This window comes from Heterocephalus glaber, unplaced genomic scaffold (genome assembly GCF_053883595.1).
Source record: "Heterocephalus glaber isolate CG9 unplaced genomic scaffold, H.glaber_assembly_v1.0 deba00000122, whole genome shotgun sequence".
Lineage (NCBI taxonomy): Eukaryota > Metazoa > Chordata > Mammalia > Rodentia > Bathyergidae > Heterocephalus > Heterocephalus glaber.
This window is the reverse complement of record NW_028258138.1, coordinates 13696290-14273005: the sequence shown is the minus strand read 5'-3', so window position 1 is coordinate 14273005 and position 576716 is coordinate 13696290. Positions and strand designations below refer to the sequence as shown.

General features: G+C 37.2%; 1 protein-coding gene and 1 pseudogene across 5 annotated transcripts; both read right to left on the bottom strand.

Annotated features, from left to right (window-relative positions):
* Positions 1-152800: 152800 nt before the first annotated feature.
* Grik1 (glutamate ionotropic receptor kainate type subunit 1) lies at positions 152801-547786 on the bottom strand. 5 transcript variants are annotated; one of them, XM_021256142.2, is made up of 17 exons: positions 546977-547625; positions 304091-304258; positions 300711-300968; positions 280911-281092; positions 263469-263522; positions 260126-260299; positions 251585-251728; positions 208652-208759; positions 199779-199892; positions 197887-198090; positions 197114-197337; positions 191077-191195; positions 186908-187125; positions 174437-174662; positions 169380-169630; positions 153653-153739; positions 152801-153239 (listed from the first exon to the last, which is right to left on the bottom strand). In XM_021256142.2, the coding sequence occupies exons 1-17, from the start codon at positions 547092-547094 to the stop codon at positions 153084-153086; spliced, it is 2805 nt and encodes a 934-aa protein (XP_021111801.2). In that variant the 5' UTR covers positions 547095-547625; the 3' UTR covers positions 152801-153083. The 5 variants fall into 5 exon arrangements, with proteins under 5 accessions (XP_021111801.2, XP_004842313.2, XP_087069425.1 ...); XM_021256141.2 differs by having other exon boundaries at positions 152955-153239; positions 153532-153739; XM_004842256.4 differs by lacking the exon at positions 153653-153739 and having other exon boundaries at positions 546977-547786.
* Positions 508807-509566, bottom strand: LOC101705609 (transcription factor BTF3 pseudogene; annotated as a pseudogene).
* Positions 547787-576716: the final 28930 nt, after the last annotated feature.

The following is a 576716-nucleotide window of genomic DNA, read 5'->3' as shown; positions in this document are numbered from 1 at the left end:
AAAGGAAATTCATAGACTGAAAGTTAAAGGGTGGAAAACAATACTCCATGCAACAGGAACCCGAAAAAAAGCAGGAGTAGCTATCCTCTTTGCAGATTAAGTAGATTTCAAACCAACACTGATTAAGAGAGAAGAAGAAGGACACTACATCCTTGTAAAGGGAAGAATCCAAGAGGAAGAGATGACAATCATAAATATCTATGCACCAAACACTAGTGCACCCAACTATATAAAACAAATACTAATGGACATGAAAAGTCATATATGCACTAATACAATTGTAGTGGGGGACCTCAACACCCCACTGTCACAAATAGATAGATCAACTAGACAAAAAATTAGTAATGAAATACTAGAACTCAATCGAACTCTTGAACAAATGAACTTAACAGATGTTCACAGAGTCTTCCACCCCACAAAATCAGAATACACATTCTTCTCAGCTGCACATGGGTCATTCTCCAAAATAGACCACATACTCACACATAGAACATGTTTAGGTAAGTGCAAAGGAATTGAAGTTATCCCCTGTATATTATCAGACCATAGTGCGATGAAATTGGAGATCCATAGCAAAAGAAACTCAAAAAACTTCATAAACAGGTGGAAATTGAACAACACACTTCTGAATAACCAATGGGTCACAGAGGAAATTAAAGAAGAAATCAGACAGTTCCTTCAGTTACATGACAATGACAATACAACATATTGGAATCTATGGGACACAATGAAAGCAGTCTTACGAGGGAAATTCATAGCAGTGAATACACATATTAGGAAAACAGAACAAGCCCAATTAAACAACCTGATGCTGAACCTCAAGCTTCTAAAAAAAGAAGAGCAGGACAACCCCAAAACTCATACAAGGGAGGAAATTATAAAGATCAGAGGAGAAATCAATGCAATGGAGACTAAGAGAACGATACAAAAAATCAATGAAGGCAAGAGTTGGTTCTTCAAAAGAATCAACAAAATTGACAAACCCTTAGCCAACCTTATCAGAAAAAGGAAAGAAAAGGCCCAAATCCATGCAATTAGGAATGAAAAGGGTGAAATTACAACAGACCCAGCAGAAATCCAGAGGATCATCAATACCTACTTCCAGAACCTATATGCCAATAAGATGGACAACACAGAAGAAATGGACAGATTCCTAGATACATATGAATTACCAAAGTTGAACAAAGAAGACCTAAAAATTCTGAACAACCCAATATCAACCAATGAAATTGAAAATGTAATTAAAAACTCTTCAATTAAGAAAAGTCCAGGTCCTGATGGATTCACTGCTGAATTCTACAAGACATTTAGAGAGGAACTGCTGCCACTACTGTTTAAACTCTTCAATGAAATTGAAAGGGAAGCAATACTCCCAAATTCATTCCTGGAAGCAAGCCTCACCTTGATCCCCAAAGCAGAGAAAGACCCAACTGAAAAGGAGGACCATAGGCCAATCTCACTAATGAACATAAATACAAAATTCCTTAATAAGATACTGGTAAACAGAATGCAGAAGATCATCAAGAAGATCATACACCCTGATCAAGTGGGATTCATGCCAGGGATGCAGGGATGGTTCATTGTACGCAAATCAATCAATGTAATACACTATATCAATAGAGCCAAGGACAAAAACCATATGATTCTCTCCACAGATGCAGAAAAAGCATTTGACAAAATCCAACATGCATTTATGATAAAAACCCTACAAAAAATTGGAATAGATGGTCTCTACCTCAAACTGATAGAAGCCACATATGAAAACCCAACAGCCAATATCATACTAAATGGTCAAAAACTGAAATCCTTCACACTAAAATCAGGAACAAGACAAGGATGTCCACTATCACCACTTTTGTTCAATATAGTTCTGGAAACATTAGTCATGGCAATTAGACAAGAGAAAGAAATAAAAGGAATAAAGACAGGAAATGAAGAAGTCAAATTGTCATTATTTGCAGATGACATGATACTCTATATAGAAGACCCCAAGAACTCCACCAAAAGTCTTTAGACTTAACAACCAAATTCAGTCAAGTAGCTGGTTACAAGGTCAACACACAAAAATCAATAGCTTTCCTCTACATGAATGACAGACCCACTGAGAGAGAAATAGAGCAAATAATTCCTTTCACAATAGCATCCAAAAAACTGAAATACCTAGGAATCAACCTAACAAAAGAAATCAAAGACCTCTTCTCTGAAAACTATGGCACTCTGAAAAGAGAGATTGAAGATGATATCAGAAAATGGACAGACATCCCCTGGTCCTGGGTAGGAAGGATTCATGCAGTGAAAATGGCCATACTTCCAAAACTGCTATATAGATTTAATGCAATTCCAATTGAGATCCCAGCAGCATACTTCATAGACCTTGAGAAAACAATCCAAAAATTCATTTGGAATCAGAAGAGACCCAGAATAGCAAAAGCAATTCTAGGTAACAGAGACATGGCAGGGGGTATCACAATCCCCAACCTGCAACTCTACTACAAAGCTACTGTGATAAAAACAGCATGGTACTGGCAAAGAAACAGACTTGAGGACCAGTGGAACAAATTAGAAGATGCAGAAACAACACCAGACACACTCAGCCATCTTATCTTCGACAAAGGAGCCAAACACCCTCACTGGAGGAAAGATAGCCTCTTTAATAAATGGTGCTGGAAAAATTGGGCTTCAACTTGCCAAAGATTAAAACTAGACCGGTATCTCTGACCATCCACTAAACTAAAATCAAAATGGATTAAAGATCTAAATATTAAAATAGAAACTCTGAACCAGTTGGAACAGAGGTTAGGTAGAACTCTTGAAGACATCAGTGTAGGAAAAGATTTTATGAACAAAACCTCAGTTGCCCGTGAACTAGCACAATCAACAAATGGGATCTCTTCTTATTAAAAGGCTTCTGCGCAGCAAGAGAAACCACCAGCAGTGTGAAGAGACAACCCACAATATGGGACAACATCTTCACCTGCTCTTCCTCAGACAAAGGTCTACTATCTCGAATCTATAAGGAACTTAAAAAGATCAGACCTCCCAAATTTAAAGACCCAATCAGAAAATGGGCATCTGAAATGAACAGACATTTCTCAGACAAAGAAGTAGAAATAGCAAATAAATACATGAAAAAATGCTCAACATCACTGGTCATTTGAGAGATGCAAATGAAAACAACGCTGAGATTCCACTTTACTCCAGAAAGAATGGCTGCTATCATGAAATCAACCAATAATAAATGCTGGTGGGGCTGTGGGGAAAGAGGAACCCTGCTCCACTGCTGGTGGGAGTGTAGACTGGTACATCCACTGTGGAAATCAGTATGGAGATACCTCAAAGAACTTGGACTGGAAGTTCCATTTGACCCTGCTATTCCACTGCTGGGGATCCTCCCCAAAGAATTAAAAGAATCATACCACAGTGGTATATGTGCGCCCATGTTCATTGCAATGTAGTTTGTGATAGCTAAAACTTGGAAACAGCCCAAATGCCCATCAACTGGAGACTGGATAAAGAAAATGTGGTTTTGTTCTAAACTGGAGTACTACTCAGCCATAAAAAATGAGAAATTAGAGACATTTATAGCTAAGTGGATGCACATTGAGGCAATACTCTTAAGTGAAATAAATAAGACACACATGTATAAATACTGAATAGTTTGTCTGGTGTGAGAAACTGAAAGTGTAAATAAGGACTAAAATGTATAATAGGTCATGTGAAATAGGAAGAAAAGGGGCAAAGGGAAAGGAAGTGGGAGGCCTAGGGGAAAGGATAGAAGGGAATGAGATTAATATGAGAAAATGGAAAAACAGGAACAAAATCTTTGTAAATAGGGAGGACTGGAGGGGTTGAAGGGAGGTCTGGGCAAGGGTGAAAAATAAGAACCAAGAGAGACTATGTAAAGGTGCAAATTTCCAATGATGAATGTCATTATATTGTATACCTGAAATGTACCAATGTTTAGAATGAACAATCGATAATGCAAAATAGGAAGAAAAGGTCCAAAGGAGTAGGGGTAGTGGGAGGGACAGGGGAAAGGAAAGAAGGGAAAGGAAAAATGCTGAGAAATGGAAAAAATGGAAATAAAGTCTTTGTAAATAGGGAAGGGTGGAGGGGGTGAAGGGAGGGCTAGGAATGGGGAAAAAATAAGAACCAAGATGCATTATGTAAAGGTACAATTCCCAATGAGAAAGGTAATTGTGTTGTGTACCTACAATGTACCAATAAAAGAATTTAACAAAGTGCAAAAAAAAAAAAAAAAAAGAATGGCTGTATAATTTTGCATCCCCATGAGCACGATATAAGAGATCTAGTTTCTGTGCATCTTCACGAATATTTGGTGCTGTTACTGTTTTTATTTTAGCTGTTCTGAAGGTATATTTACATCTCATGAAGTCTTATAAATGTTCATTTAAAATATGACTTGTACAATGGCTGGTGCTATCTTCTGCTAGCATTTGAGACCTATACAGGTGAATTTTTTAAGGCTACCATAAACAATAGCCACTAATATCCACTGAATGATCTTTCTTCAAAAATTCTAGTTTGATGGTACTCACTTATTAAGCTATTAATTGGCCCTGGAAAATAATCTACATATTGTTTCCTCCTTTCCTGAACATAAATCATTTATGTTTTGCTTCAGTCTTATCTACACTTTCATAGGGAAAAAAGAAGGGAGAGGGAAAGAGAGAGGGAGTGGCAGAGGAAGGGAGAAAGGGTGGAAGAGAGGGAAGGAAGGTGGGAGCGAGACAGGGAGGAGAGGGAGAGATCTGATTTAAAGTGAATACTTAGGTCTGATGTCGGGCTGTGACATGGTTGTATTGGTTTTTGCTTGGTGTATATCACCTAGGGGCATTTTAAAGTCCAGGTATTATATCAACATAAAAGTTCTTCACTGCTTTGCACAACGAACACTTATAATTCATCAGAAGATGACTGAGGAGTCTGCCTTTGCCCTTTAAGAAATCACAGCTCACTGCACTGCCTCTTATGGTCTGACAGGGAGGGCTGCAGAAGGGAGGAGCAAAGCGAAGGGGTGCTCCAGGAGGAGGCTTTCCCAGCGTGATTAAAGTAGTTATGTGGAAAGAGTTTCTCCAAGAGAACAAAGTGCTAGGCCATTTGTGGAAAGACAAGACCGAAGAAGAGCTCTCCTTAATGTGTTAAGCGAGAGCAGGTCGATAGATGTATTTGCAAAACTCCCTTCCTTGGAAGAAACATGTTTGCCCCAACCTGAAAGCTAATGGCACGACAGTCAATTTAAAAATGGACATTAGAGCTGAAGAAAATGTGAGGCCCATTAAATTGTAGGGGTTGCAGAAGAGAGGCCCAGAGAGTGCAGACATCGTCTGCCAGCTGTGACGGCAGGCAGTGCTGGGAAAATGGATTCACCAGCCTGGTGCCGAGTTCCACTACTGGGCCAGGCAGGTAGGTTCCCCTCCCATGGCTGTCACCATCAATAATCCTCCTGGGACATGAGGTCTTAATGTCCGAGCCCACCAAAGTAGATCTGACACTTAATAGTACTGTAAATCCCCCGGAGATGGCCTTCCTAATGGATTAGTTGGTTACAGCATTTATTGACGGTGAACTGCACTTTTAGAAATCAATTGCTAATTAGTGACAAAGACAAGAAAATGGTATAGAGAATGTGGAGGTTGCAGGAAAAGCTATGAAAAAAACAATTGTAAAAGCTACCAGAAAAAGAAACCAATTAAAGGTAAGTACCATCTGAATGAAAAGCAAGTCAGGGATAGAAAAGCTCCTTAGCAGGAAGCAGGAGGCCGCCAGGGTAGCTCCAGTGCCAGCACGAAGGAGGAGCAGTCTGGCTGTCCTTACCTTCTGCGTGTTAAAAAGTTACATAGACTAAATTGAGTGACTGGCAAGAGTCACATGGAGCTCCTCCATTTTAAAAAATATTGACTTTCATTTTTAGGTCAGTTCTATGTTTATAGAAAATTAAACATATAGTGTAATTTCCATGTACTGCTTCTTTCTGCCTCAGTTTCCCCAATTAGTAAATCTTGCATTATGGTGGTACATTTGTTACAATTGATGACTAATTCTGAAACATGATTATTAACAAATTCATCCTTTACATTAAGGTTCACTTTTCGTGAACTCTTTGTATAGGTCTTTGGGTTTTGGCATTTTTAGAATAACATGTGTCTACCATACAGTATCCTCCTCTGCTCTCCAATTCCCTGCCCACTGCTCCTTCCTTCTTCCCTTTCTCTCCAGTTGTGGCAAATACTGATCTTTACTATCTCTATTCTTTTGCCTTTTTCAGAATGTCATACTGTTGGAGTCACATAGTAAGTAGCCTTTTCCAACTGACTTACTTAGCAAAGTGCATTTAAATTTTCTCCATGTCTTTTTGTAGCTGGATAGTACAGTTTTTATAATTAATTTATTTGATGGTTAGTTATTAAATGCATACCTCCATCAGGTACTGGACCCAGAGACACAAAAACAAAGAACAGCCTTCCTTGCATGAAATTCAAGAGAAGGGAGATGACTGAACAGTGGCAATGCCATTCGAAAAAGAGATGAGAGTAGGAGGTGAAAATAGAGGACGGTATTAACTGATGTCTCAAGGTCTCAGCAGGGTACAACAGGGCGGGGGATTTAGCTCAGGGGCACTGCACCTGCCTCGAAAGTGCAAGGTCTTGAGTTTGATCCCCGGTACCAAAAAAAAGAATAAAAACATAATTAAAAAAATAAAAAAGAAGGGTACAACAGCAAGTTTCTAGCAAACGAGAGGAGGAAACAAGCTTTGGCTTGGACCAGCTTCCCATTTCGAAAGCTACGAAGGAGGAAAAAAAAGCTATAAAAAGAAACCTCTGTCAGTAATAAGGCACAGTGGCACACACCTGTAATCCCAGCACTCTGGAAGGCTGAGCCAGGAAAATCACAAAATTCAAGGCCAGCCTGGGCAACTTAGTGAATTGATGAGACTCTGTCTCAAAATAAAAATAAACAAATAAATAAAAATGGTCTGGAGATGTAGCTTAATGTGAAGGCTCTGGATGCAATCCAAAGTGCCTCCAAAAGCAAGCAAACAAAACCTCCAGCAGTACAGAAGTTTAATACATTAGAGGAGAGTAAGAAAATGAGATGGAAAAAATAAGGAAGAATACAGATTGGATTGTAGTGGCTCTGAATGACTATCTGCTATGAGTGTTTTATATTATGTGCTCTCCTAAGATAGGAGAGTCTTTCCTGAGACAAAATTAATTCCTTTCCCCTGAATAGCCTGAATTTAGATATGTGTCTTTTCTCCACTGAGAATCATAGCATTTTATAATCAGAAGAAACCTGAATGGATATTTAGACTAACTAATTTATTTTACAGATGAGGAGACGAATGGCTAATAATTGTTTATCCATCTATTTAAAGAATGGAAGTGCAGAATGGAAAGCAGCTCTTCTAATTCTAATTCGAATGGTTCTCCCCTCACATTTTTCTAAAGGCACAGAAAAAAAAGAGCAATAAAATTGTTCAACGGAGGGTTCTAACACAGTGTTCAAAGAGGCCAGAATGGTAGGTGAACTTGTGTCTTATTCAAATCAGAGCCAGTCCAGTGGTTTGGATATCTCAGATACAGCTTCTGGAAGCAACCATGAATGAAAGGGTAGATAAGAGTAATTGTGGTAGGGAGGGAAGAAAGGAATGGAACCAAGATAAGAAAGGAGCAGAGTAGAAATGGGGAGAAAGATCTAAAGAATACTCATGGTATTCGATCCTTTCCTTTGAACAGGATTTTGCCAAGACTTTTGGGTCAAAAATATGAGTGTAGGACCATTTAGAAATCCCAGACAGCCTAACAGAATCTAGGAAGAACATAAATTCAAGGAGGCACATCCAATTCTCATTGTCATCTGAAAAAATCTGCAGTAGAAGGTCATGATTCTGAGGCGAACCCAGTCACAGATTTTCCCAATTTGGTCCTTATTTCTCCAATATTTCACGTTGCTTTTCCCTGTTGCTCTCGGGAGTTTGGACATTTTGTTGTGATTACTGCATGTAAGTGCTTGGGCTCTGCTGGGCCTGATAAGTGTCCTGTGGATGGATTCCCAGGAGGTTGGGTGTGACCCCAAATAAGGGGTTGAGGGGACTCACATGTAACCTTTTTGCCCTTTGCTTCTCCCCATCTTCTTTCTTCTCTTCTTCTCTTCCCACCCCTTTTCTCTTCTCTTTCCTCTCCCTTTGTCACTTATCTGTAAAATAAAATGATCCAATCCCCTCCAAATTGTCTCACTGACTTAAGCTCACTCTTTAGTTGGTTAAACTTTAAATTGCAGTATTAGTCGAATTTGTATTGTATAGTAAAATATGCCGGGGTGGGTACTTTACAAGTAAATAAGCTTATTTGGCTCATGATTTTTCTCTTGTTTTTTTTTTCCCGGTACTGGGGATCGAACCCAGGACCTTGTGCTTGCGAGGCAGGTGCAGCACCACTGACTAAATCCTCAGCATTAGCTCATGATTTTTCTGATTGGAAGGTCCAAACAGCCTGGTGCTAGTGTCTTGATGAAGGCACAACTGCCTGTTTTACAACCTAATGAAGTAGAAAGAGAAATAGTCACCTCCAGGAGGGTCCAAGCATGTGGGCCAGCCTTGCTTTATAACCATCTTCTCTTGTAAGAATTAATTTACATCTGTGAGACTCAACCAAATCCAAAAGACCAGCGTTAACCCATTCAAGAGGATGGAGCCCATAGGACCTAATTACCTGCACCTAGGTGCTCTTCAGGGTGTCTCCACCTCAGTGCTGCCGTGCTGGGAACCAAGCTTCCAGCACACCAGACTGCAAGGGACAAACCATATCCAAAACATAGCAGTTGCTTTGCATCTTTTCTCCCTTCCCTCTAGGCAGAAGGGTTTCTGTCTACTCTGAGCATGAAGAATGGTGGGGTGTGGGGGTTGGGGAAAGAAACTTTATAAAATTAAAAGACAAAACACGGCCCAGAGTTCTCTGGGGATATATGATGACACACACAAGGAACATGGTCATGGCATCTTACTCGGCAGCCTCAAGTAGGAGACAAGTGGATATAGGAAGTGCAACAAGTTAATACTTTAAAGCATCAGTATATATAGATCCTTTTTAATTTCTGCATCAAACAGCAATTGTTTAGAGATGAACTTCACTGTATTTTTCAAATGCTTTGCCAACTCCAATTTTGTCCACAGAGTAGCCATTTATATGTTTCCCTTGTTGATAAACTCAAGCTTTTTAGTTTGAATCTACTTAAATAATCTCCTTCTCTTGAGCTTCAACTCCTTCTAAATATTTGTATCTTTTTTGCAAACTCTGAAGCAGAGTTTGGTGGGTTGGAATGCAAAGAAATTGGAGGCAGATGTAGAGTTGAAAAGAACAGGAGCCAGGCATGGTGGTGCACACATGTAATCCCAGCACTTGGAAGGCTAAGGCTGGAGGATTGCTGTGAGTTCAAGGCTAGCCTGGGCTAGGTAATGAGTTCAAGGCCAGCCTCAGCTACATAGCAAGACCCCGTCTCAAAAAACCAGAAAAAAAAAAAAAAGGAACAGGAACTGATGTGGACTCCTGATTAGAGTTAGGAGAGCATGAGAAATAGAAGCTAACCAGTCTTGAAGGGTCATGGAGGGCTTCTTGGAGGAGATGACATTTAAAATAAGCTAGGATGGATGAAGAGGAACAGAGTGATCTGGTGCCATGCCTAGAACAGGTAGATATCCTTTTGTCCCTTCAGGCTACGGCAATGAAGGGGAATCCTAGTAGGTATGGTTTGGAGTGGCTGATCAGCTCAAGGGCATATTCCTTTCTCTAGGGTGAAAGGTTTTGACACCCATGGATAACAGCTTGTCACGGTAGCATTTGCACTCTACAATGCTGCTGGCTGTAGAGATCAACTGCTGTCATAGACTGAGCCTTCTGGAATTTGAATTGAAGTGTGATGATGGTAGGGAGATGGGAGCTGAGTCATTAATGGTTGTGCCCTAGAAGGAAATCTCACAAGCATGAAGGTGGAAGGTTCTGTGGTTGCCTGTTCACCTACATCCCAAGGTGTTAAACATTTACAGTTGGCAGTATAGGCCAATGCTCTCCTAATAAATTAAGATTTTGGTGTGTTACTTGGAATTAAACTTCTTTCTTTTCCTCCCTTCCTTCCTGCCCTCCCTTCCTTCCCACCTTGCATTCCTTCCCTTCCCTTTCCTTTTCCTTCTTTTCCTTCCTTCCTTCCTTCCTTCCTTCCTTCCTTCCTTCCTTCCTTCCTTTTCCCCTCTCTGTCTGTGTCTCTGTCTCTCTATCTCTTTCTTGACAAGATCCTTTTAAATTGTTAAATTTCTCAGGTGGGGATTATAGACATGGACCATAATGCTCTAATAATGCTCTAATAAATTAAATTTTGAAGAGATCCTAACTCAGCAAGCCTGGGTGAGACAGGGATTTTATATTTCTTTTTCTAACAAATTCTTAAATGATGCTTATGCTACTGGTCAGGGGACTATGCTTTCAGAACCACTGGCGTAGGAAGTAATAACTTTTGAGGAATTCTTAAAAATAAAAGTACATCATGAAATGCATTACACGTGTCTTTATGTGTGAATGGCAGAGACATCCACTGTCTAGACATCAGATGTCTTAGCACAGATAGGAATAATATTCATTTCCAATGGAAAGATGGTTCGTTTGAGAGCAGATATGGTGATCATATGTCCTGGTATGTCAGTCAGAGCTCACTGGAGTAACAGATTTAATATAATGCAGCATATATATGTGTATATATGTATATATATGATTTACAAGGTACGCTTACAGTGACCACCTGCAGAGTCAGGTGTGGAAGAATGCAAGAAGGGTGTCTGCATGTGCTGGAGAGCTGAATGATACAGTTAAATGTGGAAGACCTGGAGCTCACTGCAGAGTCCCATTGGAATCCAGAGGGTCTACATTGGAAGGCCGAAGAGTCTGTGCTGGAAGCTTGGAGGCAGACATCCCAAGGTGATGGCAAGAAACTGAAGTGAGACTTGCTTCTTCTTTCCCCTTTTTATTCCATCCAGGACATAAACCTATGGATTGGTGCCACTCACACGTGGGGCGGGTCTTCTGTCTTCAGTAAATCCATTTAGCCACACCCAGGACTATGCTAATCCTACGAGTCAGTGGGGTGTTTCTTACTCAAGGTGGCAAAACAGTTAACTATCATACCTGGATACAATTTCAAGTAATTTTTTACTCTTTTCAATAATTATGGGACCTTATATGCATACTTTGAATTTAATATTTATACTGTTATCAAATATTTCATTTGAACACATTCACAGAACAATTGAAAAAAATTGATGGTAAGACCGCTGGTCCCAGTTGTTGTTTAAAGAGCTCTGTCACTGTGACAGACAAGCAAACTCGGGGTAAAGGAAGAGGAAGAGGGACAGGAAAGGTAGCCAACACGACACTTCCAGTGGGCACAATTGAGGAGGAGAAGGGACTGGTCAGGATTCAACCACAGAAGGAGGACGAGTAGGAAGGGAAGACACAGGGCAGTGAAGATCTCAGGCACAGGCCAGAAATGATAGCCACAGATGTCATTTCTTCTTTCAGGATAGCCTCAACCAAGCTGTTAAAGGCCTTCCTGAAGAGTAAGCTAGGCCCACCCTTGTCATCTGGGATCATCTTCCTTAATTAAAGTCAACGGAGTAGAGACTTTAAGTCTACAAAATCCTTTCACAGCAGCATCTAGATTACTGTTTGATGGAATAGCTGGGAACGATAGCTCAGCCAAGGTGACACATCACAAAAGCCATTCGGGCAGGTCTGAGCTCTGCTGAGAGAGAGCATGCCAGAAGGTGAAACTGGTCTGGAGCCACACAAATCTGCACCACGTCTCAACTCTGAGTATACGCTGTATTCAAGAATTACGTCCTCACAGACTTGGAAAGAAAGAGAGAGAAAAAATCCCTGAATAATGGTTTCTGCAAGTGTATGAAAGCTGAATGTGAGGAGGAAAAGTTTTCAGGAACTAGGAGCTGGCTCACCTTTAGAAAGAAAATCAGCTGCCTCTGGCAAGGTGGAATTGCAGCATTGTCTTGAATAATTTGCGCTGGTAAATTTATCACTAGCCTGGCAGGGGAGATATTGAAGAGCAAAGCTCCTGTCTCTCAGCGCATCAGTAATGCAGACTTCGACAGCAGGTGAGAGGTAGGAGCTTCCATAGTGAAGCTGGTGCCCTTTGGCCTCAGAGCGTGTGATGAGAGATAGACAGATGTATGGCTGTGTATTTAGGGTATCATAAAAATGACTGTGGGCCTAAGGGAGGTTCTATGGTCTACTAATTAAAGATCCAGGCTTCATTTTAAAGTCCATGATTTTCAGGTCATGGTATAATCATTTAGCAATCTCAAGGAAACTCTTAAGAACTTGGAGCACAATTTAATTTCAATCTCAAAGAGTCAGAAATTAATGCAGCATTCATGGCAGGCAGAGTGGATAATTGTGTGTTTGGTAAGATTTCACCATCAGAGCCTGCCAGGGGTGGAATGGTTTACAGACAACTGCTATTATTGAAAGACAGGAGAAAGTGCTACTTATATAATATACACTTTTCAAGAGAGAACCACCTGAGAGAGGGTGGAGTCGACATGAAAACATCAAATTATAGCACATGAGGAAAAATAATCCAGCAGGGTTGGAGTAATGGAAAATGCACTGGTTGACCTTCTCTTTATAGGCTTTTGCTTCTTGTTCCCTTCGTATAGGCTTGCAACATCATTTACATGCTCTCTAGGCTTACCAAGGTCCTTTTCAAGTTCTAACTCTCAGGATTTTTTTTTTTTTGTACCTGGGATTGAGCTCAGGACCTCGCGCCTGCAAGGTAAGTGTGATGCCATTGAGCTAAATCCCCAGCCCTCTACAGCTCAGGGTTTTGCCTGCCATTGATCTTTTCCTTCTCAGCTTTCTTCTTTTAAAATTATTCATCCTATGAATAATACTCTGATAAATACATTTTCAATTCTCTTCTGAGAGATGCTCTGGTAATAATGGTGCTAACTTGGTAATTCACCCATATTGAGTCCAGGCTTGATATGGAAATTTACCTATCTCCCTGCCACTCCATTTCTTCCCTGCACAGGAAGGATGGATGAAGATATTTCCTTCCACTTCCTGGAAAAAAAGAGAATGGATATTTTTTGGCTGCCTGTGATGGAGTTTGCTGGTCAGGCTAGAAGAAATAAATAGTTGTCATTGAATGTGAATGTGTGTGTTCACATCTGAGTTTTATTCCCATTACATTTATAACTGGAAGCTAACTTACGTTTCTATTTTGCAACATTTAAAAACAGGATGCTGAAACCAAGCCTCATGAACATTGTCTAAGTTCCCTAGGATAACAATCTCAAGGGATTTAACATGTGTCATTTACAAGTATGAGAATTTAATCTAGAGAAACACGTTGTTTTTGTGGGCTTTCAGGCAGTGGGGTGCATGACTAGTGATTGTAACAGTTGAGATCCCTTTATGTTACACCTTAAATCGCATACCCCCTATCTGTGTCCCAATAGACATGCTCTGTTGATCATTACAAGGAGGTATTACTTTCAGACAACTGCAACACATTTATTAAAACACGTAGTGTCTCTCAGTTGTATCACCTTTTGAATTAACCAAGTGCTAAATGTTTAGTTGGTGTACAGGTTAATGGAATTCTACTGAACTGTATGATCTCAGATAATTTACTTGGTTCTCCTTAATATTGAGCAACTTACAAAATGGATGGATTAAACAAGGTCATCTTTCATTTCCAAGGTTCTATGATGATCTTCCAGCTAATCACAGTTCAAGATATAACATCTATGGAAAATAAGACTTAAGTTGGGTGGTTTGTCTTTGCTGGGAAAATAAAAATCAACAAGCATTCTAGCAGGGAGATTAGCATCCCTGAAAGATCAATTATGCCAATATTTATTTATGCATAAACAAAGGACTGTTTAGTCACTCTGAACAATTATGATTATTATCTTCAAGTGGTATTAATATAACAGAGAACTGCAGCTTGTGGTCCTTCCTAAGAGATTGAAGTGGGGCTTATAATTTCACATCAAATCATGACTAACAATAAGATAAAGGTCAGAGGCTCAAAAATTACCATAGGAGCAGAGAAAGGAATCTGTAGCAAATCCACAAGTTAATGAGATGCCTGATGCAGGAATGTGCATTTTCCAAGAAAAAATATCCCTATGAATGATAAGAGTCTTGGAGCTTTCCTGTGGGTAATCTGGCAGAGGACCAGCTCCCTGTTTCTAAGACCTGTGGTCCTGCTTCATTTCCAATTGCAGTTGCTAATAGTCCTCTGCCCAGCTATCTGCCCAGGCTGTTCTGCTGTATCTCAGGCAAGTTTAACAACTTTTTTATTGTTATTTATTTATATTGCTAAAGACTATGGGAAAAATATGTGGGTTGACAAAAGTTTCAAATCTCAAAGAAAGAATCTCAAAATATATTAATGCGGTTGTCTCTAGAATTCCCCGAACCATAAACAGTTCTATAGGTATGTACTGGTAGCCTCAATGGTGAACTCCTTCCATGAGTACTCCTTTCTTTTTATGTTAGTATTTCATTTTCCCCACCAGTCCTGTTTATTTTGGGCATTTCCTCAGCATGCTCAGAAATCAGCTCAAGATCCAGGAGGTTTGGTGGTGCTGGACTGTATTGGTCTTTGGCTTTTTTTTTCCATTAAGTTTATTGGTACATTTTAGGTATAAAATACAGTTACATTCATCATTGGGATCTTGTACCTTTACATGATGTATCTTGGTTCTTATTTTTTCTCCATTCCCCTGCCCTCCCTTCACCCCCCTCCACCCTTCCCTATTTACAAAGACTTTGTTTCTATTTTTCCCTTTTCTCATATTTGTTCTTTTCCCTTCTTTCCTTTCCCCTACCCCTCCCACTTCCCCTGCTCCTTTAGACATTTTCTTCCTATTACACAATATCAATTATACATTTTTAAAAAACAATATCAAGATTTAAAGGACATTACCACAGATTTTACAGAATTTAAAAGGATATAGAAAAAATATAACAAAAATCTTTTTTTGAAATAAATTTGACAACTTCTGAGAAGTACCTTGGAAGACAAGTTAATGAAACTGACTCTGGAAGATATATAAAGTTTGAATAGCACCTATTAAAGAAAGTATATTCCTAGCTTGAAAACCTACCTATATGACAACAACAGGCTCGTATACATTTTAACTGATAAATTATACCAAACAAAGCAGAAAAAGGAAGGAACACTTCTCCCCTCATTTTAGGAAATCAACACTGTGCTAATACTAAAATTGGATAAAGATAATAGAAGAAAAAAGTATGAACATAGATAAAAATTTGTTTAACAAAGCAAACTATTAGAAGTCAGATCTGGCAGGATGTAGAAAATGGTTTTGTTATAGGGATGGCAGTGTTGGTTCAGCATTGGAAGATCCACTCCCAAAAGTCATCATTTTAACAGAGGAAAAGAAAAACCCATATGATCCTATCAGTAGTTGCAGAAAAAGTATTGGACTAAATTCTACAGCTGTTCATGGTAAAAGTTATCAAGAGACTAGATGTAGAGCAGAGCTATCTCAATAGATAAAAGACATGTACTCCATACTTCTGGCAAAAAGGTCTTATATGAATGGAAAAGATACAATTCTTTCTCCCTAAGGTTGGGAACAAGGGCTGATATGCCTACTCTTCATTTGTCCATTAAACTTTGAGACATAGGCCCAAACCAAAATAGTCTGGCAATAAAAAGAAACAAATAGCATAGGATTGGCAAGATAGAAGTAAAATCTTTGTATGTAGATGAAATGATCATCCACAGAGAAGATACTAAGAAATCTCTAGGAGCCCCTAGAACTTGTATTTGAATTTAGCAGGATTAGAAAACATAAGGTATATATAAAAATTCAGGTCTATGTATACTTGCTATAAATGAAGAGGTGGATATTGAGATTTAAAAGTTATGTAGGAATACAGAGGACCTAGAAGAGTAAAGAGAAAAAAAAATAACAGTGTTGGCAGACATTTATTACCTAATTTTAAGACTTCCTCTAAAGCTACAGTAATTAAGGCAGTGTTGGTGTAAGGAAAGACAAACAGATCAATGGAATAAAACAGAATCTAGAAATAGAACCACGCGTATATGGTCCACTGATTTTTTTTTTCCCTAAATATTTTCTCCTTTATTTTTTCTAACTTTTTTTTCCATTAAGTTTATTGGTACACTTTAGGTATAAAATATAGTTAAATTCATCTTTGGGATCTTGTACCTTTACACGATATATCTTAGTTCTTATTTTTTCCCCATTTCCCTGCCCTCCCTTCACCCACTCCATCCTTCCCTATTTACAGAGACTTAGTTTCCTTTTCTTATTTTTCTTTTCTCTTCTTTCCTTTCCCCTACCCTTCCCACTTCCCCAACTCCTTTAGACCTTTTCTTCCTATTTCTCATTATCAATTATATCATTTGAACCTTATTTACACTTTTAGTTTTTCACACTAGAGAAACTATTTGGTATTTACACGTGTGTCCTATTTATTTCACAAGAGTATGGCCTCAATGTGCATCCATTTAGCTTTAAATGTCTCTAGTTTCATGTTCTTTATGGCTGAGTAGTACTCCATTTTATAGAAAAACCACATCTTCTTTATCCAGTCTCCAGTTGATAGGCGTTTGGGCTGTTTCCAAGTTTTAGCTATCACAAACTGTGCTGCTATAAACATGGATGTGCATGTATCAATTTGAAAATTATCAATTTGAAAGATTATTTAACATTAACATTTTATAGAACATAAACTCAACTCAAGAGCAGAGGAAAAGATAGTGTTTTCAACAAATGGTACTAGAACACCTGGTATTCATATATAAAAAAATTAACCTCAACCCTTTATTTCCATACATAAAAATAACTTGAAAGGATCTAAGAACCTAAATATGAAAGCCTAAAAGTATAAAACTTTAAGAAGAAATTATAAGGGAAAATGATCCTGAATTTAGGGTAGGCAAGAATTTCTGAGGTTACAAAAAATGATGTATAAAAGAAAAAGTTGATAGATGAGATTCCATCAAAATTTTGAACTTTAAAAGACATCGTTAAGAAAATGAAAAGTAGTCCTTAAACAGAACATATTTATAATACATATAACCTATGACCAGAATATATAAAGAACTCTCACAGCTTATTAATAGACAACCCAATTAAAAAATAGACACAGAAGATGATAAATACCCAGTACAGCACAAGGAAAGGTGTGCAATACTAGAATCAGAAAAATACTAATCAGTATAATAACAAGATCGTGTTATACACTTATTAGGAAGATTAAGTTAAAAGTTTTAAAAGAACAGATGTCAGCTTAGGTGTGAACCAGTTAGAACTTTCTAATACTGCTAGTGTGAATGCCAAATGATAAAAACCATTTTGGAGAACAATATAGAAATTTCTTGTATTACTCTTAAGAACTAACAGTTCTATTCTTAAATTTTTTTTTTTTTGGTACCGGGGATCGAACTCGGATCTTTCCGCTTGCAAGGCAGGCGGCGGAATCACTGAGCTAAATCCTCAGCTCTGTTCTTAAATTTTTACTTAAGAGAAATGAGAACACATGTTCACAATAGATTTGTACATACAAGTTGACTATCCCTTATCAGAAATTCTTGGGACCAGATATGTTTCAGATTTTGGTTTGAAATCAATCTGCAAAGAGGATAGCTACTCCTGGTTTTTGGGGGGTTTCTGTTGCATGGAGTATTGTTTTCCACACTTTAATTTTCAGTCTGTGAGTTTCTTTTTCTTTTTTTAAAAAAAATTTTTATTTTATTGGTACATTTTATGTATACAATATAATGACATTCATCATTGGAAATTTGTACCTTTACATAATCTCTCTTGGTTCTTAATTTCCCCCTTTCCCCTGCCCTCCCTTCAACCCCTCCATTCCTCCCTATTTACAAAGACTTTGTTTCCATTTTTTCATTTTCTCATATTAATTCTATTCCCTTCTTTCCTTTCCCCTACCCCTCCCACTTCCCCTTCCCTTTTGCCCCTTTTCTTCCTATTTCACATTATCTATTATATCTTTTAGTCCTTATTTACACTTTCAGTTTCTCACACTAGAGAAACTATTGGATATTTACACATGTGTGTCCTATTTATTTCACTTAAGAGTATTGCCTCAATGTGCATCCATTTAGCTATAAATGTCTCTAATTTCTCATTTTTTATGGCTGAGTAGTACTCCATTTTATTAAAAAACCACATTTTCTTTATCCAGTCTCCAGTTGATGGGCATTTGGGTTGTTTCCAAGTTTTAGCCATTACAAACTGTGCTACTATGAACATGGGTACACGTATATCACTGTGGTATGATTCTTTTAATTCTTTGGGGAAGATACCCAGCAGGGGAATAGGTGGGTCAAATGGGACTTCCAGTCCTAGTGCTTTGAGGTATCTCCATGCTGATTTCCACAGTGGTTGCACCAGTCTACACTCCCACCAGTAGTGGAGTAGGGTTCCTCTTTCCCCACAGCCCTGCCAGCATTTGTTATTGGTTGATTTCTTGATGGCAGCCATTCTTTCTGGGGTGAGGTGGAATCTCAGCATTGTTTTCATTTGCATCTCTCCAATGACAAGTGATATTGAACACTTTTCCAAATGTTTATTTGCTTTTCTACTTCTTTGTCTGAGAAATGTCTGTTCATTTCAGATGCCCATTTTCAGAATGGGTCTTTAAATTTGGGAGATCTGATTTTTTAAAGTTCTTTATAAATTCTAGATAATAGACCTTTGAGGAACAGCAGGTGAAGATTTTTTTCCCACATTGTGGGTTGTCTCTTCACACTGCTGGTGGTTTCTCTTGCTGTGCAGAAGCCTTTTAATAAGAAGAGATCCCACTTGTTGATTGTTTGTGCTAGTTCATGGGCAACTGAGGTTTTGTTCCTAAAATCTTTTCCTACACCGATGTCTTCAAGAGTTTTACCTAATTTTTGTTCCAGTCGATTCAGTGTTTCTATTTTAATATTTAGATCTTTAATCCATTTCAATTTTAGTTTAGTGCATGATGAGAGATATAGCTCTAGTTTTAATCTTTGACAAGTTGAAACCCAATTTTTCCAGCACCATTTATTAAGGAGGCTATCTTTCCTCCAGTGAGGGTGTTTGGCTCCTTTATCGAAGATGAGATGGCTGAGTGTGTCTGGTGTTGTTTCTGCATCTTCTAATTTGTTCCACTGGTCCTCAAGCCTGTTTCTTTGCCAGTACCATGCTGTTTTTATCACAGTAGCTTTGTAGTAGAGTTGCAGGTTGGGGATTGTGATACCCTCTGCCATGTCTCTGTTACCTAGAATTGCTTTTGCCATTCTGGGTCTCTTCTGATTCCAAATTAATTTTTGGATTGTTTTCTCAAGGTCCATGAAGTATGCTGCTGGGATTTCAATTGGTATTGCATTCAATCTATATAGCAGTTTTGGAAGTATGGCCATTTTCACTATTTGATCCTTCCTACCCAGGAGCAGGGGATGTCTGTCCATTTTCTGATATCATCTTCAATCTCTCTTTTCAGAGTGCCATAGTTTTTAGAGAAGAGGTCTTTGATTTCTTTCATTAGGTTGATTCCTAGGTATTTCAGTTTTTTGCATGCTATTGTGAAAGGAATTGTTTGCCCTATTTCTCTCTCAGTGAGTCTATTGTTTGTGTAGAGGAAAGGTATTGATTTTTGTGTGTTGACCTTGTATCAGCTACTCTACTGAATTTGGTTATTAAATCTAGAAGACTTTTGGTGGAGTTCTTGGGGTGTTCTATACGGAGTATCATGTCATCTGCAAATAATGACAACTTGACTTCTTCATTTCCTATCTTTATTCCTTTTATTTCTTTCTCTTTTCTAATTGCTATGGCTAATGTTTCCAAAACTATATTGAGCAAGAGTGGTGATAGTGGACATCCTTGTCCTGTTCCTGATTTTAGTGTGAAGGATTTCAGTGTTTGACCATTTAGTATGATATTGGTTGTTGGTTTTTCATAGGTGGCTTTGATCAGATTGGGGTAGAGACGGACTACTCCAATTTTTTGCAGAGTTTTTATCATAAATATGTGTTGGATTTTGTCAAATGCTTTTTCTGCATCTATTGAGATGATCATTGTTTTTGTCCTTGGTTCTATTGATATGGTGTATTACATTGATTGATTTGCATATGTTGAACCATCCCTGCATCCCTGGGATGAATCTCATTTGGTCAGGGCTCATGATCTTCTTGATGATCTTCTGTATTCTATTTGGCAGTATCTTATTAAGGATTTTTGTATTTATGTTCATAAGTGAGATTGGCCTATAGTTCTCTTTTTTGGTTGAGTCTTTCTCTACTTTGGGGATCAAGGTGATGCTTGTTTCCAGGAATGAATTCAGGAGTATTGTTTCCATTTCAATTTCATTGAAGAGTTTAAAGAGTAGTGGCAGCAGTTCCTCTCTAAATATCTTCTAGAATTCTGCAGTGAAGCCATCAGGACCTGGGCTTTTCTTAAGTTGGTAAGGCTTAATTATGTTTTCAATTTCATTGAGTGGTATTGGGTTGTTTAGAATTTTTAGGTCTTCTTTGTTCAACTTTGGTAATTCATATGTATCTAGGAATCTGTCCATTTGTTCTGTGTTGTCCATCTTATTGGCGTATAGGTTCTGAAAGTAGGTATTGATGATCCTCTGGATTTCTGCTGAGTCTGTTGTCATTTCACCCTTTTCATTCCTAATTGCATGGATTTGGGCCTTTTCTTTCCTTTTTCTGATAAGTTTGGCTAAAGGTTTGTCAATTTTGTTTATTCTTTTGAAGAACCAACTCTTGGCTTCATTGATTTTTTTGTATTGTTCTCTTAGTCTCCATTGAATTGATTTCTGCTCTGATCTTTATAATTTACTCCTTTCTATGGGCCTTGGGTTTGTCCTGCTGTTCTTTTTCTAGAAGCTTGAGTTTCACCATCAGGTTGTTTAATTGGTCTGTCTCTGTTTTCCTAATATGTGTATTCAGTGCAATGATTTTCCCTCGCAAGACTGTTTACATTGTGTCCCTTGGATTCTGATATGTTGTATTATCATTGTCATTTAATTGCAGGAACTTTCTGATTTCTTCTTTAATTTCCTCTGTGACCCATTGGTTATTCAGAAGTGTGCTCTTCAATTTCCATGTGTTTATGAATTTTTGTGGTTTCTTTTGCTGTTGATCTCCAATTTCATTGCACTATGGTCTGATAATATACAGGGGATAATTTTAATTCTTTTGAACTCACTTAAACACAGTCTATGAGTGAGCATGTTGTCTATTTTGGAGAATGACCTGTGTGCAGCTGAAAAGAATGTGTATTCTGATTTTGTGGGGTGGAACACTCTGTAAACATCTGTTAAATTCATTTGTTCAAGAGTTCGATTGAGTTCTAATATTTCATTACTTATTTTTTGTCTAGTTGATCTATCTATTTGTGACATTGGGGTATTGATGTCCCCCACTACTATTGTAGTAGTGTAAAATGATTTTTCATGTCCGTTAGTATTTGTTTTATATAGTTGGTCTCACTAGCATTTGGTGCATATACATTTATGATTGTCATCTCTTCCTTTGGATTGTTCCCTTTACAAGAATGTAGTATCCTTCTTTGTCTCTCTTAATCAGTGTTAGCTTGAAATCCATTTGATTTGTAAAGAGGATAGCTACTCCTACTTTTTTTCGGGTTCCTGTCACATGGAGTACTGTTTTCTGCCCTTTAACTTTCAGTCTGTGAGTTTCTTTTTGAATTGTGTGTTTCTTGTATGCAGCATATTGTTGAATTTTGCTTCTTGACCCATTCTGCCAGCCTATTTCTTTTGATTGGTGAATTGAGACCATTAACATTGATGGTTATAACTGATACATATTGACTTATCATTGTCATGACTCTTTCTTTTTGTTGGATTTTCCCACTTTACATTTAATTTCTTGTTGTGCCCAATGGATTCATTCTGCTGTGCTTCCTGGGGTTGTGATCCTCATTGTCTTTTCCTAGGATATTGTCTGAAATTCATTAGAGTGCTTGTTTGGTATTTATGAAGTTCCTAAGGTGTTCTTTGGCACGATAGTATCTTATTTCTCCATCAATTTTGAAAGACAGTTTTGCAGGGTACAACAATCTGGGCTGGAGGCTGTTTTCATTTATGGGTTGGAATATGTCACTCCAAGCTCTTCTTGTCTTGATGGTTTGTGTTGAGAAGTGTGCTGTGATTCTAATGGGCTTTCCTTTGTATGTGATTTGTTTCTTTTCTCTTACTGCTTGTCAGACTTTCTTCTTCTGTTGAGTTTCTGGAATCTTAACAATTATATGCCTATGTGTAGATTTTTTTTGATCAAGGCTAGTTGGAGTCCTATATGCTTCACTTATCTGTATGTCAAGTTCTTTTCCCCTGCTTGGGAAGTTTTCTGCCATCACTTCTGTGAAGAGTTTTTTTCATGTCATCTGCACTCTCTCCTGTTTCTTCGTTGACTCCAATCAGTCTTACATTATTCTTCTTTGCATCATCTAGGAGCTGCTGGATTGATTTCTCTCATGGTCCCTTGCAATTTTGAAGCAATTTTTCTTTTCCTGTTCACTAATTGCAATCTTACCTTCTATATCTGAAATTCTGTCCTCACATTTGCTCATTCTGCTGTGTAAACTTTCAATGGAGTTTTTAATCTCCTGGAAATCTGTTTGCATCTGTTTTATGGATTCCATTTGTTTCCTATGTTGGGATTCCATCATGTTCCTCAGCTCCTTTGTAGATTTATCAATCATGTCTTGCACTATGGGCACAATTTCTCCTGCTATCTGAGAAATTATTTCTGATTTCATTTTTTCTAGATCCTCTTTTGTTGCCAGTTCAGGGAGTCCAGATGATTGAGTATTTAGAGTGTTCCATGTCCTTTCCCTTTGGGGTTGCTGTAGGTGATCTGGAAGTGTGGTTTTTGAGACTTATTTATGTGTCTTCTCATTTCAATGGGGCCAGGGGAATTGCTGTTGGCACCCACAGGGCTCACCTCCTCTGTGCTGGGAGTAGTGGAGCTGCAGCCCAGAAGTCCCTTCCTCTGGGTTGGGAGCAGTGGAATGGCAGCCAGGAGGCCCCTTCCTCTGGGCTGGGAGCTGTGGAATGTCTGCCGTGAGACCCCTTCCTCTGCACTGTGCTGTGCCTTTGTTGAGGCAACTTTTGGCTCACCAAGTGGTCTTCAATTCTTGGCAAGCCATTGTGTATCCTTTTCTCTGCTGCTCACCAGTTCACTAATTCTTGGGTTCAGAAATGTGGCCTTCTGGATACTGAGCTGACCTGTTGTCTGGGTGGGCTTCTGGCTGGTTGCCTGTGCACAGTTGGGATGGTATCTAGGTGTGCCACTGGCTAGGGCCTCTATGTAGCTGTTGTCTGGGAGGGCCTTTGGCTTGGGGCTGTGCACCCCAGTTACTGTTATGTGAGCAAGCTTCTGGCTAGGGTCTCGTGCAGTTACTGATGGTGTTGGGATGAAACTCTGGCTGTTGCTTGTGTGGTTGTGCAGCTCTTTTCTAGGCAGGCCCTTGGCTTGGGCCAGTGTGCTACAGCCTCTGGGTTGGGGCAGAGCCCTGGCTGGGATCTGCTTGCAGCCGCACTACTCTGGTCCACACCACTGCTCCCCCAACTAAGGTGGTCTGGTGTGCCTTCATTGCAGAGATTTTCTTCACTTTTCTGTTGGGGTTCATCAAGGAGCCACAGAGAGGCCCTCTTTCTGTCCTCTACTTCTGGTCTATCTTTTTGAGCTTGGAACAATGTCCTTTATGACCTCTGCATCTCTGAGATGTGGATCCAGGTAATGGCTCAGCACAGCCACAGGGGATGGGGTACTGGTGACTTGGGGCTCACCTCCTCTGCTCTGGGGGTGGGGCTCTGCTCCTTGTGCTCTGGGGTGGTGGTACGGCAGCCTGAGAGGCTCACCTCTGCACTGGGGGTGGAGAGCTTTGCTCCTCTGTGCTCCGGGCTGGTCTTTGGCTTTTTGTTTTTCTTTTTTTGATATTCCTGGTATCCTTTCACTAAACTTTAGTCTAATTTCTTTTAGTGACCTTTAGTTCAAATGACATGCTGAAAGGTGAGGTGGCCTTTATAATTAAATTGAGATTATTATGCTTTTCTTACCCTTGATTCTTGAAGATGCCATTTTTTTTTTTCTTTCCAGTTACTAGTTCTACATCTTTGTTTTGGTTAAAGCATCTTTACAAGTCATCTGAACTTCAGATGAATGGTTTTCCAGTGGTGGGCTATAAAATGGTTAAGCAATGAGGTCTTGGATAAAGAAGAAAAACCTGACTTGTAGCATTTGCCAATTTCTGTGGTTTAAATACTGCTGCTGTTGCTGACTTCAGACCCCCAACATGATGCCAACAACTCACCACTGGGAAGAGAGGCACAAAACTGGCTTTCACTAGCTGGTGCCAGCACCTCATTAAACAGTTTTCAAATGTGTAGAATACAGTGATATGGCTTGGTATGTAGAAAAAGCAACTTAATTTTTTTTATCATTACCGTATCTTTTAAATAATAATTTGTTAATTGGGAACAGTAGCTCATTGCCACTGCCCAGAATCATAAGAAAGCATGGGACTACAAATTGCCAGGCGAAATAAATACCAAAATCCAATATTTGATGTGCAATTTCTACTGAATTCTCCACTTCCTAGAAGAAATCTCAGGCAGATCCCAAAATTAAAATGCCCAATAAAATCTAATAGAGTTGCAAGAAAGGTGGGCTTCACATGCCTGGCTTTTGATGCAGTGGACAGACACCCTTTCCTTGTGGAGTTAAAAATACTGAAAAATGGGGGTGCACCTGAGGGTCATTGATGTACAAGCTTCAGAGGAGCCCTGGAGTAAGCACTGAGCTTGCAACAGGGAAGGAAACCCCACACAAGGAGCTAAGCCTGGTGCAGGCAGTGTGAGGTCTTTATCTTCTGGTACAGAAGTGTTCCAGGCTCAAGACCAGTCTTGCGGGGCCAAGCATTAAGACTTCCTTTCTTCACTTAACAGAGATTCAGCTTACAGTTTTGTGACTACAATATGTGAAAACAGCACATGTTCAGTAGAAATTGCACTTTAAATTTTGAATTTTGGTCTTTATCCAGGCTAGCAATTCATAATCCAATACTCTCTCATGGTGCTGGGCAGTAGCAGCAAGCAGCAGTTCCCAGTCATCCTCACAATCACAGCTCTATACTGTACGGTGTTGCAAAGCTGTGATGTTTGGTAGGTTAGGTTAAATGCATCGTCCTCTTACAACATTTTCAATTCACAGTGGGACTGTTGGCTCACAACTCCATCATAAATCAAGGAGCACCTGTATTTCCTTACCTTGCACTTTTACTCCCTCGGCCCCACCCTTGCTGCTTCTGGTTCCCCCAGGGTTGAAGACTGTAGTAGAGGAGGGTGTCCACAAGTGGGAAGGAAAGTTTATTTTCCTGTTACAACCGGTAGGGGTAGGGATAGCAAGTGTCCCAGATGCCTCTTTCCGTTGTAGGACATTTCCTTGAGTTCCTTGAAGAAGGAACTTCTTGAAACCTCCAACTCTAGTTTTCTGGCAAGGTGATTCTGCTACCAGTTGCCTGTTTCCTATCCCTCCTCAGTTCCTAGATCTGGATGCCCACATATAATTTCTTTCTTCACTTCTTTCAACTTCAGGCATCACAGCTTTGAGGATCTGCCTCCCAGGAGACTGCTGTAGTTAGTTTTTCCCCATTAAATCTTCTTTGTTTGGAACCAGTATCTTCCTTGGAGTTTAAGGAAATAGAGGTCCTCTGACTGGTTCCTGAAGCCATCTTCCCTTCATTAAAGGTCAGATAGGGAAGCCACAGCCCAGGATGTCTGGAGAAGTCCGTAGTCTCCAATCTCCTCAGCCCTCTCATGAAGATCACCTTTCACATGTGACTTCTCTTTGAATTACTAACTCTATTCCTGAAAAATCAACCCTAAGGAGCTAGTTCCAAATAATAAAAAAGCTTTCTGCTCAAAGATACTCTTCATTTCCTTTTAGCTTCCTCTACTATTATCTGGTAGAAGGGTGAATGGTCAAAGCTGTTAAGAACTAGCTTTAGCCACATCTTGGCAAATTTTACAAAGATGTCACTCAGAATTATGAGGACGCTTGGTGGGGAATGTTCTCCTTTTAGGGTCTCAGGTGAAGATGTGAGACAGGAAAGGTTGAATTTTAATATCCTGCTACATATCTGGGTCCCACAAAAGACCTCTTCATTAAGTCTGTTTCCCCTCATCTTTCTATTTGACTAGACTAATTCCCTGCTCTGACTTTTTGTATCTTTACAATTATTTTCTGTGGCAACCTTCTGGCTTATCTAAAAGCACACCACTTTCCCCCATATCCTGGGGCTTCTTATATTTATGAGTTAGATCTGATATGCGGACTATAAAAATTAATTTTGACAGAAAGGCTATTATGCTGTGAATTTTATGTGTGCTACAATTCGTAATAAATTAAGGTAGAATTTTTTTATAAGTTCCTATCCACTGCAAATTTTCATAATCTTATACATAGTCAAGATGTTAACCAGTTAGACTCAACTGAAGTGCTCAAGGAAGTGTTTTACTTTTGATTTAAAAAAATTACTTATGGTTTCAATAAATGGGATTTTACATATAAAATTGGAAATGGGTTTTATTTTAAGCACCTTGTATATATGGAACTAGTGAATTACAAAAGAATCTTGATTTCACATCAGGATACTTCACATCTTAAGGTTATCACTGATTTTATTTGAAATAACTTGCTTTTGAGAATATTAAAAATTCAGGTCCCATTGAGTTAATCAACTTGTAAATTTTGGAGTATCTCTCTACCAATCTGGGTAAACTATCCTGAAACCATAGTGACATAGTAAACTTATATGAAGGGTTATAACTATATGAAGAGATGAAACAAGTGATAGTCGTAGACATTTAAATACATTGAGACTGTATTGTATTATACCCATGTATTATATTTATTTACATAGTATGTATGGATTATATTATAATGTATTTTATTATTAAAAACTCTAAACCCACAAAAACTATTTAATTTTATATAAAGGTAAAAATGGGGTTGAATATGAGTTAAACACAAAGATATTGTTTAGCTTTTCTAAGTAAGTCTGTAAGTACTTTGATTACACAGTGTAATGAAATAGAGTACATCAGTTTGATAAAAAATCTAAAATTATTGAAAATAATCAGAAAAATAAATGAGCAGTACTCACACAGAAATTATAAAAGATTACCAAATGACCTAAAAATGAAAGTTTAACAAATAAAAACATTATTTTATTCATTGGTACGTTCAAATATTATAAAATTATTAACTTGTCTCAAATTAACTTGTCATTTTAATATCATTATGCAAAGTTCTCATGGGAGTTTTCACGGGGAACTTTGTTAAAAACATAATAAAACTTGTAAAAAGAATACAAAAGCATTTTTCTAAAAAAAAAAAAGGACCAAAGAGTAGTGAGAAACTATACCATATATAAAGAAGTATAATGAAGCCAGAATACTTCAAGCAGCATAGTCCAGACCCAGGTTGCTCACTAGGATCAGATACCTCGGGTGAACTCTGTCATATGTAGGCTTTAATACATTGTAAAAAAGGCATCACGTACAAGTGGTTGAAGGAACAGTTATTAAGTAGTATTGGAACAAATTATCTGTCTACAAAAATGATAACTTTGGAATATTATCTCTTACCCTATACTGTAAGAGATCAATCTAAAAGCCATATAATTTAAAAAGTTTAGAAAAAAACTATCTAATCTGTGGAATGAGGAACAATTACAAACTTAAAAATATAGCAATGAGAGGTGGGCTTCAGGATTCGGAATGTATATATCCAGTTTTCCCTGCACCGTTTATTAAAGAGGCTGTCCTTTCTCCAAAGTACATTTTTGGTCCTTTTGTTGAGAATCAGTTAGCTAAAGATGTAAGGGTTTATATCTGGAATCTTTATTCTGTTCCATTGACAGATGTTTCCATTTTCATGGCAATACTATTTTGTTTTGGTTACTATGGGTTTGTACTATGTCTTGAAATCACGTTGTGATTCCTCCAGGTTTATTCTTTTTGCCCAAGATTTCTTTGGCTATTTGAGGTCTTTTGAGTTTCCATATGAATTTTAGGATTTTTCTTCTAGTTTTGTGAGGAATGACATCGGCATTTTGATGGGGGATTGCACTGAATTTGTGGATCACTTTTGTTAGTATGGACATTTTAACAACACTAGTTCTTGTAAGCTGTGAAAATGGAGTTTTTTTTCATATTTTGGTGGGTTTTAAAAATTCTTTCTCTAGTGTTTGTAATTTTTATTGTAGAGGTCTTCTTTTTTCTTTGGTTGAGTTGGTTCCTATGATTTTTTTTTGGTAGCTATTTTGAGTGGGATTGTTTTCATGATTTCTTTCTCATCAAATTTATTAGTGATGTATAGAAAAGCTACTGATTTTTGTTTTTGATTTTTTACCCTGATACTATATAGAATTTTTTACAATCTCTTGGTATAGTCTTCAGGTTTTTCTATGTATATGATCATGTCATCTACAAATAGGGATAATTTGACTTCCTTCCTATTGGTATGTCTTTTGTTTCTTTGTCTCTTGCCTGATTGATCTGGTTACAGCTTCTAGCACTATGTTGAGTAAGAATAGTGGTGGATCAAAGACATAAACATAAGACCTGAAATTCTGCAAGTACTAGAAGAAAAGATAGGAGAAACACTTTAAGATATGGTAGAGGCAGTGATTTTCTGGATAGGAATCCAAAAGCACAGGAAACAAAAGCAAAATTGACAAATAGGATTATAGCAAATTAAAAAGCTTCCACACAGCAAAAGAAGCAATCAACAAAGTGAAGGGACAACCTACAGGAAGGGGAAAATATTTGCCAAGTATTTCTCTACTAGGGGGTTAATAACTATAATATATAAGAAATTTTAAGAAACCTCAACAACAGCAACAAAACAAATAATCCAATTAAGAAATAGACAAATGACATGACTAAGTACTTCTCAAAAGAAGGAATACAAATGATCAACAAATATATGAAAAATGGTCAATATCACTAGCCATCAAGAAAATGGTAATCCAAACTACAATGAGATGTTATCTCACCCTGGTTAGAATGGGTATTACCAAAATCTGTAAGATAACGAATGTGGATGACAATGCCGAGAAAAATAAATTCTCAAACACTGCTGGTGGGAATGTAAATTAGTATAGACATTATGCAGAAAGGTAAGGAGGTGCCTCAAAAACCTGAAAATGGAACTATCATGTAATCTGGTTATCCCACTTCTGAGTATATATCCAAAGGAAATGCAATCAGCATAACCAAGAGATACTCATGTTTATTGTAACACTATTCATAGTAACTAGGACATGGAATCAGCCTAGGTACCCATCAACAGATGAATGGACAAAGAAATTGTGATATGTCTATTCCATAGACAATGGAATATTATTTAACCATAAAGAAATCCTGACATTTGCAGCAAAGTGGATTGAACTAATATACAGTGAAATAAACCAGACAAAGAAGGTAAGTACCATATATTCTTTTTCAAACGGTCATTTGAAAGTAGAATAGTGGTTACTGGAGACTGGGAAGGGTGAGTAGGGGTAGTAGGGTGGGAAAGGCAAGTTGGATTTGATAGTAAGTAAGTATAGAAACATCACATTGAACCCCACTAATATGTACAATTAATACATGTTAATACAATATTTTAAAAAGGTATAAAAATAAAAGAAAATACATTAGTAATATAAATAAAAGCAACGCTTACGAAAATAATCAAAGGGCAAGCACTGTGGGAATTGTTTAAACTAAATGTATGCCAGGTTCAACAACAGAAACCTTAAAATCATGAAAGGTAATGTGCAAAAATCATCAGAAAATCATAAAAGATAGCAACAACTAATAAATGAATAAACAACTAATAAATATGGAAATATTTTCAACACCATAATAATCAAAGACTTGCAAATTAGGATGACAATAAAATGTTATTTTCCCCAGCAAATTAAGAAACATTAATTTGTTTTAATGCGAGTACTTACTGTAGGTAAGGTCAGGTAAGGATACAATGGAATGAAGGCGTCCATACATTATAGGGGAGAGTGTAGATTGTTGCAAATCTTTTGGACAAAGAGTTGGTGACATATCCAAAACCTTCAAATATTTCTTTCCTTTGAACTAACAACTCCATTCCTAGGACTCAGACCCAAGGAAGTAAGCACAAATAGACTTCTGGTCATTTTTTAATTTTAACATGCCAAATAGTAAAATAGTTAATGTCAGGTACCACCACTCACTGAGATTTACATAATTGTTCTAAAATGCTTTTGTAAAAATTTATAATAGGAAAATGTTCACGTTGCAATATTTAGAAAGTGAAGTCCTTTCAACATGAGTATGAATCTATTTTGTATATAGTAGTTTTGCATATAAAAATGAGCATAATTATATGAAAACAGAAAGTAAAAAAATATAAAACGAACCCCAAATTTTATTTAGATAAGTGAAAAAAATCAACTCACCAAATTTCAACACTGCTATTGTTTTGGTTAGTGGTAATATTGTTGCGTTTTCTACCCTTTCTTTTCTGTTATTTTATATAATGAACATGTTTTTTATAATGAACATATGTTACTTTTAGAATGGACAAAACAAGAAAATTTGAAAAATAGTACACCCACACACAATGATTTTCCTTTACTGATTTACATAAATGTATGATTTTATTCAGTAGAAATCCATTAGCACAAAATTCACTTCCTATTACAGTTTGTCACTGTAGGCAGTTATTAAGAATCCTCCCCATCTTAAAGAGTACAAACCTATTTCTTTGGTTCTGCAGCCTGAGTTAAAGGTGGAGTAAGTGCTAACATTTCTTTTTTTCTAAAAAAACCATCAATTTCAGTACAGAGTCTCTACCTAGCCCTGAAAATGTCACTGGAAAACTGTAGTCCTTAACCTAAAAGCTTAAAATCTAAATTATATGGATGAATCAGTTTACAGTCATGAATAATATGAAAAGGTCTTTTAATCATAAAAGGCCTGGACAATGTAATGAATTGCTTTGCGCTTGGCCATTTCTGTAGATGAAATTTTTTTCCCCTAGAAATATTTAAGAGAGTGAATTTTGTGGTTGAAAGTCATTCCAACAGTGTGGGGAAAAAAATAGAGCTATAAATAGGATGAAAAACAAGTGAGCAGTTAGGAGATGGAGGGACAAACTGAAGGCCACAAAGGAGGCTGGAGAACAGCAGTGGGTTAAACAATGGGATCCGGAAACATCCTTTAAAGGCCTAGGGGAGCATAGAGAAAGAGATCGGCACAGCTTATGGACTCAGGTGATTTTTGGATGTCTACTTTTATGGACTGAAAAGGATTTATAAGTCAGGGGCTTTGGAAATAAGTAATCTTTTGTTACCATTTCACGAATAACAACATGAATAGTGATTAACAGTAGGAATTAATATTAAAATCCTTAGATTTGAATCCTTATCTAGGAAAATATGGTTTCCCAATTGGTACTCAATACTTACATGTCTAGACATTCCTCATATCAGAGCAGTGATACTTTTAAGGAGTTGACCTCAAATACAGACCCCCCCTCAAATAAACTCTGCCCAAGTAGTCTAATCATAAGAATATCTGAGCCTAGCTTGTCCTTCAGTTTTTCTAAAGGCCTTTCAGATGCAGCACCTATGACTTTTAACTCATTCTGCAATTTTGATGTGCATAGGAAAATACTTTTTCCATAACTGATTTCTCCTTCTTCTTGGTAATTTATCTACTGGTTAATAGGGAAAAAATGGTCTAAATGTGGATGCCAGTTTAAAACCTGACAGCCCTCCCTCTAAGCAGCATGCAGCTCTGTGGTGTGATGGTCGTCAGTGTCTGACAAGAGCTTTCTGTCCTTAGCCTGGCTCCCCAAGGTGGAGTCCAGATACTGGAGGAAGCCTGGTTTGTTCCTGCTGCAGTGGGTCAAGGCTCTGGCTTGGGCCAGTCCTAGATTCTGCCCTGGATGTTGTCTGCTGGTTTTAGGTAAGCTTTCCTTTCTTCTTTGGGTCCCTTTGGGCATGATCACGTCCTCAAATGGGAGGTTTATAGCTGGAGAACTCTCAGTGCTTTTTCATGTCTTAGCCAGTGTTATAGGAATAGTGCCATTTCCCTTCAATTCTCAGTGGCATAAGGCTTCATGTGAGTATGCTCTTTCCTTAAACTAAACTTTCATGTGCCCACTTACGTGTGTTCTGTGTAAGTACAGGTGTGTGTGTTCATGTTTGTATGAGTTTTTCATGGGTTTAAGCAAGATGGGGAGGAAAAACATAAGTAGTACAACCTATTTACTGTCTAGTAAGTGCTAGGCGATTATAGACATTAAATATTTAATTTTTATAGAAACCTTTAATTTAAATTTAACTTAATGAAGTATTTAATTTTCATAGAAACCATAGTGTCAGATATTATGATCACTTTTTAATCAATGAAGAAATGAGACAGATGTGATATTAAAAATGGGGCCCATGTTTATTTGATGTCAAAGTTTATGTTCATTCTATTATTTCCTGAGAATAGTTAAAAATGTTTTTTTTTAAAAAAGTCCCTTTGTGTTCATTTTGTACTGTCATCTGAAGCAGCTGTACCTGTTTAGAATTTATAGGTTTTTTTTTGCAGAAAGGCTCTAGTATAATCTTGTGTGTGTGTGTGTGTGTGTGTGTGTGTGTGCGTTTGTTTTTTTTTTTTTTGGTACCGGGGATCAAACTCGGGACCTTGTGCTTTCGAGGCAGGTGCCAGAACCACTGAGCTAAATCCCTGGCCCAAAGGTTCAACATCAGTGGTAATTTGAGAATTTTTTTTTTTTGGTAGCAGTGATCGAACTTGGCTCCTTATGCTTTCAAGACAGGCGGCGTAACCACTGAGCTAAATTCCCAGCCCTCTAGTATAATCTTATTAAATGTTCCTTAGTTTGTGTCTCCTGATATTTTGAGTTTGCTTCAATTTATATACCTTTGATACTTAGTAAAATAAAATGTGTTTCAATTTGTTTATCATTCAGTTCAATTGTGTTTTTTTCTCATATTGTTATCTAAATTCAATTTTAGTGCTTTAGTATTAACATACTTATATATCTTAAACTGTGTGTTGTACAAATAAATTTTAGGCATATTTGATACCAAACATAGGTTCTGGTCCACTGATTTCCTTTTCAATTGAAAATTGAAAGAATTAAAATTTTATAATATAAAATTAATAATCTTTCCTTTATGACCTTACTTGATACTTTAAGCTTGAGAAAGTTACTATTCATCTGTAGATAGAATATTTTAATTATTCTAATTTTTATGAATGTGTTAAATTGGAAGAAGTCTAGGAGACCAAGAGTGAGTGGTGAAGAGGCGATGAAGGGGAAATAAATAGAATAAAGATACGGCATATACAGGAACCTAATAATCTCAATAAATGTAATCATTATATTCCATAAACATGAGGTGAGATCAATAATATCAGTAAGAATGAAAATAGGGAAGGAGATTTAGAGAAGGAGGGAAGGAGAAAGGGAATAAAAAAAGAAAAACATTGTATTATGTACGTGTACACACTCCCCAAGATGATTGTAAATTGCATGTACAACAGACATGTACTAATAAAAATAAAATTTAAAAAAGAAGGATAAACTTAAGGCATTTGTAGGAAAATGAATGCACCTTGAGGTCACAATGTTAAGTGAAATAAATCACACATACATTCTTAAATATCATGTGATTTCTTTTATATGAGAAACCCAAATTATAAATGAAGATAAAATAAAAGGTAGGTAATAGGAAATAGGGAGACAGATCTTTCTCAAATGGGAAGGCAGTCAAGTTTTAGAGGGAGCAGGAAGGGAGGGGAAGGAAAGAGAATGGAAAAAGGAATGAAGATGTGCTATATACATGCATCAACTCCACACAACGAATGTAAACATTATGTACTGTAAACATGCAGTAATAAAAGAAAAGCAAGACCCCCAAAAGAAAATTATTTTATAGGTCTATTAATATATAATAAAAACAATTTTATTCATCACATACATTAAATATTAAAAAACAATCCTTTATAGACCTTGAATTTTTTAGTGAGTAATATGAAGATCTTATGCAATTTATTTCTAAGTGTCCTTTGTCAGTATAGCATATTAATAAATTTTCCTTTAGTTACAGTTTCAAGTTTATTTTATTAATATTGTCTTCAAATAATGTGAATGCAATTTTCTGATTTCTTTATTCTGCTGTAATTATCCTTTTTCTATATTTTACAAAAGATCTAAACTGCTTTAAAATTATTTTTTCATAATGTTTCAATTTCATAAAACTTAATTCTCTTAAAGTAATGCTTTTTCTCATATCTTAAAACCTGTGGTATGTATTTTCAGTATTTCTATATTCTTTTAAATGATTTTCCAGAATTAATTTTAGATATGTTTTGTTATTGTCCTACTCCTTTGTATGGGGAATCAGAATGGAATTGTAATACTTTTATAAAGTAACTTTGAGAAAATATTAATCTGGGGGCCGGGGATTTAGCTCAGTGGTTTTGCCGCCTGCTGTACAAGCTCAAGGACCCGAGTTCGATCCCCGGTACCAAAAGAAAAAAAAAAAAGAAAAAAAAGAAAATATTAATCTGTTTATCTAGGTCTAAATTATTACTTTTTGTTAAAGGTTTTCATTATATATTGTACTTAACATTTCTCATTATAAAAGTTCTGTTTAGTGTTTCATTAAACTATTTCATGAATATCTTCTAACTTTATTATTATTGAGAATAGATCTTTTTATTTTGCTTCAGCTACCTTTTACAGAATATAAGACTCCTATGTATTTTTTGTATACCTTATTTTTCCATTTCACTGTTATTTTACTATCTTTAATTAGTAATTTATCTTTAATAGCTGACTCATTTGGCCCTTTTAGTTATACAATTATTCCAATTACATATACTGATTTTTCAGTTCCCAGTATTATTTTATATCTTCCTTGAATCTTGATAGTGCTTATTATTATAATCACATTAAAATAATTGTAGAAGAGACATCAATTAATTTGCCTGCTCTGTCCAACCTTCCTTCCTCTTCTGCTCTGCAGATCTGGACGCTCTGCTTGCTAGCTAAGAAAGGTAAAAATGCTACCCAGTCATGATTGATTGGAAAAAAGTGGTCAAATGGCTTAGGGAAAACCAATCCAGGGCCCGGCCAGTAGTCTTCAGAGACCAGTGTAAGGTCACATCTTGTTAAGGTGGGAGCACACACACACACACACACACACACACACACACACACACACCCCCACACCGTGGAAACAGTCTGAGAGGCCATGTGATCTGATAAAGAGAGAGAGAAGCCACTCTATGTCTTTTAACCTTCTGTGGGGAGCAAAATATTTAGGTTTCAGATGCCAACATAAAAATAGCTTCCTTTCTGTGACCCATCTCCAGTAGATTGCTGGTTTTCATAAGCAAATGTCCTCTGATTAAGCAATACCGATGATAGCTATCCACTTTTCTTGTATATGAAATGAAAGCCACATTTATTTCAAAATTTGATTTAATAAAACAATTCAGTAAGGTATAATCCTTTTACTATTTCTAAAATATTTTAATATAATACTGAAATTTTCTTCCTTCCTTCCTTCCTTCCTTTGTTCCTTCGTTCCTTCGTTCCTTGTTTGTTTTGTTAGAATTGGGCTGAGGATAGAAAGCAGGGCTTTTGTACTAACCATGCCCAGCCCTTTTTCAATTTTTTTTGAGACAGGGTCTCACTATATTCCACAGGTGAGGCTAGAAATTGTGGTTCTCCTGCCTAGCCATTGTTGAAATGATCACATGTATCTTGCTTATTTAATGTATATGTTGCACATTATATCTATAGACAACCAAATACAGTATATTAAACTATAAGCTCAACTCCTGGCATTTAAATGATCTATCCATCACACTATACTATGAAAAGAATAGAAAATTTCTCAAAAGATACAGGCCATATCTTTCATATATCTTAGAGTAGCACCTCAACTTTATTAAGAAAGATATAGTAATACATATATATTTAGTATTAATATTATTAGCTAATGCCCATTCAAGTGTCCTGTCTCAAGACTCTGTTTCTCTCACATTCTCAATTTTCCCTCTTACAAAACTGATCTTTTTATAATTTCAAAATACAATTTAGACAAATAGCTGCTTGGCAGAATAAGGCACTGCTGAAAGATACTTTTTCACCCTCTGTGCTCAGTATCACTAAAACAACTGAAGGCTGGAGATTTGGCTCATTGGCATTGAGCCTGCCTCGAAAGCACAAGGTCCTGAGTTCGATCCCTGATGCCAAAATACAAAATAAAACAACCTCAAACAGCAGCAACAACAACAAAACAAACAAATAAAAAAGCGAGACTGGACACTTTCCCAGTGATACAGATGGAGCTTGATCACCTTTGCAAAAGGTGGTACTTACTGTACATATTATCATTTAATTCTTTTCCTCCAGCTTTTTAGTTTTTGGTACTGGGGATCGAACTCAGGACCTTGTGCTTGTGAGGGAGGTGGCAGAACCACTGAGCTAAATTCCTGGCCCTCCTCCAGCTTTTTAATACAAGCCCCTCTTAACACACAGGAATGTGGAAAAATAGTAGAATGGCTTCAATGCTTATCACTACTTTTTTTTTTTTAACCATGGCTTCTTCATTCTTAAATTAAATTTTGATTTGTCTATTAATTAGCCAGATGTTACTGTCATTAAAAAAGAGTTCACTGTTGCTTTGTGTCCTCTATTTATTTTCTCTCTAAGAATATCTGTTAGCTGCTTTTATATAAAACCTTTTGACCTAAAACATTTCTCTTGGAAGCACAGTTTCTTTTCCTAGAACTTCATAGACATCATTCCATCATCATTTGGTATTTACTGGTGAGATGGAAAACTCTAGGGCAAGCATGCTAATTTCTTCTTGTGGGTAATTTGCATTAGTTGTTGGGTGCCTGTATAATTGTCTATCCTTGATGTTTGATAGTGTAGGAGATGGGTCTCAGAGTTGAGGGTTTTCTATCACAGTTGGTATGCTTAACTATGACATGCTTTTTCACTCTTATACATCAGTTTTTATTTGACTTTCAAACTGTGGTGGATTAACTAATGGTCAACTTGTAATGCCAACTGAACTGAATCAGCATGGTTCTGGGCATGAAAGACCTACCTGAGGATTGTTGCCATTGGCATAAAAAGAGACCTGGAGGGGAATATCGTGTGCTATTGATTTTCTTGGAGAAGCTTTCCACAGTGGCTGTTTTTCCTGATTCAAACTTGGCTGTCCTTGTAGGAGGAGGAGCTTCATTCCCTGCTGAGTTTGAGACTAGCTACTGTTCTTGTCAAGGGAGCTCTGATCTTTGCCTTGAGCATTGCCTCTTGGCTCCAGTGTAGATTCCTCAGCCTGGTGGCACAAATTCTTCACCCTGCCAGTGCAGACTTTCTGGCTTCTACCACTGGCCTTTGGGCCTTCCAGGGACAGATCCTCCATACAGACAAGCATGAGACACTAGGCCTGGGCTCTAGGCCTCTGGCTGGATTTGTGGAGGAGATTGCCTTGGGTTCTAGGCCTTTAGCTGCACTTGTGCAAGGCATTGCTGTGGGATACAGGCCCTCAGCTGGATTACTTGGCTCTCTAGTGTGTGGACAGATCTATTGCATTTCCCTGCTTTTGACTTTTTGGGCAAATATTATAAAATGATCCTATAAATTATGTGTCTTGTATTAAATCTATTCCCTTGCAGACCCTGACTACAACACAAACTATATTTTTCTTGCACTGTAACTTACACCACATATTTTCAGTTTTATTTGTTGGATCCTTTATCTCAGGGCACCATTTTTTTTTTTTTTTTAGAATGAACTGTGTTTTTCCTCCATATAGTTTATTTCCTCTCTAATTGTTTGAATGTCTTTTTAAAAATCTGCGTACACTGTCATTATTTTCAAGTTTCCATACATCATTAATTTTTAGGTTTTTAGTTCAGGAATTATGTTGATTAAAGCAGCACTTTATTGCCTTAACTCTACAATCTCCATTTTCACTCCACTCTCCTTTTTTCAAGTTATTCTACCCAATTAGTAAATTGCTTTAGAACATAGTACAGTAGAGGATTTTCTTCTGTTCATTGAGTAATTTTTTCTTTGGAGTTTTGTTCTTTGTCTTTTCAACATTCTGCTTCTTTATGACTCCTGCCCTGTTCACTGTCACGATTGTCCATTTGCCATGGTGTGGCTTTTTATCTCCTATGATTTGACAGCTCTGTGCTGATAATCCCCTTGGTCTGACATAGAGCCCATGACTTCTTACTCTCTTTCCATCATATGTGAAAATAGTTTGTTTCCTCTATGAGCTATAGATTGAAAGCCACCTTTTTCAGCTTTCTACCCATTTTAGGTGGCCTAAGGAGAAAACAGAGGAGAAGAGTCGTCAGCTGAGAAGCTCCCTTTTTGGATAATTAGCATGTGTTCTTGCTTCAAGGTTTCACTTAACATGCATGTTCGGTACTTAACTAAGAAGCGTGTCATATTTCCACAGGGAGGCCAGGAGGCGCCTCAAGCTTCAGCTTGTTCTTCAGTATAGAGTTTATTTCTAGAGCTTGCATTTTCATCAGAAGGAGTTACTCATGCAGTCTACTTTCTCTATCTAACTTGCTTCACCAATGGAACCATTCCATTGCTCTTTTGTTAAAAGAGACACAAATAACCATTCAGTTTGCTCCAGTTCAGGTTTGGGGCTGTCAATGAGCAATTTTAGGATGTTGTGAACTCAAGCACACTCCTTCTGGGAAAGGATGTGTCCAGTGGGAGGGAATAGCTAGGAATGAAGCTACTCAAGCCCCTCACTTCCCTCCATGTGCTCTATTTGCTGTAATGTTTCTTCTGTTTCTTTAAGAAATACACATCTCTAGTTAATTGTTTCCTTTTGTTGATTGCTGCAGTTCTTTTTTCCCCTCATTTGCTTAGAATACAGAGCAGGGAAATGCTGTGTTGCAGCTCCAATTTTGTTGCATTAAGTCAGAAACCCTGCTAAGCATGCAAAAAGATGCTGTAAGGAGAGAATTAGTAACCCTTGCTGCAGAAGGAGGACAAACAAGGTTCAGGGCTATTAAGTCATGTGTTTTTGGACTTATAAACTAGTAAGTGGAAGGACCATAAATCAAGCCCATTTCTTCCATTCTTTATATTAGAGTTTCCTAAACACAAAGCCAATTAGCTCATTTATTAAGCAAATATATACACATATGCACACACACATACATAATTTCACTGTGCTTGATATGTTTTGAAAACTACAAGATGAAGAGTCCTTTGGGAAATAACTGCTCACCTCACTTTGTTCAACTGACATGTTCACAGACAGCTTTGCGTAAAATTAAGTTTTATAGATGTAATAATATTTAAAGTGTACAACTGTGTTCACTATTTTGTAAAAGTATCCCAAATAGTAAGGGGCTATGAGGATTATATTAATATGCAAATGTTATGGCTTAGACCTAAAATGTTTCCCCAAAGTCTCATGTGGTCAGAGGTGAGGTTTTCAAAGGCAACTAGAACAAGAGAGCACTAACCTCATCAATGAATCAGCTCATTGATGAGCTCATATCTGAATGGGCTATTAGGAGGTGGGACCTGGTTGGAGGATGTGGGTCACTGTGAGGGTGCTTTTAGAGGGTACATCTCTTGTTTGAGGTCTCATTCTGCTCACTCTGCTTATGGCTGCCATGAGGTGAATGTTTCTCTGCCATGATGTTTCTGCCTTGGAAACAGCTTCCCATGGACTGAAACCTCCGAAACCATGAGCCAAAATAAACCCTTTTTCCTTTAAGGTATTTTTGTCCCAGTCATGGAAAACTGACCAATACAGTAAGATACCCCAAATGAAAGTTTTAGCAACTTGACTTTTAAAATACACATATTTTCAGAGTGATATATACTCATATTAGTAACTATCAAGAGGCTTTGCAAAATTTCCCATAGAAGGATTTAAGCCAGAATGAAATTTCATCTTCCTATAATGGTTTATGGGAAGCTATGGGACCAGGCAAATATACTTGATAATACTGATGTTGTACGAGGTCTGCAGTTTCTTTACAAAGCCTATTTCTTAAGCTTTTAGAGTTTCACCTCTTAGGGTAGCCTAGCTTCCCTCTCTGCCCACATTTGTTCACTTAACTCATAGAGTCTAGCACAAAAGCTGTGCAAAGAAAAATAATCTTCCAAATTCAGTGCACTTGACCAGCTGAAAATGGTGCCTGTGCTGATGAAGTGCTTCTTGATCGACGCAGTGGAACAACACACATGATGCAATTTTCTTTTATTGTTGATACCCCATGGTGATTTTTCTGCATTGTGGATCTATTTCCATTTTCCCAAAGTCATTTTCTATACACATGTATATGTCTATCTCCCACTTTTACTGTCCACTGGAGCATTTATTTGTAAGACTATGACAAGACTTAATGTCTCTGTTTATTTTATTTATTTATTTATTATTTTTTGTCAAAGCTAGACATTCTGTTGTTCTGTTGTTTCTTTTCTTGATCGATACTTAGCTGTTCCTGGGTGTAATTATGTTCAGTGTTATATGTTAGTGCCTGAACCACTGTTTTAATCTTCTAGTTTTGTGGTCCTTATATTATACTGCATATAAATATTGCCTAGAATGCTTGTTTAAATAGAGCAGAGACTCACCATTAGAAATTATGATTAAAAGTCCTGTGGTAGGGCTTATGAGTTTGCATTTTAATAAGCCCACTAGCTGATTCTAGGGAAGATGGCCCATTAACCACATGGGTAGAACCAAACTTTAAATCAGTGAATAATTGGGATTTGGTTGATCAAAGAGGACTTCCTCAGTCTGGTTACAGGAGATATAACTATTCTTCCTGTTTCACAGTTTCCTAATAGATAGAACGGCTGATGTAAAATGGTATTGTAAGTTACATAAAAGGAGAATGTGCGATTTAAGACATGTAATACTAGAAGTAGATGGTTCAATGAATAACTTATTTAATTATCTTCTAATATGGGTTAGCTTGTGCTAGAAAATGTGCAGTGCTAGATATTATAAACTTATGATCCTTCTAATTGAAAAGAACAATTTTTATTGTTTTCCTCTGTTCTACTTGAGCCCTCAGTGCTTGGGCAGTGCCCACCCAGTTGGTGAGGACAAGCTTCTTTATTCAGTCTATTTTCTTTTTTTCTTTTCTTTTTTTATTCAGTCTATTTTCAAATACTAGTCTCTTTTAGAAACACTTTCACAGACGCACCCAGAAATAACACCCTACCAACTTAGCCCAAGTAAGTTGAGATGCAAAATTAACTGTCTCAGAAATCTGTAAGAGATTTATTTTGGTGATTTGTAGGTAAGCTCTCTGAAAATATAAATGACAGTTTGTTTGAGGGTTTAACCATTGCCAGTGCTCCCTGCCATGAATGCAGATAGTGTGAGGCAATCTTGCTCTTAAAACCATTTCAATAATTGCTAAATCAGGCTACTTATGGCAATTTTGCATGTAATCTTTAATCTTGTGCCTGCATTTCTTTCTCACTTTCTCTTTCTTTCAGTAAATCAGAGCCCACTTTGAGCTTCTCTGCCCTACTTTATTTACTGGCATTGCCTGCAAAGAACAACTCACCTCTCTGATTTTTTCCGAGGAATGCTATGTATCAGCTATCATTCCCCAGAGCCCGCATTTGTTCATGTATTGTTCCCTGGTTTAGACCTTACAAAATGGGAACCAGGTCTCTTTTCTGTACTTTTAGATGAAGGTAGTTTTGCAATTTTCTTGAGATATTCATTGCTAGATTTTTTTCTGGAAGGAGCCTATGTTTTGCTTACTCTGTTGGTTGTCTTGACCTCTGTTTTACTTCTGGAGCTTGACTTATTAGCATCATTTAGAAGCGCTAAGAAACAGTGCTCTGCATATTTATCTGATGGTTAATATCACACATCCTCACAAATTCAGTGTATAGAGCTACTCTATTTTGGGCCTAACCTGAATAATTTTAATGATTGGTTATATTGGCCTAGCTTCCTATTTATAGACAATCATTATATCTGCACTGCAGAAGGTTGGCTGTTGTTTACTTCCATCTTCCTTGAGTAGAAACAAACACTGAGGTGATTCTAAAGAAGAATAAAGACTGCCCAAGCACTTGTTTTTCTGTCTGTTCCTAGGGCCCCTTTGGATTAAGCTTTACATTGCAAAGTCATTTGACTACCTTGTATTTATTAATCCCTGGAGGTAAGTGGGAATCTAAGAAAGGATGAAAATGCAATCAATATTAGGCAATTTTAGGGCCTAACAAGTGGATGAAAGTATGTTTGTCAGGAAGAGGCCACTATTTAATTCGGAGATACAGAAGCCCACATTCATCTGTGACACTGAATCAGTTTTCTAATGACTGTTGTCTTCCCTGTGATTCCTTCCCGTTAGCCTTCTCTCTTTGTTCAAATTCATTCATCATTTACTCTTCTGGGAAGGTGATGTTTTACTTGCCTCATTCAATAAAGAGAGGGGGGCACAAGTTGTGTTTCTGTGGTTGTCAGTGCTGATATTATACCTTTTATCAAGTATGCCTGGAAGAAAGTGTAATGCTTTTACTTAATTCATAGCTATAAAATACATTAAATCCCATGAGTCTTGGTAAATTATTAAGCAATTATTGATTTTGTTGTGGTGAACATCAGGATGTATTGACTTTCACCTTAATAGTTTCCAAAGGCATAATAAATCTTGATGTTTACTAAGACGTGTTAGTTTCAGTGTGTGTGTGTACATAAGTCTCAATACTAAGATATTTATTTTAACTCCTTTTGAACATCTTTATGGAAGAGTACTTTTCCCTAAAGATTTGGTTATTTTTTAACCTATTTATCCATTCGTTCTTCCTTTGTTCTTCAAATATTTAACCTCATTTATTCATTCCCTACTTAAGAATGGAAAGGAAAACTAAGGCTTCAGAAGAAATCTGTTTGTCTTTAATGAGGAAGTTGGGAATTAGTCTTCCTGATGAGTTTGTGATTAATCATTTTCTGTCTCTGCCCATATCAAGTTCTAATGGGAAGAGAAAGTTGAAACTTCTACTCCAAATCCATTGAAGAATACTTCACTACACCATATAACAGAACAATACTAAATCAGAGGCCACACCTGAGAATCCACTTCATTAAACCCCAGTAGTTGTCCAATTTTAGAGTACACAAGATAAACAGAAAATCAAACTTACATTTAAGCAATGTTACATGATCAACTATAAGATGTAATTTAATGGTACAAACACAGAAACAATAAAGCCTTTTATTGTCTCCCTTAATAGCTTAAATTCTACTAATAGAAGTTTCTCTTTCCATTAGAACTTGATATGAGGAGAGAATGAATAAATAAAAGATAGTGCCCATTTCATCAGTGGGTTTTTCATCTACCTAGAAAAGGGCATTTTATCTAGAAAATGAATAGCTTAGCATGTGAAGAAGGTGAAAAGGAACAGACAAACTTAAAGCAACTTGCCATCCCATCTATGTGAATGTACATATCCTCTTGCATATGTATATCTGAGGGCAGGTAGAAAGCAATAATTTACCATGAAGCAGTTTGTTAGGGCTGAAGTTCTTAGGGGACTTGCAAGACAGTTACAGACTGTAAGTAACAATGCGACATTCTCATTCCCAGGGGAGAATGTGGTCAAGAAAAGAGAGAGCTATTGCCAACCTGGCAAATCAGCTTTTCCTCATGAAAATGATCAGTGCGTTGGGTATCCACTTAGTATCAGGAGAAAAAAGTGCTAGGTAGAAAAAATGCTTCTTGCAAAAGACAGGAAGTTTTGATGTGACGACGGAGCAACAATGACCTAGTATACTCTTCAGGAACAGTGATCTTGAAATGCTTTGCATAATACTCAAGTCCAGTGTGGAGAAAATAACAGCTCCCATCCTGCTGATGCATACTTAAAGCTATAATTTTAAAAAGAGATTTTTGTGTTCAAATTGTTTTTGTCCCTCTACTTTGGACCAGTGTGGTTCCTTACAAAATGCATCAACCTGATTCTCAAGCACTACACAAGAAGGAAAAGCAAGGTCATTCTGAACATGGATTTTCATGAAGCTATACAGTCAAAGTAGCTTTTATTCTTTAGATTTCTAATATAAAGAGGAATTATTTAAAGCACTTCAGGTGGAAGCAAAGTACTTTTCCTGAAACATACAAGAATAGATGAAAGATTTTGTAAATGGTTTTTTTCTTTTCCAAACTATGTAATGGTTTGGATTATAAAGCATATGTGTACAAGCCCCCCTCCCCAAGTGTCCTCAGGGATTAAGAAGAGATGTGACATCAAAATGTTTTCCTGGCTTACTTGTTTAACTTGACTTGGATCTGCAGGGATCCAAGGAACAAAGCAGTTCTGGCCTTTCCTGGGTCTAGCTCATTGCTGATAAAATGGTCAAGGTTGAGCCCTATTCTTTCTAGCTGTGATGTGTCAAGAAGTGTTCCTGTGGGGACTTGGCAAACTGGAGGAAAGTAAGCACGTGTACATCTCATTCTTCATCTCAATAATCCATTTTTTATAGCTAATGGCCTTATGTTCTTATTCACTCTGCAAATACTATGTGTTAATTGATTTTATTTTATTCTCTTTTATTAAAAGTGAGGTTTTAATATAAGTATTTTAAATACGTGTGCGTTCTTATGATTAAAACAATTATAATTATGTATATTTTATTGTTCAATAGAAAGTTTTTATGTTAAAGCAATTTCAATGATAGGAAGAGATGGAGAAAGACATCGAGAGTTACACTAAATTGATTAGTTTCAGCAGCCACTTTAGCCTGGGCATCCTTGCTTTCAGACCTTTAGAAATAATACCCTTAGGCCTTCTCTTCGCATGAATTATGTACTAGATAAGGACTTGGAGCATCATAAAATATACCTCAGAATATTGTAGAATGGAGCAGTACAGACAGCATGGCATGGTGGAAAGAACCTAGTGCTAGATGCTAAGTAAGCTGGATTCTTCTGAATGCTTAATGAAAGTTGTACAATGTGGACATTGCTGTCTACATCTGTAAGATGATGGTGATGATGATGGTGGTGGTGATGACAATTATGGTAATGGAAACTAACAATCATTAAGCACTTGGTGCATTCCAGATAGTGTTTTAAGTGCTTAACAATAATGAACTAATTTAATCGTTGTAACATTCTACTGAGGTGGATGTTGTTTTTCTCATTTTACAGATGAGGGAACTAAGGCATAGAAAATTTAATGTATTAAGATCATATAGTAATGGCAAGTTAAAATCATGCAGCTTGGTCTCAAGGGTCTTGTTCTTCTCCTTGACAGTGGCTAAAGTCCCTTTAAAGTCTATGATTCTATTTTAAAGGAAGCACATCTGTGAATAGAGAGATGAAACACAATTCTTGAATGATGGATTCCAATGGTTTTAAATCCATTCAATAATTTTCTTATAATTTTAATAGTTGGTTTCAAAAATTATCTATCTCTCTATCTATCTATTTATCAATCTATCATCTACTTATCATTTTTTCCATTTATTTAAAGTCTAGGACTCTCTGCTTCAGCTGCTCTCAAAATTTTAATACCTAAATTGTGTCTCTGTTATGGCTTATATCTAGAGCCTCATGTGCTCATTGGTGTGGCTTTTGGGAGGTGGCTGGATCATGGTTGTGTGATTCTGGATTATGGGTGTGATAACTGGATTAGTCCACTGATTGGTTTAACATTGTTCTGGGTTTGGGTAATGGGAAGGCTCATTCTTGTTGTGGTGGCACCAACTAATGGGCTTACAGGATGGATGGAATGAAAAGGGAGAAGAAGCTTCATTGCTGGCTGCTTTCTGCCTCCTGCCTACTCTGCCATGGACTGTTTCTCCTCTGTGATGCCCCTCTGCCATGCTGCCTTGCCTTGGAGCCAGCCAACTATGGACTGAAATTTCTACAAACTGTGAACTAAAATAAACCTTTCCTCCTTTAACTTGTGTCGGGTATTTTGTCCCAGCAATGAGAAAGTAACTAAGACGGGCTCCTATAGAAATGATAATCCTATTGCTAATCATCACTGAGAAGAATTCTATCTCATCATTTTCTTTGTAATAGCTGTTGGTGTCACAGACAGAATTTTTATCTAAGAAGAGAGAGAAAATAATAACAGAAAGAATGTAGGGCAATCAATTTGTTATAACACTGATGGTACATAATAATATCACATAGTGTTGGGATTGTCTTATCTGTGAAATTCTAAGTGCTCTACAGATTTGATCTTGTTGGTTTTTATGTTATCTCTATTGTGTGTATATTATATGTAGATTTAATCCCATTCATTCTTATGTTATCTGTATTATAAGGCTTAACATTGTGTATCTTAGTTACTTTCTTATTGCTGAGACACCCATAGCTCTAAGGAGAAAGGATTTTGGGTCACAGTTTGTAGAGGTTTCAGTCCATAGTCATCTTGCTCTAGGCAGGGCAGCATGGCAGAGGAGAAATAGCTCTTGGGATGGCAGCAGGAATTAGAGAGCAATCAAGGGAGGAGGAAGGAAGATAAACTCCTCCAGGCCACGCCCCCAGTGACCACTTCCCCCGATGAGGCTTCACCTCCCAAATTACATTTAGCTATAAGCTCATCAGTGAACTGAGCCACTGATGAATATTACACCCACGTGATCCAATCACCTTCCAAAAGCTCCACTTATGAGCACATTAGGGTTTGGGAGAAACATCTAGATATAAACCATTACACATTGTATAATCTGGTAATATGGTGCATGCAAACTCTCCATGCAGGTAGTCTTAGGTACCAGCCATTCTTTCTTTCACATCTCAGAGTCAAATATTCCCTTTCACATTGTGGACAAAGGATCAGGTGAGTTGTTAAAACGTTCTTCCTAGTAGGGAATGGAGAATCCAGATTCATGTAGTGATAGCCTGCTCTGTTTACTGAAAGCTTCAGCTTCCTTTCGAGGCCTGGAGTATAGATGTGATAAAATTAGCCATTGACATAATGATTTACTGTTAGTGTTCTTAGATGCCTATGTAGGAGGTCTTTGAAAGGGTGTGGTTTGGACTTGCATGATATACACACCTCTGATGAGCTCTCAACTCTACTACACCTAGAAACTGCCAATAAGGAACTTGAAAATAATCTAAGAAGCTTATAATTTTATTTATTTATTTATTTTTGTTGTTTGTTTGTTTGTTTTGTTTTTGGTACCGGAGATTGAACTCTGAACCTTGCACTTATGAGGCAGGTGGCGGAACCACTGAGCTAAATCCCCAGTCCTGATTTTATTTTTACAGTGATGATGTATGTATATGTACATGTTTCAATTACATAATAAAATTAAATTCAGAAGATAAAGAATTCTTGGCTAATTTGTCTAGAAAAAGAGGCCAGAAAGAAAGTGTGAGTTTATCCCAAAAGCTGTTACATGAGCTGTGGCTAGCAGGGTGCCCTGCAGTCGTGAGCATTTCTTTGAAAAGATCTGAGTAGAATCTTGGGACCTTATTTTGTAACATTTTGAACCAATAGCAAAGGGAAAGAGCTTTTTAAATAGTCCCTTAAAATATAATTGATTACCATAAACCCACGAGGGCTTTCTGGATCCTTTTCTGGGGGCAGGGAGTAAGTAAAACAACAAGCCAAGGTGACATAGAAAGAACTTCCGTCTTGTCCAAATAGAAGGATTGGCTAGAACCTTGTTCGTGTGTTTAGAGATAATTTAAAAGCTAGTTGGTCCTGCACACAGCCAAGTTCCATTTGTCAATAATTACATGTGGCTAGTGGACACCATACTGTAGCAAGAGGATATAGAATATTGCTACTATCAAAAGAGATTCTTTTGGACAAAACTGGTGTCTTAGTCACTTTCTCATCGCTGGGAAGAAATATCCAACACTCACAACCTAAAGGAGAAGAGGTTTATTTTGGCTCAGTGTCAGAAATTTCAGTCCATGGCTCACTTCAATGCAGAAGCCACATGCAAAAGGGGCCAGGCAGAAGGAAGCTGATAATCCCATGGCAGTAAGGAAGCAGAGAGAATGAAGGGAGGAGCAGGGGAGGGAGATATCATCTTCCAGGTCTTACACACCCTCAGTGATCTACCTCCAACCAGACCCTGTCTCCTAACAGCAAGTCAGCCTTGGTGCCTCCATAATCCAATCACCTCCTGAAAACTTTGCCTCTGAGCACATGAGCCATTTGGCGGACATTCTAGATCTAAACCATAACAACAGGTTTAGAGTCAGACCTTTCATTGCTAGAATGTAGGGGATCTAGCTGATTAGGATATGAGGGGCCAAAGTGCACTGGTTAGTTAGATCAAGGGTCAATAGCAGTAACACTAGGTGTACAGAAAAGAACAACTGTTGTTCATATGCTTAAGGTTTGCTCTCCAGCCTATGACACTATACTGGGAAGTAGTTGAGTCTTTAGGTAGTGGGGAGAAGCTGAGGGCATGCCTTCAAATGGGATATTAGGAGCCAGACTCTTCCTTTCTCCTTGCTTCCTGGCCTCTGTGAGATGAACCGTCTTGCTCTGCTGCACATTTCTGCCTCCCTGATGTATTGTTTTGTCACAGGCCCAAAGTGACCCAGCCGGGTGGTCATGGAGTGTAACCTTTGAAACCATGAGCCAAAATAAATATTTCTGGCTTGAAGTTGGCTTTATTAGGCATCAATGTTACTGTAATGGAAGTCTGACTAAAACAACAACAAGGGCATACCCAAGGACATACACGAGGATCGCTCTTTCCTCCCCAGTTGTTAAGCAAAACCTGGTGGACTGTTTTGGAGGAGAGGGGGATGGCAACTTCGTCTTTCTTGACTTTCACCCTCATGAGGAAGATCCTCTTGACTGTAACACAAAGTTTAAGGGTTCTATTCTTCCGGTAGTTCTTTGCATCTTTCTTTTATATACTGTTACTCTAGAAATTGACATCTCTGACGATGGAGATTGGTCTGGTGTTCCACAGACCTCATCAGAAGACTTAATGGTATATGCCACAGGTTGTTGGCCCCTAACTGAGTATCATTTTCAGGGAGGAAATCTCCTTATGTAGATGAAGATGCCCAGGATTGTCCTCCTGGTATAAAATGCCACACAGCAGTTGTTTTAGTTTAGATGTAAAATGTCCCCCAAAAGTCTCATGTCTTCAGGGGCGAGGCTTTGGAAGGTGATAGATCATGAAGGTGCTGTTAGGAGATGGGGCCTGGTTGCGAGGGGTGGGTTACTGATGGCAGGACCTGGAGGGAGTGTATTTTTGTCCCTGGCTCTTCCTTTGTTTGCTTCTAGGCACCACAAAGTGAACACCTTTCCTTCTCTGTGCCCCTCTGCTATGATTTTGTGCCTCAGAGCAAGCCTGTCATAGATAGAAACCTCTGAAACTGTGAGCCAAAATGAGCATCCCCTCCTTTGTGAGTACTGTCTATTTTGTCCTGGCAATGGGAAAATGACTAATATAGTAGTTGTGTTGGTTACTTTTCTCTCGTTGCTGAGACAAAATACCCAACACTCAAAGTTAAAGGGAGAAAAGGTTTATTTAGCTCACAGTCTGTAGAGGTTTCAGTCCATAATCAGCTAACTCCAAGGCAGGGTGGCAGAGGGATAACAGATCATAGTGGTGGAGGACAGCGAAATCAGCAAGAGGTTTTAACAGGGTCTTTCTGCCCCTTTCATCTTACTCAGACTACTGGGACTAGGGCTGTGCCAAGCCAATTACTTACGTGTAGTGATTTAGTGCCCTTAATCCCAGCACTATATACTCAAGATGGAGCCATCTCCAAAATAGCCCCACCTCATTTGCATGAGATTTGGGGGGACATCTAAACACAAGTTATAACAGTAGTTATGAGGTAAATATAAAAAAAGACTTACATGCAGTGAAGGGGGCTGATACCATATATATTCAATTGGTTGAATAAAAATCAAAGTAAGAGCAGTGGGCTTAAATTACAGCAAAGAAAGTTATGGCACAGGTTCCTAGATATTTAGATGGCTTATAGGAGTTTTGCTCTAAGGAAATTTTTAATCAGAAAAGTTGAATATTTGTTGAACATCTCTTACCCAGCAAATTGCAGACACCTTTCAGATAGACTATTTATCTTTCATATTGACCATGTGGCCTCCTTGGAAGTTATGTTCCTGTCCTAATCACCAGAATCTGTGAGTGTGACCTCATTTAGAGAAAAAGTCTTTGCAGATGTAATGAGGTAAAGGATCTTGGGATGAGATTGTGCTGAATTTTGTCTTATGAATTGTTCAGACATATGCTTTGTTCATAGATCTATTGTTTTTGTTAGTTTTCTTCTAAACTTCTAGACGATCTATATGTACAAATGAGTGGAACTCTTTGTGATACGAGTTGCAGATATTTTCTTCCTTGTTGTCTTTGTACTATTTTTGAATGTGAGTCTATCAGTGTCATGTGGTTGAGCTTATCAATTGTAGGAACCAGCCTACAAGCTCTAATCTGACCAAGAGGTGTTGGCAATGAAAAATAAAGAGACATAGAAACAAGAGAAAATCTGGGGGAACCAGGGGCTCACGTCTTCCTTTGACATAGAGCCCCAAATGACTGGCACACCTTGGCTTTATTCACTCAGACACCGGCACAAGCAGTTAGGGTTCCACAGGACTCATCTGTCTGCCACCTTCCGCGGTACCTCTCCGAGTAAACACCTTAACCTCAGGTGTTTCTACTTTTCCCTGGAGTGCGTCAGCAGCTTGCCTGCCCTCTTTCTTCTCAGTGCTCACTGAGAAGGCCAATTAGGCCTCAGTCTTCCCTTCTGGACTCCTATAATCAGTCCTTTTTTTTCTTTAGTCATTAATATCAAGAGCTCTTCCATTCTAAGTTTATAAAGGAATTCAACCATGCTATGATTCTTTTTTAACATCTAAATGCTAAATCCATTTGGAAGATTTCTTTGAATATACATAGTACAGTGTATGAAAGTGTCATTTTTCAAATGGGTGTTCAGTTGCCTCAACATTACATATTAAGTTTCATCTTTACAGAGATCTGAGTATCACCTTCATCGTGCACTAAATTCCCATATAAATTGGGATCTATTTCTGGAACTTTTGTTCTTTTCAGAATAATATGCATGTCCTGGAAACATACTGTGGCTTGCAAGTCTTTTCTATTTCAAAGATTTCTTGATTTTTATTAGCAGTTTATGTTTCCATATGAACATGAGAATTAGCTTATGTAATCCTAGAACAAAACTTTTTTTTAACCATTCTTATTGGGAGTGTTAAATTTATGAGTTAGTTTAAGGAAAATTGCTATCTTTCCCAGATAAAGTTTCCTCATCCTTAAACATGCTATTTCTTCACATTTATTCAACTTTCCAGGTCTTTCAGAAATATGACCATTTTTTTATCTTGATTTTCACACTTCTTGTTGGAGCTATTCCTAGATATTTTATCAGTTAGAAAATCATTACTATTGCCAATATAAATTGGTCTTTTCAATTTTCTTATAAGTGTTGCTATCTGTCTACAGAGAAACTCTTCCCTTTTATAGATTTTATATCTGCATACAATTTAGGAAGTATTCATTGTGTCTACTATAAGATGGGCTTTGTGTGCTAATGTTGACCTCACCGTACACAGAAGAATTATAACCCTTGCTCCCAATGAGCTAATGGCCTGGTGGAAATAAATGTGAAAGCAAAGAAATTCATGTGTATTTGTAATAAAGGCTATGAAGACAATAAATGGTAACACAGAATAATTATTTAAGTGCATCTTATCTACCCAACTTACATAGTCTTTGAAAGTTTGATTCACCCTTTATCTCTAAGTCCTCAGATCCCAGCCAATGCCTAGGAAACAAAGGGATAAAATATTTATTGAACTGAATACAACTAAATTTGTTTTGAGCTTAGGATCAGTAGTGTTTTTGTTTTTTTGTGTTTTTTTTTGGGTACTGGGGGTCGAACTCATGATGTTGTGCTTTCGAGGCAGGGGGCAGAACGACTGAGCTAAATCCCCAGCCCAGTAGTGTTTTTAAATCCATGGGCCATAAGACTAGGCAGCCCAGATTTTACAGCCAATGTCTTATTTTAAAGATTCTACACTGATATTATCACTGTACTGGCCTCAGGATTTGTTTGGAAAAACGGTCCCTACAGGTACAGCTTTGGATTAGTGTCCTCACATGTCCCAAGCTCATGAACAGAGTGGGTATCTGGGCCTTAGCATGAATGCTGCAGAGATAAGTCATCTGGAATGGACTCTCCCTTTGTAAAATTTTGACTGAAGTGTGAAGGTTAAACTAAGCCCATTGAGTCTAGTTGGAGCTTGTGTGTTCTTCCAGTCATGTGTGTTAAGATTTACATTTTTAATAACAGCAGGAAAGCAAGAGAACAGCAAGACAGTGAAATTTCTATTTATATGGATAGGCTTTTCATCATTTTATTTTTCTATCTCCAAATATTAATAAAAGGTAAGTAAAGAATTGAGGGTTTATTATGTTTTTATTTATTTATAGCCTATGTAGCACTGGAAAGAATTTAGATCAGCTTACAGGAATATGTAAAATGCAACAAGTTACATGTGTTGAAAGAGGATAGGAAAGAAATGGGAAACACATAATGAAGCAGCAGACACATGACAGATTTGCTGAGAGTCTGCTCAGGTTTGGGCTCTTAGTTGTTAGAAAACATAATGAGCATTAATATAATTTATAGTACAAGTAAGTTTTTAAAAATGTTAATAATGGCAAAATATACTTGGTGCTTACTCTGTTCTAGGCATTGGGCTAAACTTTTAAAATGAATTATTTAACTTCATCCGTGCAATAGCCTGATGAGATGGGTATTCATATTATTCTATTTTATCAGAGAGGAACAGCTGTTGCTGCCATTGAGATAAGCAGGGAAATATTCAGAGGATTTTCATAAAGATGACACTGTGCAACACAAGGGATAACATTCTTCATAATGTCTGAACAGTGGACCCAGCAATGAGATTCACGTGTCTATCTTTTGCATCATTCCTTGATCTAATAGCCTTGTATTGAGTTCAAACTGATTCTTCAAGGTATCAAATGCCATAAATATCTCTGCTGGCAAAACTTCATCCAGCAGTAGCTTTCAGAGTATCTAGGAAAATCTGTCATTTGAATATCACTTGGGCACTTAAAAATCACATCTTCTAATGAATAGGTAGAAATAAAAAGTGATGACTTGGAGATGGTTTCAAATATTGAACTAGAAACCAAGGGTGAAATACTAATGTCTAAGCCAGGTAGCTCTTGATCTGTAGGCCTGGCTAGCAGCTTTCCCTTTTTTATTCATGACTAGCCCAGACTGGTGACCTAGAGTCCACTGGTTAGGTTATGCTACTTTGTGCTGCAAAAAATAAAGTCCCTGAAATGCACTGATTTTGCACGCACATTTTTTATCTTCATTTAAGTTCTAAGGTTTGTGCCTGACAGCTTTCTCCCATCATGTAGTCATGAAAATGATGTCCTAGGTCATGATAGCAACGGAAAAGAACAAACTCGGTGAAGGAATACCAACTCTTACCTTTCTCAAATGGGAATGGGTAGATTGTTCCCGCTCATGTTCCACTGACAGGAATTAGTCACATGTTATCACTCTGTTGCACTGAATTTTGAAACATGGAAAAGCATGTGGATATTTAGGGACACTGGCCTCCTGTACTCCATTGGAAGTAGGTCACCTGGAAACTTCTCACCTCTTACTTTTGTTTTCTTTCTTCTTATTCCTTCATATCTCTTCTTTCTGGAAGTTATGTTGTCATGACATTGATTCCCCCTCTTCAAAGAGCTTGGTCTTGGCTAAAGGAGGCATCTTTGAGAATGGTTGAAGATAGAAAACAGAGGGAAAGGAAGGAAAAAGGAAGGGACATCTCTCAGGTGTCACTTCTCACTTTTTTACTGTTGGTTCTCTTCTCCATTCCTCATAGCCCAGTCATAGCCGATGGTTGCAAGTAAAAAACTGATGAAAGGGTGGAGGAAGAATCCTGCCTTTTTGACAGGTCTCTGCACTTTCTCCTCCTTTGACTGCCTTTTCTTTCCCTTTATTTGATAACCACTCTCCTCATCAAGACATTTTAGCAGTCTCTTTGAGCCAGTCAGGAGTCACTATGTGGCAACTGGCTCAGGGACACTTGGTGAACACGGGGAGCTAAAGAATGATAGACACAGAGTGTAAAGCCAAATAGAAAGAAAAGAGAACACCTACCTGGGGGAGTGATTTAATGCCGGGCTGAGTAGAATATTCAGGGCTTCTACCTCCTGTGAGGAGAGGTCTCTAAGAATAGAGGGTGGCCTTCTCAGGGCAGCCCTAAGTTGGAAGCAAGCAGGAAAAGGAAAATGGAGATGTAGAAGTTAGAAATCTCAGTTTTACATTATCTGATCCCTTTCCTAACTTTTTGTCCATTTCTCTTCTAGCCTACAATACAAATCCTGATCCTACCCTGCACAGCTCCACCCTGTGTTCCTCAGTCTGTCTTTGTCTACTTTGCCTGTACATGGGATCTAGACAGAGAATGTACCTGCTTGGGAGCTGGGACCCTGGGAGGTGTTTCTGTGTAGCTGGCACTCCAACTTGGGGTGATGATCTGATCCACCTATTTTGTAAAAACATATGACAGAGTGGGGAAAAATTATACTGCTCTGAGTTTAGTACATGTTAGGTGCTTTAGGATGTAAACACAAAATTGCATTTGCATGTTTATGATGTAGGCACATTTTGTAATATAATCAGGCGACTTAGTCACCTTTCATGATATTATGTAATAGTAGGGAGGATGCAAGAAGTGATTACGTTTCAGGCCCACAGTTGACTTAAGAGACTACTGAGGTTCTTGTCCACCCATAATTTCTATTATCATGTGAGAACATTTTATCTACTTTTTTTGTTTTGTTTTAAATTCTTTTATTGGTATACTTTAGGTATACAATACGTTTACATTTATCATTGGGTGCTTGTACCTGTACATGATGTATCTTGGTTCTTACTTTTTCCCCATTACCTGTGCGAACTTCACCCCCTCCACCCTTCCCTATTTACATAAACTTCGTTTCCATTTTTTTCTTTTCTCACAATTTTTCCTTTCCCTTCTTTAATTTCCCCTTCCACTCCCGCTACCCCAAACCCTTTGGACCTTTTCTTCCTATTTCAAATTATCAATTATTCATTTTAATCCTTAATTACACTTTCAGTTTCTCACACTAGAGAAACTATTCAGTATCTACACATGTGTGTCCTATTTATTTCACTTAAGAGTATGTCCTCAATAGGCATCCATGTAGCTGTAAATGTCTCTAGTTTCTCGTTCTTTATGGCTGAATAGTACTGCATTTTATTAAAAAAAAACCCCACATCTTCTTTATCCAGTTTCCAGTTGATGGGCACTTGGGCTGTTTCCAAGGTTTAGCTATTACAAACTGGGCCGCTATAAACATGGGTGCACATATGTTGCTGTGGTATGATTCTTTTAATTCTTTGGGGAAGATCCCCAGCAGGGGAATAGCTGGATCAAATGAGACCTCTATCCCTAGTTCTTTGAGATATCTCTATACTGATTTCCACAGTGGTTATACCAGTCTGCACTCCCACCAACAATGGAGAAGGATTCCTTTCTCTCCACAACCCCGCCAGCATTTGTTATTGGTTGATTTCTTGATAGTAGTCATTCTTTCTGCGGGGAGGTGGAATCTCAGTGTTGTTTTCATCTGCATCTCTTGAATGACCAGTGATGTTGAACATTTTGTCATATATTTATTTGCTGTTTCCACTTCTTTGTCTGAGAAATGTCTGCTCATTTCAGATGCCCATTTTTGAACTGGGTCTTTGAATTTGAGGGGTCTGATTTTTTTCAGTTCTTTATATATTCTAGATAGGAGTCCTTTAAGGTACAGCTGCTAAAATTTTTTCCCACATTGTAGGTTGTCTCTTAGCTCTGTTGGTGGTTTCTCTTGCAGTGTAGAAGCTTTTTAATACTTTAGGTTTTGAGTCTCTAATGGCTCTGAGGCTGTCTCATTTTCATTATACCAGGAAAGACAACTGATTGGATCCATCACAACTCCTTAGCTCAAGTGATAAAATCAGCAACACAATAGCATCAAGTACCTCTTAGAAAATGACAATTTGTGGTAGTTATTAATCTATCACCTTTATCTGTGAGAATTAAATCAAAATCAAGGACCAACCCAACATATGTTTATAATGAATAAACTCTTCAATATAGCAACTTTACCCTTCGGGATGGGGAGTTAGAAGGAGTTGGGGAGGGAGGAATAGGTAGGTAGAAGGATAGGGGAAGGTTAGCAGTGAGGCCAGAGGGCTTAGGAGAGAGAAGGAAAGAGAAGAAAAGAAAAATAAAGAAGAAATACGAATTAGGGGCAAAACAGGAACACAAAGGGAGAGGAAGAACAATGTGGGACAGCAAGGGAATGAGGGAGAGCGAGGGAAAGAAATGAGAAAAGAAAGAAAAGAGAAAAATAAAACTTTTAAAAGAGTAGAAAAAGAAGAAAAAAATTAAAAATAAGAGCAAAAAAATAGTGCTAATTTTGAAAATAACAAATGAAAGATAAAAATGAAGGGCCTCCTTCGGGGTATGTCTCTGCTGTCACAATAGACAATGTGTGCAGCTGTGTCCAGTTATAAGTCAATGAGTCTCAGTAAGCCAGTCACAGACCCGTGAGATTCAGGCAGCTTTCTGGCTGCAAGTCCCAAGTTGAGCTCCCTGCCCTCCTGCAGGATTGAACTCTGCAGGGCTCTACTGCAGGCTCCAGCTCCTTCTCCCTGAAGATAGTCCAGGCTCTGATGGGAGGTGATGATCCCTCCAACTTACCAAGCACGGTGGTCTGGCGTGCCTTTACTGCAGAGATTCTCTTCACTTTTCCAGTGGCTTCAGTTTTCATCAGGAAGCCTGAGAGAGGCCCTCTCTCTGTTGTTTACGTCTGCAGCTCAGGACGATGGACTTCATGTCCCCCTGTGCCTCTGAAGTGTGGAACCAAGCAGCTGCACTGCCCAGAGGCCAGAGGCCGGGGCAGGGTGGGGATGGGGGCTGTTGATGCAGGTGCTTGAGCGGCTCCTCTGGCGGCTGGTGGGCGTGCCCTCACTATCTTTTGGTTGAAAGTGTGCTTGGAGCCGGACTGAGCTGGGCTCAGTCAGCCCGGACCGCCCTGCCCATCTACAGTTTAAACATGTGATTTTAAAATGAGTCTGTGGAATATAGGTTCATCTTTAAGAAGAGTTGCCAGCTGTGTGTCGGGTTCTGATTTCTTCAATCTCTCTTCATTCTTATGTTTTCACTTACCCTTTCTTCATATTAGCACAGGATTCTTCTTCAATCCCGAATTGCTTCACTTTGATTATAAACATTTTACAGTCTTCATTAGTTTTTAAACATAAATTTTATTTTATCCCATTCCCCCCTTACATCCCCTCCCCTCCCTATGTACAGAAGCTTTGTTTCCATTTTTCTATTTTCACTTGTTTTTCTTGTTCCTTCCTTCCTTTCTCTCTCCCTCTTCCCTTGCTCCCCTTCCCATTTGAACATTTTCTTCCCATTTCCAATTTCCCAATATCTATTGTACATTTTAGCCCTTAAGAATCTTCATTAGTTGTTTCATCAGGTAAATAAATATATCTCCAACAAGTTAGAACATACTTCCAAATGGGTGACAAGGGAATATTTGAGTAATTTGCTTTTAAGTCCTTGCAATCTTGTCCATTAAAATGTTTAACTGATTTCTTTCCCCTAATAAAATGATAAACGATTATTAATTTTTATCATTCCCATAAAGAAACAGAGCCATTCTAATGGGTATAAAACCAGAATTAATCTCTAAAAGAAATCATTAATGACATGCAAAAGGGATTATGTGAGTTTCTTACAGTGTTTTATCAGAAGTATATTTTCCAAAAGACAGTTTACATTTGCATTCAATTGCTTTTGTGCTCTCTGACACACATTTTAATTTTTGTTGTTAAATCCAACTTGTATACCACTTGGGCATAATGCTGTTGGGTACAATGAGGCTTCCAGAAGTCATTAAAATATTCCTCTGCTTTCTTCTGGGCAAATAAGAATTCATCTTGCAATTTCATCCACTCAAGGGCATGGGTTTCACAGTCTCCTTTGGTAGCTAACTTTAATTTCTAACAACTCTTTCCTTCAGACTTTTTTCTTATGAACAGTGCAATTGAAATGCCACTTGCCTTTTTTTTTTTTTTTTGGCTTTATGAAACCTTAAGGAAAAAGGTAAATGGTTGCTTAGGTTTCTCATAAAATAAAGAATTTATGGTTGAGTCTTTTACTGAATGCATCAAACTCAGATTGGCTTTTGTTCAATTTTTGAATTACTTTAAAATGATCCTTTGTCACTTCTCAGGTCTCTTAGCCAGGGCCAAATTTGTTATTTCATATATTCAGGAAAGATGCTGTCCAAAGGGAAGAATGTAGAACTTTGGTACCCATACTTTAAAACAGGTCTTGCTGAAGGGAATTTCTGCAGGAGTAGGTTGAGGAAACTGGCTATTCATGGAGAATATTAATGGCTGTGATTTAAAAAGGAGGGAGAACAATTGGTTCAAGGAAGAGACAGCTAAGAGGCAAATGGATTGAAGGGGCTAACATTAAACAATCAAACATATTTCAGAACCAACATCATTCACAAGGGGATGTGCACTGGAAGCGGACGCCTTATGAAAATGAAAGCCATTTTGACCCTGGGAGAAGAGAGTAGTGCTGGTGGCAAAAATAAAACTGCTGGCAGCCCAGGGATTAATGGCCTGTCCCGTGGATGAGCTAAGGGGAAAGACAGGTACAAACTGGCTCCTGAGAACCCCTGTAATGAGCTGGATTTACGATGGTGTGCAAGGCTGAGGATATTTCTCAGTAAATAACAGGGACGGTGTGCTAACGACCCGATCACTGGTCTATAATCAATCAGAGGTTGGTGTCTGTGCGTAATTCTCCTGGGGGATTGTTAGGAGGAGAAAACAGCTAAGACCAGACATTGTCTCACTGGGGGCCCATTAGTGGCTTATGGGGGACAGAAATTCTATTTCTGTACACAGAGTTCTGTTTACTAGGAAAGCAGGGAGAAATGACTTAGAGACCCTGTACCTTTCTCTTGTTTTCTTGTTCTCTAATATCTAAATGCAGCACATATCTGAGCAGAACTTCACTTAACTAAGACTATTTTGGAGAAACTAATGAGATGGTATGTTCTTCTTCTTTTTTTTTGTCAGTAGTGGAGGTTGAACCAAGGGGACTTGCGCATGCTAGACAAGTGCTCCATCACTGAGTTACATCCCCAGGCTATTTTGTTTTTTACTTTGAGACAGAATCTCACTAATTTTCCCAGGCTGGCCTTGAACTTGCAATCTTCCTGCCTCAGACTCTCAAGTACAGTGATACCTCAGATCACAAACTTAATTCTTTCCATGAATCTGGTTGCAAATTGAATTGGATGAGAACTGAATCAAATTTCCCCATAAGGTCAACACTGAAGCAAAAATTTTACCAGCTGTTCCTCAGACAAAGGTCTACTATCTAGAATTTATAAAGAACCCAAAAAATCAGACCTCCTAAATATAAAGACCCAATTCAAAAATAAGCATCTGAAATGAACAGACACTTCTCAGACAAAGGAGTAAATGCAGCAAATAAACACATGAAGAAATGTTTAACATCACTGGTCATTCGAGAAATGCAGATGAAAACTGAGATTCCACCTCACCCCAGAAAGAATGGCTGCTATTAAGAAATCATCCAATAACAAATGCTGGTTGGGGTGTGGGGAGAAAGGAACCCTTCTCCATTGTTGGTGGGAGTGCAGACTGGTGCAACCACTGTGGCAACCATTGAATTTGATTTGGTTCTTGTCTAATTTGGTTTGTGACCATAATAGTGGAAAAAATTAAGTTTATAAACTGAGGTGCCACTCTAGTTTGGACTACAGATGTGTGCCATTGAGCCTGGATGGTATATTATTTTATCAAAACTTCTTGATGATAATATACATTACCAAATGCATGATATAAGCATGTACCTATTTAGATACATAAGGAACTTGAACGTGTCTAAGGACCAATGTACAGAGACAGAACTATGGACTTATAGGTTATGTATGGTTTGGTTTATGTGCCAGTATGCTAAGAAATATTTTAAAAATTGAAGCTTTTTTTTCTTAGCTTGTTAGCCTCATCATTTGATATATTTTTGAGTACCTTATACATGTTGTTTGATTGTTTTCTTTTCACACAGAATTAACTATAGTTTACTGATTTATATCCAGTAACAGGCAACCTGATACTAAATATATGCTATTTTCTTTACGTATGTAAACTTCATCTTTGTTTCATAGCTCTTTGAATTTAGGGTACCTGGATTTTTTTTGTCATTAGTATTGGAGCTCTTTTGTTATGCACTTAATTCATAATGTAGCATATGCAATAAAATAATATTCAAGATACTTTGACAAACTCTGTGTCTTTGATCAGGTGGTGCTGCTGGTAGAAGTGACCTGCTGGTGACACACACCATGCTCTGTCCTCTCTCACCTGTAGAGGCAGGAGAGTACCTTTGTGTCATAAAAATGATTTAGTGAGATCAATAAACAGTGCATGAAAGTGAAGGTTAAGCAAACCCCACATGCACCAAAGGCAGGAATTGTCGATATATGAATCCTTATCCCTTAATCAGATTACTCACAACCAAGTGTGATGACAAAAATAAGCTATGAAGCATTTTTCTTTTCTACTTTGGAGATTTTTGCTTGAGCAGTAACATTTTCTTCATTAAGATTATTATTGCTATTATTTGACACTTTGCTACACCTTGCCCTGCTTTCTAGCATCTAAACATCAGCAGGTATGTTATGAAGTGAAAATAACAGATTAGCACCTGTTTTCTGTATGGGAGAATCATCTGCATTTAAGGTCATTTGAAGGTGAAGTAACTACTAAGTCGACTGCTGTATTTTTCCATCAGAAGTCAAGGGAAAATGGGAGACATAATGAAGAGCAGTTAGATTTACTGCCAATAACTGGGCCTGTATGTGATGGGGCTTGGATATATTTGCATGCACGTCCTTCCATTTAATAAATAATCTTTCTTGTCCTTTTCAGTATGAACAAGATTGCGCTACTACCACAAAACTGATAACTCTCTGAGGTCATGCTTTTGTTAATTGACTACATACAATCATTCCATCTAGTATATATTCTGCAAGTATATGTTGCACATATGCAAACACACAATGTCATATGTTGATTTTAAAATGAATAAATTAAGAAAACTTACAGACTGAGGATGGTGGACTTGAACCAGAAGGATGGAAAGGACTTAAAGGCATTGCTGCTATAGCTGCCCAAAGGCACTGGTGTCTAGATTGCTAGGGGAGGGAGATGACCGTGTATCTTATGGTCAGATTTTCAGTTTCTTGCAAAGAAATGCATTTGACACCCACCACAAAGCACAAGCCAGCTGCCTGACCAACTGCACAGCAAGATGACTACAATTAATGGTGAGGAATTCTTGAAAAATGTAGAGAGGGTGGATGCTGTGAGTCTGTCATCTTTCAAGCCTACTGTTTATTTCCTGCAAGTTGCTGCTGACCTGCTGCAGTATTCTAGGTATCAGGATGGTGATCAAAGATAAAAAGGAGGAGAGAAGTATGTGAAAGAAGTGAGGGACATGCTAATTATTCTGATTTAAGCGTTTCACAATGTATATGGTACCTGCATGAAATCATCACTGCACCCCACACAGGGAGCACCTGACAATTACAATGGATGGTGCAAAGCCAACATGCATTCAGTAGAAACCATACTTCAGGATTCTGATCTTTTCCTGGGCCACCAAAATGCAGTGTGATGCTCTGCTGTGTTGTTGGGCAGTGGCAGCAAACTGCTGCTCTCAGCCAGCCACAGGATCACGGGGGCAAGCAGCTGACAGTCTGCCATGCACAGATGGTTCCCTTCTTGTCTTGCTTTGACTGATGGTCTTTCGTTTTATGTTGCTGTGAAGCTGATATACATGGGGTAGAAATCACACTCAAACATACATTAACCATATGTTAATGGGGGCTACCCATCCTATGTTCTGTTCTTCATTTTCTGTATAGGAGTCAATAAATTCCACAAGATATTTAACAGATATTGTGAGACTGCTGGATGATATTGCTCAACTGGAGATTAATATAAGTGTTTGATGCATAGCTTAAGGTAGGCTAAGCTAAGCTTCTAGGTTAGAAGTTTTAAACACATTTTCAACCTAAGATCTTTTCAACTTGTGATGGTTTTTTGTGGGAGACAACCCCATGTGCACAAGTCAAGGGACATCTGCATGCAACAGTTATCTGTCAATTAAAAAGAGAATGAATCTAGTCATACTGGATTCTGCATGTGCGTCACTTGGGAGCTGCACACCTGCTATGCTGTTGGTAGGAGTGGCCTGCTGCTCCTGTCAGGCTGATTCTGGTCCCTGGTGCGTTTGCCACCACGGTGCTATGTTCATTCCCATTGTCTTGCCCCACACTCAACCTGACAGTGTTTTCTGGACACACTGTGCCTGTCAGCTCAGGCTCTGGTATTTCCTTGATGTCCTGGGAACAAAGGATATTCCAAGACCCTCATCTTGGCCCCACATGCAGCATGGACGTGTGGGCAAAGAGGTCAGCTCATGGGGCAGGAGATGGCGATTCATGAACACCTCCTTAGGGTTTCCTGGGAGCAGTGGTTTGTAGGCCTCTGAAGGCACCTGTGAGACCCAGCAATCACCCACCTTAGTCTGCATCCAGGCACACCTACCCAAATTTGCTACATTTCTGCTATTTTCCTGATCTCTTTGCTCCTTCATTCTTGCTTCCTGGGCTGTACTCCATGAGTAGTGAGAGAGTAGTAGTGAGAGAGTGGCACATAAACTCTTGCCTTGGGCTGTGTTTAATAAAGCCTGACTGTGCTTCTGATGTTTGACTGCTGACATCCTTCAAGACTCAGCCTTCTTTTGTCTATGAGCAAGGATCCTCACCCCAGCCTCACCCCTACCCACCATAAAGTACCAAACTGGTCTCCTCTAGCTGTCTTCAGTTAGTTCCTTTGGGTGCTACCCGATTCTCCCCAGAAAGCCTGGTTATGTGAATAGTAAACACTTTTGTCCCTTTTTGGTGTGTGTGCACTACCAACAGCTTGCATATCAGAATCAAATTTTGAATGATGTCCATTCTACTTCTGCACAGTGGCTACAATATGATAGCTGTCCACATCCTCTGTTCTCCGGGATGGGGCCCATTGGCTCCCTGAACAGCCGAGCTTATTTGATGAGGGATGTGTGGAAAGAACACACATGTATAAGTGCTAGATCACAATGTAAGAATGGGTACCTTAAATCCAGGAGATGACTCTTAGGTCTCTCTCTGTGGAGGTTACAGAAGGACTGGGAGGAGGGTGGGGAAGGGACACTTGGATGACAGTTGTCTTGAGTCCCACCCTTAGGCAGGAGAAAAGGGGCGATGTTTCCTCCTCAGCCAGAGTCAAGTGAGAGAGACCTACAGAAGAGGGGCCTGCAGAAAAGAAAGCTTCTGAAGAGAATTTTGGGGGGTCAGCTGTTGTTTGGGCTACACATGGGGGATGCTTCCTTTGTCACTTCAAGTCACCAGAATAGGTTTATTAGTTAGGATTTTCCAGAGATACGGAGCCAGTAGATGTAGGTACACAGATACGTACTGATGCATGTAAGGGGGAATTATTTTGAAGAATTGTCTCATGTGATTGAATGGGCTGGCAAGTCCAAAATCTACAAGGTACTGAGGTGGGCTGGAGAGCCAGAGAAGACTTGATGGAGTGGTTCTAGTTCAAAGGCAGTCTCTGCAGGGAGAATTCTGTCTTGTCTGGAGGACAGCATTCTTTTTAGTTATTAAGGCTTTCAGCTGATTAGATAAGGTCCACCCACATGCTAGAGAGTAATCCACTGTTATTAAAGTCCACTGATTTAATAATAATTAATAAATTAATAATTTAATCATCTTCACTGCATCTAAATTAATTTTTAACCAAACACCCAAATATTTTGGTGTAGCCAAGTTGACGCATGACATCCATCATCCCACTGAGCTTTAATTAAGGAGTTTACCATAAAGACATATTATATGTCTCTAAATTTTGGTAGTGGTAGAGGGGATTATCTGATTTGCACGGGCTGCATTAAAAAACATAAGAGAAAGTCTGGCTAGTCACTCCCAGAGCACTAAAATGCAATCGCAGTTTCCTTAGGGTTGGCCTCTATTTCTCAATCAAAGAATGCAGTGTTTCTCTTAGGCCAGCCATGGTCTGTGCCAACAAAGGCTGGCATGAAGTCCTTTCAGTGACACAAGGTACAAGGTGGGAGCTCAGAGGAAGTTCTAAGTACTGATGTTGTCCTGGGGCTGGAGAAGGAGTACAAACCGGCCAGAACAAAGACATAGTCACCCAATGCCTCGGTCACCTTGGGCTACATCACAAAACACCACAGAGTGGGTGATGAAACCAACAGATATGTATGCTCCAGCAATTCTGGAGGCTGGAAATCTGAGGTTAGGATGTCAGCCTGGTGGGTTCCGGTTAAGACTGTCTTCTTCACCTGCAGATGGCTCCTTCTGAGTCCTCAGTTGGCCTTTCCATGTGTAGATGGAGAGAGAGAGAGAGAGAGAGAGAGAGAGAGAGAGAGAGGCAGAGGGAGGAAGAGGCGATCAAGCCTTCTGCAATCTTCTTACAAGGAGATGAATTTCACTAGGGTCACACCCTCATGAACACAGCTCACCCCAATTAACTCCCAAGGTACCATCTCCAAATAGCATTGCATTGAGGGCTTCCATGGTTGAATTCCGAAGGGTTACTGTTCAGTCCAATGCAGGGGAGAGATTCCTCACTGTCTCACTATCTCAGGACTGTCTTGTCTCCTCCTCCCTCTTAGAGTTGGAGTCTTGGGGGGCTCAGACACGGAGGCTACGCATCTCTCCCTTGCTCAACAGCTTCCTGCACGCTTCCAGCCCAAGCTGGGACCACTGCACCCTACTAATGCTGGGTCAAATTCTGACCACTGCATCACATTTCACAGAACTGGAGAGGTTTTGGGCCAGGTGGGTTTTCATCCTGGAGTAGGGTAAAATACCTCCTAACTGAGCAAATTTAAAGAGAGAGCAGGGAAACAAAAATTAAGTTTAATTTTGTAAGGGATGACTGTTCAGCTTAAATATTTATTCTATTTGGCCTCCCAATCCAGTATTTAGGAGGAAAATTTTAAGTTTTTCCAATGATTTTTTGATGGGTAGAGTGTTTTTTTTAAAAAGCCAGGGCATGATCTCTAGATTTGAAAATTTTTACAGGTGGTTTTCACTGGAGTCCTTGGAATACGCTGTAATAACTAAAGTGACCGCTGGGGGGCAGCCGTCCACGAGCGCCGCATCCTGCCTGTAGGGCTGGAGTCCTGTGGTTTTGGTTGACAATGTGTTTTTTTCTTTCTTTTCTTTTTTTGCCTCGCCTCCCAGGGCAGCTATTTCTCCTGCTTTGGGTGGAAGCTCTTTTCCTCTGACAGTGTTTGTTTTGTGGTTGAGTTCTCTTTGGCTCCTTGAGGCCAACTTTTCTGATGCTTTCTGAATATCATATATTTTGGTCTGTTTATAATAAAGCAGTTTGGAATCTCTGTTTCTTTGGAAGATGTTTTTGTTTTCTTCCCCTTTTCTGCCCCTTTAGTCTTTTTGTTTCATTCAAACACTGACAGACACATTCAGCATGAAAAGGTGCTGTTATTTTTCCCTGGAAAAGTTTGCTGCAGCAATGCAGACTTTCTCAAAATCCTTGCACACATCAGAGAGAGAATATCCTTTTATAGTTGTTACTTGAGTATTCATTATTCATGTTTGCACATGTCATTAGCAATGTGAGTTTTCTCTCAGTTTATACCAGATGGTGTGGGTTGTTTTTTTAAAAAAATAAGAGTAGTATTTTGCTTTATTAAAATAGGCCCCTAATTAATCTTTTCTAATAGATCTATTCCTTTTAAATTTCATTTATGAGGACCCAGTCACACCCAGAAAAAATGTTTCATTTTGCAAATCAATTACATACTTCTCTACGGTTCTTTAGAAATGAATATCAGGGCCGGGGATTTAGTTCAGTGGTTCCGCCACCTGCCTTGCAAGCTCAATGTCCTGAGTTCGATCCCTGGTACCAAAAAAAAAAAAAAGAAAGAAAGAAAGAAATGAATATCAGTTATTGTCTGGGGGAGGGAGCTGGAAGGCGGGGCATTTGGAGGACCGTGGGGCTTGAGTGAGCCGGTTTCTAATGCTGGACCTGACATTTGTGACTGCATTTGCTTTATGTCCTCAGGCAAAACAACAGTTAGGTTTGTTGTGAATTTCAGATGAATCTGTTCATTCTGGCCATAAATATTGCAGATGTCCAGGCACTGTGCCAGACACCATAAGCACCGCCGGCCCACACAGGACATCTGGTCAAGTGGATTGAGCAGGCATGTCTACAAACACAGCACCCAAGGAGTATATGTGGAGTCATAGGTGGCAGGAAGGGCTGGGAAGAAAAAGAACATGGTGTAGAAATGTAAAAAGCAGTTAACAGAAGACCTGATCCAGAAGGGTGGTCAGGCCTGGGCTCCCTAAGAAGTTAGGCCTAAGGTGACATCTGAAAGATCAGCTGACATGAATCAGGGAAAGGGCAGTGGAGTGGTATCTTAGTCTGTTGTCTATTGCTATAATAAAACACCAGGGCCAGACAACATACGAAGAGCAGAAGCTTAAGCCGAGTATGGTGGCATACACCTTTCGATCCCTGTACTCTGGGAGGCTGAGGCAGGAGGATTGCGAGTTTGATCCCAGCATAGGCAACTTAGTGACTTAGTAAGACCCTGTCTCAAAATAAAAAATATAAAAGAACTGGGGATGTAACTCAGTGCCAAGGCCCTTAGTTCAATCCCTAGTACTACAACAACAACAACAACAACAACAACAACAACAACAAAAACCCAGAAGTTTATTTGACTCACAGTTCTAGAGGTTGGGAAATCTCACATCAAGGTACTGGTATCTGGCAAGACCTTCCTGCTGCATCAGAGGATGGCAGAGAACACCACAGGGTGAGTCACAGCAATTGTGCCCGCTCAGGTTGCTTCTTCCTCTTGCAAAGCTTCTGATGCTGTCCCGGGGGCCTCACCCTCAGAACCTCATCCAGTCCTAACTGCCTCCCTATACTGTATCACAGGAATCTCGGGATTCAGTTTCCAGCTCATGACCCTTGGCGGGGGTGGTGGTGGTGGTGGTGGTGGTGGTGGGAGTGGCACTGAAGCCCTAGTAGGTGGGGACGGGGGCGTTGGTGAAAGAGAACGAAGTGGAAATGATCATGGTGTGCAAGGGAGGATGCAGAGGTTGAGGAGAGCCAGCCAGAAGAAGTGAACTGAGAAATGAAGCTGGAGAGGAAATGTTGGCTCTTAGGGCTGTGGCAGGTGTATCAGTTAGGGTTTACGGTCCACTAGAGGAACGTATTTAATATAAGATATGTGTGTGTGCATAGTTATATGGCATATAAAGAATTCATGAGGTAGGCTTACAATGGCTGCCTGCAGGGTCGGGCGTGGAGAAGTGCAAGAGGGCCGACTGCACATGGCAGAGGCGGGGATCCAGCCCAAGTCAGAGGCGGGGCTCACCACACAGTCCTGTGCCCGTCCATTTGGGGACGCTGAAGGGTCTGTGCTGGAAGCCTGGAGACAGACTTCCAGAGACCATGTGAAGACAGGAGCTCTTCTGATGAAGCAGAAGCCAGGCTTCCTTTTCTTTTCCCTTTTTATTCCACCAAATCTCCAGGCCTATTGGTTGGTGCTAACCACACCCATGGGGAGTCTTCCCTCTTCATTACATCAATTGTCTGACACAGTTGGAACTGTGCTAACCGGATCCTCTAGGAGTTTCTTGTTCAAGTTGACACCACAACTATCTGAGCGGGTGGGGAGCTGTTGGTGATACACATGGCTACGATGTATTTCGATGAGAAAGTACTTCCATAGATACAGGCATGGGACACAGAAGAGGGGGTGTCAGGATGCCGCAGGAGCCAAAGGGCACAATGCTGTCCTGGCCCAGGGAGTGACATGGAGGAGAGGACACAGGGCACAGTGTGAGCGGCCAAATCCAGGAGACAGATGGGACTCAAAATGGACTGAACTGTGAGGTGAATTGGATGGGAGAAATGGTCATGCGAAGGGAACATCTGCTGTCATTCTGCATTGAGTAACAGTGTTTGGTGGTCTCCTCACTAAGTGGGGGAACAGAGATTTAAAACAAGTTAAAATATAACCTGGCTTCCTAAATGCAGGAATAGAAGAAGGGTGGGATTTTGCCAAATGGGTGCAATAGAAAGAGAGGAAGGACAAGGTAGTTCAGGGAGTTTGTGAACCGTACATATATGACATGTTCCCCAAATGATTCCTTACATACAGTTAGACCTTATTTCCTTTACCTGCTCTGGTTTCTGTATTCTTGCTCATCTGTCATCTCTTCCTCCTTCCTTCCCTTCATACAATCCCTTCCTTCCCTCACTCCCGTTCTTCCTTTGCAGAATTTTATCTAAATTTGCTTGAACTGGATGTGGCTTGCCACCTACTTGGAATATGCTGGAAGCTCGGACCCTGGTGTGGTGGTGTTGAGGTACAGGAGTTAGGACAAGTAATTAGGTAGTGAGGGCTGCCCTCATACAGGTAGGCTAATGCAGTCTCTGGACTGTGTCAGGTCTGGTGAGAGAGGCTTAGTTCCTTGGAGAAGGGAAGAGTGAGCTTGCTGGGAGAAGACTGGGCGGGTGCCTATCCATCACTTGCTTCCTGGCTTGCATGTATACCTGTCCTTCATGTGACTGGTTCCCTTTTCTGCTGCTCTACCAGCCACCAGAACTGTGAGCCCATTACACCACTTCACTTTATAAAGTACCCAGCCTTAGATATTTTGTTATAGCAACACAAAACATACCATGACATTGCTTGAGTTTACTTATAGAGAGTTTCAAATTTTTCAAAATTCATACAATCCTTTCATATATGTAGTGAAAGTGAATTATTTTGTGTGTGAAAGACGATATACCTGAACCAGTTAATAGTTTGCCACAATTTAAAAATATTTTTATTTTAACAGATCTTTCAATCCATGGTTTTGTGTTTTAATACAACTTTTTAAAGTTACTTAAACACCCTTTGCTTAGGTTTCCTAACAAAAAGGTTAATAATCTTATGATCAAAAGTTACTGATCATGTTCCTTAATGAACTGCTTTGAGGACTGAATAAGATAAAACTTGTAAAATGAAGTATAAGCGTGCAATAAGTCTTAGTGTTATGGTAGCTGTTATTATGGGGTGGGTATGAACAGCAGACGATGAGAACCACAGAGAGAGCTGGAATGCAGGCCATGGAGGTGATAACCAGGCTCAAGTTGCCGTGAGATGAGTGCCAGTGTTTGCTGGACTTTATGATACAATTTGCCTTTCACAGCGATATTTTTCTGGGCCAGCGAGGGAGGAGTTAGGGGAGAGCGGTTATGCTTGTGTAGGGAGGTGGAAGGGTAAACTTGGGTTTACACCCCATGTGTCTCTTTGTTGAGTCTTCCTGAGTGACCCGCAGAGTGTTTACACAGCTTCATAAGAACAAGGAGAGCTGACCTGAGCGCTTGCAGAGTGTAACTAGGCGCAGCTGGGCCTTTCCAGTCCTTCGGACCCAGTATCTCCTCAAACTCCATACAAGCCCAACCAAGTTGAGATATTCTGAGCCAGTAGAAGACTAATCCTTGAGGAGAAGTTGGGGTTGGAGTCCAGCCATTCTCACCTCGGAGGTAGAATCTAGACATTTTAGCTATTGATTCTATTATCACAGTCACATTTTTACTTTTAAAATTTCCTAAATATCCGTGATTTTACACTATGAGAAAGCAAACGTGGAATTTATTTTCTCTACCTTAAAAGAAGAGAGTTTAATCAATGTTGGCTGAAATAACCTGAAAAGGCAGTGAACCTTGAGTTTCCTTAATTTCATCGGTAAAGAAATACACATACCGTATCCGAAGTTAAAAAGCATAGAGGTGTAAATGTGATTGTACACTCAAATCCAGGTCTCCAGTGGCTAACCAGTGAGAGCAGGGAGGATATCTAAATGATTTTCTTTTAATTCTTAAGTTCTTTTATCGGTACATTTTAGGTATACAATACATTTACATTTATCATTGGGTGCTTGTACCTGTACATGATGTATCTTGCTTCTTATTTTTTCCCCATTACTTGTGTGCCCTTCACCCCCTCCATCCTTCACTATTTACATAGACTTCATTGCCATTTTTTTCTTTTCTCATAATTTTTCCTTTCCCTTCTTTCCTTTTGCCTTCACCTCCCATCACCCCTACCCCTTTGGACTTTTCTTCCTATTTCAAATGATCAATTATTCATTTTAGCGTTTATTTACACTTTCGGTTTCTCATACTAGAGAAACTATTCGGTATTTACACATGTGTGTCCTATTCATTTCACTTAAGAGTATTGCCTCAATGTGCATCCATTTAGCTATAAATGGCTCTAGTTTCTCATTCTTTATGGGTAACAAATGCTGGCGGGTGTGTGGGGAGAAAGGAACCCTTCTCCATTGCTGGTGGGAGTGCAGGCTGGTGCAACCACTGTGGAAATCAGTATGGAGACACCTCAAAGAACTAGGACTAGCGGTCCCATTTGACCCAGCTATTCCTCTGCTGGGTATCTTCCCGAAAGAATTAAAAGAATCATCCCACAGTGATATATGTGCACCCATGTTTATAGCAGCACAATTTGTAATAGCTAAAGCTTGGAAACAGCACAAGTGCCCATCAACTGGAGACTGGATAAAGAAAATGAGGATATCTAAATGAAAGCAGAACAATCAGATTCCTACCTTCCACATTTTGAAATGTTCTCATTCAATATAAATTTAACCAAGTACCCATGATGATCCAGACACTGTGCCATGCTATCCTATCAGCATCTCTGTCTTCAAAATCTTACAGCTTCCCAGAGGTGGGCCTTGGGAAAAGACTACTAAGTGCACCGATGACAGGATTTCCATATAAATAAGTGAAAAGTGTTATAGGAACAGAGAGAATCCATGCCTAGGAAAGTCTGCTTAGCACAAAGATGAATGAGCCAACAGAGGTGAGAAATATGAGAAGGTAGCTGTGGATTTGGGAGGCAAACCAACCATGAACAATAAAAATAGGGGAACCAGTCTGTGGCTGAAGAACAAAACAAAGGACAATTTTGAAGAGAAAAGAAGAAAGGAACTTAGTCGTTAGTACACTGGCTTAGAATTCAGTGGAGAAATTTTCTCTCTTGGGACTTTTGAGACACATCAGATATGAAATCCATGCAAAAATGAAAGCTGATGCACAAGGCCAGCACAGAATTACAGACCAGAATAACCAGAGAATAAGACAAAAGAATAGATGGTTACACATTTCTCACCACCATAGGCAGCGTTCTAATGACAATGTCTAACTCTATTTTGATCCTGCTGGGATAACAACTGCTTCTCCTTTTATTTGTCCTTTTAAAAAATAATTGCAGTGCTCTTTGTGGAAATGTTACTATGAGGGAGAGCATTTATAAATGGGCAACTTCTAGGGAGGGCAATGTAGCAGCCTTACATTTAGTCAACAAGAAGGAACTTAAATTCCTTTCATGCTCAAATAGGAGAACAGAAACATTACCAAGTCTGGCAGGTTTTTCTTCATTGAGTTTTTCTTCAATTTGCTATGTTCCTTTGGCTGTGTGAATTTATGTTTTATTGTTTTCTATATAAAATTCAAGACCTTGTCTTTCATTCTTCAACATTTCTAAAACTGGAAATATTCCTGAGGAATATTTAGATTTCCATGCCTTGGCTTGGTTTCCGAGATGAATCTTTGGAGTCAGTTCGGATGCGCTATGTTAAAGGAGCTTGGTTGGTAATAAGACAACTGTCCTAATTAACTAAGCCTTGAGAAATAATCATCTCAGCCCACAGAGTGAACTACCTTTGCCCTCATTCACAGGACCTGGCAGATGGTGGATTCCAGGAGGTTTGAGGATGATTTTCTTTGGATCTTCAAACAGAATGTTTACAGAATAGAGTTAGATTTAATGTGTTTAATCTCTGCACTTGCCAGCTGGTGACCTTCGGGGATCATTCAGAGTGGTAGGAAAAGCTGCTGTTTTTGAGGAGTAGGTATATTCTCTGATTACCTAGTTCATAGACTCTTTGACTCTGATGTTACAGATGTTTATCCCTTTGTCCTAAAGGAAATGAATCTCTCTTGCTCAAGTGAATTTCTGCTCTTCCACTTTTCTGAGTTTTTATCTCAGGGCTCCCTGTCCATTTCTTCTCTCTCAGACGGCCCTCAACAAATTCATCATTGGATGTCATTGCTTTGTGAGACTCAGAGAAAAACTCTGCACGAAATCCAAGGTCTGGTCCTCTTGACATCATGGTAGCTTTCCAGTCTCATTAGCATTCCGGCAAAAGTTTAGGAACAACAACAATATGACAACAAAACCAAATAGAATCTGGAACGAATCTGTTGACAATCCTCTTAACCTGTCTGATATCTGTTTAATACACCTTTATAAATGAGAATGTGTACAGCTAAAATAAGCCAGCTTGTTGTTCTGGCAGGAGTTTAGTAGATTGTAAAATAAATAAAATCAAATAGTTTTAATAATCTCCTGGAATAGATTGATTTTCTTTCCCTTTGGCAAGTAGCTATGTGTACAGCTGCCTGCATGCGGAGTAACCAATGTGGTGGGTCACTGGCTGCAGGGCCCAATGTTACTGTGTCTGGAAACCCCTTTCTTGAATTGACACATAAGAAAGAAAATGTAATAGAAGCTTCAAAGCTAGTTTAATGAGGGTGCCCTAGTTGGAAAACGTGTTAAAGCATCTCCAGCGTAAAACCTTTTCAATTCTCACCAATGATAAGATGAGTTATTTGGAGTTTTGAGTACTTCCAATTAGCAAGTGAGAGACTCTGACTAAAAAATCAGGCCCACTGCATAGCAGAGTATACTCTGGCTTTTTATTTTGATGAGTGGTTTTAAGTATTTATTATAATAATCCACAGCCTATGAACTAATGGGCTGCAGTAGGTCTTTTAACTGTGATAAAGTCTTGAGAAAATGAGATCTCACCGTAAGCACTTGCAGTTAAATCTTGGTTGGGAAGTAAAATGAGGGCACTTTTTTTTTTTTAGCACAATGATCATGTTTTCTGATTAATGAAGTGAAAAATAGATCATTTTGCTATATAGAAATTGCAATACCTTGGACCTAATACTACACACAGAACACATTAATTACTATTAATGGCCTTGATGTCTGTCCTGAAGCGTACCATTTAATCGCTTTCTTCGGCTGCCTTATTTGCCTGTATTTTTCTTCCATTATGGAAGAACAGCTTTCTGATTTTACAGCTAGGTTTCTGAACAGCAGAACTGTAGCTCAAATTCCCCAGTGCTGCTGCTGCGTTTTGTGGTGTTGAAGTCTCACTCACAACTCCTTGTTTCTTTCTTCACAGCTCACAGTGGCTGAATGTTATGGTTACTGGGACAACGTGTGCTGTGCTCCTGGTTTTTCTCCAATTATTCTTGTTTCAGCCAGATTTGTGTAATCTATCACCTTCATGTTGACTTAGTGCAGTGTGTGAATGAAGACGCTCTTGTGACAGGTGCTGGAGAACTCCTCGGTGGATGGTAACAGTCTGTTAATGACCTTCTTAATTTGGAGACTCCAGCAGAAAAACACAAAGGCAAATCTCCTGGCCTTGATATGTCTGTTCAGTCTGGATAGAGCCTTTGCAATTGATGCTATTGGTTCCTTGTCCAGGACAATAGGACAGTTAACAATATTTCTGCCTCTTGGAAGTTTACCTTTAACTGTGACCCATTCTGTTAGTTTCCTTAGTTATCAAGAGCCTTACTAGAATTTTTTGAGTTCCTATAAATTCCGATGGGCTCTGCAATCTCTGGAAGATTTTAACAGCATTTCACCAACAGTAACCAACTTTCATTTGCTTCTCCTCTGCTGGACTCCTACTGTCCTGCACAGCTATTCTAGGTTCTAGAGAAATTTGGTTTGAGAGACAGTTTTTGTTTCTGGCTAAGATTTCTTCCTCAGATCCCTCTGATACTCCTCCTAGTAAATGAGACCACACTATGTATTATGGCTGTGTCTAGATGTCCCTCCCAAAGCCCCATAAAATCATAGGTTGGGCTTTTCGGAGGTGGCTGGATCTGGACTGTGAGATGCTGGGATCAAGGGTGTGTGATTATTAAATTAGCCCACTGATTGGTTTGGCATAGTTCTGGGTAGGATTAAGGGTGCCCATACTAAGTGTGAATGCTATCTGCCCTAAGGATGAGTAGCCTGGATAAGACATAAGGGAGTGAAAGAGGGTCACTGGAGGACTTCTTGCTTAATGCTTGCTGCCTTTTGCCTGCCCACTCTGCCATGGACTGTTTCTCCTCTGTGATGCCACTCCGCCATGCCATCCTGCCTTGGAGCCAGCTGAAAATGGATTGAAACCTCTACAAGGTGTGAACCAAATAAACCTTTTCTCCTTTATATTTAGGTGTTGGATATATTGTCTCAGCAAAGAGAAAAGCAACCAAGATACCATGCCCAGAGGCAAATGGTCTCTTTGATATCTCATTCCATAAAGCATGGGCCTTGCCTCTTTTCCAATCTGGGCTTCTTTCACCCTCCTGAGCTAAAGGCTTTCTCATCTCAAAATCCAGCTGCCCTGCATCATAAAGCTCTGGAGGGAGATGACTTGGGAAAGAATCTACTAATGCTTCTCAGTCTTTTTTTTTTTTTTTTTATAATTATTGCTACAATTTAAGTATACAATATAATGACATTCATCATTGGAAGTTTGCACCTTTGCATAATCTGTCTTGGTTCCTATTTTTCCCCCTTCCCCTGCCCTCCCTTCAACCCCTCCATCCTTCCCTATTTACGAAGACTGTTTCCATTTTTTCATTTTCTCATATTAATTCCATTCCCTTCTTTCCTTTCCTCTACCCCTCCCACTTCTCTTTCCCCTTTGCCCTTTTTCTTCCTATTTCACAATATCTATTATACCATTTAGAACTTATTTACACTTTCAGTTTCTCATACTAGAGAAACTATTTGGTATTTACACATGTGTGTCCTGTTTATTTCACTTAAGAGTATCACCACAATGTGCATCCGTTTATCTATAAATGTCTCTAATTTCTCATTTTTTATAGCTGAGTAGTACTCCCCTTTTTTAAAAAAACCACATTTTCTTTATCCAGTCTCCAGTTGATGGGCATTTGGGCTGTTTCCAAGTTTTAGCTATTACAAACTGTGCTGCTCTGAACATGGGTACACATATATCACTGTGGTATAATACTTTTAATTCTTTGGTGAAGATACCCAGCAGAGGAATAGCTGGGTCAAATGGGACCTCTAAGCCTAGTTCTTTGAGGTATCTCCATACTGATTTCCACAGTGGTTGCACCAGTCTACACTCTCACCAGGAGTGGAGCAGGGTTCCTCTTTTCCCACAGCCCCGCCGGCATTTGTTATTGGTTGATTTCTTCATAGCAGCCATTCTTTCTAGAGGTGGAATCTCAGCGTTGTTTTCATTTGCATCTCTCAAATGACCAGTGATGTTGAACATTTTTTCATATGTTTATTTGTTATTTCTACTTCTTTGTTTGAGAAATGTCTGTTAATTTCAGATGCCCATTTTTGGATTGGTCTTTAAATTTGGGAGGTCTGATTTTTTTAAGTTCTTTATAAATTCGAGATAGTAGATCTTTGTCTGAGGAAAAGCAGGTGAAGATTTTTATCCCACGTTTTGGGTGGTCTCTTCACACTGTTGGTGGTTTCTTTTGTTGTGGAGAAGTTTTTAATAAAAAGAGATCCCACTTGTTGATTGTGCTAGTTCATAGGCAACCGACATTTTGTTCATAAAATCTTTTCCTACACCAATGTCTTCAAGAGTTCTACCTAACCTCTGTTCCAGGCAATTCAGCATTTCTATTTTAATATTTAAATCCTTAATCCATTTTGAGTTTATTTTAGAGCATGGTGAGAGATACAGGTCTAGTTTTAATCTTTGACAAGTTGAAACCCAATTTTTCCAGCACCATTTATTAAAGAGGTTATCTTTCCTCCAGTGAGGGTGTTTGGCTCCTTTATAGAACATGAGATGGCTGAGTGTGTCTGGAGTTGTTTTGGCATCTTCTAATCTGTTCCACTGGTCCTCAGGTCTGTTTCTTTGCCAGTACCATGCTGTTTTTATCACAGTAGCTTTGTAGTAGAGTTGCAGGTTGGGGATTGTGATACCCCCAGCCATGTCTCTGTTACTTAGAATTGCTTTTGCTATTCTGGGTCTCTTCTTGATCCAAATGAATTTTTGGATTGTTTTCTCAAGGTCTGTGAATAATGCTGCTGGGATTTCAATTGGGGTTGCATTCAATCTATATAGCAGTTTTGGAAGTATGGCCATTTTCACTATGTTGATCCTTCCTACCCAGGAGCAGGAGATGTCTTTCCATTTTCTGATATTATCTTCAATCTCTCTTTTCAGAGTGCTATAGATTTTAGAGAAGAGTCTTTAATTTCTTTCATTAGGTTGATTCCGAGGTATTTCAGTGTTTTGGATGCTATTGTGAAAAGAATTATTTGCCCTATTTCTCTCTCAGTCTGTTGTTCATGTAGAGGAAAGCTATTGATTTTTGTGTGTTGACCTTGTATCCAGCTACTCTATTGAATTTGGTTATTAAGTCTAGAAGACTTTTGGTGGAGTTTTTGGGGTCTTCTATATAGAGTATCATGCATCTGCAAATAATGACAACTTGACTTCTTCATTTCCTATCTTTATTCTTTTTATTTCTTTCTCTTGTCTAATTGCCATGGCTAATGTTTCCAAAACTATATTGAACAAGAGTGGTGATAGTGGACATCCTCATCTTGTTCCTGATTTTAGTGTGAAGGATTTCAGTTTTTGACCATTTAGTATGATATTGGCTGTTGGTTTTTCATAGATGGCTTTTATCAGTTTGAGGTAGAGACCATCTATTCCAATTTTTTGTAGGGTTTTTATCATAAATGCATGTTGGATTTTGTCAAATGCTTTTTCTGCATCTATTGAGATGATCATATGGTTTTTATCCTTGGCTCTATTGATATAGTGTATTACATTGATTGATTTGCATAGGTTGAACCATCCTTGCATCCCTGGGATGAATCCCACTTGATCAGGGTGTATGATCTTCTTGAGGCTCTTCTGCATTCTATTTGGCTACTGCCTTATTAAGGATTTTTGCATCTATGTTCATTACTGAGATTGGCCTATAGATCTCTTTTTTGGTTGGGACTTTCTCTGCTTTGGGGATCAAGGTGAGTCTTGCTTCCAGGAATGAATTTGGGAGTATTGCTTCCCTTTCAATTTCATTGAAGAGTTTAAACAGTAGTGGCAGCAGTTCCTCTCTAAATGTCTTGTAGAATTCAGCAGTGAAGCCATCAGGACCTGAGCTTTTCTTAGTTGGTAAGTTTTTAATTACATTTTCAATTTCATTGATTGATATTGGGTTGTTTATAATTTTTAGGTCTTCTTTGTTCAACTTTGCTAATTCATAGGTATCTGAGAATCTGTCCATTTCTTCTGTGGTTTCTGTCTTATTGGCATATAGGTCCTGGAAGTAAATACTGATGATCCTCTGGATTTCTTCTGGGTCTGTTGTAATTTCACCCTTTTCATTCCTAATTGCATGGATTTGGGCCTTTTCTTTCCTTTTTTCTGATAAGTTTGGGCAAGGGTTTGTCAATTTTGTTGATTCTTTTGAAGAACCAACTCTTGGCTTCATTAATTTTTTGTATCATTCTCTTAGTTTCCATTGAATTGATATCTGCTCTGATCTTTATAATTTCCTCCCCTGTATGAGCTTTGGGTTTGTCCTGCTCTTCTTTTTCTAGAATCTTGAGGTTCAGCATCAGGTTGTTTAGTTGGGCTCGCTCTGTTTTCCTAATGTAAGTATTCACTGCTATGAATTTCCCTCATAAGACTGTTTTCATTGTGCCCCATTGATTCTGATATGTTGTATTGTCATTGTGCTTTAATTGTAAGAACTGTCTAATTTCTTCTTTAATTTCCTCTGTGACCCATTGGTTATTCAGAAATGTGTTGTTTAATTTCCATGGGTTTATGAAATTTTTTGTTTCTTTTGCTATTAATCTCCAATTTCATCTCACTATGGTCTGATAATATACAGGGGATAACTTCAGTTCCTTTGCACTTACTTAAACATGTTCAACAAGTGAGTATGTGGTCTATGTTGGAGAAAAACCCATGTGCAGCTGAAAAGAATCTGTATTCTGATTTTGTGGGGTGGAACACTCTGTGAACATCTGTTAAGTTCATTTGTTCAAGAGTTCGATTGAGTTCTAGTATTTCATTACTTATTTTTAGTCTAGTTGATCTATCTATTTGTGACAGTGGGGTGTTGAGGTCCCCCACTACAATTGTATTAGTGCATATATGACTTTTCATGTCCATTAGTATTTGTTTTATATAGTTGGTCACACTAGTGTTTGGTGCATAGATATTTGTGATTGTCATATCTTCCTGTTGGGTTGTTCCCTTTACAAGGATGCAGTGTCCTTCTTTGCCTCTCTTAATCAGTGTTGGTTTGAAATCAACTTGATCTGCAAAGAGAATAGCTACTCCTGTTTTTTTTTTTTTCATGTTCCTGTTGCATGTAGTATTGTTTTCCACCCTTTAACTTTCAGTCTATGAGTTTGTTTTTTAATTAAGTGTGTTTCTTGTATGCAGCATACTGTTGGATTTTGCTTCTTGACCCATTTTACTAGTCTATTTCTTTTGATTGGTGAATTGAGACCATTAACATTAATGGTTATAACCAGTACATATTGACATCGATGTCATGACATTTTCTTTTTGTTGGATTCTCCCCCTTTACATTTAATTTCTTGCTGCACCTGATGGATTCATTCTACTGTGCTTCCTAGGGTTGGGATCTTCATTGTCTGTTCCTAGGATATTGTCTAAAATGCTTTGGAGTGCTGGTTTGGTATTCATGAAGTTCCTAAGGTTTCATGTTGTCATGAAAGTATCTTATTTCTCCATCAATTTTGAAAGATATTTTTGCAGGGTAGGTCAATCTAGGTTGGGGCTGTTTTTGTTTATGACTTGAAATATGTCACTCCAAGCTTGTCGTGCCTTGAGGGTTTACATTGAGAAGTCTGTTGTGATTTGATGGGCTTTCCTTTGTATGTGATTTGTTTCTTTTCTCTAACTGCTCGTAGGACTTTGTTCTTCTGTTGGGTTTCTGGAATCTTTTCTTTTTTTATTCTTAAGATCTTTTATTGGTATATTTCAGGTATACAATATGTTTACATTTATCATTGAGTGTTTGTACCTGTACATGATGTATCTTGATTCTTATTTTTTTCCCATTACCTGTGCACCCTTCACCCCCTCCAACCTTCCCTATCTACATAGATATCATTGCCATTTTTTAAAAAATAATTTTTCCTTTCCCTTCTTTCCTTTCTCCTTCCCCTCACTTCACCCCTACCTCTTTGGCCCTTTTTTCAAATTTCAAATTATCAATTATTAATTCTATTCATTTTAACCTTTATTTACACTTTCAGTTTCTCACACTAGAGAAATTATTTGGTATTTACATGTGTGTCCTATTTATTTCACTTAAGAGTATGGCCTCAGTATGCATCCATTTAGCTATAAATGACTAGTTTCTCATTCTTTATGGCTGGGTAGTACTTCATTTTTAAAAAACTCACATTTTCTTTATCCATTTTCCAGTTGATGGACATTTGGGCTGCTTCCAAGCTTTAGCTATTACAAACTGCCATAATAAACATGGGTGGACATGTATCGCTGTGGTATCATTCTTTAAATTCTTTGGGGAAGATACCCAGCATGGCAATAGCTGGGTCAAATGGGACCTCTAGTCCTAGTTCTTTGAGATATCTCCATACTGATTTCCAAAGCAGTTGCACCAGCCTGGACTCCCACCAGCAATGGAGAAGGGTTCCTTTCTCTCCAGACCCACACACTTTTTTTATTGGTTGATTTCTTGATAGCAGCCATTTTTTCTGGGGTGAGGTGGAATCTCAGTGTTGATTCCATCTGCATCTCTTGAATGACCAGCGATGTTGAACATTTTTTCTTATATTTATTTGCTGCTTTTACTTCTTTGTCTTAGAAATGTCTGTTCATTTCAGATGCCCATTTTTGAATTGGGTCTTTGAATTTGGGGGGTCTGATTTTTTTGTTCTTTATATATTCTAGATAGGAGTCCTTTGTCTAAGGTACAGCTGCTAAATTTTTTTCCCACATTGTAGGTTGTCTGTTAGCTCTGTTGGTGGTTTCTCTTGCAGTGCAGAAGCTTTTCAATAAGATGAAATCCCAGTTGTTGATTCTTTGTGCTAGTTCCCGTGCTACTGAAGTTTTGTTCATAGTCTTTTCCTATGCCAATGTCTTCAAGAGTTCTACCTAACATATCTTCCAGCAAGTTTAATCTTTCTGTTTTAATATTTAGATCTTCAATCCACTTCAATCTTAGTTTAGTGCATGGTGATAGACATGAGTCTAGTTTTAATCTTTGGCAGGTTGAAATCCAGTTTTTCCAACACCATTTATTAAATTGGCTATCTTTCCTCCAATGATGATGTGGCTTCTTTGTCAATGATGAGGTGGGTGAGTATATCTGGAGTTTCTTCTGCATCTTCTACTCTATTCCACTGATCCTGGGGTATGTTCTTTTGGCAGTACCATGCTGTTTTTATCACAGTAGCTTTGTAGTATAATTTTAAATTGGGCATTGTGATGCCCCCAGTCATGTCTCTTTTGCCTAGAATTGCTTTTGCTATTCTAGGACTCTTCTGGTTCCAAATGAATTTTGGTTTGTTTTTTTCTAGTTCTGTGAAGTATATTGTTGGAATTTCAATTGGCATTGCATTAAATCTATATAGTAGTTTTGGAAGTATGGCCATTTTCACTATATTGGTTCTTACTACCCAGGAGCAAAGAATGTCTTTCCATTTTCTTGTATCCTCTTGGATCTCTTTCTTCAGAGTGCTGTAATTTTCAGTGTAAAGGTCTTTTGCTTCCTTTGTTAGATTGATTCCTAGATATTTCATTTTTTTGGATGCTATTGTAAAAGGAATTGTTGCCCTAATTTCTCTCTCAGTGAGTCTGCTATTTGTGTATAAGAAGGCTATTGTTTTTTGAGTGTTGACCTTGTATCCGGCTACTCTACTGAACCTGTCAATTAAGTTTAGAAGTGTTTTGGCTGAGTTTTTTGGGTCTTCTATGTAAAGTATCATATCATCAGTAAATAATGACAGTTTAAGTTCTTCCTTTCCTATCTTTATTCCTTTTATTTCTTTGTCTTTTCTAATTGCTGTGGCTGTTTCCAGAAATACACACACACACACACACACACACACACACACACACACACATATATATATATATATATATTTTTTTTTCTTTTTCCAGAACTATATTGAACAGGAGTGGTGATAGTGAGCATCCTTGGCTTGTTTCTGATTTTAGTGTAAAAGTTTTCAGTTTTTTTTTTTTTTTTGGTACCGGGGATCAAACTCGGGACCTTGCACTTGCGAGGCAGGTTCTGGAACCACTGAGCTAAACCCCCAGCTCTCAGTTTTTGACCATTTAGTATGATGTTGGCTGTTGATTTTCATAGATAGCCTTAATCAGGTTAAGATAAATAGCTTCTATTCCAATTTACTGTAGGGTTTTTATCATGAATGGGTGTTGGATTTTGTAAAATGCCTTTTCTCCACCTATTAAGATGATCATATCATTTTTGTTCTTCACTCTGTTAATATAGTGTATTACATTTATTGATTTATGAATGTTGAACCATCCTTGTATCCCAGGGATAAATCTGACTTGTTCTGGGTGTATGATCTTGATGACCCTCTGTATTCTCTTTGCCAGTATTTTGTTGAGGATTTTTGCATTTTTGTTCATTAGGGAGATTGGCCTTTAGTTCTCTTTTTGGGTTGGGTCTTTCCCTGGTTTTGGAATCAAAGTCACACTTGCTTCCAGAAATGAATTTGTAAGCCTTGCTTCCCTTTCAATTTCCTTGATGAGTTTAAAGAGTAATGGCAATAGTTCTTCTTTAAATGTCTTGTAGAATTCAGCAGTGAAGCTATTAGAACCTGGGCTTTTCTTTGTTGGTAAATTTTTTATTACATTTTCAATTTCACTCATTGTAATTGGGGTGTTTAGAATTTCTATATCTTCTTCATTTAACTTTGGCAATTCATATGTATCTAGGAATCTGTCCATTTCTTCTGTGCTTTCCATTTTATTAGAATACAGGTTCTCGAAGTAGGTATTGATGATCCTCTGGATTTCTGTTGGATCTGTTGTGACTTCAACTTTTCCATTCTTAATTGCATGGATTTGAGCCTTTTCTTTCCTGTTTTTGATAAGGTTGGCTAAAGGTTTATTGATTTTATTTATTCTTTCAAAAAACCAACTGTTTGATTCATTGATTTTTTTGTATCCTTCTCTTAGTCTCCATTGCATTGATTTCTGCTCTGATCTTTATAATTTCCTCTCTGGTATGTGCTTTGGATTTGTTATGCTCTTCTTTTTCTAGGACCTTGAGATTCTGGATTAGGATATTTATTTGAGTTCTCTCTGTTTTCCTAATATGGGCATTCACTGCTGTGAATTTCCTTCGTAGAACTGCTTTCATTGTGTCCCATAGATTCCTGCATGTTGTACTGGCATCATCATTTACTTGTAGAAACTGTTTAATTCCTTCTTTAATTTCCTCTGTGACCCATTGGTTGTTCAGGAAGGTGTTATTCAGTTTTCCTGTGTTTGTGGGGGCTTTGTGGTTTCTTATGTTATTGATCTCCAATTTTATTGCACTATGGTCTGATAATATACAGGGGGTAAGTTCAGTTCTTTTACATTTACTTAGACATGTCTTATGAACTAGCATGTGGTCTATTCTGGAGCATGACCCATGTGCAGCTGAAAAGAATGTGTTTTCTTATTTTGTGGGGTGGAACACTCTGTTAACATCTATTAAGTCCACTTGTGCAATAACTTGGCTCAGTTCTAGAATTTCCTTGTTAATTTTTTTTCTAGGTGATCTGTCTAGTTTTGATAGTGGGTTATTGAGGTCCCCCACTACAATTGTGTTAATGCTTATTTGGTTTTTCATGTCCATTAATATTTGTTTTGTATAGCTGGGGGCATTCATATTTGGTGCATATATATTTAGGATTATCATTTCTTCCTCTTGGATTGTTCCCTTCACAAGGATGTAATGACCATCTTTGTCTCTCTTAAATAGTTTTGGTTTGAAATCTACTTTGTCTGCAAATAATATTCCTACCCCTGCTTCTTTCTGGGTTCCTGTGGCATGGAGAACTGTTTTCCATCCTTTTACTTTCAGTTTATGAATTTCTTTTTGTGATAGCTGTGGTTCTTGTATACAGCATATTGTTGGATTTTGCTTCTTAATCCATCCTGCTAGTCTATTTCTTTTGATTGGTGAATTGAGACCATTAACATTAATGGTTGCAATTGATAGATATTTTTTGTTGTTTTTGTTCTTTTTAAATTCTTTTATTGGTACATTTTAGGTATATAATTCATTTACATTTATCATTGGGTGTTTGTACCTGTACATGATATATCTTGGTTCTTAATTTTTTCCCCATTACCTGTGCACCCTTTAGCCACTCCTCCCTTCCCTATTTACACACACATCTTTTCCATTTTTATTTATTTTTTCTTTTCTCATAGTTTTTCCTTTCCCTCCTTTCCTTTCCCCTTCCCCTCCCTTCACCCCTTTGTCTTTGGACCTTTTTCCTATTTCAAATTATCGATTATTCATTTTAATCATTTTAACCCTTGTTTACACTATCAGTTTCTCACACTAGTGAAGCTATTTGGTATTTATATGTGTGTCTTTTTTATTTCACTTAAGAGTATGGCCTGTATATGCATCCATTTAGCTATAAATGACTCTAATTTTTCATTCTTTATGGCTGAGTAGTACTCCATTTTATAAAAAAATCCATATCTTCTTTATCCAGTTTCCAATTGATGGGCACTTGGGCTGCTTCCAAACTTTAGCTCTTACAAACTGTGCTGCTATGAACATGGGTGCACATATATTGCTGTGATATGATTCTTTTAATTCTTTTGGGAAGATACCCAGCAGGGGAATAGCTGGGTCAAATGGGACCTGTAGTCCTAGTTCTTTGAGGTATCTCCACACTGATTTCCACAGTGGCCGCACCAGTCTGCACTCGCATCAACAATGGTGAAGGGTCCTTTTCTCTCCACAACCCTGCCAGCCAGAATGACTTCTTGATAGCAGCCATTTTTTTCTGGGGTGAGGTGGAATCTCAGTGTTGTTTTCATCTGCATCTCTTGAATGACCAGTGATACTGAACATTTTTTCATATATTTGTTTGCTGCTTCTACCTCTTTGTCTGAGAAATAGCTGTTCATTTCAGATGCCCATTTTTCAATTGGGTCTTTGAATTTGGGGGGGCTCTGATTTTTTTCAATTCTTTGTATGTTCTAGATAGTAGTCCTTTGTCTGAGGTACAGGTACTAAAAATTTTTTCCCACATTGTAGGTTGTCTGTTAGCTCTGTTGGTGGTTTCTCTTGTAGGGCAGAAGCTTTTTAATATGATGAGATCCGAGTTGTTGATTCTTTGTGCTAGTTCCCATGCTACTGGGGTTTTGTTCATGAAGTCTTTTCCTATGCTGATGTCTTCAAGAGTTCTACCTAACTTATCTTCCAGCAGGTTTAGTGTTTCTGTTTTATATAATTGATAGATATTGATTCATCCTTGTCATGATGTTTTACTTTTGTTGTCTCTTTTATTTATCACCCGCCCCCCCTTTAGTTTCTTACCTTGCCTGGTGGTTTCCCTCTGTTCAGCCTCATGGAGTTGTGACCTTCATTTTTTTTTTTTTGGATATTGTTTATAATTGCTTGTAGTGTTGGTTTGGTGTTCATGAAATTTCTCAGGTGTTCTTTGTTGTGGAAGTATCTAAGTTCCTCATCAATTTTGAAAAATAATTTTGCAGGATACAACAGTCTAGGTTGGAAGCTATTTTCTTTTAGGGCTTGAAATACTTCACTCCAGGCTCTCCTTGAGTTGAGGGTTTGTGTTGAGAAGTCTGCTGTAATTCTGATGGGCTTTCCTTTGTAGGTGATTTATTTCTTTTCTCTAACTGCTTGTGGGATTTTGTTATTTTGCTGGGTTTCTGGCTATTATATGTCTGGATGTAGATTTTTTTTTTTTAATCATGGCTAGTTGGAGTTCTATATGCCTCACTTATCTATATGTCCAATTCTCCACCCCAGTATGGGAAGTTTTCCACTATTACTTCTGTGAACAGTTTTTTTTTTATGTCAATTATGCTTTCTCCTGTTTTTTCATGTACTCCTATCAGTCTTATGTTATTCTTCTTTCCATCATCTAGCAGCTGCTGGATTGATTTCTTGTGGTCCCTTACTATTTTTAAGAAATCTCTGTTTTCATGGTCCTTAACTGTGATCCTGTCTTCTATATCTGATATTCTACCTTCAGATTCCCTTAATCTGTCATGGATACTTTCAGTAGAGTTTTTAATCTCCTGAATATCTGTTTGAATCTGTTTCATGGTTTCCATTTCTTTCTTATGTTGGGTATTCATGACTTCCAGCGTGTTTCTGAGCTCATCTATTTTTTTATCAGTTCCAGAGCCTCTAATCATGTCTTTCACTCTCCTCACCATCTCTGTAGATATCTGGGAGATTATTTCTACTTTGAATTTTTCTAGAGCCTCATTCATCTGTTTTGCTCCTTCCTGTGGTATCAGTTTAGGTTATCTAGGTGGTTGATTATCAGACTTTTCCACCTCATTTCCACTGGGGTTTACCCTTGGTGGGGTGGAAGTCTGAGTTTGTACCTAGCTTAAATGTTTTCTCATTTTTGTTTTTGGTACTGTCCTTGGTTTTACCCCTGGGTTGATACTGCAAAATTGCTTATTGTAAGTATCTTTTTTGCATGTAATTAGAACCCTTATGGAAAGATTGCTTCTCAGAGGTGTCTTCCAGATATAGCTGGTCTTTAAGTTTTGAATCGCTAATGACTCTGAGGCTATCTCATTTTCATTATACCAGGAAGGACCACTGACTAGATCAATCACAACACCTTAGCCCAAGTGATACAATCAGCAACACCGTAGCATCAAGCACATCTTAGAAAATGACATTTTGTGGTAGTTATTAATCTGTCACCTTTAACTGTGTGAATTAAACAAAAATCGAGGAACAGCCCAACATATGTTTATGGTGAATAAACTCTTCAATATAACAACTTTACCCTTCAGGATGGGGAGTTATAAGGAGTTGGGGATGGAGGGATAGATAGGTAGAAAGATAGGGGAAGGTTAACAGTGAGGCCAGAGGACACAGGCAAGAGAAGGAAAAAGAGAATAATAGAAAAATAAAGAAGAAATCTGAATGAGGGCCAGAACATGAACAAAAAGGGAGATGAACAATGTGGGACAGCAAGAAAGTGAGTTTAAGAGAGAGAGAGAAAGGGAAGAGAAAAGAAAGAAGAAAAACAAAGGAGAGAGAAACAAAAATTTGCAAAGAGTAGGGAAAACAATTAAAGATAAGAGGAGAAAAAAAAGGCAAACCAATAATACTAATTTTGTAAATAAAAAATAAAAATGAAAATGAAGGTCTCCTTCAGGGTATGTATCTGCTGTCACAATAGACAATGTGGGCAGCAGTGTGCAAATATCAGTCAATGAGTCTCAGCAAGCCAGTCACAGACCCATGAGATTTAGGCAGTTTTCTGGCTGCAAGTCCCAAGTTGAGCTCCCTGTCTTCCTATATGTTTGAATACTGTAGGGTTGTACTGCAGGTTCCAGCTGCCCTTCCTCTGAAGATAGTCCCGGTTCCAATGGGAGGTAATGATCCCTCCAACTTACCCAGTATGGTGGTCTGGTGGTCCAGTGTCCCCTGCATCTTTGTAGTGTGGAACCAGGTGGCAGTACAGATAACAGGCCAGAGGAGCAAGGTTGGGTGGCTAAGTCGATCACTGCCAGGGGTTTGGGCTAGATGGGGCAGGTCCCCTGCCACTGGGGACCCCTCTGTGGTGTCCGCAGATGTGCTGGGTTTCTGGAATTTTAACAATTATATGCCTATGTGTAGATTTTTTTTTTTTTGATCACAGCTATTTAGAGTCCTATGTGCCTCACTTGCCTGTATGTCAAGTTCTTTTCCCCTGCTTGGGAAGTTTTCTGCCATTACTCCTGTGAACAGTTTTTTAATGTCATCTGCACTCTCTCCTATTTCTTCGTTGAGTCCAATTAGTCTTATTTTATTCTTCTTTGCATCATCTAGGCACTGCTGGATTGATTTCTCATGGTCCCTTACAATTTTGAAGCAGGTTTTTTCTCCTGGTCACTAATTGCAATCTTATCTTCTATATCTGAAATTCTGTCCTCACATTTCTTCATTCTGCCATGTGGACTTTAAATGGAGTTTTTCATCTCTTGGAAATCTGTTTGTATCTGTTTTATGGACTCCATTTGTTTCCTACATTGGGATTCCATCATGGTCCTCAGCTCCTTTATTTTTTAAATTTGTTTCCTCTCTAGATTTATTAATCATGTCTTGCACTATGAGCACAATCTCTGCTGTTATCTCAGAAATTATTTCTGATTTCATTTTTTCCAGATCCTCTTTTGTTGCCAGTTCAGGGAGTCCAGGTGGTTGAGTATCAGAGTGTTCCATCTCCTTTCCCTTTGGGGTTGCTGTAGGTCATCTGGAAGTCTGGTTTTGAGACTTGTTTACTTGTCTTCTCATTTCAATGTGTGTGGGGGGTGCTATTGCTGCCTGTGTGGCTCACCTCCTCTGTGCTGGGAATGGTGGATAGGTGGCCCAGAAGCCCCTTCCTCTGTGTTGGGAATGGTAGATAGGTGGCCCAGAAGCCCCTTCCTTTGGGCTGGGAGTGGTGGAATGGTGGCCCTGAAGCCCCTACCTCTGGGCTGGGAGTGGTGGAATGGTGGCCTGGAAATTCTTTCCTCTGGGCTGGGAGTGGTGGAACTGCTTCTCAGTCTTTAGGCCCCACATCATGACAGTTTGGTATGGTTGTTGTTAAGTTTCCAAAGCTGCAGGTAAGTGATTTCAGTTATACTTCATGCCATGAAAAGACAGACATACTTGCAAAAGAAAATGTCACCTGTCCAAATAGACTTTCTAACTTGGCTTCAGCAGGTCTGATCATTTGATCTCCCTATCATGCTGAAGATGGTTTGTATTGTTGATCAGTTTCTACCTGTTTGTGTGATTCACTGTTTGCCATTAGGACTTAGTTAAGTAGAAAGTTGAGTGCCATTCCTGGGCATGGAACAGAGCTGGAGAAGTCCTGACCTTGGACTCATTAAGTCAGGACTCTGGGAAGCTGAACCCATACCAGGCATGTAATAGGTAGATTCTATGCAAATTATATGCAAACACGCACATATTACATATAAATATACATACTCTATACAAATATCTCCATGAATGTATATGTACACACATAAACATATGACTGGTGGGCTCAACTTATTAGACTCATGTTCTAATGAGGCCAAAGCATAGCCATATCTATCTATCTATATGTATATCTATTTATATATGCTTTTAATATGTGTGTATGCAGTGATGTTTGCAAAGAACTGGAATACAAAAGTAAATATATATGACAGGTAATGAAACTAGAATTTTAAGTGGCTCCTCATTATATATTTGCTGATGACATAGAATTTTCCCTTCCAGGTCAAAATATGTAAACCTCTAGGCAGCAAAGAACTGTGAATTATTATTTTCTTTTGAATCTACATAAATAAATAAAATTTTGCTTTTATCAAGTTAGCCTGCAAGTAGTCAGCAGGGATAGAACTATCATAGATCTAGAATATTTATTTAATAGTTGCTGGTACATAACATGTGCTTTTTTTTCTGCCTTATGGTGTAGCTTCTCCTCATCCTCACCAATGTCTTTCAAACCTTATGTCTTGAAAGTAGTGTATCATCTGCCTTGGAATTTTGCAATGGGATTTACTTCAATAATAAGAAATTTCAGATTTCTTTCTTGTTCCTTCCAGGATCTCCTCAGAAAGTTTAAAGTATTGCTTTTGAGGTCAGCAAAATGGGTATAAATTTATGCATTATAATCTGATATAAAAATGTTTTCCATGCTAGTTGTAATATCAACAGTCTAGAGCTATCTTTCTATTTTTTATTTTTTGGTAAAATATTTTTAGCAGGCTCTTGTATTGTTTTGGTGAAGAGTTTTAACTCTAATAATATAGGATGTTATTTTTCAAATAAAGCCACAAAGCTTTAGTAGTTTTCTTTATCACCAGACTCTGTCCCCTGCCACCAATAGCATTGAGCCAGAACCTTGTCTGTCTCATTCAATGACCTTTCCTTTCTGTTACAAGACAAAGTGTAGACAAGCTAATAGACAATCTAGTTTTTGTTTACAAAAATAATTCAGTTGCCCAACACGAGACTGGGGTGTAGCTGTGGTGACTAGTAGGCATGGATAAAGCTCAGAACATTATTCAATGCCTAAATGAAGGTCACATTCCCAGTGCTAGTTTAAGTGTGGATGCAAATGATGGCAATTGCCTTGGTCTTTCACTTTTACACAAAAAATGGTTTTGTTAAATATGATAATTTATCAGTTAAGAAGGGAAAATTTTCCTGCAAATAATATTGAAATAGTTTAAATATATACTGTGAAGGAAAGAATCACTCAAGTAGTATATATCTATAGATAAAATAAAAATAATCTTAAAAGCTAACCCAAATGGAAATTAGGTTGAGATTCATCGCTATTAATGATAACAATACTGAAGGACCTACTTTTTGCACTCTCTAATTTACCCAAAGAAGAGCTTTGAGGTTTCAATATCAAAATAAAGAGTTTAAAAATTAGATTTATGACAATCCATTTATTTCTGTGAAAGTATGTTTTAACAGCAATGAACCATGAGGTGAGGGAGAAGTGGCTGGAATTTTAACAATCAGTGTGGTTGCTTTATTTGATCACAATGATGAATTTCTCCCCTTTGTCAACATATGGCTAATCATCCTCAAGTTATCTTAATGACATTGGGCAGAGTGTGCAGTAGTTCTTTGCTTGAAAAGTAAAAACAGTTGAACAATCAAACTGATTTTATCCTTGAATGCCAATACTGACAGAAGGAACAATTTTATCTTAGAAAACTGGATGGCTTTTACATTGTGCAAAAGGCTCAAATAATACTTTATGTTTGTATTATGGCTCACATGATCTACATCTAAAAAGTTTAACAAAATGAGTTATATTTCATTAATCCTTTAGGGTTCATTTCCATTAATTCTTTATTAAGAAGTATAGAAACTTATAGAAAAGAGTCATTTACTCTATAATTATGCACTGACAAAAAAGATGTAAATTTTTGCACAACACCTTAAACTACCCCTAGACAAACCAAAACCACGAATACCTCAGGACTATTAGCCAAAGACCAGCAAACCAAAATGAAGTTCCAGCTCTAGGGACAGTTAGGGGGAAGTAGGCAGCAGGGGGTGGTCCGGGTGGCTAATGTGGTGAGGATAAGGGTGATCATGTGCTTGCTGTGCATGATGTACTTGGGAAGTTGCTCTGGGTGAGACCTTTGTATACATTTGCTGTGTTCCCTTAGACCCTGTGAGCCTTAGCTCACTCCAGAAACAAAGACCCTGATTGGCCTCAATTATACCAGTCAGTAAAACAGATATTTTTAGGGAGCAGTTTAGGTCTATAAATATGGACAGAACAAAGGCCACATTGAGAAGCTCATCTCGAGCTCCTTCCTGCCATACAGATAGCTGTTTGGCAGTGCCCCCTGCCTTTGCAATAGTATAAGTAAAGCCTCTGCTTCAGACTACTTTTGTTTTCTGAGTTCTTCAATCTGTGCTGGAGGGATCTTTGGTTTTGAGTCAGCCTCACTTCATCCCTTGCATTCTTTGCCATGGTGAGGATTTGAACCAGGGAGGCAGAGGACCTCTTCATGAGAATACCCCTAGTCCCCCACCAAATCCCCATCCAATGCAACACAGGTATAACACAGACAACATAGCTTTTTGTTTTTAAAAAAGAGGCCACAAAGCTGAATAGACAGGACATATGTGTTAAAGTCTTATGAGCTTAGAATCAGACTGTTAGAAACTTGTGGGCAGAGCTGCTTTATTTTTCTCTTCTGATATTTGCAGAGCCAAATAGAGTGCATCTCTTAAGATGGGCATGTTATAATAATGCAGATGCATGATTGCCCACTTACATGCTTGCATTAGTGTAGCCAGTCCAGAAGGATTCTGGGGTTGGGGGAGTGGAGGTCATCCTGCAGGGATCCTCAGTGTTTTTCTGTAACAAGATGTAAATCAGAGCAATGTCAGGTGCCTTCTTTAAAATGGATCTTATAATAGCATCTCCTTCACAGCGTTTTTTTAAGGATGTATATAAAGCTCTCATAGGCATTCATGGCACATGGTAGAAGTTATATCAGTGTTGGTTATTTTTTTATTATATTAGACTGGAAAGTTAACCCATGAATGACTGGGATCCTTCAGGTTCTTAGAAAGGAACAGCTTACAGTTCCCTCATTCTTGTCAGGGAACTAATATCTGGCACATTCTAACTTTCCTGGGACCTAAGTTGCATGGGAGAGCCCCCTACTCCATAAAAATTGATAAATAAATATATTTTATGACTGTGTTGACACAAAGATCAACACAATTCAGATTGAATTTATTACCATCTACTTATTGTTATTATATTTATACTTTTTTCTTCTGACTTAAAATTAAAATGTGTGGTTGGACCTCTAAGTTTCATGATTCTTAGGTACTTTCTAGTGTATCTAGTAGGCAACCAGACCCTGGCATTATAGGCAGCTAAGTTAGATAGAAATTAATACACAGTCAGAAAGGGACTGAGCTCTCAAGGATGTCAACAGAAAGAATAAGGACAGAATTGTGGCTGGAGGAGCATCTGAAGACAACCAGGCCTCAAGATAAAGATGCAATGACCAAGCCTCCCTGCCTCCCTAAGAGATAAACAGTAACTTGGAATTACATTACAATGAACACCACCTGGTCCAGGAAGTCTAGATAGGCATCAGTCGTCAAGGTGGGTGACCAGATCATCCAGACTCATCCTTTACCAAAAATGCCTTTGTCCTTTCCACGTACCCTTGCTATGTGATCTGCTTCCCTACTGGACCAATATTAGCTAAGCGGCTATACTTATAATCCTATAGGTTGATTACAGTTGAACCAACGTTGTACCCACACTATGACTTTGCTGTATAAATTACCTCTGTCAAAGAGCCTCAGTGACAACCCACTCCCAGCACCTCTCCTGCCTCTCAGGAGCTTTTCCTAGTCCCCAGTAAACATTTCCTCCTCTTAACTTCCATTGTCCTTTGGAATTCATTCTTTGATTTCAGGGGACATGAAGTCAGCATATCTGACATCTCACAGGTTGGGAGTTGTATGTTCCCCTATATCATGGAGATCTGGAATGGGACTCAGAAGCAAGCTTGTTGGAGATCATAGACCAGGATGATGGTTCTATGCCTGGCTCAGAATTTAGACTGTAGGTTCAGTTCTAGGATCTGCTACTTACCAGCCTTGTGTCTTTGGTAATTTATTTTCTCTCTCTAAACTTTAATGTCTTCATCTATGAAATGGAATAAAATAGTAATATATTCATAAAGTTGTTCTGTACAGATTATAGTGAGATTACTTATATAAAGAATTAGTATAGTTGCTTAGAAGCAGTAAACAAACAATGACTGTGAGCTATGTTATTTTAACTTTATGTGTTTCTGTGTTTTATGCATCAGTGTTTCCCTCTCAGTCTTTTCCCACTGTACCACCTTTGGAGTAACTTCTAGCCTTCTGTGGATTAAAGGTCATGCCAGATTTTCCATATATTAACAATGATTCCTGAGTTATTTGCCATTAATCTAGACCTTTTAAAGGTTCAAACAGACCAATGATTAATCCTCAAAATCAGTGTTTCTACATCTTTCTGGACTTCTCCATACCCTTTCATCATATGTATTTCCTTCTACTATCTACAGAATTCTGCCCTGTGCTTTGTGTGCAGAGGTTGTTCATTAAATGCTTTCTGAATGGAAAAGACCTATAGTGGGAGAACATTTGAAACAAGATATTAAAAATGCAGTGTTGCCTCTCAGAGCTCTACAATAATATAGAGGACAGTAACCTTTAGTATGCAAGCAAAATCCTGTACAGAAATATTATCATCCTGATGTTTTGAATTCAAACCCATGATTCAGACAGAATAGGAGGAGAATACTCAGGATATTCATTTTGAGGCAGTTTCCCCTGAGAACAGAGGACTGATACAAAAATTATCTGTAATTTTACTTCCTCTACTAATTTCAGAAATCCTTCCCTCTTCTTTCTGAAAAGGTTATACATTTAAGCCCACTACTTCCATTAAAATATGCATGAAGGGGAAGAAAGGACTTGTCAACCCAATTAGCCAAATCAACTGTGGTCACAAATGTAGGGATAGATCTCACAGTCAGCCATTGCTCATTTCCATGGGAAGAAGAAAAATCACCCCAGGGATCAATGAAAAAATAAAAACCAGACATAAACATTAGAAACTGTAATTCAAAAAGTTCCACTCTTGTCTTTTGCTGCAATTTTAAATAAAACTGGTTTCAAAGCTGAAAAATAATCTCACTGGAATCACAGTGACAAAGATTATGTCCTTGTCCTGAGTCGCACAGAACACGCTGAATCAGCCCGCTGCAGACAGGCAGGTCGTCCCATGCCCTATCCAGGTCCCCAGTCACAAGGAATACACTGAATCAGCCCGCTGCACACAGGAAGGTCTGCGCCCGCCCTACCAAGGTCCTGAGTCGCGCGGAAGACACCGAATCACCCTGCTGCAGACAAGCAGCCACCTGGTTCCACACTACAAAGACGCAGAGGACACCAGACCACCAGACCAAGGTACCCAGTCCCACTGCTCCTGCTCCAGAGGAAGGGGCTTCCTGGTCACCATCCCTCCCTCTGCTCCCAGCCCAGAGGAAAGGGCTTTTGGGCCACCTTCTGTCCCGCCACTCCTGGCCCAGAGGAAGGGGCTTCCAGGCCACCATCCTTCCGCTGCTCCCAGCACACAGGAAAGGGCTTTTGGGTCACCATCCCTACCGCTGCTCCCGGCCCCTGTCCCACCTCACCCAGCTCAGAGGAGGTAATCCATGCAGGTGCTAACAGCGCCCCACCCCAGTCAAAATGAGAAAACACATAAATAAGTCTCAAAATCAGACTTCCAGATCACCTACAGCAACTCCAAAGGGAAATGAGATGGAACACTCTGATACTCAAGCACTTGGACCCACTGAATTGGCAACAAAAGGGGATCTGGAAAAAATGAAATCAGAAATAATTTCTCAGATAACAGGAGAAATTGTGCCCCTAGAGCAAGACATGATTAATAAATCTAGAGAGGAGCTGAGGAACATGATGGAATCCCAACATAAGAAACAAATGGAATCCATAAAACAGATGCAAATAGATTTCCAGGACATGAAAAACTCCATTGAAAGTCTACACAGCAGAATGAGTCAATGTGAGGACAGAATTTCAGATATAGAAGATAAGATTGCAATTAGTGACCAGGAAAAGAAAACTTGCTTCAAAATTATAAGGGAACATGAGAAATCAATCCAGCAGCTGCTAGATGATGCAAAGAAGAATAACATAAGACTGATTGGGCTCAATGAAGAAACAGGAGAGAGTGGAGATGACATAAAAAAAATCTCTTCACAGAGATAATGGCAGAAAACTTCCCAAGCAGGGGAAAAGAGCTTGACATACAGATAAGTGAGGCATATAGGACTCCAAATAGCCTTGATCAGAAAAAAATCTACACATAGGCATATAATTGTTAAGATTCCAGAAATACAACAGAAGAACAAAGTTCTCCAAGCAGTCAGAGAAAAGAAACAAATCACATACAAAGGAAAGCCTATCAGAATCACAGCATACTTCTCAACACAAACCATCAAGGCAAGAAGAGCTTGGAGTGACATATTCCAAGCTCTAAAAGAAAACAACCTCCAACCCAGATTGATGTACCCTGCAAAACTATCTTTCAAAATGGATGGAGAAATAAGATACTTTCATGACAAAGAGCACCTTAGGAACTTCGTGAATACCAAACCAGCACTCCAAAGAATTTTACACAATATCCTAGGAACAGACATTGAGGATCACAACCCCTGGAAGCAAAGCAGAATGAACCCATCTGGCATGACAAGAAATTAAATGTAAAGGAGGAGAACCCAACAAAAAGAAAAACTCATGGCAATGACAAGTCAATACGTTTCAGTTATAACCATCAACGTTAATGGTCTCAATTCACCAATCCAAAGAAATAGACTGGCAGAATGGGTCAAGAAGCAAAATCCAACAATATGCTGCATAAAAAAAACACACTTAATTTAAAAGGAAACTCATAGACTGAAAGTTAAAGGTTGGAAAATAATACTCCATGCGACGGGAACCCGAAAAAAAGCAGGAGTAGCTATCCTCTTTGCAGATCAAGTAGATTTCAAACCAACACTGACTAAGAGAGATGAAGAAGGACACTACATCCTTGTAAAGGGAAGAATCCAAGAGGAAGAGATGACAATCATAAATATCTATGCACCAAACACTAGTGCGCCCAACTATATAAAACAAATACTAATGGACATCAAAAGTCATATATGCACTAATACAATTGTAGAGGGGGAACTCAAAACACCACTGTCACAAATAGATAGATCAACTAGACTAAAAATAAGTAATGCAATACTGGAACTCAATCGAACTCTTGAACAAATGAACTTAACAGATGTTTACAGAGTGTTCGACCCCACAAAATCAGAATACATATTCTTCTCAGCTGCACATGGGTCATTCTCCAAAATAGACCACATACTCACACATAGAACATGTTTAAGTAAATGCAAAGGAATTGAAGTTATCCCCTGTATATTATCAGACCATAGTGAGATGAAATTGGAGATCCATAGCAAAAGAAACTCAAAAAATTTCATAAACAGGTGGAAATTGAACAACACACTTCTGAATAACCAATGGGTCACAGAGGAAATTAAAGAAGAAATCAGAAGTTTCCTTCAATTAAATGACAATGACAATACAACATATCGGAATCTATGGGACACAATGAAAGCAGTCTTATGAGGGAAATTCATAGCAGTGAATACACATATTAGGAAAACAGAACAAGCCCAATTAAACAACCTGATGCTGAACCTCAAGCTTCTAAAAAAAGAAGAGCAGGACAACCCCAAAGCTCATACTAGGGAGGAAATTATAAAGGTCAGAGGAGAAATCAGTGCAATGGAGACTAAGAGAACGATACAAAAAATGAATGAAGCCAAGAGTTGGTTCTTCGAAAGAATCAACAAATTGACAAACCTTTAGCCAACCTTGTCAGAAAAAGGAAAGAAAAGGCCCAAATCCATGCAATTAGGAATGAAAAGGGTGAAATTACAACAGACCCAGAAGAAATCCAGAGGATCATCAGTACCTACTTCCAGAACCTATACGCCAATAAGATGGACAACACAGAAGAAATGGACAGATTCCTAGATACATATGAATTACCAAAGTTGAACAAAGAAGACCTAAAAATTCTGAACAACCCAATATCAACCAATGAAATTGAAAATGTAATTAAAAACTTACCAACTAAGAAAATCCCGGGCCCTGATGGCTTCACTGCTGAATTCTACAAGACATTTAGAGAGGAACTGCTGCCACTACTGTTTAAACTCTTCAATGAAATTGAAAGGGAAGCAATACTCCCAAATTCATTCCTGGAAGCAAGCCTCACCTTGATCCCCAAAGCAGAGAAAGACCCAACTGAAAAGGATAACTATAGGCCAATCTCACTAATGAACATAGATGCAAAAATCCTTAATAAGATAATGGCAAACAGAATGCAGAAGATCATCAAGAAGATCATACACCCTAATCAAGTGGGATTCCTCCCAGGGATGCAGGGATGGTTCAGTAAATGCAAATCAATCAATGTAATACACTATATCAATAGAACCGAGGACAAAAACCATATGATTCTCTCCATAGATGCAGAAAAAGCATTTGACAAAATCCTACATGTATTTATGATAAAAACCCTACAAAAACTTGGAATAGATGGTCTCTACCTCAAACTGATAGAAGCCATCTATGAAAAACCAACAGCCAATATCATACTAAATGGTCAAAAACTGAAATCCTTCACACTAAAATCAGGAACAAGATGAGGATGTCCACTATCACCACTCTTGTTCAATATAGTTTTGGAAACATTAGCCACTGCAATTAGAAAAGAGAAAGAAATAAAAGGAATAAAGATAGGAAATGAAGAAGTCAAGTTGTCATTATTTGCAGATGACATGATTCTCTATATAGAAGACCCCAAGAACTCCACCAAAAGTCTTCTAGACTTAATAATCAAATTCAGTAGTGTAGCTGGTTACAAGGTCAACACACAAAAATCAATAGCTTTCCTCTACATGAATGACAGACTCACTGAGAGAGAAGTAGGGCAAATAATTCCTTTCACAATAGCATCCAAAAACCTGAAATACCTAGGAATCATCCTAATGAAAGAAATGAAAGACCTCTTCTCTGAAAACTATGGCACTCTGAAAAGAGAGATTGAAGATGATATCAGAAAATGAACAGATATCCCCTGCTCCTGGGTAGGAAGGATTCATATTGTGAAAATGGCCATACTTCCAAAACTGCTATATAGATTGAATGCAACCCCAATTGAAATCCCAGCAGCATTATTCACAGACCTTGAGAAAACAATCCAAAAATTCATTTGGATCAAGAAGAGACCCAGAATAGCAAAAGCAATTCTAGGTAACAGAGACATGGCAGGGAGTATCACAATCTCCAATCTGCAACTCTACTACAAAGCTACTGTGATAAAAACAGCATGATACTGGCAAAGAAACAGACTTGAGGACCAGTGGAACAGATTAGAAGATGCCAAAACAACTCCAGACACACTCAGCCATCTCATCTTCGACAAAGGAGCCAAACACCCTCACTGGAGGAAAGATAGCCTCTTTAATAAATGGTGCTTTAAAAATTGGGCTTCTACTTGCCAAAGATTAAAACTAGACCTGTATCTCTCACCATGCACTAAACTAAAATCAAAATGGATTAAAGATCTATTATTAAAATAGAAACTCTGAACCAGTTGGAACAGAGGTTAGGTAGAACCCTTGAAGACATTGGTGTAGGAAAAGATTTTATGAACAAAACCTCAGTTGCCCGTGAACTAGCACAAACAATCAACAAATGGAATCTCTTCTTATTAAAAGGCTTCTGCACAGCAAGAGAAACCACCAGCAGTGTGAAGAGACAACCCACAATGTGGGAAAAAATCTTCACCTGCTCTTCCTCAGACAAAGGTCTACTATCTTGAATCTATAAAGAACTTAAAAAGATCAGACCTCCCAAATTTAAAGACCCAGTCCAAACATGGGCATCTGAAATGAACAGACATTCCTCAGACAAAGAAGTAAAAATAGCAAATAAATACATGAAAAAATGTTCAACATCACTGGTCATTCGAGAGATGCAAATGAAAACAATGCTGAGATTCCACTTCACTCCAGAAAGAATGGCTGCTATCATGAAATCAACCAATAACAAATGCTAGCGGACCTGTGGGGAAAGAGGAACCCTGCTCCACTGCTGGTGGGAGTGTAGACTGGTGCAAGCCCTGTGGAAATCAGTATGGAGATACCTCAAAGAACTTGGACTGGAAGTCCCATTTGACCCCGCTATTCCACTGCTGGGGATCTTCCCCAAAGAGTTCAAAGAATCATACCACGGTGATTTATGTGCACCCATGTTCATAGCAATACCGTTTGTAATAGCTAAAACTTGGAAACAGCCCAAATGCCTATCAACTGGAGACTGGATAAAGAAAATGTATTTTTTTTAAATAAAATGGAGTACTACTCAGCCATAAAAAATGAGAAATTAGAGACATTTATAGCTAAGTGGATGCACATTGAGGCAATACTCTTAAGTGAAATAAATAGGACACACATGTGTAAATACCGCATAGTTTCTCTGGTGTGAGAAACTGAAAGTGTAAATAAGGACTAAATGTATAATAGGCAATGTGAAATAGGACGAAAAGGGGCAACGGGGAAAGAAGTGGGAGGGCTAGGGGAAAGGATAGAAGGGAATGGGATTAATATGAGCAAATGGAAAAATAGGAAGAAAATCTTTGTAAACAGGGAGGACTGGAGGGGTTGAAGGGAGGGCTGGGCAAGGGTGAAAAATAAGAGCCAAGAGAGACTATGCAAAGGCACAAATTTCCACTGATGAATGTCATTATATTGTATACCTAAAATGTACCAATGATTAGAATGAACAATCGATAATGCAAAATAGGAAGAAAAGGTCCAAAGGGGTAGGGGTAGTGGGAGTGGCAGGGGAAAGGAAAGAAGGGAAAGGAAAAAATGCTGAGAAATGGAAAAAATGGAAATAAAGTCTTTGTAGACAGGGAAGGGTGGAGGGCGTGAAGGGAGGGCTAGCAATGGGGAAAAAAAAAAGATTATGTCCTTGAATGATATTGTCAAAAGTTAGCAAGTGATGAAATGTAATGTTTCATAATGATCAAATTCAATGAATCCACTTCAGAGTAGGAGGGAATTACTTGCAATTTTCTACTTTTTTATAAAATAAAGTACACATATTTTCTTTTCATGTCTTCCAATGAATAGTGTACATTTTGCCAATGTTTTAAAACAAAGATATTCAGAATGTCATGGTTATGCTGTTAGGTGAGATTCTTTAACTCCCAGAAAATTTCAGTGGAATGTTCTTTTGATCATACCATATTGGGTTTTGTTATATAAAATGTACAGAATAGAAAAGAAATTTTGATATTTTCAAAAGTTTGGTCATAGTGTTATCATCCATACTGCCATATTGATCTCTGTCTTCTCCTCTGTTTTGATGGCATCTCTATGTCCTTTGTTGTCATTCATCTCTACATTACCCTTAGCTGTTCGATTTCCTGAGGAGTTTTTCTAAGTTCCCTTCTCCTTTCACTCACGTGTTTTCTCCTGAGGTCCTCATTCATCTCCATGCTATGTGTCCTGAAACTTCATTTTTAGCCTCAATCTCTCTCTAGAATCCCTGGCTAGAATATCTAATTTTCCCTTTGGCATATCCACTAAGATTTCCAGTCAACTCAAGTTTAACCCATCCCAAACTTGATTCACTGTCTTTTCTTCTTTTACCCTTCAAAAAGTGTCCTTTTATTAGTTATTCTTCTCTGAGGGAATGGTAATCATGATCCATCTACTCATCAGAACTTGGTGTCAACTTAACATTCTCCTTCCTTCTATGTCCTAACATCACTGGCTTGTTGGATCTGTCTTCCAAACATCTCTCTATTGTCTTTGAGACTACTGCTTCCATTCTTAGAACTGTCTTTTTCCTATTTTACTTGCAGTGACTTTATAGTTGAACTCCTTGTAATCTTTTATAAACCTCCTTCCTTTGTAAATAAGACGATGCAGAAGTATAACAAAATTTTTTTTTCAAAACCCAATCCTTACCACATCATCTCCTAATTAAACATCTCTTCCCATGGGTTCTGGAATGAATACCCCATGCTACAATCAGAAGCGTGGGACATCAAGTAGTGCACCCCTGAGAAGGTTGCCACCTTCAACAAATGCTCTCCTTTTCTCTTCTTTCTTGGTGTAATCATTGAGTCTGTTGAATTTCCTGAATATGCTTTATTGTTTTGGTGGACTATAGATGTCCCCATTTGTGACCTAATGTTGGTCATCTTTCATATCCTAAGGTTGGCTTTTCCGGTGGGACTTGTCTGCACTCCCTTTACAGTGCCTTGATCTTCCCACTTTGTATAACTGTAATTAGGATTGCAATTATTTGTTTAATGCAGTCTCCATGCGGGAAAGACAAGACCATTTCTATCCCTACAACTTAAAACCAGGTCAGATGTACAGTGATAGCTGAGTAAATTTGTGAAATGAGTAGGAGAATAAGGAATATATAATGGAAAAAAGCAGTCTGGGGTGAATTTTGGGAACGGCACTGGAGCATTTTGCTTTTAAAGCTAAGCCCACTTAAATAGCAATATATTTCTAGTTTAATGAATGTTGAAATAACAATTTCCATTTTAAGAGCCCCCAAAAGTATTGCAAGTCAGTAACTCATAGTGGAATGAATGTTAATCCAGCTGACCTGCGTACTATTGCCACTAGCTAGCTGTGATATTGGTTAAGTCACCAAAGTATTTTTCTCTTTTTTGTATTTGTGCCTTGGTGCACTAAATTTGTAATGGAAATAAGAGTTGTCACTTAGTATCTGAAACAAAATGATAGTTATAAAAGTACTTTAAAATATATAGACACTACATTGAATAAAATTATTTTGGGGCAGCCTTTCTAAACTCACAGTGTCTCTTTGGATTTCTTATTGTAAAGGAAATTGAGAGCGGCTGGCCTTGCTCTCAGGCCAGTGTTTTTCAAAGTATAACTTGTGGAGCATTTCATTTGGATGTGTGGGGGATGACTTGTCAGAAACTCAATTCCTGGAACTTCCCTCAAGATTTCCAGAATTAGAATTTTGGCAGTGGATTCAAATTAAATTATCTATCTATCTATCTATCTATCTATCTATCTATCTATCTATCTATCTATCACCTATCTATCTTCACCACCATCATCTATCTAGGTTAAGTACACAAAGTAATTCTTGGGCATTCTAAAATTTGAGAACCATTCTTTGCTTTCCTTCAGTGTGTCCCCTTATTTGGGAAATCTTGTTTGTTCCCAAGTAAGGGAGACAGCAAATATCTAAAGAATTCTCATGTTTCAAGACTCATCCCAACATCATGCATTTCTTCTTGAAGTTTGTCAAGATTACTCCAGGTGTTCTCATTGAATTTCTTTTTGATGCTATTTTAAGCACTCAAACATCAACAAGTTAGCATTTAACTATACATACTGGTATGTTTTGAGAACTCATTGTTCCTGTGCTAGTCTTACTTCTACAAATAGATTTCAAGTTTCCTGAAGTGCAGAAGTCTGGCTTATGCCATGTCCATATGCCCCTAGTAACTGGCAAATGTTGAGCTCAGAGGAGATGCACAGAATTTGAGGAGAGAGGTCTGGAAGGGGTAGAACTTTCAGGAAGTGGAGAATCTGTAAAACTCTCAAAATATACATTCTCCTCACTGAAGAGGTCCTTGCTTTCATTGACATTTATTTCATTAGACACCCATACAGTCTTAAAAACCCTCTGCTTATGTATTTTAAATCCATCAAAGCACTAAACAAGAAACCAATGCAGATTTATGATTGTAGGATGTTTTCTGGGAGCTGGAGCAGAAAGCACCACATGTCGGGCATTAGTTTGGGAGGCTGATGATAAAAGTCATTTTCTGGTTGTGATTTTGTAATCTTACTTTCAGAAGGACTGTAGTCATTTCTGACAGTTTGGTCAATGTACAGTGGACACACTATGGTGTTATTCTTCATCAGTCATGATTTATTTTTTCTTGGCTGTCATTTATTTAGAAAAGCATTTTGAAAGGAAAAGTTAAATGGGATTTGTGCCAGTTTGAGAAACAGATGAAAGAATACTTTCAAAAATCTATTCTGAAGGGATTATGAGAAGACAAAAAGTCTTCATCCTTTCTGTTGCAAAGATACTAAGATTTACCAGGGTATTCTGTTTAGGCGTGCTGTACTGAAAGAGATGAATACCCAGAGACACATGTGAAATGTGCATGAGCATGTCTGTGCCTGTTTAAAGAGCTTTGAAGAAGCAGGGAGTGGAACAGGGAAGATTGGGGAATCAGCAGAGTCCAACTGCCATAGCCTTATGTTATTTTGCTGTTGAGGAGTTTCCTATCTGTCCTATGTTGGTTATTAAAAATCTAATTAGAAATTTTCTGTGCACCTGAGGGCTGGATCACAGAGTTTTGCAGCCCAAGTATGTAGTTCCAAATAAATTGCTTTGAGTTAAAATAATAAGGATCGTCTTACGTTCAGTTTTTGAGATCTACATCATGTTTTTCTTTTTCTGATCTCATTTTGATTTTAATCCTCATAACAACCCTGTGAAGCAAGTAATCAAGAGTTACTGCCCTACAGAACCATAATCCATTCTATCTTTCAAAATTTCCCCTAGGTGATTCATTCCATAGTGTATCACAAATGCTACCTCCTCTTTTGTATGCCTGCCTGGAGATGTCAATAGTGCATGTAGAGCTACATATCTTTTTAAACAATTCTGTGTTGCATTTGAAAGTTCATTAAGAAAAGAATGCATTTTGCATACATCAAGTGCAGCTCAAGGTCTGTCCTATAAGTCTGGGCAACAAAGAGTGTTCTCCAGTGTGATCTGACAGTCCTGTAGGAATCTCAGTAGATCCCCTTCAGATGGATGCCAGGTTGCTTTCTGTCCCAGTCTACACAAAAGACACTAAAGTTACTTTTGTTGAGGAAGGAAAGAAGAGCTATTTTCTAGAGGGCATGCACTTACACCAATATAATGACTATGATCCATACATGGATGCTGAGATTCTGAGGGAACACTGGATTGCAAACCCTCCCAGGAAACACCAGTGCGTGGACGCTTTATAGAACGGTCTTCTTGTTACTATAGGGTTCTCTGCATGTGCTTCCCTGGGTTGTCTCCCAGATATGCTTTGAACATCTGTTTATAGATCATCTCTCCTGCTGTTGGATGCTGGATGTGGGAAGAAAACCATCTCTGCAACCTGCTGTGTCTCTGGCTCTACCATTCAGGTCTCCCTAATTGTGTTGTGACCTGAGAGAGATAAAGGAGCCACAGGTAGGGGCCACATTATTGGCTGCTCAGCCATGTACTCCCTTTGACTCCAGATACTTTCCTTCTTACTCTTTCTCTGGGCTATACAGAGCCTTGTGCCTAGTCCTCTTCTGCCCCCCTAAATCCTTGTTGCCCACTTAGACTCCAATGATCTTATTTCACTATATTCTTGGCCCATCAATCTGTGACTCTCACACTATGTTTGAGAAAGAAACAAGACCCAGAGAGAGCAGGGTGTTAAATTGTGGAGCTGAGATTTCACTTAGGCTGTCAAAAGCCCAAATCTATCCTTTTAAACCATAGTCACAAAAGAACATTTCTCTTTTAAGAAGACTATCTCATAAGTATGGGGAGAGAGAGTTAGGGAAGGAATGTGGTGGAGAGAGAGGATGCTTTTGCTTGGCATTTTTTAGGTTGGAAAGAATTCTAATATGCTTTTTCTCCAGAGAGGAACCTCAGAAACAGAGGCTCAGTGTCAATTAGAATGCTGTGCGAGACAGTTCAGAAAGACTTAGTAATCCTCACTTTGGGGATTTAGACACAGGCTAGAAGAACTGAAGATCTTGCAGTTTTCAACTTATGGGTAGATCTTTTTTTGTTGATGGGCAGGGTAGAGTGAGTTGGGTTACACAGTAAGTGGGAGAGTAAAAGTCTATTAAATTTAAGAATAATCTGTTGTTGTCTAATTAGTGTCTATTAAGATTACCAAGAAGGATTCTAGAAAACCTAGTGTTTTAATTAAAGAAATGTAAACAAAGTGGTTTTCAAGAAAAAGACAAAATAGAAACCCCGGATTGTGCTCAGCTAGAACGAAGCCTTTTGTGAGTGGAGGATTTGGGTGATGCCCTGCTCCCAGTTTCTATTTGTATGTGCGCTTCTTTGGGGAGTGGAATAAGTGGAAGAAGAGTCTGGGAGTGCACGGAGTCGGGGCGGGGGGGGGGGGCGCTGTGCGAATTTCCTAAACTGTCACAGAGTTCTACAACCTCCATGGCTCAAAGCAACAGAAATGTATCCTTTCGTGGTTCTGGAGCCCAGGAATCCTAAATCAAGGTGTCTGCAAGGCCATGGTCTCTCCGAGGACTTTAGAGAAGGGCTCTTCCTTGCCTCCCTCAGCTTCCGCTGTTTCGTGTTGTATCAGCATCATTTAACCTCTGTCTCAATCTCCACATAGCCCTCTTCCTTCCTGCATCTAAAGTCTGTCTCTCCTTTCTTTTAGAAAAGCAGTTTTCATTGGGATCAGAACCTATTCTAAGCCCAGGAAGATCCCATTCAAAGATCTTTAATTCAATCACACCTGCAAAGACCTACGAAAGTCCTATTTTTAAATGAGATTATGAGCACAGAGGGTTAGGGCTTGGATATCTCTTTTTAGGGGATGCTATTCACTCCACTATACAGGCAGGCACAGTTTTTGGAGAGAAAAGAAAGAATAGGACTTGGCAAGTGATGTGTGGCCTGTGTGCCACACCCTTTCTCTAGAGGTGGCAGAGCCATTGCCAACTTTAATAAGAGTAACTTAGACCAGAAGTGGAAAGATGTTTTTATGAATCTAAACATAAGCAGAACAACTTGGGGGCTTGAGTGGGAAAGATGGCTGAGACTGTCACCCCAGAACCATGAAGTCAGTCTGGGGTATGCAGAGTTGGAGTGGGAAGACCCAGAGCACTCTCAGAAGCTCTGGAAGCCATGCAGCAACCTCTCCTTCAGTGTGGGCAGTGGAGGTCATACACTCAAGCCTGGGATAGAAGCTCCAGAGTATATTTTTTCCCTGCTGTCTTGTGCCATGTGAGGCAATACTGGGATGCCAGAATTAACTAAAGAGGCTTTGAAGGTTTCCCTTTGGTGTTGCTATTAAACAAGAAGGAACTGATAACTATTGTCATCGGATATTAATTTTAACAAAGCCACCTTTGTGCTTCCACACTGCAGGAACCTGGGAAGGTTTGCACTTAAAGATACAAAGGAGCTGAAGAGCATGTTTGCATAATATGTAGAAAAGCATGCATTGAATTGCTGCTTGCTTGTGAACTTGAAGCTTCCTGTGGCCTCATTTGGAAAATCAGGAGGAATTAGCCTCTGGGGGTTGCAGTGAAAACATGATCCAAGCATAAATATCAGGAGCCCTGGAAAGAGAATTTGATTGGGAGGAGAATTGAGGGATTGATTAGGGGAAGAGAAAAAACTGCTGAAAAAAAGAAAAGTAGAAAATAATTTTTAGAAATAATAATATTCTGTGGTATAAAAGGAGTAAAAATTCCTGCAAATCAATATCCTAATGAATTGGCAAGAGACTCAGGAAAGAAAATCGTGGGGTCTCTGCCCTTCGGGTTGGTACCAAGGAGAAAGAGAGTAAAGAGCATCAGTCTGTGGCTAATCAGCAAGCATGTGCTTGTTAGACTCTTCTTAAGGGCTGTGATGAAGGGAACATCTTTTTCCCTGGGGACTAATTCCCTCTGTGGACACTCAGTACTAAGCTCAAGGTCTGGTCGCTCACCTCCAACCTTGCCCCTCTGGCTTTATTCTTTATTCTTTTTCAAACAGGAAAGAGACAAAGAATTATTTGGTTTTTTCTGTTGAAAAAAAAAGCAGAAAACACCAGCACAGCACTCTTTTATTTTTATCCTACTGTCACTTATCAGAAGAGATGAACAAAAGGTCAGGGTGTCTGAAGAGAGGGTGCTAGTGGAGTTCAGGAAAAGGTTTTCCTGTGAGGATTTGTGAAATGGGCTTGGTCCCTTGTCAGCGACCCCCTGCTCATATCAGAGGCAAAGAGGCCAACCAGCTGCATTCACCCAGAATTAGATCAGCATGCCACATGGAACCTGTGCAGATAGATGCAGCTCTGCATCCCCCTATAGCAGTTGGTTGGGGTCAGGAATTTGCTCTGTAAATGGTGGAAGATGAGATGTTGCTAGGTCCAAGAAAATGTCCCTGGAAATAAATGAGCCCTGTGAGCCTAGCAGGGGACAGCAGAGAGCAGAGGAGGCAGCTCTGGGTCATGACAGTTCCTATTCCTGATCCATACACAATGAGCTTGGGCATCTTCCAAAGTGGTGATGAGACAGTAGAGCAAAGCAGAGGGTTCCCTAGAGTCAGGTAAGCTAGGATAGAGCTGTAGCCTTTCTGTCTATCTTTGTAGCTGCCTGTGCTGCCTTCTGGAGATGGTGGTGCTCAGAATCCCTACCTCCAAGAGCACCCAACACATTGTTCAATGCAGTAATTTATATAGACAATGCCTCTTTTGGTCAATGCTGAGCTACAGAAGAGCAGGGTTGTATTTATAGCTCTTTGTCTATAAACATGACCTGAGGCACAAAAGACATGTTTTCTTTTAGGGCTTGAAATATTCACTCCAGGCTCTTCTTCTGCTGTGACTCTTATGTGCTTTCCTTTGTATGTGATTTGTTTCTTTTTTCTAACAGTTTTTAATATTTTGTTCTTCTGTTGGGTTTCTGGAATCTTGATTAGTATATGCCTAGGTGTAGATTTTCTCTGATCATGGCTAGTTAGAGCCATATATGCCTCACTTATCTGTATGTCAAATTCTTTTCTCCTGCTTGGAAAGTTTTCTACCATTACTTCTGTGAATTTTTTTTTATGTCATTTGTACTATCTCCTGCTTTTTCATTGCCTCTGTTCAGTCTAATGTTACTCTTCCTTGCATCATATGCCAGGTGCTGGATTGATTTCTTGCTGTTTTTAAGAAATCTCACTTTTCATAGTTACTAACTGCCATCCTGTCTTCTGTTTCTGATATTCTGTCCTCACATTGGCTCATTCTGCTGAGTATACTTTCAATGGAGTTTTTAATTTCTTGGATATCTGTTTGAATCTGTTTCATGGATTCCATTTCTTTCCTATGCTGGATGTTCATGGTTTCCATCATGTTCTTGAGCTCCTCTTTTCTTTTCTTTTCTTTTTTTAGTCTGTGCCTGCTCTAGAGTTATTAATCACACCTTTCATTATGGTCAGCATCTCTGTTGTTATCTGAGAAATTATTTCTGATTTCATTTTTTCCGGAGCCTCTTTCATCTATTTTGTTTCTTCCCTTGTTACCAGTTCAGGGAGTCCAGGTGATTGAGTTTCAGATTGTTCCAACTTGTTTCCCCTGAGTTTGTTTTTGGTGATCTAGAAGTCTGGGTTTGTGTCTTGTTTAGGAATCTTCTATTTCTATTTTTGTTGTTGTTGATGATTTTGCTTAAATCCTGCATTGCTGCTTTTATATTGCTTATTTTGATTATCTTTATTGCTAGTATTTAGAACCCTTAAGGAATGGCTACTTCTCAGATTATCTTCCAGGTATAGTTGGTCTTTGGGTTTTGAGTCTGTAATGGCCCTTAGACAATCTCAGTCTTGGTATACCAGGAAGGACAACTGACTAGAACAATCATGTCACCTTGGCCAAAATAATACAATCAGCATCAACAATAGCATCAAACACAACTTAGAAAATGACAAATTGTGATAATGATTAACCTGACACCTTTAACTGCATACCCTAGACTTGTGGTTGTATATCAAAATCAAGGACCAACCAGAAATATGTTTGAAATAAATAAGCCCTTCAGTATAGCAGATTTACCCTCTGGGAAGAAGACTTACAAGGAGTTGGGGATGGGGGATAGAGAGATAGAAGGAGAAAGAGAAGTAGAGGTTAGAAATGGGGCCAGAGGACACAGGAAGATCATTCAAACTTTGGGAAACTGGTGAAGAGAGGAGGAAAAGAGAGAAGGAAGGAACAAAAACAAAAACACAATAAACTAACAACAATAGGAATACTAGAAACTGTATTTACTCTCCTATAAAAATAAGAACAATTGAGAAAAAAAGAAAAAATAATAGGACAAAAACAGGTACAAGAAAGGAGAGAAATGAAGAAAAAGAAGAAAAGAGAAAGAAATAAAAAAGGGTCCCCTTTAAGGCATGTCTCTGCCATCACTGGTAAACAATGTGGGCAGTAGCATGCAGGTCCAAGTCAATTCACCTCAGTGAGACAGCCGTAGTCCTCTGAGATTCAGGCTGGTTGCTGGCTGCAAGGCTGGAATTGAGCTCCTTGACCTCCTGCGGGTTTGAACTCTGCACATCTCTACTGCAGGTTTGAGCTGCCCTTCCCCCACAGTGAGTCCATGTTCTGGTAAGAGATGCTGATCCCAACAACTTACCAATTGCTGTCGTCCATCACATCTTTATTACAGTGACTCTCTTTGCTCTCCCCGTGGGCTTCAACTTTCAACAACAAACCTCAGAGAGGCCCTCTCTCTGCTGTTCACCATTGTGCCATCTTCTCAAGTTTATAACATGACTTTTCTGGCCCCAGGAGCCTCTGCTGCTCAGATTCAGATCCCTGCATGGTGGCCTCAAGTGGACTAGGGCAGGTCCTCCATTGGTTGCTCTATCTGGGTGGCCAAAAGACATATTTAATAAATATTTGTGGAATTAAAAATGAGATGGATGAATTGGCAGCCTATTTAAGGTTGCATAATTATTTCTTCATCATTCATGATGAGAAATTCTTTCAAATATCCAGAGTATATGACAGTTAAGTTGAGTAAAACAAATAAAAATGACCAAATCAAGATATACTAAGAAAGGGTTGAGTTAGACTTGAGTATCTTAGTGCTTTCTTACAGGTAGACAGCTGAGCGATGGTATCATTTTCTACCAATGAGCAGAAAATATTTTAGTAAATGGAGAGAAATGGGGAGAAGAAACAATAGCAATAGCTCATATTAGTGCTTGAATTCTGGCCATTTTATATATGAGGCACCAGATATATCTACGTCCTAAAGAGTCATCTGCAATATCTCCAAATCCATCTTTCCTTATGGAGAAAAGTGGAAGATGCTGTCATTGTAAACAAAGTGATACTGACCTATTATACCTTTTAACATAGAAAGAGAGATCACAGGGAGTGATTCTTTTACAAGATGGCTTAAAGATGGATATAGAGAAAGCTTTGCTAAAAAACCAAATTACAACATATCTGGTTTTGCAGATCTGAATTAGCTTTAATTGCAGTTCTGGAATTGGCCAGCATTCCAGATCAAAAATAGTTCAAAAATCTTCCCCCACCAACATGGACAGGTTATAGTTAGAGAAAAGGAAGTGACATACAGAAAAAGAAAGTGGAGATAGCCTAACTGATCACAGCTTGTGAGTGTCTTACTTAAGTATGATTTTAAATAATTAACTGCTTGTGATTGGTTGAGATTTAGTTACTTGTTAGAAAGTAGGTCACAGTCTGTTTATATATCAAGTTAGGTTGCAGTTTACTATGCAGAGAGAAATCTGTAGACAAAACACAGTATGTATAAAGGCAGCTTTAGGCCAAACTTAACTTTCTTTGGGGGAAGACGAGTAAGAAATCAGCTGCCTTTCAGGCTGAAATTTATGTTCCTGCTAGCAGCCACAAAACTACTAAGATTACTTTTGGTGCAATCTTAAAAGGGTCAACATTAACTTCGAATGAAAACAGGAGGCTTGAAATATTCTCCGCACCCAAGACAACATTGACTTGGCATCCTATCTTTTGTACACAATCCATTTTTTTCCTTCCCTGTTAATATTTCCCTTCAGAAAATACTTTCTTTGGTTCTTCATTGTGCATAAAGAAATGTGGCACTTTAGTTTTATTATTTTCCTATTTTATTCTCATAGTTTTCCATCCCAGAAAAGATTCAGTTGGCACAGAAATATTTTCTGTCACACTTGTCATTTACAATCGCTTTCCTGCACATATCTGCCTCATTAACTCCACATTTCTTTTGAGGACTCAACTTCAGACTATCTTTTCCCTTCTTACCTAACACTGGCTCATTTTTCTCTGATCACTATTATTATTTGTTTAACCTAGAGTAATATTTTTAGATGCATCTTGCTGGGGAAATGCTACACCAGATAGTAACATGCAATACCATATCCAAAAATTACAGATAAGTAACTCTTTAGGTAATGGGAGAAAAACGAGATTCTCTTGACTTTGTGTACTCAAGTATACAAAAAGAAGAGTATGCTATATAATGTAGCCATTTTTATTAAACAAATCATGAAAGTAAAACTAGACATAAGTTCTTAATAACCTTTTCAACAATATTGAAAAGAAGACACTTGGGCATTTTCCAAGTCGTTGTTGTAGCTTGCCTCTAGGCTTTCATCATTAGTCATATATTATGCCTATTTATAGATTCTTTACTTTTTGCTTTGTAGTTCAACAACCAGAACCACCAAAGAATCTCTTTTTCAGGACCCCAGCTGGGCTTTTTTTATACTAAATGTGCTTCTATGAGATAAGGCTTCTAGCATGGAAATGTGCCCTCTTATTTGTGGAAATCATCTAAATTTGAAAAGAAAACCCTTTTTCTCAAGTAGCAATTTGTCATAGCAGGGGCAAAGGCTTCCCATCACTTATTGAGAACTGGAAGAAGGGAAAAATGTGGGCTGTTATTTTCTGAAGAGAGCAGAAGATGGGAAACCTTTCCAAAGATTAGTTGTGCTCTCTTTCCCCTTCATTTTTTAAAACAAAAAACCCAATTTTGTTTAGTGCATAAAGAGCTATACTGGTGTCCTAGATACATCACAGACCACCTCTATGCGACTTTTTAGCAATCACTTCCCACCTTCTGCACCTTCAGAAACTACTTTTCTTTCTAATTGGTAGGACTTTCCTCTTCAGTAGCAAATCCACACTCATGATATTCTACTTGAGACACAAAATTATAGAACAGGAAAATAATATAACTAATAAATATATAGTTCAAGGGCAGAACAACCCTTCAACCATCCTAGGCAGAAAAAAATGCATCTTATATTTAATGATTAAGAAAAAGTAACTGCCATGGTAGTGTGCTCAAGAAAAAGGGAATATTATTTAAAAAATTTTATATTAAGAACTACTTTTGCAGGGCAGGAATTGCTAGTAATTTTAATTTCTGGAGATAAAACCTCACAACCCATGAAGTAGCATGCCTTTTCTGAGGAAACATGTTGGGAATGGCTACTTAATTCAATAAATGGATGTCACCTATGATTTTTGCAGAAAGCTTTGAAGTTTTCATGTGTAACAATACAGATTCTGGTGTTTGCTAATTTAAGTAGAATGCTTTTTTTTTTTTTCTTTTGGTATCAGGGATTGAACTCGGGACCTTGTGCTTGTGAGGCAGGCATGGTGCCACTGAGCTAAATCCCTGGCCCAATAGAATGCTTTTATATGATCTATATGTAAAAGAGACTTCTAATAGTTGCCCCCAGTTTCTTTAGTTATTGCATCCCACATGGGAATATGGATGATTTAGCAACTCGCCTATTTCGGGAGGGGGACTCAAAATTAAGTTGTGGTATTAAAATATCAAAAGCACATTTTATACGTGACTTAATGTGGGGACTGAGATCAAACTATTCTTTATAAGGAGGGAATACATTGGGGATTCCTGAGGATACCTTCCTCTGCCTTTTCTATTATTCTATAGAGTTCAGAGAAAGAACTATGTGCAAGCTTGGAGAAAATCAATAAGGAAGGTGTGACGTCTTGACTTAATGTGTGATGTTAGAACCAGAGCGAGAAGGTGTTGACTCTGAGACACACAGTTTGTGCACCTGTATATGCTTATGTAAATGCATATTTGTTTATGTCTATGTTTGTATGTTTGAAGAAGAGTGGTTATGGATCAACTCAGGAAATATCACACTCCTTGACAATATTAACTGCAAAAGATCTGATGGACTAGGCTAGGCAAGGTTAGTGCTATTTAGGAATATCTGGGAAGGAGTAATTTTCTGAATTTTACTGAATGGTAACTCAGGATCAAAATTCACTTATATTTGGGGCCATATCTATAAAGCAGTTATATTACTGTGTCCACCCAATAATAAGAACTTAAAATTTGTAGATGATTTTGGCTCCAGAAGAAAACTATGATGAGATTGAGAATGACATACTCTCATAATCTATGGACCTAAGTCCTTGGCAGGTATAGTGTACTTGGCAAAATATTCGGGGTGTAGTAGAAATTGTTCTTTTTTTTCCCCACTTACTTTATTTTTTTATTTTCCACTGCTTGTAATTCAATCAAATCCTTGGCTCTGGGCTTATTGCCTAAGGGAAGAGAAAAAGAGGTTAAATGTTTCAAAAGTTTAATACCTTAGGAAAGTTCAGAAGATTTGAGGCAAAGACAAAATGTTATGAGAAAACACCGTGAGTTAGCTTTTCGTGCATGACAAACTGCTCCAAATAATTGTGGCTAACACAAATACAATTTCCTGTTGTTCTAGTTCTGTGTATTTGAACCATCCACAGTTGATTGTGGCTGGATAGCTTTAGGTCTGTGATCAATTTATATGGGATTGCATGGGTTTTCTCCATGTCCAGTGGTTTTCTGAAAGGTGGAGGTAATGAGGAAACATGGCTCTGTAGCTTATCATCAAGCAAGCTGTCTTTGGCTTCTTCCTATGATAGAGCAGAATTTCTCCCTATTACCACCTCAGGAATATGTCAGAATTGGCACAACATACGTTTTTGTACATTCCATTATGGAGTAAGGTCACAATGGTGGCCCAGATTTTCTTTTCTGAAATTCTTTTATTGGTACATTTTAGGTATACAATACATTTACATTTATCTTTGGGTACTTGTACCTGTACATGATGTATCTTGGTTCTTATTTTTTCCCCATTACCTGTGCTCCCTTCACCCCTGAATACTTCCCTATTTGCATACTTCATCTCCATTTTTTTTTCTTTTCTCATAATATTTCCTTTCCATTCTTTCCTTTCCCCTTCCCCTCCCACCACCCCTACCCCTTTGAGCCTTTTCCAATTTCAAAATATCATTTATTAGTTATTTATCCTTTTAGTCCTTATTTACACTCTCAGTTTCTCATACTAGAGAAACTATTTGGTATTTACACATGTGTGTCTTATTTATTTCACTTAAGAGTATGGCTTCAATATGCATCCATTTAGCTATAAATGACTCTAGTTTCTCATTCTTTATGGCTGAGTAGTACTCCATTCTATAAAAAAACCCACATCTTCTTTATCCAGTTTCCAATTGATGGGCACTTTGGCTGTTTCCAAGCTTTAGCTATTACAAACTGTGCCACAATAAACATGGGTACACATATATCTCTGTGGTATGATTCTTTTAATTCTTTTGAGAAAATACCCAGCAGGGAAATAGCTGGGTCAAATGGGACCTGTAGTCCTAGTTCTTTGAGGTATCTCCACACTGATTTCCATAGTGGTTGCACCAGTCTGCACTCCCACCAACAATGGAGAAGGGTTCCTTTCTCTCCACACCCCCACCAGCATTTGCTATTGGTTGATTTCTTGATAGCAGCCATTCTTTGCGGGGTGAGGTGGAATCTCAGTGTTGTTTTCATCTGCATCTCTCGAATGACCAGTGATGTTGAACATTTTTTCATATATTTATTTGCTATTTTTACTTCTTTCTCTGAGAAATATCTGTTCATTTCAGATGCCCATTTTTGAATTGGGTCTTTGAATTGGGGGGGTCTGATTTTTTTCAATTCTTTATATATTCTAGATAGTAGGCCTTTGTCTGAGGTACAGCTACTAAAATTTTTTTCCCAGTTTGTAGGTTGTCTGTTAGCTCTGTTGGTGGTTTCTCTTGCAGTGCAGAAGCTTTTCAATAAGATGAAATTCCAGTTGTTGATTCTTTCTGCTAGTTCCTGTGGTACTGAGGTTTTATTCATAAAGTCTTTTCCTATGCCAATATCTTCAAGAGTTCTACCTAACTTATCTTCCAGCAAGTTTAGTGTTTCTGTCTTAATATTTAGATCTTTAATCCACTTAGATCTCAGTTTAGTGCATGGTGATAGATATGGGTCTAGTTTTAATCTCTGACAGGTTGAAATCCAGTTTTTCCAGCACCATTTATTAAATAGGCTATCTTTCTTCCAATGAGGGTGGTTGGCTCCTTTGTCAAAGATGAGGTGCCAGAGTATGTCTGAAGTTGTTTTTGCATCTTCTAATCTATTCCACTGATCCTCGGATCTGTTTCTTTGCCAGTACCATGCTGTTTTTTTCACAGTAGCTTTGTAGTATAGCTTCAAGTTGGGTATTGTGATACTCCCAGCCATGTTTCTGTTGCCCAGAATTGCTTTTGCTATTCTAGGTCTCTTCTGTTTCCAAATGAATTTTTGGATTGTTTTCTCTAGCTTTGTGAAGTATATTGTTGGAATTTCAATCGGCATTGCATTAAATCTGTATAGCAGTTTTGGAAGTATGGCCATTTTCACTATATTGATTCTTTCTACCCAGGAAGAAGGGATGTCTTTCCATTTTCTTATATCCTCCTTGATTTCCTTTTTCAGGGTGCTGTAGTTTTCAGTGTAGAGGTCTTTTGCTTCCTTTGTTAGATTGATTCCTAGATATTTCATTTTTTTGGATGCTTTATAAAAGGAATTGTTTCCCTAATTTCTCTCTGAATGAGTCTGCTATTTGTGTATCAGAAGGGTATTGTTTTTTGAGTGTTGACCTCATATCCAGCTACTCTACTGAATCTGTCAATTAAGTCCAGAAGTCTTTTGGTAGAGTTTTTTGGGTCTTCTATGTAAAGTATCATATCATCAACAAATAATGAGAGTTAAACTTCTTCCTTTCCTATCTTTATTCCTTTTATTTCTTTCTCTTTTCTAATTGCTGTGCCTAATGTTTCCAGAACTATATTGAACAGGAGTGGTGATAGTGGGCATCCTTGTCTTGTTCCTGATTTCAGCGTGAAAGTTTTCAGTTTTTGACCATTTACTATGATGTTGGCTGTTGGTTTTTCATAGATAGCCTTAATCAGGTTGAGATAAAGAATTTCTATTCCAATTTTCTGTAGGGTTTTTATCATGAATGGGTGTTGGATTTTGTAAAATGCCTTTTCTGCATCTATTGAGATTATCATATAGTTTTGTCCTTGACTTTGTTAATATAGTGTATTACATTTATTGATTTATGTATGTTGAACCATCCTTGTATCCCTGGGATAAATCCTACTTGGTCAGGGTATATGATCTTCTTGATGACACTCTATATTCTCTTTGCCAGTATCTTGTTGAGGATTTTTGCATCTATGTTCATTAGGGAGATTGGTCTGTAGTTCTCTTTTTGGGTTGGGTCTTTCCCTGGTTTTGGAATCAAAGTCACACTTGCTTCCAGGAATGAGTTTGGAAGCCTTGCTTCCCTTTCAATTGCCTTGATGAGTTTAAAGAGTAATGGCAATAGTTGTTCTTTAAATGTCTTGTAGAATTCAGCAGTGAAGCCATCAGGACCTGGGCTTTTCTTTGTTGGTAAATTTTTTATTACATTTTCAATTTCACTCATTGTAATTGGGATGTTTAGAATTTCTATATCTTCTTCATTTAACTTTGGCAATTCATATGTATCTAGGAATCTGTCCATTTCTTCCGTGTTTTCCATTTTATTAGAATACAGGTTCTCGAAGTAGGTATTGATGATCCTCTGGATTTCTACTGATTCTGTTGTGACTTCCCCTTTTTCATTCTGAATTGCATGGATTTGAGTCTTTTCTTTCCTTTTTTTGATAAGGTTGGCTAAAGGTTTATCGATTTTATTTATTCTTTCAAAAAACCAACTGTTTGATTCATTGATTTTTTTTTTTTGTATCCTTCTCTTAGTCTCCATTGCATTGATTTCTGCTCTGATCATTATGATTTCCTCTCTTGTGCAGGCTTTGGGTTTGTTGTATTCTTTTTCTAGGAGTTTGAGGTTCTGTGTTAGATTATTTACCTGAGTTCTCTCTGTTTTCCTAATATGGGCATTCATTGCTATGAATTTCCCTCGTAGAACTGCTTTCATTGTGTCCCATAGATTCCTGTATGTTGTACTGGCATCATCATTTACTTGTAGAAACTGTCTAATTTCTTCTTTAATTTCCTCTGTCACCCATTGGTTGTTCAGGAGGGTGTTATTCAATTTCCAGGTGTTTGTGGGAGTTTTGCAGTTTCTCATATTATTGATTTCCAATTTTATTGCACTGTGGTCTGATAATATATAGGGGGTAATTTCAGTTTTTTTACATTGACTTAGACATGTCCTGTGAGCTAGCATGTGGTCTATTTTGGAGCATGACCCGTGTGCAGCTGAAAAGAATGTGTATTCTGATTTTGTGGGGCAGAACACTCTGTAAATATCTATTAAGTCCATTTGTTCAATAGTTTGATTCATTTCTAGAATTTCATTTTTAATTTTTTGTCTAGATGATCTGTCTATTTGTGATAGTGGGGTATTGAGGTCCCCACTGCAACTGTATTAGTGCTTATTTGGTTTTTCATGTCCATTAATATTTGTTTTGTATAGTTGGGGGCATTCGTATTTGGTGTATATATATTTAGGATTGTCATCTCTTCCTTTTGGATTGTTCCCTTCACAAGGATGTAATGACCATCTTTGTCTCTCTTAAATAGTTTTGGTTTGAAATCTACTTTGTCTGCAAATAAGATTGCTATGCCTGCTTTTTCCTGGGTTCCTGTTGCGTGGAGAGCCATTTTTCATCCTTTCACTGTCAGTCTATGAGTTTCTTTTTGAGTTAGGTGTGTTTCTTGTATACAGCATACTGCTGGATTTTGCTTCTTAATCCATTCTGTCAGTCTACTTCTTTTGATTGGTGAATTGAGGCCATTAACATTGATAGTTATAATTGAGAGATATTGACTCATCCTTGTCCTGATGTTTTACTGTTGTTGGCTCTTATTTCTTTTTCCCTCTTTCCCTTTAGTTTCTTACCTTGTCTGGTGGCTTCCCTCCATTGAACCTCATGAAGTTGTGACCTTTGTTGCCTTTTTCTAGGATATTGCACAGAATTGTTTGGAGTGCTGGTTTGGTGTTCATGAAATTTCTCAGGTGTTCTTTGTCATGGAAATATCTTAATTCCCCATCAATTTTGAAAGATAATTTTGCAGGATACAACAGTCTAGGTTGGAAATTATTTTCTTTTAGCGCTTGAACTACTTCACTCCAGGCTCTCCTTGATTTGAGGGTTTGTGTTGAGAAGTCTGCTGTTATTCTGATGGGCTTTCCTTTATAGGTGATTTGTTTCTTTTCTCTAACTGCCTGTAGGATCTTGTTCTTCTCTTGGGTTTGTGGGATCTTGACTATTATATGTCTAGGTGTAGATTTTTTTTGGTCATGGCTGGGTGGCATTCTATATGGCTCATTTATCTGTATGTCCAATTCTCCTCCTCTGTCTGGGAAGTTTTCTACTATTACTTCTGTGAAGAGTTTTTTTTATGTCAATTGTTTTTTATGTCTCCTGTTTTTTCATGGACTCCTATGAGTCTTATGTTATTCTTCTTTGCATCATCTAGCAGCTGTTGAATTGATTTCTCATGGTCTCTTACTATTTTTAAGAAATCTCTGTTTTCATGGTCCTTCAGTGCAATCCTGTCTTCTATATCTGATATTCTATCTTCAGATTCTCTTAATCTGCTCTGCATGCTTTCAATGGAGTTTTTAATCTCCTGAATATCTGTTTGAATCTGTTTCATGGTTTCCATTTCTTTCTTATGCTGGACATTCCTGGCTTCCAGCATGTTTCTGAGTGCATCTATTCTTTTTATCAGTTTCTGTTCCAGAGCCTCTGATCATGTCTTTCACTCTGCTCACCATCTCTGTAGTTATCTGGGGGATTATTTCTGCTTTGAATTTTTCTAGAGCCTCATTCATCTGTTTTGTTACTTCCTGTGCTATCAGTTCAGGGTGTCCAGGTGGTTGATTATCAGACTTTTGCACCTCATTTCTCCCAGAAATTGCCTTTTGTGGGGTGGAAGTCTGGGTTTGCGACTTGCTTAAATGCCTTCTCTTTTTGTTTTTGGTACTGTCCCTGGTTTAGTTCCTGGGTTGATATGATGAAGTTGTTTATTGTAAGTATCTTTGTTGATCTATTTAAAACCCTTATGGAGTGATTGCTTCTCAGAGGTGTCTACCAGATATAGCTGTTCTTTAGGTTTTGAGTCTCTAATGACTCTGAGGCTATCTCATTTTCATTATACCAGAAAGGAAAGCTGTTTAGATCAATCACAACACCTTAGCCCAAGTCATACAATCAGCAATACCATAGCATCCAATACCTCTTAAAGAATGACAAGTTGTGGTAGTTATTAATCTATCACCTTTAAAAAATAAAAGGCCTCCTTCAAGGTGTGTCTCTGCTGTCACAATAGACAATGTGGGCAGCAGTGTGCAGTTATAAGTAATGAGTCTCAGTAGGCTAGTCCCAGACCTGTGAGATTCAGGCAGATTTCTGGTTGCAAGTCCCAAGTTGAGCTCCCTGTCCTCCTGCAGGGTTGCACTCTGCAAGTTTCTACTGCAGGTTTCAGCTGCTTTTCCCCTGAAGAAAGTCCAGTTTCCGATGGGAGCTGATAATCCCTCCAACTTACCAATCATGGTGGTCTGGTGTGCCTTCATTGCAGAGATTCCCTTCACTTTTCCAGTAGGCTTGTTTTCATCAGGGAGCCTGAGACAGGCACTCTCTCTGTTGTTCACTTCTGGAGCTCAGGACAATGGCTTTTGTCCCCCTGTGCCTCTGCAGTGTGTAACCAAGTAGCTGCACAGCCAATAGGCCAGAGGCTGGGGGGAGGGCGGGTATTGTTGGAGACACCCATGTGGCCAAGCCTTCAGCTGGTGGGCCTGCCAAGGGCGGGGTGGGGAGTCTTCCTCACCCTGTCCTGGTGGCTGGTGGAAAGCTCTGGTGGCCCAGATTTAAGAAGTGGAAATCCAATTCCCACAGTTAATGGGAGGAGTGATGGAAACACATTACCAAGGGGGCTGCCTATAGGAAGGGAGAGAATTCCAGCCATCTTCTCAGTTAGTCACACATATCATAAAGGAATGGGGTACACTGAAATTGGGAGTAGGACCAAACCCTCATCTGCAACTGTTCACATAAGGAAATACTCATCTTACCATTATTACTTCGTGAAAGGTAAAAAGCCAGTGGGTATGCAAAGATACAGTTCTAGGAGGAATGCTTTTGTAGTCCTAGATAATCTGCAAACCTCCATGCAACAGGGAGAGACACTCAGAAAACAGAATCCCCTAGAGAAGAAGTGGCTGGAATGTGAGTTTAGGCAGGTGTGTCACAGATAGCCTAAAAGAGATCCCTAGTTCCCAGCCATCCATAAAAACAAAGAAGAGTCTGTATCACTGAAGCTAAACAAGAGTATGTGGACAATCATAGAAATACTCAAGGAAACTCTCAAATGGATTCCTACTAGGGACAGAGACCTCTCCTGCCCTTGTTACCCCAATACCTCAGCACCAAGTAAGGCCTGTACTTAACAGATATCACAGGTGTGGGAGACAAAGAAGAAAAGATATTATGAGCTTAATTTTTTTCCATTCTAGCAGAATAAGAGCTCAATAAAAAGGAAGTAAATGAATATGTATGCAACCTTCTAAAATGTTTACTACTCTCTCAATCAACTTTCTAGTCATTGGAAACAATATTCAACACCCACAATTTAAAGGGGAAATTTAACTGGACTCATGGTTTCAGGGGATTCAGTCCATAGTTGGCTGACTCCAAGGCAGAAACATCATGGCGGAAGGGTATGGCAGAGCAAAGATGCTTAGTTCATGATGACCAAGAATCAGAGCAGAGGAACTGTACCAGACAAGAAGGAGCCAGAAATGATATATAGTAACCAAAGTCACACCTCCGTGATCCATAGTTACACACCCAGAAGTGTGCTTTAGTGATCTCCTATGTGGTTACTAAACTGATCAAGTTGCCAAAAACTAAGCTTTACCATCACAACTATTATTCCCAACAAGATGTTAGGAAAGGGCAATATGTAGAAAGCTTTTTATCTGGGGTCCTACAGCAGTGGGAGTGGATAGTTTGATGTGACAGTTTTCTCGGTTTTCTAAGTCCAATTATTCTTCCATGGGTAAACATATTGCAGTCAGCCCCTATAGTAGAAATAATGAGTATCCACCACTGAGAACATTGTGGGCACTGTTACTCCAGCCTTAGGAAGGGGTTTTTGGACCATGACAGAGGCAGACTAGGGCTATGGGACAAGAGTAAAGAGTACTGGGGAGAAACAAATAAAGTTGTGATGAGGAGTTTCAGAACTGTGGCATTTAAAGTGATTTGTCTTCTTGAGATGGACAATACTTCTGACTTCGAGGTCAAGTGTCTGCAGAATGTGGGATGTCAAAGATTTCTTACTATTTTTCATTAAGTGGGAGCCAAAGTGTCTGTGTATTAAAGGTAAAGACTGTGTTGCTGAAAATGGAGCAGTAAGTCAAGAAAATATTGGACCAGGGATTTAGCTCAGTGGTTCTGCCACCTGCTCCACAAGTGCAAGGATCAGAGTTCGATCCCCAATACCAAACAACCCCCCCCAAAAAAAACCCATTGATCAGATGTGCCTGGAATAGGTGAAAATTGGGGACACACCAAGAGAAATGCTTCTGATGGAGCCCGTTTTGTAGGTTCTCCCAGTTATTTGTCTGCAAAGGAAAGCAGAAACTTAATGAGAATAGGTTCCTGGCCTGAAAGCAAGTTCTTGTTCCAGAGTACAAATCAAGAGTGTGGTGAACAACTGAAGCCCTTAACACAGTCCTGGAGGGACAGAGAAAAGAGTCAGACTCTTGGACAAAGGGATTGAAGAAGGAAATAAAGGTCCAAACAAGCATTCTTGTAGGTGTGTAACTGTGAATTCCTTTGCCTCTTTAGGTCTCATTCTCATTGTATGTAAAATGGAAATGATAATAGTGTAGCTTCCTAGAATCTTGGATTCATGTTGTGTACCTGGCATGATACTAAGCACTCAATAAATGCTATCTCTTGTGCTATCATTACTTGCCACACTGAATGATATCGGAAAATAATGAAGGTGGTAAACATTCAAGTTGTCTTTACTCTGTCCGTATCATTGCCTCAGTTGAAAATGTGTCCCCCTAGTTTAGGGATCCAGTCACGGTGAAGGAAATGAGTAGACAGGATTTGGCATTTGGTGGAGCAGATTAGAGACTTATGCTCCCAATTATAAAAATGAAAGAGATTGGGCTGGGGTCATTTAGCCAGAGAAGTCTATTTATCTCTGCTATGAGATGGGATTGAAAAATGAAATGAATATTTAATTTTTAAAAATTTATTGCAGCAAAAGACACTTTGTCATTAATTGCTCCCAAATGCTCCCTGTCACTTGGAACACACTCATCCTATCCTTCTTGCCATTTTCTAAAGCATTTATGGAACTCCTCTTCCATGGGTGTTGTTAATTATGCTCTTGTGGCTGCCTCCATGTGCTGAGAGATTTAAAGTGTTTACCTTTTATTGCCATTTTGACTTTAAAGAACAAGAAGTTGCAAGGTGCCAGATCTGATGAAGAAGAAGAATGAGACTATGGCATAATGCCTTTGCCAGCCTTTTTTCTATTGATTGGCACTTGGTGACAGCATTCACCACTTTTTTGATCACACTTCTTAAAGACACTCATGAAAAAGGACTTTTAGAAGTACTTCTGAGAGTGACAAGAATAATAGGATGTGTGTTCCAAGTGAGGGGGAGGATTTTGAGGGGGAATTGATGGCATGTGCCTTTTATTATAACATAGTTCAAAAAATTTAAACATTCATCATATACTTGATCTCCTGTCACATATGACTGTAAGGCTGGACTTCTAGGATAGCTTGGTGAGTGACTTGGGAGGGGTGAGCAGCCGTAAACATTACTTGTTGAAGTGCATGCTGTGTGGCAGGCACTGTTCTGAGTGCACATCTGGTGCAGGGAGTGGGGATGGTTGAGTTAGTAAGGCACTTGTCTCAGGCATAACATGAAAGGAAGTGCCCAAAACTCAAGGTAAATACTATTTTTATGCAATATTTTAAAAATCAAAATGAGCACAAAAATCCCCATGATCAGCAAAATACCAATTTTTTTAAAAAGTAAAGACAGGATCATTAGAAGTGCAATGCTGACTCATGTTTCAAATGGAGGCAAAAAGAAAAATCAGTAACACTCATTCTGTGTCTATTTAAATTTTGATATTTGATTCACTATGACTTTTTTGCATTGATTGCAATTTTGATAGTGTGATCAAATATTCTTTATCTTGATTACTGAGTTTTTGGTGTTTGTTTCTCCCCAGCAGAGCACTTTGCTTGCTTTTCCTTCAGGTAACTTTTATCTAAGAAAATGGATTCAATCCCTTTTAAGACCAGCAGGGTGTATCCTATTGTTATCTCCAGTTTTATACATGAAGAAATGGAGGCATAGGGAGAGTGTTATGAGTTTATTATGGCTGCTATAACAAATTACCATGAACTTGGTTTGTGAGAACAACCCACATTTATTCTCTTACAGTTCTGGAGGTCAGAAATTTAAACTTAGTTTTATTGGGATGAAATGAGGGGGTTGACAAGATGCTCCCTAAGCAGGATTCACTTTTCCTGCTTTTCTAGTTTCTAAAGCTTTTCTAGTTTTCTAGTTTTCTAGTTTCTATTCGCAGTTTTTGGCTTGTGGCCCCTTGCTTGAGCTCAAAGCCAGGGTCAGAGCCTTAGCCCTCACACTACCTTCTCCTGTGATCCTCACATCCCCCTCTGCCTTTCCTGTGATTACATTTTGACTCAACCAGATAACCCAGGATAATCACCCAATCACAACATGTGTCCTCTTAATTGAATCTATAAAATCTTATTTGTCCTGTATGTGACATTCGCAGGTTCTGATGATTAGGATGTAGACCACTTTGAAGGTCATTAATCAGCCTCCCGTCTGTTGGATAGTAAATTACAAAGTTCAGTTCAGACTGAGGCGAGAATATCTTCTGTGCTTTTCTGCTGGAGGACCCTGATGTATTCTTAGGTCCAATAGGTAGACAAAGAGAGGTCTACATCAAGAAGCATCAAGTTTACTCACCTTAGGAGCCTGCCTAGTTCTGTGGCCAGTATTAGGGACAAAATAGGAGAAAGTCCTTCACATTGTTAAGTACAGAATCCTGCTTGGAAAACAGAAGCTCACTGTTTGAAGCCATATTAGTATGTATCTTCCAGGCGATGAGATCTTATTTTATGCCCTGAGCTGAATAAGCAGGACACGGAAATACTATAAAGTGGATGCCAATCTTCTATCATTCTCATATTTAAATTCGTATTGGTTAGAAATTCTTCCTTTAATATGTTCTAAATCCTTACTGATTAAGTACTATTTTCTTTGCTTCTCTTGTTTGGAAAAGAAAAAATAATCACTTTCCACTATCTGAATGATGGCATTTATGATTTTACAGACTTGTGAAATTTGAGCCAATTTTTTCTGATTGCACACAAAGTAAAAAATGAATTGATCTGTGGGAAAGACTGACTTATTTGCTGTTGGATTTCAACATATATAGTGAAGATTATCATTATTTTCTGCCAGAAACTCTTTAGAAGTCATGCAAGAACATTCAATAATGGTACCATTCAAGGCAGGATACATTCTATAAAAAGAGAAATGGAAAGTGTTTCAGGCCATGCAATTTTGTTTGTAACTAATAAATTGTGATGTTGTATTGCATAAACAACTATAAATAGCATATAAGAAAATACACATAGCTTTGTTCCCATAGTTTAATAAATACTGACCTTCCATTTCATATATTTTTGCACATGTCATGAAATACTTTTTTATTTTCAACCATTTATAAATGTTGAAATAGTACACACCAAGCATTATCAGTACATGGGTCATGGAAAAACAGATGATATGTTGTAGTTTGCCGGTTATGGACCTGTAACCCTCAAATTTTGTAGCTTATTCCTGGATGATATCTTGAGGACAAAATGAGATAAATTGGCATGACCTTATCTTGCTTGGAAAGCTAGTTATGTATAGTGCATTGCCTTTGATCTTGTCTAATCCCCTACTCTAAACTCTTCCCATAACTAACAGAAACTGTTGAGATTAGATGTTAAAAGAGTTCCTCTTCTATCTAATGTATCTTTCTGCTCAAGGCCCTGGTGAGAGTCCCTAACACCTACTCTGATCTCAGACTCATTCCTGTTCCCTCTACTTTTATCTTCACATACCTAAATTATTTGTGTACATTTTTGGTTCTTCCATCTTCCACACTAGAATGTAAGTTAGAGCAAGAATTTAATCAACTTTGCCACTTTGATATACTTCTCACAGTGGTAGAGCTCCATAAATATTTCTTACACAAAAATTATTCTAAGATGACATGATTAAGTTGAGTGCTATCTTAAAAAAATAGAGATAGTCTCTGATGTATTTCCATATGTCACACTTTTTACCCAATTAATGATAAAAAGCAGCAGTAAGAATGTCTGCATTTGAAGATACCACACTGGGAAATGGGTCTTCCTTCTCTCATCCATCATGCTGGCTCTGCACTTTGATGATTGGGAGGTAAATCAAACCAAAATGCTTTGCTCTGGATACAAACTAGAGTATAAGGTAACACAGGACCAGATGGTTGGGAAAAGGTGAACATGTTCAGGTTGATTCCTATGCTGGTAAATTAATGGTCCTGTTGCCTCTTGATGACACAGCTCCATTTCCAAAGAAACTACTCTGATAAAAATCCCAAGTCCATGAAAAAGGAAAAGAAGTTTTAGAATGCTTTAAATGCACCCCCCCCACTGTTATTTGGAAAACACTTTCCTGGGATCCTGAGTCCTAGCATCAGAAAAGAGAGAATTTATTCAGAAGTATAAAGGATGTAGAATCTCTCCAGTGTTTCCTCTCATTCTGTTTAAGATGCAGCCCACAATCTTTGAGGAATTGCCATCTACTGCTTGTCATGGGAAGGTTAACAGAATGTAACAGCAGTCACGACTGCACTGAGAGACCCAGATGTCATAAAAATTGGCTTGGATGGATGTGGTGGTAGGACATGTACACAAAATGTTGTATTGATGTTAAGCCAATGATATCAATGACGAATTAAAAAACTTGGCTTCTGTGTGAACGGCAGTCACCCTGCTGTGTGAGCAGCAATGCACGAAGGCCAGGAAATTAAAAGGCTTAACCACATCTCCAAAACCATCCTAGTTACTTTATTGTTCAAGTGAAGTGAAATACACACACAAATAGCCAGGAGGGTGAAATTTAAATTAAACTTCACAATCATTTTGTATTTTAACCATCTATAGTGCTCATAGTACAGCAAATAAGATTCCTTTCTTTTGAAGCCTAGAAAAATGACCAATACAGAAAAATTTCTTGATTCTGGAGTCTGCTTTCATCATGCTTTGCACATGTTCACTCTAAAACCCAAATGTGACCAAGATCTTAAATAATATGGTGTAACTGTCTAAGAGGAGTTTCTAAGCCATTATGGTTTAGATCTAAAATTTTCCCTCAAAAATCTCATGTTTGGAAGGTGATTGGATTTTGAGGCACTATACTCAACAATGATTTCATCCACTGGTGAGTTCAGTCGCTGAATGTGCTTTTAGGAGGTGGGTCACTGGAGGTGTGACTGGGAAAGTGTATTCTTGTCCCTGGTTCCTCCTTTCTCTCTGCTTCCCAGCTGCCATGGATTGAAGAGCTTTTTTCTGCTGAGCCCTTCCACCATGACCTTCCTGTGTGGAGATAACGGATACTACGGATTGAATTCTCTAAAAATGTGAGCCAAAATAAAGCTCTCCTTCTTTAAGTTAGGGATGTCAAGTATTTTGTCCCAGGGATAGGAAAATGAATAACACATAAGCCATAACCGTTGCTCCTGAAACAGGATGATCTGGTTTGTAGCAGGATTGCAGGTCAGGACCGCTGGGCTTTTCTTTGTTGGGTGGTTGTGTTTACAAATGTCTTGCAAAATCTGCAAGGGATTGCTTTTTGTTTTTGGTACCGGGGACCAAACTCAGGACCTTGCACTTTCTTTCTTTTTTTTCCATTAAGTTTATTGGTACATTTTAGGTATAAAATACAGTTACATTCATCATTGAGATCTTGTACCTTTACATGATGTATCTTGGTTCTTATTTTTTCCCCCTTCCCCTGCCCTCCCTTCACCCCCTCCACCCTTCCTTATTTACAAAGACTTTGTTTCCATTTTTTTCTTTTCTCATATTTTTTCTTTTCCCTTCTTTCCTTTCCCCTACCCCTCCCACTTCCCCTACTCCTTAGGCCTTTTCTTCCTATTACACAGTATCAATTATACATTTTTTAAAATTACAATATCAAGATTTAGAGGACATTACCACAGATTTTACAGAATTTAAAAGGATATAGAAAGCATATTACAAATACCTTTTTTGAAATAAATTTGACAACTTCTATGAAGTACCTTGGAAGACTAATTAATAAAACTGACTCTGGAAGAAATATAAAATTTGAATAGCTCCTATTAAAGAATGTATATTCCTAGCTTGAAAACCTACCTATATGACAACAACAGGCTCATAAACATTTGCACTTTTGAGGCAGACACAGTGCCACTGAGCTAAATCCCCGGCTCATGCAAGGGTTTTCTAATGACTCATTAGGAGTCCTCTTTACCACTTTCCAGCTTTTTTTTGTTAGATAACCATTTTTTGTAGCTCTTTCCTTAACACAGTTCTGTTACTGCTCTCTGATCAGAAGATGGTTGTGAATGGGCAGGATGTTTCTCTGAACAGAAGAGATTTTATTATTTGAGAAAGGGACCACCTGCAATAATCCCCCATTATGGAGGGAGATTGGAACCCACAGTGGAATGATCCAAGGGCTCACTGGATTGGTAGTTAAGTGCACTCTCTCTGAGACCAAGAGTCCTTCTGTCTTTTGAAAAGTGTGCGGTCATTCCTCAAAAAAGACTTAATATCTAAGAGTCTGAAACTAAGACTCTTAATGGTAAGCTAAATGTAAAATGCCGAGCGGAATACATTAAAAATTGATTTCTCATGGAGGGGGTAAGGTCACCAATGTCACAGGCTATGAAGTAAAGGTCTCAAGGGGCCTGTCCCTTTCATTGACATAGAAACAAGATTTCTTTCTTTCTTTTTCTTTCTCTGCAGAGACATCTATCAGAGTTTCTGCATAGGATTTTCTTTTTAGAGAATTTAAGAAAGATGTTCATACAAAATTCTACACAGAAGAGTTAAGGAGAAAAAAAGTGAGAGAGAAAAAGAAAAAGTCTCAAGGGAAGGTTTGAAGAACAGATGCTGTTCCTACAGGCCAATCTGTGAAATGGACCAAGGTGGCTTCAGGCCCTCTTGGGGTGCAGAGGGTTCTCAGAGTGCCTCACACGCAGCAGGCAGCATCCCTAAGTCACTCTAATAAAAATTCTCCTGAGGCCAAGCGGAATTTCTGTGTTTGAACCTAGACTTCACATTTTTGCCTTGAAAGAATTCTCTTTTATTTTTCTTGACCTGGGAGTGTTTTCTCCTTAGGTTGAGCCAAAAAGAAAGAAGTTGTTCTTAGTGGTCAGAAGAGACGGGAGGCACTTTCCTATAACTTGGTGGCTGTAAATGTCACTACCTGTGGTGGTTTTAAAATTTATCTATAAATGCTTTGTTATTCCTCCCATCCAGGAGGGAATCTGTGTCACAACCCTCTAAGCGTGAGTGGGCTGTGTGATTAGATTAATGGACAGAATGGAACAAAATATGTTGTGTGAATTGTTTAGATAATGCAGTGGTTTCTCTCCTGATAGTAGTTCAAGGAGTCTTCAGTTGAAGTCTAGTTACTCTTGGACAATGTGGAGAACCATTGTGCTTAGATATTAGTCTAGGCTGCAAAAACTGTACGTTTCTAAGAAAGGCTTGCATTTCATTCACTTCCTGGTAGGTAACCTCTATGCCCTTCAAATAATTTGTCTGTTAAGTGTGCCTTTGTTTACTCAAGCCTTGGGCCATACCACATAGCTAATACTAACTATGTGGTTTGTGGTAGGGACCCTAAGGCTATGGCGTCAGCTTGATCTCTGCAGTGGCTGGAAAGCTGAGGTTGACCAATAGATGGTCAACCATGCTTATGTGACTGTAAACACAGGATAAAAAAGTCAGGTTGAGCTTCCTTCATTGGCAATACTTTGTACATACTGCCACATCACTGCTGGGAGATGTACATGCTGTCTATAATAGGTAATGTGAAATAGGAAGAAAAGGGACAAAGGGGAAGGAAGTGGGAGGGGTAGGGGAAAGGAAAGAAGGAAATGGAATTAATATGAGAAAATGGAAAAATAGGAACAAAATCTTTGTAAATAAGGAGGAATGGAGGGGTTGAAGGGAGGGCTGGGCAAGGGTGAAAAATAAGAACCAAGAGAGACTATGTAAAGGTGCAAATTTCCAATGATGAATGTCATTATATTGTATACCTAAAATGTACCAATGATTAGAATGAATAATCGATGATGTAAAATAGGAAGAAAAGGTCCAAAGGGGTAGGGGTAGTGGGAGGGGCAGGGCAAAGGAAAGAAGGGAAAGGAAAAAATGCTGAGAAATGGAAAAAATGGAAATAAAGTCTTTGTAAATAGGGAAGGGTGGAGGGGGTGAAGGGAGGGCTAAGAATGGGGAAAAAATAAGAACCAAGATGCATCATGTAAAGGTACAAGTTCCCAATGAGAAATGTAAATGTGCTGTATACCTAAAATGTACCAATAAAAGAATGTAAGAAAAAAAAAAAGGAAGTCAGATTGAGCTTCCTTCATTGGCAATACTTTGTACATACTGCCACATCATTGGTGGGAGATATACATGCTGTCTATGTTCCCACAGGGAAAGGACAAATGCAAATTTCACATGGTGCCTCCTGAACACTTTTCATATACCCTTTCCATTGTTGATTTAAATCTGTAGCCTTGTTATATTTTATTATGACCATAGGTATAATAGCTTTGCTAAATTCTGTGACTCTTTCTGTAGATCATTGAAAAATGGGTTTGGATATCCTTGGAGAGAGAGAGAGAGAGACAGAGAATGAATCTGTTTCTGCCCTTCCTAGTACATAGGAGTGAAGAAACCTTTAAGAAGAGCTGAGCCTTGGCCACTGTCTGATTTTGAACACATGAAGTGTTCTGAGGGAGAGCCACCTAACTGAGCCCAGTCAACCCCCAAATTTGTGAGAAAAAAAATATATAATAGTATTTTTGACCACAGTTTCAGTATAGTTTGTTACTCAGCAATAGATTACCAGAACAGGCTTTGATACCAGGAGTGGAATAATATAATAACCACCCAAGGAGATCATTAGCAGCAATCTGATAGAGCTCAAGAAATCTTTACAGGATCGCTTAAAGGGCAATGAGGTAACTGTTGCTAGAGGATGGAGGAAAGGAGACACTTGTTATGTGGCTTCATAGGTTTAGAAACATATTTTCCTAATTAATCCAATGAACTAATAGATTTCCAGGGGGAATATTGGAAGTGCCAACAGCTTGTTTTGTTTGGTTGAATATGATGAGGATAAAGAGAAATAAATTATAAATGGAGATGCTTAATTTTCAGCAAAATTTATGGGTCACATTAAAGGGCCAGGACTTTCAGATCTTATCCACACCAGATGGCAAAGTATTCTAAAATTAAGATATAACCTCAGACCAAAAATTATTTTCAGGATGGGGCTTTAAATTTCTTTGAAGCAGTGCATCAAAAAATTTTTTAGGCAGACAAAGACTTCTAGAGATCTTAAGACCATGCCTATTAGATCTTTTGTATTAAAAAGTAGGGCTTGGAAGAATCTTAAGGGCATTGTCTCCCAATAGTCTCACAGGTAACACAAGACAGAGAAGAGCTAACCTTAAGAAGATTTGTGTTTGTGGCTTTTATCTAATGATATGAGTGACAATAACACCATAGGAAACCCCAGAGAGTTTTTAAAGAGTGTTTTAATAATAGAAGCATCACCAGGTTAAACTAAAAGATGTAGAAACAATACAAAAAGGAAAGAGGACTTGGCACTCCCAAATGACTATGAACAGAAATCAGACTGAGGAAATTTCTGAAATGAAAACACCAACAGTTTCTTATGGTAAAGAAAATAAGATTCAACATGAAGAACCAAGAGCAAAAATCAGTAGAGTATCATTGCATAGCAATAGGACAGAAAATTTGTGGAGTTCCTCGCAACACCCAAGGGTCAAGGTCTGCTTGAGTTGATCTGGGAGGCGGAAGATCTTTGACCTGGAAGAATTGAAACTTCTTGAAGACAGGATGTTTTGCCAGTTTGGGCAGAGTTATGGGGAAAACAAGGAAGCTCCCATGGGGACAATCAGATAAAAGTTAATTATTCAGCCAAACTGTCACCATGCAGTGCTTGCCTGCTTTGTTACCTAAAATGAACATCTGTGCTCAGCAAAACTCCAGGCCTTTGTTGTTTCTCTATAAATCTTGGGGTTTGAGTCAGTTTGGGGCTGCACTCCATTCCAGTGAAGACCTCTGGCCCCACTCAAAGAAATTCTCTGTCTCTCACATTTTCATTCATCTCTCTTTATCAGGGTTTGCTGGCCTGTACCCAGCAAAATTGGCAGTGAGTGCCCAGTTGGATTTCAGAATAGCTTTGGATCAGGTTTGCTGTGGACATCCTGTTTTCCCTCTTTGAGGTCTTCCCATTGGGTTATCCAAAGTGCATCACCATTGTATACTGAATATAGAATGAAGAATTTGAGCAATTGTCTTTTTAATTCACAAATGCTCATATTGAGAAGATACAGTACCCAGTGTGCTCTTCCAGAGGACACACACCCGGGGAGATTTCCATATATATATATAGACCTGACTAGGATTATGGGATCTTAAACTCTGAGCCTGAACTTGATACCGGAATAGGTGTTAGTGTTGAGAGTCTCTTAGAGGTCTTAGGAGGTAAGTATATTTTGCAGACAGGGAGAATATAGGGCAACTTGCTTGTTTTAGTTGCATATTACAAGATAAGGATAAAGAGAAATGCACTGCAATTAGAGATGTTTCATTTACAATCAAAATTTAGAGGATGAGCAAAAGAGCCATGTTTATGGATTTAATAATAAAACTTCTGTTTATCCTGTCCACATGGCAAAGAAGTGTAACACTAAGATACAGCTTCAGATCAAAGATCATTTCTAAGCCCTTTGCTTTGTGCTCATAGTCCTCACATTGGAAGTGTAGGGGAGTTACTGTCCTACGGGGGCAGGATTTTGACCACTTCAGGGGAGGGGACCAATAGATGAATTTTTCTCCTTCTTATAACTACAATCAAAGAAATCCTGGGGGCAGACACTCAGTTTGTATGTCTTCCCAGGGGCAATCCTGACATAGTTTGTGTCAGTCACACTTAGTGATGGCCAGCTCAGTCACACATCTCCTATTGGTATTTCTTTCACTTCTTTTAGCTGACAAATAAAAATTATATACACTTATAGTATACATGATGGTGCTTTGAAATTTGTACACATTGTGGAATAGCTTGACTGAGTTGATTGACGTGCGAACTGCCTCACATACTTACTGTATTGTGTAGCAGGACCACCTAAAATCTACTCTCTTAGTGCTTTTCAAAATGCAATACATTACTATTGACTACTGTAGTCACCATGTTGTACAGTTGAGCTCTTGAATGAGTTCCTCCTAGCCAACTTAAGCTTTGCATCATTTGACCAAAATCTCCTCAACCTAGTGGTCTGCAATTTTTTGTTTTCCTTATCTTTTCCTTCAGTCCTCACTTTCGTACCCTGAGATTGGATACCATTATAACACATTCGCCCTCCACTTCATTACTTCCTGATGACCCAGGCAAGAAAGAGAGTGTGTGCAGAAAGTTGTGATTCCTGGCAGTAGAAGTATCATCTACTCCTTGTGCTCACATGTTTAGAAACTTGAGTGTTTGTGCCAAGTTACTACCTGAACAGATAAGGGCTAATTAGTTCTTGGACTTATATTTGCTGGAGTTTTGGACACCCAGACAGTGATCACAGACTCTTTCTGGAGAAGTCTAAAGGTAAGAGGATTGTTGGGGTATTGTAGTATGTGTAGAAGAGAAAAGATGCCAGATTTTCCTACTATTGATGTGCATGGTGTTTTAGCTCAGGTTCCTGGGATGCTCAGTAAGTGATGAAGAATAATGTACAGTTTATCAGAAAGCATCCTTAAAGTCAACTCTGATGGAAGTGAAGAGAGTATAATTGAGCAGAGACAGGAGCCAGCTGTGATGTTGTCTGAATGAAGCCCTTGATGGACTCGATCAGGATCTCTGGAGCTGGAATTGCTGTTTGGAATTGTCCGGAGTTGGAGCAAAGGGGCAGGTCTTTTATACTCACTTTGGTCATTGGATGCAAGCTATCCAGGATAATGACATTTCTCTTAAAGTGCTCTCTTCACTTCAAGCAACTTCTAAAGAACTCCTGAGAGCCGAGGCCACCAGTACTGCCACCATCTTGGGAAGAAATCCTTCATTCTTGAAAGAGAAAAGTAGGTAACACATTATAGCATCTAGTATAGATGCACTGGATGGTAGCTAGACCAGGAAATCTCCCTCTTGGATGAGGAAACCCAAGTGGCAAACCTGCTTGAATATACACTGGAACAAAGCCTAAAGAGAAATCATTAGCTGACAGCCAGCGATTATTTTCCAAATCAGGGTATAGAAAAAGACATAAAGTTCTTGTAGAAGGGGCTGCAAAAAATGCACAAAAGTGTCCTGCTAGGAAAAGGTCAGACTTTGGGAATTGGTTTGTAGGTAAACACTGCACCTAATGGGAGGAGCCTCTGTCTAGAAAGACTGTATGTATTAGCTGACTCTCCTCAGCCTCTTTCTTCTGCATCCCATAAAGGGTTTCCAGTGAGTAGGAATGAAATAGAAGAACAAGAAGACTGATTGGAAAGAACTGTTTTTTTTTTGCAGAATTTGAAGCCCACGCTGGAGACAGGGAGAAGTTGTAAGAGCTGAATGGTGCTTTAGATTGAGGTGGTTGTGAAAATGAGTTGTTCTAATACCTAGAATAACTGAGACAACTCTGTGACTGCCTATGTTATCATTCAGGAATGGGAAATAGGAATGAGTCTTTCCCACTTTGTGGTAAGAAAGAATAGCATTAGTTTTTGCTTCAGGAAATGGTAGAATTTACATTAGTAAACTAAATCTTTACAAAACACTGCGGACTCATTATTGTGTTCTCACAGATGAACAAACAGAATTTGGGAGCCTCTGAAAGGTGACTTTGTCTGTGTTCCCTTATGTAGTCATCCAAGCCCCAAGAGATGGGTTTTAGATGGGAAAACTGAACCTCAGAGAGCTCAGATGACTTATTTAGGTCGCATAGTTAGTAGACCAGGAGTGTGAGAGTTTCCCTCCCAAAGTTGTTCCTTTCTCTATGATTGGCTTCTTTCTACAGGACCTGAAGGTTGGTTGTGATCTTTGAAAATACTCGGTCTGATTCTATGCCAGAGAACTGATTTAAGGGCAACAATCTATGTAGCAGAAGGAGCAAGTGAGTCATGAAGAGACTGGGTGACACTTTCAAAGTAATAGTAGTCACCGTTCCCTCTTCATAAGATCAGATTTAAATCTCACTAGAAAATTCTGCACAACATTATTCTGAGGAAGTACTTATGAAGCTTGTAAATTCATTTGACTCTGTGTCCAAGGGAAGAACATCCAAGCCAAATCTGTTTTCATATTTTAGGTTTCCAGTTAAGTCAAACATTTATTTCCCCTGATGTGGTTTGTGATGTCAGTGACTGTAAAATTGACATGTTCAAACTTTGTATCCTGCCTTGATGGTTAGGCATGACATTAATTCACTGACTCACTCACTTACTGATTCATTTGAGTTTGTTAAAAAAAAGTACCCTGCAAAAAGTTTTCTTGAAAGGTACAAAAGACTTGAATGTTCCTTTGGGTAAGCAGTGGCCACTATTTCCCTTTGTGTTCTTCTTTGCTGTTGACTCGTCAAAGGGTTTGCATCTCAAGGGATGACTATGATTTATCTGAAAGTTCTTGAAGAGCAATTTTGGCTCCACAAGGACAATTCATATTTTATTTAATAGGGTTAGCACCATGTTGGCTAGTAAGGGCCTCTCTTCATTGGAGATGGGGGAAGATTTGTTGTTGGAGGGTTTAAAAACATAAGGAAACATTTCATAGGTTAATTTTCTGCAGCTCTTTTTCATTTTTATAAATATAAAGCCTCTCATACAAATGAGGAATGTAATCAGAATGGTGTGCTCCACTCAACTGAGACAGGTTTAATTGGGAAATCCGCTTAATCAGGACATCTCCCAGGGAACTGATTTAAGCCCCATGATACATAATGGCTTTGATTGCAGCTTTAAAGGCAGGAGGTAAGTCTCCTTAATTGAGTATTTTCAAGTAATTTAATGCTACTTGAGACTAGGTGTGTATAAATGTGTATGTGGTTGTGACTTCTATGAATTGATTTCTTTTCTTCTACATTGTGGTGTGCAGGGTATATTCACACACCAACACATCAGTTCTGCATTGCCCCCAACATCCGTCTACATTCACAAGACCAAGGAACTCAGGCTCCTTGGCAAAGAGCTCTCACCCTCCTCTCAGCTGCTTGGGACTTGGGTACTTCATTCCACTTCCGCGTGCAGCTGTATGCTAGTTGGCATTTCCTTTATAACCAGTGCCAGGAGAGTTTGTTCAGGCTGCACAAGAGGCCTCCTTTCAGTTCTTTGATTTTTGTTGCTTCTGGGGTCCTGATGGCTTTTGTGACGGAACCTTATGCAAAATCCTGTGGCTTGGCCAAAATTCTGTTGAGCGGCGTTTGAGAAGGACCAAGTGCAGGGCAATGGTAAAAGCATCAAATTCTTTTGGGGGCATGTATTTGAGTGAGAGTTGGAAAATCAAAGTGAGGAAGCAGGATGGTTGCTGTAATCAATATTGATTGTATTTTCTATAATCTCTTTCATCCTTTCAGGAGCTGGGTATGCACTTCATGTCATATTGTATTATTGATCTATGCATAGCCTTCCCTGAAGTTCCTCATTTACTCATTCAGCCACACATTTGTTAATTCCCTTTTATCCTACACCCACTCTCCTTTTCCTCTTCTCTCTCCCTACAGGGCAACATTATAACATGTCTGTTCGGTAACCTTTCATTGTGTCTCGGTGAAAAATGTGTTTTGTTCTATGTGTTGGTAATTTGAAAAAGATAGCTTACTTATTTATTTTCATGTAAAAAAAAGTCCAAAGATGACCCGATGACACCATCATGTCTTAGGAGCTCGTCATTAGAACATGAGCTACCATTTCATTCCCTGGCATCCATTTTCAAAGTTCAAGAGATCAGCATAAAACCCCAGCTTCACATTTGCATTCCAAGCACATAAACATGGGGGAAAACAGAGCAGAAAGCATATATTTTTAAATGAACACAATGTTATTCTTCACTTTTTTCATCAAGCCCTAGTTATTCAAGATCTATTTGTGATGCCATACATAGACATGCATTGCTTAATGATTGAAAAGTGTTCTGAGAAACACATTGTTAGGACATTTCATCTTTGTGTGAATATGATACAATGTATTTACAGAAACTGAAATAGCTACAGCATCACTAGGAATTATAATCTTTTTAAAAATTAATTATTTATTTATTTATATTTTTTTGGTACCGGGGATCGAACTCGGGTCCTTCCGCTTTCGAGGCCATCCTCATTCATGTGGTCCATCATTGGCTGAAAGGTTATGTGGTGCATGACTGCATACATCTAATTCATTTTCTTAATTGTTGCATAACACTCCATGGTTTGCATTCATTAAAGTTTACCTATTACAGTAACCCTCTACACGTGAATGGTAAGCTTCTTAAATTTCAGGTGCTTAGCAAAACATAAGATTAGTTAATTCGGTGAAAGTGACTTTGTAGTACAGAACATACAGTTCTCTTCCAAGGGCTGATTCAGAGATTCAAATCTTCAACACGTGGAATCCAAGGCCTCTCTAGGACCTATTCCTATGCAGGTCAGGTGGCAGGGGAGGAGATGAGGTGGGCACCAGGGAAGATGTTATGGCCAGGCTTGCAAGTAGTCTGCTATATTCCAGCTAAACATTCTTCTTCCAGGAATTTAGCCATGAGTTTATACCTAATCTTGAGGGGATATTGAGAAATATGCTCTGTTTATATATCCTGGAGGAAAATGAAAAAGGCTTGGAGATAAACCAGGAGTTTCTTGCACCAAGTGGGTCTTTTTTTCAGAATTGATAGCCAAGTTAGCCCAGGCTCCTTTCACCAAAAGCAATACTGCAGTAAACATCCACTCTCTTATATTCTGTGGACCTGCGTGACAGCCTGGGTATAGAGTTTCCTCACCATAGACCATACACAAACTCATCTTGACCAAATAAAGTTAGTTTACACTCTGGACTAGCAACACTTTGACTGACCATCAGTGCTGAAGATGTCTTTGATCCTGCATCTCTGTTGATGTTCCATGCTTCTACTTATTTTTTTTGCTGGGATAATATGTTTCAAAAATATTTCATCATCATGTTAAGTTAATTTATATTTGCAATGAGTGATTTTGAACATTTCTTTGCATTCTTGTTAACCTCTGGGCTTTCACTTCTGTAAATTGTTTGACTGTTTTCTTTGTTTATTCTTTTGTTGTGGTTCCTGTCCTTTTCTTTTCTTTTTTTTTCTGTCCTTTTCTTGATTTGAAGAATATTGTTAAATTGATCTATTTATACCCCTTTTCTAATGTTTTATTAAAGAGCTCTTCTTTAAAAGGGTCTTAGAGGCTTGTCTTCCAAATGTGCACTGCATAACAAGAAGTAGGATAAAACTTGGCATCCTTGCCTTCATTTTTTATCTTTCTTCGTTATTGCCTTAAAACTGAGTCAGGTTCCTGCTCAGCTCTCTATCTAGGTACATTAGTCATGTAAGGAGGATCTGTCTAAAATCTATTAATACAAGATTTACTAGCCCTGAATTACTTATCTTAGCTTGTCCTCTGTCAAGACTGAGGATAGTAAGATAAAAGTAAAATAATTTTCAGGACTTGAAGGGACATCCAATTGTCGCTTTTTACAGCACCCAGTTCCAGATCCACTGGAATGATGCTTAGAAGTCTCCAGTCATTGTCCTAAATCTGTGCTCACCTCAGATTCCAGGAGAGACAGAGCCTGCAGACCACCCTCTGATGAGATCACTTTATCAGCTGAAGGAGGCTGCCTCCCTGATCAGAAACCATAATCTCATGATGGGAACCAAATTAGTCCCTCAAGCAATGATAGCTCTTCCAGAAACTCACAGAACCAGTCCTGAGTTAACAATCAACCAGACCAAAGGTTGACCAGGATTACCTACCTGCCAACTAACCAGTCCCTAACATTTGCATTTGTTTTCCTTTTCTATACGACTCCAGTGTTTCTGTCATCTTGAAGATAGTTCTTGAAACTCTTTGTCTGTCCTTCCTAGCATGGCCATGGAGATTAAAGCTCCTTTCCTGCCCTTTACCCCTGCTCAGCTCCTTGACTGACCTTTGGGGATGAGTAGCTGAGCCTGTTCTGTTAGGAGCCCTCGAGTCAAGTCTTTTGGCCTAAAACTCTAGTAACACACCTGCCACCAATCATACATTTCACATTTAGGGTCCACCTTTGAAGTATTGTTTGATAGGGATTCACTTTTATTTTCTCCATATAATGAGTCATTTTTGAAAACTATAACATCTATTCTTTTTTCTGCTGTTTAATTTTTTAAATTGACAGATTAAAATTATGTATACTTATCATGTTTTGAAATACACACACATGGTTGTCTTAGTCTGGTTTTCTACTGTTATAACAAAATATCTGGACTGGGTAACTTATAAAGAGATTTACATTTTGGTTTTGGAGGTCCAAGAGCATGATCCCATTATCCTCATGGCTTCCAGTGAGGGTCTCGAGCTACATCAACTCCTGGTGGAAAGCAGGAGGAAAGTGAGTGTGTAAAAAGAGCATAAGAGTGACAGAGGAAATAAGAGGAGTGGGGCTCACTTTATACCAATACAGTTTCCTGATAACTAAACCCTTTTGTTGAGACCAAGCTTTAATAGGAGTCTTGACAGGGACAAGTTACATCCAATCCATAACAATTGTGGAATGACTAAATCTAGCCAAGTAACATAAACATTATCTCACAAAGTCATTGTTTTCTTGGTAACAACATTGGTGACCATATCATTTATTAAATAATTGGTCCTTTACCCATGAACTTATGGTTCCAACCTTACTGTGTATTAACTTCCCATGTATATGTGCATCTCTGCTGAGCTCTCTTTAACTCCATTGGTCAATTTGCCTGTGTTTGGTGTGAGTATCATTCTCCATTTTCTCATGGTGGCTTTGAAGCTTGTCAATTTCATACACAGTAAGTCTCTTTTCTCCCTCTTTTTAAAAAAAAATTTGGCTTGACTACCCATGGACTTTTATTTTTCTACATATGCATTAGAGTATGTTGATCCAGTTCTTTAAAGAAATATCACTATAACTTTTATTTGGTGGTTATTGGGTGTATAGATTAGTTTGGAGACCATTATATCTTTACAATATCTTCATCTCCCCAGGGGCCTGTTCTATCTCTCCATCTATCCGAGTCACCTTCTGTATCCTCCATTGGCATTTAAAAATCAAATCTATTGTGTTTTGGTGAGTTTTCTATTCACTTGATTTTAAGAGAGTTGGTAGATTTTGTTGTGAATAAGAGCCTGCTTGAATTATGTATTCTAAGTGATTGTTTCTGGTGTAGAACATTCTTATTGATTTCTATAGTTTAGTTTGCTACATACCCGGCAGCCATGATGAATTCTCATTAGTATTAATAGTCTGTTGAGACTATTGGCTTTTCTAGGTAGAAGTTTACAACATCTACAAGTGCTAACATTTTATCTCTCTCCATAATTCTTGCACATTATTGTTTTCTAATAATTTCTGCTTATTGCTAAATTAAATAGTAGCTCTATTAGTGAATACTCTTGTTCTCTTTTCATCAGGAAATACACTCTAAGTTTCTCATTACAGAAAATGGTTGGTTTCTTTAGAGCTTAGTATTTAATTTTAATTAAGTTAGAGGAGTTTCCTTCTATGTTTCTCATATAAGAAGGTATTAAAATATCATATAGAAATTGAATTTTATTCAGTGTTTTTACTTTGTATCATGTAACAAAATAACTCTACTCTATTTTACACTTGAAAATACCTTACATTCCAGAGATAACTCAGCTTACTCATGATAAATTATGGCCATCAACGCATAGGTGTTTTGCCTCTTGATGCAGGACAACTGAAAATCGGGCCTACAAAAAGAAGCTTTGAGTTCATTTTAATTTTTTGTTTTATTCTCTATTTTTTCCGTACAAAATTATGTTTTCTTTCTAAGTGCTCTTGCTGCCTTTGCTTTTCTTTCCTCTTTTTTTGGACACACTAGAACTCAGTTTTTTTAAAAAAAACACCCTTTCATTCTTTAATATTGGAAATTTTGGAAAATTTAAAGAAGGAGAAAAAAACCCAAACGATCTAGATTACTTTTAGGGAAAAAGAATTTCTACTAACGATTTAACTCAAGTAGTTATAGCGATGAGATGATTTTCCGGAAGAGTTACATTGAAATACCAGGTGGGCTGAGTGAGAAAAATGGCCAGGGCCCAATACTGCCTGCCCCAGTGGACCCTCCTCCTTCAGCATCGCCAGGAAGGGACTGTTTACTGACATTCTCTGAAAGCCACAACTATGACTTTAGTGTCTATTGCCAGATGTAAGCGGTGAGCTGTATTTCCAATAATGGTGCCAAGTGGGTAGGGAGAGTTCGGGTTCAGCATCAAGTCTTCTATCTCTCAAGTATTTTAGTAGGCAATAAAAGAGACATGGGCCAGTGCAGAAGGTCTGGAGCAAGCCAGGCTCTGGGATGGACACTGAAGCCCAGACCAGAATATTTTGAAATATCCACTAAAGAGGCAGAATGTTCTCAAACCCATTCTGGTCTTTGGCTCAATGGTTCAAGCAGCTTTATTAAGACATATTGGATATCTTTCATTTCTTGATGTTTTGTAAAGATTGGAAAATAATTTTCTGGGTCTGAACATTTTCTATGTCTTTTTGGAGGCATAATTTTGCATGTGGGATTAGTTTTAGTTTGACTTCACCTAGCTTCTGTTGGTTATTCTCCATAATCTCTGGAGATCTCTTCTATTTACTGACACGCCCTGCTTTGCATACCAGAAGGAAACTGACCTCTCACACCTTGTCACTTTCTCAGGTTCCCTGGCCCTCTGGCTTCTAGTGCAATTTGTCCAATGGGAACTCTAGTTCCACAATTTTCCATGGTATCTCCACACTGCTGCTCATAGTGGTGTCAGCAGAGGGTGTATTCTTCTACTTAAAGTCACAAATTTTATAGGATGGTTTGGTTTTCATGCCCAGTGCCCTCTCTGGTTTCTAGTCACATTATTTACTCTTGATTTCCCTTCTGGCTGAGGGATAATAATGCCCAACCATACTGATTTCCTTCAGCCTTGCTTTCACTTCTATAAATGGCCCTTTCAACCAACCTTCCTTAATTCTGAGAGTGTTTTATCAGTTTCATGCCAGGACTTTGACTGAGAAACTTGCTAGAAGGACCAGCCATGTCTCATATACTGATATATTTTGGGACTTTGGTAAGACTATAATTTTAGGATAAAGCTTTCCAGCTCTTTGAAATGATGTTACAGCTTATTTGGTGTTGTGTCTCATAAAGGAGTGTTGCAGATTAAAGGTGATAGTGAGTACGAAGGATCCCTACGAGAGTTTGTAGAAGCTTCACTTTATGATTCTGGAGGTGGGAAGTGTCCTTTGGAGGCTGAATATTTCAGTTAAACTTTGAGATAAACATGGGAATCACATGCATATCCATTGAGTGTTCTCTTTTGTTTTGACAACAAGGTCCAGACTCCCTAGTGGGATTTATGTCAGGCACGACATATGTAATGCTATTTTGATGATATTAGAACACTGAGGTCCAGTGAAAGGTAGATAACTTACTTTAGCCCACACTCTTAGTAATCTGCCCAAGCAGAGAGTCACACAAGTCCTGACTCTTGAACATAGTTCTTTCTCCTTCAATTCTATAATACCCTATATTGATTTTAATGTTACTCTTTTTCTCTTTCTTGAAAGCAACATAACATCAGTGACTCCATATGAGTTAAAGTAGGTTTCATGAGATATATTGGATTTTACTTTCATGATATTCTATTTTTGAATGATACTTATTATATATTGATCCACATAAATCCCAATGTAGAAGCAAAATATTAGGTTGGTTATTATGTTGGATATTCTGTATGTGCCTGCTCATCTATTTTCAGTTCTGTTCTATGACAGTGACCTTTAGAGTAAGGATCAATAGAATCCCTTGGCTAGCAGTCCAAATATGGGTTTTGATTGGATGGAGCCAACACAAGACATAAGAAGTCAGAACCTTGGAAAGTTCGTGACCCCACTGGTTTACCTAAGCTGGACCTCGTGTTCACAATGGGTGGATTTTTCTGCTTAAGGCCACAGTGCCTGATGGATTGTCTTCTGTTGAATAATCTCTGGTAACTGCTTCTCCCTCCATTCCTTTGATTTTTAGGGCAATACCATTTGAACATTGTTGCTGTTGTTGACTCTACCCACTGTTCAAGGAATAGGCCTTTATGAAATTGCCTTTCTTGTTCCATTTTTCTATGACATTGAATTTTTGTCATGACTCTCAGGTAAGAAATTTGATGTGCCTCCAGCTGAAAAATGAGTAAATAAAAGAATTAAATCCAGATTCAAGAAACATCTTTGGTTTTTGAAAGGAAGACCAAAGAGATCGAGCCAACTCTAAAGAAAGAATCCCACTGGGATGAATAAAGGCAAAAATCCTAACAAAGCAACAGCCTTTCTGGGGTTCTCCAGAAAGAACTGCAATGAAGTTCTTCTAACAAGCTCAGGGAACCTCAGCTGATGATATGGAAGCTCTTTCAGACAGTCACCTATAAAGCTGACACAAAATCTCACCCATCGGAAGACAGTTTTAATAATATTTTGATGAAAAACCAAGTCCCTTGTTCTCAGTAAAACTCCTCAATGTTTTAGTTGTACTTTCAGTGAAAGAAAGGCTATATTTGTCTTTGTCTTAAAAATATTACTGCCTTTTCATGATTTATAATTTCATAAATAACTTTTAACTACAAAAGCAATATGATTTGGATTGAAGATATTAGGGCATAGTATGGGAACTGCAAAATCTGCTGTATTAAGGGTACACAGAGTTCCTGGGACAAGCATAAAGTAGAAAATGCTACTGTGGCATCTATTGATGCTGTGATTGAAGGTAATAATATGCCCTTTTAAAATCTTCAGTGATGGGCCGGGGATTTAGTTCAGTGGCGCCGTGCCTGCTTTCCAAGCACAAGGTCCTGAGTTTGATCTCTGTTACAAAAAAAAAAAAAAAAAAAAAAAAAAAAAATCTGCAGTGTTGAATGACGTCATAAAAATTATTGTTAGAAGAATATTCTCATGGCAAGTTCTAGTTCTTTCTTCTGATTAAGCCACTTACCATGTGGATATAGCAAAACTGCTCTGGTGTTTTCCCATACTAAAAAGTAGCAAGTTCAAGTCCATCCCCTCTGTAGTTTTCCATGTTACTGGCTCAGGTGGACATGGGGTTGTCTCAGCTAGTTTCCAACAGGTGAGTGAAATACCAGCCAGTCCTGCTTGAAATCCATCATCCTGATGGGTTTGCTTGGGCCTCCCTTCATTTCCCTCATGATGCTGGTAAGGAGGACATTTTTCCTTCCTCCATAAAAACAGCACCCCTATCCAATAGCTCGGTGATCTGAACTGTCTCATGCTTTGTTCCAGTAGACTTCTGCTTTAAAAGTTGGGGAGTAGGAAAAGGCAGCAAGTATGTGATGGTAGATGAGAAAGTGTACCTGGCCATGTGTTTCATGACATTTTAAAAAGAAAGTAGGGTACTTGATGCTTCCTCGTTCTCAGTTTTCAACCATAATGCTGTGTCAGGGGTAAAATGAACAATCACATGTGATGGAATTTGAAATGACTTTAAATGCAAAATAGAGTAATAAAACTGGCTGGGTGTTTGGTAGACTTCACAGCTCATCTTTCTACTTTAATGAAGAGCAATATCTAAATCACATCAGACAATTTGGAACACTTAATTCTTTCAAAAAGCTTCCTTTAGTATCCTTTGATAACTGATGTTAGAATATGGTCATTCTTATCAGTGTGTCCTATTCAGTTAAAACCCACCTCTTTCAGGTGACCGCAACTCCGTTTTCAGTGGACTAAAAAGCACTCACCTCTATATACTAGCATATCACACTTACAAATGCGAAGGTACTGATACTGCTCTTTTTTTTAAGGGAAAATCAGTATATACCTCTTTTATTTCCTTCCTGAACATAGTTAGCATCACAGTTGTATAACACATCATTTTTTTAATTAAATTCTTTTATTGGTACATTGTAAGTATTCAACACAATTACATTTCTCATTGGGAATTGTACCTTTACATAATGCATCTTGGTTCTTATTTTTTCCCCTTTCCTAGCCCTCCCTTCACACCCTCCACCCTTCCCTATTTACAAAGACTTTATTTCCATTTTTTCCATTTCTCAGAATTTTTCCTTTCCCTTCTTTCCCCTGCCCCTCCCACTACCCCTACCCCTTTGGACCTTTTCTTCCTATTTTGCATTATCGATTATTCATTCTAATCATTGGTACATTTTAGGTATACAATATAATGACATTCATCATTGGAAATTTGCACCTTTACATAGTCTCTCTTGGTTATAAAATGATCCCAGGAGCTCAATCTTTTCTCTTCTTTCCTTCCTATTCTCTTCTTTCCTCCTCCTGTTTCTCTCTCCCTCTTTTACTCCATCCTTCCTTCTTTTAAGTTTTTACTTGTACATTTTTGAGGCATTGCATTTTGTGGGTTTATGGATACCTGTGATAATATGTTATATATTTCTAGAGTCTAGGTTAGACTTTTACTTTACAAATAAATGTCTTTGTAGATTTCATTGACAAATACCAACACTTCCACCTAGGAAGAATCTCCTCAGATGTGAGACCTTCTTTGAAAGATCTGATGTTCTTTGTGAGTTTCTGGGACCTCGTAAAGGTTTGTTGTATATTTGGGGTAGAAATACAAGAATTGGAAAACACAAAGGGGGAGTTCAGCTGGGAATATGTGAACTTAAATTCTATCTGAGAGAGTCTCAGAATGGATGTAATGAAGGAAGTTCTCTATTTGGAGAGAATAATTTAGTGACCTTGGTTGGGTTCACTTGAACATTTAAATGGTATAACATTTTACACTTAGGGGCATCATTGGGAGTGATGGCAGGGAGACCAATTTAGATGTGAAACAAAATGCACAAATTACCAACATAAATAACTATCAGATTAAACAGTTTAAGGGGAGACAAAGGCAGATGGGAAGGAATCAGGGAATATTTCATATAATCAGGGCATTTGACTTTGAGTCTTCGTGTCTGTTCACATCTAGTGAGGTGGAGATGAGGAGAGAGAGAACAAAAAAGCTTCCACACAGATGAGAAAACATGAGCATGAGTCAAATGTAGATGTTGGTTGATTCTGGTTTGATGAGATTAACCGGGTGCATGGCCCCTAATAGTGTTATTTTTAGGAGGAAGTGAGAAAGGAAATCATCCAGGAAATTTGTATGATGAGATCATTAAACATTTCAGAGAAAGATCCCTTTGCAATTAATTTCATTTGCAACGTGCATGCTTATGAATTGCTATATTTGTTGGGCCATTATGAAAAGGTCAAAACTAATTACATATCTGTTATGATGAGCTGAAAATTCTAGCTATCATTTGTTATTTTTGTTCCCTAGAGAAAATGTAGATTCAATTTCATACCTATGCTGGGATTTTGAATATCATTTTCTAAAAAAATTTTAATGAAAATGTTTCTTTCATTGCTGTAATTTAGTTTATTATGCTTAATGCCACCAAATTACTTTTTAAGGCTTGGTAAGGCTTTATTAAAAATAGTCTTATTTTATTTTGCTGCTCTAGGTATAGAATTCATCATGAAGACAAAGAAAAGCAATCCTCCTCTTCAGAGAAGTTTTGGAAATGGCATAATGACAGATCTACACATACTAAAGACTTTATGAACACATTTAAAATTCTCTCTGATATTGAATACTTGAAAGTCTTTGTCTTGTACATGTTTCCTTTTCCTGAAATTGCTATAGGTTCCCAATCTCTTGCTGAAGAATTTACCAGCATGTGTTTATCGCTGGCAGATGGAAATGCAAATCTGAGAAAAACTCAGTAGCATTTGCAACTACAGTCTATAAAAGTCAAGTGTCTCAATAAAACTTCTCTTCTCAGATTTGACCTATTCAATTCTAATCTTCTCAAAGGCAAGGACTCTGTTTTTCAAGGGCAGGGGCAGATATCTATGTGGCAAGAGGTGTTCAAGAGGTTGTTCATTCATCATGCAGTTTTTGTTTGTTACCCACTTTCTGCAAGTGGGTGAACAACCAGTATAGAATGATTGAAATTTAAGAGAAATATTCAGATTCACCAATCTAGGCATTTATAATCTGCTCTGAGTTCACATTTTAATGGTCACCTATGAGACTGCCTGAAACATGATAGAACTTGGGTCACAGGAACAATCATATCACACTATCTGTATGTTTGAAGTATGACCTGAATGGCTTGCCTGAGGAATGTGAAGTGTTCAAACAGTAATTTCAAACCACTAGTACAAGTCGTCCACAAGCTACTTGGTGGAGAGTGCATTTTCTTAAATATTAATGGTTAGAAATGACCTTTTAGTATTGATGTGTCCTGGTAATGCATGGATAGGCTTATATAGAGCTTCCAGGAACTGCAGGTAGATATCTCTCCTTCTATCCTATTAATAGATGGTGAGAGATGACTAATTAAACTACAAATAGTTCTTTGAAAATTGAATCTAAAATTCACATTAAAATAAAAAGATGTGATGGTACAGTGGCTTTGAGAGATCAGGTTATAGACTCAGATTAAAATTAGAAGGTCGATCTTAACCAACTGGCAGTGTGGTCTCAAAAGCTACTTCAGTTCTTTTCATGTAGTTGCTTTTTCTGCGATGGAGATGATGATCAAAGTACCAACCTTGTAAGTTGGTGCAGAGAATTTGAAATTGGGCATGCCTGGGACCAAACCAGGTTTGGTGGATGGTAGTTGGTCTGTATGGTTAGGGGGAGTGGGATGTGGTTGTGATGATGCGGGAGGTGTCGTTTTGCACCATTTGCCAGTTAATATGTAAATGACCTTGAGCAAGCTATGTAACCTTTCTCAACCTCAGTTTTTAATTGTAAAAATATTTACTTTAGAATTTCTATAAGTATTACATTGGCAAATGTTGTGAAGTCCACACGAAGTCCTTGAATTTACCACATGTTCATTAAATAATAGATGAAATTACTATTGTTAATATTGTCTGATGATGTAACCTTGATAAGTTACTGAGATCTTAGCTCAGATGAGGCTAAGGCAATGGGTTGTGTACATACATACGTGTGTGTGTGTGTAATTTTCTCATAATGTCCAAGTGAAATGTCAAGGTCACTCTGACTCCTCTTGGATCATCCTAGATTACTTTCTTGATGTACGTGGTTCCTTATCTTCTGCTGGCACCTTTGGGTGGGGCTCCTATTTTATCATCAGAGGAGATGTCAACGTCATTAGTAGAACACCGTGTTTGACAAGAAGATGAGGCTGTAGGGTCAGTGAGAAAAATATCCCATGATTTATTGCCCATATTGAGACCCTTGTAAGGGAAAGGAAGTGCTTAACCTACCTAGGCCTTCATGGTTTTCAGCTGAGTGCATAACTGTTCAGGGTAAAATAGAATGATCATCTTATGAATGAAGAAAAAGGGTTGAAAAATGAAGGGGAAGAGGAAGGAGGTAGGATATGATTATAAACAAACCAGGATACCAGATACCAATCTGCTCACAAATTCATTTTGGAGTCTGCATTACTGTCTAAAAATAAAGAAATTTCTCTAATTGAACATTTTGTAGGCATACCTTCAAAGAAAGTCCTTCCAATATATCCATGGCATGGGTTTGAGGATCATGACTCACCTGCAAAGCCTGCCTACCAGGCTGTGGATTTCTGGATGTTAACCTGTCAGGTTGGTTTAATGTGGGTCATTTTGTACCCAAAGCTTGTGGGGCTTTGAATTACTATTTGAAAATATAGGATGAATGTATTTATTGTTCCTATTTTTTTCCTTGTTCTTTCTTCCACATTGATTTTTAAAGGGAAATATAACCAGAAGGAATTTCCCTTCGTGGACAGGACTGGATCTGAGAATTGAGTGTTCCTTTGAAGTCTTAGTGTCCTCCTTTATTACTTCACCAGGTGAGGCAACTTCTCCAGGCATGGCACTAACGGGGTGGAAGGGCTTGCTTACTCTAACCTCTTGCAATTTTTAAAAATTTTAAAATGGTCTACCATTCAATTTATTCTATTTTTCTAACCTCTTTGAAATTTTGTTATCCTAAGCCTTATTTTTTATTAGTACATGTGTGTGATATATAATGATTACATTCATGGTTGGTAGCTCGTGCATGTACATGACACATCTCAATTTTTTTTCATTCTCTTTCCCTGTGGTGCAGTCTTGATACTTCTTCCCTTTGGACATCTTTGGCCAACTAACACCTGTTCTCCTCTCATAGCTGTAGGCAAGGTGGAGGGCTGGGTGTGAGCTGTCCACTAAGTGACTTCAATGAGTAGATTGTAACCTGAAACTCTTTAACCAATACCTCAAATCTGGTTGGGCACACATTTTCAGACAGTAGGTTTTTTATTTCTTTAAAAATCATACTACATGGAGAGTCTCTCAGTTTATCTTTGTCAGAACAAACTCGCTTCCCCTTGTATTATTCCTCCTTTGAAATACCAACCATAGGAGCTTTTTTTTTTTCTCCTTAAATTCTTTTATTGGTACATTTCAGGTATGCAATACGTTTACATTTATCATTGGGTGCTTGTACCTGTACATGATGTATCTTGGTTCTTATTTTTTCCCCATTCCCTGTGCGCCCTTCACCCCCTCCACCCTTCTCTATTTACATAGACTTCTTTTCCATTTTTTTCTTTTCTCATAATTTTTCCTTTCCCTTCGTTCCTTTCCCCTTCCCCTCCCACCACCCCTAAACCTTTGGACCTTTTCTTCCTATTTCAAATTATCAGAGCTTCTTGATTAAGAACCCATTTAGTTCTTTCAGATAAGGCAAAGAGTTAAATTAAATCTGTAACTGCTGAGACAGGAGGAAAAAATGCTGATCAAATCTATTTTATTTCCATCTAGTTTTCTTTAACTTTCTTCCTTCTTATTTTTGTCTCCTTCTAGCTTCTTTTTAGGCTAAGAATAAAACACTCTGAGTCCTAGATGCATCTCTGGCCCCTTGGGTCAAGGCAAGTGTTGAATCTTCTCTCTTCCCTTTTCTCCTGCAATCCGTGTGGTGAGGCACAGATTTGAAATTTGATAAGCAAATAATCTTAACTATGAACATCATCTTTCAATCAACATTGACCTTCCCCTCTCTTCCTGGATATCTCACCTGAGCAATCTGTTTCTTTTAGCCTGAAGAAACTGCTGAAGGAAGAAATGTTAAATCTAGCTTTTCATTAACTTTGCCATTGATTTCTATATAACTCTGTATGAGTTACTTCTTTTGTGAATGGATGAAAGTCTCAAAGATTAATGGTTGTTCTCAGGAGTTTTTAGACCAGCTTCCAGATCTTCTGGAGTTTTGTGTTCCTCTTAAAACTCAGAGATACATAGACACACAGGTATATAGGCACAAGCATAAGCGTTAAATGTGCTTTCTTATAGGAAAATACCAGGTAAAAAGATGATTATGGACTAAATCAATAGTTGACATAAAAAGTTTTCTTCTACAGTTTCATATATATATATATATATATATGTTTCATGCTAAATATATATATTTACAATACATGTTTATAGTTCATAATGTTTATATTCCTTGTGGGGAACTGGAACATGTACATATTATGTCTTAATTCCTTTTTCCACCTTCTCGGCCTTCCCCTCTTCCCCCTCCATCCTTCCATCTCTTCATTCTCTTCCCTTTTCCGCACATATTTGCAGTATTTAATGCTTACATTTTTTGTGTGGAGTCGATAAATGTACATAACTCACCTTCATTCCTTCTTCATACCTTTTCCTCCCTCTGTCTCTTTATCGCTTTCCCCTTTGAGAAAGATCTATCTCCCTGCTTCCTATTATCCATCAGTATATTTTTAAGAAAGTTTCTTATGAAAAGCATTATATGCTTAGAATGAAAATCCAATTATGGCATGCAGAGAAGAGAGGTTATTAAAATAGCAAAAATATGGAAAATACTGCTGCCAAATGTCATCCAATGGGAAAATAGTCTCCTAAAAATATTACAGTATGTCCTCATCCCCCTGATTCATCGGATTTGGGCCCCTGTGTCTTCTGGTTCTTCTCCAAAGTCAATGTAACCATGAAAGGTAAATGTTCTCAGTTGATTCAGGATATCAAAGCAGCTTCAGCAATACAATTAAAGGTATTCACTAGACAAGACTTCCAGAACTGTTTCAGAAAGTGGCAAGAATGATGGAATAAGTGTGTTCAGAGTAAGGGGGAATATTAGACGAGGGGGATTAATGACACTGTGTCTTTTACTACAATATTTTATAAAATTTTAAACACACTTATGTTGTATCACTCTTTGTATTGTCATCTATACCATCTTCATCTAGTTCATTCATCATATTTGTACCTGTAAATTTTAAATATTCTCAACCTAATTCTTTATGAGGCATTTTCTTTTATTTGTTGTCAGTAAATCTTCTGATTGATTTTAAATCTGAGTACTGATTAGAATCAAGCCAAAGATCTGTCCCAAAAAATCTTTTGCTACCATTTTAAAGGCCTTTTGTTTTTCTTTTCATGTCTGGAAATAGTATTAAATTCTGAATATTGGAAGGGACTAGATTAGAAGTGTCTTGGAATTATAAAATAATGCTAACGAAACTAATGGAATTCAATTATATGTAATATTGAATCGGTGCCAACTTTTTTCATTGTGTCCCAAAACAGTGAATGACACTCCAGTTCCCCAGGTAAGATTTCCTGCCTTGATGGCAGCAATTTTCCTTTATTGAACTCTTCCTTTTCACCATTTTGTGAATCCCCAGCTGACTGGGTTGTCTTTCAAAATGACATCCACCATCTGCTGTCTCTGGGCCACTGCTGAGATTCAGGCTCCTGCATCTGGGCTTACTCTTAGTCAGAGTGTTTGCTATCTATCAGGCTGTCAGGGAAAGGGTTAAAAATGAGGGTCAGCAAGATGCTCACTGAAATGACCTTGGCTGACGCCTTTCTGCAGAGAGGCTGACTGCCTTCTGGGAAAGAAATGTGTAGAGATAACTTATCACACAAAAAACTAACCATTGCCAGGCTCTATCCAAGGCTGGGAATGATCCCTTCCAGCCACACGGACTGTTGGTGCCAAGTCACTTTGGTCTGAACGCAGTACTTAAAAAAACTAACAAACTGGGGCATAGTCTCTCCTAAAAGCTCTATCTCATGCAAAATCTGCCCCCGGGAGATTCCCTTCATCTTTGGTGCTGTCTCGTGCCTCAATATGTGGTAGTATGTCATTTGCTATGCTCATATCTGCTGTACTTTTATAATAAACGTACTTTCATCATTTAAAAATCATTATGTGACTCTTCTCTATTCATTCAGATCCGATGCTCAAATTTCTGTGGAGCCACAACTTACCTGTGACTCCTTGTTGCTACACAGGCCAACTGTGCTTCCTTGTATTTCCATTTTAGCTGCACCAAATTCCTTTCCCCTCTAACATTATGTCCTTATTCTCTCTCATTTTGATACCCTTAAACACAATACTTCTTTGGCCTCGGACCCTTGCCTTCTCCATCTTATGTTCCCACTTCACCTGAGCATGCCTGGTTAACTCCCGCAAATGTTAACTTAGTTATTTCTTCATTCAGGAAGCCTTTCTTGCCCAAGCCCCAGGTAAATACTTGGGCATGCTCTTTCAGCTTCCAACGTCTACCAAGAAAATTCCAACCTTTCTCTGAGTAACAGACTTTTTCTTCTTTGTTTCACAATAAGTGGTCTGAGGACAGGGACCACTTTTATTTTCATCACCATGGCATCCCCAGAACCCAGAATGGGGCCACGGAATGGGTTGAACATGTTTTATTTTTTTGAATGCATCTAACCCTCTTGGTATCTCTTTATAGTAACCTCACTAATGTCCTGAACACCATGTAACCTATTTATAAAATTAGATGTTAGAATACAAAGATAAATGGTTTCATTTTACCCTGTATAGTAACTAGATTCTATGTAGAAGCTAAAAACAATTATTTTTAAACTAATCCCCCAAAAGATGCTGTGCCTTAACAGGTAACAGGGTCTTCAAAATTGCAGACTGAACAGATGATGACGCTTGGCATTCAAACCCTGTGAGTGGAGCAAGTAACAAAGAAGAAACAAAAGCTCAGGCTTGTTCTGAAAAAATAAAAAAACAGAACAAAACAAGGGAAAAAACCCTGTTTTTTATTGTTATTTAGAAAGCACACACAGCAATTTATTGGGGCAAAAGGGAAAATGCAAAATAATTGTGCATACAAATTCATTTCAAAAGAACTGATGCCACTTCCCGAGTAATATCCATGAGTTTAAAAAATTTTGCATTTCTTATATCTATATCCATAACTAGAGTTAAGGATATAGATATATGGAAACACATTTATCAGAAATCCTTCCTCCAAAATGTGCATATCCTTTTTCTTCCCGGAACATTTCTGCAGGTGTTTTCTTGGATCATGCCACAGTCTCTTTCCTCTGAGTTCGTCTCTGATGACAAGTAAGAATACTTGTGAAAGAAGATTTCCCCTTAGTTCTTGACTTTTTCTTTAATTTTTTTTGATTCTTCAGAGAGATTCCCAGTTCTTCCATGATGGCATTGAAAGAGAGACACTAGAGGACATGAAACAACAACGCATCAGTTTAATTGAACCTGTCTCCAGCCTGTGCAGTCCTATCTCTTACCTACAGTTTATGATCACAAGATACTGGTCTTAAGGAAGCTCTTTCACAACTGCCCAGTTCCCCTCGCCTCCTCCTCCACCCATTGGCCACCCATCTTTTCTACTCAAAGACACCGAGGCAGTAAATTAGCTAGTCAAACTTTACGGTTTCATTCACAAATGCAACAGTATAAAACCACTCAATCAGAGAAAATTCAAGACTCTCAAAATAGATAACTTACCTTTGCTGAGACACCAAAATAGAGTTAAATTAAGGCATTTCCCCCATTGAGATGATCCAAACATTGATAGGTTTATCAAGGCATACGGACACTTCAGTAATGCTATAGAAAATGAACAAACCTTCTCTACACCAAGGCTTTGTTTTTTTCTCCCATGAAACCTTACTTTGTTCCTAAAATAAAATCTAAGTCTTGATGACTTTCCTTTCTGATAAAAAAAAAGAAAAAAAACAATTTTAAATTCTATATTTTCTCCAAAAAACAGAGATTCTGGCAGCAGCAATAATGCAGCTGTGGTTGAAATGGAAAATGATGTGGTATTGAACTGCACAGCAAAATGATGGCACAATGCAAAGGAAAATGGAATTATGACGGTACAATGTTATACCCATGCAGATGATATATTATTCCATTGCAATTGAACTATATTCACATGCACAGTATATAAATGACACCATAAAACATAATTTGCTGTCATTTCTTCTAGCCAAGATAACATTTTTGAGTGATAAATTCCTGCTTAAGGATTTCCACAATTTTGTTTTTGATGAGGTTATACTTAAAGTAGCCTCTAGTGAGATAAGCCTGCACAGAAGGGTAAAGATTGCATGAGGCATCTGTAATAGTCTGATTCATTGAAACAGAAAGAACAGCCCTAGACAGAGGCTTGGATGAGAGGAAAATGGGGGAAGTAGGTGTTCATTGGGTATAAAGTTTCAATTCTGTAAAATGAATAAGTTCCAGAGGTCTGCTACACAACATTGTGCCTATAGTTAAGGGCATTGTATTATCTGCTTGTAATTTGCTAAAAGGGTAGATCTCAAGTTATACATTTTTACTATAATAAAAAAAAAATCTTCTAAAACCACCAAAGTCTTTGGTAAAGATTACAGAAGTGCAAACATTAACATCTTAGCACTGGCTCACAAAATGGATAAGGTCAAAAGTCCGGCAACAAGCTACCAGATCATTTCTCTAGGTTGTAAGTGCCTTCTAGGAAGAAACTAGCATCCCATGTTTGCAAAGATCTAAATAATGTAGTCTTTGTGTATCAATATGCACCCTGCAGTTGTGGAAATTTATATTCAATTTTGTCTAAAAGAACTTGATGTAGGTAGCTGGTAGCTTTTAAATTTTTGTGCTTGATTTGAAAGTCAGATGTATAAGTTTAGGTTCTCAACATACACCTCTTGAAAACTACTTCTTTGCATAAAGCTTTTTGTTTCTTTTAAGCATGTGTTTATAAGATTTGAATTTTATTTCCATTTTCTTGTGGTACTAAAAGCTGGACATTCAAGTCATGCATGTTAATTTTCTTTCAAATGGTAAATTGTGGCTTCAGTGAATTGAGAGGGTGTAGCAGCACACACACACAAAAACATTCAGAAATGTTTTCTATGAACTACCTTTCAAAAATGATAAAACAAGTATATTGAAAATGAAATAGAATTTATTTTAGCATTATGCCATGTAGTCTATGTGTTACTAGGATGAAATGTGTATTTTACAGTGTCATTGTGATAAATAGTGTTGTATTAGGGTTCTGTGGACTTCGCTCAGGAGTTTATTTCAGTGGAGGGTTTTTTTTTTGGGGTATAGGATATTTCTAGTTTCAGGAAGATCATTAAAATGTAGGGAAAGGATGATGCAAAGGAAGCAGTACCAAGGAACTTACAAACATTATCACCTATAAACTTCACAATAACCTCATACAGCAGGTGCTATACTCATTATAGAGATAGAGAAATTTACTGTTGGGGATATTAAGTAATTTATCTGGGAGGAAAAGCCTGCATCTGAACTCAGTCCACCTGGACTGCCTAGGTCCAGTTGCTTTTACTGGAAATTATCTACATCTTGATTTTTAAGTTTTTAATCATTAAAACTAACTTTTAGAGATTATTTCCCCATAAAATATATATGGTAAAGAATTCCAGTCTTTCTCTTTTATTTCCATTTCCATGTATTTGAATTTAGATGTTTCATTTTATTTTACATTGAAACCATTCCAGAGAACCTCCCGAGTACCTATGGGATGCAATGAAGAAACCACTGGCTGAAACTTCTGTTCTTTATTTTAGGTAGAGAGGTGGTCATAGATACTAGCCTGACAATATGCTTCAAGTTTTTCTTTCAAAAGAAAATCTTCCCCCGAATTTTGACTGTCTTAAAATACAACAAGCATCTTTATTCTTTTGATTAACCCCAAGTACTATAGTCATTTCTTGCTTCTAGTGTGAGAATGAATAGAAATATAGCTTTATAGCTAGTCTGGTTTCTGTCTTTGACCACAAACAGTGATTTCTTTTTGATTATTGCTTTGTCTCTAACTGTCAAAAAGAAAATGGCAAGATATTGGGGCTGACCTTTCTGCTTCCAAGTTTGTGTTGCAGTGACAAGGAAAGATGACCTTTAAGGTCTCTGGCAGCCTGAGCTCCAGTAAACCACACATTCTCATATCCACAGGAAATGAAACAGTGAAGGTCATCTCAGCCTGGAGTGGATCTCACAGGGTGGTATGAGAGGGACTCCTATTCTTTAATTACTTTGCCTTGTATAGTCTCAGAATTAAAGATCCATGTAACATAGAAAGATTGAGTTTGAGAATCAGAATCAAAATTACAGTAGCTTTTGAGAGCTTACATTTCTGGGCTTGGCTTTTATGACTTTCTCGTACTCATGGAGATGTGGAGACATTATTTTTAAACACAATAGTTTAAATTTCTAGACTCTAGTTTCATCAGAAAGTTTCAAACATAGCAACATTTAGCTAGCTGCTGTCTCCAGAAGCACTGTGATTGAAGGGAGAATATCCTCGAGATGTCCTCTGGTGCGCTGAAGCCTGCAAATGCCCCCAGCAGCTTGAATCTTAAATATTTCTATTTATGTCTAGTGCACGATGTTCACATTTTAATGGATCTATATATAACTATTAATTATACTTTGGACTTGGTTTCTGACATCTCAGATTGCTGCTATTTAAACTTCAGGTGTGGGGCTTAGTTGCTGTGTTAAACTGGGCAAAGTGTTTATTTTCTCTTTGACTCAGTTTCCATATCTATGAGATATTAGTAAAATCCATTTCATGGATCTGCTATGAGAATTCAATGAACTGTGTGTGTGTGTGTGTGTGTGTGTGTGTGTGTGTGTGTGTGTATGCGTGTGTGTGAATGACATGTAGTCAAATATCTGGCACATTGTAAATATGTTTTCTTTTTAAAATATTTTTATCACCACAGTGAAAATAGTTTAATCCTATGGCACTTGGCCACTTTTTTCCTTCTTCTCTCTATTTCTTTTGCAAAGGTTGATGCTTCTTTCATTTGAGGCATTATATGCCTTTCCATTCAGCAATTCCTGTGTTTATGTCAGTGTTGAACTCATCTGTGTATTGGAAACGTAATTTTTACTGCCTTTTATTACTCAGTTTGTCCAGTTTATAGTATGTTTTTGTGTTTATGTAGGAAATGAATTATGATCACTGTGTTGTCCTCCATGAAGAATAGGTGCTCAGACGTGAGAGGGAAAGAGAATATAACTGTAGTTCGTCTTCATTAAAAAAAATTCCATGTGCTTGTGAGCCCGTTTAAAAGGAATCCCTGTGATGATAAACCTGACAGGAAACTCCACTTGCAAATATATTGACAGCAATAAAGTAGGGTATTTTCACTTACGTCGCTTCTGACACCATTCAAAGACGAAGTGTGTGTGTGTGTATGTGTTCAAGTGTGTGACTTCTCTTTTAGAGTAAAGGAAACTGAGAAACCAATTAGTCTTGCTGAGACTACAAGGGAAATGTTATCTAGAACTGCAGCTCCCCTGGTTTTAGTAGAAAAATTTGTTTATGTCCTTCGGTTTTGCTGAATGCCATTCCTCTTTTCTATGTCTTCATTCCCTGAATGTGGCCTTCAAGCCCTTGCCTCAGCTTCTCCTGCCTTCATTTGATTTCCTTTATCTTCTCCTTTGCAGTGTCTCTCTCTTTATAATTGCTGACTTCATAGCATCTTTTTGAATTAACCCCAAATATTTGATTTTTTTAGTGCTAGTGTGAGCCTCAGTGTAAAGTAAATTACTTTTCATTATGCCTTTACCTTCCTATTGCAAATGTTGTCCTTGAGCGTGTGGAGGAAACTCACAGATCTCCTTTTGTTTTGTTCCTAAAATACATTGCCTCAGAAAAATGGTCTAAGGAAAAAGAATGATTTTTTTCAGTTATAGGAAAAACTCTGCATTAGAATTTGATTTAAATATGCACTATTCAAAAAATGAGGTTATCTGGGATTGGTTTCAAATTGGTTGCATATTTGCCATCAGATTGTGAATGTTAAACTGACTTTTTGTTGTAAATTCAACATTTATACATTCAGTTTGTTCATTCACTGGTGCATGTAGGTGGTCATTTGGGAGAATTACTTTGATGTTTATACCTTTGATATTTTTTCCCAACAAATTATTTTTTAGGAGCTCTGGCCAAGTCAGTAAGATAACACAAATCTTACATTGTGTATACTTTTCTCCTTTTAGATTATTAGGCTCCTTATTCAAAGACACTTGAAGTGTTCTGTGACATTGTTTAATAAATTTTCACATTTCACATGGAAGAAAAGTATGTTGGTGATATTATTGTCACTTTAGAGATATAAAGTCTATCATTTGAAGTATGAACCTGCTATAACTTAAAATCAAACTATGACTTGCAGTCTTTCTGTAAAGAACATTTTCAGCATTTTCTTGGCTTGGTCAAATTACTGACATAGTTCCATGGAATCAGTGTCTTGGTGGATGGATTTTTTATATCAAGAAGGATTAAGGATTTTCACCCTCAGGCAAATCTCTCAGTACATCTAAAAGATTCAACAAGTTTTATGCTTACAGTCAGGAAATTTTTAAAGGCATAGTAACCCAACTCCTATTTGAGTGTTTGCTACCTTGAGGCTTTGGAAAGTCTGGTCACCTGTCTAGGCAAAGGATGTGCTTCTTCCAGGGTAATTGATAATCTGAGGGGAGAGTTCTGGCTCCGGTCATCTCCTCCACACTCCTAGTAATTAAGTGAAGGTAGTTGAGGGAGATCCTTGGAGTAGTTATGTATGTGCCATCTTTGTGTGAAGTTCTTCATCCTAGAACTGAGGATTTGGGCATCATTTGCTCTTGTTTTGTGACTTCTGAGTTTATTCAGAATCCATGGGCCATCTTTCATGCACCCATCCTTGGATTTTTAAAAAGTGAATCAGAGAACCTCTGAAAAATGCCGACTGTGTTATTATTGTATTATGAGATAAACGTCCAGAACAGTGGTAATGTTAGTTTGTGCCTGAGAAACAATGATGGGCCTGCTTCTCATCTCCTGGGTCTATACTGAGAGTGTGGTGGTGGAGAAAATCTAGACACTGAAGCACAACTTCATAATGTGGTCACTATTCCTTATCCCTACCTGTGACCCCAGAGAGCTTCCTTGTCCAACCCCTTTCCCTGCACTTTCTTTGCTTTAACCTGGCTCCTCATAGGTCACCCTTCTTGAAAGCTCTGGTCTTTTCTACCTTTGGCTATAACATGTAGACTTTACTGGCTCATTTTCCCTAGACCCTTTAATGTCATGTTTCAGCCCACCTGTGTCCTTCTTTCTCCACTATTTCATCTTTCCTCCTATCCCTGGGATTTGTTGCCAACACTTTTGCCTTCTCAGATCCTAGATTTAAGCGTCTCTCTTTCTTTCTCTCTGTAAGAATTCATTCCATAGAATTTCTTGTTTTTTTACCTGAGTTCTTAGACTACAAAAATAAATCCAGGGTTATTCGATGACATGCAATACACAAAGACCTTTTTCTGTGGCTGCCATTTATTTAAAGGTTGCACTTAGGAAACTTATTCTCCCATTAAAATATATGGTGGAATGGCATGCACAATCTATATGGATTTCTAATTCTTAAAAGAATTTCAAAAAGCAATTTTGCACATAGTTTGGCTTTCAGTTCAGGGCTATGCAATTCATATCTAGTGGATAAGGATATGTAAGCTCATTTTCCTCCAACATTAGGGAGAATTTCACAGAAGCTTTTGAGAAGTAGGGTTAATACCAAAACAACACAACATTCTGATATTAATCTGTGTGGTTCCCACTCCCCAGTTCTTCTGAGTTCCATTTCAACAGTTGTAGCATGAGCTTTTATATGTATTGCCCTTTAGGTAGGGATGCAGTAGGAAAAAAAAATAGTTAAATTTGCAGCTTTGAGCTCTTAAATAGACTTTTGTGGGTCTGTAGAGGCCTCTGTATTCTTTGAATGTATTAATTATAATAGCCAGGTGTGTTAAAGAAAGAAAAAGCAGATGCTCTAAATTGTACAAGTTTGATATTAAATTTCCAGCTTAGAGCCTTCAAGACCCAACACACGCATTGAAGATGTTGTGTGAAGAGAGAACTGTTCTGTGTTTGCTTGCAGGGAGAAAAATTCAACCAGATGGTGGAAGAATCTTGACCTCACCTGCCTCTTATATTCTGCCAGGGTCACACTCAAGAGAGTAGGATAAGCAGCCTGGTAGGTATGGCAGCTGTACAGGGGTTGTGTTCATCTCTCTGTCACTGGCTCTCAGAGCACCCAGTCACTAGATAAGGGAAATGGCATCACCAGGCCAACCCAAGGCTGTCTTCTGGGTCTCCCATACCCTCTGAAGGGCGCTTGAAAGCAGCCAAAACTTTCCTGTGTCCCAGGAAAGACATAAAAGTGGTGAAGGATATAGAGAGAAGATGCAAAGTCATCCAAAAGCACAGTCATGTTTCTGCAGTGAGGCTAAGCTTCAGGTGGAGCCTGTAAATCCAGAGTAAGGACCTTTCCTTGCCTAGTGGTGGCAGGGATGTAGATTTACACTATAGTAATGCAAAAAACCTGCAGTGCTTTCTTCTATTTAAAGTCACTATCAGAGACCATGTAGCTGATTTTCTGCTGTCTGGCTTCTCTCTGGCTTCCTGCCCCTAAAGCCATAGCAACTGGCTTTCCCCTCTCATGAAGAAGGTCTGTCTTTTTAGCATCTCAGAGGCTGAGTTAGGCCATAAAAATACATTTCCAAGAGAGATTTTTTGCATGCCCTTTCTCCTACAAGAGATGGCTCTGTCCTCCAGGTATATTAACCTTGAGGTAGGTTTGAGTTGTGTATAATACCAGTGCTAGCATGCAATACTTGTAGAGTCTTCAAGGTACCAGCTTAGATCCACTGGAGTGGGTACACCTTTTTCTCAAGATATAAACTCAAATATGCAAAAAGTTTTGTGATACCAGTTGTTTTTAAATAACAGAGTTCATCTTACCTAAAGGTTCTTCATTTGCCAATGGATATTGTCAACAAGGTAATTCTTTTTTGAGGGGGGAGATTGAAACGTTTTCTTTTGGTTAATGAGTCAGGTAATGCAGGTCTATACTCACCTCCTTTCTCCTACTCTTCATTGCAAAGGTCATCTGGGATTAGGAGAGATGTCTAGAGTACCTGGGAGCATCTGTTCCATGCTACCTTCTGTACCTCTCAGTTTTGCTGGTGTGATGTCCTACTGGGTTATGGACACCAGTCTGTTTCTACTATGATTCCTGAGATACCTGTGATCCCACCCCAGTCTCCACGTCTGGGCTATACATTCTGAGTCTTTCCTGTCCAACCTCAAGTTGTCCAGTCCACTGCTTTCCTCAACCCTTGCACAAAGGGTTTTTCCAACCCTTGCCAAAGCTTTCTGATAGGAAGGGCCATGATTTCAGATATTCTCTCTGGCACTCTCTGGACTTGAGACTCCATGAAGTTTTCACAGGGTCACCGCCTAGATATTGTTTTTCTGCTGTTCAGGAGACAGTTGGATGTATGATTTTTCTGCAGGTCTTGATCCCCCCTGGGCCACGCTCTGTGAAGACCCCAGTGACATTTTTGATTCAACATTCCTTTTGAACTTTTCTGGAATTTCTATTTTGCTGTCCATTCAAATTTGGACCGGGCTCAGGAATGTCACTAGGCCTCATTTTTAGAGATTCAGGTAGTAGCTAAGCTTTTTGGGCTTCACGTTCGCTCTTTCTTCTCTAGTGGTGAAAACTGGATGGGGGCAGAAAAATTGGGTAGGAATACATTATGATTTGTGATTCTCCTATGGTAGATGTCTGGGGTTTGGCTCTTAATAATTAGAGAAACTTTTAAAATTAGAACAATGGCTTTATTCAATAAAACATCTGGATCTTGCAACTGAGAGTCATGGTTTTCAACAGTTTTGCTCATGCTACAAATTTTCAAAGATAACTTTGAATTCAAAAGTTGAAAGTTTGACTCACTTATTGATTGGGAACAGTTCCTATAAAGCTCCTGTTACTTAATAATGGTTAGAAGGGAAGGGATAAAATGATAGAAAGTAAACACATGCTGTCTTTTTTCCTTGTTTCTTTTTAGCAGAAATACTTAAGCCCTGCTTTCAGTCTAACTGTGTCTCCCAGATCCATTCATTTCTACCCTTTCCTGATCTGCAAGTATATATCCAATTCTACAGCTTCAAATAACTCCCTATGTTGTTGCATGAGTTTTACCTGTGGGTTATCAAAGTTAAGAATAATTCCACTTCTGCAGCCATCACTGTTGTAATGATTTGCTCATGATCACTTGAATGAGAACCTTTTCACTCCCAGGTGCTGTGGTGGTTCTTTGGGCCTTTTTATCTCTATCTAGAACATACTTTTCTACCTTGAAGTATTGACAGAACAAATTTTTCTTATTGCAATAAAAATTTAATGTGTTCAAGAGAGACATCCAACCACTTTGAAAATACGTATGAACAAAACATTTTATTTTCACTGCTTCTAAAATTTTATTTCCTTCCGATTTTCTACTAGTTTTATAAAAAATATTGTGGTTGAAACAAAACATCCAAGGCAACTTTATTCTGGAGTTGGGGAATCTGAGATTAAGGGAATTAAAATGACTGGACCAAAGATACGTAACCATTTGGCAGCAATGTGAAGAACTAAATTCTTGGCTCTTAATTCCCAAGTCACCTGTCTATTAGAGCATACACATTTTTCAAAGTTTTGTTTGTAAGACAGCATCAACTTGTACAGTGGAAAATTATTTCTAAATCTGTTCAGTGATTTTTGTCTTCTCTGAAAATAAATATTTGGATCTCTAGGCGAATGCAATCTTGTTCACACAGTTACACTGATAGGCTTCTGCACATATTTGTCAAATAAGTTGACCAAACTACAGAAGAAATAGAACTGAGACACTTAGAAGCACCTGAAATGTGCTCAGTTTGGGTAGATTATATATGGACAGTAGTTTCTTAGTTCTTATGGTCGGTAAAGATTAAATGGTCAGGGCTGCCTTGTGTTTAGAAGCTGAAATATCTGAATTTTGGAATATTTTAAGTGTGGACATGTCATTCAGTTGAAAAGTGGGGAGAAAGATAATGCTAATCCAATTAAATTAAAATTTTTAATTGTTAAGGAGACATACAGAAATTTTACTCCATCATTCAGGTCTTACTCATCATCATCATTATTATTATTATTATTATTATTATGATGTTTATCTGTTTGCATACCCATGGCAAAGATGCATATCTCTGTGTGGTTTGGGGCATTAGCTGCACTTGAGTTTGCAGAGTGTGGGACTATACAGTGCATTTGTGCTGCTGACTTTCTATCTCAGGAATGCCCTTATCTTTGCAAATGAAAATCTTTGAAATTTTAAGGAAGAAACTCATTTTTCATGATACCAATCTCTATGGAGAGAGTTTTGAAAGCAAACATGATTTTAATATGCTTGTGCATCTGGACGTAAAATTCCATAACTGTGAGAAGTATAATGAGATAGTTCCTAAAGGCAAGTAAAAACTGCAGCATCAACCAGGATTTTTTTCATTATCTGTGAGAGTTAATTAATAATGCCATTTGGCACAGTTAGATGTGCAGAAAATAGCACAGAAAGAATGCTTTGCTTTCCTTTGGCTTTTAAAGGCTGTTCACACTTACTAAGAAATAGATTTGTGGGAAGAGCATGTGCTTGGAAATTAATTGGGATTCATTGTAGTATTGCTTGGCCACAAATAGCTCGTGTGGGATAGGACATAATGCTAGTCAAATTCAAAGAAGTATCTGCACATAAACCTTGGATAGGTTGGTAATTACATGAGCTGGCTGATTTTCCTAATTTTAATATTTGTACCATAGATTTTTAAGGCAGTTCCAATTTTTCTGGAAAAAAAACTTTAAAATAATTTTATTTACAAGTTTAGACTGAAACAAAGTAAAGCTTTATTTTTCTTTTACGGGATGAGGTAGGGAATAGACTTATTATGAAACAAACAACATAATGTGATTCATCATTATTGATACATTTGTTCAATTTTTTAATACCTCCCTACTCTCCTCCTGACCTTACACACTATTTCCTCATAGTACAATCCACAAACTGCTATTGTTTAATAAAAACTTATTATTACCCACTAGTTTGAGTAAAACTTTTGTATTCAAACTAGTTTTATTAAAAACTCATGTTTACCAGCTGCTTTTAAGGAAAGCAACTATATTTAGTATTGTTGGGGAAAATTTTTCAAAGAAAAGCTATTTAGAAATCACCAATATTAAAGAGAGTTTTAAGGAAGACTCCTGTATAGGACTTAATTTTGGAAAATCTGCTTTATTCAAGATACTTGATAAAAGTAATTTTAGGCATTCATTTTCAGGCTCTATATAAAATGCAGATTCTTGGAATGTATCTATTGAAGAGAAATACCTGGAGGTACAGCCTGAAAACTGTGAATAATTTCCCCATGTGGTCCTGATTTACATGAAAGTCTAAGAACCCATGATGTAAAAATAGAGTTTTTAAAATCTAAATTTAAGTTTTTAATTTAAATTTTACTTGAAATGCAATGAACCCTGTAGGCATCACTGTTCTCTTAGCAGTCATTTACATGATAGTAAGAATTTTAGAATAAAAGGGGCAGAAGAAAAGTGGAAAGAGAGAGAGAGAGAGAGAGAGAGAGAGAGCAATGAACTATACAACAATTTTGAGTTTTTGAGTAGGGCTAACACTGTTTTACAATTAAATGGGAAGACTGCCAATTGATTATCATGCAATATCTATAACGAAGACATACAGTTTATTTCAGAGTTCTCCATGTAATAGGTCCACTGACTACTGAATGCTAAATATGGAATTATATATGAAATTAATACTTCTACCTTTAGAACAAATAAACAAATAAAGATTAATGATTTATTGAGTTTCAGTTATATACATAAATCTGTACTTGTTGACTCTCAACCTTCTCACACATTAGAATCAAATGGACAGCTGAACAACTATTGTCCCGCTGCACCCCCAGACTAATTAAATCAGAAATTCTAAGGATGAGGTCTAAAACTTCCACTATAGATCCTCATGTAATGCTAATTTTGGTCTTTCTTTTGGGTAAAATGACCTTGTCATTGATTTTTAATGCTTGTGCAGGGAAAATTAGACCTAAAGGCAGAGTTTGAATCTTTACATTAGTAAACCTATTTCCTAAATCTGACTCTGTTTAAAGGTGCTTGATAAATTTTTCTTACCACTCTTTGACCTGGGAGAAGTACTTAATTTCTCCAGTAGGAACCAACATACATCTATTAATCAGTCTTTATTAACAATACTTTAATAGATGGCTTCATTTTTTTTGTCTATGGCAAATGATTTCATTTAATTCTGATGGCAAACATGTGAAGTCTCTAATACCTTCTTAATTTGATAAATAAGGAAATTAAGGTTCAGAGAAGTGAAAAATTTACTCCACATAATAAACGGTTGTTTATTGAGTGGTTATGATGTGACGAATGTAGTACACTATCTTTGGCACATTATCTTGAGGTGAGGTTCACATTGTCATACTAATGTTCCCTAGGGGACATTCCAGTCTGTGGACTGCTGATGTGTCAAGAAGCTCTGGGGGGAAAAAAACCAAGATTCTGTGATCTAACAGGTTTGGGAAATGCCGAATAGTTTTCCACCTTGTTGGAAACTCTTGATCCATGACAATAAATTAAATACACTGAGATATGGTGCAGGAAAGAAATGTTCAGTGGGATGCTCTTATATTCAACCATGAAAATCTTACTTGAGAAATACTTACCAATGGAACTCATTTTGAAAAATAATCCTCCAAGATAACCTTATGCTTTAGAAATGATGCTCCTTATTTTTTAAGAAATTATATATTAGAAAACTAAGACTGACAAATTCAGCAACTTACCTATAGTCATTTCACAAGTGGCTGTACTTGAACCTAAGTTTGGATAGTTTATAAAATTGTTTTCTGATTCTAATGTTTGTGATTCTAATCATGGACTTTGACATCTGTTTCAGTTAGTAAAGTTGAATTAAAATTGCTGAAAAAATCAAGGGTAGTTGTGTATGTGAAAATATCTTGAAAACTATAAAACAGTATTAAACATCCAAATTAGGTAGTACATAGTCTAAAGGAGTATATACATGTTATTTTTAAAGGGATCATTTCTTAAATCTCTAAATTATACTTTTAAATGACGATCTCTGTAGAAAGGCAAGGTTTGTTAGTAATTGTTAAACTTGGCTTTTTATACTTCATCAATTACCTATGAAGTTTTTGGTAGCATTTTTGTGTACTAAATAGTTTTGGAAAAGTAAACAGAAGTAGTCTGCAGTCTCTATATGCTGAAGCAATAAAATATGAAACTAAGTAAAATGTGCTATTTATCTCAACATGTAGAAATGTGAATTCTCACTTGAAACAAAGGGTAGACTGCTTGTACTTCAATGATGGCAAGTGAATAGGAGTATAATTTCTGGGTAATTTCTTAAGAGTACATTTATTTATAGAGGAAGGAAAGACTGAGAAGAAATAAGGTGAACTTCCTTTACTGGAGAAATTTAGGGCTGATTGTAGAGATTTGTGATTCAAAATAGGAACCCATTTAAAGCTAAGCAAGGAGAAGGCAATGCAATGTGACTGCACAGCTGGCCAATCTCTACTTCTGAGCAACATATTTTAGGAGATCACTTGATGTGTCAAGAGGTAATCCCATTAAAGAGAACAAAGATCAATTGATCCAATATCGAGGGAAGATAAAAGGCAGCTTCAGTTTCCCTACTCACTGTGAAGGGGAAACAAGCCCAGAGGGACCAGCAGACATTCTCTGTCACAATAAATTAAGTAGGCAGTTGGTTTTCTGTGTCACCAAGTTGAGCTAGTGTGGGGATTACTTACAGCATTTTGAATGCAGGTGGAAAATAAATCTACAGAGATCTGTAACTAATGCATATGGAAATTCTTTGCTGTATTTATTTTTTTCTCCTTGCCCTTCTCTCCAACACACTTGGAATGAATTAATAATGGTGATGGATCCACAGAAATGAGTGTGCAGTGGCAATGCTAGAAAAGATTGCTTTGAGAACAACCACTGTATCCTGGGTGACTGGGAAGGAATGAAATAACATTTGTGGAAAGATGTTCATCAATGTGAAGAGTGAGGGTGAGTGAGCAGTAAATACAAGATGCTGTAAATTAGTTCACAGCTCAGGACTTTGCTTGGATCTTCAAAGAAATAAATATAGCTTGAAAAAATATCACAGTTCCTTAGAGACTCTAAACCAATAGAAGATTGGTACATTCTATAAGTAAATACTGTTGGGGAGCTTGATATTATTCATTTTTGCTCAGGAATTACTCTTGACTGTGTTGTGCTTCCATGAGTGATGTTCAACTTAGGGAATGCTCTTCTGCATTGATGCCAGAGGTTCAAGTTCAATCATGATTCTCTGGATCATAGTTTTCGAATCTTTAAGATGAAAGATGCCTTTGAGTCCTTGTGTAAATAATACATTTTAAATTGTGGGATCAATTTGAATTAAAAATTAACATTGTTGTGGAGTTATGTGTACTTATTGAATGTGTAAAAGCTTCAGGAAGTTTGAAATTTGTGAATCTTAGGAACACATGGAACAGAGAGAAGGAAAGAGGAGGAGGAAAGGTCACAAAGATGAAAAGAAGTCCACAGAGTTAGTGTTTTGTTTTTATGCTTTGGACTGTTGAAAATCTGATTCTCCTTTTTCATGAGGAATGAGTCACTTATTTTTAATGTATGAAGACAGAATGAAGATGATTATTTTGGAAAGAGTAGATTCCTACATATATACATACAAGAGTCTAAATTCTCCTAATAGGACCCTGCTTCAACATATAGTCAGTCCATCTCTCTTTCCAGTGCATTAAATTCCATGTCTAGAGTAGTGTACATGAGTTTGCTAGCATAAAGGGATAGGGATTTAGAATTATGTATGCTTACTAGATACAGACATAATCAACAACAGCAATTAGAAGAAACAATTTCTACTGGGTACATCTTTTAAAAAAACTGATTATACAGTATGAACTGAAGACTGTGTTGGAATCCCTTTCTCCTCTCAAATTAATTTGCCACATTCTAAATCCATAGATAAAGTAGTTCCAGAAGTGGAGTTGGTTGGATGGGTTTGCTTACACTGCAGTCCATAAAAGAAACAAAAAGCCTTGCATGCAAAAGAAATGAGAAAAAGTATGGAAAAATGAATAAATCAAAAGCAAGAATGAGTGTTGAAATGAAAATTTAAACCAAATGAATCTGGAAATTATGAGAAGCACATTAAAGCATAATATATGCAAGCTTTTATTTTTCAAATTAGTTGCATAAAACAAGACACCTTAAGAGCAAATTGAAAGTTAAAGCATGTCAGTCCATTTCCCTCATAATTAAAGGCAGTTTTGTACAGTGTGGTCCAGGAAAGGGATGCTCAATATTTCCACAATGGCTTTGCCATTCTGAGGAAGATTCTCAAGAAAACAGTTATAATAAATCATCCCCAGGTTTGGGTGCATAAAGAAAGCTTCCACTTAAAAGAAATGAATATAGAATCAGATTATTTATCAGAACCAGCTACATAATCTGCAGGGTATAGCATAAAATGAAAAAATGTGAGCCTCCTTGTTAAAGACATTATTAAAAATTTCAAGTTAGAAACAACAGAGCCTGAAACTGGCTCTGTTATTAATAGTCCATGATCTTGAAATTTTAACAATATCTTTAAATTAAGTGAGTTGCCTAATGCAGAGCAATGGCCATGAGCTTTGCATTTTGTTTATTCTAGTATGCTTATACAGGAATTATCTTAAATCACAATTATCCTTTTCAGAAGAGTCTAAATTCCTGGTGTGAGTTCCGTTAAAGAATAAATAAGCAGGTGTGGTCGACTATTGTAATCATTCTGTAATCCTAAATACAATTTTGAAAAATAAAGTCTCAAATATATTTTATTGCTTTTTGTGTTGTTTGTCATATTCCTGACAAAAATTGAGTGAATTATCCTTTTACCAATCAAACCTTGAAAGAAGTAAATGCTCAATCTCAAAATACTACCTTTATATTTTTATATAAATTGTTCGGCATTAATACATGTGCTCAGAATCTACATATTAAGGGGTAGATTTGTCTCCAATTTTGGATTTCTTTCTTTCAACATGTATCTACAGTTTCCATCTTAAGAGCAAATAACTATCAAAAAATCAACTGAATTTGGAATTTGTACACTGTTCATTCCAAATAGTGCTAATTGGATTTAGTGTATAAGGTTCTTCCTTCTTCTCATTAATAAATGATGGAGCTACAGCACCAGCAGCACCTGGCAGAGACTCAATAGCTCTTTGCTCTAACTCAAAAATGGCTCTTCTGGGCATCTAATTCAATGGACTGTTATCAAAAAGAGGCGAACATCCTTAAAAACCTCAACCTTAAGACAGATAATTCAAGCTAAAAACTACCCAGTCTTAGAAAGAGAGGACTCACCTGGTCATTATCACTGTTCTTCCGCGATTTGTAAATAAATTCTCCAATGGCTACAAATACAGAAAGGACCAGTCCAGCAGCCAGGACAATGAAGATGCCCCCAATATTTTCTACTCCCAGAGCACTGGCCTCTTTGCTATCTTCTTCAGGGCAGCCATTTCCCCGCCACCATTTCTCTTTCATCATATGCAGCTTCCCCTCTTCTTGTAGTTGAAGGATAGCAATTGTAATTTTATCCCGGTAAGGAGAGCCTGAAAGTGGGGTCATTTGGATATTGATCACCAAAGAGTTGAAGAAAGCATCGATTTATTTTACTATGGTTTTTGCTAAATGCTGTAAGGGTACTCTATGAAACCCCAGACAACTTATTGACTAGCCAAGGGCAGGAAAGGCCAATCTTATATTTTGAAGACTCTAAATAATTATGAAAAGGAAAGCTGACATGTTGAGATTCACATTTGAGCAAACTGTTTTCTCTTTGTAGAATTAGAAAAGCCGAGCTAGGAATTCTATGGCATATTTCCGATTCTGGTAAGTTCATCACAAATCTCTTCACATATCTAGAGATTTCATCACTGAGATTATTATTTTTTTTCAAGACTTTTTGTAATCTCAGATTTTAACTGAGTTGGGCCATTTCCTCTTCTTCCCAAGAGAGAGACTGTTGAGATATTTCCTAGCCTCCTTTACAGGAGGGTCCTGGTATGTTCAGGTCCTGTATCATGAATCTTTCTAAAATGATTTTTTTTTTTTACTCTCCCCAAATAGACAGCAAGAAGACTGAGATTTCAAGTTATCAGGAATGGTGTAACCACAAAAATAGAAGGAACTTGAGTCCTCATGACTGCAGGAAACAGAGCTTCTCTTCCAATCTACATCAGACTGTGACAAAGTCAAAGAATAACCATTTACTGTACAAGGCACTGAAAATTTGCTGATGTTGGTTATAGCTTTTTATTCATACTGACCTACTTATCTATTATGATAAATTTACTACAGGTTTTGAATAATTTGAAGGTCTTAGAAAATTCAGTTTTGTTCAGAAAATTGGCAAGGACTTTATTGATAATATTAATGCTCTATTTTGAAGTAATGGTGATGAATGTTTAATTATGTAAGGGTTAGAGATACCAACATCTATTTGTGGGTTTAGCTTCTCAGTGCTGGTTTTCTCTACTAAGCAATGTAAAGGAAGAGACAAAGCAAGATTCTTTAACTCAATTTCTCCTTGGATAATAAGAATTTTTGCTAGCACTTCTTTTACTCAGTAGGAAAATAATACACCTACACCCTGGCTTTCTTTGCCTATACATTTTAAAGCACTTCTTGGTTGAGGCAAATTGAAAAATTAAACATCTTAGGACAAGAAAAAAATCCCAGGAATTATATAGTTCAGTTCACCAGCTACAAGATGGAAAAAACTTCAAATATGAAAGCATGAATGAAACTCATAGTTACTGGCAGGGCCAAGAATCAAACTCAATTTTCTTTATTATTTCTCAGTGTTATTCTCAGGCAAATGCTTCCACACCCACATGTTCTTTATGTCCTATGGCATGGTTGAAGTTTAAAAGGCAGAGGATTAACATTTGTGGCAATTGTCATTTCTTTCCTCCTAAGATTAAAAAAAAATGTAAGCATTCAAAATCAAGTTTAAAAAAAGAATACAATGCTTTGGAGGGAGATTATGGCTTGCCAATTAAGAGTATAGGTTTTTGGTGAGAAAATGGGGCTTGGAAGTCAAATTAAAAGGTATTTGCTGTTTGCTTAAACACCTCAAGAGTAATGGCTACTGTTAAAATTAGCACCATTAACATACTGATAGCCTTGAACAGTTGTGGAGCACTTTGTTTTAAGGTATATGGAAGTGCTTTGCAGAGTGCAACAACAGTTCTCATGGCGGTGGTTGCAGCAGTGATGGTCAAGGTATACACCATGGGTACTCAGTGAATGTTGACTGACGCTTTCCTTCTGCCTTCAGGGTGCACAAGACCTAAAGCATTCCAGACAGATGGAGGTGCAATCCCTGCTTAAAGTCTGTCTCTAAGGAAGGCAATTTCCAGCCTCCCTGTAACCCCATTTAAACCTTAACTGCTCTCATTCTCTTGAAGTTTTACTTTAAACCCTCAGGTGGCACATTTCCAGAGCTTCTGTCCTGAGAGTCTCTAAGAAGTAAAGTTTTCAATTTTGAGTTATGAGTGAGCCAACTTTGTCTATCTTCCACTGTGGCAGAGAAGTCAGGACAAGACTGAAATGGGTGGAAAGTTTTTAAATATCTGCAGATATTTTACTTTCAGGCTTTGTTGTTGCTCCTTAAATGGACTGAATGACACTAGAAGTGATTCATTACAAGTCACTTGAAAAAATGGATATGTCTACACAAAGATCTTCCCGAATAGAAACTGATCTTTCTTAAAGAGTCAATTCATCATAGAAGACATATCTCACACATTTTTCCAACAGCTGTATCCTCAATGGATGCATTCTCTCTGAGGTCTGCCATCTGTTCCAATTATTCCTCATTGTTTTGGGTTTAAAAGCATGACAGGTTTATAACCGTTATGAAAAATTCCTAGAGTTTATTCCTTTTTCATCTAGAAAGGGAGGAAGGCTCTTAACTTTGGAACATGTTATGGGTAAGGTTGACAAAAAAGAGACTAAATGGGTTTGTTTAGATCTTTTCTTACTTTATGTACGTGTACTGTATATATACTATAAGTATATTGGTACGATATCCCATGTCTATAGAACACATAGATATGCAGTGATCTTCAGAGAGCTGCATTATTAATTTAGCTGTGTTGCAGAAAGGAGCCCATTGACTCCTCTTCCTCAGCCCTATTCCCATGTTATCACCATACTATCAAAAATTTTGGCTCTCAAGTTATATTCCACTCTTTAGAAAAGAGGCTAATTAAGTCTTGTATTAAAGTGAAAATGTTTTCAAAAGGCATGATATACACTAATATTTTCTATTCTTATTTCCAGACTGGAAATTTGGTGTCAAGGACTGTTGAAAAGGGATGGGGTGTTTTATAGGACAGAAGCTGGAGTGATACAGGTGAAGTTTTTGACTTTAGTCTTAAGATGGTTCTGTTAAGAAATTATAGTTGGTTCTCTAAAAAGATCCACAGCATATTACAGTCAATCTTGGTCTTGATTCTGCAAAGATTCAGGCAAAGGCATGGACTCCTGGTGGTTTGTCTGACTTATGGTCCATTTAAATAAAATCAGCAGTACAAGATTAAAAAAAAATCTCTCTGATCTATCTGACCTGTCCCAGCCTCTTTTATCTAAAATGAGGTGGCAAAGTTGGGTTACAGAGAAAAGATATTGTTTTAAAGTCAAAAGGGGGCACAATATCCTTTTAGTTGATGACTAACAATCCCCCTGAGGCCCTTGAAGAATATGTTGATTAAATTATGGGAGAGCTTTCCACTTGGGGAATAATATACACTTCACTAACAATATTGGGCTTTTCATCAGGAAAGGTTATTAGAAATAAAGCGACAAGAAAGTAATTACAGACCTCCTAGGCCAGTGACAGCAAAACTTTTAGAGCTTTCAATGATAAAAAATAGCCAGCTGTGGCATGAGTGCCACAGACTCACCACCGATATTTTAGCCTAATTACTCTGCAGAAGATCTATTTAGAAGACATAAAAGATAACAATCACAATAAAGTTAATTTCCCCATAACCTATTTCTAGCACTAGGTAGATAGTAGGGAGTCAAATTAGTTATGCATTCATGGCAAATATTAAAGACAGTTGACCTTATTTGGTTGATTAAATTACTATTAATATAGTTGACTATTAAATGGAATATAGGATACATAGTTTTTTTAAAAAAATTAGTTGCCAAATTAAAACACTGGGAAAATTCATGTAAAATCCAAATGTGTTTTTATCTGGGAAAATAGAATATCTGACAAACTTGTTCTCTAATTCTCACATGTCTACAACTAACTGACCAGAAAGACTTCCTTTAGGTCAGTCATGTGCTCCCTTCTTGCCCATAGTTGCCCTGTTCCTACCACACTCCAGCTTTATTCACTTATGAGATGTTAGCCTCTGTGAGCATTTCAGTGTTGTTGATGGTAAAACTGGATAATTCCTTCCAAACAAGAAAATAATATAAATATGCAAATCGAATCTACTTTGGGTCCTTCATGATGTGGCTTTACTCTAAGTATAATTTCTTCTTATTGGATTAATCCAATATTTGGATGACCCTTGCTTCCTCTCCTTTGGAATGCTTATCAACAAGGTTCCAAAGACTCCCTTGAGAAGAGCAGGTTGATTTCATACAATAATCTTATATATTACAGTTTTCTACAGCAAAGAAAACAATATAGAGAGGGAGTTTTCTATATAAAGGGAATCAGCAACTGGCCCTTGATTATAGAAGAACATTGTATATGCAACTCTTATGCAAGAAGAAATTATTGTATGGATGTGTATTTCTACAAGGCTATAATTTCCCTAGGAAAAACGGTGCTACAGAATTTAAAAAACAGGAACATTTGGAAGTTTTAGATAGTTATCATTTGTTAAATCTAGCTTATTTGCCAAGAAAATTATTATAATTTAAGTTTTATCCTTTCCCTTTTTATAGAGAGAGCTTTGCTTTCACATCTATCTACATGGAACACCACTCCTTTAAATGTAGAATTGTCATCTACAAGCATAGTCCATTTTCTTATATTCTCATAGAACATTAGACAGAAAAAAATAAGCATATAAATGTTGAAAAAATAGTATAATGAGGATTAACAGAAAATCTCCTCTATAAAGTATTTGTTTGAGTTAAAATAATGAAATCTATATACCCTCAAATCATCATCTTGTGATTGAACTTGAAAAAGACAGTAATGAAAAGTTTATTAGGTGAAATACATGAGACTCTTCAGTTCAGATCATGCCTCTGACCCAGGTGGACATTTCTCTTATTTGTTAGTCTGCTAAAGGCGTGACAGACCTTCTCAAAGTATGGAATATGCTCCAAGTAAGCCACATTTCCCATCTCAGTTCTGGCTAATGCTGTGCCACTCTTACCGATAGGCGTCCCCACTCCATAACCTTTGGAGTCGATGAGGCCCCCGATCTGGGTGAGGTTGCAGTTTCTCTGTGTCACATACTCGATGCTAGTGGACTCCATCAGCAGGGCGTAGTCCGTGGTGAGCACTCTTTGGATACCCTCATCACTGTTTTTCACCAGGGCACTCTGTTGCCTACTGCTCATGAAAGCCCACATCTTCTCGTAAGTGGATATCTTTGATTTCTGCAGAGAAAAAGCACACCCACCAGCAGAAGAGTGCTGAAAAAAACATGGCCTAAAGCTACTCAACATCTCAGAGGTTCAAGAATTATGGGGAAAATTCTTTCTCCTCAGGTGGGGAACTGAGATGGATGACCCTGGGACTTCAGTTTGATAGCCAAGGAGAGCCTAATTCACCACAGGGGGTGTTTTATTGTTTTCAGGTATGTAAGTTTCTGTACCTCACCAGCATTTCTTTGAGCTGAGCACAAACCTGGGATAAAGCACTTGTGGTCTCTGCTTTGTTTGTGAAAGAAATCCCATTCACTCTTCTCTTTTCTAGAATATCTAAATGCAAATACCCTTTTCAAGTTAATATTCATATCAGAAAATTCTTCATACTTCTTAGGTCTATAATTTTTTTTTCATTGCAATCATATTTTAGAAAATGAGGACTATATATCTCATTTCCAAGTGTAAGGATTTTTTCCCTTTTCTTTAACACTTTGATAGATTCAGTAATAAACTCTCTCTCTATATATACGATATATAATATATGCATCTATACATATACACCATTACCTCATTATCTTCTTTTTGTGTTAAAATGTACTGCCTAAATGTTCATATTGCTTAGATGTGAATTTTCCATTCTTTTGAATAGTGATCTATGATTAGCCGTTTTGCATTTTTCTTTGTAATTTTCATACTGTTGTAGGTTTTTTCCTCTGCATTTTTCTTTATTTGCAGCAGTACTCTCCTCTGTTTCAAAGATGAAAGCCATTATTCGAATCACTGATAGTCTCAAGCTAACCCATATATATATATATATATATATATATATATATATATATATATATCACAATCACACATTAGCCAGACTTCTTGGCAAGCACAGAATGCATCATCCTAAAAATGCAGAGAAGCTTAAAATGTTATTCGGGGAATAAGAATGGAATACCTGTAGAATCAACTCTAACATGGTTATTCATGCTCAAGTATTCCAGGGAACAAATTCAATTTCTAACTCTATTTGAGACCTGGTTTAATCTATAGGTTTCATGAGCCAGGGAAGGACAGATGGATTTATTTTGGATTGATAGGCATTGAAAGAGTTCCCTGAGAGAAATCTTGTGAGACAAATAACAATTCAATAAACAAGTACCTTAGAGATATTGGTATTTTATAGGATCCATTTGGTAGTGATTAGGCCCTTGAAAAGTCCTGCTCAACCCCAGAGACATCTACAAATTAGAACTCCTGTCTATATAACAAAGGCATGTTTTGGGGGTCAGGGCAAATGCTTCATTTGTGTGATTTTAGCCTTGAAAAGTCAGATATTGCTAAACTCATAATGAAATGCTGCTTGTACAAATGCAGGGAGGTCAAGCTGCCTTTTGGTAGTAAATGTGCAGCTGAGAAAATTACTCCTTCATCAGGAAACTACCTGAAGGGAAAATAATTCTCTTTGAAGTATGCAATTTTAAAGTTGTCAGAGACATTACAAATAGATTTAAACTGACACTTTTATAGAAAGGAAAAGTTTGGTAGAAAACTTGTTTGGAGATTTCAAAAAGTCACAAAGCAAATTAATATGAGAGCTAATCCTGGACTTCAGGACCCTCTTATACCTGGTTCAATGCTGTTTACACTGTATCATGCTGATTTTGGGAGAAGGTAGATGTCTATATAGCCACAATTCTTTTGAAAATGATTTTAATTTTACTTGATCCACATGTGGAAATACAGCTTATATTCATGGGCTGCTATTGTCCCCTGAGGCATTTGCTAATTGGTCTCATGTTAATATAAAATAGAAATCAGCCTCAAAAAAATCCATGAAATTTATTTTCCCCATCATATTTAGATTATATGAAATAAGTACTATAAAAAGTTACAAAACTGTTTTTTAAGTATAGGAAACTTGTGTACAAAAAGTAAATGGTACAGTGATTTCATACAGTAAATGGCAAAGTATGAGGAGTCCTTTACAGCATCCAGGAAATGGAAAGACAAGGAAACACTAATCCTGCAAGCTATTATTGGATCCCAATAAGGAATGGTTCTCAAATTTTCTGCAGTGAAGGATTTTATTATTTTCAATCCATGGCAGACCCAGCTAGCTGTGGCCTTATGGCATCTGACTAGGATGCAACTCGTTCCACATCTATTTGAGTGCTCAGCAGAACTCTACAAGGTCTTCACTTAAGGATATCAGAGATCTTTTACTTGGTGCCACCACAATATTCAATCTCCTGGAAATCTGTTTGCATCTGTTTTATGGATTCTATTTGTTTCCTATGTTGGAGTCCATCATGTTCCTTAGCTCCTCTCTAGGTTTATTAATCATGTCTTGCACTATGAGGACAATCTCTGCTGTTATCTGAGAAATTATTTCTGATTTCATTTTTTCCAGATCCTCTTTTCTTGCCAGTTCAGTGGGTCCAGGTGGTTGAATATTAGAGTGTTCCATCTCATTTCCCTTTGGGGTTGCTGTAGGTGATCTGGAAGTCTGGTGTTTTTTTGTTTTTTTTGGTTTACTCTCTTGATTTATTGTAAGTATGAAAGGTTATGACTCATGGAAGTCTGGTTTTGAGACTTGTTTTCGTGTCTTCTCATTTCGACGGAGTGGGGTGGGGTGCTGTTGGTGCCTGCACGGCTCACCTTCTCTGTTCTGGGAGTTGTGGAAAGGCGGCCCAGAGGCCTCTTCCTCTGTGCTGGGAGCAGCCACCACAATATTCAATAACTGCAAGATTTCTGAACTCTTACTCAGTTATTTTTCCTTATCTTATCACAGCTTGGTGCCAAATTATGTCCCGAGTCAGAGTGTTCTTCATGGCACACATTGAGTCCCATTGCTCTATGGACCTGTGATCATTGTCTAACAGCAGCCACTTCTACATTTTTGGAGTTCAGGGTTATTCTGGACTGAGTGCTCCGAACTGCTACAGGGAAAATCAAGGTGGCATAGACTCCTTTGAAATGTAGAGTGTAGAACTTTCTTTCTGTAAGAAAATTGTTACTTAGTGGGAACTCGATCAAAGTGAAGGTAGAGAAACCATTGTAGGCTTTTTTTTGATCCCTTGCTATTTTTTCTTCACTCCAATGATAGTAAGCATAATGGAAAATAGAAAAGCAGCATTCTGGTTTCTTTTAAAGTTCTCCTTCATCATTTATTCTGTTTGTTAGTGTACAGCTCCACCGAAATATAGGCTAGTTGAGATACAAGAGAGTCTAGCATTCCATGAAGACCAAAAATGCAGCTGAGGAAGTGTGAAATATCTGTAGATAGCTCAAGCATCTTAGGATACAGTGAGTTTTCTACCACTGAAAACCTACTAGGAGAACTACATTCTTGGGAATTTCCTCTTAATGATCCCCAGACACTTTGGTTCTACTCTGTGATTCAGTCCCTTCATAAAATTTATTCAGATCCTGAGGTCAGGAACAAAAAGTGACACACAGAAGGTCCCCATTGGTGAGTGAAAGAACAAGTAGAGAATTGAGGCTTCTTTCCTTCTTTCTCTTGAGTTCTGGGCACTGTTATGCCATGATCAATAATGCTTATTTTTGTTAGGTCAAAAAGTAGCATTTTGAGGGTAAATTAGATATATCCTTTTTAGGGGGCCTGTTTTCATTTTGAAGACAAAAATCTTCATAATTCTTAAAAACAGGATTATGCTTGATGGAAAATTACCATAAATATTAAAAGAATAAGCTGACTGAATGACAGTGTCAGTGTTTATGTACTTCTAAATGCTCTACTGTCTTAGCTATTCTGCTAAATAACATAATACACAGTATATTTAAAAAATGGAACCAGTGATTTCCTCTCACTCATTGAAGATGTCAAAAGTTAATTAGAATATTTGTAAAGTCCTTTGAGCTTCTTAGAAAAGCTTGCTAGAAATGAAAAAGCCTCATTCATGAAATCTGAAATCACCCAGGAATATTTTTTTTAATCCTCAGAGCCATCAGGTAGAGATAAATTTATTTTGCCTATTTAAACCTGATTATGTGGTCACTCTGATGCTGATGAAACATTGTTGGCAGAGAGAAGCATTCCTCATTGGGAATCTGTTAGAAGAGAGTATTACATCAATGGTGATGACCATTATTTATTTCTCTCTTTCTTTCTAGATGCAATACCTACAAGGTAAACATTCACTGGGAAGCAATTTACACTGTGTCTGTGGGCAGTTACAAACTAATTGAAAAATAGCAATAACAACTACAGCAAAGAGTGTTTTAGTGTAATCAGGGCATTATTCTGAACACTATGCATATCTTAATTTACTTAATCTTTGTTATGATCATATAAGGGAGCTACTATTATTAGTTGTGCTTTACAGATGTGGAAATGGAACATCACCTAAAAAAAAAGCTGGTAAAGCCAAGATTTGACTCTAGTAATCTTGTTTTAGAGTTTGTTATTTAACAAACAAGGAATCAACTATTTGTTTTAATATACAGCATAAACTCATGACATGAAGAATGCTTCAATAGAAGTAACAAATTCTCTGAAGAAATAATTGAAATTAGTAGTTATAGAATGTTTCTATTATAGCAAGTGCTATCACAACTTTTGTACCCAGCCTATAATGTATAGAAACTATTAACATAATTTTTAACAGCTACTTGTTTAAATAAATTTTAAACAGTGTTTTCAGGATGTGTGACAACTACAATCTGGAAGGAAATGTGTTTATTGTTTGTATTTTTTTTTTTCTTACCCTTAATAGTATTTTGCCTTCCATAGAGCTCCACTGTTTTTGGCTGTGGGGTTTCTGCAATACAATGTGAAGTGTGTGCAAATTTTGGGGTATAATATACTTTTGAGACTGATACAACTTTCATTTATGGAAATCTCTCTCTAATGTTTCATTTTTATTGAGTTAAACATACCTTATCACATTATTTCTCCAACTAGGTTATAGGGCTTCTATTAAGATGTAAATTCCTGTTATTCGGTACAATCAATAGCTGTGCAATTCTACTTCAGACCAGTGTGTTTGAAGATTTTATATATAAATGTATATTTATATGTTTATTTTTACTTATATGTGTAAATCTACACATGTACATATACACTGGGAATAAATTATTGATATTTGATCTTTGTTTGAAAAGTAATCTTATTACTGTAGTAATCTTATCAAAGTGGCATGCAAATACATGCATTGAACAAATGAAACATCAAGGGCCGGGGATTTAGCTCAGTGGTTCTGGTGCGTGCCTCACAAGCACAAGGTCCGGGGTTCGATCCCCAGTTCAAAAAAACAAAACAAAACAAATGAAACATCAAAACAATTACATTTTTACATTTCCAAGTTACTTTTAATTTAGGTAAATTACTCATCTAAAAAAGCCCATAAATGTCAACCAAAGACACAGAAATCAGCTACTCAGAAATCCAAACTTGTAAAACAAATACATGAGACATGAATAGTGCCTTAAAACAATTATTTCATCTAGTAGATCATTAAATATATTATTTGATTAAATAATGAATATGCATGCTATTTCAAAATGACTTAATTTGCAATAATTGCTTTTAAAGAAAACTATTAGAAGAAACATTTATCATAAAGTGAAGGTCCTCTGTCTTTCAAATATGTATAATATAATCATTACAGTTGATTATGCTCATATTTTGAATTGATAGAAAGTTATGATATTTGCAGGTTCTCTAACATTTAAAAAATGTATGGATTCCCTTTAGAAAATCCCCTCAGTGGGATTTAAGCACCTTTGATAAAATTGTTTTTTATGTTTTTCTCCTGTCTGCAGTTAGAAATTGGTCCATTACAGGCAATATGTCAGGCCTTGAAAAAGGTTAACTTAAATTGATCTCATAGATTTCTTCATAGACAAATACATTTTAACCTGTAGAGACCTAACTTTTTTTGACACTGATGGTAAAATTAGTGGGATCTTCCAAATATGAGCTAATAGCTTTATATGAAGAATGTCTTACTATGCAGAGAAGTTTCTTTCATCCTGTGCTTTCCTTAATGATTATTTCTGTCTGAAATCTGTCTCCCCATCGTAGCTCATTGCTTCAGTTCCACCAGTACAGTGCTTAGTAACTTCCTTGAAATGTCTTTTGGGCAGCTGATAGCACCTAACCACACTCACTGGAAGGAGATTATAAAGGTTAAAGAGTCCCTTATTCCCACAGCTGGTCTGAAGTCCCTAGACCATGAAAGCCAGAAATGGCAAGTCTGCTATGATTTTTTTAAACCTATTTTATCCAAGTCATTTAGACTGAATCACAATCTAATCTATGTAATCCCCTGGCTTGAGTCTGGGAGGATACTGATTTGTTACAAGGCAAGAATCTCTGAGAAGTGTTTCTTACAGTTGTATTTCATAGCCAATTTGACCCACAAGGCATTCTGATGTCCATACTGCTACTTGTCCACACAGTGCATGATACTTAGCCAAATGGTGTGTTGTATTTAACAGGCATGAGTCCATTTTTTTCTCTCTATTGCTATTCAGATTTTCAAACCTAGCACACAATTTTATGTTTTCTCCTCCTGTCTCTTACAATGCCAACTCCAGTGATGCCGTATTGGAGATCTTGGAAAAAATATAAATTGAGCTGAGTTAAACTGAACAGCCCCTCTCTGCTCCTCAGTTGAATTCTAAGGGCAGCCTTGCCATCTGTCGCCTACCATCTGGGAAGTGGCTCTTCTGAAAAATTCAATGTGTGTTTGTAGGAAAAGCTTCCAGGGACTAGGGTCTCTCCCTGACCAGGCCTCTGAATGTAGTCTTTGAGATTTTTTTCATCCTGGTACTTACTCATTGTGGATTTTTCTATTCATGGGCAGAAGCTACACATTCCAGAGATTACTGACAACAAAGAAGCTGGGCAAAGACTGAACTGGAGTGTTTTTAAATCTAGGCAACTGGAAAAGTAGGACTCAGCAAAGGTTAAGGCTTGATAATGATATTATTGATGATTGTTATTTACCTTTTAAAATTGTTTGCAATTTGCAAGCAATTATGCAAGGGTAATCTCTATTAAATTATTTAATCCTTAAAATTATGTTATGAATTAGATATTAGCCCCTTTTTACACACAGGAAACTAGTGGTCCAGAGAGTTTAAATAACTTGCCAAGGTCTGCACAGCTAATTAGCAATAGAGTCAGGATTTGAACTCAAGCTGTCTGGCTCCATACCTGAGGTCATTTTAATTTACATCCCAACATTTGATATTGCTCATATCTCTTGAGAAGACTGGCTGATATTCCTAAACACTGAACTGTGGACTAACACCATTATCTTCTTTGCTTAATGGTTCACAAAGAGCCTGAAGAAATCTTTTGTTTTGGGCCTTCAAATCATTCTTAGATTTTCTTTAGGACAATCCTTGCTTCATTTAGAAATTAAATATGTGTTGTTACATTGTCACCATGTGACCAAAGTTTAGACTACTCCATTGTTCCATAAGGGTAGTAGAATTGCAACAAGGACAAGGAATAGGATTTTTGTACATTTTCTGTTCCCTGTGAAAGATAACAGAAAACCAGCAGTATCTCAAGTGCCCATTTGTGAAAGGAAAAGTTACACCTCAGTGTCACTGCTGTCAGTTTTCTTGTATACACCAGGCAAATGGCTCACCACCTGGGCCCTAGAGAAACTGTAGCCAAGTTATATCCACAGAGCTTGACCATGAGCTGACTGCTCTTCATTTTTATCTCCTAAAGGTTCTGGCAGTGGTCCCATGTACAGGAGGGCTGAGAAGGCCTCTACTGTTCAGACTTTTGAATCAGTTAAAGGACCAAGTAATTCATCAGCAAAGAAGAGGGAAACCAAAACAGTTAATACTGGATCATTAGTTTTATTCCAAGTAGTAATAAAAAGGTTTATCAACAAATTCTCTTAAATTGCCTCGAAGTTCTGAATTATGAATATTCTGATTTCTGAACAGAGTCTATGAAGTAACTGAAGACTTGATCAAGAGGAAAAACTGATTCCCTGATATCCAGAAAAGAATTTCTTAGACATCTCTGACAGTGTCTGGATGGTTGATGAAATGCCATGTCTTTCTCTAACCTTGGCTTGCTAATTGTCCTTGTGGTGGCTGATACCCTCTGACCAAAGAGTCTAGAATATTATCCATGGTGCGTAAGACTTTAAGACTCAGAGGGCTGATGAACTTGTAACAATTAAACTTGCAATGTATAATAACACTGTGACTTTGGCCACAAAATATAGACTTGTTCTTTTCTTTACGGGCAGTGCCAGGTTGAATCTTGGGGTGTCCATTTAAAACTCTGTAAAATTTAGTTTATGATTCAATCCTAGTTCTTTGGTATAAATAGTCTTTGATGACCATTGTGGTTGTTGCACATGTAAATGATTCTATAAGGGGAGACTGAGACAGTCTCCTCTGTCTCAGATGTATATTGCTTGATCTCAACACTTGCTTAAAAAATTTCAGCTTCTCTCTTCTGCCTTCCCTGAATTCAAACAATGGATAGTGGAACTTTACTGAAACTATTTTGTTTTTGTAGATCAGGCTGGCTCTGAACTCACTATGTAGCCCAGGCTATGAACTCAGGGTGATCCTCCTGCCTCAGCCTCCCGAGTGCTGCGATTATAGGCATGTGCCACCACACCTGGCTCTGGAACTATTTTTAAAACAACTTTTTTTTTTTTTTTAATGTTGAGGGTTTAATACTTGTATTCTGAAATGTAAGGTATCGTGCTATTTGTGAGAATAGCAAATTCTAGGAGGAAAAAGTCAGTGGATTTTGATTGAAATTTTGGTGAGAAACTTCAGGAAAGTCCTTTTCAGGAGACACTTCTCTTGAAACATTCCTTGCTTGTGGCCTAGAGATGAAACATAAGGGACTAGTGTATTTTATTCCATCATGGATTTTGTAATAACTCTGGCCCCCACAATGGACTATTATTTAGTTGTAAAATTATTTAAAATTAGTTTGGAGGAGAAGGAGCAGGTTGCTGTCTTTAGGGTGCTGTCAAAGAGAACAAAACCATCATGGCACTGTGGAGATGAGAAGAGGTTTCTTAGTAGAAGATTCCCCACGATCAGTGGAAATGGGTGGGGCCCATCCGAGGCAATGGCTTCTGCTCTAACAGCTGGACCGATGTCCCAGCTTAGATTAGGTACATGCAGCTTTCCTAATTCATGACACAGCCCAAGAGAGGCCACTGTTTTTACTTCAGAGCGAGAGGGAAGGAGGGAGACCAGGATGAAACAGCAAAGGTGAAACATTAATGCGGAGATGGCACAGGACCAAGTCTTGGTGCCCATAGCTGCTGTCAGTCAGTGATTCAGTGATTTGAATCTAAGGGCAAAACCACCCTGAGAACTAAAAAGCATGGACATTTCTTGCCCTGGAGAAATAATCCAGCTTAAGAACCCTGAGTGTATATCCCTCTGAAGCTTTCTGACAGCTTGCCTCCCTCAAGGGGAGAGCTAAATCGGATTTAGTCCTTGTTTCTTTTTTGCAAATAAATTTCTTCTTGATAGATAGAGTTACTGGGCCACATGCTAACTTGTAAACCAGGAACTTGGCAACAGAACTCTTCCTGAGTAGGTCTGTGTATCCCATCTCTAGCTCCTGCTCTCCCCTTCAACTCTCTCTCTCTCTCTCTCCCTGTCATTCATTTGTGCCTTTGTTTATCTACTAATGACATGTTTTCCTGAGTGCCTTCTACATGCTAGGCGCTGTTTTAAGTTCTGGCGATGTAACAGTAAACAAAGCTGACCACTCTTTCCCCTTGGGGAGCTAAATAGAGCTCTCTAAACTTTGACTGCATCTTGGCTCTTTCATTGTGAGCTTTGTGGCTTTGGAGCCAGTCACTCACCCTATCTGTACCTCATTTCACTCATCATATAAAGGACAATATTAGTACTCACCTCAGTTGGCCTTTAAAAGGATTAAATAAAACAATATGTGTAAAACATTTAGAAATAGAGTGTGCAGCTCAGGGTTAGTGCTGTGCCACTGCCATTTTCACTGATTTGCCTCATTCACTAATATCAAAGAGTTTTAAGCAGGGTGGAGTGGTGCACACCTAGAATCTCAGCATTCTGGGAGCCTGAGAAAGGAGAAATGCAAGTTTGAGCCCAGCCTGGACAATTTAACCACCCACCAAGGTGCTGTTAAAAAAAAAAGAAAGAAATTTACAAAGGAGAGCTGCAGGTGTAGTTATGTAGGTATGAAGAATTTTAAAGTATGTACCAGGAAATGGGGCATTAGAAGCAGAAGAGTTCTTTCTCCATCCTCCTAGATGTACACCGCCGATGCCAAAGGAGGAGGCCAGGCTGCTCTTTGACAAAGCAATAGAGGTGCCTTCGCCACTGCCCCAGAGACCTGTGTTTTTACTTACAAAGTGTCCTTTCCATTTTGTCCTTTCACCAAATTCTCTCCCCTTGAAATGTGGATTGCCTGGCCATTTGCCTAGTGATCTGAGAGAGCACTTTGCTGTGTGCCCCACATTCCGGACTAAAGATCAAGCAGGAGCCCTTTCTGAAATTGCACGGGCAGCCGAGGTGGGGGCAGCACCATCTTCAAGCAGTCACTCCAGGGTCCTGTCACAGAAATAGGGACAGGGTGCTAACAGGCTGGGCTTAAATTTGAGCTCCTGCCTTGTATTCCTAGGGTGCTGGGATTACAGGCATGTGCCACCACAGCTGCCTTAAACTCTTTGATTTGAGACAGGCTTTCAGATATGTTGGATCCTACTTTGGCACTGTTTCTCTCTCCTGTGCACCTGCCAAGTGACTTTCTGGTTGTGACAAGAACCACGATGTATCACTAGGTTAGGGTAACTTATGTCTGCTCACACTACTGAGTTTAAGACAATACTTTCAGAAGCTTGGAAAGCCATGTATTTATTTTCATTTCTTCTTAAACTATCACTGTCCAGGAAAAAAAAATACCATGATTTATACATTCATTCAATCAGTGACATTGTTCTTAATGAGTGTTTAAAAATATTTTTAACATTAGGAAAAGTGAATCATACTTTTTAATGTTACTTTGCTTTTTGATAAAACTAGAAAGAGTTTTTTGCAATACATTTAAGTCTTATGCATCATCATCATTATTATTATAATGATATAATAATGCTAAAATTCCCATATAGGTAATGTCTGTTTTGTGAAAAAATACTGTTATACAAAGAAGGGTACATTTTTTAGACTTTCCTTAGTTTTTGTTTCTAAAGTAATATTCTTCATAAGTCAAAACACTCTACTTCATCCTGGGCTAACAACTTCATTTTTGATAATCTGAGTGTAAAACCTTCACAAAGATGTTTTTAGGGTTTATTTTGGCAACAACCCATCTTCCTTTTACTCTAAGCAACTTTACCTCCACCAGAGTTTCTTCAGAGCAACTCTAGTGCCTCTTCTGTCAGGGAACAGGTTACTATGAGCAGATAACTTAGCTTCTGCAGGTCTTGTTCTCTTCATGGTAAAATGAAAGGCTAAACTTTGTGATCTCTAAACCTAGCAGAACTATTAAAATCCCTTTCCTTTTTTCACAGAAATTATAGTATCTGAGATTTGATAATAAAAGTACTAGAGCTTACTCCATAAGTAAAGCCAAAATCAGTTACATTATTCTGGGTAATTAAGAAGATCTGAAAAGTGAAATGCACTTGACCTTAAAATAAATCCACTGTAATTTAATTCTCCTTTTGTGCACTAAAGGCTCTCATGGCTTCTGGAAGCTTTAGGCATGGAGAGAAAACTGTCCTTCATCGCTACAGACAAAGTATTAGACCAGAATTCCTTGAGATTTGTTTTCTTCTTAAAATTCTTTAACTAAATTGGAATACCCACACATTTATTTAAAATCATCTGCTTCTACCTCATCAAGTACGGAAGGGAAAGAACAAAATGATGATGTTCAAATATTCTGCTTGTCAGAATTTTAGATTAAGGAATTGTCATTCTGTGGGTTTCATAAATGAATGTTTAATTAGCAGGTGGTTAGACTGTGTTTGGAAGGCAGCACTGTAGTGAAGGCCAAGAGCATACTGACCTGTGGCTGTGCGCATATCACACTGGGGATGAAATAAATGACAGAAGAAAGAAATTGCTTTATGCTCATTGCTGAGGGCACAGGGGTTCCTTTTTAATGGGATTATATTATTACAAATTTTATTTCACCAAAAAGTTCCCCAGTATCTATTCGCTTTTAAATTGAACAGATGATGGCTTGCCCCCCTTTCTCTCCAGTGTGAAGTAACCACTGAGAACTCTTGTCAGGTTCTTACCTTGAAGAAGGTCATTGTTGATCCATCTCTGACTGTGCCGTATTCTATCTTGGTTTGCTTTGCCAGGTCATCTGCCGAATCTATGGGGGATTCCATCCTCTCTACTGTCAAGAAGGCAGCAAGATTGGCAGTGTAGGATGAAATGATGATTAGGGTGAAAAACCACCATATTCCACCAACTATTCTGGTCGAGAGAGCTTTAGGCATCAGCTCTGATCCTGTGATGGCATCATCAGAGTAGGGTGTTAAGCAGAGTCAGGAGAAAAGGGAATACTTACAGCTGGGCACTATCAGAGGAAAATAAGCCCTTCAAGGACCTACTATATTGTCTATAGATGAGATAAATGTATTTGCTGGTAATGGAGCAAAATCTAACTGATCCTTTCCTTAAATCATTACTTCTTATTAAAAGGCAATTTGTCAGTGATTGATGATATTAAAATAGCTTTAATTCTGGAATAGTCTATGCCTAAAGTTTAATTATTTCAGTTTCTTAACATCGAAATATCCATCCTAAGACTTCTGGCTTTTTATTATTGTCTAAAGTGCATCTTATAGTGTGAAATAAGATGTTCTAGGTCTTTGAGTTATTATGAAAAGTTTAAAATACTAACTTATTTTTATTTAAGATTAAAGAATATGGGAAACTTTCAAAAGATTAACATGAAACCATTTATCTCATGTACTTTAATAAGACACTTGGATTTTTAAAATAAAATTAAAGAAGATGCAGCCATACTTGACAGTGAATGAATCATTTTTCATTTTATATTCCTTTTAGAGCCACAGTTCTTTTTTCTAATATAGAATCATATTTGGCTAACAAGGAATTTGTTCTCTTCAAAGCATAATTTTTGTCTTTTAAAAAAGTAATGTGTCTTAATTACATTTCAAAAACTGGTTGTTTCTCACGTGGAGAGAGGTCTTTCATGGAAAGAATATACATTTTGGATGAAATTCCGATGATTCATGGTTAAAAAGATAACATAGAGGCACTTAATATGCCCACCAAGAAAACTGTCCTCTCTCAAAGAAAAGGACCATCAGGTAATTTTACATCTTGAAAAAAGACTAGTTCAGTTTTGGTCTAAAGGGGCTGTGGATGTTTATAAATCCAGCAGCAGAATCAGAAGGGACCAGAAACACAATTGAGTTCACTCCAATTGCTCTAATTTTAAATGGATTTTGGCTACCTAGTTGCCTGAAATTCACCCTTATTTCTGTAGATAACGTTTCTTCAGTGAACCTGAAGGCATGACAAGTTTATATGACCAAAGAACGGAAGAAGAATGTTCTAAATTTAAAATCCCAAAAAGTACAGCAGATGAAACATCTGATTTAAAAATCCTTTCTGAAAAATGATTAGGTTTTTTGAAATTTTGTAGTTAATAGTGGCTTACTATGGGAAGAAAAATTAAAGTTTGCCAATGTATAAATAATAGAGTTTATGTTGAGGTTTAACCTATATAGAGACACACACATTGCTTACAAAATCAAAGCCAGCTCAAGGCTCCTGATAAGCAGATATAGGCTGGCAATTTCTGGAATTTGAATAAACATAATGTTCTCCTAATGCTATTAGGTATCTTTGTGCTTTACACTCTTTAAGGAGGTAAATAGTTTGACCACAATTTGTATTTCTTTCTTTTGTTTGTTTGAACTTGAGTGTGTAGTAATACACAAATTTATAATAGTTTCCAATAAATCGCCTCCAAGGGTTTAGTGGAATAATTTGTTGCTGCTGTTTTAATCGTGTGGCTTAATGGGATTTATAAGCCTATGGGTGTGTGTGTTTAAAGCCCAAGGTTGTTTCATATCTTTGTACTTAATTGATCTAGCAGCCCTGTGGCAATGTGATATTATTTTAGATCTTTAGTTGGTTATCATTAAAATGGCATTTATTTAATAAAATAGCCATGGGAAAGAAAGAACACATTTAACAGATATATTTTTCTTAGCTTGTAGGTACAGCTTTACTACTGTAAATTTATCCATATGTAATTTGATTGCATTTATAAAAAGAAACTTTTGAATTCATATATTTGTACAATTATGTATCAATATGGCAGTAAAACTGGACAGACATATAAAAAACCAACTGTTGACATTTAATGTAAATTCATCTCTTTCTCACTAAATATTTATGAATTTGGATGAAATTCTTTTGGAAATTAGAAAACCATTATATAAACCTACTGAAATTGTATTTAAAATGCTCAGTGGATGGCATTAATGAAATCATTCCATGTTCGTGTTTTCTAAATGTTCACATAGTTTTGTGAATGTCATGGTTCTCGGCATTAATTGATTTATTTCGAAATGGCTTCCTTCAAGAAGAGACGATGTGTGTAAATTCGGAACTCTAGAGGATGAGCTATGAAAGCAATAAAAGTAGAGTAAAACACCATAGGAAATATCTGGGATGTGAGACAATACTTGCTGAAGTCTCTTTATTGCCTCTTATGGCAGACATGACAGCCAATCCCGATCCAGACTTTGCTCGCGCTCTGTAAAAAGAGAAAGTCTGATCATCACATCCAAAAAGAAATCCCATAAAATGGCTTCCAATGGAGTACAAGGACGAGCTTCTGCAAACGAGAGAGAGCGCAACAGAGCATAGGTACCTGGTTCCACTCCACGTGCCAAGGACAGACGCCCTAACAGTCATGAACACCACAAGTTTGAATATGGAAACATTTGTCACACCTGACAAATGTGTACACACTTCTTGAAAGACAAGCAGAGTCTGGTTGGGCCTGACTGTCATGTACCCAAGGTAGTGGTAACTAACAGACACTGCATCCCACAGTTTGCTGTGGATGGTGGTGAACTCCAAACGGTAGTTATGAAAGAGAAGTTGTGGGGGTGGGTGGATGCACGAGACAGGAGGCAGTCACAGTCATACATCTGGGTACACAGTCCTGTGTGCGCTGAAACTTGTATGTATTGTTTTCTATTCTGTTGGCTAGATGAGCCAGGTTGTAGGGGATGGAAGGAGGTCTCCACTCAAATCATTAACAAGTATGGTGCGTGCTCTGACAATGAAATGCTCTGGTAAAGCAAGATATGACTTCTAATGGGGCTTCTCACAGGATATATATAGTTCTTTATGCTATGCTCTAAATTTATGCCAGTGATTTCTAGTAAATCAGGTGGTGGCTATGCCTATTTAGTAGTGCCTTCATAAACTATGATTAATTGCCCACTTTCTTCAATTACTTGATATTTTATACCAGATAACCTTTTCTCTCTTTTTCTCCTCTCTCTCTCTCAGACACATTTCAAGTGGTTTGATAACATCCTACTGAGAAATCTTAGGTTTATTTCCAAATAATAAACATATTTAAATGTATACCCCAGTTGGAGTTTTCCTTTGCCAATTTATTTTGCAGCTTATTGTCAAATGAGCAGATATTCCAAACACAACAGCATCTGTGGTTTAGGATTTTCTTAAATTAATGCATTTAATCTTGGACTTATTTTCTAGACCATATGTCTAGAATCAGAGCTGAAGAAAATCCACAAAAGAGAAGGATTTCTTCCAAAGGTTGAAACAACTCTCCCTTCCCCTGTAACGATAGCAAAATCCCTTAAATCACAGAACGTATATAAAATATATTACATTTTGGGGGCTAGAACTTTATTTCCCTATCTCCTATATTTTTCTATTGCTATGGATACTGATTAAAGGAGACTGTAGAAAGTGACGGAGAGGCTAAGCTGGATCTCAGTAGGGCTGGTCAGAATGGCAGGCAAGTGAAAGTTCTAGGTACTGTCAGCAATTGGAAGAATCTAAGTGAATTTAATCTTTAAAGGATTTAAATTCCACTTTTCTCAAACATCTGAGTTCTGGAGTTTTGACTGAAAAAGGAAAAGATTGACACCTCCATCTATGCAAATTTGTAAACACTTTCTATGGCACTTTATCCTTTGCTACCCAAAGGAAAATGTGTATTCACTGCCTGATAGAAGTATTATTTTAGATATATAACAAAGGAGTTCCATATATGGCTTTGTCTTCAGAACTGGCTTGAAAGTCAGTTGCTATTATTATAAATCCCTGAGATAGTACTCCATACTACCTTCTAGCTTCATGGTGGAGTTCACCAGCAAGAAAGCCTGTGAGCAGACTGTGGGATGCATGTGACAAAGATGGGCAACCAGTGTACCTTGCTGCATGAGAGCTCCAACTCCAAACCAGAAACTATTTAGTAAAGTAAAATTGTTTTCCACCACATCTGAGTCAGGGTTGCACGGATGGGGGTTATACCATTCATAGGGTGTAAACCTGTGGTAGTTAAGAGAAACAGTCTGTAAATATAAGATAAATACATGGGATACCAGAAAAACCTGCCGAGAAATGTGCAAAACACAATTAATGATGTAAGCATTAAACACCAAGGGTAAAGGCCATACTCATAAACTTATAGATTTGGTGGACAAAAGAACTTTGTGTTAGTATTTACCACCTTTATTTCTAGGGAAACCCTATTGATTGGCTGGAATCGTCTTCTCAGATCTATGTCTACTGAATTTTTCTATGTTTTCATTCATTTCCATCTTACTGAAAACCAGATGGATTATGAAGAAACTGTCGTCTCCCATGTGGATATTTATCCAATCAAGGAGCGATGAGAGTGTCACACACTTGCTGCATCACGACTAAAATGTCAGCATACTGTGTTGCTAGATCCTGGGGAAGACTCAAAGAAGGGTGACTTGCCTTCAAGGGATTTTTACGGGCAGATGCTTAGAAGGAGTCTCTGTAGTGTAGTGATTTCATAGTTTAACAAAGGGCCTGCATTGCTGAAAAAACTTTCAGGAGCAATAACAAGGACAAGGGCTAGGTTTGGGATGTATTAGATAGTTTCAGGATAGTATAGTATACGGAAACAAAAATCACAATACTTCATCGAAGAGACAAAACTTCAGTTTGGAGATATCATGGCCCAAGCATGAGGGTAGATTAGTGTTAGATCCACACCATAACTTGCTGAAGAATTTTGAGTTCATAATTTCCTTTTGATTTGTTTTTAATTTAATTCTTTCCAAAATTATAGCCTGTAGCCACTTAATTACCAACTGTAGTTAGATAAAAAAATGTTTTCTGTAGCATTATCATAGCTATGCCTGACAGGTAGTAATCCACAGGCAGTAAAAGTCTCTGGAAAAACAACTAGTAGTCTATGAAATCAGTCAGAACAATTCATTGGACTTTTTGGCCCCAGTTTCCTTATTTGTAAAGAAGATGGATCTAGATATTCAGGGTGGTATTTAACACAAGAATCTGGCAAATTCCACGCTTTTTAAAAATTCTTTCTCTACTTTCTAACCACCTGATACTTTGCCAAGAGGTGCTTATTGGTCCAAAGAGATACCATCAGGTTCTCAGCAAAGTGATGTGGAAATGATTTAAAATGCAACAATTGTTAGCACGGGAAGCTTTGCCATTTGCCCCTGAGTCTTTTTCATGCAAGCAAGGATGTTAGAGTAATGTTAAAATATCATAAAGCCGAAGAGAACATATGGAATACTCTCCAGTCATAAGGTTTCAGCAGTAAACAGTGGCAGGTTGCTGGCATCAGGGAGAACAGGGCTGAAGGTGAATATATTATCTACAGCCAAAGAAAGGCAGGCCTTACTGTGAATCAAGCACAAGGAACTGGGCCTATAGTTCCTCTTAACGCAACACTGTTTTCTAAACCTTTCCTGGAAGGTGTGCATTATCTCCTTGTCAAGTGTTGGGGGCCGACCAGGCTAACAGCCTCGTGTTTACCCTGCCGTCAGGGTGTCCGACTCTTTTTTGCATCTTCCCCACAGCTGTAAGTGGAGAGGTTCCTGTGAACTTAGGAATATAGTTTTAATTGACAGTGCTATGCCAATACAGTTTAATTACTGTTTTAATAATATAATTGAATTCTGAATTTATACACTATTACAACAATAACAGTTTGCTGAGCTGAAGGAATGAATACCGATATTAATGAACCTACTAATTGAAACAGCATGCAGAGTAAAGATGCTGTTACTTAATATCATTGTTGCTCAGGCAATCATTTACAAATATTATTGCAGTAAATTAGGGGGCTTATGCATCCAAGAGGAGAGTTTTTTGTTAATAGAACATAAATGTGTCAATTGCTCATCCTCTGATATTTTTTGTATCCTCCTGATACTCCCTGATCCATGAACTCACCTCTTCGGAATGCTGCTTTTAATTTGGTCTTTCAGTGTGTCACATTTTGCCCTTGTAAATGAGCAATTAATTAAATTTTCTGTGGCAAAAAAGAAAACTATCTGAACAGCAGTGTGATTGTACCTGCTTGTTATCTCTGGATTCTGATGCTGAGTGACTTGGGGAGTGTGTGCACTGAGGAGCATTAACGAATGACGTGATGTTGCGCTGGAAGACACTGGCTTTATACAGTGTGGTAGACCTACCTGTTACCTGGATATAGATATTTCAGCTTAAAATTCCTAATGCTTTCTTAAATATAGCCAATGTGACAGTGTGTAAGCATCAGGAGGTCTAGGGGAAAGAGTAATACATGACCCACACTGATGATAATCTGAAGGTGATAATCCCAAATAGCTCTCACTCAATTCAGTACTGACTTTCAGTAAAATGACAACAAAAGAGACAAATGTACTTGGAATCTGTGTCAGAACTTGCATGAAGCACAGTGACCTTAGGTTAAAATATGGAAATTCATTTTAAGTTTATGTTTCAGGTGTGAAGCTTACATTTGAATGGAAGGCATAAAACATTTCTCACACTGAAGTGCTCCAATTAAGTGACTTTTTTATGGTTGAGAGTGGGCATTGGGCTACACTGAAGAGGGATCCATTTGTCCTCCAAAGGGGAAAGCTTTGGGTTTGTATTATAACCTTATAGTATATTTTCAAGGATTTCTTGTTTTTTCCTTTTTTTTTTTTTTGCCTAATGCAACCATTTAAAAAGTTTATTTTTTAAGAAGAAAGTAAAAAATCATAAAATGTAAGTAACACTTAATCTGGATATTTGGTCTATTTAAATTGTATATTCATCATGGACATAATTTCTTGGGGTTAAATATTTTTCAAAAACTAAAAAAAAATTGCCAACCACAAAGCAAGAATACAGATATGAATATGTATTAAAAGTCATATTAACTAATTTTTTGTGGTACTGGGAATTAATCCTAGAGCCCTCACTGAGCCATAATCTTCAGACCACCTTTTTTATTTTGAGACAGGGTCTCATTGAGTTGCCCAGGCTGGGCTCAAATATTGTTTTTCTTCACTTATTCCAATAATATCTACAGCTTTATAAATTCAGTTCAGTTCAGCAAATGATTTTTAAGCATCTATCTTGTGAGGGCATTAGTTTAAATGCAGCGATGGGCTTTATTTTTCCCCTTTAAAAGAACATAAAAGGATTACTTCACAACAAAAATTCAAAAGCTTTTGTGGAGCTAAAGATGATTATGAGATTATCTGTTTTTCATTTTTACTTCACTAACTTTGAATGCAAACCATTAAGATAGTAACCAAAATCATTTTACGCCTTAGCTTATTGGTGCACAGTGGCTGAGTTTGTAGTATCAAACTGTGATAGTGGGAAGTAAAGATGAATCAGTACCCCTATTCAACTAGGATTTTGTTTTGGGGAATTTTCTCTAAAATATACTTTGTGGCTTTATAAAGTAGGAGCAGGGATAGACTCAAAGGCATAGAAAACATGAAATGATTATAGTTTCCTAACAGTGCACCTATGCACTGCAAGGAATTACTTTCTATATTTTTATATACTTCTTTTTATGTTTCACCATCATGGTGTTTGCAATTTTGCTTTCATACATGGCATCTTTCTTTCTCTAAACTCAAGAATAAGAGAAAGGCAGTGCAAGGGGCAGTCAAGGAGAATGAGCTAAATAAGGAAGGGCCGGTTTATAAATGATACTGTCAGCAAGTAGGAATATTGAGTGGATGGCATTGCGGGGAGTGGGGGAAGATTACTGCTCCCAGAAAAGAAAGAGCATATGAGATCAGAAACAGAGAAGTCTGGGTCACCAGGAGGTTTTAAAGAAACCGACAAAATAAACAGGGGAAACTATTGAATGTTACACCATCCTGGTAGTTTCTGATGCCAAAATAAGCTGATTTAAGACCCAGATGGGGTCAAATGTTAAAGGATATGGCCAGCCTATGAGTCTGTGAGGACTTTTGGATGTTGCTGACGTGTTTTATTTTTTGCCCATTAGCTTCGGTCAACTTTACTATACTAAGTAATGTACTCGCTCATCAACATTGTCTAGCTTGATCGACTCAGCACCACTGCCTAGATGGAGCCTGAGCTAGGGGATGGAAACATACTTTTCTGTTGCCCTGTGCTCCTTGCATTGCTCAGCCAGTCCTCACCTCATTCAACAGGGGTGGATCCCAGGACAGAGAATGCAGCAAGTAAAACAAGATTGCTTATTCATCTTCAGAGAGAACTTCCCCTAAGAGTGGTCATTTATTCAATAGCTATTGGAGGCTACATTAACCTCACTTAGGATCCACATCCCCAAAGGTCAATGACTTCTTACAATTTGATTTCTAAAGCAATATTTTCTTTTTTTTGAATAGTTTCGCAACCTTAAGGCTGCTGATGTTTTGCACATGATAATCCTTGGTTGTGTGTGTTGGGGGAAGAAGCACCGTCATACACTGTCGGATGTTTAACTTCATCCCTGAATTCTCTTCATTTGATATGGATAGCACTCCTCCCCCCAGGGTATGATAACTGCGGAAAATATTTTCACATGTTGTCAGATGTCCTTCAGGAGATACAGTATGTCCCAGCTGTGAACCACTAATTTAGAGTGTATAGAATATACTATCACCATATGTACTGTCAATATTTATATTTTCTGAGGGGAGGTATACAGAAAGAGAGCTCTGATCACTATTTAAAAGTAAACAATCTGGGATTTTGTAATGGTATATTTTACAAAGGGTAGAGAATTTCAAAACTTTGACTTCATAATGAATGTATGAATAGCCACCTGTGAGGTCCCCTGTCTGTTCAGCGTGAATATGTTGGTCTACTGATCTTTTAGTCTTTTCCAGCCTGGGCTATTTTCCTAAGCTTTCTTTATAATTATGCCAGGGGAAGAGTTAACTGGCATTAATCAAAACTGGACAGTGGACAATGACAAAGAGCGAGCATGAAGAAATACTTCTCTTAGAAATTCCTGGAGGGAAACCAAAAATGGATTAGGGAAAAAGTTCACTGAATTTTGTTGAAAGGTGAAACAGATTGAAATCAAGTAGGTGACATAAAAAAAAATTTTTTTTAAATGTGGTTTATCTAAAAATATCAAATATTTCAGCCAACAGAGAGATAAAGTAGCTATTTTAAATTCAGGGATTAAAAATGATAAAGATATGTTATATGTATGTAAAAATTCCCCCAGATGAATATCATTATCTATAGTGCAAAAATATAACAATAAAAGGTAAAAGACAAAAACAAAAAGCTCAGCATTAAATGTATTTAGAAAATATTTTCTACTGAAAGGTATAAATGTCATTTAAGGATTTGAATAGAGCAAAGTGGTTAAATATGGAATTCTAACTCAAAAAATAAAACAAACCCATGAACATAATATTAGCATAAAGAGTTCATGCTGCCATACTCTACATGTATTTCAGCATCTTCTTATTATTTAATATTTAAAAAAGTAAATTTCACAGAATTTTCAAAATATTTTTCTTTATTCTACAGATTTCATAATCTTTTAATTCTGGTGTTTCTTATTAGTGGTAATAATTCCTAGGTAACTTTTTTTCTTTTGTTTACTTAAGTAGTTCAATAGTCAAATATCTGAACATCATTTTATTGTTCTTGCTGAAACATTTTAGATATATTAGTATGTATTGCTTTTGTTGTACTATAACTCAGAGGAAATGGATAAATAACCACTTTATGTTGTTGAAATACTGATATAATTAAAATAATATAAAACATTACTCTTACATCTTACTCTCTTTTAAGAAGTATCTATATGAACAACTGGAAGACATTCATTTACATAGTGGCTTTTACACAGTAACCTAGAAAGAATAAAACACTGAGCAAAACTGTACATTAATTGTATTTTTGTATACCTCTAAAGCCAACAGGTAAGTTTGAAACTGACCTAGACCCATCGTAGTGAATTCAGTAGTTTTCAAACTTACCTTGCAATGACAAAGAGAACACAACTGACTCCCAAGCAAGCTAAGAGCACGTACATCCAAATGTCTGGAGACAGAGGGTTGAGGAAGGAGAAGACACCCGGGTTGGTCCCATTGGGCTTCCGGTAGAGAATGCTGATGCCCAAGGTCATGAAGGGCTTGGAGAAGTCAATGACCTTCTCCCGAACATAAGTGATGGTAAGAGGAGCCACTGCCAGATCAGCCCTCTGGAAAAGTGAAATTGTCTGCTTAATTGTCTCACTTCTCTGTGAATGTCTAGACTCTTTCTGGGTACACGTGGTCCCTATTCTCAACTCTAAATGCTTCTCATGCAAGAAGCTTCTAGGGTGACTGGCTTTAATACACAAAACAGGTTATTTCCACAGGTAAATTATGAAATAGCATTTATCAGCAAAGGGAAATGAAAAGGGATGAATTCACAGACATGATCATTCAGAAATAAAATGGAGGGAAAATGCAGAAGGATGTCTTTATAAAACACATATGAAAAATAGAAGAAATGAGCAACTTAGTCATGATACTAGTTGACAAGATGAGATTTTGCTCTGAGCCTAAAATCTTAGAATTTTTAATCTAAGAATCATTCAAGCCTATTCTTTGGTATGAAGGATGGATTCATAAATTTTTATCCTTACTTGATCTTCCAAGTAAACAAACTTGAAAACATTTCTTCTGACACTGATTCAATCACTTTTTCTTTTACCTCCTCTCATTGTACATTTGTTCCCAGGCATAGAAAATGTATTTTTGCTTACGTGATCTATGAGTTCTTTAACCATCCCATTCCACTCTCCTTTGTCATTCTGGGCACCATATTTGCCATCAGGGACTAGTTTAACATCATAAAGGAAACCTAGGATGTTTGACAATTCTTTCAGCAGATCCAGGCAATATCCTTCAAATCTGTCATTCCCATATAGGGGCTTATCCGATTTCCTGTACATCACATAGGGCTCTTCCTAAATGAAACAAACCAAACATGAAAACTCCATTAATGTGAAAGGAAGGATTGTTTCAACAGCAGCCTGAAAACAGGACATATCTGAGGATGGTTTTTAAGAGCTGAGAATGGCGAAGTCACTTACCTTCCCGCCTTTGCTAATCTTGTCCTCCCTGTGCCCTCTACAAATATAGAACATTTCATATATTTTTTTCTTTCCCTCCTGCTTCTTTGGATGGGAGATTTTTCTTGCACTGCTGAGAGGGGTGCTGTGAGTGAATGGTGTGATAGAAACACAGTCATGTTTAAATTTTGGATCTGAGTAAATGGAAAGGCTCCCAGGGCAGTGGAATCTCAGATGCTTGGCCTCCAGCTGTGCCCACACCTGGGCTCCTTTGCATGAACCCTCACTCTTTTTCTCTTAACAGCCCCATCTACTTACACAGGGAAAAAAAATAGAAATCACCAAATACATCCCATTTTTCAAACTTCCTATTTTATATTTTCTTCCTTCTTCATACACTTTTTCTCAATATTATTATCCCTTACTTTTTATATGTTTTGGCTGACCATATAAATGTCATTCCCATCTCAACTCTGGTAACTTTTGGCTTAGAAGTTGCTGTGATAAATCCCCTGCCCTATAAGAAATGACTACTGAACATTTCCTTTGAACCATGCATCTATAATCTTATTATTTCTTACTTGACTAAATGAAAGTTCATTTTTGTTATATAAAATTATACTCCATATATACTGCTGACATATTGTATATGTTTAGGTTTATAAACAAGTGAACTAATAGTTCAATCATGCAAATACAGTAGAATATATTATTGTAAGTTGATGGCAGAGGAAGTAGTGATCAGAAGAACAAAATATTTTTTTACTCTAGATGACAGGTCTCACAACTATTTCACAAATAAGTAGTTCTAATATGGACTGAATAAAACAAGGCAGGCATTGGTGCAAGGGAGGCATTCACAGAGGGCTGCTCCTGTCCAACTCTCAGGAAAGGAACAGGATGAGAATAAACAACTGGTAGGTGCTCAGTGGCTGGAGTGACATAGGATCAGGGTTCCAACAGGAAGCAGGGTTTTTTGAAGAACAGTTAACGAAGGAGCTATTACAGACAAAGGCAGCCAAGGGAAGGGAGGGTGAGATTAGAGACAGGATGTTGACACTCAGAGACTCGTTGCATCAGGAAGCCAGGACATTCCAGGACTGAGGCTGGGACAAGCGGAAGTGTTCTTCTAGACCCCACTGCAATTGGACCCTGGATGTAGGCTGGAAGACAGGGTAAGAGCTGTGGCTGTGGAAGGACAGAGGTTCTGACAAAAACCATTAGTTGACAGTAGGGAGGATCCAGGGAAAGAAATTCTCTTGCCTCTCTCCATTTCCCTTGTCTCTTGCTAGACTCCTCTTGGTTGGACCTAAAAGCCAGCAGTCAGAGAGCAAGAAAGACCAGGTGGGTGAGGGTGGAGAGTGAGGGAGAGCAGAGCTGAGAGTTCACTGAGGCTAGGGATCTTCAGATAAAGGGTGGAAGCCTGTAATTCAGGAATGTACAAAAATATGTGGGTAGTGACTCAGTTAAAGAATAGACATATGCAGACAGAATCACCAACATAAAAAAGACAGTTGAGAAATCCTTTCAGGTCTAGAGTAGGAGTCTACATTGAATGCTCCGAATTCTAGAAGACAACTTACCAGAATGGTGGTGACAATGAGTGTTCGGTTGGCCAGTGAATCGGTGATATTGTTGGTCTTGTCTTTGTTGCCATCCGTCATGTTGAGTCCACTGTTGGAGTTCCAAATCCCAATCTACACAGAACACATACATTAGAGGCTGCTGATTGTTGGCGACCATGATAACACTAAAGAGAGGCCCCTCTCTTTAATAGTTCAGGAAAGGGCAGGAAAGCTTGCAGTCCTGGATACCAGGCCGTCACACCTCTAAATGTGGGAAAATGAAATATGAGAGAATGAGTGTGTAGACACAATAGGAGAAATTCAAGGCAGGGTTTGGGGGAGAACATTTTTAGTTACAAACTAAAACTATCATGCTCATTATTTTTATTTAAATTGAAAAATTAATAATTTTAAATGGCTATCAGAGTTTTCTTCCAATATGTATTTGTGGAACATCTATTTTTGTGCTAGACACTGCTCTATGCATTGGAGGATGGAGCAATATAATAATAAAAATTGCTGCCCTTGTGGAGTTTGCATTCTATTGATACAAACATTATACTGCCAACCCAGAACACCAGTTCCTTTACCCTTTTTCCTCTATTTTATTAGTATATGCTTGCAGTACATGATTCTATTCATCATGGGAGTTGGTACCTGTACATAGCACATCTTAGTTCCTTTTACTTTTCCTTTCCTTCCCCTTCCTCTCTCTCTAAACTTTATGAAGTGTGGGATGGAGGAAGCAGAGCAGATGGTGGAGTGACTGAGCATTGAGAAGGGAAAATAAATGAGAGAAAAATGTGGATTACACGTTGACCAAATTCTGAATCTATCTTCACTGAAGAGCCAATGCTGAGAAATTGATACCTTCTGTGCAGTCCAGAAGGACTTTGTTCACATCGTTGTCATCTGACCTAGAACCTTCTGCTATTATTATTTGTTCACTTGTCTTCTGTGTCTACGTGAGCATGGACTCCTGAAATGTGGACACTCACTCTTTTTTCCCGATACTCACTTTTATCGCTTACTGATCTTTCTATTACAGAATTAATCATGGTGCTTAGCATTCAGGAAAGCCCATTACCCTTTTAAAAAATAATAACATGATTTTCTCCAGTGGTCTTATTACTCTTGGATTATGAAGCTTCACAGAAACATTGGTGAAGCAGCCCTAATCTGAAAACTCAAAATCTGAGATGCTCCAAAATCCAAAACGTTTTGAGTACTGATATGATGCTACAAGTGGAAAAGGGCACATCTGGCCTCATGGGATAGGTCGAATAAAAGCACAGGTGTATTAGATATTGTGTAGGATTAACTGTAGGCTATGTGTATGTTATGTTATGGCTTAGATCTAGAACGTCCTCCCAGAAGCTCATGACTTCAGAGTAGGGGCTTTGAAAGGTGATTGGATCATGCAGGCACCATACTCATCCCTGATGAGTTCATAGTTAAATATGCTATAGTTGGAAGAAGTGGGTCACCAGAGCCATAACCCAGAAAGCTATATCTCTCTCCTTGGCTCCTCCATTCTTCCTGTGATATAAGCAGCTTTCCTTTGTCAGACCTTTCCACCATATCCTTCCTGCCTTGGAGCCACCAACAATGGACTAAATCCTCTAAAAACTGTGAGCCAAAATAAACCGTTACTTTGTTAAGTTGTGATTGTTGACTATTTTGTCCTACCAATGAAGAAAATGAATAAGACATAAGTTGTAAGTGAAACATACACCAAGTTTGTGTTTAGATTTAGATTTCTTCATAAGGTATCTTATGTATATGCAAATATTCCAAATCCTCTCCCCTCCAAAAAATACACAATCCAAAACACTTCTTGTCCTGAGACCTTCGGTTGAGGAGGAGTCAAACTGTATATGGGTTTGTTTAGCTTGTAGAGAGCAGCCTAGGCCAAGAACCTTAGGAAATTGAGCCATTTGTGTCCTACAGGCATTTATAGGCAGTCTTGTGAAATGGAATGCAAGTATACTTGAGAACCAGGCAAAAACAGCCAGGCATAAGGCTTTGTGATCTTGGACATGAGACTAAATTTTCTGAGCTTTTCTTCTCTAACCAGAATGTTCTTTGTAAAAATATTGAGAAGATCAGATGAGAGGATTTATGTGAAAGTGTTAGTATATGTTAAGAGCTGAATGAGTGTCAATAGTAATGGACATCTAAAGAATTGTTCAAGGAATTTCTTTCATCTTGCTTTATTCTAAAAGAATTTGGAACTGTTAGTAAATGTGTTTTAATTGAGAAATTGTAAAATAAAGGGGCAGAGCCAGATTAACACTTGAAAATACTCTGTGGGTAGGCTGAATCAACGCATGATCCCTAAACGTATTCCCCTAGTGGAAAGACATTTGACTAGCTGGATAAAGAATGAGCTTTGTAGACAGAATTCCATGACATATCAGCGTCATGAACTTGGATAAGTTTAATGAACCCTTTTGTGTCCCAATCTTCTCACCAGTAAAGTGAAGAAAACAGGGATTTTCTGATGCTTAAGCAAAATATTGCATGTGAGAATGTTTCAACCCTTCAGTATTTGTTTTACTGCCTAAATTTAGCAGCTGGAAATTAATTTTGCATGCTTAGTATCCCTTTTAGGGATACAAATGCTTTGAAGAAGTTTTAGGATTTTCACACATTAGGATCAACTATTTCAACCTTACTTTTTCATTTTTGATTAGGATTAGTTGGTTGGAGAAATAGATGCAGTTTGAGATAAATGTCAGTTTCAGAGGGTTGTTTTGTGTGTATTTTAAAGTATCGTGATACTGTCTAAGAGGGTAGCAGAGGTGGGATTGCAAGGTAGGTCAGTGCCCTTAATAACCACTCAGCATATCCAGAGTCTCATATAACACCTCTGGAATGTGCATAATCTCTCTGCCAATTGCAGAATCTTCAGTTTTTTGACTAGTCTTAAACCCAAGAAATAGGACAATATATTTTGCTCTCTCTTCTCTACCTTCATCCCCTTTTCCACTTTTTTGAGGCAGAGGATCTTGCTTCTAAAAAATTTAACTCAGACTAAATATATTTGTCTATTAGCTTTTCTTTCTATCCAAAGCTATGCTTTAGGTTGTGAACCATCAACTTTAACTTGATGAAGACTGTGTAAATTGGACTCTGGATGTAATTCTAATTAAAACTTGACTTAGGCCCTAAGGAGAATGTAACTTAATTTTTAATTAAGTAAGCATTGAAAATTGAAGAACATAATTTTCAGTCACTTTGTTCAAGTAATAGAACGTGTTCTCTTTAACTCTTCTTCATTAATGTTATGCGTGCTTGTGTGTGTTTAAAGAAACTACTTTTGAGATAGTTTTCATTTGAAAATGGCAGTGTTGAATTGGTCTTGCAATATCATTCTTTTCTAAAATAAAACTTGAAATTGTAGATAAATATATGCCACAGCTTGACATCTGGCTTTTATTTCTTTTACTATCGCCAGTAAAAGCACAGAAGTTAACATGTCATTGATGCTGCCTTTTCAATCAACTAAATCCCAGAGTCCCAAAGGTGAAAACTTTCCTCCACAAAATGAGAAAAAAGAGGCAATTTTCCCCCTACTATCAGTATAACAGAACATTTAAATGTAAATGAAAAGAATGTCACAATACAGTATAGGTCAAGCTATTTCTGAGAAGTGAACAGTACATATATGCAATTTGAATGACTTTAGCTTTCTGTTTTTCAACATTTTAATCAAAAAGGAAAAAATGTGTGTGTGTGTGTGCGCGCGTGTGTGTGTCTTTCAAATTTAAGTAGCCAACTGGCTTTCCCTACTAATTGAAATAAATGAACAGGTTGTCATCAAATGAACATCCTTCTCCTCTCTCTCTAAATCAGCCAGATCCCTTTTGTATGTGTCCTGCAGAGAGGAGCAGGGTTCACCAGATGCCCAGACACTGGCATTTGAGTTTTATTCTAGGAACTTGGAGGCAGTGCCTTCAGGAAGCAAAATATTAATTTTCAAACTGTATAGAGAAAACAGACAGCAGTAGTTTACCAATGTAAAGTAGTGGAGGTGGATCAGCTGTTTGTGGGAGGAACCCTCACAGGCTAACTTGTCTGGCCCGCAACTTTTACTCTGCATTAGCTGGCAGGATGGAGAAGCCATTGGTCATTCCAGATAACTGAGTGTGGATTTGAGAATGAATGCCTAGAGGACATTTAGCAAACTTAAAAATGTGATAGCACAAAAAGCATTTAGAGTCAGAAGGATCCATTTTCCAAACATAAACAGGCATGCATATGAACACAAAATCCAAAATTGCTGAAATAATCAAATATTTCTGGGAAACAAAAATAAATGTGTATACATTTTCTGTATCCTGAGGCTTCATAATGCATATTTTAGTGTGGGGTTTATAAAGATTGTCATACCTCTCTTTTGGAAAGAATTTTAGGTGAACTATTCTGTTTCTTTAAAATAAAGAACACAGTTGAGAAGAGATTTTGGAATTCAAATATAATGGGGGATAAATTCTTCTCTTTTAAGATGGTGTCTCCTTGGGAAAGTGCAACATGTTTGTCAGGTCTAAACAGGTCCTTGTGTGTAACCAGTAAGCTTAACTATCAACTTGATTGGCTTGGGAGCTGCCCAGGGTATTAGTAAAGCACAATTTTGGGTATGTCTAGCTGGGTCATGTAGGCATGACCTTGGATACTATATCTGGTACCTGGCCCCTTCCTTTCTGGTACTATTCCCCTGGTGACTATGAACTAAGAAGCTTTGCTTTGGCACACCCTTTGGCCATGACCTTTTACCTTGGTGTCAGCTGACCTTGGACTAAATCCCCTGAAATCATGACCCAAACTAAACTTCTCCTTTAAATATGTGTCCCAGCCAAGAGAAAGCTGATCAACACACTATGCTAGAACCTAGGTTACTATGACTTGTTGGTGACCAGTCATATGCAAAACACCACACATGGGCTTAGACACCTTACAGTGTGGGCAATGATAGGATGTCAGGAAGGAAGCAGCATAGGATCATAAACAATCAAGGCCAAGAAGTTACATCCTGGAATGTTGGTATGAATACTGCAGTTTAATGGCAAATGGAGAATATTCCTCCTTCCTTGTGTAAAATTTCAGTGCTTGGAGTCCCTTCTCTACATTATTTGTTTGAATTAATCCAACATTACATAAACTCCCTGGAGTCACAAGCTGGACTAGTATGATAAACTGCTTTCTGGGTTCCAGTTAGGGTCATCTATTTACTAGAGTGAGAAAACTAGCCTACCTTCTGTGTGCCTTCAGTAGCATGGTTCATTGAAGAGTAAAATAAGGTTATTAAACTTGTGTTTTTTACAATTTAAAAAAGAGCTCATCTACTGAATCAACTGAGTACTGCCAAAAGGGAGACAAGCCTTTTGGCTATAGGAAGAAACTGTTTACACATTTTGTGACTCAGTGGATAAGATGAAAGTGAACCTGACAAACTCTTCAAGTTGAACAACCTAAAGTAACTTAAGGACCATCTATCAATCGAAAGACTTTTTACCAGGGGAGGGGAGAGAAGAGAGACACAGAAGGGAGGAAGAGGGAGAGGGAGAGAGAGGAGAAAAAATGAAAGACAATGTAATGTTTGCCAATCTCTGAGACATTTTCCCAATCTGAATGTTTTAATGTCTAACATTTGTTTGCATAAATCTATGCACATTCATTGGCAACATGACACTGTGCAATAAACTACAAAATAGTGGGTGTTATAATTTACAAGATAATCTCATTTTTCTTCCAAAGTTCCTAATGTTTTTGTCTTCTGGAAACTGTAGTTGTAAAATAAATTGTAATATAATATGATCTGACAAAGATACTTCAGAAAACAAAGACAGCTCCTAAGCAAGGGGCATTTTTTGAAAAGGGCTCATATTTTGTGATGGTGACATTCGAGATATCTTAGTCTTCTGTGGCCTTAAACTCTCTATCTGATAGGTCAAATCTGTACTTGTTTTCATGCCCTTTGGGGAAAATATTTGAGAGGGCGATAAATAGGCACGTGTCTGCTTCTGTTGCAGTTACCTGTTTTCAGTTCTAACAGTGACTGATCCTACCTGGGAGAAATAAAAACAATCTAGGGGAAAATATTTAATCTGTTATTATTGAATCCATCATTATTGAATCCATCACACATCTGTTTTGAATTAACAGATAACGTTGAGAAAACATTTAAGCAACTGTGGTCTCCCTTTATATAGAATAGCAACTCTGAGCTGCATTTGGAGAGTCACTGGTCTGGAAGACTGAAGTGTGGAGGCTTTTTCATGGATATTCCCCACCCCACACACAGGTGTCCTGACAGGGTTATCCAAAACTTTCCACACTCTACAGAAATGAGGGCTTAGACACTTTACCAGCAGACTGGGTTTTTAGAGAGAAAAATAAAAATATCGGTTAATTAAAATGGACCATAGAACCCCCAAAATACACCATGTATGAATGCTAAGGATTACATTCTCCACCTGATGTTTTGAATTTTTCATCTTGATTTAATATAAAGCCTAACAATTGACGCAGTAAAGAGATGACATGGAATGTGAGTCAGACAGAAATGACTTGGCGGTAAGACTCAAAATTTTGCTTTTCCTTTCACACACCAAAAAAAAAAAAAAAAAAGAAAAGAAACAAAAGAAAAGAACTAAAGAACTTTTGAGTGTATACAGCTGTACGGCACCATTAAAAGATCTTCATGTTTAAGAAGAGCTGCTGAAAGTATTAGGAAGTAAAATCAGTGGGTCAGTTCACACACACAGCAGAAGAGCCACAACAACACACGCACACACGCACACGCACACACACATTATTTCTAAGCTAGATGAAGCACCACACAAGATGAATTCTTCTTTAACTATGGGTTTGCAGGAAGTAGAAACATGAGTGCAAGTCAGAAATGAATTTTTTCTAATAATTCTCCCTGTGGCTCCTGAGAGAGGCTGGCAGAAAAAGACTGAGCACATCCTCTTTGCTCCAGAGAAAGATGTGTTGGCTTCCCCCATTGCCTTAAGACCTGATCAACATTCTTAGGAATGGAGCCCAAGTCACCTGAAGAAAGAGAAGTTATTGAAAACAATGAAGAGATAAGAAATACACAGAAAACACTTTCAGCTAATTTGATTTTGCTTTTGATGGAAAAACACCCATAGAATGTACATAATATTGGAGAGTACAAATAGCTGTGAAAATTATAACAATAGCTCCATCTATTTTATCTCCTATCTGAGCCTAAAAGAGGTTTCCTTAAGAGCTTTTCTTCCCCCCTTCAGCGCTGTACATTAAGAAGAAAGGAGAACGGGAGAAGAGAGCATGCCTAGAGAAGCAGACATTTTCTTTAAAAATAAATTATAGGCTTTTAGACCATAATAAGTATTCTTTTCTTTTGCTCCCTCCAGCCCAAATTCCACAGTCATTTGGAGACCAGGTGGATGCCTTGTTCTTTGTTAAAATACTAAAGGTTTGGGTCAGAGTAAAGAAGAAGCTAGAGAGGGGGAGTGGGTGGAGGGGAGCAGGAAGAAAGGGAGGAGAGAGAGCAACATCTTTGAAATGAAAAAACTGTACGTACTCTCAAAGGTGCAAGCTAATTATTTTCCTCAAATATTTCAACACAAGTGATAGCCTTCTATTGCACTCAGCCTAATTAATCTTTGTTTCAATTAATGCTATTTGGAGGGAAAGGGTAGTTAGGATCTTAAAAAAAAAGAAAAAAGAAAAAAGAAAACTGTCCCACTTAACAAAAGCCATAAAACTGAAATGAAAGCCTTATTTCACTTTAAAAAAATCAACCCACTACTATAAATTAAGGAAGGAATTGATTGGTTCCAAAGTCACTTTTTATATTAAGAATTCCGTCTTGTTTAATACTAAGAAAAATTATTCTAGAATTTATTTTGTTCAGATAATTGTTCAGAGGATTTTAAAATCATTTGTTCTTTAAGGTTCTAAAGGTAAGACTTAAAATGATATGTGTTAATTTCAATTTGTGGTATGAATACTGAAGTTAGTATAACCTACTAAGAAGCTAAATTCTTTTTTTTTTTTAGACTGAGCTTTGCTGTGCTGCCCAGGGTAGGCCTGGAACTTGCAATACTTTTGCCTCACCCTCCATTATAGGTGAGATTACCTTATTGTTTTTCATTTACATTTGTGTTACTCTAAATAGTAACGACAGTAAAAATTTAAACTTTGAGAATGAGACTCACAACTAAAATAATCCTAGAGTGAGAATCCAACATTAAAATTAGTTTAATATTCTTAGCATTCAGCCTAAAATTAAGGACGGAGAGTTAATTTGCTGCAGTAAGCCACTTTTATCCTACTTTATTCCATCCCTCTGTCACCATTCTCAAAATAGAGTGAATTAACCTTTGGATGCCATTCTCTAGATAGACCATTGACAACTCTGAATTTCCATGTCTAGATTCCTTGAGAATTCTGAGAAATCGGCCTGATGGTATCCACATAAGATCATATAGGCAATAATGAATGCACACTTCCAACATAAAGCAAGCACTGATAAATGTTAGCTAACATTACTATTAGCACATGTGATTTAAGAATCTAGCACATCAACCTCTATCTGCAGGTGAGGTAGAATGATCTAGAACACTGAAAGTAAATGAACATACCTAGAGAACAACTTTATTGTTCCCCATCTTGTCTGTATGATTAAGTAAAATGTCTAAGCAGTGCTCTTATTTTTTATTATTTGATTTTTGCAGTACTGGGATTTGGACCCAGGACCCAGCTGGGCTCAAACTTACCATCCTTCTACCTCAGTCTCTCAGTACTGGAATTATAGGAATATGTTACCTCGTCCAGATTGAGCACTCTCCTTTAATTAATTAATTAATTAATGCATTTATTATCAAGGAAGTTACCTTTTCAGTTCCTTCTTCTTTAAGACTAATGATGTCCAGATCAAAATCTTTCCTCAGGCCATCAGTCTTATTAAAGGTGATGCGCCCAGTCAAGCCATCCCATCGAGCCTGTGAAGGAAGGGTCTGTGTTACTGCTTAGCGCTTAGCAGACTCTTAAAACCATGGAAACTGAAATACCTCAAATTGATCACAGTATCCAATTATTCAGCTTCACAATGCTGCTATAAACCACTGCACTGGTTCAGTGACTTGAAAGCAGAACAAGTCACCACTTTATTAGCACTCATTTATTTTGCCAGTCCTAATATCTTAAGAGCAGTCAGACCTGTTATAGCTGCAACCTTAATGGGCAGGATGAAGCGAATTACCGTAAAGCACTCTGCACATGGCGTAAACAAAGTCCAGGAGATTACGCTATTCTGTTTTCCGAGGTCAATCCAAATCCCCTCTAAGGTACCCTCTTTTCTCATTTTCTGTTAAAATATACGAGGTGTGATCAAAACATACAGTGAATGTTTAAATTAAAAAATTACAGTAAAAATCTCATGGCCATTAATTCTCCTCAAAACACTCCCCCTTCAAGCACACTTATACTATCATTCTTGGCAATGTATCTTTTATTGCAATAAGTTTTTTTTTTTAATTCCGGCATTTAACATATATTTCAATCGCCTTGTAGACCAGTGGTATATTATGGAATTGTTAGTGTGTGTACAATTTAGGCCGTCAACTGCCATTTGGGCATCGCAGTTTCTTATGGTTGAGGTAGCAAATTTTCATATACTTTGTGCTTAAACCAAGATAAATTTATCTTCCCATAATTCTGGGGCCAATCCAAGTGTCAACAGAGCCATGATCTTTCTGGAGGCTCTATGGGACACTCTTCTCTTCATCTCTTCTGGCTTCTGATGACTGCCAGCTGTTTCATGGCTACACCACTGCATCTTCTGCCATTGTGATCTTATTGTATCCTCCTCTTGTGTTTGTTGGAAATCTCCCTCTTTTCAAGGAATGTTTCATTTCATATGGGTATTTAGAGCCCGTAGGAGTAATACAGATGATATACGCATAAATACAAAGTCCTTTTTGCCATAAACATTTATAAATCTCAGTGATTAGAATATGAATAGGTTTTGGGAGAGGTAGTATTCTGCCTACTACATCATTTTAGGAAATAAGACTCATGGTTCTCTAGTCTTCACAGAACTCACGTTTTACATTTTTGTTGCTTTCATTAAATAAAAAGTATGACCCTTAGGATGATTGAATTTCAAATCTTTGGTGATTTTTGTTAACTTGGTTTATGAATTTCACTTCTAAATGGAGATACAGAGAACTCAGATCTTTGCATACACTTACTGTTTTCCTCCCTCTAATTTCACCAAATTCACCAGACATGTATAAAATGTGAAGGCCCTGAAGAACTATACTGTACCTACTTGTAGTTGTTTACATTACCTGTGCCTTTTGAGTGTAATTACCCATTTGAGCGAGAAGCAGAGTAATGCAGTGGAAAGAACATGAGTTTTCTGCAAGACTGTGTTTGAATCTCTAAGTGTGACTTCAAGCAAGTTATTTAACCTGAAATGGGGTTATCCCAGGCTTTGATCCATGCAGAGTTTTTGTAAAGACTAAATGGTGCTAACACAACTATGAACACATTCAAATTATATTAAATTTTAACAATTATTATTTTTACAACCATCTATTACTTTCTTTCTCCACTTTCATGAATCTAGAGTTTGGACTTTATTATTTGTAGGTCAGGACTCATATATCTGTTCTTTACTAGTTTCTATTGTATTTCATCATCCTATCCGGTTAATTGTACCAAAGTATAATTTCCACATTCATGAGATCTTCCTCAGCCCATAAAATATACAATGGTTTCATGACACCTACCAATTAGTCTAACCTTGACTTAACCTTGGAGGTTGTGATGATTAATTTTATGTGCACTCGATGGCTGAGATACCTAATTAAACATATTTTTTGTCTGTATCTGTGAGAATATTTGAGGAAGGCAATAGCATGTAAATTGGTAGACTGAATAAAACATATTTTTCTTTTCAATACAAGCGGACTTGTATCATTTAGTCCACGGCAGACATGAATAGAACAAAACTGCAGAACCAGGGAGAATCAGGCCCTGCTTGACTGTCAGAGCTGGAACATCAATCTCCTGCCCTCACACTGGGATTTACAGCATTGGGCTCCTGGTTCTCAGGGTTTCAGACTTGAACTAGAACTACACCATCAGCCTTGCTGGGTCTTCAGTTTGCACACAGCAGATCCTGGGACTTCTCAGCCTCTATGATAACACAAGCCAATTTCTCAGAATGAATTTCTTTGTATATATTTATACATCCTCTTGCTGTGCTTCTTTGAGGGCTTTTAAAAACATTTTCCTGGGCTGGGGATTTAGCTCAGTGGTTTCGGCTGCCTGCTGCGCAAGCACAAGGACCCAAGTTCGATCCCCGGTACCAAACAAAACAAAGAAAAACATTTTCCTAACTCACCTCACCAGATTTTCCACCACTTCTCCCCATGCATGGTTCTCACTGGAGCAGCCTGCTCTCTCCAGCCTGTGTGTGTTCATCACTTCCAGCACAGCATGCCCGACATGTATCACTCCGACCAGTGCTGCCTTATGATTGCCCTTGTGGTTTGTGTACTTATTAGTAGTAAATATCATATTTTTCAATTTGGAATTCTTTGTATCCCCAAGTGGTTTAGAACTTTAATAGCAAGGCCAGATTTTCTTACTAAATGGTATTCTTTTTTTTTAATTTTTATTTTTTTCATTAAGTATATTGGTACATTTTAGGTATACAATACAATTACATTCATCATTGGGATCTTGTACCTTGACATGATGTATCTTCATTCTTATTTTTTCCCCATTCCCTTGCCTTCCCTTCACTCCTCCACCCTTCCCTATTTACAAAGACTTTGTTTCCATTTTTTTCTTTTCTCATATTTTTTTCTTTTCCCTACTTTCCTTTCCCCTACCCCTTCTACTTCCTCTGCTTCTTTAGACCTTTTCTTCCTATTCTAGTATCCAACAAAATGACCTAGGACTTAAGCAGTTTACTTTTTTCTTATTCTAATTTGTTTCAACACAAAATTTTACTAGTTAGCAAATTTTACTTTTCTGTCTTCCTTCAATTCTTTCTTTCTTTTAACCTACAATACCTCACTTCAAAATCTCATCTAAAAACAGTAAAATATCCTTGCTTGGGAGTCAAGAAATTTAGTCTTTAAGCCACTTTCAAATTATGTGGTCTTGATCAAGTCATTTTGCCCTACTTTAGGACACAGAAGAGTATTCTATTAAGTTCTATTAGGTTTTTGGATAAGAGTAGAATCCTACAAATGTAGAGGAGATACCATAGAGGAATTTTTATTTTATTTTTTTTTATTTTTTATTTTTTGAGAAAGGATCTTGCCACGTTGTCTAGGTTGGTCCTTTGCTTATTTTTTTTTTTTTGTTTGAGACAGGGTCTCACTATGTAGCTCAGGCTGACATTGAACTCATGGCATTTCTCCTGCCTCAGCCTCCCGAGTGCTGGAACAACAGTTATGGGCTATCATACCTGGCACCATAGAGGAATTTGATGTATTTCACAGTTATCTATTGAGCAGCTGTGATCTGCAAGCTGGATTATATAGTTTCTATCCTCAGGTTTTCATGTAAAACATAATGTTATGCATCTGGGGAGAAAAGAATTCACTTCCTTTTCTGTTGTTGTTTTGTTGTTCCTTCATTTCTTCCAGTATTAATTCATTTGGAAAACATTTGAACATCTTTTCTGTGTTATAGAGACTGTGCTGGAAATATAGCATCTAGCACTTTACAGGCCAATAGGAACAAGCACATTAATCTGTAATTACAGACACCATACATGCAAGGAAAAAAATTTACATAGAGTATTGAAGAAAGAGAGGTATGGCAAAAAACCACTTATCCTAACTATAGGGAGAAAAGGAGCCAGCAAAAGAGTGCCTTATATCACAAAGGATGAGAATTGGCCAAGTAAAGATTCACAGCCCAGGTAAAAGTACAAAATAAAGAATAAATTACAACTTTGGATGGCTCATTAATGCAAGGTAAAGAATGATGGGAAATGAGTTTGGGAGGGCAGGGAGGCACGTTTCATAAAGGTGTGATGATTCATGCCCGGACATTGGGCTGTAGACATTTGGGAATTACTGGAGTGTTTTACACACAGCAGTGTCATGCCCAGCGGGAGATCATTTCAGCAGATAGAATTAAGGAGGGTAACTTGGAGAAGGCCGAGGTCATAAGCAATGGGTTACTTAACATGTAGTTCTCTCATAGAACAAAATTCACAAAAATCATATCTTACTACATATGACTCAAGAACATCTGTTCTACATATGAACAAAAGACAGCACAATTCTTCATCTCCCTGTCCCACTAATTTGCATACAAATGTTTATGGAAATAGTTCTACAGCATGATGGACAGAGTTTCATGAAGAGTATGCTGAGAAATCCACCTAAACATTCGGAGCCAACATGTTTAACCCATACATTTTCTGCTTAGCATCTAGATAGAATGGATAGTCCACAACCGAAGTAGAAAGTACAATTTATCACTTGATAATGCCAGAAAATAAGTCAGATTTAAGGTCAGGAAGTGAGATGTAGGTAGGAAAACGCTCCAACTTTCTCATCTGAGCAGTCTGAATGGAGAAGCTGGATGAGAGTTGTTCAATTCTGTAGCATATAAATGGAATTGATTCTTCAATTCTTCCTAAGACTTGGTCTCCAGAGTTTATTGCCAAGAGACTATAACATCAAACACTCTCACTAGCTTTAAAAAGGAGATGGGGTGTTTTTATGCTCAGGAGTAATGCTTGTTGCTACACCGGCTAAGGCAGAGTAATCAAGTCTCTGGCATAGGCCAAGCACAATCACAAATGTGGTTAGGTATCTCTGGTATTGTATCCTCTTTTGTTCCCCCTCATCACAGCTCAATTTACTTTTTGTACTCAGATTCCCCCTTATTTTGTAAGCCAAAAGCTAACTTTGTGGAATGATGGGATAAATGAGAGCTACAAAATAAAATGCTGGATTGAGGTTAAAGCAAATGCCTCAGACCTGAGAAAAATTTGTCTAAGGCTTTGGTTCACTGAAAATCGCTACTGTGTTAGGGGTTTGGGTTACATCCGTTTTCAGGTCTTTTGTTCATACTTTTAAACAGGGTGCAGTTCTAACTGTCTTTCTGATGTGTTTAGAAGGAGGTAGATGTGTTACTAAGTTCTACAAGAATTTTAGACAGGTTTTTTCCTAAAGGCAAGTTTTTTTTTGTTTTTATGAAAGTCATGTTGTGAATCAGTTTGGTACATTGTCTAGAATTTATGGAGCTCTCTGAAAATGTACAGAAATTGGTAGTATTTATCTCTTGATGTAGCTTGTAGCTCATACCAGTGTCATTAAAACCTAGTTTAGAAATCCAATTTCATTTCCACAAAGTGTATGTACTGTGTCCCTTTGTTTGGATTCCATTGTGTTGGTTTTATTCTTGAACTTAGCATTCCAATGAGTGGTCCAGAGTAATTTTCACTTCTTGCTTTCCTTCCTGTTCATCCAAGTGCAAAAAAGTTCCTCTTTCATACTCTGACAATCCTTCCTTCACTGCCTCACATATCTACAAAGACTCCCTGACTGGGTCTTTACTGAACTGTATCTTTTCAGCTTCAAATTCAAGTTTCTCTTACTGCCTCAAGTGTCCACATCTTCCTGGTACCCATCCTTAGATAAGTTCCATTTCCATGTTTTAAAAAAATTTTTCCTAACTAATTGTCATTAAGCATTTATTAATCATCAACTCCACTATTGATTAGGGTAAATATATGATGATTAGTTTCTGGAAATGATAAATCTGTAAGGAAACCATTTTTTAGGGCAAGGTTAAGGCACAAACAATTTAGATAATGATGCATAATTATATTACTCATAATTACAATTTGTCTTATGTAGAAGCATTTGGAGAGGGCACAATTATAGTATACTTAACTGAAAACAATACTTACACAATTGTCTGTACTTTAGAAAATAGTTTTAATTTTAAAAATGTTAGATCCCTTGAATACAACTGCTTAATAATGGAGAGGATTTTTTCTCTTTTCTCTTGTTGGCCATACTTTCTAATCTAGGAAGTATAGGAATCCAGAAAGAATAAATATGGTTTCATTTATCATTCTGTCTTATTTATATATTCTTTCTCAAGATGATATTTATTGTTCAAATAAGAATATGTTTTAGTATTGTGGTAGGAAATGTCTAGCATCTAACTTTAGAATCTTATAGTGGACAATTTTTAACGTCAATTGGTTAAAATGATTGCACTTATTCATATGTAAAGGAATTTAAATTCTACTTTCCTAAAAGTTTCTCCAAAACAACTGTTCTCATTTAGCATAATAAATACACTTTTTCTTAAGAAAAACAGTGACTTATTTGAGAATAGCAATGAATGTTCTCTTCCAGCAGACATGAGCTTTTAAGAACAATAATTTCTCACATTTCTTTATTTATAAATTAGAAACTATGCTTTCTTTAATTGTATATTAGAAAATAAACTATCTTGTAAGTGTACTCTGACTAGAAGTCTTATGCCAAACTGAAAAATTAGCTTCCCTTGTTAGATCAAGTTTCTCTTGTTAGACAGAGACACAAATCTATTAAAAATGACTATTATATGTATCAATAAAACTTATCAGAATGTGAAAATAAAGAAAAAAAATAACATAAGCCATTGTACAACAGACTCACTCAAAGATGACTTGATTCTCCAGGGAAATGTAACTTTTCAGTTTACCATTGTATAGATTTTTGATTTTGTGAAATCACATGGTAATTTTCAAGCTATGTATCTGACCTAGACTTAAATGATTTCTAATACAAAGACAACTGGAAAAGTTATCATTTCACTGCCCTATGGGACATTAGCCAGTTTTGTCTTTTTTGGTGGCCTTTTGAACCACTGTTCACTGAATGTTTTGGAAGGAACTTTCTCCTCATGCTGGTTCCCTCAGTTAAATATGTCTGTTACCCTCGCCTTCTTCGCACTGGTAGTAGAGTCACACACATAACTGCTTTATAATTGTACTGTGACTGTTTTAGAGATTGTCCTGCCAAGGTGCCTAAACACAGTCACCCACCAGAGCCAACTTTGTGCGTCCCCTAAATTTAGAAACATATTTTTTTTTCCCAATTCTGGGTCAAATTCTAAGGAGTAATAGAATTTACTTGGTCTGATTCTCCATCTCTGTGGTTTCCTTTACTTTTTAACTTTTTTCTTTCCTTCCCTTTCTTTCCCTTCCGAGCCTTCCTCTCCTGTTTTCTTTCGATTATGTGTTTTGATCCTGATTTTTGGCCAGGAGTGTCAGCTGTAAACCATCCTGCTTAATTCATGGCTTCAGTCATTTTTCCTCCACAACTGGGTGTATGAACCCATGTCCCCCAGATCACAGGCAACCTTCACTGCCAAGACAAGAGAGCACTTTGTATGTCATAAATTCCTGCTTTGGGACACAGGCTAGTGGATATTTGACTGACAGGTCAGTCTCAGAAACATGGTCAGGAGATCCCTCTGCATGTCTTTCAATCTGATCTGCATGGCTAATGAGTTGTTCTCCGGTGGTGGCAGCAGCAGCAATGATTAGGAACTTGGCATTTTGTTCTCAGGCTGTGGTGATCTTATCAGGTAAATGAAGGTCACTTAATTCTTTGTAGGGCAGGAAAGACTGAAAATCTGGTTTGTGAGCCTTTTCTTCTATCTGAGTCTCAGGGTTACTGGAAAGTGAAACTACCCTTAGGATTCTGGCCTTCTGAATTCTTGGGTTCCATGATTTTTTTTTTCACTTCCAAGAGGTTATCATTGTAGAGATATAGCTGGGACCTTCAGTGACTGTGCTAATGCATGGGAATGGAAGAAGCCTTTTCCCTTTATTACGTGATGAAGACATATATTCTTACTTCCAGAAGGTATTGATAAGTAAAATAGTAAATTTCTCAAATTAAAGCATCTCTGCCTCTATTGCTTATGTATTTAGTTGTTTATATCAACATTCTTAGGATTCCTATGATATGGATAAGCTAGAGTTTTACTACACTATGCATTTTACTTGAAAAACAATCACAGAAATTGCTATATCAGAAACATTTTCACTTAAAAACCCAAGCTCATGAAAATAAAAAGCATTTTGACCATATTTAATTTTTTAAATATAAGCTTTAAAAACATTACATTTCTTTCCCTTAACTTCATGCTATGAATTATGTTTAAAGCATATTTTTTTAACTTTTATTTCCTGACAAAGAGAGTAGTTTCTTAACCTTCTTATACTGTTTTTCTGGCTAGATAAGCTAGCATTGCCACATGACATTTAAAATGAAGAATATGTAAAATGATGTAATGCATGTAATTATATTGAGTTAGAATTCTGACAAAGTTTTATATCAACAGCAATTTTTCTTTGTGATAATATCAGTTTAAACATAATTTCTAGATTTCTTGGTAAGTTTAAGATCTTGAGCTGTTATTTTTTCAAGTTAACTGATGGATAATCTTTGGAAATGTGGATAATTTCTCAATAAGAAATAATGGTGATATGTTGGTTATCATATATAGGTAGATGTCTAAAGATTTATTTATATAATTTTATGTGTTATAGATAAGCTGTAGCTTTCAAAACACTATGTGCTTCCAAGGAGTTATATTATACGTGCTCATGTTAATAAAGTAATGAGCTACACTTTCGTTTACAAGGTGAAGAAATATCTTCCATATTATGAAAAAGCAGAGCAAATACAAAAGCATGAGTGTGAATAGTATACAAGATATAAGGAAACTGAATTTTGCCTTGAAGCAAAATATGTGTACACAATGAATCTGAATAAAAGCAAATAACTGTTGGAATTTTGCAAAGATTCTATGGGTTTATTAATACAATATGTATTTTTTTTTTGGTACTCGGGATTGAACTCAGGACCTTGTGCTTGCGAGCCAGGTAGTGGAACCACTGAGCTAAATCCCCGGCCCAATACAGTATATATTTTAAGTTTTGTGAATCCTTTTCTGCCAATTCCTACATTAATCTAAAACTAGACTTGTTTCTTAGGTTTAAGATGGCAATGGGTCTTGGAGTATTTAATCTGCTCTTAAAAGGAAGACATGAAAGTTTGTCATTTACTTTGTATGTAATCTGTTCAAAAAGACTATTAATAGATTCCCATCACAAACATGTGGCTTCTGCTTTGCCCTCATGTTTGTCTGAAGGATTTGCTCTAAGCTACAGTCTAGAACTGAGCCTTAATCAAGAATGACAGTCTCAGAGCCTAAAGGAAAGATGGAGCTAGATATTTATTTCTCCTTTGAATGACTCATTGGCATAGGATTGAAGTTAAGGCAACATCACTCCAACAACTGTTTCTGTACCCATAAATATATAGTCTCCCATTGCTATTGTTTCTCTGGAGAACCCTGACAAATAGAGTAGGATCATCATAATTGGGAAGAAATCTCATTTAATTGAGAATAGCAAACCTACCAACAAGGAACAAGTGTTCAAATATAGAATGAAGGTCCAGGCAATCATCTCAGGAAACTCATTCATTTATTTGTTCTGTTGTTCAGAGGAATCCAGATTTATAGGTGGGAAGGAGGGTAATTTTCTGGTGGTCCTGGAAACCTACCAGATAGTGAATACTTAAAAGACAGATAAAATCATGAAAATGCACAGATACTGCAGGAATACTATGCTGATGCATTTCTCAAATTTAGTTTCTTATAGCTTGGTGGTAGGATAAATAACATCATTCTCCTTTTAAAGTCCATATACTAATAATCCCTGTAAAGTAGAATGTGGCAAAAAGGACTGGCAGATGTGATCAAGTTCAAAATCTTAAAATGGGAAGATCATCCTGGATTATTTGGGTGGGCCCAGGGTAATAACAAATGTCCTTATAAGATGGAGCCAAGAGGATTTAGATAGATGTAAGGTTCAGACATAATGATGACAGAAGCAGAGACCAGAAAGATTGAAAGATACTGCATTCAAAGACAGAGGAAATGGTCTACAAAGCAAGGACCACAGTATGTCTCCAAAAGCTGGGAACAGCAAAGGGATTGATTTTTCCTTAGAACCTCCAGAAGGAATCAGTCTTGCCAACACCTTGATTTTGGCTCCATGAGACTTCTGTCAGACTTCTGACCTCCAGAACTGTAAGAGAATAGATAATGTGAAATAGGAGGGAAAAGTTCAAATGGAAAGGGACACTAGGGAGGGGATTGGGGGAAAGGAAGGAAGGGAAAATGGAAAAAAAGTGAGAAAAGAAAGATAAAATAGAAACAAATCTTTTGTAAATAAGGAGGGGAAGGAGGCTTGAAGGGAGGGGAAGGGAATGGGAGAAAATAAGAATGCAGATAGATCATGTACAGGTACAAGTTCCATATGATGAATGTGATCACTGTGAATATCTAAACTGTACCAAAAAACTTAAAAAAGAATAAATTTGTATTGTGATAAGGCACAAAATTTGTGATGACTTATTTAAGCAATAATAGGAAATTAATATATTTTAGAATAAAAGAGCAAATAAGAATAACAAAATGAAACAAAAATATTTCTGGAAAAAAAGGAGAGGCTTTTGAAAATACAGCCAGAGATTATTTTGAAGTTTTCATATAGAAGTTAATTTTCTGGTCTTTGTAGCTGCTTGAAGCAGTACTTGTGAATTTGCTGTCCACACTCAAAAAGGCTTATGTAGTTAATTAACATCTTTTACTGTCCTCAATTAATCAGGTCTAAGCACAGTGACATCAGACTTCTGGTACTATGAATAATCTTTGGAGATTTTTTATGATACAACAGGGGCCTGTTGAGAAAATCATCTAAAAATTGGAAATAAAACAAAAGAATGACTATGTTTTTTCAAAGTCATATGGGATTATTTTCTAAGAGGCCCATCTAACAATGATTTAATTCTCTGGGGCCTTGTACTTGTATTTGTTTTACTATTTTCTATTGCTTAGGGTCAAGACTATAACTTATAGATTTTTTTCCAACATAGATTCAAGTAGTTCATTTCTGGAAGAAAAGATGACCTCACATGGTTTTATTGTCTGGTAGGACAATGATTAATTTTGTCTCTAACTCAGCATACTTATTTCAATCTTCCTCCCCTGGTGGACTTACAGAATCACTGTTGCTCTAATTCTTCCTCCCATTTTTAGTGTCCAGATGGTCTCACTGCTAAGGAGTTAAGTCCATTTTGTGTCCTTTATAACTTTATAAAGTCACACATCAGCAAATGGAAAGTAATACACATGTATTGTTTCATTTGATCTTTATGGCAGTCAACAAGGTAAGTAGGACTGCTTTCAATTCATAGAGGACAATAGAGATTTCACAGTCAGTAAAATGCGTGGGAAGGATTCTGAACCAGATCTGCCTTATGTTCCTTCTCCTTCATTGCAGTGCATTTCCATTAATAGCATCATGAGAAACATGTGAAGGAAAGTGGGTTCATTTTCCACATTTTACAACTTAACTATAGACTTTGCATGGGCTATGAAGACAGAACATTCTAAAGTTGAAAAATCAAAGGAGAAATAATAGACAACTCAGTGTTCACTAAAATCCTGACATTCCACCAGCTCCATAACATGTTTGAAGGTTGAATTGCTCAAATTTACCCATCTTAGATAGGTGAGTTTAATCAGAAAGACAAAACAGCTGCACCCTGGCTTCCACTATCCTATTGCTCCATATCTTTCCTTGATCTAGCACAGAGCATACCATCCTGAAAGCCACTGTCATAGCCTGGAAAACACTGTTGGTATGAGTAGAAGCAAAGGAGTCCCATTTGTGCAGTCCTTGTCATTATGGCCCTGCGACCATTGGAATTTATGCACAGTATTCTAATTGCTATCAGGGTTCAGAGTAAGGGGAGATCTTTTGAAAAAGTGTCTGAACTCTTTACCTCATGCTAGTTTGGTTAAAAGACATCTAATTTTTCTGCTGACCAGCTTTTCATAGTCTTTCATAACCCCATTCTGTTTGGCAACCACTGGATTAAATGGGTCTCAGGATGGTCCTACTTCCTGGGATTTCCTTTTTGAAGTACTTTTGTGTTGCTGCTTTTTAACCATAAATGTTGGTTACTTTTACTGACTTAAAATTTAATTATAAGTCTATAAAGCATGTTTTACAGTCTTTATCTACAGTCACATAAGCCTCCTGCTGCTGAAACTTCTTCTTATATTCCCTAGATTCTCTTCGTTTCCTTTACTTTTTTTTTTTTTTTTGGTTCCGGGGATCGAACTCGGGACCTTGCACTTGCGAGGCAGGTGACGGAACCATTGAGCTAAATCCCTGGCCCTCCTTCACTTTTTTTAAACCCAATTTAAAACATCTTTTTTGTTATTCTAAGATATTGGTGATACCTTGACTTTTAGAAAGCACATCAAGTAGCAATATATGACAGAATCATTTTGTGGTTCAAAAAACTATATGAAAAATGGAAGCTTTCGGGTAAAAGAAGAAGATTTATTAAAACAGTAAATTGACCTTGCCAAAGAATCATATTACATTGAAAAAACTAAAAATAGTTGATTTATAAATTTTTACATATTGTTTACAAATTTTATTCATAAATTTGCCATTGTAAACAAAATGTCTTTCCATATAAGGAGAGCTAATTTTAATAGTTATCAAGTTTTCAAGTCTGAGCACAATGTATTGGGAGAATTTGGCAACAATATCAAATGATATGGGTTTATATCTTGGCTCTGTCTTTGACCAGCTGTGTGACTTTGGCCAAGTTACTTGATTTCAACCTCTATTTCTAAAAATTAATACTGTCTTCACTTAGTTGTAAAACTACAAAAAGATAATGCTTCAAAGCACCAAGGAAACTACTGATAAGATAGAAGCTTAACAAAAATCAAGTTCCATTATTTATTTCCTTAGCTCTCTTCACAGATTCATGATAACTCATACCTGTTTGCAATGAACTTTGCTCTACTCACAACCTGTTTAAACACTTCTTCTCAGTGAAAAACCAACTTCCCTCCTACATCAATCATTGTATTAATGCACTGCCTCTCACATTTTAAATGACCATGAAAAACACTGGACACTTATTAGAGGTGAAAGGCATGGATTTTTTTACAAGCACTTTAGTTTAAGATGATATGCATACAACATTCTAAGAATCACTGAAATAGGGCTCAACTTCACAGACCTTATGTTTATTGCCTATGATTGCTGAATAATTGCACCAAATAATTATCAAGCAGCTATCAAGCATGGAGTCTAAGTCCAGTTCTGAAGTTTCCATTCTAATGATTAAGGTATTTATCACCCATACCTCTTTTTGCTCCCTCTCTCTCTCTCTCCCTCTCTCCCCCCCTACATCTGTAATCTTTTATCTATTACATCTATCATTATCTATCAATCTATCATCTATCCACTATCTATTTGGCTACTGAGAATTTACAGTTAATAACAAATATTAATGCCAATAAAAGTTGTACAGAATTGAGAATGTGAGCTGTAGCTAATATGACCAGTCCCATTTTTAGAATAAAACAGAGATTGAGTTACCTACTGAAGATAAGCAGGGTTTGAAGAACTGGATACCTCTAACAGTCTCCATAGAGTACTAGGCCAATGAAACATTGCTGTTATGTCATTGGACAAATACTCATGGATCCTGTACTCCTATAATGTATGAGAGTTTTAAAAATAATACAGACTACTCAGTGAGAATAGTTTTTGTTGTACCGTGGGCAAAGGAGATTCTTCTTGCCCTGAAAAATAGATTTGCCCCAAAAATACTAATGTTGTGATTATTCTTGAGACTTTCATATTCTCATAGATCCTTTGAGGATCTAGGTACAGCTCTTAGCATGGCTCCAAACCAATATTTTTCCCAGTATTTTCTAAATGGAGCACTAACCTGGTAATAGCCTAGATTTTATGGCATGCCCATAGCAGTCCAGAGTTTATAAATTATTGTAGATCTGAAGGCCTGGAGGAATCAACGTTGTGCCCATGGTCCAAGGACCCCAGAATCCTGCCAGCCCTGGACATATTTACTCTGATCTCTAGATATTTCTTATGCAAGGCAATAACCACAGTAATAATAACTTACACGTGTTGTAGACTTTCTGTGAGACTACTTCCTTGAAACAATATTTTTAATTGTCTAGAGAATAAAAGCATGCCTCTCTAACCACTGCTCCCTACTTTTCTTTTCATCCCCACATATGGCCATATTCCTCCCCATGGGCAACCATCCCTAAACTTTGTATTCCAACTTCATGGATGCTTCCCCAGACTTTGAGCACATCCATAATTCATTATCTTCTTCCTGCTACTGACTTAACAAGAAATTCCTCCAACCAGGCATGCTTTTGAAGTGTTACATATTGATAAAATAAAGGCCTTATTAGAGCAGGGTATCTATCTGTTTTGTCCACCAATATATTTCAAACAATAACTGGTCCTGGCACTTGGAAACTACTCAGTAAATACTCATTGACTTATCAAAAGGAACAATCAAGTTCCGCTCGGATGTCACCTCTTCTCTGAAGCTGTTCTGAATCATTTCATGCAGAATATGTAGCTTTTTAGTCTAGGTTTTAATGCTAATTTATTTATATCCTATTATTATGGTCCACATCACAATCTTGTATTATTTATGTGTGTCCTTCTCCAAATCATCATTTCCTTAGAACCAGGTGGTACGAATCCATCATTTCCTAAAGGGATCACCATTTCTATTTTCAACTAACAGTACCCTATATATGGACTATACTGAGTTTATGCTAATTAAGTTAAATGTTTGAGTAGGGTCTTCCCAAAAGGTGTATTCAATAGTACAATTTCAGAGGATGGAGAAATGACTTACGTTGATCAGAAATTACTTTGAAACAAGAGCCTTTCTCTGTTAAACCTGCCAGTGCCGAAGACCTTACTGATTCTACTTGAATCAAAATATCACAGCATTTTGCCCAATCTCAGTCCCATGTCAACTTGGATTTCCTACAAGTATCAGTATTCTATAATTTCAGGGTAATCACTTTACTGCACAGGGCTTCCATGTCTTCCTCTATAACAGGAAGATGTTGAACTGTATCATCGTTGAGAACTCACCATTTTGATCCTTCCTCTAACATGTGCTCAAATTCCCAGTGAAAATCTGCTGCCTGAGCCCAGAGCTCAACAGGCTTAGGAAATTATCCTGGATTTCTTTGAAAAGTAACATTGCACCTTTGAAAACTAAACCAGAACAAAGGCCAGTCTAAAGAGGAATGTCCAATTCTCTAATGAATAAGTCAGACATAATGCTTAGAACCCCTTCTATCATAGAACACAGTCTCTTGCTTTGCCTGTAGTTCTAGTTCTGCTACTTTAAAGGCCAGGAGATTTGCTGAAGCCATTTCTTAAGGGACATTAACACTCTCTTATCCATCAAGCAAATAAATTTAGTTGTTTTAAAAAATTATTTTTCTTTTAGCCCTAGGATGTATTTTATCATTCTTTGACAGGTTCTAATAGTTTGGATCCCAAGTGTTTATGTCCCTGCAACTTCTTAACTAACCCATTTCAAGTTGTGCCCATCTGAGCACAAAGAGGGGAATGGAACTTGCCTAAAGCAATATCGTGATATTTTGGCAGAATTGCTGAGTAAGTCCTTCAGTTTTGTTTTGCTAACATCACACTAAACATTACTGCTTCTAATAAAATGTGTACTTTTCCGCATTTATTTCATGAGGATAAGGATTCTAGGGTTTAAATTCACTCAGCCTCTGAAGAACTTCCAGCCAAATGAAGAAAAGAGTCAAATAAATCCTGTGGCATTTCATAAAACCACTTCAAAACTCCAAGAGGCTTAATTAGACTATGGTTATTTGACTTAATGATATTTTAAGACAATATTCACAAATTGTGAGCAAGAAAAAAAATCACTTAATGCCATACATACTTCAAAGATGTTGCTTTCAAAATTGCTTTAAGCGGGAAGCAACATGCATTCCTCTGCCTACTGTAGAATAATGAATTTGGAGTGGAAAAAGTCACTTGTTTTGATACCATTACAGTTCAATTGAATTATGTTAATTAGAATGGGTTGGGTTTGTTCTGTTTTAGATCTAGTTCAGTTTTGCTTTTTCCCCTTTGTCATGGAGCAAAATGTACTATCAGCTATCACTGAATAAAATTATTTAAACTGAGAAAAGAACCAATTATAAAATATAGGCTTTCCAGGTCTCTAATTACCAAACGACTTTGAAAGTACAATAATGAAAGTACACCTCCAATTTAATTTTTAACAATGTTATTACCGTGACATTAAAAATACATAAAACACCTTCCTGAGAAGGGAGGACATCTTAGGAGCAACAGAAATGTTGCTGATGTTGCTGTCACTGGGAGCCAAGAACGCAGCAAATGAAGTTGCTTCTTTTATGGTGTTAAGCCTCATCTTTCAATAACACAGTGGGGGGAAATCGATTTCTTTGTCTTATCTCACCTTTGCAACACTAATATTGGTGTCTTGTAAATTCTTAGCATAGATTGTTATCTTTAGGTAGATTTGAGCAACTAGTACTCAATCTGAATGATTTTGAAAGTGGTGTATAAAGGAGTTGTACAATCAAATAATTAATAAAAGATGCTGTTGGGAGACACATGTAGTACTCTGATGTGACTTTCACCCAACCACCATCTTTCTCAGAGTTACATGAGACCAGGGCCTTGCAAGTGCTCCTGGATGAGAGAGTTGTCAGAAGCCACTTGCATGGTAAAACAGGCTACTTAGTTCTATTTAACGGTAAAGTCACTTGGGCATAAGGAATACAAGATTGTGTTAATATTTCCCATCAACATTTTGCATAGTATTTAAAGATTACATATTGACCAAAGCTGCGAGTGTGGCATCAGCTTCAAATATTTTCCTCTGCATCCATAATTCGTTTCAGGGCAAAGAGCATGTGGAGGAGACTTCGCGGCTGGTACTGTACAGCTCAGTGTTTCAGAATTTGCAGCAGATTATTTGTTTTAGAATATGTTTATTCAAAGTCTGTTTATTCTTTACTGCTTCATGCTCATTTGCATTTCCTTTTCATTATACTAAGGCACTTGGCTTGATTCCACATACACTCATTAAACTCTCACTTCATTTATCACATTTACCTTGCCTGCAAGTCTTGAGGGTAAACTAACGTCACTTTGCTAATCTCCAAATTGACCTTCAGATTTCATCTTTGATGTTCCTTTCTCCAAGCAGCTTTACCTAAACCTCTGAGACTAGGTTAGATATTCTTCTGAGACTTCCATAGCTTTCTACAATTATCCCTATTAATGTCTGCCTGGTTCTGTATGGGATTGATTGCTTACTTCTGCCTTTTCTATTTAACTAAGCAATTCACCGAGGGCAAGGTATTAGTGCTTCATAAAGTTTGTGCTTACTGTTCTTAATGTGTCACTTGCTGGGTCTCTCAACTGAACATAAGGAGCAGAAATTTCCTTAATGGAGGCAAGGTGGCAGGACAGAGATGCATGGATTTTGGTCTCACACAAGTCCAGGTTGACATCCTCCTTGCACCTTCAGCAGTACAAATTGATTAAACCAAGAAAGTTTCTCTGTTGGCATTCATCAAGTGGGAATACAAAGAGTTACCTTATAGGAATATGGGTTGGCATACAAACCAGAATATTCTTTATGTCCAGACATTTCCACTAAGAGCAGGGACTGGATTCAGTCTCTGTTCTTAGAATTTCTGTGTTATCTGTAGACCACCTTGTAAAGACATGCATGTGTGAAGCTTCTGTAAAGTATGTATTTGTCAATTAATTTAAGATGTGTCCAAATGCACATGTACTGGCTGGAATGTTGATAGGGACCGTGACAGCATTAGCAATCAGCAGGTGAAAGCAAACATCGGCTTTGTAGTTTTGAAATGTTGGATATTGACTGAGATAGAGCAGGCATTTCTGTTGTGAGTGGCCTTTATCTTGCAGCACATCGCAAGGTGATTTTGTGCAAGGTTTACGGCAGTTTTACTGGGGATCGTAAGTGAAAGTTTTACGAGGCAAGAAAAAATCATAATTGGAACTCAGTCAAGCAGTTTGTTGAATCAGCTTGTTTCCATCATCACCCTTTTAAAAACTCCTTTGAAACAGAAGACATACTGTATCCTTTGAGGGAAAATATTTTCTTAGACTTGCTTCCAGAGAGATCACCACCTCTTTTCATTCTCTTGGCCATAGCCTGGCCTTTTCTGAACTTAATTCTCCCTTGTGCTTTCCTCTGAGGCTTGGATGTCAGAGATTGGCCTCTGATCAGAAAAAAATCTGTGAAACAGAAACCTTACAGCATAATCCAGGAATTAGGGTGGGGCCGAAATTTGGCAATGTTCTGGGGAAAGACACTGAGGATAAAACCAAAATGTGTTTTATCTCTTGCTCTATTCTATATGTAAGTTAGTTAAATTATATTAAAGTTAAATACACACACACACACATTGCTGTATCAAATGATTTAAAATTCCAAGAATTTTGACACTATATGATGATAAGCTTTAGTGTACATTTTCTACATCCAATTATAAATTAATTTAGCCAACAAAATGCTTTCTTAAAATTTTGAGAAGCAGAATGCCAGCTTTCAAATTTAGAGATGAAAAATATTCTAGTCTCCCAGAAACAAAAAGTGACAGCAATAAACTAAAAAGCACTTGCAAATCAAGACAGAGCTTTGCTCAAATCCTGGAGAGAGAAATGAGCATGATTCTGGTGAGAATTTTCAGATACTTTCTAGGTGGCACCTGCCAGAAAAGCTCTCATATAGTTAGAAACTTTGTATGAAAACAACTTTTCAAGGATTGGGCATGGGAAAGGGGGCTGGCAAAGACAATTTAAAACCTCTAACTCTTGCTTCCATTCTCAATTCAAAATGTGAAGGGGAAATTATGCATCTACATATTCCAAAACTAAAGAACCAAATTCATTAGTTTCTTAATAGGCATAGCAAACCTTCTTGCTATGAATTCCATGTAGGCTGATCAACTAGTCATGATTTGTTCAGGGATGTTTGGATTTTAAAACTAAATGTCCCACTTTGAAAGGGCACTGTTAGTGTCAAGCAAATCAGGAGAGTTGTTGGTGTAATTCCAAGATAATTCCAGTATTGAATATTCCTTTTTCCCCAGTAAGCAGCCTTTAATCCAGGTATCCTAATTTCAGAATCAGTAAAACCTAATGTCCCACTCAAACACAACTTCGCCATTCACTCTGCAGTTTGTCCTGGCATTACAGTGCTGGAGAAAATTGTAGGAATTGTCTAAATCTTAAAATTTGTGGGCAAATAAAATACTTTAAGTCAAATTCAATGTAAGGTATTCTAAGAATATTTCCTATTCAAAGAATCCGGTAGAAAACTTATTAAATGAAAGTAAGAGGTCTTGGACTTGGCTTTGAAGACCTGAATTATGTTGGTCTTGTTCAAATTGAGTGCACTCTACATTAGCATGTGTAGTTTAGAATAAAATATATATGGTTGAAATCAGCCTTCCTTCTGCTTATTGAAGTCACTATTGTTGGCCCACCCAATTCCCCTTCTCCACCTAGTACACTCAGTCCTCGCTAGAGGAAGCATTGGATTCCTTTAGCCCATATGAACCTGAGAGTTTTCAGGTCTGTGTCCCTAACTTCTGGGCTTGGGAGGGAAGTGACCTATACCCGTTGAACAATTCTGGGATGTATTTGCCTCTTAAGGAGGTTGTGGATGTTTGGTTGAAAAGTGATGTTTTAATTAATGGTCCCTTTGGGATAAAAAAAGAGGCCAGGTTTCTCCTAGTTTCTTCCTCTTCCCTACCCAACCCCCTCTACTCTAGTTTTCCCCAAGAGCCTTCAGTCAATAACTGACTTGCACGAGATTCTCTCTCTTAGGCTGTACTTCTAGAGAAACTGACCTGTATTATATCTTATGATGTACGAACCCAAGATGTATTTAATGTTTATTCAAGCCTGGGAAGTTTGTGTCTCTTTATTTGATCAGTCTTGTTAATAGTTACAGAATCTTCAAGACAACATGAGCACTTTCCATAAAGTCATGGAGGAGGATGAAGTTAGAAATAACATATTGATGGCTCATCGGGTCACACATAAGGTGTGATCAAAATATAGAGAGAATGTTTAAAATTTTTAAATTATTACAGTAAAAGATACATTGGCATGAACTTTGCTCAAAACTGTTCTAACAGCTGGGAGAAAGAACAGATTGATTCAGGTCTTTTTTTATTCCCTTTTTACTATTTTTCTGCTCAACAAGATTCACACCTGCTCTATGCCACCCTGTTAGACCTCCCCTGAGTCTGATATATTTATTTGTATTAGTGGTATGTGTTTATGATACATAAAAATTACATTCATCTTGGAGAATTAGCATATATACATGTCACATCTTGATTATTTTTATTTCCTCTTCCCTGTTTCCCTTCTCTCACTTCCTCCATGGCCCCTTTCCATATCCACAAGGTCTACCTCCCTGTTTTCTACCTTCTACATTTTATTTTGCTCTTTGAATTACATACATTTTCAGTTTCTCATGTAAAAGAAAGTATGTAATATTTAACCATCTGTCTGACTTAATGTTAACATTATGGTTTCAAAGTGCACCTGTTTTCCTACAGATAATTCAAATTTATCCTCCTTTATGGGTGAATAATCCTTCATTATGTATATATACATTTTCTTTATCCATTCATCTGATGATGGGAATATAGGTCGCTTCCATAATTTTAGCTATTGTGAATTGGGCTGCAATAAACCTGTTTGTGCATATATCACTGTAATATGATAACTTTAACTCTTGGAAAGATACTCAGAAGAGGTAGAGCTGAGTCAAAGGGAATTTCTAATTTTAGATTTTTTAGGAATCTCCATACTGATTTCCATAATGGTTGTACTACTTTACATTCCCACCAACAGAATAGAAGGGTTTCTTTTTTCTCCATAACTTTGCCAGCATTTGTTGTTTTTTGAGTTCTCCATGATAGCCATTCTTTCTTAAGATGAAATCTCAGTATTTTTATTTGCATTTCCAAAGATGCTGAACACTTTTTCATTTTTTGTCATTTTTTTTGAGCTGTGTCTTACTGATTTTATTTGCCCATTTTTTATTGGATTTTTTTGACAATCTAGTTTTTTCAGGGTTTTTTTGTATTCTAGGTTTTAGTCCTCTGTTCTAGTAGTATCTGGCAATTTTTTCCATTCTATAGGTTGTCTCTTCATTCTGTTGATTGTTTCTTTAACCATACAGAATTCTTTAATTTGATGGGATCTCATTTTTTTGTTTGTTTTTTATTTTGTACTGGGTATCCAATTCAGGACCTTGCTCTTGCGAGGCAGGCGCCAGAACCACTGAGCTAAATCCCCAGCCTGTTGATTCTTGATATTAACTTTTGTGCAATTCTGGTTCTGTTCAAAAAGTCACTGCAGATGCCTACATTCTTAAGGGCCTTACCAATTTTATCTTCCAGAAGTTTCAGTGTTTTGTTTTCTGTGTCTATGGTAGGTCTTTAATCTATTTTCATTTGACTTTATTAAAAGGAGGAAGATGTGTATCTATACTCATTCTTTTGTGTGTGGATAAACACATTTTTTCAGTACCATTTGTAAAAGAGGCTACCTTTTCTCTAGTGTGTGTTTTTGCTGCTTTTGTAAAAAATCAGTTGACTGAGGTGGATGTTTTTCATTGCATCCTAAGTTCTATTCCATTGGTCAATATGTCTGTTTTTGTGCCAGTATCATGGTATTTTTATTATTGTAGCTTTGTAGTATAACTTGAAATCCAAGATTGTAATGGCTTCTGATTTGTTCTTTTTTGCTCAGGACTGCTTTGGTTATTCTGGGTATCTTCTGGTTCCATATAAATTTTAGTATTGTTTTTTTCTTAGTTCTATGAAGATTGTCACTGGTACTTTTTTGGGGGGGGATTGCATTAAATCTTATATCATTGTTGGTAATATGGCCATTTTGACAATATTCCTTCTGCCTATCAGGAATAGGAGATTTTGTTTCATTTTCTAATGTTCTTGTCAATCCCCTTTTTCTCACAGTACTATACTTTTCATTATAGAGGTCTTTCACTTCCTTGGTTAGGATAATTTCTAGGTATTTAATGTTTTTGAAGCTACTCTGAGTGGGACTGTTTTCTTAATTTCTTTCTTGGTGGGTTCATTGTTGGTGTACAGGAAACTGTTGACTATTGTGTGTTGGTTTGTATTCTGTCACTCTGCTGAATTTACTGGTTTTAAGAGTCCTCTGGTTAAGTTTTTGGGTTTTGTGTGCAAAAGAGCTTGTCTTCTACAAAGTAAGATAATGTGGCTTCTTTCCATCCAATTCATATTACATTTATTTCTTTCTCTTGCCTGATTTCTTTGGCTAAATATTCAAGTAGCATTTTGGATAGCTATGGTAAGAATGAACTTATTCCCAATTTTAGGGGAAATGCTTTCATTTTTCTGCATTTACTATGATACTGGTAGTACCTGATAAAATGGCTTTTATTAGTTTAAGATAAGATCTTCGTATACTTATTTTTTTTTTTTTTTGGTACTGGGGATCGAACTCAGGTCCTTCCTCTTGCAAGGCAGCCAGTGGACCACTGAGCTAAACCCCTGGCCCTGTATACCTATTTTTATCAAAGCTTTTTTATTATGAATGGAAGTTGGATTTTGTTAAAGGCTTTTCCTGCATCTATTGTTATGTGGTGTATTATACTTATTGATTTGTGTATTTTGAATCATTCTTGCATTACTGAGATCAAGCTTAGCTATGATGTATAATCTTTCTGATGATTTGCTGCCTTATATTTTCAAGTGTCTAATTGAAGATTTTTCCATTTATATTCACTAAGAAAATTGGCTGATAATTTTCATTTTTGTTGTGTACTTGTTGGTTTTTGTATCAGGGTAATCCTACCTTGAAGGAATGAGTTTGGCAGTGTTCTTTTCTCTCAGTTTCATGGGCAAATCTGAGGAGTATTGGCAAAGTCTTCCTAAAAGTTCTGGTAAAATTCAGTGGCAAATACATCAGATTCTATGCTTCTCTTAGTTGGTAGGTTTTTATTGCTGCTTCTATTTCATTGCCTGTTTCCAATTTATTGGAAAATAAGTTTTCAAAATAATTTCTTATAATCCTCTGGTTTTCAGAAGTGTTCCTTGTGATTTTGCTTTTCTGATTTCTAATTCATTAGTATGACTCCTTCTTTTGGTAAGTTTAGGTAAGGGTTTATTAATCTCGCTTACTCTTTCAAAGAACTGACTCTTTGACTCATTGATCCTTTGTATTTTTTTATCTTAATTTCATTAATTTGCCTTCTTATCATTATAATTACTTTTTTATATAAGCTTGGATTTGGATTGGTCTTGTTTTTCTTGGGCCTTGTTATACATCACTAAGTTATTTCCAATCTGCCGGTCCATGTTTTTGATTGAAGAGTTAAGATCATTTACATTGAGTATTATTACTTAAAGTTATTTACTGAATCCTGTCCTTGTATTATTTTTTTTGAGCTCATTCTTTTCTTTTCTTTTATTTATTTTTGGTACTGGGGATCGAACTCAGGACCTTGCACTTGCAAGGTAGACAATGTGCCACTGAGCTAAATCCCGGCCCTCATTCTTTTATTTTTTTTCCTTTTGTTTAATGACTCTTCCAGTTGGATATATTATTTTCTTTGGGCTCTTTGATGTTGTCCTCACTGTCTCTAGCATTTCTTCAAGTATTTTCTGCAATGCTGGTTTGCTGGTCAGGAATTTCTTTAGTCTATTTGCCAAAGAAATTCTTAATTTCTCTGTCAGTTCTGAAGGATTAGTTTTGTGGGATATAGTAATCTGGGTTGGAAACTGTTCTTTCTCAGGAATTGAAAAATTTTGCCCAGAGCTCTCCTGGCCTTTGTTCGTGTTGACAAATCTGTTGTTATTTTGCTAGGTCTGCCTTTATAAGTTGCTTGATGATTTTCTCTAATAGGTTTTCATATTCTGCTTTTATCCTGAATTTCTCAGATTTTTGACTATGATGTATTGTGGAGGAATAATTTTCTGGTCATAACTATTTGGAGTTTTATATGCCTCACTCAGTTGTTGAATTCTTTCCTTTGATTTTGAAAATTTTTTGCTATGACTTCTGTGAATAATTTTTTTAGCACTTTGGTGCCATCTTTTAGTGCAGTGATAGTGAACCTTTCAGAGACTAGACCAGACTGCAACCCAAAACCCACTTATTTACTGCAAAGTGCCAACACTGCAACTAAACTTGAACACTGAGCTTTTAGTTTAGAAAAATACAGCTCATACATTAACATCTTTAGCTCAGTGGTTCTGGTGCCTGCCTTGTAAGTGCAAGGTCCCAAGTTCAATCCCCGGTACCAAAAAAAAGAAAAGAAAAGAAAAACAAATAACTTGCAAACCATAGGTTCACCTGCACTGTAACCTTTCAGTAAGTCTTACACTGGCTTTTGTGAGTTGTATCGTAGTTTTGGATTCAATGTGCTTTGATGTCTTACTGTTTTTAGAGTATAACTGAATACATGGTCTACTACATGATCCTTGTCTTCAGGTTCTGACTGTCTCCCTTCAGATTGGTCATTTTTGTTGCCCATATTTCAACTGCAATGTTCATATAAAGGATTTCTGTTTGATTTCTTTTCATAATCTATAATTCTTCACAAAAGTGGTCATTCATATTGTGCATTGCCTTCCTTAATGCAATAAGCTCTTTGTTTGTGTCTTCTTTAACCTTGAACATATTATTAATTAGATCTTTGATTTACTTATGTCCTCTTTAAGCTCACTAAACATCTTTTCCATTTGCTTATTTGTTTATCCCTTGAGCTCATCAAAGATTTTAACCATGGGGATTTTGAGTTCTTTACTTCAAACTTCCTCCACTTTAGTGCCCAAAATATCAACTTTTGGGGAGTTAAGAGGTTTTGGAAGTATCTTGCTGCTTTGTTTTCTTATGTTTCTATTGTCTTTTATGCTGAGGGTTGGAGATCATTTAGAGTAGAAAACCTGCCACTGATGCAGAGATTTCTTTAATTAATCTATATTTCCCTGTGATGTGGAATTGAAAAACTTTGCCTGTGGTGATCTTGACTTTCACTGTTTTGATGATCTTGCACCTATTCAACATACTCAACGTAATAGGATCAGTCTTGTCCACTGCATTGGAATGATTATATCAGTATCTACAGAACCAAACATGGATCAGCCATAGAATTTAAAGCTTGTACTACAATTCCACACTTTTTGTCTTCAGTCAGGAAGTCAGTGAGATTGTACTGATGACAAGACAGCTGGGGTGTAGAGGATGAGGGAAGGATAGAGATAGTAGAAAAGAAAGAAAATGGTTCAAAAAGAAGGGAAGAATAAAAAAGAGATAACAGCAAACAAAAGAAAGAAAGAAAGAAAACTTTGAGGATATTTTTATATATATGCAATGGGGGGGCGTTGGGAGTTGTCGGGATGGGACAAAAGAAGAAGGAGGGAAGTATAATTGGAGATCGGGGGAAGCTGTAAGAAGGTCAGAACCTATTAATATGCTGATGGGATGTTTGTGTTTGAATCTTCCATGCACAATTTTTGATGAGAGTTAACCTGACATGATCATGAAAAGATCCATCTAAACCAAAGCACTAATTAATTCCTACTCTCCATTTCACATTTGTCAATACCTTACATCCATGTACCAGATAAAAGGAGAAAAAGAAAAGAAAAAATAAATAAAACATATACATATACAAAAACACCAAGGAGTTCTCTCAGTTCTATTTACAATTCAGTCTGAATTTCACCAGTGCGTTCTTCCTCCTTAGCTAAAAAGGGGAGAGACCTTGTCTTGTAGCAATTGTGAGAGGTTGAGCCTCAATCTTCCGTGGTTGCAATTAGGTGGTTGTTGCATCAACTGGTGCTTAAGCTGGTTCCCCTCCCGGCATTTGTTCTCCTATCTGTTATTAAGTGAAAGGGCTGGGGGATCTGGACAGATGGCCAAGCCTGCTTCTTATTCCCTCTGCATGCACAGCTGTGTAGGTTTCAGCTCCATTTCTGTGAGCATGACTAGTCAGATTTTGCCTCTGTGTCATTATGATCAGAAGCCTTCAATTGTATGGGGAGGGGCACAGTGGGATTGTTCAAGCACAGTTTTCTTCTGATCTCTGAAGGTGCTTCCCCTATCTCTGTCCCCTTCTCTCTGTGATAATCCTTGAGGTTGTTTATGTCTATTCTCTCTACACCTCTCTTGGTGAACATATTGTTCAACACCTTCTGTTCACCTCTGGCTTTCACTCCATGCCAAACTGTCTGTCTCTACAACTCAAAAGATCTCCAACCAGCCTGAAAATTCAGTGGCATTTAGGGCTTTCCAGAAGAGGATCCTTCTGCTGGGCATTCAGTAGGATTTGGGGGCCGATGGGAGGGAGCTCACATGGTTTCTGAGCTCAGCAGCTTTCGGTGGGCAGTGAGTTGATGTCACATGCACAGTAAGCTCTGCAGCATTTTCATGGTGTGCTGCAGGTGGGATGCCATTCAGGCACAGAGCTTAGTGGCACTAGGGGCAGTGGAGGGAGAGTGCCCACTCTGGCCCTGCTCCTGTCTTCTTAACCCCCAGATCATGCAGGACACAAACTGCTACAAGCTCCTTGACTCACCATCCCACAGATCTGTCAATGTCCTTGTTCCTTTCTGTCTCTAGAGCTTACTGGGATGGAAGGGTACCTGCCTTATTGAGTGGGCACCAAGCAAGTGAATAGCGATGCCAGGTAAGTCAGCGATAGGCTGATTGGGGCTGGCATTTTTGATCTCTAGGTTTCAAGGCTGATTATTTTCCAGGTAGGTCCTATTTTTTGGAAAAGAGGTTATTAATGTGTCTTTGAGTATTTTCCACGTGGTAGATCCTTATGAAACTTTGCTTATGAATAATAATATAATCTAATACAATAACATATTACATCATTGTTAGGGATTCATCATATGGGGATAGAGCCCAGGCAACATAATTTAACTTCATGTTGATGCCTAACCTTGGTCTTTCTCCAACTGACATAAGAATTATCTAAGTCCCTAGAGGTAATGGATTTTGAGAAGTAATGGAGTTTTAGACATTTTTGTCAGATGAAATTGTAAGACTCTCTAGCCTGCAGAATTGCTGTGGACCCTTAGCACAAGCATAACAAACCCTAGATAATCCAATTTTGGCTGTCATCTATAATTTTACCTCCTATTTTAATTCTTTCAGCCACCAACAAGCTTGTAAGTGTGGGGTCCCCTTCCCCCCTTGGTATCCTGACACTGTTTAATTTATTCTACAAAGCTAAAGTCAAATTTTCTGTCCTTTGAGAAGAGTTTTAAAGCAACTCGGGTGAAAGAACATTATTACCCTGGTAACCACTTCCTCCCCATATCTTGTAGGTAATTCCAGCAGAGAATAAGATATGCTTGGCTTTCATGTGTACCTTCATATAGGACTTGGCTCTTTGAACTCAGGTATCGTGTTTCATTTGTCGTATGAGTACACTTCTTGTTGAACTTTCCAGCACATAATGTATCTTGCTCAAAAACAAGTTATTGAATGAATACTTCAGATCTATCTTAGTGTGCATGAATATTTGTCCCTTTATTAAAGGTTCTACTATGGAATTTATTTTTTTGGGGGGGCACTGGGGATTGAACTCAGGACCTTGCGCTTGTGAGGCAGGCGGTAGAACCACTGAGCTAAATCCCTGACCCCTTGGAATTGATTTTTGAATATGAGTGATGTTATGGGGTAGTTGAGGTTAAAAGAGATCACAGAAGTGGAGACTTAATCCAGCATGACTGGTTTCTTTAGAAAAAGAGGAGGAAACACCAGGGATGAATGGACAAGGATCCACCACCATGGGAAGACACAGCAAGAAGGCAGTTGCCTCAAGCCATGGAACAAGGCCTTAGGAGGAATCATACCTGCGCCCCCCTTGATGCTGAACTTCTGGCTAAGGCACCCAGTCTGTGATGTTTTGTTTTGACAGCTCAAGTGGACACATACAGGTAATGTGGATAACACCCTTCCCTCACTTTTCCCTTGCTATATGGAATTCTAACTATATTTATTTTAAGTCTTAGCTGATGATCTTGCTTTCTGCCTTACTGAGAAAGTAGAAGAAATAAGTCTCCACCACATGTCCATTGACCTAATTACTCTTATCCGTGCTTGGGTTCTCTGGCTACTCTTCTGTTAGGAGGAAAGAACTGGATGTTCCTTCCCACAGGTGCATCTGGCTTCTATTCTCCCACCTCTTTGTCCATCTCAGATGGGATCACTCCAAGCAGCATAAAGGCATGCTAAATATATCTCACTTTGAAAAATATTCCTTCACTTTCATGACAGATATATTGGTCATTTTCACAAAATTTATTTCTTTTCTCTTATTACCTATACAAAGTAGGAATCATTTACCTTGTCCCATGAGATGAGAATGTGAGGTACACAGAGCTAATGGTGTATAAGACATAGGTTTATACTCATATTCTCTGACTCCAAAGACAGTGCTAATTTGAGAAGGTAACCAAGTGTATCCAATAATATCCAAAGAAGAACACACACTCAACATGAATACAGAGGATTCTTTCTTATCTGTTTGAAGATACCAAGAGACTGTGATGCCCACTCCTTGATCAGACTACGATATTTAAAAATTAAAGAATTGGACATATTCCCATTAAACTTTAACTCTTCTGTATTCTATGATGCCAATTAGAAAGTGCCTGATAGGTGAGGTTACAAATAACTGAACCTCAGAAAAGTTGTGGGTTACTATATTTTCAGTCTACAGCTTTTAAATTCTTGTAACATCCTATAAGTGAAGATGAGGTCAGGATGGGTAGTATACACAGTTTTATTTTGCATCAAAAATGTCTGAATGCTCACAGGCCAGAGGGACTTGGATGCAGGAAAGCCTTTGATCATGTCCTTCTTTAGGGTAGTGCAAAACTCTGGGCTACACTCTGTTGTATCCCTATAGGCTGCCATGTGTTCCAGAGAGGACTCTGAGGAACTTTGCTGAATATTTTGAATGTCACTAGTTTATAAGAAATATTTTTAAATAAATAAAAGCACATATATAAATAATGACATAGAGTCAAATGTTTTGGGGCATGCTAGTTAGATATCATTGGATAGAGACTAAAGCTCTATTTAACCACCTACACATTTTGAAATATTAGATTAAAGAAGTAGTTAAGCAATGAGAATTTAAAGAATTGGCTTTATAGCGTAAGTTGATGCTGGAACTTGTTCTCTCTTACAACTTTGGGCCAGTTACCTACCTAACCTCAATAGGCCTCAGCTTCCTCATATAAAATGGAAACAAGCTTCAGAGGGTTATAATAAAGATCGAATAAGCAAATGTATATAAAGCTTTGGTTATAAGTTGAATTGAGTCTTTCCTGTATGTACATATTTAAGCCCTAACCCCTCATATATTAGAATGTGACTATATTTGAAGGTAAAGTCTTTATAGAGGTAATTATGTTAAGGTAAAGTCATTAGAGTGGCTAGTAATTCAATATGACTCAGGTCCCTATAAAAGAGGGGACTTTGGAGACAGAAACACACACATACACACACACATATGCATGTGCATGTATGAGAGCATGCGCACACACACAATGCCATGAGAATATGAAGTCAGAGGTCGGGATGGTCTTTCACAAGCTAAGGAATGCCAATAATTGCCAGGAAACTATTATGTGTTAGCTCTGTCACTATAACAAATAGCTGAAATAATCAGTGGAATAAGGAGGAAAGGTTTATTCTGGCTCACAGTTTTAGAGGTTTCAGTTGATGAAGAGGTGAACTCCTTGTTTTTAGGCTGTTTTGGGGGGACATTGTATCATCGCTGGTATAGAAAAATCACTCACCTTGTGGTTGGGAAATGAAAGAGAGAGGAGGAGGAAGGGCATAATGTCCCATTTTCCTCTTCAAGAATACCCCTGAATGTCCCGAAGACCTTCTAGTCGGCCTCATCTCTTGAAGATTTCACGACCTCCCATGGTGCCATGCAGGAGACTATGCTATCAACACTTGTCCCACTAAGGGGATGGTCCACATCCAAACCTTGGGGCATCAGGAACCACCAAAGGGCACTGGGGCAGATTGTCCATCACAAGCCTCAGAAAGAACCGGCTTTGGTGACACCATGATATATTTCTAGCCTCCAGATTATAAGTCAATGTATCCCTGAAGTTCAAGCTGACCACTTTATGGCATATTTTTTGTCATAGCCATAGGAAACAAATGTAGCATTTAAAACATTATAAGCACCTAATTATCTTGACCAATAATTATTATCTCTGTAACTTTCTAAATAGTCTGAACTATTTCTTTGCACAATAATTTAAAAAGCTATGCACCTTACCTAGCACTGAATTTTAGCATTCCCTTCTCTTTTCTGATTGGTATGTGATTCTTTTAGAAAGGGGACCCTTTGGCATGTGGAAGGATGAACCCCATTAGCCACCTATCCTTTAGGCAGGCAGTTAGGTGAGGAGGACTCTTGAGCAGTGGACACTCCCAACACCTCTTGCTCATATCAGAATCCATCCACTGCCACATTGCTATAAGACAGGGTGGGGACCTTGAATCCTGTCCATTCATCCTCTTCATGTTTCCTTTCAACTGCAAGCATTTGGTGCTTTTTCTCCTGATAAACTTAACAATCTTGGAGTGGGCAAAGAGCTCTCAATGTGATTGACTTCATGTCCCCAAAGATGTCCTTGTCTTGCCTCTGTTCGAGATCCTCATGAAACTTTCAAGGCAGTCCTCCCAGTCTGTGTGCAGGAGCCACAGTCACCTTTGCAGCCACATGAAAGTACTCTGTTAATAGAGCAGCAAGTTTGTATATTTTAGTCCTGCAAACTGCAATCTGAATAATGGGGGCCTCTCTTGCATAGGAACCCACAGTTGTGTGGGTCAATATGCTGGGGTGAATCTGACCACCAGGCTTTCTCATATAGTGTCTCCATACAGTGTCCTGGGTGGACAGACATGAGGCACAGGGTAAAGCAGCCAGGGAGTTGGCCAGGTTATTAGGGTGGGAAAGCAGTAGATCAGTTTCCTTTTCACTGCTTAGAACATTTATAGTAACTTGAAAGAGTTATAGGATTTTGAGGTCACTCAGACAAAGGGTTCATGTGACTTGACTAAAGTCACATAGCCCTTGAGTTTTAGGGCCAAGATGACTGAGCAGCTTCTTGACTCCCAAGTGTATGTTCCCGGATAATACTTCGACAAATATTATAAGAATAGTTTATGAGACGATGTTATGCATCTCCTCAATGCATGCTCTTGAGTCTTCCCTCTTTAATTGGGTTGCTCTGCCCACTGGTCATGGAAGATGATTAACTTCCTGAGCCAAAAACATAAATCTGACAAAATAAAATAGCGCTCTTTATTCTTGGTTACATGTGTTAAAAAAAAATCTGAATTTAAATATTATTGTCAGAACCTTCTAGTTTAGAACCATGGCAACTTATTCTAATTGCTAAGTCGTAAGTGTCAATCCTTAGCAGATCTGAACACACTTGAATTGTTTCCTGTCCCATTATCTGTATTTCCAAAAGGATTTTTATCAGTAGGCCAGTGTTTGGCAATTCACTATCTGGTTTTTGTTAATTGATTCATGTACCCTGGTCATAATTTTATTGATTGATGTAAGTGTTTAGTACCATCAATTTTTTAAGCATTGGTGAGCACACTGTTTCTATCCTGGAAATTTAGAACATATATTCAGAGCATCAGTGTTGTTATTATATTTATTTATTTTGTATTTATATGTAGTGACTATTAAATTAGCTATTTATGTTAACAATATCTTCCCCTATTGATTGTTAATAATTTGATGGCAAGAGATATTTCACTTATATTTGATTCCATTACCAATATTTCACAGGTACCCAGAATATTTATGAAAGGTATGATTGAATAAAGAAGCACTCCCAAAGGTTATACCTTTTTAAGTAGTGAGAGGTAAGAAAAAGGAAGCTACTAAGTCTTAGAAATTAGAAGTTGCTTGCTATTGGCCACTGTATCTAGAAAAGCCCACAAGATGACAATGTCTGTCCCATTTCTTTTCCTGCTAGAAAGATCTGGACAAGCACCTTCTTCAACCCGCGGGTCAAGGAGGTAACACCGTGTTATCTGTCTGCAGCTATGCTGCTTATAATTGTGGGGTGGGAGAGGTAGTTGGACTTGGTTCACCTGTACCTCCAAATCCAAACTTACACTTCAGTTCAACTCCAAGAATATTTTTCATGGATTTCTGAAAGGTTTCCAAGTTTGAGAATTCCTTATGGGCCTATGAAAGGAGATGAAAAGAGTGACACCTTCCACCACTTAGTGATTGATTAAGGCAACCACTCATTCAGCTAACAAAGCTTTATTTTGTGAGTGTTTTGATATAGAATTATGGAGTGTTAAGATCAAGGGGCCAAGATACTGTTGGAGAATATGAGACAGAGAAAAATAATAGAGAAGACATTTTAGGAATTTCAAAAATTTGCCTACACTTGGCCCTGACTCCTGAAAAGACCTAGCAAGTGTAATTCATCATGGTGTTAGTTAATTTTTTTTAAGGAAGTTCATTCTGTCTATTGTATAAACACAGTCCTGATAGAATAACTGTACAATTAATGTTTTTATTCGGGTCCCCAGAGTTGATACAATGACAAATATCTGAAATTTACCCTCTTTCTATGCAATGTAATCTATGTCCAGCCACCCACAATTTTATGCCAGTTCTCCGAAAAGCATTTTAAAAACAAATCTGAAGTATACATAATAATAGTGATGAAAATAAACATTAAGCAAAGGGAGAAATGATAAACATAACCTTTAGACCACATGACTTCCTAGGATGTCAGCTATTTCAGGAACTGAAATGGTGCATTTATCATATTCTTATCTGTTCAATATATAATTATTTTAACTATTATGTGTGTGTTGTTTATAACCCATTATCTTGCAATAACAGCTTGCATGGATCACCACGTAATTTAAAAATATAATGGCTTTTCTTGCCAATATTTGATTTCCAACTCTAAATCTGCTGACTTTAACTATATTTATGCGATGCACCCTGAGTAAATTAGTTTTTATTTTCTAAGGATTTATCTTAGAATATGCACCTGTACTTTCTTTCACATAAACTGTTGCACTTTGGCTCTGGCTTATGTGATGGCTTGCTTTCTAAAATGGAATAAACTGGCTCTGTACAGGCAAATCAACTAAATCAGCAGGATCACAAATTTGAGAATTCACATTGGTTAAGTGGATGGAAATAGGACACTTGCCCAATTATCTAGATGACATGATCAATAAAACCCAGAAATTAGATTTTTCTGTCTTGGATTACTAAAACTATTTTGATCATATTAACCAGATAATTGTTTTGTAGTGTATATGATGACTATTATTATAGCTAGTCAATTGGCTATTACATATGAACATAAACATATGGATACCATGTGGATTGAATTCAGATCTAATTAACCTGGTTTGATAAGATATTATATTTAAAGAAAGATATATGTGTTTTGTCACTAAGATTTATTGAACACCAACTGTGTGCAGGAAGAGAGATAGGCACTAGATTAATAAAGTGAATATAAGAAATCTAAGAAATGATTGTATAGTGGGGAGGTAGACACACAGGAACATATTCACAGTACAGTGATATAAATGCAATGGTAAAGGTTATACAGAGTGTCTTTGGAGAACTGAGGAAAGAGGGAAATGTGTATGTGTGGGTGTCAGAGGTGTTGTTTGAAAAAGCATTTTGGAAAATGTGAAGCATAAAAAGAGCTAATATGTTTAGTGGTAGAATGGGTTTTACCAGTAGAGGGCATCAGAGGAGTTTAGAAGATGGAGACTTGCTGTCTTCTAGGTTTAAAGAAGCAAGTTTCTATGAGGTCTGTAGTGGCCACATGGGCCTAGAAGACCTCCAGGCTTTGATGACATGGCAGCAACCTTAATCAAATCCTTTTTCATGTTTTGAGATATTCAGCGGAGGACCCAGGGAAGGCTTACTCACATTTCTGATCCACAGAAACTATGAGACAATAGATGAATACTGGTTTATGTCTCCTAGTTTATAGTTATTTTGTACAGCAATAAGAAACTACTATATTGCTAAAGGTGAAAATGTACATGAGCCTAGGAATTCTACTTCTAAGTTTGTAGCTTAGGATGAAGCAGTTGTTACGGACTGAATTTCTGTGTCTCCCCAAATTTCATATACATTGAAGCTCTAAGCCCCAATATGATGGTATTAGGAAGTGAGACCTTAGGGTGTAACTAGGTTTAGATGAGCTCATTAAGATGGGGTTCTGACAGTGGGATTAATAACCCCTTTAAGAAGGAGAGTTGCCTAAGTTTTCTTTCTCAATAATGTGAAGGTGGAAAGAGAAGACAGGTGCATGCAAACCAGGAACGAGGCTCTCACCAGAGCTCCACCATACTGGCACCTTGATCTTCAAGTCCTCAGCCTCCAGAACTGTAAGAAATACATTCTTATTCTTTATCACTCAGTCTTGGATATTTTGTTATGGCAGCATAAATGAGTAAAGACAGTTATATATGACAATGCAAATAATTACTGACAGCTTAGGAACTGATCTCTTTTCTCTGTCTGTAGTTGCATAGGGAATTGAAGTAAGGACCTAATGAACCCATTCTCCCTTGAGGTCTAAATGGTTTTCTAAGGTATAGAGTAGGTGATGGGGCTGAAAAATGAATCGGATTGCAGATACTTTTCAAGAGATACAGAATGAGAAATATGAAGGGAAGCTTTTCTAAAGACTAGAAATTTGACAAAAGTTGCCAGCAAGATGCAATGGCATCTAACTAGTCCATGGGACATTTTTCCTGGAGATCAAAACCGAAAGCCATGCAATGATTAGTGTTCCTTAGGAGAGTCACAGTCGAATAAAAATATATCAAAGCTCATGTTTTTATAGAGTCTTTATTATGTTTCAATAGTGTGATTTTTGCCCAGGTCTTATACAAAACAAAAATTAAACTACTCAGTAGTGCCCTAATAAGTAAGTCTTTTTTTTTTGGTACCGGGGATTGAACTCGGGTCCTTGCACTTGCGCAGCAGGCAGCGAAACCATTGAGCTAAATCCCCAGCCCTAATAAGTAAGTCTTAATGAGAATCAAGGCATATATAGGTGCTTCAGTGAAGAATTTTATCCCTTACTCTTTGGCTTTTAAAAGTTAGAATTTAAATGTCAGCTTTATACATTCAAGTTTATAATTTCCATTCCATCAAATTGAACCAATAAATTAAATTTTCATAGCAAAACAGTGGTAGAAAGTTGCCCATATTTTATACAGCTTTCAGTGACATCCACATACATTGGCATTTAGTTGGAAATGAGTTTTTATTCTCATGCAGTAAATTTAGCTTAGAACAGATCAATTAAGAACTATTTATGTAGCTTGAAATTAAGTATTAGTTCAGCAAAATTTATTAAGAGTTTGCTAGGTTTTAATTTACTGGGTACAGTTCAACAAGTATTATTTAAATGCCTGCTGTGTTGGACACAGTGCTCTGAGGACACAGAGATAAATTGACTTTGTCCCTGTCCCAGGGAATGATCTTACAATGACTACATAGAGCATGGCAAGTGCTAACATAGAGATGTACAGAATCTACAGAATCTAATGGAAGACCCATTCCCAAACAGAAGTGAAGAGGAGGCTTGCTAGGGTAAATGAGTTCTCTTTAAGCATTAGACTGAAAATGAGACATAAGCTTCCTAGGCTGAAAGGAATATGATAAAAGATGTGTAATTAAGCAGCTTTTAGCCAGGAAAAGAGAAACTCTCCTGTCTTCAGGAACTGTGGAACCACATGGTGAATATAAAAAACACCACAATCAGATTTGTATTTCTAGAGGGTGGAATTCCTACTGGGCATCTGCGTATATTACTTTGTATAAATATAAACAACTGCTATAAAAGGTCTGAGGCTCAAAATGCAAAGCCTACTAAGAGGCTACTTTAATATTTCACAGGAGAAGTGATGCAGGAAGTGGGCAAAGACAGTGCAAAAGGATATCTAGGGGAGAAAGTTGGCAAGATTTAATCAAATAGGTGTGCTGAGGAGGTGACAGAGCTCCGGAAAACCTGCTGTGTTTGAGTGACATGCTCTTTCTTACTGCAGAGTTTTGACTCTAAGATAGATCCAGGTTACTAGAGAGAAGACAGAGACACTCTCAAGTTCCAATGCATGGATACAATGAACTGCTCCCCAGGGATTGATCTAGATTGTTTTTTTTTGGAGCTGACCACAAGATGAAGCATATATGGAAGAAATCACATAAGTGGTAGATGTGATTGCTGAAGCTGTTTATCTGAGGAGAGATTTTGCCTCTCTGTGAGTCCACATCCTTGATTTTAGGACACCTTTTTCCCACCATGTGCCAGTGAGTAAAGCTTCCAGAGGAACACTCAGGTTCACTGTAGTTAGAAATGCAGAAGACCCTGGCTGGTACTTGCACGAAAACTAAAGTGGACTATAGGTTGTGACTTACAGGTGACAAAAGAGAGCTGATCAACAAAAGTTGATCACTTGGTTTACTGGCTGACCAGTAGAAGTCAGTTGTATCATGAAGAGAAGCACTCCCAGAATTTCCAGGGAAGGGACAACTGTACCAGATTTGGATCCAGAGCACTGCAGTGGGAATGCCCAAGGCTTCTGCAGAAAGAGCATAAGGTGCCTTGATGGATTGCTGGGGCACTGTGGAAGCAGTGTAAGGTTCTCCTGAACTAGAGATCCACTGATGTGGGTCAAAGAAACCTTAGGAGATATGATCCAAGAGAAACTCAGAGAGTAAAGGAAATGGTTCAAGGAAAAGGCTTAGCTTCAAAAATCTACCAGGTCCACCAAGGACATGAACTAAACTCTCTGGCAAGCTCAGGAAGAACAGGGGAGTCTAGCCAAGTAACAACTGTCCTGTCTCTTTGGGGGAGTAGGAGGAGGAATAATAGCCAAGGAATGGGAAGAGGAAAAGCCAGCAAAGGGAGAAAGAGAAGAACTCACTCTGTCTACACTTACTGTTATGGTGTTGGCCTAACATGGTCCCCAAAATCTCATGTGTTTGGAGGTAACTCAATCATGAGGATGTTAAAGCTGACACGCTGTTAGGAGGTGGGGTCGGAAGAGGCTGCTTACTGAGGAAGGGCATATCCCCCTTTCCTACATGCTGGGCTTCCTGGCTGCCATGACATAACTAGCTTTCCTCCAGCCGGGTCCTTCTGTCATATTTCTGCCTTGTAGCCCATCCACCAGAGACTGTAACTGTGAAACAATGTAAACTTACCTTCCTTTAAATTGTAGGTGTTGGGCATTTTATCCCAGCAACAAGATAAGTAACCAAGACACCATCTTGCTGGAGTCTTCCAGCATGTTTGAGTTCAGAGGGGGCAGAAATTTCAGACTAAACCAGGCTGGACTTTTGATTGCTATCTTAGACTCAGAATGTTCTAATGACTAAGTTGAGGCTCCATTTCAACACAAAAAGACCTTAGGACTTCCACTGGCTTCAAGAAGCAAAAAATCTGAAATGTGCTCAGATTTTCATTGAGTGATTTTAAATGGGAGGTGGGAACAAAAAACTAAATTGTTTTTGCTGTCTTGGTGGTTGTTTTTGTCTGATACCAGTTGTGTTGTCATTAAATGACAGGGGATTTATTTTAGTAATAACAATTTTAACACAATATATTTTATTAGAGAATGTTCTTGGTAGGAGTGTAGCAGCAGAATATCCAAGCATAAAATTCCAGTAGAGAACTGGAAGAATTTAAACCTAAGAGAAAAGTTAGAGTTGTAGTCACAGAAACACTTGTATATTTTACTTAAATAAATCTCTTTTTCTTCCAGTTCTTTGTGAGGGATCATCACTTCTATACTAAGATGTCTAAGATGCGTTCATTAATAATCTTTGTATCTGTTTCAGTGTAACCTACACATAGCTACAAAAATAAACTGTCTGGAACATCATTTTGTTCTCCCTTCATGACAGTGGCTTCCTATCAATTATCAATCAGGTTTGAATTCCTCAGCTCAGAGGACCCAATTCCAGTTGTTTGGGAATATTTTCTTAATATTTTCACTTGACATTGGAGCACTATTTCTAGGCCCAATGGGATTCCTTAGACTTCATTTGTACTTTTGTTTTTCCCCATGCCGGAATCCCATTCCATCCAAATTCTACTTGAAATTTCAGTTTAGGCACTCTTACTGTCCGGTTTTAGGGAACTCAAAATGCTTGACAGATGCCTGGAATTGCAGACAAATTTGTATACATTTTATGTGTACAATGGATCTATGTTTTAAATTAGTTTTATCAGATAGTCTGAGATGAGAAAATAAGTAGGACTCACTAATTTAACTGAAAATCTCTCATTCTTTTTCCTGAACCCAGTTCTCTTCTCCTCTCAGTGCCAAGATGAGAGATGTCAAGGTGCCTGTTCTCACTGCAGCCGATCCCCCTGTTGCTCAACAGCCAGCTTGTGGTATTTCACCACAGCAGCCCGGAAAGACTGACACTCAACTTGGTCGATTGTCACCTAATGTCCTCTCATCCCTCCTGAACAATCACTGGTGTGCTCTATGACTGCACGTTTCTTTAGTCCCTGGATCCATTGCCATTGGTCTCCTGCATCCTGCATGCCCATCTCTAGGGAGCTCCTGATTTCCCTCTGCTAGGTCCTAGGCTCATTTTTACAAATTGCTGCTACATTATCCTACACTTCAATAATAGCTAGTGGTGACACTAATGTTACTAATAGCAAATGCACAGTGCTTACAATATGCTTGGCCGTATACTTAATGCCTTCTAGGCACTGTCTCAGTTCTCCTGAGTACTGCCTTACATGATTCTGCTTTACAGAACCTTCTGTGTAATGGGAGCGACCCTCTACCAAGAAACAACTGCATGACAAACATTTTGTTAGTATTTACATATATGTAATCTACACAAACATATGGAGTGGAGTTTTTTATCCCCATGTTATAGAGAAAATAGAAACAAAGAAGTTAAAGGACTAAATTATCACAATTAAACCTGGCATGTAATCCTCGAGATTGGAAAGGCCGAGGCAGGAGGATTACCAGCTTGAGTCCAGCCTGGACAACTTAGTGATTTAGGGAGAACTTGTGTCAATATAAAAAATAAAAGAAAGGCTGAGGATGTATTTCAAATTGAAGGCCCTGGGTTCAATTTCCAGTGCACCCCCTTCACCCTCCCAAAATATCACACTGATAGTAATTTATAGTTAAATTTCAGAATCTGTTCCAATACCAGAGCAAAATAGGTTTATATATTCCTAAATTCACTGCATCATGTCCCAGCAGAACCTATAGCTCTGGTGGATGGGTTTGGTCCAGACCTTGACTCTACCTTACTTAATTGTTTCCTGATACACTATTCATGTACTGAGTGCACCCTATAGCACTTTCATTTGCTTATAGGTTGCAAGTACGTATTCTTCAGTTTCTTTGTTCACCCATTCATTCATTTATTAATTAATTTACTTATTGGGTTCTTCCTCTGTGTCCAGCATTATGCTAAAAAAACCCCTAGGAAATTGATGCTGGAAAAAGCATAGCATAGAGAATGACATGTAAACAAATATGACAGCTGTGAGAAGAGGTGAAAGATCTCACATCTGCTAGTCAAGGCCAGCAGATAGGAATATTTGCACTGAGATAAAAAGATTGATGCTGGAGAAGGGTGTATTTCAATCAGGGGCAAGAGAATTCAATAGGATTACAAGGCATGTTCAGGGAGCTGCAACAGGTTCAGCAAGTCCTGGAGACAGGGCAGGAAAGGAAAAATAGGACACAGGGATTGGGAATAAGATCACAGGAGACCTGTATAGCCTGATGAAGGACATAGGTTTTATTCTGTGGCATAGAACGACTCCAAATGAAGCCTGTCATTTCTCAATCATGTAGAATTTATGTTAGTAGATAGTATAAAGTATATCTTCTACTTTTGGGAAGGGAGTATTACTTGTGATGGTGAATTATTATTACTTATACAGGGGGTTGGGGGTATAGTTCACCAGTAGAACACTTGCCTAACATGGACCAGGCCCTTAATTATATCTCCAGGACTAAAAAGCTGCACAAAATTGTGTGTGTGTGATGTTGGTGTATATAAGTATTTATATGGCTTATATAATGGAATGCCAGTACTTCTGGTTAGTTGGGATTTATTAATTTCCTAATATGCATTGGTTTAACAAAGGCCCAGAAAGCTAACCCTAAAGAACATTCTATCATGTCTCAAATGTTCTTTAATTTCTCCCCTCTTTCCAGTCAGCCTCAAACACTGAATGCTGTTAAGTTGAGCTGCACACTGGAAAGGCTTCCTGATTCTGAATGATATGCAGTTATCAGGGACCAGTGAACACGCACCCACCTCTGCTTAGCCAGTTTACCTCCTGTGGCAAATTTGATCTTCACACCATAAATCCAATCTGCTGACTTGCTCCTTTACATTACATCTGATTCTAGTTTTGGAGCTCCTCAAAAAGTGAAATTACTAAAAGAGTACCAAGGGGAGTTTCAGGAACGAGTGCCTTATTTTGTATTTCCTAATAAAACTCAATATTTGAAACCTTTGTTGAGTTATGTACTCATTTAAAGAAATGCATACCTTTTCTCTCTTGAATGTTGTGGTTCATCTCAGGATTCCCTTGGTGCTAATCTTGCAGTAGGCTGGAGCATTGCTCCTCTTTCCCTCCCCCTTATCCCATCTTCGCTGTGGGTACCCCTGCCTTGCCAAAGGTAGCATATGGTGCAGTGAGTCATATGTCAAAAGAAGATGAGGGCAAGATGACAACGATTTCTGATGCATTTCCCCTCACATCCTTCCGTTCACCCCCCAACTGTGGAGACCGATTTATGCCTTGGAGCGAATGGATATAAACTTTCTTACTTCCAATATGGTCCCTCGTCTTGGAGCTCATTCTTTAAACATGCCTAAATGTGGCCTGGCAATTTCACTTTCTTATGCAACCTAAGTACAAGCAAAAAGGTACTTGCAGTGCGCTGAGCATTTGATCTCAAGCTTTTATGTAACTTCTGCCTTTCCTTGCAATAGTACAAGATAAAAGGAAACCAGCTGTTTTATTGTTGAAGATCAAGGTAATCAGGATGGTGACTGAGGACCTAACCATGATCACAGCAGGGAGAAGAGGAGGCCATGTGATGTTTTTCTATCAGGCACAGTATGTCAGATTTATGTAGCTGTCAGAAAAGGGCATTTCTTTTCATGGCTGTTTATGATTTCTTTGTTGTTGTTGCCAGTTTTAAATTCCTAGCACCCTTCTCAGTCAATGGAACGAGGCTGTTATAAGTATGCATTCCCTTGGTAAGAGAATAGCTAATATTACATGTTCTTACTAGGCACTTGGACTGTGCATTACAAGTAGTTGCCTTACTATTTATCCACACAATAATGCTGTGGAGGGAAATGGTGTTATTCCCATTTTACAGAAGAGAAAACCAAGACATGAAAAGGTTAAGTAACTTGCCTGGATTATCCTGCTCATAAACCTTAGTGGAGCTGGGATTAAACCCAAATAGCCACTCTTAAGACTAGGAAGAGGTAAGAGAGGCATAAAATTTAAGGAAGAGCTCTTCAACCTTGTGCAAGTGAAGGATCACACCTGTGTATGAATGCTTCCTTAAATCACACCCTGGTCCCAGCCTTGAAAGCAAACTTGCTATAGACCCTAGGGGCTTAGTCCTTATACCTCCTGCCAACCCTAGCCTACCCCTATGGAGCACTTCAGCCTTCAGTAGGGAAGTAGCTTGAACACTCCCAGAAAGGGTGTGTAGGTACTGAAAACAGCAGCAGAGATAGAGCCCAAAGCATGTAACTTTCTAGGGTATGGTGAGCATTCTGCTTTTGTACTACATTTGCTCCCATTCTGCTTACATGCAGGATCATCTCCCTCTACCCTCCTACAGCTTGTAGAGGAAGAAAGATACTTCTTACTTGAGAGCCAAATATCTGCATCTCACAGAGAAAATACTAGAGCATCACAGAATATGATGCATACTTAGGTCTGGTTGCTCCGATGAGCCTTATTTTTCTATTGCCAAGTTCATAAATACCCCTAGGTGCATGTTGGGGACAAATGTATTCCAAAGGCACATATGTATAAAGACTCTTGGGATCTCAGAGCAGGAAGGGAAGTCAAACTGTCTCAGGCAGTGGGAGAAAATAAGGAGAGTCCAGGGTCCCAGGACTTTAGTGAAGAAGTCTCTTCTTCCACTTACCCTGTGCTCTTCAGTTCCTTTAGAAGACTGAGCAGGTTTTGGGTAGGACTAGACTTCTTCATTAGTCACTTAGTGGGAAAATAATCACAATATCATTAAGATAAGGAGTTCTTTTGTTCAGTCTTAGATAGCCAAATACTTTGAGGCCACGTGTTAACAAGGTGGGACTCCTTCTGCTGCCCTTCAGCAATGGCCTCACCTTTCTCTCCAGTCAGTACACTGGACAATACACACTTGAGATCTCTCAGAAGCTTCTATGTGGACTGCAGGAGTAGTGGGGTCGCAGCGGGAATAGCGACACTGAGTGCAATAGCTTTGAAATCTGCATCACAGTAGATAAAACATCTTGGTAGTTTGACGCCTGTGAAGACTGGTTGACAATGGATTCCCCTCCCTTATGGGTTTCATGCCAACTAAACCGTGTGGGAAGGGCCATACCAAGCAAAGGGACAAGACAAGAAACACTAAGCCAAAGGGAAACATCACTTGCCTCTTTGATCAGGTTCATAAATCGGGGTCCCAGGCGCCATGGCTTGTGTCGATGGCACTGTAGGGAGCTGACGGTCAGCTGTGAGGCTCGGTGGGAGGCGATGGCCACCATATACACTGCATCGTACATCAGAGCTGCTTCCGTCTGCAGAGAAAGGCATACAGCACACCTTCAATCTTTGCGTACTTTTCTTTACCCGCATGATCACAATCTTGGCTTCCTTTGTTCCTATTTAATCTCAAACGCCATTTTTTTCTTCAGGTGAGAAGTTTCCATTCTCCAATGACTACTTTTCTCCAAAGTAATACCTTAAGCTCCAGAGTAAATTGGAATCCTATCTCTGTTTCGTTTTGAGTCCTTAAAGAAGAAAAGCAACAGAGATGAACCACAAAAGACTTGACTCAGGAAACAAATATTTTTGGAGTGTCTTGTGAAGCACCATGTTAGGATTAACTACATTGATCAAGAAGCTACTAAAGCTCAGTATTTCCAAGTCCGATTTTGTCTTTCATCATTTATCTACATTTATTTAGTTATTGATTTATATTTGGTAAAAAGAAACTCCTGAAAATAAAACTAACAGATAATTTACTGTGAAGGGTGCTTGTGTTAGTCACTTTCATTTACCAGAATTGAGAAGGCTTTAGTCATGAATTCAAGGTCAATAGCAGGTTTGAGAAAGCAGATACATGGATAAGAATATGCCACCTGTGACAGGCACTGAAAGTAGTGATTTCTCTTTGGGGCTGGGTATCTCTTTCTTCCACTCCTCATGAAATTCTTCTCATTTGCAAGATTTTACATAGCACAGCAATTTATAAAATATACTGCCCTGTGGTTTTCTTTGGGGATAAATCTTACAATACACTCACATTTTACTGGAGGGCTTTCATTGCAACTTTAAATAGATTAACTCATTTTAAATTCTCATAACTCTTCAAAATAAGTAGAACAGATAGATAAAACTATTTATTACACGGAAAAACTGACCTCCAGGTAGGATATTGATTCATAGAGGGTTATAGGTATATAAGTGATAATTGCTAGAGTTAAACCTAGATTCTAGATTACAGAATGAGAATTTATCATATGGATTTTCTGCATTTAGCCTATTCATTCATTGTTTTCTCTGCTTTGATTATGTCTTGATGGAGGTGGAAGGAAAGCATAGGTGTTGCTACATTTTGCATTTTATTAGTATTTGAAGCCAGAGAATATTTCTAGTTTGAATCCTTATTATTCTATGCAATCTTTATCATTGCATTTTCCGTATATTTATAGTCATTTATTTTTGTATTTGTTTATAGATAAAAATATGGCCTTCTTGAAGGCATAAACTATTTTGAATTTAACTTTTGGTGCCTGCAACAGCTCTTGATGCATAAAAGTTGTTTAAATTAACACTCATGAAGGAATTAATATTACTTCATGCCTTAAAATGCAATGCATTTTTCTGGAGAACTGGATAATTTCAAGGTTTTGGGATAAATCATTTCACTCTTATAATTGACATAGAGAAATTAGACTGGAGGTGGTGGTGATAGTGATTGCTGAAGCTTAAACATGTTTTGATAACTTCAATTCAAGATTATATAATCCGTTCTGTAGGCAAGAAAACTAAAGTTTATGGAAATTTAGTGACGGGACAAGTTACTCTGCTAATCAGCTGTATGGTGAGAGTTTGAAGGCATGCCTTTCTCACTCTAGCACTGACGTTCTTCACCGCTATTTTATAGAAATTTGTTTTAATTTGGAGAGAGTAAACAACAGGCCAATTGAGACGTTTTGTAGAGGCAATTAGAAGCAATAGCTAACATTTATTAAATAGTATATGTCAAGTCTTGCTCTCAGTCTTTTGCAAACATTGAATTTTCACCCTCACCGTTACTCCTCTAGAGAAAAGAAATAAATAATTAAATGGTGCCTAAATGGTGTTTATAAAGCATTCAAACTCCAGAAGTTGGCACTAGAGGCTATGTTCTAGAGCTATGAGGCTGTGCTTCCTTTAAACCAAGTTACCGTACTTATGCAATGACTTAGTAAACACAGTAATACTTCAATGATGGTTAAAATATTCCCTGACAATTTATTATATACTAACGCTATTCTATGTGTGTCTTTTTCCACAGTTGTTGAAACTAAACCTTTGAAATATGTATTGTCCACATTTTACAGACAAGCAAATTAAAGCTTGGAGAGGTAGAATAACTTGTTAAAAATGTGTAGCCAGTGAGAATTCCAACTCGGGATGCAAACTCATATTTCAGAACTCACTCCCATAGCTACTGTGATAACCTGGGGACTTTTAGGCAGTAGAATATACTGGGATTTAAAAAAATATAAATTTGTATTTGTACAGTCTTTTCTTGGTATCCAAGGGGAATTGGTTCTGTGACATCTCTTGAATATCAAAATCTGAGGATGCTTATGTCCGTACATAAAAGGGCACAATGTGGGCTTGTAACTATGCACATTCTTTTGTATCCTTTAAGTTACCTCTAGATAATTTATAATACTTAATGCTGTGTGAATAGTTGTAATACTGCTTTGTGTAGGGAAAAACAAAGAAAAAATTCTATACATGTTCAGTACAAATGCAATTTTTTTCTTGAGTATTTTTGATGCCTAATTGGCTGAATCCACAGGGTTGGATACACTTCATGAATTCACTGAAGACTAGCTTGGTGGAGAAGTGTAAACAGTGGAATTCCAATGACCTGGATTTTTTATAAACTTAATTGAGAGAGGAATTTGGTTTTTTTCCCCTCTAGGCTGCTTCCATAATAGTATGGACAATTAGATATTTCAAAACTATAGATGTGATTCATGCTTTCCAAATCTGAAAAACAAAACCACTTATTCTGAAAACATGCTACCCTTTGACATAGAAAATTTTCTCGGATTGGCAAACATTCTCTCTATTTTATAGCACTAACAAACTACACCACTGCCTTTTTTCTCCCTCTCAGTTTTGTCCTGGAGTGTTGAATACTGAATAGTAACTCTGAAGCCATTTTTGATAATAGATAATGTAATAGAAATTGGCCTAGGTTTCAAATTTTGTTCTTCCACAATGTTTTGTAGTAGAGTTAACTCAGTGGGCTTGAAGTGCTCAAACCATATACATTCCAAAGAAAGGACTGACCCTTGACTAGATCCTTGGAGACGATACTTAGTCTCTTGAACAGGGTCTGACAAGAGTGTCATCATGTTCTTGTGGTGTTGGGCCAGACAATTTATGCTAACAAAATGACTATTGAATATTTTCTTTTGTTAACCTGGGGCTCTGGGTCATGTTGTATCATTCCAACTTCTGGAAGGGTGGAAGACTAACTTGGTTCCATTATGTGCATGTTCTGCCCCAAGGAACTGGCCACTATCTCTCCTGGACATGGTTTTCAGACTGCATTGCTGAGAATTAAGCACTTGATATGTAACTGGCCTGGGGGAAAAATAACTGGAAATTCATGCCTGGTTTCTCCTGGACACTGCCCTTCGTGTCTTCTCCTTTTTTTTTTTTCTTTGATTTTATTCTTTTTTATTTTATTTTATTTTATTTTTTACTCTTTATTTTTTACTATAATAAACTGCCACTGTGAGGAGAACAAGTTTACTGAGTCCCATGTATCCTTTAAGCAAATTACCCAACTAGAGGATTGGCTGGGGGAATCTCTACACCAACCAGTGAGATGCCACCTCACCTTGGGGACAAGGACTGCAGCACTCTAGAGGGCCTCCATACCTTTCCCCCCTCCTCATATGTTCTGTGGTTAAAAAACAAACTGTTGGAAAAAACTGGAGAAGACTGAGGTGCCAAAGAGAGATCTAGTCTTTGGAGAGCAAATAAGATATGTTTCTCATTTTATCTCCAAATTTGGAAACATTTACTGAACTGATAGGGATAGACAAGGTAATTTTCTAAGACAGAAGTATTGCCAAATAATAGCCTTTCCCCCTAATTTCCTGGACTGCTTCCTAGCTTGGTGCTAATGGTTTCCTCTTAAAATCCAAAATATCTCACTCACTGTAAAGAGCTAACAAGACTTTTCCACTTAATATGGATTAGCTAATTTTCTTTTTTTCTAAGATTTGTCTCAGTGAAGTGATGCGGATATTGGTAAGGGTGGGAGGACCACACTTTGCTTACAAGAGCCTGGCTGGGCAGCACAGGGGTGAAAATGGATGCTGCTGAGGAAGTCAAAGTAGTGGAGGAGGCATTGCTCATCCTCAGCACCTGAGCACCCAGGAGGGAGGGAGGAGCCACCCACAAGAGATATGGATTTGGAAATGGGTTTGAGAAGGCGGCAAAGAGATCAATGCACACTCACATTCTAGAAATTTAGTAATTAGGACAGCAACAGAGGAGCAGGCGTATTGAAGCTTGACGGAGAGGTTGGCATAATTTGAGTCTCAATGAATTGTTGCTGGCTTTTGAAAGAAACAGTGCGAAGTAGGGTAAAGATGACCATGGATGGAGCAAGAGGACAAACTTGGGTGGTTCCACGGGTTATTTAGGTCATACAGCTGTCAGGTAAAGGGTCATCTTGGGCTACTGGTACAGTACAAGGAATATGTCTCTTAGAATACAGATTATGACTTGATATTTCAGAAAGTCTTTTCTCTTTAGTAGACTACAAATTGGCAAAATAGCCAGTATCATGAAGTAAATTCGTTTTTATGCCCTAGAAGCTTTGCATATGTTTTCTAGTTTAATCAGTGGAGTGATAAAGCAAAGTAATATTATACAGATTCACCAACTAGCAAACAGTTTCTGAAAGGGCTCAGTGACTTGTTCAGGTTACTTTGTCAGTAGACATAACCAGGACTTGGAAAGATATTTTTTTCTCTTAATCCAGTTGCTTATGGTCTTTCAACACAGAAGCAGTAGTGGAAACTCAAGGTGATTTTCGACTACTGATGTTGTCTCTGAGAACAATTATTGTAGGGAATGTTACATGTAAGAGCACAGGTTAAACCTACTGACTTAACTTCACACTGAGAATGCATTTAAGCAGGTAAAAAAGCAGATGGCAGATCAGTGTTCTACTATTTCTGTGGCTCCTACGTGGTACTGAATTATAGATAGCTCTGTCCACAATCAGAGAGGAATCCATCTGAGAATGGGCCATTCCTTTAACCCAGTTTATCCAAAAGCCAATAGACTGAATTAGCCTAAGTGCTCAGGAAAATTTAAATGTCGTGAAGAGAAATGAAATCAATTTTATAACAATTGCTCCAAAATTCTGATGTATTAATTGGCACTTTAGGTAATAAATCACTTTTTATAATCTTGATAATTTTTTAATAGTTTAACTGTTTTGAGCTCCACAGACTCAATAGCAGTTTCCTCGACTCAATTTTCACTCTATTTTAAAAGTCAATATATTTTTCTTTAAATAAATCTAGAGTTAAGAAGTTTAACTTAGGTATGACTGACTTTTATTTTTGTATTTGAAAGTGTTCTGACATATATAATAATATTCTTTGAGAATCTTTTGTGTATGAAATTCTAAGATATTTTTAAGTGTTAAAGTACTAAAAAGTGAAATAGATATGCAGGAGAGAAGCCAAGACATGGGTTTTTGCTGCATTATTTTAAAGCTTTTTGTTATATGCTTATACAGACATCTATGAGTGTATAAGGCACACAGCAAAATATGACTATAAAAGGCTACAAGGAATTTTACGTTGGAAAATAGTGGAATGTATATGATTTTAGAGAATGCAATTCTTTTATAGTAATATCATTACTTATAATTGTAGTAATGATATTAATACTGATATTAATTACTGATATCAATACATATTAAACATAACAAATTTTTAAAATAAACATCACTTTAGAATAATTTCTATCTTCATTAATTTCATATATTTCTTATTTATAGGGACTTTTTTGGAATTTCACTTATTTCAGGTCTCCATGAATATTTTTTTATTTAATATCTTGTTTCTCAGTAGAAGCTTAATTCATGTGTATTTCCTACATTAATGCCTTTATTAGTGAAATATTTCTCTGCAGGCCTGCTTTGTGCCAGGCTTTTCCTAGTGCTGAGGATAGAGTAGTGTACAAAGGACAGAGCACCAGCCCTCATAGAATTTATATTCTGGGAGGGGAAGGCACTGAACCAACAAACCAAAACACAGCATTTAAGGTCATAAGAGTTTTAGAGGAAAGTAAGACAGGTAAGGGATGAAGGAACAGAGAGGAAGCCACCAAGTTGAATGGTTCCCAGAAAGCCTCTCTGGTAAAGTGAAAAACAGTAGGTTCTAGGCAGCGGGAGTAACAAATGTTTGACATGCAAAAATGAACAACATGTAGAGTCTAGTACACAGATCCAGTGGTATTCAAACCTAAGGGCTTTTTGTCTTAAAGGTAGAGAGGAAAAAGTTTGGATAGAGGCAAGTAGAGAACAAAGATTTCTTAGCCTGGACCTGGGCTTGGAGATACACGATATCCTCTCTTGGTTCAGTGACCAGTCCATTGGATGTTCCCATGCTTCCCCTGCCACCTCTCTACAACTCAGTTTCCCTATCCTTAACTTAGCCATATCCAGGAGAAACAGAAAGAAAACAGCACAGTGCAACACAGTCTTTGGATAAATGGTGTTCCCTACCATGCTTCACATAATCACTTTTAAAGCTATGTCTGAATGGTCATTGGATCCAATTTTTAGTGGGTGCAAGGTTTTATCACTTTTTTTTTGTTTGTTTGACTAATATTATGATGAACTGCCATAGTTATTCTATATCTTTTAGAGTTAGACTCTCCTGGTCTAGCAAATTACCACTTTCCTTTTCATAGTTCATAATAATAATAATGCTAACAGTAAGAACTGAGCCTTGAAACCCCTCCCTGAGGCTGTATGACTACATGCACCAGGTGTCTTCTATCCATTGGGACTCAGATCTGTCACTAGCACATGCCAACTACAGTGCCCTGGGGCAGCAGTGTTGCCTTGTGCCAACCTGATCCCATGTGAATTGCACAGGTCTGTCTCCCTTGCTCGATGGTCTTCCTCATCCAGTCAATATGTACAAACTACTCAATCAGCTCAGTGTAATCGAACATGCTGATACTTTTTTTAAAATTTTTTTGGTAAATTAAGCCACATTGTGATGGATATTCAACATTTGGCATGAATCTACTCTGTTAAAATAGCTTCAAACTGTGACTCCTTAGACATACAAGCCAAACCCAAGTGAAAATTACTTGAAAGCTTGTGAAGAAATCTTGATGGAAGGCAGGGTAGTGAGATTTTGAACCATATTTTAATTTACTAGAACTACAAATCCAAGAAGTAGAGAGAGAAACCGTCATTGTGCGTCTCTCCTTCTCTTTCCCTTTGGTGTTCCCTGAACTTTCAGAGGTTTAGAGTCTGCCTTGATATTCTCTACTTGTTCTTACCCAAAGCAATGTTTAAATCACCCCAAGGCTCATTTGTACAAAATGTTTTCCACCATTATCTCTCAGATCAGAGTATTTTAAGTGTCGATTCAGATTAGAAAAACAGTCAGGGACCCTGAACACAGAATCATCCAGAACCACTTAATTCATTCACTTATTTCTTCTTTTCATTTGTTCCTCATAGGAAAAAGAAAACAGACATCCCAAGTTGGTTTCTTAGTGAGATGATACCTTCCAGTTATGGGTAAATTGCATCTTAAAAGCAAGAGTGCTTCTCTGGATGATGGGAACAGAAAATGAAATACTATGCCAATTTAAAATGCTGTATTACCTGCTTGCTTTCCCAATATCTTTTCCCTTAGATGCTACAGTTCTTACATAGAAAATATCTTTTGAAAAATTATTTCCTGGTATTTTCTTTATCACCCAGGGAGCTTCATTAGAGAAATAAAGCAAGGGTAGGTGCAGTTGACAACAAGAGAGGAATGGTGCTACTGAGGAGCTCTCTGATGAGGCAGCTTGCAGTTTCTCTGTGTAGTAGAGTACCTCTGACTTGCAAGGAGACAGGCCTGGCATCTGCCTCAAGAGCGACATATGGCTGGTGTTAAGCACCGTCAGTGCCCGCAGAGGGAGCCTGTGCAGATCCAGGACAGGAAGAACGTGAACGCACAGACTGTAGGGAAATCTGGCATTTTCCCACATCGGTGTGCTTCTGCTTGTGAGGTGTGGCAGAAGCAAGGAGAGCAAACTGGTTCTGCATGATTTTTATGGCAGGCTCTTCCTCCTCTTTCCTTGCCCCTCCCCAAAGCCACATCCTGGGAGTAAAAACTCTTCCCTTGCCCTTGTTTTGGTTCTGCTTTGTCTTCGTTTGATCATGGTAGTGGCTACATTGTGCATTTCTTTATCTGAGGAGAGTAAAATCAGGCAACTAAAACTCACAGCTTTTCATAGTAACCAGGCATTGCCTTTCAAAATACCTAAAAAGCTTATTCCTTTTTTCTCTCTTACAAGTCAGGGCACATGTTAAAACACTGTTTCCTCACAGTACATAAAAAGCCTATACTATTTCTACCCAGGATCCTCTGGGGGCATTCAAACATTACGTCAAATGATTTTATTTTAAAACTACTTACTGTCATCATGCCGTCCAAAAGACCAGTCTCAGGCCTAGGTGGGGCCTGCAGCCTTTCCATGGACCACCTCTCGATGATGGATGATACGTGCGGATTGTCTATGTTGAGCAGCCGGAACCCAGTCATATTCACTCCACTGTACCTGTAGAGCTCTAGATCTAAAGCAAATAAGTCCTGTGCAGCATTGAAAATGACAAAAGTAGAAATGGATCAGCATTTCGGTGTTTTGTATGCAAAAGGAAATTGATGATCACAGAAGCAACAGTTATGACACCATGTCTATAAAAACATTTCTAATTGTTCCTCATTCCCATTGCTACCTGAGAAAGCAAGGCAGTAAACAGTTTCCATTTCCTGCAATACTATTAGTTTGGATAAATCAAGAAGAGGAACTTGGATGCCAATAATTAGTCAATCCCTGGGGACAAGAGATGACATTCTGAGAGGTGATAATTCTCTCCCTAGGATGTAATCTTTGGGGAGTTTGAAGGGATCTTTGTATGTATTTGATTCAATACTTTTCTTTTATAGAAGACAAAAATAAAGTCCTTAGTGGTGAAATGTCAAGGCCAAGAATGAACCACTAATTGTTTGCAGCATCACCCTTCTCTGTCACATCTCGCTGCTTCTGGACTTTGCCATGGAGGTGCAATTTGGAAATTGCATTTGTACATGTGTGAACAGGAGGATCATTCCTAGCAGGAAACAATACCATCCTTTTGGCTCACTCATTTTCCTTACAAATGAAAATAAAGAATGTTCACTGAGCAGGTACTCAGAATAAGAACCAAAAGGGCTGCTTCAGGGGATAAACTGGGTCATACTGTTGTAGGGCTCTGAGAACATCTTAAGAGTAGAGCTCATTCTCTTTCAGACAATGTTTCAGGGAAAAAATATTTAACCCGCACCCGAGTCTCCTATAGCAGATGAGACTGGGTAAAAACAAGAAGTCGTCTACAACTTAATTTACAACTCCCTACATTGTCTTCCTTTCCCTAGATAATTTTTGGTCTATGCAGTAAAACATAAGAAAGCAGCTCTGTTCTTTCAGTTCAGTATCAGAAAAGCTATACTGACTGCCTTTTTATGAGTTAGATATATTTCTCATTTGTACTAAGTCACTAATTTTTTAAAAAGTTGTTTTTACTTAGACACAAGAATAGTAAGAATATAAAAGTTATACAGGAAAGAGTGTGAGTGAAACTGTAGGAAAACACCTAAAGCACATTTAAAGAATAAGGCCTGGGAAAGAGTAACTTTCTCAGCAGCAATCTATCAACTTTTGAGCAACTTTTGCTCTCAATCAACAGAGCACATGTTATTCAAACTACACAGATACTTCATAGAACTTCCAGCATACACATAATATGTAAATTTGACATGCTAAAATCAATATATTAATCCTGTGCAAAGTTAGTTTGCCCCCAAATTTGAAGTTTCAATGTAAAACAGGGTATAAAAAAATCCAAGATCTGATTAGTGAAAAAAGCAGGAGTAAAGGGAGGATAGGAATAAAAAGTGTACAATTTATTAATCCCTGAGAGCCTCCTTTGACAGTATTTCTTTTTCTTTTCTATTTCTTTTTTTTTTTGACTTCAATTCTTTTATTGGTACACTTTAGGTATACAACACGTTTACATTTATCCTTGGGTGCTTGTACCTGTACATGATGCATCTTGGTTCTTATTTTTTCCCCATTCCCTGTGCGCCCTTCACCCCCTCCACTCTTCCCTATTTACATAGACTTCGTTTCCATTTTTTTCTTTTCTCACAATTTTTCCTTTCCCTTCTTTAGTATTTCTAAGTTCTACTGTTCATGGTTTTTCTCAAATTGTTTCAAAACCACCTCTTCAAAGTGGGTACAGCTGGGGCTCGTAGAAAGTTCTGAGGCTGACGGCCGCATCACTCTAATCAGGGCATGAGGCAAGGGGTACTTTGGGGAGCAGAGTAAGACACTTAACGGCTCCCCACATCACCCTCAGTTGTTCTTTTTTGTTCTTTCTGTGTCAGGTAATTTGGGTTTTTAAAAAATTTTTAGTGTTTTTTATCAGTACATGATTGCAATACCCAATGACTACACTTACTATGGCGAGTTTGAGCAGGTACCTAACACATTTTAATTCTTTTTGTCCCCTTCCCTCCTCTCTCTCCCTATTTCAAATTTAAATATCACATGCTTTCTCTCACATGAGGAACTCAAAGTATAAAGAAAGAGCAAAATAAATGATAGAAAATAGGAAGCAGGGGGATCTTTTTCAAATGCAAAGGGAGCAAGACATGGAACAGGGAGGGAAGGAAGGGAAAATGATTTTTCACACAAAAAAGAGTGACTAAAACAAACCAAGAAATGCAAATAGATCCCTCAGCAGTCGTGAAAGAGAAAACAGCGAGGACAGCAGGAAGACAGACAGAGGATCATGGAAACCTCAGTGTAGGAAACTGCACATTGCACCCCACTTTCCTCTGCTTAGCAGCAGCTGACTGCAATGAGGACCCCTCAGCTCATACTCTCAGGGACACTGGGATCAGCCATGAGACTATTTTTGCCAATAGTAGGAGTACGACAGCTCCTTGGTCCTTGTTACAGATTTTTTGATTCCTCACTCACCAGCTTAGCTTGTCAATTTCATTTACTAAAACCATTTGGGTAGATTTTCATTGAAACACCCCTATGGACTAGAGAAGGAGGCTGATTCTGTGTTTTCTTCTCATGTAAGAAATGGAGTGTGTGGGTGTTGGAGGGAGTGGGCGATGTGTAAGCGTATGTGTGTGTATGTGGCTGATTTGTGAAAATGACTGAATGAGAACTATCACATCATTTTGGCTTATTAAATGCCCTATGTAGTTCTCTCTTGATCCAATCATCTCTCAGAATTTAGTGTGTTAGAGTTTCTTTTGGATTTCTTAAGTTTAGAACCATGTTTTTTCTTAAACATTCAATGTGCAGGGTGTCTCCCACTTTCGTGTCCTTGACAGATTCCAAGCACCTGTCAGGTGACTCCTGGGTGAGCCCAGCTGTCCCTGGACACAGGCAGGAAAGCCATATCAGATCAAAGATTGCCAAGGCACACTTCAGTGCGCTTTCTAATGGTTATAGAAATTATAGATGATGCTTGTGTAGGAATAGTTTGTGCTTTGACAGTTTCTATTTAATGGAATTTTATCCCTTTCTGGTTACACACACTGATGCCAGTTGAAAAAAAAAAAAAAAGAAGCCTGCTGTTCAGCATTGCTGGATTTAGAAGACAATATCCTGCCTTTGACATTGGAGGGGCTGACTTTGAAATAGTGTAGGGAGATGTTTCCTATCCCGTGGAATCCATTTCTACAATGGTGTGCTTACCAAGGTTGTGAAAAAGTAGTGGTAGTATTCAGTCATCATGCCCATGAACAAAATCTGCAAAAGAGAAATAAGGAGGAAAGAGTCAGAATTATAATAATAGATCACTGCTGTAGTAAGGTGGCTGCAAAAGCCTGGGAACAGAACCAGAAGGGGTTTTAGAAATCCACAGACCTGGCAGACCAGACTTGAGGCCAATTAGTGGCTGGCATGGAGCAAGGCCACTGGCCTCCACCACACTATTTTCATTACACCTTGTTTGACTTTCATGGTATAATCCACCTAATGGTCAAATTTAAAAATAGTTTATACCCAACAAATTTTATATTTATACTTGTCCATAAAGGCACAGGATTTGTCTTTCTCATTGCCTAGGTTTCCAAACAATTCTGTTTACAAATACTTCCCATTATTTCTTAGTCTTGGAACTTAGCATGATGTGTCCCTCAGAGTAGAACTCATTAAATGCTGGAATGGCAATGCTAATATGTAGACATTTAAATAACTAAGTATATCTCTGAGACCTTTCTCTCTACTCCTTTCCCATCTTATGTTACAAAAGGAGTAAAGGAAGAGAGGACATTTATAAAGGATGTTTATAAAAGATATTGACTATTTTTATACCTATTTCACACTGTCTTTCGATTCTGATTCTCAGTTATCTCAGTTGTGACCTTGATAGGTCCAAAAATTTTGTGAGTGTGTATATTATCTTTACTTTGTGAGGGAGAGGAGATGGAGGTCACTAGAGAGGCCAGGGGCAGTATATAGAGGTCATTTATTAAACTATGGATCTCACTTCTGACTCCTGTAAACGGTGTCAATACAGCAGAATGAAGTCGCAAATAGCCTTCTACGTCTTCTGAATAAGAGTATCACCTTCCTGTGGCAGGTCATCAAAGGGACTACTTGAGTCCTATTTTTTAGGCCTTGTGTACAAATGAATGAAGAAGACTCTTAAATTTCTAAAGCAGTTTTTCCACAACTGTGATCATTTCTAAGTATAAATTAAATTCCTCTTTGGAAGTTTTTCACAAAGTTCCTCTTTTTTTTTGTACCAGGAATCGAACTCAGGACCTTATGATTACAAGGCAGGCAGCAGAACCACTGAGCTAAATCCCCGCCCCTTGGAAGTTTTTGAATCAGATGTTCTTAGGTGTCTTTACAAAGATATTCTGTACTGGAATTTCTGTGAGAGGAGCCTGTAATAATTGAAAAGCACTGTCATATGCATTAAAGAACAGAGACTTTTGGAACTTAGACTGAAGAAATGTATTTGAAATATCTGGGACAGTGGCAACAGAAGTTATCAGAGATCCTAGAAAGTACCTAAAATATGCAAACTAGAATGATTTCACATGAAAACAAGGAATGAAGAGGGCACTCAGTAACAGCAAAGAACAAAGCATGAACACTAATCAGACACCTAACATCATCTCTGATCACATGGAAGCCAGAAGAATATTTGTTGAAATTGTCATGTCATGAAGGGAAGACAAGTGATGACAAACTCTCACTATGAATCATGAGCCAATAGCATGTAAATCACTCCTATGATGATAACGAGACCAGGTGCACAAAAGGATTTTTAAAAAGTAGACTTGCTTTAGGATCATCAATAACATTTAAAGCCATGCATGGTAAGGTCTTGTTAGCTGGTCTTCTATCACTCACGCATATACAGCTGGTCAGCTAGGGTCATTAAGGAATCCAATTTTTCACTTTGGTCATTAGAGAGTGTGTTTGCAGCCTAGATGACTACCCTTTGAAAGGAAGCTACTTAAGTTTTATATTAAGTTATAGAGACAGACACTAAGGTTTAAAATAGTGTTTCTGGATTTAAAAACGAAATACAAAGGCATCCACGTTTACAGCTTTCATGTAGATGATTTTCTTTTTAAACTTCATTATGGAAACCTTCTATTCCTTGTTGAGAGTGTAAGCACTTAAAAAAAAACCCAGACATTTAACTCATTATTTTTATTATTATTTTTATAATTCCTGGAGGCAAATATTCATTTGATATTCCTCTTATTCAGTGTTTGAAATGAGATATGAAAATTCAGAGAATAAGTAGCCGAAGGGCTTGCTTTTATTACAGAAAGAGCCTTCCAGATACTATTTTTATTTGCTATCCCAGAAAAATTTTTGTTCTCTTTCATAGTAGTCGCTTGGATCAGTGCATCCTGGTTCTCCCTTGATTTTCCTAGCAATAGAAATCAAGAAACAAGTACAGCCATTGATCATTTTCCTGTCAACTTTGTGGACACCCTAGGTTGAGGTGAATGAAAAACTTCTAGATAAGAACTATGAAGCCAGGAGCAGGAAAACGGTGCTTTTAAAATTGGCATTACAGTGTTGTGTAAGCTGCAGAGATCCACAACCCTGTCTTCTAATAGCAGCATATTTTATAAATGAATGTATTGCATTCACATTATGACTTTCTCTGTGTGTTGGTATTTCCACTAAAAGTCATTAAGGGATTAAGAAAATGTCACATCAGAATAAATGTTAGTTCTAAAAATAAAAAAAACTTACAATCATGATATGGAGAGTTTTCTAATAGTTCTTTGCAAAGCTGACTTTTTCCTGAGACTACTCTCTTTGAATTCCACTACAGTGTTTGTGCACTGAACTGACTAAGCAGGGTCATCAGAGGCAGGGGATATTCTTTACCTGGACAGTATTGTTAGGAAATATTTCTGGCACTATTTAAATCACTTTTCATGGCACAAAACATGCCATGTTCCACACCCTCTACTATGTAATAAATATGGCTACCCACACACTTCGTAATAGACAGCATATTCCCCTTAATTGCTTTCACGAATATGCTCTTCTAATAACGCTAGTTGCCTAATAGGATTGTTATTCTGAAATAATTTTTTGATGGCTGATCATTATTTAGATTGATAGACAGTAAAAACCCCAGTCTTTTCGATAACATTATGTATTTAAAATAGGGAGGGTGCTTTGTATCTACTGTTACTGAATTTGGAAGATCCCTTGTGTGGATATCATTAGTATTGATTGTCAATTTTGCAAGTCACAGGGCACATGATGAAATATATTTCGTGGCCTTCTGTGAGTATTTGGGGCCTGTGTGGGTTCTAGTGGGCCAAGTGAGAAAGATGTGACATTCACCGCTTTGCTGTCCTGGAATATGATATTGTGATCATCAGTGCTGGAACAAGCTGTTCTTCTGCATGTGGACATTTTTCTGTTTTGTACATACCAGGAGTCATGTAAGTGATCTCGTTTACAACTTTGCTTTGATTGCTACAAAGGTTAGGGTGAGATTTATGGGTTTTCCATTACCAAGTACTCGGGAACATCGAGTGTATCTTCTGTGTGGACTAATGTTATCCAGCCTTAGGTTTCTCTAATGTAACTTCTCCCTTTGTGCCAACTCCATATCCCTTTAAAAAAAATTTATCACTTGGTTTCAAGTGCGTTTTTTGGTAGGCTGTTCCAGTTCTTTATGGAATAAAAATACTACAAATAAATAAAGAAATATTCAGCTTGTTTCAACAAGCTGAATAATTTCCTCTTCCATAAGAAGAGGATCTGGTGTAAATGGGTTAGGTTAGTACAAGAACAAAGATTTCCAACAAAAACTTTTTTTTTTTTTTTTGCCTCTGACCCCAAAGATCACCACTCATAGTAAATTTTACTCTGTATTATGGCAGAATCAAACATAAGAACACAAAAGAGAACAATACCAAAAGATGTAAAGTCCTGTACACACAACATTCCATTCTACCTAGGGAAGAAAATCCTTAATTCAACCAGGAGAAGTGTGGTTTGTACCTAAGGCTTTCTTTCTATTATGCTACTGAGCAGGAAAATGCCACTCTTTGCTTCACTGACTAGAAAATAATTATTGCTTTCTTTTACTTGTAGTGAGAGTGGATCTGCAGAACGCAAATTTAAAACTCAATGCCGATTGGCTCTGGAAAGGACAATTCTAATGATCTTACTGGTATCTACATCCCCTGGGACAGTTATTGTGTATTAATAAAGGCGATCCCACATTAGTCTGTGCTGCTATCTGAAGTTCCTGCAATCCTCACAAACCTTGTTCACACTTTAGCACTGAGACTCCTTGGTCTTGTCTTGCGGTTCTGGACAATGGCCTCTATGTCCGTCATCTATTTTGATGGATAGTTTGTCACATACAGCCTGAGAAGCAGCAATTTTGGTTTGCAAATTCTCACTGGGGTCTAGGTAAAGATAACCAAGACAGAGGTCATAGCTTCTAATGCCTGTGTTGGCTGCAGAATCCACCTAGGAGATAGCTGGAAAGTCTTTCCACCAAAATATTTCATCAACATAGCCAAGCATCTTCCAAAGCACGTGTGATAGCTCAACCTGATCATTTCCTAGAAAGCAAGGCAGTGCTATGGAAACAGCAGGAAAAGAATTCCCCCCCACAAATTCTCAGCACCCATTGTTGGGAGCACTCCACATGCCAGAAATAATTGGCATTATGCTGCTATTATAGTAGCAAAACTCAAAATTGAACCTGGAGTTTTCCAGGGCAATTTTGAGGTGTCCTTGTAATATTTATATGGGCTTTTAGTATGGCTTTTTCCATTGAAAAATTGGTGTCTTAAAAGTTTATGTTGACTAACCTGAAGTCTATTGCTCCTTTTATAGCCTTCTCAATATGAGGATAAATTCTAAACCATAAGACATGGTTTCTAGTCAATAATTTCAAGTGAATAACTTCCAAGTGCACAACATGCAATGTGGCTAAAATAATAGTTTAACCTCAAGATAGAAATAAGTTCATTCAGCATAAGAATGTCCAGGACACCAGCTGAATTATTTCAAGTCTGAGAGCAGTAATTTTAAGGTGAAATTTTTAGCTCCAGGGTATAGTTCTTTCTTCATTTGCCAGCTGTGGTGTATGTGACTGCACTCACACAATCTGCTCAATAGGGTGCTTCTTTGGCCATACAATTTTTAATATCGATCATCAGTAGAAGAAGCTAAGTATAAGTAGGTCTTTGAGTACATCTTTATTGTCAAAAATTATTCCATATTGAATAAATTTATGTCTCTAAAGGAACAGTAGATTGTATAGAAACTAGGATTAACCCCCCCCCAAAAAAACTCGAGACATTGAAAAAATCCATTTCTTTATAATGTACACTGAATAATGGGCCCCTTAAGATGTTTACATCCTAACTGCAGGACATGATAATAGGTTGGATTACATGGCACAAGAGACTTTGCAGTTGTGATTAGATGAAAGATTTTGAGGTATGGTGATTGCCCGGAATTATCTAGGTGGACCCAATGTAATCATAAGGCTCTTTATAAGAGGAAGCAAAGGGGTCAGTAGGCAGAGAATGAGATGCCAAACTGAAAACAGGAGAAGAGGGAAGGCAATGTGCAGGCCCAAGCCAAGAAATAAGGTTGCAAAGGCAAGAAATTGGTATCTTTCCCAAGCCTCCAGAAGAAAAGTACCCCTGCCAGTATCTTTATCTTAGATTTCTGCCTTCCAGAACTAAAACATGACACATTTTTATGATTTTAAGGCACTCTATTTGTGATAATTTGCTGCGGTATCCATAGGAAAACAATGCACTCCATTTTCACATCTTTCCATGATTATGGTGCAAGAGAATACACAACTTTAGTATATTATCATCAAATTCATGAATCAAGAGGAAAAATTACTTTCCTTGTTGTTCAAGGTTGACACATTTCTCCATTTCGCACCCTTCACCTGTACATATTAACCACGTATGTGTACAAAGATACAGTTAACATAAAGAGACTCTGGGGATTTCCTTTTCACTTGAAGACAGGGCTTTAGCACTTAAAAACCCACCTATTTCCTCCTGCCCCCACATTAAGCCACAGAAAGTCAAAGGGTCTTCCACAAAGAAGTGGTGAGAATCACTGTACTATTTGAGAGTGTCTTTCAGTCATAACTTCTTTGTAAGCTTTTCTCTCCAGAGATGTGGTCTGAGAAGAGGCGAAGTGATACTAATTGATATTCAGAAATGCAGTGGAAAACAGGGAGGTTTAGTTTATCTTCAGATGATACTATTAGAAGAACTAGATTGTATCATTCGGGTGCATAACAGATTCGATTGTGCTATTTTAGGAGTAGCGACTGTTGATAACAGAGGGAGGAAAAAAGATTTTCCATAGCAGAGTGATATAGGCAATCTGGCAAATAGAGAGTGTGAAATATTTGAGAGATTACATGAATGTAAAAAAAAAAACAACAAAAACACCCTGCAACTTCCGGGGGAAATTGGTGGAAAGATCAGAAGCAAGGAAAAGCATAGTGGGAAAAAAAAAGTTTTAAAAGCAAAATATTGAAGAAAATCTAGAAGCTGGAAATAATATGTTACACAGAGTATAATCTTTTTGCAATAAGTTTCTTTCATAACAGCAGTAATAAAAACTATACCCTGGCTGGGGATTTAGCTCAGTGGTTTCTCTGCCTGCTGTGCAAGTGCAAGAACCTGAGTTCGATCCCCATTATCAAAAAAACCAAAAAAAACCCCCCAAAACAACTATACCTCAAGTTGGTCTAAAGGTATTCTTTTGGGGGACAGATAGGGGTACAGCCATTAAATAGTGGTCTTTCTGAGCTCGTGAAATATCTATAGCTCAGTAAAGACTGCCTAAATCTAGAACCTGATCTTTAGCTTCCTGGGTAATTTCCAGTTTGATTTTCTGAAAACTATGAGGCATAGAAAATGACTGTATCAGTGTTTCTTTGTGTATTAGAATCAGCAAGGAACTGTAAAAACATATTGAAACCTGAGTCCCATCCTTAAATAATCTAACTTATCTGGTCTGGGGTGCATTCTAGGCATTGATATTTGTGAGATCATCTCCAAATGATAGTTATATACGTCTAGAACTGAGAACAATTCATTTATATTAGCCAAACTCCTATTTTAATGCCACAATAATAATGGTCACAAGCGCTATTTGCTGAATGTTACATGTTCATAACAGTAACAGATTCTTTCCATAAAATTGGAAGGAAAATAATGATTAAAATAAATTGATAGTTTGAAATAGGAAGAAAAGTTCCAAAGCGGTAGGGGAAGTGGGAGGGATAGGGGAAGTGGGAGGGGTAGGGGAAAGGAAAGAAGGGAAAGGAAAAATTATGAGAAAAGGAAAAAAATGGAAACAAAGTCTTTGTAAATAGGGAAGGGTGGTGGGGGTGAAGGGAGGACAGAAAATGGGAAAAAAATAAGAACCAAGATATATCATATAAAGGTACAAGTACCCAATGATAAATGCAAATGTATTGTATACCTAAAATGTACCAATAAAAGAATCTAAGGAAAAAAATTGGAAAGGAAGTGTTTTCCTCAATCTAGAGATTTGAGGGATAAAGTTATAGTATTTCAATCCAGACAGGATTTCAGTCTTGGGCTCTGAGCTCTGTATTTATTAATTGATAATAGTAGGCAAAGATGGTATAAAAAGTAGCATTTGTACAAAGAAATTGTGGACTTCAAGAACCCAAATAAAAGTATCTGGTTGTTTGGTGAAGGTAAAATTAGAACCACAGGAGTTTGAGCTTTACCCTAAGGGACACACCCATCAAGTCAAGTGCACTTGAGTCACCAGTCTACTTTGAGGTATCTTTGTGTCCAGGGTGCTGGATGGGGTTGTGAAACATTCTCCCTGGGATGTGCTCCAGGTACTGTGGTGTCTCACTCACTTCTCCTGCTGTAGGGATTAGTTTCTATTACATCTCTTGAGATGCTAAAGCTAATTAGATCCAGCTCTGCTGTGATTTTTAAATACCTTTAGAGTTATTGGGAAGAACTTTAATCTTCATAATGGATTCATCTTATTCATCTTTCATTAAGTTAGAGACTGTGGCTGTAGGTCAGTGGTAGAGTGGTTGCTTAGTTTGTTAGTGGCTCTCAGTTTGATTCCCAGCACTGCAGAAAAAAAGTAATGTATTTTCTTTTTGCGGGTGAGATAATGTAATAGATTAATAGATATTTTTGTGTGCTAGATGTTTTGTTAGTGGATCCAAGATGTGGAGGACTCTGTGCGGGGTGCTAAGCAATGTGTTCTTTATTCTTAAAGCGATGCCTGGAATTGAGGCAGCACTTGAGGATTTCAAAAATAAGCGGGGGAGATAAAGTCAGAAATTTTACTAACACAGTTTTTGAGGCTACATGAAGTCTGGATGGGAAAACGGGTAGAAAGGGGACTTGTGACAGAGAGGTCAATTGTGCTGGCACAGAAAGAAGTTGATAAGAGAACTGGTGAAAAGGAGATGAACTCGAAATCCAAATCCGAAGCATATTCAGAGGATAGAATATCCATCCAACAGTTGAGAAAGAGAGAGTGAGAGAGAGAGATTTCTAGATTTCTAAATTTTCTGGCTTGAGTAACTATGATATTTCTATATTTTTAGTCACCAAGTAAGGGTTCAGAGGAGAAGAAACTGGTTGGTTGGGGGGAGTGTGAAGAGGAAGATGGAAGGTATTAAGTCTGGCATGGAGATTTCATATCATGTGACATGACCTTTATCAGATATGAAGACTTGCTATAGCCTGCTGTAAGAGCTTTGGAAACCACTGTGGTGATACAGTCTAGGAAACGATGCAGTGAGGCATAGTTAGGGTCAGGAAGCCCTGATTCACTCCAGTGCTCTGCCTGGATATAATAGCTCCAACAATATAATGGTAGTCTACAGAATGTTGAATGTTCTATGCATCAGTGCTGGTCTTAGTGCTTTATAAACATCACCACATTTTGTTTCTCACAATGATATGAGGAATGAACTATTACATTCTCATTTTATGAAGTGGAAAACAGCAAATCACTATGTCCTTTAATAAATGAAACCTCCTCCAATACACTGAAGTTCTTAATGGTATCTTAATGGTATCATTTGCCCCTCTGACACATATGAATCTCCCCCCAAATGTTAGCTAAATAAATGGTGAAATGAGAACATAGGCTAGGTACCAGAGAGGATTTGGCTAACAGTCATAAGGACAGTATGGAGGAATGATCTTTGTGGAAAAATCTTGCATTTATGAAGCACTGAAGAAGTGGATATGATTAACCTATTGGAACTATTTTTTCCTTCTTTGGTCTGTAGGACTTTTTTAGGAAAATCTGATCAATGTTCTGGACCCCTTCTCTGCCACGAAGGCACAGTCAGAGGCATGTTGACCTCCACAATTTTAAATAAAGCTGGAGAGCGTGGTGTCTACTACAGATTAAAGTGTATACCAAGGCCACACCTCCAGATTCTGTTTCTGATTATTTCAAAGTATCCCTGCTTCTAGTATCAGGATGGTTTTTCCCTATTTTCTATTAAAGCCAAATTTTAATGTGCCTGGAATTAAACATTAAAGCATTCCTGAGGCATATGGGAAACACTTCAAGGTGATTCCCAATTTCAGTTGAAACACACTTTAGTCTTTTTCTAAATCTACTTTTTGATGGTTTTGAGAATTCTCAAGTGAGCATCCTATACACTAAAGATATGGAAAAATTGCACACATCTTTGGTAAATTGTTGGTTTTCTATAAAGGTCAATTAATTCTTGTATGTATTTAAATAACAGAATCATATCTATGAACTACTCTTTATAACTAGAACTAACTAAATGCTCAGGGACTGTAAATAGATTTTATATCAGCCTGAGAGAGACATAATTAGGATGAGAATGTGTTGCTAAAATAACTGTATAATATACTACAAATTATCATCCAGTTAGTGTAAATTGATATCCATCATTATTACACTGTCAGGATTTATCCAACATAATGAACTTATCAATTAGCAGGCTCAAAGACTATCAAAGGACTTGAGGAACTTTAAAAAAGACTACACCATTTAATTAATCCCCCATTTCTGTGGCAGCCTAGTAAGTACAAGGCAATATGCAAGCTCTTTATTCTAGACATTAGTAAGAGGACTCAATTATGGGTATGGAGGGAAGCTCAGAGCTGAAGGGATTTCTGGTAAGGTTTGAATCCAATGATCCTATTTCAGATGAGGTGATTTAGTTGAAGCAGGATCAGCAGAATCAGATCACAGTAGAATCAGAGGATCTGAGCAACTCAGGCGATGACAGTGTCACAGCCTGGTTTCAGATTTTAGCTCTAACATTAAGTGTATGAGCTGGAGTCTCATCCTTCTCATCTGTAACATGGGATATTTTGAGTAGATAAAAGAGATCATTCTAGTCAAATGCATAGCACATTCTGACACAGGGTAAATACCAAATAAATAGTAGTTATTAGGTTGAATCAGGGAAAGGGCAGAATTTGCAACAGGATTTTCCAACTTTCAGTCTAAGAATCTACTCACCGTCTCTTACTAGCTTAGAAAGTAATTTCATGGGTTCAGAAGAGTCTACAGGCATTGAACAGCTATGCTCTTGTTCATTTTCATGGTCTCTTTTAGCTTTTAGGGGGCAGACATTTGGGTTTTGTTGTTGCTATTTTCACCATTGTGTCTCTGTCACTGTTACGGTTTAGATCAAGACTGCTTCCCTCAAAAATACATGCATTCAGAGGCTGGAGTTTTAGAAGGTGATTGGATCATGATAGCTATATCCATCAGTGGATTAATGTACTAAATCCATTGTTAAATGTTTTACTGGGGAGTAGGGCCTGGTTATAAGAAGTGATTCACAGGAGGGTGACCTAGAAGAGTTCATCTCCCCTTCTGGCTCCTTCCTACACTCTCTGCTAGATTTGCCCCATGGCTTCCCTGTCTTGGAGCTATCCAGCTATGGATGGAATCCTCTGAAAGCCACGAGCCAAAATAAACCACTCTCCTTTAAGTTGTGGTTCTTGGGTATTTTGTCTCAATGGTGAGAAAGTGACTAAGACAGTCACCTTCAATTACTGCTCAGCAAATAAATGCTAAATGAAAGAGCAAAGTTTTCTTGTATGTCTCTACCACATTCTCTACTTGGACATGGAGCTGTTGACCTAAACAGCATTTCTTCAGACCTTAAGTAAATCCAGAGATGGTTGAATGTTTGAGAATGAAACAAAACTGCATGTAGGAAGTAGAGGCCTAACTAAAATATCCTTTGGGTTCTATTACTACAAGAATAAGTTGGTACCTTCCATATAGCAATGACAGAATATGATATATTTTTTCGTCTTAAATCTTGAGACAAGTTTTAAATCTCAACCCTGCTCTTTACCAGCTGTGTAATTTGGGGAAGTCATAAAATTTTTCTGAGTTCTGCCACTTTCTTGAATAGAGAATTTTCTCATAATAATTACATGCATGATTAACCTGTTCAGCACAGTGCCTGGCATGCAATATCTGTTTCCTAAAAAGTAGCCATATTTGGCCTAGGAGAGATTAAAAGACAAACTTACAAAATTTGACATAGTACACACAGTTTTGTGACCTCTTAGCATACAAAGTAACCGTGTTTGATTTGATGTTTTCCATCCTGGGAGATGAAGACTGATGAGACTCATCCTGTGGGCCCAATGTGCGACCCTTAAAATCACCTCTGCATGCTCTCTTTCCATACAGAGGGCACAACATATGTGAGGAAGGAATCAATACACAAAATTGCCTGATTAATCAGTATTACCATTGCGTTTCCTAGCCAAGGGAAGCCAGGCATTAAAAAATACATTTTCTCCCTGGCCTTGTTTCTGTGTTAATTGAAAGAGAACAAAAGAAAAGAAAAGAAAAAAAAGCAAGAGCATGTGAATGTTGATAGGAGAAAATGCAGTATGATTTTACAAAATATGTTCATATTAAACGTTTTATGGAGACTAATGGCTCAGTTCTGGTTTAATACTTGCTGTCTCAAATGTTGTGAGGAAAAAGACTCTCTTTTGATGCATTTGTTCATGTAAACGATGGAACAGGGTCTCTGAGTTGGAAACAGTGTGTTCATGTGCACCCACTGGCTGCTTTCCAGCACAGAAAATTGGCCGAGCCCCAATGCAGCTCCCCTGGTGGATGGAGCACCACGGTGGCCCTTCAATCTTGGCCAGAGAACCATTAGCATGCAGGCTACCGTGCTGGAAATAACGATTTGCTTGGTCACAGCCAAATTTGTTTTCAGGTGTGCTGTCATAGGCTGAAATGCATTACAGCTTCTTAATAGTATAGGACTTCCAGAGTTGAGTAAAGTTTTTCTTTTGAGGAAACTGAGGCACGGAGGAACAACTTGCCCAAACGTGCTTGGCACAGTTGATGGTACAGCATCCTGAGTGGGTTGGAAGGAAAGAGACTTTGGAGATTATTTATTTAAAGCCTCCAGCGCAGATTTTGGCTAAAACTTTCAGTTACTCATTCAACAGAGCTTTGTGGAGGACTCATGAAGTGTCAAGTAATGTACCATAGTAGGTGCCAGGGATATCAGACAAAAGACAGGGAAAGATCTATCCTCTTGGAACTTACCATTTAATAGAGAATATGGGTAACACAGGAATAAATGTCTTAATTATAGACATAATTATAGTTACGAAGAAAACTAAGTTGAGTTTGGAGACACAGTGAATAAAAATGTGTTCCTCTTTTGTTTCTCCAGAGACAAACACAAAGATTTAGGTGAGGGGAATTTGGGGGTAGAATGATGCTCCAAGCTTTAGCGACTACAGGTGCAGGGGCTGTGATGTGGGAATGGGAGCTGCGCTTTGTGGCCAGGTAGGACACACCTGAAGTGAAGCAGCAGAGGCTGGAGATGGACCAGATAGGGGGGTGGGCGTCAGGTCATGAAGCCCTGGTATTTTGAATTAAGAGCCTGCTCAGTACATAGTAGATTAAATTATTATTATATCCAAGCTTCAAGTTTTGAATATATCAAGGGCTATTGTGTCAGTTGAATGGGATGGTTTCCTAGCACCCAGCACCACGCTAAACGCAAGTTGAGAGTCCCAGATGTAGAATCTTACTACTCTTTGCTGCATGCTTTAAGCTCGTCTCCCATCAGTCACTGCCAGAGCGGAGTAGCACTCAGTGTGGAGGAGACTGCCTGGCTGATGGGCTGCAAACGCAGGGCTGGTGGGAGAACCGTGGGGCGTGGGGACATGAGCATGAGGAAGAGTGGAGTTTCCAACGCACAGGCAGCTGAAGGGCAGCAGAGTGTCGTGTGCACATCAGGGCACCTGCTGCGGGTGGGATGGGAAGGAAAGAGGAGACCGTGGGACCTGCTGGTTGTCAGTACAACTCTCCAACTATTGAAATTTATGAAGACAGTTTGTGCAAATGATAGCCCTGCTCCTCTGTAGCCTAATCAAGTCTTGACATTTGAATTTCAAACCAATTTTGGGGAAATAACTTCTCAGATTCTCATCATATAGCACTTGTTCAATATGAATGGAAATAATTACTTTGCCAGAGTGATTAGCATGCCCAAGAATAACTATAGACTTTTTCTCCACTTTTTTTTGCTTTTAGATAAATGTCAAATATCTTCTTTAAAGTGCATTTAATTTCTTTTTTTTCTCAAGAATCATTGAAAAGTGGCAAAGTGTGATGAAAGTGCAGGTCCACGATGGGAAATGTGCATGAAGAGAAAGCCAAGTTGACCTGGCAGAGAAAATATTCTTAGCAGTGGTTTTTAGACACAAAATATAAAAGCTATTAATATCAATCTCATCTAAAGGAGACCAGCAGCAAGTGGGTATGGGTCTTTCAGACTCTTCTCGCAGCCTCCTTTAGAATGGGTGTCCATTCTGATCGAGGGCTCTTCGTGGGAAAGTGAGAGCCTGAGCTTTGAGATCAGAGAGCTAGGAGTCCACAGGACAGCGCCTCAGAAAGACCTTGGATGAGCCACTTACCCGGCGTGTTCTGGTTTGAATCAAAACTGTCCTACTAAGGCACATGTGTTCAGAGGTGAGGCTCTTAGAAGGTAATTAGATCATGGGAGATCTAACCTCATCAATGGATCCATGCATTGATGGCTTCAAAGCTGAATAGACTGCCCAGAGGTAGGGTCTGATTGAAGTAGATCACAAAGAAGTTAAACTTTTTGTCCCCAGCCCCTTCTCTCTCTTTAGTTCTTTCTTTATCTCTTTGCTCCCTGGCTGCCGAGAGGTAAACAGCTTTCCTCAACCATGCCATTCTACCATGCCATTTCTGCCCTGAACCCAAGCAACCATGGACTGAAACCTCTGAAACTGAGTCAAAGTGACTCTTTTATTCTTGAAGTTGTGTATGTCAGGTATTTGTCCCAGGTAAAGAAAAATGAGTAATACAGTGTGTGAGCTTCAGTTCCATCCATTCTGAAACAAGCATATGGAACTTGCTCAGAGATTGAGATTGCATGCTGTGATGGTGTACTATGCCAACCACTGTTATTGCATCTGCTAAGGCTCTTAGTCGGAGAGGTTATCTCCTTTCTTTCCTTTCTATGAGCAGGAAAGTTGATTGACTGGTGACCAGAATCAGGTCTCACGACTCCTAAGTCCTCAGCCTCCTGAGACAATTATTTAGGGCACACTTGCAGGCAAGTTCTTTCTCTCTTTCTACAGGTTGGTGCCCTGAACTAATGGAGCAGGACAAATGAAATCACACTGAATACTTGGATTTCTTTTGGACCAGAACAGAAAATCTTGCAGTGTGCGTTTGCAGGTACAACAGCTTCTAGAGGTCCAAATAGCCAATCTGGGTCCTCTGCAATGATTTTAAAAAAGCAATTACACATTCACATTTGATACAGTAGGAGTTTCCTGAGGCAGACTTTTGCATGGCTCTTCCCTCCAAAGTACCTGTAGATTGTCAGTCTAAACAAACACTAGATAAGCAGTCTGTCTTGACCCTTTTATCAGGCCTCACAGATGATCTTACCACTGAAATATTTAGAAAAAGTAAGCATAGGATAAAATATATGACAGAAGATGGAGAGAAAAATGTTGGTGTAAATGGCAAATGAAAAGCTGAACTAACCCCACTCCTCCTACCCCTACCAGATTGTTCTTGGGAGAGCTTCTCTGAAAGGTTTTGTTTTTGTTTTAATTGTCCTCTGAGTGATGTAATCCCTAGGTACTAGGAAAGAGCTACTTCTATCTAAGGAATGTTATGTTCACATTTATAACAATAGAGTGGAAAGCCTAGAACCCTTTCCCCACGCCCACCATGCATTTCTCTTGCTAAATCTAGGCCTGCCTTTTGGGAGTGATGAGGCCAGTTGTGTGAGTCAAATAGAGAAGACAAAGAAGTCTCACTAACAAATTATTCTCTCCAGTGTAACACAAGTCCCCAGCCCCTGTAGCAACAGGCTCCTGGGAAGGGATGCTTCTGAGCATTTTGAGGGCCATAGATAAAATCTGAATGTTCTTCTCAGGGCTGATCCTCACTCAACTACATGGTTTAATGAACTGCCTTAAAATTCTCAAATGAACCCGTAAGATAAAGGGCTGTGCTGCTTTTATTTATTTACCTTTAAAATTCTTTACTTGTTGACATCATTCTTTCCTGGGAGATAATCATAATATCTAAAATTTTGTTAATGGAATTATAATCTAGAAGTAAATAACAGAAGCTCTTCTACCTAACTGGAGGGTCAACATCTCATGGGTAGAGAAAGCACTGGCTGGGTGAGTCTGGGAAAATCCTTTTGCCTCTTGCAAAGTGAGAGCATTAGATATGGTGATACCTGTAACTGCTTTCAACTGCAACTTGAAATGTTCTATGACTATGTGTTAGTTTGTTTTTCTGTTGCTATAACAAAAACCCCAAGGTAGGGGTGCTTTAAAAGAAGAGCTTACAGTTTTGGGGACTGCAAGTCTAGGACGGGGCAGCCCCGTTTGACCACTGGTGAGGACATAGCAGCAGGTGACTTTACAATACTAGGACCATGTAAGGGAAGAGACCACACTGTGAGGGGGGAAGCCAGGGAGATTCTGGGGTCAGATCTGAAAACCTCAGTCTTGTAGGAATTATGTAACCGGATTCTTAAGAAGTACTCCATTAACCTTTCCTAGGGGAGGCATTTCCAATGACCTAACCACCTTCCATTCCGCACTACCTCTTACACTTTCCACTACCTCAAAACCACCCCTCCAAGGACCCAGCTTCCAGTACCTGAAATTTTAACAAACGCACTCAAACCGTGTCTACACTCTACCAGATTGGAAATGGATTTTTTCACATAATCATCCAGTGGATAATAGAGATATCTGATCAACTCTGTTGATTGTGCATTTCCAATGCAATTAAAACTTTAATTCTGGACTCAGTGAGTACAGAGAGGTGCTCTGGAAGTATGGAGAGAGGGCTGGAGGATTAGGCCAGATGATTACCCAAAGAAGGCTGTCCTAGTGACTGAGGAAACCACAGTTCTGGGTTTGTGGGGTGGTTCTGGTCTAAGTATAAAATGACTGTCCATCTCCAACCAAAGGAATGCCAAGCTCAGACTTGGAAAGCTAAGGAGTTGTAATAGATTTCATTTCTTTAGATAAGAATGTTGGCTTATGCAACAATAACTACTTAAATATGAAGAGTTGCCCAGCAGGCCACACAGATATTACCTGGCTATTTTTTTCTGACTTTATTCCAAGTTGAATTTCTCAATCTTTTATTACTGTTTCTGTTTTAAACTTCTGACTAGACATACACTATCAGGTGTTTAGCAGGTTCTCTGGCTACTATGCACTGGTTGTTGGTAGAGTGCCCTAATCCCAAATATAACAACCAGAAATGTCTCCAGGCATTACCACAAATCCCTGGAGTGAAAATCACTCCATGCTTCATCTTTTTCTAATGTCAAATTTTATTTCTTTTTGTTTTTTTCGTACCGGGGATCAAACTCGGGATCTTGCGCTTGCGAGGCAGGCACCAGAACCACTGAGCTAAATCCCCAGCCCTAAAATTTTATTTCTTGAAAATAAAACAAAGTGCTCAAACCTTACTACTGTGTTATTGTTTTGATTATTCTGAACATCAACACCATCTTTCGTCTATATGGGATTTGATAATTGATTCTTTCCATCCATGTTGCCTGTGGAGATTAAAGCATAGCAGTTCATTGTCTATAACACATTAGAAAAGAAAACCATCTTTCCTGGGACTCTCATTTTTTTACCCCTTTTTATTGTATTTGGAATCCTGCCTGTTTGAGAAAAGAGCTTTTGCCAAGAGGAATGTATTTAGGACAAGTCAGGCACTGTGTAAATGATACCTGGTTCCTTCTTTTCAAGAAACATGAAGAAAAGAGATATTTAAATCACCTTGAAATGCTACTCTTCTCATCTGTTGGCAGGCCCCATAGACCCCACAATATATAAAGAAGAACACATGTACAACTGAACACCTACCTAAACTAACCTAAGCCCTGTAGTTCATTAAAAGGGTTCTGCAATTTTCAATTTTTAGCTTAAACTTGACTGCTACAATTTTATCATGCTTCACTAAAAAAAAAAAAAAGGTTAAATTTTTGAGAAAAAAACCCACAACATTTTCCCCATACTTCCATCCCCTCCCTGGCCCTCTTACCTGTTTAAGGATTTCAGCTGCTGTTTCATGCGAGCAATCAAATATCACATAGAACTCCTTGCCCTTCTTCATCTCCTTGAGTAAGGGCTTGGCATCTTTATTCCCAGAGGGCAGCTGGCGGATTTTGATTTTAATGTTATATCTGGAGGGAGCTTTGATGAGCTCTTGCAGACGAATTAGACCTAGAAAATGACATCCAATCATGGAACAGAGACCGATCTGTATTGTTTAGTGCCATTTACAGGCAAACACGTATCATTCCCAAAATGTATCAAGCAACCACCCTCCCAAAGGTCGCGCTATTGACTTCCCATTTGTCATTCCTCTTCCTGAGGTAGATTATACTGATATCTTCCCTTTGCAGATATGTACGGCTTGGAAGCATGAAGTTCCCAGGTGTATTTTGAATTTATTTAAAACGCAATCGTCCTCTCCAGTTTTCAAACTTTACAACTGTTAAAGTTTGGTAAACAAAAATTTACTTGATGTTTATAAAGATGCTCTCTTAAAAAGCCAAAAGAATACAAGAATTTCTTGGGATTGTTAGCTTTTGTAAGCTTGTCATGCAGTATTTATACCTAACATTCTGTTTCGCAGCTAATTGGTTGGGCTGCTTTATTATAACTTAACTATTTGAAAATGACTCATTATATTTCTTGCTAGTGTCTTTAAAAGTTGAATTGAAAAATCCTTATTTGATTAAAAATACTATGTATGAGGGCTAGGATTTAGCTCAGTGGCACTGTGCCTGCCTCACAAGCACAAAGTCCTGAGTTCCATCCCTGACACCAAAAAAAAAAAAAAATACTATGAATTTTTAGAGATTATAATAATAAAAGCAGAAAAAACTTCTTTAAAAATTGACCATTGATACTTGCAAAGTGTGCACAGCTGACTAACTCAGCAGGGAATTCTTCCTTCACCACAGCTAAGGATCTATTGAGAAGCACCACTCTCTAATAGCAGCACTTTGCTTTAGGAGGGTAAGGCAAACAGCCATACAAAGCCTCCATCTGATTTCCACTTGTGTTAACTGGTGTTTGCTGCTCTGTATGATGTTGTGTCTCACTCAAGGGCTCCCTTCTCATTGGAAAATTGACTTTTTAAAGTATGCAGTGTGGTGCCTTCAGAATTTTTCAACTTCAAAAAATCAATAAGGTATAGTAAGCATTGGGGTATTGGGATGAACATGGTGGTCTGCAGGTGCAAGATACCACATGGACTCCAGCTACTTCTGGGCTTGATACCTTCTTTCCTTCCTTCTCTCCCTCTCCCTCTCTCTCTCTCTCTCTCTCGTTTTATTTAGCTATTTTCCTCCAGAACTCACATTTATTGCAGTTTAAATTAAAAAGGTTTCTCTAATTGCCACAGGTAGGTTTGAGTCTGGAGTATCTTATGGTAAATTTGTGATACTGCTTTTCAGAGTCAAATGGACAGGGGCAAGGGAGGTGGGAGAGATTGTTGTAGAACTGTGTCATGTTTTGGTATACATCATCCTTTTTATTTTTGAGGACAAATTGAAATTGTTAGAATCATAGCCTTCCTGGACTCTTGCTCCTTTTCAAATTACTCATGTGGTAGAAGACTCTAAGGTTCCAAAAATAAGGCATTTGTGTTCTTACTTCCAGATTTCCTTATCCAGAAACCCTGGTGAGTACTAAAAACAAGAACCACAGAGATTTGTACACTTGTTACTTGTATTTGTTGATCTTAATAATTTTATGAAGCGAGTGTTATTATCTTTATTATTTCAAGTGCAGAAATGCCCCAGAACAATTAAGTAACTTACTCAGGGTTGCAAAGACAGTGGAGAGGAGCCATGGATTGAAATCATAATTTGTGACTATAATGCCCTATCTTCCCACTGCACTATTCTGCCTTATGAATACAAGCTACTGCTTCTGAAGGGAAAGATACAGTTTAGGATTGTTTGATGAGATGGAGAAAATATGGAATCAAGGACGGATTTTCCTTTCTCCTTTTCCTCAGGCTTCCTACTTCAAAATCACATACATTTTTTCTTTTTTAAGTTGAACATGACCACAAATGAGATCTCAATGTGGCCTTTATATAAAATGGGAAAAAAATATTTTAAAAGTGCATTTCATATGCTGCATTGAACTGCTCTTTTTTTCTTTGCTGAATAGAATGTCAGATTTGAAGCCCATCTTCCTGTCTGGATGCCTTGAATACTCTCATGGCCTTTAAAGTTTACATGCAATTTCTCACTATATTCATTCATTTTTAGTAAAAATATTTCCTGTACGTTCACTAGATCCCAAGCTCTGTGCAGAGCTTTATAAATTAAACACATCCCTGTTTTTTTGTCCTTGTATCCCATGGGAGGTTTTCATACCATAACTCTCAGGAGGTGGGTGGGGCATCAATTACCACTTCATGGAATAGATTATGAGGTGAGCCTGCTGCAGGGTGGAGTAGCTTGCTCAAGGTCATCTAGTAAATAATGACAGATTCAGTGCTTAAAGTCAAGTCTACTTCCTGTTACTGAAGTAGAGCTTTTTCCACTAACTCAATAGCCCTGCCTGACTTTTGGATTTCAGAGTAAATAATGGAATGACTGACTTAGTCTATAAATAAGTTACTACATACACAAATAGAGAAAGAAATTTTGGACCCACGTAAAGAATGGAACCTTTATTAAACACATGAGGCCATTCACATGCATGCTATCCCCCTCCACAATAAAAGTAATCATACACTCTCACAATAGTTTCATAAATGAAAATACATTTTGCTACCAAGAGAGAAAAAATGAGCAATTCGGTACGAAAGACCAGTTTCTAATTGGAATAAATTTATCTTCAGGAAAAAACTTGCCACTATGCCCCTACTTTTCCCATTTGCAAGTATACAGGTAAATTGGTTTAGGAAAGAGAAGGATCAGCAGATTTGAAGATTACAAATTTGATTTTTTTCTCACTCTTGAGGGGAGTACTTCCTTGTAAAAGCAGTTCTTACAGCTTTGCTTTCAATCAGTTAAAAAATATTTTATATATTACTCTAGCCTGTTGTCCTCCACATTCTATTGTCCTAATTATACTGTTTTCTGATTTGTGTATATGTCTTGAGACAGTAACTTTTTGAATAAAAATAAACCTAAAAAACAAAAGAAAATTACAGACGCAGGTTGTGAGAAGAACAATGAGCATGAAGCCATGATTTTACATTTCTTTTCCTGAAGCAATTGTTTGCTTAAGAAAAGCCATTCTGGCTTCATTAACAAATGATGTAGAGTTTACAATTCAAAAAGCTGTTTTAGTTCACCAGAGACAAAATTTAGTGAGAGCTTTCCCTTTCTGCGTTTGCATCTTGCAGCAAACCATGGATTCATTTACATTTCATTGTAATGAATAGGTAAAAACATTTTTTGTTAAACAAATAATTATTTCTGGGAAAGGAAATTAATTCAGGTGCAGCACTGACTTTTGCTGCTTCTGCTGCTGGGTTCCAGCTCTAGCCCTGAGGAAGTGACCTGACCTAGCCCTGCTGGGACTCCAATTGCAGAGAATGTTAAGAGTGCATGCCAAGCTGGTAATGTCATGCTCTCTGCCCAATGGAAGGGAGGGGCTTTAAAAATGAAATGCAGAGACATCCAAGTGAGTTACATTATACAATAAAACTGATCTCATCCTGACTTTTCAAAAATGTCAATGTGAATGACAAAGGAAGGCTGAACTGTTCAGGACCAAAAGAGACTAAAAAGATTTGACAATCAAATGTAGTGAGTGATCCAGGAACAAGTAGTGAAAATGGAATTATATAGCGTTTATAATTCCATGTATTTTTAGATAGCATTAGTGTATCATTTTTATTGTTTATTTTTTCTGGTACTGGGAATCGAACTTGGGACCTTGCGCTTTCGAGGCAGGTAGTAGAAACACTGAGCTAAATCCCCGGCCCATGTATCATTTTAAAATATCCCACATTTGATAATTATATTGTGCTTATACCGAGGAAGGCCTTTTTTCCTAGGAAATACACACTAATGTATTTGTGGGTTAAAAGAGTCACAGCGTCGGGCCCAGGATTTAGCTCAGTGGCATCATGCCTGCCTTGGAAGTCCAAGGTCCTGAGTTCGATCCCGGTACCCCCCCCCCCCCCCGAATAAGGAAGAACAGTCACAATGTGTACAACTTACTTTCAAATGGCTAAACAATGCTACTACTTACTATTATTGTTATTGCTGTTGCAGTTGTTTTTATCATGAGAAAATGATGGGGCATTACAACAAATGTGCTCAAATAATAAAAATTGCTGAATCTAGATGACAGTAGAGAGGAGTTTATTGTATACTTAAATTTTCTCTAAGTTCAAATATTTCTAAATAGAAAGATAAACCATGCAGATATAAAATAATATCATAATAGCTTCCTCCCCACCTCTATCCCTAGAAATGCAATTAGAAAAGCACTTTCAGTTTGAAAATGCTTTAGAGAACAGCCTGTTTATTTTACCTAAGTTTGAACAAGGCTCTGCATAAAGAGGTAACTTTCAAAAATGTCCAAAAGGCCAATTCTATACACTTGCTTTGACCATATATATTCTCTGTGTGCTCAGATATGACACAGAAAAATGCTGATTTGCATGCATATTGGATGACTGAAGTGACCAGTGGAGCATTATGGAAGACAAAAAGATCCTGCTCTTTCCAGCTGATGTTTAGAGTTTCCCCTGCCTTCTCCTTCAGTGATAACAAACCTTGCAATTTACACAGCCCCTTTTTTATGAAGTATGCTACATGCCTTATTAATAGCTCAATAAACCTAGACTATACCTCTAAAATGGATAAATGTCAGTGCTGTTTTATAGTGAGGAAAGTGAGGCACAGGGAGGTTAATTGTTTGGATTGGCCCTGAAAATGAGCCACAGATGCCTGGAATTGGAAGAGACCTTGAAGGTCAAACCCCTACTGGATGTAGCAATCCCCTCCACACAGCTGCTGCTGCACACCTCTCCGTGTTAGAAATTCTCTACTTTACATTGCAGTCCAAACCGTTTCTGAACAGCTTTAGTTATATTTAGTGAGTCTCAGTTCAAAAGAGAAGCACCTAGGTTTTCTTGAGCCTTAATTTAATTCCCTGTTCATTAAACCACGAGTGGGCTTGATGCTGAAAAAATGAAGGTAATAAACCACTGAGACCCAAAGATCAGATCACACATTTTAAATGTTAATATCTTCTGCATTTGAATTTAGAAACGCGCAAAATGGCATTTCACAAACTTGTTGATATATTAATATGCCCAAATCTAATAGGATTCTTAAGGGAATCTATGCATAAAGTGTGAATCCTCTAAAGGGAGGAAAAATCAGAACTGAGAAATGGAAATGGAAATGGAAATGGGGAGTGAATTACCTGGGGGAAAGTAGCATTCTTAAGTGGAGTTCTTCATACATATGAGTTTTCAAAAGTACAACAAAAAAGCCTAGTTGGAAACATCCCTAAAGAGAAAATGTGTCCCCTGATTGCAAAGGACCTCATAGAAGAGCGTGGCCAAAATACTTGAGATTTATTGTGTTGCAGTTAGCTCCACCGATATACTTTGGTACTAATTTCTAGATAGTATCAGTGGTAACTAAAAATAATATACCTGGTGCACAGTATCTAAAGATGAGTCTCCTGAGCAGAATTCTGAAAAATTAACTAGGATTCTGGTCAGAGAACTGGGGTAGGGATATAAAAGCCTGGAAAGAGTGAAGTGAGAGAAAAAGGAATGACCATTTTCTGCCTTGTTAGTTCAAAGTAGCAAGAATTTCCCATCTCTCAGCTATGTCAGGTGGCACTGTACGAAGTCATGGAGCAGAGGGGTTTTGGCTAGCACCAAGTGATTGTAACAACTCAGGCGGGTACACTGTGATTGCTGAAAGTGAAAGGTTCACTTGCTCTTTTATTCAGCACTGATTATGTGCAGAGTTTCCTTCACTTTGGTTGAATTACCCATGATAAAATGTTACTTTCAGTTGATTTCAAATTTTAGGCTTCTGTCAAAAGTCTTGGTTCAATATTTTCTATATTTTTACCTTTGGAGAAATGGAAGGAAATATATTAGATATAAAATTCTAAGTTACTATTTAAATATAGCCATAAAAGTAGCTATTGCATTTATTCACAGGATGGTTGAGCACATTTAATGAGTTAATTATCTCAAAGAACAGTGCATGACACATAGTCAGCACTCAAGAATTTAGTTATTCTTGTTTCTGTGCTTGTCATTCTCTCACGATTGCTTCCAGGATTTATTTCTTTCAATGACTGACATTTTTATGTATGTTAATCTCATTTCAAATTAATCCTCACTGCAAAGCTCTGAGACTATGTTTGTTATAATGAATAATCACTCTTTATTGTAGACCATATTTTAAAAATCTGATATGACTGTAATGTATTGAGAAAAATTTTCTCAGAAAGTCATTGGTAAAAGGAGAAAAACAATCCCTTCAAGGGCAATGTGTCTCTTTAGTCCAGGACTTGAGGCATCTGTCTAGGACTCATTTCATTGCTTGACCTACACAATACTATTTTATATGCTGAGGGCTCTGAAATTTATATCACTTTCCTGAACTCGAGACTCATACACGAACTGCCTAGTCATAACTCCATTTAGATGGCTACAGATATCTGAACCTCAAATTTAGCATATTTATAACTCAATTCCTGATATCATACTTATTCTCCCCAAGCTAGTGCCACCTAAAACCTCCATCTCTCATCTTAAGAGACGACAGCTCTTTCCTTTGGCCCAGGCCAGAAAGAGTAGAGTCCTCTTTGGCAACTCTTTTTCTCATCCTAAACTCCCTCAGGATATTGTATTTATTATTAAGGATTTAATTTTCATTTTTTAGTTCACAGGTATGAATTCCAAATAACTTGCCTCATTGCCACCACCACATTAATATTTTATAAGAATAGATTGTAACCTCCCTGTTCTTCTGCACCATTTAAAAATAAACTTAACATATGGCACTTGCCTCATGACAGAGGAATGCAATGTGCAAATTGAAATACACAGCAAAACTTTGCTTTTCCAGAGGAAAGGGAGAGAATATGCTTCCTACTTTCTTACTAAACAGGTTAATCTGAGGCAAGTTTGGGCAACCTGAGATAACAGGTTTCTCAATTCAAAATCTGCATCAAATGGACCCAAAGCTCGTGATGGGTGCTCAATATGACGTGATCAAAGAGTGGTCAAAATAAAGGTAAATGCATGCAAGTTGAGAACAGCTATGATGTTATTTATATAGTTTTCTCAAAAACCTTGCAATGCTTGAGTGGTCAATCAAAAGCTGCAGTTTCACCACACAAATGGGGCCAAAGGAAAGAGGACCATGGCCCATAGTGAAAGTTTGCAAACAGGGAACAGATTCAAATATCCTCAGGGTGTAAAGCTAGCTTTGCTTTCAAAGTATTTCCAGCACTGGTTATCTGTGGCTATCAATCACCTCAGTCTCTTGTTTCTTTTCTGAAAAGTCACCTGTGAGGTTGCCATATTTTCACCTTGACCTCCAGAGTGACTTAGTAGTGCCACAACTGGAGGAATCCATCAATAGTGTGAATCTGATCCTGCTCAAAGCTTTCTCCAATTTTTTTTTTCCCATTTCAAACACAGCAAAAGATTATCCAGTGATGGACAGAAATCTCCAGTCTACAAATTCCTCTCTTCTGACTTTCCTTTTCACCATCTTCTCTTCTTCCTCCACACCAACCACATTAGCCTCCTTCCTGTCTCCCTCCTATGTCAGGCAGGCTCTCATGTTAAATTTTATCTGATGTCCTTGCCCAGAACTTTCTCCCAGGCACCACATGGTTTCCTTTCTTAGCTCCTTCAAGTCTTTGCTCAGATCTCACCTTTGAAATCTGACACGACACTGACTTCTGCAAACTGCACTCTTGGCTTCCAGATATCTCTTATCATGTTTCACCTTTTCCTTCTTCCACAAAGCTTATCATGTTTGAAAGATATGATTCAATTTATATGGGTGAATATGTTGGTTTTTTTCTTTAGGCTTTAACATAACCTCAGTTTCTTCAGGTTAGGATTTTCTGTCTACTCTGTTCACCAAGGCCCTAGAACAATGACGAATACATGGTAGATGTTCAATAAATATTTCTTATTAACTAATTTTATTGGTACATTTTAGGTATACAATATAATGACATCCATCATTGGAAATTTGCACCTTTACATAATTCATCTTGGTTCTTCTTTTTTTCCCCTTCCCCTGCCCTCCCTTCAATCCCTCCACCCACCCTATCTACAAAGACTTTGCTTCTATTTTTCTTTTTCTCATATTAATTCCATTCCCTTCTTTCCTTTCCTCTACCCCTCCCACTTCTCCTTCCCCTTTGCCCCTTTTCTTCCTATTTCACATTATCTATTATACCTTTTCGTCCTTATTTACACTTTTAGTTTCTCACACTAGAGAAACTATTCGGTCTTTACACATGTGAGTCCTGTTTATTTCACTTAAGAGTATTGCCTCAATATGCATCCATTTAGTTATAAATGTCTCTAATTCCTCATTTTTTATGGCTGAGTAGTACTCCATTTTATTAAAAAACCACATTTTCTTTATCCAGTCTCCAGTTGATAGGCATTTGGGCTGTTTCTAAGTTTTAGCTATTACAAACTGTGCTGGTATGAACATGGGTACTCACATATCAATGTGGTATGATTCTTTTAATTCTTTGGGGGAAGATCCCCAGCAGGGTAATAGCGGGGTCAAATGGGACTTCCAGTTCTAGTTCTTTGAGGTATCTCCATACTGATTTCCACAGTGGTTGAACCAGTTTACACTCCCACCAGCAGTGGAGCAGTGTTCCTCTTTCCCCACAGCCCCACCAGCATTTGTTATTGGTTGATTTCATGATAGCAGCCATTCTTTCTGAGGTGAGGTGGAATCTCAGCATTGTTTTCATTTGCATCTCTCTAATGACCAATGATGTTGAACATTTTTTTCATATGTTTCTCTGCTATTTCTACTTCTTTGAGAAATGTCTGTTCATTTCAGATGCCCATTTTTGGACTGGGTCTTTAAATTTGGGAGGTCTGATTTTTTTAAGTACTTTATAGATTCTAGATAGTAGACCTTTGTTTGAGGAACAGCAGGTGAAAGTTTTTTTCCCACATTGTGGGTTGTCTCTTCACACTGTTGGTGGTTTCTCTTGCTGTGCAGAAGCTTTTTAATAAGAAGAGATCCCACTTGTTGATTGTTTGTGCTAGTTCAGTCAACTGAGGTTTTGTTCATAAAATCTTTCCTACACCAATGTCTTCAAGAGTTCTACCTAATCTCTGTTCCAGCCAGTTCAGCATTTCTGTTTTAATATTTAGATCTTTAATCCATTTTGATTTTAGTTTAGAGCATGGTGAGAGACATAGGTCTAGTTTTATTCTTTGGCAAGTTGAAATCCAGTTTTTCCAGCACCATTTATTAAAGAGGCTAATCTGTTACACTGGTCCTCAGGTCTGTTTCTTTGCCAGCACCATGCTGTTTTTATTACAGTAGCTTTGTAGTATAGTTTCAAGTTGGAGATTGTGATGCCCCCTGTCATATCCCTGCTGCCTAGAAATGCTTTTGCTATTCTAGATTTCTTCTTGTTCTAAATGATTTTTTGCATAGTTTTCTCAAGTTCTCTGAAGCATGCTGCTGGGATTTCAATTGGGATTGCATTGAATCTATATAGCAGTTTTGGAAGTATGGTCATTTTCACTATGTTGATTCTTCCTACCCAGGAGCAAGGGATGTCTTTGCATTTTCTGATATCACCTTCAATCTCTCTTTTCAGAGTGCTATAGTTTTCAGAAAATAGGTTTTGATTTCTTTCATTAGGTTGATTCCTAGGTATTTCAGTTTTTTGGATGCTATTGTGAAAGGAATTATTTGCCCTATTTCTGTTTCAGTGAGTCTCTTGTTCATGCAGAGGAAAGCTATTGATTTTTGTATGTTGACCTTGTATCCAGCTACTTTACTGAATTTGGTTATTAGGTCTAGAAGACTTTTGGTGGAGTTCCTGGGGTCTTCTATATAGAGTATCATGTCATCTGTAAATAATGACAATTTGACTTCTTAATTTCCTTTATTCTTTTTATTACTTTCTCTTGTCTAATTGCTGTGGCTAATGTTTACAAAACTATATTGAACAGGAGTAGTGATTGTGCACATCCTTGTTTTATTCATGATTTTAGTGTGAAGTATTTGAATTTTTGACCATTTAGTATGATATTGGCTGTTGGTCTTTCATAGATTGGTTTTATCAGATTGAGGTAGAGTTCTTCTACTCCAACTTTTTATGTAGGGTTTTTATCATAAATGCATGTTGGATTTTGTCAAATGCTTTCTCTGCATCTATTGAGATGATCATATGGTTTTTGTCCTTGGTTTTTGTCTATTGATATAGTGTATTACATTTATTGATTTGGGTATATCGAACCATCCCTGCATCCCTGGGATGAATCCCACTTAGTCAGGGTGTATGATCTTCTGCGTTCTATTTTCCAGTATCTTATTAAGGATTTTTGCATCTATGTTCATTAGTGAGTTTGGCCTATAGTTCTCTTTTTCAGTTGGGTCTTTCTCTGCTTTGGGGATCAAGGTGATGCTTGCCTCTACGAATGAACTCTGGAGTATTGGTTCCCTTTCAATTTCATTGATGAGTTTAAACAGTAGTGGCAGTAGTTCTTCTCTAAATGTCTTGTAGAATTCAGCAGTGAAGCCATCAAGACCCAGGCTTTTCTTAGTTGGTAAGTTTTTAATTAGGTTTTCAATTGCATTGATTGATATTGGGTTGTTTACATTTCTAGGTCATCTTCATTCAACTTTGGTAATTCACATATATTTAGGAGTCTGTCCGTTTCTTCTGTATTTTCAATCTTATTGGCACATAGGTTCTCAAAGTAAGTACTGATGATCCTCTGGATTTCTGCTGTTGCATCTCTTGTAATTTCACCCTTTTCATTTCTAATTGCATGGACTTGGGCTTTTTCTTTCCTTTTTCCGATAAGGTTAGCTAAGGGTTTGTCAATTTTGTTTATTCTTTCAAAGAACTAACTCTTTGCTTCATTGATTTTTATACAAGAGATAACTTCATTTCCTTTGCACTTACTTAAACATGTTCTATGAGCAAGTATGTGATCTATTTGGGAGAATGACCTGTGTGCAGGTGAAAAGAATGTGTATTCTGACTTTGTGGGCTGGAACACTCTGTAAACATCTGTTGAAATCATTTGTTCAAGTGTTTGATTGAGTTCTAGTATTTCATTGCTTATTTTTTATCTAGTTGATCTATTTGTGACAATGGGGTATTAGGCTTCCCCACTACTATTGTATTAGTGTGTAATTTGATTTGTCACATCTGTTATTATTTGTTTTATATAGTTGGGTGCACTAGTGTTTGGTGCATATATATTAATGATTGTCATTACCTCCTCTTGTATTGTTCCCTTTACAAGGATGTAGTGTCCTTCTTTGTCTCTCTTAGTGTTTGTCTGAAATCCACTTGATCTGCAAAGAGGATAGCTACTCCTGCTCTTTGGGGGGTTTTTGTTGCATGGAGTATTGTTTTCCACCCTTTAACTTTCAGTCTATGAATTTCTTTTTGAATTAGGTGTGTTTCCTGTATGCGGCATATTGTTGGATCTTGCTTCTTGACCCATTCTGCCAGTCTATTTCTTTTGATTGGTGAATTGAGACCATTAACATTGATGGTTATAACTGATATGTATTGACTTATCCTTGTCATGACTTTTTCTTTTTGTTGGATTCTCCTTCGCGTTTAATTTCTTGTCATGCCTAATGAATTCATTCTGCTAAGCTTCCTGGGGTTGTGATCCTCATTGTCTTTTCCTAGGATGTGTTTAAAATTTTTTTGAGTGCTGGTTTGGTATTCATGAAGTTCCTAAGGTGTTCTTTGTCATGACAGTATCTTATTTCTCCATCAATTCTGAAAGATAGTTTTGCAGGGCACATCAATCTGGGTTGGAGGCTGTTTTCCTTTTGGGTTTGAAATATGTCACTCCATGCTCTTCTTGCCTTGTGGGTTTGTGTTAAGAAGTCTGCTGTGATTCTGATGGGCTTTTCTTTGTATGTGATTTGTTTCTTTTCTCTCACTGCTTGTAGCATTTTATTCTTCTCCTTGGTTTCTAGAATCTTAACTATTATATGCCTATGTGTAGATTTTTTTTTTGATCAAAGCTAGTTGGAGTCCTATATGCCTCTCTTATCTATATATCAAGTTCTTTTCCCCTGCTTGGGAAGTTTTCTGCCATTACTTCTGTGAATAGTATTTTTATGTTGTCTGCACGCTTCTGTTTCTTCAGTGACTCTGATCTGTCTTATGTTATTCTTCTTTGCATTGTCTAGTAGCTGCTGGATTGATTTCTCATGATCCCTTACTATTTTAAAGAAATTTTTCTTTTCCTAGTCTCTAATTGTAATCCTATCTTCTATATCTGAAATTCTGTCTTTCCCCTTGCCTCATTCTTCTGAGTAAACTTTCAATGGAGTTTTTAATCTCCTGGAAATCTGTTTTATAGATTCCATTTGTTTCCTATGTTGGGATTCCATCATATTCCTCAGCTCTTCTATTTTTTAAAATTTGTGTCCCTCTAGATTTATTAATCATGTCTTGTACTATGGGCACAATCTCTACTGTTATCTGTGAAATTATTTCAGATTTTATTTTCTCCAGATCCTCTTTTGTTGCCAGTTCAGGGAGTCCAGGTAGTTTAGTATCAGATTGTTCCATCTTGTTCCCCTTTGGGGTTGCCTTAGGTGATCTGGAAGTCTGGTTTTGAGACTTAGTTTCATGTCTTCTCATTTCAACAGATGCATCCTGGTATGCCATTGTTGAGGTGACTTTTTGCTCACCCAGTGGTCTTCAATTCTCAGCAACCCACCAGCAGCCTTTACTCTGTTGCTTACCAGTACACCAATTCCTGGGCTCAGAATGGTGGCCTTCTGGATCTCTGAGCTGACCTGTTGTCTGGGTGGGCTTCTGGCTGGGGCTTGTGCATACCTGGGATGATATCTAGGTGTGCCTCTCATTGGGGCCCCTATGTAGCTATTGTCTGGGAGGGCTCTTGGTAGGGTGCTGTGCACCCCAGTTCCTGCTGTCTGCACAGATTTCTGGCTAGGGTCTCCATGTGCTTATCAATGGTATCAAGGCAAACCTCTGGCTATTGCTTGTGTACCTGTGTAGCTCTTTTCCAGGTGGGTCCTTGGCTGTGGCCGATTGTATGGCAGGCCTGTACCTGAAGCTTGTGTGCTTGTGCAGTTCTTTTCTGGGCAGGCCTTTGGCTTGGGTGGGTGAGCAGGAGCCTCTGGGGTCAGGGCAGAGCCCAGGCTGGGATCCGCCTGTAGCCAAGCCTCTCTGTCCACATAGCTGATCCCCAGGATCTGCATACACTTACTGATGGTATGGCAGGGGCTCTGGCTGAAGCTTGTGAGCCTGTGCAGCTCTTTTCTGGGTGGCTCAATAAATATTTTTGTAATGATAGCTTGTGACAGCAATATTGAATTATTAAAAATATATGCTCTGGGGCATCCAAAGAGTTGGAAATTAATTCAGGTCTCATCCATGGGAACCTCTTGGGTACTGCAGAAATCTATATCAGGACCTTTCTTTGCAGAGACTCCCATAGTCTGGGCTTAGTTTCTCAGGGGCAGGGAGCTAAATCCTTTGGAAAAATTACATTATATCTCCTGAGAGACCTATAGGGTAAAAAGTTCAGCCTTTTGGTAATGCCAAAGCTACTTCTCAATCTTTTTCCCACTGTTGTCAGAGGATTTAGCCAAAACCTCTTCTATTCCATGGCCCTGCAGATATTTGTCAACAGTAGTCACTTTCTTTTAAGTGTTTATTGGTTTTCCTTTATAGCCTAAATATTTTAGTTACTTTAGCTTTACTCATGTATTCTGCATATAAACAGTCTCAATATCCAAGTGTGTGGCAGAATGAGGACTGGAGTAGGTATGAATTTTGGAAGTCAGCCCTATGCACATGCACAACATAGAATAGGAAACATTTCTGTTGGAAACTTTCTTCTTTTGCTTACATATGTTTTGCCTAAATATTTAAAAGGGACTACAATGATAATTCAAGATACTTTATTTATATGTACAAATCTTTCAACATATGGAGGATTTTTAATGATGGAACTTAGCACAATGCTGCCAATAAAGGTTTATTTTGGCTCAGGGCCTTTGCACTTGCTGTTCCTCTGCCAATCTACAATGCTTTCCCCACATCCACATGGTTCCCATATGGTTTGTTCACTATCCTCATTAATGTTTTACTCATATATTATTTTGTAATAGGATTTTTCTGGTATCTTTACTTAAAATTGCAAAGCCCTCTTCATGCCCTAGTCTCCCAAGACTGTCAAATGTTATTTGCTGCTTTATTTTTTTTTTGTAACATTCACTACCATCAAACATGCTAAATATTTACTTAGATATTTTATTCATTAGATAAATAGACTCTGGAATTCATGAAGTCTGAGACATTTGTGTGTGAAGTATAGAACATTGCCTGGTAGTAAATGTCTTTTGAACAAGGATCTCTCTCTCTCTCTCTCTCTCTCTCTCTCTCTCTCTCTCTCTCTTTCTGTCAGCTTGCCTTTAACATCTGAAAGAATCTGCATCAAATCTTACCTCTGATGATGTTTCTAGAAGTTTTACATCCTCCTGTAATTCTTCATTGTAAACAAGAAATAACCCTAAGAAAGCAGTCTTTTAAAAATAAAAATAGAAAAGTAAAATTTTGGGGGAAGCACACTGAAGAGAGAAGCAATTTAGGTATTAGGAAAGGACAAAGGCCAAGGCCAAGGCAAAGGCAAAGACTATGCATGTTTGGTTGTTTTCCTTACTAGCTCAAAAAATATCACCTTACCCAGTTAATTTAAGGGACAAGTGAAATTTTAATGTGGATTCTCTTAGTCACTCAAAAATAAAACCCAGGCAGCAGCGGAAGAGTGTGTGTGTGTGTGTGTGTGTGTGTGTGTGTGTGTGTGTGTGTGTGTTGCCAATGAAATCTGGATCAGCATTTGCTTATTTGGAGCTGGCTGTCCATGCTGGCTGTGTAGGTGGTTGCCTAACCAAGTATAACAGAACACTTTGAAATCCCATCCTGTCTGGAATGCAATGTTCATGCTTTCATTGCTTTTCAAAGAAGCCAAGTTTAAAACGTACTAAGATAAATTTACAGTAAGAAGCAACTTTCAAAGTCATTATTACTCATCAGTACTCTTGGGACTTAGAGCATGGTATCTCAAAGTATGGTACCTTATAGTACTGAGTATTTTGAACTGAATAAGATTGAAATGTGTTAGAAGCAAAGTCTTTCTGACCTTCTTTTTCCCTATTGCCTCTAATCTCTCTTTCTCTCCCAAAGCAATCCTAGAAACTATAACCATTCTCCCCCAAACAAACCATAAATCTTAGAAAAATCAACTTTGTCCTTCTCCCTTGAAGATCCTCTTCCAAGAGGGTCCTGTCTCATACTCAGGAGAGAGGAACACCACACAGAGAGTCCAAGAGTAATTAAATAGGCATTGTTGGATTTTCCCCCTCAGTCTATTACCATTTTACATGGCTTTCCATTCCTCCTCTAACCTAAGCATAGGAATAGACAGTTTTAGGGGCTGGGGATGTATCTCAGATGTAGAATGCTTGTCTAGCATGTGGGATCACTATCCAGCACTACAGAAAAAAATGAAGAGAGAGAGAAAGGGGAGAGGGAAGAAAAGAATGAAAAAGAAAGGTAGAAAGAAGAGAAAGAAAGAAAGGAAAGGAAAAAAGAAAGAAAGAAAGAAAGAAAGAAAGAAAGAAAGAAAGAAAGAAAGAAAGAAAGAAAGAAAGGAAAGAAAGAAAGTTAGTTTTCTGGGTCTTTAGGCCTTTATTTGAAAGGTTTCCATGTCACATAAAACCCATTAACTAAATGTTTTATGCTTTCTATTACTAATTTTCCTTTTGTTATAGGGTTGTCAACTATGGCCTTATGATGGATGAGAAAGAATATCATACCTTCCCACCCCTTCAACACCTGTCTGAAAATTTGTTTGTCAAATTAACCAGGCTGTCACCTGGCAAAACCCAGAAAGATTGAGACAAAAGACTGCTAAGGAAGCCAGGAAGGAAAGTTGAGGAGAAGGGAAAAATGTGGAAACCCAGACGGTAACACTAAAGAGAAGCTGTCAATATAAACTGAACAGGCCTCCCACGGCTTTCATAAACCCTGGTTTTCATAAAATTACAAGTCTTACTTTTTAGCTATTTCTTTTCTTTTTATCTCCATAGTTTACTAGTCCATGTTTGTACTACGTGATGTGTACATGCCTTGTGGGGCACTGGCACACATACACAACACATCTTAGTTCCTTTTTCTTCTCCTTTTCCTCTCTTCTCCCCTCCCTCCATTTCTTGAGCCCCTTCCCCTTTGAGAGAGATCTATCTCCCTACTTTCTGATACCTATCTTTTATTTTGCTCTTTCTGTATTCTTTGGGTTTCTCATATAAGAGAAACTATGTGATATTGAAGCTTGTGTGTCTGATTTCTGGGATAGAACTAGAGTCCTGAGACCAAGTCTATCTAACTCAGCATATATTTTTGTAAATAAAATTCTATTGAAACAGTCTTTGTTCACTAAGTTCTATGTTTTCTATAAGTGACTTTTTGGCTACCTGAGAAGACTGATATAGTTGTGAACAAGACCACATAGCCAGAGACATAGCCTTAGCTATGTACTATTTTGCTCTTTACAAAAAAAGTTCCACACACAAAAAATGGCTGTGGCTAATTTTGCTGAGATTGGGCTTGAGAAAGCAGAAAATGCTGAGTCTCCTCCACACTGCATTTGGTGCTCAGCTTCTCAGGTCTTCTCAGTGTGTGTGAAGGGATGGAAGCCAGGCTTCACCAGGGGTCTAATGAAGCAGAGGGGTCCAATGGGCAGCAGTTTCTCGTTGTCTCCCTGGGTTGCCTCAGAGTGGGAGATTCAGAGGCACATCAGTGACTGCTGGCAAGACCATGCAGGAAAGAGACAGAAGAGATGAGGCGAGACACAACTTTACTCTTCCCAAGAGTTCTCTATGGTCTTTCTACATTTTAACTTCTAGAGGACAGAATTCTGGCTGCTAGTGTTGAGTGAATTGAATTTTGTCCTTAGAGACCTGCTTACAGCTCCCATTGATTTCAACAGGAGTAATGGGCCATTTGGTCCCATGACATCTGTGCTATCTCCAGGCTATTTAGCAAACTCCTGAACAAATCCCAGTAAAGTACTCTTTATTGGGTACTTAATTTTGTCCTGGGGACTGGTGCTGAGCACACCTAAGTCCTTTCTTTCCCTTCAGGTTTACTAAGTTTCCTGCTTTTTATGGCTTGATAATTACTGCTACTGAGAACCCTGAGTTAAGCAGTATTAAACCCACTCAGAGTCATAAGATGTCTGCTTTTATTGATCTCAGTTGATCTGTTTACTCTCTGGGTTCCAATTTAATGGCTAAATTGATTATTCATTTACATTTTTTATGTTGTGGTGGGCAAAAACATTTTAACATGAATCATCTCTAACTTAATGGGTGACACACAAAATCATTTTGGATTTTCAATTTCAACAAGTATTTATTGCACATTTGAGCTCAGGTGAACTTATCAGGGATAGAAAGGTAATTTCAGTTTCTGGTAAAAGATGATAAAAATTATAGTTGTGTTTTTCCACTATGTGAAGTTATTGTCACTTTTGAGTAATCATCCAATGTCAGTGGGTGGTTAGGACATTAACTTTTGTGTCATACCCTTACTAATTATATTTTATCTAAGTACGATTTAAAATCTATAATGCCTACACCTTTGTTTGAACTCTTTCTTAAATCAAATCCATATATCACAATAATTTGCCTTCCTTTTACATGATTTTGCTTTGCTGGAGATGCAGAAATAGTGAGAAATTATACTATGGACAGCTTGGTGTAATGAGAAATAGTATGGTTTTATTAGCTCATGGAATTATTTGACAAAGGTAGACAACTTGTAGATCTAGCAACACTTATGTTTACAATATAATGTTCTACCTGAAGGCTCTTTGAATATGCTCAAGGAGTTCATTTGGTGATGTTTTCTTCCCTCGTAGCAAGCAGGTGAAGCTCTAAAGATACAACTGCCTGTGGCTTATTCCACTCAATGGGATTATTTTGAATCCAATATTTATGAATTACATATCCAATCTCCTACCACCTTCACTCCTTTCAAAAATGAGATGAGGCATAAGAAAATACATAAATGCATATTTTCAGCCATAATAGTCACTTTTATCTGATAGTATAAAATAAAACCAGAGTTTAGTGCCATATACAGAAGGCTCGCTATTCATTTTCTGAGGAATAATAAGTGCTAATGCTTGGTGAAAAGGGCAGTGAAAAATAAAACAGCATTGAAATGTCTGAAAGTGATTTCCTTTACTAATTTTTTTTTTTGGTACCGGGGATCAAACTTGGGGTCTTATGTTTGCGGAGCAGGCGGCAGAACCACTGAGCTAAATCCCTGGCCCTCCTTTACTAATTTTTGCTGTTAATTTTATTAGTCTCATTATCAAATGTGTAGATCAAGGAAATGAGTTAATTTCAATCAGAAAAAGAAATTCAGACATTCAATGATATTAATTTTTATGTGTGGATTTACTAAGCTCTTTTCTATCGACCAGACCTGTAAGAGGTAGCAAAAATAAGATAAAATTCCAATTATCAGGAAATGCCAATCTCATAGGCACGTGAACAGATCATTGAGGTAGAAGATGTGGTGGAATTCTTGTATTTCTAAAGTGCTACTGAGCAGTCTAGGTGTCAGAGAGTTTGGGAAGGGGTAAGAGTTGAGTGTGATGTTGGTGAACGAGAGGGTCCTCCAGCATAAGAGTTGTGTGGAGGACCATACTGAGGGGCTGGCGTCAGAAAAGAGGGTTTGGAAAGAATTTAGGGACATTTAGGAAATGATGGCCATTTCATTCTAGCTGATGTGAGAATACAGGCAGTAGGAGAAAGCTAGTGCCTGGATTAGTGAAGATAAAAATGGCTGGGCAATAAAAAGCTCTGAATTAGAAGGGTTTAGACTTTATCACATGGACAATGGACCATCACTGGCTGACTGTAAAGCAAACAAAAGAGATCCTGAAGTGGAAGCAGAAGACAGGGGGGAAAGGGTCCAATAAAAGAATGGAGGTGGGCAGATAAAGGATCTAATGAAGGTGCTGAAGAGCCATATTTTCATCTTGCATCCTCAAATAAGCAGATGGAACAACATAGACTTTCTTACCAGGCTCATGACCTGGGTTCTATATTCCTTTTTCCCATAAAAAGCTCCACTTTAATCCTAACTGAATTGTTGCTTCTTTGTGTACTTTGGGAACATTTCTAGACATTTATATAACTATTTATCAAGTAAGTATCTTATTCTGGCACCATTTCAATTGTGGCCACAGTCTTACTAGAGTTGCATAAATGAATTACATCTTTGATATTGTAAATTGATTATAATATATATCAATGAGGTGATATTTCTTTTTTTTTATAAAAATGTAAATTTGATGAAGAAAGGGGCATCAGAAAGCATCAACAAACCAAAAGGAATTTGAATTAGTTCTGCATGGCATTCTTAAATTACTTTCCAGTACCATTTGCTCCCTATAAGAACACTTCCATGGACTGTACCTGACAAGTTTCATGCCTGTGAAACCCTTTGGTTTCCTTTGTTCAGATCAGACACGGCCAGGTCAGGCCATGTGTGAGTCCCATACCTGTGCTGTCTTCATACACCACGGTCACTGTTTTCCAGTTGTAATAGAGGACCAGATCCAGGATTGCCCTGCTGATAGCTGCATAATCTGGGTAGAGGTTGATGTAAAACAAGTCCTTATTGTCCACCGAGGGGTGCTTCCAGCGCGTCTGTATGTGTGGAACTTCCAGAGCATTGCAAATGGACTGCACAGCACTGACGGAGGAGCTATGAGAAGGGCCGAAGAGGGCAGCCACCCCGAGAGCCAACTGGTCACAGGCTGAGGATGCCCAGGAGAAGAGGGGAAGAAAAGGGGGGGAAGGAAAGGAGGAGACAGAGAGACTTCTATGAATTTCATTTTTCCTTTCATCATTCCTCTTTTAATTTAGCTATTGCAAAATGTCTTAACACCTCCCATCAGTATGCTAAGGACACTCGCTCCTTCTAATTTCCAATATTCTTGAGATATCAAGATAATGATGGATGTAAATGTAGGTCTGATTAGCAATACATCACAGGGCCAACTCCCTGCAAATAAAAGTGAGTTACTGGTCTCACTTCATTACCTTTAATCAGACAGAGTCTAAATCCCTTGCTTGATGTGATGTTCTGCAAGAGAACTCTGTGAGCTCACCAACAAGCTCTTTGTCAAATAAATGTCAAGTGAATTAAGATCTATCACATGGCAGGGTGGCAAGGAAGATGGTAGTGTGACTGCAGAATTCAGAGAAAAAGACCCTCTGGGTGACTACAAAGTACTTTAGCTATTATCTTCCTCCTCAAACAGTAAGAGTCCTAGGTTATTGAAATCCTGCTAAAACATGTTCATAGCAGTGCTGATGCCTCATTAATTACTGAATAATGGAGTACTAGTGCTTAAAAGGATCTTAGAAGACATTTATTTGGCCCACCCCTCTCATTGCAGAGCTCAGGGATCCACTCAGTCAGGTCTCTTTCCACCTGAATATCATCCAATAAGTAGCCTAACAGGATGAAATTCCTGTGTATAGTATTTGAGAACTTACGTATAAATGAATTTTTATCATTAGGAGGGTATGCACACTGAGTGAATTCATAGTACTTAAAATACACGAAAGACCAAAAAGCTCTGTAATTAGTCCATCGTCTTGAGATAATTCTGACTAACACTTAGGAAAATTAGGATTTATATAAAAATAATTTTGAGTCACTGCTTTCTTTATGGAACACAATAGCATGCTTTTCTTCCAAACTACTACAAATTCTTCAAAGGTGTATTTTTAGTATCTGTGTATTTTTAGTATATTCCGTTAATTTAACTAATCTTATAATATTTAAGCTCCTTCTAACTTTTTGTTATGATAAATCAGATTATATTACTTAAATTTTTCTTGTTAACTTATTTCTTTAGTGTAGATTTCCAGGGTTGAGTTAACAGCTATAATTGAAACATTTTGATATTTTAAAGTTGTAATGATATATATTAACCAATTTCCCCTCCAGAAAGTTTGGAGCATTTTATCCTCTACAGCCATGTAAAATAGTGCCTATGAATCTTATGCTGGTAGGCATTAAACATAAATTTAAATGCATTTTCAAATTTATATTGTAATTCTATTTAAAGGGATTTAGAACTGCCAAGAGATGAAATTGTATATCAGAATCGAATAACAGCTAAATTTATAAATGAAACTATGGTACTTTTTATATACTAATGTCATTTTACAAACAAAAGTAAATCAAAAAACTATATGGCTCTGTAAAATTTCTGACGTACTTTAGAGAGAATAAGGAATAAAAATTTGATAGCTGTATCACAGTTATTTAAGGGGACGCGAATGTTGACAGTTATTCCAAGGAAAATGTCCTGATACTGTACTGTTTGGCATTGAGTAATACACGGATTACAGGGATGCCTGTTTGCATTTTGTGTTGTAGGTATAAATTGACATTGTCTTCAGAAGCTTATTTTCTGGATATGTTTTCATTATTTACCCAGATAAAGTGAGACCACGAGAGTGTGTGAATTGTTGTTTTATCCAGCAGGAGCGATGGATTGAAATTCCTGGTACTATGTGGCTCTGGGACACTACTATGACTTGACAGAAAATCAATTCTTTTGAATTCTGTTTGCCAGAAAATTACCAGTTTCAAGGAGCTTTGGGGTGTTTAATTTACAAGGATAAAGTATAGCAGGTGTTTCGGATCATAAGAAAGCTTTCAATTTTTATGTGGGTTGAAGTGCCATTGCTAAATGTGGTTGGGCTTCTATAGTATTTGTTCACCTGTGTGTGTGTGTGTGTGTGTGTGTGTGTGTGAGAGAGAGAGAGAGAGAGAGAGAGAGAGAGAGAGAGAATCAAGAATCTAACCCAGAGAAATCATGCCTATGAAGAGGGCTTTTTAAGTACTGTATAAATGTTTTATTATCTGCTCATAGACATCTCTGACCTACAAGACACTCCCAATTTCATCCATCTTAAAAAAGAAAATATTTCTTATATTAAAGTCATGCCAGAGATAGAAATAGATCACTATACTGTTGATTTTTTATGTGTCATCCTGAGAAAAGTTTTGTATTTTGTTTGTATAAAGGACTGTAATGCTCACAGACAGTGTATTGAGAAAACACGTACTATGATCTAACTAGGTTAGCTCAGTTAACAAGCAGTGTTCAGGTATTTGGAAATGAACATGAACGTGGTGCTGACTGTATTGTTTATTTGCACAACCATACCATGCACGGCACTCCTCTGTGAGGCAGAGAACCCCTCCTATGCTGGGAAACCTTGTTGTCACACAAACTCCTTTATCTGGTTACTACATAGTACTCTCATGAATCTTGCTATGAGTGAAGTTTGCAGCACACCTATAAATTAGTTCACTTTTGAGGCATTGTCTTTGTTCAGAAGAATAAAAGGAGAATCAAATGCAGACTTTGCTTTTACAGATTTAATCTTTATATTTCTATGACTTTGTGGAAAGGACTAAAACAAGTTGAAAAAATGCTAGATAAATGTATTAGTTCACAACCTGTTAAAATTCAGGGAGTGACTTATGTCTGTCCTGGGCATTTCCACAAGCTCAGTGGATGTGACTTTCCACAAAGTTTTATTTCACTGTGCCATACAATTTCATGGTGATATCTCCACTTCAGGAGGGAAAAACAGATCAAGCTTGACATTTTCCATTCACAGCTGAACTAGTTAATCATGGAGTGGAGGGCACTGGAGGGAAAGCTAATCAGAAAGACCCAAAAAACAGGGCTAGACAGCATCCAATAGGTTAGTTCAGGTTGCATTGATCTCTCCTACAACCCCATTGGACAGAATGCCCACTTTGAGTAGGGGCACCTAGCAAAAAGAATGTGGCTTGTGGAGCAGATACATGATCTAAAGAAGCTTTTAAAAGTGGGAAAATAGTTACCTCTCCGCGAGGCTTCAAAACTATCAAAAAGATTAATTCTCTGGATGTCATAGGTTAATGTGGTGTTAGGCATCAGGGTTCGGTTCCTGTTAATGCTGGTGACTGCGAACTTGAAAGCTAATTCTTCAACATTAACGGGCTCGTTTTCCACAGTTTCAAAAATCCCTCCTGCAGAGGCAACAGAGAGATATGAGAAGCATTAATCACATGATTCACATATTATTCTTTTTGTAAAAAAAGAAGAACATAAATTCTAAACAAAAGACCTAAAGTGATAAATGCAGAAATGGTCAGACCCAAAACCAGGGCTGAAAGTTAAGTTTATCAACATATGTCACAGGCAATAAATAGATAGATCTCACTCTATGCCAAGACTTAAGATTCTCAATTTAATGTTGATTTGCATGATACCTCTCGGATGGTGAATGTATTTTAAATATTTTGTATCATGAAACATAAGTGATACTATGGTGGAGAGTAACATTCTATGATTTGGACAAAAATTACACTGTGCTTGACCCAAACGCAATTTGAGTTGTGTCCTGGTAGGACTATTCTTCCTTAGAAAGAAGATCTTTCCATTCAGAAGCAGACATTCCAAACTCTAAAGGGATTATGCAGACAGCTGAGTGGAATCAAAATGGAATATACATATTATTACATTTTTCAGAATGGAAAGATCTTTTCTATGCTTCATGGTTTAGGATTCTACAGTCATATTCTAGAACTTTCCACATTACATGTGCAGATTCAAAGAGCTTTTTTTTCTTAAATTATTTGGTTGTGTCCAAAAGCAAACTTGCTGGGGATTTAACTCAGTGGTTCCACCACCTGCCTCGCAAGCACAAGGTCCCGAGTTCAATCCTTGGTACCAAAAACAAACAAACAAACAAAAGCAAACTTGTATCCCATCTCTGAAGAAATATGTTCCTCACTTAGCAAGCACACATACCATAAGCTGTGATATTTTAAACCTGAAGATCTCAGTGCAAACAATAATATGAAATATTAATGCTTAAGATCTAATCAGAGAATCCAGGTCTGACTTTGAGACATAGATGATGGACAGAGTGTCTTGTTAACTGTACTCCCTTAATGTTCTTTAAGTGCCTTTCTGAACTTATCAATAGACACAAAGCATGGGGTAGAAGACCTCTTAACTACATTCAACTTACTCCTTGACTGTCCAAAGGTCCTCATTTTGTTTGAAAGTATATGTGAACTGACACCCATAAAATATTGAATATTTGAAACTACAAGTTTCCTATATATCTAGACTAACCATTGAGTGATTCCTTACCAAAACTCAGCAGTAAAGATTTTTTTCTACCAGGGCCGGGGATTTAGCTCAGTGGTTTTGCCGCTTGCTGCGCAAGCTCAAGGACCTGAGTTCGATCCCCGGAGTTCGATCCCCGGTACCAAAAAAAAAAAGATTCTGTTTTACCAAATGTGTCTGTGCTAGACTGAGTTGTGAGTGTTTTAAGTTTTCCTTTGATTCAAGGAAGAAAAAAGAATATTAAAAAATCTAGAATGAAAAGAACAAATAAATGTCATGAGTATGATTTATGTACAATCAAGCTTAGAAAACTCCAACTGACAGACTCTAATTAAAAGTAATTACTTTGATCCTACTTTGAAAGAATAATAAACAAATGCATAGCTATAATTTTTCTGCTAAACTGACTTTCTCTATTAAATAGCTCACTGCAATGTCAGGCTGTGAAAGCTTAAAAGGCTTATATCGAAATAATTTGGCTCTTCTTTGGCTATATCTCTGGCATTTATAGCCTGATGATATGAAGCCTTCAAGTGTAGCTGATTTCCCTGTTGTTTCAGAAACCACAGTTGAAAAGTAAATGATGATACTGTGTAGTCATGTTAACCTTCACCTTAGGACCTATATGGGACATTTTTTTCTGAAATCAATGTTAGGAAAAATTTTGCTCTTGAAATCCATTTTCATTTTTGTTTTGTCAGACAATTATGAACAGGAATTTGGGAATGGATTTCCCATTTCTGTGAGAATTGTTGCTTAACAGGGAGGTGGTAAAGCTCAGAAAATAGATCCTTGGTCACTGGAGGAACATGGATAAAAGGTGAACTTATGCTCATGATCAAGGTGCCCCATACGGAGGGGTCTTTGGTGTTAATGAATCCACAGTTATTATTAACAATATTTCTTTACTTGTTTGTTTTCCCAGCTTTAGTGAGAACCTCATGTAGAGAGACAGTGTGTCTCACTCAGAATCACCATCCCTATGTAGACCCAGGCTTTAAGACTTTCAGGCTGCAACCACTTAGGAAAAATGTCAATCACAGACTCAGATGTAAGCAGCATTAATCTGTACAGGGTGGGTTAATAAATGGGAATGAACACCCAAATAAGAAATAGAAGTTCTGAATGATGGTCATGAGTTTATCTAATTTCTCTTGGGGTAGGATTTTTAAATATTAGGAAGAAAGTAACTATGAAATAGCTTTTTAACATAAAATTTGAGGTAGGAGATGTTTTTCCATTTTATATGAACGAAGAAACAAACAGAAAGATTACACATTAAGATTACACAGTTCTTTAAAATCTACAAAGCCTTATCTGTGACAAATTCAGATGTCTGATTATCCAGCACGTGCACGCATGCGTGTGCACGCACACACACACACACACACACACACACTTCATCAAGTTATTTCTGTCATTCTTCATCTTCAAATGTGGGCTAACAATGCTGTCTTGTTTCAGTACTCTGTAAAGCAAATGATATAATGCAGTCAAAGTACTCTGACAACAAAATCCTTCCCCAGAATGAGGTTAGTATTAGTACACATGGGTAATTGGCACACAAAACAAGTTGGCATCAATTGTAAAACTTCCTGCTCACCTCAAAATTATCCCTTTGGTGTAGAGTTGCCCTTTAGCTGAATGTACCTGGGTCTGAGATAATTATTTAAGTGTTTTTATTATGTGCTTAGGTTGTGTGTAGCTGAATTCTGTTTTGTCATTTTGAGAGCAATTTCTTTCACTCCTTCATCAAGTGAGAATTCTACATGGTGTCATTAGCTCAGCACCCGACTCATTTTCCTTTTCTACTGGAAAGGGCATCTGATAAATACGAACATCCTACAGCGATGTGAGGTGTACAGAGTGCTGGAGAAATACCAAGAGAGTGAAATCTGATAAAATCAGGAGAAAGTTATTAATAGGAGCCAGACTAATACTTCACAGGGGGCAGACTGTTTAAGGATGAGCCACTTCCTCCCTTCTCCTTCTTAGAGGGCCACATATCTAGAGACTCCCTCCCTCCCTGGCCCCTTGCCTCCCCAGCTCTATCTCCCCCTCTCCTCTCTTCTCTTTCCTCTCTCTCCGTCCTTGTGAGATTTGTGGGTGTGAGAGAGGTCCGTATGGTACATTTGCCTTTTCCGAGGGACATGTGTCTGTGTACAGTGCACTTTGGATTCCAGCCATTTGTGAGCCAGGGTCTCATTTGTCAGAGAAATCCCTACCTCATTCACCCCTCTGTTCCTCTTCCCCCTCTATTCTTGCACCTCCCTGGTTCTCACCTCCTTCTCTTTTTCTCCTCCTAAGTGAACCTCTGTCTCTTTTACTCTCTCATTCGGGTTGAGCTGGACATGACTTCTCCTAAAAATTCAATGGGCCAAGGAAGGGTTGGGAAAAGTGCAATTAAGGAAGTATCTTAGCCTGAGAGGAGAAAGGCATAGCAAACCCCCTCTCATTATTATTATTATTATTATTGTTATTATTATTATTATTATAGATTTCCAGGCCAAGTCAGTGGGTGAGAAAAGAAAGCAAGACTTTGAGAGTTCGCTCTCTGTGTAACTCTTGAGAAGTGGAGCGTGGCAGATGCAGCACAGGAGGGTGAGCAACTGCAGAAGCTGCATGCCCGGGTTTCCCAGGTACTCCTCCAGCACTAACACAGCCCAGCCCCTCCCCTCCCCTCCCTCCTGACAGCCTGAGGTCCTGGCACAGGGTGATTTAGGTGTATTGTCCAAGCAGTGGGTTAAAAAGTAGAGGAGGCTGGCAGTTTTAGAATCATACTCTGACATTCTGTGTGAATATTTGTGCCATTTAAAATGGCAAAGGTAAAAGCATATTTCTTGTAAATACCAAAATAGATATGAGCTCTGAAAAATGAATGGCTTTCTGTTCTTAATAAATGTGTGCTTTTAGAATTCATTTTTGAGGACTTGTCTTCATTTTTCCCACTGTACATTTCTGGGAAGAATAGATATTGATACTAATATTAAAAGTTCTATCCCCACTGGAGCAAAGGTATCACACAGAGTCACTAAACAAAAATTATGAAACGAATAAGGAGTATGCCCATACTTTGGAGTAGGTTTGAAACTGAAAACTTGGAGTATATCATTGTTATGGGCTGAATTTTGTCCTTCTCAAACTCATGTTGAAGCACTAACCCTAATTCTTAGTACCATTCAATGGGACTGTATATGGAAATAGGGTCTTTGAAAAGGTGATTGGGTTAAAATGAAGTGGCTAGGGTGGTCTGGGATCCAACCTGTCTTTATAGGAAAAGGAAACTCAAGCCAAGTGCGGTGGCTCATGATTGTGATCCCAGCACTCTGGAAAGTTGACACAGAAGAATCACAAATTTGAGCTCAGCCTGGAAAATTTAAGTGACTTAATGAGACTCTGTGCTGATGGTCTCAAAATATATTTATCAGTAAAGTCCCTGATTTTAATCCCCAGAAATGAAAAATAAAAGGAAATTTACACACATATGCACCTGCAGTGCAAGCATACAGTTTGAAAGTCCATGTGAAATAGAGCTGTAAGACCGCCATTTGCAAGGTAAGGAGAAAGGCTTCAGGAGAAACCAATCCTGTTAACACCCTGATTTTGGACTTTCCAGCTTCCAGAACTGTGAGGAAAACAAATTTACCTCATTGAAACCACCTAGTCTGTGCTATTTGGTTATGGTAGCCAAAGAACCTTATCTTCTCTTTCTTCCCTCATGGGCTTTAAAATGGGCGGTTTAAATAGAAATCACATCTATGCAAGTTAACATTCTCTTCTAACAAGAAACAACCTCCTCTAACAAGATCCTGGTTCTATTCACAATAACTTAAGCAAAGAGGATCTCACTCTAACATCTCAGTTTTCTTGGCAGAGTTCTGCTTTGTAGCAGTGCTTCTGTCTCCATTGGGTAGACTCTTATACCAGTGAGGTCAAAGCTGAGCCATAGGCCACTGTGTTTGAAATGACAAAGGCACATACACAGTGACATCCTGTATGCGTCTTCAGTGGTGAAATAAAGGGTAGTCAAGTGATGGCAGGCGGTCTGTATGACACAATTCCATCTAGGCTTACAAGAGGACTCATATTCACAGATCCTACTCCTGCTATGCTAACAGCATTTTCTCTGCAGGGAAAGGGCAGCACTCAGGGAAGGTGAGGACTAAATTCTATGCTTTCTATGAGTATCCCTATGATAAGACCAGAGCAAAGGAGTAAGGTTTCCAGCACTGTAGCAAAATACCCGAGATAGATAATTTACTTATAAAAAGAATAGGTTCATTTTGGCTCATCGTTTAGGAAATTCTGGTCCACATTCAATTGGCCCCATAGCTCTGGGCCTGTGGTGAGGCCTAACATCATGGCAAGAACATTTGGTGAAGCAAACTGCTCATTTCATGGCAAGAGGCAAAGAAAGGAGGAGGGGGCAGGTGTCCCACAGTGCCCCCCTAGGTCACACTCCCAATCACCTAAGATCACCCACAAGACCTCCCTTCCTATTGGGAAGGGAGCACCTCCCAATAGGGCCACCCTGGAAACCATACCTTTAACATCTAGGCCCTATGCTGATGCACAACATCGAAACGATAGCAAAGGGTTTCCAACCTTTTCCTAACTCTTATGTCAAATGTAAACAGCCATAATGTCAACTGATAGATAGAACCTAGCAGTCTCTATGTCCATAGGACCCAGCCTGGCTCAAAGTCCTACAGATTGATTTTTTTTCTCATTTTAGGCTGGAAGGAGAACTGATAGTCACTCCCTAACCTGTTTTCCAATCACTATTTCTATAGAGGAGGAATATATATAACATGGTGGAAATTGAGGCCCTTGCTATTGGGCACATACCTTAAAGAAAGTAATTCTACTATTACTGATCATTCCCATCTCAGGTCCCTTTGGATGGGGCCTTGCTGGATGATGAGTAGGAAGTATGAAAATTACTGCCACCACTCTCAGTTAAGACAAACAATGTTCCATTTTGCTGGGGCAAGAATCTTTAACTCCCAGACTGAGGACTGGTGCATGGCCTGTTTCCAAGCAGGCTGCACAGCAGGAATTGACTGGTCAGTGGGCATGCCAGGGAAGCTTCCCCCTATATTTACAACAGCTCCCACTGATCACATTACCTTTTGAGCTCTACCTGCTCTCAGAGTAGCAGCAGCATTAGAGTCTCACAGGATCGTAAAACCTGCTGTGAACCATGCACATGAGGGATCTAGGTTACATGTTCTTTATGAGAATGAGCTGGTGATGCTAGTGCTGGGGATTGGCTGCAAATCCAGGTGAACAATAGCAGAGAGGTTTGACTGCACTGAAACCATAATAAATCAATTGCTTGCAGACTCATGTTAAAACTATCAGTGAGTGGCAAGTGACAATTAAGCTGTATCTGGTGATAGACAGTGAGTTGTTATACTTGAATTGTACAGGTGCATCTGATGGAAGGCTTTAAATAAAAATATGCCCTTCATTTTATTCCACATATGGCCCACACATTGTTTTATTTACCACTTCCATCCACATCTTTTTCCCACATTATGCACTTATCTCTGTTATAGTTTTGGTAAGCCCACAAGTTAAAAGTCACCAAAATGAGTAAAAGATATCCCTGAAGAGCTTCTTTGAAAAGAGAGAAAGATCCAGTGATGAAACAGCAGAAGACTCTGAGATGGCCAACAAAGAGAAAGCTACATTTAAGAGAGAATACCAAGAGCCCTACTCAAATTGTGGATTCACTGCCACAAGTGATTTACATTCTCCATGGCTGCTTTAAGCCCCAAACCCTTCCACACTGCTTTGCCACAAGGAGACAAAACATGTTGCATTAAAAGACAAGCCTTAGGAATTTTTTAAAAAGAAAAAGAAACAACATGCAAACATGAAGAGTAGAATGAATTATTGCAGGCCATCACTTCATCAAATATGTCTTCACCGAGGGCATCCTTCTTAGTGGCTAACTGCACTGCTAAAAAGTCATTTACATGGAGAAAAGTTTATCTTGCCTGCTGTTATTTGCCTGCTACTAAAATTTCTCATGAAATTTTAGGAGAGGCTGAAGTTCATAAGGTGGTACATGTTCCTCTTTCAGTTAGCACCATAACTGTATGAACTGATGAAATCGCAGAGGACACTGAGACACAGCTGTTAAAGATTAATGAGTCACCATCACTGTGACAGGCAATCCAAGTTGATCACCCTACTGATGTGGACAAAAACAATGCTTTTTTTTGTGCTACATATTTTCAGGAGGGTGTGCATGAGGATATGTTATGTGCTCCTTTGGCGCCAACCACACCACAGCCAAGAACTATTCAAGTCTTTGACTGATTACCTATCAAGAAAATCGAATTAGTCATTTGGTGTCAGCATATGACACAACTGGGTGGCTTTCTGGTTTCAGTACACAGGTCAAAGAGGTTGCTGCTTCTTTCAGCAATGATTTGAAGGTTTTCTGGTTTTGCAACTCATGCCAAAGGGATTGCTTCTTTGATGCACTGTGATGACCATAGAGAAATGCTGCCTAGTTGAAAAATTTCACCTAAACTTCCAAACATTTTGCAAGATTTGATTAAAATTACCAACTACATTAAAGTGCCTCACCTTAACTCAAGTCTGTTTGTGCAGCTCTGTGAGAAGATGGATGCAGAGCACACACATTTTGTCTTATGCACAAAAGTGAGATGGGTTTCTAAAAGTAAATTACTGCCCAGCGGTTTTGAGTTATGAGAATTTCTCCAGAGATTCTTTCAGAAAAATTCTCCACTGCAGGATAGACTGGGTCACAAAATTTGCTTCCTCATGTGACATATTCATGCTGCTCAATGAACTTGACCTGTCACTTCAGAGGAGAATAACAACTGTGTTCAACTTGGAAGATAAAGTGGATGTATTTAAGGCCAAACTGGAATTATGGAGGAGATGAGATTTTTGACATGTTTCAAACATTAACAGAGATTTTGAAAGAAACTGAGCCTAGCTAGTGCATTATCACCTATCTCAGCTTTCAAAGGGTTTGAACATTATTTCCCAACCACAAAAGTCCCCTGAACTGGGAATGAATGGATCTGGAATCCATTTATGAGTAAGCCAGATGAATCCACTTTGTCCATGCTAGAAGAGGATCAACTACTTGAGATCATAAGTGACAGTGACCTTTAAATTATGTTTGAGACAGCTTCAAATCCCCATATATCCTGGATTAAAGTCAAGGTGGAATATCCTGTCATTGCTACAAAAGCACCGAAATGCCTGCTTCCATTTCCTACATCTTATCTTTGTGAAGCAGGATTTTCTGCAGGGACAGCAGTCACAAGGGGATTACAGAGTGAACTGGACATAAGCAACACACTTTGAGTGTTTCTGTCTTCTACCACCCCGAGATGGGACCATCTGGCTGTAGGAAAGCACACTTAAGGTTCTCATGGATTCTGCCCTATTTTATTGTATATTACAATGTAACAATAGAAATAAAGTTCATAATAAGGTATAACCCAGCACACTTGAATCATCCCCCCAACCCACACTTTAGGTCTGTGAAAAATCTTCTCCTACAAAACTGGTTCCTGGTGTCAATAAGGGTTGGGCAGCACTATGCTGAAGAATTTATCTCCTTTCAATAATGATAAAACAAAAACCTAGGAAACTAATGACATTCAATCTTGTTCCTGTAAAAATATATTGTTCTGATTCAGCTTACTTTTTTATAGTGAATATATTCCAATGATGACCACCTCAGAAATTCAGAAATACAATAGAATTATACATGTATAATTCTAATATCTATATATTAAATATAAATATATATATGTATCATTAAGCTGGATGTGGTGGCACACACCTGTAATTCCAGCACTCTGGGAGGCTGAGGCAGAACCATTATGGCTAAAGGAGATGGTGGAACAAAACTGCTTACCTCATGGTGGCCAGGAAGTGGGGCAAGGAGGCTGAGCAGAAGTGAGAGATACAATCCTAAAAGGCAGGACCTCAGTGACCACCCCTAAGCGGGTCCCCTTCCTAACAGCACATTCAGCTAGGAGCATCAGTGTATCATCCATAATCCAGTTGAGAGATGATGGTGCTGATGGCATGGTTCAGATTAGTGGCAAAAGGTAGCTGCATTCTAGATAACATCTGAAGGCAGAGCTGGCAAGATTTGCTGACAAACCGTAAGTGAGAGGAAGAGAAGTAAGGATGACATTCAGTTTTTTTTTGCCTGAAACTGCCATTGACCAAGATGAGGAAGGGTCCAGAAGGCACTGGACTGGGGACACAATGATTTTGTTATGCCTATCAGAAATCTAAGTGGAGATGTCAGCTAAAGAGTTTCATATACTGATCCGGATTTTATGAGAGACATCAGACCTGGACCTAGAAATTTAGGCGTCATTCCTGTAGAGATCCTATTTAATGCCACGAGATTGGATGATGCTACTTAAGAGCATATGTAGATTAAAAAGGACAGAGAGGGGACTGGTGCAGCCACAACCCAAGAAATGCCTGGAGCTATGCAAAGTTGGAGCAAGTGGGGAAATGAATCTTCGCTATAGCTTTAGGAGAAGTAGGACACTGTCAATACCTTCATTTCAGACTTCTGACCTCTAGAACTGTGAGAGAAAATAAATTTCTGTTATTTTAAGCAATCAAGTTTGTGATAATTTTTATAGCAGCCATGAAAAAACGATTATACTGTGCAGATTGACTTAAGACAAATCAATATTAACTACTTTTTAAAATTTTTATTTCATTTTAATTGATTATAATAACTTCATATTATGGGGTACAGTGTGCAAATTTGATACATATACATAGTATATAACAATCTAATCATAGTAATCAGCATGTCCGTCATTTCCAACTTTTATCATTTCTTTGTAGGGAGAATATTTAAAATTCTCCCTTCTAACTACAATGTCTTACCAATAACAGTCATCCCACTATGCTTTGAACACTAGAACTTATTCCTCATTTCCAACTATAATTTTATTCCTATTAACTACCCTTTCCCAATATTTGCCAATATTGGCTACTTTTTAATTACTCTATACCTTTTCTCTTTGTAAAATATTATTTTATTCAGTACTGCTGTTAGTAATTTCTGGCTAACTTGATTTTGCAAACAGTACTTGTATAATACACTATACTGATGCTTTTTCTTATTATATTTTCTATTTTATTCTGAGTATAAAAGGATAAGGTCAGGATATTATTCTATAAATTCTAATAAACTTTGTTTTCTCAGTTAACTAGTTATTGTGTGCTGAATATGACTAACTGCGAGGTCACTCAGGAAGGAAGGGTAACCCATTAGTTGACAATAAAAAAAATGGAAATCTTCAGTAGTGCTGACTCTTGCTTGGCCTTCATGTAGAATAATAGGCATTCCAGAAGTTATCAACAGAAGACAAGGTGGCAATTTGATGTATTCCTTTGCTGGTAGCTGCTTCTTAAATATACAGTATTATATTGCCTCAGTTTATTGCCACATCCATAATTCTAGTTTATTACATCCTAAGCAATTTACTCTAGGCTTATATTTACTGTACCTTTAATTTCAAGGTTACACATTAATTTCTAAGATTCTTTTAGATCAGTGCTCTCATTCTCACTAGGCACCATTCTTCCTGTTACACTTTTGGAGACAGATGCAGTCTTGTTAGATGTCTCATGCTAGGTGAATTTGGGTGGGAAGCAAGTGGTCCCTGACCTAATGGAAAATGAATGGACAGGGAGATTTTTACCTTTCAGAAAGTTCTGAGTAAGGACAGGACTGTGGGTTTGAATAAGACAGACTCAGTGGTCTGGTTGTACCTAACCCATTAGAGTCTTCAGATATGTTTGTTCTTTGAAGTTGGATAATAATGTTGAAGTCACCCCTGAGGTGGGTGCCACATTCAAATGCTCTTTTTGGTGCTTCAAAGACATTTGTTCAAATTCAGGAAGAATGATTTTTAAGGAGGGGGAAAATATATCTATGGAGCAGGAATTACTGCTATCCTTCAGAAGATAACCAGGTTGGGAAAGGTTGTAAGTTATAGATAGTTCTGCAGATACTACAAGTATTTTTCCCCAATAAATTTGTATTGTATATTAAACAACCAATTATCCAAAGTAAAATTTACTCTTATTCCAGTGTTATTCCATACCCAGTTTAATTCATGAAACATTGTTGGCATTTGTTAATGTGCTGTGCTAGCAGCCGTGGGGAATGCAGAGTTAAAGGACATGTGGCTTTGCCTTGAGCAGAGCTTTCTGTCCCCTGGCTTAGGTTGTGCAACTGGTGGTAGATTGCAGAAAAGGAAGCTATATACAGCAGTCAGTTTTTCTAGTAACAAAGTAAGAGCCCTATTCTTTTCCCTTCCTACGTAGGATCTTTCCTGATTCCCCCACCTAGGGGTTAACTTTTTCTCTTTTGATGACACAAAATCTGTTTTTTATAGGGGAGTTTATTTAATATAACCATTAACCAAAAAAGTATGGCAGCTTCTTAAGAAACTAAAAAGAGAGCTACCATATGATCCAGCTATCCCACTACTGGGAAATGAAATCAACCACTTGAATGCTGGACTCCCATGTTTAGGTGCAGCATTATTCACAATAGTATGAATACAGAATCAACCTTAATGTCCCTAAACAGATGAAGAAAATGTCATATATACACCCAATGGAGTACTATTCAGCTGCAAAAAAGCAGAGGTTCCTGTCATTTGGTTATTTGTGGCACATGGATGGGCCTAGAGAATATCACATTCAGTGAAGTTGGTGAGGCATGGAAAGACAAACACAACACGAATAAATGTTCATTCATAAATGGAATATTAAAAAATTGATTTCATAGACATTAAAGGAGAATAGTGGATGCTAGAAACTAGGGAGAGTAAGGGTGAAGGGGGTACCAAGAGGTCTCTCAATGGGTATCATGTTACAGTCAGGAGGAATAAATGCTGGTGTTCTATGGCATAGCAGGGTGCATTTAATTAATGATAATGCATCCTATATCTCAAAGTAATTAGAAGGGAATATTGTTAATGTACTCACCATTAAGAAAGGACAAACATTTAAGGTGATGGATATAATAATTATTCTGAATTGATCATGGCTCAATAAGTACATGAATCAAAACATCTTGGAAGCAGCCCAAGTGCCCATCAACTAGAAACTGGTTAAAGAAGATGTGGGTTTTTTATAAACTGGAGTACTACTCAGCCATAAAGAATGAGAAACTAGAGTCATTTATAGCTAAATGGATGCATATTGAGGCCATACCCTTAAGTGAAATAAATAGGACACACATGTATAGATACCAACTAGTTTCTCTAGTGTGAGAAACTGAAAGTGTAAATAAGGGTTAAAATGATTAAAATGAATAATTGATAATTTTAAATAGGAAAAAAGGTCCAAAGATGTAGGGGTGAAGGGAGGGGAAGGGGAAAGGAAAGAAGGGAAAGGAAAAATTATGAGAAAAGAAAAAAAACCCATGGAAATGATGTCTATGTAGATAGGCAAAGGTGGAAGGAGTGAAGGGCACACAAGTAATGGGGGAAAAATAAGAATCAAGATACATCATGTACAGGTACAAGCACTCAATGATAAATGTAAACATTGTATACCTAAAATGTACCAATAGAAGAACTTAAGAATAATTTTTTAAAAAATCACATAGTTCCTTATGGTATATACAGATGTTATGTGCCAACCAAGGAGTATCTTGCATCCAGAGCCTGCCTTCTCCTTGAAGACAGTTAGTGTAGATTGAAATGCCCTCTATGCCAGGATGGAGTTCAGTGATTTAGACAGAGTAGCTCATCCCCGTAAATGCTCAGGCAGTTGGATTGATTCTCTTGCTTGTGCCTTAGCACTATGCTCCCTGAAGGAGTTGGTCTGACAAGATAAAGCTGGCCCTGAGAGAAGAGGGAAGAAGGCCAGTGACTGTGAGGGATGGAGTGAGACCACCTCAGTTCCCTCATGGCTGGCTTTTTAGCAGTGATTGCTTTCTCTCTCCCAAGCATTATGGCCATTGTCTCCCAGCGCTTTGGAGGTTCTGATCCTCTCTAAATGCTCACTTTTCATCAGGCTGCCAGCACCTTCACGTCAGAGTAGAATGGATCATCTCCTATTCAAGTGGAGATTTCAGGTAGGAGCCAGGAATGTCGCCAAAAGATGCATGCCAAATTCTTATTCTCCTGAAAGTCTGAGATGGCTTTAATGTCTCTTGGTAGTGGTTACATTTTAGCTTTGAACATCTCATTTAAATGACACATAGACATGCTAAAGGGCTCGTGATTGATTCCATTTATGTACTATTAATTAAATGAATAGAATATGCCAAGTTCACAACCTGTAATTCCAAGGAAGCTACTTTATAGGTTTCATACCAATTTCCTAGTTTACTTCCCTCTGCTTATGCTGTTTCTCAAGCTGAAACTTCTTCTTACTGAGATGGAAATATTGTTGTCAAAGACAGAACTGATAGTGAAAGCCAGAGAAAATGGAACTTCACAGCTCCAACAGGGCAATGCTTATCAAAGTGTGTCGGCCATGGACCATGAGCTGCTACAACAAAGGGAGTGCACCGGCCAGACTTGTGGGGAGCACTGCTTGGTGCTACCCCCTAGGGAATTTGTCGCAGGCCATGGTCACAATCTCGCTGCTTGACACAGCTCCAGTGAAACCGAGACTATGTCTGAAACCACGACTCCGTCCTTTGCTTTCGCTTTCCGAGGTAGTGATTCCCTCGGTGCTGTACTCCCCGGGAAATCACTGAAAGGATAAAAGTCATTACTTCAGAAATGGTTACTAGGCCGGGATTACAGGAAGACATTGTAAATCCATTTACAGAAAAGCCCCTCACTCATACCTCCATGAGTAGTGGAGACGTGACATCCATATGTCCTGACTGTACAAAGGGAGATTGGGATATCAACAAATTCATGACGCAGGCGCCCCACTGCCTGGCACCTGGTCACCCTTGGCCAACAGCTGCAGGGCACACAACAATGAGATCTGACGAAACTTGGCCTAATAAAGTAGCCTGACCTTTCTAAAATGCTTTTTGTTCCTTAAAAATAAATCAGATAAGTTAGCAAGAGTTCACGTAGCACCGGGAAGATTATTTAGAACTGGGTGGTCTAAAATAGTCTTTTAGATGATATCAGCTTTTCTTTAACTCTGTATAAAGACACACTGTGTATGGACCCACGTGCTTATCAAAGCTTTGTGTAATCAAAACATATATAAGTAAAGTGATTTCGGTATAACTCAGACGGGCAAGCGGAGCTGCCGACCCTCCACTCAGTGTCTGTCTCCTTCTCTCGTCGCAGACTCCACACCACCTCTCAGGACCTGAACCTGCTGGAGCTGGACTCCGGCAGGAATTCACACTGCACCACGAGAAACACATGTCACTCACAATTCATGCAGGAGAGAAAGCAGCTAGAACCCAGTGTGTTCCTCAAAGTCATTTGATTAGAGGACAATTTTCCTTGTAACTGGAACATGCAGTAGAATCATTGTCCTGATAATCACAGTTTGAAAATATTTGATCCAGATATCTGTTAACATTGGAATAGACTAAAATAATTTACTGTCTTAAATACTGTTTTTGTGCCAGTTTAAAAAAAATTAGACAGGTTCTTGATCAGAAATATAAACCTTCTAATTACGACTCTGGATTTAAAAAAATTAATCAGAGATATACTCCACCAATTTTTATCTTCTTTTTTCCACTTAAACATATAACTTACACATTTAGATGGTCTGTTTTTCTATGCAAAAGTGCATCTCTCAGTCACTCATATCTCAATAAATATGTTGCAGTAAGGCTTATAGGTCCTTGATGTGTAATGTAAATATTTAAAAGTGCAAAGTTTTCTTCTTGCTTTTCTTTCTTAATACTTTCTAGTTTTTCAATATCTCTGCATATTTCCAAGTGGTCCAGGATTTGTAAATTAACAAAAAAATTCTTTTAATGAAATGTTTTATTGGCTGGCTTAATTGCTGCAAATGGCATATGAGGTGACAAAAGTGTTTTAGAACATCTAAGAAGGTTACAGATTACTAGCTGTGAGAACTTATTTACCACTATCCCCTCCCTTGGAAGTGTCCAAGTAAAAGTTTGTATTTACCACCGTTCATCAGTTATTCCAGAACCAAGAAGGAGTTTCAGTTGAGCAAAGCCTTCTAGGTGGCCCAAAGTTAGACACTAAGGTGCAACACTACACACCAAAATGAGAGTTTGCATGGACATGATTAGTGAATAAGCTTGAATAAGCTTGATGGAAGTTATTTCTCACAGAAAAATCTCTTTGTAAAGCAGTGAGGTCCCAGGTGAGGCGAGATAAGCCAGGATAACACCTGTACAGAAAGCTCAAATTGATCAGCACTGGAGCACAGCAAGCCATCATGTAGCAGAGGGATCTGTGTGTGGAATCATAAATAGGAGCTTTTGGAAACAGGCATTTTTAGTTTTAAAAAACCACTAAAATCTGAAAGTGCACTTTTCTGCTCCTTTACACATATTTAAAAATGTGTTGCACTCTGAACTCCCACAGTGGACATCACTGTGTGGTATGTGTGCAAAGATTTTTTATTTGAAATAATTCTATTTTAAAGACACACACTTTAAATTGAGTAAGAAGTTGAAAGAAAAGGTGACAAGACAACATTAAGATACAATCATGTCACTGTAAAGGAATCACCATTAAAAGTTTGGTAAATTTCCTTTCCTACATGTACCTGGATTTTCCTTGAAATGACGTAGTGAAAATAATACTAACTTATTGTCTTCTGTCATTTTCATATACCATTAAACCATAGGTATCTTTCCCTGAGAACTACCCAAGTTTTTACCGGTCATCTAATATTACTTCCTCTGGATGTGTCATGGTTTACTTAACCATCCTATTTTTTCAGTAAGAAGTTGTTCTTCACTTTTATGAATCCTATTATGATTGACACTAGGTACTTTTTCTGATTTCACTGGTAGAGAGAAAAGTTCCTTGAAATGTAATTATTAGGTCATAAGGTATTAACAGTTTAGGATTGTGTTATTCAATGTTAACCTAATTTGTAGAACCAAAGGCTGAACAATCCATACTTGGATCCATGATGTAGAAAAGGCCAACCCAATTGCAAACTTAGTTTATAATTTCCATTTTAACTTACTTGCACCCCTTTGAGTTCTGGTAATTTTAATTTTAAAAACTTATTTAACATCTACCTTCATGTGTGCAGTTTTAAATTACTTGCTTCAGTCCTTTGCCTTTTTAAAATATCTTGAGGAAACATTTTTTGCTGATATTCCATTCTCTTATCCATAAAGATTTAAAATCTTTGACATTCTTTATTGTCAATATTTTCTCATTTTATTGTTTAACTCTTAATACTGATGAGATTTTTTAGGCAGACCAATGTTTACATTTTTATAATGCTGAACATGTTGATTTTATTGCTCTGAAACATGAAGCATTTGTGGTAGTTGATAATAAATCAGGTTTGATCCCTTCTGAATGAATAAGTTACATGTCCCTAACTTGGGATTGGATGGGCCTGGTGGGGGCTGACATCATTCTGCCCAATGGCTGTGAACAGAAGTCATCTCTGCTACTTACGGGCGTAAGACAGCCAGTCAGAGCGTCCCGAGCATGCTTTTCTGTTTTCTTCTGGCTAGTGACTGGTCCAGCTGTTCTGCCAGCCTGGGGTCTGGAGGAGCAATGTGTGCAACAGAGCCCATAGCAGCTTCACTGCGGCCACTTCGCAAGAGCACATCAGGGTTGTTGGAAGCTTCTCTTTGGGGTGAGATCCTTAGAGCAACTGAATCTAGCCGATGTGGAAGTGTTGCTTACAATTAAAAATTTCTCCTCTTCCCACAGAATTGATAAACACAAAATTGCTATTAGGAATTTTATAACACTTTTTTTTGTAATTTAGTCATCTAATTCATCTGAAATTTCTTCTGGTGTTTGATAGTAGGGGAAAAGCTAATACAGTCATTTTTGCTATATATGCTATTATAAATATGTGTCTATACACGATGCATTAAGCACTTTTGTTATGTATTGAATGATTGGATAATTTAATTTCTAGACTCTTCTATTCTGTCATGTTAATATTGGTTTTTATATTTGGTAGACAAGTGACCCTTTCTAGAGTGTCCAATTACTCTATACTCTATTTTCTTAGAGATTTGCCTATTTATTAATTGAATTTTATTGAGAATATCATTAAACCTATAAGTTACTCTGAAATATTGAAAAGCCTTCAATATCCTTGAGTAAGAACATTAAATATTTATATATATATATATGTATAAACTATAAATATAGTTTTGATTTTTTGGAGACAGGGTCTTGCTGTGTAGTTCAGGCTGGCCTTGAACTCACCTGTAGCCCAGGCTGGCCTCAAACTCACAGTGAACCTTCTGCTTCACCCTCTGGAGTGCTGGGATTACAAGTGTGTGTCACCATGCCTGGTGGAACATTTATATTGAGATAAATATTCATTAGTCTTACTTTATAGTTTTCAAAAATAAATCACACATTAATATTTTTCCTAAACATGTTAGTTTGTTTTCCAGTTTGATCTTTTATAGTTTTCTTTATTATTCCTTTTATGTATATATTTACATCTATTTGCCTTTCTATGCTATTAGAAAATACTTCAAGTTTGTTTTCTCATAATGTAACCATCCTCAAATATCCCATCATTTCTGTTTTGCTTATTGAATTGACTAGACGTTTCAGAGTAAGAAAATGAGAGTGGGTCTTCTTATTTTGTTTCTAATTTAAATTGAAATGCCCTCACTATTAAACCATTACATAGCTTCAGGAGGTTCGGTTGAAATAGACTTTATATTATTAATTTAAATAATTCAAGGAATGTAAATTAAAATAAATATAATTTATATTCATATCTCAAATAATATGCACTGGATTTTATTAAATATTCTTTAGAGTTCAATTTCCCCTTCTAATGAGATATTTTACATGAATACATTTCTTTACAATAACTCATTCTTCCAATTCTGGATAAATTATATTTAATCATTGAAAGTTTTTCTGTCAATATGCTGCTGAATTTGACTTGTTGATATTTTACATAGCATTTTGAGTCTTTATTAATAAATGGAGTGGATACAACTTTATTTTCTGTCTCTATTACCTAGTCAGTTTTGTTATTATTCCTCTCCCCTCTCCTCTCCTCTCCTCTCCTCTCTTTTTCTTTCCAAGTGCTGGTGGTTGAATTTAGGTTCCTATACATGCCAAACAAGCACTGTACCATTGAACTATACATCCAGTCACTAATATTTTTAAGTTAACATATAATTGTACATATTTCTGGGCACAGTCTGGTTATATGTATACAACACGTAATGATCATTTGGGGTAATCAGAATTTCTATCACCTTAAACAGTTATTTTTTTTCTTGCTTTGGGAAGCTTCAAACTCTTCTCTTCTAGTTCTTCACAAAATATATAGTAAATTATGAATTACAGTGACCCTACTGTGCTATTCAACACTAGAACTTTTTCTCCCATGTTACTGTACTTTGGTACTGATTATTTAACTTCCCTCTATCCTTCCTTTTTGCTACCCTTCCTAAGCACTACAGACTATTATTCTACTCGCTACTTCTATGAAATCAAATGTTCTAGCTTCCACAATCTTTCTATGCCTGGCTTATTTAGCTTTATATAATATCCTCTAGCTCCCTCTATGTTGCCACAAATGATAGGATTTCATTGTTTCTATGACTGAGTAGTATGATGTGTTGTGTATATAGCCCATATTTTCTTTATCCATTCATTTGTTAATGGACACCTCTAGTGATTCTGCCTATTGTGAATAGGGCTGCAAAAAACATTGAAGTACAGGTGGCTTTTCAACATGTTGATTTCATTTCCTTTTGATTCATACCCAGTATTGGGATATCGGGATGTATGGTAGCATTGTTTCTGGTTTTTGGGGGTTTTTTTGAGAAATTTTCATACTGTTTTCCATAATGTCTATATGAATTTACACTCTCACCAACAATATGCATAAATTCTCTTTATCTGCAGCCTGTCTAGGGTAGTATTCATTTTTGGTCTTAATGATTCTATGAATCCTAACTGGAGAGAGATGACATCTCATTGTAGTTTTGATTTTTATATTCCTTATTAATGAAATTGATCATTTTTCATATATACATGGTTCATTTTTATATATTTCTTTGAGAATCATTTGCCCATTTTTAAATTAACTGACTTGCTTTTTGCTGTTGAGTTTTTTGAGTTGTGTGATCTCAATATTTGTCTCTTGTTGGATGCATAGTTTGCTAATATTATTTTCCATTCAGATTTCATCTTCATCAATTGTTTATTTTTTTGTGTAAAAACTTCTACATTTTACATAATTCAATTTATCTATTTTTGCTTTTTGTTGCCTTGTGTACTTAGGGTCCTGTCCAAAAAATCATTGCCTCTACCCACATCATGAATTCCTTCCCCTATGTTTTCTTCAGGTAATTTCATAGTTTCAGGTCATATATTTAAGTCTTTGACCCATTTTGAGTGGGTTTTTTTAATTTGGTAAGAGAAGTCCAATTTCTTTTCCTGCATATAGACATTCAGTTTTCCCAGCACCCTTAATTGAAGAGACCATTCTTTCTTCAAGTATCCGGTGTATTTAATGTTCTTGATATTCTCATAGATCAGTTGTTCTAAGATGTGTGACTTATTTCCGCATTCTCTGATCTCTCCCAGTGGTCTTTGTGTCAGCTTGTCATTCCTTTCTTCTTTCTTTTACTTCTTCCTTCCTTTTATCATTCCTATTATCAGTTTTATACACATTTTTGGGTACCGGGGATTGAACTCAGGAGCTTGCGCTTGAGAGGGAGGCTGCGGAAACACCGAGCTAAATCCGCGGCTCCAATTTTATACACTTTTAAAAATAACATATTTTTGGATTGATACTTTCTAATCCTGAATTTTGATTATTTAAAAAATACTTTTAAATTATGTGTCCTTATTTATTCATATTTAATATTTCTTAATGTAGTTCTATGTGAATTAAATGCTTAAGCTATTCTGTCATTATTTCCATGTTCATTTGAACTTAAAAGTTCTTAAAACATGAGGTAGAATGTCAAGCATGCTAATGTTCATATTATTTTACCAGGCAAAAGTATGAAAATATTTAGTGAAAGAAAGCAGTAGCCCCTACCCTCAAAATAAATGCTAAGTAATCAATTTATCTTTTTGAGAGATTAGAAAATATTTTCAATTTGATTTTTGTGAATCTCTCCCTACATCCAACCTATACTATCAGTCATTTTCACTGTTGAAATTTATAAATGTGTCTACATTTTGAAAATTTATTAAATATTGGATTAGCATTTTTACTTTATATAGTTATGGTGGTATTTCAGATATTTTGAATAGGCACTTACATTTTCTTTTTCAGTGGTACTCAGATTGAGCCCATCTTTTATAGATTTTTAAAATTCATACAATTATTTCTGCATTGATTCAAAAGTTAGAAATATTTTTTAAATTTCAAAAGTTTGAAGAGCTTTGAAATGTTTCTTCTTAATTAAAAGAAAGTAGTTACAGTACCTTATTGAAAATATCGAAAAGAAGAAAAAAGAATAATCATTTAAATTTCTACTGTCCAGAGCATTAACATTATTAAGACTTAGTTAACATCGTTAAGACTATTTCCTTGCAATATTTTATTTTATTTGCTATATGTGGATATGTGCTTGAAACAGATTGTGTATAAAGTGTTGAAAGTTTGTGTTAATGGCAAATTCCATGTTACTAATATTTACTAAAATATCATTTTAGTCATGTATACTTCAGCTTGAATAGCAAAAGTTTGTTTAGATAACTTTATTGTTAGGCATTATTTTAATTTCAATTCTTAATTATAGAATAATGCTTTTATAAAGATATCCTGTGGATAAAATAATGTGGATATATAGCTTTGTTTTCTTAATTCTCCTGTATAAATTTCAGGGTTAAGAAATTTGTTAATTTTTAAAGAGTTTATTGTACGTTTTTAACATTTTCAAGAAGATTGCATCAGCTTACAAGTCCATGATGAGTGTATAAAAGTGCTCATTTCTCTGAATGACCCCCCAAAAAATCAATTCCCTTGGAAAAAACTTTGCAATTGATGGCTATTTGTACTTACATTTCATTATTAATGAAGCTGAGCATTTCCCCACAATGGCCTATTGCATTTCATTGTATTTCTTTTTTTGTGTGTTTTCAATCTCTATCTTACCCATTTTGAGCAGAATGTCAATATTTATTTTATGCATTTGAACATTAAGCAAAGAAATTGTCTGCCTACAATAGTTTCAGATACTTTCTTAGCTTTCAGTGCTTTTTAATTTAATCTGACCTTTTTACTCTGGTTATGAAAGTTTTATCGTTTTCTATCATTCAATGTATCATATTATAGTGAAGATATTGAATCTATCACCTTTTGGAAACTGCTTCCCACTGATGTTTTCATGCCACTGCCGAGGTTAAAGCAGGAGTGGCCACGTTATGTTACAGTGACAGCTGAGTGTCTCGGTATTTGGTGCTCTCTCTTCTGCTGGACTCTTGCACCTTGGCCAGGAGAAAGCTAGGCCATCTCTCTTCAGCTCCCTGAGTCATAGACTGAAAGTTTGGCAGCTGTTGTCACACAGCCTTTCACCGTATTGATGGGAGAAGTAGAGATATGTTCAGTGGGGTGAAGAAGGCAATGCACAGACAAAAGCAGCAAGTTTTATAGAACTTAATGGAATTAAGGTCCTCACTTGTGGTCCTTTCCAGAGTGCAGCCACATCCTCACCTTCACGTCTCAAAATCCATGAATTAATTCTTTGTTTAGGTTCCACTGATTGGATTTGGATTTTTGTTAAATGAAACTATAATTCTAAATAATATTTTATTTTTGTGATTTTTCCATTGTTATAATGCTTATAAAATGCTTCTCTATTTTAAAAATCAAATAATGCTTACTATTTTTTCTTGTTTTTTTTTAAAATTAGAACTTTGATTCAGTTAGAATTTATTTTGAAGTTAACTTGAAGCAAACATCTTTTTAAAAATAACAAACATAAACAGCTTTAATAAATATGGTATAATAAAATAAATACTAAGTCTAGAATTTTGACAAATGAATAGTATGTCTTGATTAGGGGTTAAGATCCTAAACTTTCTAAATTTTTAAAGCTGGATTGTGAAGGATGTGTAGAATTTTGAGATGTGTGAAAGCGGAGTATATTCTAGCACAGCATAAGAAAAGAGTGTTAAATTTGGAACATACTGGCCAATTTAAGACAGATATTCCTGGAAGTACAGCTAAATTTTTCCTTCCTTTTTTTCCTTCCAGATGTAGTCTTCAACATAGCTGTACATAGATTTATTTTTATTAGTTTCCCCTTTTTAACTGCAATCCTGAAGTATCTTTATCTTTATAGTCCTAAGGATTGTATAGTATGTACAATGTATTGCCCAGAGGAGATGGTAAATTGATGCTTATGAAATGGATGAATAAGTGAGTGTAGTTTTTAACTGACAAGAAGCAATGGAAAGATAGCACAGAAATTTGTTTTAGAATATTAACATGACTTAATGTGTTTGTTTTAAACAGGTTGTTTTGCAGTTATTATTCCACAATATACATTTAGAACTTCACTAACTTCCTGTTCAATTTTTGTGATTGTTTTCAGACAAGGGAGGTAGATGGTCTTTGCATATTTTTTCCCGTGGTTGTCTCTGATACCTCAAAAATCCATCTTTTATCCATAGATCTCAAATATTAACTAAGAGTAATGATGGCCCTAATGTCAAATGATTAAAGTATGATTTCTGTGAATCACTAATAAAGTGACCAGGAAATATGACAAAAATAGATAATCAACTGTTTTGCAATGCGCAGGACAAGTAAGGTGACCAACCAATTTTATTTGCCTGAGACGGAGGGAAGTTCTGAAATGTGAAATTTCAGTACTAAAAACTGGACCATTGATCCTCCTATAACGTGACAAGGAGACGAGAATAGTGGGTGCCCCTGTAACCTTACCGACATGGAGATCTTGAGCTTCTGAGCAAGTAGGTGGGCACCTCTGGGCAGGACTGGGTAGTGGCGTTGGTATGTGCAAGCGCTGTGATACATTTTATTCTTCTACTGTACAAATCAAAGAACTTTGCAGGCAAGGTCATTGCCAGGCCTGAGGAAAGGACTAAAATCTCAGCTGGAAAAGTTACCTCTAGCTATAAAATACACTTACAGCTTTGATTTTAATTTCCCCTGAGATTCTTTATAAATAAATCCATCTCTTTGTCTTTCAATTTTGTAACTTACCAAATGGGAATAACACCAAGTGGTCACAATCACAGTTATAATAGCACGAAACGACTGAAATACTTTGTAAGGATTGAACCCATTTTTTCCAATGTCTAATCTTCTCAGATGATGCAATTTAGTCCGATAGTTCATTATTTTCATTGGAATTCATAACCCAACTTCTTGTAGGACAAGGGACAGTGACTTGTAATTTGATACTGCATGAACGCTTAAATGTTCTGGGGGAATTGAAGAGCACTGACCACCTTGTCTCTTAGAAATGTCCTATAAAGCTGTGTGAGAGTCACTTCTCATAACTACATAGCTCAGTTCAGGTTTGCTCAGAAATGCATGTGTGGGTGGATAAACTGGCTCATGCTAAATGCCATAACTGCTCTCAGTTTCATAACACAGGAGAACTTACCAGTGAATGCTTATTATAGTCTGATTAATTAGCAATAACTCCTGCAACTCCTATGATTAGTTTTGGAAGTCAGCCGAAGGTGGGGAGGGGCTCATGCCACTCTAAATGGACATAAATGAGGATGGAGGAAGCCATATGACTCAGAAGCCAGGGCTGGGAGCAGAGTGAAACAAGTGCGATTTTCACCTTCACTGTGCAGTTTAAGGGTATACCAAAATCAGTGATCAAGACAAATGGATTTTAATATCACATTAAAAGGAAAAGTTAATGATGAACACAAAAATTAATGATGCAAAATGCATGATGAACACAATATCTAAATTATGAATAAAGTCAGGATCCAACATTGCTCTTATATGACTTATGTGATCTCTCTCTCTACTTTTCTGACCCTGACCAGGACTAAAACGACTTGAGGAGATATAACCAGTGTTCCGTTAGAGTGATTTCCTCACCAATGTATGCTTAGATTCAAGTACCTTGAAGGTCGTGTTGCTAAGTCTATGGTAAAGTAGAAAAATTGATACTATGTTCCAGTATGCTCCTTTTCTACTGAAGAGGACCTTAGGTACTTAAATATTTTAAAAATATAAATTGAATTCTCATCACATTTTAAACATAATGCTAATTTCTTTACATGCACAATTATCTTATTACAATCCCTCCAATGAGTTATATTGTGTGATAGAAGCTATCATTGCTCTTTTCTAGAAGACCAAAAGGAAGCTCAGAGTTTAAGCGGCTTCCCCATTGTTATACAATTGGTACATATTAGAACCTTTATTAGAGTTCGGCTAATCTAGCTATAAAATCTTGACTTTCGTGTATTATTTACTCATTGAACAAAAATAAATGCACCAGAGCCGGCAATTTGGCTCAGTGGTGCTGCCTTGCAAGTGCAAGGTCCTGAGTTAGATCCTCATTACCAAAAATTAAATTTAAATAAATAAATGCACCAAATTAAGCAAAGTAACTAGAAGCCTACAAACAAGTGTCCATATGTATCTGAAACATGAACAACAGAATAACAAAACAAGTTGTTACAAACACAAATCTAATTTCTTGGAAAGATGTATTTCGAGAATGTGTTAGAAGAAGCAGAATTGCTGTTGCTTTATGTCACTGTTAATCAGGTGCTGGTAAGAGACGCAATGGAAACAAAGCTTTTGTACAAGAGCGGGGGAACTGGGATTGAAGGAGGGAGGGGGAAAAAAGAAAAAATCCTGTTGCTCTGAAGGTTTATACTTATGGTCTAGAAAACACTGTCTAAATTAAGTATATATTGTTGTCAATAAAAGTATATATTACAGCAGACCCTGGAATTATGACCCATCTGACATCGGAACAACTTGGGTTATGACGGGAATGTCAGTTTTACCTTACGACCAAAGTCTTGAGTTACAACCCGAATGCTGGCCACTTGTGCTTCCAGATGGTCTCAGACACAGGTTTAACCCTAAAAGAGTTCTGGAAGGAACACCACGACATCCTTTCCTGAGTGGGGTTAATTTAGAAATCCTGGGCAATGTCTCTCTAAGGACCCTAAGATCTCCCTGTACAGAGGAGAGAAACTTAGAAGGCTGTAGAGGGGCCTGAGCCTTCACTTGACCAACCTGAGTTACAACCAGGCCTCGAGAATGAATTGAGTTGGTGTATCAAGGGTCCACTGTAATAGGTTTAAAAAAAAAAAGAAGATGAATCAAGGTCTCAGCTTCATCTCCAGATTTCAACAGTGATTCAGGGGAAGTCATGACTCTTGTATGTTGCAAAAATGTATTTAACAAATACCTTTCTTAGGCACAGGACACAATTTAGAAAATTTCAGATCCTCAGTAGCACTTAATAATGGCAAAGCATGATTTCATGTGTTTATTGCTGCTCCATGAGGCCAACAGGGAAGTGCCGTCTCCTTCAAGGATAAGTAAAGGAACCAATCTATATGATCAGAGATGCCTCTGTTACTGCACATGCTAGGGCTCAACACTCAAAGAAATCCTTTCAATTTCTGCAGAGAGAAGTTGAAAAGCCTGTTTTCTAAAAGACTATGATATATAAAAATCACAGTGAGTGACATTTTTGTTGTCTTTGTACTATGTTCTGACATCTGTTCCAATCAGAGCAGATTTGACTTTAGAGATATAGAAACAGGTAGGATTTGTGCCACTGGGCTAGTACTTACTGAGGAAAGATACACAAAAGCTCCTACTTATCTAGATATTTTTTCCCCTAATGGTAGCTTATTTTACTAAGTCTTTCAACTTTAGATATCATTCACTCAAGACTTGAGAAATAGTCCTGCTAGTCTACTGAGTCTACTGAAATAGTCAAGGTAAGACCCTGAAACTTATTTTCAATCAATAAAGTAAATTTCAGTCTTAAAGTGAAGAGTTTGTACCTTAACCTTCATCGGTTTTTAAATCACTTTGTAAAATTAGGAGTGTATTTTTTCAGAATTTAAAATACATAGGCTTCAAATATTCAAATAAGCCTCAAAGAACAAAGATAGGAACCTGGGTTTACAGAAGTACTTTCTTCACCAGCTAGCATGGTCACCAAGTTCTGTTAGAAATCCTAGCTTTAAAAGTTCTGCAGCATGCCTAGATACTCTTTGACAACAGCATCTGTATAGTATAAAAATTCCATTATGCACGTTAAGCAATGAGATGTACTGCTTCCCGAGGGGATTGCTTTGAATTAAGCTTTCTAATTGGGAGATATTTCCCGAAGGACCAATTGGCAGAATTCATATTTTAAGTCTTCTAAGCAATTTGCCCCTTTCCCTTTTATTAAAGAAAAAAGATTATTTATCTTGATTCACTTACAGAATGTATTACAAAGAGCATGCCACATTTGAGAAATACAGGTTAAAAGTTAATCATCAGAAAGTCGTCTTTGTATTTTCTTCTCATTCATTTTTAAAATACTTTTAAGTAGGGAAGAGACTCAAGTTGCTCAAGACTTCATTAAAGTTTGGGCACTCTGATTTCTAGTTAGATTTCTTTTGATTATGTTTCTACCTTTTAAAAGAAAAAAATTACTTGTCCAGATAATAGAGTCTCTGCTACCGCTCGCTCCCCAATTCCCAAGCTACGTTAATCACCATTTTTGTACAAATGTGGTTTGCACTTTTTTGAAAGGGTGTGCATATATTTCTTATACTATTATTTTACTTTATTATTATTTAATTATATTATTATTTTACTTTATTGTTTTATTTTCCATGTAAAACATGCCATATTTTACTCTGAGATATTTGAATTCTATGGACATATTTTCTTATTTATAAATTGATGTCAGTTATATAAGCCTATCTTTGATTCTGAGAAACCCCTATGCCTATACTAGTTTCTGTATCCTTGAGGTACATTGTCCCCTGCCAGGCATTAGATTTAGAAGTTCAAAGAGCAATAAATGTGTGGAATACACACACACACACACACACACACACACACACACACAGATATATTCAAATGGGATATGGCATATGGACCTTAATCTACTGAAAATTGAATGACACTCCTGAGGAATTTTGGAAATATCACCCCATAATATGTCTCTTTGAGAGATTCTCCAAAAAGAATGGCATTGTCATGAATTCCCTCCCTGGGAATCTCATCAGCCAGAGAAAATTAAACTGTTATCACAGGAGAGGAGACTCAAGAGGGACACCACATCCAAACGAGCCCTATTCCAGGCTGGTGTCCATTCTCCTGAGGGCCCATTCATCGTTTGTGAAATCATTTACTCTCCTCTAAGTTGCTGACATTTCCTCCTCCTCTCTCTTACAAAGAGGGTAGATAAACTTTTAGATCTCACTGAGTTGTTGCCCGTTCAACCTTTCCTTCCCATGGTGCCTCAGGGCATGTAATACATTTGTGTGCCTTCACTCCTGCTAATCTACCTGTTGTCGGTTCAGTTCACATACTCAATTATCCGCCCCTCAGTGGTAGGGAAAAGGCTCAACTTCCCTACATAAGTTCCAGACGGGCTATTTGGTGACAATCAAGGCTTTGGGAGACATTTGATGAAAAAAAGATAGGGAAATATTTCAGAGAGACACAGGGCATTTTTCTCTTAGAATGCTCAAAGTGACTTTCACACACAGGGACCCAGGACTGGAGGGAAATCACTAAGTCCTCCTCCTTCCATGAAAGGCATGGAATTGGTAACAGGCAAGAAAAAATGCAAGTGACTAAAAAGAAATCTATTCACAATATAAAGAGCAGAAATACAAATACCAGGAAATACATAGGGGGGAAAAAGGGAAAAGAACTAGAAGAATGGCAGATATTAAGTTCTTGAAGTGACAATACGCCCATAGGTAAACAAACAAACAAACAAAAAACTGCCTCAGAACCAGGATGTCCCAGGCTCAACAATCTCTAACCCTAAAAAAGAAACTACTTATTTGGGTCTAGAGAAACTGTGAAGTGGCTCCCTCTTGGTTCAATGTCTCTTCTACCTACCTTCGTACCGCCCTTCCTCTACTGCTTTCCTTCTAAGTGATCCTGGGGTCTTCCTGACTACATCTTCCGTTCCAAAGAAAGTGACAGACAAACTCAGGGCTGCACTGAATTCACTGTTGGAAGGTAGATGAAGGGAAGATTTTTTTCCATGGTAAAATTCTTACAGATATCATTCTTTTCATGAAAGGTGATTATTTGGTAAGAAATTTTTGTTTCCTGTAAGACCTGTTTTATTCAAATGAACCTCTAAACTTAGAAGGGCTTGGATGTGCTTATCCCTTACACAAGGATATGCTCGGGAGGAGTGGCTTTCCCTGTGGTCCCTGTTTATACCAATTTCTCTGAATGGAAGAAAGGTGTTGAGGCAGAGGTGACTACTGGCAACTTGTTGGTTGCTTCCTTCCAAGTAACACCCTAGTTAGAACGGATTATAGGAAGAAAAACAATGCAAGAGCAAGACTGATAATTTATATTCTTTTCCAACCATTGGAAACTAAGATAATATAGTAGTTGAACAAATACTTGAAGAATTAAAATATATGTTTTTTGCATATTCTGTATAAAAATATATGAAGAATAGCTAGACAACAAAAATAGTATTGATTCCTTTTCTGTTTCCTACTGGCCTGTTCTACTATTTGGCAATGTATTCTTTCTTATCCTTGAACCACATGAGCAAAAAAGAAATTTAAATTGGGATTTAAGAAACAAATAAAGAATCAAGGTTTATCCAGAAATATATTCAATGAAATAGTATTAGCAGTTTTAGGAAATTGGTTTGTGAATAATTTTTGAATTTATGCTTTATGCCTACATCAGTTTTAAATTTTCTTTATGTAACACCAGTTACTTGATAATATGTATATTTTTAAATAAATGCATAATTTGGATGTTTTTTCCCTTAAATGGAAAAATAAGAAAAAAATTCTATCCATTTTAAAAATTTTGAAATTTAGAGATGCTAAGGTATTGTGCATTAAGTAAAGAGAAGTGTTGGCTGATGGAATTTCGTTCTCATTATAAAGTAACCTAATATTGAATCTTAACCATTGTATTTATCACATTTATCTATTTATTTATTTAGGTACCAGGGATCAAACTTGGGACCTTCCACTTGTGAGGAAGGCAGTGGCACCACTGAGCTAAATCCCAGGCCCTATCACAACTATTTTTAAAAACTAATTTTTATTATTCAATTTTTCATTATGTGTTACAGATTTGATAAGGTATTGGACTGCATTCATTTTATCAGTAGTTTTAGAGTAATTGTTCTCAAAGTTCTCCAATGAGAAGAGTCCTTGACATAAAGGAGAGCTTTTTACCAAAAGAAAAAAAAATAGATAAACAGATTTCCAGAATCTCCTACTGAAAGACCTTGAAATTTGCCTTTCTTTCCTGTTTTGTTTTAACACACTCCTCAGTTGATTCTTATCAGAGAAGTTGAAAAACCTATTTCAGAGTGCATGTTTCTATATGTCAGATAATTCTGCAAGCATATTCACAATTAATGGTCATGGAACAATGGAACAGAATTTGTAAAGATTTCTGGTGCTGCATAGTGCAATTTTTATATTGCTGATGCTTTTACTCTTTTCTTTTTTCCTAAGTTCAATATTGTTTTTACTATCTATACTTTCTAAAACTGGTATGAGAAACTCTAGGCAATGAAATAGCCTTTTCATTCTTATTCTTAGATTCCTAATTTCACTAGTATGTAAATGTAAGCAGACATGAGAATCACATGATTTAATTCATTATTCTGTCTTCACTTTCCACTCATGAACCAACATAATCAGCAAGGATAACTGCCCCAAAATATTATGCCTAATTGGTTTGAAAAGCTGTGTCCTCTTTTAGAGATGTACATTAGTAATTTCCAAGAGATTCACTTGGGCCATATATGTGACAGAAGGTAGCTTTAATATGAAAATAGCCTCAACCACAAAATTCATGCTTGTGGTCAGGCAATTAACCAGATAATTCCTTTACCACAAACTCAGTTAAAATGGTTGTTTCAATGTCTCACTCTTTGCAACTAATTCCTTTTTATGATGTGAACAACTATAATGTAAAAGTTCCTTGTAGAAAAAAAATCCAGCATCATTCGAGCTTTGTATATTGTTGAAGAGAGGTCAGGTATCTGAGATTTTATTCTTGTTGGCAATTATCAATCTGGCAGGATTCATTTCTTCATCCACTGAGGGCTGTTTATATATTTGTAATTCTACATTCTTATCTTAATTAGCGAATTCTAAAGCACTGAGTGAAAACAGCCAGCAACCCCTCTATTTTCAGTTTTATGGTAGTGTTAAAATATGCAAGAACTGGGAGTCCTAAAGAGGACTCTACCAAATGGATTCTACAACCAAATGTGGGCAGGATGTTTTATGATAATGTGGACTTCTTTTTAAAGAATACATTATATTTTCTAAGAACACTGCACTTTCACAATAACAATTTAAAAATACTTAGCTCACATTGATGAAATAAATACTTCCCTAGTGATGTAGAACAATGTGAGAGAAGACCATATGGATTCTAATTCCTATGCATAATAAGGACTGAATAAAGGGGCAACAAGAGCCTTAAGTAAATGGTGCTTCTCCCATTCTTGCTTTGTGGGAGCATATAGTATATTTCTTAATGTGTTCCCTCACTCCAGTTGCATTTTTCTTGAAAGTCATTTAGAGTGGAAATTTGACATTCACTACTTCATTTCATTTTCCAAACTTGTGTGACTCTTCCCTGACTTCAGCAGGAAGTCTTTTCTTTGTAGAGCTACTTAATCTTGGCCACTTTTTCATGTATGACAAAACCCTTCTGCCATATGGAAGGTTTGAAATTATTAATTACACCTAGTCTGAGAGTCTACTCAGCCAATGTTCCAGTTGGCAAAATGTGTTCTCATTGAATACTCAACTGCAGGACATTGAGAATAAGGTTACTGTCTCCAACAGTCTTTGAATAAGAAATAGGAAACCAGAAGCATAGTAAATATCATAACTATCATGAAAAATGTACCTTGGCATGTGCTAACAGATCATTTCTAAAATGTAAACATCAGAGAGTAAGCAACTACATAGCAATGCTGTTCTTCCAAAGAAAAGGATGAATGACTCATTGTACTTTATGTTTTCATACTTTCAGGTGTCTTCCTTGGCAAAAGGAATGTGAACTCATCAGGGTTATTTTTCTCTTTGATGGTTTTGTGGCTCAGTGAGGCAAAAAGCATATAAGTTATTTAAATACAAATGGATTGATAAATCTACATGTCATGCTGGAGCTCCGTGTGAGGCAAACAGCTGAGGTTTTAAACTACTTTTCTCTTTCCAGTGGTTTATAATAGAAAAACTGAAAGACTGCATTCCACCAGGTGTAGCCATAATGTAGTACTATTAGAGCTGTAGCTTCATTGTTAGAAACTTCATTTAAATGTCCATAAAACCATTCTGATACAAAGAATGAACTGTAATAGCTTATAATTATGATACTGCATAAAGTATGCCTCACAACCTATTACAAAGCCATAATTTTAGCATAAAAACTATAAACCAAGAGAACAAAACTTGAGAACTTCAAAATAAAATTACAGCTTTTGTAATGGCCCAATAGAGCATACCGGTTTTTCTCCAAAATAAATGATTGTCTCGTCTGCCTCCCACATGCAAAACAAGGGTAGAGTTCTGATTTTTCAGACTTTATGCTATAGTACTTTCCCAAAGGCATCTTACAATTGGAGCATTAATACATTTTCAAAGGGGATTTTAATGCCCATTAGAATGAGCTCTGGTTCGAGGTGAAAGGATGGTCATTATTCATTTATGTCAAAATGGGGAAATTAGAAGGAAGGCTTTTGTGCTTAAAAATCCCCCTCCTGTCATGAAGAAGAGGAAATACTTGTTTTGATCATCAAACCAATCCAGTTATGACTGAATGATATTATCAGTTTTTATGTGAAGAGAAGAAAGTGAACATTTAAGAATTGTGTTTTATGAAAATAAGCCTAGTCTCAATGCCAGAATGTTTAAGTCCTTGTCAGCTTTCTTTATACATTTTTATGGCTTCTTTAAAGCAGCCTGAATTTTTTTGCATATCTGATATACAACTTACTTGACATTACCAAGCCAAAGTGACCTTTATAACTAATCATTTATTACACACACACACACACACACACACACACACACACACACCTTGTCTAAAAAGGAAAGTCAAAATTCGCATTCTTCAAAATTTACCTTGAAAATAATCATGTTAACATGCTTATTGAAATAATAGTATATTTTCAGAAACAATTAAAACCTTATGTAATACGTCACTGAGAAATAACTTAGCTGAAGATCTGGAAGTATTTATTCTGGTCATATATTTTTAAAATACTGTTAAATTCTAGCAGGTAGTTTTATATAATTTATTTTTTAAAACCAATACAATGTGATTATTTACAGGGCATTAAAATCTTCTATCATCCTATTAGTACTTGCATGAACCTTTATTAAATGAATTGATTATAATTCGTTTAATCTTTCTTATGGACTGACATATGTGTATCTACATATGTATGTGTACATATAACCTGAATCTGTCTACCATATTGTTTTTGTATCATTTTTTCTCTTTTTTATTGATACACGTTCATGGTACATAATAAATACATTCCTTGTAGGAAGTTGGAACATGTGCATAAGATATCTTATTTCTTTTAAAATTCCTTTCCTCTTCCCACTCTCAGCATTTCTTGGTTCCCTTCTTGTTTGCAAAAGACGTATCTCCTTGTTCCTGCTGTCTTTTATTTTGATGTTTAATTTATTGTACTTTGAGTTTCTCATATAAAAGAAATCATGTAATAGTTTAGCTTGTATGTCTGATTTATTCCACAAAACTATGGATTCAAGGGTAATCCTTTTTCCTACGAATGACTCAAATTTATCCTTCTTTATAATAGCAGAGTAGTACTCCATTGTGTATAAACATCACAATTTCTTTATCCATTCATTTGGCTGCTTCCAACATATGACTATTATAAATTGTGCTGTTATAAACATAAGTATTCATATATCAATATATTATGCTATAATACCCATTACCTTTAACTCTTTAGAAAAGATAGCTAAAAGGGGAAGAGCTGGATCAAAAGGAGTTTGTATTTTTAGTTTTTTGAGGAATTTCCATACCGATTTTCATAGTGGTTGAACTAAGTTATACTCCCATCAATAATGAGGAAGGACTCCTTTTCCCCCACAGCCTCACCAGCATTTGTTACTATTTTATTTCTTGATAATAGTCCTACCTTTTAGGATAAGATGGAATCTCAGTTTTGTTTTAATTTGCATTTTTCTAATAGTCACAGATGTTGAACTTTTTTCATGTATTTGTTGGCCATTTCTGAGAAGAAGATTTTTCTCAGAAGCATCTATTCACTTCAGGTACCCTTTTTTTATTTTTTTGGTACCAGAGATCGAACTCAGGTCCCTGGGCTTGCGTAGCAGGCGGAGAAACCACTAAGCTAAATCCCCCGCCCCAGGTACACTTTTTAATATAGGGTCCTTCATTCTGGAGGGGTGTATCTAATTTTTTTGAGTTCTTTATATATTGGAGATATTAATCCTCTCTCTGAGGTATAGCTGGCAAAATGTTTTTCCATTCTGTATAGGCTATGTTTTTATACTGTTGGTTGTTTCCTTTGCTGTGCAGAAGCTTTTTAATTTGATATATTCCCATTTGTTGACTCTTGATGTTTCATTTGCAATCGAAATTCTGTTCAAAAGTCCTTCCTTATGCCTATGACTTCAAGAGTTTTACCTGTTTTATCTTAGTACAAAGAATGTGAACATATATTCAGGCTTTCATAGAAATAAATTAAAATGAAAAATTTTGAGGGTTTTTATGTATCACATTGGCTTTTTGGAAGATGACAGTTGAGACACTGGGAAATATTGGAATTTTGTTCAATTATAGGATTTGATATATGAGTATGGTGACAGTCACTTTAGAACTGTCTCATCTCTGTACTGTCTGGAGTAGAAAGTATTATCTTTGTTCTAGTACTTTGTGACCCAACCACAGGTAGGGGTCCTTTGGCCAGTTGAAATACCCACAGAGGGAATGAGAAAAAGGCCTAAGAACACAGGTGGGAGAAATTGGTTTGTAAGTGAGAGCAAGTGAAATTTAAAGAAATCCATGTTCAAGAGTTTCTGTTTCCTTATGGGAATGTGAGATCAGGCTTTTCCTTAAGGAAAAGTGCACAGGGCATGAAATGGTGTGAAGAGTGAAGTATTCATGTCTGGAATTGTCCATGAGGGGAAATAACAGGACAGAGCATGACAGTGACACATTATGTAAGAGTTTTCAGGCAAACTACCCTATGGGATATACATCGATATAGAGAGAGCTTTATTATAAAGGATTGCCTCACACAGCTAAGAAGGCTGAGAAATCCCACCATCAATTGTGTATGAGCTGGGCCCCCAGGAAAGCTGGGATTGCACTTCTAGTTCAAGTCTGAAGACCCAAGATTCAGTGGTGTTAATTATTGCCCAAGGGTAGAGAGGAAGACATCCAAATCAAGCAGAGAAACACACAATTTGTCCTCTCACCTTTCAGTACTATTCAGTTCCTTCATGCATTGAATGTTGCCCATGGTGAGGGTAAGTGACCTGCTTAACTTAGTCTACTGATTCAAATGCTAATCTATTCCCAATACTTTTATAGACATACCCAGAAACAATGGCTAAACAGTCACCTGGGCATCCCTTACCCTGTCAGTTTGATTTAAAATAATCATTCTATACAATTCCTGTCAGGGACCATTGAGATTTAAACTACAATTTAGAGTAATAGTACTGTAGAAGCATCCACACAATCATATTTTCTCTTGTAGTGATTGGTTATGCATGGGCAGGATGGATTCAGTAGGTAGGTTTGGGACACTGCAAGGCACATGTAACACAAGTTCAATAGCAGTGTTTAGTGCATTGAAGAGAGGAGAATTAACATGATGAAGGGCAGGAGTTAGTAATGAAGAAAGCATGCAGCAGACTGTTGGCTTGGAAATATGAGAGGACTACAGAATGCGGGCTTTTGGATGACTTCCATGAGCAAGTTCAGTAAGAGTGAAGAAATCAGAATTAGTACTGTCAATAATGTGCACTGCCGTAAATCACTATATTACAGCATAGATGAAGAGCTGTATCATAATAGCTCATAAATAAAGAATGCAACATGTTAATTAGGTTACTCAGTCAACAAATGATTGCTGAACATTCATCATGTACTAGGACTGCTCTAGGGCCAGGGGATACAGAGGTGAACAAAATGATAAAAATTTCTTCCCTTCATAGAACCGTAGTCTGGTGAAAAAAGGAGAGATAAACAATAAATATAATAAATACATAAAATACCTATTTGACATAAAGTTTGCCAGGCAGTGATAAGAGGGCAAAGGAGGAGACTAGGGAGAATTGATTAAATGGTAGTTTATAGCTTTAGCTCTATCAGGGATGAACAGATCAGAATGATTGAATGAATCAACATAATGCTATGTGAGCAGACTCCAACTTATCGAACATACAGCTTTCCAAATCATCATCTGGATTATGATGAATTGAATCTTAGAGTTCCTTCTCCCAAGGGAATCAGATGACTGTGGATGAGAACAGAGCCCATCCTGACTTGCTTCCTCTGAAGGTTCTTTGACTCTTAATGTGTTGGAAATACCATTCTTTGTAACCCTAAATTTCAAATTCTTTCAAATGTCTCTAGCCTCCCTTCCCCCAGCTTCCAGATGTTCATTTGAGTGCTGAGAAGAGTTTGGTGGGTGGAGAAAGTTGTGCCCTTCTCATTACATTACAGCTCAGGGGAGGTCTTAGGACAAAAGTCCAAAGAGAATGGAGGATGAGGGCCTCAGTAGCAATGATCCCTTTGGAAGTCTGGTGCTCAGAAGGAGGGATGCCTGGCCTAGTTGTTTTCCCAAGCAAGGTTCATTGTACACCGTTTTTTAGTTAACAAGAACACAAGCCAGACAACCAGTTCATGCTGGACTATTTGTGTATTACATTTGGAGTCATCTACATGACAAATAATTATTCAAAACCTACAGGCCTCTCTTTGGAAAAGCAGTGAGCAACAGGTAAGATTCCTGACATATAAGGCTATGTTTTAGCACAGGAAATAAGGTAATAGAAAATCAACAGAACAATAAGCAAATTACATAGGCTGTGACATGAGAACCATGAGTTAGGTAGCAATAGGACAGTGAGAGCATTTATGGAATAAGAGACCCTGACTTCTTCATTTTTTACTATTTGGAGTCATATTTTAATGTATGCTACTGTATTAAAGAGATGAGATTTTGGAGAATATTACCTATATACAAGATGTTGATTTTGTGTATCTTGGATTTAGTTATTTTTTGGTATCGGGGCTTGAACTCGGGTCCTTGCGCCTGCAAGGCAGGCGGCGGAAACATTGAGCTAAATCCCTGGCCCTTCTTGGATTTAGTTTTTATCACAGGCCTAAAAAAAAGATTTTTGAGCCTAAGAATTCTAGAGAGCAGTTTTTAGATGCTTGTCCATGAAAAAAGTTGAAGTAATTTTACTAACCAATTTTCAATCTTTAAAGATCCCCTAAAATGAAAGAAACAGGCAAATACCAAGATACATGGTTTTGAAGTGATTATAATAAATATGTGTGATAATAGCTACATTTCCCCAGTGGTTTTACTACTTTTAAGTATGGTCTCATTTTCTTAAAAAACAGAATATATGAGTTATGAAAGTACATTCAGTAATCTGTAAACATTTCCTAAATCCCTAGTTACCCAGTCTATATGAGGACGCTGTTCAATTCTATGAAGTACATAATTGGGGTATAAGTTTATTTTCTACTTGCCACAGCCCAAATAAAGCACTGATGATACAGATTTTATTTTTTCACCACTACTCCAAATGAATTTTCATCCTGTTGAATTCTTTCAGAGAGATGGGGATTTTAAAATATGTATGTAGAACAAGGCGGGTAGAGACAGAATATTCTCAATAGCATCTAAAAACATCTTGGGAATGATACAGGGATTTTTTTGAAAAACAAAATTATCTGTGAATATCAATAATTGAAAGAATATTTTCCAATGTAAATGAGTGTTTCCAAGTGAAAATTTCTTAGAAATTGCATCTAAGTTTAAGAATAGCTGATTATCCAAACCCAAGAGGAATTTCATCTTCTTACAGTTTCACCTTTGAATTGCATTTGCAAGATAGAATTGAGCTAAACTCTTGCATGGCTGTTTCCTGGCTGTCTTCTTTTCTTTCTAACTTCTTTTAGTTTCTTTTATTAGTGTTTCTTCTTCAGCTTTCCCCATACTGTTAGCGTTTATCTATTTATTTTTACCATTCCCTTTTATGTTCATAATTTGTCTAAGTCACTTTCTTGTCACTGGGGCAAAATACCTGACATACAAAGTTAAAAGAGAGCTTTACTTTGGCTCTTGGTTTTTAGAGGTTTCATCTATAGCTGGCTGACTCCAAGGCAGGAAGGGCATGTGGAAGGGTCTGACAGAGGAAAGCTGTTCCTGTCATGGTGGCCAGGAGGGAAACAGAGATGGTGGGGAGGAGGGGAGGGAGGGAGAAGGGAAGGAGAGAGAGAAGGGAGAATCCAAGGACAAACATATTTCCTTTGAAATCACAGCCCCAGGGAGTCCCCCCCCCCCCATTAACAGCAAGTCTCTATAATGTCCCCTCAATCCAATTACCTTCCACACACATGAGACTTTGGGTTATATTTTAGATCTAAACCATAACACAATTATTGGGTTTTGTCCCGTACTATCAAGTAGCCACTGTATCTCTAGCCTCTGCTTTTCTTCCATATAATTTGTATCTAAAACTGCATTTTGGTTCTGTACAAGTTCTGTTCTTTGGGTGTTAACACTGAAAGTTTTGAATCCTAGGAAAGTGTCTCTCCCAAATATGAAGAGGGATAGAGATGGAAAGTCCAGGGGAAAGGTATAAAACTCATACAACACTCTCTCAAATTGGAGTTGATTGCAAATGGTCACTGTACAGATTATCTGCCTTGCATTATTGCTGTCAGGTTTTTTTTTTCAAACACCGAAATTGGCAACTGTGATCTGTAGTGCACAGCAATGGATCATTCATTAGCTGTTGCTTTTCTTTAGATGATGAGCACTCAGTGGGCACCCTAAGGATATTGCACTAATGAGTATTAAGAACTTCTTGTCTTTGACTTTGACAGTTGTTTAACTGGGGTACTTGTATTAAAGTAAGACAAACTTGAAGTTTGTTAAGTGTCAAATATCTGAATTATCACCATTGAAAGGATACACCATTGATTTTATCCTATGATAATCACAAGTATATTGAAATAAGAAAAAAGTTATTAGGGGATCTGGAGAGAATGGTCATATGCATTGAAAATATTCTGTGGATGTACTAGTAGTGGAAGAGAAAGACTTCTAAGCAAAATATGCTTTGGTTTACTATGGGGCTAATATATCTCTTTAATGACATTCTAGGTCTGTGGTCCTAAAGTCACAGAAGATAAAAAATGACAATTTAAAAGGTAATATCTGTGGTTGATCTTTGTGGGTGAACAAGTTGAAAATGTGCCATGGACAATGGCATGATGTTTAATGGTTTGCCTTGAGATATAGTTCCATTTAAGCACTATGTGGCATTGAATTCACTGAGTGTGGTAGAGATGAGCAAAGCTTATGTTCCAGTAGCAAGTTACATTTGAAAAATATGCTTTCTCGGTGCCATTTCTTGAGTGCTTACTACTACTGAGTATTTGCCCCACATCTTGATATTTTCTGAATTTTCCCTTGTATATATGATTTTTAACCTCTAGGTACCAATACAGGTAAGCCTTATCCAAAGATGTGCTGGTAAATATTAAACAACCTCCTCTCAAAAATATATATACATCTCTATAAAATAATTATTACACATTTTTGACATGAGTGTATAACAAAAATTGCTCATAATGAAGTGCCCCATAATGTTATGGTAAATTCTATATAGATGATTCTTGCAGAAAATTTTTTGTGAAACTACTGCATCTGTACTCAATCTATCATTGAAATTTAGGCATAGTTGTACAAATGGGGTTGCATCTCCAACCACTACTATTTTTTTTCACAAAATGCAATTACATTTGTGATCTACTGTCAAATTTTTTCACTATTAGACAATTATATTCATTAAACTACAATATCTTTTAGCCTTAGCCCTTGATATGGCATACTTTTAAGTTAAACATAAATTATTAACATTTCCACAATCATTTCCTTTTTTTTTTTTTTTGGTACCAGGGATCGAACTCCGGACCTTGCACTTGCAAGGCAGGCGCCAGAACCACTGAGCTAAATCCCCGGCCCCCACAATCATTTCTTAAGTCTGGACAACCAAAAAAGCAATACATCAACCTCTGTAAGTGTTTACAGAAGTCACATGTAGAGATTGTGCCACCAGGCATTTCATAAGTATAAAGAAAGGGTTTGGATGTCTTCACTCTTATATCCCCAAAGCCTGAAAAGCTATCTGACACACAGCAAGTATTTACCAATATTCATTGTGTGCATGCATGTGTCTTAATTGTGATTAACCTTGAAATCTGTTCATTTTGGGTGAAGTCCACTACTATTTGTCTAATGATTTCTCTCAGGGTTTTTCAGTGGGGTGAAGGAGGGAGAAATGGCCAAATCTACTAAATGAGGCTATGTCCATTCAGGGGGATCTGTTTTTAATTCTCATAAAAGGTAATTTATAGGTTGATATTCATCCCATAGTCGAATTATTAGTTCTGTGCTCAATGCATCTTACCACTTGTTTTATAATTTAAAATGTTTTTTACCTTATCTCATCCAATATCTTCTAGTGGCTTATTAGAGAGGATATATGGATATTATTAAACAACAAGAATACCAAGTTGTTACTGAGAGTGTGTCTGGGAATAATTAGACATCTTCAAAGAAATTGAGACCTTGCTAATACCAACGAAAAGAGTTTAAGTGGGAGGAGTAAAAGAAGGCCACAGTCACTTATACTGCTTCACACTACCTTTGAAATATGAAGAGAAATCAAGCCAAATGTTCTCTCTTACTTGGACCCAGAACTAAAATTAAGTCTAAGAACATATAAAGCAGTTAAAATTCACTGTGGTGACTTCACTCATATAATATTTGTAAATGCCCTAAGCAGATTTTACAGTTTGTGATCTAAATTTTATCAAAGCAAAATTGTTGTCAAAATGATCTTAATTTTTTAAAAATGACCTTACTTTATGTATGACGGGGAAATTAAACAGAAGGATAAAATGAGAGCAAGAAAAGTGCTATGTTATTTCTAAGGTATTTATGTAAGCGCAACATGGCTACAGAATAGGGATAATTTCATCCAAAGTTTAAATTCTAAATTACTGGCTATAAATACTTCCCTCGGACTTTCATGTCTTTATCTGTGCAGTAGGCATTGCACTACTTGTCTCCTCAGAAAAAGTTATAAAACTTGAATGTCTTAGTCACCTTAAGAATATGTTTAATAATAAATTGACATACATATATATATATATATATATATATATATATTTGTGAAGTGGACAGATTTTATGAAAGGGGAAGTTTTCCTAAGACTTTCATGATACTTGTATTGGTGTCAAAATATTCATTATCACTCACTTAGGGAAACAGAAATATGTCCATATCTTCAGAGGTACTCTTCATTCATGTTTTCTCTAAGATTATATTAAAAAATAACCCATGGTTGCCAATTTAAAGGCAACTGGATCTTTCCAAAAGTCTTTTTCCTGGCCCAGAAAATGTCGCTCGAGTGGCTTCTCTGACAGTCTTGCCAAGTATCTGACCTGGGGAGTAATTCTAGCTTCAACATTTCTGTTTAAAGCACAGAAAAACTGAAGGTTCATTTCCCAGAGAATGGTAAAGTTGTAGCTCTAACTGTTTAAAATTGGATTTTATTGGGTAATGCTTCAAAGCGCTCACTTTGCATTTCTGCTAACAAAGCTGAACGTTCAGCCAAAATATTGGAAGGGAAATACTTAGGCAAAAAGAAATGACAGTGAAGGCTTGAAAAGTGAGGAGCCAAGCCAAGAATGACAAAATATAAGAGGCACATTCCAGAAGGAGAAGTGCAAGAGGAAACTGTTTTTAGCACATCAGTTAGAATCTTGTTGTCCCACAGCCATATTCAAATATTGGCAACAACTAGTGCCTTGGTTAGCTTTTGGTAAGCTTTCCCTCTCAGTCACTTCGTGTGGTGCAATCCTGTGCTAGTACATTGAAAAGACTTTGCTAGCTCTTTTAGGGGCATATTAAACTTTTCGTGCAAATTGCCACTTGTCTTTCAGGGCGTGTGCCAAGATAGATGGAGATCATATGAAAGTTTTCTACCCCAGTTCTGGAAACCTACTATAAAATTACTTTTGCATTCATCAAATGAACAAAATAGATAGTCTGAACAAATCTTCCTGACAGATGTAATCATCATCTGAAATCCAAGTCTGGAAACATTTTCAGTTCCATAACATGACTTTGAGGATAAATACATCTATTTGACTCCTTCCTAATTTATCCACTACTAGGACAACTTTACTTATCTTACATTGATTTTGTTGGGAACTCCTTTACTGCTTGAAAAACTCAGTTTATTTGTTTATGAGAGGCCAGTTCCCACAACCTGTCCAAGTGGCTTATAGAGAAATGGCTAAAGGCAGTCACAGGAACACCAGAAAGCTTGTTTTCAAAGGCAAATCAGAAGACAAGCCAAAAGTGAACAGAAATTTTTTGCACTGAGAGAAAACAGAGCTTGGATGATCTTATTTCAGGGAGGTTCCACGTCACTAATTTTGTTAACAGTGATTCATTTGTGGTTCTCCTTCCCCTACCCCCATGTATTTGTGTATGATTAGAGAGAGAGAGAGAGAGAGAGGAGGGAGAGAGAGAGAGAGAGAGAGAGAGAGAGAGAGAGAGAGAGAGAGAGAGAGAGAGAGAGAGAGAGACAGAGACAGAGAGAGAGAGAGACAGAGAGAGAGAGAGAGACAGAGAGAGTGTTCAGGAATCTTAATGCATATAATGTGTATGTACATGGCTCCTCTTAGAAGTCAGTATTTACTAGTTATAACTACCTTTCTACTTTTGAAAAGATTCCAAACTACAAATTCAGGATGAGCAAATACTTTTCTTCAGTGTTATTGCCTTCATAGGAAGAAGATGGGTGTCAAATATTCTTCCAGCCATGTGAAGATGGTTTACTTCTTTTGAAAAGCCTTGCACTGTTAAATGACCCACTGGAAATAAAGCTTGAGTTGGTATAAAGAAGATAGTGCTATATTGTGCTTAAGAGAATAAAAAACACAGCTGTATGAAAAAATAAATGATAAATTAGAAGAAAAATGCAATGACTTTAAAATTTTTTTTGGTATGAAAACATTTCTAAGTAGTTTCTAAGGAAAAGCTATAGGTAAGAGAATAGGAATTCAGAGATTGTTCCAAGTGAGTTTTATACATGTATTTATCCTAGATTATAATACGCTCATAAAATTTAAAGGAAATTTGATTATCTAGTATCATTCTTGTAGTTTGTTTCTTTTAGAAACAAAACTACCTATCATGTGTTAAAGTATCTTCAGCTAAGGAGATGAGAAACTGCTCTTGGAAACAACACAGCTTCTGTGATGTCTTCAGCAGACATGTTTTGCAAAATTAAACTGTGCTGCAGATACAAAATCAAACGACGCTTTCTTATTTATGCGTGCCTTCATTTAAAACATGTATTGGGTGTCTACAATGAGTGAAGATTGTTTTAAAGTAATGGGAGTGACAGTTGCTGTTTTCATGGAAATTGTAGGTCATTGAATAAAAATACATTTTAAAAAAGATAATCGATTTGATGACCCACAGTGAACAGTGCTGTGATGATACTTAAAGCAGGTTCAGGGTTACAGGTGTCAGAGACAAGGTGGTAAGATGGTCTAGGTAGATCTCTCTTACAAGGTGACCTTTTACACAGATACTTCAATGTGACTTGAGTGAGAGGAAAAATGTTCCAAGGAGAGGGACCACAGTTACAGAAGGGGTATTGAGGGTGGTCCCCACAGCTAGTGGTCATGTGAGGATGAATTTTTGGATCTTAGTTCATTCGGGAGATTGGCCTGTAGTTCTCTTTTTGGGTTGGGTCTTTCCCTGGTTTTGGAATCAAAGTAAAATGGAGCTCAATACTAGGCAAAATTGCAGAAATGGACACAGTGAAAGGATGTGGAGGTGATATTTGAAGGTATTCTATTGTTTCCTTAAAGGCACTGCGGATCTGAAGAACTTTAAGGGGAAATCAGAAAAAGACAAAGCTTTTAGGTAATTATTCTGACGGCGGGTGGAGATTAGGAAGAGTAGAGTATGATGATGCCTTCATTTTAGGTAGTGCAAACCAAAGATTGTCAAGCACTTTTATTGCCTCTGTTCAATAAAAGGTAACTTTGAAAAATATTTTAAAAATCATAATGAGTTTACATATTTGCCAAAAATATAATTTCTAGTATTCACAACTTATCAGCATTTAAAAAGAATTATTTCATTCCATTAAAACTCTCCAGTAAAAATGCAAACACCTAAGTGATTTTATTCTTTTTATAATCCATTAAAAATGTATGAGTTGCTTTCTACAGATTTTACATTATCATTGTTTCAACCTAAACTTCTGTGATAAATTTTTACCTTGAGATAATATGTCCTCATGGTTTGACAATGTTTTATGGATAATCTTGTCATATTTTTTGTTACAAACACACAACACATATATTTCAAACATTTATAGCATGAATTAATTTTAATTTTCTGTGACCAAAATATATTGTCAGAAAATTTCTGCTGAATTAAACAACCATTAAAGTTTTATTAGAACAGTTTATCAAGACTACACAATATAAGAGCAATAATAGCAGCAATCACTCACATACAACTGATTATGTGCCTTTCATTGTCCTTAGTATTCTTATATTTCTAATTAACTTAATCTCACAACTATCCTATATGGGAGCTCAGAAGTCTTATTCCCATAAACCAGGAGGTAAGAATGGAAAAAATTTGTTGTAGCACTATCATTTAATTCTTTGAACAATTTCTATACCACTTGCCAAAATAAAATTGTGAGTTTCCCTTGTTAGCTTCAGGTAGGAAAGCTCAGTGTTAAGTACTTGTGTTTACAGGGAGAAACTGCTGCCTCCTGCTCATGATTACTAATATCCTTCATGTTGTTTCTTTATTTCAGATAACAGCCTCCAGAGAAACTAAAGGCATCTGCACCCACACCTTCTTCCGGATGACTTAGAGTACACTTTGTTCTTTGTAACCTTATGATAATGCTAAATTCTCTGCCTGGAAGTGTTTCTATATACCATTTTAAAATATGCAATGTAAGAAGCATGATGTCTGATTGCACATGTGTAGGAATGTGCCTCCTTTACATGAGCAGACAAGTCTCTCCAGCATGATTATGCATGTCTCCCCATTTTCTTTCTTCTTTCAGAGAGACAAGGCTTTGGGAGTAATCCTTAGTGCTCTCCTTATTTGCTGCAAGGAGTAAATCTTTCTTTACTCTTTTGTCTCCCGGTTGTACTTACTGGCCTTGCAGTAAGTGCCAGTAAGTACACAATGAGTGAACCCATTGTGTCTGCTCACATTATCAAAAAGTATCTTTACCTATCTATTACTTAATGCAATGAGGTCCATCTTTAATTTTTTTTTTTTGATAATTAAATACAGATAGACCCTGACTTAGATTTTCCAACTTTGCAATGATGGTAAAGCAATTCATAATCAGTAGAAACTGCACTTTGAGTTTTGAATTTGCATCTTTTTCCAGACCAGTTGTGGTAACTGCCACTGGGCTCCCAGACAGCCACATGATCAAGAAGGTGAAAAAACAACACTGCAGTACACTGTGTTGCTAAGCTAGGACGTTTGGAAGATTAGGAATAGTAAATGTAATTTTGCTTTACTGTACTTCAACATATGATGAATTTATCATAAAGTAGCCTCATCATAAGTTGAGGAGCATCTGTATTTGCAAGCACTAATCTGTAAGGGATGAGCCACCCAATCATGGAAAAGATGGCTACCCCAGTCACCAGACAGCCCTCAGAAACATTCCAGGTGTTTGAAGAGTTGGCTCCTCTTTTGTTAAGGTTCAGAAGCACAGTCCACCAAGAAGATACCTGGACTGTGTTACTTTCTCAGAAAGATCAATTTTAGGAAAGATTGCTATGAAAGTTGAAGATCTAGAAATGAATTCCTTTCCAAATCTTACTGCTCATGTTTCCCTTTAAAGCCTTTCTGTACTATCATGGCCATATGCTTCTTGATCCTCGGACATGTGGCTAATTGTGATCCCTTGTGGTAATGTTGGAAGGCATGCTCAATTGTCCTCTATACTAGCTTTTCAAGTTCTGTCTTTTGAAAAAAAAAAAAGGTCTTTTTAAACTTTTCAAAAGTAAGGAACTATTTCCTGAGGTATTAAGTGGCCATACCTTGAAATTAAATTTTAAATATGTTGATTGGTTTTTTATATGACATTCAGTCTTTAAATTTTAACAGATATTTTATTGGAGTATCATTACATTTTCTTGTTGCTGTTAAACAACAATGACAACATTTAACTTGCTGAAAACTGTGAGGAAAAAGGGGGTGATGGTGGGGTGGTGTGGAAATCATTATGGATGCAGCCAAGAAATCAGCCAAGAAAACATACTTTAGAAATTATAATATGAGAAAATGCCCTTTCGATTTCTACCCTTAGGATACTCAAACCATTTATAAAGCATATTGATATGAAGAAGTCATTTAAATGTACACAGTCCCAGTAAGACACATATTTCGTGAAGGGTACAAAAACCATCTTGATGTATTAATTTTACATCTAGGTTTCAGAACTGCTATCTGAATTATCTGTTGGAATATGACCATTTTTATTCAACTGTTACATTTTAACTTATCCAGAAATCTTTTTAATGTAAAATCTCATTAGGGATCTTATAAGTTTCCATAGGTAGCTTGGTAGAAAATTGGCTGTTGTTTCATTTGACAAATTTCTGGATCCACATATATTTTCTCACATTCGCCCATGACTTTCCAGGCTTTTGCTGTGGGAAGGAAACAAAGTCCTTTTGAAAGCTGTGGGTGTTGTTTATGAATATTTAATCATGGAGGTAGTACAATGGCCTCATTTACAATGATACATCAAAATTAATATCATGGTGTTCTGTCAAGGAAAGAATCTTAACCATATGCTCTCAAATAAAACTAAATGAGTTAGGAATGCTCTGACAAGGAATTTACCTAATTCTGCAAAATCTTTGGATGCAAGATTCCCTTAAATGAAAATAGGATCATTCATGCAAACATGATTGAGTTTAATTTATTTCTGTTGTTAAAAAGAAATTAGAAATAAAAAAGAGTTTTCATCATCTGATGCTTCCAAATTCACATTGAATATTTTTGGTACAAAGCCTCACATTTTCATTGGAAATGCGTTAAATGCAAAATTAAGTATGAAGAGAGAGGAAGAACAATAACCACAAAGATATACTTAGAAGGATGGTAAGTAGTAGGATTGAAGATACAGTGAACAGCTTCTCCAAGCACAATATCTATTTCCTGGGACTAGGACATTATATATCAGTGAGTCACTCAGCACATGTTTAATGACAATCCTGGAGAAAAGAGCCTTACTCAACACATGTCACCACTAAATAATAAACCCTTCTGCATGGTTCAGTAACATATTTTGAATGAATTTTTTAAACAAATTTAACTTTTTGTCATATGATATTTTAAAGTTTTTTTCCAATACAGGCCAATACAGTGTTTGGAGTTATTGTTGGATTTTCTTATACATAGGTTATAATGAAACATACTAGTGTTTTCTTTTAGTACTTACAAAATTTCCTTCTTTTGCCCATTTGGAATTTGTTTCATACCTGCACAGAATCTGAGTTTATGTTATTCCAAATAGCTTTCCAGTTTACTTTCATATCATTTTTTAAAAAGTGTGTCTTTTCCAGAAATGTAGAACAAGCTATAGCCCCTGAGTAAGATGCTCCAACAATCATCTCCCCACACAAATTAATACGAGCAGCTATTCATGCTCCAAACAATATTACCAAGAGCTAAGGAATTCAGGTGAGAGGACATAGTGCCTACTTTTAGTATAAGAAAAGGAAAAGATGCCTTGAAAGGCTAGAGGTGAAAGTGTCACCCTTTCTCTGAGAGATGCTTCCTGCTTGGGCTAGGGAGTGGGAATTAAACCAAGGTCTGAGACCTGAAACCCAGTACCAGCTTCAAGGCCTGCTGTGGTAAAACCAAGTGGCAGGCATAACCCTGTAGTCCCTTCGCCACATCTAGTGATGTGCTGGTCTCAGGGGTTGTGAGTTTGGTGTATGACATAATATTGCAGCCCTGTTGGCCACAGGTGTGGCATAGGAGGCGGGGTTGGTTTCTTTATGGTGATTTTTCCCAGAGTGAGGCAGATCCCACTGTACCTGACCACAGACCAGCGAGGCATCTGGGCCAGTCATAACTGTGCTTACTCTAGTCCAAGGGTGGGTTTGTGAGGACAGACTTCTCTTTTTAATTACCATCCTAGTAGATGCTGAAACATATCTACACCTGTCATCAATTTGGGGAAACCTGAGTTTTGAAAACATGCTATTGCTGAGACACTGATACTGTGAAAACAGCACACTCATGACAAACCTAGACTTGGCTGTCATACAGTGTAAAAATAGCAGAAGTAACTATAGCATCAGAGAACATAAACAGGGTGCTTATAATTCCTAGAAAGACCAATACACACACACACACACACACACACACACACACACACAACTGATTAGAAATACTGGAATAAATGTCTAATCCTTCAATGCCCAAACGATGTTCCATGCTAACAAAAATCAGGAGCCTTTGGGAAACCATGATCTCATCTAGTGGTAAAATAAGACACCAGAAATCAACCAAGTAGTAACCAATCTGGATGAAGTCTTGGATGGAGAACTTAAAGTAACTGCTTTGAATAAGAAAAAACTCAGTGAGTTTCAAGAAACCAGAGACATGCTTCAATAATCTAACACAGAATCTTAAGAGTTGGGAGCAAGTAAAAAAAAAATCAAACAAATCCTTGAGCTGAAATATACACTAAGCAAAATTAAAAATGTTACAGAAGGAATCAATAGTGGAATAGATCAAACAGAAGAAAGAATTAATGAGCTCAAAGACAGACTTTTTGAAATACACACTTGGAGGGGAAAAAAGAAAAAAAATTGAAGAGCAATGATAAAAACCTATGGGAACTTTGGGACAGGATTAAAAGAGCAAATATTCAGGTTATTTCTGTTCAAAAAAGACTTGAGAATGATATAAAAAGTTTATTCAAAGAGCTAATAATAGGTAATTTTCCAAATTTAATGATGGACAGAAATGTCCAGGTACAGAAAGGACAAAGATCACCCATCATATTTAACTGAATCAGCTCTACTCCAAAACATATAATCAAGATCCCATAGGTTAAAGATAAAGAGAAGATTCTCAAGGCAGCAAGAGAAAAGAAGCAAAACAGAAGGGTATCCCAACTCTCCTGACAACAGATGTCTCAGTAGAATCTGTACAGGCCAGGTGAAATTAGTATGAGATTTTTCATAATAAGGGAAGAAAAGCAACCCTGCCAACCAAGAATATTGTATTCGGAAAAGGTAATGTTTAGAAATAAAAAAGTGAGATTGCCGTTCCATGAAAAACAAAAGCTGAGAGAATATCAACAGCAGATCTAAGGAAATGCTAAATGAAGTTCTTCAAGCAAAAGAAACACTAAAAAGTAAGAAAAATATATCAGAAGGTATAAAAATCACTAGTAAGTAATTATATAGACAAATTCAGGGTTCTATAATATTGTCACACAAATCATGCCTAATTTTATTATGAAGATTAAAACAAATTACTTTAAAAAGAGTAATATTAATATATTAATAGAGGGAATATAGAAAGATATAAAATAGGATATCAGAAATTGAAAATGTAGGAAAAATGGAGTCCAAATGTTAAATATTTATTGTTTTAAACATTTTATATATTTTCTTTATGATAATTTTATATTGCTATCATTTAAAAATAGTCCAAAATAAGTTTTTTTTATAAGATTAATGATAACCAAAAAGGAAAAATGTTTAACAGGCAAACCAAAAAAAATAAGCAATGAATCAAAACTCACTATTTCAGGAAAATTACTTAACAAAGAAAACCTATAAAGTAAAGAACTACCATAAAATTAAAAAGAAAATTGTAAAATGGCTGTAATAATTATTTATTGACAATTACTTTAAATATAAAGAAATTAAATTCTACAATTAAAAGACATAGAGTGACTAAATGAATAAAAAAAAATGACTCAACTCTTTGTTGCTTATACAAAACTTACTTTACCTCTAAGGTCACTGATAGACTAAATATGAAAGCGTGAGTATGAATCCAAAAGAAAGTAGAATTAGCCATATTTATATGGATAAAATAGAAATTAAAAGCAATAAACAGTGACAAAGAAAGTCACCATTAAACAATAAAGGGCTCCATTTGTCAAGAAAGAATAACAATTGTCCATATATAGGCACATAACACAAGGGTACCTACATATATAAAACTACTGTTAATATACTTCAAGGGAGAGATATAATCACAATAATAGTACAAATTCAATGGCCAGATTATCCAGACAGAAAATCTACAAAGAAATGATTTTGTACCCTGAACCAAAATGATGTAACAGGAATTGACAGAACATTCCACTCAGTAACTGCAGAATATACATACTTCTCAGTAACACATAGATCATTCTGCTCAGGACACAAGACAAGTCTCTGCAGATTTTAAAAAGTTGAAATCACATAACCTACCTTTTCTGATAATATGGCAGTAAGCTAGAAATCAAGTTAAAGAACCCTGTGGAAATTGCAAATACATGGAAATTAAACAATACACTGATGAATAAACAATGGGTCAATGAAGAAATCAAGGAAGAAATTAAAATATTTCTTGAAAGAAATGAAAATGCAAATACAATATATACAACATATAGGGTCTAGCAAAAGTAGTTTACATCAATTAATGCCTACATCTGAAAAGCAGAAAAATCTAAAACAATGTCTCAATGAACTAAAAAAACAAGAACAAAGCAAACCCAAAATTAGTAGAAGATAAGAAATAATAAAGACCAGAAGAGAAAGAAATGCCTTTAAAACCAAAACAAACTCAAAAAGTCATACAAAAGATTTACAGAATGAGCTTGTTCTTTGAAAAGATGGTCAAATCCTTAGCTAGAATAAACAAAAGAATGAAGATTCAAATAAATTAAATCCAAAGCCAAAGGGAGACATTACTGATAGCTTTGACCCGTCTACCACCAGCCCAGACACCTGAGTCCCTGAGCTCCAAGAATAACCACATCCTTTCCCCCACCCGCATCCTGTAGCCCCCACCTGAGTCCAGGAGCAAGGCTTGCTCTGCTAGGACATGATACACCTGCCTGACCTGCTGGGTCACAGTGCCCTTTGCTATAGCCACATCTCAGTGCTTCTCACTCCTCCCATATCACGGCCCCCTCTTCGAGTCACCCCACCTGACCCCATCCCATTAATCCCCCTGGTCTATCCCCAAAAGACCCAGCTCAATAAACTGGACTTGGACTCTCCTTCAGAATTATTCCAGGAGATCCCACCCAGAATCCCCAAATTCAGGCTGGCCCTGTGCTCTTTACGGGGTTATCACCTCTTGGTGAACATCTGGTATTAAAAACCCGGGAGGTGACATTATATCAAACTGAGGAGTTTCTGCACACAAAGAAAACAATAAACAGAAAAGCCACAACCAACAGAATGGGAGAAAGTATTTAGAAAATATACATCTGACAAAGTGTTGTCAGAATATAAAAGGAGCCCCAACAACTCAATAGTGAAAAAAAGAAAAAACATACAAATAATCCAATTTAAAAATGGCTAATAGGCTGGGTGGGGTGATGAATGCCTATAGTCTCGGCACTCGCAATCAGGATGCTGAGCCAGGAGGAGTTCAAGGCCAGCCCTAACTACATAGTGAGACTCTGTCTCAAATAAATAAATAAGTAAATTTATTTATTTTAAAAAAAGGGCAATAGACCTAAGTAGGTATTTTTCAACAGAAGGCATACAGATGGCATACAATACTTATGTAATGCTACCTCAGTGCTCACCAACTATTTCTACCCTAATTAAAGACAGTTTTTTATTCTTACCCTTTAGCCTGAGGTCTTGTCTTTTGTGTGTGCTTAGCTTAGTAATTACAGAATGAAAACTGAGTGCATGAAAAAAATCTTATATGTTGAATTAGCCAATAAAGGTTGAAAAAAATCAACTTTTTATTTTTTTAATTGGATAAAGAGAGGTGTATACATAACCCAATGCTTGGAACTATTTTGCACACCTGCAGGTTTACTGTTACATTAGCATGATCATATTTTAAAAAATAACATTTAGTTGGCACATAATATTTGTGCATATCTATGGAGTACAGTATAATTTACACATGAATATAATGTATAACAACCAAATTAGGATAATCCACATTTCTATGTTCTCAAATACTTAGCATTTCTATGTGTTGATTAACTTTTTACTATCTCTTCTAGTAATTTAAAAAAAACATAGTAAGTTGTAGACAATAGTTACCTTGCTGTGCTGTATAACACTAGAACTAATTCCTCCTGGGGCCAGGGATTTAGCTCAGTGGTTCTGCCACCTGCCTCACAACCGCAAGGACTTGAGTTCGATCCCCAGTACCAAAAAAAAAAAAAAAAAAAAAAAAAAGAAAGAAAAAGAACTAATTCCTCCTGTCTAACTGTATTTTTGTACCTGTTTTCCAACCCTTTCTATCCCTGCTCCTTCTACTCTTCAGAGAATGTAGTAACCACTATTGTATTCTATACTTCTATGAAACAAATTTCTCTAACTTTCAAAACTGAGTGTACGTATGTATTTGTCTTTTTGTGCCAGACTTATTTCATGTAACCAACTGTCAGTCTTAACCTAGGTACCTATGGATGGGTGAATATGTAAAGAAATGTAGCATATATACAAAATGGAATGGTACTCGGCCACTAAAAGAATGAAATCTTGTCATTGTGGCAATATAGATGGAACTGTAAGACACTATATTATGTACAATCAAGTTTATTCTATTTCTACCCTTGACTATGGATTGGGTACCATATATCAGCTTTGATTTGAAGTTAATCCCTCTATCAAACATTTGTTAAACATCTTCTAAACTCCTGTCTCTGTACCAAGCCTTAGATAACAAGATTGAAAACACAGTGCAGGAGGAAAGGCCAAATGCAAACAGTGAGCTATTATGTGACTTGAGTGATTTGAGATTTGAATAAAGAACTTTGAGACTAGAGGATGAAGCAACAATCAAAGGGGTAATCTTTTTTGTTGTCGCTGTGTTTGCAGACGTGCGCAGGTAAGCATTTTTGGATAGATCCATTTTAGGAATCACTGGGCCACAGAGGCCAGAAAGGGACCACTACAAGAGACAACACACAAATACAACCTAGAGAACTGATCGCTTCAGATGAGTAATTGGCAAAGCAATTTTGAGTGCTATTCTTTTGATGTTCAAAGTAACTTTCTGTGTGTTTTACAAACACAAATCTTTCTTTGTTTTCTATATCAAGATACCACTGCACAAATCAATCAAAAAGAAAAAGTTATTATTTGCCGTTAGCTATTTTCTACACTCCAATCATATTGAAAATCAATTTTGTATGAGTTTACTTGGAGTGAATTTCTTTGCTGCCTCTCAATAAACTATTTTGTGATGGTGTTTTTTGTCAGTCTATATGAAACACCATTAGGTATCTCCCAAGAATCTAAAAAATAATGGAAATAAAATTACTTCCTTTGAGTTAAACTATGAACCAAACAAATAATAAATAAGAGTAGAGAATCACGGTTACCGTAAATCAACAAAAGAGCTCCCAGTCCTACCAAGACTTGACTGTAACCTGCCTAAATATATGAATGTAGTAAGGAATATATACATATATATTTTTTTGCTTAAATTCTTTTATTGGTACATTTTAGGTATACAATACGTTTACATTTATCATTGGGTGCTTGTACCTGTACATGATGTATCTTGGTTCTCGTTTTTCCCCTATTTCCTGTCCTCCCTTCACCCCCTCCACCCTTCCCTATTTAAAAAGACTTTGTTTCCATTTTTTTCTTTTCTCATAATTAGGAAAATATATTTTTAATAAGCTTCTGTGCAGCCATGGGAAGATCAGAGCAGAGTCCCACAGCAATATGGGCCACAGGAGTTAAGCACTGTCCTAGCCAAGGAGCCAGGGCATTTTCTGAGTAGGACACATCCAGTGCATACTTGGTAGATTAATGTCAGCATTCTTGATGTGTTATATTTTCCTGCTCAGTAAGGAAGTATCTTATTGTGATCTTTCATTCAAATTTCACCATGCTTAATCTCTTATTTTAAAAAGTAAAATAAAATATATGACTTCTACTTTTCAATAACCTTTTCCCAAGTTTCATCTAGTACAGTGCTGTGAAAAAAGCTGTGTTTCTTAACTCTATTGATCTAGCTTCTTCAGCTTAGTTACCCATCAGTTGCCCCTAGAATAAAGAAAATTCTTTTTAATCTTTTTTATTTTTTAAATATATATATTTATTGGTACATTTTAGGTATAAAATACATTTACATTTATCATTGGGTGTTTGTACCAGAACACGATGCATCTTAGTTTTTAATTTTTCTCCCATTACCTGTGCACCCTTCACCTCCTCCACCCTTCCCTATCTACACAGAGTTTGATTCCATTTTTTTTCTCATAATTTTTCCTTTCCCTTCTTCCCTTTCCCTTTTCCCTTCCACCATCCCCAAACCCTTGGACCTTTTCTTATTTCAAATTATCAATTATTCATTTTAATCATTTTCATCCTTAGTTACACTTTCAATTTCTCACACTAGAGAAACTATTCGGTATTTACACGTGTGTCCTATTTATTTCACTTAAGAGTATGGCCTCAATATGCATCCATTTAGCTATAAATGTCTCTAGTTTCTCATTCTTTAAGGCTGAGTAGTACTCCATTTTATAAAAAAAACACATCTTCTTTACCCAGTTTCCAGTCGATGGGCACTTGGGCTGTTTCCAAGCTTTAGCTATTACAAACTGTGCTATAAACATAGGTGCACATATATTGCTGTGGTATGATTCTTTTAATTCTTTGGGGAAGATTCCCAGTAGGGGAATAGCTTGGTCAAATGGGACCTGTAGTCCTAGTTCTTTGACGTATCACCATACTGATTTCCACAATGGTTGCACCAATCTACATTCCCACCAACAATGGAGAAGGATTCCTTTCTCTCCACACCCCCGCCACTGTTACATTAGCATGATGTTACATTAGCCAGCATTTGTTATTGGTTGATTTCTTGATAGCAGCCATTCTTTGTGGGGTGAGGTGGAATCTCAGTGTTGTTTTCATCTGCATCTCTCAAATGATCAGTGACGTTGAACATGTTTTCATATATTTATTTGCTGTTTTTACTTCTTTGTCTGAGAAATGTCTGTTCATTTTGGTTGCCCATTTTTGAATTGGGTCTTTGAATTTGGGAGGTCTGATTTTTTTCAGTTCTTTACATATTCTTGATAGTAGACCTTTGTCTGAGCTACAGCTGCTAAATATTTCTTCCCACATTGTAGGCTGTCTGTTAGTTCTGTTGGTAGTTTCTCTTGCAGTGCAGAAGCTTTTTAATATGATGAGATCCGAGTTGTTGATTCTTTATGCTAGCTCTCATGCTACTGAAGATTTGTTCATCAAGTCTTTTCCTATGCCAATGTCATCAAGAGTTCTACCTAACTTATCTTCCAGCAAGTTTAGTGTTTCTGACTTAATATTTAGATCTTTAATCCACTTCGATCTTAGTTTAGTGTGCGGTGATAGGTATGGGTCTAGTTTTAACTTCTGACAGGTTGAAATCCAGTTTTTCTAACAGCATTTATTAAATAGGCTAGCTTTCCTCCAATGAGGGTGGTTGGCTCCTTTGTCAAAGATGAAGTGACTGAGTATGTCTGGAGTTGTTTCTGCATCTTCTAATCTATTCCACTGATCTTCAGGTCTGTTTCTTTGCCAGTACCATGCTGTTTTTATTACAGTAGCTTTGTAGTACAGTTTCAAGTTGGGGATTTTGATGCCCTCAGCCATGTCTCTGTTACCTAGAATTGGTTTTGCTATTCTAGGTTTTAAAGAAAATTCTTGTTTGAATTTTCCAGCAGGTTTTGGAGTTATTTCATGTATTTTCAAAAGAAGGCTGTTTTTCTGAGCTTGCCTAAGCCAGTTTCAAGAGGATCTGGATCCAAATTGTAAATTAAGGATGACATCTAAGTCCTCAGTGAAACCTCAATGGATGGGAATCACAGGAATGGAAGCAGCATCACAAAGTCATGCTGTTCTTATCATCAGAAAATTCTCCTTTCTCAGCCACTGTTGTCAGTCTGCTTTATTCCTACAAAATTTCAAAATCTGGAACCTTCCTGAGGAAATTAGGGAAACGTACAAACCAAAGTTCCCATTCTGTAGTTACTAACCAATGAAATGACTTTTCATTTCTATAACTTTGATCAGAAATGACAGCTTGAGGGACCCTGTGCAATATTTTACATTTAATCATTTTAATGATGGAAATTTTACTAGGCAGAGTAGTATAAAGTCTTGTGATTAACATCCCAAAATTCACTAGATATAAAACCAGAGTTCAAAATTTAAATATGGCTGCATGTTCTGGGCGTACGGAAAAATACTAGCCCACGTAAGAATTCAGAGTGTTGAATTGACTCTTAGAAACAAATGCTGTTTTCCTTGCTGTGAACGTGAAAGTGAACATGAAAGCCCCAACCAACAGATCAACACCTTTTTCAGACTTTTTGTGGCAGCTCCATGGAATGGACAGGGAGGAAAAATTCAGATAAGGAAAATTAAAACCACAAGCTGCTGGGGGCCAGCAACAGCCTTCTGATCCTAATTTGATTTGTGGTTACAAAAGCAGGGAGTTCTGTAATGGTTTACTCTGCAGGCCAGAGCTTTGACTTTCCTGGCAATAAAGTCTCCCTGGAAGCTACCCAAAATCCCCTTTGACTGTCTCTGATCAAAGCCAAGAAGGTTCTCCTGCAACAGCTTAGCTTCAGAAAGCCTGGAAAATTAGAATGCTGAGAAGATATTAATAATTCCTAAACATGTTTTTGAGGTGAGTGGTGCTTCTGACAGAGCTTCATGACTACTAAAAATGATTTTTTTCTGCCTTTCTTGTTGGGGAAAATGATAGCTTTAACTCTCTGATTAGTAAGTCCCATGTCAAAGCAGATACAATATTGAACAACATGTTCAGTAGCTTTACTCACTATTTATGGAATGGATCACTTAAGGCTATGACTAGGTGATGGAACTTTCTAGAATGGAAGTCAAGAGACAGCTTTGTCACTGGTTGGAAGTAGTGTGTAGAAGATGTGTGGTAGCCTAGACTTCAGCATTCCCATCTGTGAAATAGGCTGAGGAGAATGAGCTCTCGCTAGCTCCTTTGGGATGGATTGGTGAGAAGGGCTCCTGTTGAATCACACGAACTCTTGTTCATATCCAAGGCTGACTCTTCACAAGAATGGTAGGTCTAGGGCTTTCTCCTTGGTCATTTTTACTTTGACTCTTATGCCTCTTCTGTGACATTTGTCTTCTTTAACTGCAGGAAACATGTAGGCGTTGTAATACGAATCAGTACCTCACCAGGGAGTATTTGAATTTTTTTTTAAATGGCAAACAAAAATATGAAAAGATATAAAATATAGGGGACATATTTTAAAAATCAGAGAATTTGTTTTTGAATTTCAACTGTGAAATTTATTATACATGCAAATTCATTAAAGTATTTAACTTCTCTGAGTCTCAATCCCTTATCTCTATAATAAAACCTTGTCTGAAATATTGCAATAAAATTAAAGAGATGGAGTGTTTATGGGAAGTGAAAATTTCTGTTTATGATGCAAATTACTTAATCTGGCTTATTAAATCTTTATTATTTTAGTATTTATTAACACATTTCATGAATATTAATAGTAGTCATAGCAGAGGATAGTAACAGTAATAAGAACTACCAAATTATTTTTTAATGATGACATTTCAAGTGCAATAAAGAGTCAGAGTAGAAGAATTAATTAGTAGTAGAAGAGTAGGAGGAGAAGGAAGGGTCTTTTCAGTATAATTAAATTGTGCATGGCTATTTTTGGTATGGTGTTTAAATTAGTCACCGTGAGTATGAGTTTAGTTGTTTTCCTTCTCCTTTCTCTCTTCCTTCCTTCCTTCTCTCCTCCCTCCCTTCTTTCCATTCTCTTTTCTTTCCCTCTCTCTCTCTCTCTCTCTCTCTCTCTCTCTCTCTCTCTCTCCACCTGGCCCTTTCTTTGTGTTTCTTTCTGTTCCTTTTACTTTCTCCCTCCATTACCTCTTATCTCTTCCTTTTGTTCTCCTTCTCCCCTTTTCAGTACTGGAGATTGAATCCAGGGTCTCATGCATACTAGGCAAATGGTCTACCATTGGATTATTGAGTTACAGCCCCACCCAGTTGTTATTTTTTTTTCCTTGGGATATGACCTCACTCAGTTGCCCATGCTGGACTCCAATTTGTGATCCTCCTGCTTCAGTCTCCTGAGTAGTTGGGATTACAGGCATACATCACTAGCCAGGCCCTTCCTTCCTTCTTGAAGATGCATCCAAACTCCTGATGCATTCCAAAGAAAAGGCAAACCAACTACAAGGTAGAAACATCACCACAAGGCCAATCTCTGAGTAAAAAGTGACCACAAGAAGCATCTTGAGGCGATGAAGGAAGTGAGCCCTTCAAGTGGAATTCAAAGACTTGAGTCAGAGCTGTGGCTGACGTCTGTGGAGCTCTGAGGGAGGTACAGTCAGAAGGTGCCGCCACTGTTGTCTGGAGCTGAGGCAGATTTCTCTCTAAATACAGGATCCAATGCAATATCGTCAAGGTTGTCCCTGATTTTCTGATGAGGGTAGAAAATGAGAAAGTAGGAAGAGAAAAAAAAAGGGACATGGACAAATTGGAGACTATTAAAGATTCAGCATTTCTAAATAGATGCTCAGAAGGAAAAAGAAAACTTGTGACATTGACACAGATTTCAAATAAGGTCAACTGGCAAGAAAGCTGCCTCCCACCACCCACACCAACTTCTGTCTCATAACTTCCCAGTCCCTAGTCCACCTCCTTCTCATCTGGTACAAGGAGCCAGAATGGTGGGACCAGACCTTTCAGTCCAGCTCACTGAATCACCTCTTCATGCGACTTCTTCTCTTTAACGGGTTTGTTGAGTCTCAGTGTTTCCCATGACTTTGCCTCCATGAAGCGTAGAAGGGAGGGAGCACAAGTTATCACACAGCCATTTCTTAGTGATAGTCCTGAGCCCAGGAAGAACTCTCAGCTTCGTGCTCCACAGCTGTGCTCATTGTTCCCAGCCACACGTGACTGGCTTAAGCCTCTCAGCACCTACTCTGTCCTGTGTAAGGGGATGTTCTTACTATAATGTGAAGGGGCTGTTCACATCCCAGGGGCTACTCCTGCATTTGATTTTTATGTGTTTTATACTCAATCTCATCTTCTTATTTAATGAGCTTCTAATGAGCATTTACATTGTGATGGTTCTCATTATTTCCAATTCCAAAAGGAATTTTCTCTTAAAGAGCCAGCTGATTTCCCCTCTCTCTGTAACACGTTTACAAACTTAATGAGGACATGTGCTCTTGGAAGTGGGCTGTCACCATTTTATTTGCTTCCAAATTTGACTGGTGCACATTGTCTTCATATAAAAAATGTGAACTAAAATAGTAAATCCTTTCAGTATTGGCCAGAAATCATCATCCCTGGAGCTAGCAACTTCAGAGAAACCCATAATTCTGCAAAAAGGAGGCTGGATGGATTCTCTCAGCCACAGTGTCTTGTTACTTGGTTCTAATTTGTTCCTAAACCAAACTAGGTTCTATGTGAATGATATTTCTTTCTTCTTAAACACTGAGCTTTTCGGTTTCTTTTGAGATGGTGTGTGTGTGTGGCGGGGTGGTCTCGCTAAATAGTTCAGGCTGGCCTGGGGCTCTAGTGATCTGCTCATCTCAGCCTCCCAAGTACTGGGATTACAGGCATGTGCCACCCTTTCTTTCAACATTTTCTGTTCAGTCATTTTTTTCTATCAACTTAATTCTTCATAAGAGTAAGGAACTGCATGTTGCTGAGGTGAATGGTCAGAAAATTATGCTTATTTTCTGGTTGGACTCTGTGAGCAAGAAAAGTACATGAAAATTTCCAAATGAGAAAGTCTGTTACTTGTCTTCCAAGGATTTACGGTTTTTTGGAGGGTAGCTAATACTCAGAAATAAAAGGTTTGGAAATCTCTACCAACCAAATTCAATGCAAAAGCATGTGCTATAGTGGATTTATTGCTTAACAATACCGGAAAAGGAAATCACTTAAATGACTGGGGAAGGTGGGAGTAGAGGATGCTCCATAGAAATGCCTGAGAGGTTCAGACTTGATATGATAGGCTTTCTAGTTCCTACTTGGAGAACATGGAAAAAAATGTGTGCCACACGCTATGTTCTTGTCAGATGATAACATGCCAGAGGCAAGATCTCTTTTTCTGGTGTGTGTGTCTGTGTGTGTGTGTGTGTATGTGTGTGTGTGTGTTATGAGTTTACAAGTATCTTATTTTATCCATTTCATTCATTCAAAGTGGGAAGGAACATTGTCCCAGTACATGAGATAAATAACACTTTTATGGAATAAATTGTCCACTGCAATATAAAAATGGATCCCCTTTCCTCCGTCAATGATAAAATATACTTTGATTAAAAAACAAATAAATCCTCCATCTGCATTGCACAAATAGATAATAAATAGAGGTACTAAATGGGAAGATTTTTTTTCTTACTTCCTAGGAAATTGGATCATATACTTGACTTGCTGGGCTGCCTGTCAAGCAGACATTTTAAGTGCCCATGCACTGAAATACCCTAGAGGAAAAGTATACTGTGATGCGAAGCCCATGCTGGAGCTGACCTTGCTCCTCCACAGACAGTGAGCTGGCATGAGGAAGACCTCTGGTGAAGACAGGCTTCTTATTACTGTCAATTACCAGAAAATTGTCCCAGTGAGACTGAAGAGTATTTTATGAACTCCCAAATAGCTTCAGGGCAAGAAAAGGAAGCGAGAGGGGAAAAAAACCCCAGAAAACAAATTGTTCTTTTCTAGAATATAAAAGTACACAGTTGAAGACTGTTTTCAAAACAACTGTCTTAAAAAAATAACTGCTTTACTAAACAAGGAAGAATCTTTGATTTCAGCTATAGGTGTAAGGGATACTTTCAGGTGAACAGTAAAATGATCTACTGGAATGCCAAAGGGAAGATGATGTAGGTGATTGAATTATTGTGTAGTTTGTGCACTTGTGATATAGCATCATATGTACCTTAAGCAAAATCTCCCTGGATCTGGTCATACAAAGATCTGTGTGAACCAGACAGAACAGTTCTGGGGTCTTCTAGAGGAGAAAAAACTTTCCATGTCAGGTTCACCTTGCTGGGTAGCTGACACAGTACCACCAGTCTGGTATATAGACAAGTCGTAGGTGTTCAGAATCTGGCCTTGACAGGTGATAGCTTCATGTGTAAATTAGCCTGCATAGTAAAAGATTCTGATCTCTATCACATAGTAAAATAACAACAAGCCACACAGATTCCAGCTTGAACAAATGGACTTGGTTCACTTGAATTATTTTATACTAATAAACTTAAACAGAGAGATGGATTTATAAAACAATGAGAAAGTCCAAAGGAACAACTGTATAATTTTATTATGTTCCTAGAGAAAGAGATGTTCAGACATACACATTACACTTACATTTACTGATAAAAGCCTAAGGTCTAGGTTAGGAGACCAAGAATATGGAAGAAATAGTTGTCCTTCTAATGGAAAATATATGTAAAGCAGAGTTAAGAGTCAAGAGCCCAACAGTTCAAATCTTGATTCCTACCATTCAGTCTGGTTACACAACATTTCAGATCACAAAGCCAGTTTGCTCATTTGTGAAGTGGAGGCAATTCCTACCCTATGAGATTTTGTTTTTGAGAAATAAATACAGAAACAAGTTTCCCACGCAGGATAGTATGATGGTCAGTTTTAGTTTTCATATTGTTTGGCTAGTCTGCTGAACGCAGTTCTTCAATTTAGCAAGAATTTAGGTATGGCTGGGAAGGTATGTAGACCTTTTAACATCTATAATAAATTGATATCCAGTAATGCAGATTATTCTCCATAGTGTGGGAAGCCTAATCCAATCAATTGAAAGTATTTAAGGGCAGAGCTATGGTTTCCCTAAGCAGCAAAAAATTCTCCTGTAAACTACAGGAGTAGCTGCATCAAGACTAAGAATTTCCATTTGCCTCTCCTGACCTACTACTGTGCTATAGATTTAGAACATACTCAGCCCTCATAATCATATAAACTACTCTATCCATATCTATCTATCGTTCTATCAATTGTTCTATCTATCTATCTATGTGTCTGTCTCTATCTATCATCTAATGATTTAGCTTGGTTGTGTGTCTTTTATGGAATCCTAATTAATACAAGTAGGAGTCCTGAAATGTTTCTTTCCTTATGATCTAATTGTGATAGTACCTATTTCAATATAAAATTCTGTATTTCAATTATACAGTAATGGCTGATAAGAAACAAATATCTGCTTTCAATACCTCCTTTGATTAAACTAAAGATGAATGGAATTATCCCTGAGGTTATTCTCAAGTCTTGTTCTGTTAGTGTATTAGTATAGATTCACTGATTTAAAGAGTAGTTCGTATAGTACTCCATCCAAACTTGAGATAAAGTGGCATAAGATAGTTTGATTTTCCCAGCTGAGAGCAGGAAGGGAAAATTGAAGGGTAAAAATGCCAGGATCAATATAGATCACATTGACCATGCCCTAGGCATTGTCTTTACTAGTTAACTAAAAAGCATGCCCTTATTGAATCTTCATAGTGAACCACTGTTCATTCATACATTCCTAGTGGGGAAGTCTGAGACATAGTGTTTAAATTTGTCTTACTGGGCTCTGTAGAATCATAATGGCCATGGCATGAACATGGCCCTGCAGAGGAATGTGGCTATAGTTGGAAATCCCACTTTGGATTTCCCTCTTTACCTAGAAACATGGGGGCAGATGGGTCATACAGGCTGATAAATGCAAACCCTCGGAGCATGGGGCATCCATAATAGGCATCTCTTATGGGGCAAGAACTAGAGGAGAGAAACAAAAAAAAAAAAATACAGAGGGCCAATGGGAGGAATCCTGAAAACAAGAGAGTTTGATAATGTGTCAGTAGAAGGACAATGTCTTGGTTTTCTGGTCTCGAGGATCTTGCTCAGAGCCCGGAAAGTAGTATATGCTCAAAACACCTGCCATGCATGGAATTAAAAGGGCAGGAAAATGCTTTGCTAAGAGCTGATGTGGATGTTATGACTGGATGGGAAACACAAAGCATATAATTGCCAAATTTCTGTGATTGAGGCCATGGTTATCAAGGTTATCTGCTTTGTAAATGCCTGTTGAAGAACTCAAAGAACAATTTTGAGTTCTTCAAGGAGATGTCTCAAAGAATACTTAAGGGACTAGAAATAGGAAGGTTTGTTCATTTTGTATCTTTCAGCTTGCCTCTTGAAATCCAATCTAATGACTCAAATGTGTGCATCCCTTCCAGGTAAACTTTCCACATCACATTTGAAAAGGATTGATGGTGTCAGCCCACTTCCTATCACATAAACTCTTCTAATTGTTAAATCTCTGCAGAGAAAGTCCGAACTCAAAATTCAGGGAGAAGCTTCACTTTAACATCTCAGGTTAACTGTTTTTGTGTATCACATGAACTTTTTCCACACAGTGGACTTCAGTTTTAAGAATGCCAATTAACCAAACTTCCCTATTTTTCTAAATAAGAGATTTTTTTCTTAAATTCTTTTATTGGTACATTTTAGGTATACAATACATTTACATTTATCATTGGGTACTTGTACCTTTACATGATGTATCTTGGTTCTTATGTTTTCCCCATTCCCTGTGCTCCCTTCACCCCCTCCACCTTTCCCTATTTACAAAGACTTTGTTTCCATTTTTTCCTTTTCTCATAATTTTTCCTTTTTCTTCTTTCCTTTCCCCTACCCCTTCCACTTTCCCTGCCCCTTTGAACCTTTTCTTCATATTTCACATTATCTATTATACCTTTTGATCCTTATTTATACTTTCAGTTTCTCACACCAGAGAAACTATTCGGTATTTACACATGTGCCCTTATTCATTTCACTTTAGAGTGTCGCCTCAATGTGCATCCGTTTAGCTGTAAATGTCTCTAAGTTTTCACTCTTTATGGCTGAGTAGTACTCCATTTTATAAAAAAAACACATTTTCTTTAGTAGACACAAATTCTTAAGTATAGGAAATTTGAACTTAAACAGTGACTATATTACACTAAATTTTCTTCTAATAGATTCATGTTTAAAAGATTGTCAGGATGAGCATGACACATTTTTTTTCTTAAATTCTTACTCTAATGAGTTATTCAATCAATAAGGTCCTATTATTTATAGGGTAATAACCTTTCTTTGAGAGAACCAAATTTTAACCAACATTTGTCAAACTCAGCATTAGTGACATTTTGGGCTTACATTATGTTATACTATGTTATCTTTGGATGCTTAGCAGCACTCTTGGCCTTCTACTTGTTAATCCCAATACTATTGCTCTCCCAGTTGTGACAGTAAAACTGTGTTCTGATTTATCCTTAGAGGATAAAGTCACTCTCAAATGAGAGATACTGCTTTTAATTTGTGGAAAAGATTGCATTAGACAGCGTAGGGTATTTGTGACGAGCACTTTTCAGATCTTAGTGACTCAAAGCAATCAAAATGCATGTTTTTTTCATATCAGAGAGCATATGGAGCTCATTATGGTGGGAAATGCAGAGCACATTCCATGTTAGAGACCTTCTTATCTTCCACCTGCTGAAGCCACAACCCAGTGTGTAGTCCTCAGACACTAAGTATAAATGTGAAGTGGCAGTTCCCAAGTGTCTGCCCAGGTCACTTGTGTGCATCTGGTCAGCTACTAGAGCTCCTTCTAGTCCAATGTTCTCTTTGGGTTTTTCAAGCCTGTCTCAAATCTATTGGGGTTTGATCTAAAGGGGTAATATCCCTGGAATCTGCTATATCTAGAGTCACAGAAAGAGCAGAAAAATAAACAAGAAGAACAAGGAAAGAAAATCTGTAGCTCTAATTTAGGGATGTTCACTAGCATAGCCCTTCAGTACCAACACTGGGAAAGAGATGAGTGAGCCCTGATTCCGTTTCTGGCTTCCAAATTCCTCAGTATCAAATTTTCAGGAATTTTTTTTTACCTTAAAAGTAGTTTCAGTTTCCTTATTTGTGAAGGAGGATGTTGTGTTTTAAAGGTTGTCATTAAGACTAGTTAAAACTCCTTTAAAAGAACTTAAGGGGGAAAAAAAGAGTAGTTAAACTAACATCTCTGAAGCACTTATTGAATATAGTGCCTGGCACATGAGTATTTATTGATTTACTGTTTTAGTCTCTGGAAGCAGAGATTGTGCTACTTGTAAGCTGACCTCCCAAGGCACTGGCATGATCAGAAATAGAATAGAAAAAAGTAGAGAAGCCAGAATCCATAAACCAGAACAAAAGAGAATTGAAACAGATATGTAAAATTCAGGGAAGCTTTGGAGGAGAGTTGCAAAATACGGTGCTTAGTTGTAAGCAGGATGCATTCTGAAAACTGTAGAAAACATAAATTTATTAGTTCCTCAGGTTTGTCTTTATTTGTTCACTGTCTGATACAAACCTCTCTTATCTCCATTGTCTGTTCCTATCCTCACTGGAAGACAGGGACGTACAGATGCTAAGACTGGCTTGTCCTAGACGACTTTAATAAGTACATTTTTGCTACAGAATGTCCTGATTCTGAGTAGCCTAAAGCTGTAAATTTTAGCAGCTGTTCAAAGCATTTCATAATGACACTAACAAAGACTGATACTATTTATAGGCTGTCCATAATAATCTTTCCCAGTTCTTATAGCTTCCTTGATGAAAGATATTTGTCCTTCTATTGATGGGGGAGAAATCTGAGATCTAAGAGATTGTTTGCTCTGTGACTGGAGTCCAGTGAATCGAATCCAGGGTTTCTCTTCCCTAAGTCTCCCTCTTTCAGTCCTGCACATGTTGGTCTTCCTGTTCCAGACATGTGCCGTGGAATCTGACATTATTCTGCTGCCTCCTCCTCCTTACACCTCCACCACTCTTTGGGTCAGGGGCCGATCGCCAGATTCTATGCTCTGGAAAACCTTTACTGATGGAGACAACGCAGCAGGTGAGGAAAGGTGGTGATTTCCTGGGTGGCTTAATTGCATATCAGCCATGAAGTGTGACTCAAGCATGTCCCAAACATACAATCCAAGAGAGTGTCACGCTTTTAAATATGAAACAATGGGTGTTTTCTGTAACTTAAATACAAGTAAGCTTGGAAGGCAGGGAGGGAAATTGTTTTATTTGAGTCTGAGAGTCTTTTGAAACTTTCCCAGTTTACTATTAATGGTGACACATAATCACATTTGCCTTTAAGAGCAATCAGTGCTCTGTGGGGTGGCACCATGGTGTCCTGAGATGCCTCAGAGGTTTTAATTCTCTGTAACAGCTTCCTACAATAAAACAGCTAGTGAATCTGAAAGTCATTGGGAACCATTCTAATAGGTCTTGTCTGTACACGATACTGCAGAGGCTTCTCAAGAATTAGTGGATGAAGATGGAGTCACCATCTACATTTAAAGCTGTGGCCATGAAGACACAGAACACTGTGCAGCTACAGATAACTGAAGGATTCACAGTTCATGAAGGCCCAAGATTCAAATTTCTCTTGAAAGGGCTTCTCAAAAATCAGACAGAGAAACAGCCCCGGTAGATTCTAAGTGATATGTTTGCAAACTGTACAGCCAGCGCCTCCACAATGTCATGGGCTTGCTTTTCAGAGTTTAACAACACTCCCTTTCCTATACCAGCCCATGTGATATGCAGTGATTACAAGGGCAATGTCATGTTTGAGGGAATCTACTATAGTGTGGGTCAGGTACTGTTGATGATCTGCCCCGCGATGCACCCTAGGGCTTGATCCAGTGGTTAAAGACTCATTTCCTGCTAAGCACTCTGTCAAATCCTGCGCATATTTAGCAGCACTGCTTTACTCTGTTGCCTGTACACATTTTATCCCTTTCACTTGCTTCTTATCATTTCACTTGCACTTAATTCATGCTTTCCTGTAGGCTTTCAGCCCAGAGCAGAGACATGTGAAAGCATTCGCCATCCTTTGGTGTTAAAACCTTCTCCATAGAAAGACCATGGCCCACAAGTGGGCAGGGTTCCAGAGAGCGGAAGTGTATGTAGCAAAATATCCTTTAGTTCTTTGCAACATAACAGCATGGGCCTGCCGTTTTCTCTTTTCAGAAGTCTAATGATTGTGTTGAAGAAATATACAGAATGTTGCATTGCATAATATTAAACAAGAAAATCAATCCTGAAATTTAAGAAAAGCAAACCATACTATAGGCTAGGATAAATATTAATTTTCAAATATTCTTAATTTTTCAACAGGAATCACAGCAAGGAATATTAAATTTAGTCTCTTTAGTAAGATTCCATTTATGCCTTTATAATTATAGTTAGATTTATAAGAAAAAATTTTATTACGTGAAATAAGGTAAAATTATTCAGTCCCAATTTTCTCCACATGAAGATTTTTGACCATTCACAGCTCTGTCCGTGTAATGTTGAGTCACTGTCCAGTGGACAGCTCTTCTCTAGCTGACACATATTCTATCTTTGGAAATGACTAATATGAATGCTAGTCTTCATATTATTTCAAAAGGCCATCATCATTGTAAGGTGCCGTTATGAATAACATTCTGAGATCACCTGAAAGGCTAATTTAAAGGGAAAATCAGAGTTAATTTTTTGAAACCACAGCTTTGCTTTCATTTTTCAGTTATTAACTGATAAGAGAAACAATAAGTTCACTGTTTCATTTTGCAAATTGTCGGGAATTATTTTTCAAGGTAAGGAGGTCACTTATAAGTTACCCATCCCAGCCTTCAATGATTACAGCCATTTAAGTGATAATTGCTGTTCTAATTCCATTTGAGTTCAAACTGTGGTAGGAAGAAAAGGTAAATAACTTTTCAAGGGTACATAATTGCATTTCTTTGATCATATAAAAGAAGATAATATGTGTATCTCTCTTTACTTCCATTCACTTCTGTCTATGCAATAATTTCCATAGCACCTGGGTAAAGGTAAACAGGGCCACCTGAATTCAAATTGGGAGCCTCTATAAAATCACCTTTTGATTGGAGAATCGTACTTTTCTCATCAAGTCAGCCAGTCCCAATTTGTGTCATTTGTTTGCATTTCAAGATGAGTAAATCCCTACCAACATGTTCAGTGTAGCACTGGATGTGTAACTACTTGATGTGTCCCATGGTAGCTGACATTATCTTCCGAAGTTCTAAGATTTTGATTAACAAGGAAAAAAATAGAAGGCCAGATTCTGTCCCTTTCCTGCTAGGTATCTAGCTTGAACTTTCACTTCTGAAGGTAAGCCAGATTTCTTCCCACAGTAGCACTAGGTGGTTATCTGGCATAGGGACTGAGCATAATCAGAAGTCATAGTGCCTACGTGGTATTGGAGTTTTCTTTCAAATGGGGGTCAGATTTTAGGAAGTGGATAAGTGGATGGGCATGGAATCATTAGAGCTCCTTTCACCATCCTGTCATTGTACTTTTATCTGTCGCTTTCTCTTCTCTAATGAGTGGTAGAGTCAGAAGGACAGGCTAAGTCTGAGGATAGAACCAGCACTATATACTCCTGTTGCTTCAGTAAAGCATACTTTCTACAGAACTGGCATTCCAAGCCACTAAAAAGGGCAAAGATAAAGAAATGGGAACCAAAAGACACGCTGAGCTCAAGCCTCCCATGACAGTTAAATACTGCCTTAGAATGACTGTTGTTAATAGAACTGAGTAAATAGAACTCATAAACTTAGGATAAAGTTATGCACAATTTTTAAAAATTTAGTTTGTAGTCATTGCTAGGTTTCACCTTGAAATGAGTCATTTTGAAAGATGCCAAATCGGAATGAAATGATTCAAAATTTATGTATTTTCTGGACACAATAGGTATTCAGCCACATGCTGGCTAAATAAACAAATGAGTTGGTTTCCAAGAAAGACACTGATTACCTTTAGAGTTGTATGTCCTATTGAACACATACACATTCCGGAGCATAATTTGTACGGAGGCAGGAGAGGATGTATAGAGCTGATGGGATCTTACACAAGGACTGAAGAGGATTGAAGAACTTGGACCACCCAGGGTGTTTTGGACCTGGGAAAATGGGACTTATGGATTTCCTGTCCTTTCACTAGTTGGCAAATTGAGGAAAAAACGTGGGCAGTGAAAACCTCCTCTAGAATTAAATACCACTTTCTACTTTAGTAGTGGCACTGCCGACACTCTCCCACTGAAGTTCAGAAATCTTTATTTCTTCCCTTCTCTGGCCAGGGCAACAAGAGCATGGGGTTTGTAGGATGCCATGTTGCTGCTTCTACACAGCTGGTAGAAGTCTCCCTAGACAGAGTTAATTAACGTTAGCTCAGAGCATTAGTGTGCCCATGTCCATAAAATGTAATTTCCCTGTTGCAAGGTCATTTAAAAGTTTGTGTCATCTCAGTCTCTCCTGTTTCCCCTGAATGTCATTCAAAGGGAACCCCATCAACAAAGAACTAATTAACTTCCATAGAAATAATTTTCAAATCTAAAATTTGATGCCCAAATTCCCTTAAGCAAGATCAAAAGGGAAGCCCCCAAAATAAGGCAAGAAGCTTGAGCACATGACCACATCATAATGTTATTTACTTCTCGATTTCTACACAGTACCACAAATCAGAAAAACACTCGACACCCACAAACCATCGGAATTAAAGACAATGCGAACTTGCTTTTGATAGGTTGGCTATACAATTAAATTATGTATGCCTAAATTTTATATTTTATTCACCTTCAACATGTTAAATATGTGAATCAAGATATAGTAAGTGTGGATGACAAAAAGTTAGTCTTTTCAGTCTTCAGTTCCCAGACTATTTATAAAACATGATCCAAATCTTTTCAGATGTTTTATAATTTATTTTTAGCTTTAAAACATAAGGTTAATAGGTTGAATAAAACATTATGTTCAGATGGGAAAAGGAGTACTGAAACTCATTCCCTTTAGAAGGCCATGACCTCTTCATACTTCTTTGTCCTTTCTAAAGACCCTGCTGCTGGCAAGAGTTCATACTCTTAAATGAACAGAAGAATATGTTGCAGTGGCACTAGAAGTTAAAGACTTCTATTTATTTTTAAGTTATTTGAATGCCCTTTAAGTGTACTGCGCTTGTTTGTAGCATTTTTGCTCCTCCTTTATATTTTATCCTGAAATCTAGTATGTAATCTTTTAACTTGCTTTTAGGAGTAGAGATTACACTTAAGGCAATAGGGAGAATCTTTACTTCTTCACTGGGCAATTTCCTTCCAATATTTATTTTCTTATTTTCTCACTTTTGAGAGGTCTTCTTGCAATCTTCCAGCCTGATAGATAGATTACTCAGTGCTCTGTAGACCTGGCCATAGATTTATTTAAGCTATCGCATTTCTTCTCTCTTCTATCACTCAAACTCTGCTCCTCTCTCTTTGAGCCTTAAATTGGCTATTTACGATTGCTTCCCACAGGAATCACTAAGAGGCCTTCAGGGAACAAAACACTGGCTGTGCCCTGAATCCCCATGTTCCCAGGGACAGGTAATCTTGCCTCAAATGGGAACTCAGGGGCAGAAGGGAAGCAGATGAGAATCTCACTGGCAAATGCAACCAAGCGGTTGAACTTGTACAGGTGTGTTGGGTGTGTGTGTGTGCAGAGCTTCACTATATCTCTTCTAGTTTTTTTCAGTGGGGTCATAATGTTTGTCTAAGAAAATGGCTATGTAGACAACTCAGTATGCTTTAAAATTAGATCAAGAGCTCTTCTGCCATCTCCCCTCCACAGGACACATTATGACTGTGTCTAGAAACACCACTGATTGTCATGATTGGGTAGTGCCAGTGTCTACAGGAAGAGGTTAGGGTTACTGTTGAACATCGTGCAATGCCCAGGACAGCACCCACACAAAGGACAGTCCTGTCCTCATGCTAGATGGATAAAGTCTGACACAGAGATGTGATTCCCATTTCTTGAAGCCAACAATTTCATTAATGTTTGGTTGAGGGGCAGGTAAAGCTTTTGATAACCCCAAGGTTTGAATTTTACTCCGCTGACAAAATCAAACCTAGCAGTTCATTAAGCACTCACTAGTACCATCCAGCATTGGTAGAGTAAATATCTACCTGTTTCTAAATATTCTTTCTTATACGCAGACAGCTGTCTACAAGCATGATGCTAGATATGCTTTATCACAGGGAAGCCTCTGAAAACTTATCTGTGTAAGAGAAAGGAATAAAACCAAGTTTCTTTTCTCCCAAAGGGAAGCATGCACTTTGAAAATAGGCTCTTGGAAAATGGCTTCCCTGCTCCTTTCAAAATCTTCTTGAGGCTATGGCATAGAATATTTTTTGTTAATGTTGCTCCATCTGTCTCTATTTATGAAACAAACTCCCCACATACACGAAAGACTTTATTACCACATCGCTTCTCGAAGAGTCTGATCTCTTTGGTAGTTTAACATTAAAATGGGAATATGCTTCACAGGGCCCACTTTGTCATAATACTTTTCTGGGTTGTATGACAGGAGAGCATCGGGTGGACACCTGAACTCCATGCTTCCAATAAGAGAAGCTCAGGCAGGAAGTGAAAGGCTTTGGCACAGCCCAAGCTGAAGACCCATCTCACTGTCCATCTCAGTCCCCTCAAACCAGATTAGATCTCTGTTTTCTATGCATATTCTTTTCTCTCCTCATTTCTGTGACTTCCCAAGTGCAGTTTTCCTGGCGTTTCTTCTCCTTGGACTGAAGAATTACAGATCTATTCTTAAAACCAAGTCAAATACAACCTCCTTGGGAAGCTGTTCCTGAAGGTAGTAAAATTCATGTTTACCTCTTCATGTTGCCTTGAGGATTAAATGATAAAATGGTTGTAAGACACTTTGCATAAGTCCTGGGCACAGAAGTGGCAATCAATAAGTCAATCAAATAGGGTTGACTTTTAAAAAATTATTTTTGTCTTAATGATTATTATGTCTACATGATTATTGAACATCATGAGGGCAGAGACTGCTGTTAATCTGAATGCCTCATGTGGTACTTGGCAGCTGCAGGTATTTGTTCTGGGTTGAATTATGGGACCCACAAAATGTCATGTTAAAGTTCCAGCTCCCAATACCTGAGAACACCAACTTACTGGGAGTTATGGTCTTTATAGAGCTAATCATATTAAAATAAAGTGATAAAAGTGGGCCCTAATTCCATATGATCGGTATCTTTATAAAAAGGAGACAATTTGATACAGAGACAGGAACATACAGAGGGAAGATAACTTGAAAATATAGCACCGAGAGGAGTGCCTGAGGCTACCAGAAGCTAAGCAAGGGACCTGTAGCAGAATCTCCTACATAGACCTCATGAGGAACCAACATTGCCAACACCTTCATTTTAGATTTCCAATCAGCAAGACTTGGAGATGGCACATTTTGGTAATTCTCAGTTTACGACATTTTCTTATGGTACCCCTCGAAAACAAGTATGGTGCTCAATGAATATCTGAACTCATTTCAATGCACATAATGTGAATATAAATTTGTTTTTATAAAGGTTCATTCTTCAAAGCTTTTAAAGTCCAGGAAAATTACCACAAGATCCATAGTTTGTCCTTGACCTTTTCAATGTGGGTAGATTTTCTCGATCAGTAAATATACAGCCCTTTCACCCGATAGGAACACTACTTTTGCATTTTCTTAAATTGCTAATTAAATCAGCTTTTACATTTGTAGTCCAGGCACATGTATAAATCTTCATTCTGAGCCAGAAACACATTGTGTGTCCCATAGTGCTCAGCTTCATCTCAGTACTTCCTAACTCCCCTGACTGTTAATAAGTGTCCAAATCTCCCTTTCTAGTAGTACTCATATCTAGATCTGAGGCTCTACTCTCTTCCACCTGTGGCACGTACAACACCAGTGTTATAAAAAGAGAATGTTCCCCAGTATCAGTGACTAACAGTGTTCCTCATCAGGACTTGTGACGCTAAGACAAACGACTGTCAATACTTACATGTATGTACTTATACAAATCATGCACACGTAGCCACCACTGATTTGAGGCAGAGAGCTGACCACAAGGACAACCAGAAAGCAGAGAAGACATAGCCAATCTTTGGACGCCCAAACTGAGGGACTCACAACAGGATTTTGAAACATGTAACTCAAATAAATCTAATTCATTGCTGTTATGCAGTGGCTCCTATTTTCATTAGCACCTTATATTACAACTTGAATTATTAAGAAGACCTAGTTAAAATAATTTACTTCAGCATTTGTTTATTTTTTTCTCAAAATGTTTTCATGAGAAATTCATGAGGACAAAATATTTGCACATTTAGGTACTCAGTAGTGGTTAATCCAAAACACAATTATTCATACCACATTATTCCAATATGAAATGGGAAACAGAGCTATTTTCTCTTTAATAAGCTTTCTAAATTAGTAAGTGGGATGGGTCAAGAGGGAATTGCAGACACCCAAGGGTAAAAATAATTTAACGAATATGAATGTATTAGGAAATTTTTAATTAAATATGGTTTATATTATAATTTGTTCTGATATTTTATTAACATGCTTCCACTTGTAACTCTATCACAATATGCATGCAATCAATGCCAACAGTTTTTAATCATATGAAGTTTTAATAACTCCAGTCAAGTGTTTAAATTAAAGACAATCCAAACATCTTTTATCTAAATTGTTGTAACTTAGTCAAAGTATTTTAAAAATCCTGAACTCATAATTTCCCCCAAAAAGATTCCCACTCAGCTTTCTCCCAGAGAACTTCCTACATATATTTGGTCCATCAAGGACACCTTCTTTTTTTTTTTTCTTAAATTCTTTTATTGGTACATTTTAGATATACAATACATTTACATTTCTCATTGGGATCTTGTGCCTTTACATGATGCATCTTGGTTCTTATTTTTTCCCCATTCCCTGCCCTCCCTTCACCCCCTCCACCCTTCCCTATTTGTAAAGACTTTGTTTCCTTTTTTTCCATTTCTCATAATTTTTCCTTTCCCCTACCCCTCCAGCTTCCCCTACCCCTTTGGACCTTTTCTTCCTATTTTGCATTATCAATTATTCATCTTAATCATTGATACATTTTAGGTATACAATATAATGACATTCATCATTGAAAATTTGCACCTTTAAATAATCTCTCTTCGTTCTTATTTTTTCCCCATTCCCCTGCCCTCCCTTCAACTCCTCCATCCCTCCCTATTTACAAAGACTTTGTTTCCAGTTTTTCATTTTCTCATATTAATTCCATTCCCTTCTATCCTTTCCCCTACCCCTCCCACTTTCCCTTCCCCTTTGCCCCTTTTCTTCCTATTTCACATTATCTATTATACCATTTAGTCCTTATTTACACTTTCAGTTTCTCACACTAGAGAAACTATTCAGTGTTTACACATGTGAAGGACACCTTCTTTTATTAATAAATATAAAGACCTCAAGTTCTAACAGAATGAAATAAGTTAAGTATAAGCTTTGTGAGAAAATATTAGTCTATTATGGGATAAATTATTTTTATATTTAGTTCTACTCTTATTTGATGGTAACTGACTTTTGTTCCAACATCAGAAAGGTGAATGGTCACTGTCCTCTTGTATTTAGGACCACATGAAGACTTGGTTGGGCCAGGCAGTGTACTGAACAAAGAAAGGTCATTACTGGGCTTTGATATTTTTTCTGTAACATAACAAACACTAGTAATGGTTGGTACCTGGCTCACGGGGGAGATGTTCCTACACTTGAATTCACAATCTACTTGAGTACACAAACCAAGCCACTGAGAACTGAGTGGAGAAATGATATCCCCTTGGTGAGAATCACATTAGGTTGATATCAACCAGAAGGTACCTTTTGGCTTTCCCAGTAAATTAAATATCAAAAATTCATTTATGCTAGTTGCCAAATAGCTACTTTCTTAAATAAAAGACAGATAATAGGAAATGGGGAGACAGATCTTTTTCAAATGACAAGAGGATCAAGAGTTGAAGGAATGGGAAAGACAGGAGAGAAGGGGAAGTACCAACTTCCTACAATGAATGTAATCATTATGTACTGCAAACATGTACTAATATAATTTAAAACATGAGCAAATAGCAACTGCTTTCCCACCCTGGGAACTTGCTAACCTCATACCACTCTGGCCCCAGAGTTTCTCCTGTGGATCTACCCGTATTCCTCCACTTCTTTTTTTTTTTTGGTACCTGGGATTGAACTCGTGACCTTGCACTTGCAAGACAGGCGGCAGCACCACTGAGCTAAATCCTCAGCCCTATTCCTCCACTTCTAATACATAAGTGATTGACATTTGGCATGTAGCTCTGAGATAGCCATATTCATTCTCATTGATTCATGCCACACTTCCCAGTTGTTCAATATTTTGAATATGACTCCTGGAGTCAACATATCAGCTTGATGGTTTGTTCACAGAAACTGACTTGTTCTCCAAAGATCAGTGCACCTTGTGATAAAAAAGAAAAAATTTTTTTTTGAAAAATCTGATTCTTTTCACAGGAATATTTCTTTCACTTCATTGAGTCTAACTGCAAAGGTTTAAACACTGTGGATTTTTTTTTTGATTGAACTCTGTGTCTTTTCTTACCTTAATATAAGGTCAGAAAACAATAGAATAGTTTTCATTATTGAAAGAGGCCTGAAGTCATATTTGAGAAGTGTTTGTGGTTCTTTTCCATTTATATTATGGAAAAATGATTTTAGTTTCAACAAGTTTTTTTAAAGCATTCCGCACCAACATTATCCCTCTTAGTAACAACCTTTCCTATCAGCATCACTCAGTTCACTTTTAGCTTTCCAATCAGCTGATATAAATAATGCCTGATCTAGTATGTTAACAAAGCTAAAAATCAGTGTCCACAGGACATGGTTTTTCACATGGCAAAGGGAAAAACTGCCTTTTGTATCCTTTCAGAGAGGAACTCAATTAACTGTCATCCCCTGCCTTTTCTGAGCACAAAGTAATTTCAGACATAAAAATTTCTCCATTACAGAAGGGGCACTACTGGTATATAAATATGATGGTGCACTGCCCAACCATACGAAGGATAAATTTGAATACTTTGTAGGAAAATGGATGCACCTTGAGACTATAATGCTAAGTGAATAAATTAGACACGGAAAGATAAATGTCACATGGTTTCTTTTGGTGAGAAATCCAAAATATAAATAGTTCAAAGAACAAAATAAAAGATAAATGATAGGAAACAGGGAGGAGGGATGTGGACTTTGTGGAGATGGAAAAATGTTGGGGAAAGACAGAGACGGAAAGCAGCGAAGAGAAGGGGGAGTAAAAATGATTAAGATGCGATATGTATATGTACTCATTCCCCATGATAAATGTAATTAATTGTTATGGATTGCAAGCATATCCTAATAAACATAGAAACAAACAAACAAAAAAGGTTTGAAGGGCACTGGTTAACAGCAGGTTGCACATTTGCATACTTGCAATCCAAAGAAGAGACCCTTAAATGGTTCAAGTAAGGAAAGTGCGCAAAGAGCCATAAATAAATTAGGCAGAAGCAGCTTGCACAGGAGGTGGCTGTTTGCTTCTGGCTGTAAGGTTGCATTGACACTCTTAATTACACTTACGATGGGGATTATATGCCAGAGTTTTTAGGTTCACTGATTTCCTGCTTTATATTTCATATATTCTTTTGTATCAAAGTCTATGTTCTAGATTCACTGTATTCTTTGTTGTGTTTTGAGCTCTATCCTTCTGTTTAGCAATACAGGGCCAATTAGCGAACAGTGTTACTGATCATTGCAGGGATGATATTGAGGAGGAGGCTGGTAAAAAGCTCGCATCAAGTGTAGACGGGCTTGAACATTTAAATTCCCCATCAGGAAGCCTCAAAAGCAAATGCTTTATAACCTTTTACAGAAATATATTTCACATTAGTTATGGTGAAACAAAGCAGTATGGAACACAGTTCGCATCAGTGTTAGTTTTGCTTTTGAACATTCCCCATGCAAGTGAACTGGCAAAAGATAAATGCACAGGACACAGAAGGCCTTGATTCCTTTAAGTGTCAGCTCATTTTGCCTGGCAGCAATGTACCTGGAACTACTTCAAAATGAGCTCTGGTACATGTTCAATGACAAGATGGGACTCACTTCTCCACCTGGGTTAGATAATCAGCATCCCTTTTGGAGAGCCCCAAGTTTCCTTCTGCTCACTGGAGCTATGCAGGCAATTCTTTCTGACAGATGGCTACCTGTCTCTTGCCAAGGTGGGGTCATGAATTCTCTCTCCTCTCTCCTTTTTTATCACACTAGACTAAGAGTACACCTTACTTTATCAGACAGAGGCAGTAACTAGATAACCCCACTTGGGTTCCTATAGATTTTGACAGTACAGCTTGGCTTTCTAACCTCTTACACACCATAGTTACTTTTTAAAATGATAAAAATCTGTACAGCACACAGGATAAAGGGCGTGAGGATGGAGGGAAGGGTTGTTCAACACCTCAGGACATTTATAACATAGCCACACACGCACCTGCTGGGGCATTCTCTAATAAACTGAGGTACTATGGGCTGCAGTCATTCACCAATAGCACAGCGACACTGGTCTTCAAGTCTTGCCTATCTTTTTTCTTTGTCTGAGAAATCATTCACTTACCCAGTCTAACTATTGTTAGGCTATTCTACACTATATGCTAAATTAAGCACATAAAGAGACAGGGATGTAATAGTTTCTTGCTACTCAGTACATTCATGTATTTCTGAATGGAAGATCTACCAGCAAGATATTCATTTTCTATCTTTTTTCTCCTCCAACTCTCTCTTACCCTACAGTGATATAATGTCCTTATATCCACTTGGTCTACCAAAATAAAACAATTTTTCCATGGTTTATTGAATTGGCAACCTATTTCTCGTCCATGAAATATATTAATGCAACTTTAAAATATTATCCAATAACTTAAGTAAGCTCATACTGCTAGGAAAAGAGGACTTTGAAAATTACAGATGCCAATTTATTATGATAGTATATTGTATATATTGGAACAGAGATTAAGACAATCAATTACTTAATGTCATGTAGAGAACCATGTGCTATTTATTTTTATTTTTGTGTTTTGTTTTTTGATTTTAATGTAGATAACAATAAAGAAAATATAAAAAAATCTCTTCTATGAAAAATAAAACAAAATTTCATAAGAATGCAATAGGAGAATAACAGTGATTAATCCACTGTGTATCTTGATCTTAATAGAATGGCCAAAAATGCTATTTTTTGACCTCCCAGTTTTTCAAAGCTGGAGCCCCTTTTCAGGCCTAGCTGTCTGGAAGAGAGACTGGTACAGTCACTTTTCCATCACTGCAACAAAATACTTGACACCTGCGACTCAAAAGAGGTGAATTTCATTTGGCTTATGGTTTCAGAGTGTTCAGTCCACAGTTGCCTGGATCCATGGCAGAGGAAATCTGTCCCACCTATGGTGGGAAGGACACAGAGAGAGAAGAGAAGAGCTGCAGACAGAGATGGGGGTGGGGGTGAGGGCAAGCAGTAGTATAGCTCCTAAAGGGCACCACCAGAGTCACTTCTGTCAACAGGGCCCCACCACACAATGACACATTCAGCTATGAACTCATCAATAGATTAATCCACTCATGAGTATAGTGATTCTATGATCCAATCCCTTTCCAAAAGCCTCATCTCTGAACATAAGACTTTTTGGGGACATTTTAGACATAAACCATAACAGGGGACTCACAATGGAAGGACAGTACAACTGGTCTCATGCTCTGCTGTTACTATCTTGAATTTCTTAATGATTTTTGAACAAAGCGTTCACATTTTCACTTGCTGGGGCTGCCCTTTACATAACGTTCTGGGTTTACATCATTCTTTGCCTTTATTGTCAAACAACTGGGTGAAAGTCACAGCTTCTTTGACAACAGACAGCCTTAAACTCTTTAGGAATTTGGAGTCCTGGTGCAATAGTCTTTGTGGGTTTGTAGACTTGTGGTACTTGAGAATGGTACTCTTCCCATGTCGGCAGTTTTGATTTCCACAGGTTCAACTCCCTACTGTCAAGTGTATTATTGAAAGGTCACATAGAAATTTCCAAAAACAGTCAACTCCTAAATTTTAAGTTGTAAACTGTTCTGAGCAGTGTGACAAAATCTTGTGTCCGTCCACCCCATGCTTTGTGGGGTGTGAGTCATTTCTTTGTCCGGTGGATCCATGCTGCATCACCTATTTCTACCTACCCATTAGTAGCCTTTCCATTTATTAGATCAACTGTCACATAGCTCTTATTTTAATCTTATTTTACTTAATAAATTCAATAGTAGAGATAGTGACGATATGGTTATGCCAAAGAGAAGCCATAAAGTGCTTCTTTTAAGTGAAAACATGAAAGAGTAGTATGTTGAAAGGACATGAAAGACCACCATTCCATAATTTTATTACAGTATATTGTAATTACAACTTCTTTATTTTATTTTACTAATTAATCTCTTACTATAGATAATTTCTAAGTTCAATTTTGTAATCGGTATGTATGTATGCATAGGAGAAAAATCGCATCCCATATAATGTTCGGTACTTGATGCAATTTCAGGTATCCACTAGTATTCTTGGAAGAAATCACCAATGGATGAGGAAGGATCATTGTACTGAGAGACCCCCGTTCCTAACTCCCTTGTCCTGCTATCAAGTAGTTCAGCCAATCAGCTGAGGTGTCAGTAAGAGCAGCCAGCCTGTTTACTGGGGACTGTTCTCCGTTACTCCTGACCAGGTCCAGAGAGACTCACTTCATTGGTGGCAATTCCCTGCCAGTCTCCCCACAAATCAGATCAGAAATAAGAAAGAACCCAGAAAAGGCAAGATCTCCTGCCTCTGGGCTATATGGTCATCCTTGTTCAGCTGTGTGGTATTTTACTTCCAATAGGCCTCAAGTTTATTCTTGTTCCCATGGTGATCAGTTGCTCTCTGAAAAGTTTTTTTTTTACCTTTCTCTTTCTTCAACAGCAAATTTACATTTTGTAATTCTCCTGGAAGTCTATTCTTCTTAGCATCCTACTCTTATTTCTGTCACTGTATGAACAGATTTCCTTTATAGATTTAAAAGAGCTAAATCTCCCTTTAATTATGTTGAATTTATACCTGTATTTGTTTTTTCAATTGCATACCTTAATATACAAAACTCAAATCTTATTCTACTTTGGTCAAATATTTGGGTTGCATAAAGTGAATATTAACACAGTTTTATTCAGGAAACCTGAATAAATATGAGTTGTTACAAAGCTAAGATAAACAATGAAGGGATTTGTTGGACATAGCATCCAAGAGGGAACATCATTAAAATTTTATTTATGGGGTTGAAATTTAAACCTACACAGCTATGCAGTATTCTGATTAAAACAAGAGAAAAAACTGGAGATATAGGAAGAAATTATATTTCTTAGTGCAGAAAAGGTGAAGATATTTTATAAATAGTGACAAAGAGGAGGTTATTTTTAAACTTTTGAGTCCCTGTTGTCAAACACAGAAGAGTATGGGTTTAGAAGTTTTCATATATGGCTTAAATAATCAAATGTAGATTTTTTTTTAATGAAACGCTTTTTTCTTTGGGAAAAAAGCTGTGGTTACTGTCACTTTCAAGAAAAATCATTGGTCTTGGATCTTAGGTAAACATCCAGTCCAATATTTATGTTTTCTATATTTTTATTGACTATTGTGTTGAAGTTATTGTTCTGAGACTCTGTTTAAACTGGACGTATCCCGTCCCTGTCCTGGTAAACGCTGTCCACTAAGGATGTCCGAAAATAAAAGAAGAAAATATAGAGGTCTACTATCAAGATAGAAAAGAACCAGGCTCTGTAAAGTAAATCAGCCTAAGGAAGATAGCATCTTTAACTATGGACCGGAGTCATGCTGCGGAACATAAAACAACAAAAAGGAAATGACAACAATGAAGCAATTTTATTCTCAAGGCCTACCCTATCTCAAGAAAATCAAACTCCCTAGGGACGAGCATAAGGCTTCAGTACATTTTCAAGTTCTCCAGGTAAGGGTCTTGTGGATCTGTGTGGCTCACCAATAGGGAAGGTATATCAACATTCCCCAGCATCAACATCTCCCTGGACACCTCCCTCAGAAATTCTGACTTGGAAAGTTTTGGGTGGGACCCCAGAATTTCCATCATCCATAAGTTCCTAGTTGTTGCTGAGACTATTAGTAAAGGAAACATGATTTCAGGAGTCTTGGTTTATGAAAATTATGAAGGGTTTTCAAGCATGTAGTATTTTACTGAGTACCAGAAGGATGTGTGGATAAAGAAATAGCGGGTAATTGCAAAGGATTTGAGGCATGGTGAGTGGTCTGGGAAAAGCCCCAAATCACAAAAGAGCATTAGAAAAGTCAAGAAAGGTCTGAGTATCCCAAGTGCACAGGGAATGATACTGAGAGTTTTCAGAGATATAGTTGAAGTTACAAGTAGGGAATGGATGTCAGTGATACTGTAAATCATTTCAAAGCATTGCATTTCCTCCTATAGCCAATGCAACCCATTGAAGAACTTCTAAGAAGATTGATAATACTATCCGATTCTCAGTTTGGAAAGTTCATGCTGGTAACAGACTAGAGGTCTTTGCAAGTATTCATGGTGACAGAGTGAATGGAAAAAGATAGACAAATTAAAAAATGAATCCTCAGGACTTTAAGACAAATTGTAGAGGTGAGGAAGGATTCAAGGACAGCTTCTCTGCTTTGGACTCAGAGGGCTGGGGAGAGGCTGCATGTGGAACAAAGAAATTGTGTCAGTGATAAGAAAACTGTTTGCACTTCTGCAGATTGTCTAAGGGAACTTCAGGTTCCTCATTAATAAAGAAGGACTAAGCACACATTGCTATGTTTTACATCAAGAATTTCCCCTCATTCTTGTCCTTGAGAGCACTGAGGAAGGGCTCTTGGAGCTGATGTTGAGGGCGCTTACTCATCAGCGGATTCAGCCACTGGTGAGTTCCAGGGCGGAGTGTGCTGTGAGGAGGTGGGGCCTGGACAGAAAAAGTGGCTTGCTGGGGTGACACCTGGAAGGGTGCACCGGCTTCCTTGGCTGCTCCCTTCAAGCTCTCTGCTTCTAGGTGCCATGATGTAAGAAGCTTTCCTCCACTATGCTGCTCTGCCATGCTCTTTTAGCTTTGAAGCCAGCAGACAGTGGACTGTGTGTGAACCAAAAAAACCCCCTTCCTACCTTAAAGTTATGGATGTCAAGGATTGTGTTTCAGCAACAAGCAAAGTGACTAAGATACGTGTAAATTATAGGGTCACATTGGGGTTAAAGTTGTGGGCAGAATATTTAACAGAGAGCCTAGTAAATAGTTCCTGGTGTCTCAATTTAGTGTGAAACGGCAAGGTTTCTGTTAAGTTGATAGAGCTCGTTATCCCTAGTCCGAGAGGATGAGAAGATGGAAGGCACACCAGGAGCCTTGGAGACAAAGTAAAGCTTTATTTACGCCAGCGGGCCGGCCTGCGTTCACGCGCGGGAGGCTGGCCCTGTCCAACGCTTGAACAAAGTAGATACACGCTTTGGGAGGGGGCGTTACAAGTGAGGTACTCTTGGTGGACATTCATTGGTTACAGAATTTGATTATGCATTAGCAGGCAGAATCAAACCTGGCATTGGCTCACATATCATACTGGCAGCAGGTTCACTGGGTAATTCAGACTACGGGGGTTCATACCTCATTTGCATGTGGGCAGAAAGACAAAACTACTTTAGAGACAAAGACATTCCTGAGATGCATGTCCAGGCATGTGAGGTGAGACAGGCCAGGACATTTTGAACAAAGAAAATTATAAGTAGGGAATTTGCCGTAGTAAGTCTTGCTTGAACTATGGAGGCAAAATTCCCCTTTCAGTGCATATACTCATTACCTTCGCTGAGGAAAAGCATACATCTTTAAGCACATAATTTTATAGTTTTGCTAACAGACTAGTTCATTTTCCTCTCTGTAATCTCCAAACGTATATGCTGTTGATTTCAGTTAAATGACAGAGAAAACTGCAGTGGTACCGACGTAACACTGGCACCAAACCATAGGATAAAACCAATTCTCTAATTTCTTATTTTGCCTTTTTTTTCTTGCAAAATAAAGTTAAAATTTTACAAGTAATTTCCAGGAAACATTTGAAGCAACACTCAAGTGCAGTTTTTTTCTTAAGGCAATTCATTGCTGCAGGAGAGCCAGTTATCATGTATACACTGGGCTTCTTTAGGAAAGAAATTTGACGGGCAGGACTAATGTCTGCTCCATGCCCTGACTCTTATCAGAACTTTTCCGTGTGTACTTAAGCTTCAGAGGAAATTATCTGACCTAAAACAGAACGACTCCATCCAGTCGTCAACAGTGGTTAAGGATACAATCTGTTGACCATTGCTCTGTTTTGTTTTTCCCTACACTAACATGTGGTGCAAACTGAACCCCAGTTTTTCAGGTCAGTTACTAGTGGATGAATGAATTATTCTAAAACACAAATCAACTCACAGATGAAGATAGTTGTCTTACAGTTTCAGCTTCCATGAACTGTATGCTGGCTTGGCCATGTCTGTGAAATCATAGGACCCTGCGTTTGAAATTTTTGCCTCTAACACCCTTATTTCTTATGATATGAAGCCAGAAGGCCTTTAAAAAATGAAAAATAAAATGATAGAAAATTAAAATAATTTTGGAAAATAAGTTAAAATCCTCTTCCTTGAAGTATTCCATTTTGAACTATGAGATAATGTTCCAGAAAATAAGTGTTTCTAAGCTGGACTTAAGGATGGGTGCCTGAAAAGAAACAGCAATGTTCTACTTTCTAATTCTTTGAGAATTACTCTTACAAAGTGGCATACTTGCTTTCAGTCCTCAAAGAAGCAGCCATTTTAATACCCTTTTTCTCAGAAAAATAAGCCAAATTTCTTGACTCTGCCTGAAATGCATGTGATAAATCAGCCTGAAAAATCATGTTTCCTTGGTTATGAATAAAATATTGAGGGGTGTGTGTGCGTGTGTGTGTTGAAATTGGGGTTCAATTTTTGCAAAAGGGAGCTTATGATTTCAGAACAATAGTTCTATGTTTTGCCCTTTGTAGACCATGTCTGTCATCCAAATCAAAGTAAGGCTGTGTCATTTTTGACAGAGTTACCTCTGCCATCCACCAAAACTGGACATTAAGGCTGATTCCTGAGATATGAAGAAATTTCATAAGGGAATACTTGATGGCATTAAATATATTATGTCCACTCCAATGAGTATTCTTCCTTAATATCTTTTCTTCTGAATGGCTTATAGGTTCAAGGGCTGAACCAAATTAACTGGACTCTGAAAGTTCCACTAATTTATTGTGATGATATCTTCTTAAAGACAGGACCTCATAAAAAGCTACATTTTCATGGGACACTTTTCGCTGGAGATAGCTAGCTGACAGTGTATAGGTACTGTGATCTGTGAGAGTTAATTCCTTGTATGCTTGTGAACTGCAGGATGCAAGTGCAAAGAGAAAGAGAAGCCTGGTTCCTCTCCTTGAAACACTAACTTCTCTTCAATAACTGAATTTAAACTTCAAGTTTGTCATTTATTAGCTTGTTGGTCTTGGTCAAATTATTTAGCTTCTATAACCTCAAATTTACTCATTGGCAAAACTGAACTAATTAGACACAGTTCAAAGCAGCTATTAGTTCTTGATTAGGGGGATTCAGTGAGACAGAGTATGTAAATAGTTCATTAGCTGCTAGGTGGTATGTGTTTACTTTGAAATTAGTAAGTGTTAGAATTTCCTGAAACTTACTTTTGAGCAAGGTCATTCTCTTCAACCATGTGCATGAGCTTATGAAGAATCTCCAAGTTTACATACTTTGGATTTATACTAAATTTAACTATTTTGAGCATGCTCCTCTACTATTTTATAATAACATTACTGACATATTTACAAACACGGTGACAAAAAATTTCAGGGCAAAAGAAATTGGGTGCTACTACTTGAATTATTTATGGTGCTAATACCCCAGAAGTTGCCTAAGGCATCATTACACTTTGTTAAGGTAAAACAGCCCCAAATAGGGGACTTTGGTAAAGCGATCCTGCCTGGACTAGGGCAAATGGAAACAGCTCAGTCAGAACAGCCAGGAGAACAACAGCTTTGGGGGAATTCAGCAAGAGTCCCTTGAGGGCTTAGCATCATTTTATTGCTTGGTTTCTAGCCAAGAAACTTGTTTCTGATGGTTAGATATTGTTTTTAATTACAGAAGAAGCATCTTATGGATTTTCTGTCCATCTTAATAATGTATTCCAATATTTTGAAACTGAGTCATTATTGCTTCTGTCACACTTTCCTTGTATTTGACCTATTGGAAGGTGAAGGAAAGTGGTTAGAGACGATGTTTATATGAACAGAACATCAGGAGAGGAGGAGAGGGGCCTGCTACACCTGGAGTATTATTTCATCTCACAGCCGGAATTATGCTACCCCCTCCACTCAGATCACAGATATAACATCTTATCTAGAATAACTCAGCATACAAAAGAAGTGTTAGAGAAAAAGTATTTAAAAACCCATCTCAAATCTCATTCCCAAGGGTGTTACTGATTAACAGTTTTGGTGAGCATGCTTTCAGATATCTCTCTGTGTATAATGTACACACAAGTGCCTGCATACGTGTATACTCTTACAAGTGTATTTGTACAATTTTATATAAATAATCTGATATGGTAGGTGTTTGCAGCACACCTCTTTCTTTTTTCCACTTTCCTTTTCTTTCCCCTGTATTTCTTCCTCTCTTACATCCTCTCTCTTTGTTTTCTATTTTCTATCTAGGAACTGAAAGTTGAGTTAATTATATACCTATATTTGTGGCATATTACTGTCATTAGTTCATGCAACATCTCCCTTTATAAGTGTGTATACTTATACCATTTTGCCACCATTCTCCACTCCTGTTTCTCTCTCCCACCCCAAGCTGATAACCATTCAAAAGTTTTAATGTACGTGCTTTTTTTTATGTCTGGAAAATGTCTGTAGTTGTTTGCATCCATTTCAAACTTATGTAAATATTGTTGGTTTACTTGTAGCCTCTGTCTCTTGTTTTTCACTAAGCACTATCCGTGCTCTTCTACGTGCACTTAATTGATTGCTTCTAGCAGGTGCTTATTGGACTCTGGTTGCATCATTTATCCATTTCTCAGAAAGATGTGGCTTCTGCCAATTCACTATCCCATACATAACACCACAGTTACGTTCTTAGACATTCATGGGTTGATGAGAAAATTTCTTTGGAGTATACAGCAGGAGTGGAATTGCTGAAACATGGGAAAGTTTACAAACAATTTGGCTAAACGTACCAAGTGGTATGCTGATTCCTGATTTCTCAGGAGAACAGAGGATGGCTAGTCCTGTGGCATGGAGCATCAGGCAGTCAGTGGTCCCCTGGGACCACGGGCTTACTCTCACTGACTCAGTATGGTTGCTCTAGGCAGTGAAAGCTGAGAGAGAGTGCCTGGCTTACCCATCTGGCCCGTTGCCTCGAAAATTTGAATTAGTTATTTCTCATCAAATGAGAAACAATTTCTGCATGGCTAAGAGTAATACATTTGAATATTTTTCTTGACAGTGATATGGAGTTCTTTCTCAGTTAATGATTATGACTGAGCCATTTCCACATTAATGTCTCTACAGAATTCTCTTGCACTTTCTTTTACTTTATTTCATTTTGTCAGTCTTTTACTGGTATACAACCAGGCTTGGTTTCTAATTTTTCACTCTTAAAATGGTATTGCAATGAGCATCTTTAGTTGTATACATCTATATACGTTACTCCTCAAATCATAAGCTCATTTAGTATCTATCATGTAATGGTACTTTTATGGGTTTATTTTTTAACATTAAATTTTTCCAATTCATGTAAAATGAGCTTGTGAGATTAGTGAAATAAAGGTTTCCACTTACATTTTTCCAGTCACTTTTATTGACTGATCTTTCTTTTTACACATAATACCACATTGATCTTCTACTTAATTCCTATATATACTCAGAACAATTAAAATAATTCTTTATTTTCTTTCATTAATTTATTATTAAGCCTATTGTTTTTATAATTTTAATTGTACTTACTTTTGAATGCATAATATAGTAGTCATGGTTCAAAATTCAGGAGATACCAAAGATATACAGGAAAATAGGTCTTTTACCATTATTCTGTAAATTAGTCATATGAGCAAATGCCAGAGTCCTTCATTTTTCTTTTTTTTAAGTAGCACATTATCTGGGCAAAAGAGGCAAGGGAGGGTACATCATAAACCCTATCTTGAAATTATATTGCAAAGCTACCGTGATAGAAACAGCATGATACTAGCAAAAAAACAGACCCAAGGATCCATGGAACAGAATAGAAGATGCAGAGACAACTCCAAGCACACCAGCCACCTTGTCTTTTTATTTTTGTTACTGGGGATGGAACTCAGGATCTCACACTTGCAAAGCAAGCCATGGAACCACTGAGCTAAATCCCAGTCCACAACCTTGTCTTTGACAAAGGATCAAAATAGCTTCACTGAAAGAAAGATAGCCTCTTTAATAAATGGTGCTGAGAAAACTGGCTTTCCACATGCTGAAGATTAAACTAAGACCTGTATCTCTCACCATGCACTAAACTAAAATCAAAATGGATCAAAGATCTAAATATCAAAACAGAAACACTAAATCTACCGTAAGATAGAATAGGTAGAAATCTTGAAGACAGCAGCAAAGGCAAAACCTTTATGAACAAAATCCAGATCAAACAGGAAATATTACAAAGATTCAAGAACTGAGATCTCATCATATTAAAAAGTGTTTGCACAGCAAAAGAAACCACCAACAGAGTGAAGAAACAACCCACAGATTGGGAAAAATTTTTTGCCAGCTGTTCCTTAGACAAAGGATTAATATCTAAAATATATAAAGAACTCAACAAAATCAAACCTCTCAGATTTAAAGATCCAATCCAAAAATGGGCATCAGAAATGAACAGACATTTCTCAGATGAAGAAATACAAACAGCAAATAAATATATGCAAAAATGTTCAACATTACTGATCACTGGAGAGTTGCAAATTAAAATAACACTGAGATTCCACCTCACTACAGAAAGGATGGCTATTATCAAGAAATCAACCAATAACAAATGCTACTGGTGGAGTGGCAAAACAGGAACCCTCCTCCACTGTTGGTGGGAATATAAATTGGTGCAGCCACTGGGGAAATCAATGTAGAGATTGCTCAAAAAAGTGAAACTAGAGGTTTCATTGGACCCAGCTATTCCCCTTCTCGGTATCTTCCCAAAAGAATTAAAAGCGTCATGCCACAGAGATATATGCACACCCATGTTTATAGCAGCATAATCTGTAACAGCTAAATCTTGGAAACAACCCAAATGCCTATCGGTGGATGAATGGATAAAAAAGATATATGTTTTTGAATACATTGTGGTACTTCTCAGCCATAAAGAAGGATAAACTTGAGACATTTCTAGGTAGATGGATACACCTTGAGAACATACTCTTAGGTGGAATAAATTTGACACACGTATGTAAATATCGCATTATTTCTCTGGTGTGAGAAACCAAAAGTGTAAATAAGGACCAAATTTAGAGGAATAGCTGGTATAATAGATATTGGGAAATAAGAAGAAAATGTTCAAATAGGACGGGGAACAAAGGAGGGGGGAGGAGGAAAGGAAATAAGGGAAAAGAAAAAAGAATAGAAAAAAATGGAAACAAAGCTTTTGTAAATAAGGAGAAGAGTGGTTGAAGGGAGAGGAAAAGATTGGGGAAGAAAGAAGCATCAAGATATATCATGTACAGTTACAAATTCCCTATGGTGAATGTGATCATTATGTATATGTAAAGGGTACCAATAAAATTAATAAAAATAATTCACTACAGGAATTGTTATGCATCTTCTTAAAAGCCTAAAAATAAATCATATTATGTTAGAACAAAAGAAGCTTTGTTCATTTTTCTTATTGCATGAATGGAACATAATACTGATGAATGTTTAGGTTTCCCCAAACTTTTGCTATGACAAAAATAATGGAGGAATAAACTTGAACAAACTTATTTTTGCATGTATGACTATATGTGCAGAATCTGTCCTAGAAATGTGATTACTTCCCCAAAGGGTAAATGTGTTTGTATTTCTGGCTGATATTGACAAATTGCCCTCAATTGTAGTTATACTGATTTGTCTTTCTAACAACAGAGAACGAGATTGTCAGACCTCTGTCCCTCATACACATGAAGGGCAATTTATTTGGTAGTATTTAGCTTTACCAAAGCTATTTTTTGGAGCTTATTAGGTAGAAGCTTTTCTGGACTTAAATTTGGAAACTTATGAGCTCTGAGAAACTCCTATATAATGAAACACGACAGACATAGAGAACTAGTTTTTAATTTTAATGTGCACTCATTCTAGTATCTGTATTTCACCTGCTTTTAACAGAAGACTTTTTATTAAAGATGAAGATTAAGTTACATATAGATTGACCATTGCTTAATTAATAGTATCTCATATGTCCAGGAAATAATTTTTGATAATTCTTTAGATGTTTGGAATTTTGTGAGTTACAGATTTTAGACTGTACAAGTCCAGTTATGCTTTAGTAAATTAGAGAGCAATGAAAAGAAAGAAAGGAAAGAAGGAAGGAATGAAGGAAGAAAGAAAGTTATTTTTCTATATCTATATCAAGGAATTGTCCATGTTGTCTGCTTTCATTTCAAAGGGTACCTAGTAGCTAATAAACAGAGTATAAGTTCTTTGCAACAAAAGAGGAAGCAAAATACTTGCCAGCTCAACTCAGGCTTGCTATGTAGGTTACTGGACAACAAAATCCTGCATTTGATCCAAGGAGTTTGAGATTCTTCAATTTTAAAAGACTCAGTGTATATAGCACTTGAACCTACAACCAATAAACCCTCAGATAAGAGTACCTGAAAGAATCAGTTGATGTGTGGCACAATACATCTGCATAGTAATAGCCTCATGCTCACATGTACAAGAGACATTTTCCTCAGTCTAGACTCAGTCCTTTTCATTTACCTGAGATTCATTGCAATGCGATTATTTCTTCCTCTTTAAGGAATGAATATTGCTTCCCTAAAATTTAAATTTAGTTTCAAATGCATATTTATGATTTGATTGTCTGAGCTCAAGTAGGTGATTTTAAGATGATCTATAAGTATAACCAGGCAAATTCCCTGCTCAAATGAATTCTGCAAAGATATTTTCCATTAATCTGGGGAACACTGCAGGTGCGTTTATTAATACAGAGGACTTTGTGTTAGAATGCCATGATCTTTACTGACTTATTAAGCCATTTTTAATTTGGTCTTATCATTAAAAGCCTCTCTTTTTCAAAGATATTAGATAACTCTAGAGTGTTAAGCAACATAGAGTGATTTGTGGGCTCAGGGAAGGCAGAAGAAGTTATTAATCTTATGTAAATGCTTACCTAATTTTCAAAGTATTCAGGCACCATCAAAATGGTAATATCCATGGTCTATCTGTAAGAGGAGGAAGATAATTTCCTGTGTATTTAATTGGTACTCTGTAACTTTTCTCTTGGCAGGGATAGCTCACTAATGGAATTTACACAGAGCAATCATTATTGAGAATGTCACTGTGACATTTGATTAATTTACTCTGCTTAGATTTGGACCCCAAATCATGTATTTATTCCAGTAGCAGAATTAATTACTAATTCTTGCTTTTGTTTTTCACTAAATTTAGATATTTCTTTAATGTTTTGATCTTTAGCCTATAGATGCATTATCTTTATTTATAGACTAGCTTGATTCCAGTGTGATACTATAGACTGATTATTTGATTGAACACCAGGAACTCTCAATAGTGGATTCAAATACATTTTAATAAATTATACATGTCATTACTGACTATTGTGCTAGAAATTGAGCATAGGCTTTAATGGATCTTTTTTTCTTAGTATCCCTCATTTTGGCCCTTATTTTCCCTCAATAACTTAGAGAACACCTTAGACACTACTAATCGTTATGCAACATTTCTCAGTCTAAAACAATATAATCATCTTTATTCAATAATTTATTCATTCAGTCATTTGCTATTTTGTTTGAGTTGCAGATACTAAATACAAAGCCATAGGAGTAGTAAAAGTGATCAAATCTATGCTCTTCCAGAGCTAACATTTTAGTGATGGGAGACAGAAAAACATACACAAACCTGTACAGTATGTCAGGTTGTGAGAAGTCCCATGAAAAGAAATGAAGAGTGACAAGGAGGATTTATTGTTTTAAGAAATAAGATGGTCAAGGTGGCTAGGGTAGGCTTCACAAGATGTCATTTGGGGAAACACCCACAGGCAGTGAGGAAGAAAGTAGCGTAGATGTATAGTAGAACATTGCAAGCAGCAGGTGAGCTAAGCTAGCAACCTTGGAGCAGGAACCTGACCAGTATAGACCCAACTGGCCAGTGAGCACAGGTGAGATGGAATAGAGATGATTCCAAAAGCTGGTGCAAATTAGATCACATAGGGCCTTACATCAACCACTGAAAAGTAATGAGTTTTACTTTGAGTGAGCTGGAAGGCCATTGAAAGTGATCATGTTGAAGTTGACTTGAACTTTTCATTCCTGGAAACCACCAGTGGATAAACATATCTCTCCACCCTTTATGTTCCCGGAAATGGCTTTCGGCCATGAACCAGTCTATGCTGCATGTCATAGACAAGACCTTCTTGCTTAACCAGGGCAAAGTCAGACACAGCACTCCAGTCCAAACTGCCCTTCCTTATCTTATAAGTGACTAGTGGAACTATTTATCCACACTGGCAATTGTGACCAAAATGCATAGAAATTTCACTTACCTAAACTTTATTTAAGTGTCTCTGTTTATCACAGGATCTAGAATATGACTCACGTTAAAAAGTAAACAAGCACTGGAATTACCACATTGTTTGCTGGAAATTGTCCACCAGGAAAGATATCTCCAGCTCAGCTGTCCAATCAAACCATCTGCTCATTCTTCTCCCTCTCCACTGCTTCTCTCCAGCATGGGTTATACTGTTCTGTAGAAGGAAAGCCCCTCTCTGCCCGAGATCTTGTAGATCTCATGATCAGAGAACTTTCTCCCTAGTACAAAAGTCCACATCCCTTATTACAATAAGCCATTTATTGCACTAGTCTTTTTGAATAAATGCTTTTCTTTACTTAAACCCAAATGTGCTTTTCATTTGCTACAGGTTTGAACAGTGAAACTATGTGTATAAACGAAAGGCTCAAATTAGGTAAGGAGTAAATTCAAGTATTTAGAAATGTGGAAAGGAATAAGCGGAGCATTACAAGGCCTACTGTTTACATATATGCAGGGAACTTTGTAAGATTATTAATAAAATAGTAACATAGTTTGGTAAGAACTGTTCTTGCCCATAGTTATGTTTGATATTTACAAAAGTTTTTGTTTGTTTGTGGAGTTCATGGATAAATGAAGAGTACAGGATGGAGAAATTTGGGTTGGGAGACATGCTTCCATGAGGCTTCTTTTACCATATTTGAGATGGATATTATCAATGAGAAGGCCTAAGGAATGATGTAAATTAAAATGTTAATCAAATTTGTTTACCAATTTGTTTACCCTGTGAATATTTAGCTGGTCCCTCTTCTGGAAATGCTAGGATATTCAAAGGAATGAGACCCATGCATTTGCTTTTGGAGGGTTAGCATTCTCATTAGGGGATGTGGATTCTAGACAGCTAAATAGTTTGAAAGAGATGCAGATGTGGTGGGAAAAAGTAACCACAGTAAAAAGGAACACTTGAAGGGGCAGACTTTAAGCTGGATGCCTGAAGAGGGTTCATCAATGCTGAGAAGTAGCCGGATTAGTGCAAAGTCTTTCTGGGATTACAATTTGGGCATGATCATGATCCTGGAATAGAAGGCAGATCCCCATGGTTGCATTGGAGGACAGTGTAGTGAGAATTCTGGTGGATGACAGGATGCAGGCCAGAGTCTATTGGTCTTTGTAGGACATGATAAGGACTTGTCATTTTATTCACAGGGTAATGAAAATCTAGAAAATTCTGTGAGCTACTGATGCCAGACACTTCTTCCATTAGAATTTTCTTGGCTCCTGTGTACTTCTGCCAGCAAAAGAGAAAAAAAAGGAGAAGGTCTTTCTTGGTACCCAATCCTGGAAAAAGAACCCTCCACATATGAGAGGAGTATGTACTATGGCCTAGTATTGTAGATCCAGAGGAACCAGAGAGGTGGTGGAGGGCTATGGTTTATTTACTGGCCAGAACAGGAACATTGAAAGGTTATCTGTAAAATAGCCACAGGGAAGGGAAGAAAGAGAGAGGAAACAATATAAAAATCATAGCTCAGGTAGTTTAATGAGCCTGAAGCCATCAATAGGTGATGCTGAACTGTGTGAGAAGCAAATGTCAAGGATTTTAATGGATTCTCAAACTTGACAAAGAAAAGACACTTCTTCAGGTGGGTGGGCAATCGTTTAGTGATGGTTTTGTGATAACCTAGAAAAATCAGCTGACAATCCCAGAGATATACTGACTAACAAAGAATTAGAAAACCTGGAGGAGACTATACAAGATAGGATGAACATGTTGTGAGCAGCAAGAACTGACAAGTTGAATGAAATTTTAATGTATTTGTTGAAATCATTTAAGCCCAAAGCCTTTAAATACACTGTTTTTTAATGAATAATAGCTGTTCGTATGAAAGTTTCTATTCATAATAGTATAAATATTATACATATGTATACACATATTGATGGAATGGATTGAATATGTAAATACAAAACACATACACATCTTGGACTTTTTAGGCCATTTACAGGATAGTCAATGAACTATTTACAATTTTTGCTTTGTAGTCCAACTTAAGAATATAATCATCACAAGTGGAGCTGTTGTTAGAAAAAGATGGATTTTAGACTCTAATAAAATAATTTACAAATAAATTTTGAAATTTTACCTACTTGTGAATTGGAAAGTAGTATACATATTAGTATAAATGTATATATATTGATACATATGCATAAAGTACATACAATGTATGATACCTGTACTTATGCATATGTGTATATTTACTTATGTATATATGCATATTATATGAATTAGATAGATATCACCTTTGAGTTTATTGGAGTAAGAGGCTTTTTTCCTTTGTTCAATCTGTAAAACAAGGAAAAGATCCCTATGGTTGCCATGATTATATGAAACATGGTGGAATTAGGAATTCAGTGTTAGAAAAGTTTTCGTGACAACCATTATTTGAAATTTCATGTGACCAAGGTGAGAAAATTACTTTCTAAAGGTACATTTACTCTTTTAGGACAGTGGTTTGCCATTCCTCATCATTATGAAGTAATTTCTGAAGGGCACTGCCCTCTCATCATGTGAAATCCTAGAGCCTTGCTAACGTGGAGTTTTGCCTTAGGTACCCAGTAGGCACTCCATAAATGTATGCCTGAATGGTTACAATTTGAGTAACTGGGGGTTATGATTATGACTTAATTCTAACAAAAATGTCCATTATGGTTAATTAAATGTGCCTGTCATGAAACACCCCTCCGTTTTGTCCGATGTGACACCATACGTGCACTTGCCAAAGCAGCACACAGACTCACTGCTAGACCAGGCTGCCTTTTGGGAAGCACACCTATTTTCATTCCTGGCATGTCTCGGAATGAAAATGACAACACAAATGTAAACAACCTCATTAGCAGCAGTTACTAAACTTAAATTCACAGCATAGGGAGTAATTGTTTTACTGGAGAAAGAAAGAACATGTACTTTTTTGTTTTTAATAAGTTTCCTAAGGGTATGAAACAAAAACTTTCACTTTTGTCCCAGAAGCACTTAGTGCCATCAAACCTACTTAATGTCACTATTTGCTGCTAATCTGTAGAAATTAATGCTTCTCCATTGCACAGCAATCTAACTGTCTCCTTCCCTCAGGCTGGAAATGGAAGCTCTGTGAACGCACCCACAGAGGAAGGGTGGAGAGCAAGTCGTTCTCATCTACACAAATGCTGCGTCATTATATTGGGTCCTCGTAGGCAACATGATGTAGGAATCAGTGTGATTTAACCACACAGTATGTTGACAAGGCTATAGATGTCTCTGATTGGGACATTTTTGGTGTAATGTTCAGGCTCACAGCTTTGGACACTCTATGCAGGCCATGTAACACGCCATAAGGTTTACTCTGCCCAGCTGCAGCCTTATGTGTCAGCACTACTATGGGCCTTGAGTATCTTCAATAACGATCTTTCTCCCTCTTCATCCACCCTGCTTCTGTGTGTGTGTGTCTGCCGCCCCCCCTCCCCCCTTACCGTGAGCAGTTCCTCTTTCCTTTCACTGTTAAAATGGGTGGGAGAGAAAGATAAACAGAGAAAAGAAAGCAGTTTCTCTCCACGGGAAGGAAAGTTGCTTAGTAATGGTAGCCATCTTCATGTAGATAAATAATTCAGGTTAACTAGAAAAGTCTACAGGAATACCAGCAAGTTTGCTGAATTATAAATTAGGTTTTCAGACTACTGCTTTCAAATAAATTCATGAAATACAGTCTCAGAAAATTTGCCTGTAGCTGTCCTCAGGTTTATTTTGAAGATTTATTTGTAATTTACCCATAACTGTCTGACAACCCAGGTATTTTTAGAAAAATCTAAACACTAGTTTCATTCTATACACTGTGTTAACCTTGTTCACAAACTACTCTCCTGGAAGACATAAAACTACATTTTTAGCATGATTCTGTCCAAGTTATGACAATTGTTTGTTATAATAACGTTATAAGCGGGCCGGGGATTTGGCTCAGTGGTTTCGCCGCCTGCTGTGCAAGCGGAAGGATCTGAGTTCCATCCCCGGCACCAACAAACAAACAAACAAACAAACAAAAATAATGTTATAAGCTTCAAATCCAAGTACAGGTACAAGACACACATACAAAAAAAAAAAAAAAAACTAATGAGAATGTAACAGTAGCAACAGAACAAAAGCTTGTTTTTAACTCAAATTAATCATTTAATCTTTACAAGTATTAAGCTTTTTATTTGTCAAAATGAAGACAATAATACCTATCTTTTAATATTCTAGAGGCTTTATAATACTCAGCTGAAATGGTACATAAAGTGATTTTTAAAAAAACAGCCTGTCAATTTGTAGCAAAATTTAATAGAAATTACCACTCTCAAATTAATGGAAGAGCTCTTGTATGTTTTAAATATCAATTTAAAAATCCTGACTCAATAACACATTACATTAAAATTCAAATCTGTGGATGTTCCTATGCTAGAGAAACATCTAATTTTTTTAAACTACAGATACTTTCACCAATTTAAAAGACTACTTAAGGAAGTTATTTTGGGTTCTGCCTCAGCTACTATTGTTCTCAATTGTCAAACAACAAAATATTATCATCACAGATAAAAGAAAATCAAAGCAAAATGCACTTATTTCTTTGTGAATCCATGAATCAATCGATGTCTGAGACCTAGTTTCCAAATAATATTTGAGCAGTTGGGGAAAAAAATATACATACATTATGCACTAAGAAGCATATCATTTGAATATTGTAATTTTTCCAGATGGGGAAAATGTAATTGGCCTCAATGAGCTTTAGGATTATTACACAATTTGTTTTTTTAGGGCAAATAAAAATTGGTTAGAAAAAGAAATCTGTTTCTAAGCAACCAGCTAGATATTGCTAATAATTTCATCTGAGGTCCTGCCCAGAGATAACTAGTGAAAAAGGACAAGCCCTATCTATGTTCAGTCTCCTGGAAGGAGGGCCATATCATGTACCACTCTAAACTAGAGCACTTTTCAGTGTTGGCAAAACAGACATCAACTGGGGCTGTCCTGAGCGGAATGTAAGGTCACCTTGTCAGTAGAAAGCTCTTGAATTTCTCGAATACATTACTCTCTTGAACCCTGTTGATTGCCTGTGATTTTCAGTCTTTCCTAATCTCTCATCAACAGCTCACACCAGTATGGAACTGCTTCCCTGTTGAGCTATGTGCACTTCCTACTTCTCTAATCTCCCAGAAGCTGAAGCTGTTATAAGCTCAGGCCTCCAACTCTCCTATCTTTGTGTCACCTTTGATATGTTTCTCACGCTTTCTTACCTTTTCCACAAACTGGACCAGTGTTACTAATTCTTTCATATCATATCACCCTGTACACAAATTAATACAAACTTTATTGGTGATACTTCCCCAGATGCTAGTAATTTCAATAAGCTTGCAACTTTTAAATTTCCCAAACACACTGCAGCATGCTATTTGAATTTTTCTCAGTGATAACTTCTAATTACCCCATGGTTAAATGGAGATGCATATACCTTTTAAATTTTCCAGTGATTTGTTTTCTTTCCTTTTTATTATCTACTGATAGTATTCTTTGCATACCACAAATCTCTGCTGAGGCTAGGGTATCTATTTTTTTCATCTTTTACCTGCAAGTTTTTGCCCAAATTTTCACATATTTAGATAATAAGCTTCTAATTTTATACGTGGTCTCCAAAATCATTCTTTCTTCAATTAATCTGCCAAATCCATAACAACCATAAATGGTCAAATTTATACATTAAGTGATCATTAAAATTAACGTAATTAGCTATGTCTCTTGAAATAAAAGACAGTTTTAATGATACTAAATTTTATGTGCATATTACAATTCCATTTCTACTTAGGAATTTTGTGTAAACGTGTCCACATATATACAAGTGTCAGAAATCTAGAATTATATCTGATCCTTGATGGGAGAAATTACCTCTAAGAATGTTCACCATGTTTTAATTTTTATTGTATCCCCAAATCTCAGTGCAGATTTTGGATCTTTGAAGCCCCTGATTAATGTCTGTTTTATCATCAGAGAAGAAATAAAAATTTGAAACAGCATTAGTCTATTCCATGCATTTAATGATTATATATACAGATCATCTTTATATTTTAAGTTGTTCATTTTCATCACTGAGAAGATAAAACTATTGCACATTATATACAATCTACTGTAAATTTGTTCTATTTTAAACCAAATAAAATAGGCAAGCTATTTTGTAATTTTAGGCACTCTGAAGTTGGTCTAATCTCATAATGAGTGCAGCTTGGTTATTTTTTATGGATCACTTTATTACAGAGTTGATAAAACTACAAGTAAACCTGAACTACAGAAGAATGCTGTGCTTTCAGAATGTACCAGGAGAAAAGTAAATATTTCAAGTAAACAGGCTAACAGGTGAAGCTCTCCTATTACCAAGAAGTGAGATAGTCTACCATGAACTGGCCAGTAGTCTTACCTCAGAAAAAAGATGAAATGAAGCCCAGAAACACACTGTCCCTTTGGGCTGCACAGGAAAAGGCAGAAAGTATTTTCTTGAGTCTGAAAAATGTTTTGGTTACATGTATGTCTTAGGCCCATGGAAGTCACACAGAAAGCATCAGTGGCCAGAGAGTAATTGCTACCAATCAGGCCTTTCCCACCAGGGTTCTGAGGTGAAGGATTTGTCATGTGTATAAATGAGTTTCTGATGCGAAAGATTGCCATGAGCAGTGCTATTTGGCTTCTCTCTACCGATGACTATATCACAAGTCTATCCCTGGAATGCAGAGATGGAGTGACAATGGAGGCATGTACGCCAGGAAGCTGTGCATCATATATGTATATTTTCTTTTTTCACTCATTGATAAATTCCTGCCTGGACAAAATAATTCTTTCATGCAGTTGTAGGGTCATTTTTAGTGATGCGATGATGTATTTGCAGTTAGTTGCATTTGTAAATACAATAAAGTTGATAGTTGAATTTTCAAGCAAATAGGGTAAATTAATCACTAAGTTTTTGATCAGTATGAAAATTGCAGTTCCATTTAAAAGTTGTGGAATTCTAGAAGAGATACCACACCGTGCATGAGCTTGCTTTTTTCCGCCTCTATCAAAGATCTTCCTAGATCTCTTTTAGTAAAAGTGTACAAGTTTTTCTCCCACTAAATGATAGTCCATCTTGGTGTACAAGTTTTTCTCCCACTAAATGATAGTCCATCTTGAAACGCCCAATTAACCCTTCATTACTGGTTCCTTTGAGAAAGTATGGCTTCCTACATTCTTCACAAAAACCAGTGATGACACCAATAAAATGTGTATTTTCCATTTGTTGATTTCTAGTTCCAATGAGTGAAATACTACTTTCTTTTGCTTTTCTACTCGAGTCCCCAAAGTACTTTTAAAAATAAATTATAGAAGATAGATGGAATCTATTCACCATGATGAGTCCTGAATACAGACTCTCAGAAATTGACTGCATTTATTAAATATCTTTTCCATCTACTGTCTTTTATACTATACTTGGCTCTGTCTTGCATTGATCTAACCTGATAATATGCTTTATTAGCTCTCCTTTCTGAATCTCCAGGGGCATTATTGCTAAAAGTTCTTTAAAAACCCAGAAGAAATGACTTAGTAGATTCTCAATTTAGGTTTTTCTGGTGACAGCATTGAAAAAGATAACGATGGCTTTGATGAAATTTAACTCTATCAAGTGTACCTAGGTCACCCTTCATTTCTTTAATGTAAAATACTAAATAGTTAGCTTAACTTTAAAAATGTTTTTCCTTACAACTGTAGTTTAGAGTTATAAGGTGATCTAGATGTTTGGATTTTTTTTTCAAAAATTCTGGAACCTGAACAAATACGAAAACTCCAAGTGAATTATAAGCAAGGTTTTAACACATTAAGTTGAGAATAGAAAAGCAGGGTAGTAGTCAATACATTTAAAATTTTTTTTTATCCAATCTTTGCCTTTCTAGGAGAATTTTAGAGTGACTTCAAATAAAATCTCACAGAAACACTTTCTCCAGGTCACTTCTATCCTGACTGCAGTTCTCACATGCCCCCCTCAGCATGTCCAGTGCCTCCTTTGCTTGCTTGGAACAATATCAGTCTCACAGGTTCTACAAACTCTGTGTATTCATTTGTTTTAAGCATTAGTAAGTTAAATGACATTATGTAGTCTAAAACCATCACCTGGCTGGCTGGCTTGATTATATGATTGGTTTAGTTAGGTCTTGTGTTTTGTGGAGGAGGGAATGAGAATTAGAGAGAGTAGAAGGGAAATGGGCTACATCCATGCCTTTTCTTACTGCTGACAATCAACAGATTCCTTCCAGACAATACTGTCCCATAGAGTACCAGAGTCCTGTGAGTGTTGCCTGGGATTGTCACATTCTAAAGATGCCAGTGATCCCCAGGTAAGTCCTATCATTTTCAATAAAAGTTATAAACTCTTTACTTGAATCAGTAAATAAAAATAGTCATATTTTTCTCCTGCTCAGACTTAAACAACTTTTAATGTGCTATCAAAGCACTGGATTTAAGTATCTCTCTTCTATAATCTTTAATTAGAAGAACTTGAAAAAACTTGCAACTGTTTTAAAATTTTGAATGTGGAATGGGCACTTACCATACGTATTATCATGTGGTAATATTTCGTACAACACACAGAGTATCTCATTTAAGAGAGTTAATATATAAAGGAATTAAGTGACTTGCCCAGTGTAAGGACAAACCTTGGGTTAGAACTTAGATATATCTGACTATAGAGATCAAGATTTTTTAAAAGTATATCTAATACAGTTTGAATATCTCTTATCCAAAATGGATAGGACCAGAAGTATTTTAAAATTGGTTTATAATATTTGCATATACTTAATGAGATATCTTGGTGATAGTGCCTAATTTAAACACAACTTACACAATAGCCCAAAGGCAATTTTACACAATGTTTTAATGTGCCCGTGTTTTGATTGTGATCTATCACATGAAGTCAAATGTAGAATTTTCTGTTTTGGTTTCATGTTGGACTGCAAAAAGTTTTGGATTCCAGGCATTTCAGATTTTTGAATTAGGGATACTCAGCCAGTGTTTACATTTGCTAGAGATTCCTTTTGTGAGATTAATAAAGAGGTCATTTTAAAGTTAAATAATTAGTTGCTCTGCAACAGTGTGAGTTTTGTGAAGTGGAAAATATAAAACTTATTTAATCATGAGAGACCTCCAGAACTCTTTCTGTAAATGAGGTCATTTAACTGGATAGTCTCATGAGGTCCTAATAGTTTAATGAATGTGTCACCCTCTTATGCCATGTCATGAGAATTTAGACATTTCCTTTTTGTGCTGGTACATGAGAGTATATCCCTTGTAAGTTACCTGGATCACAAAATGGAAATATATGATCTGGGTTTCTTGAAGCCCAAAGCACTGACTCTTTAGCTGCTCCATGCAGTCATGCAGTAACTCAATCCTACCAGTCATTTCTTTTCTTATGTGTTAGGATTTTATCCCTGAAAAGAGTAGAAAGTGACTTTACACACAGAAGGAAAGCAACCATTCTCAGACTTGTGAGTGAAGGGATATACACTTGTCCACCCATCTATTTTCCTTACAGCAATTTAAAGGCTTTTAAAAGGGTCTATCTCTATTGTGAAAGCATTGTAAGTCAGTGCTATTGTATTCGCACCTATATGACAGAATGGGAAGTCTGTTTCAAGAGTGTGCACTTAACTCTTGAAACTTTGAAAAGGAAATATGTTCTTAACATTTCCCAGCCATTAGTTGTTTCTGCACTGCATTTAACAATTCTTATTGGAATGTCTGTTGGCTCATTAGGCCAACATTTTTTTGAGTGAAAATAAAGTATCTATTAGTCTGTTAATGACCCAAACCAAGCCACTCACCCATTAGACTTTTGCTGAATACCTACTGTGTGTCTAACTCTACGGCACATACAGGGAACACAAGAAAATATAAGACATTGTCTATGTCAGGGAAACCACTTAGTATATCCAGAGATGAAAACTGTCACTAAAATAGAGAATGAAAGGCAGGTAACACACTGCACATCAAATTAAAGGAAGGTGCAGAGGCCAGTGAATTTGGAGGAGCCAATGGTGATGGGGGGAGCATTGGGGAGGGCAGGCTCTGTGCAGAGAGGAGGGAGAGGGTCGGTGCTCTGTTCCAGTGTTTGCTGATGGGTCAAATAGCTGAAGAGAAAGAGCAAAGGACAGTAATTGCTTGGATTTTGTTATACCACAACTCTGACACCAGCAGCCAATTCACAAAAAGAGGGCCATGATCTCACTGAAAATAAACATTGCAAGAGATCTAACCCTGGAGATTGTCACTTTTAGCTTTCTTGTTTCACAAATAAACAAACAGAAACAGACAGGGATCTGCACACAGGTGGTGCTTTATTCAACACTACATAGTTGACTAAGGACAGACGAGGACTTGGAACACAGGAATAGTGATTCAGGTTGAAATGCTTTTAAGTTTTACATTTTCTCATCACTGTATTCCTATGAAAGACTGTATTTTATGAATTGGCCTTATGATTTTTTTTTTTTTTACTTTTCAAATTTAGTTGACCCAGTCTAAAGAGTGACACACATACCATTCAGTTAAATCTTTTCAGTCAGGGTATCGATCAGAGACTTGAATTAAGTATTGGTACTGAATTCAGGCATCACTAATTTGCTGAAGCTTGAAATGAAAAACACAAAGAAAAAAAATAAAGGCAAAATCTTTGTATTTGTGAACACCTGAATTGTCAATTTGGTTGTCTGGTGTATTCTAATTGGTAGTATTTTCAATAAAATTGAAATTAAATATTTTATATGAATTTATAGGGATGTGAAGTTCTCCAACATTCTGTACAAATTTTCGATTGATTTTCATTCATTCCATCCAGTTATTCATATGTGTACAGAAATACAAACATTTTTAAAAACAATTCTGAACTCATAAATCACTGGTGAAAGGAAATGATTGTTGCTTCCACAATTACAACCTGGTGATAATTGTAGGTTGGGATTCTATTGGACTTAATTTCACAAAGCAATTCCACAAAGCAAGATCCTTCTTTTTTCTTTTAGAGGTAAGCTTCTGCCAAGTCTCAATTTATCAATCTTTGTGAGAGAAAGAAAACAGCAATAAAAAAAGGCTGAAAGACGGATATTCAAAGATTCAAGGCGTATCTCACAAAGACTATCTTGGCACTCATTCCTCCCTGATGAATACATGGGTGAAGCCAGTTCAGAAGCTGATTTTTTTCCAGTCATGCTAACAATGAGAAGAAAGAGCGCCCCTCATCTGCTAAACATGATCTTGTGAACAGGACCAAGAATATCTGAACTGTCAATTGTCTCCCAATCCAAAAATTTAGGAGGTGTAAAGCTGCCTTTTTCTTATATCTAAATGTCATCAAGCTCTGCTGTTAACCTTTTAAAAAAATATCTTTGTGACCTTCCATACTCATTATGTCTCTGTCACTGCCTTAACTTAATGCTTTATTTCCAGATGCCATCAATAAGCATCAGGCTTATGACTTGTATTTCATGACAACTGGCTTCACTTTCTTACCTCTTCCCCACCCGGTCACACAACACACACACACACACACACGCACCCACACATGCACACCCCTGCAAACACAGTTGAATAACTGATTTTCAAAAAAAGTTTCTTTCATTACCTTTCTGCTCACCCTACTATTGTACCAATGGAAAATCTTTCTATCTAGCTTTTGTGGTCCTCCACCCACCTGTCCAATATGATTTACTGGGCTCCATGCTCCCCAGTCTGCACGTGGGCTTCTAAGATCACCTTTGTGGTTTGGTTCAGCCTATTCACACTGCCTGCAACACAATTTCGACCCTCCCTGTCTATATAATCACAAAAACAGAAACAGAGACTCTAAAAAATCCCTGTTTGTCTATTTAGTAGCTGAGACCCACTTCCAGCCCTATGTCTTCCAAAGACTGGATCTTGATCAGTCATGTATCTTAGTATCTTAGTCAACATAAAGCATGTACAGACCCTATGGCTTGAGGAGATGTGGATATTTGTAATCAGGGTCCAATGAGTGGATACCTATCACTTAGGTAAGTTGTAAGATTAAGCTTGTATAGGAGCATATGGTCCTCCATGAAAAAGAACCACAGTTCTGTCTTTCAGTTGTTTTCCATTTCTTTGGTTTTGGATTCCAAGTTTGTTTATTTAAAAAAATGATCTTAGAATTGAAAATAGGACATTTAGATAAATCTGCAAATGTTATAGTTATGGTTCTAGTAAACCTAATTTATTTATCTTTCACAAGCTAAATGTTAAGGCATACATCTGAGTGCCAAAATAACTGGCAATTATATGCACCTCATAAGCAAATGAGCATCTCACAACTACAGACTTTACATTTCCTGGTTCCTGCCCTTGAGGCAGGAGTCAGAAATGTGTCAACAAACTGCCTTGTGTTGAGCTAAGAGATTTTGCTGGGTCTCAGCTACTCTCTGAACTGCAAAGCCAATATTGGATGTAGGCTGACGAAAAGTGGATGCTTTTATGGCAGGTCCTTCAGTAGGTATCTGCCCCCATTAAGGTATACTTGCATATTGCAGAAGTGTGGAAGGTAGGTCAGCTAATTTCCAAACCTCCATGAAGCTGTGGTTCAACTTTGTTTAAATCAGCAATTGGCTCACTGCCTGAGAAAATTGGTGATTAATGAAAATTTATTTTATCTTTCTACTAACAGGTTTCCAGCTAAAATGACTATTATTTTCCTAAGCTCAACAGCCTTCTCTCATCCATTTATGCACCTTACTTTTCAGCCACAAGAATGTGCAGAGGATCAAGGCTGGTCCAGTAGACTCATTTCCTGAAATCTTTTCTAGCTGGAGTTGCTAAGAAAAAGGTCTTTTTTTCTTGCATCTTTGGGTATGAGGGTAAGGAAATGAGCTGATTGTATCCAGGTGTCCAGCATTACATGGATAAAGCTGGTTTGGAAGAAGAAAGCTGACAATGGAGGTTATGGTTGCATTGGACTCCCTGACCCGTAATTTTAGTCTTTCCAAAGCCTGACAGCTCAGCTCTTACTTTGAATTTGGATCTACCTATATATCTTGATGACAACTCTCCCATCCATCCACTTCCTCTAATTTATATCTCACTTGTAATCAAAGAACACTGTCTAAAATGCTAGCTAAACCAGTGAAGAATTTTGTAAAGCAAAACTTTCACCCGAAAATGAAATTCTAAAAATTTGCTACCATTCTTCTCCATCAGCCCATTTGGTTTCCACCGTTGGCCTGAAAACACTTGCACCAAAGTGTTTCCTGAGGAAAAAAAAGTGTGGATTTAAAGAAGTTTATCTGTCTTAAATTAGACGATAGAGTATGTCTCATTTTTATCTCTGTTGTGGTTTAGATATGAAATTTCTCCCAAAAGTCTCATGTAAGTTTGGCAGGTGATTGGATCATGAGGCTCTATATGCATCAGTGGATTCATTCATTGATGAATTCAGAGCTGAATGTGCTATTAGGAAGTGGGGTCTGGTTGGAGGTGAGTCACTGGGGACGTGACCTGGAAGGATGTACTGCCTTTCTGCCTTAGAGCCAACCAACCATGGTCTCAACCCACTGGAAACTGTGAGTTAAGTAATCCTTTGTTCCTTTAACTTATGGGTGTTGGGGATTTTGTCCTAGTGATACAAAAGTGATTGATTCAAACTCTGATTTAAAAAATAAGATAAAAAACAAAATATAAAATTTTACAGTATTATCTGAGTGGAATAAATATACAAGCTGAATCTAATTATAAAGCCAGCAATAATAATATCAGTATATTGAGGCTAATGTGTTTAGCACTGCATGATAGGGCAAATTACTTTCAGTTTAACTGTGAGGCTTTCTCTAAAGAAAGAAACGACACATTGTATATTCTCAATTGGTAATAATAAGATATAAATAGAAAAATTGCTAGCAGTTTGAGGACTTCTCCACGCTATCATCTTGGCATGTAAATCCTGGTTTGTATGTATAAAACTAAAGTCATTAGGAAAATTAGTTATGTATCAAGGTCATCAAAGATAATAATAGATAAACTAAGAGTTGTGAATTGCTTATATGAGACACTGTTCTAAATTTTCTACCTGTCATTAAACTCTGTTCTCATAAAGGTCTTACAAAGTGGTACTACTCCCATTTTGTAGATTAGAAGACTGAGGTACTGAAATAAAACAAGTTTAAGATGATTAAAGTTATGCTGCTAGTAAAAGGACGAAGTGAGATTTAGATGTAGGAAATCTAGCTATAGAGCCTGTGTCCCTCAGTACCACTGGATCTTACTTAAAAGGAGGAAATTATGTGCTGAAATACCCAACTTTGGTTTATTCAGGCTGTTTCCTACCATGTTTTTCCAGGTTCCTACTTTTTTTGGGGGAATATACACCATGAATTTTATGGGAGGCTGAGTCTAATCCAGGTTACAGGTGTGAAGGCTGGATAGTAAAAGCTGATTAACCCAGACCTCCTCTATATCCCCATCCTTCCAGCCCCAGCCATTAGTTCATTTATGGTCCTGAGACCTGAGAGAGCTACAAAAGGTGAATACTTTGTTGTCAGAACATGAGCCCACACTCTGAGTCTGTCATTCACAAATGTGACTTTGGAGGCTGGAACTGCTACAGCCACTTTGTTATCATGAGGCAACAAGATCATGAAGATGAGCAGAGGGATAAGCACTAGGTCTTTCATGATGTCTTTGAGGCCACTGATAGAACTGAACCTAACATCTGACCTACCATGAACTTCCTGTTTTGTGAGCTAGTGAGACTCCTTTAGATTTTGGGTTAATTTATCAGAACACCTGCATTTTACATGTTAAACGCAAAGAGAATATTAATCATACCTTTAGGGGATAAATAACTCATGATAGTGAGTTTGGTACCTTATACACCTACATTCATTCTGGACTACAGAGGACCACTAACATACATTCTTGCTTTTTAAAATGTGTTTTAATGTAGGTCAGTGGTGGGAGATACATAGGAGGTCAACACTGTTGCTCTGACACCAGCACAGACATCACTAGGGATTGTGACAATGCTCATGACAAAGTCGTGTTTTTTCCTCTCATAGTGTTGGGGGTAACCACAGCCAAGAAGTTGCAGTTTGCAAATGAAACTTGCAATCACTGATACAGACTGTCGCCGATTTTCACAACAATATAAAACTGAACATTTTCTGAAAGTTCATGGTAGCTCAGCATCTCTCCATGGGAATACTATAACTGAGAACAGCCTTGTGGTCTAAGAATGAAACATGCCATAAATCATAGGACAATGGAATGGTTGACATGAAAACACAACTCAACTCTAAACCTTTATAATAATGTAAAATAAATAAGAAAATTGTGCTCTGAAGCCTGTAACAGAGCCCTAAATTTACTTCATGGATGTATTTGATAGGGCATCATTCCACTATATTATGAGTGTACATACAGCTTATAAAACTTTGATTTTGTTGCACCATACATTTTACATAGAATCTGCAAGGTGATATAAATACTAATTGAACATTTAATTGACACTGATGTTTTAATTTAAATAGACCTTTTTGGTGTCATTGGTTGGCCTGCTCAGGTCACTTAAAAACCAACTAATCAATCAATCAATAACAAACCAATTAACCAATTAAATTTGAAATGTTTATTTTTTGTGTCATAATAAAAAAGGCCTTAAAGAATGAAAAATCCAGAATGAGTCCTTTGTCATCATAGAAGTATTCAAAATAGTAGGCTATGACAGTGGTCATGACATTTTTCCCACTGAAAATGATTTTGAAACAATTTTGTCTGACTCTTGTGATCCATCAGCTCTAGGTGTAAATATCATTCAAATAACAATCTTGAGGGGTAACATCCATATTGATAAATCACTATTCAGGATGCTTTCAAACAATATATCTACACAACCATTCCATTGTTCCCCATTAAGTTGTTATAGGAGTCAGTGTTGATTAATTAATATGCTGAGTACCTGCTTTGGGCTGGGTACTACATTAGGTACCAGAGACATGGAACAATACACAAAGCACACATGTCTTTTGTCCATATAGGGATTATCCTGGTATTTTTTCAGCAGAACAAAAATGAGCCATAGCAATTAGCATTTGTAATTGTATTAGTCAGCTTTCCTGTTTCAGGGACATAACAGACAACTCTTGCAATTTAAAGGGGGAGAGGTTTAATTTGGCTCATGGATTAGTCTGCTCTTGGCTGGCTCCAAGGCAGAAGAAGTGGCACAGTGGATGGCATGGTTGGGGAAAGCTGCTTAATCCATGGCAACCAGGAAACAGAGGGAAAAGGGAGGCATTCAGGAGGGAGATATCCCTCCAAAGTCATGTCCCCAGTGACTCACCTCTTCGCACAGGGACCCATCTCTTAATAGCACTCATCTGTGGACCAATCCACTGATGACTATAGCACCTCTATGGTCCAATCTCCTTCCAGAACTCGCCTCTGAGCGCATGAGACTTTTGGAGGATATCTCAATCCAAATCTTAAAAATAGTTATACTTACCCACAGTCTAACTGGTTCTAAAGGATTTGTAAAACATATTTATTACTGCTTTGGGACACGATCAATGAAAACAAATGCATTTTAAAATCTTGAACTTAGTATAGGTAATCCTTGTCTTTCCTTCCTTAGCAAAGCCCACATACACGTGCCCCACACTATGTGATTAAAATGCAGACTACAGTCCTGGCCATCTTCCTACTCATGAGGGCATTTCAACAAGTTTCAGTCAAGCAGAGTGATAGCACATTCACAGTTGCATAATGTCCTCCATAAGCTTTTGGAACAGTTCTTTAAGAGATGAGCTAAGGCTTCTTCTAAATGCTATCTTATGACTTGCTAATTAAATATTTAAGGGGATCCAGCGATATGTGAAGTGCCTTAATATTCAGCCAGCAGAATGTCACTTCCCTGTGGTGGCTATGGGGTATTGAAAACATATGTACCTGCGTGGACAACTTCCTAGACTTGGCAGACCACTGGTGTGAATCTTGTGTTCTTAGCAGCTGTGATCTGGACTGTGATGGAATGAGACGGGCAAATGAAGACAATCACGGCCCAGAAGGGCCTGAAGCTTACACATCATATTTTACCTCTTGCAGGTGTTTCTGCAGGGTCAAGCTGTTTGCATGATACTTTTTCCCTTTATGCAGCGGCCATGTGGTTATGTGGCTGCACACATGGCCTCCGTGATGTTCTTATGCAAAGTTAGAGGACCTACTCTATGCTGATCTTTTCTAGCCCTAGTTGTTTTTGAGCAAAGTTAAGTTTAAAATTTTGAGCATTCTGTGAGATAGACTTTTCTTTCCTTCCTTCCTTCCTTCCTTCCTTCCTTCCTTCCTTCCTTCCTTCCTCCCTTCTTCCCTTCCTCCCTTCCTTCCTTCCTCCCTTCTTCCCTTCCTCCCTTCCTTCCCTCCTTTTCCTTCCCTCTTTTCCTCCTTTCCACCCTTCCTTCTTTTATTTCCTTCCTCTCTCCCTTCCTTTCTCCTTCCCCCCCAACCCTTTTCTCTGCCGTTAAATTCATGAATTAGCTATTTATGCTTTTTACCCACTAGGAATATAGTCACATACAGATCTTTGTGTATACACGAAAGATTGACAAAATCTTTAAAGGACACATTTAAAGAAACAAGAAAAATGTACAAAACAGGTAAAAATAGAGCTATGTTCTTCATCCGTAGAGTCTTGTGTCAGTTGATGTCTAGCTATCCCCTACTCTTATTCTCTTTTATTTCAGAACATAGAAATAGTGCATATTTGCCTGCTTCACTTTCTAGTTAATTGTGATTATAGGTTTGTGTCCCAGAGAAAGCAATGCGTTTAGAAGTAATTTGCCCTACATTCAGCACCGGTTCGTAATAGCATCATTCTCAGATTCACCAGCTTAATGTGGACTCAATGGGGGACTTTGGGAGCCACACAATGGAAGCAACTGAGGTCCCAACATTGATCATTTGTAGGAGAGTCAGATGTCAGTTTTGGCCACCTGCTTTGAACTTCATGGAGCTATGAAAGAAAAGACTGCAGCATTGGGCTCATTAAACATTTTAAGATTTGTTTGTTGCAGCAGCTAATCCTACCTAAACTCATAAGGTTAGTACTTATAATTATTATTAAGATCTAAAAAAAAATGAAAGTAGAAGGACAGTTGATTTGTTTTCAGGTTGAAATATTCCTTTTTCAAATTGTCCTTTAAAAATAGCTTTCAAAATATAGAATTGCAAAAACATAGCACTATAGCAATTTACACATAGAAAAACAAATACTTTTTGATTACCTATTATTGGTTAGATCTAAAATGGCCTCCAGAGCCTTATGTGTTTGGAATGTGATTGGATAACAAAGGCTCTATGGTGATTAGGTGTTCAAAGGTGATGTCTCTTTAAAAGCGTACACTTTTACTAGAAGGGCCTTGTCCTTCCTAGATTCCCCCTTTGCTCTTTCTGCTTTCCAGCTGCCATGAAGTGAGCAGCTTTCCTCTGCCACACCCTTCCACCATGACATCCTGCCTTGAAGCTGGCCAACCGTGAATTAAAACATGAGCAAAATAAACCTTTCCTATAAGTTATGAGAGTCAGGTATTTTGTGCCAGCAGTGAGACAGTGACTAAGATATTACCTAAGGTCTGCAGTTGCTTCTTGGAACCAGGTCTATCCATTGTTTTCCTGTCATTTCTTTGGAATGATGGGAGCACTAATATTTTTATTGGTTTGTCAAGACAGTTCTGGAGAGTTAGAGCAGGCAGTGGATGTCCGGGTTAAACTGTGGGTTCTCAATGTCTTTGCCTGTGGAAGTGATCTTTCTCCTTCTGGAGGCTCAGCGTCTGGGATGATATATACACTAGGAACATGTGAAGTTTCATCAAGGAGGGATGTGGCGTGGTGAAAGTTGAATTCACAAGGAGAATATTTACAAAAAGAATTGCCAAAGCCCAGACAGAGGGCTACAGAGCACACAGAACTGGCATTGCTCCTATTGGGCTTGACATTTTCCTATTGGCAATGATGAGTGTAAAAGGAAGGCAGAAGGGCATGGATTCTCTTTCTTATAGAAATTTCTAGAATAAGGCAAGGAAGTTTTGTTTTCAAATCAAAGCTGGGGTGATAGACAAGAATTTTTGTGAGACCCTGAAAAAAGCCACAGATGGATGAATTCCAGTCCCAGCCCTTTTGGTTTTGGCTCTCAGACACAAGGGCAGAACTCATTGTTGAGTTCCAACGATCTGCTCCTTCACTGAGTACCTAGAAACAAACCAGAGGCTGGCAGGAGCTGAAAATGAGTGGGCTTAGCCTCTGGCACACAAATCTAATACACAGCTTCTGAATGTGAATACCAGGTGGCCGCATCGAGAATAGGACTTGTCCATGTAGGCCAGCCTTTGAGGGAGTCTATGCGACTGCCAATATGATAAGCTATATGTATTTCAGTAATTACCAGGACATTCAAAGAAAGGACCTGTTAGCAGAAGAGTTTTTTTTTTTTTGAATGTATTAGCAGATGAATAGAGATCCATAAAGCAAAGCCAATTTCTTTTTGTAGCTGTAGTAACATTCAGGGCCAGGGTCCCTCGTTCATGTTTTGACGCTTCCAGAAGCAGTAAAGGGAATTGTGTGCATGTAATACATGCCCCTTATCCATTATTCCTTTTGAAAAGTGTCTTTTTGATTTTCAGCTTTCAGTTGGCCAGACCCACTGGTGACCTTTGCTGTTCAGGTGTACAGTTCATAATTTGCCTAACCCAATTCTCCGGCAGCTGCAATGTGTTGAGTAAGTTGGGGCGAAAATGTGGGAAAGCAATACACTTGAAACGTACAGAGTAAGCCAAGCCTGCTTCTTCAAGTTCAAGAAGGCAGACGAGCCTTTTGGATCTCAAAAAAGATAGGCTAAGGACCTAAGGATTGTTTTCTCTGTTATGTTCTTATTTAATAAGTTGCTCGACTATTTCAGAACATCTTTTCCCTCAATCCAAACTTTTCTTACTTATTCTAATTTATCAAAGATACTTTTTTTTCCTCACTGAATATTTCTTTCCATACATTTTATAGAAGCATAATGGGAGGTGGGAAGCAAGACAGTGAAAAGCATCATAATTTCATCTAGTATTTAAAAGCAATGATTCTGTTACAGATAAGGCTGTAATCAGATGTAATTAATTAATACAGTTCTCATTTTCCCTCTTTAAAGTCAGTAGGTCTTGTTTTGGTAGGCATGCCAGTCTCTGGAACGAGTACCTTATTCTCTTTTAATTCTTGCTTTCCTCTTCCATTTATTGCAAAAAGAGTGAAACACACAGACAGGAATTCAACGTAGCATCAGTGTATTCAGTATGAAAACAGCTGAGAGGTGGTGGGGAGAATAGGAATAGCTGACCTAAAATTCTGCCACAATGCTTGGTTTTAACCCCATCCCCTTGAAATGTTCATCAAGCATCTATTATCATTTCTGTGTCACCAGAGCTACGGCTCAGATAACAAAAAGGTGATGTGGCAGCTGGCTGACTCTGGGAATGGGAGCACAACATGCCCCAAAGTAATAAAATTTCTTATTAAAAGGGAGGCTATCTTTTACCAACCCTTCATGTCCCTCCCGAGACTGACAGGCAATTTTGACTGTTTATTTTTACATTGCTCCAATGAATGGCTCTATTTCATTCAAGTTCATAATAATTCGGTTGTGCATGCTGCTGTTAGTGCTGAGTGAAAGAGTGAGCGAAGGGCATCATTAGAGGCATTCCAGAGCAATCTTGGTGAAATTAGATCCTTTGGAAATGAAATCAAGCCTTAGTTTCATGGAGGGGAAGCTGAACAAGAGGGGAATAATGTGAAATTGGTTGAATTATCCTTAGCTTTCAAGGCATTAGATAAGGTCAGAAAAAACAAAGTTTAAATTATATTTTCACTCATGAGTATATCCTGCCCACTATAACTAGTTAATGAACTTATTGATATTTATACCACGTCTATTTCCTTTCAGAAGTCACACTGTCATTAAATTGCGCAATTGTGGGTAAACAAATGTAGTGCTATTCGGTGAAGTGCTTTATTCTCTTTACTTGAACTATAAGTAGATTTTAAACACAGCCTCACAGACACTAAATGGGGCCAAGGGGGGGAAAATGTCTTTATGTTTACACTATTCTGCCTTCTATGGTATTTTATTCATTTTTTAAGTTTAATCATTTATTAAAATACATAGCAACTTGAACACACGAGGAATGATATATCGTCTTTGAATTGTGATCCTGGTCTACATTTTCTGCATTGTTTTGGAGCAGTGGAGTTTAGATGGTAATCCATGAGCACCATACCTGCTCCGGTTGTACCTTCATAGTTCTCAGGCTCTTTATAGTGTGTGTCACCAGGCGGATTCCTCCTCAACCCCAGTACCAGGTTGTGCTAACCCTTTACAACCAGTCCCTGGGGGCTTTGGGAATTTCTTGTGCCCTTATGCAAAGTAAGACCTTGTAATTAACAGACTAATGAGGAATGTCATTCTTCCCTCTCAAAGAAACTATATGCAACCTGTTTGCTTTATGGGTTAACAAGACAAGCGGTACAGGCCAGAAATTTTGGGTATTTCTCCCTCTACTTTCAGATTACACTCCTGTGATGTGTTTTTTAAAAAATTCTTTTATTGGTACATTTTAGGTATACTTCTACGGTATTTTAAATATATTAATTGGGCTTTTCTGAAATAGTGGTTCTCAACCTTTCTCTGACTTGAGGGCACATTCTTTTGAGTTCACTCCTAAGCATGATACCCCTAAACGTCTCCACTAATATCATGCAGAATGTAACACATGGATCTTTTACAACCTTACACAAGACCCCACAATGACTTCCTGTTCTAACAGAGTACAATCAGAAGTTTAACCTATCTGCTTTTTTTTTTTTTTAATCCTCATATTCTAGATGTTTCCCTCTACCGGGTCTCCTGAAGCTAACTCCTTTTCTTCTATGGGCTGTCAAGCAAGTTTTCATGTCTGGGCTTTCCTTTTGCATCTTTCTACAACCTGAAAACCTCTTCCTGTATCCTCAGGCGACCTTCTCTCTTAGTATATCAGAACTTTGTTGAAATGTCACTTGCCTGGAAAGCCATCCCGAACTGTCCCATTTTAAAAGGCTCTTCAACCACAAGTTATTCTTTTCCTGTCACCTAATTTACTTTCCACAGATCAGTTATCTCAATGATTATATTATATAGTAGAAATTTGACAATTTCAATTACTTTATTTTCTATGTCCCGCAAAAAAAATCTCTCAGGGGCTTCACTTGTACTTTATCTTCACTGATGTAGCACACACTGTCACCTTCAGCCTCTGGAATAGAACCAGAACCCTAGCAGCATTTTTCATGTGCTTGAAAAATTAATGAGTGAAGAAGAGAAAGAAAGATGTGGTATTGTGAAAGAAAAGTTAAAACCACGCTTCTCAAATTTCCAGCCAAATACCTCTGACTCTGTCTTCTCCCTGCTATTCAAGAAAGTGTATCAGAACATAAGTGAATGAATGGCAGCAATAGTTATAGAAGAATATCTTTGACTCTTTTCTATTTATTTTTTAAGTTTCAATGTTAATGATCTCCAGTGAGTGTGAACAGCATGTTGCGACATCTGTCTTGAAAGCCCCACGATGTTAATGGAATAGTAACTGAATCAGAGTGGCAAACATGCACTCCCGTCCTCTGTGAACACTTAATTACCTTTGGATTCTCACAGATAAAATAAGCAATGTCTAGCACCTAGCACTACCTCATTTGTGAAGGCATGAGGAAATACACAGATGAGTGAATATGCGACTGTGATTCCAAACACGCCCACAGGGCTGGGTCAGCTCAGAAGGGCTGCTGTTAGTCAGTCCCCGCGGGTCTCATTAAAGGGGTTGCTCTGATCAGTATGTGCAAGTTTCCAAAGCCAAGAAACCAGAGTCAATATTATGGGTGATGCATTTGACATCTCCTTTAAGCATTTTATTCCTTGCGCCTGAGTACGTGGACATAAACAGATGGGATTTTTAGATTTCAAGAGAAAAAAATAGGTGCATGGAAGGATAAGATATTGTGGGTACCAACACTATTGTGTTAGTAGAAATGCAGTGAGCGCTGCCCCTGGTCATCCAGGACACCTTAGGGCGTGGTTTCTGTACAGCTCTCTCAAAACGTGCGGTACTTCCTCATCACGTACCTGCCACACACATGTAAAATGTAGCATTACTGAAGTATGTGCTGCCTACCTTTGGTGACAATAGGAATCCTGGGATTGCTGACATCACCTATCTGAAACATTTTAAATATTGACTTAAAAATAATTTGGTCTGACATCCTAGTATCTTAAAGCAAAGCACCAAGAAATTGATTCTTGATCAAGAAGGTGGAGTTTTCACTTCATTCAGACCCATAATGGTTTGATCATATTTTTATGCCATCATCATATAAATTAAAATTTTGCCTAAATAGATGAATCCTCTCAGCTGAGGAGCATAAACAAATAAACACAAAATAAAACAAGACAAAAACAGAAACTGAGAAATCTTTGGGGGAAATCCAGTCATGATCACAGAGGGGGTGACAATCCACTTGTATGTTTTGCTGCAGAACCAGATTTCACAGGTATTTTAGCAGAATAGGAAGTTAAATTTCTAAACCCAGTATTGCAGAGTATTATGGACAGAGATAAACATGAGTGTATGTCGTTCAACAACATGAAATGTGTCTCAGCCCTTTCTGTCTCAAAAATGGGACATTAAAAATATATATTAATGATTTTGTTCCTATTTTTCCATTTTCTCATATTAATCCCATTCCCTTCTATCCTTTCCCCTAGCCCTCCCACTTCCTTCCCCTTTGCCCCTTTACTTCCTATTTCACATTACCTATTATACATTTAGCCCTTATTTACACTTTCAGTTTCTCACACAAGAGAAACTATTTGGTATTTACACATGTGTGTCCTATTTATTTCACTTAAGAGTATTGCCTCAATGTGCATCCACTTAGCTATAAATGTCTCTAATTTCTCATTTTTTATGGCTGAGTAGTACTCCATTTAATAAAAAAACGACATTTTCTTTATCCAGTCTCCAGTTGACGGGCATTTGGGCTGTTTCCAAGTTTTAGCTATTATAAACTGCGCTGCTATGAACATGGGTGCACATATATCATTGTGGTATGATTCTTTTAATTCTTTGGGGAAGATCCCCAGCAGTGGAATAGCAGGGTCAAATGGGACTTCCAGTCCTAGTTCTCTGAGGTTTCTCCATACTGATTTCCACAGTGCTTGCACCAGTCTACACTCCCACCAGCAGTGGAGCAGGGCTCCTCTTTCCCCACAGCCCTGCCAGCATTTGTTATTGGTTGATTTCATGATAGCAGCCATTCTTTCTGGAGTGAAGTGGAATCTCAGTGTTTGTTTTCATTTGCATCTCTCGAATGACCAGTGATGTTGAACATTTTTTCATGTATTTATTTGCTTTTTCTACTTCTTTGTCTGAGAAATGTCTGTTCATTTCAGATGGCCATTTTTGGATTGGGTCTTTAAATTTGGGAGGTCTGATCTTTTAAAGTTAAATAGGGATGACTGGAGGGGTTGAAGGGAGGGCTGGGCAAGGGTGAAAAATAAGAACCAAGAGAGACTATGTAAAGGTGCAAATTTCCAATGATGAATGTCATTATACTGTATACCTAAAATGTACCAATTATTATTATGAATAATCGATAATGTAAAATAGGAAGAAAAGGTCCAAAGGGGTAGGGGTAGTGGGAGGGGCAGGGGAAAGGAAAGAAGGGAAAGGAAAAAATGATGAGAAATGGAAAAAATGGAAATAAAGTCTTTGTAAATAGGGAAGGGTGGAGGGTGTGAAGGGAGGGTTAGGAATGGGGAAAAAATAAGAACCAAGATGTATTATATAAAGATACAATTCCCAATGAGAAATGTAATTGTGTGGTATATCTACAGTGTACCAATAAAAGAATTTAATACAAATATATATATATATATATATTAATATATCCTATGTATAGCAAAGTACTGTTTTCTTCCTGGACACAGTGCACATGATTTACATGTAGGCTTCCCTTATATTATTTAATTCGGTCTTCTACAAAAACACCATAGTGCGAAAGAGATTTGGGATCATCCCTGCCACCAGATGAAGAAGCTAGAACCCAGAAAAGAGAAGTACCATGTCTCTCCATCACATAGGAAGCATTGCGGCCAGATGCTGGGCCCTGAGAAACATTCTGTTTCTACCTTTTGCTCGCAGCCATTTGTGGTTCCTTTGTGCTAGAGGAGACATGAGTAGATGCATTCCATGTTCCTCCTTATTTACTCTGTATAATTTTTTAATGTACTTTAGATGCTTTGACTGTAGGATTCTGGGTGTTGGAGGAATCTGCATAGGGATGCAAAATGTCCTGCTGGCCTCCCAGGAGCCCAGAATACATAGAGGCAGCTGCACCGTTTTCAGCCTAATTGGCTGTGTAGTAGATCACAGGATGCCCAAAGTTCACTAGCAGGAGATAAAGATGTCAGAGAGGACCCCCGAAGAGACACATCAAAAGCTTCCCCTTTCTGTCTATCTCGATAAAGACTCCAACTGTGTATTGCAGGTTGTGGGTTGTTATGGTGACAGGAGAGAGAAAAGTAGGGAGGCCAAGGGAAAACTTAAGTTGGACGGAAGCTCCTCTGCACAATCTTTGCATTTGAGGTGGGCTTGGAATAATAGGCAGCTTGGAGAATATATAGGAGGGCTGGGCCCTGAGTGGGAGCATTTCCAGGTTAAGGCTTTAATTTTTTTTTTTTTTTTAACAAAACCAAGCACGCACAGGGTCCAAAAGTGCAAACTCGTGACCCAAGAAACCTTGCTTCAGAGCCCTGCCTAAACCACTTACCCAACTGTGCAGTATTGACTTATTTACTTTCCCTCTCTGGACCTGAAACATAAAGATGATGATCACACTCTCCTTTCATAAGCTTGTTTTGAGAATTACATTAATTAATGCATGGGAATAATTCCTTACCCCTAATAAGCAGTCAATTTATTTTGGCTGTCAGGATTACTCCATGTATACCATAAAGACTCAGGAGTTAAATGCTTCACCCAGTCTCTTCCTAGCCTCACTATGACTCAGTGTTCTCATCTGTAAATTGGAGATACCTGTAGTGGATATTTCATAGGGTGAGATACTCAAATGATGTAATTCACTTACATCACTTGCACACAGGACCATTATATTCTAGAATAAGAATTCCCACTGACTGAACAAAATTTATAGATATTTACCTTCTCCACTTTTAAATACTATTATAAGGGTACATTTATAACAAGATTATCCTTTTCACTTTATCATGTGATGTTGAATTGTTATATGGTATGAACAATTAACATCTCCACAAAATATTACCATTAAAATTGAAGTTAAATTGAGATGATATGATTCTATGGTTATCATTCAATAGTAGTAAATTATTGGTATATATATTGGATTGCTTTTCTTGACTATTTCTTGCATCTCATGAGGCAAGCTCATGTTCCTGTCTCAATGATGCTGGGCTTGGCCATGTGTCTTTTTTAAAAATTAATTTTATTGGTACATTTTAGGTATACAATATAATGACATTAATCAATGGAAATTTTCACCTTTACATACTCTCTCTTGGTTCTTATTTTTCCCCCTTCCCCTGCCCTCCCTTCAACCCCTCCATCCCTCCCTATTTACAAAGACCTTGTTTCCATTTTTTCTTTTTCTCATATTAATTCCATTCCCTTCTTTCCTTTCCCCTCCCCCTCCCACTTCCCCTTCCCCTTTGCCCCCTTTCTTCCTATTTCACATTATCGAATGTGTCTTTTTTGATCAATGGCAGGTAGGTGGAGTTGGAAACACACAGGTTCTGAGCAGATGCCTGAGTCGTACTGAACTCTGCCTGCTCCTTGGTTTTCTGCCCTCTGCTGTGTGAGCTGCATGCTCTAGAGAAGAGATGCTGGTTCAAAGAAGTCACATGGAACCAAACTGGGCCAAACAAATACTGGCAAAATCACAGAAGACCTGCAGTGATTATGAAACGTGAACAAGAAATTAAATATTTGCTTTAGTAAGTCATTGATATTTAAAGGTTATTTGTTGCTCTAGCTGAAGCTGAATAATACATATAGAATCCTTTATAAAGGACTTGTTATGTGCCCATTGCTTGGATAGGCATTGAACATTTTCTCTCATTTTGTCTTTTCTCTATCTCTATGGGTTAGGTGTTATTATTCCTACTTGGTAGATGAGGAATGGAATCAAACCTATTGAATAATATTTTATATAACTTATTAGGGACCAAATTGCAATCCAGTTTAGGATTATATGATTCCAAAGTCTTAAATCATATTCTGTACTTTATTCTAAGGATGGAAACTCTTAGGAAAACCCAATAATCAGTTGGTTTTAAAGGTGAAATATGTTGATATGTAGCAAATATACATATGTACATATATGGCAAAACATTGCATGCAGTACTTTTTAGCAAGTTCCAAAAGCAAATGATAAAACCCTAGAAACAATAAAAAAATTCTAAGACAAAAGCTTTTGTGAAACTGAATTTATATGTGGGTGACAGAGACAACAAATGCCACATCCTATCCTACACAAATGATTTAAATTCCTGTGTAGAAAAGAAGCCAGATGAGCTTGGTGGTGCAGTGGTGCATGTCTGTAATCTGTCTACTCAGGAAGCTGAGGCAGGAGGATGCCAAGTTCAAGGACAGCTGGGGTCATTTAGCAAGATCCTGTCTAAACAAAACAAAATGCAAAAAGAAGCAGTAGCCAGATATTTAGTGTAATTCTTGTAGATTCTTAGCAAGGTTTCCATGGCCCTTTCTGTATAAACTCCGGCCACAAAAAAATCCCTGGCCTCCTTGAGTTTCTCTCCCTACCCTGACCTGGAGGATCTCTCTCCATTTGAGAAATGAACAATTCAGAATTAGAAACTCTGCAACATAAGTTCCATCACTCCCCAATCTCCCAACTTGGCCATATCCTCATTATGGGAAAAACCATTCCAAAAGGCAAACAGCTTTTCATAATTGTTATTTAATGGATATTGCCCGCTCCTGGGATTTCTTTCTCAGTATCTATTTGTAAGGTCAGCATGATGCCAATGGCATACACAAGGATTCAGAGGATTTGTTCCTCCTGATTGAAATTCAGGCACAGTGACACCGTAGATTAGCCAGTGGGTCTCTTATGTGGTGCAGGTCACAGTTCAGAGAAATTTGACCTCATCTTTATTCTGGGTCTCCATCAGTCACTAAGAACACTGAGCTATGACTGTGGAATATGTCTGGGACCATTGGTCCAGTAGCCTGGCACAGGGGACAAGTCACCAAGAAAGAGGTCATTATCCCTCCCCTTAGGTGGCCTTAATATCACCTAAGTAGGTTTCTCCTGAAGGTAATTTAAGCAGGAAAAGGTGACCCCAGAGAGTAATTTAAGCCTCATATATGCACATATTTGCAGGATTTATATGGCACAATACTCCTAAATTAGTAATGGGAGTCTCATTTCAAAGTATTATAGATTGAAATATTATTCAATAAGAAAGCTGTTTTCCAAGTAGGCACAGATGATGATTATTTATTAGTTTAAAATGCATCCCTTCTTCTCATCTCTCCAAACACCACTCTCATTTCCAATGAGCTGGAAGCTCTTATGCATTGTAGTTTATGCATAAAGACTGGCTATTTAGTGGCACTGGTGCCTTGAGATACAGGGGAGAAAAGTACTGCCATAAAGTTCACTGTGTTTAGGGTAGATGATTGTTTACTTCAAAAGCAGAGCCTAATTAAAAATTAGAAAGGACAAGTTTTAAGGCTACGAGCACGGATTGTATGTTTTCATGGGTGGGTATGAGAGAGAGACAGAGAGAGAGATTGGGGGGGGAGATATTTTGGGGTTTTCTTTTTCTGTTCTATTTTTATAGCATGATATTTGGAGTTCACCAGTGAGGATATTTAGCATCAAACTGCAGTCAACCCTGGAACAATGTATGGGTCATCAACATAAATGTTAGTGGGTTATGGGCCACACATCCTCTAGGCTGAAACGGAGGATATAAAATTAACTTCTGTCAGGTCAAAATAATTCTTTTTCCTCCAGAGAAAATCTGACAATAATTTTGAGGATGGAAGTTTGAAGGGAGTAGCAAAAAAAAAAACTTGGCATAAAAGTTAAAGTGTTCAAATTTTAGAAAACAGCAAGCAAGTTCAAGGGATCAGGTTTGCAAATGAAACTGTGGCCTCAGTGTCGAAGGTCATCCTGGGCACCCTCCCCACCCGAAATGTTCTTTCACCCAGTATGCAGTCAAATGGAATTTCTGGTCTTTTTTCAAACAGTACATTTGACGTCAGGAGGAGTCTAATACATTGACGTCAGGAGGAGTCTGAAGCAGAGGTTATATCCTTTGGTGTTGAATATTAAGTATGCAAGACATTAAAAGAAGATGTGAGGAAGAGAAGATGTCTTTCATGGAAGTTTCACTAAGATTAACAGCAATTACATGCTTCCACACAGAGTGTATGTGGGGCTTTACAAATATCATCCCAGATAGAGAGAAGATCACTGGCCACATGGTAATCAATTGCACTTAACATTTATTATTTAGGCAATACTTGAAAAGCTACCTGAACATTTTCAATTCAATCAGATTTTCATCCTCATCCTTTTACTCCAATTGCTTCATCAAGGCCACCAATGGCATCTGCTGTAATAAAGCCAGAGGCCATTTCTCAATATTTTATTGATTTATCAGGCATTTGATGTACTAGCATTTTTCTGTAACAATAATGAAGAATGTTATGAGAGCCTGAGAAGTTGCCTGAGAAATACCAGTTAGAATTCTGTTTCTAAGGAAAATGGAAAAAATATGCTGACAAAAATAAATGCTGGACTGGAGATAAAAGAAGACATGACCGGAAACTATAGTCAAAATATACAGGGCTGATTAGAACTATAGGCAAATCACTGTAAGACAGCAAAGAGCAATGCTGTTGACATTAGTGACATCTCATTCACTAAAAAATTCTGGACTCTAAGGACTGTTGTCTTACTTTCAGTGTAAATTAAATTAAACCTATAAAGTTTTTTTTGACTACAAGAGGGTAATAATAGGTACGTTTATTGAGTGTTTAGTACCTGGCTGACATCGATTAAGTGAATTGGTTGCATTAACTGATGTATCCCTAGGCAATCTGGATTCTGGTCCTATATGAAAAACCGAGTCATAAAGAAATCAAAAGCCTTTTCCCCAGGGTTACCTAGCTTGTAAATAAATGTGCAAGGATTTGAACACTGGTAGAATGCTGGGAACAATCAATTCAGCCACTTACCTACTTAAGAAAACTGATCAATGTTCTATGAACTTGGGATCCATTGAAAATGTTAACAAATGTATTTTTTATGTACTAGATGGTGAATTATATTGGAAATATACCAAAATTTTTCATAACTGCTTCAAATGTGCTAACTTCTTCCTATAACAACTCTATGTAGTATACTATTATATTCTTGTCTTACAAATGAAGAAACTGGAACATAAATGATTTGTTGCAGTACACGTAACTAGTTAGTGCAGAGCTAGATTGAAACCCAGAAACTTGCTTTTTAAATTAATATATAATTTACAAACATGTAACTTGCATTGGTGTTCATTTCTTTTCTTGGAAAGTAATTAAAAAATTTTGAGTCTGGAGCAATATGACAACTGAGTAAGATCCTCCAGCAACCCCTTCCCTACAGATATAACAATTTCAACAGTGATTCACCAAACTACCTTCACAAGAGCTGAGGTAATCAAGTAAGAGACCAAAGTGCCAGTTTTAGCATAATAATAATAAAGATGCATTGAAGAAAGCAGAAAGGGAAGAGTGCCTTTGATATTTCTCCCCCAACTTAAAACACCCTGATGAGAAAGAGCCTCTTTCGGGTAGTGAGAAAGAACCAATCCCAAGCTTTAGAGTAGAAACCCAGTACCAGGTCTGCCACCGTGAAACCCGGTACTGAGCAGAGCCTCCAAATCTTGTCCTAGGTGGTAACCACAGACATCACTGAGAAGCTGTGTTAGCCAGGGATCTGACTGCCTCTACCACCCTACCTCACCTTGAGCAGCAGAAGGTAGAGCAAGACTTGACCTGCTGGGAGGAGGGCACAAAAGCTAGTACAGAATTGTGCCTTGTAGTCAGAGCAGAGCCTGCCATAGTGAGACTCAACGCTTGGCAGAAACCAAAGGCCTAATATCCAGGCTAGAGATCTCAGACAGAGCTTGTTGACCTGCCCTGACATTAGACAGAGTTATACGTAAGGAAAGAAAAACTTTAGTTGTGGCCTTGCTCCATTGCCAGTTTGGCATGGGGCTGGGATGTCTTCCCACCCAGACCATGCTGGTCTTATATCTGTGAGACTCAGCTGTGATCCAGTGATGGTCAAGGATTTGCAACCCAGAACAGCACAGTGTGGAGCACAACTCCATTTGTTGAGGCAGGGCAAAGTAATAAGTGCAGGACTTTGCCTTGGGACTCAGTGCTGGTGAGATCTAACACAGGGCCGATTCTAAGAGCCTTCATCCCCAGCCTGGTCCTTATATTTTTAAAGGCTATTGATACAAAGGAGGAATCAGGTAGATTTTTCTGTAAAGTTCTGTATAATATTGTAGGATTTGGGGGCCATACGCTCTGTAATCTAACTACTTTATTCTGCTACTCTAGTGTTAAGAAAGCCATAGAAAATATGCAAATAAACAGGCATGGTGTGTTTCAGTAAAACTTTATTTACAAAAATAGGTGGCAGAATGGAGTTGACCCAGGGAGTATGGTTTCTTGACCCCGGATATGTACTCAAATGGATGCCATTGTGTTAAGAATTATTTTTTTTAGGGCTGGGGATTTAGCTCAGTGGTTCTTCCACCTGCCTCGCAAGTGCAAGGTCCTGAGTTCAATCCCCAGTACCAAAAAAAAAAAATTATTTTATTTTATGAAAATAGCTCAAAGGTGTTTTGTGATCAAGACAAAGATTTCTGCTTGATTTTAATATACTTATTTTCTTTTATGAAAATGGAATGTGTTTTTTTTATAAGCTTGGTATATGGCTGCTCAGAATAGAAGTCACCTCACCATCAGTACTTTACAACAAGCTTTGACATTTTGACAAATTCTTGCTAATAAAAAAATAAGTTATTTGATGAATATCCTTCAGAAATCATATATGGAAGAAGAGAAATCTTCTCTTTCTTGTAGGCTTGTATGTGGATGGAATGTCTGGAGTTCCAGAAGCTATCCTAAAATAGAAGGTTACAGTTAGGGTGATACTGCACACAATGCTGCAGGAAGATGCAAGGAACCTAAATTCTTTAAACCATGGATCAGTGAAGGATTATACAGCTTGATAGCTTTTTGTGAAAGAGAAATGCCCCTCCATTTTGATTAAGTTGCTGCTATTTGGGTTTTTATTTACACTCAGTCAAACCCATTCCTATCTGATGTAATGGACCTGTATCTTTCTGGACTGTAGTAGTAAGGTGTGCTTCTTCCATGATGCAAAAGGAAAACAGAATGGGAAGGTGCTCTAACCTAAGCAAAGAGCACTGAACTTGAAATCATAAAAACCTGGCTCTGCCATATACTGTGTGATTCTGGCAGCATCACCACCAGTTTCTTCACTCTTCAAGTAAGGTTGACTACAGCTAATTCACTGGAGTAGAGTGAGGCTAGCCTGAAATTTAAAAAATGTAAAAATAACAATAATATAAGTGGTGATCAAAGCATATAGTGAATGTTTAAAAAAATTATTACAGCCAAAGTGCCTGCCTGGAGCACAGTGGTTCCTATGGTGCTTCCATGGCTTCTACTAGCTGCAGCCTGCACAGGAAAGACCTTGGGAGACCCTCAAGCCAGGCAAGGATTCAATGCAATCCCAACAAAAATCCTAACATCATATCTCACAGAACTAGAAAAAACAACCCTAAAATTCATTTAGAACCAGAAGAGACCTAGAAGAGCAAAGGCAATTCTGGGCAACAGAGGCAAAGCAGTGGGTATCACAGTCCCTGACTTCAAATTATACCACAAAGCTATGGTGATAAAAACAGCATGGTACTGGCAAAAGAGCAAGCCTGAGGATCAATGGAACAGACTAGAGGATGCAAAAACAACTCCAGAGATACTCAAACATCTAATCTTTGACAAAGGAGCCAAACACTTTCACTGGAAGAAAGATAGCCTCTTTAATAAATGGTGCTGGAAAAACTGGCTTTCCACATGCTGAAGATTGAAACTAGACCCTTATCTTTCACCATATACTAAACTAAAATTGAAATGGATCAAAGATCTAAATATTAAAACAGAAACAATCTGGTGGAAGAGAGAATAGGTAGAAGAGTTGAGGACATAGGAGTAGGCAAAGACTTCATGAACAAAACCCAGACCACATGAAAAATAATACAAATAATCAACAAGTGGGACCTCATCTTATTAAAAAGCTTTTGTGCAGCAAGAGAAACCACCAACAGAATGAGGGAACAACCTACAGTGGCAAATTCTTTTTAGCAGCTATTCAGATAAAGGACTGTTATCTAGAATGTATAAAGAACTCAAAAAAATCAGACCCCCTAAATTTAAAGACCCAATTCAAAAATGAGCATCTGAAATAAAGAGACACCTCTCAGATGAAGAATTAGAAATGGTAAATAAATATATGAAAAAGTGTTCAACATCACTGGTCATTTGAGAGACACAGATTAAAACAACGTTGAGATTCCATCTCACTCCAGAAAGAATGGCTGCTATCAAGAAATCAACCAATAACAAATGCTGAGTGGGCTGTGGGGAAAAGGAACCCTTCTCCACTGCTGGTGGGAGTGTAGACTGGTGCAACTACTGTGGATATCTGTGTGGAGATTTCTCAAAAAACTAAAACTAGAGATTCCATTTGACCCAGCCACCTCTTCTTGATATCTTCCCAAAAGTATTAAAAGCATCATACCACAGCGATATATATGGACACTTATGTTTATAGTGGCACAGTTTGTAATAGCTAAATCTTGAAAACAGCCCAAATGCCTATCAACTGATGAGTGGATGAAGAAGGTGTTTTTTTTTTTTATTTAATGCAATAGATACTCTACCATAAAGAAGAATGAGCTTCAGACACTAATAGCTGAATGGATGAACATTGAGACCATACTTTTAAGTGAAATAAATTGGACACACATGTTTAAATACCACATTGTTTCTCTGGTGTGAGAAACTGAAAGTGGAAATAAGGACTGAAATGTATACTGGATGTTGGGAAATGGGAAGAAAGTGATCAAGTGGGAAGGGGAATAAGGGAGGAGGGAGAGAGAAAGGAAGGGACAAGAAAACAAGTGAAAATAGAAGGAAAAAATGAAAACGAAGCTTTGGGGTGAGGAGGGGACTTGAGGGGGGAATGGATAAAATACAATTTATTTTTAAAAATTATTACATTAACCCTCCTTAAAAGAGGACTTTCAGAACTGCTTTAGAAAGTGACAAGAATGATGAGATACATGTGTTCAAAATGAGGGTAGAGAGTATGTTCAGGGGCATTAATAGCATGTGTCTTTTACTGTAATACAGAATTTTAAAAATTTAAACATTCATTCATTTTTTGATGTCACTTTCACATTTTCCCAACATTCATAACATACATAAGCACATACAGGTAAATATACAAAAACACTGGTTTGTAGGTATATTTTTGACCATAGTAATATATAGTAAACTAATATACAATTGTGCATCACTTAAGCTTGGCAGCGTGGTAAAACAAACTCATCTCTACATGATTTTTTTTCAGTGTGTGAGAATGATAGACTTGTGTGCACAAATCTACAAGGTGGAGCCTGCTGCACACCTTGGCTCTGTGACTCAGGATCTTGCTCCCAGACTACCAACACGGACCGTGTGCCAAGGTCCTGAATATCACAGGCAATTGTAACATAGTGACATTTGTGTATCTAAATGTATTTTAACCTAGCAAAGGTACATGGAAATCATGATCTAAAACACAAAAAAATGATACAACTGCACAGGGCATTTACCCATGAATGGAGCTCACAGGAGTAGATAATTTTCTGGGTGCGCTGGTGAGAATGCAGTGCGTAAATGTGAAGGCCTAGGGCATTTCTGTACACCACTGTGGACTTTAAGTACTGTACAGTTAGGCTATACTAAATTCATTAAAAATCTCCTTCACAATAATAAATAAATGTAAATTACCGTGACTTTCTAACATTACAAATATTTTAAATTTTAAAAAGTTTTTGAATTCCATAACACTGCACTTAAAACAGAAACACACATACAAATGTACAAAAATAGTTTCTTTACTTATATCCTGTTCTATAAGCTTTTATCCTTTTAAAAATTTATGTCTTTTTTTGTTTTTACTTTTTAAACTTCTTTTTGTTAAAAGTTAATGCAAACGCCTATATTACCTGAGGCCTACACAGGGTCAGGGCCATCAGTGTTACAGCCACATCTGGCCCGGGGCCTTCAGGGAAAATAACATGCATCTCTTCTCATGATGATATCAAGATGTTCTTCTGGAGACCCCCTGAAGGATTTGCCTGAGGCCATTTTGCAGTTAATTTGTTTTTTTGATAACCAAAAGGAGTATAATGTAAAACAATGGTAAAATGTATAGTACACTAAATAGGAAATCAGAGAATAGTCATTTATTATTATTACCAAGTATTATGCACTGTGCATAATTTTATGTGCTTTGCTTTTACATGACTGGAAGCGCAGTAGGTTTGTGTCCATCAGCATCACCACAAACACAGGAGCAATGTGTTGTGTTAGGACATTTGGACAATAGGAATTTTTCAACTCCGTGGGAACCTTGTGGGCCACCAGTGTATGTGCCATCCACCATGACCCAAAACATCACTATGTGACACAGAATTGTATTAACGTCAGATAGCTGAGCATGGTGATATCAAAGAGATCATGATGGGATAGCTAACTTTGATCTTTATGTATTTATTATAATAAAATATATATTTATAAATTAAAATAATATACAGAAGTAAAAATATTTTGGAATACTATTACATAAAGTATGTGACTACATAAAATATAGCCTAGTCTATCACTTGACAAATATGAGGTCCCACATTTGTTGAAAGTGAATATGGTAAACTGCAATAAACATAAGATGCAGAAATAATTTTTCTTTTGTTTCGAGAGTGGAGTGGAGCCTCCAAGACATTTTCTATTTATCATTCAATCATTCATTCAAAAAGTTTTTGACTGGCAAAGCCAAAGAAGCAGATGAAATATATGCAATGTCAGATGGGGATAAGAATAATATGCAGGGTCAGTGGATAGAAAGTGAACAAGAAAGTGCTTTTTTAGAATGGACTACTCAAAAAAATGCATTTCTGACTGGATGCCATGCGCATAGAGAACTCACTCAAGAAAGGGAGCTGACATCATCATGAATGAGTAAAGAGGCGGAGATAGAAGGACACTGGCCTTGGTAGAAAAACTGTAAGTAAGTCAGAGGGACTAGAGTGAAATGAAGTCATTGGACATAAATTCAGAGGAAGAGAGGTAAGATCATGCAGGGTCTTTCTCCTGGGTGATGGTCCAGAACTGGCCTTTACTTCTAGTTTAGTGGAAAAACTACAGAGGTCATAAGATCAGGGACAAGTAGTGTATTTAGCAAGATGTCACCAGCTGCTCTGTGGAGAGTGTATTGAATGAGAACTGCACCAGAAGAACAGGATCTGGGAGGAGATCGAAGTCTCTCAGATGAAACTGATGAACTTGCCTAGGTAGAGATGATGTGAGAGGCGATCTCTGACGCTTGATGTATTTTGAGGACAATTGGGAATTAGCGTCTCCAATTATAGAGCAAATATTTAATACATATTTATAGGAAGAATGAATTACTGCAATAAATGATTAAAGATTAGTGAATCTGTCATTCAAATGATTATTAAGATGTAATTGGGTTCCTAAATGGACAGTATGAAAGAAGCAGGATTTTATGTGTTTCTTAGATCTTGGCTTAAAAAAAATCATAAATTTTTTAGAAAACACCCATTTGTGGTTACAAACAAGATTTAAAAACATGAAATGGGCTTTTCTGCTATGTATCTAATTTCTAATAGTACTGTATAGTGAGTGAGTCATGTTATTGAGAACATCACTAGGCTGATTTAGAAGTCAGTGAGGAAGTTAAAAAAGCAAGAGTAATTTCCCTTCACACAACTCAAAACATAGCCTAAGTTAATAAAACTCAAACACATTAGAATATTATAGAATCTAGCTATGTGGTTTTGGAGTAAAGACATTTTGGTTGTTTGCATAATTTTTAGAGGATAAAGTATATCTTTGGATAGCATATGGATATGCAAATATTGTATAAAATGACGACAAGATGTTTTATTGGATTTCTGGTTAAAAAGGATAATGTAGCTAAATGTAGTCATGATAGGCTATTTTTGGTGGTGAAACTTTTACATTTCTATGACTCATTTTAAGGGATCACATAAAAGAAAAATATGAAAGCTGTAAGCATGATCAAAATTTCACATTATTCTTAGAGAAAGGGAGTGTTGGTCTAAATGGGAAATTTCAGGAAATGTGTTTGGGTTTGCTAAATTACTTTCCATCTCCTTTCACAAAATATTTATCTCTATAAGGCACATGCAGTAAGATCCTGGATCGTGATTGTTTAGATTTGAAACTAGAATTGTTCTCAAACATTTTATTTGAATGCTACTTTAGGTGAGAATACCTTCCTGCCTCAGGCAAACCTTACTTATTAGGAATCTTCACTTTTTGGGAATAATTTCTATGAGTAATTTATAACCTCCTCTATGCTTTCACACATATTCTTTCTGAAGGACAAGTATTGATATGGAATTGAGGGTTTGGAAGAGCATAACATACACAACTCAGGTTTTCTCCCGTCCACACTCTGTACACAGCCATCACTCTTTTCCTAAAAAGACCCCTGGGTGAAGGTCAGTACCTTGGTCATGAACGCAAGGAGGCTTGAGTAGTAACAAGTTAATTTCATCAATTTTCTAGGCCGCAGCTTCTACTTGAAAACCACTACTGGTCATTTCCCTCCATGATACCTATGACTCTGTCTCAGTTGGCTCGGATCTCAAGGCAGATGTATTATTTAAGCTTATGTGTCACCGTGGATGGGCCAGCTATGTAATCAGCCATGAAACTGATGTCTCCGGGAGAGTAGTCTTGGCTGAGATTAACATTTAAATCAGTGGACTTTGAGCTCATAATGTAGGTGGGCTCCATTCAACCTAAAGAATGACTTGTCCTAGGGGAGAAGAAAATCAGTTGTAATGGCCTTCAAACTTACAGTGTCACATTAGCTCTTCCCTGGGTTTCCAACCTGCTGGTCCACATTGTAGATTTTCATCTTGTCAGTCTGTAATTACTGAGCCAATTCACTCCTCCCACTTCTCTCTCTATCTATCTATCTATCTATCTATCTATCTATCTATCTATCTATCTTCTGTTTCTCTGGCAATCCCTGACTAATATAGTGAGATACAGGCACTAGTGTATCTTAGATGCTTTTTATTCCTCAAATCCCAACAGATAATATTTCAAAGCATCAACAGAAGAATTAATCACTGAAAAACCTGTTATCTGTAATCTTCCACATAATACAATCAGATTTGAAATTGTATATACTATCATGGGAATTCTTGGCTTCTTTTCTTCATTTCAAAAGCATATTAAATATTTTTGTCCAAAACTATGTTATTGTGGAAGGGTGACTTAGGTACATCATGAGAGTAAAGGTTAACCTGTTTTAATAAACCTTTAAATTTGTTCAAATACATCTTCAGTAAAAATTTGTTCAAATACATCTTCAGCAAAATTTGGCTGTATTTTAGAGTTATGGAAGTTTTCTAGTGTAATCAGAAAAGGTAACAACAAAGAAATGCAATAAAAATCAACTTGCAAAACAAAAAGTCCAACATTTGATATTCTTATATTTTAATTCTAAAAACATCTCACAGTTTAAGGCAGATTGAATACTAGACTCAAGTTTAGATAAAAATTATTCTCAAAGTTCCAAAAAATAAAAGCAAACTGAAGAAGACAGTTTTAGAAATATAAATATATATCATATTTTACAATGTCCAAACACTGATGAACCAACTGTAAATTTTAGTAAGTTGCAAAATCATGAAAATATAGGGTTATATTTAATCTTAGAAATAAGTCAATACATTCCTAGGGCCACTGACTTTATCTGATAGTTTATAAAATAGTAAGGATAGGTTTTCAAATACTAGACCCACTTTACAGATGAAGAATGAATTTAATGATGGTAAAAATTGTCTAAGGTCACACACAGAACTAATGCTAAATCTAACCATCTTTTACTATATTACAAAATTCTCTTCTTTGGCTATAAGTTAGACTTAGAAATCTGATTTCCAAAATTGAGGGGGCCCATCACCATGGCATCAATAAATTTGCTTTTATAGTGCTGCTTGGAACTCATTTCCAGTGTACATGAACATAAGAAATTGGAGGAGCCTGAAATAAACTCCACACCTGTGTTTCCATTTCATAGAAAGTTCTTTCTTAGATAAAAATTAGCCCTAAACTAGTAAATATTTCACCATGTGTAGCACTGAACTCACTGAAACTCTGATAAAAGATAAACATGGCTGTTTTGTTGACTAAATTTAAGAAAAAACTGTTTTCTGGACCATTATGTGATGGTATGATCTTTCATTCTACTCAAATCCTTCTTGAAGGAGAGGTGCCCTGTCTCAGTCTTCTTTATAAGATGCCTCAAAGTGAGCTGTAATTATGTCACCTGTCCCTACCAATGGTGGCAAGCTCTCTGGAGTCAGAGACCGAGTTATGTAGTTTGTTTTTTTCCACTGGGACCTCTGACACAGAACAGCCTGCAGACACCAAGCAGGAGTTCAATGAACATTTGTCGAATGAGCGTTTAGTGATGACAAATACCTACATATTTTTGTATCTGCATTACCAAGCAGTGCCACTGAATGACATTTTGCTCGTTCTAAATGATCGATTCTGCCACCGAAGCAGAAACACAATGAGCAGATGCAGATGAATTTGAGAAGCCTTTGAGACCCTCTCTGCCATGAAATGTTGCATGATAGAACTCGGTGCTGCATGCTGTCAGATATGAATTATTCATCAACACTTCACTCCTACATCATTATACCTTTCATTTTGCTGTGTCTGCACAGATAGGATTGATTCACACATCATACCTAGTAACATTTATAATCAGAAAGACTGGAAACATTTTCATAGAGGAGAAAAACATGTAAGAATACACTTAGAATAACCACTAGTCACTAGTAATTGGTTCTCCAGTTTCTAACTAAGCAAGAAATGTGATGCAGGGAAAAAAAATGTGTTTCTTTTTGTCAAAACATCCGTTGTTTAGGCAGTAATTCCCGAACAGAAACACCTACTTTCCCACAAGGCCTAAGAAATGTGAACAAGTTTGTGAAATCTGACACCACATGTTCTAAAATAGGGTACTTTGCTGGTGATAATTGTAAAGCACTGGCTTGGAAAATCTACACAGAATTACTGCAGCCATAGAAATATATGAATCAAGAATACCGTTCTAAATTAATTATAATTGTGTGAGTGTGAGTCTGTGTGTTTTGATTAGTGTTTCCCATAGGAAAAACCCATGATTAGAGTATGAGACACATACCCCCAAACTACACGCAAAACAAAGGAAGAGAAGAAATAAAATTAGAAATAACCCTGGATTTGAAGAAAATGTAGTGGGCCCATTCCACCTCTTCTTTTCATTTCCTAATTGATTATTCAAACAAATAACAGTTTATTGAAGAACAACTGTGTGTCATACATATTGTGTGATGCACAGGACAAAGAGGAACAAGATAGATACAGTGCTTGCTCCATGAAGCTTAGAGACTTCCTGATTATGCCCTGCACTTAACCTAGTATATCTCCATTTAGTTTCTTTTCATAGACTTCTAGAAAGTGCTACAGTATTTTATATAAGTGCAAAGTAGCTGTGTATGGAATGAATAAGAGAACATTCCAAAAACTTAAGTCTATAGAAATAATTTCAGTTCATAAACTTTAGGTGACTTTGCAAATCCTGATAGGAATATGAGTACGCTATAATGTGATGTGCCTGATGATAATGGAGACTCTACTCTGATTATAAGGTAAGAATTTAAGGTGATAACATCATTAAAGAAAGTGCTAAGATGTTTATGATATTAATTAGAAGCTAATTCACTAAGGAGGTCATCTTATTCACTTGGTTGAAGTAGAGATAAGTTAAAATTTAGACAGAAAAGCAATCACTCATAAGTCTTCCATATATGGGCATTTTGGAAAGGTATAAACGTTTATGGTGAAAGTCTGCTCCTTTAAATTGTGTACAGTAATATTCTATAAAGATATATATATATATATATATTTATAAAGATACATATATTGGCTACTGCAGTAATTATAGATTTTCCTGACACACACAGTATTTGCTGGAGGCAAATGTTTTATTGTAAATAAGGAGTGAAATATACACAGAAATGCCTTATGAATCTACCTGGTGCTGTCTGGTCTGACTTTTCTTTGTTTCTTCATTCATTTTCCACTACTCTTCCTGCTTTTCAGTCCCACCGGCCTTCTTTGGATCCCCTGAATCCTCTTTTCTCACACCCACGAAAGGGCTTCTGTAAATTCTATGCCTTCTTCCAGGCATGCTCCTTCTTCCCTTCCAGTCTCCTTCAACCAAAGTTCCTCCCCATCACCTTTCAGATTTCATGTCAACATGATGTCCATTGGAAGCCATTCTTCTACTGCCATGGTTGTGGAGAATCTCCACTATGCACTCTTGAATCGCTGAGATCTTCTCCATGATATGAATGGCGGTCCTACTTTTATATACATGAATACAATGGTATATGTAAATTAATTTTATGTAAAAATTATTTCAAGAGCCTCTTATTCCCACAATCAGAAAACAGAATAAGGGAAATACACATCTTCAGTTGATCACATGATGAGGGCATTTTGGGATACAAAAACTGCCAGTGCAGAGAGGAATTTGGGAGTTCAGAGCCCCTCAGAATCTTTGAAGGCACACTGTATATTCCATAAATGAATCTGATCCTGGGCCCTAAGACAGCTGACATTCTTTCTTAGTAAATTGTATTTAAGAATGATGCAATGTGCAAAAAAAAAGAAGAAAGATTATTTCAGCTTTCGTTTTTACTTCTTAACTTGTTTTGTCATTGTTTTAAAAAGCTAAATTCAGAACTAGAAATCTTCTGGTGATTTAGTTGAGTCTGGTTGGATATTTCTGACTCACAGTTGCCTGTTCCTCAACAGCAGTCTGTGCTCCCCAACTGTGGACTTTTAATCCCACCCCCTGTTAGCCCTGGTGAGCGGTCTTCCTGGAAAAGGAGTGGGGGTGGAACTGTTCCTGCTGAAAACAATAGCATGTTGTGCCCTCACCAACCCTGGCAGGCTGCTGCCCACTGTCCTATTACCGTGCACCTTCATCTCCCATGGTCAGTGCACTGCCTGTGTGAAGGACTGAGCACAGCTTCTTAGAAATCAAAGGTAGAAGCTGAAATCAACCAGCAGGAAATTGAATGGAAGCACTGGAAAATTTAAGAGAAAATTGCATTATTTTTCATTTTTTAATGGAGTGAAGAAAACAATTGTGAGAAATAACATTCTTTTAGGCCCAAGCTAGAAACAGATAGCTATATAAAAGCATTAAGTCAGATTATAAATTTCTAGAATTGCTTATGACACATAGAGACAGACACATATACTATTGTTATTTTGCAGATGTTAAATTTCTGTGTAGGATAGCTCCTTTTTCTACTAGCCAATTTACAAAGCTTCATGAAAATGGAAAAAATTATTATGATAAATATGGTAAAGGCATATAGTGGATAAAATTTAAACATGAGATGTGCTCTGATTTGCCATGGCTGTATGTGAAATGTGAATCTAGCTTATAAACATGAAAATTTGATGATTATACATCCACATCGAAGTACCGCATACATACCTGTGATCATGCATATACCCTTATGCAGAAATTATCATGAACTCAACAAATCTTGTTATATGACGAATCAGAAAAAATTCTGATGAAATTTCTATGCTAAATCCTAAGTCACATGTCCACACTTTTTTTCCTGTGATGAAAAACAATTTCATGGGTAGTAATAAAGATATAAAGTTTGTCTTATTTTGAGATTCACCTGGGAGAAGGGAGAGGCTACAAGGTGGGAAGAGAACTTCACACATGCTTTTATTTCAAGGAGCCAAAAAAATTTATGCTGTCCAAAATACACATAGTTTTAAAGTCAAAACTCTCAGGTTGGATTAAATCCAGTCCATTCTGGTCATATCTCATTTCTTTGTTCCGGATTTTTCTGTATGGGTTGCTTTGCTCCTTAATTTTAATTTTTGTGTAGATGATCCTCAAATACACATCTCTACTATTTTGTTCTGGAATCTCTCTACAAGAAGGAGAACTCCTGCATCCCTGCCCTTGGCTTGCCTTGTCCTTGTATTTCCTCTGCCTGACATATAGAAAATGCTCAATTAAGTGCATGGGTGAAGGAATAAATGAGGAATACTGGATTTCCTGGCTTCCTTCCTGACAGCATTTAATAACTTCTGATACTTATTGACATTAATATTAATATATCCAAGAAAGAGGAACTTCTAAATATTTAGACCTTCTTGTAATAAACAAGATGTGATTATATTGAGTAAGAGTCACAGAAGGAAGAACTATGAGAAACTGAAGGACAGGACGACTGCCCTGGGCAACCAGAACTCCGGGAGAGGGCAGCTTGGGTAAGTGTGAAAATCTACCACTTTCTCATATATGTCAATTTTTTTTTGAATCAGTCAACCTAACTTCTGTGCATGTATTTCTATTTAAAACTAAATATTTCATAACCAAGAAAGAATAATCACAAAGAAAATAAATTTGTTTATAATATGCCAAACTTAAAAGGAGACTCATTGGAGTAATGAGATTTAGAACACCAAAAATTGTGCTGTAGTAAGCAGAACAACTAATCCACAGCAGAGGTACTTGAGGAAAAATATAAGCCTTTTACAAATGGCCTGCAATGGGCCAGATGTGGAAAACACTCATTATTCTATACCTACAGAAACTCATTTTTTTCTGGAGAAACTGAAATCTATCTTCCAATACTCTAAATGAGAAAGCACATTTGAAAAAATTTAGAAAGAGAATAGATTTAATTAGATGCCATTAGACTCTGGAATGAAAGATGGTTCAAACTTAAAAAGTAAAAGTTTGTACTTTTCAATTAAAGAAAGAGAAAATTAGTTGAAGAAATAACACTGTTGGCAGAAAACCTACTTGAAGAACTTTGACATTAAGATCACTTTCTGTCCGTAATAGGACAAGGTATCCAACAATCAATCAAGGGTCAAAATTGGATTACAGAAGGCTGTAGAAGTGCCAGAAAGTCAAAGTTCTAGGCTACTGGGGGTTTTGGAAGCTGAGTAGGAGAACCAAAGGGAGACTTTTGTGTCTCCAAGATCAACAACGCTTTTGAAGAATTCGGGGGTGGTGAAATGAAGGTAGATATCAAAGAACAAAAATAAATAGGATTTCTCTGCAATCAGCTAGCTGCTCTTTTGTTTGTACTGAAAAAAAAATCAAAATATAAACCAGTTTTAGTAGATAAGAACTGAAATTCAAGATAGGTTGGAAAATCAGAAGTGATCTCACCATCCCAACACCTTCCTCTGCCCCTCTCAGGAAGTTGTTGATCTTAGTACAATGAAATTAAATTTCAGGGTGCTGCAAGAACTTAGAAACAGTAGAATTGCTACATCTTACAGAAATCATAGAAAATAGTATAAGACTAGTAAAGGACAAATCACTCTAGAATTTTCTGCACAATATTGTGCATTTTATAAACTAAAGCATTGAACTTGATACTGATTACAGCAGATTCTAAAATTATCAGAATGCCTAATGTTCTCTAAGATGAAGCAGTAACTACAAAGATAGAGCATGATTTACCTAAAAATACCAAAGAAATAATGAGAATACAGCACATCTTCTTTACCACGTGTAGAAACATACAGATCATAGAAATTTAGTTGGTAGTATTTTTTTTCATTTTTCATTTTATAATAATTTAGATTTACCTAACGATCACATTCATCCTAGGGGATTTGTACCTTTACATGGTGTATCTTGATTCCTTTTTTTCTCCCATTTCCTTCCCCTCCTTTCAATCTGTCTTCCCCTTCCTTATTTATAAAAGCCCTGTTTTCATTATTTCCTTCTTTTCTCATTTTTTCCTTCTTTCCTTCCCCCTCCTTCCTCTCTAATTTGCCCTTCTTATTGAACAATGTTTTCTTATGTCACATTGTCTATTATGCCTTTTGGTCCCTATTTACATTTGGTAGTATTTTCATCTTATTAAGGAATCTGACACAAATTTTCACTATTTTGTGACCAAGATGGAGAATGTCTAGGTAAATTATTAAACAAGCGAAGCTACTGTACTTAAAGAGTACAAATTAATGTATTAATATCATACTTAGGGAGTTTCCTTGTTTTGCTTTGATTCAAGACTTTGTCTATGAAGTTATTAAAAATATTTCTTAAACTTGAAGATAACTTGGGATGAAAGAATTAGGAGCTGTACAATTTTTGTAGACAAAATTGATGCTCTAAATCTGAATATATTTCAATGATAACTCCATTTATTGGTTAAAACATCAAGCAAACAGTTATAGAAAGTCAAAGATGAGACTTGTTCCCCCTTGTTATTAAGACTTACTTAGAGTTTTGTACTGACTGCATAATTTGTAACATCAATGAAATGTTACAAGGACAAATGCAAAGAAAGGACAAATGCAAAAATCCTAGTTCAGCATATGAAAGGCAATGGATTCACTTAATTGTATTTGTCCAGTACATATCTAAAGAAAGTAATACTTTTTGGATCCTTCATTTCAAGAATTCAGAGTAAATTTAAGGAAAAGTAACCAGGATAAAAATTCATTATCAGATCTTATCAAGAATAGATGAAACTGGGAATGTTTAAGATTAAAAAAAAAGTCTTTCTGGGGTGGGACGGATTATCCTTGGCTTCTTATGTGAAACATTTTTGTATGGGAAGAATTTAAGTTATTGGCAAGTTGGTGGAAACTTAAAGAAGTCAGATTTTGACATTATCAAGAAGTTGTTAGGTGATCAGTGATGCTCAAAGATGGATGTGCTTTCTTTGGAGTGTGTGGTGGATTTCCAGACAGTGTGGAGTGGGAATTGGAGAATAGATGATCATACTGTACTTCATGAGTCAGTGTCTTTTTTCAACCAGGAGATTAAATGAGTCTGAAATTAGGGAGAAATTGTTTTGATCTCTGTTCTGAAAGTATGAGACAGGATATGACTTCTAAGGAGATTTGAAGTCTCAAAATGCTCATGAATAGGAGAATTCTACTCAGTAAGATCATTCTGGCTTTTCATTTCACATTCTGTTAACATCTCACAAGTTTCATAGTCTATAGATAGATTTGCCTTTCATGTGTATCTTTTTTTCATATTACCTCACCTTTGAGAATCTTTGACATAAATGAGAGGATAAGGTACAAACATACAGTATTTATCCAATTGGAATCCTTGAAATTTACTTTCTAAGTAGGTCCCTGCTACAGTAGACTTAAGGAATCACTACCAAACCTATAAGAACTATCATCGCTAAACAGCTACTCACAGGATGCAGAGGATTTGACATGGGAATAAGAGTGATGACAGTGATTTTTGTAAAACAAATTCAGTGATTGTTATGGATCAAAATATTTTTTACACTGTGTCTGAATACTTAATGGTATTTTCTAGTGTTCTTTGGATGAAATATCAAGATAACTCTCATTGTATAACAAGAAAGCTTAAGGCTAACATAATGCACTACAGAAAACAGCTCCCAAACACAGCCACCCTGATAGGCACAATTTTATGAAATGCACACACCAGCTGAAAAAAAAATCATAGATAAGAGATTTGGCTTAGCAAGTGGCTTTTTATATTGGTTGAATAATCTTAGCTTTACATCTGGATCATTTGACATTGCAAAAGCATATGTAATCTTTAGGTTCCATTATTTTTATTTACTTGTATAAACAACTAAGAAAGCTATATTAAGTGCATTTAAATTTGTATGAAATTACATGGTATGCACACAACCACAAATTGGACAGTGAATTATATTTAATCTGATAATGGAAGCAGTAATAATTTTCCACTGTCAACTGAAAATCAATATCTTTGCTGAATTCAGCAAAATCCAACCACATGAACCAATTCAATACTTCCAGATTTGTAAAGTGTGCATCAGAATTGTATACATTTATTTTTTCTCCTTTGTTCATGACAAACACTACACATTTAGATTCCATGGCAAAGATTTTGGAACACATAATTTAAATTTAGGTCTAAGGATGATACATTCCTTCTGAGTTGAGGACAATACTTCTAATCCATGCTAAGAAGGAAAATAGCTATTCTTCTAATGATGGTAACAGTGCGAGGTGCTCTGTTCACTCTTTTGGGCCAAGTCCTTTAAGATTAGAATAATGATCCAATTTATGGTCATAATAGAGTGAAAAGATCCACATTCACGTCCCATACATTATTTATAAATTAAACTCAAATCAGTTATTATTAGATATATCTGAAAAGTGACAAATTAAATCTCTCTTCAAGCCTCTGTCTACACCAGAATCATGTCATCATTATCCTAAAAGAAGGAGCAAAATACATACTGATTTTTACTCGTGATTTCAACAAACTTTCCATTTTTTATCTATAATTGCTTTCTTTTCAGGCCCTTTCTCTGGGAAGCTTTTGCTGGAAATAAACATCAACTAACTGGTTGCTTACATGGATTGCTTCATCCCAAATTCCCACCAAACTATAAAGTGAACAAACTCACCTCTGTATAAATAAGACTGGCTGCTTATCAGACTCAATTCTTCCTTGACTTAATCGTTAAGTGTGTCTCATCTGATCAAATTTTTATTATTTCTGGTTGAATTACTATAGGATGTTCTAAACCTTGATTTGATTGCTTTTTGCCTCAGGAAATATACCAGTCTGATCTGCAAAAAAACATGTAATGCATTACAAAGCCAATTACAAATAAGCTTGGTAAATCCACAGTTTTGAATCATCCAGTCCATTGTTTGCTTTCCAAAGTGAATATCCAAAAGATTACATATCTTTTTCTTTCAGTCGATAATCCAGAAAGACCAAAACCAGATATAATATGGTTTACATCCCTTTGTCCTTTTATTTTCATGGCAATTTGATAATGTATAGTAATTGAAAAGTGGAATATTCATTGTAAGAGGATACTTATGTTCCTTCTTAGGAACATAGGATGAATGCAGAAGTGTGGAAATAAAAGAGAAGAAAGAGTCACTCTTTTAATTATAGGATCATATATTTCAAATTCTGATAATTCTAGAAATTTTCAAGTTTTTGCCCACTTTTTGGTGGATCAATTTAAAATTAAAGATTTCAGTAAAGAAGTAAGATTTCAGTAAAGAAGACCTTCCATTCAGTATTTAGCCAAGCTATATATTCTAGGAACTTTGATTTTAAATATTTTAGCTTTTGATTATGATACAGGAAATCAGTTCCAATTCTGATGCTGAAAACTCATTACTTCCTTTGTAATCAAAAGGAGCAGAGCACAAATTATGCAACAGTCTCCTAAAACTATCTAGAGGAAAAGTCAACATTAACATTTTATATAATTATTCTGTTAAAAGTTTTTTTTATCTTTGCAGTTTGCTTTCCTACCCAGAAGGGATTTTAATATTTTATATTCAAAGCAGGTGGAAATCGATTTTTTACTCTCTATAAAGAAGATTCTTCCAATTTCACTAACAATTTAAGACCTGTTTAGACTTCCTGTTGAGATTTCTGGAGATCATATATGTCACTTAAGAAGAATAGAACCGTTAGATATGTAAAGTAAAGTGCATTTAAGAGTACATTTCATATTGTGTATTTTTGCACCTATATCCCAACTATTTGTTCCCTCTTTTTCATCTTTATTCTCTGTTCTCAGTTGCCTAGCTTACTAATGAGGTGTGTTCAGTAAGGCTCAATAACCACCCATAAGAATATAAGAACGAATCAATGAATGTTTTCTTTTGGGTGCACCTATGTTGTCAAAGGACCATATTCGAAGGACCTGTTAGGTAGGCTCAGGAGTAAATGATGGATGTTAAAGGCCTCTGGGAAACCCAGGTATGATTGTTGCAGCTCAAGACAGACACACTCAGAATTTGAGTTAGGCCCCCTGAGTTCAATTCAATTCCGCTCTTATTATCACTTGACCTTTTTAGGACTTAGGTTTTTCTTTCTTTCTTTCTTTCTTTCTTTCTTTCTTTCTTTCTTTCTTTCTTTCTTTCTTTCTTTTTTGTTTTCCTCAGTTGTATTTAATTTTACTCTCTCAAAACATAAAGCTTTTAACATCTGATCTACAGTGAAGAACAAATAGATGGTTTGAAAAGTATGAAAGATCATACAGACATGGCACTGTTGTTTGATTCACATCTAATTATGTTAGTATTTTAAAATTTGTTGAAAGCAAAATGTTTTACATGAAAGGCCTCAGATACTTTTCTTATGCATAAGAGTATGAAGTCTGGACCTGATGTTTAAATAATTTCTTATTTTACAATTTTGGTTCCTGTTGAAAGCTTCAGTGGAAAGCTGGGAAAGAGGAACTTCTATTTATATAGGGGGAGGAAATCCCAAGAGAAGATAGATGGATTTTAATTTAGTAAGCATAGATGGGCAAACTAATTCATTTGTCGGGGTTGGGGAGGGGAATAGCTTTGAGGAGATAACGTGGAACCATCTCTCTCCTTGTCTGATGGAGCTCTGCTTTGCTGCAGATTTAAATCTATATGCTCAGTCCTCCCAGGGTGCAGATTGTTCCTTTTCACTGGTTCAGTTCACACAGATTCCTGGTTGTAGGACAGGAAGTTGGCTCTGTCACGTGAAGTTTCCACTCTATTTCAGTCATTGCACTGGGCGTTGTCCTGATTCAAGTGGCTGTCATTTTCTGACAGGAGAGTGAGGAAGGATTTGCTCTCACTCTCATTATGCATTGAGAGAGGCACAATATCTCGGTAGTACACACTCAGTGGTTTATTGGTTTTAATTAGATGCTTGCTCTATCAATTCTTTTTTTTTTTTTTTGGTACCAGGGATCAAACTTGGGTCCCTGCGCTTGTGAGGTGGGAGGCGGAACCACTGAGCTAAATCCCTGGCCCAAGTTGCTTGCTCTAATAGAGATCTCTGTCATTCCATTTTTTCTCCCTTAGCTTGATTTCATTTTATTTTCTATCAATGTAGATTTAAAAACTTAAGGAGCTAGAGTTCTATTTTTTCTTACCATTGAATATAATATATTCTTGCAGTTCTCATACTATTAGGTCAATGTTACCAAATAGCTGACATTGGCTAATGCCAAGTAGCACTAAAGCTTGAAATAAAAATTAAATCCCCAACTGTGGTCTGCATACACTAAGAGGAAATGCCTCCAGCCACAAGTATTCCTCTTCTTAAAAAAAAAAAAACTATTAAATTTAAATGAATTTAAGGAAAGGGATACTGAAGCAAAACTAACAGAATGGCTGCGATTTAGTTTCTTCCAAACACATTAATTAACCATTGAAAAATCCTTACCTCTACAGTGAAGAAAAGTATAATAAAAATCATGAATTTTGGAATCATGGCTTTAAACTTCAGGTTTAAACTCTAGATAGAATCTTTGGACTACTTATTAGAAAGAAATATTCACTGCTATGCACATAGCCTCACTTCATGTAATTTGCCACCTTTTCATTTTGGTGAGATGATTTTTTGAGCATACTTAATCTGAAAATCCAAAATCTGAAATTTTTTGAGCATTGACATGACATCACATGTGAAAAATTTCACACCTAACCTCATATGATGGGTTTCATTCAAAGCACAAGGACACTAAAAATGTATAAAATTTCCTTTCAGGTTATGTGTCTAAGGTATAAATGAGTTTGATGTCTAAGCTATCTCCTGTGATATATCAGGATGTATGTGCAAATACTCCAAAATCTTTTAGAAAATTCAAAAACCTTCTGGTCACAAACAGTTCAGATAAGGGATATTCGACCTGTATATAATCATTGTGACATCATTTAAGTTTATAGCATTTATATACTATCCTATCAAAAGGTTTTTACAGCTGATTGATCTTTGGTTTATTAAGAGTTTCAGTAGTCTTAACTAATATTTTTCCTACAATTTTCCATTTCCTAGTTTTTATTTTGATTAATAGACCCTTTTGATAAAAATTTGTATAAAGTAACTTTTCCAGGAAGGTGCTATAGGTCTGTATTCCAGAATACCTGTCTAAACCTAGAAAGCAATTCAAAAGAACCTTAGTTATCTTTAAATATGAGTAGTTAAAAGGGTAAATCAAAAGACACTCATGTTATTTTTTCTTGTAAGGCCATGTAAAATATTTTCTTTATGTGTAATATTAAAGAACTTTGCTAAAATATGTTTATGCTAATTGCAATATTAAAAAGTTTCCTGAGGTGTCTACCAAGAGTAAATAGATTTTTTTATTTTAAGAAATACTTTTGTTCTTTATAGTCTGGATTTTTTCCCTTCATTTATTTGTTCAGATCTCTCTTTCAGGAATACTAATTAAGCAAAGAGTATGTTGATTATCTTTTTTGTTTGTTTGTTTTTGGTCTTACATACCTAGCACCATTTTTATGGCCATTAAAAACCATTGGCCAGGCGTGTTGACACACCTATAATCCCAGCACTCAGGAGGCTGAGGCAGAGCATTGCTGTGAGTTTGAGCATATATATATATGGGTAGCCTGATCTGCATAGAGAGACCCTGTCTCAAAAAAAAAAAACAACCTTCATTTTCCAATTTTGTTTTCAAGACTTTTATAATCTGTGTACCATGGCTTTATATTTTTCATCTTGGGTAATTCTACTTGGTCACTCCAATGTGTTTTTTCCTCTAAAATGCTTATGTTACTTTGTCATTTATTTGTTAATCATGTTAGGTCCCTTTCCTTCATTTGTCTTATCTTTTATTTATATGCCTTTATCTATATATATATGTCATCTTTACTTTTTTCCTTAGAAAATAGTTGTTTTTTATTTTTGAGAAAATGAAGAGTTCTTTCTAAATATTTTTTTCTCAGGATATTTGTTCTCATTGGCTTCTTGCTATTTATATTTCTTTTTTTCATTTCTTGAGACTAGCCACATCCATTTTCCATGTTGAAATCTTTCAGATTATCTTTCATTTTTTCCATGTGATCAGTAGTTTACTGAAAAATTGAATAGGAAAAAGCAAAGTAATAAGTCAGGAGGGACTGAGCTCAATCTTGATTCTTCTTGTGGCCCCAAAATCTTCTGGCTCTTCTTCACTCTACCTTCCTGATGCTTTATCTTCTTTATTTACCTATGTTTTAATGAAAAATTTGTCTTTCCGTATTATGAATTTCTGTGTAGGGATTTCTAAAGGTTTAACTCTGAACTCGCTAATCTTCTGTTCACTCATTTTTCCTTCTCATTCTCTTTCCCATTATTTTTCTTCCCTTCTCTTCCTTCTCCTATCATATTGCTTCCATACATGTTCCCTCCAGTTTCTTTATTTCTGCAACTTCAACTATTCTTTTTATGCATAATCCTCTCTGAATTCTGGGCTGAATCCTTTTACAGCACACTGTCTGGCTGCATTGCAGTAGCTGGTTCTCAACTATCTCAAATCATAATCTTTCAGAAGCAACTTACATCTTATCATCCATATTTTCTCTGTAGCTGGGCTTCCCCTTTTCCACAATTGCACCAAGATACTGGACAATGTATTCAAGACTATCCTCAATAAAACTGCCATGATCCTTCCCAGTTACGTGGCCTTAGTGATTCATTTACAATACTGGCAATCTTCTCTGTCTGTCTGTCTGTCTCTCCTGTGTACACATACGTGATATACATCACATTACCCTAGTTAGCTACGGTTAATTCAACATGGTATTAATGTCTTCTAAGTTACCCAGAATGAAATTTAAATTTTGTTTGACTTTGTTTTCTATCTTGATTGTCACAATCAGTTAGATTTCAGTATGTACGGACTTTGCCTAAGCAATGATCATCCTATCCATGCCCTACCTCTCTTTCCGCTGAGAGCACCATGCAACTCTAAAACCCTCTTCACTGGCTTCAGTGGAGATTTCCTGAGACTCTGCATTCTCTTTTTGCCTCTAGCACATGCTGCTACCAAATCAGACTTCCTCACTTGGAACTCCAGTGATATCACTGCTTCCCCACAGGAATGTCCATAAATTCCCTTACTGCCAAAAAAGATATATTAATTTCTCCACAGTGTAATCCAAACTATGCTTCTAGCCACACTGCATACTCGTGTGTGCTAGTCAGACCCTCACTGTTGTCAGAGTTCAGCCTGTACACAAGTTATCCCTTCTGCATCTAAGCATATAACACTGCTTTGATCCAAAAGTTTGCTTTCAATTATCATGTATGGCAAACTCTTATTCACTCTTCTCAAATTGAACCCTTCTTTATGAAACGTTTGGTTCCCTGTGGCTAGATGTGCTCTCTTATTCATTCAGTCCTTCATTATCTTCTACAGGGTTCACCGTCATTTGGCTTTTGCACACCATTTATTATATATACTTCAGCTTTCTGACCTGCTTTGCATTCCTTCCGTATGCCAAACTGTTTCCTCTTCCTGGTGGATTACATTAGCTCTTGGCACACCTAGAATGCTCTTTCAGACATGTTGTTCTTTCTTAAATGTCAACTCTTGTAAGATTCCATTTTCCCCACCTTATTTAAATATGCTTTCAGAATTTCTTATCACATTAAAAGTTTTCTTTGTCATAATTCTCTTTTTCAAATGGACTCTTTGAAGGTCAGAAAGGAATTCAGATTTGTTTTGCTAACCCATGTACACCCAACATGCATAGCATAGTTCCTGGCCTATAACAAGTGCTACATTATTTATTGACAAGTGAATGAACAAATGATAAGACACTTTGCTTAGATTTTTCTTACCATGTTGCAACCTGTATTCTATTTTCTCATGTGTTGTCTATTACTATAAGTTTTTTAGCCTTTCAAAGTAAAAACCAAACCAAACCAAACCAAACCCTTGGACTGTTCATCTTGGCACCCTCTCTACCCTCAGCACAGTGCCAAATATTCATGGGACTAATAAATGTTTGCTAAGTTCAACTGATTTGAATTAAGCCTTTAGAACAATACTAAGTTATTGTCTGGACATCACAGATGGTAAATGGCAATCTCGTTTCCTAATAGCCTCCCAGGTTGATGATGAGATAAAGTCAGTCAAGCATGAATGTGGGGAAAGCTCCTAAATACTAAATGCTCTGTTTTAAAGTCACTGAAGTCTTGTCTCCTTATCATATTAAGATACTTTGCATCAGGAGCCCTATCCATTCTTAAAGCATCACAGATTTCTTGTCACTTTGGAAAAGATAGGTATGAGCAATGGCAGGAAAAACAAAAGGCCACTATAGGCCACTTGAATTTGGCAATGTTCTTCTTCATTCTTGAAGAATATGCGACTGTGTGATATTTTTGCTTTCTACTTTGTATTTATTCCCTAACTTCTTGTTTATTAACCTACCTCTAAGGAAATAAAATGGATTAAATTTAAGGTATATATCAATAAGAGTTCTTAAAAGCATGTGTATATAAAGAGCACGTTGAGAAAACTATCCCGGACTCCTGCAGGTATTAATTATGGTGGAAACTATCCTAAGTTGGAAAATGTCCAGGGCCTTGCTGCTCCAGTCTCCTCGCCTTCTGGTGCCCTCTGGTGCCTCTAAGATAAAACTGCAGAACCAAACAGCACCGGGCCTCTGTAATTGCAGACCCTCCCTTGCCTTGTACTTGGCTGGAAAGACAGAACAACTGGTCTCAGTGGAAACTCACATATTGTTAGTGTGTAGATATCTTTGCATATCCTAAAACACCATATGACCATAAAGTATGTGGTGTCCCTTTTGGTTCTCATTCAATCCCTGACTTGCAGAAGCATCACAGTATTTTCTTCCCTTCCTTAATTTTTGTCAAAAATGTAAATAAGGACAAAAAGGTATAATAGATAATGTGAAATAGGAAGAAAAGGGGCAAAGGGGAAGGGGAATTGGGAGGGGTAGGGGAAAGGAAAGAAGGGGATGGAATTAATATGAGAAAATGAAAAAATGGAAACAAAGTCTTTGTAAATATGGAGGGACAGAGAGGTTGAAGGGAGGGCAGGGGAAGGGGAAAAAATAAGAACCAAGAGAGGTTATACAAAGGTGTAAATTTCCAATGATGAATGTCGTTATATTGTATACCTAAAATGTGGCTGAATATTTTTGTGGATCATGTAGATCTTAAAGTGTTTTACAAATTCTATGAACATAATTCAGTAACTATTGAGTTTTCTTCTTCTGTAAAAATATAAATTAAATAGGTTGAAAAGTTGTTCTTAATTTTCTCTCTTTCCTTTTCTTCTTCCATGTGTGGCTAAATGTGCTACTCATTTCTGAGGTGTCCAAGGTTAAAGGTACTGCTACTATAGGGCTGACATATCCTACAACCAGACTAGGCATCTTCCCACTGGCCACTGATTCAAAACAAAAATGACACTCCCGCCACAGGAACCTACAATCAAAAAGACAACAAAGTAAAACAAAAAAGTGTCCCAGGAATAAATAAAATGTTCAGTGACATTAAGAAGTTATTGATGATTCATTCTAATCATTGGTACATTTTAGGTATACAATATAATGACATTCATCATTGGAAATTTGCACCTTTACATAGTCTCTCTTGGTTCTTATTTTTCACCCTTGCCCAGCCCTCCTTTCAACCCCTCCAGCCCTCCCTATTTACAAAGATTTTGTTCCTATTTTTCCATTTTCTCATATTAATCCCATTCCCTTCTATCCTTTCCCCTAGCCCTCCCACTTTCTTCCCCTTTGCCTTTTTTCTTCCTATTTCACATTACCTATTATACATTTAGTCCTTATTTACACTTTCAGTTTCTCACACCAGAGAAACTATTCGGTATTTATTAATGTGTGTCCTATTTATTTCACTTAAGAGTATCACCTCAATGTGCATCCACTTAGCTATAAATGTCTCTAATTTCTCATTTTTTATGGCTGAGTAGTGCTCCATTTTATTAAAAAAACACATTTTCTTTATCCAGGCTCCAGTTGATGGGCATTTAATCGATAATGCAAAATAGGAAGAAAAGGTCCAAAGGGGTAGGGGTAGTGGGAGGGGCAGGGGAAAGGAAAGAAGGGAAAGGAAAAATGCTGAGAAATGGAAAAAGTGGAAATAAAGTCTTTGTAAATAGGGAAGGGTGGAGGGCATGAAGGGAGGGCTAGGAATGGGGAAAAAATAAGAACCAAGATGCATTATGTAAAGGCACAGTTCCCAATGAGAAATGTAATTGTGTTGTATACCTACAATGTACCAATAAAAGAATTTAATAAAAAAAAAAGAAGTTATTGATGAGTATTGTGGAGTCCTTACTTTGCTCTCATATATCTTGTACTTTTTGCCCTTTATCTACTGGACTTTTCTAATTCTTCCTTCTCACTAATGTTCCAGGCTTATCATTTCTTCATTAAGAACCAGAATCACTGTTCCCATCTTGTATAAACTTACATTTTACATCCACAGCTCATTATTAATTTTGAATCATCAGTGTAGGAGGAGACATGGTATATATCACATAGTAACCAACAAGTAACAATGGACACAAGTCATAGTATCCCCAAGTAAAATTTAACAGAGTAACAGTGCATGCTTTTAGACCAAACTTCAAATTATGATGTCAGCACAAGCCAATTGGGAAAATCTCTAATGCTATTCTTATCTCTTTGTAATTGTCTATATAAAGCCTTTGCTTATTTTAGAATCAATAAAAGATCAATTTATGAAAATGACTCAATCTCAGATGATTTTCTGAAACATGATAGTAACATTCCTTGTACTACACAGCTTGGTTACAAAGAAAATAAAAAACAAAAGGAAAACAAATAAATAAATAAAGCTTTGTTGAAGATAAGGTGGTTGAGTGTGTTTGGAGTAGTTTCTGCATCTTATAATCAGTTCCACTGATCCTCGGGTCTGTTTTGTTGTAGTATAATTTCAAGTCAGGGATTGTGATGTCCCTGCCTTGCTTTTGTTGCCTAGAATTGTGTTTGCTCTTCTAGGTCTCTTCTGGTTCCAAATGAATTTTAGGAATGTTTTCTCTAATTCTGTGAGGTATGCTATTGGTATTTTGATAAGGATTGCATTAAATCTGTATAACAATTTTGGGAGTATGGGCATTGTCACTATACATTGGTTCTTCCTACTCAACAACAAGGGATATCTCCCTTTTTCTAATATTCTTTTGGATCTCCATTTTCACAGTACTGTAGTTTTCAATGTAAAGATCTTTTACTTCCTTTGTCAGATTGATTCCTAAGTATTTCAGTTTTTTGATGCTATTGTGAAAAAATCAACAACCAGGATCTCATCTTATTAAAAAGCTTTTGAGCAGCAAAAGAAATCACCAACAGAGTGAAGAGACAACCCACAGAGTGGGAAAAAGTTTTTGCTAGCTGTTTCTCAGATAAAGGGCTAGTATTTAGAATATATAAAAGAACTCAAAAAATCATACCTCTCAAATTTAAAGACCCAGTCCAAAAGTGGGCATATGAAATGAACACACACTTCTCAGATGAAGAAGTACAAACCGCAAATAAATATATGAAAAAATGTTCAACATCACTGGTCATTCGATAGATGCAAATTAAAACAATGCTGAGGTTTCATCTCACTGCAGAAAGAGTGGCTATTGTCAAGAAATCAACCAATACAAATTCTGGCAGGGCTGTGACGAAAAAGAAATCCTTTGGAAATCAATGTGAAGATTCCTCAAAAAACTGAAATTAGAGGTTCAATTGGAGCAAGCTATTCTCCTTGTTATCTTCCTGAAAGAATTAAAAGCATCATACCACAGCCAGATATGCACACCCATGTTTATAGCTGCACAGTTTGTAATAGCTAAATCTTGGAAACAGCCCAAATTCCCATCAACCAATGAATAGAAAAGAAGATGTGGTTTTTTTTACACAATGGAGTACTACTCAACCATAAAGAAAAACTTGAGAGATTTCTAGGTAAATGGCTGCACTTCGAGACCACACTTTTAAGTGAAATAAATCAGACATACACGTACAAATATCACATTGTTTCTTTGGTGTGAGACACTGAAAGGGTAAATAAGGACCAAAATGTATATAGACATTGTGAAATAGGAAAAAAAAAATTAAAATGAGAAAGGAACAAGGAAGGTGAGGGGGGAAAGGAAGGAAGAGAAAAGAAAAAAGAAGAAAAGAAGAAAAAATGGAAACAAAGCTTTTGTAAATAAAGAGGGGAAGAGGGGCTGAAGGGAGGGGAGGGGAATGGGAAAAATGAAGAATCAAGCTACATCACGTACAGGTACAAATTCCCTATGATGGTCATTATGTATATCTAAAATGCACCAGTAAACCTAATTAATTAAAGAAGTCTGACTTCAGCCTCTGTTTACATCATAACATCTATGTATTTTTCCTTGAAGGATTTTCCTAAAAATTGCTCATTAATTTTCTCCCTTCTACCTGGATGCCAGAAGCTTTGGGTCAAATGTTTTGGCTCTGACCCTACTTAAATAATGCATTCTTTCTTGGAGAGCACTTTTTTTTTTTTGAGCACGTTTTCATTTACATTGCACTTCAAACATACCCAAATAGTCACTGTTTTTGAATTATTTTCATCATTTAGACACCATTAGGTTTGGATCACTCTTTTCCTCTTACCGAGAAGGTCCTTTACCTATGGAAATTTAACAAACTTCCTGAAACTCAGATTTTAAAAACCATGCACTCTATGCAGACGTCCCTTCTTTTGCCAACCCTAACTAAACTGTTGTGGTTCATCTTTACTTCTACTCTGATTCTTAGTTCTACCTACGTATGTCTTATCTCTCTTACTAGCCTATAGGTTACTTGAGAACACAACTGATATTTTCTACAAAGTAGGCACATAGTAAGCACTAAATAAACACAGTTGGAAAGCTGGAGTGAAGGAACAACCATGCAAATATACAAGTCATTTAGAAAACTTTACATATGTCAAGATGTTTCTCAGGTGATGAACACTTTGTATAAAGTGTTTTGTCATTTCATTGTTATATAAGAGAAATTTTTTATATCAGTTTGAGGTTTTTGGGTTTTTTTTCAAAATCTTGGTAGTTGTGGCAAATTACTGTATTTCAACCTTAGATTCAAGGCCGCAGTAGGGATATTTTTGCTTTAGTATCTTTAATTTATGAAATGTGTGTGATAAATATACCACATATATTAATATATAATATAGAGTGTCTAATAAAAACTTTCAGGTGACATAACTCATATAGATCCTATATCATAAAGCATCAAGATTTGCATAAAATGAACATATCTTGTCACTTTTAAAGCACTATTTTGCATCATTGTAAAAGTACTGAACAGTATTTTAACATAACCAGAGTTCAAATGTTTAAATAAAACACCTTTATTCATGTTCTACTGTCAAGACATTTTCATTATCTTTAAAGCTTCCACAATTAGAATGAAATGGTTATGAAATTTGTACCCTATTGAATCTTCCTTCCAAGTAAGTCAAAGCTTAATACTACTAATAAGAGAAGGCTTAACATTTATTCAGTAATATAGGTTTTCTCAATTTCAGTTTACTGCCATTTTGGTTTGGACAAAGTTTTTTAATGGAGGAAGACCATCCTGTGCATTGCAGGGTGGCTCAAATTACACCACTGCTCTACCCACTGGATGCTAATGCCACCCACTGTATGGGAACCAGAACTCTGTCTCTTGGTGTTGCAAAATATCTCATGGAGACAAAAACACAACCAGTGAGAACCATTGCATTTAGAGGCATTTACTGCTTCTACTTGTGTTTTTGTGACTCAGTCTGCCCAACCTAATTTTTCGAAGGGCAAAAACCCGATTATGCTTTTTCCCTAGTCAATTTCCTATTGTCCATGAAAATATCTGATTTCTTCACTTGCTAGTGTGCCAGTAGCAAGTATTCAGTGAACATTCACTGAATGAATGTGTGTTACATCTGCACTATGTTCCATGCATTCTAGGCACTGCGGAAACTGACATGAGAAAATGAGTCAGAAATACTTACTTTTCACAAAGTGTACATAATGGTGGAACAAAGAAGCAAGACAACAATGAAGCAAATAAAATACAGCACCTAGTATATAAGGTGTGGTCCATGTTAAGAGCACTAAAAAGAACAGGCAGCAGTGTAGCTGCAGTAGGGATCTGAAGGTAGGTTATCATGGGTTGATTGTGTTGTGAGGAACCATCTAAGAAAAGACCTGGAGGAGGTGGGGGAGAGAGGCTGAGGGCATCTGAAGCCCAGCTTTCTAGGTGGGTAGAACAGTGGAAATTAAACACAAATTAAACAGAGGCGGGGATGTAGCTCAGTGGTTCTCCCACCTGCCCTGCAAGTGCAAGGACCCGAGTTCGATCCCCAGTACCAAAAAAACCCCCCCAAAACCCCAAATTAAACAGACTAAATCCAAAGAGTTAATCTGTTAAAATTTTGCCAACTAAGACTTCGGCTACTGAACTGATGTAGAAATACATATGCTAGTATTAATTATTTAGTAATGCATCACCTAGGGGTATTTTCATCCTAGAGGAGGGCTTCTGGAAGAATGACAGTTTTGAATTGACTTTTGAATTCACAAAGTAAATTGCCTTAACTGGAAGAACTGAAGTCACTTTAATAGGCCAAGGAATTAGCTATTTAGACATTGCGGGCCTTTTCAAAACTTGAACTTTTGTTCTAATGTCATAGACAGTCATTTGCATTATCAGTAGAAATAACACGTATTGGAACCTGATGAGGTGCTACTGTTTGTCCTTAAGTCTGAGGAGGCAGTGAAAAGAAAGCTTAGTCTCAGATCTCAACAATCTATTTCCTCATAGAGTGAAAGGAATTAAAAATGAAGTTGTATAATACAAAATAATAATATTACTTACTGGTAAGTACTGTGAGGATAATTAAAATACAAGATATACCAGACTATCTGCTTGCAGCTTCAGATGGCTGGCTCAGGAAAACATGTCTGAAGAAGTAATATTTAAGCTGAGATTTGAATGTCAGGAAGGAGCATGATGAAGAGATTGCCCAAAGAGGAAATAACTAGGGCAAAAAAGCAATAATTTTATATAAGAAAGAAGACCAAGTTCTCAGGATATATAAATCATTCCTTCAGGGAAGTAAGCAGGGGCAAGTAGGGCCTGGTAGCCATGATCAGGTATTTGATTTTCATTACTCTGTAATGAATATCCTAAAGAGGATTTTAAGCAGGTAAATGAGATGTTCTAATTTGTGTTCTTAAAAGACTAGGGATAGGTGTTGGGGTTAGTCTACTTGGGAGGAAAGAAATAGAGAGGATTTAAGGTAAAGAGGTATCAAGACAAACAAAGACATAATCAGACAGAAGTTAATAACAGTTTTGAAGTTAAATAAAAGTGAGCAGATAAGGGATGATTTAGGGGGACAGAATCAGGGCCATTTTCTGATGGATAAGAGGTGCAAGATGAAGAAGAGAGAAGAACTGAGAACGGCCATGTCAATTTTGGATAAAACAACAGAGTGATGTGAAGTACAATTTAATGAAGTGTGGATAGCTAGAACAGGAAAAGAGCATATTTGGGGATAAAAACAATAGTTCAATCTGGAATTGTTAAATTTTAGATTCATATGCAAATATCTGAGGAGAGATGCCCAGCTGGATTTAGATACCCATGACTGGATTCCTTGAGATGTAGTGCTGGAGTTGTAGACTGAAAGTCAGAAGTAATTATTGGTCTGTAGTTTGCAGGACTGGGACAGTCATCCAGAGACAGAACAGTTAGAGATGAAGGGAGGTCCCCATGCCTACCTGCTCTGCAACAAGAGATCGCATGGAGGAAGATGATCCAGCAAAGGAGACTGAGAAGTAAAAGTGGTGATTATGAGCAGGAAAATGGAGCAGCCACTTATGCTAAAAACCTTGAGAGATTAAGGGAAATAAAAATGGACAAGTGACATTTGATAAGATCACATGAGAGTTACTCATCTCTCAAAGGCATGCTATGCCCTTGTGTTAAAGACACACAATGAACATTTTCAAAAAAAACCCTTAAAAAGTCACGTATTAAATATGGACAGATCATAATCATGCATTGTTCTCAGTTGAAAATCATTAATACGTCTGTTTTGAAATATTTACTTAACCCTTCCCAAGTGTCAGACTGGATAAACGCTGGTGATCTAGTAGTACAACACACCCATGCAATTCTTGCTGTCCTGGAGCTTATATTCTAGTGAATGATGACCCAGTGACAAAAACACAATACACTTTCTGATACTAATAAATGCTGTAATTAAAGTAAATCAGGGTAGTGGGATACAGAATGCCTGAGGAGAAAGAAGTGGCTAACTTACACAGATCTCTCCAGAGGAAAATGTGATGTGAGAGGATAAGGCAGACATGTAAACATCGGGAAAAAGTATTTTAGGCAGAATGAAGATGAAGTCTAAGAAATTTGAGGTTGGAATTAATTTTTCATATTAGCAAAACTGCCAGGAGCTGAGTGTTGGTGGGCTGAAGGAATGAGTGGAAGAGTGTTAGAGATGAAGTAAGAGACCAAGGTGGAGACAGATGATGTAGCTCAGGGGCAAGATTTTAGGTTTTCTTATTCAAAATTGGAAGCCATTGGAGGGGTCTGAGTCTGGGAGTTGTGTGTATGTATTCTTGTCTCAGTTTCAGAAATACAGCACTGGTGCTGTGCAGATAGTAAGTGAACACAAATATGGAAGCAGAAAAATCAATTAGAAATATTTTGGGGTGGCTGAGGCAGAAAAAGGTGGTGGCATGAAGTAGGGCGGCAGAAGTGAGCAAAATGGTAAATGGCCGAGCCGGGACTCCCACAAGGGCCCTGTCTCATGTCAAATCTGTGTGCTATTGCATTGTTTCACACTGCCTCTCAAGCCCAGCCATCCGTCACAATTTGGCAGTGATTCAGCAGTCAGTTCTGTAGTCAGTTCTTGCACGCCATGTCACCAAGAAATTTTTCTTATAACAGTGCATAAAATTGACGAACTGGTCATTTGTTTAAGGATTTTATATTAGCTCTCTTTGGAAATTAACAATGAAAAAAGTGAATTAAACCACAAATAGGAAAATTTTAAGGACAGGTAAATATTTAGGAGACATTTTATTTGATGTTACCTATTTATAGAAATCCTCCATTCCCACAATTGTGGTATTTTTGTTGTTATTAAAAGGGCATATTTTACATTGAAAACTTAAAACAAAATGCACTCCCATTAAAATGAAAATAAGCTATTTCATTTATATATTAATATATATTAATTTATACAATAAAATAATTCTACCATTACATATGGCAGAAAATTTCTTTTCTTTGGATCTAACTTAGCCACTTGTGAATTTAAAAATTGAATTATTGGGTAAATACTTTTGCCAGCTTCAGCCTTGCTAGAATTCAGATCTTGAAGGTACCCCAATGACCATGTTTTCAAAGCTTGATCCCGAGGGCTACATTACAGGGAGATAGAAGAAGCCTTAAGAGGTGAAGCCCAGAGTGAGGGCTTTGCACCTCCAAGATCATGAAACTCTGCACCTTCCTTTTTCTCTTTTGCTTCAGGGTTTATAATGTGGAAGGTTTTCCTCCACCACACCTCACTACTCTAATGTGTTGTTTGACCACGAGCCCAAAGCAACAGGAACAATGAGTCTTGGACTGGAACCTCCAGAACTGCAAGTCAGAATAAACCTTTTCCCCCTATAATTTAGTCGGTCAGGTGTTTCATTAGAGTGATGGTAAGCTAAGAAACACAAGCCTCAGTCCCAGAATGCTAAATGCTCATCACCCCCTAGTGGCCTGTGAAGACAATAACTTTTCAATTTGGTGATACAATAGTTCCACTTCTTCCCTAAGAGGCAGACAATGGAAAATGACCACTTTCCTCACCTAGAGAAAGCTACATTCCCCAAGAATGATGTCATTCAGACCCAGAACTCTACCTTTGCTCCCCCTCGGACTCATCCCTTCTGCAGCATTCTGTCCCATGCAAAGAGCTTCCAATGTCTCTACGGAGCCTCTTAAGAGCACTTAGCAGCTGTCCTTGTTAGCTATGGTTTCCACAGGAAGTGATTTCCCAGGAACTGTGGCTGTGGGCACTCAGGTGTTTCTTATTTTCTTTTGCTGCTACAAAAATACTCAAGTCTCTCACCAACTCCTCCATTCTGTAATATAGGGCTGTTTGCCAGCATTGCCTCTCTGAAGCCATACATGAAGGTCGTTATAAAAGTTCCTTCCATGAGTGCAGGAGTGAAGCAGCCAGCTTCAAACCACACCTTCAACTCTGTTCAGAGGTAGCTAAAGTCTACCACTGCATTGATCCAAAGTTGTATTCTCCTTGGGGGAGACTTCCTTCTGCAGAAAGCCCTGTTCCATATGCCGGCAATGTGTCCCAGGTGACAAAACCCCAACTTCTTCACCTACCTCACCATAGGATCCAAAGATGGTACCCACAGCTTTGCCAATGTCTGCATTCTCCCAGACACTGATAGAAAACACGTTCTAATAGTGTCTGAGAATCAAGATTGATTGGAGAGATGCATTTCAAATCACTGACAGTCCCACTGCCCTTTTCTCCCTTCCAAGGTTAATAGTGAACAGATCCGAGATTGACATGGATGTGCTTGGATTAGGCCATTTCTGTCCCCTTACCCTGGGAAGAGTGAACGGAGGCATTCCTTCACCAACAGTAATGTTCTCAGCCAGACAACCCCACAGGCAGAAGCTGAGACTGTGAAGGATGATTTCAATTATTTAGCAAGGTGAGAGAGCCATCAGAGCTGCCGATTCTTCTGTGATAAATACTACTTTATCATCTCACCAGGACTGAGAGAGCTCTTTCATGATATTTTGAAATTTGCAGTCATACAGATCAGAGTGTGAATTCTGCCTCTGCTCTTTTCTGAAAGAGCTCAGGCAGGTATATTAACTTCTGAGTGTCTCAGTTCTATCTTATGTAGTTGGAGATAATGATACCTGACCCATGGAGTTGTGTGAAAAGTAAATAAGAAACCATTTACAAAGTCCTCAGTTCTCAGCCTGACACATGGTGGTTATGCAGCAAATATCAGTGATTATACATACTCCTGTCCATTCACAAAGGAAGAAAGTGGGGGGTCTAAAAGGACCTCACCAGATGGCTCATGAAGCCAGGGTGTGGATCAAAGAATAAGAATCAAGGATTTAGCATCCAATCTGGACCAGGATTTGTTAAGAAACCAACAGCACAGAAGTGAGGTGCACTGAGGTCTAACTGATCCGTGCAGGGAGTCCGGAGGAAATAAGAGGCTGTTTAAGTTCTTTGCTGGCTGGAGGACTTGGGCAGAGTGACAGGCTGCTGCCGTCCCTGCCAACCTGAGGAAGCAAGAGCAAAATTGAATTTTCTCTTGCTGCCTTTTGGCTCAAGACAGAGTGGAGGAAGAATGCCCACCTTCAGGGAGGAGACAGAGCCAAGGAGAGGAAATTTGGCTCTGAATTCTGCCCTCTGCCTTGCCACCAGCTCTGCTGGCTTCTCTAATCCGCAACTCTTTCACCTTAGCTCCCTCCTGAACCATTCAAGCCATAAAGGCCAGATTATGTCCACAAATGGGTCAAATACACTGTGTCTAATATTGGCAGAATATGTAGAACTTGAAGCTTTTATTGTAATTACATCTTCACAAAACCTTTCATAATTTGGTTGCTTTAAATGCAAAGCTTGTAGGTGAGACATGAATGTGATTTAGAGGGGAAGTAGGTAATTATTACTATATATATCTTTTAACTTTAAAAGTTTAGAATGAGAAAGGAAGACTCAGAGACCATTAGATCAATGCTCTTCAATATGGTACCCAGTAGTCTCATGTGGCTCTTGGCATTTGAAAAATCCAGTGGTGAATCTAGACTGAGTATGATACAAGTGTAAGGTAAAACTGTTTAAGATTTGGTACAAAATTAAGAAAATACTGTTTTTTAACATTATCACAAGTTGCAAATGATAATATTTTGGAGATATGATGCTAATGAAGTATATTACTGAATTTGTTTCATCTATTTATTTTTTTCTTTCTTATTTTAGGGGGTACTGGGGATTGAACTTGGGACCTTGTGCTTGTGAGGCAGGTGGCGGCACCACTGAGCTAAATCCCCAGGCCTTGTCTGGTTCTTTTTACTTCTTTCAAGATGGCTATGAGAATACTTTAAATTACATATACAGCTTGCTTTCTTTGTAATTTTTTACATAGGCAATCATGTCATCTAGATATTTCCCCCTATCCAGCATCAATGTCTTCCATTTATGTTTTGTTATTTATTTAAGTATTTATCTATCTATTATGTTTTCACAGCATTGTTGTGACAAGAATTTCCAGCCATAGGTCAAACTCTACTACTGAGGATAACCACATTTTTCTTGTTCCCAAACTTAGGAGAAATCATTCAGTGTTTCAACAGTAAGAAAGATGACAGTTATAAGATTTCTGTATTTGCTTTTTTTATCAAGTTAAGGTTATTTTTCTTATTTCCTAATTTGCTAGGTGTTTATCAGAAATGACTGTTGAATTTTGTCAAATGTCTTTTCTACACTAATTTGATTATGCAGTTTTTCTTATTTATCAATATGTGGTAGATGACATTTATTTCTTTCTAAATATTAAATATTGGACCAGACTTGAATACTTAGACAAAATTCAACTTATTTATATTACAAAATTTTTTATACAATGCTGCGGTAATAATTTGTTGAAGTTTTTCTGCATCAAAGCCTTTGAGAGATATTGTTCCATATTTCTTGTTATTGTTTTGTGTTTAATTTTGAATTGCCTTTGGTTTTCCTTTCTGGGTAATACTAACATCATAATTGTCATTTATTTTTACGTGAAAATATTTCCTCCTGATCTCCCTGCAATCCTTGTTTTGGGCCATTTGAAACCTCACATTTTTATAAGAAAATATATTATATTTGTTTGAAGGTTGTTAAAGGGATTGAATTTAAAAATATTCTAGCAGAATTTAATGTATTGTCTAATTTATTGCTCACCATTCAATAGTAAACAGGGATTTATTAGCTGCCCATGACCTAGACTAGCTTGAAGATGTAAATTCCGGGTCTTTAGGGATTTTCCCACTTCCTCAACCTCTGCTGTGAGTATGAAGAGTCAGACGTGCAGTGGTCCATCTCCCCGCTGCCACACTTACCATGACCTCAACTAGGCTCCAAATCACCTGCTTTGTGTGGGAGTAGCATTTATTCTTTTGTTCACTGCATAAAACAACAACCACCAAAAACCGCAGGAGAGGAAGCAATAAAACCAACATTCGGTGAACCTACATATTATACTTTTAATGAGTCCCTTTCTTGTAAAGATAGGTCAGGAAAATGGCCCCTAGGCAAAGTGTTTATGTTTCTGACACAACTACACAGGGTCTGGGATGGAAGATTTATGTACTATACTAAGCAGAGAACAAAACTAGGTACTCAGCAGGTGAATTTTTTGTAACAACATAGACCTTAACATTTGGTGTGTTAGCAGTATCTCAATAATGATGGACAGCTATATAAATATCCGTAAAAGTTCTGCTTTTTGTGAGTTTAAGAATTTCACTATTGACAGTGCCTGGATATTTATGACTGTGTGTATGAATCCATGTGCTAAAATATTCCACAAATATTGAACCATAAATTTTTTAATGTTGTTTTTGTAAATCATCTCTCAAGACTTCAATAACAATATAAATTTAAATGCTGTAACTTGATAAGCAGCAATGATGGAACATTCATAAAAATGCTGATTCTTGGGCACCATTATTGGGAAATCCTGATTTGACAGTCTGTGACAGAGGTCTGAAAATCACATATCACGTGTCTCACTAGCACCCTGGGACTTCTTATGGGTAGTTGCACAGAACTACCCAGAAAATTGCTTTATTGTGTAATTGAGTTTGAGTTCTGCAGTTAAACAAGTAGCAAATACCATAAGATTATTACACAAGGGCTGGGTTTTTAGCTCAATGGCACCAGCCCTGCCTCTCAAGCACAAGGTCATGAGTTCAATCCTGGTAACCCAAAAAAGAAAAAAAAGATTATTACCCCAAAAAGACACATCTTGTTCCACCTTCCAAACTAGTAGATCCTGATCCTCAGTTCACCTTCTTTGAACTATTTCAGCTACTCCACTTTGTGTTTACAAGCATTTCTAAGTATTATGTTTACACAAACATGACTTAATTTTTTCCTTTTGACCTTGTGTGTTATGCCAAAGGAAGATCTAGCTCACTTAGAAACCACTGAACTATGTTTCATATACTCCCATCCTTCCTCAAATGTTGTTTTAAAAACTCAGCCATCAGAAATTTCATTATGACAATTTAAATGTTATTCACAACTCAGGAATGTAATGAACTATTTTTTTCTTAATGTAGATGATAATTAGTTTAGGAGCAATAACTGTCACATATTCTTCCCTGTTCCACAGAGCGGCACATACTCTCTCAGTGAGGCGATGGAGGGAAATAACCTGAGAACTCCTCCTTTGCCTGTGGAGGTCGTGCTTGCACTCCTCATGCTCCTGTTTCAGTTTATATTCACGGTTCTGAGGCCATTTATATGGGAGGGGTTCCCACTGATGTTGTTTGGGGATTCCTTTGCCCCCCTCTTGTATTTGGTTCTTCCTTCATTCTGGTTAGGTTTTTCCAAGAGATGTTGAGGTGCATTGCTGAGACTTCCTTCCTCCCCTCCCTCCTCCCTCTCCCTCCCTCCCTCCTCTCTCCCTTCCTCATTCCCTCCCTCCCTTTCACGTTCAGCTGCTTCCTACATGCTCTGTGAGTGGTACCCCCAGCCCGTTAGCATGTGTATTTTGTGATAATATCTTTATTTCACCTTCACACTTAATTGATAACAAGATTCATTAGAAATATTTACTACAATAGCATTATCTGTCAAAATTTTAAAGATAGTAGAATTCCCTTATTATTTATTTTCTTTACCATGAAAAAATTTGGTATTGTTCTAATTTCCAAGGATATCATATAAAACATTTCTTTTATATTATTATTTTAACAAGTTCCTCTCCTCTATTTTCTCTGAATTTTTTGCCCTCTTAAATCAATCTTACCAATCTTACTTTTTTAAACTCCATTTTCTATTTATTTTCCTTTGGTTTGACAGAAAAATATTAATTTTCCCTTATGCCACCTTCTATTAAGTTTTGCTGCTAAGCATCATCATTTAAAAACCAAAAGATTTTCTTTTTTTTTTTTTCCAATTTTAAATACCTTTGTTGAAGACATTGCATTTCCACCTATAATACAGTGCTTATAAAGTGCAATGTTGTCTTTTCCCTGTGCACATGTTCCATGTTCAAGTATTGAGAATGCCCAGTACTTTACTGTAGCATTAAACTTTAACAACTGCCACAGAATTTGCTACAAATTTAGATCCTTCAATGTTTTACTGTGTGGAACAATGCTAAATCTATACTTGAGGTTGACTTCATCAACCTCTTCAGTGGTAGGCCCTGTGGAAACACCACCAGAGGGAGGAGCTCCCTCACCAGGGAAGCCCCCAGGGATCCTTCCAGGCATTCCACCTGCACTCTGGTACAGCTTGGTAATGATGGGATTGCAGACTTTCTCCAGCTCCTTCTGCTGATGTTCAAATTCTTCCTTCTCTGCAGTCTGATTCTCATCCAGCCAGTTGATGATTTCATTACACTTATCAAGAATCTTCTGTTTATCTTCACCATTGATCTTGCCCTGAAGTTTCTCATCTTCAACAGTTGTTTTCTTATTGAAAGCATGGGACTCCAGTGAATTCTTGGAGGACACCTTATCCCTGCTTCTCATCTTCAGCATTGTACTTCTCTGCTTCCTGGACCATACGCTCTATGTCCTCTTTGCTCAAACAGCCCTTGTCATTAGTGATGGTAATCTTGTTCTCTTTCCCTGTACTCTTATCAACAGCAGAGACATTGAGGATGCCATTGGCATCAATATCAAAGGTGACCTCAATCTGAGGAACACCACGGGGTGCAGGAGGTATGCCTGTGAGTTCAAAGTTGCCAAGCAGGTTGTTATCCTTAGTTATGGCAAGCCCACCTTCATATACCTAAATAAGCACACCAGGCTGGTTGTCAGAATAGTTAGCAAAGGTCTGTATCTGCTAGGTAGGAATGGTGGTATTGAGTTTAATGAGGACTGTCATGACTCCACCTGCAGTTTGAATACCAAGGGAAAGAGGAGTGACATCCAAGAGCAGCAAATCTTGAACATTTTCAGACTTGTCTCCAGACATTAATGGCTGCCTCAACAGCTGCATCATAAGCAACAGCCTCATCAGGGTTGATGCTCTTATTCAATTCTTTTCCATTGAAGAAATCTTGTAGAAGCTTCTGGATCTTATGGATATGGGTAGAACCACCCACAGGACAATGTCATGGATTTGTGACTTGTCCAGTTGGGCATCTGGAAGAGCCTTCTCTGCAGGGTCCAGAGTGCCAAAGAACAGGCCAGAATTCAACTCTTCAAATCAAGCATGAGTAATGGAGGTGCAGAAGTCGATTCCTTCATAGAGGGAATCAATCTCAATACTGGCTTGGGTGCTGGAAGAGAGGGTTCCCTTAGCTCATTTATATTCAGTATGGAGACCGCGGACAGCTCTCTTGTTCTCGCCGCCGATGTCTTTCTTATGCTTGTGCTTGAACTCAGTAATAAAATGCTTGAGCATTCGGTTGTCAAAGTCTTCTCCACCTAAGTGGGTGTCTCCAGCTGTAGATTTTACCTCAAAGATTCCATCTTCAATCGTGAGGATTGACACATCAAAAGTGCCACCTCCTAAATCAAAAATCAGCACATTTCTTTCAGCTCCAACCTTTTTGTCTAAGCCATAAGCAGTATCAGCAGCTATTGGCTCATTGATAATTCTAAGTACATTAAGACCAGTAATAGTTCCAGCATCTTTGGTTGCTTGATGCTGAGAGTCATTAAAGTAAGCTGGCACAGTAACCACAGCGTTGCTAACAGTCTTTCCAAGATAAGCTTCAGCAATTTCCTTCATCTTTGTCAGCAGCACCATAGAAGATACCGCTTCTGGATAGAAGCTCTTTGTTTCTTCTTTGTATTCGACCTGAACCTTGGGTCTGCCTGCATCATTACCACCATGGAGGGCCAATGCTTCATAGCAGATTGGACTACAGCATCATCAAATCTTCACCCAATCAGATGCATGGCATCAAAAACTGTGTTGGTGGGGTTCATGGTAACTTGATTTTTTGCAGCATCTTCAATCAGTCATTCAGTGTGGGTGAAAGTGACATAACTTGGAGTGGTTCAGTTTCCCTGATCATTGGCAAATGTCTCCACCTTCCTGTGCTGGAAGACACCCACACAGCAGTAGGTGGTGCCAAGATCAATGCCAACTGGGGGTCCCTTCGACATGGTTGCTTGAGTGTAGGCCCGGTTCTACTGGCAAAGAAATCATACAAAAGCCTCCAAAGCTGCTGAGGTGTTCAATGAGCAATTTTCTTATTTTTTAATAAAAGCCTATTATTATTTCATGGACACTATCTAATCTTATCTCTTTGAAAATATTAGTAATAGTATATTTTGAACTCCTTTTGCTTGTTTTTATTTTCTCTGTCTTTTCTTCTTGACTCTTGCTGTTGTAGAAGCTCCCTGCATCTGTGGATCGCCTGTTGTTCATTAGTTCTGGAGACTGTGGAACTACAAAGCTGAACCTCTGTTGTCCCAGGTGAGGCTTGGTCAACTTTATCAAATGGGAAGTTCTTCTCAGGTATCTCTGATTTTCCCCACAGAGGCTATCCAGTAGTATCTCAGGATAGTTCCCTATTGTAGTGGCTGCATGGGGGTGCTACTGACATCTGGTGAGGAGAGGCCAGAGAATGCTGCGAAATAGCTTACAATGCCCAAGGCAATCTCCGCAGAGAAGAATTATTCACACTCAAATGTCATGATATCACTTGGATAAATCCTAATGATTAGGAGGCCAGGCCCTGCTGGATTCTTTTACATACCAGTGTACATAGGACTTCTTTTTTCCTTTGTGACTATCAATTTTTCCATTGAGTTTATTTGTACATTTTAGGTATACAGTACAGTTACATTCATCATTGGGATCTTGTACCTTTACACAATGTATCTTGGTTCTTACTTTTTCCCCATTGATCCCTGCCCTCGCTTTACCCCTTCCACCCTTCCTTTTTTACAAAGACTTTGTTACCATTTTTTTCCTTTTCCCATATTTTTTCTTTTCCCCTCTTTCCTTTCCCCTACTCTTCCCACTTCTCCAAGTCCTTTAGACTTTTTCTTCCTATTTCACAGTATCATTTATATATTTTAATCCTTATTTACACTTCAGTTTCTCACACTGGAGAATCTATTCAGTATTTACACATGTGTTTGCTATTTATTTGTGACAATTAATTTTAACAAAAAAGGATTCTCCAAACTTCTGGCCATCTTAGAGAAGTCATAGGATACTCTGGACATTCTATAATAGTAGCAGGACACTCAAAAAATATTTGTATTAAATTTAAAATATTAAGAACTATGATTTACTTAAAATATATCTGTGATTATTCTTGTAGATTTCTTACCTACAAGCAACACTCCTCCAAATAAAAACCATCCCTTTGCACCTCTATTCATCTACAATTCTATATTCCCTAAAAATAGTCATAGTTTTGTTAACTTCAACCTTTTAAAAATGAAAATACTTTTAAAAATATGTAAAATTATGAACTTCCACTTGAGAGATGATAATTGGTCTTACTAGTTTGATATAGTAAATACAATGAAATGTGCAAACCTACCAAATAGGAGCAGATTTTAGCAAGGACACTTACTTTGCAAACATGGAGAACCTCAAACATCACACAAGTGAAGGTCTGACTGCAAAATATCTGGGTATATGTGTGAGAAAATGCTATTCAATCATTAACAATAAAGAATCCCTAACTAATGACATAAAATATATTGCTCAATATTTAGTGAAAAATGTAAGTTAATTTTGAAATGAATTTTGGCAATGATTTTCCAAATAAAATATGCATATATCCTTTGATCCAACTGATCCATTCTTTATAAATTTGTAATGTAGGCATTCTGCTCCCTCCAATACATAAAAATATTTGTATAACCTTTACTATTTTTTTGTGATAGAGAGCAAAAACTAGAAGCAGCCTTAATGTGCATTGGTGGGCAGCTAGTTTGATAAAGCACTCAAATCCTGGTAATTGCATGAGCTGTGTTATTTATAAAAAGATAGATTGACATGCTTAGATAAAGGAGAACATCTCATGTTTATCGTACCAGGCAATTTTCTGCATTTTAAATTGCATTTAATTGTCTAGATTGTTTTAAAAAGGAAGCACATGATGCAATACCTTCTGTAATATTCTCTCTGTGATATGGGAATGGGAGTTAGAAGGAGACAAAATTTCTATTTCTCCATTTTGACAATGAGTATTGTTTAACATTTTCACAACATTCATTATTTATAATAAGAAAAATCACAATCCAGAAATTTAGTCATAATAATGGTAAGGGAAAAATGGGGCACATTTGAATCTAAAATTTGCAAGTAGAAGCAAAAGAAGTGAGGAAGGCAGTATTGATGGGCAGGACACTCACAAAGGAATGAAGACATCAAATATTATGACATGTCATTGGAAAGAATGTTCAGATATGAGTATGGCACCTATAATGGAAACGGTATTTTGAAGCAGTCTTCTTGAAAAATGGAAACCAGTTTGAGTTCAATGTTCAAAATCAGTTCTGTCATTTTTTTATCATAAAAGTCAAGGTGTATATAAAGAGGAAGAAAACAGATTCTTCAAATAAAATAAACTTAAATATCTAGATGCCCTTTAAGTCCTACAATCAGGTTAGATCTTTCCAATGTCTAATTCAAGCAAGTCACAGGCCTCATGGTATTGCTTAAATTCAGCAGATGGGTTCATGGATTTTGTCTTTTATGTCATCATCATTTACAAATAAGGAATTTGGAAATAAAAGATGAAAGCAGTTTTAACATATGCTCAGTAACCTTTTGTAAAATGCTCCGAGTCTCTTGTTTCTGGGTCCAAGAAGTGGCTTCTAAAATAATACACTTTCGAACTATTGAGGACCATTTTGCTTGTCTCTTAGAGTGGAGCTCCTTTAATGAATTAGAGTAAAAGTTTTAGAAGCAAAAGCTGTGAAGCTGTTTCTCACAATATAAAAGAGGCAATACATTAAAGATAAAGTAGTGAAATATATACTAAGATTAAGCAAATAGTACAAAGTGAATAAAAATAAAGAAAGGGAAGAAGAAAAGGAGAGCCAGACAGGAGAGAGATGAGGGAACTGAAGAGAGATAGAGACATCCATCTCCTGATGTGTACCTAATTTGCTGTTTTAAAAGTAGTCATGAGGATTTCCAACAAAGCTGGAGGAAAGAGGAGGAATGAAAGAAGCCTTTTAAGCAGTGTGGCACACATAAATGAATCAGATGTCTTGCCTGTTACATGTGCTTCAGCTTCCCATAAAGTTTTACTCAAAATGATGCTTGAAAGGACAGTGGCGTTTGTTCACTTGTTTCTTTTTAAATACTGATTTGTATGTCAGCACACTGAGCAAGATATTGAAAATATATTACAGTGAAACATAAATCTATTTTAATCAAGATAGCCTGATTTGTAGTTGTATGAGGCAGAAATCATCTCTGGAGGAAAAATACTGAAGCTTCCTTGGGGAAGAATTCTGGAAGTTGTAAGATGGTTTTGAATCTCCTTTGAGTTCTGTTGTTTTAGACTCCTGAGTTCAACAAGAGTTTCTCTCCAAACATATCTTTTTCCCGATCTTTATTTTTCTTTGTATCACTTTTTATAGTGCATATATTTCTACTCTTATATTTGCCACAACAATCCTGGGAGGCCATTATATTACGCAAGTGGGATGTAAATATACTAAGTTAAGTCTAATGAGAAATGGCACGTAATATTCCTGATATGATCTCTCCCCTTTATTTATCTTTCTTTCAAAAAATATGTACTTAGACATGATATTTGGTGTACAGAAAATGTTTTCTCTGTAATAACAAAATGGGAAAATATTGATATTAACAGCGATGGTAGGAAGAACCGAGATAGGGTGGATGGAAAAGTTCTAACTAATGGGATGATATTTAAGTTAAGAACATGTAGTCCTGGTTTTACTCCATATGAACTAGGGATTACTTGAGAAAGCTTTCTGTCTGATAATAAATTGGAAAGCCATGTATATCCACATTTATAGCACTAATAAATATGCTATGTTACCAATGTGAAAAGTGGGGTAGAATTATACATGGACATATAAGTAACCAAATACATATTTTTCTATGTATACAAATAACATATGCTTATTGCATAAGACCATAGAGAAAAAAACACTAAAAACTAAATAAAAGAAAAATTTGTAATCAAATTTCTCCTCAACAAATAATCTTTCATCTAAATTCCTCACAACTACATACATGTATTTGCTTCTCTGGAAATATATTTCCCCCTATAATTAATTGTATTTTAACCTTACATTGCTAAATACTGTAAACTAGACTTTTACAATAAATTAGATTTGCCAAATTTAGGAATGCATTCTTATAATACAGAACACCCAGATACATTGGTTACTCTTTGGAACATCTTAAAAAGTTATTCATTGTTCATTTAAAATTCAAATGCAACTACACATCCTGTATTCTAACCGATAATTCTATTTAAAATATGTAATCATGTACTTGCAAATGTGTTAAAATATCTTCATAATATTAGGTTACATTGATATATCATATTTGGTAGATATTCTTTCTCTGTTAGAAATACATATTTCTGTTTTTTATTCTGATAAGCATTGCTGCATGTAAATTAGTTTACCAAGAAAAATACCTAGAAATGAAATTATTAGGCCCAAAAGGCAAGAACAAGTTTTTCAATCCATATTATTAATTGCCAAATTATACTGCCTTCATCTTTCCTTGGCCAATAGTATAATTACTTTTTACACTTATCCAGTTTCAAAGGTAAGCAATAGCACACTTATTATATAATAAATAGCCTATATTTTACACAATAATTTTACATAAAATATGCTGGTTCATCCCTTATATTTTCTAAAACAGTAAACTTCTATTTAGCTTCTCAAACTTGTCACTTCTTAATGTAATACAATCTATAACTTTGAATTTAATAGACTGTCATTTGCCAAGTCAAGACCTCTCCGTATTTCATTTAGCTTTTCCCTCAGCCTCATCTTGATTTCTATCAGTTGCCACTGTATGACCAGAATTACACTTACAATATTTGGTCAGATTTATCTACTGCTCCCATGCTTCACTGACCTGCCATTATCCATGCCTTTGAGACCTGTCACACTTTTGATACTTGGCTTGCCTGGCTTCCTAGCTCATCTCCTGCCACTCACTTGGTTTCAGAGTCAGGAACTAACGTGTCGTTCCTCGTGTGCCAGCTGCACACACCCAGGAGCCACTTCCCCTCTGCTGAAGTCACCTTCCAAGTCCTGCGTGGCCTCCCAGAATCGGAATCTCTGGCTTCCTGTGCTCCTTTCCTCGCTCTCCTGCAGAAAGCTGATGATGCCCCTTCACTGTCTTGCACACTCTCTCTCCCATAACTGGTTCTCCTCTGACCCAAGCTTCCCAAGGGCAGGAACTGCATCCTAGTCGCTGGGTTTCATGGTCTGGTAAAATATCTACGACGTGGTTGGTCACCAATTTGCAACATCAACAATAAATTCAACATTTACAGAGTGCTTAAAATTGTGAAACACTGTGCTTAGGTCCTTTTATCTGTTTTAAGCTGGTTTAATTTTGCACAGATCCCCTGGGTGAAGTAACATCATCTTCACTCACTTTGCAGGTGATGAATTTGAGTCTGATAGAGGCTCAGCAATTAAGTAATTATTCATTTACAGATCTCAAGTGGAAGAGCTAGAATCAGACTAAGTTTTGAAATAAAAATTTCACTGTGTAAGCATGTATGTAAGTAGTTTATAGGTAAGTAAGAATGTAAGTAGCTTCACTATGTAAGTAGTTTAGGATTCTGCCATGAGGGAACTTTAGAGGCACTCAGGAAAGAGACATATGGTGAGGAATACACCTGGTGGCCCACAAAAGTATACTTTATGCTGTTGTACAAAAAGAAATACTCTATGCTATTGTAAAAAAAAGCAAACCCCTCATTCACTATTTTGAATTATGTTTCTTGGAATTTATTCAAAATCTGCATATTGAGAGGAAGTGATCACTAGCAAAAGCCATATTTATGATATATATATATCATATTTAATATATATGATATGTATGATATACGTGATATATATATCCAAGGACTGAATTAAACTAATTAAAATGTATTACTTCACTTCTTACTTGCCGATCATACAGCATCTCTTTCATTCATGGATATAACTCAAGATTCCTTCAGCCCAGTGCCACAGATAATCCAAGGAAGAATTAACCCAGTTTACTTGTGGATAGTTTTAAACAAAATATTCAGAGCAGAGATTGAGGCTAAAGTATATGGAGGGTACTAATAAGATTAAGATAAAAATTAATTGGGTGGCATTCTGAAACAAGGATTGATTTTACACCTAAAGCATATTTGCAGACTTGTAACTAAACATTCATATGAGCCGGGCTGGGGATTTAGCTCAGTGGTTCCTCCGCCTGCCTTGAAAGCAGAAGGTCCTGAGTTCGATCTCCAGTTTCCCACACCCCCACCCCCCCAAAATTTATATGAACTAAAGTTATTGAGCAAAGAATTAGAAAGTTAAGTTGTGAACAAAAACAAATTATAGACTGTTTGAGCTACCAATGAACTTAGGAATCATATAGTTCAATGTTTCCTAAATAGGACTCTTCAAAAAACCCACATTTGTGGAGATAATAAAAGGTCTTTTGTGAAATGCATGTCCTACAGAGAGATAAATGGACTGGTGTAAGCAAAATTCCATAGGGTTTTGCCTCTCAGGACTTCTCTGCAATATTAATATGTTGAAGTCTCCTGTGACCTTCCAGGAAAGGAATAGAATATCTCTACATTTAAAACCTCAAAGTTCAGAAGCTGATGTTCCAGGGTTCAGATTCCTGCTCTGAGACTTAACAAGGGTATAAACTTGGATATATTTTTTGCCTTTGCAAAGTCTTGGTTGATTTTCTTGTCTACAAATTAACTACGTAAAGTTGTATAGTGGGTGTAGTGCTCTTGGCTCCTGGCACAAAGAAAATTTCTAATTAATGTGAGCTGTTTTATGATCACATTAATCCTTATTTTCTAATTGCATTCTGATCATAAGGAACTTTTTACTGTTAACCTTTTAGTAGGACAAAGTTTCTCAAAATACTCCTAGGATGATCCTGATTTTGTTCATTGCTGTCTATGAGAAATATTGGTCCCAGTTTTGAAGAGCCTTGAATGTCAGAATAAAGGGTTTGGAGTTTATCCCATAAAAAACAGAAATTTTCCAACTTATCAGTGGAATACTATGTATTTGATGACCATATGGGGCATGGTTTGCCTACAGTGATGGGAGCACAGACACCCAAATGTGTAGTAAGTACAATAGGAGAGAAACTCCAGGACTAGTGTGGTAGAGAGCAGTGTGAAGATAAATGTAAGAGCCACAGTAGAAATAGAAATGTAGTAGGTGCTTTCAGTCATGGCAGCTTCCAGAAGCAGTGAGTCTCTGCCCTTCTTCCACCTGATCCTCCTCATCTTTCTTTCTCTTCTTCTTAAAGAAATCAATTATTTGTAGCTCCTCATAACCCAAATAATATGGTGGCCCCTACATAAACTTGTCTTAGATAACCTATGGAGGGGGTATTATGATATTCATTCTGCAGATATTAAAAAAATTTCCTGGAATTTGGAGACCAGCCAACTCTGCAGTTCACACCGTGACTCTCAAAAACAGTGGTGAAACTGCTCATGTTGGAGAGAGCCAGGTAAGGCTCATAAAGGCCTCCCTTAGAAGGACATTTGATGGTCCCCTTCAGAAAAGCTGGGTATCCTGAGTCCTTTGGAAAGTGTAGTTTGTCATGGGCAGCCACTCTGTGGAGGCTCTAACCCAAGCTTCCCCTGTTCCATGAGATGATGACAGGTCCCCTCCTTCAAGATGGCTTCTCTCAATTAGGCATAGGGCCAACCTAGGGCTTCTTTTCCTTTCTCTTCATTATACAGCCCCAAAGGGAGATATATTTTCTGACAGCTATTAGCAACTAGGTCCATAAACTTTGGTCAGATTTAGTATTTTAACATAAAAATTTTGTTAATGATACCTACCTCACAGGGAGATGGGCTGTTACGTAACACAGCTTATAGAAAATGCTATCTGGAAGGCATCAAGTAATCAGTAGCAAGCAATAATTCTTTCTTTTTCTCTACAAGGAATGTTATTTCCTAAGAATTATAGAAAAATATTTGCATCTCATTTTCCTAATTTATAAATGCTGTAATTACTTTGATTTTTCGGATGCTTTGATGATACTGGAATCTACCTCACCCATGTGCAATTTTTATTAAATTGAAAAATTTTTTTTCAAATACTGATACATACCCAGCCATTTTTAAATTTTTAAAATTTAGAGACAGGGTATCATTCAGTTTGGTAAATTGTCCAGGCTGTGTGTAAGAATGCACATTTTTTATTGCTTTTTCTATACTTTGCTAGTTGGTATTCAACTCTTAGGATGTCTGTTTGTTCAGGAAAGTTTATCTGTTGGGTCACACCGATGCCATCCCAGAGCTATTATATCATGTGGTTGCTCTTTTCTAGAGTCTCATCGAATATCTTCTTCAAAGGTCATTTTGGAACACGTTTAAATCCTCATGCAAGCATGTTTTATTTCATAAGAATCTAGAATGTTTTGTAAAATTCTTCCTCTTTATTTGCATACATGAATTGAATAACTAAAAGTTGATCTTTCCTTTAGCCTTAGAAAAATAATTGTGGTTCATCAACGAAGCTTCCTACAGGAATCACTGAACCAAGAATGTGCTTCATGTGATAAATTTCAATCTATTTAATAACCTGTGAATTAAAAAGAGTGAGCCAAATAAATATAAATAAAACAGGCTCTAGAAATAAAGCTTTAACAACAAAGAAGACATTCTCAAAGATATGTTGTAAAAGGTGTACTTTATATTTAGAATAAAAATTTGCTAAAATAGTATTAAAGTTTTAGAAATCTATATCTCTTTATGTTATGACAAAGATCAATATTTATTTACAGATTTACAATAAAAGCAGTGCTGTCTTTTTCCTCTGGAGCCTGAAGTAATAAAATATTTTATAGCTCTTTTAAAAAATTTATTGTTTATTTTCCTATTAACTTTACTGGTACATTTTAGGTATACAATACAGTTACATTCATCATTGGGATCTTGTACCTTTACATGATGTATCTTGGTTCTTATTTTTTCCCCATTCCCCTGCCCTCCCTTCACCCCCTCCACCCTTCCCTATTTACAAAGACTTTGTTTCCATTTTTTCCTTTTCTCATATTTTTTCTTTTCCCTTCTTTCCTTTCCCCTACCCCTCCCACTTCCCCTGCTCCTTTAGACCTTTTCTTCCCATTTCACAATATCAATTACACATTTTGATCCTTATTTACACTTTTAGTTTTTCACACCAGAGAAACTATTCAGTTAGCTCCTTTGTTTTTTATATCTTTAAAATTTAATTGAAGCTTCCCAAGGAATAGTTCAGGGATGTGGTCTTCTTTGTGAAGACATTTTAATTCTTAATTAATCTCCCTATAAATGTATTGCAGAGGGGTCTTCTGAGGATTAATGAGTAAATATTTTCTCACTAATTCTCAAAAGCTTGGTTAACAGGCTTTAGATAAAATAAGGATTATATTATTATTGTTCACAACACAAATGCTAGAGTATCAAGTGATTCTTTAAATTTTACAGGATAAATTATAGAAACCATCAAGAATTACATTATCAAGATGTCTACAAAATATCTTTTTTGTGTGATGTTGCAAATTATGAATTTGATTTTCATAATTTTACAGTAAGTCATATTGAAGGTGGCAGATGTCTTTCTTCTGTTTTTATGTGGCCAATATTGTTTCTAGGTCAACAATTTATTCTCAGTATGATCACTAAACAGGATGAAGATCACCATAGAATTTGTTACTTTATAGCTATGTCTAGGTTGCATGAGTGTCAGGAAACCAGGCTTAAAAGTAGTTTAATTTAAACTTACAAGTAATTAAACTGAGCACATACCACTTTGTAGCTGATGGCTGTATGAAACATAAAAATGAGGAAGTTACATTTTTTAAGTGCCGAGGATTACCTCCAGGGCCTTCACATTGATAAATCCCCAGCTATTTTAAATTTTTTTTAAATTTAGAGACAGGGTATAGCTCTGTTTGGTAAATTGCCCAGGCTGGGCTCAAATTTTGCAATCCTCCCACTTGAGAATGAAAAGTCACCATCAATAATCATGTAAGAAAATCAGGTCGAGCAAAACAACTTGAATACAAGCCCAATGAAAGCAATAACAAAAGGAGTAGGAAAGAATGACTTTGAATGTAGGTGGAGTATAGGGAGACTAACTCTGCCAAGGATGTGTACTGTCAAGACCTTTCAGAGAAAACATTTGAATAAGGTTCTTAAGCATAAACAGCCATTGCATGAGGGACCAAAGGAAATAAGGACATTTTTGTCTTGGAATAGGTACATGCAGAGAGGTTGAAAAGTACAATTTAGGGAATGGATCTAGTAAGAGGATTTAAAAAGTAGCTTGCTGAGTAATGAAATGAGTTCTTGCTTGGATTATGGGTAAGAGATGGCAACAAGAGAGAGGTCATCCATGGCCTCAGCAAGAGCTAGTGAGAAGAAATGAGGAACATTAGAGCAATAGACATTTATTGGGCACCTCTTGCATGCTTGGGAATAGGACAGGAGGATAAAGGAGGTTACACTGCAAGGCAAATGATATGAAGGTAGAAGGACGCAAGGAGTGGCCCTTCACCTGGAGTGTATTACTCAAAAGCTTGAGTCAAAACAGATGATGGAAATTAGAGAACAGAGTTAAGAGACTTCAAAGATGAAGCAACAGGATTCAGTCACTGCTACTGACTGAGTGCTTGAGCCTCCCCTCATTCATGTCAAAATCTTAACCCCAATGTGATATTATTAGGAGGTAGAGCCCATGGGAGATGATTAGGTAGAGACTGCAGAGCCCTCTGAGGAGATTAATGCCTTTATAAAAAGACCCCAGGGAACTCCCTTGCTTATTCTATCCAGTGATAGCATGGTGGGAAGATGGTCTTCTATAAACAGAAAGTAGATTCGGTATAGTTTGGATCTTAACAGACCCCCACAGGCCCATGTGTTAATGGCTTGATCTCCAGAGAAGCACTATAGGTGTAGGTAGAGGACTTGGGAGGTTGGGCTTACTGGGAGGCTTTTAGATCATTTTCGGTTTACCCTGGAAGGGGATTGTGGAGCCCTGAATTCATCTTATTTCTCCCTGGCTTCTGGGCTTGTAATGTAAATGGTTTTGCTCCACGTGGACTCTTGCTGCTGTACCACAGGCTCAAAGCAACCAGCCCAACCTATCACAGCCGGAAAGTTCCAAGACTCCAAGCCAGCATAAACATTCTGTCTTAAAAAAAAAAAAATTCTGTCTTTATAAGTTGATTACCTGAGACATTTGTTAAAGTGCTGGAAAGCTGCCTAACACGGGGCCCTTACCAGACACTGAATCTTCCAACTCTTTAATCTTCACCTCTCCAGGCTTCAGATTTGTGAGAAGTAAATTTCTCTTATTTTATACCACCTTGTTTTAGCAGTTCCAACTAAGACAGGAACTAGATGATTGAAATCAGAGCACAGAAGAAAAGAGTTCAAGATGAATCCAAACTTCCTGATCTGAGACAGGAAAGTCAAACATTGCCAAAGCTACCGGCACAATTAGGACAGAAGTGACAACTTGGAGTAAATGAAGTCTCAGTGGTGGGTGTGTAGGGTTTACGGCAATTGAGGGGAATGTATGTGGAAGTTATCAAAATGTAGTAAGAACTGACTGTCTGGAACTCGCTGGAGTCTAGCATAACCATTTTTATGTCCGAATCATTGCTATAGATAAAGGGCTGCAACAAGGGTATCTAGCAGTAGCACAAAAAGGTAAAGAGAGGTTCCACAGAGAGAGAAGAATGGTGAAAGCAATTAAGAAGGCATTTGTATTATACTAGTCACCAAATTGTTTAGATACAGAAATTACCTTATGGAAAACTACCAGATAGCTGGACTTTTTTTTATATGTATGTATTTAAGTACATCTGACAATATTCTGTGATACAATTATCTTCTTTATTTTTCTTTTAGTTATGTGTATCTAAATACCAAACTCTAGAGTTTGCTCCAGATGTTTATTCATCTTCATAAAAATTGATGTTTGGAATATCGACCTATGGTTCCTTGGTTGTGGCTATATTTTCCTCAAAGTTAAACTAATAGATCCATTAGTCATCATCTCAGTCTCCCAACTAGAAATATTTTCGGAAAAACAGTAGGTGATTAAAGAGTGATTTTTTTCAAAAGAAATGAATAGTAGGCTGGCCAATTTGGTAACTGTCTTCTCTTCCTTTCCTTTAGATGAAAGGTCACAAGGGACTCCTCACACAGCCCTGGTTCTTTGAATTTGTTTAAACAAATGTTGAAATCAACCAAGAGATGAGAAAAAACTCCAGCAAACCATCTGAAAAGCATGTTAGCTTTTAACCTCTCAATACTTTATAATTAGAAGAGTTTACAAATGCAATTGTTAAGATAATGATTCCTTGAAATCCTATTATAGTGGGTCTACTGATTTTCAAAGTACAATTGTTATAATAACCCTAATCAGGCAACACGATTACTCAAGCTTTAGTGTATTTTAAACGTAGGACTAATTCACTTCTAACGTAATCAAATATTGAGGGGTTAAACACACATAGAAATTTCAAGTTTACATTATTGAATGTACCACTTTTATACCTTAAGTGTGGACAAGAAAGGAATATTTACCTTTTATCTGTCAGCCCCCCATTCCCCCCAAAAGAAAAGAAAACCAACATCATTATTACAAAAATCTTTACAAAGTCATTTCGCCTTACTGTGAATCAGAATGATTTTATTCCTCTGACAAGGAAATGTAGCCAACTTCAGATGTACATTAAGAATAATGGTCTAGCAAGATAGCAAATTTCAATTTCCTATGATCAGAGAATCTTATTACCTTTATCCTCTCCCTTCCTTCCTGTTCACATAGGAAGTTAAAAGATGTTTTTTGGTTTGAATTTGCTTAGCTCTACATTCTCCTAAGTGGAAGGTGATGTTCTGGGGTCCGGCCAAGCACCAACTATATCTGAGAAATGCGATTCCACAACTCCAGTTTATTTCTGGTTGCTGTTGAATTTCCCCATTTGTTGTCAAATGTGCAGATTGCAAAGTGGCATATTGTTCGTGACAACTTTGCACAATGGTGGAGATCTGCAGATGGTGAGTCTTTTCAAGTATGATAAATGCCTAAATTAATGCTGATTTGTGGCAATCAGGACAATGCCTTGGGCTCCTGGGGCTCAGGCATATCTTCATAATAGATTCAGAGTCCAGAGAAGAGCTCAGATCCAAGGATGACCTAATGTCACAACTACGGAGTCAATGACTACAGCAGAGCAAATGTCTCAGTCTGTTTTTTGTTGATATAAGAAAATACCTAAGACTAGGGACTTTAGGAAAAACAGATTTATTTTGGCTCACAGTGCTAGAGACTAAGTAAGGCAACTGCCTTGATGAGGGTCTTTGCTGCATCGCAACATGACAGATGGTGACATAATGTGAGCATATATCAGGGGGATTTCATGTGGTGAGATAGGAAGCAAAAGTCCCAGAGATGCCAGGCTCATTCTTTCATAAATATTTCCTCTTAGGACACTAACCTGGTCCTGCAAGGCCTCCATCACATCTGAGGATGGTGCCCTCATTATCTAATCATCTGTTCAAAGTTCTGCCATTTCCATTGGATTACACTGCTGGCTAAGTTTCCAACACATGAGGCTTTGAGGAATAAAGCATATCTAAGTGAGAGCAAAACTTAAACTGGAAGAGAGCATCATCTCATAGTGAGAGGATGGAAGTTCAGAAAGATTAGATGGCACAGTCAAGGCCTTTTAGGATGGTAGGGTCCCAGGCTCAGGCCACTAAGCAGTATCAGTGGTTTGAAGAGGCACACAACAAGACTGAATTTCTGTAAAAAATGTCTAATCCTCATTGTATTTATAACCCAACCTAGACCTTGGCATGCTATAAATGATCAATTAATGTTTGTGGAATATAAATAAATTAAAATATTTTAAAGCATTCTGAACCACAGTTTGCTAAAAGTTAACTTAACGTTAACTTAAAGGAATAAAAAATGGTATTTAAATTTCATGGGGGCTCAACCACAATTCAAGTTGAGTTGATAAAGCAAAATGAGCTCTGGAGTTTGAAAATGCTCTGTTTTCAAAAGAAGAATTAAAGATTAGAGAGGCTGAGTGGATTGCTCTGGACCTTAACAACAGAGGGTTGAATTCTGCAACATAGGTGCCTGGAATTTTTTTGAAAATGTTTCATCTCTCTGCTGTCCATTCATTTACTTCTTCCCCTCATTTTCTGAGCCACATATGCAATATTAGGAGGGAGAAATTTAAAATATTAAAACATAGTGTTTGGTGTCATGGGATTCATTGAACAGGAAGAATAGGAGATAAAGATGGGATAAAGTTGGGATAAAGATGTTTCAAGGACAGACTTGAGAGATAAGAACAGAGACAAATTAAATAAATATTAGTAACAATAAATAATAAAGAAAAGTTATAGTAGGTATCGGCTGTTAGTTTAGGAAGAGAAGAGACGTGCAGATGGTTTTCTTGTTTGGAAAATAATAAAATTATCTTATAGATATAGGTCCTTAGAAAATATTTTGTAAACTGTATTTGAGAGGGCAGATTTACTGTCATACACACTTAACATGAGTTTCAATTTCTTGGTTCCATTCCTGTTCTCCACACTTAAGTAATTCCACAATTGTTTGAGGACTTCCACATTATTGCTAGGTGTTTTTTTTTGTTTGTTTGTTTTTTTACTATTTTAAAAACATACTCTGGCCTATCCTTAATCTATTTCTCAACATTCCCTAATATGAAAACTTGCATTACCTATTCCCTTCCTTGCTCTTTTCCCTTTCTTCTTCCATTGAGAAACTGGCTTTAGTGATAGAAATATCTCATGATTGAGGAGCATGTTGAAATGGAAGAGAACTGGTAGATAAGAGCTCATGATGTGCCCCTTCCAATGCTGAGTTTTCATAGTGACCTTCACCTAGGGTCTGCCTCCTGGGAGGAGAAGCTCACAATAGCAAAGACTCAAAAGCAATATTGTTCTCGACTGCCCCACGCAAAGCACGCTTTGTAATTAAATCTTAGGCAACTTGTTTATTCACCTCAGAAATCAATTCTCTATGGGCCTCCCTTTCACTTGCTTAAGTTATTGGTACATCTGAAGTGTCCTCTGGCCACCAATATCTCGTCGAGTTTCAGAGGCTCAGGTGAAGTGCCACTTCCTCTAGAGCACCTGCCCTCATTGCCTGACCTGAGTCAATTGACCTTTTACTCTTATCTACACTACATGACAAAGATGGATCATGTGTATTCATAATCATATTTTGCAATGTGGAATGAAGCTTAAAGTTTCAATTGAAATATATACGAATTAGCCCAGCTGTTTTTATGTATATCTCTCAATATAGTCATCAAATATTTAACAAGTGCCTACTGTGTGCCAAGCGTTACTTTTTAGCAATATCACAGAGAAAATTCCACTATGCATAATGGCAAAATTTAAACAAGCACACAAAAAAATAGCATGTTACAATGTGTTATGGGACATGAGCAAAAAAAGGAAGACAATACAATGAATTTATTTGGTGATGATGGGGAGAGGATAACTATATAAAGTGGTAAGGTAAGAGTTTTTGAAAGAGATGGCATTTATAAGATTCAGAGGCTAGTTATGTAAAGAACCAACCAAAAACCACTTTAGCAGTATGCTGGATTAAAGAGGGTCACAAATTTTAGGCCATTAGCCACTCTTTCTTCTCAAATTTATCTTGGTCTGTGATTTGTTTTGACCAATACAGGGTGGTAGGGGGCCCCATGTGACTTCTGAGGCTGGGCTATAGGAAATCTTCAGCTTCTTCTTCCATGTGCTTGGAACACTGTCTCTTTGAAACTAAGCTTGATAGTGTGAGAAGTTCAAGCCACAAAGTGTGGCCATATGAGAACTGGGGCATTCTGGTTGATAGTCTCAGGTGACCTCAAGTGATGTACAGTATCAACTGCCAGTTGTCTACCTGAGCCATCCTGGAGATGGCAGCCTATCCGAGCTGTCAGTTGACTCCATTGCCAACCAACGTCGCATGAAACAGGAGAACCAGCTATGTAAACCAGTATGCATGAGAGAGGGAATACATGAGTTTTAAGTCACTGAATTGTGGGTTGGCTTAATGCCGTGATAAGAAGTCCTAAGAAACAGGTGGCTGGAACAGCATGCATAAAGAACATACAAAAGGAAACAGCATATCGTGTTCAGAGAAATAAATGAAGCTGCTTAACATAGATTTATAGTTCATTCACATTTACTGGCCTAGGTAAGTAGATGTTATGTAAATGTGCATGAGTAATTGCATGAACCTGGAGAGTTTCTTTCCATTCTTTTACCCATGGAACTATATTCATTCTTCAGTTCTTAACTACAGCCTGTCTTCTTCTATGGAGTATTCTCTCTCTTCTGCTATGCATATATAATTTTCTTTTTCTTATCTACTTTATGTTAATAATCAATGGGATACATTGCTTTGTGTAGGTAGGCTAATTACCCTTTCATTCCAATCAGCTCTCAAGATCCTTGATCCTCAGCCCTGTTTTTCTTTTTTCCCCTCTAATATACTACTGGGCTCATGGGCTCATGTTTTGTCTGTTGCTAACAATTAAGGGGCTCAAATGATTCAACAATGTCATGCTCACATGGAAGAAATGTTCAATGTATTTGGCTGGTAACTGAATCCATTTAGTACTTTTCAAATATTGAGGAGGGAGAATAATGTGTTTGTGGATTCTGGAAATGTGTTCAGTTATCTAGCTTCCAGGGACCATTTAAATTTACCTTATAAACTTTCTAGGTTCTGAGAAACTGCATGAGCACTCTTAATAAGTGAAATAAAGGCAGGTGAGTCAAATAAAAATAATGGCTTCACATCTGACCTTCAGCAAGTAAAGAATTCACAAGTATATAAACTTGCAATGGTTCTACTTCATTAAGTTACTCAGCGACACATTGACTAATGGTGGTTTCGGGAAAGAAAATCATAGCTAACAAGCAGGGAGTTTTTAATAATGGCCTCTGAGGTCTTAGAATTACCACCAAGGAAATCAGTGCACATCTTCCTGCCAAGTAGAAAAAAATAAAAGTGGAACATGAAAGTTCCTTTGACTATCCAAATCAAGATCTTTAGACACACTCAGGATATTCCAGAAGGTATTAGCCTAGTGGGTAGTATCAAGTTATAAAGAAATCATCCTGTGAGATGCTGAATAGAACTAGAAATGTTGGTTTATAATACTTTAAATCCTTTTATAATATTTGTGTATTTTTCCCAAAGCCCATTTTTTCTTTGTTGTAAAAAACAAAAAAGAACAGACATAATTCAAAGACTCTCAGCTTAGAGTAGCTGTAGCCTGCTATGAATACCAGGGTAACCATAGAATAATTAGAAATTATTGAAACCAAAGCTAATAAAAAAAGGCCTTATAAATTTCAGCAGCCTTCTTATGGGTCTGTGATACAAAGTGACACTGAATGAGGATGGAATTTAACCACTGACTAAATAAATACTTATTTACAGTCATAATTTTATGAATACCCTTTTCACAAATGTGCTTAAACCATATTAATGAAAAGTAGAATGGATGATAAACATGGCCAAGATTTCCACCTTGACATCAATGAGTCCATGAACCAATGTCCAAAGTGTGTCTGCTGTCAATGTCTTTCTCTCCAACAGAGAGGATAACTGCACTGTCTCGTATTGAGCAATAAAATATAGGAAGACAATGGACTGTTGCTTTAACCCACCAAGAGCACTTAGGGCTGTCATCAGTTTGACTATCACAGATTATCTAAATTTACGACAGATATAAACAGGAAGACCTGAATTAAATGTTTAAATCTGTGCCTCTCTATCATTTGGCCTCCTTTATCTTTCCCATTAGAACCGTTGTTGCTCTAACAATCTTAACTAATTCTGAGGAAATGTCAGTAGAAGATTAATGTATGAATCCCTGTAGGGACAGCTGATGTGAAGCCATTCCTTTTATGAAACTCTTTCTCTTCCTTTAGAATGTGTCATTACCACTGTTTTGGACTGACCTTCAAAATGCTCAGTAAACAACGTAATTTGATCTCAAATGACACCAAAGTGAAATCTATGAAGAACACTATTTTTGAAAATTTTAATTGCAACATAATATTATTTGAACAGAATTTGAGTTTGAACAGGAGATGCCTGTACTCCAAGGAGTCAAAATCAATATGAATTTATTTTGCTTTTATCTGATGATAAAAATATAAGATCTCTTCTCTCTTTTGCCTCATCCACTCACCTCTTTCTCACGTTGACTTTGTTCTGTGCTTTTGCACATATTTTCCAGGGATATAAGGCAGGAACCGTGTGGAAGATGTCTACTGACAGCCCTGTGTGTTCATTCCTAGGGTGATACTGGAAGGCTGATGTGCACACTTGAGCTTGGTCAAGCAGCATTCTAGCATCCGGTGGTAAAGATGGAGGAGTGAGGCAGGAAATTGCTTTCTATTGAATTCCTGCGCAGAAGGTACTGTAGGGCACTACAAGCTAGTACTAAAATTATATCTTTTGTGTGTGTACAATAACTGTAAGGGTACATTCAAAAGACCTGAAACATCTGTTCTTTTTGCTTTCCTTTTCCTACCTACAATGAATCCTTTCAACCCTGTCTGGCTTATCCCACCTTCCTTTATCACAAGGTTAACAGAACTCTACATCAAGTAGACATTCAAGTATAGGAAGGATTCATGAACATAAATCTCTGAATGAGCATATATGCTTAGAAACAAAGAGAAAGTTCTGAGTTATGAGATAAATGATAACAAATTCTATTACAAAGATAAATATGTGTATCCACACATAGGTATGATAGAACAGTTAGAGGAAGAAAATAAAAGTTAAGAGCTGCTTTAGTAGATTTTTTGGGGAGCATAATTAAGGCAGAGCTCATTGAAATTCCACCACTGTAGCTTCTCACTTATTTTTGTCACCAAAGGCATACGAACTTATGCTAATTGTATGGTGGTTTTATAAGTATTGAGCAAGATTTTTCTAGAAAAATACTGATTTTATTCTAAATGAGACAATATTGAAGACTACATTAACTCTTTCATGACACTAAAGAGCCAGAGGCTTTTGAGTTTTCAGATCACAGAGCCATTGCTTCCATAATAAACTTTTTTGTTTCTAGAACCCTTTAGACATTTTCAACTTACTTCTCGAGAAGCAAAATTTACTAATTTACTTCTTGAGAAGCTTTTAGTCATTTGGAATATCTAACTCAGTAACAAAGGTCAGTTTGCATAACTGGGACACCTTGCTGCCACTTCATTTCTAATTATTTAGGACAGACATTGAGTTCTTTGCCCCACCAGCCTCAAAGGATTAGGTGAACATCTATGAGAATTTCCTCATTTCCTTTTCATAGCCATTTCCTTTTAAAACTTTTGTTACAGACTAATCTTTGATGAAACTGTTACTCAGTAGCTAATAAATGCCACAAATATTGGTAAATCCAAAAATAGAACTTTGCATTGATTTACCAGTTATTCATTAATTGACAACTGAGGTGCACTATTAACAGCCTGGAGTGGTTTTGCATAAAATTGTAAGGACAATGCAGCAGGTCTAAAAGGTCAGAATTCTGTACTCAGCAAAGAAGCCCACCCTCTGGTCAACATTATGGCAAGATTTTAGATTAAAAGAGGTTTTCCCCAATATCCTTTGAATGGTGGTCATCCTAACCTTCCCTTCCATACAGGTTGCCTTTTTTATAAATGGAAAACAAGGTGATTCCATTCTATTTTTTTGTAATTTTCTCCAGAAAGCTTCAAAAATGCATCAATTCTATTAAAAGCTCTGCTTCTGAAAACAGCTGGAGAAAGTTGAATTCTCAAGGACAGAAATCTTGTATCCTGCTACATTTCTGAAATTGGTTATTAATTCTAACAGCATTTCAGTGAAATTCTTTGGGTCTTCTATGTAAGTACTGCACCATGTAATCGGCAAATAATTGACTTCTCTCTTTTCTATACATATCCTTTTTCTTTCTTTCTCTTATCTGATTGCTATGGTTAATGTTTCTAGTATTATGTTGAATAGAAGAGGTAATAATGGAAATCCTTGTCTATTTCTTGATTTGAGAGAGAAAGATTTCAGTTTATTTCCAATTTATTATATTGATGGTTAGTTTGTCATAAATTGCTTTATAACAGACAGGTAAGGGCTTTCTGTACCTATTTTCTTCAGGGTTTTTATCACAAATGAATGTTGGATTTTGTCAAAAGCTTTTCTGTATCTATTGATATGATCATGTGATTTTGTCCTTGCTTCTGTTTATGTGGTATATTACATTTATTAATTTATATATCTTGAAGCAACCTTGCAACCCTGGGATGAAATCTACTTGGTCATGATGTATAATCCTTCTGATGATGTGTTGCATTTTATTTGACAATATCTTGTTGACAATTTTTGCATCTATGTTCATTAAGGAGACTGGCCTGCAGTTTTCTTTTTTGGTTGGATCTCTGTCTGGTTTTGGGATCAGAATGACGCTGGCTTCCAGAAATGAGTTTGGAAACATTCCTTCCCTTTCCATTTCATTGAAGAGTTTGAGAAATATTGGTAATATGACATCCTTAAAGATTTTGCAGAATTCACTGATGAATTCATCAGGTTCTGGGCTTTTTTTAGTCGCTGGGTTTTTTTTTTAAATACTGCCTCAATTTTATTACTTGCTATTGGATTGTTCAAACTTTTCCTGTCTTCTTGGTTTAGTTTTGGTCCATTTCTCCAAGATTTTCAGTTTGTTGAAATACAATTTTTATGGTAGTTACTGTGTTCTGGATTTTGACAGTGTCCATTGTGATATCAGGTTTTTATTTTCATTTCTAATTGCATTGATCTGAAATTTTTCTCATTTCTTTTGGTAAGTTTGACTTAGGGTTCATCTATTTTGTTTGTTCTTTCAAAGAACCAGCTCTTCAATTTGTTGATTCTTTAACACATAAAAATCAATGGCATTCATGTATACCAATAGTGAACTGAGAAAGAAATTATGAAAAAATACCATTCACAATAGCATCAATAAATATTAAACACCTAGGAATTAAACTAAGCAAAAAAGTGAAAGACCTCTACAATGAAAATTACAGTAATATGAAAAAGGAAATTGAAGACTTCAGAAAATAGAAAGACAGGCTGGAGATGTAGCTCAAAGGGACCACTCCTGCCTGGCAAGCTCAAGGTCCTGAGTTCAGTCCCCATACTGCCCCCCAAAAAAAAGAAAAAGGAAAGGAAAGACATCCTCTGTTACTGTATAGGCACAACAAATATTGTCAACATGGCCATATTCCTCAAACTGATTTAAAGATTTAATGCAATCCTAACCACAATACCAGTAGCATTCCTCATGGAGCTAGAGAAAACAATCTGAGAAATATGTAGAACTAGAAGGGATACAGAATAGCAAAAGCAATCCTGGGCAACAAAGGAGGAGGCATCACAATACCTTACTTCAAGTTATACTGCAAAGCAACAGTGATAAAAGACATGGTATTGGCATAAAAACAAACAGGTAGCTGAATGGAACAGAATACAGGATGAAGAAACATCCTAGACACATTTAACTAGCTATTTGGTCTTCAACAAAGGGGCCAAAAATATGTTGGAGGAAAAGTTGCCTTGGAAGCAAATGGTGTGTGAAAACTGGTTATCTATCTGCAGAAGATTGAACTTGGACCTATATCTCTCATTGTGTTCTAAACTTAAATCAGAATAGACCAAAGACCTATACGTTACAACAGAAACAATTAACATACAAGAAAATAAAATAGCTAAAACTCTTAAAGTCATAGGTATAATCAAGAACTTTCTGAACAGAACTCAAATTGCACAGGAAATAACAAGAATCAACAAATGGTATTAAATCAAATTAAAAAGCTTATGCAAACCAGAGGAAATAGTCAACATAGCAAAGAGACAACACAGAGAATGGGAAAAAGTTTTTTTAGCTATTTCTTAGAAAGAGGACTAAGATTCAGAATAGATAAAGCTCTTAATATAATTAGACCACCCTAAATAAAAGGACCCAATAAAAAAATTGAAAGTGAAATGAATAGATATTTCTCAGAAGAAGAACAAATAACCAATAAACACATGACAAAATGTTCAATATCTCTGGGCATTAGAGAATTGTAAATTAAAATAAGACTAATATTCCATTTGCACCAGGAAGAATGCAATCGTCAAGATATTAAATGATAACAAATGCTGGTGTGGCTGTGGTGAAAAAGGTAGCTTCCTACATTGTTAGTTGAAATATGAACTAATAAAACCATTAGAGAAAGCAGTATGGAGATTTTGCAAAGAGTTAAAAATAGAAATTTCATTTGACCCAGCAATTCCCTTTCAAGGTATCATCCCAAAAGAACTAAAGACATCATTTTACAATGATACACACATACCAATGTTTATAGCAGGATAATTCATCAGCTAAATCCTGGAAATAGCCTATATGTCCATCAACAGATGAATGGATAAAGAAAATGTGATATCTATACTTAATGGAATAAACTTGGCTATAAAAAATAACTTTGAGACCTTTGTAGGAAAATGGATACACCTGGAAAAGATAATGTTAAGTGAAATAAATCAGACACAAGTTTAAATACCATATGGTTTCTCTTCATTTGAGTAATGCAAAGTACAAACAAAGAGCAAAATAATAGATTGATAAAAGGAAACAAGGAGGTAGATGTTTTGCAAGTGGGAAGGAGTTCAAGAGATCCAGGGTGAGGGGTGGGGGAGGGATGGGGATGTAAAATGATTTAAGATGTGCCATGTATATGTACCAGATACAGTAAGTCCCTGGCTTCCTGGTGAGTTCTGTTCTGGGAGTACAATTAGTTTGCAAGTCCAACAAAGTAAGTCTTATACACCTTTAACACAAATATCCAATATGAATTGCTCTGAGCTTCCTATAGTCCCCTCCACATCACCACTGCTTTTGCACATGTTTGAGGAATCCTGGGATCTGACTGAGGACTGTGCTAACAGTACCTATGACACTGTGCAGTAAGCACCCAGCAGCACAACTATGACAATGTCTGGTGGACATATGAGCTACTTGAGTCATTTGTTCCAATCTAAGAATGTTTGTAATTCAAGATTCCTCTGTATTGGTAAAAGTTTGCAACTCCTAAGTCAGGACTTACTGTATCTACATTGAATGTAAATATTATATGTCATAAATATGAAATAAAAATAATATTAATTATAACAGTAATAATGAAAATGAGGAAAGGGGATCTAGAAATGGAAGGTGAAAGGTGGGTTGAGGGAAGAAAATAAAAAAGAATGAAGATAGATTATGTACATGTAGTCCCTAAGATGAAAATAAACTTCATGTACTATAAACATGTACTAATAAAATAAAATTTAAGAAAGAGAGTGAAATCTTTGCAAGGGTCTCTAAAATGAGGAATACAGATCTCCAAAATCTTGTCATATGAATTGAAGGTAGACTAACTCCTTAAAAAGTTTCTAAGAAATTATTTTTAAAAGTTTAAGATGAAATGTTTGATCATTACACCTTGTACATGTATTGAGTTGTAATACAATACCCCAATGAGGTAAATTTGTACAATTAAAATAATATTTAAAAACAAAAAAGAAATTTAAAAATTGTTGACTATAGAAGAGAAAATAAATTTTAGACAATCATTGAACTACATAAATATGCATGGAAATGTTAAGTTACAAAGAGAGGGAAGGTTTTCTTGAAGGCTTTTTCTTGAAGATTGTGCTTATGTACACTTTTAAAGTTGGAAAAGATATGTACTCTTCTTCCCACTTATAAATTCTCCTAAAGGATTGAAGAAACATTTAGCTATAAGCCTAGAGTGAGTACTTACTCTTCCTGATACAACTAGGAAAAGTCCAGAATCATAAGTAAAGACTGTATCGTTCCATAGATTTTCCTGATTTCTAATTCTTGCTGTTTCTTTTTTCCTTTGTACTCTTTTGTCTTTCTCCTTTTTTCTTTTTCTCATATTCTAGTAAATATTCTGCTTTATAGTAGGCATCACACAGTGAGGGCTATCAAATGGCATTCCACTCTCTAAATCTTTTATTCATTTGACAAAGATTATTTCACACATGTGATCTAAACTCTACCCAATAAAGTAAATCACACTCTTTTACAAATCTCTAATTTTCCATGGTTTGTGCTCTCTCCCTTTCCCTTTAAACTAATTTAACATAGTTTATTTCATCAAACAGAAATGTTAAACAATAATTTATATTTAGGTGTGTTTTGTATTTTAAAATTTATAAATGCCTTAATACAATTTTCAACAATAAAGATAAAAGCACAGTATAATTCCATAACACATATACATCTTAAGTACAAAAAATAAATTTAATTTTAATTATAATTGAATAACTATATTCTTTTTGTAGCATTTTTGAAAAACTGATATAACAACACATCTGACTAAATTCCTAGAACTCTTGGATCAGAATAATTGTATTTACCTTAAATTTAGTATTTGTCTTTTATTTGAAAATTCACTTTTTGATAGTTTTGTCTGAATTATACTTTCAATTCTCATATAAATATTTTCATACACTCTTAATCGCTCTGATTAAACTTCAATAGACAGAAAATGCTCTGACTCTTTCTCACTGCTGTGTATCCCAAGAGGCACTAGATTGATTACAAAGCGTTTTTTTCCCTAACTTAAACAGTAGCCTCCTTAAAAAATCATAATTCTGGGCTGGGGATTTAGCTCAGTGGTTCGGCCACCTGCCTCACAAGAGCAAGGTTTCCAAGTTCAATTCCCAGTACCAAAAAAAAAAAAAAAAAAAAATCATGATCCTGTTTAAGTCTATAAGCAAATTAATAAAAGATGCAATGTGAAAGTGGATTAATTTTTAACCAACTTCAAATTTTCTTAAAATATTTCACTATAACCTTCCTTTCCATCTCTTGAGTTTTACTTTCTGCTGAGATTTCAAATTTGTGAATTTTCTGCCTGGAGCTCATTGTGTATTCTCTTCAATACTTAAAAAATGAAGGAGCCAGCCAATAATTACTACCCCAACCAGCAGAAATCAGGCTGCATTTCTTGATGTTTGTGTAATTGTAAGTACAGCTGTACATCTGTGTTTCATCTTGTAATAGGACAATACATACCATATGACAGTATAATTGAAGTTTACGATAATGTGTTTCTGAAATACATCAGAGTACAGATTTCAGAATTTTTAACAGGTAGCAGCCCTAATTTTGCCAATGTGGTCTTAGACAGTAGGGTCTTCAGAAATCCATAAGCAAGCCTGTTATTGACAAGCACACAGTGTAAACTGCCCCTCCCATGAACACATAATACTGGAAGACAAGACTTTTGTTGCACAGACTGATATGAAAAAGTTCGAATCAGAGCCCATTTACATGAACAAATTTCAGAAAGAAATAACATAAAAGAGCCAGTTGATCTGTCCCTTTCTGTCCTACACCAATGTTGTAAAATGTTCTTACATCAAGATGCTATTCATTAATGCTGGGAGACTAGAATATCTTAAACTGATCCATGTAAAGGTTCTGATGTAACTTTTCTTTTGACATTTAATTTAAAAATTACCTAAAAGTTCATGCCTCAAAGGACAGCTTGATATATTAAGTTGTCTGTCAGAATAAAACCAATCATTGTTAGATCATTTTGGTAAGATTGGTCCTACTTCCATTCTCTTCCATCATCTTTTTTGTGAAAAAGCCGAAGAAAATGCTAAGCACTCAAATCAGTCATAAAAAGTGAAATATCTCTGGTGTGAATCACATCACTCAGTATCATCAAGAATCTCACATAAATATCATACATAAAATATTTTCATTTTGTGAGTCAAATATAGAGAAGGGAACGAGCCTTCATTCAATGTAGGAAGGCAGCCAAGAGCTTTATCAACATGCTTTAAAATTGGGATTTCATTCCATTATAATCACAATGATAGCCTGCGTGCTGTGCACAATGCTTTCTACATATAGAAAATGGTTATGTCTAAAAATTTCATCTCCTCCCCTTTCTGTGATAAAGATTTGTTTTCAACATCATCAATAGCTGAAGTGATGCTCATCTGCAACCATCTGTTCTTATTATAAAACAGTAGATTGTGGCAGAATTTTCAGCATTGAGCTTGTCAAAACATCAGAACACCTGTTTGATCTTTACCAAGTCAGGTCCTGTGGATGGTTGAGTGTGGGTGGCAGGTTGTACATAGTTAAAGAAGGGTTTCATGATTTCTTTTGAAGAGGAAATGTAAAAAAATGAATTAATTTTTCAGTTTATTATTCATCAACTGTTAGGAAAAGATATGTACTTTTAAAATTGTGATTAATATCGAAACACCTATATTCAAGTGGGGAAAATACACAAATACACTTGATCACTCATACATGAAGAAATGGTTATTTGTTGAATACTTATTCAAGCAATGGCTGTACACAGAAGGTACACTCAACTGAGTACACTCAATATGTGTGTGCACCGTGAATTAACTGACATGGGTTTTATTCTCATGAATGGAATTTTTATGAGTATATCCATTTTACAGATGGATAAAAAGGTGGCTAAAATAATTTGCCAAGCTGCAACTCAGTGATTCCTCTCATTCTTGTTCTCATGGATTACCATTAGATAATGAGAGCAACTTGATCTCAAATGAATTTTCTCTCTTAGTAACCTCTTGTAGATTCCAAAAAGATTAGAAATCCCAAAGCCTAGGGTATTGGTTTGGGAGAACTGGCCAACAGAAGTGATTTTGAATAGCTTTGGAAGCAGAAAGCAACATGTTTGAGAATCTCTAGGAGATAAGGGAAGGAGGCAACATTTGAATTCTTGGAACAAGCCCCTTCTTTAGAGTGGAATCAAAGGCAGGCAATGAGAAGAGATGTTTCTATTTATATGGAGGGAGGAGTAATTGGTAGACAGATTTGAAACCTATAATTAGGTGCTTGGATTTGATACAAAGTAGAATTAGGGAAGAGATTGATGTGATTAAAACAGCAGTGGTGATGAGTGCTGCTGCTGGGTGAAGAACAGGCTGGCAGCTTGGAGCATCTGGCTGCAGGAAGCTGGCAGAGGGTTCCCGTCCTGGATCTGCTGCCCATCGTGGTGATGGAGCCAAGGCAAGCGCGCCATGGAGACAGAGCCCACGAACTCCCACTGTGGTCTCTGCCTCTGGCCTTCAGAGACTCTCGATGAGTGATGAGCTCGAATCTTCTCTGTCCTTTGACCTTGAAACACAATCTTTCCAATGTCATTTAGTGCAATATATTTGGAGATGAACTAAACTAAAATAGTTTTTCTTTCATTTTGTCACTGAAGCAAGCACCTCTAAAGCAAATGCAAATTTCTGATGTGATTTTAAAAGTTAAAAATTATTTTTAGTATAATTTATAATTACGTTAAAATATGTTAAAGTAATATAATTGTTGAAATTGTATGGAAAGATAAAGCTCATCTTGTTTTCTTTTGATGTTTCATCAGATGTTCCATTTTTCAATCAAGGGAATTGGGACTTCTTAGCACGAACTATGGAATGAGAGCCACTGAAATTTGAATCCTGGCTTTCTAGTCATTATCTAGGCAACTCTAGAAAAGTAATTTTGTTTTCTTAGTTTCTTCATCTATGAAATAGAGACACATATGGGAAAACAGACATTATAATACAAATCAGGCATTCTTTCTCAAATGACTGTAGCATAGCAGTTGATGGTGTAGGCTTTACTCTGGAGCCATACTGCTTGGGTTTGTGGCCAACCCATTATTCCTGAACAATGAGAACATGGAAAAACTCAATAAAAAACTCTCTCTGTGCCTCAGTTTTTCCCTTTGTGAAATGGCCTATGCATATCTACTACATATCTATTATTAAATGAGAAAATACATGTGTGTGCTTCACCCAATTTCACCTCAAGGAAATAGTAATGGATAAAAGCTAGCTCTTAGTCATGGTGTTATTGTTATCATTCACATAGCTTTTGCTTAGCACCCTCCTATATGTTGACCACTGCATTATATATAGGGTGTTCATAGATTTAAAAAAACCACATAGCTCCTTCTCTAGAAAGCTCAGAGTCTTGGTAAGAGGCATAAAGTAAATAACAACTGCAATTCAATATGACCAGTACCACCATGGAGGTCTCTGGTCTTTCTTGGAGCTGTGAAAGCATTTGAGTCACTTCAGGTGAGGCTGAGTTATGAGCAGAATTTTTCAGTAGACCATGGACCGAGGTGAAGGGAGTTGTGTGTATTGGGAGCAGAGAATAGATCACTGGGACAGAAAATACATGCTTGGAGTCAGAGAAAATCCAAGGACTGTTGGTTATTTTGTGTGCTTGGTGATAGGTTACACGTGGAATGGTGAGAACCAGAACTCAATAGGAAAATAGTGGATTGATGAAAAAGCATCCTGTGAATTGCATTGCTCAGTTATGTGTATCTCGTGTTGAAGGCAATGTGATGCAACTAAAGAATTTCAATCCAGCAGATGATCTGATTAGATTCTCCTTGTTGAACCTGACAGGTGTCCCCAGGTTTCACTTCTGTTTCAGTGCCTAGTACAGCCCCACAATCACCTGTTGACATGGCTGATTTCCTTCCTCCTACCAGATGCCAAAGTCCTGGGGCAGTCATCTATTTCATTCTAAGTCATCCATTTATTCTCAACATCTCAGTATGCCAAGAAGAAATAGTAATAATAGTCTCCTCTTACCCATGAGGATATATTCCAAGGCTATAATGGATGCCTGAAACTGTGAAGAGTACCAAACTTAATATATTCTATGATATATTTGTACCCCATTATTAGTAGGTTAATCTATCCTTAATCCATGTGAATTGCTAATAATCAAATACTGATAGTGGAAGGGGACACAGAAAGGAGATGGGTTCAAGAAAAAGATAAATAATAAAATTAATGAGTATTGGAGTAGGGGATTGATTGACTTAGAGATTTCAAGACTTTGAGATTTCAAGAATGAAATGCCCTTGAGATTTCAAGTTTGGTCAATTCAGTGGATGGCAGTAACATTCCCTGGGAGTGAATGGCCAGGAGTAAGTTCACTGGTGGAAATACTGAGCTTATCTCCAGACATACCTAGTTTAAAGAAACTTGGATCATGTGAAGCCAGCTCTGGGCGGCAGGACAATACTAAATCTCAACCAAAATGCCCTTTAACTCACAGCCAATTCCACTGTGCAATTATTTTTTTAAATACAAGGAAACAACTTCTAGAATGTTAAAACAATTTGTGTACAATGGGTTGATTCTTAATGGCTACAAAACCAGAGTATAGTCTTCTTGAGCATCTTTCTGGAGTGCCCTTAAACCCATCTGTATCTGGAAAAGTGCAAGATGAACAATAATTCCTTCAAGAAGCCTTGTCACATCTTTCCAGATTTCATGAACACTAAAAATATTTGAATTTATTTGCCCATGGCATTTTCCCACTGTATCAAGGTATTTGCATTCATCTTTCTTTAATATATAAGGTGTGATCAAAATGTATGGTGAATGTCAAAATGAAGTTATTAAACTATAAGGCACATTACCACTAATCTCCCTCAAAATATTCTCCCTCACTGCAAACACACTTATTCCATCATTCTTACCATTTTCTGAAGCAGTCTCTTTCATGAGTGTTTGTACAAGCTGTGATTGAAAAATTGGACAATCCAGAATTTGAAGTTATATTACAAAGCTACTGTGATAAAAGCTGCATGGTACTGGCAGAAAAACAGTCATGAAGATCAATGGAACAAAATAGAGCATGCAGAAACAACTCCAAGTACATTCAACTATTTGATCTTTGCCAAAAGGGTCAAAAACACATACTGGAGGAAAGGTAGCTTCTTTAATAAATGGTGTTGGGAAAACTGGCTATCTATATGCAGAAGATTGCATCTAAACCCATATCTCTCACCATGCACTAAACTAAAATCAAAATGGATCATAGAGCTAAATGTTGAACCAGAAACACTAAACCTGCTAGAGGAAAAGATAAGTACAATTCCTGAAGTCATAGGCATAAACAAGGACTGTCTGAATAGAACCCTAGTTGCATAATAAATAGTTCTGAGAATCAACAAATGGGATCTTATTAAATCAAAATTCCCTGCACAAAAAACCAACCAACCACCACCAACAAAACAACCAACACAGTGAAAAGACAACCTTCCAAATGAGAAAAAATTTTGCCAGTGATTCCTCAGAGCACTTATATCTAGAATATATGAAGAACTCAAAAAAATTAGATCCCTCAAAAATAAAAGACCAAATCAAAAATTGGGCAAATGAAATGACTAGACACTTGAAAGATGTACAAACTGTCAATAAATATATGAGGAAATTCTCAATATTGCTGGCATTAGAGAAATATACATTAAAACAACCTTGAGATTCCATCTTACCTTGGAAAGAATGGCCATCATCAAGAAATCAAACAGTAACAAATGCTAGAGAAGCTGCAGAGAAAAAGGAACGCTTCTACACTGTTGGTGGAAATGTAAACTAGTACAACCACCATGGAAATCAGTCTGAAGAGCACTCAAAAAACTAAACCTGGAAACTCCATTTGACCAGCTGTTCCCCTTCTAGGTATTTTTCCCAAAGAATTAAAGACATCACATTACAGAGATACATGCGTACCTATGTTTATAGCAGTACAATACATAATAGTTAAATCTTGGAAGCAGCCTATATGTCCATCAACTGATGAATGGATAAAGAAATTGTATTTACACACCATGGAATAGCATTCTGCTATAGATAAACATTTTAGGAAAATGATTGCACCTTGAGACCATAATGGTAAGTGAACTAAATCTGACACACACTCTTAAATATTATATTGTTTTGATTATATGAGAAACACAGTAAATATAAAGAGAAAAATAAAAGACAATAGGAAGTAGGGAGTTCTCAAGGAGGGGAATCTGTTCTCAAAAGGGGATCAAGAGGTGGAGGGAGGAGGATGGGAGGGGAATAAAAAGAGAAAAAAGAATTGGTATGTGTTATGTACATGTACCAACTCTATGCAAAGAATGTAACCACTATGTACTGAAACATGTACCAAACAGAAGGTGGTAAAGGGATAGGTGGTAGGGAGAGAAGGAGGGAAGGAAAAGGGGATGAAAAAAGGAATTAAGATGTGTTACATACATGTACCAACTTTCCACAAGGAATGTAAACGTCATATACTACATGCATGTACATACTAATAAACTAAAATTTAAAATAAATCAGTAAATGCACAAGGGAAGGCAGGCCTGTGAAAACATTACATTGTGACCTTCTCTACCTTATTCACTGGAGCTGGCAGCCCTTGACTTCGAATTCTTCTCCCAAGTCAAAATGACCATAAACTGTACATATTTTCGATGGATTCAGAACATTGAGGCATCCAGGACAATGCAACTAGACCCAAGAGGATTTCTAGAACTAGTTCCATGCTAGGAAAGATGAGATAAATGTGTTCTAAGTGAGGACGAGTATTCTGAGTGGCATTAGTGGAGATTTGTCTTTTACTGTAACACATTTTTAGATTTACACAGTCACTGTATTTTTCGATCACACAGTATATGCAAAGCAAGATAATGGTTAATACCATGATTTTGGAATCAAACAAGTAAGTTCTTAAGTTCTTCAGTTTGTAGCTTAACTGAATGATCTAGGGCAAACAGATTGCTTGGCTTCACCTCATTTTTCTCCTATGTACTACTCAAAGGCAATGCCCACCATGGATGGTTGAATACTTTACAGGCTTTTCATCATGCTTAGCATATGCTCTCATCTCTCTCTCTCCTCCATTCTTTCTTTATCCAGCCACACTGACCTCTGCAACCTCCCTGGAAGAGCAGGCCTAGCTCCTTCAGTTTCCGCAAATGATGCCCCATGTCATCTTCCAACAGACAGCTGTAACCAAGGGGAACATGTTGCTGCTTCTCTCATGGAACATGGCATGCTTATTGTCAAAGGCTGCAAGGAAACACATGCCAAAGGAAAGTTGTATCCTCGAAGGGAATTATTTATGAAATGTTCCCCTTACAGTACATATTATTGCTTTTGATGTAGTTCTGACATTTGAAATGCAATTAAAAATTCAATTTCTCTGTGAGATCTTTCCTGAGTACCCTAGGTAAAATTTCAGTTTCACACTAATATTTCACATCTCCCTTGTCTGCTTTATTTTTCTCCTTAGCATTTATTACAATCTAATATGCTATATATTTTACTTATTTATGTTTGTGTACCAAGCAGAAAAATAAATTCCTTGAAGATGGAGAATCTTGTCTCACTCATTCACTGCTGTGTCCCCTGGCTCCTAGAACAATGCCCAGAATATAGTAGGCACTAAAAAAAATGTATTTTTCAGGAATGGATTGCATAGGAGAATTGCTTAGCACAGTGTCTAGTATGTGCCAAGTACCCAGAAAGTAGTAGCTCTCAATGCTGTGAATTTTGTTAATATTTACAGGATCTTTAGAAGTCATGAAATACACTGTGTTTATTACCTTATTACTTCTTTATTAGTACCTGTCCAGGAAATAAATGATAGACTGGACTGGCCAACTGTACTTATAGTTTACCTACTGAGATCACCATTGGTGATGAAGCTGGCTGCTGCCTGAGATCAGGAGCACAGAACCAGGAATAGGCTGGGAAACAGGGCACCTGACAAAGCAGCTCCTCAACTTTGAGCATCCCCTCCCCTGAATCACCTCATTTCTGATGCAAAAGTTATTGTCAAAGGCAGTTTGTGACTCCCGCAGTCTGAGTGCGTGGGTAGCCAAGCTGATGTATAAGGCAAAACCTTTCACCCTTTTACCTTCTTTCAAAATTAAATTCCCTTTAGGTAAATGAGAAATGGATTTAAAACCATGAGGTAGTACCATAGTTCTTTCTTTTACACAGGTGAGTACATGTGCATTGCCAAGAGCGCACGTGCACACACACACACACACACACACAATTTCTAACTGAAAGTTTCCCATTGTTTGTTATTCATTTGTTTTAGTTATTTGTGTCATGTGTGAAGATATTTCCAAAGTGTTACTAATGACTTACAAAGTTGGAAGTGTGTCTGTCAAAACCAAGCTTAGCTATCTGATGGTAGACAGGACCAAGAGGCAGCATGCGTGCCAAGTTTAAATTATGAGCAACTATTGATCCTGAGAGTAAAGCATGCCTGAAAAAGAAATTGACGTGGAATGAACTGGACATTGAAATATTATTTTAAAATCTTGAAAAGCATGTTAGAGAATTCTATTCTATAACCAAGGGGAATTGGAGAAAATGAAAAGATTGGTAGTGATCTTTTCTTCAGACATGCTTTTTCCTGTATAGGTTGGGCTGACTTTGCATGTAATTAGTTATTGTGTTTTCTCATCTTATTATTAAATCAATGTCAGTAACAATTTATCTTGATGTTTAGAAAATTTTGTATTCATGTCAAGTCAAAACAAATTTTAAAGTACCAGAAATAATTTGAGTCCAGGTTACAAAAAAAACTTTAAGCCAGGACCTGCAATGATTGAATTAACATGACCCATGTTAAAGACACCTGGTTAGAACCAGGTGTTGTAAAATGCACTGTGAACAAGTTTTAATCTCTACTTTTTTAGAATATCTAGCTCTAAAACACCAGCATAATAATTTTCACTCTATTATACCTGTTGTGAATCATAAAGAAGACATGACATTGGTTCAAGTACACAAAGAAAATCGGTAAAACTCATTTTGACATATATTTAAATAAAATTCTCACATATGTTATCCTATGGGATGGAACCATTGTATAAAGCCAGGAGGATAAATGTTAGTAGTTATATTTTGTAGATAAAACAGGTTTAGAGTGATTAAGTAAATTTTCCTAGTCACTGAAATGAGTTAAAATTAACATCTTGTGATTCTTAACTTACTTACCATTCCTCTTATTTCTACTACTCACAGGTATTCTGATAGTCTATTCTTGAGTACCTATCATAAGGATACTGGTAGAATTTTTTTTAGACTTTCTTTCCAATTAAACTCTAATTACACATTTATTCAACAGATATTTTAGGAGCAGATCCTATGTGCTAGACATTATTCTGCCAAAAGTAAATGACAGAAGAAAAGTCTCTGCCCCATGTTGATTTGGTGGGGGAATGGATTAATTCCTTTGGCCAACATGCGTGAGTGTATTACACCCTAGACACAGTCTAGGAACTAAAGATATAAGAAGCCTTTCTCTTACAAAATGGTAGGAAAGTTTGATAAAGAAATGATAAGTTCTGAACTGTGCAGGTACAGTAATAGGAAAGGGCCAGGGGTTGACTGAGCCCTAGTATGTCCCCAGATCTTCCCAGAGATGCTGAGCAATAAGTTGATCTTGCATTATGAGGACAATATAGTTACCTGAGACCAATGTAGAAGGGTTCTCCTGGAGAAGAAATTCTTCATTGTTTTAAAAATTAATGTTTTGTTTTGTTTTGGTACCAGAGATCGAACTCGGGTCCTTGCGCTTGCAGGGCAGGTGGTAGAACCACTGAGCTAAATCCCCGGCCCATTAATGTTTGTTTTAATGTCTGAAAACATTTATTCATATAACCTAATGGCTTATGCATATTCTTATGATAATATGACATATCTGGGTTCTCCCTAAGTCAATTTCTAGCTCATCTTCTCTAAAATGATTTACCAAATTCAAATAAGAGCTGATTATTGAAATCACCTAAACACATGCAATATAATTTAAATGTCCTAAAATTATTCCAAAGGCTTAAACATTAACAATACCCAAATTTGGGATTAAGTCTGAGTTAAGTCCTGACTTTGTAATACTTTTGATTTTTTAAAGACCTACTAAAATTTAGCTTTGATTGTGTATGCAGGCCTGGGACACCTAGGATTTCAATATATTTGTGCACACTTATCCTTTTGAAGACTGCCCATTTCTGTTGCTTTCTATGCTGATAAAGGTTTGTCTGACCGGCCTAATTTATTTTTTAAAAAATTGAGTCCCACAATTTTCTATGCATCTTTTAACCCTTACCTTGTCACCTTGATACATAGATCTTCTGTAGTGGTCATCTGGGGAAGTACAGTATTTCTTGGAATAATGAGACACATTGCTTTTCTATTTTTTTTCTGTTTTGATAGCATGTTTTGTTTTTTACTGTAGCTACATATTTATACATCTCTGAGCACAGAAGCCAAATCCAATTTTTAATTTCTTAAGACAAAATTTGGGAGACAATATCAAGAGGACTGGTCAGAGATATGGCATATTTAGACAGTGAGGGGTAGTATTCAGGGATATCTTGGTGGCAATATACAATATGCTTCCTGTTCTATTGCATTCCAGACACAAGGACATGGACTCCTGTGGCAGACTTGCTCAGGCATACTGGGACTGAAGAGAAACTGGCAGAACATATCGAGAAAGAATTGTCTCTCTTCCTGTCCCCCCCACATGCTTAATTAAATGTTTCTCATGCACTCCATACAAAAATACACTGATGCATTTACCTGGAAAATATTCTTAATACATACTTCATATTAGCCATTCCACTGAGTGCAGGGAACCCAGCAATGAATACAGTACATCCTCTCCCCAAGAGAGTTCACAGTATTGTGGACATTCCTTGCCTAGAAAAGAATAGGTCTCTAATATAGATCTGGGTGTTTTGACTGAAATTGGAACTATTTTGAGTATACTACAGGAGTGAAAACTTTGTACAATTGGTAAGAGCAGGGGATTATCTTGTATTAGCCTTTGTGTTCCTGGTTTAACACAATCCAGGAGATAATGAGTATGTCGCGCAGTGTTGATGGAACAAATTGATTGACTGATTCAGGGTGCTTACCTCATTTTCTCCTTGACCAGACTTCCCAGAACAATGCCCTACACAGAAGTGGCATTATTTTAAATGTGCCTTCCTTGTTAATTTATGAACTTCCCTTGTGTTTGGGTCTTCTGAGCTCCCTGCAGTTTGTGGCACTGCTGTGGAGGTTCTCTGTTGAGCTTGAATCAGGAAGACTCGATCTGAGCCTGGACACTGATGTACCAGCTCGGTTATAACAGAGCAGCACTTCTCATTTAAGTTGTACGAATTAAGACTTCCATTCAAGGAAATAAGAGAGTCTTCATTCTCCTGCAGCATTCAAGGAATGACAGCCTGGCTGTGTGACAAGCAGCGACTTGACAGTTCCAAAGGGCTCCTCTGGAGCAGCAGCTGCTGCCATCACTAAGATTTGTTAGGGCCTCTCCCAGCCTCCCTGAAAAACTATGATTCTGCACATTGTGGAACAGATCAGGAATTCAGAATCAGAGGGTCAGACTGCCATGGTGTCAACCAAATACCAAGGCCAATGGTGCCAAGCAACATAGAAATGTCACCTTTTTTATTAAGGGGGCTAGACTGTGGCTTTTTCCTTTCTTTCTCATGACAACGTATGTGGGAACTCACGGCTGAAATAATCTGTTATGCAGCACCACATTCTCCCACTCAGGGACCAAAGAGCAAGTTAGATGCTTTCCTCTTCCAGATCCACCAGGGACAGCAAAGGCTGGGTCTCTGAAAAGGCCATAAAATGGGCAGCTGGGAAGGTGAAAATAGAATAAAAGCTTTCAAAACAAATTTCTAAGAAACATATCTCTTTTGTGTGTGGTAGAGTGTGTGTGTGTGTGTGTGTGTGGTGTGTGTATGTGAGTATTCAGGAGTGATTTTTTTTAAAAATCAAGTTTGTTTAAGAAACAAAGTAATTTACATGACTAATAGTTGAAAAACATACTAGAGAGGAAATAAAGCAAACTCCTTCATCAATGATATTGAGTATCACTGGAAAGATGTAAGAAAGGGAAAACAATTTTAGCTGATTTTATATCTTTCTTTCTTTGTGTGCTACAATTTGTTGCTGAACGCTAGGAAATCACGTTTTGTTCTAATGAAATAAAATCCTCAAATGGCTATGAGAAATATCCGAGAAAGCAAAATATTTTATACTGAATACCTGTACAGGTCCCATTAAATGGTCCCCCAAACTTACCAAATTCTGTTACAGTACAATTTATGAAATGTAAGGTTTCAGAAAATATAAGTGATAAAATATTTTATTTCAAAAATTTTTGAAGTTATTTTTTATTTTCCATTTTGAGAAGTATTTTATTTTCTTTTTAGCTCATTGACACATTTTATTTTCACTGTCCACTAAGTTATATTTAATTCCTGTGTACTTTCATTTCAGTTTTGGTTTTAGATTTTACATCTATTTGCATAGTCTATAGCCTGAAGAAGTTTAAAAAATGGTTTTAATTAACAGAGACAAAGAATTTAAAATGCAAAGCAAAATTGAGAGAACATGCTTAAAGTAATATTTAAAGAGACTTATCTTTTACAAATTAATTTCTGGATGTCAATTTTAATAGACATATAGTCTTGTATTATTTTAATAATACAACATCTGTTTTTTCCCAGTTACTTCACATTAACGGCTCTCCTTTCTTTTGAAAAGGTTCTTTAGAAAAATCTAATAATATGAACAATTTGAGTTTGAATACTCAATGTTACTTGGTGGTTACTACAAGTAAAATTGAGCAAAGATTTGGAGCATTCCTGAAAAGTAATTATGTATTCCAAATCTTTTGTTGCCCCTTTACAGACAAACCAAAAAATTCTTAAAAAATAAAACAAACCAAACAGAATCTCGAATTTCTGCAAACTACACAGCATACAAATTCCAATAATTTACTTCCTCTAAGTTTGCATCAGTGAAATGTTGCAATTTTGTGGATTTTTCCCTATTACTTCTACATAAACAGGAATTAAATACCATCTCAATAGAAGTATAAAGAGTCAAAGATAAAACTCCGACTTCTCCCCAAATTGCTATGCTTTGACCTGTCTCTTCTCTTGTTTTCCTTCTGTTAATTATTTTGTAGCATTGAAAACTCAACTATATGGCATCCCAAGAATGGACCAGAGAATAGTTCTAGATTTTATAACACAACCTATTCTTTAACTTTTATATAACACTATTTGATTCATGACATAATAATTCAATGCTTTACACAATTAAGTAATAATAACAAATATTGCCCAAACCATAATCTAAGACACATTTGGTGCAGTTTGTAATCATTTTTACTAGCTCAGAAAAATACTAATTCTATTGCAAAGAAAAACAATTGATAATCTAAATTCAGCTAATGCTTTCTGAAACAATTATACTGTTATGATCGTTTTAATTTTAAAAATTAATTGAGTTTCAAAAGAAATCATCAAAATGTATTCTATACAGATGAAAATGAGACTAAACCTGAAAAGACAGGAAGCTAAAGGACAAGACCTAACCTTATAGACACTACAGCAAACCACAACCTGTCCGTAACCTGCCAGTGAATTCAAGAACACAGGCACAGGCTAGGAGAGCAAATTAATATACTATACCCGTAACTTTTAAATACTTATTTTACTGTTAGGAACTGTGCCAGCTCATTAAGATATAGTTATAACTAATATGTATCTGCAATTATAATTAGGTTTTATTATTGTATGAGTAAAAACTGAACTTACACTCATTTAAAAATATCTCTCAAGGTTATTGAATCTTCACCTATCAATTAAACATGTTGAACCATTGATTTATTTGGACTTATCAAACATAATAACAGCGGGGCTGGGGATTTAGCTCAGTGGTTCTGCTGCCTGCCTCACAAGCACAAGGTCCCAAATTTGATCCCCAGTACAAAAATCAAAAAAACATAATAGCAGCTAACATTTACTGAACATTTAACTACACTAGACACTCTTCTAAGGATTTTACATTTGTTTTATAGTCATAAACATTTGTTAAGTTTACAAAGCCAGAATATTTTTTAAAAAGCCAAAACTTGATTCTTCATGCATTTATGTAAAGATTATTGTCTTATAATTTTATAAAAACAGAAATATAGAATTTTATTATTTAGTTTTATTATTTCCCTAATTCTCAAATAATCGCATTTTTCTAGGCATCCACTTGCGCTTCTACCATCTTCCAGTTTTTAAAAAAATATAACCTGCTTCTCTCCCTATTTCTCCTCCCCCAATTTCTTTCTGGCTTGTCATGTTTCTTATTAGCTGGATCCATCCTTGTCCAATTTCTTGCTGTTATTCTTAGGGCTGGCTAAATCTGCAGTACAGTGGGAAGGAAGCTGAATAGCCACGGGTAGCACACAAGGACTTTGTGCCTACTCCTTCCACAGAAGGAAACCCTAAAACCAGGGTACATCCTTAAACAGGGACTTGCAAAATGTGCTTCTGAAGTGAAATTATCTCACTCCTCGGAGATGCATCTCAAGCATCTGTATTTTATGATCTATGGTTGATATAACTTATTGTTACACAATATTAAAGCAACTCTTAGAAACATCTGAGAAAGCAAAATATTTTATACTGAATACCTGTACAGGTCCCATTAAATGTTCCCCCAAACTTTCCAAATTCTGTTACAGTACAAGGAAGCAAGTAACTAGTATTATTTACCTATTTATCTAAGGAGGATAAAGAATTACAGTTTGATTTTTTTTATTACTCAAATCCACGCAGCAACTTGAGCAGTGAATAAGATTTCTCTGCTAACAATGACACTTTATTCCATTTGACTAATGCAGATGTGCCCTCAGCTCATACATTATTCAATGAGGTACTACAAGCTTCTGCTCCAGAATTTCCTCTATAAAATAGATACATTTGGTAGATACATTTTTTTCTATATTCCCAAAATATATAAACTTTCCATTTTGAGAATGGAAAATCTTTATATTTTCAAAATTCATCGATTTTAAAAGAAATTTAAAATAAAGTTAAAATTTAAAAAACTCTCACCTGAGTTTGTTATACATCCTGTACATGATTTCTAAGAAATCCTTCCTTAACAGCAATCCAGCTTTTAAAAAATGGATTGTTTTTATTCTGTTGAATAAACCAAGCCAAATTTTTTAATTAAGCTTTCTCAAAATGGGCAATATTATATTTAGTAGTGATCTTTAAGGCGTCTAAAAGTATTCAAAGATGTTAAGATAAAAAGAATTTTATTGGCTGCTTGATCAAATTTTTCTTTATGACTCCATAAAATGTTTAATCAAGTTATTGACTTCTGCTAGGTTTTATAATGGATATGGCAAGGGAAACATAATTGAAACTTCTGAGAGATCTCTATTGTCATTAATATGTAATTATGTTACTGAAATCTGTCTGCCAATAAGGCAAAACTGTATTCATGAGATTAACATCTTTTTAGATAGTCACCAAAAGTCACCAGATTTTAACTAAAATCACTTTCATTTAGTTTGTTGAAACCTAAGCCAAGCAATTATATTTATAAAAAAATTACATACAGATTATTTTGTTAAAAATCAGATATGTAGGTCTTTAAACGGGTGAATCCTGAGCAGTTGGTGAAGTGCTCAAGATATTGCTTCCTGAGAAACCACATAGGCATTCACTATCCTATCAAGGGATCCATAAAGAAATGGGGAGATTCCCATGTGATTGGAAATCAGCAATCTTTCTTGAAGTGACCTTTTCCTTCAGACGATTCAGAATTGAATCATTATTTAAAAAGACATTTAATTTGCAGTCCAGTGGAGGAAATAATGCATTAAAGTACCAAGCTGAACACCTGGCTGAAAACACACCTCAAATAACAAGCTTTTTTTTTTATTATTAATCTTTGTTTCAAACTTTATTCCCAGGCTTCTTCATTAATTGCCTGCAAAGAATGAATTGTATGTAAGCAAAAACTGAAAAGAGCTGCAGTATCCAAGAGGCTTGGGCTTAAAAACATTAGAGATCTAGATTTTATCAGATCCATAAACAAAAAACAATTTTAAAAAGCAGTCATAATATAAAATAGCAGCTCCCAGTAACTTCTTCCAAGTTATATCTTCTTCAGAAGCTGACTCAATTCAGTTTGCCTCGTTCTTAGAAGCCTCATCAAAATTCTCTACAAGATCTGGAACTTCATCATCATCCTCCTCTCCAGTAGCAAATGGTGCTTTTCCATCCACAGATTGTTTAGGCAGAGCTTCAGCCAGTCTCCCTAAACTAGTCAAACTGTCTGCACCGAGCTGGTTCAAGATGCTGGGTAGCATTTCTGTCACCTGTTTTGTTTCAGCATGGCCTGTCATGGTTCCACTGTTTGCTGCCAGAGATGCCTGAACTTTTGGGTTTTTGAAGTGCATCACTGTTCCTTGTTTTGTAAACATATTCACCTCTTCAATACCAGAGATATTATTTACCCCTAACTTCTTTAATGAGAACTGAAGTTTTTTTATCATCAGCTGTACCTGTTCTATGAACCACCTTCTTCCTGCGAGCAGTTCCTTTCCCACCAATGTGCACTTGTGCCTGCAATTTGGCGAGTTTTTCCTGGTTCATGATAGTTTCTTTCATCTTGTTGGAGTGGTTATGGGGCAGCGCAGGGGTCTAGGGCTGGCGCTCAGGGGGTCTTGGGCAGACCAGCTGAGATTAGGCGCACACAAGCGGGGACTCAAGATGGCAGCTAGAGCTAACAAGCTGTTTTTAAAAAGACCTTCTTAATAAAAGATGACTTTTCAAACCCACTGCTTAGAAATATTCCTAGATGGATTCTTAAGAATTATAATAAACTTCTGGGACATGTAATAAGCTTGATTTTTCATATTAGTTTTGGCTAAACATGTGAGTGTTCCTTCTATGTATGCTTGTTCACACTTTCTTCTAGGGAAGTCAACCACTCTAAAGTGAAAATCATCTTAAATTGACTTCTATCATTTTGGGAGGTCTCAAGAGGGCAGAAATTACCAATGTGCAAGGGTTTCCTTAACCTGAGAGGAAATGTCACGGTTGATAGTCTCCTCTCATCAAATAAATTCATGGCAGATTTTTCCCTGACCTTGTGGTACTGCATAATACAGAAGATTAAATTGGAATTAAATGACATTGATATCTAAATAGCTAGAAGAGCCACAGTTTTAATACTGGGATATATTCAATTCAATGGGCATTAACCCTTTTTATGTGGTTGTGCTGTACAAATGCCTCACATATAGCAAGTCCTTAGGAAATAACTTACAAAAAGAAGTTGTATTATGTCTTGTAGTGATTTTCATGTTGATTTTTTTAATCTGGTTGTGGTGAATTTTTTTTCCTTAAATTCTTTTATTGGTATATTTTAGGTATATAATACATTTACATTTATCATTGGGTGCTTGTACCTGTACATGATGCATCTTCATTCTTATTATTCTCCCCATTACCTGTGGGCCCTTCACCCCCTCCACCCTTCCCTATTTACATAGACATTGTTTCCATTTTTTTCTTTTCTCCTAATTTTTCCTTTCCCTTCTTTCCTTTTTCTCCCTAATTCAAATTATCAATTATTCGTTTTAATCATTTTAATCCTTATTTACACTTTCAGTTTCTCACACTAGAGAAACTATTCAGTATTTACACCTGTGTCCTATTTATTTTACTTATGAGCATGGCCTCAATATGCATCCATTTAGCTATAAATGACTCTAGTTTCTCATTCTTTACAGCTGAGTAGTACTCCACTTTATATAAAAAAACCCACATCTTCTTTATCCAGTTTTGGTTATGGTGAATTTACATGGATGTATTTATTCTGAAGAGGCATGGCTACAATGTAATAGAAAGTGCAGTTTGTTTTTCTTGCTTACTTGAAACATAACTAAAGAAGCTATCTGATTATTTTATAGCAGTGAATTCATTGATTTTAAGAAGTTTTTCAGATCTCTACATGATTAGAACACCAGATACCCCACATTCCTCATATCAATGGATTTTAGATTATTTCTATTATCCTTTAGAAATTAGATATATAAAGAGAGTACTGGACATCTGTAATAATAATAGCAACAGCAACTTCAATAAACATATATAGATTTTTCTATGTTTTAAGTATTGTCCTTGACATAACCTAATGCACTCAATCCCTCCAATAATCCTATGTAATCAGTACTGTTATTATTTTGCTATTCTGTGTATGAGAAAAATCTAAATTCAGAGAGACTGAATAACATGTCACAATTCAGAAAGATAGGAAGTGATAAAGCCAGGTAATAGGACTTATTCATTTGGGAATGTAGGGTCTATGTCTATCATGTTTAAATAGAAGAATATTTCACAAAACAGCTGCTCTGCACTCATCAAAGTGTGACTTTGATGAAAGATAAAGGCAGACAAATTATTTCAGATGGAGGAAGAAAAAGAGGCATGGGGACTCCCATAGTTTGGACCTATAATGGTTCCTAAAGGGCCACGAATGGAACACTTACTTGGTCAGTAGCCTGTGGCATGACAAGGAGATGGTGGACCCTTTCCAACATGGGACCTGGCAAAAGGAGGTTGTGTCCCTGTGTATGCACTTGAAGGAGATACTGGGACACAGGCCCTTTCCTGCCTGTCTCTTTCTTTAAATCCTGGCCATCCTGTACTCAAAAGTCTCCTCCAAGATGATGTTCTGTGATGCCACAGCCCAGGTGATCATAAAGTGGAACCTCTGAAACCATGAGCAAAACAAACCTTTTCTCCTTGTATGTTGATTCTCTCAGGCACTTTGCCACACTAACGCGAATCTGACTAACGCAGTGACCTTTTGGAATGAAGAATGCTCAGGAAAATCCTGCACCACAATAAATTTACTATAAAAGGTATTACTTGAATTATGTGAGAAATTCGTGTAAAATCTATAAATTTGATGATATCATTTTAGCAACATTAAATCATCGGGTTGTCATAGATTGAGTTTGAGTCCTCTAAAAATCCATATGCTGAAGCTGTAATCCCCAGGGAGATGTGGCATTGGAATGTGAACCTTTTGGGAGGTGATAAGATTTAGATGAGGACATCAGAGTAGCAGGGACAGGAAGAGATCAGTGCCCTCAAGAAAGGGACCTCAGAGATCTCCCTTACTTTTCCACCATGGGAGGACACGGCAAAAGAATGGCTGTCCGTTACCTAGGAAATGGATCTCCCCACACACCACCGCCCCGCCCCTTGGTCTTGGACTTGCCAAACTCAGGAATGTGACAAATAAAATTCCATTTATGAATCACCACACTATGGTAATTTGCTATAGCAATCTGAGTGGACTAAGACACTGATTTTTTTAATAATTGAATTGTAATTATTTAGGTGAATGTCCGTGCACTTTAGTAACACGAACATATTTAGTATTAAAGAGACATGATATCCTCAGCTAAGATGCAAGCATGCAGACAGGAAGAGAAAGAAAAAAAACCACAGAGCAAACGTGGCAAAGCCACAGAGGAAATGGGAAAAAACAATGGATGAACCTGAGTAAGATGTACACTTTTTCCTTTGTTCAGTAAATTAAATTATATGATATTTATTCAAAAGACCCACATATGGATAGGCCAATAAAAATGAATGGAACTACATGAAGTTAAACTTTGTTTCTTAAAAAAAAAAAATCAACAAAGGGCAAAGACAGCCTACAGATCAGGGGAAAATCTTTGCCAGCTACTCTTCTGATGGAAGATTCATATCTAGAATATATTAAAAATTTTGACACCAGAAAACCCAAATAACTTAATCAGTAAATGAATGAAACAGAAACTTATAGAAAAAAGTATGAAAATCCAGTAAATATATGAAAAAATGCTCAAGACCTTTAGCTATGGGGGATCCACAAATAAAAACTATGTTGAGATTTTATCTGACTCCAATCAGAGTGGCTACCATCAAGAATACAAAATACATCAAATGCTGGTATAACTGTAAGGGAAAAAGGAAACCTTATGCACTGTTGGTGAGAATGTAAATTACTACATCAATATGGAAATAAGGATGGAGTTTCCCTTAAGAGAAGTAAAAATAGAACCACCATATGATACAGCTATACCAATCCGTGCCATATACCTAAAGAAGTGAGGCCAATGTACAATAGGAATACTTGCATACTCATTTTTATTGTGGCACAATTCACAAACGCCAAGATATGGGAACAACCTATACGTCCATAGATAAAGAAGAATAGATAAAAAAGAATAGATTCTGAAGAATAGATAAAAAAATGTGGAGTATGTAAAGAGCGGAGCATAATTCAGCCATAAAGAAGAATGAAATTATGTCATTTGCACGAAAATGGATGCCACTGGAGATCATCAAAATAAGCTACGCAAGCCAAACTCAAGAAGATAAGCATAACATGTTTTACCCAAGATATAGAATCTAAAAAGGCAAAAAAAAAAGATGACATGAAAATAGAAGGGAGACATGTTAGACTAAAAAAAGGGAAAGGGGAGGATGTAAGAGAGTGCACTGAGGAGCTAGATGTGATCAAAATATGTTATATGCATGTGTGAAAATGCCACAGCAAAAGCAAATATTTTGTAAAATGTATATGCATGAACACAAGCATTTTAAAAACTAGTTTATTAATGACTTTAATACAATAATTAACAAATTGTTATTGTACATATTTGCAGTTCATAGTGTTTACACGTCTTGTGTGGAGCGGGGAGATGTTCATTACACATCTACTTCCCCTCTTCATCCTCTTTCCCTCCTCTCTCTCTCACCGCCCTCCATCTCTTGATAGAAAGATCTATCTCCCTACTTCCTCTTATCTATCTTTTGTTTTGCTCTTTATTAATAACTTGAGTTTCTCACGAGAAGCCATGCAATATTTAAGCTTATGTGCCTGATTTATTTCACTGAACAAAATGCTCTCAAGGTGCATCTTTTCTTTCTCTTTATGACAGAGTAGTATCCCGTTGTGTCTAATACTACATTTTCTTTATCCACTTATGTGCTTATGGACATATAAGCTGCTTCCAAGATCGAGTTATTATAAACTGAGTCATTATAGACATGGGTATGCCTTTATCGCTGTAATATGACGTCTTTAACTCCTTTGAAAAGATACCTAGAAGGGGAATAGCTGGGTCAGATGGAATTTTTAGTTTCAGTTTTTTGAGTAATCTCTACAATGATTTCCATAGTGGTTGTACTAGTTTACATTCCTACCAAGAGTGTAGATGGGTTCCTTTTTCCCTGCAGCCTCTTCAGCATTTACTTGATTTTTTGAGGATGGCCATTCTTTCTGGGGTAAGGTGAATATCAGTGCACTGTTGTTTAATTAGCCCTGACAGTGGCAATACTAGGTATGTGATTACAGAAGGTGATTTTGCAGCTTGGATTTCCATGTTCTCATCTATGTGAATAAGTAATGATTATCTACCTTGTGCTATTGTGAAAATCAGAACTGATAATTCTTTAAAGCACTTGGCACATATTTTAAAAAGTATAATATATTTCCATTTTAAAAGGTTGATATGTGGTTAATTACACACAGTTACAATTAGATAAAAGCAAGAAATTGTGGTGTGTTATTGTAAGTAAAGTGAAGATAAATAATAATAATGAACTGCATATTTCAAAAACCTAAACAAAAGGATTTCAGTAGTTTTCACTGTAAAGAAATGATAAGTGTTTGAGAAGATACGTTAACTTGATTCAAACACTACTATACATTATATATACGAATCAAATCATGTCACAATACCCCACTAATATATATAATTTTGTTTTTTATAGTCAAAAATACATTAAAAAAATAAAATTTACATTTGAATCTATTTTTTATCTAAAAATTTTGATATAATTTAATAAATAATCATGGGCACAAGAAATAGGATATATTCATATATTTCTGATTAAAACTTTATGATTAATGATAAGAATATGAAGATTTATACCCAAAATTTTATGGGTACCATTTATCTCTTTATCTGTAAGCATATGTAGTTGTATCTCATAGACCAAATTCCAAAGGGCAAAAAAATTGAAATTTACTTACATGCACATTCTAATGGAAGATTAAAGAAAGATGAGTTTTGATAGAGTGTGTATGATAGAAAAAAACTTCACTACTTCATAATTTTGCTAATTCTAGCATCTGGACCTAATAAATCATTAATAGTTTTTAAATTGAGATGCATTCTTCATACTTAGGCATGAGATAACACAATGTTTTAGAGAACTAGGATATTATATAAGTATCTTTCTAACAATATAGGAGAGATATGAGAATGCAGACTAAGATAAAAAATAGTAAATTTACATTAATGAAACACTGAAATTCTTTTCTTTAATGTTTGTAGACAGGATTGTCCTGGCTTGCAATTAAGGCATCATTGGACATAAGAAAATCTTCTAGCAGTCTGAATCTTAACTATTTTTCTAATCATTTTATTCTTTATTATTTTGTTTTCAAGTTATTCATAGACATAAAAATTAAAGGCGATAGCTATCATTCAAATAAAAATACACATTTGGAGCCTAGGGCAGACACTACTGATTGTATCTTTTAGTAGACATATCTATTTTTATATTTTGCTGAAAGAATTCAAATGTTTGTTTTGGTATATTCTTCCCAGGATAAAGGGATGGATATTACTTCATTTTAGGCATTTTTTCAAAGGTCAGATGATTCTTTGTCATATTTTAGATTTATTTTTATTTTATTCTTTATTCTGGAGGGCTGCCCCTTCTTTAAATGAGAAGCCCCAGAGGCTAGTGCCAATTGTCCTCACAGAGTAGCAACCAAAAATGTCTTCATACATTGCCACACATCCTTTGGGCAGGCAATGGGAGTTCAAACTTGTTTCCATTAGAGAATCACTGTTGAAGCTAATTCTGGCAGCTCAATTCCCACAAGAATGAAACTGTCTTGGGTAGCACTCTATGACCGGTGCTGGCCAGCAAGATGCCTGAAGAGACATGCAGGATTCCTGGGAAAGCTCCCCGCAAAAGACACATGAAGATTTCCTTTCTGCGTGGATTGCTGTCGTGTGAGTAGACGGAGCAATGGCAGGCTTCATGAGGTTCGAAAAGAAAGGTCTAAATAATCCCAGAAATGACGACTTCAGTTCTTGGCTTCAGTGAGCTGCTGGTCCAACTGTGTTCTACTAACCATGGTATTCACTGACCTGTCTCATAAAAACTCTAGTACTTTTCCTTTTGTTCTACAGGAGAATAATGCAGTTCCCTGCCCCTGCTTCCTGAAAGTGATGTGTATTCATGTGACTTGTTTTGCTCAATGTAATGTGTACCATTTGGGGGCAGATGACTTTGAGAGTCTTATTTGCCATATTGAGATAAAGTCTACCTCTGACTGGGTCCTTCAGGCCCCACGGGTAAGCATCCATTCCAATCTGCATTGAGTACATTTAACATGCAAGTGATAAACCTTTTGGTTGGAAGCCACTGAGATCTGGGAGCTGTGGCAGCCGCATTACTAAACACAGCAAGACTGATACATCTATCTCTACAATACTTTCCAAATAAATAAACATCTTTATTTTTGTCCACTTTTTGTTTGAATGTTTTTATTTCTTTAAATTTAAAAGAGAATACTAAATACTGTAAAATGTGTGTTGCTTTATTTCTTAATTTTCTAAAGAAATATGGGTGATTCACCCAAAATTGGTGTTAAATTATGACTGTCAATGAAGATTTTAGAGTAACACAGATTTCTACATGCAACTGTTCTACAATATTTTTTCATATTAGATACATGTGTTCAGAAACACAAATAGACACACACATCTTTCTCTCTATTGGAAGGGAGAGTTTGTTCCTGTCTAATTCACAGAAAGTTTATGGAATAAACTCATCTTGGGTTTGCTATATCCCACCAAAACCCTCATATTTCTATATAAATTAGTACTTGGGCTTAAGTAATTTGCTTGGGAGTAAGATTTAAGTAAACATATAGGCACAAGATCTCTAGGGGTACACTTAACCTCGATATAACTAAATCACTAATTCAGTTATCCAATAGTTCACTAATTAGCTGCTCAATGCCTACTAAATATTAGGCATTATGGTTTAGAATATTTTCACCTATACTCTCCAGCTGGTCTAGCTTCCAATATCAATTCCTTTTCCTATAGGAAAATAAAATTTTCTGGAAGTCAAGATGGCTACTTTAGAGTCTCAGTACTACTAGTCTATGATGTGTTTACTGCTAGAACATATTGTGGTAGAAAGTTAACAACGATAACAATAAAAATAAATGTCCCCACCATAAGCTTTGGTCTCTGCCTGAATTTAAATCATGCTGCTGTCCCTTATAATCTAGAACCAAGTTAACCTGTTGGAACTACAATGACATCATTCTAGGGTACCAGTGTCACAAATTTATGTCATGCACACAAAGTGCCTGGCCCAAAAGTGTAGCATAAAATTGGACTTAAACAAGACCTCTACCTCCTTTCTCTGTGACTCTTGAAAATTAGATTTCAACTTTCTGGGATTTCTTACCTGTTTTTAAACTGAAGAATGAATTTGATGTAGTTAAGTGCTACCTCATAAAAGATAAAGGTGAAATGCAAATGAAGGAAGGTTTACCTATACACTGTATTTCATATGTCTATCCTTGCAATTTTCTTACATGCAGTTATCTGATTTCCTTTCTTAAAACATTAATATGAATGCAATGTATATGGTATTATACAAAAGTGGAAAAGCTTTAATTTCACATGTCACAAAAAAGTAATTTACAGAATTGAAAAAAATCTGTTTTGAAGTATTAAAATCCATGTTATAGTGCTACAAGGATTAAGCGAGATTATACAGTGCAGTCCTGAGCATAAAACAGATGCTAAATAAATAGTAGATTATCATTGTTATTTCTGTATCAAGCAACTCAAAATAAAGGTCAGACTAAAGAATATTCCTGTAAAAAAGGTTCAACATATAGGAAAATTTAATACTCTAAATGTATCACAAAACATGTGACAAGTTTGCTAATGTCCCAACATTATTAAAAAATAGAAGCTAAAGTCTCGCAAGCTTCTACCCATAAACATGTCACTAGAAGTGAGAGAGAAGGAGGGAGGGAGGAAGAAGAGTCTGGAAGAAAAGAGGCTGTTTAATAAAAGCGACCGAATAGCTGCAGTAATGTGTAGAAAAGAATCAGCAAGCAATTCTCTTGATAGCAATTCATCTTGTTGGGACTAAATCTCTTTTAAGAGCCCGTTTGCACTTCACAGTAAGAATGCCAAGGCAGATGAAGATCTCAACCCTTAAATATCACTTTATTTAATATATGTAAACCCAGTATTTCCAGTTTTCAGTACTGTAAAGTAACTAAAAATAATTGCATGCAGTGGAAAAATAAAAGGAGAAGTAACATTTTTATAACCATGGGTATTGGTTTATTGATAAATATAAATATATACATATATATTATATGTGTTCTAACATCACAAACACACACATATATAGTATATACATATATAAATAGATATCTTCTAAGTATAACATCATGTACATGCATAAATTCTATAAAACAAGCTGGAGTTATACATCACAGTTTCAATTCTTTCCAGAAAGTGCAATATTTGTGTTTTTCTGCAAACTAATATGCATCTGATGTTTTCTCATGTTCAACCTATTTAAGACTTAGGACACTCTGTTGCCGGTACATCATTCAGCATGCTTTTATTTGCACACCTAAATACTTCAAAAATGAATATCGAATTTTACTGTAGAAAAGGTTTTCTGTTTGATGACTTTATAATTTATTTTCCACAGAATGAAGACAGCCCAAAGCAGAACAGCATTAAAACACTTTTTCATCCCAACTTCACTAAGTACTAAGTCCTGTGACTGCACTTGAGAAAGAAAGAAATAAACATCTGTATTAGTCAAGTTTGCAGGTTGCTATTTGTGATTTCTGTTGTCATTTTGCTATTGTGTTGGGGACAAAGAGATGCTAACTACTGCATCACTGACATTTTAAAAATAATGTTTTATTAGCATATGTGTGTAGTACATAATGTTTACAGTCCTTGAGGAGAGTAGGCACATGTACACGACACATCTTCATTCCTATTCCCTTTTCTCCTTCCTCTCTCTACCCATCTCTTGATCCCCTGCCTTTTTTGGTATATGTTTGCAGTACATAACGCTTATATTGCTTGTGTGGAGTTAGTAAATGTACATAACACATCTTAATAATTTATGATGTGATTCATATTTTTGCTTAGATGTTTAAAGGGATAACACAAAAAATAACCCATCTTGACCCCACAGTGAGTTCCTCTAATCCTATGACATGCAAAGCATTGACATTGAAAGTGCTTCTTCTAGGACCTAAAATGCTTTAACTGTTACCCACTAAACATAAAACCCAGTCTCCTTCTCATTACTGAGGGTAATGGTTTGTAAGCATTTTTTCTGATTTATTCCAAACATAATTTTGAAAAACTGAGTCCTACACCTACATAGTTTCAATTTTCACTACAGTTCAAAACAATGTCATGCCATGTATTTTTTGATGTATTTTATATAAGCACTTTACATATTTTTGTCAAGTCACTGGGATGGATAATGTTTTCACTTTTTGGAACATCTCTATGATCCCACTAGTTTTTAATAGTAGCTTTCCTTGCCAAAACATAGAACTTCTGTTTGAAAAATGAAATACGATTTAAAATATACACACACACTTTAAATAGGTGAGTAGACAGGTAAGGAAGTAGATACACATGGAGATGACACCTTGTCATAAGGGTTTCACTGGATAAGAGAAAACAAACTACCTTTGGTGCTTCTGGATTTGGTCTTGCAGAACTAACTATTCCTCCAGGGCATCACATTGACCTATGACCTGGGGCACTCCCCCAAGATCAGATTCAAAACCAGTGACAGGTGTGCTTTCTTGCTAAATGGAAGAAAGACAATTATGAAAGGCTAGGGAAGGAGAACTAGTGTAGCACAGGTTCATTCTCAGTGGGACTGGCTTTAGAAAAGAGTAAATATAGAAATGGAGAGTCGGGGAACCAATTCTCTTGCTGATTCATATCTTGAAAGGTTGACATGGTCCCTCTGCCCCTCCAGGGGAAGTGAGACCTGTCAGAAAACCACTGCTCTAGGGGTAGCACGAGCTGGTCTCACCAGTTTCTTCCTTCTCCTTGCTTTAGTTGGTCCATCACACCAAGACCTTTGTCCAAGCCATGCCCGGGCCATTTCTGTAAGCACAATGTCATCTCCTTGAGTTTCTTCTCTGGTTCACTGTCTTCCCGCAGGTGTCCACTTAAGTGGTGACTTTTTGGCCATGTTCTGCCAAGTTGGTTTTGCATATTCCTTCCCATAACACACTTATCAAGTCACTAGGAATTTCACTTGTTTCTTGCTGCATTTAACTCTACTTGGATTTATGATTTTGTTTACTTCTCTTTGGTCTCATCCACCTGTAGATAGTAATAGAATCTGCTTTTTTACCTGGGTAGCTCTCAGGACCTGCTCAGGGTCTGGATGCTATCAGCTAAATGGACCAGTGAAAATCTCTCAAACCACAAAAAGTGCAAAAACAGTAGGAATTAACTCTTCATTGACTTTGAGCAGAAAGTTGTCCAACCTTTCATACTTTCAATGCATAAGACAACTCAACTTTTTTACTCTATACTGGATTTGAAATAACATAGACAAGAATTTTTTTTGGATAAATTTTAATATACAACAAATCTTCAAATACAAAATCAGCTTTTAACTGCTTTATAGAGTTTACTATGCACAAATGGTCAGCTCTGATCTATTCAACATACTGAGATGAAGCAATATTGATAGAATAAGAAATTGGTTAACAGAAAATATAACAGAAGTAAAAGCACAAGGGACTGAAATTATGAGATAAGAGAAAAACAATCAAAAACAAACAAAAAGTCCCTGGCAGGAGCAAATGAAAAATATCTAGAAGATATTTAAAAACCCAGAAACAGAAACAATAAAAATAGCTTAATGTTATTCATGTTTTATATGGAAATATGAAGAGTACATAGACCAAATAAAACTATCATCAAAAATGGAAATTGGGGAGGAGGAAGATTTAAGCCAACAATAATGAATACAATATGATTTTAAATAAACTCATTAGTTCAATGGCAAAACAACTGAAGTACTTAGCTACAAAGAGTTAATAAATAAAGTTAGAAACTTAATAATAATGGCAACAAATTTATGCAAACAACATTATGCTTGTTACAACAATTGAATGTTATAGGAATTTTTACTATTTTTCATGAATGTGGAAAGTAAGACAAAGTATATGGTGATTTTTAACTCAGATATTTTATTTATTTCAGATTTTTCATGCTGTTTCATGTATAAAATGATTTTTTTGTGATTTCAATTTATAAAAAATGCATAACTTATTCTGTTCAAGCCTCTAGTCGGAGGCTGGAATTGTGTCTTCCCTTTCTCTGTATGACTTAAGTCAACATCCCTCTCTGTGACTGTACCACAGCCCACCTCTTCCACAGAGCAAAAGCAACTATGTTTCCTAAACGTATGGATGATGGAGGGAGCAAAATAAGAAAATAACTCTCAGTATAAAAGTTCCTTGACCAATTAAATAAGCAGTATCTGTCCTTTGGCTGAAACTTATTATCCCAATGCACCATGTCAGTAGAATTTCCAAATTAAACCGCCTTTGTCAAAGTTAATTTTACTTCCAAATGGCTTCACAACTACTTTCTCCCTAAATTAGCTTAGTGAAAATGAAATACCTTCTAAAGTGGAATTCTCATTTTGAGCTGTGCAGAATGTCTTTAGGTATAGAAAGCAAAAAGAATGGGTTTACGCTACCTAACTGAACAAATGGAATCTCCCTCACATGAATTTAAGATGTTTCAAGTGAACCATATCTGTCTTGATGTACAGTCGCCTTTTTAGGTATGATTTTGTTGCGTATGGCAAGGGTTTTGTATAAATTTGTTGCCACAAGGGTGACCTAATGGAGCTAAGTCAGTATGTGTTTGTGAATATACAATGTACTAAAAGAAGTACATAAATGGTATATAAACAATATACATGTGTTTTTACATATATAAATACTGATATGCATAATACACATATGTATCTGTGAGCAACAAAAATTCAGGTACTTCAACCATGTAAATGAATAACTTTCCCTGAGTGCACAGATTTTATAGCATGATTTTTTGTGATGTTTTGGAGAAATGTAGTATATTATGGCATAACAATTGCCAAAAAGGCCATGAACATGGCCTATCATTACTTGCTACATAAACTTGAGTATAACATTTATTCTCTTCCCTAAGTTGTCTCATCTCAAAAATGAGATTAAATAGACAGTAGCTACTACTTAGGAATGCTAAGAGAAAGATCCGACTTCATGATGAATCACAAATAATTAGGCGCAGAGGAACCAGAGCATCAATACCAGTGGCTGTGAGCTTTTTGTGTTAACCACTTCCTACATGCTGCATTACCTTTCTGATACAAGCTCAGCTTATCTTCTCAAAAACCCCAATGAAGTAAAAATAATAAATCCCATGTTACATGCAGGAAAATGAATGAGAAACCAGGCAATATGCATAGTATGATAGGTGGAGCTGAGATTTAAATGTGTAAAATATTCACAATCAGGTCCTTCAATCATTCAATATTAACCAGTATATGGTGTATCTATTCTATTTAAATTGAAAACCACTGAATATAAGAAATAAGTCATAATTTTCTGATACATTTCACAGCACAATAATCTTCTATGTGCTATGTGTGTGACATATATTTGCCAGATACATTTACCAAGGCACACCATTCCAGGTAATGAATGAAAAATCAACCGAGTAAACATAAATATCAATAACATGAAAGGCAAGGGAAATGGAAAATACCTGATATACACATTAAATTTCACACTCATGTTACATTTGTGATTGTCTTGCCAAGATCTGTTTTGATTAGTTGCATCAAATCTCTGCCTAAGTCAGTGTCCCTGTAGGAAGCAGATGACACACTCATTGGAGATGACTCAGAGTGTTTAATAATGGTGCTGTTCGTAAGCTTGTGATAGGTTAAGAGGAAGACACGGAATTGTATGGTAACTCTTAGTGTTGGCATGACCTATAAGCTGACACTAACTTAGCTAAGGACTAAAGCAGCAAGAAAAGCAAACACTGAGACCCTCACGTTGAGGTAAGAGGTTTGGAGTGGTAACTCAACCACTGACAGCTTACAGAGTCAGCAGGAAGGAATCAATGAAATCAGTGCTTAAACCACATTCTTTACCTTTCTTCCAGTCTGACGGCACTTTGCATAGGTCAAAAGTAACTGAAGCCAGAAAGCAAAACAAACATTTGATTCAATTCTGAAAGATCGAAGGAAGATGGAGGAAGGTGGCGTGGTCCAGGAGGGACTAACATAAGCTCCATCATAGCCACTACAGAACAGTGTCTTCTATTCAAGGAACCATTGCCAGAGTGATCTCAGATTACTACTTGTGCACAAAGAGGATACATCGCAGGATCTTTACAAAAAATACTACACCAGTCTGCAAAAGTTGGGGTAAGACTCAAGATGGTCTCTATGCATGCACCTGGAAATCATGTTCCAGAGGATTTTACATTCTTGAGTCTGAAAACACTGGAGACACACTCTGGTCACCTCTATTTTCATTAATCACTGAGCAAAGGCAAAATTTCCTGAACCTATTACAGAAGAAGCAACAATTTTTCAGAACACTCTTTTGGCTGAGTACCTGTTACACTGTGTAAATTTAATATTAGATATTCTCGTTTGACTTATTCTGAATCTGTATTCATAAGTGGAATTTATATGCTTAGAAAGCATAAGGTTTTAAAAACATCCACTCTTCAGCGGGACCAAATACTTCAGAACAGTAGGACAATACTTATTGTCACAGTAAATACTAAAGAACAAGGACTTCTCCTTGCCTCAGATCCCTTAATTTGTAAAAAGAAATAAAGTTGTGAATCCTTCCTGCATCTGACATTCTTTGATTCCCTGTGTTCTTTGATCAGGGAATGGGGTGAGTGGAAGATTATGGGGAAAAGACCAGAGACACTGTAGGATGGGAATCAACAGAGATTTAGGCAAAGAGAAATGTTTTTCTTTGATTTTAGCCCCAGGAATTCCCTACTTTGCTTGTTCATAGTCACTCAGAGGATAAGAACATTCTACTTTATTTCTCTATTTCTTCAAAGAGAAGAATTAAATTTTATCCCCGAGAAAGATTGTTAGTGGTTTTAAAAAATGCAATTTTAACCAAAGAACCATCTTTATTTTCCCCCATTACCTAGAAAGGGTCACTAGAAAAAGATACTGCACCCAAATGTATCCAGACAGTTAATGAAAGGCAAAGTTGTTAATGAGACACACGCCTTTCCAACTTTGGATTTCTGCACATGTCCTCCCACTTGGAATTCTTTCTTTTATTTCCTAGTCAATTTGTAATTCTCTCAGAGATCAAGCTTAGCACTTTCTTACACTGGTAGTATTCCTTTGGCTTTCTTAAGCCTTACCAGTTTCTTTTTCATTAATGACCCTGTCATTTATGATATTGTTCAAATGACAACGGAATATTTACTTGTGGGATCTCATTCATATCCATATGACTTTTCTACACTGTCAGTTCCATCAAGATAGACTGTCTAATGTCTAATTCGTGTATTCCAGTGACCTGCACATAGTAGAAATTAGAAACAGATTGGAGAGTCAAGGGATAGGACGATCTGCTCTATATTTTAGATGGATATGTTCCCAGAAGAGGTAACATAGACACTTGGTAAAAAATGTTATCAAAAATTACATTTCTGAGTTGAGGCAAATTTTATTATGACATTTCTTCTGGTTACACACAGGAAAATACGTGATTGATATTTCATTTTATTTTGTTTTTCTGGAGTAAGACTTTCAAAGCATCTACATTAAACCTGAGCTAGGTTTATGCTCACAATTTTGATCCTAAAATTAAATGTCTGTGCGACATTTAGGGTTGATTAGTTCTTTGCTGTGGGGAGCTGTCCTGTGCATTTTAGGGTGCTGAGCGGCATCTGTGGATCCTACCCCTAGATGCTGGTAGCAGCTCTCTCCATTCCTTATGCAGAAACAAACATAAATCCCTCCCAACATTACCAAACATCCCCTGGGGGAGAAAAATCATTCCTGGTCATATATCACTGTTTCAGGAAATTTTTCTTAGATTCAAACTAATACCTAAATATAATGTTCTGTTAAAATGCTACCACAATATTTTTTTAATACTTTGCAATAAAAAGGGATGGTTTGACATGTCAGCCCGCTTTGCACAGCCCACTGAGAACCTTATTAATTCAAATTACTGCCATTCTTAATGGTTTTATTTATGGTTTTGAAAATATTTTAATTTGTAATCATTCTCTATGGGATTTCAAGTAAAAACTGAGTCTTTATAAATCAAATAAATCAAGAAATAATAGGCCAGCATAGGTCAGACTTCTAATATCTAAAATTTCACCCAGATTTCCTACGTTTTTAATTAAGTCTTTTGAATTTGGTTTTGTTTCTTGGCATACAGTTGACTTTAATATGCCTATGCAAATTAATGTACACTGAAAGCATGCAAAATAACATTAGGCAAAGTCCTAGAAAAAAATCTCATTGTACTAAATTGGGAATTTTCCTTCAGGTTCCAGATTCTCAATACCTATAGGTAGGCTGGGGTAGTGTTTCAGTTAAGTGGATTTACCTTTTGAAGGCATACTAACATAGACCTGCTGGCTGATAGCATTGTTGTGTATGTAAAATCAGATCAAAAACAAAGTTGACACTTATTTGAATCTAGAGTGTATAGGCAACTAAATTGGGCAATGCGTTCATAAAATGCATTTTTCTGCTTTCCAGGTAAATACAAGATCATTTCCCAGTGATTCAATTTTGTGCATGAAATTCACCCTCACTGTCCACATCAAATAAATGGTTATGTTAGGAACAACTGACCTCTACTTTGGAGTAATAACGCAGATAAGATATGTGAACATGTGAATCAGAGAGTCTGTGTCCAACAAATAATGTTTGAATTTTAAGGTGAATGCGTAAAACCACTAGCATATTTTATTTTTGAGGCAATTTCCTATACACTTTTTGACTTCTTTAACAAATGTCAAATACTGTGGAAAAAATAATTTCTGCAGATGGAATAAAACTGATTTTATAATTATCTTATACATATCTTTCTTCTCGTTATATTCTCTAATAATTTAATAGACATACAGCTTTTCACTCTCAGAAATGATTACATCTCTATCTCTGTTGCATGGATATTATGAACCCTGGGGGAAAACACCTTTCTTTGAATTTTCCTTTTCTTTTAACCAATTTTTTCTTCATGCTTACACAATAAAAATTATATTTAGTTAAATGATTCTTTAAAAATAATTCAAACTATCAAGTTGGTTTTGAAATGACTAAAGTACAAACTCACTACCGCTGGTGTTGTATTCCCCAGTCTTTTCTTATTTCATTTTTCCTACTAGGTCATATGTTTGTATACCCTCAACAAATTACTTTGTTGAGCAGCTTTTTGGGCTAATACACAGAAAGGATTAGAGGACATTTTCCTCTCAAAATCAACTATTAGTGTTGAGTGCAATGATTGTTAAACAAAAAATGTTTTTCACTCATCTATAGTGGCCAGAAGTGATCAGTTTTTAATGGTCTAAAGAGATTTGTGTGCTGATTTACATAATTCTGTGGTCTGTAAGTATGTAAGCATTTAAGTGTATGTAAAAATAAGAAATAGGTCTTTTCACAGATCATTTACTGTATTTCTGAGACAAATATGCTTTTGATAGATCTAAGAAATATAATGCTGATTTGGATAGTAAGGAATTGATTTAAAATGTCACATTTCCTTCCTTCAAATGCCCTGAAGATTTTTTTTCTATTTTGCACATTATTTTTAAGTTGGAAATGTCAGTTTTTAAGGTTTTCTCAGGCAGCTATAGTGTAGAAGTTCTACTTCTGCATTTTTAATGTCTTGCATTCATAATAATATTTGAAACTGAGAAAACTAATCTTTATCTAAAGATTGGAAAAAATTGCAATGACAAACATATGAAATGGAAGGAATCTATCATTAAGTTGATTTGTAGCTCACCTAGGCTTTTTACAGATGTGATAGAAATCCTTACATTTATCAAATTATTTTTCAGCTCCAAGTACAGAGGTGTGGGTCTGGAGATGCAGTATATCATGGATTTTTAATGAGCATTTCCCTTCTCTCAGAAAAACAAAGCCAGGAATTCTATAAAAAATTTTTTTCTTTTCTTTTTCTCCCCAGCATCCACAGGAGAAAAAAATCTTAAGGAAGAATGAAACCTTAAGTCACTATATGCTACATTTCAGGTTTTATTTGCTGGCTTTTGAATCTTAGACATTTTGTGATTCTTCAGAATATGGTCTCAAGAAATGTGGATAAATTTAGCATTCCCGACACAGAGTGGTCAACAAAATTTAAAGCCATTTCCCTTCAGTCTTATACAATCAATAGTCCTGTAAGATAAAATAGGCTTTCCTAAGAGGAAATGATTATGGTTATAGAGAAGTATCTGAAAGGTTCAGAGTGGATAGGAGACATTCATTTTTATAGCTGATCAGCCTATGTAAAATAGATTCTAACAAAAATACAGTTTAGCAAGCAAACAGTACAAAATCAAAGCAAAATAAAAGAATAAATAAAAGACAAACTACTATCTACACAGTAGGTACAGATGTGTATGTGTAAGTCATACACACTGACGTCACGACACAGTAATAGGAGATTTGTCAGCTTCCCTGGAATCCAATCACTTAGACTTTAGATATCCCAAGGAACTTTAACATTTTTTTTCCACCCCTCCTTTTTCCCCTTTAAGATCTCTGATCAGTACTGACAATACTTACAGTCTTCTCCTCTGGTGTACAGAAATGATTGTCATCTATTTGTGCATTAAGAATTTTCTGTGTAAAATCTTAGTTCTGCTTACAAGTACCACATTCAAGTGGATGTAGATCAGGTATTCAACAAAACATCTCATTTGGTTTCTTCACATCATAAAAGGGTCTCATCCTTTCTTTCTGATGTTTACGCATCTGCCTCTGACCAGAAGCATACCACCAACCCTGCCATCCCTTTAACTTTCAGCTCTTCATCTTTCATTAAGCTGAGATTCAAGTAGGAGTTATGGATGATGGTGTGGTGGTATGCTGTCCATCCACTCACCTGAATAATACGTATTTTAATCTTAGATCAAACCAAGTTACTTGAGAAATCTATGACAGGGTTCTGGAGGACTGTTCATATCACCATTAATTATATTGTCTTGTTGCTTGAGCACATTGTAAGACATAAAGGTGTAGAACACTACTGATTTCATTACAGAGACATTTATCTGTAATGTCACATCTTTTATCAATATCACGGGTTGGATTTCTTATAGATTTTAGCCTGAAAAGCCCCATAATTTGTGTAAGCAGGTCGATCCTCTGCACTGTGGATTTTATCCTGTTTTCCTACTTTCTTCAGCTGTCCAAAAGTTCACACAAAATTTCCTGCTCCACATTTGGCATCTTTTCAGAGAACATCCTTGACTTTATCCTGTTCCACATTTATGTTCATTTTCATTAATATATTTTATCAGGTTATAATACCTGTATCTGATTTTCATAAGCCTTTGAAATATTTTTAGAATAAGACAAGCTATAAATATAAGAATGAATAAATGAATAAATAAATGACCGAGAGTGTTCAGAAACACAAATTAAAACATCCTCTGAAGGAAAAAGAAAAGGTCAAATGTTACTTGCAAAATACTGAGATGTATTCAAAAGATTACTTCATATGAAACAAAAGACAGTACAGACTTCAGGAAGAGCACGGCAAACATTTTAGCATGCTTTTCAGGAATGTTTACTGATTTTGTTTTTCATAAGTACCACATTAATCATGCATTCATTCCACTTCCTTAAATCTGATATAAAGTGGGAATATAAATCTCAGAGTTCCACACCAGGGGTTGCCTTTCCGAATTTTTATGAAATTTTCACAAAGTGAGTGACAGATATTATTTGTTAGCCTTCTTCACTTGCATGCACATATGTGCAAGAAGAGCATAACCCTTGTTTGAACTGTTCCAATTAAATTAGAGTAATGAAAAGTATTGTGGAAGCACAACACTAATTGTTCTAAATTTTTATGCTATATCCCACTCATTTGTAATCGATACTTTTCATTTTTACTCAGTCCTTTCGAAAAATGAGGACTTTTTTCTATGCTCAAGTAATTGGAAGGTTAGTTGATCAGAAAAGCATATTTAACACAAAATTCAAAAACAGTAAAAATACATGGAATTTAACACATTCCTGTTAAGATATTTTATTAATGTTTAATATGGGTTTTAGAATTTGCACAGATTGGATTTTTTGCAATAAATTTCGCTACCAAGACGATGCTTCGATCTACTTTCCACATCGCAATACTCAACACCCACAGCTTAAAGGAGGGCAGATTGATTGCGGCTGACTCTCTTAAAGTCTCAGTCCTTGCATAGTCCACCCAGTCTTCTCCAGGTGGAGGGAACCTGCTTGGGCCATGCTATCCAGGAAGCAAAGAGTGTGAAGGGAGGAACCAGGTACGGAAAACCTTCTGGGTCACCCTCAGTGACCTGTATCCCCAGACCAGGTCTCACCTCCCAGCCACACTTATAATTTGTAATTACACTCCTGAGAAGAATGTTCTGCATATGTTCTGATAATGAATATCATAATTTTATTGAGTTTTCCATTAAACAATTATTTTCTTCCTGAAGATATTTTCTTTGTAGTTTAATACTGCCTATTTTGTTACAAATGTTCCACACATGTAGCAAAAACATTAAACCTTTCGGGTTAAGTGGCCCTAGATGATGTCATGACTGCCCTATGGTTCCATCTAACTAACCAACAGGAACGTTCTCCTGGGCCAAAGAACAGATATTTCTCATGGGTCTGAGAACATTGTGGAGGCATAAAAATTTGTCATGGTTTGTGTGTCCCTATGCCTTCCCACCCTGGCTTTTCCTCTACCTCCATTGCCAGTAATAGAAGACAAGATGTTTGTCCTGTTACCCTTTCCCAGTTATTCACAAAGCAATGATACATTCATACACAAGTACAATTTTTCCCCAGATAGAATAAGGAAAGCAAAAAAACAAATGCAAACTAAAATCTTAATATATGTATGAGGCTATATATAAATTTATGTAGGATTATATATTTTATTCGTGTAATAATAATATATACAATGATATGTGCATGTAATACATATATATTCTAATGAAAATAATATATACCTGCAAGTATCTACCTATATGTACATTGATATATAATGTATGTATATTATACAGTGAATTTGATGTGAACAATACTACATATTGTAACGCATATAATAATACATAATAAATATATTTAGAAACATATATATGAAATAAATTTGTATATATAAAGGGAAGTACATGACAGGGAAAGACAAGAGACAGAAATGCTGGCTCTAAAATCAATAGATATTCTTTTGAAAAAGTCAGAAAACTAAACTTTAAAGTTTATTGCCACCATTGCTTCCTTCATTGTTTTCATTTAAAAAGCTTTGCTTTAGGCAGCCCCACCTCCATCCGACGCTCTCCAAACTGCGAATGGCCAGGTGAGAGGAGCAGATTGAAGCTCCGCGGGCGTCCTGGACTCCGCCCACTCCACGGTGAGGTCCGTGTAGCCGCTCAGGCACCTCCAACGCCCAGTCCCCCTCCCCCTGCCCCCCTTGCGCCTCTGGCCTTCTGGCTTTTCTGCGACCTGGTCCCACACTACAGAGGCACAGGAGATTATAAAAACCCTTGTCCTGAGCGCCACAAGACAGAGCAGAAGTTACTAACAGAAAGAGGGCTTCTCAGGCTCCTCAACGAAAACTGAAGCTCAGCGGAAAAGTAAAGAGAATCTCTACAATAAAGGCACATCAGACCACTGTACTTGGTCTGCTGCTGGCTTGCTGAGACTCATTGACTCCTATATGCACAGGGATTCCTACGTTGCCTACTGTGATAGCAGAGACATACTCTGAAGGAGGCCCATAATTCCTATTGCTATTTGCAAAAAAGAAAAAAAAATTTTTTCTCTTATTTTTAATTCTTAATTTTTACTTTTTTTCCTCTTCAAATTTTTACTTTTCTTTCTCGTATCTTTTCTTTCTCTCTCTCTCACTCATTCTCTCACTGTCCCACATTGTTCTCATCTCCCCATTTGTTCCTTTCAGCACTGAATTCGGATTTCTCCCTTATTGTTTTTTTCTTCTCTTTTTCCTTCTCTTATCATTAAGTTTAAAGGAAAGTAAATTCAGTATCTAGCCTCCCTGTTGCTGTTAGGTGGTTCTGTTCACATCTTTGTTCTTTCGTTCTGCCTTTTCCTCTTGCCTTTAACAAATTCTTAGAGTTTGTGTGATCTTTCTGTGTCTTCTGGCCTTACCATTAATCTTGCCTGTTCTTTCTACCTGCCCCTCCCTACCCAACTCCTTTTAACTCCCCACCCTGAAGGGGAAAGATGCTATATTGAAGAGCTTATTCATTATAAACTTATGTTGGGTTGGTCCTCGGTTTTAATGTAACTCACATAGTTAAAAGTGATAGATTAATAACTACCACAAATTGTCATTTTCTAAGCTGTGCTTGATGCTATGGTATTGCTGACTATGTCATTTGAGCTAACATGTTGTGATTGATCTAATTAGTTTTCCTTCCTGGTATAAGGAAAATAAAATAGCCTCAGAGTCATTAGAGCCTCAAAACCGAAAAACAAGCTATATCTGGAAGACACCTCTGAAAAGCAATCATTCCACAAGGGTTTTAAACACAAGCAACAAAGATACCTACATTAAGCAATTTTGAAATATCAACCCAGGAATTAAATCAAGGACAGTACCAAAAACAGAAATGAGAAGACACTTAAGCAAGGCACAAACGCAGGCTTCCACACCACAAAAAGGAAATTCTGGGGGAAATGAGGTGGAAAAGTCTGATAAGCAACCACTTGGACACCCTGAACTGATAGCACAGGAAGTAACAAAGCAGATGTAGGAGGCTCTAGAAAAATTCAAAACAGAAATAATCTCCCAGATAAATACAGACATGGTGAGCAGAGTGAAACACATGATTAGAAGCTCTAGAGCAGAAACACATAAGAAAATAGATGAGATCAGAAACATGCTGGAAGCCATGAATGCCTAGCATAAGAAAGAAATGGAAACCACGATCGCCCAACATAAGAAAGAAATGGAATCCATGAAACAGACTCAAACAGATATTCAGGAGATTAAAAACTCCATTGAAAGCATGCAGAGGAGACTAAGAGAATCTGAAGACAGAATATCAGATATAGAAGACAGGATAGTGGTTAAGGACCATGAAAACAGAGATTTCTTAAAGATAGTAAGGGACCATGAGAAATAATCCAACAGCTGCTAGATGATGCAAAGAAGAATAACATAAGACTGATAGGAGTCCACGAAAAAACAGGAGAAAGTACAATTGACATAAAAAAACTGTTCACAGAAGTCATAGTAGAAAACTTCCCAGACAGAGGTAGAGAATTGGACGTACAGATAAGCAAGGCATATAGAACTCCAACCAGCCATGACCAAAAAAAATCTACACCTAGACATATAATAGTCAAGATCCCAGAAACCCAACAGAAGAACAAAATTCTAGGGCAGTTAGAGAAAAGAAACAAATCACCCACAAAGGAAAGCCCATCAGAATCACGGCAGACTTGTCAACACAAACCCTTAAATCAAGGAGAGCCTGGAATGAAGTATTTCAAGCCCTAAAAGAAAATGACTTCCAATCTAGTCTGTTGTATCCGACAAAAGTATCTTTCAAAATTGATGGGGAAATTAGATACTTTCACAGAAACGAAAACCTGAGAAATGTTGTGAACACCAAACCAGCACTCCAAACAATTTTAAGCAATATCCTAGAAAAAGACAATGAAGGTCACAACTCCATGAGGCCCAGTAGAGAGAAGGCACCATGCAAGGTAAGACACTAAAGAGAAAGGGGGGAAAATAAGAAATAAAAGAGCCAACAACAGTAAAACATCATGACAAGGATGAGTCAATATCTTTCAATTATAACTATCAATGTTAATGGCCTCAGTTCACCAATCAAAAGAAATAGACAGAATGGATTAAGAAGTAAAATCCAGGAATATGCTGTATACAAGAAACACACCTAACTCAGAAGGAAATCCATAGACTGAAAGTAAAAGGATGGAAAACAGTTCTCCATGTGACAGGAACCCAGAAAAAAGCAGGCGTAGCAATCTTATTTGCAGACAAAATAGATTTCAAACCAAAACTAATTAAGACAGAAAAAGATGGTCACTATATCCTTGTGAAGGGAATGATCCAAGAGGAAGAGATGACAATCCTAAATATATATGCACCAAATACAAATGCCCCCAACTATACAAAACAAATATTAATGGACATGAAAAACCAAATAAGCACTAATACAATTGTAGTGGGGGACCTCAACACCCCTCTATCACAAATAGACAGATCAACTAGAAAAAAAATTAACAATGAAATTCTAGAACTGAACCAAGCTATTGAACAAATGGACTTAATAGATGTTTCCAGGGTGTTCCACCCCACAAAATCAGAATTCACATTCTTTTCAGCTGCATACAAGTCATTCTCCAAAACAGAGCACATGCTAGCTCATAGGACATATCTCAGTAAATGTAAAAGAATCGAAGTTATCCCCTGTATATTATCAGACCGTAGTGCAATACAATTGGAGATCAATAACATAAGAAACTGCAAAACTCCCACAAACACATGGAAATTGAACAACACCCTCCTGAACAACCAGTGGGTGACAGAGGAAATTAAAGAAGAAATTAGACAGTTTCTACAAGTAAATGATAATTACAGTACAATATACAGGAATCTGTGGGACACAATGAAAACAGTTCTACATGGGAAATTCATAGCAATGAATGCCCATATTAGGACAACAGAGAGAACTCAGTTAAATAACCTAATGCAGAACCTCAAGCTCCTAGAAAAAGAAGAACATAACAAACCCAAAGCTTGCACAAGAAAGGAAATTACAAAGATCTGAGCAGAAATCAATGCAATGAAGACTAAGAGAATGATACAAAAAATCAATGAATCAAAGAGTTGGTTTTTTGAAAGAATAAATAAAATCAATAAGTCTTTAGCCAACCTTATCAGAAAAAGGAAAGAAAAAGCTCAAATACATGCAATTAAGAATGAAAAACGTGAAGACACAACAAATCCAGCAGAAATCCAGAGAATCATCAATACCTACTTTGAGAACCTGTACTCTAATAAAATGGAAAACACAGAAGAAATGGACAGATTCCTAGATACATACAAATTGCCAAAATTAAATGAAGAAGATATAGAAATTCTAAACACCCCAATAACAATGAGTGAAATTGAAAATGTAATAAAAAACTTACCAACAAAGAAAAGCCCAGGTCCCGATGGCTTTACTGCTGAATTTTACAAGACATTTAAAGAAGAACTATTGCCATTACTCTTTAAACTCATCAAGGAAATTGAAAGGGAAGCAAGCCTTCCAAATTCATTCCTGGAAGCAAGTGTTACTTTGATTCCAAAACCAGGGAAATATCCAACCCAAAAAGAGAACTACAGACCAATCTCCCTAATGAACACAGATGCAAAACTCCTCAACAAGATACTGGCAAACAGAATACAGAGTGTCATCAAGAAGCTCATACACCCTGACCAAGTTGGATTTATCCCAGGGTTGCAAGGGTGGTTCAACATATATAAATCAATAAAAGTAATATACTATATTAACAGAGTCAAGGACAAAAACCACATGATCATCTCAATAGATGCAGAAAAAGCATTCAACAAAATTCAACACCCATTCATGATAAAAACGCTACAGAAAATTGAAATAGAAGGTCTTTATCTCAACCCGATTAAGGGTATTTATGAAAAACCCACAGCCAACATCATACTAAATGGTCAAGAACTGAAAACTTTCACACTAAAATCAAGAGCAAGACAAGGATGCCCACTATCACCACTCCTGTTCGATATTGTTCTGGAAACATTAGCTATAGCAATTAGAAAAGAGAATGAAATAAAAGGAATAAAGATAGGAAAGGAAGAAGCTAAACTGTCATTATTTGCTGATCATATGATACTGTACATAGAAGATCCAAAAAACTGTCAAAAGTCTGCTAGACCTAATTGACAGATTTAGTAGAGTAGCGGGATACAAGGTCAACACTCAAAAAACAATAGCTTTCTTACACGCAAATAGCACACCCATTGAGAGAGAAATTCAGAAAATAATTCCTTCTACAAGAGCATCTAAAAAAATGAAATATCTAGGAATCAACCTAACAAAGGAAGCAAAAGACCTCTACACTGAAAACTACAGCTCTCTGAAAAAGGAGATGGAAGAGGATATAAGAAAATGGAAATATATTCCTTGTTCCTGTGTAGGAAGAACCAATACAGTGAAAATGGCCATACTTCCAAAACTACTATACAGTTTTAATGCAATGCTGATTGAAATTCCAACAATATACTTCACAGAACTAGAGAAAACAATCCAAAAATTCATTTGCAAGCAGAAGAAACCTAGAATAGCAAAAGCAATTCTAGACAACAGAGACATGGCTGGGGGTATCACAATCCCCAACTTGAACTGTACTACAAAGCTACTGTGATAAAAACAGCAAGGTACTGGCAAAGAAACAGACCTGAAGATCAGTGGAAAGATTAGAAGATGAAGAAACAACTCCAGACATACTCAGCCACCTCATCTTTGACAAAGAAGCCAACCACCCTTATTGGAGGAAAGATAGCCTATTTAATAAATGGTGTTGGAAAAACTGGATTTCAATCTGCCAAAGATTAAAACTACACCCATACCTATCACCACGCACTAAACTAATATCGAAGTGGATTAAAGATCTAAATATTAAGTCAGAAACACTAAACTTGCTGGAAGATAAGTTAGGTAGAACTCTTGATGACATTGGCATAGGAAAAGACTTTATGAACAAATCTTCAGCAGCATGGGAGCTAGCACAAAGAATCAACAACTGGGATCTCATCTTATTAAAAAGCTTCTACACTGCAAGAGAAACTACCAACAGAGCTAAGAGACAACCTACAATGTGGGAAGAAACTTTTAGCAGCTGTACCTCAGACAAGGGTCTACTATCGAGAATATATAAAGAACTGAAAAAAATCAGACCCCCAAATCCAAAGACCCAATTCAAAAATGGGCATCCAAAATGAACAGACATTTCTCAAAGAAGTAAAAACAGCAAATAAATATATGAAAAAATGTTCAACATCACTGGTCATTCAAGAGATGCAGATGAAAACAACACTGAGATTCCACCTCACCCCGCAAAGAATGGCTGCTATCAAGAAATCAACCAATAACAAATGCTGGCGGGGGTGTGGAGAGAAAGGAACCCTTCTCCATTGTTGGTGCAAATGTACATTCATGCAACCACTGTGGAAATCAGTACGGAGAAACCTCAAAGAACTAGGACTACAGGTCTCATTTGACCCAGCTATTCCCCTACTGGGAATCTTCCCCAAAGAATTAAAAGAATTATACCGCAGCAATATATGTGCACCTGTGTTTATAGCAGCACAGTTTGTAATAGCTAAAGCTTGGAAACAGCCCAAGTGCCCATTGACTGGAAACTGGATAAAGAAGATGTGGGGTTTTTTTTATAAAATGGAGTACTACTCAGCCGTAAAGAATGAGAAACTAGAGACATTTATAGCTAAATGGATGCATATTGAGGCCATACTCTTAAGTGAAATAAATAGGACACACATGTGTAAATACCAAATAATTTCTCTAGTGTGAGAAATTGAAAGTGTAAATAAGGATGAAAATGATTAAAATGAATAATTGATAATTTGAAATAAGAAAAGGTCCAAGGGTTTTGGGATGCTGGGAGGGAAAGGGGAAAGGGAAGAAGGGAAAGGAAATAATTATGAGAAAGAAAAAAAAATGTAATCAAACTCTGTGTAAATAGGGAAGGGTGGAGGGAGTGAAGGGTGCACAGGTAATGGGAAAAAATTAAAAACTAAGATACATCATGTTCTTTTACAAACACCCAACAATAAATGTAGATGTATTTTATACCTAAAATGTACATATATATACATATATATATATGTATGTATATATATATGTATATATATAGCTTTGCTTTAAATACCATCATAGGATTGACAGTCTAAACCTCAAAGTTCAGGTAAATGTGTAGTAATATAAGAATCTGGCTTCCTATTTCCCTTTCTTACAATTGGGAAAATTTGAGTCAAGGTAGGAAGACAAGAGGCTTGGCAGAACTCTTGAGTAGTCATGAGCAGAACACATGCCCTTGCATATTTGGGTCACTGAAATCAATAAACATAGTGTATACTTTGCAACTCTGGTGCTTCTAGTAGATCAAGAGGGTGGGAGATTACATGGACAGAAAGGACCTAAGATAATAAGGACATAACCTTAGAGCTTGGTGCTGCTGGGTGGGTCATGAATTCAATCTGATGGGGTGTGGGTTAACATCCCACACAACACACCAGATGAAGAAAGTTTTGTGTCTCAAAGTGTCAATAGCAGCAAGGTGAGACATGTGAACAACCTTAGTCAGAGATGTGGGTGGGAATACAATGCCCTTGGAGGCCAACACCCAGTGTTAGAATGGGACAAGCTGCACCTGAGGATGTCCTAGATGAATGACCTTCAGGTCATAAATTCCAAAGGGAAAAGGGAGAAAAGAGATTCATAATACTGTATTGTGTATTTTATATCAAAAGCCAGGACCCTGAAGTGGCTCCACAGTGAAAATGGCTTTGTGTGTTTAGTTAAATTTAAACTCCAGGGTAATGAACCAAGCTCCACACTCTGGATGTTGTGACTATAAACGTTAAACACAAAAGTCGCGCATCTTCATGTAGCACCCCAGTGAACACTGATGACAATAAAGTTAAACAGAGGATTGCAGACCTGGAAGGGATTAGTGAGGCACCAGGCACCTGGTCACCACATGCTACTCTGACATACAAGGGACTAAATTTACTCAGAGATTATGTAACACAGTAGGCTAAGAATCGCCAAAGCTGAAGTCCACTCATTCCAGTGACCTTTTCTGAATGCAAATAACTGCTTCAATAATCTATAATCTATAGAATGATTATATTAATATGTCACTTTTAAATGAGACAAAAAATAGGAATCAAAATGAAATAAATATTCACACCAGTCTACTATTAACTAAACTAGCTGGCTTCTTCATTCTGCATTTTCTAGATAAAAGTTTTGATCTATAAGCAAGAATGCATTGTATAAATTCCCCATCTAAATGATGTAAAATTGCATGTTGCAATATGTATTGTTTTGTAAGCATTTTCCATCTTAATATGTGAATTTCATCATAGGAATTATATTTAACAGGTCCTTCATTTCTTAAGTTTATGCTATTCTTTTGCTAGCATTCCCTCCTGTTGAACATTCACAATGCTTATAAAGGTTCTTGCCAATTCAGTGAACATGTATAGAAATAGCCTTAGGGTTCAAATATATCCTGAGAACAAAAGTAACACATACTGCCTAGAATTCAAAAGGCAAATATTGCCTTTATACTTGAAAGATAGCTCTATCTCAGTAATCCATTTTTAGGGGATGAGGTACCGCAACATCTTACACAATATAAACATAGCTAGGTCATCAGAATGCACTTCTGTTTATAGATGGCCAGGCTAGGTAATACATTTTAGAAATCTAAAATTTAGGAAAGAAAAGAAACTCTTAAAGGTTATAATTGAGCTCTCATTTAAAAATGCACACACTTGATTTTCACCTTTTCTCAAGTTTAAATTATGAAGTACTGTGTTGGCTCTGAAAATTAAGTATTGATTTTAAAGGCATATTTAGACAATTTTTGCTTAGAAAAGAATTCTTGCAAATAGTTTGATGAGTGTTCATTCAAGGGCATTGTACTTAATGCTTTTAACAGAGTATGTTACAATGCTTGATTCAATATTCAAAGTTAAATTATATTTAATTAAGTACAAAAATCATATAATAATTGAAAACAAATACATTAATGAGTAGAGACAACTTGTGCCTGATTTTCTGTAACTTTATTTCAGAATTCTAAGGAAGACATCTAGCCATAACTTTTTTTGTCAATAACAAGTTTTATATAAAATTTATCACCTTAATGGCTTTTCAAACATAAAATTCTATTGTCTTTATTTTAATAGCATTTTTTGTAAACTCTTTATGTAGCACACTGTATGGAATTGATAATAGTTTTTCTTCCTATTTCTTTTAATACAATTATTACACATCTTTATGTACTGCAGGGTAGGTGGGAAGAGGAACAGCAGAAATCCTTATGTTGGTTGAGCCTTTAATTTTTAATAGATGCTAGTCTTAAAATAGTTTTATATTTACAGAAAAACTGAGAAAATTTTACAGACAGTTCCCATATTCTCTGTATCATGTTCTCCTGTTATTATGTACTAAATTTTTAAAATTAGTGAACCAAAATTAATACATTATCATTAGAGAATCTAAATTTTCTTCAAAGTGCTTAGGTTTTACCTAACGTCACTTTCTGTTGCAGGTTCTTATCCAGGACACCACATCACATTTACCTCCCCCCCCCCCGCCCCATTTCCTTAGAATCCACTTGGCTGTGTTAATTTTCCAGACTTCCCTTGATTTTTATGACCTTGACTGTTCTGATGAGTGTTGGTCAACTAACTTACAAAAATGTTTCATGTATTGGACTTTGATATCTCCTCATTATTAGACTGTGGTTTTGCGGTGAGGGAGTAAGATCAGACATCGTATCAACTGCGCTTCCCATCAGCTGACTAAGCACTACTAATGCTGACTTCGATTACTTCCTACCTCCTCTGCTTGGGAGGTTTGCCTCTTTTCACCCGCTTCCTTTATTTATCACTTAATATATAAGTATGAACTCATAAGAGACCAAGCAGTTGGATCTGGGTGCCTTTAACATGCCCTTTAACATCAACTGGACCCGGGGCAACACCTCCTTCTTTTCCAGCTTTACAAAGAATTCCAGTATCAGACTGTATATTTCTTCTTAGAAGCATTCCTTTCTCCAAGGAATCCTGTGTGCGGAAGGGCTTGCTGCCACTTGAGTGTCATTGTTTTAGGCTTTCTCGGTTAACAGAGGTAGGAAATGTTTGTATGTGTAAAAAATAACTCCTGCATGGACTGACTTTTAAATCAGTTATAAATAAAATACATGCTTACCCTTAACATTCCCTGTACTCTTGGACTTGTTCACTGTAATAAACAATGAATTTTAAATGTTTGCATTTAAAAATAAAAACAGTAAGTTTTAATAAACTGCAGGTATCCAAATTGATAACTGATGAGAATAATGAGAAATAATCATCATGTTTTTATTAAATAAAACCAAAAATATATAATTCTCATATAAAAATCTCTAATGTCAAACTCCTTTTGAAACATTACTCAGTAGAAATTTTAGAGGCAATTAATAAGCTTCTGCACAAGTTTTATTTTGTAGTTTTGCTTTCCCCATCCAGGATGGCAACAAACTAATAATTCTACAAAAGACATAACATGTTCTTATCCTTCAAATTTATTTAGTCAATAAATGCCCTCAAAATTCACAATAATTTAAACTGTTAAAACAAAGTGTTTCCACACTGTTGGATGGTGTGTCTGTGAGATTGATCTGTGCTCAAAAGGAGTTTACTCATTTAGTCAATACCATTGTTTTTTAATTGCAATTTGTAACCAATATTATTTTAGATTTCAAGATTAATATAGCATTACACAAAATCACCTGTTTTAGAAAAACAAATTTCAATAAACCCAAAGGGAATGAAATATTGCCAAGTGACTTGGAATTGTTATTATAAGGAATTTTTAATAGGTTATAAATAAGATTACAAAATCCAATATTTTACCTCTTTACGTTTCTCCCCCTCTAAGGTGAACTATGTTTTCAATTGTAGTATTACTGTAAATATGATAGTGTTATGTCACAAAGTGGTGGGAACTTTCTAATTTGATACAAAAACTCAATTTCAGGAAATCAAGACAAGAAATTCTTGAAGTTTATATAGTTGGAATACATTCTTTTTAATTTCAGTATTTCATTTTTCTATGAAAATTTATCATAGAAAAATAGACTTACATTTTTAAATAAATTAATATGTTGAAGTATAAATTTAGACTTTCAAGTTATCATAAGTTATGTTCCTGGGAGGTGATTTATAAATGTAATGTTTCCATTTAACATAAAGTTAATAAGTCAAATTTTCTAAAAATAGAAGACCAGGTAAATGATTCAGGTCACTTTTGAAGTGAAAGAAATAAAGCATCTTTAGGAAAGATGGTTTTAAATGTAGCTTTAAAAACATATTTAAACACAAAGATCCTTAAATTTTAAACCTAAAATCTATTCTTTAAGTTTTATTTTTTTCAAAGTTCTGAAATAAGAAGGGCATAGAATCTGGGTTAGACTCAGAAGCACCAAGAATTGAGGCCATATGAGTTTTGATGTGTATGTGTTGAAATTTCAATGGTTTTATTGGCTAATGTTTTGATTACTATCTTCTGGGATCATGAGTTCAGTAGGACATTAATAGTTGTGATACAAATAGGAACCTACTTATACCAAAAGTGTGGAAAAGACTGGATTAGGTAAAAGAAACAGGATTTTTGCAGCACAATTTCAAAAAGCCTTTCATACACCAACGTACTTCATGAATCTATGAAAGGACATTTCCCTATACTTACTTGATTAGATAAATATGTTATTCCAGGTCACAGACTTCCTATGTTGTTCACTGATGGAGAGAGAAGGAATCTTTATTAAGGTCTACAGTATGCTGTACACTGAACATATGGTATCTCATTTTATCTTTATATCAAATCCATGAATTTGTTACTATTCTCTTTTCTATAGATAAAACTAAAGGGAAAAAAATTAACTAATATTTTCATGTTTAGTCAACTGCAAAAAAGGGCATTAGAAATGTTGATTTCCTTCTACCTCTGGTCATTTATTACCCTTTCTTCTGGTGCAAATAGCTTTTGGAAAATCTAAGAATGTAGACACTACTTTCTATATTAAATGGATAATTATCAATGAAATAACAAAGAAAAGAAGCAGATGGGAAGCCTATGAGAACTCCCACTACCACCTCCTCTAAAACCAACCCAAGTAACTGAATAATTTGTGTGTTTGCTAGGAATAGGTAGCAGGAGGGCTTCTCTGATTTTATTGCATTCCTTGAGTCCTTCCTTCCTAAAGAGAAATTCTGGAGAGTCAACAAACTGTAGCAACTTTCCTTGTTGCTGATTTCCTCAATTATAAATGATACTCACTTTAAGTTATTTTTATCCCCACATAATTAGGAATAACCATTCACTTTTCTTATATTTGAGTTCAGTTTAGTATAAAGAGCTATGTAAGTACATATGCAAATTCATACACTATGCAGTAAAATTTTAATGCAAGGAACTTAAAACTTGAAATTAGACTAGCTTTTTCCAAGTTCCTTCATTTCTACCAAGTAGTGTGTGAGTTTCAGCCGAGTCACTAAATCATGCTCCTCTCAATGGAAACTGGAGGTCACAAACCACAGATGAAAGATAGGTAAAGCTGAGTTCTAGGTAGTGTTAATAGTAGCTCTGTAAACCAAATATTACCTGAAAAGGGGAAAGATGCAAATAAAATAACAAGATAAATGATCAGCTCATTTGCAGAAATATATTAATATTAGCCAGTCTTTTCTTGTTGATGGAGCTATTACACACCTTCTCATATTTTTCAAGGTCTACTTAGGTATTCCAAGTTAATATGAGGGTCAGAATACTTCCTGGGGTACAAGTGCTCTCTCAGCGTGAATCTACTTCAGGTCAAAGAGATCTTCATAAACCAGAGCAACTTTCCTGTGAATTTCTACTCCAGGTTCTGCACCGTGAACTCTCACTGTTGATACTCCATGCACTAGAGGCTGTGAACCTGTTCCCTGCCGACTGGGCAATTGATATGATGAATCAACGGCAGAATAGTAACTGAAAACTCCACGAGAATAATATTTGAGAAAAATAGGTCTGATGAAAAGCTTTAGTGGTAACACAGGTTGTAAATCACAAGAAGGAAGCTTAAAAGGGACAGACACCTCTGCCTTTTTTGCTTGCTGCCGTATGTCTTGCACCAAGAACTGTGTCTGGTACACGGTAGAGGACTAAGAGTTCAAAGGACACTTGAAGTGTGAAAAATGAAAGTTAAAAAGTCATTGGTTCAAACAAAAATATAGGCAAACTTGTATAAATGTTATTTGGAACTTTGGCTGTCTGGGGTTACAATATTTTTTTAAATGATACTTCAGCCGATACAAGTGATGTAAAATAGATTTGTATCTCTACTGAGGAAAGTGTTTAAACAATTATGCTGTCACTGTAAGTTTCCCTCCCATAGCTTTTCACAATATTTCTCTTTAAATGGAGTACTTAATTATGTAATGTGTTACATAATATATTTACTTAGTGGGTTGTTTGTAAGTTACATAAATCAATATCTTTGACTCTCTTTTGTGGAATAGGAAAGACATATATCAATACTGTTGTTCACAGGTGAAGATATTTAATATTAGAAGTCTTATAAGACCATGTTATATCAACTTTTAAGTCCTGGTTCAGGAAGAAAATGTCAATAATAAGAATTAACAATAAAATATTAACCGCAGCAATAAGGTGACTAATGTATCCAGATTTTCCTCAAAGACATTTCATATTCTTTTTCCTGTTTTAGTAATTTTTACTAATGACTAGTCTGAAGCTCACAATAGTTTTAATTTGATTTCTCAGATGCGAAAACAAAGGGCTGCTGAGATTTGATTAACCTTGTCTGAAACACATACTTTGTAAATTATGAAGCTGGGATCCAAGTTTATACTTCTCCCAAATTATGGATCAGAAAGCCTGGATGTGCATCATTTCATCCTTAATTCTTTGCTTTTACTACCATCTCTATGACTATGTATGTTGAAATGGGACACATCATTCTGTTATTATAAACTTGGCACATCTGTTCCAGAAGCTGGAGGTGTACAGAAAGGATTTTCCCCCACTGGTGGGCCACTACCTACTCATCCCACTCCATTAGTAATAAGTTGACCTATCATTTAGGAAAATGGTGAAGTTCTCACACCAACTATATGAGCATGATAATTACCTAGCTATTGATATACACTGGTGTCTACAAAGAGGCAGGGATGATCCCAGAAGCCACCCAGAATTCCCAGCCACTGGCTCTATTTCTCTTCTGCACCAGCTCCTGGGATACTTCCCCAATCCAGGAGAAGTATGAGACCTCATACACTCTGGGACCTCATTTATGGTCCTTTACTTTTCGTAGAATTGCAACCATAAGATGTATTCTGATACACATGTGCAAAATGTTCACGCATATATAAGTTCTCAATCACTTTTCAAATATTTAGTCAACATGAGTTCTTTCTCATTTCATAGCTTTCCTCAATCACTGAAATTTAAACAGACACTTTAGCAGGAGCAATAGACAAGCAACCAATTCATTCAATCATTTGAATGTCTCCATATAAGGACAGTATTAAATGCCTGGTGATTAATGCTATACTTTTTCAGGATATTTTATATTACTTAAATATCACACAAGTTAATAATCAAGGGTCTCTTTTAGTTGGTTGGTTGAGTGGTTGTGGTTTGTCGGAAAGTGAAAGAAGAGATGAAAGTGAATACAATTTAATCATTCACACACATGCACATACACATGTACATACACATACACACACGCAAGTGAAGATCCCAATTCCTTTGATATTTTATATTCCAAGTTAGACTGGACTGACACAAGAAATTAACTGTAGAAGGCAGTCTTCCTCTGAACTAAAGCTGGTTTTCATGGTGTGAAACTGTCCATTTAAAAAATATGTGCCAGTTCATTAATATGTACAGGTTGGTAGTGCCCATGGCAAACACAGGTCATATAGAACTAAAGGAGTGAGACCTTTGTAGTGCATGTAAACACTAGGGCCTGCAGCTTCACTTTATGCACTTTAGCTCTCATTTAGAAAAAACAAATCTCTATCATGTGACATACATTTTAAAGTCAGTGAATCAATGTTGACTTCTTTCACTTTGAAAACTACTTTTAAGTGGTTGCCTGTGATTGCTTGGAGGTTGGATAAATACTCAGATCTGTGACAAATATGTGAAAATATTATTTTCTGCTTTGAGTTTTAGATTTGGGGGATGCCAGAAGGAAAATTCTACCTAAGTTTGTTCTACAAGCAAGAGGAATATTGGCTGGTATCACCATTTCTAAGATCCTTAAACTTACCTCTTTCAAGGTGGACAATACACAGGTAAAACACCAATTAAGTTAATAAACATTGGAAATTCTAACACATACTCATTACTTATTTTGTATTGCTCAAAAGTGTAACACAAAGTATCTGAATATGGTTGATTGCATTCAAAGAACAGGATATTAAGGCTAGAATACATCTCAGGCAAAGAATTGTAAGCAGTGGCGAATCTTGTTGAAAGAAAGTATTGTGTAACTCTACGAGTAGAGTTTAAACTACTCAGTAAATGCACATTATCATATCATTATTCATAGTCCAGAAAATACAAGTCTTTAGTAAAAGTACAGTGATAAAAACTTGGGGATCTTTTCATGAAAAGCACACTCCATTTGCCTATGGGGGTAAAAGGCAATCCAAGGCAGTTAGCTAGATTCTTGGTCCATGGGTGTGTTCTGCAACAATACACTGGATTATAAATTTTGTGAAGTGAGGTTAGACCAGTACAGTTAGTGAGAGCTGCCTGCTGCTCAGCATGTCAGGCCTGAGCACCACGCACTGTTCCCTCTCCTTCCTAGAAAGGGCGCGAGCCTCAAGCCCTCCGAGTGCAGGGCTTCACTAAGTCTGAGGCAGACAAGTGGGGAGATGGTCTAGTGTCACCCCTTCACCTGTGGCTGGCCCTCTCCACGACTGGAGGATCGGCCGAGAAAAAGGAGGGCACAGTGAGACTTTGCATTAACAACAAAATAGAAGCTGGATTTAATTTGCAAGGAAAGAAGGTGAAGAGATGTGTTACCCTCCAAAGCCCAGAAATTGCTGAATGCCTCCACAGGCTGGATCCTGGTGGAGGCTGCCACGCACTTAGGTGCACGAATCCCCCAAGTCCCTTCTGAGCTCCTTTCCCCTAGGATTCCCATAGACAGCCTCCCAGTAATCTATCTCCTTGAGATCAAATCTTAGGGTTTCCCAGGGAGTTACTTAGGTCTGTGATTAGATCACGCTCAGAGATGGGCAGGCAGGGCAGAATGGGGAGCAAGAGAGAACCCCGAGCTGTGTCTGATTGTTCTCCCCACTCCGTGAACCTTCAGCCAGAAAAGTCAGGCTCCGACTCTGCCCCACTCCGCACTTTGTAGACTTCAGGTAGAAGAACCCAACTTAGAGATGGAAACTTGGAGAGTCTAGGCTCGCTGGCTGGCTCTGGGATGTTCCCACTTCCCTGGCGGTCGAGTGTTCTACTTTTGAGATTCCCCAATCCCTGCCTCCGGGTCACCCAGAGGCCAAGTTGCTAGGGGCCAAGGCTGTAGCTCTGGAGGGATGGGTGCAGGCAGCCGGCTGGGTGATCTCACCGCGAGTCCAACTCCAGCGGCTGCCGCAGCCTGAGACCTCCAGCCCAGAGCAGGGGGCCAGCCCAAGAGAGCCTGGGTCCTTGCACGATCGCCCGAGTTCTGGGAGCCGGGATCGAAAAACCCCGCCAACCCCGCTTCCCGGGGAAGCCCCGCAGCCGCCAGGAGGGAGGCAGTGACGCGGCTCCCTCTTCTCCGAGCAGCCTTCGGTGAGCCCTGACCTCCACCTCGCGCCGGCGCGAGCTGCCTAGCCCGGGACCCGCTGCGCCCGCGCTGGCCGCGGGGAGCGACCACGTCCCGGAGCCCGCAGCCCGAGCGCTTTTCTCGACTCACTCACCGATCCGGAGCACTTGCGGGGCCGTCTGAGGGAGAGCGCAGCAGAGGAAATAGAGGAACGTCCAGCCGATGTCCCCGGTCCAGAGCCCGGGCTGGGCGAGGAGGGTGCCGCGCTGCATTTTCTGACTGTCTTAGTTTTTGCCGAGACACAGCCGCGGCCGCACGTCCGTGAGATGCTGCCCGCTCGGGCCAGCTTCCCTCCTCATCCTCCTCGGGGGCTCCGGGTCGGCACCCCGCGCGCCCCCCGCGGAGCGAGGTGGAGGGGAGCGGCGTGGGAACGCGAGGCTGAGCTGCTCCGGGATCCTCGCTCCGGTCCTAGCCCATCACTGCTGCTCCTCCTCTTCCTCCACGGGCCGCAGACCGCGGAGGATCAGCGCGCTCCCGCTCCGGAGCCCCGCTGAGGAAAGTTGCTGCCTCAATGTGCAGGAACGTCTTGCTCATTCGTCCTCTGATCAGATGCAAAAGTGGGGCGTGGGGTGCGGGTGGGGGTGCAGACGGAGAGAGCGAGGAGAGGGGAAAGGAGAACCCAGAAGGCGAGCGGGAAGTGGCTGAGCTGGCGCAGGGTCTCCGACCAACGCGGAGGAGCTCTGGCAGGTTACTGGAATCCGAGCCGCGCTCCGGCTTCTCTCGAGCGAGCGCTTCTTTTCTCCTCCCCTCGCTGGCCCCACCCTGTACTTACGGCCCGCCCCAGCCCCTCGGACCGGGCACACTCCGCGCGCACACGCACGCTCACGCGCCCTCTCCCTCAACTTTGCGCGGGGTTACTGGAAAGTCAATAGCGAGGGTTGCGTCCTCCAGGCACATGAAACCTAACCTGGTCGCAGCAGAGGCGGCCTCGGCTGTCCCCTGTGAGCGGCAGGGACGTCCCCGTGCGCCTGCCAGGGGCCCTGAGAAGTGGCCAACTGTGCCGCGTCCCATCGTTTAATGGGGAATCGCTTTCTCGGAGGGCAATACGTCAGCGAATATCAGAGCTCCGGTTTTAACTCTGACAGGGATGAAGAAGAGGAGGGGACGAAGCAGGAGCGAGAGAAGGAGGAGGAGGAGGAGGAGGAGGAGGAGGAGGAGGAGGAGGAGGAGGAGGAGGAGGAGGAGGAGGAGGAGGAGGAGGAGGAGGAGAGAAATGGGAAACCTTCAGGACTCTAAATGATAGTGGCTCCTTTCCTATTTGGACCTGAGATAATGTCTCGTAAATTGCTTCCATTTACAAGCGCGGGACTGGGAAAGAGGCAGCTTCCAGCGCGGCTGCTTTTCTTAATTTCTTCTGACTGTCACATTTGAACAGTGGAAATAGGCTATTTTAACAATGTAGGTTTGGAGACTATTTCTCTGAAGAAGGACAAGGACACTTCTCTGGGGAAATCAGCATTTGATCATGTTGGCTTAATTTCCTTTGAGCTTTGTGAGGAATGTTCTCTATACATGTTTGCTAGTTCTGAATTAACATCTCATGGAGCTTTAAAAATTTTTTTTCTTAAGAGGAGTTTTGGAGAACGTATCTAAACTGAGTTAATTTATAAGAAAAACAGCAGCAATGGCCTGCAGTTGGAAATAATTAAAAAAAATAAACCTATCTCAAAATTCAGTTATCCGTTCTTTCATACATTCATTCATTCATCAAATACAGACTGACTGTGCCGCCTGACACTACTTTTCTCTGAAGAGCCTATAATGGGAAAAATTACTATCTGTTCTCTCGGGGAGGTTATAACCTCACAGATGGAAGCTGGTTAGGTTAGTGCACATCTGAAGTACTGTGAATGGTTCCGGACACTTTGGGAAGAGAGCTGAAAAAATAGACACGTCCACAGGTAAGGAAAGAGACTTACTGATGGATCGTCTGCATGGACTGATGGAGGGAACCACGAAGAACTAGGGGCATATGCTCGTTATCTTCAGAAACTTGAAGAGCTCTTGTGCTAAAGGAACCTTATTCAATATTAGTTAAATAAGAAGAAATTTCAAAAGATAAAAATCTTGGATAGAAATTGGAGAAGAGTAAGTTTCAACTTATTTTGGGCAGCGTTTTTAAATCCAGAGAGCATCAAACAACGTCATGACCTGCCTCAGAAAACAGTCAAAATATCCATCCAACCATCCATCCATCCATCCAATGCATTATTTATGGGGAACCTACTTTTTGTGAGGCATAGTGCCGAATCCTAGTCACATAGCAGGAGTATGCTTTCTGCCATCATCAAATTCAGAGGCATTAAAAACGGTGGTTTTTACAGAATGGTGCAAGGGGTGGTGAGGAAAAGAAGGAATCACCTCATTGAGGAGTCCGCGAGGTCTTGTTGAGGAAGTGATCCTTCAAAACTCAACAGAGGAGAAATTTATAAGTGGCTGGTTAAGTATTTCTAAAGTGAGAATATATTTTTACAAACCTGTTAAAGGGCTAGTTTTTAAACCTAAAATTGTGTTACATGCATTTAGTCATCCACCTTATCTTGGTACATCCAGGGCCAATAAATAGGAGATGTTTCATGGCTACCGTTTGAGAACTCAAGGTCTAGAACTAAATCAGCTTCTGAGAAAACCATACTTCAGTCTAGGTTTGACCAGATTCTGGGTTTTCAGCTTTGATTCAGTTGCTTTCGCTCTGTGTAGCAGGTGCTGGTGCTTACCCATATCTTGTTCTGTCCTTCCCCTGACAAATGAAAGCCTGTGCCCTTTAAAAGGGTTTAGAGCCAATGAAATGAGTGTGGGAGTGGTGGGTGAAAAGGAAGACAGTGAAAGGGTCTGGGATGGCCCACAGGATTCTCTTCTCCTGCCAGAGTCACTCAGACAAGATCTCGAGATCCAAAGGAAAGCAGCCTGGATCCCTGTGTGGTCTTTTGCAGGGAAGTTGCTCTGAGTAGTTATCAGAACATCAATGATCTAGTAACAAATCAGGGAGAACTCAGACGTATGTTTTCATCCACTAAAATTTTAAGATGTTTGTTATTGCAGCATAACCTGACCCATAACCTTCTATATTGACTCATACACTCTCCAAGACTCAATATCCTCATCTGTAAAATGAGAAGAATAAAAATAGTATAATAGCACCCCTGAAGGATTATATGAGGTCATATATGTAATATCCAAGGCCCTTATTACTCAGTATGTATCAGTATGTATTTCTTTATTTCAAATTAATTTTACTGGCACATTTAAGGTGTACAATATAATGACATTCATCATTGGGAATCTGCACCTTTACATAATCCATCTTGGTTCTTATTTTTCCCCATTCTCCTGCCCTCCCTTCATTGTAATTTTGTTTAATGAATCTATGCCTGCATTTCTAGTTTAAATATGCCCCATATGGCAGAGACTAAAATGTGCTGTCTGGTGGGAAATTAGTCAACAATATTGGTCCAATTAGTAGTATGATAATAGTAATTGGTCCAATACTATTTAGGGAAATATTGCTACTTTTAAATGTGTAACCTCAATGCTATGAGTAAACATTTCTTTTTGGTTGATAGCGGTAGAAAGATTAGATTTCCTAAAGGAGGTTTCTTAAAGAATAAATGGGACACTTAAATTACTTTTCAGTATCATCTATAGAATTCTGTGACGCTTAAAGCTGAAATTTATTTCCTTGTCAAAATGCCTCCCTTCGCTGCTCATATATACAGACTCATGGTTTTGAGTCACTCATGGGTCATCCTCAGCTGCTGTTAATTTTTTGTGCTTTTTAGAAGTACTTTATTTTGTACACATATGCATCCAATGATTTTGGCCCAAAATGAATGTGGTAGTCACTCTTGACTCACAATTTTTCATAGTGCTCTCTTAAGAATAAAAATGTCCAATTGAATGCATACCCTCTTTTCCCATTCCTGAAGTATTAAACTTAAATTCATACATTGTGTTTTAATAACATGGCAATTGTTAACCAAGCAGTCTTATGGTTCCTATGAGAACTGGGGTCATTCCTTAGTTATTATTCCATTTAAAATGACTTATTTTCTAGATACTAACTAGATACAAAGAAAAATAGCTTGAAGTAACCTAAGGAACTCAAATGTAACTGTTTTCCAGATGTGAGTCTAACTTATATTGTTACCCAGACACTGAAAACAAAAGGTCAGTGGCTTTTGGAGCCTATTGGGAGTATGTAATTGATTTGGTATTAAATTCTGATTTCTTGGCTACATCTTTATCTTTTTCTGTTAGGTGATGTCATATAATTTTATGATGTTAAATATTATCTTTAAGCCAAGTATCTTTTGCCTAAATCTGGCCTCTAAACTCCAGATTCATGCAGCCAACTCCAATTACCATTTCTGTCTGACACAACATCTAAACGGTATTTCAGTATTAATACAATTTTCTCTCAGCTATTAAAATGGGAAAGAGGAGGTCATTCTTGATTTTTCCATTGCTTTTTGCCCCCACATCTAGTTTATTTTCATATATTACTGATTTAATTCCTAAAACTTCTTTTTAATCTACTTCTCTTCAGCTCTACTGCTATTATAGTTTCTTGGGGTTTCTCACCTTCAAAACTTTCGATGTCTTTGGGCTAGAAGTTATTTCTCGTGGAGGCGGTCCTGTGTATTGTAGATGTTTTGCAATGTCCCAGTGTTCTCTCCACTAGATGTCAGTAGTAACTGCTCCCAAAGTGTAAAAACCAAAAAATGTCTGCAGACCTTGTCAAAAGTCTTTGGAATACAAAACCAATCTGGTTGGGAACCACTGCATTAGGCCAAGTCACTGTGGTCTAGATCCAGTCTGTTACCACGGACTCTGAACTGTCCCCTCCCCTGGCTTGCCTCTTTCTATTCATCTGTCCCTCCCATCTGAATTTGCTCCTCAAGAGGTTCCCCTCACAACTGCAAACCATAGTTCCCTCATGGTCAATGTCAATTCTCTAATTGCTTATCTTATTTTCTTGTGAAGTAACATTTGTTTACCTGAAATCTTGATGCCTAGCACTGTGCCTGATGCCTAGGAAGAGCTTTACTAACAATTTTCGAATGAATGAATGGAGGAATGATTTATGGATGCTCTCTTTTCAGCAACGCAACCTACAATTGATAGCAGGTAATATGTAAGATTGAGCTGAATAATGATCCAATTACAAAAATTTCATTCAGAGCATGTACATCGATCAGTTCAGTATTTAGTATTATCTTCACCATGTGAATCTGGTACACCACGTCTTGGAAAACTAGAGTGTAATCTTAAATGTATTTCTTCAAATATACTCTATGGACTACAAGTTTCTCTTAACATTCCATTTTTTAAGCACCATGGCTGTCATTACATACACCGTAGCAATCTTAGTGTAATTTCCATCCTAACACTGGTCTGTTTGCCAAAGCACTGTGGAATGCAGTTACGGTGAAAACTTTGAAAGGAAAAGAAAGGTCTAATTTATTTATCCCTTTATAGCCTATTATAGAAAACTGAGAGTGTAAAGAAATTTAGTCATGTGAAGGTCTGGACCAAGTTGGTATTTAGCTGGTTCCATACATAATTGGGGCTCATTGAAAGGCATTTTAAAAAAAAAGTCTCTGGCCAGGCACTCATAGTGTTAGGAGCCTTGCCTGACTCCTTACTATGGCTTACTATGCTCAGAAAAGTCTTTAGTCCTCATCTACCTAAAACACAGCATGAAGTACCCAGATTAATCTTCTTCATTTTCCCTCCCAAGAGGAGAGACCCCTTTACGAGTCAATAAGAACAAGGGCAATTTTATAAAGGAAGGGTTCACGTCTCTGATTATCTTCTCTTTGTAAATATTTTTGCAAATATTACAGCTGGGGAAACCGAGGCATAGAGAGATGAAGTAACATATCAGAAATTCCACAGCTAAATGACACAGCCAGAATTTGAAATGAGCCAGCCTGACTCTGGAGTCTCCACATTTTTTTTAACTGAGATAAAATTCACATAGCAAAACTTTAACCATTTACAATAAAAACATAGAGATATTTAGTGTATTCACAATGTATTGTGGCCATTAACTCTAACTGAGTTTAGCTAGCCAAAAATTTGTGAATGAGACAATAGTAGAAAAGGTGCAGGCAGAGAGCCAATGGGTATGCACACCAGCTGAGGATGTATAGGTTGTGATAAGGACTGACTTTTAATATGGATGAGATGGCAAATTGCTGAAGGTTTTCAGTAGAAGAGTGTAATGATCAGGTGTATGTTTTGTTATGCTGCAGGTTATTACACAAACTATATTAGTTATTACAGATGCAGAAAATAGACAAGGTTCTTACCCTCATAGAGTGAATATTGAGTAAATGTTTCTTCAAATAAATATGTAAATTATACCTATGATAATCATAGGTTACTTAAAGTAAAGAACCTATGTGTAGAGCTCAAGGATGAATTATCACAAAATCACAAAACAGAAGAAATAGGACCCCATCAGAACCGTTGTGTTCCTGTTTAGCTACTACTGAACTTACCTTCTCCCTGAATGTCACCACTATCTTGACTTTGAATAGCAGAGGCTAATTGTGCCCATTTTGAGACAATATAGGTAAAATATACAGACACTGCTCAATATATAATGGAGATTTGTCCTGAAAAACCCATAAATTGGAAATATTGTAAGTGGAAATTGCATTTAACACACTCAACCTTCTCAATATTGTAGCTTAGCCTAGCATAACTTAACCATGCTCTGGATGCTTCATTACCTTTCAGCTGGGCAAAGTCAAATGAAATCAAGTCTGTTTTATAACAGTGTTGATTATCTAATGTTGGTATTTAATACTGTACTGAAAAACAGAATGAGTGTAAGGGTATGCCTTTGCACCATCGTAAATCCAAAAGCCGTCTAAATTGAGCCATCTCAGGACATCTGTCCACTGTTCTGCAGCTTCTTTCAAATGAGAGTTAACATTTACCAGCCTCCTACTCTGTGCATGGTTAGGAGTCATCCTGACCTTTTGAGGTGGTCACTGGTAGTAATTTTCTCATTTTATAGACATGAACACTGGTACACACAGACCAAATGTGGGTCCCAGGGAAACTAAAAGCACGTGATAAGAGACTAAAAAGTAGAACTTGATTTGGCCTAAGAGCCAAGGAAAAGACTGCTCTGAGGAAGGGGTCTGAAAGAGTAGCTGCAGATTACTGAAAGGAAAGGCAAAAGACCACTACAGGCAGGAGGAAGGCTCTTTTGTGTGACGCCCCCCATCACATGAACAACCTGAAACAAGGCCTGACTGCTGTGTGTGAGCTGAAGGGACCGTGGCACCAGAAGACATGGGAAATACATGCATGACCCAAGTGCTCAGCTATCTTTGGAGTGTGGCAGTCCTCAGGATCTGAGAATGAATCTGAAGGCAGTGCACACACTCTGGGATCTGGTCCCTCTTTCCTGCCTGTACTCATTTGTGCTTATTCACCTCCCAGGTATGGACTTCAGCTCCTGAGGCCACCACAATATTTGTGTCTCCTAGTACCGACTTCTGGTCTTCCTCCCAGTCTGCTATCCAGTCACATCTCATGAAAGTCTTCTTTCTCACTTGAGTCCTGCCCTACTGCTTGTCCTTGTTTTGGTCTCCAGTCATACCCAATTCTTCCTGCTCAAGATATTCTCCCATCTGCTCACATCACTTCACATATTCTCTTGCCCACAATTTTCTTGGTTCAGGATTATTCGTGCCTCATATCTCATTATTCAGGGAGGCTTCTTTGATCCCATAATGAGAAATATGTCTACTCGTTCTACTCCTCCTTAGCACATGATCCTTTTTCTCCTTAGCACTCATTACCAGTTTTAACTATTGTTTTCATTTGTTTAGTATTTTCCTCTCTGATTCCAGACTGCAAGCACTTATTACAATTAGTTTGAAAAGTGTCCTGGCTCTGTGTTCATATAGAGCCGATCCCAACTGTTGGTACAGGACAGGAACACAATGCAGATTTGTAGACTGATGGGATTCAATATGATAAGACAAGGAAAGGAAAGCTCAGATCAGAAGGAAACTGATAAATTGGTATGGCTAGTGCACTTAAGTAGTGCACTCAGTATTTGATTAAAGTTTGTTTTTGCATAGTTTTTAAATTTGACAAGTTTGTAAGCTCAAATTATTTTAGCTTTGGAATGATTTCATACATGCACAGAATCCTTAAAGAATCTATGGTAGAGAGCTAGTATTTGCCTTTAAAAAGCTAAAACCATTCCAACATTCTAATTTTTATTCAGTCCACTCTTCTGTACAGATTTCCAGTTTAAATCTCTTGACAACAAAACACATTAAGCTTCATCATATTTAAATCATATAAATTAAAAAAGACTTCTAATTACCACAAGTCAGATTAATTTATTTCCTCAAGTGTCATGCAGGAAGTTTTATCCATTTAAAAAAATTATTATCTTTTATTTATCAAAGCAATGCACATATATAATATGAAATGTTAGTACTAAATAAAAACACATCATTTCAGCACCACTCTGCTGTGTTCCCCCACTCATTCTCTCTAAGTCTTCCAACATTTTGCATCTTCCTCTCTTTGCATTTGTCCAACATTTATGCATCTCATACTTCTAAATAAGAAACATTGTCACTGTCGGGTTTATCAGTTTGAAGTGTTATCTTTTGACTTTTATTGTGATAGCTGAGATTTTTCACTCTTAAACTACATCCCATGGTTTTCCCTTTGCCTTCTTCCTGATACACTAAGATTTTATATTTAATTGCTCTTCAGTGCTTATAGTCTCCTCTGTTGCTATGATGCATGGCTAAGCGCTATGGTGTGCTGTGATTACCTTTCCCTCTCTTACTCCCTGTTTTTCCTGAAATTAATTTTTGCTTTGTTTTTTCTTTAGTTCATGTCTTTGTATACACTACCAATCTTTTTCATAGCTACCCAGTCTTCACACATCTGACCTCGTCCTTCCCAACCCCAGGGAAACATCCTCCACGAATGGCTTCATTTTTCTATTCTTAGTTCTAAGACATCTTGGCCTTCAATGCAGCTGTCACTTGGGCTCTCTGAGAGTCTGTCTGTTTAGGATTTTCCTGGGTGTACTATGTGATAAAATCCCTGCTTTCTGCATCTCATGTTCCCAGAGTATCTACTTGATTGGATTAAGAAAGGTTTAGGGGGTTGAGAAAGCACACTTCTGGGAATGTCTGAGTGGGTCATGGAGGTGTGACCTTAGTGCTATGTATGGTCACTGGCTCCTCCCTCTCTGGGACTATTCCCTTGCTCTGCTTCCTGAGCACCATGAGCTAAGCCTTTTGCTCTGCCAATCTCTTCTACCATGTTTTTACCTTGAAACCAGACAACCATGGACTGACTCCCTTGAAACCCTGAGACAAATTAAACATGTTCTCTTTCACATGAAGGTGTTAGTTGGAGGACATGATACTTATTATGTCCCAGTGATGGAAAAGCTGACTAATGCAGTTAGCCACACTAAGGACATGGCTCTCAAAATTTTCTTCCAAAGCAAACCAAATCACTCAAAGCTCAATTATTTGGTGGAAGGAATCACACATTCAATAAAAACTATTATCTTCATGGTTAAAATTTATTACTGGAAAAAAGGTAAAGTTTGAAATAAGCCAAAATTCCAACTGTAAAATATCTATTTTCCTCTCCCCATAGAGTTAGGATGTATCCCCAGCTAGGCATCAAGATGTGACAATATTCATTGAATATTATTATCCAAGAATGCTCAAATTAGTTTTGGCATTAGAGATTTTTATTAGGGCTTCATTATGTGAGTATGAGATGGATGAACCAGTGACCCAAAGACCTCTTCTAAATCATACAGCTGGTCTTTCCACATGTCTGGCCTCCAGGCAAGGACTATTGGGTCTGGTCAGTTACTATCGAAATAAAAATACTCCTATAAGGAATAACATAGACTACCTCCAAAACATCAAAGCCCAAACAAAGGCCAAGTTCTTTACTATACACTTAAAGTATATACAGTATACAATAGTTATATAGCTTATTATACACATAGCTTTAGCTTAGTTTATTATTTTGGCAGATCAAGTGCTCTAGAACCTCTCTCATGTTGAAGAAACAAGGAACAATCGAGCAGCAGAAGTGACAACAGTGCCCGTCCTCTGCACGGCCATCTCTGGACTAATAAGGCCCTCTACATATATTTCAGAGTTTCCCCCAGGGGCCTACATTTATTGTCATGTTAGGAATCCTATCTTTGTTTTCCTATGTTTTGTCTTTGCTGTTTTGTTTTGTTTTAGCCTTCAATGCATCTTCTCCTGTCTTCCTCCCTCTTGTTCTATCCTTCTTGTAGCAGAGTAGTACTCTATTGTGTATAAATACCACATTTTCTTCATCTATTCATGTATTTATGGACACATAGGCCACTTCTAAGATTTAACTATTATAACTAGCACTGCTGTAAACATAGGTTTGCTTGTATCATTATAATATGATCCCTTAAATTCTTTTGGGAAAATACCTCGAAGACGAATACCTGGGTTGAATGGAATTTCTATTTTTCATTTTTTGAGGAATTTTCATACTGATTTCCATATTGGTTTCCATAAATTCCTACCACCCACATAAAGGGTTTCTTTTTCCCTGCAGCCTCACCAGCATTTGTTATTATTTGATTTCTTGATAATAGTCATTCTTTCTGAAGTAAGGTGGAATCCTACTCCAGCTATTGTTTTAATTTGCATTTCTCTAATGGCCAACAACATTGAACATTTTTTTTTTCAAGTATTTACTGGCCATTTGTATTTCTTCTTTTGAGAAGTATTTATTCATTTCATTTTCCCACTTTTTGATTGCATCTTTTAGTTTGGGAGGTCTAATTTTTTGAATTTTTCATATATTCTATTTTTTTTTTCTTTCTATTTTTTTGGTACCAGGGATCAAACTCGGGTCCTTGGCTTGCGAGGCAGGCGGTGGAACCACTGAGCTAAATCCCCGGCCCTATATATTCTAGATATTAGTCCTCAGCCTGAGATGTAGCTGGCAAATGATTTTTCCCACTCTCTAGGTTATCTCTTCACTCTGTTGGTTGTTTTCTTTGCTGTGCAGAAGGTTTTTAATCTGATATAATGTATTTGTTGATTCCTGATGTTATTTCTCGTGTGATTGGGGTTTTGTTCAGAAAGTCCTTGTGTGCACTGTAACTTCAAGAGTTCTACCTATTTATCTTCCAGCATATTAAGTGTTTCTGTTTTGATATTTAGATTTTGACCCATTTTGATTTTAGTCCAGTACATGGTGAGAAATATGAGTCTAACTTTATTTTCATCTAAGTAATCTATCCTGTTTTCTAAATGCATTTTTCTTTGTAATTTAGTATCCAATTTTCATGGTAGGAACCTCCCTCAAATGTCCTTTTGCTCTTAGGTGTCTGCCAATACTTACAGAAAGAGAGATGGAATGTGAATTGCAAGCTTTGAATGAAATTGTCTGAGCCTGCGAGTGCTTTTAGTTTTGCTAAGGAGTGACCTGGGGTGACATAAGGGAAATTCCAATGCTGCTGTATTTAAGAGTTTGAGAGAATTGGGCTGATTATATTCCCAAGAGAAGAATCTTTTGGTCAGCTCTGGCTACTAATAAACAGGAAAGCTAGTGAAAGAATATAGCTACTGAACTTCAACTTTTAGAAAATTGGCATTCAGTTTTATGCGAGGACTATAGGAAAAGGAAGTTATCCATTGGTATAAATTTATTTCTTAGGGGGCTGTAGCAATTCAGCTATACTAGCTCTATATTTCCCCCAGGTCCTGAGGTGCTCCTGGCTACCAGATTTAACCATGTGAGTTTTATGTTCTGAAGATCAGATTGACTTTTGCCTTGGTAGTAATGCCGCAAGATTTGTCATTCTTCAATTAGCCAGTATATTTCCATTTGTCTTATTGTCTTTTCCTCTGTCATTTATTCTTTGAATAATTCATTGTAGTTTTAGTAGAATTTCTTCATGAAAAGTGTTCAATCTGCCACCTTTATCAGAAGCATTTATTTTGTGACTTGTAACATAACTTGTTAGAGAGATGCTTCCAGTGTCCCACCCTGCATATTCCCTCCAGTCGTTTTTACTCACCTCTGTGTAAACATGACTTCCAGCAGACAGCTGGGTCTCTCTGCCTAAGTGTTTTGGTTTATTTTGTATTTTCTTTCTTTCTTTTTCTTTGGCTGTGGAAATTTGGCCTATCTTTGATGCCAGAGAGCCAATGTTCCAAGAAGTTACTTGGGTGAACTCTGAGTGTTCTACACTTTATCTTAAAGTTTCCTAAAGAGATTTACTTCCAGATGCCTGTAATGGTTACTTACTTAGATGTGCAGCTTTTGAGAATCTTTTCTCCCCTGTTTCAGGAACTGAAATCAAGGCTCTTGCACTGAGCTCGTATAGCCCCAGCAATTGTTAATTTTAAAAATTCTTTTTGAGATAGGTTCTTACTGAGTTAGTAATTTGCCCAGTCTGGGTTCAAACTTGGGATCTTCCTGTTTAAGCCTCCCAGAGTGCTGGTGTAATAGGCATGTGCTACCACACTGACTTATGTAGGAAGTAAGACCTATTACACACTGCAAACTGAACATCCCTAATCTGAAATCTAAAATCCAAAATGCTCTAAAATATGAAACCTTTTGAACACTTACATGACACCACAAGTATGATAGTTAAATGTATACAAACTTTGTTTCATGTGTCGTCACTAAGTCATTGTATCACATTTCTTGCAGGCTATATATGTACATATATATGAAATATAAATGCATTCATGTTTAGACATGGATCTTATTCCCAAGATATCTTATTATACATAAGAAAATATTCCGAAATCTGAAAAGATCTGAAATCCAAAACACTTCTGGTCCCAAGTTCCTTGAATAAGGGAATCTCAGCTTGTATTACTTGGTTAAAGCATCATGAGCTTTTCTATGGCCAGTTAATTTTAGAAGCATCTCCAAAACTGTGTACTAATTGCTTTTAAATCATCAATAGTGAAATAGCAAAGTGAGAACAAATGACTTCAGTCATAAAATGCCAATAAGTCCCAAGTGGGTGAAAACAGAAGTGCATTACTTCTGTGCAATGCAGGTATTTGAGGCACATGAAATAATCTCTAAAACTCGCCACATAATGAAGAAAAGCAGATAAGAGCCAGTGACATGGATGTTTATCCCAAGGAAAGGTAAACAACTCTCCTCTTATACAAATTATTGATCTGAAAATTCACACAGGAAACCATATCAGTTTATGAACTAATTCTCTTTTTATCTTTCAAATCCTTAGAAAGATGCCCTTTTGTAAAATACTGATCCAAAGGACATGAATTGTATAAAATTATGTAGACAAGTAACTGAGCTCTTAGAGTATTATTGACTTTTGGAAAGTTCCACAATAGTCAATGGGAACAGTCTTTTCCTCACAGCAGTATACAGTATCAGTGTTTCAACTCGATTTCTCTGTTTTCCTTCTCCAAAAACTAATTGTAATTTGGAATACCACTAGTGTCTTCTTTTCGGTGACCAATTTGTTGCCTTCCTTTCCTCTCTTTTTTTATATTCTCAATATAAGGCAACTCCCTCTGTGTGTGTTCTACACAAAGGCCAAGCATTCGAAACCTTGTGTTCCTACCTAGTGCACATCATGGAAAAGTGGAGGACTTCAGAGTGTGGTGTAGACTTTAGTGATGCCATAGGAAACTCTCCACATCATTTGGCTATACCCCAGACAGCAGAAAAAATGAAAATCTACCCAGGCTATTGAGAAAGCCCCACCCTGAGTACACAATGTGGCCAGTCATCCTCTGTGGGGGTCCACTTGATCAAGCTACTTATGTCTCTGTGATAGTTATGGAGTCAGCACAGTTCCTCAAAGCTTCAGATGGCTACTTTGATGTTAAGAACTGAAGTGAGATGTGAAACAGATACTCATGGCTTTACTCTTCTGCCCAGCCCTCTAAATGATACAAATTCTGTACTGTATCCCCAGGAGCCTTAACTATCATCGAAGACAATTTTCAAAATAGAGTAGTTCTTGCTGGTTGATTTGAGAGGAAACTGAGTCACTAAGCATCTTCAATATTTTCATTTTAAATTCCAAACCACTATACTCTGTTCATATGTTACTTTGCTAACGATGCGGTGCTGCTTCTCTCCTTAAGAGTTTTATTCATCAATCCTTTCCTTTCTCAATGTTGCTTACATTCTGAGGGCAATATGATGTCACTTCCCTTTGGGGGAGTTGCAGAGATGTTGTATAAGATTCTTAAAATGAGTCAAAAGTTTAAGGTCATAAAGCACTTGCTTAAATCATGTAGATGAATTATTTTAGACAAGATAAGATTAAAAATAAAAATTATTTTAGTCTTTGAATTTGTTCACAGCAGTACAATCTTGATTTTTCTGTTTTACAGCTAACATGACTTCTGACCCTGCAATTTCAGATATTTCTGCTGTCTTTTTCATGTTTGTTTTCTAAATTATACTTATTCTACACATATGGCATTGGGAAGATGTAGCATAATACACTTTAAAAAGAAATTGCAGTTATTTACTTAATATTTCCCTCTAGTTTTCTTCAACAAAAAGAAAATATGAGAGACAGAAAGAGAAAAAAATATATATATTATATTATATAAATATATAGAGAGACAGACGGAGACAGAGAGAGAAGAGAACCTCCAAAACTTCAATAAAACATATATATTATATATAACAATGTGTTGAATGTAGGCCACATAAATATAAAATGGACATGTCTTATTTAGTAGCAGCAATTTGTGGGCACAGGAGTTGGCAATGATAAAAATGTCCAGTGTCATAAATACAGTACATGGTTAGTCATGGGTGGTGTTACTTGGCTCAAAAAATAGACTTTTATTTTGCCTTTCCTTCCCTTAACCACATTTAGAATTAGAGACAAGAGAGACAAGAGTCAGCAGGGAAATAGAACAAAAAGCGACCAAAATCAAAGAAGTGTTCAAACAGCCAGCTGAATGCACTGAGCATCTCAAGCACAGAAATATTTTCAGGTGATTCTGTTTTTTGACAAAACGTGGGAACCACAGGATCTACAACACTTACAAGCAAAACTCAACAACTCTAATAATAGTTACAGAAGTGAAAGCCAATTTGGATAAAATAAGGCATTGACTCAAGTCCTTTGAGAAAAACATGTTGAAAACAAAGTTTACATAATCCAAGTTTTTCCCTTTGGGAAATCAGGTTCCTCTCTGCACCTTGACTTTTTTTCTGGACTTCTTTATTACTGAGTGAATTTTCCTGCATTGTTTCTTCTCCATTTGGTACGGTGCATCTTTCACCATTAAGTATCTAACAGGCCATTTCATGCTCTGGCTTCTGGCTGAGCATGACTTTGTAGTCTGCCCTCCCTGGGAAGATTCAGGTGACATTAGAGATGGGCACAAGTGAGATGTTTTATGCAGTTGAGTGTCTTCGTCCTATAATATGCCCAAAAGACAGATAATGAAAATACTACTTGAGTGTATATTGGATATTTTTCTATGGAAACTAAATGTATCTTCTTTATATAGAATTAATAGAAAACCATTCTGTATTGCTGCCTTTCATATTTATGTTGTGGGTCAACTCTATCATTTGGTTCCAACCATATGTGATCAGAATTTAGATGATTTCTGTGCTGACACTATTTTCAGAGCCTATGATCCAGTTGTCCTCCCTTCAGACAGACAGCCGATTTGGGGACCCAGTATTTGAATTTTGTTTATAGGTGTTGTTTATTTCATGTCAATTGAATACGCATTTTATTAATTTAAACACAATAATAAAGTAAGGGGGAATTTTGTACAGTTATGTGTGCAGAGAAGCGTGATGGTACCTTTTTACAGACCAAGCAGTACGGAATAAGGGAAAGAAACTTGAATATGGAAACTGACATCTCTATTTTGTGCTTTTTTGAGCAAATGAGTTTCACTGACCCGCTACTAGGTCCTCAAGTTCCTCCTCATTTCGCTCAGATTAGTTTCCTTTATAGTTCCTGCTTCTTTCTATCCATAGTCTCCATGTTCTTCTACTCTGTCAGTTCACTCACTACATCATAGGCTCTTCAAAATCTGATATGATCAAATTTGTATGTGCGCAATATGATAAACAGATTGGTGGAGATGTTGTGATTGGGTAGTAAGAAGCTAGTGTAGTGGCTCTTGAATGGATTCATGGTGTATGATTTCACAGTGAGGGGAGAAGTGAATGGAGTGCTGAGAGATATAGGGTTTTCAGCTGCCTGGAAGCAGCTGTACTGATTTGGATTTAGTGAGTGAGAAGAAAGGAGATGTCCAGGGTAATGTTTAGGCTCTGGCTTAGGACACCTGGTTACCATCAGAACCCTGAACTAGAACAAAGAATATCATCAGCTTTCAGAAACTGAAGTTGGATTTGGGGTTTGGTGATTTGAAATCTCTCTGGGACATAGTATCCTGAATATTTTTAGACCCTTGAGGGCTATGACTTTCATCCAGTAAAGAGCCTCACCATGTGGGATGACTTCCAAACAAAATCTCAAATCCAATAATAATTTTGATAAGCAATATAGATTTTTAGGGGAAGTCACTGGAAAGAGAGAGGAAGGAATTAAACTGAATCTTATAGATTAAAAAAATTTTTAATTATCTTTCCAGGCAGCTTTTTCCCTAAATCTCATAAAAAATTGCTAACTATTTTATTTCTTTTAAAACAAATTCTTTTTCTTTAATACTACCCTCCAAATACTGAAACTTTGTATCTTTTTTCACTTAGAAATGAATATTAATACATAATCTCAGTCTTGAGATTTCATTAATCTCAGATTTCAGTGTATCCTGCCACAATGTATCTCAATTTTTATTTCTAAGTACATCCTACTCTTATCAACTGTTTGTGTCTTCTCTATTCCTTTACTTGATGCAGAGTCCCTCAGGGCATGGTTGCTTTATTGTTGTTTGTTAGTTGTGATGAATGAAAGGAGAAGCCTTCATTTAAGTTTAGGTTAGTTAGAAAATACATGTTTATTGGGTGCAGAAAAACGAAGAATTTTCTTTAGTATTAGCTTATTATTTTTTATGTTGAGTTTAATTTTCTGAAACTTTCCTGGACTCTCCAGTTTGAAGTGTTCTCTCTGCAATAGAAAAATTACATTTACCTCTAGTCTATCACTTTGACTTATCACACTGTATTCTATGAAGGTAACCCCACATATATTGTGTTTCTATAATGCTAATCAGTTTATTAGTTTTTGTATTTCCAATACCCATCCTATGGTTTGGCAATTTCAGGTACTCAAAAAGTATTTTTAAGTGAATTTGTGAATGTATAAATGGAATGAACACATTTTCTAATGTTTGGGTTTGTGTTGGTGAAATGTTGATGGTCTTTGGATTTTTGGCTTTCTATATAAACACTTTTATATCTACTTGTTCATCTTGTGATAACCCAGTTTATTTTTCTAGAAAGCAGAAACATATTTCTTTGCCTGGTTTGTATCCTTTTTAATTTTTCATTTTGCTTATTCTAATTGTTTAAAATATGTTAATTGATGAAGCTATGCAGTCACAAACAGGATATCCAGTCTGTTATCATCAGAATGTTATCTTCAAGCTTGAATAATAGACATCCCTAAGTGATTGAACAAAATTTTCAATATCTTAGTAAAAAGAAATGGGGAAATTTTACTAGATAGACCAATGGCTGTGTTGAAACTTTCAAAGAACATATCTAACCCACTTTTGTCACTTCTACTCAACATAATGTGAAAGTTCTAACTAGAACAATTAGAAGAGAGAAAGAATTAAAAGGCATCCAAATTGGAAAAGAAGAAGTAAAATGATCCCATTTTCAGGTTAGATAGTAGAGATAAGTTTTAGTGCCCTATTGCATAGTAGAGTGACTATAGACAATGATAATTTACAGTATATTTCAAAATAATTACAGGAGAAGACTTTTAATACTCTCACTTCAAAGACATGATAAATTTTTAAGGTGATGGACATGATAGTTACCCTGATTTGATCATTATACAATGTTTACAGATATGTAAACATCATATTATACCCCATATATATGCATTATATATTGTATATAATATATATATGCATAATAATTGTGTCAGTTAAAAACAAAAAGGAGTGTACCTGAGATTTTGTACCTGTTCAGGAGGATTTTTTTTAAAATGCTGATATTTTGTTGTAATAGCTTGAATATTTCTTTTTAAATTCCACATCTATCTGAGGGTTTCCTCCACTGGAATAAGTGCTGTAGCAAATGTATATGTCATTTTTTATATACCACTTGCAAGGCATTTAAAACATTTTATCAGTCTTTTCAGTAAAGAACAATTTCACTTTAAAGTGTGAAACATCTCTGGAAGACAATATAGAGATTTTTTAACCATAACTAAATAGGACCTTTGCACAGAAAATGAGAAATTTTTCTTTAATTAGAATGACAGCAGGAATTTAGTAAGGCAGAATTTAATGTAATTAAAATGCAAAAATCATTATTTAACAAGAGTCATGCTACGTTTCTTAAAGAAAACACAATGAGGATCTTTAATTTCAGATGAGTCAATAATTTTATTTTTATGCCTCTCCTGAGCCTGTTTTAATTAAAAGAGTATAGATGATGAATTTTAGAAAGAATTCTAAATTTCTTTTCTTAATTACAATCTTTTGCTTGAGAAGTATGCTCAAAACATTAAGTAAAACTTTAAAAAATGTACTTTGAAAACTAATATGAACATAGGGAACCAAGAATATTGAATAAGAAATTGAATGGTCAGGAATCAGGGATAGGACTAAGTGTGCCATTTATTCCTTGTTTATTATTGTTTGCCTTTGACATTTTAAAACATTAAATTTTTAAAAATAGTTACAAAACTGAGTGCCCAAGCCATACAGAAAATACATATACATATAAACTAACAGAGAGAAATCAGTCCAAAGCCCTCATCTAAAAGTAACTATTTTAATGTTTGTTTAGTAGTCTTTGTTCAGGTCAGACTTTTTTCTTGTTTAATATATTTTCTAGTGCATCTTCACCACTTAGTAATTTACCCAGAATATCTTTCATGTCAGAAAACATTATTTCACTGCATGATTTAATAGCTGCATGGCATCACCACATATGGCTGTACTAGCATTTATTAAGCAATTGGTTATGACTTAATTTGTTTTTTATTTTTAAAAATTGTTAAAATTTGATAAATCATAATCATATATTCACAGGGTAAAATGTTATATTTTGAAGTATACACAATCAGTACTGCTTAAATCAATCTAATAATATATTCATTACATCATTTACATGTCCTTTTATGATGTGAGATTTAAAATATATTCTCAGTTATTTTGAAATATATGATATATTATTATTGACCATGATCACCCTGTTGTATAATGGAACTCAAAATTTATTCTTCCTCTCACTCTGAAACTCTATACCTTTTGAGTAACAAGGATTATTGATAATTTGTTTTTTATCAAAGAAGAAAAGTTTTACTATGATCCTTTTCTGATCCTACATGGTAGATTTAAACTATAGTTTATGCATTGCAAGGAGATATCAATTTTCTCAGCTTTGATTCTCCTAATTAAGCATAAACTCAAGATTAAGTTGTTCAGTTTGTTTAACCGACAAAATATACGTAAAACAGTTGTTCCACACTGTGTCAAAAAAGAAAATAATGTAGTAAAATAAATTGTATTACACATATTGTTATGGCTCATATCTAGAAGTCCCCACAAAACCTCATGGAGTCATAGGTGGGGTTTTTCAGAGCTGGCTGGATCTAGAGTATGATGCTGGGATTAAGTGTGTGATACTAGGGTTGATCAGCAATGCCATGCTAGGAGTAAGGGTGCCCTACCCTGGGTGTGAGTGTTACCCACCCTAAGGACAGGTAGCCTGAATAGGATATAAGGGGCAGAAAGAGGGTAGTTTACTGCTATTGTCACTTGTTGCTTGCTACTTTGCTGCCTTCTGCCTTCTCCCTGGCATGAACTGTTTCTCCTCTGTGACACCATTCTGCCATGCACCACCCTGCCTTGAAGCCAGCCAACTAGGCATTAAAACCTCTATAAACTGTGAGCTAAATATACCTTTCCTCCTTTAACTTTGGGTGTTGGGTTTTTTATCTCAGCAACCAGAAAAGTAACTAAGACATATATTAAATGAGAAAAACTGTACATGCAGAGAACTAAATTGTTCACATGCTACTTGAAAGAACAGAATTCTTAATTTATTACAGTAATTATACATTAGATATGTATTTAAGGGGTAGTCACCAGCACTACTAATGGTGTGTAATGAAATTATTCTGTCAGGATGGAGAACATGGTAAGGTGGGAAAGTTTGGGACCTGGAATTTACTCATTTGCCAATAATAATAATGGAAGTTAATGTTTATTGGGGTTACCATGGATGGGTTGCTATAAAATCATGATCTCTTTTAATCCTCACAACAATCCCGTGAGCCTGGGGACTATTGCTATCATTCCCATTTTTTAAAGAGTAAATGGGAAGCACAGAATTGTTAAGCAATTTGCTCCAAATCCCTAGTTTAAAAGACATGGAGTTAGGATTCAAATGAGGATAATCTGACTTGTGACCTGTGCTTTTCATAGTTACATATTCTATTGTTTAGGTTTGTTTTTGTGCAGTATTAGCAATGACCTGTATATTTGGTCTCAGACACAAAATATCTCTGGCTATGATTGATTGTCTTATGAGAAACCAGTTTTATTTTACTTGAGACCTAGGAGCATTTCTTTCCTTATGTTTTTTGTATTTTATACTTCTCACACCCATTTGTATAATGCTAACTAGACCTGCTAATAAATATTTATAAGTAGGTAGAACCAGGATTTCAACCTGAAAGTAATCTAACATACTTGAGCCTGTGTTCTTCACCATTATGCCTGCTGCCCTGAGGGATGCAAATTAACCCTCTGCCTCAGTTTCCTCATCTATAAAATGTAGTGCAAAGAGAGACAGATGGCTTGTCAGACCTTGTTCTTTCAATGCTTTAATCACTGTATATGGTATTTATTCTGGGCCAGTACAGAGCTACTTATAAGTAGATCTCTATGAAACACAATGATAAATATCGATTTACTGAAATGCCCAATGGATGCATAGGTCTTGGTTTCTATTTGCATAGGACCCTAATCCTGAGCAAAGGATTAGAAAATAAGCAGTTTAGGCCATTCCAGGATGAATGACTGGTAAGAAAATGGACTGGTAAAAAATGGTATGGTGATATGACCTGTTTCTAAGCCACATGAATAAGAGAAATAATTTCTCTGGGGAATTCTGGAAAAAGTACAGAGAAGAAAGTGGGAATTACATTATCTGAGAGGGAGGCTGCTGGTAAATTTAGGGGTGCTTCCCATTTGCTCTGCCTTGAGGCAGAATGGGCTCCAGACACCAGAGGAAGCATCCAAGCAGATACTCAGGTGCTGATGTTGAAGTCAGATTTCCCACACTGAAGAACTTGGAGCAAATGGATACACTCAGCAAAGTTTTCACAGGATGTACTAATGAACTTGACTTCTAAATTAAATGTCCCCCAAAGAATGTGTTTATTTTTCTTTGAAGAGTTCATTTTACATTCTGGAATAGTGCAGTCCTCTTTCTTGTCCTAGACAAGTGAATGTAAAGAATATAATTGAGTCTCTTTGATGATAAAGTTTCCTGGAGTCATTCAGGGACACTATTATGGTCCAAGTTTGAGTGGTTTCATATTACCTAAGGAAATAGTTTCCCTACCATGGTGGCTCACAGAGTACTTCTGCAGGAGCTCTACAAATACAATGGGAGATTTAGAGGTGCAAATGCTGGCTTCCATCTTTTTCTTCCAGCCCTTAGATAAATGCATTTCCTATAGCTGCAATTCTAATCCTTTTAAGACAATTTACAGCCTTATTTTTGTGATATTCCAGCATACCTTTCTAAACAAAATTTTCAAAGAAAAAAATATATAAAAGCAGCACCTAAGAAAATCCTGAATCAATAAAAATTTAATTTCATTTTCAAAATATAGATATAGCACGAAACACTTTTTAGGAAGTACTGCACCTAATGAAATAAAATATAATAGTCACTATAATTTACAAAAGTTATTAGTAAACTGTTTTATTGCGCTAAGAGAAAATGAAACCCTGAACAACCATGGAAAGAATCACTAAAGGAATATATGTACTGACCAAAAGTCATTCCAATTTCTAGGACCACAAAGAGGGTTCTTCGAAGAAAGAGAGGGGATAGAGAAATTATCACACCAGGAATCTCATATCTCTGCAGCCTTCAAATTTGTTCTTCTCAAAAACCAGATTCCTTATTGGCATTGTACATCTCCAACTCTTAGTAAATAATTTTTATTATAGAGGTTATCTCCTGTCTTTCTTCCTCCACCTTTCACCCTTGAGTTCACCTTTTGCTTTGACTAACAAAGAAGAAAGCTATTGTTCCAGAAGCTTCTGTCTCCTGCAATCCTAAACATTCTCTATTGCTTTCAGAAGAGATATTCAGGGAAAATTTGCAGGAGACCAACCTGCTAGCAATGACTAACCAGACAGGGTAAACAGAGATTAAAGACACAGACAAAGAGATAATTTAAAATAAGGGAACAGGGAGCTCTTGCCTCTACTGGACAAAGAGTCCTGTGCATTTAGCTCACCTCACTTTTATTCACTGAGGCATTGGAACAAGCAATTAGGTTAAGAGAAGATTCATTTGCCTCTTGTTATCTACAGCATGTACTCAGGGAAACAACCAGATCTCAACTCTATTGACTCTTCTCTGGAACTTGCAATGTGCTAGTGTGCCTACAAGTTGCTAAAGGAGGCACAGCTTGGTGTTTTCCTCTTTTGTGCTCACAGAGAAGGTCAATTAGGCCTCGATGCTCATTATTTGGTCTCCTACAAAAATTTACTGATATTGCTTTGTATTTCTGCATTGGTCCAATAACTTTATGAAATGATATCTGTTATGGTTTAGATTGAGAATGTCCCCCAAAGGCCTCATGCACTCAGATAGGGCTTTTGGAAGGTGTTTGAATCACTGGGTCAATATAGCTGACTTCCTGTTGGGAGGTGGGTTCTAGTTGAAAGAGGTGGTCACTGGGGGTGTGACCTGCTAGGGTATTTCTCTCTCCCTTGCTCCTTCCTTCTCTCTCTGCTCCCTGGTCACCATGACAGGAGCAGGGTTCCTTCACTCAGGCCCTGCTGCCATGCAGTTTCTGTGTTTAAGCCTGCCAAGCATGGACTGAAACTGTTTACCTAAGTAAATTTTCCTCCTTTAAGTTGTTGTCTTGAGTATTTTATCCCAGCTATGAGGAAAGTGACTAGGAAAATACCTAATTTATTTTTTGTACTATTTTCAGCAGCCAATCAATTGTAAAATAATTTAATCTTAAAGTTGGATGTAAAATTTTGTTTTGAAAATGTTGGAAGGGTGCCAAAACATATCAACAAAGGATTGTGTGATAACTTTCACACAAATATTCAGAACTGGAAATAGTTTAAATGACTTTTATAGGTTCCACAAGTAACATTAAGTCATATATAATTTCCTGAAAACAAATATTCCAATTTATATTAGTAACATCTCTTTGGAAGAGATGGATACCATTGGCTGACATCTTTCCCACCTTTCTCTGTATTAAGAGTTGCAACTGAAAATACAGCTACTGATGAGAGAAAGACTGTATTTCTTAGTTCTACTTGAAACTTCGTCCGTAGAACTAAATTTTTGCCAGTGTGAAAGAAGAGACGAGTTCTAATTCTGTTTATGAGTTGTACAAAGCTGAACATGTGTTCCTCCGTATTTTTTATTCTGCCCTTTATATGGAGCATAGCTTTTACATTCAGATGAGAACAATTCCCTAAGTGCTTTTGAAAACAAACTATGGTAAGACATTGGGTCCTAAATGAATGCATAGATTAGATGTTCTGGCCAATCTACATTGCCCATTGAAGAATTTATTTGAACCAGAAATAAACTTGTTTTCTTTAAGCCTTTTACCTTGGAGTCTTTATTAATAGTGCCATAGTCTTCATGATAACAAATGCATTCCTCAATAGGCAGGAATGTTTTCTCTTCTGGAACCACAGTAATTATCTGAAAGAAACTTCTCCTCACCAGGCAATGGAGGTTAGGAAGCACAGGGTTGATGAATGCATGCTTCAATCTCAGTCATAATGGAGCAGCTCATTAAATACAGTGTTGAACTGTCAGTAACAGACATTTAAGAAAACAGTATAAAGTGTTTTTCCTCCTATCAAATGAAAAATCTTTGTTTTGAAAGGAAGTTGAGCTTTAAATTTCAAAATTGAAATGATAATATTTACAGATGAGTCCATCAGCATAACTTACATGCTTATGGATTCACCCACAAATAGTCTGGTGGCAAAAGTGGGGAAGTAACTTACTACTATCTGCTATAAATCTCTTTAAGTATCATAATGACTACAGGATTTTGGATTTAGGAATCTATTGAAGGGTTCATAAGTTTTATGTTGTTAAAGATGATAATTATAATAGTAGAAAAATAAGAAAAGCATAGAGATAAAAGAAGAAAAATGTCAATTATTGCCTCTAAGCAAAAGGAAACTAGGGAGAGCATAAAAATACATAGTTGTTTATTTGATGTGTGAAGACCCCAGCCACACAGTAGCTTGAAGATGGTGCAGGAGAACACATGTGCTGGGATCTTGGGCTGTTATGTCAGATGTGCAAGGAATTCCTTTCTGAGTTGTCTTAATACAATTTCAAAGTTTATCATAGTCTGCATTAATTACTCAGAGATACTGAGATAATCATTTTAAGCTAAATGGCTTAAAATAACAGAAATTTATTGTCTCCCAGTTCTGGAAGCTAAAAGTCCAAATTCATAGTTTCTGCATGGCTGTGTTTTCTCTAAAGCTTCTTAGGGAGGGTTCTTCCCTGCCTCTTTCAGTCTCTGATGTGCCTTAGGACTCCGTGTCTTGTGCCAGCCCAGCTCTAGCCCCTACCTTCATGTTCACAGGGCAATTTCTATGGTCAATTAGTCTAATGGTCAACTTGAGTGGGAAGGCCCAGCTGAACTGAGTCAGCATAGTTCTGGATGTGGGAGACCCACTTGGGGAAGATTGTTGGGAAAGGTATGAAAGGAAAACAGGAGAAGACGATTTCATGCTGATGTTGCTCTTCCTTGCTGATCTTCTGTGAAACAGCTTCCCTGCAGCTAGTTTTCTTTGAAGAGGCTTCAGCAGTTCTCTGAGGAGAAGCTTGGGTCCTCATCATCGCGAAGGATGGCTGTTGTTCTCTTCAGAGGAGCTTGTGATCGCCTGGCCTTGAACATCGTTTTCTGCCTTGGGACAGAGATACCTCAGCTCCCAACTCTGGCTTTCCAGCACAGATTCTCTGGTCTTCCATTTCAGATTCCTTAACTTCCTGACGCAGACTTCTTTGACAGTCTGTCTGGCAGCTGAATTTTGTGGCACATCTGTAGTTACAAATATAGAATTTCAATTATGTAAATCACCTTGGCAATATCTTTTTCAAAGTTAAAATAAAATAGTTTACCCCATTTATACGTTAATAATATTCTAAGCAATTCGATATATGCTATTCAAACTAAATCAAAACCTATATTATAAATGTCCCCCTTTTTAAAAAGAAGAGATTTTAAAAAGATTTTAATTTCTTCAAATGAAGTAACAGGCTACCACACTAATTGTGTGAAGTTCTGGAAAGCAGCAACAAAAAGTCATCCTTGTCTATATCTTGCTGTTGTTGTTTGGATCTTAACTGTCCTCCAAAGGCCCATGTGGTAAACTTTGGCTTCCTAGATTGGATCTGTTGGGAGGTTGTGGAAACTTTAAGAGGCAGGACCTACTAGGACTTTTTCAAGTCATTGAGGGCATGCCCTCAGAAAGATTCTGGAGTCCTGGCCTCTATTTCTTCCTCTCTCTTTCTCTGTCTGGCCACAGAGTGAATAGTTTTGCCCCACCATGTGCTCTCTGCTATGATGTGCTGCCTAGTTACTGGCCCAAAAGTAGTGGGATCATTTGATCATGAACTGGAACTTCTGAAAATGTGAGCAAAAATAAACATTTTCTTTTCATAAGCTGATTTTTTCAGGTATTTATTATAGAAATAGAAAGCTGACTAGCATACTTGCTTACTTTTCTGATATTACATTTGAAAATCAGGACAGTATATAAAAGCAGAATTCCAATTTCACCATAAGAAGGCATTCCTCTTTTTTTTTTAAAAAAAATATCTTTTTATCATCACATCTTATGTCAGTAACTATCAATGCATTATCTACTTGAGATCAGTCATATCAATTTCTTTTAAAACATCTTGAAGTATCCTTTTGAATTATCTTTACAATCTGAATCCTCACCATAGATTTTGGCATATGTGAGATGGCCAGCAAACTTTTAGAGTTTGCAATGAACTGAATGTTTGTATCCCTCCAAATTCACATGTTGTAGTTGTTATTACTGATGTGATAGTATTTAGAACTGAAGGCTTGGAGTAATTAAATTATGGGAGTAGAACCCTCATGAATTGGGTTAGTGTCCTAAGAAAAGTCACAGAATATTAATGTATCTCTCCTCCCTGTGAGACTACAGCAAGAAGGTAGCTGTCTTCAAACCAAAAAAACTTTCCCACTGGACACTGAATTTCCTGGCACCTTGATCTTACACTCCCCTGACTCCAGAACTGTAAGAAAACTGTAAGTTTTTTGCCACATAACCAAGTTTTGATCAATGATACACCACATATGTGACGATGGTGGTCTCATAAGATTATAATGAAGAAATTCCAATTATCTAGTAACATTGTGGCTATGATGTCATAGAAGTCATAAAGTCATAGTATAAGACAGTACTTGTGCCCGTGGTAATGCTGGTATAATTCAGCCTATTGTGTTACCACACAAATAAAAATATAGTGATATAATTATGTACAGTACATAATACAGCCAATAAATGATTATGTTACTGGTTCATGTATTTACTATAGTATATTTTTCTCATTATGGTATTTTAAAGTGTACTTCTACTTAGTTTACAAAAATAATGTACCATGTTAGACCTGTAACAGCCTATAGCTAGTGCTTACTGTGTTTCTTTTTTGTGTCAAGAGATCCTATCAAGTGGTCAACCTGCATCCTGTAGGTATGTTTGAGAATACACTATGATATTAGGACAATGACAAAATCACTGAACAACACACTTCTCAGAACATATCTCTGCCATGAACAGTGCATGACTGTGAATTGTTGCAGCCACTGAGGTTATGGTCATTTGTTACAGCAGCGTGAATTAATTTAAACACAGTGTAAATGAGGAACTATGGAAATACTAGGTGAAAAAGCCAATGAAAGATTTTCACTTTCGTGACCAAAGTAGGCACAAAGCCCGCACAGGTCAAGTTTCTTGTTGCTGCTCTACTGATCCTGGCTGTGCCACTGAGTGATGAACAAGCAGGATCTTTCTCTGAAAGGCCCTCTCCTTGAAATACTGAGATTTCTTGCAAGTACTGAAGAAAATCCAAAAGGACATTTTCAAATGCATTTTGAATTATTAGGTCCTCTTTAAGGAAAAGCAAATTAAGGTATAGTAGCCTCCTGTGGCACGTAGCCTCTATACCTCTGTATTTTCTCTGTCTAATACGGAAACCCACATTGCTAGTGATATCTTGTTTTGTAACAAGGACCACACACAGGGCTCCAGGCCTTCTGTTTTATGGACTGTAGCTTTCCTTCTTTTTTCTTTTGTCATCCTTGACTTCAGCCTAATTCACATTCTGTCCACTCTATTATGTTGCTGCATGAATGCTTTCCCTGCCACCAGCTGATGACTTCTCTGTTACTTGACCCTGCAGAAACACTTTACTGCTTTTTTTGCTACAAAGTGGGACAGGATAATACATCTCAGTCAAAATATCTCATTTCTTCCAGCTGAATGTATTGAAAATTCATGCTTCCATCAACAGCTGGTGCAAAACCCACTTGTAGAAATACTGAAAATGTCCTCACAGAGAAGACAGGGGCTCCGATGCCCCTCCCCTCAAGCATTGTTCACTGTAGAGCGCTTCGAGGCCAGGAGAATTCAGCCTTCCCAAATGCCTTCCAATGATGTCATCTTTGACATGTCCTCCAGGAAACTCCCAGGGACTGCACTGACTTGCTGCAATAATAAATTCTCTCATTTGCTGCTGAGAAATTTCCATAGACTGCCTAAGTAGTGCTTTTACTCATGAGAAATGCTAAGAAATTAGCTAATCTGCATAGGTTTAAATCATCTTTTGTGCACAGACTATATAGGTTTCCCCCAAACCTATCAAGAATCCTTAATTTAATCCACAAAAATAATAAAATAAATGAAATGATATCTTATCACTTTTCATGTTCATTTCCTTTAATTGTGTTTCATGGTTTTTTATTCATTAAGTTTATTGGTACATTTTAGGTATACAGTATGATGACATTCATCACTGGGAATTTGTACCTTTACATGATGCATCTTGATTCTTATTTTTTCCCCATTCCCCTGCCCTCCCTTCCCCCCCTCCACCTCTCCCTATTTACAAAGACTTTGTTTCCATTTTTCCTTTTCTCATATTTATTCCTTTCCCTTCTTTCCTTTCCCTTACCCTTCCCACTTACCCTTCCCCTTTGGACATTTTCTAAAATGTGTAATGGATAATGTGTTTTATGGTTTTGAAGTGGCAAATTCACTTTTGCTCATATGTCATCAAGAGACATGATTATGTTGACATTTTAAAGAAGTAAATATCCAAGTTGTTTTATTAAGCATGACTGGTTTTCTTCTTTAAAGTCTAGAATTATTTAAAAGCAATTAATTGTTCCTCATTACTTGAAATAAAAAACTGTGAGGTTTGAAACATTCTTGGGTCACATTATAAAACTTGTTTTTTATAAATTTCCTGCACAAATATATTTAACCCTACCACATGGTTTAAAAAATAACTTTTGGTCAGATTTCATTTAAATTTGCATTTATTTTGAAAGATATTTTTGCATAAAATAGAGCTACCTTGTAATCATTTTAGTGGTGATCATTGAAATGATATAAAGCTGTGAAATGTTTTGAAAAAGTATAATTATTTATATTCTACCTTTGAGAATAATGTAATCATGGTGCAAACCAAAACTATTTAATACTCATTATATGACATCTCTTGGTAAGAGATTTCTTTCCAAGGTCTGCCACTGCCTAAAAATTCTGGCTTTGAATTATGCTATGGAGAAACAATTCTGTGTCAAATCATTTTAATGAATACTATTTACATTTGGATCTGCAGTTGTATCCCTTCTGCAACTCCCACAGAGAATAATAATTGGAAAATGAAATAGTTACAATGCGTGAGTTCATACCCTATATTGGAGCGTTTCTTTATGAGCCAAAATCGTTCCAGGGTTCTGCAACCCACACAGCATAGGGTCCGAGGCCGGAGAGAGCAGTGGGAGATGAAGAAAAGACTAGGAGACCAAGATTATGTTTGAAAGTGGGGACCACGCGGAACCACAGCTTGTCGGGAGCTAATGGCCGCCTGGAGCAGGCACTCTTTGTTTATAGTGGCAGGCAAACAGGAAGAGAAGGTGGGGCAAATAGTGCTACGTGGCCCTTCGTGGCCTAGGCAGAACGCAGCGTGATTGTTTTGTGATGAGGGCCGGAAGGGAATAGGGAAGGATACATAATGTAACTGTCTCTTTGGGCTGTGCCATATGTGCCAATATGGGTCCTGTAATCTATGGAGGAGAAAAGGAGTAGGGAAAAGAAGGCCAATAGGGAGGA

Bases quoted from the DNA above. Each gene is read 5' to 3' on its own strand.
- Grik1 (XM_021256141.2), bottom strand. From the start codon at position 547,094: ATGCAGCGCGGCACCCTCCTCGCCCAGCCCGGGCTCTGGACCGGGGAC. The intron at 260,300-263,468 runs GTAAGCACACCA...AATGCTGCACAG, and splicing joins ACTACTTTTTCACAACCTTG to GACTTATTTGCTTTAGATCT. The intron at 208,760-251,584 runs GCAAGTGATGTT...CTTCCTTCACAG, and splicing joins TTATGAACCTGATCAAAGAG to GCTCGATGGGATGGCTTGAC.